The sequence below is a fragment of the Pelecanus crispus genome, chromosome 4, assembly GCF_030463565.1.
Source record: "Pelecanus crispus isolate bPelCri1 chromosome 4, bPelCri1.pri, whole genome shotgun sequence".
In the NCBI taxonomy this organism is placed as follows: Eukaryota; Metazoa; Chordata; class Aves; order Pelecaniformes; family Pelecanidae; genus Pelecanus; species Pelecanus crispus.
The window spans coordinates 82767582-83344297 of record NC_134646.1 but is presented as its reverse complement, the minus strand read 5'-3'; the positions used below and the strand labels follow the sequence as shown (position 1 = coordinate 83344297).

Sequence of the window (576716 nt, the reverse complement as noted above, 5' to 3'; positions counted from 1 at the left end):
ATCTATCTGGGTTAGGAGTCTGGAGGTGTAGTCTTCTTCTTGGCCCTCTCATTTAAGATTTGTGAACTTTAGCAAAGCACCTTAAAAAAAATGCCTCCATAGTGAAACAGGATAATGGCCCACATGTATCTTCTCTGTTTAAGTCAATGAATTTTGCAAAAGGAATGGACCAAATGTAAGACTAACTTGTTTTCTGCAAATAAGGTTTCAGATCTTCAGCTGAAAGTCCCTAGAAGTGCTAATTATTTTTATTGCAACATCTACGTATAAATGATCTTGCTGAACAATCAAATACTGCAGCCTTTTGTATTTTGTTATGTGGTTAGTTCCACTAGGATTACAGTTATTTCAAAATATACATGAAAGACAGCAGTTATTAGCAAAAGCCTTGGAGATTCGTATTGACGGTGAGGACCAGAGGGTTAAAGTCAGCTATTTGGAAACGTCTGCGTACACAAATACCCACTGGACACGTCAAGTACTTGGGGGTGCACAGAACGGAGCATCGCATCAGCTAGCTGCGTTTGTAAGCTAATAAAACCCATGCCCAAATACCCGATTTCTATGCGTACCTTGGGGTTTGCGCACATGAAAAATGGCAAGGGCAAATATCTGTGAACAATCGCGTTTGCCTCACTTTGACCATCTGCCCGTTCGGATCAGTCTGCGTATTTGGAGAAACAACCCGTCTTCCTCCTTCCTCCGGAGTGTTTATTATTGTAATGACCAAGCTAGCTCAGAAGCACAGTGAAAACAGGTGAACCTTTGGAAGGGGGCAACGGAGGGGAGTTCCCATCATAGGATTAATCAGACAAATGAGGTATTTGGAGAGAACTGTTTGCATGCAGCTGAGTTTTCTAAAATGTTATGAAGTAATTGCATTATGAAAATAATCAGCTGCTCTGCATTCTGATCATTAGAAGCTGATGATATAATTGTGTTATAATGAAACGCATTCTGGTGATTATTCCATAGAGAACTTCTTTGCAGATAATATTCAAATTTACTTTTCTTTGGCATCATTTCAAAGAAGCTGAAAGTACAATGTAAACAGCTGGACTGTGAGGTAATGTTATTATAACTTCTGAAGTATGCCCCTTTTTTAAACTATTCTCTTGAAAAAGTTCTTTGAGTTTATCTGCATAATGCCAGCTGAACTTGTTTATGTTTTACGGTGGCTCATTAAATGACTTTGTTCTGTATTTCCAATGGGAACCAGCAGTTTTCTTCTTTTTTTTCCTGCATAATTAATTAGAAACCATCCCAAAGCCATAAAGAATCAATAATACTGTAATTCTCTCGTATCCCGAATGATTTTTTTTATCACATTCTTTCCTCTACTGTATGACAAATCTGAACAGCATGTACTACTGGTGACTTACATTTATGGCACTTTGCAGGGTGTAATGCAAGTCAGATCTTTGCTATTGTTTCAAAATAAGCGTGCTGTATTTTCTCAAGTTAATTAGCAATGTCCAAACATCTGGTAGATAAACCCCTCACCTAGGTGACTGAGGATTGCCTCCCAAAGACGATTCAATCCATTGGGGTTTGATGGGGCAAACAACTCTATGGAGGAATCTGCTTTCCTCTTGAATATCTGGAAGACTGTGGCTGTGGGTAAATTAATCTCCCAGCCAAATAAGAAAACTAAGTAATTCTGCTGTCTTGTTAAAAGCTGTGTATTTTTCTGCTATTGCTACAGTATTTGAATGCACCTTGAAGAGTAAAACATAGCTTTATGCTCTGCTGACTATATTGCTTGCAGGGAGATGTCTGGGCTACAACATGGGTTAATCTTTGACTTTTAATGAGCTCTTTGTTTTCTACTCACAGTTTCTTCATTATCCTTCCCCAGATAAATAAGTAACTGCAGCCCTATTTGATGGGTAATAGGAGTGAGAAAGCAGAGGTGAACACTGTTCTACGCAGTAAGACCCGTTAGTTTCCCTTTGCTACAAACAAGCATTTTCAATCTCCAAATTTCCCAGCCAATTTAAATCCCCTCCCTGCCTTTTTATCCATGATACACATGGCTGTTTTTTGAATTTGTTGTTCAGTGTAAAGAGTAAAAATTGCCAATTCAGTGAAGGGTGGAGCCAGCCAAGTCTAGTAGCAGCAATGGTAGCTGGGGGGAGAAAGGGAAGCAGTAAGTGTTGAACAGGGGATGCTGAGATCTTGACCCCAAATGTCCTGTCTTGAAAATGTCACGCTCATTAAAAAGCTGTTGCTAATTGCAAAGTTCTTGGGCTGAGATTATCTTGAGTCCTTTAAGGGCTTTTGTTTGTAGCGACAGTCTTGCATAGCCAAGCCTGCACCGTTTGGGAAGGCAGCGCGCTCTCTGGCTCAACGCGCTTGCTCCACCTTTACCTTAGCCCTGCGGTAAAGCCGGGTAATCAAACGGCTGCAGCACCGCTCTTGATGCACAAAATCAGCTCCCCCTGCTCTTCTCATTCTCAGGTCTTCGAAAAGTGTGTTCACATCTTCACCACCCTGCACCTGTGACGAGCTGAACCAAGTGAGAAGGCTGGAATAAAATGCCCTGTTTTATTTGATGATGTTTTTACAGGGGAAGTAAAAGCCCACACCTCTCATTGACTCTAATTAGAGCAGCGCATAATTGGCAGCGCTGAAAATAAAGCTGCTAACACAGATGTTTCTTCTTGTCTTAGAAATTTAAAAGAAGGAAAAAAAAAAGGCAGCACCAGAACTTGAAAGGGATCTGTAAGCTTCTGAAAGGTATTTAGTTGGCTAATTCCAAATTGCTTTAGTAAAACTTAAGCACCTAAATACACTTAAAGCTGTATAGATATATTTGCCTATGATTACTTAAGACAATAACTAAATGTTAGACCTTTAAAGCCAGAACTCCATTTTCTGCTTTAACTATTAAGTGCCACTGCCAGATGGAAAGAGGTAGAAAAAGCCAACAGGATAGAAAAATGTTGTTCTCCAGCCTCTGCAGTTCAGCCAACAAAGAACTTCTGCAGAGTCCAAATCCACTGAAGTTGGAGTTGATGTGTCTTAGTCTGTTGGCCTATGAAGCTGATTGCTGACTTGCTCTTTCTTACTTTCATACTGTAAGGGTCTTAAAATGGCATTGTAATAACAAAGTGCTGTAACAAGGAGGAACAACTGTGACTCCCTAGTTATTACGCTTTTTTTGCAGGGAGCTGGATTTTTCATGTAACTGCGATGTGAGTTTTTGAGATGTGGCTTTTTCAGTGCTTTTTATTTTACTGCAGTAATCAAAAGGAAAAATCATTTCTTTGACATGTTATGTGAATCCAACAGAGAAATGCTGGAGGGAGGCTTTGGGAATTGCTAGCTGCATATTCTACTGGCAACAGAAAGGAAGGATTGGGATAATTCCTGCACTTTTGATGGGCTTGTGCTATCTCCAGATATTGCTGAATCACTGAGGCCATAGCACTTCCACCTGGAACTCGTAAAAATGTTGGGGGCAAGCAGCATTTCTGTGTAAAATTTACCACATTGAAGCATGTATTGGATTAACTTTTTTGTTTCCTTTTTTAAATGCCACCATGGAGAAAATCACCGAATGTGCCTACAAGGTCTTTTCTTACCACCACCTCCCATCGTATCTAGAGACATAAGTGTAAGTTCTGGATATGCAGTTCTTCTGGGGGGAAAAATAATCTTTTGCAGCTTTGCATTGGTTTATAAATTTCTTTACTAAATAGCATAAAGTAAAGAAGTTTTCTTCTCTTTTTGGGTATTGACATCTCCCCCTTGACATCTTTACATTGAACAACAGAAGTGGATCCGTGAATGTCCAAGTGAGATAGTAAGAGGAATCGTGGACACAAACGTGGTGTGGGAAAAGGCTTGGGAACCATTGGTGCTGCTGTTACTGGACCCAGTATATAATAAGACAGAGAGGTTATACCTCTACCATCAATTACATCTATGAGCAGGGTCCTCAGAGAAACTATAGCAGAACATCTTTATTTTAAGCATTTTAAGACCGGATCTCTGCTGACAGTCCCAGTAATCTATAGCTATGCTTGATTATATTATTATTACATATACTGCTACAGGACCTCATGTTGATAATATTAAAAAACACACTTCAGCACTACCTACACATCAGCCAAGCTAGCTTCTCCTTCCTCCCATGCCCACTGTGCTAAGCAAATGACAGGTATGGTTAAAAAAAAAAAATCCTAACAATTCTTACCCCTAGCCACACAGTTTAAACATTATGCGTAGCAGGGTGTTAGTAACATATGGACCGTCACAGTGTATGCCATGAATACCTACTAAGAATTGAATCTATTTTGTATCAATATTGTGGTTGGGAAATAAAAATTTTCATGAAGTCATTCCTGTGAGTAAGCAGTATAGTCTGGCAGTTTTAACGGGGGGGGTGGTGGGGAATAACAAAAGCGATCATTCCACATAATGCAATAACCACCTGCAACCTCCATTTACATAGGCAGTCAATTCTAATTTGTAAAATAGCACACAAGCTAAATTAAAGGAAATATTAATGGCTCACAGATTGAAACTTTGCAGAAGAAATTTTTAGTGCACGGTGAAGTTTTGCAGCCTATCTAAAAAAAGGTGTTAATGGAAGTTTTGAAAGACCTTTAGTTAAGATAGTGTGAATTGCAAAGGCTTCCCTCCTTAAACTAATTTCTTTCTCATAAATGCATCATACATGTCCTCAGTATCTGCCATAATGTTAGAGTTTCCTCTGGTAATTATAACGCTAACTTCTGTGTAGTGAGTCTCCATATCTATAAAGCTTAACGTTTCACATCCCGTATTACGCTCCCCGGGTAACAGCAGTTTGCTACTACCGTTGGCTTTTCGCTATATGGCCCACCATTACTGAATGTGGCTTGTAACAGCCCATTTCCTTCTCTGCCGATTCCTAATTTAAAAGCAACCATTTTTCAACGCTTGTAATATGCATGTCACTCAGAGCTGAAACATTTTGCTTAGGGCCAAATTCTGGTCTTCATGGGTGGGAAAACTCCCGTTCGCATCAATGAAGCCAGGATTTGTCTGAGCTGTTTATACCTCGTTTCATTTGGAAAAGTGGGCTAAGTTTGTGCTTGGTGGCTTTGGTATGTCCTTCCAAGAAGCTGATAACCTCTCTACAAATGCCCTTCCTGAAAGGAAACAATCAGCAGAATGAGAATTAAAATGAGTTGAAGCAGAAAATTAATCAACCAGGAGGCGTTAATGGATTAACTCCTTTCCAGGCAGCATCCCTTCCAGCACCTCTCCACCTTTTCAAGGACAGGGTGAGCATGAAAACTGTCCCCTAACCTGGAGATCTGCCTAGCAAAAGGCTAGCTCAGCTGGTCAGAAAAGTGGGCCCAGTCTTTTGCACCATTTGCTGAACAAATGATCATTTAATCTCCGATTAATCAGGACACTTATGCAAGTGCTAAACTGACCCCTAATACTTCTTTCCCTGACACCTGCAACCAAGTGCGGGGAAGCCTTAGGTCCTTTGGGCTTTTCTCATGCCGTTGTTCTCATACCCAAGTTTTCTTATGCTTTCTGCATTAAAATCAAAGAAGGCCACCTGATTACATTATGCAATAAAGTCTCTGACTCAACTTTATAAATATCTTTAAGATTTTTGCAAACCACAGGATCACTGATGTTTAAACCAACAAGAAACAAAATTAGTTCTAGCATTCTTTTCTTAAGGAGCTCAGACACTAAAAAAGAAAATCACACTGTAAAATTGCTTCCCACTCTTAAATCCTGTGTTGTGTCACAAGTTAAATAATTCTAAATTCCCATGAAGTCTATCTGTTCCTGAAGGAGGTAATCTATCAGCTTGTTGTATTGTGTTTGCAGGTTAAATATTCACTAATGGTTTATTAGCACATATATTGTAGATGATCAACTTTGATTAATGCCCAAGTGCTATAGAGTTTCTCACATTTAATAAATATTTTCAGTACTCCCTTATTGCTTTATCAACATAAATTACAATAACTGTCTAATAACTGTAAATCAATACATACCCTGCAGTAAATCGTTCTGAAGCAGAGAGCTGTTAAAAAGTGAAATGCCAATCCAAACTTCTCTTTCACTGCTTTATTATACTTTCTCTGCTGATTTTTATTTTTGTATGAACTCCCAACAACACCATGACAGTATATTGGTTGAATCACCTCACTTGGACACAATTTTTCTCCTTATCTCAGTCATTGAGATTAGGATCATGTTCTTATTTTTCTATAGACTGTAGAGGCAAGTGTGATTCTTGAGGTCTTGTGGTTAACTTAATTTTACTTTGCCTCTGGCTCTCCCTTGCTCTCTCTTCTGTTTAGTTATTTTAATTGAAACTTGTGCATGCACTGAAACCAACATACCCTTGCACGTATACCTTGAACAGAATGAACCCCATGTCCTTGGTTACAGCACAGAGTGGGCCTTCAGAGGAGACTTCTTGTCTAGATGCAGGTTGGAAGATACAGCTTTCCGGTGGCTGCTCCCCTCGGTGTCCTCCACTGGCAATGGAGAGAGGGAAGTCATTCTAAAGAGCAATTCCCAATGTAGCTACCTAAAGCAGGCAGGATACATCTTCCTCCACAAGTGACAAAAAAGGGATGACTAACTTTGATTCAACACCTACCTTTTGGATGGCTAAAGTTAAGGAGGATGAATCATACTGTTAGTGTATTGGTCTCCCTCCTCTTTATAGAACAAGAATTTGTGGCTGCTGCTGTCTTTATGGAGTCCTTGCCCCAAAATGTCTACTAGTTTTATGGTCTTCCAAAGACGTATTTTACAGAATCATACTATTGAGTTGAAATCACAGGCTGCAGTCTAGGTACGTGGAGACCAAAAGCCACTGAATTTAACTGTAGGATATGTTATTTGGTGAATAGGCTTTCAATAAATTTTAGTATGGTTATTTGCCCTGGATTGGCCAATCTCTTTAATGCTTCCTGCTCTTTCAAAGCTGGCATTATGTCTGGGATGATTTCAGGTGGTCAGGATCCTAATGTGAGTGAAAGTACTTCTAACAACAATGTCTTTATTGTGTTGGACTGAGTCAGTCCCTGTCAGCAGAACTGTTGGTTAAAATTACTGCCAGTTCCTGCATTATTTGTTAAAAATCACTGCTCACCAATTCTATTTACTAGCACTGAAGTACCCTCTCTGAAGGTTTCTGCTACCAAACCTCTGCTCAGTAAAGTCTTTCAATGTTTGATGAGCGCAACTTAATTTAAGACACCCTCCACACACCCCTTTACGGCTGAATATCTACACATGCTTTGCTGTACACAAACAGCCTATCTTAATTTTTTTTACTAAACAAAACAGTTATAAACTACTGATATTAGCAAACCTTGCTAAATTCTTGCCTGCTGCTCAATAAACCGATCTGACTGTCAATATATTTCTCCTTAGCAACACCCTCTAATATTTCCACACCGATTGCTCCTGCTCGACGCTTTTAAAACCATATCCACAACTTCAGCTGCAGGCAATAGATGCAGAGACGACCCAACATATCACAGAAATGAAGCTTATAAGAGTATTTAGGTACAGTTGCTCTGCAGGAAGTTTTCTGGATTTCTTAAAAATACCAGGGACAATAACAAAAAAAAAAAAAAAAAAGTGAGGTGTGTGGGAGAATGAAGGACCCAAAATATTAATTCTTAGAGTCAGTGAGCTGCAGAGTACAAAATGAAGCCCAGGAACATATGCCACATGTTTGTGAAGCACTAAATGATACCAATTCTCCTTTTCAGCAGGCAGAAACAAGCCAGTTACATTTGAAGATGCCAAGAAATGAAAATGAAAAGAAAACAATAGAATTATCTACTTTAATTTTCCCCAAAGGACAATGCAACTTATCACAGAAGCTACAGAAGTGCATAAACCATGGCCTAATATTGAAGATTTATAGATTATAAACTCAGAAGACACCATTATGTTCACCTAGTCTGACCTTTGGTACAGTTCATAATATATACTTTCACTGAGCACCTCTTGCATCAAGGCTATAATTTTTGGCAGCGTTAGGACTCTTCTCCTAGAAAAACATCCCAACGTAGACTTAAAATGATGGGGAATCAATACCATGCTTTAGTAATTTGTTACACAGAACCCCCATGGTTTAAAAATGTGTGTTTTATTTCCAAAATGATTTAAATGATTTTGACCATTGGCTTTTGCCATGCTTCTGTCAGCTAGATTAAAGAGCTTGCCATTATCAGAAGTCTTCTCTCCATGTTCCTACTTATAGATTAGAAGGTGGCTTAATCATAATCTTTTCTCAGATAAGATAAATAAATTGATCTTGTTTAGTCTTTGACTGTAAAGAAGGCTTTCCAGACCTCTATAAATCCAAACACTCTTCTAGACGCTCCGCTTTGCAAGATGTGGTTTCGTATCTTTAATATCTGACATATTTTCTGCTTCTATTTGTATGATTTTCCTGGGTTTATTGAAATTTCTGTATCTTAAATCAGGCCACCTCATCAAATGATTTAGAATGCTCTGTGAAATCAACCCTTCATTACAATTATTTCTTACAACTCAAAGCTCTTATAGATAATTAGTGTAGGGAAGCTGTCTGATCACTTACCCCAGACCTACAGTGCAGTACAGTTATGATCCAGATTTTATTTAGGTTTTTAGAGATTTCTGACGAAGTATGTTCACATTGTTTGCAAAGACTCCACTCAGAAATACACAAAATTATTCTTCCTTGTATGTATTGTTATCACAGTTTCACATACTGGTTCAGCTTTTCACTTCTGGATGGCTGTTTCATAGACAACTTCTGATGACAAAGCTTGGAAAACACTATGACAATTTACTTATTTATTTGTTTTTAATTAAACAGGTTTGGTGGTCTTGGTCAGTTTTAGTGAGCAAATATCTTCCTCCAAAATCTACCAAAACAGCTAGTAGAGTTTACATACTGACTGGTCAAAGGCTGCAAATACCACAGACTACTTTCTTTAGTTGCATATAGGAGAGGTGCTAACAGTATTTGTGACAGCATATGGGCTAGTTTCACATCATTTCTAAAATATTTCCAAGCTACATCATACGGCGGAGTTGTCAGAGATATTTTGACTTGGTTACTCTGTCATGTATGTGAGGAAAGGCTTTTCTAGCTCTAAGCCTGAAGGAGACAATTTAGGGAAGAGTCCTACTATATTGCCAAATATTTTATTTTTTTTAACCTTTCTTCTCATTTACATGTGTTTCAACAGTCTTACAGAAGGTGGTAGCAGCTACCCTAAAGAAAGCTTTGTGCCTCTTACATGACTTCCTTTTACAGGAAATACATGGTTTTTTTCAGTTGGAAACCACTTTGCTCTTTAATCCTATACGTGTTTTTATATAGGAAGCAGTTGAAGTAATTCTTCTCAAGTGAAAATGTGTTAAGGAATAGGAACATTTCATGTGTTGTTCATGTGTTTATGGCCAAGAAGTCAAATTTAAATCAGAATCTCAGCACCATAATCTTTTAGCAAATGTTACCAGCTGTTCAGCTCCACACTTTCTTCCTTCTAAAAGCAAGTAAGAAAGTGAAAATCCATCATATCAGTCAGCTAGTGGTTCTTAGTACCCTTACCTTGACAGATGATACATCAGAGTGCCTGTCTTTCTGGAAATTTTAGTTTTAATGGGCTGGGATCCATCTTCCTGCAAATACTAAAATAAAAATATGCATCAAGTCATTTATATATGACTTTAGCCTGTATGCATAAGCTCACTTTTTATATGTTCTTCTGAGAGATAGTACTTAATTTTTCTTCTACATCTATTTATTAGGGGTCACAAAAATGATCGGAGGGCCAGAGCCCCTCTGCTGCGGGGCCAGGCTGGGGGAGTTGGGGTGTTCAGCCTGGAGAGGAGGGGGCTGCGGGGAGGCCTGAGTGCGGCCTGGCAGCGCTGACAGGGGCTGCAGGAAGGGGGGGGGCAAGCTTTTAGCAAGGCCTGTTGTGACAGGACAAGGAGTAATGGATTTAAACTAAACAAGAATAGATTTAGACTGGCTATAAGGAAGAAATGTTTTACAGTGAGGGTGGTGAGGCACTGGCAGAGGTTGCCCAGAGAGGCGGTGGAGGCCCCATCCCTGGGAACATCCCAGGCCAGGTTGGCCGGGGCTCTGAGCACCCTGCTCTGGTTAAAGCTGTCCCTGGCACCGCAGGGGCTGGGCTGGGGGGGCTCTGAAGGGCCCTGCCCACCCAAAGCATTCCGTGATTCTATGATTATGTCTGACTATATTTTTCTTCATTGAAAGGGCCAACGAAAGTAGCATGGCTGCTCTACTATTTTGATATCTTTCCAAATGCAAAGAAGTGTGAGAATGTTAAAAAAAAAAAGAAAAAAGTAGAGACATATAATAGGTAGAAAATTTCTGAGAAATTTGCCAAAAAATTATTTAAGGGGAAAACAAACCCTCATGAGAGGGGAATAAAAAAAACCCAAAGAAAGTATTTTCTAAGTGTTACAGCCAATGGGATCCCAGAAAAAAACTCCTTCTTCATACATATACAATTCTAAATTACATACAATTCTAAATTATATATATAATCATATAAATATATTGTTCCCTATACGCAATATTATCTAGACTGCACCCTTCTGTCATAGCCATGCAGAGATAGAGTATGGATGCTAAACATAATGTTAGATGCTACTGTGTAAAGATCAATATATAAATTTACAGTAATAAAGACAAATAAATTATCTGGGGGTGAACATGGTTTTTAAACACTATAATCTTTGTCCACACAATAGCAAAACAATGTTTAACTCTGAACAGCTAAAATATGTGAGGTAAAATAGCCTCTAATCTAGGCTTTTTGCCAGATAGGTGTGACCTTGGTGGCAATGGGAAATAACAGAGAGATTACACTGTACATTTCTAGTACCATAGAAACAGTCCTGGAAATACGATTTTTTAAAAAATTTTCTCCCCTCTGGCAAATAAGAGCTACTTTGAAAAGCCAGTTGAGACCGTATGCCTTATATACCAACCTGGGTAGCCTAATGCCATTGGGGTTTTTTTGACAGCAAAACTGGAGTAAGCAAGGAAAACAAATGGGGCACGTTTAAATCCATGACATTTTGTATTTTCATTTCTTATATGGGGGAGCTTGCCAAATATTAGAATAGCTCAGATGCAAGCTTCATTTGCACATCTATATCAAATAATAGCTTCTTGTCTTTAAAGTCAAACCCCTTCGTTACCCAGCTCCAGCCTGTTTGACCCATTAAGCTGTTAGGACGCTGACCTTTCCCAATATTCTCAGACTTTACTGTCCAGCTTTCAACTTATCCTGTGTAGCCACAGTTTCCCTTGTACTACTCTTCAAACACAGGGAAAGCACTGTACTATAATCCAAACATCCATTACCTTATCTTTTTCCAAATCCTGATTTATAGCTCCTCTCTCTCATGCAACCTACTCATGTCTTCCTTTTTTGCTACTTGTTTATTTCCAACCTCTACCCTTGCATTAGCAACAACAAAAATACTAGAAATGCATGAATACCTGATTTCATTATTGTTATTGTCTGCTGACCGAAATGAAAAAAAATCAATATTTCCTTTTGATAATTCACTTTCATTTCTAGTCAGTCTGGCAAAAATGAAAAGCAAGATGAAATTATTTTGAATTGAAAATGTATTTGCTTAACCCTAAACAAAGTAATTCAACTTGTTTCTTAAGCTCCATTTTTTATTATAAAGGAATTGATTTTTTGAAACATTATTTTTATTTTAAAATGATTTTTGCTAGCTTTTCCTTTTTTCAAACAGTATGCACATATTTTGGTTGACGTGATTCAGCTTCTTTTTGTTTTCATCAAAAAGGTTCGATAGGAAAAATTTCCCATACTCAGAAACATAAACAGAACAGAAAACATAATACTTCTTCGCTATGTTCATTTATGTGCAAATTCAGCCTTCATGTCCTGTTTCACGTGTTCATGTCTTAATCTGTAAACCATGTTGGGCAATGATGCCTCCATTTAGTGTTTGTGCAACACCTCCCGCAAAAAAGTTTGGACCTTAGTATGGACTTTTTAATTATAGTCCAAACCAAATACCAGTAAGGGATGGAAATTGCCTACCTTTCCTGTCCTTTCCAGATTTAAACTTAGACCAGCACAGCAAATATACCGAACACAAATATTCATACGAATAAAATAATCGTATTTATATAGCCAAGTGGAAGCACTTAAAGGTTGTTTAATGTATAACTACAAAACTATTAACAAGAACATAAATTTTGCCAAGAATGTTGGCAAGAGATGATGTCTTCCTTAAAGGATTTATCTATATCCATTAGCTTAAACCTTTAGCAAGACAACATCAGATAATTTAGTTAAGGTGTCAGCTAAAAGCTCTGAACAATGTTGGAGAAGCTTTGGACAGGAAAATTCACCTTTTGGTATGCTTTAAATAGCTTCTGAAGCCAAACCCTCTTGGGCACAAGTGTGCCATTACTTGAGCAGTACTGAGTTGATCGCATACGGCTGCTGTTGGGAGATGTGTGTCGAAAAGAAAACAAAACATCCAACCAAGAAGCAGCCCACTATCTATCTAGGTATCTAGTTCAGTCAGATAAAAAATGGGTAGAGTATGTACATTTTTTTTTTTTTTAATTGGCATTTGGAAAGACAATATTCCCATTGAGTCAGGATTTGCTCTCACAGGTCATGTCTATCCAAAGCCGTCGGTGCTCTGCACCCACTCCTGGGCTGTACGTAGGAACTGGACGCTGCAATGTTGTTGCAGGCTTCTGAAATGATGGTTAGCTTCTCCATGACATCATAGCCAAATTGACTATTTAAGAAACAAAAGATAACGGCACAGCATTAACTTGTCTCCTATGATCCCCAGCTGAAGTATATGACATGTTTTGCAGACTCAGGACTTCCTAGCTCGATGGGAATGTCCCATTCAGTGGCAGAAATTCTGGTGGGGAGCAATGATCTCAAATTTCTGGCCTATTTTCAATTAGGATCGGCAGTGTCCTTTCCTGATATCACACAAAGGACATAGAGTTTCAGCATATCCTCAGGTTATCACATAAAATAACTGCACTAATTATTCCTAGCTGAATTATAGAATGAAGTGATCCTGTTCTCTTTTTTTAATTCTATTTTCCTCCCCCTCTGATCCTCCTCTGATCCTGCGGCACTTTGCAAGTTTGGGACTATAATCAGCAATTCTGTGTGAAAACTTATTATCTGATTAAGCACTGTTGGTTCAAGCTGATAGGAAGAATTGCCTAAAAATAAGGAATCAATTTTGAGCCAAGTGTTGTAATTTTAAAAACACTGCTTAAAAGGTATACGGTAATGTAATTAGTCAGGGATGTAATTAGAAACATTTCGATGATGTCTTGAGTGAATGACATTTCTTGCTTAGCCGTGCATTTTGGAAATACTACAACCTGATTCGAGTTCTCAAAGTAACTTTTGTCTTGAACTTTGTACACTGTAGAAGTGGAAAAAAAACCTGGCAGTTCCTTTAAGGTGATGCTCTTCTGACACTCCCCCAAAATGCCTTTGCTACAACATTGCTCTGGTATCATAGCCTTTATTCAGATCAAAAAGCAATTTCAAGCAACCCAGCTTCATGTCAGATTGAGCAAAGAGTAATCAGACTTTCAATCTTGAAGATACTCTTTAGGGAAGGGTGTTACACAGACACATTTAGTACACGGTCTGCTGATTAGCTTTCCATTTCTTAGCCAGCTAGTGAAGCTTCATGGTGAAGTTGCCAGCTTCTTAGCATGTAACCACATAGGACAGAACTATGGTTTACTGTCCCTGTGTGCATCCATAGCAAATGCAAGTTAATTTGACTTAAGCCATCCAAAAATGAGAGAGAATCAAACTCATCTTTCACTGGGCAAGGGCACATGCATGAAGAAATGTCATGTTGTAACTTGTAAGACTCAGTATTTCCCTCTTGGATCTGAACACTACGTTACAGATTGGACTAAGGAAAGCAATACTTGGGCTAGGACTACCTTTTGGCTAATGTTCAAAGATTTGGCTGTGGGATAAGTTCAAATTCAGAATCATTGCTATTCCGTGAATGAGACTGAAAAATTACAAAGTTAGGTGTTACTTTGTAGCTGCCTGTTCTGGCTGGGGTTCTGTTGCCAGATGTCATAATCTAATTGCTTTTGGGGGAAAACTAGTAAAGAAAGATACTTTTTGAAAATGATTTAATTAAAAAAAGGTTAATAAACATGAACAGGCCAATATGAAATGGATAAGGATAGAAAAGACTTCACTGAGGGTCGGCGTTATGGATCGTTCTGCATGAACATTAGGAAGGAAAGTTAGATAGTTTGGGATAGAAGTTGGGACTACAACTGTAAGAACAGGTTCAAGTTTGGCAATGTAGATCTGAAGCCCTTTATATGCAGGGATCTGAATCTGCAGTGTTATCTTTAAATATTTTTTTTTAAATAAAACACATTTTCTTGGTATATTTGAAAACTGTTCATTCTAGGAGAAAACAACTGGTATTTTTAATGACTAGCTGTTCAGAAACAGCCTAGTATACAAAAAACTGCACATCATTTTGCTTCTGTGTACACAAAAGAAAAATTCGATATTTTCAAGGTTGTATAACCTGTTCCTTTTTTTTTCTCTGTAAAAGCTGGAGGGTTAGATCTCTGTATAATTTGCCGAATCAAATGTTCTTTCACATAATCAGTGATGGATGGAATGTACAGATGTTTCATCATCATTTAATACTGAATAAACCTTTCCCCAGAGTTTCTCCAGATCTCCTTATCTGTTATGTACTACCCTGTTTAAAACTATGACTGATTTTTGCTATACTAAACCCTTTCCACAGAGTGACTTTCTTTAACATATGTCATTGATTATTTTTCCTGTGGCATTCTGTTTTCAATTTTTTTATGTCTGGTCTTCTGGTTTTGTTTTTTCTTATTTGGAGGGGATGTTGGGTATGGTGAGTTATTGCAGGATGAACCTATCTTTCATTGGAAGGAAGAATCAGTTAAAAAACCTTCTATCTACTCCAGACTTAGTATTTATCTCGGCTCAGCTGAGCATAGGAAAGTGTTAAACAGCTGTATTATGGCGACTGTTTGGCACAAGACAGTAAGTCCACAACTCAGATGACACTGCAGTCACTGTGAGAGACGGACAGTAATAGCAGGTTGATTAAACATCGGTGCCTTGGAGGAAAGCTTTGCCTTGCACCCTGTGACTTCTTTTTCTTGCTTGAGACATCTTGCAGATTTTTGTTTAAAATGTGCATAATTTTGTAGATACAGTACTTACAGACTTTAATCGGCAGTAAAGATAAAACAATATCACTTGTGTTCCCCTGCTAAAGCTCCTTTCATGTAGTGTCACTAGCTGCTCAACAGCCACATTTATTCTGAATGTCTTGTACAGCCCATCCAGTCCACACGAGCAAGAACGTTCCTCACTCTATTTTCCTACAACAAACATTTTCAATACATCTTCTATCCCAGGTTTATGAATCCTGCAGTAACATCTGTCCTTGCTCGTCCTGCAGCTGTGCACAACCCCCCAAAATGTCAGAGCACAACTCCCTCACTATTCCATAATCCACTCGCTTTGCCGATGACCACAATTTGGCTAAAAACTCCAAAATGGGAATGGTGGAGGAGGAGGTCAAACTGATCCCTAACAAGACAGTTCTGACAAAATCGCGTAGGAGGATTTCTTTTCCTTTCAAACCTGGAGGCATATAGTGCCAGACATAAATCTGGTACAAATTGATCTCTTTTTAGTTGAATGGAGTAACACAGCTTTCTCCCATCTGATGATTTGGCCCTTCATTTCTTATTAGTAAGAAATAAATGCACTTTTATAGACAGAGAAAAAAAAAACATTAGCTCTTGTCGTGGTTTAGCCCCAGCCAGCAGCTCAGCCCCACGCAGCCGCTCGCTCACTGCCCCTGCCCCGGTGGGAGGGGGGAGAGAATCGGAGGAGTAAGAGTGAGAAACACTCCTGGGTTGAGATAAGAACAGTTTAATAATTCAAATAAAGCAAAATAGTAATGATAATAATAACAATAGAATAATGATAATAATAACAATATACAAAGCAAGTGATGCCCAATGCAATTGCTCACCACCCGCCGACCGATGCCCAGCCCGTCCCCGAGCAGCGATCGCGGCTCCCCAGCCAACCCCCCCAGTTTCTATACTGCCCATGACGTCATATGGTATGGAATAGCCCTCGGGCCAGTTTGGATCAACTGTCCTGGCTGTGCCCCCTCCCAGTTTCTTGTGCCCCTGGCAGAGCATGGGAAGCTGCAAAGTCCTTGACTGGCATAAGCAGCACTGAGCAACAACTAAACCATCAGCGTGTTATCAACATTCTTCTCATCCTAAATCCAAACCACAGCACTGTGCCTGCTACTAGGAAGAAAATTCACTCTATCCCAGCCGAAACCAGGACAGCTCTGAAGACTGTTTATCAGTGCTTGTGTAACACCACTTGGATTAAGTTGGGAAAACTTAATTAAAACAGAAAAATTTAAATTTCTCATGAGAAATTAAGTCCAGTGTGCTTCCTTCTTTCTGTATATGTGTCTGACCCTCTTACTGCTGTTCACTTTCTGTAGTACTGTAAATTATCTAAACAAAACTGAATCAGTGGACTACAGTTATACTGTGCTGTTTACAGAATCATAGAATCACAGAATCATAGAATCGTTTAGGTTGGAAAAGACTTTTAAGATCACCCAGTCCAACCATTAACCTAACACTGCCAACTCCACCACTAAACCAGTTAAGGGTAGAGTAGCAATTTCATGTTTCCTGGTTTGGTGGCTGGATCATTTATAATGAAAGTAAAAACTAGGAATCACTAAGGTTGGAAAGGACCTCTAAGATCATCAGCCCAATCATCAACCCAACACCACCGTGCCCACTAAACCATGTCCCAAAAAAAATAGGGAACGCTTCACGAATTTGCGTGTCATCCTTGTGCAGGGGCCATTCTAATCTTCTGTATATCGTTCCAATTTTAGTATGTGTGCTGCCGAAGCGAGCACAAATAGATCGCTTTTTTGAAAAACAGAGAAACAGTTCTGTGCTGTCCTCATAGTTGGGGGACAGGCAAGAACTTGACATTTACCTCTGCTGTTTGCCAACAGCCAGCAGGTCTGATAGCATACATGTATTAGCAGGACAACTGGCACAAGCAAAGCTTTAAGTAGCATGTGCCACTTCTTGCAATGAGGGGGTCAAAAGCTTGGACACAATAAAAGCAGAGGATTCTTCAAGATTTTGAGGAGCATGTATAGAAAATATAGGACAGAAATCCACAGAAAGATGTCTTTTAATACTACTCACGCATTGATTTTTATAAATACAGAAAAGTCTATGGCTGAAAACTTTTTCTTCCCTCTATTTAAATTTGCAGTGCAAAAAATTATGTCCCCCATTGACATTAGTACAGGTTTTTGTCTGGGAAAGGGTGTTTGCCCCTATAGGACCATGAAGAATTTGGCAAGAGAAGAGGTGATAAAGAATTTGAGTGCTCGAGGTGTTTACTTGATTGTAAGACCCAGTTCCTAAAGAGGGATATAGCCTAAATACTTTGGTTCTTAAGATGCTAGTACATACATCCACCACCCAGAGAACTTGCTAAGCCACCTAAATTTCTCCTACGCTGCACAAACCATGATCGCCTTGATTGCATCAGTGGCTATTTGCAGCCCAAGGCTATGTGCAATTCAGAAACGTACCTTTGGATCGCCTGAGGAACCTGAGTCGACGGATCTGTTCCAGCAAAGGATGGGTAGGGCAGAAGGCAGCAATCAGTCACAGCTGTTTTCCTCAGTAAGCCCAGTAAAGGGGCAGAGCCAAGCCAACCTGTTGGTTAAGAGCCTGGGAAGAAGATGTGGATTAGAGGCCAGCCTGGCTGAGGGATTTCAAACCCACAGTTCCCACTTGAAGGAGTGGGCACAAAGCAGGACGTGCTGTCAGAACTGTTGGAACCGCCTGTCCTCCGGTAGCTGAACCTGAGCATATACATACAGAAACACATAATTTTGGGACTTTTGCAGACAAAAAACCAAACCAACCAACCAAACCAGGAACCTAATTTTGTAGCATTTGCTGAAGCCTTCTCGTTCACTGAGTAGACTGCAGGAGGTGAGGGGAAGGGGAGCAGTCCCCGGTGTCGCTGTCCTGCTGTTTGGCATGAGAAGTAAAGAACTTGGAATCCATTTATTGCCTGAAACTGTAGTCTACTAGTCTGCGGTCCACTTTTCCTTTAGCATTGGAAGGATGGTATTTCTAATTTCCATTTTACTGACACTCAAATGGTTCTAGAATGAAACATAAGGACACAGGAGGCTCAGAAGGCACATATGAGCCGACACGCAGGAGGTCTGCATAAGAGCCAGACACAGCACCTCCTCTCCTGTGCTGCAGTCCCATGTCTAAGCACTCCATTCCTACCGCCCTGCTTCAGAATAAAGGTGCCGGTTTTACTTCAGCTTACACTTTGGTTCCAGATAGGCAGCACCTTATTTTTAACTTCCCCTGTCCTATCATGACATAATTTTCCAAATGTACATCATTATGGTCATTCACTTCAGTAATTTGGATTAACTCATTAAATTGCTTCCTTTTTGTCTTTACAGATGAACCATATTTAATGGCTGTATTACATAACATACACCTACCAGGGCTACTCTGAATTTTCCTGAAGGGCAGTTTAGTTCTCTTCCACCACATTTATCTAAGCATCTAAGTCTCATTTTGAAGATGCCAAATGTTCTTTCAATTACTATTCTGGTCACTTTTTGAGTTTCATTATAATTTATAATGATACAATTTTCAGAGAGAATCTGGAGATAAAACAGAGAGAGATTAGGCAATTTTTCAAGAGATATCCACTGTCACCTTATAAAGAAAAAGAAAGATTGTTTTAAAATAAGTCTTCAGCGCATCAGAATTTATTGGAACACCTAAATGTTTGCTTACTAAGAAAACATTCTTCCTGAAACATACTGTTTGGAAATAACATTACAAAAAACTCTGGGAGGGAGAGGCGAGATGCATAATACGATAGTATTAAAGCTCAATATCTTACTTTTACAGTTTCAGCTTAGATCTGACGTCCACGCAGCTGTAACTCATCAGACTACCTTGTAATTTACATCTTTATAATTCCCTGCAACTAATAAAAGGCACAACAATTAAGGTCTTAACTGAACAAATGGAGGATCTTGTGATAACTTTTGCTCACTCCTTCTCTTTTCACCACTTCAATGTTATCAGCATTAGGTACTTCATCACGTCAAATTCAGATCATGCTACTCCTTTGTTCTTACACAATTCTGCATTGTGGGCAGTAACCTGGCAGCCTCCCTCCTATCATCAGAGGCTCCCTGTTGTTGTTGTAACGTGGAAGAGGGAGTTTCTTCTGGAGGGAGACCGAGGAGCCAGTGTACATCATCATCGTGAGGGTGTTGGTCTCTTCTCCCAAGTAGTTAGCGATAGGACAAGAGGAAATGGGCTCAAGCTGCGCCAGGGGAGGTTTAGATTGGATATTAGGAAAAAATTCTATACAGAAAGGGTAGTCAAGCATTGGAATAGGCTGCCCAGAGAGGTGGTGGAGTCACCATCCCTGGAAGAGTTCAAAAAATGGGTAGATGTGGCACTCTGGGACATGGTTTAGTGGGCATGGTGGCGTTGGGTTGATGATTGGGCTGATGATCTTAGAGGTCCTTTCCAATCTTAATGATTCCTAGTTTTTACTTTCATTATAAATAATCCAGCCACCAAGCCAGGAGGCGTGGGGTTGCTACTCTACCCTTAATTGGTTTAGTGGTGGACTTGGTAATGTTAGGTTAATGGTTGGACTGGATGATCTTAAAGGTCTTTTCCAACCTAAACAACTCTATGATTCTATGATTCTATGATCGTGCTTTTGCAGCACTGAAGACAAAAAGTTCAAGCTAATTTGTCACTAATATCTGCTAGACCACGTCCTGTGGCTATTGCTCCAGGTTTAGACATATCAAGCTCAAAGGAGATACTCACTTAAGACATACAGGGTTTGGACCCTTCGTTGTGTTAGCTCCTTCTGTACAGCTGGGATTTTTTTTTTTTTAAGAGGGACCCATGTTGTAAATGCAGGCTACATAAGCCTTGACCCACTTTTGGGAAAGGGATGTGATTACACACTACCTAAAAGGCTCTTAAGATATTTTTGGCCACTCAGTAAATAAAGAAAACATATATTCAATACTTTAATGCAGCATACTTCTTAGTATTCTACAAGGGTCAAGGCATCACACCCACATTTACTTTTAAATAATGCTAATCTTTTATGATTGCTTGCATGTCTTTTTCTTACATCATTAGTAAGATTTTTAAAACATTTATGGAGTCAAATAAATCATAGATTTGAACTACTATGACAACCTTTTACTGTTAGGTAAGTTGAGACAGTACCGGTAACACACAGCTTGAGCACCCTTCATAGGATGGCCTGTATGGGCCACTGACTTTCAGAAAATCAGATGCTGAATAGTAAGCTTTCTTTTTTTTTTTCCTTTCCACATCATCTTGATCATCTTTATTTTGTCATTTGCTCTGATGATGAGTATATTTCTATGAGTGTGCTCCCTCAAATGTGTTCACAGCCACTGTGGCAAATACAGATATTCTTAGAACTCATGGCTTTTTTACTGCTACATAAATTTACACCTGTTGAGCCTTTAAACAAGTTGTGTTATACATGCTAACTCCTAGTTTTACATGGTTTCTCCATGTCTAGAACCTGACTGAATGCATGATGGCTCTGAGTGATAGAAGTAGTCTTCTCAAGCCACACTGCCCAAGTCGCAGAAGGCTAAGGCAGGGACTGGGAGAATGAAGAACCACCCACTGTAGAAGAAGATCAGGTTTGAGACCATTTAAGGAACCTGAAGGTGCACAAGTCCATGGGACCTGATGAGATGCATCTGTGCGTCCTGAGGGAACTGGCAGAAGTTGTTATGGCACTATCCATCATATCTGAAAAGTTGTGGCAGTCCAGTGAAGTTTCCACTAACCGGAAAAGCGGAAATATAACCCCCATTTTTAAAAAGGGAAAAAAGGAAGACCTGGGGAACTACAGGCCAGTCAGTCTCACCTCTGTGCCCAGCAAGATCACAGAGCAGATCCTCCTGGAAACTATGCTAAGGCACATGGAAAATAAGGAGGTGATTGGTGACAGACAATGTGGCTCCACTAAGGGCAAAAGGCAAATCCTGCCTGACTAATTTAATGGCCTTCAATGACGGGGTTACAGCATTGGTGGATAAGGGAAGGGCAACTGATATCATCTACCTGGACTTGTGCAAAGCTCTTGACACTGTCCTGCATGACATCCTTGTCTCTAAACTGGAGAGACATGGATTTGACGGATGGACCACTTGGTGGATAAGGAATTGGCTGGATGGTCACACTCAAAGAGCTGCAGTCAACATCTCGATGTCCAAGTGGAGACCAGTGATGAGCGGAATTCCTCAGGGGTCAGTATTGGTACCATCACTGTTTAACATCTTTGTCGGCAACATGGACAGTGGGATTGAGCGCACCCTCGGCAAGTTTGCTGATGACACCAAGCTGTGTGGTGCAGTCGACATGCTGGAGGGAAGGGGTGCCATCCAGAGGGACCTTGACAAGCTTGAGAGCTGGGCCTGTGCAAACCTCATGAAGTTCAACAAGGCCAAGTGCAAGGTCCTGCACATGGGTCAGAGCAGTCCCAAGCACAAATACAAGTGAGATTGAGAGCAGCCCTGAGGAGAAGGTCTTAGGGGTGTTGGTTGATGAGAAGCTCAACATGACCCAGCAATGTGCGCTTGCAGCCCAGAAAGCCAACCGTACCCTGGGCTGCATCACAAACAGCATGGCCAGCAGGTCGAGGGAGGTGATTCTGCCCCTCTACTCTGCTCTGGCCAGACCTCACCTGGGGTACTGTGTTCAGCTCTGGGGCCCCCAACATAAGAAGGACGTGGACCTGTTGGAGCAGGTCCAGAGGAGGGCCACAAAGGTGATCAGAGGGCTGGAGCACCTCTCCTATGAAGACAGACTGAAAGAGGTGGGGTTGTTCAGCCTGGAGAACAGAAGGCTCCAAGGACACATTATAGCAGCCTTCCAGCACCTGAAGGGGGCCTACAAGGAAGCTGGAGAGGGACTTTTTACAAGGGCATGTAGTGATAGGACAAGGGGTAATGGCTTTAAACTGAAAAAGACTGAAATTAGATATAAGGAAGAAATTCTTCACTATGAGGGTGGTGAGGCACTGGACCAGGTTGCCCAGAGAAGTTGTGGATGCCCCCTCCCTGGAAGTGTTCAAGGCCAGGCTGGATGAGGCTTGAGCAACCTGATCCAGCAGAAGCTATCCACTAGAAGGCATAGAAGGCATTCTATGATTTGGACATACACATTCACAGATTCAATTTGTCTGTATATTCCCAATACATGCTGACACATATAGCAAAGACACATAACAAAAAAGCATCTGATACATGCTGTTTTTCTGTGCACAGTACAAAGTAGCATAATAACAGACACACCTAAATGCATGTGCCAACAAATATGCTGTCTTCGAGCCAAATGTCCTTTAACAGAGTTAGAGCCCTCACATAAAGCACTTGTTTTCTCATCAGCTTTATACAAATAACCAATTTCCCAGGAGCACTTTCCATTTTACTCCCTATTACTCCAAGCTCTCTGAAACCATATGCATTTGTAACCTGCTAACAGGCCAAAAACATTGAGACATTAAAATAAAAGCATAAAATAAATGTATTTTGCTCCTTGCAAGTTGACTGTGAAAGTCCTATTAATGTCAGCGTGTGTGTGTGGGGAGGAAAGAGTGAAGTTAGCTAGAGTTCGAATATAAAAAAACGCCCATAATCAGGAGTTTCTCTAACATTATGATGAGAATACTTTTTCATAGGACCACATAACATCTCACATATGGTTATACGGGCCATCTTTCTCTTCCATTCCCAACTGCTTAACATCTCTGGGACAACTCCATGGTTTGGGGGAGAAAAGAACAAGAGAAAAGTCTGTTCTACCCTTTCCTTAGCTCATCAATCTTAAATTAGCTCTTTTCTGTCTGCTTTTTCAGAATATTACACCCTCTGCCTGTCTCCCCCTTCTTTTTCAATATGCTCTTTGGTTATCTTGTTCCTTGCTTCGGGACATTCCCTTTTCCTTCTTTCTTAGCTACTTCAGAGCACCAGAAATAAGCTGCCACTAACCAAATGATTTCTAATTTCTTGACAGAACTCAAGGATATATTGCTGCCACGTTGTAGTTCTTGGACCACATTTTGAGAGATTGTGGCATAAACCAACATAGATGTCAGCCAGTCTTAGGAGATAGAATCAATTGATAATCGAAAAAAACCCTGCAATAAAACCCATGATTAACCCCTGTGTATAGGACACATCTGGGTTAATTTCACAGAGGCATATCTATGAATTTTAATTAAAGAAATATCTTTAACCGTACTTTATCAACTTTATTGCCCCACACAAGTGAACTCTATCTTTGGAAACTCCTTCTCCAACCTATAGTTCTTATGTTCTGATGTCAAAAAAATCTAAAACCTGAAAATACCTAGTCCTTTCTATACCTCTGAATGCAAAGCCTCAACTACCAATTTGGTAAGTACTATCCCCCCTAAAAAATGTGAGTCAACTTTATCCTGTTGTAAATGCACTGTAAAAGTGGAAATGCACTGTTGTAAAACACAGAAAGACAGTTTTGGTTTGGTTTTTTTTTTTTTAAATTTGCACTGTTGCCTAACACTTACAGTGGTCCACCGGCACCAATATTAAATGAGTTCCTTATGTAAGATTTCATCAATGAAGTCTGTATGATAAATCTGTGTTATTTTTATGTCTGTACCTTTGAGAGTTCACCTGTTTCTTATTTACAAAGGGCTAGATGCAATTCCCTGTATCCACTTAGATTTCACTTGGTATTGTGCTACTGGAACAGAAACCAGAACTCTTAACGTTTTCTGGCGATGGCTCGTATCTACATCTTTGACTTCCATTTCAGAAACTAGAAACGGTTTAGCCAACGTTAAGTGTCATTTATTTTTCAGTCACTTGTTATACAGAGCAGTAAACAAAGTCAACTAACCTAACAATACCGTATCTAATGACATTACTCATTTATAAGACTAAAGCTATGTTCTCATGGGTTTACGATTATGCAGATGTAAGTTAGAGCATTTGAAATTAGCCTTCATCTTGACTTTGACGAATACTGAAAATTAGGGCATTGAAAAAATGCCTGGAAAATTTTCCCAAGAGGAAAAGTTTCTGTTTTGACAGAATACAAAACAATACAAAACAAAGCTAAAATAGAAATATTTGTAGGAACTGTCAGAGCAACTTGTTTTGATTTAATTTGCCAAAATTCTGTTATGGAAATTACTCAGTTTTTACAAAGTATTTTATGTAGATCACATGAAGAAATCATGAAATGGAATGGATCCTAGTATCCTGTCAGAGAAATTTCCAAAATAGGATAGTGGTAGTTCCCCCCCCTGCCCCGCCCCTAACATATTATTGCAAGTCCTGTAATCATTATAGTTTGCTGGACGTTCCTTCAATATTTCTGAGCAGGTTCATTAATTTAATTAAAAACCAGTCTCTGCTTTCTTTCTTTCTTTTTTTAAGGGATGGTTTATTCAGCTGTCATTCAAATATGAATAATGCTTTGAAAATGTAAATATTCCTGCAGTGTCATTCCCATGTCATACATGCTTTATGTAAGGCATGCAAGGCCTTATGTAACTTTTGACCAGATGGATCAAGAGATGCAACCATTTTCAGAAGTAATAACCTGCATAATTCAATTTGAATGTGCATAGCATTTTTGATACTGAAATCAAGATTTTTATCTAAATGTGGCATACTCATTTTACATGGAGCACTTTTCTCACACTTCTCATGCTTCTCTCACAATTAACAGGTCCATGTGGATTTTTGGAATATCATTTTCTTTTTGTTTGAAACTACATTCATCTCCAAACTGGAAGTGGATGAGCCTGCTGCTAGATAACTGTCTGCCTTCATGAGCCTGTATGATTATTCACACTGGTCATGACAAACAGACAAACACAAAAAGAAATTCTTTACATCATTCTTTAACTGTAAATGAAAAGTGAGGACAGGGCAAGGGAGTGTGAAATACTCCAGGCTTATTGCTCATGATTTATTAATTTGCTCATAATCAAAAAAACCTGAATTTTGTGTTGCTGTATTGCTGCTGCAGATGATAAAAGACTTCTTAGTTGAAGTACATGATCTTTAGCAGAAAAAAAGGTTTGACTGTTCTAAAAAAGTTAATTTACAAGAAAGACTCTGTAAATTAGGTCAAAAGGTCCATTAACATGCAAGACAATTTCAGCTTACAACAGATTGGTCACCACCGGTAGCAGCTCTTGTCATCAGCTTTCCATTATTTAATTTTGTTCTTGATTTTTCTCCTCTTTTTTCACTTACAGCTGCTGCTCCTTTAGAAAAATCAACCTTCTGTCATTTTCATGATTCATCAAGGCCTGAAGGAAAAGACCAGAGTCATCCATAGTCTTTTCATTTGTGACGCAGACTACTAACAACTTCATTAACTTTCTTCAGGCCATGTTTTAGTTAAAAATCTTTTTGTGCATTTTTACAGATGTGATTGGAAAGATGCATCGTCTTGGGCTTCTGTCAATAGAAAAAAAAAATTAGAAATTTTGCATACTTCAAGATGTGGAAGATAATTTCTGTAAACATTACTGTGTCTAAAACAAATCTTGATTCTCTCTCACCATTGCTTTGTGCCCACAAGATAGAAAATATATTTAAGTGATTGCATTTCTTCTGATAGAAAATGTTTAGTAAGTAATATATCACAAGTATCTGTTTTAACCCTTAATTAAGTACAGAGAATCTTTAATGTAGTAAGAACCAGAAATTAGAAACAAAAAGAAAGGTTAATAAAAAGAAAAACAAGTTTCTTCTTCTTGTAGACCAAAAGTTCTACAGCTAGTTACCTCTAGATTACCAAGATACAGTGTGAGATATGGATATTCCCTGTCATGTTTTGTCTACTAAAAGTCTCATAAAAGCAACAGGAGTTCGTGTAAGGCGGCCTGAGAAAGGACCAAAATTGAGCCAAATACTTGTAAATGCCATTGCAGAAAAGTGCTGTGATTCAGTGGAGGAATCCAGCGATTTTCACGAGGCAGCTTTCCATCCCACCTCCTATGTATAGGAAGCACAACAGGATGTAATAATCGAAAAAGCAGAAGGTTGAGGACAGCAATTTCCCTGAAGCGAAGCAAACCCATTGGCTGTTTTCTTTGACAGAGGAATACTTAATGAACTGCATTTGAAGCCACGGCAGCACAGAAAACCCTTCTGTTCCTCAGACTGAAAATTTTGAAAAGAGTCATTCTTACTCTGTGACAGCTATTAGGATCCGGATATTAATCCTTCTCCCTAAGCCATTCTTTGGTTAGGAAAAGAAAGGAATTCTAGGGACAGAGCAGTTCCAGAAGACAACTTCAACGACTTCTGCGAAGGCGTGAGCCAAAAATACACGCTGCAGTTTTTAATCTGCGCACCTTCTGCCTAGTTCCTCTACCACCTCCCGTCCCTTCTCTCACACCCTCAGCCCAGCTCCCTCCTTTGGTGTCTCTCTCACTGGTCTTGTTCTCCCCCACAGACAAGACTACCTGAACATATACTCTGCGTACATAGGAACTACAGTGTCTTGCAGTTTGCAACGTAACGGTTTACCTCTGATAAGTTTCACTAATCGAGATCCCTACCAAGAAAAAAAATATATTCTGGCATCGCGTAGGATTCACAGTCATGGACAGATTTCCTGTTGCTTTGATGAAGTGTGCAAACATAAGAAAATAGAGCTTCTTTTCCAAGGAGCTAACACCATCAGCAGCACAAGACACGAAGTGTTTACAAACAACAGATGGGAGACAGCTAGAAGGTGGTGGTCAACACGAAAAGCAGCGCTCTCCGCTTAAGAGCTGCTTATCTGATCAAGGTTTTTGTAGGAGAGAAGAGCTTTAAGGAAAGAGATAAATAATTTTTCTGATATATGTATAATTAAAACAACTTGGATGTAGAGAAACCGAGGCAGCTGCAAAGAAGTTATTCAAGCAAGCTTGAGGAAGAGCTGAGAAGTTACATCTTCCCAAGTCTCAATCTTTTCCCTAGCTGCTGCCCCTGTCCGGATAGAATACGAATCATTTTATAAACATGACAGAGAGATTTTATGGCATCTGAATGGAATACCGCAAAGTTTATAGCACATTCTCTGAATATATGCAAGATTTCTAAACCCTTCTTTCTCCACCCCCGCTTCCAAATACGGAGGTGCAATAAAGCTACCGCACATTGCTCTTCTGGCAATTAGATGAGAGATGACCTCCGCGCCTGCCCTGCTAATAGGTGGCATCAACTGACGTCCAAAATAAATCTTTAACAAAATTTAAAATCTATTCCTGTGGTTTTAAGGACTGACCATTTAAGGAAAAGGCCTCATAATAGTCTGCTATGATGGTCATTAATCTAGTCAACATTAATCCGACGACAGGAAAGAACAGGTGTCTTTTTTGTGTTTCTTTTAAATATTTCAAGTCAGATTTCTGAAAGAAGCGAAGGCAGTTGCCCCATCTTCTCCAGCATAAAAAAGTGGATAGACATACCCCCTGCATTTTTTCAAAACAAACTGCATCTGCTACTTGCCTTCTAGTTACTTCAGAGGTACAAGTCAGGGTAAGTCCCTGGATGCTCCGACTGGCAGATTCTTTTGAGCCAGAGAAAACAGTCAAAAGGGGTGGCAGAGGGCATGGCAGGCAGGAGTCTCTCAGTGTCAGAACCCACCTTGCATATGACTCTCTATACAATATCCAATTTAAATGACCCGCAGGGTGCGAAGGCTTTTCTGTTGCTTACTGCGCTGCTCATGCTAATATCTAGCACAGAAGTGTCTCACTGCAGAGGAGAAGCAAGCAATATTTGCAACCCAGTGCTCAAGGAAATGTGCCAAAAATGACATACCTAAGTCAAAACATAGGCCTCTCAAATACCTACCCAAAAGGTACCCAAATGTGCTCAGGGATGGTGAATGATTTCAGTCAATCCCTGTATATTTATGTGCACTCTGACAATCAAGTTCGAAAGGTAACGTCTTATTAATACAAGGCCCTGAAATATCTTTCAGAGCTGCTGACAATCTCCCTGCAGTACAGGCAGGCAACAATCCACTTTAAAGAAACAACCTATTACTTGGCTTGTCTTTAAAGATAACTGAGCCTAAAAGAAGCTTAAAGCTTTCTAAGTTCCACCTGCAGCTTTCAAAGTCTGCTTGAGTTGCCTAAGAGATAGAGATCCTCCTCAATTTCTCTTAGATATTAGTTAACTGATTCTTTCCATTAAAAACCTCGCTAGTCTTCACTTTCCTGTTCTTGGAAATTCCCTTTTTCAATCAAGCACAAATGTTGTCCAAATAGGAACAGGGGTTCAGGATTAGGTGGTGAAAGAAACGAAGTCCATCTAGACACAAAGAGGTACTGAGATCATAACAGAGGAAATAAGAACTCAGAAAAGTTCATGTTCTTGAAGCAGACAATTGAGATCGTTTTTCGCAATAATCTCTCTTCATGTCGAAGAATGTTCTGCCAGAGGAAAGATGAGCAAAAGGTGTGGAGGGGTTTTTTTTGTGTATTCAGACACGACGCTGAGACTTTATGCTGGGGTAAGGGGGATAATTCCTGCTGTGGTATTTTCACAGGAGCTAGATGTAAAGATAAAAACCATACTTTGTAATATTTCAGGAAGTGGACTAACCTATTTTAAGGCTGAAAACATGTCAAATATTAGGTCTTACTGAAGAAGTTGATATTGTACAGTATTTGGATGCTAGGAAAATAGAAGAAAAACAGAGAAAAAGAGCTAAATGACATGACAGATACATTATAGCAAAAGCTAAATGCCCAGTAGTTAAGATAAATGTGGGGAAAAAAATAAGATAAATTGATTGCCACATTTAAAAAAAGTAAAAAAAAAAAAAAAGGTGGAATTAGCATTAAGATATAATATTGTGATTATATTTTTAAATATGCTCAGATTAATTTTAGATCTACCCTTAGTGTAAATTCTTATTGTATGCTGGAGAACATAAAAATCTAGATTATTATCCCCATTATGAAAAAATAACTTTGTCAGAGAGCACATGTAATGTAATTTTATGGAGAAAACCTGCATTTGCTGGATATCATGTCAGAGCTACTGTAATAATAGGTAACAGACTCTGGCTTGATTGCTACAGATTTAAGTGGTACACAGAAGAAAACGATTTCCAGTATATTACATCATGTCAAGGTACCTGCTATCTAACGGTGTCATTAAAAAAAAAAAAAAAAAGAAGAAAAATATTCAATAGATGATTTAGAAAGTCAAGTTCAGATCTGTGACTATAGGTCAGTATTTGAAAACTGGGACTGGTGTGTGCTCAAATTTGCTATGTGATACCCCGGTAACCAACAATCTGCCTATATAACCACAAATGCCAACACATAGTTCCTTCAGCAGAGAAACTCAAAACCTCCTTGATTTCCTTCACTTTTTATCCCAGGGATTACACAGCTTTGAGTTCTTCAAAAGCAGCAAAGAGCACTGAACTTAGAGAACCTAAATGCTCTTTCTGCCGTGCAGTCTCCACAACGTAAACACTGTAAACTGTCTACAGAGCTCATAGGAACCCACGGTTTCTCCTGTACTTCTACCTTCTGGTCGCCCACACCACCTCTACAGATCTAAGTCCTGCATTAATGTCCTTCAACAATGATCCCACTCATTTCCTGATGGCCTTTTATATAGATAAGGACTACTACGCCTATGTGAGGTGACTGGGCACAATCAGAGGGTTCATATGGTGGGCTGAGGCTGTGGGATGCTGCTTCGAGAACCCCAACTCTCCCAGGACCTTTTGCCCAGGACTATTTATGTGTTTCCAAGTGCACGCTCTCCCCTGAATTCTGCACATCCCCCTTCTACTGCCATTAGCTGCTCCCAGTAAAAGCTACAGCGAATGCAACTTGTATCTGACTAGTTACTCCTTTGAGTAACTATGTATTGCAGAACTCAACATGAAAATCTTAAATAAAGGAAAGGTGAAGACCAAATGGCCAACAGAAACCAGGTGCACCGATAAACGTGAAGCGTACCCCATGTGTATTTTTCTGTAGTTCTTATTCCAATCATTCTTATTTTCCATGTATATGCTTAATATTTGGGTTCTATATTGTGACAGACAGTTCCACAGTTGGCATAGAACTAAAAAAACAACATGTATTTACAAAAAGCATCCATCACGTTTCACTTAAGCAGAGCAGTCTTTTTGTCTGTCTTGCTAATCAAAGTGCCCAATATCTCTGATGCTTTGGTGATGTCTATTTCGATACGTAGCTGAAAGCTGGCAGTGGGAGATCCCATGGCAGTTGCGTTTGTTAGGAGCTGTCAGTTGGCCTCCCTTGGCTGGGAAGAGCTACATTCATTTACAGAGCAGCTTATCTCAGTTTTTAGTAAACAGTGGTAACAAATTCAGTTTTCTTCCTTTTCTTTGAGACAGTTAACAGTGATAAAAAACAAGGGCAATTTCAAAAATATGTTAACAGCCTAAAGGAAAGAAAGCAACGTCTAAACAGTGGACAGAGCTCTCTTTCAGGACCATGAGAAGAATAAGTTTATATGGCTCTTCCAGATTTTCAGGTTTCTTTATCGCATTCCGGCAGACCTCTTAGCAACAGTCCAGCAATCCATGGCTTCTTCTAAGATAAAGTAATCTGGACTAGGTAAGTAAGCTGATTTGTTTCTTAAACTGACACACTTTAAACAGAAACATGCACAGATAGTTGAATGAGTCCTTCGGTTGGAATTTAGAAGAGATGCATTTGCAGCTTAGTTACTGGTGAAGGGAAGAAGTTGTATTATTTTTTCATAATCATGTTTATTTACTATTTGTGGTTCTTATATGTGCACTATAGTTCATGAGTCAAGTGCCTGGAGAAACATTTAGCTGACATTCAATTAGTGATGTAATGCACTGTGATAAAGGAGTAGGTAATCTACTATGCTCTGGTTGGGAACCTTGCTTGTTTCTGTTAGTATTCAGAATAGACTAGCCAGTTACAACAAAGTAAGGTACTGCCCCTACCTCGAAGAATGAGCATTCCAAAAGATACGGAGTCCAGAAGTGAAGGCAAGAAACAGAAGGTCTGTAGGTAAAGGTTTCCTAACATCACACGGCTCCAATAGGATGGGAAAGACACTACCAGTAGTACCTAGAAGAGCAATTTGATGCAACCTGAAAGCCCATTAAAGACACAACTGAACACCTAGTTTGACTTACAGCAATAATTTACACATCATTATAAAGGGCAGGCCAGCCTAGCATGATCTCTGTTTACACATGCAGAATAGGCCACGCTTCAGTCGTAAATGATACTGCGTGGTTAAAATAATTCAAAGTATTTCTGTATACTACTGACTGTGACTACTTGCATCTGTTACACGGCTGTACCAAGTATGTGCCGTCATGAATCTGATCACATTTAAATTCATATTTAAATGAGTTCTTGCCTAAGAAATATTTTTCCCTGCTTCAAACTCTGCCTGGAATCTGCTGTTGTGCCTTGTTAAAGGGAATTAAGGTTCCAGTTTAGCTCCCTTCCTCATTTATTCATTGTAAAAATGAATATAGATCCTGACTATGTTTTCCTCAAGCTGGGGAAGAGAGAAGAAAAAGACTGGCAACTACTGCCTCTGCTTGAGGCCTAACAGATACCTGTACTACTAACATCATTCCCTTACAGGCCGAGGCAGGGAAATTGTTTTAGCAAGTTCCCTCCAACCCTAAAACAGGCAAGAAAAGGTAAAGGCGTGAAAGGACTCATCCCCCTCCCCTCTTTGCTGCCTGTGAGTTTACGTAGAAGCTGGGGAAGCAGATGGATGCCACAAGAAGTACAAAGGATGCGTGGAACAACAGCACGTCAGTGGGACTCACGCTGCCTCAAAATGGCCAAGTCCCTTCAAGGACACCTCCTCCGCAGGGATCCTCCGTCGCCGGGGCTCGCGGGACCTCAGGCTCAGCGATCGTGGAGCGGGATGGCGGCAGCGCGTGCCATCCCAAGGGAACAGCGGAGGAAGGTGCTGCAGCGTAGCGAAAAAAGCCTCGGCTTAATAAGAATAGCAATACAAAAGAAGCGACAGAAAAAAGAAAAGCGCAAGGCTTTGCAGAGAGGGACAAAACCTGACATTTGGTGTAGCGCATGTAGGGCAGTGCAACACCCAAGCCGCAAGAGAGCCGTAAGCAAAGTTTTGGTAGTTTAAGAGAACAGGAGAACCGAAGTTCTTGCAGGCTTGCCCTGCTGGTACCCTCGCGAAGCAATTCTCTTCCCCCGTGCAGTATCAGAGGCGGCACAAGAGATCGCTGCGCGAATTCTATTCCCCCCCATAAAGTCCCTGGCAGCTCTGCTGCCGGCCGCTGCCGCCCCAGCCTCCAGCGCCGGCCCTGGCGCCCGGGCTGCGCTGGCGGAGCCGCCGCTGCCCGGCAGAGCCTCTCGCAGCCGCCCCTCGGGCTCCCCCGCGGCCCCAGCCGCACAAGATGGGCGAGGCCGCGGCCACTGAGCCGCGCCTCGCCCCGCCGGGCCTCGCCGTCCCCTCCCGCCGCCGCTTCCCGGGCCGCCGGACTCCGGCCAGCGCCGCCCGGGCTTCCCCGCCGCGCCCCCAGCGCCCGGCCGGCCGGGCAGCCCCCCCCCCCCGCCCCGCCTCGGCCCGGCCCGGCCCGGCCCCGCTCCCCAGCCGCCGCGGCTGCCCCCGCCGCCCCGCGCCTCCCCCCGAGCCCTCTCCCGGCCGCCGCCGCCGCGCTCCCGGCCCCTCGGGCGCCTCCCGCAATCCCGCTCCCCCCCCCACGCCCCCAGCCCCATGGCTCCGCCGCGCCGCCCCTCTCCCCCTCCCTCCCCCCCTCGCTCCCTCCCCCGGCCGCCCGGCTTCGCCGTTCCCACACTCACGGCCGCTGCGCGCTGAGGCGGCCCGGGGAGCCACGGAGCGGGGAGCCACGGAGCCGGGAGCGGCGGCGGCGGCGGCGAGGCCTCCCCCGGCCCGGCCCCCCCCCCGGCGGGCAGCTCCGCGCGGCGGCGGCGCAGGCGCGCTGCCCCCTCCGCCAGTGGCTGCCGCGGGGAGGCCGGCGGCGGCGCCCGGTCCCCTCAGCGCCCAGCGAGCGCGCTCGGGCTCGGGCCGGCGGCGGGAGGCGGGGGCGGGGCGGGGGCCGGGGCCGGCGCCGTGCGAGGGAGCGGAGCCGCGGAGCGGAGCGGAGCCAGAGCCCGGCAGGAACCGGCGCTGCTGGGGAGGCGGCGGCGGCGGCGGCGAGAGATTCTCCCACCCCCACCCACCGAGCTGAGGTGAGGCCGGGGCAAAGCATCCTCCTTTCTTCCCCCCATCCCTTCCGCCCTTTCATCCCCCCCAGCTCCCTCCTCTCATCCTTCCTCCCGTGCCCCCCGTCGCCCTTACCTCGCCTTCCCCGCACCCTTCCCTGCGCTCCCTCCTTCCCTTTCTTCTCTCCTCAGCCACCGTCCTCCGCTCCTCCCCATCCCCCAGACTCCTTCTCCCCGTGCCCACATTTTGCACCCATCAGAAATAATAATCGCGCCTTCTTTCCTCTTTTTTTTTTCTTTTTTTCCCTTTTCCTTTTTTAAATGCAATTTTAATTCTCGCCCAGTGAAAGAGGGAGAGAGAAGGAGGCAGAGTCAGTCACAGGCAGAGATAATCCCCCTTCCTTCAGAGAATGGATTGGAATTAATGGTTATTTTGTGGTGCGTGTATTATGGCAAGAGGGGGATTATATTTAGGGAAGACGAGAAAGGGTCAAAGGTGTGTTGTTTCACTTATTCATCTATTTACCTAGCATCACTTCCAGGTGAAACCTAGCGCCGTGTTATTTTAAGTCTTGATTTTTTTTTTTAATTTTTTTTTTTTTTTTTAAATTATTCTCCTTTCTTCAGGCAGCAGAGGTTTCTTCCTCCCTTTTATCCAGCCACTGTGCGTCCCTGCAATTTACAGCCGCCGCTGCTGCTGCTCTGGTTGTCTGAGCCAGGAGCCGGCGGGGAAGGGGCGCGGGGCACGGGGCGCGGTGCTGTGCCGCGGGGAGGGGGCAGCGGCAGCCAGCACCTTCCTCCATCCCTTCCCTCTAGGCCTCGCCCAAGGTCTGAGACCTTTCGAACCACCCTCTCCGTATCCCAGCCGGAATCGCGCCCAAAAGGCGCCAGCTCCCGTCAAAGGATCTGCTCCGGTGGCAAAGAGCGAAAGTTTAATCGTCTTTACGCGGGGCGCGCTGGGGACGGCGAAAAGCTGCGTGGACGGTGGCTGCGCGGCGACGGCCAAAGCCTCTGGTCGCGCGGCGCCTGGAGTGGAAGAAGTTTCGCTTTGACGCGGTGGCGGCGGCGGGGAGCGCGTCTGCCGCGAGGCTTCCCTGGGTGCCGTGCCCGTTGGGAGCTGGCGGCGGGGCCGCGGGCGCTGAGGGGAGCGTCAGCGCACCGAGGCTCGGGGAAGGCAACTTCTGCGCGGTTGCGGTGGGGTGGAACGTGAGGAGCGGGCAGCGCGCACCTGCTGCTCTGCAGACCGCAGGGGCGAATGTACTCCCTCGCGCCTCGCCGGCTGCGCGTGGCGCCCGCTTTCCTCCTCAGGTGGTTCTCGGTCAGTTGAGATGAGCGGCTGTAGTTCTCTCTTCGCCGGTTGTGCGGTGGCAGAACGTTTCGTTGATGGCTAGCACGCTTCGCTCAATCCCAGCCTTTTGCAGCTTCCCTTTGCTGAATTAGAAGTTTGTTTGTACTTCGTCAGGGTAGATGTGTTTCAAAACCCCGGCTGTTTTGGGAATCTACGCGTACCACAGCAGCCGATACTACAGCAAAACTCTATCAGCCTGAATTAATGTTAAACCACGCACGTTATACGCTACCTTGGCATGTATTCCCTAAGAAACGTTGATTCTGTTAACCCGTCAAGATTGCAGCGAATGCCGTGGGGTTTGGGGTGCAAGGCGGAGGAGTGGCACAAATAGGAGCGCTCTGAAACGATGTTGCTGATGCGAACAACAGATCTCGCTGGCTCTGTGGCTATTTCAACGCTGCTCGTTCTCCTTTTCACCTATAGTGTCTATGATTGATATTATGTATTGTATCAGGCTTTTTATATGCTAGGTCAAACAGAATCCTTTCCAGAGGAAAGCACTGACCTGAAGGATGAACTTTTGCACTCAATTGTGTAAATCATTGCTTACAGAAATACCACCTCAGCTGTCTACAAGAGAGCTGTAATTCCATTAACGGGCTCTGCTGATGACAAAAGCCTCAACAGGAAAGCTCCAGTGTCACTTGAGCCCTTACGTGGAAATGCAACCCTAATTCATGCAGATTCCTGAAAGCTTTTTTTTTTTTTAATTATTATTATTAATGTTGAGCATTTACGGTGCTACTGAAATGCCTTTGGATCACTGAAAGCCAGGAGCATTCATAGACTGAGACTTTAAAGCCAAAGGAAGCAATTAGATGGTCTGCTCTGACCCCTTGACCGTTACAGCCAGTTGGATTTTATCCAGTTACTTTTGAGCGCAATAAGTTGCATTTGGCTGAAACGTATTTTCCAGAAAAATTGGAATTTTGATCAGAAGACAGTAAGAGGTGGAGAGTCTGCTGTTTATTAAGTTACTTGGCTTCAGATTCCAGTCACTGGTTACTGATGTGCCTTTCTCCACTATGCTGAGGAACTCAAATACCTCCGTGGTAGGAAAATACTTCATCTGCTGTAACCTAGTAACCCCTCTCTTTTCTATTTGAAACAAAAAAGTGGACTAAAATGCTTTAGATTTGTCACTGCATGCATTTCCTTCGCAACTCAATTTCTGTGGCTTGTTTTCCAAATCCACTTTTTCAACATTTTTGTGAAAACGTGAGCTGGATACAGCATGCCAATGCCTTGTCTCAGGAGTGTTTGGGGAGTTTAAATATTACCTCTCTAGTGTTACTCTTCTGTTTATACATTGCATTTACATGTTAACCCTTCATCTGCAGCACTGCATCTTGATCTCCTTTTCAGTGGGCTACGCTCGCTGTGGCAAACCCTTTGCAGGACTGTTTCTTTCCACAAGAGTTCATCCTTCTATAGACTGGCATGTGCTTCTTGACTGTAGCTTTATAACTTTGGACATGGCTTTTCTTAGGAAGGTTTTGTTTCTAGCATAGGTTGAATATATCAAACACTCCTGACTGCTTTTTGTAACTGGTTTATCTCAGTTGTGTCACATTCTATCAATTTATAACTTGTGCAAATTTTGTCACTATTGATTGTGTAGACTTACACATAATTGAAAAAGCGTTTCCTGATAGTGGCTCCACCTTTGAGGAACTTCATGTTAATCTGCGTTACATTGTGATGCGTTCTTCTTGAAAGCTGTTTTTTTTCTTTTTGAGATGTCACTTAAACAGTTCTTGACCTGTTTAATTGGTGCTATTTTGTCGTCAGGCTGTCATAGAATACTACACCAAGTGCCATAGAATTTTATACATGCATATGGGTATTTTTACCAATTGGAAGTATCAATTGTATCAGAATAAAATGAGATTCATTTAAGAAGAACTATTTTCATTAATTTTGCTATCTATTATTTGTTATATAGCTCTGATATATCAGTTGAATCTCATGTAATTTTTTAAAAAATTATTGTTTTGCTCAGGACTGCCATCGTTCTAGCCTTCCTATAGCTATAAACACTATCTCGCTAGCTCTTTTAGAGTACAGTTGTAACATTAGCGTTCATTCAGACTTCTGAAATTTTCCCCCTATTTTCAGAAATGCTAAAAATTCATGTCGGTGGGATGGACACCTCCCTGGACACCTCTGTGAGAACCCTCTTCTGTGGTGATCTTTGGTCCTACTGATCAAAAATGTTTATTGCAAAGTAATATTGCTTTAGCACTGTACTTGTAATGGACTGAAGAAGTAATTAATCATTCTCATGAGGTACCAGCAAATCATCTCACTTCTTTAGAAATGCAGAATTCCTTATTGACTGTATCTGCCCTTTTGCACTCCAGGGTAGATCAGAGTCCCTGTTTAGTAGCACACCTGTGTGAGGGCTAAGATTTCTTTTGTTCTTACAAATCTTGCCCTCCCCCCCCCCTTTTTTTCCTGTTGCCAGGAAATGTCTTCATCCTCACCTATCAACTATTTACACTTACTGATTCAAAAACTGTATATAATTTTTTTATCCCTTAATACTTTTTTTCCCCTCATTATGTATGGCTTCTCACTTCTAATAGCAGTATTTACTGAAATCTGTTTTGTTGCCAAATTGTAGTAGTTATGACAATGCCTTCTAGGTATTACATGCTGCCTGAACATGTGAGTATGAGATGGTTTTTTTTCTGTGTACACCACCACAGCCATACAATTTATTACATTTCAGAGCAGAGTAGGCTTTTGCTTTTAATATAGCATGTTTCAAGGCTTGGCTAAAGAAAGCTAAGCTCTTTATTTATTTTCTCCATACTTTGTTCATAGGCAGTACAAAGCATAGGACATACTTTGATTTTAGCTATAATACCAAATGGTATTGGAAATATGAAGGGCAAGTATACAGAAATAAATAATACAATATGTAGTTGGAAATATGAAGGGCAGGCATACAGAAAAAAAGAATAACAACATTAACCTAATAGTAATTACAACAGCATACTTAGGTCGTAACTTGATTGGAGTTTTTGTGGCTCAGGTCTGTCAAAATTGTTCCCCTAAAGCTAATTTGAGGTAAGATGCAAGAAGAAGATATAAAAACAGAATTGGAGGGGAAGGTGAAAGTGACAGAAAGTTGTATTTTAGAGGCTAGCTAAGAGCTGCTTCTTGCCTAAAATAAACTTGTTTATTTTATATAAACACAACACTTGTTAGGATAAACTTTCTTGAGGAATTAGATAAACAATAAAGTGTATCAGTTGACCAGCGAGAACTTTCCCAAAGCACGGCTCCCAACCCAGCAGGCTTCTGCAGGAGGCAGAAGCGGCTGAGGCTCCAGTTCCTCTGTGGAGCTCCCTTATTGATGGGTAAGGTCCTCCAGCTGTATCAACAACACCGTGAACCTGACTGTGATCAAACTGCTTGTAAGTCTAGCACGCCTTGAGCGTTGTTGGAAACTAAAGAGGCAAAACTGTTTAAGACTGCTGTAAAAAATAAGTTGAAGACATGACAACAAGGAACAGAAACCAGATTTTGGCCTATTAAAAGGAGTGGTTAATAACTAAGTTATTCTTGTATTCCAGCTTCTTATTGTCTTATGGGAATTCATAATACATCTAAAAATATCTCAAAGAGTGATAACTATTGTATTGAGTCTTCAGTTGGGCAGGCTCAGCACTCTATGGATATAAATGAATTTTGTCTCGGGTTTCTGGATAAAAGCTCTACATTTCAGTTTTCTAAGTGGTTTCCTCAACATCATAGATGAGCCATTGAGAGAGTACTAAGATATCTGGTTCCAAACAATGGTTGTGTACAAGAAGGCATTCTTGAAAGTTTTCAAACAGTAAGATAGGTTGAAGTCATATTTACATAACAAAACATCAGCTTCTCTAGGAAATGAACTTGTTGTGAGCATCACTTACCAGGAAAGTTGGCTGAAACTTAGGATTTTTCATGTTATGGAAAATCCTCGTCTTTGGGAATAGGGTTTTATTTTCGGTTGGAACAAGGCGGTCAAGTTCAAAATTTCCAGTAAAATGAAAATTATTTCCCTAAGTAGGAATATCACCAACCCCTACCAACCCCTGATATACATATTTTGTTTCAAATTTCATATCCTGTCATCAGACAAAGCATTTCAACTTTATGGGGAGCAGGAGGAAAGCTTTTCAATGTTTTTTCATGGGATGTGTTGACAAAGCACACCTTTCTTGGAAGTACTTTTACTCTGCTGAATCAGCATTTTTGACAGCAAGTTGTTTTTTCTTTTTCCTTTGGGATATTTTTTGGCTGGCTACACTTTTCAGTCACATCACCCCTTGCATTAGTATTCTAGTATTGAGAAGAGTAGAGAAACATTTTCAACATTGCTGTAGAGACTGCCCAAGTTTTCAGGCTTCTTAAGGAATGTGAATTAATGGGTTAAATGAAGCTGAATCCTGTAACAGTAAGAACATCTCACAGGGTTTTAATCTGAGAGGTAAGAAGAATAGTATATTATGGAGTTATACAAAATAATCTCTGTATTAGAGTATTTTAAAGCTATTTTTATAGATATTCCAATCTGTTGTTATCACTGGTGTTATAATAATCATTATGTGATGTTTCTCTCTCCTGTGTACTTGTCCTTTTCTTTGAAGCTGTATTTTAAAAACAAATATATGTTACGTTATGCTTAAAGTAGACAAGAATATTAGAACATAAGACAATCTGAATATAAGTAAAACTTAAATTCTGAATACACTTTTATAAGCAGAAAGTAGAAGTGGTTTTGGTCAGGCGAGGCTCCCAGTTGCCCAGGTGACTTCTGCCAATGGCACTTAAGCTTTTAAGTTACTTAAGGCTTCTTGTAAATGGATTGATCAGTTTGCCCTTTTCTACAACTAATCAACTTTAATTTTTAATACTCTATTATTTACTAACAAAAGCTACCCCTCTATGTTCCATTGAATGTGTCTTTATGGAAATTCTCCATTAAAGCCCATTCAGCACAGGAGGGACAGCTCAATCTCTCAGTTCTCTAAGTTTTACTTACAAGAAATGGATCAATTGGAAATATTTTATTCCTTATATTTTAAATGCAGAAACTATGTCCATCCTGTACAGAGCTGAGAAAACTACTTTTATCAGTTCTCTAAACTTTTTGAACATGAAAAGAAACTCCAAAAGACCTCTTCCTAAAAATTTAACTTTCAAGCTAGATTATGGAGTAGAAATGCTACTACAAAGCCTTAGTAAGCACTGGTTTTATTTCTATTGTAGTATCATAATGCTAGTAGCAATAGTTGTGTCCTTTCCAAAGGAGCCATGTTAACAAACATGAATAAAATCTCCTGAAAAGTGGTATAAAAATATTTTCACTTTTAACTTGCTCAAAAAAATCTGAGGCAGACGTATTTATCTGATGAGATACTTTTTTGCTCCGCTGCCTCTGGAAGAAACATTTTGGGTTTTGCTGCTTGGTCTAGTAAGATGTCCTCTTTAAAGTTGTTCTGTAACTTTTGAGTCAGTTTAAAGATTTCTGTAAATAAATAATAGTGTTAAGTAAATGAATGTATATAAATAAATAGAGCACAGGTGTGATGTTCTCAGTCATTAAATATTATCTTCCTTGAACGTTTATTGAATGGTCTCTCTTTCTGATACGAAATATGATCAGCTGTGATAAATGACCCATGGTTAATTCTTCATGTGAGTTCACATCTGAAGGGTTATGTATCCCCCATTGGATGCAGTGTTGCATCTGTAAGCAAGATGGGGCTAATGCACGGAGGTGAAATTTGTTTATTGCCAGTGTGGTGTAATATAACATCTGATTATTTTGTTAGATAGAAGAACCATAATACATATTTCCTATTAAGATGACAGGATCTCATGTTTAAACTCCTGGAAGCAAAAGCTGCAGTTGCCTTAACATATGCCACTATATTTTTTGAGAAACTTTGAATATAGGACCCAATTACTTTTTTTTTTCCCCTGCATCTCTGTAAAAAATTGTATGATGAAAATGGTTATCTCAGTTTTTACCAAAATAGAAAAGGATTGATTATAACTTTTTTAAAATTGTGCCAGAATATTTCAGTGAAATAAATCATATTATCTGTGCTTGATTTTGATAGAGAATTTATCAAAACTCTTCATAAATGGTTATCCAATGGTTACAAATGTTGACCATTTAGATAACAAAAGTCTGTTCAGCCTTTCAAGGAAAGGTATAAAAGAGATGATAACTAAAATTTCAAGTGAGAAACATCCAGAGTAGGAAGGATGCAAGTTTTTAGTATATTTTTCTGCTTGTTTACAGATGATGATCAAAAAATACCTCCATCTTTTAGGGCTAGCAGTGCTTGCACATAGCCAAGCTTGGCATTAAACAAATGTAATTTATTTTTCCTGTTGTTGATTAAGATTAGACTATCACTTATCAGTGTTAGCAGTCCTGTTTGAAATGATTTAGCAATTTAAATTTGGAAGTAGGAGAATAGTACTTCCATTTGTAAAATATGGGAAAGCCAGTTAATTTAATTCTTGCAATTAAATCCACAGGTGAATCTTTAAAATGAAGTTACAGAATTGCAACGAAAAATCTACCATTTGTTACCAGTTAGAATGAAACAACTGCCATTTGTTACCACGGTTTTTTTTTTATTGGGGTCAAAATGAGAGAGATTTATGTATTTTTACTGCAGCATATGAACTCATTTCTAGTTCTTATACAAATAGTCTTGAGTGCTTACTATAATCAAGTCAGAAATGCAAATTCAGAATTACAGCTGCTTAGTCTAATTTTAAACATATCTATTATCTCTGTAATCTACATTTCCAGTGCTTAGATGCTACGCAGAAATACTTCTAAGAAAAATAAATTGTCAGGAAGTCCATGAATGAAGGAGGATGAGGCTGTGTAGGGGTAGAATAGGAATAAATAGATTCTCGTTGGCTGGGAGCACGTTGCCGCAGAAAGAAGTCAGAGGCCTCAGCGGTATGCAAAGCTGTCACTTGTACTTGGGTGGCCTGCCCAAGCTTTCTCTAAAATTCAAGCCTATTTCATTCAGCTGACAAAACGTTTTGGGCTTTTGGACTTGCTAAATATTGTTTCTGGGTCACATCTGATATCTAGCAAGAACGGGAACATTAAAAAAAAAAACAAACCCAAACCAACAAGAACTGTTGCTGGTTGATGATTCAATTTTACTTGCATGGCTTTGGGAGAATTCAGTGCATGGCTAAGACAGCCAGCGTACTGGATCCCTGGATGCTTTAATCTGCTCTTGGACCCTGAAAAGTTTTTAGGTGACTTGCATCCTTGAAGGAAGTTTTTTCTCTCATACTCAAATTCAATCCCTTGCATTCAGGCCTGAGCCCAGGGAATATTGGGTCAGTGCAGGTCAGAGTACTGGAACTGTACAGCTGCTTTCTAGGTGCTAAAGAGCAGCTGGGACATGAGTCCTGAGCAGGATTGTCTTCTCCTCATGCTCTGTTTGTGTGAAAACCAGCATCAAACCTTATATAAATTTTATCATCCCCCTGCGTGCTTTCGTCATCTTCTAAATAACTGAAGTGCGTTTCCAGAGCGTTCTCTACAGCCTTACAAATACTTCTTTGGCTTGCCTTGTTCTAATTCTGTATTTACTATCAACAGTATTTTTGTTTGCAAATTCAGCCTAAGAACCAGAAAATATATGGGGTACCTATGTTCAGTATTTACCTAAGATAAGGTAAGAAATAGCATTCTATTATTAATTTTTATTCTATTTAATATATTTAATTATAATTTCCTTAATGTGATCAGAGAAACTATCACCTTGCTTCTTGGAATGCCAGCCAGCGGTCTTGTATGGTCCCAGGTGATCTTAAATGCTACAGCATAACCTAATTTACATGACAGAGTAATATGGAAGCGTACATTTTTGTGCAAACATAGCTAAAAAGACTTCAGAATTAATGTCTTGAAGTAGTTGAGAAAGCTAAGTGACTGTAGTAGCCATGGTGACTTCTTTTTTTTTTTTTGCTTTTAAGTAGAAACATCACTGATTACTAGCCTTCATGTGAGCCTTAAGCTGGGTACCCGTTCATCAAGCTGCAAATTTGGTGGCAGCAAAAGAAAAATCATAGATGTGGGGACAGAGATTCAACACACGAAAAACAGTGTGGTTTGGATGCAAAAATAGCAGGCTTGCAAACAAAATTAGGTTGAGAGCTGTAATGATGACACAAATGCTTTTCTGAGGCTCCGCATTCCATATTCTCCTTGTTTGCTACTAGTTTTAGAACTGTTTTGGCTTGGTAGGTGCTGAAGTTGTACGCTTTAGCTCAGATGCTGCGAGAGACTGACTTTGGACTGACAGATCCTTCTAAACTTGGTTGCACCCGAAGGGTGGAGTCAGCTTAACTTTATTTTAATTGTTTTATGGTTTTGGTTTCACAAGAGTGATGCTGAGATGCACTGACAACATGAGTGTGTTCAGGTCTGCTGTCAGCTTAATGAGTTTATTTTTGCTGGGTGGTTGACAGCCAGCCAAAAGAAACAAAAATTTTAGGTAGCCCAAGAACAGCTTCTTGGCTGGTTTTCAGTAAAAAAAATCAGTCAGGAGGAAGGGGAAACATTAGTGGTGACTACTTCTTTTTTTTTTTTTTAATCAGTTTTCCATAATGGTGTAAAAATTGGGGTCTCTTATTTTTGCTCTCTCTGCACTGAGAAAGTGTTGGAGATGGTGTGAGGTCCATTCCGTCATTGTGTACCTCAATGTACACAAGTCCATGGGACCTGATGGGATGAACCCCAGAGACCTGAGGGTTCCAAAGGAGCCATGTTAACAAACATGAATAAAATCTCTTGAAAAGTGGTATAAAAATATTTGCACTTTTAACTTGCTCAAAAAAATCTGAGGCAGACGTATTTATCTGATGAGATACTTTTTTGCTCCGCTGCCTCTGGAAGAAACATTTTGGCTGATGTAGTTGCCAAGCCACTCTCCATGATATTTGAAAAGTCATGGCAGTCAGGTGAAGTCCCTGCTGATTGGAAAAAGGGGAATGTTGTGCCCATTTTTAAAAAAGGTAGAAAGGAGGACCCTGGGAACTATTGAGCTGTCAGCCTCACCTCTGTGCCTGGGAAGATCATGGAGCAGATCCTCCTAGAAGCTATGCTCAAGCACATGGAGGACAGGGAGGTGATTTGAGACAGCCAGCACGGCTTCACCGAGGGCAAGTCCTGCCTGACCAACCTAGTAGCTTTCTATGAAGGAGTGACTGCATCCGTGGACAAGGGAAAAGCAACGGATGTCATCTATCTGGACTTCTGTAAGGCCTTCGACACGGTCCCCCACAACATCCTTCTCTCCAAATTGGGGAGATATGGGTTTCATGGGTGGACTGTTTGGTGAATAAGGAATTGGCTGGATGGTCGCATCCAGAGGGTCCTGGTCAATGGCTCGATGTCCACATGGAGACCGGTGACAAGTGGGGTCCCTCAGGGGTCCATACTGGGACCAGTGCTGTTTAATGTCTTCATCAATGACATAGACAGTGGGATCGAGTGCACCCTCAGCAAGTTTGCAGACAACACCAAGCTGAGCGGTGCGGTTGACACACCAGGAGGACGAGATGTCATCCAAAGGGACCTGGACAAGCTGGAGAGGTGGGCTGGTGTGAGCCTCATGAGGTTCAACAAGGCCAAGTGCAAGGTCCTGCACCTGGGATGGGGCAACCCCCGGTATCAGCACAGGCTGGGGGATGAAGGGATGGAGAGCAGCCCTGCGGAGAAGGACTTGGGGGTGCTGGGGGATGAAAAGCTGGACATGAGCCAGCAATGTGCGCTTGCAGCCCAGAAAGCCAACCCCATCCTGGGCTGCATCCCCGGCAGTGGGGCAAGGGAGGGGATTCTGCCCCTCTGCTCCGCTCTGGGCAGACCCCCCCTGCAGCCCTGCGCCCAGCTCTGGGGCCCTCAGCACAAGGACACGGAGCTGCTGGAGCGGGGCCAGAGGAGGGACACGAAAATGCCCCGAGGGCTGGAGCAGCTCTCCTACAAGGCCAGGCTGGGGGAGCTGGGGGTGCTCAGCCTGGAGAGGAGGGGGCTGCGGGGAGGCCTGAGTGCGGCCTGGCAGTGCTGACAGGGGCTGCAGGAGGGGTGGGGACAATCTGTTTAGCAAGGCCTGTTGTGACAGGACAAGGAGTAATGGCTTTAAACTAAAGAAGAATAGATTTAGGCTGGCTATAAGGAAGAAATGTTTTACGCTGAGGGTGGTGAGGCAGTGGCAGAGGTTGCCCAGAGAGGCGGTGGAGGCCCCATCCCTGGGAACATCCCAGGCCAGGTTGGCCGGGGCTCTGAGCACCCTGCTCTGGTTAAAGCTGTCCCTGGCACTGCAGGGGCTGGGCTGGGGGGGCTCTGAAGGGCCCTGCCCACCCAAACCATTCCGTGATTCTATGATTCATTCTGTTGCCATGATATCCAGAAGAGAGATTTGTTGTACCCTAAGGATGTTGCAGGACTTGTGATGGCTAAAGCCTTTCCTGATCAACCCTTAGGAGCTAATCCATAATAATTAAGTATTTCTTGAAACAGCGTGTGAGCGAGATGGACTCTGTAATGATTAGGACATGGGCGGATCAGAGCAATTAGTATTTGGTTACACAAAAGGAAATGTTTCTCAGGAAGGACTGAAATCCACGCTCCCCAAAGAAAGAAGATGTTGGAGTTTAAACACTTCAGGTATGCTTGAAAATAGTGGTCTGAACTGGTCAGTTTGAAACTGGATCTCCAAGATTTTGAGTGACTTCGTCTGCTGAGCTCTTGGCTGTGCTGGTTTGCATGTTTCTCTTTCATTGCTGTTCATCATTAAGAAGTTTTTTTCATTGGGGTGAAACCAAGATCATGTAAGTGAGGAAAACATTTTGAAATCATACTTTTAAAAATGTATTTTTAATCATTTTCACCTAGCTTTAATTAGAAATGACTAAAAAATGCTTAGAATTTAAGTAACCTCTTGGCCGTTACAGCTAGGGTATAAGAAATACAGGCAAAGGATAGCTGCTGTGGGAAAGGTATGTTGCAGGAAGACTTTTAACAGCTTCAGGTACTTAGAACTCCTTTAAATAAGAAGAAAGTATGTTAGTTAAAAAAAAAAAGCAAAACAAAACTCTGTGCTGAGTAGATGAACTTCCTTTATACATTAAAAAGAAAAAAAAAGAGCGCCCGTATGGCTAAGACCTGTATTGAGTCTTAGCTCTGGTGTTCACATAATACTCCCTTTGTAGGAAATTATGTGCTCTGAATCTGAAATATGTTTCTCCCGTCTCAAGAAATGTGCAAAAAGATGAGAAAGACTTCACAATGACCAAACAGAAAGATTTATTTTGCCGGGGGCCTCTTCCAGCATTGCAGATGGGTTTCTGGGTATCTTAGCTAAGGGACTAGTTTGGGTATTCAGATTACGCAAGATTAAATCCTTGATCCTTTAAAATTAATTACAGAATTTCCATTAATGTTGCAAAGCTCTTACCCAACACTTCTGGAGCTGGCTCTGCCTTTAGCTGTGGACTGTGTCTGTGTCTTCTAAGTGTGATATTACAGTCCTGTGTGGTATTACAATGATAAGTTGTTTAAATCTCTGGAAAATTTGAGTTCTTATCTGTGTTACCTTACAGACCCATTGTGAGTACTAATTGTATCTGTTACACGCTCTAGAAGGCAAATGATTTAGGTGAGCAGGATTTTTTTTTCTAACATTTCAACAGTTTAAAAAAAAAAGGTAACAATAAGTGTCCAATAAGTCAGCTCCTCTTTGCATCTGATTTCTCATCTCCTGCAAATATACAATACACACTGCTCAAACTTTTATTCTAATGAGGGTTTTTTCTTTTCCTGTTTTGATCTAAAGATAGCTTTTCCTCTGAAGTGCGAAACTTGTTCTGTCATGTTGGGCCAGTCGAACAAAACATTATAGATGGACTCAGTCACCTAAACGTGAGCTCGTAGCGCACCATTGTAGACACCTTACGGTTAGGTCATGGGTCTCATGCAGGTCCTGTATCTTTTCTGTCTCTGCTGTCTTGCTTCTGTACAATGTCTTGGGTTATAGCTCATCTCAGTGACCAGAAAAACCCCAAACTTATCAAAACATTGAGTTACTTGATGTTTCATTGTATTTCTCTCAAATGGTGCTAATGTAGGTGGACGAGTGCCATGGAAGGAACCATGATTCTTGGTTAGTCTTTAGTGTGGCAAGGTACGTTAAATAATTATGAAAGTAAGAATACTGACATTTCAGAGATCCCTTGGATAAGTGGAAATAGGGAGAATTATGAATGCTGTCTTAAAATTATGTGTATTATAGGTGTACGTATCTCATATGCAGAATATCCTGTATGAAGAATCTAAATTCGTTGTGGGCCTGTGTTCCTAAATACAGAGAGTACCGTGGAAAATATTACAAGGTGAGATGCAAGATATGTCAAGGATGGTGATCATAGTCAATATGTTAGAAAGGTTTCATTATTTGTTTCTCCAAGGAAATTTTGGTGTCTGAAGAACAACTATTGCATTTTCATTTTTTCATCCAACTAAATAAAATAGATGAATTAGATGAAGGCTTGTAATCACTTAGATTTCTTGTGTCGCAATAGTGACAGTATCATTTGCAGTCCTTGCACACATTTAATCACCATTAAATAAAGTGTTGGTTCTTTAACGATATTTATCAGCATCCTCTCATTTGAACATGCAAAACAAAACAAAAAACCCTGCCACATTTTACTTCTGTTAAAGAAAGTATTTGTCTATTGTTGATCCTAAACCTTAGTCCAAACTTCAGTCCAGACAGTGTATGTCTGTGTAGTTCCAAATAATTTGATTAAAATTACAAGTTGATAGTATTTTTAAAGTTAAAAACATTTTAATGTGTTAATATGGAGTTTTGCAGAATACTGTGGAAAACACAAAAAATAGACAACCTAATTTTTTATTATAATAAATTATGTATGCTTCAGGTGATTTCTGGATATCTTATGTGTTAAAGTAATGAACAGTTCCACTGGTGCACTATTTTATGCTAAGTTACGTTTTTAAGCCAAAGGAAAAAAAAATAGTTTTTAAGAGCTGTATTTCTGTGAAAACTGTTAACAAATGCTTATCATTGTAGTGAGGCCTCAGTAAAGTGTTATCTATTATTTCTTGTGTTTTATTTCAAGACAACTGAATGTAGGGAGATGCTTTTTTTTGCTACACGCTTGCTCAGAGTCACTACAGTCCAATATTTGCTGTGCTATTGCTATTTTTGTTACTGCTTTTTGTGGTGAAGGCTTGTGATTTCATTAACAGTTATTTTAAACCCTGAAAAACCTGACAGAGGGCTAAATAGAAAATAATTCTGTTTTGCATGTAGATAAGCACAGAAATACATGAATAAAAACCAGGGTGGCCTCTCCGAGCTTCAGAAGTCTCCTGCCTGCCTTTGTAAACCTTTGGGAAATGGGCCACGTTATCTTCAATTTTGTAAATAACCACACAGAGAATGATAATTATTTTTATCAAAAGTATATTTCTAGATTAATTTGTGGATAATAATAGTTGTAGTTCTTAAGAAGGTTTTCCTTTTTTTTCTTTCCTTTTTGTTTTTGTCTATATTTCTGGCATGGGAGAGTAGGATCTTACCCCATTAGCCACCTTGCTTCTGTGGGAAGCCATGCATTGAATGAGGGAGTTTTTACAATTTTCTCAGACTTTGAACTTGTTTTATGTTGTGATAACCCTTGAAACCCAAACATGTATCTTATACGTTAACTCCACCTATAGTTTCCACAAGTCATCTTAAGAGGACTTCTTTGTCACTCAAGGCGTCAGAACACAGGGTCGTGTTTCTCCTTTGAATTAAGCAATTACACATGCTTTCGTGATCCTTATTTTTCCTGCCTAAAGGATGGTATGGTGACCTTATGGTGACACTACAGAGAATGCATGCTTTGTTAACTGTGTTCGAGATCTGCCCCTGAAGTTTAAACCAGAGGCACTTGTTCCAAAACACCAGCTTTGGTTTTTGGCGTTATCACTATCACATCTGGACCCTCACTACCGTAGGTGCCATGTGGTGGTACTTATTCTCCTTGTATTCATTTGTTGTGATTTGCTTAATATAAGAAAACAAGCCCATACTATATTTATTTTTAAGTGAAGAGAAAAAAATGACTTTCTCTGGAATGATGACAATGAGCTGTTTATTACCACAAGCTGTGCATTTTATTTTCTTTTAGTTAGAAAGCAGTGATTTGTCTGAATTTTTTGAGTGGTTTTTAAGTGAATAATGATATAAGAGCCTTCTTACTTGAGTCTTCTTATAAATGTAGTTATTTATATGAGGAAAAACTGTTCAAGCATGGATTATTTATGCAGGGGAGAAAACTGGCTCTGGATTGATATAATTTTTCTTTCCCATCTTCTCTGAACTAATTTGTTTTCTCTGTGCAGTGAGTGCTCAATATGCTTGCAACTTTGTTTTAGACACATAGGAGCTCCTTGTACCATTTCCCTTGATAAAATGATCTGATTCAAACCTCACCTTCTGTTCTTCAAGGCAAACTTTGTTCCTTCATGGCTTCAAAAAAGTGTTATGGCCTTTCCCCTTTCATTTTTAGCAGACCTGGTTTCATCATACATTTAAACAGTAGAACTGCGATTTTTCTTGGTCTAGTGGTATTGGCATGTTCTTTTCTTAATTTTTGTGGGTTTTTTCCTCTGCAACAATTGAGAGATGGATGAGAAGATTAACTGCACTTTTGCTCCCCCTCTTTTGATATCACTTTTGATGCCAGTCCTCTCCTAAGATGGTCCAGTCTACGCCTGGAGCCTGGGCTCAGCCCCCCAAGTGAATTACAATGTGAATCTACTCTGTTTAGCCACCAGATTGTTTCAAAATTGGAAATTCTGCCATTGGGAATGTGCAGTCTTTGGTAAAGAGAGCATCGAAACAGTCTTCCTAAAGCATTGTTAATTATTGACAGTAAACATAAAGAGGAGATGTAGAGAATTTTATATCAATAAAGATCTCTCCTACCTAGAGCCAAGAATGACCTAATTTTTTTTTTTTTAGATACACCAGCAGGATCTGTCTGTAAACAGTTTCTAAGCAACAGCTGCCTGTCCTCTAGAAAGAATGTTACTTTTTATCCATGACTCCTGGGTTTTATAGCCCTTCTGCCCAAATCGTCGCCCAAGATTAGGGAGAGGTTGGAGCAGTCTTGTCAGCAGTGATAGTTCTCCTTTTTTCTAGTAGCAACCACCTACGGTTCGCTGAGGTGTGTTTGAAATTAAATCACTGTCTCCTTTATTGTTGGTTTCCCAACAGCTTTGCTGTCGCAGTCCAGCACTGTGAATTATTTCTGTGCAGTTTCATAAACATTCTGTAAGGAATAAAGAACCCGTATTTCTACTGCCATTTAAATCCGAGAGGTGACAAACCAGAAACAGCTAAATTTTTGTTTTTTTTCCCCCCCGATTACATGGTTTGAACTGGTTTTAAGGCCAAACCTGAGTTTTCCCCACAGCACAGCAGGTCTCTTTCTTCATCAAGAGTTGCGTGGCATCTGTCTCAAAGACTGGGGTAATTCAGAGGCAGAGAAAATAAGACCTTTGTGATCAGATTTTTATTACCTTGGAGCCTGCAGTTCAAGTGACCAGTTTTCTGAGACACCTGCAGTATGCACTGTTGAATAATTTGCATCTAGAGGTCAAGCAGTAACAACTACCCAAGAAAGAGAGCTAACCTTTTCCATGGCAGTACGGTGGTAAATGGGAAAAAAAGGGGAGAGAGAGAGAGAGTAATCTCACTGGGCGTTGTAAGCCTTGTGATCAATTTTAAACAGATGTTATTTGAAAATGGCAATAATTTTCTTCTAGCCAAACATCCACTTAAGATGAAGTGTAGAAAAACAATTTTTAGAGGGATTTTTGTTTGGTTTGGTTTAGTACTGGAATCTTTTAAAATAATGTTAACCTGGGGCCTGTGGAGATCAAGTAATTGGTTCAGGCTATTAGAACTTTAAATAGTCCTAAATGTCAAGTTCTCTGTCTTGCAGCTGAGCTACCACGTCTTGCCTTAGCTGAGACTGCTTTTGAGGTGGCGAAACACAGATCTTGTAGAAAAGAGGTTTTGTACCAAAGGGCATTAGAATGGAGTATGTTCATAAACTCATTTAGTAAGAGGTGGGGAAGAGTCAGCTGGAATCTGTCTCCCGTTATATTCCACGTAGCTCTAGAAAAGCAGCCTTCAAGAAAATACCGTGGAGCTTACTTACAGAAAAAGCTTGAATTTTAACATACTAATTCCATGCTCCTGTTTATGAGTTGTTTTTGCCAACTCTGTGAGCCATCAGAAGTAAACTTGCAGTTTGTTGAAGATTTGGGAGGAACGAGAGTAGCCTCATCTTACATAGTTACTACCTACGTAAGTGTATTGTTCATTTTACTTATTTATTTTTAATGTGCTCTCTTATCTGCTACTGTTAGAGTTAAATAGTATTTCAGTTTGAAAAATGGTCTTACTCCTTTTACTAACAGTGCCTGAAGAGAAGGCCTGTGGATGTTGGAATCAGTTAGATTTGAGTAATAGTTATGATTGATAATATAGGCTTGTAGCCTATGGCCTGATTTAAGGGAATTGTAGAGTTTATTTCTTCCCCAGAAGAGATAAAATCATAGGTCTTTGAGTGTGTTTGAGAAAAACAGAGATCTCTGTATATGTTCTCTCTGTTATTGTGAGAAGCTGTCTTGTTTCTTACAACTGTCTTTATTCCTTTGATTTGAAATCTGAGATTTCTGCTATGTACAGAGTGGGGAGTTAAAAAGTAATTGAGGCATTTTCTGGCTTGCATTAAGAAATAAAAATGAGTAGAAGGAATTCTGACTTATGAAAGAAAGGTTAGATACTATTATGTGCCACTGGGAAACACAACAGGAAAGGCAGTTTAAAATACCTGTATGTTTAAAAAGCTAACATTAAAGCAAAAAAAAGTTGGGTAAGAAGACATATGAAACTTGAGCTTTTGAAGAACTTGCTATGAAAAAGGCAATAAAACTAAGATTTGTGACGTTCTTACTTTTTAGGGGCTGCTAGGGTGGCTTCCTGTCAAATAACATAAAAATAGACTGTGATGAAAGACTGAGAGTAAATTCTGGTTTTTACTGTTTTCAGCACTCTTGCCTTCTCCATTACATTTTGGCCAAGAGTAGTGTATTGTTATAAAATTCAGACTAAAAGTAAGCTTTTGTGGCTTTGTTTATTTCTGTTCATTTCTTACAGAAACGCAACGGTAATCTCAGTCAATCACTGTCAGTAATTGGTTGATATTTCCCTCTAGATTTGGGCCAAACTTACTTCATAATTTCTCTTTCATGTTGTAATCATTCCTCATTATTATTATTTCTCTGTTATTCTGTGAGACACAGATAAATCCCAATGAAAGTATGTCTTTGTTACTAAATATTTTACTGTATACTAAATATTCTTTTTTGTACAAGTAGAATTCTTCCATCTTTCCAACCTCTTAGTTTATAAAAAACCTCTCCCTTTTCATAAGCAAACTATTGTAGCTCTGTTTCCTGCATATATTAACAAAATGTTTGAAGACTGAAGGGAGCAAACGTGCAGTGAGTCATCTTCTGTTGAGAATAAAACCTGATACATTTGTGAATGAAATCCGGCTTTGTGAAGTAGAGCATGTAGTTTGTTATTATTGTGTTTTGGGGATTTTTTTTTGGTATATTTTTGCTTTTAACATGTGCAAGTTAGGAGAGTTTTAATTAGACTTGGGAAGTGCTGTCTTGCACATTTGTAAATCTGCGAATATTGGGATGAATTGGATTTAGTAGAACTTTACTATGACTAGAAATATCTGCCTGAGGTGTTTTGAATAATTTTTGGAGGTGCCTCCGTTGACAGCATTTAAGGAATTTTGATTCCTAAACCTAAACACAAACACTAGGATGCCTACAAAGTTTGAAAGTGAAATGAACACCAAAAGCTTGGTGAAGCTCCTTGAGTATTAAGTAGCTTGTGTTAGAACAAGGATAGGATTTTAGCAGAAATGTGAGTTGATCTGATGACATACATGCGTAAGTCCGAGGGTATGTTGTACAAAGATTTCTGCAACTCCGAAAATATTAAACATGGTGGTTACAGGCAAAGCTAATAACAAAATCTGGTATTCTTTCTGTAACGGTAGTTGGAAACAAAGAGGACACGTATGGGTTGATTCCTCCCTGGTTATTCCACCCTAGCCTGTAAGAGCTAGCTCTTCATGGCGTTCCTGAGCCTCAGGGTAGCAACTGGACAAGTTTTTAACTGGGGACAAGATGTGTTATTGTTTCATAACTTTTCTCGTTAATGTTCCCTTCGTCTCTGAAACATCCTGCTGCAATTGGTTCCACCAATCTGAGGGCAGAAGTACTGCCTATTTGATACTTAGAAACCTGATGACTGAAGAATTTGAGATGCATTTAAGTTCTTGTATCATAGGAAAATTGTGAGTTCTATTAAGCTCTGTGCTGTCAGTCTTCACATGATTTTAATGGTATTTATTCTCTGTGATTTATACTGAAAGCTGAAGATTGAAGTGTTTAGACTCTCTTCATATGAAAAGCATTCAATGCCTCTGATCATGAATACTTTAGAGACGCATCTTCTAGTTCTACCAGACTTTTTTGGAGGTGGAAGGGCACATGGCATTGAAGATGTAGATGTGTAATAGATTTATACAGTGACATACAAGTATTCCCTGATTCCCTGACCCCGCCTCCCTTTTCTTTTCCTCAACAATTCTGTGCAGAACTGCTGGTTTTTAGAGGGCTTCCAACTGTGACTCCACGATCAGTGGCTAACTTCAAGCCAATCATTTACATGTAAAGTAAGGTTGCTTTTCCCCATGTTTTCCCCATGTTCTTCCCCATATTTTGCAGTGGTGGAAAATGCATTTTCATATGCCATCTTTGCCCCTGGTCACTGAGCTTGGTAAGATCTGTGATTCTGTGTAGTGAGATTTATACTGGAGTATTCTGCTTTTATTATTATTTTTTTTTCATCATTAGCAAATAGTCACTCCACTCTTTGCATCCTTTCTTCCAAGTGGTGGCAGGAATTCAGTCTGTGGACTAGTGACACTATACAAGTTATATAGGGAAGATGCGAGGTTGTGCTTTACCTTCCAGAAAGCTTAGAATCCAGTTAGATAAAAAAGTTAACTATTTTACTAGGCAATATAGTTATATTGTTACGGACTGAAGTTCTGCGATGAAGTGGGAAAAGCTCAGCACTGATAAGGCCGAAGTTGTCTGCCTGAAGACAGCTCTACTGAGCTGTAGTCAGGGATCGCAGAAGAGGAAGACTCTTGGTTTTGAATAAGCGTAGGACTAAAACCATTACTATTGAAGATATCTGAAACAGTGACCGTACATATTTTGGTTCAAAGCCTTGTAGGAGGTGGGAAAAAAAGCCAAATTCACTATAGAAGTGTTTAATCTCCAAAAGGAACTACACATACTGGGAAACATGCTGAAAAGGAAATTAAGAACAATATTAAAACACGTTAATTTCTTGTGGGTTTTTGTTCTTAATAAATTTCAAGGCAGTAAGGAAAATAAATAATATTCATTAAAATAGAAAATTAAGAAAAGACAATAAGGAATCAGGACAGCAGAGAAAGCTATTTTTAGATAAGTAAATATTTTTTAAAAGGTATCATAACATGCAAGTATTCAATGCCCAAAATATTATAAGGGAGGCCAAAAATAATTCTGCAAAAACGTTCAAGACATGAAAACCAATTATGAATCTCTTTCAAATCCTTTGGAAGCAAGAAGTGTTCCAGCAAATTGGGAGCCAGTAGACAAGCGAGGTAGAAAAGGGAGAGTCAAAGAGCATGAGGCCCGGCAGAAAAGGCGAGGAGATTCTGTGCATCCTTGTTACCTGTGAAACAGTTTATGAAGGATTTTCACAGAGGAGCGTACAGGAAAGGTATCTGAGACTGAAGTGATAATTAAAGGTGTTTTAGAGGAAATAGATACAATGAAAAGTTTCAGGTCACTAAAATGGAATTTTTTTTTTTTTTTTTTTTTAAAATCATCATGTAATCATTTTTTTAGTGATTGGTCTCACACTTGCTGCTCTCTGTGTCTAAGGTATAATGACTGTCTGAAGAGCTAGGTTGCATACCGCAATGTGCACTGATTAGTTTCATCTTTTATAATTCCTGGGTTGACATTGTGTGATTTTTTTTTTTTTTTTGCCACTTTTTATTAATGCTTAATATGTTATTTTGTTTAAAAAGGTATATAAGGTGACATTTTCACCTTTTTTTTTTTTTTAACCCACTTCACTTTCCATTATAATCCTATATGAAAACTATTTGTTCCATTGAGGTGTCTGTAGCAGTTTATTTACCTGATGACCTGAAAAGTTTCATTGCCATTTTTGAGTTTATCTGGGTTCCTTTGTTCTCTTAATCTTCACAGAGATTATTTTTTCAGACACACTGATCAAAGTTTCACTATCAAGATGGAAACTGTGTACGAAAAGAAAAGTTCTTCTGTGGAAAAATTAATCTGACGTTAGCTAAATTGCTTTTTTTGAAGAACTAGCACTTCATTGTTGCCTGTTTACTTCTTGCATTTCCTTTAGCCTGCAAATACTAGTCATTTGTTAATTAATCCCGTCATAATTTGCAGGTTTTTATGTATTTATGCAAGAAGTTCCTTCATGTTTTAATGTTGGTAAAGAAGAAAATGCATTTTCTTTCTTTCTTTTTCCTGAACTTAGGGGATTTTCAGTTCCAGTAAGAGTTATCTTGTAGTCAGACTGCAAAGGTGTTTTGAAGAGTGAATAAGAAGCAGGTTAGATATGTTGGTTTCCCCTGTGGTCAGGGCACACAGTGATGGTAATTGCTTGGACAGGTTGCAAACAATTCAAAATACAATTCAAAACCCTGCAGTTACAGTACCTCTTTGTCCTGGATCTAACGGCATGGAAAATACTTATTGCTGTTAAATATCTATATATCTATATGTACTCTTTTTTTTTTTCTGAGCTGATACTATTCCCTTCTTCTCCAGATTCTTCTCAGATCCATTAGTGGTGAAATATTTTTCTTTCTGAGAATAGCACCATAACATCAGTGAAAAAATGCTTTTAATTCTTTAAAATGTCCTCACACAGAACCTCATGTAATAAAGTTTGAATTTTTTATGTTTGACATTCCAATCTTTTTGACAATAATTTTTTTTTTAATTTTCATATTAAGTTTGAAATGACTACTTACAGAACTTGGTAGTGCAGAGCTGAAAGCATGTCAGATTTAAGTTATCTGACCATATGGATATGGCTGTTACTTTTCCAGATGAATGAATTGAATGAATTTTGAGGATTCTCAGTTAAATATCTGACAATGTATCTCTCTCACTGGAACTGTACAGACTGTATCCATGTGTGTTTATATATGTCTGCTGGTTCAAAAAGTACAGTTGTAGAGTGATGGATATTTTAAGGATCAAGCACTGTTCTTCAGACCTCTTTATGTAAGAGATATAGAAAGATCCCATATTTAAATGCTACTTGTTTTCTGGCATATGGATTTTTCTGAATTTTCAAGAAGGTCAGTCAGATTTTTTTACCTCTGTGGAGTTAGGACAAAACCAAGTAGGTTGAGTTACTTTTCTATATTTGTCTGACACCCCTTTGCCCTATCCTTCTCAAGAGCAGAGATTTATATCCGGAAAGCTAAGTATATTCTCTCTACCATTTCGCAGTGTGCTTTTACAAGACAAGCGCTGTCCTGCTTCTGGGTACAAACGGATGCAATGAAGGCAGTTTCTAATCCATGATGATTGCAGATTTCTTTGAAGCCAGTGGGTGTCCTGAGCATCCTCTTAAAGGCTCAGCAGAGGGGATGCTTGAGCAGCTTTCTAACTGTAGCGGGCTTCCCACCAACTCCTACGAAGTTGCTGCACTTTTCTCATGTGTTTAAAATTCGTGTGCTCCTGCCTTCTTAAGACTGCTTTTTCTTCTCTCGCTGTGTTCGTGATTCTTTCACCTTCAGTCAGTAACAGGAAATCCTGTAGTACCCAGGCGTCAGCTGGCAGTCACTATGCTACAGTGTTCCTTCAAGTCAGTTGTCCTCAAAGAAGAAGAAAATTGTTCATTATAAATATATTTAATAAAATCACACCACTCATTGAGTTTTTGGTGGTTTGCCTGGGGCTGTGAATGAAAACACGATCAACTTAAACATGACATCACTTTACAGCATTACTGTAAAAAGCAAATTAAGCTTTTCATTACAGTCTTTCCATTTGCAGAGTTTTATATCACCTACTAATGTACTCATTATAAGAACATTGCATGGAAGGTCCTTGTTGAACCAATCAAATTTTATTTGCAGAAAAATGCTCTCCAAATAGCCTTTCTACCTGTTCTGGAACACATGCAGTTTGCAAAAATTGTACTAAAAAAATCCAGACCCTTTTGTTCAGAGAGAAGGAAATGTCAGAATAGGGTTCTCTGTATGATGAGAAAAAAATTAGTCTAGCTTATGGAGTAAAAAATACTTTTTCAGTAATTATTTTTCTTTTAATTCTATCCATATGCTCAAAGTTCAGTGTATAGTGATATACATATATTTCTTGATTCTTATTTTTTTAAAGTTCAGTCTAAGTTAAGTAATAACATCTATTTAGTAATCCCTGAAAAGATTATTTTTTGTTATTTTTCATTATTGTCCATTTACTTATTTTGCTTCCTATACCTGTGTCTGTGTAGCTAGAACTTGATCCATAATGAATAACATTATGCCAGCACTTCCAGATTTTGTTCCTGTTGTAAAAAATGAGAGGGAGAGGGGAAACAAGAGAACCTCACCTTGTAGTTGTCGTATGCATGTGGGTAGTGATGGTTTTTATGATTCTTTGAGAGGGAAGGGGAGGCTACTTTTCATATGTTTTAGTAGCTCTGAGTCTTGGACGAAGATCCCATTCTGTTTGTGTTAAGTGCTATGTAAATGCCCAGCAAAACCGGATTCAGTCTCTCTGTTCAAAAGGAAAGACAACAGCTGGGTTTGGACAGACGCGGTGCAAACAGCCTGAGCTAGAACTCGCCAGCAAGGTAAGGCTTGGTGACACGACCCAGCCCGACCCAGCCGCCGCTGAGGTTCTTTACGTGGTGCGGCCAAGAAAACTGCTAGCAGGGGGTTCAAAGGGAGCAATGAGGAGACACATCTTGGGAAGAGTTTCCTTGCAGGTGTAAAGCGCAGCTTTTGGGAGGATCAAAGCTACCTGTTTAACAATTTAGTCAGCGGCTTTATGGGATATTTATAGCTGAAGTCAACTTCCTATTGCAGAAGGCTTATTTTCAGTAATTCTTTAGCTCCAGGGCTAGCTGAAGCAGCTGCTATTGATAATTCTCGTTCTGCACCACCTCCTGAGCTATGCTGTAGTAGTTGTGCACAGCTGATCTGTGTTAAATTAACATTATTTAAAAAAAAATGCTTATTTTAAACCTGGCTTTTTTTCCCTTGGTTTCATCTGGTTCCTTATGCACCTGAACAAGTTCTGGTATGAGCAGAACTCAGGGCAGAGCGTGGGCATAGGAAGAAGTGAGGAAGAGGTGGACGCTGCTGAAACCATCGCTGCTGCGGAAGGAAAGGCTCATTAAACTACAGCCCAGCAGGTGTCTGTAGGGAAGTTTTGTAAAGCTTTAAAAGTGCAGGTGAGCAATATGATGCAGACAGGTGATTTAGTTAGTGGAAGAAGTTTGAGAAAGCACTGGCTTTACAAAAAAGTAAAATATCTTTGAAATAGTTTCCTGAGTGCGTATGATGGAATAAGATTGCCGTTAACGGCAAGTATAGAAAGTGAGGTGCAGGATGATAACACCAAGAAGAGGAGGGGAGGAAGCTTAGCTTCAGGTATGTGGATGAATCGGAATGTCATACAAGTATAATACCTGCAAGATTTAGGTGTAGCTTGGATTGGATGACATAAAAGGAAATCCAAAAATAATACCTATATAACAGGACAGAGAGAGAGTAATTTCATTTTTGACTGTGGATATGATTTTCCAGACACAAGGTATAGAAGCCACATGAGTTCCTTCTATACCTCTCTGTTTCTTAGTAAGTACTCTAAAATCTGAGTATCAGGACTGAATGCAGTATGGCAGTTACGTTGCTTTCCGTATGACCTTTAAAACCTTTTAGTCATTACTTTTCACACTATTCCCACTCTTTTCAGAAGTAGCCTTTTTTTTTTTTTTTTTCTTTCTTGCTTCATCCTTTTGCATTTTGGTTATATTGCAGCAGTTTTCTTGAATGATCCCAATTTACCAAATAACTCAGATTTTGTGACTGAACTATTTTCATTGTTGTCTGTTTATTTTTGTGGTGGTTGCAGTTTTTATCCCTTTACCTGTTTTTTTCTTTTCCTTCTTTCATTCTTTCTTCTGTAGCAAATACAAGGTGCTTGGGAAAATATTTTATTTCAAGTAATGGATCGCCAGCCTGAAGAGGCTGAAAAATTTTCTTCTACCTGACAAATCATACCAATATGCAAACGGGTTCTCTCGAGGCAGGTAGATAAATTGATTATGGCAGGAAGACATTTGTGCTAGAAAAGACTCGGAGCAGGTAGTTAAAGCCTGTGATTTGATCAGTGCTCATTAGTCGTGGTAAAAGGAAGGTAAAGCAGTACAGCAACCTTTCCAGGGGTTTTTTATATTGGTCACCTGAATGTTGGCGTAAGCCTTTGCCAGTTGCTCCACATTAAACTTTGATGTGCAGATATTCTTAAATGACAGTTTTGGGTTTTGTAGCAGTGATGATATTTTTACTGATTTTTTTTTTTTTTTTTTTTGAGGGGGGGGATATGGGGGACCAAATATTAAATTAATGTAGAGGATACATTGGAACAAGTGAAAAATTCATTACTTAATACTTTTTTATGTTATCTGCAAGGCTAAGCATACTTTCTATGTAGATTAAAGGCTGAAATCAGAATTAAGTCAGAGTTTGAGTGGAGATATATATAAACAGTACAGATATACGTAAACAGTAGCCAGGAATTTCAGTAATTTACGTCAGTTGTTTATTGCCGCGTTCATAGTATTAGTAGAAACCTGAGGAAAAGCATGAATACATCATCAGACATATTAATTTTTATGCTCATACATGCTTTTGAAGAAACTTTAAATTATACTTGTAAGTTGGCACAGCAAATCATCAGGTAGAACATATTCAATTAATATTTGATATTAAACACCCCCATCCCTGCCCCCCAAATTTGGGATGCTCTGGGCATAATTTTGTGAAAGACTTCATGCCAGACATGCTTGTGTGATATTCTCAGAGACTGAAGGAACTTTGGAATCATTGCAGAAATTTAAAAAAAATTAGTAGAATTTAAATGTTGGCTTAAATGGGGCTGAAAATGACTCTACTCAAAATCTGCCTTTTAAAAAAATTAATGGATTTTAGAACCATTATAAGAATTAGCAAGCTTAAGAGAGTTAATTTTCCATTTACAAGGTAATATAAATATAGTCAAGCTCTTCCATGGTGATATTGTGGTATTAAAAACTTTCTCAAATACTTTTAAAGTCAGCATAGTGTGCTCGTGATTTACAAACAATAAGCAAACAACCACAAAACTAGAGAGAATTTGGATAAAATTTTTGTAAAATTCTTTCGCTATAAAAAGAAATACTTATTGGGTTGAAAAGAACTCGTGATTTGCCTAAATGCTGAATTGCCCATCTGTACGGTAAACTTTTTTTATGTGGCATGAAGTCCTAAGTGATTAAGAAATCTCATCTGGGACCTGCAAAGGCAAAGCTGGAATAAAAAGGCAATTGCTCTTACAGACAGGGAGGGATTTCTCAGCTCCCTTCACAGAGAATCAGAACTGTGGGACTGTCAAAGAAAAATCCTGGGCCTATTATTAGATACAAAAAATAATTGTATTGGGTGTATTCAAATTTTTAAATTTTGAATACAAATTTAAAAAAAAAGGTTGGGTCCTCCCCGCCCCTTTCTGGTTATAGTATAGCCCTCTAAGCATTTCTGGTGTTAGCGCTTTCAGTACTGTTGTAGCAATCTTGCCAATGGCATCAAGTTGCAGGCCTCACGGTTGAAGAAACGGCGTTGTTTTAAAAAGCAAATAGCAGTTTGTGTTGGCCGGGAAGTTTTATGCGCAGTCTTTACCGGAGAAGTGATATATCCAGTTTCTAATTGTAGCCAGGAATTCAAACTAGCAAGTTCATTAGATAAGTTCCAGTTCAGTGGCATCTGAAATTTCCTCCCATCTCTTCCTCCACCAGTTTAGTTTTGACTGGGGTTAATAACGGTTTGTTAATTTGCGCACACCAGAAAGTATAAAATAAAAAATTGGAAGATACAACGCACAGCTTCTCCTGGGACGAGCTTAGTCCCCGTTTTGCTGCTGTGATTCAGGCACCGTTTGTAGCCACGTTCAGTTCTCCATGGTGTGTGCAACGGGAGCAGCTCAGAACGTGCAGCGTTGGCGCTACCTTGAGGATGAAAGCCATGTTCAGGCTGCGTCCTTTGGTTTCCCTTTTCAGTAAACCCACATCAGGGACGTGTAAGAAGCTCACGCGTGTTTCTGCTCGAGGAGGAGCAACTCCTTGGTGAGAGGTCTGGTTGAGTGGGTTGTGGGCACTGTCAGGGCACCCATAGCAGTAGCCATGTGCTCCTCTAGCGTGCAAGATCAAGAAATCAAGATTGCCCCTCAGTAAACCTCTTCCCACTAGTATCTGCCAAACAGCATAACACTTTTGGGAGCATCTCTTACGCAGATGCAGCAAACTGGGATGTTCAGGTAGCCCATCGTCACGGCGTGTGAAGAAACGTTGGTGGGTCATACGGCGAAAGAGCTGGGATGAAACGTGGAAGGAGAAGACACGACAAGGTTGCTCCTGCACCGTGATGTTGCTCTGGCAGCGCTACCATGCACTAATGGTTCTTGCTGAGATGTCAGTGTGTAGTAAAGTTGAACTAGCAACTGGAATAAAAAAAATATTTCTGTTAGAGCTCAATTTAGATTTCTAAGCAGCGCATCGAGGTAGTTCTGCTTCAAGAAAAAGAAATGGCTTCGGATGTTTTGGGGTTTTTTTTGTGATTGGGATTAAGTTTTGAGCTGTAGGTTTTTCAGTTGTGTTAAATTCTGCTATTTTACTATGGATATGAAGCTGATGGTTTTGGAAAATGTAGATCAGAAATCTGTCAGTGACGTCACAAACTGTTTTTTTTAAGAGAAATGCCCAATAATCACATATATTAAAAAAAAAAAAGTGATACTACCATTTCCTGCCGAAAACATAAAAAAAATTTAAAAGTATGTATTTTCATGAGGCAGCTTTTCTAAGTATTGGTAAAATTATTTTATTCCCCTTAATTTTCTCTTTTTCTGTGTATAATTATTATCATACCATTGCCAGCATTATTTCATTTCTGTAATTATCAGTATTAAAATGAAAAGCCTTGTTTTTCTGTCAGGCATTTTAACCAATTTCTCCTCTGACAGCTTTCTCTTTCTTCATTTGGTCTGTTTATTGAAAAGATCGGCAGTTCTGTAGAATATGGACTTTATAGATGCATAGTGATTTTCATATATTAAGGAAAAATTAGTCATCACTCTTTTAGTTCTGATTATTCCTGGATTATTCTAGAGTTTCAGAAATGGAAATTTTGGGATTGAATTTAGTTTCAATACTGCGACTTCTTGACCTCTGACTGTCTGAAATTGCCGTAGAATATTTTAAAAAAGGTAAAACAAAATAGAAAAAAAAATCCAGTGGCTTGGGTCTCATAAAGAACAAAATGAAAAGTAAAAGAATAGCTCATATAAATTGGTTTTGGTCTTTACGCAGGTCAGGTAGCACCAGCAATCATAGAATCATAGAATGTTAAGATCCTTTGTACACTGAGGGTGGTGAAGCACGGGCACAGGTTGCCCAGTGTCGTGGTTCAGCCCCAGGCAGCCGCTTGCTCACTGCCCCTGCCCCGATGGGATGGGGGAGAGAATCGGAGGAGTAAGAGTGAGAAACACTCCTGGGGTGAGATAAGAACAGTTTAATAACAGAAATAAAGTAAAATAGTAATGATAATAGTAACAGTATAATAGTGATAATAATAATATACAAAGCAAGTGATGCCCAATGCAATTGCTCACCACCCGCCGACCGATGCCCAGCCAGATCCCGAGCAGCGATCGCTGCTCCCCGGCCAACCCCCCCAGTTTCTATACTGAGCATGATGTCATATGGTATGGAATAGCCCTCGGGCCAGTTTGGATCAACTGTCCTGGCTGTGCCCCCTCCCAGTTTTTTGTGCCCCTGGCAGAGCATGGGAAGCTGCAAAGTCCTTGACTGGCATAAGCAGTGCTGAGCAACAACTAAACCATCAGCGTGTTATCAGCATTCTTCTCCTACTAAATCCAAACCACAGCACTGTGCCTGCTACTAGGAAGAAAATTAACTCTATCCCAGCCAAAACCAGGACACCCACAGAGGCGGTGGAGGCCCCATCCCTGGGAACATCCCAGGCCAGGTTGGCCGGGGCTCTGAGCACCCTGCTCTGGTTAAAGCTGTCCCTGGCACTGCAGGGGCTGGGCTGGGGGGGCTCTGAAGGGCCCTGCCCACCCAAAGCATTCCATGATTCTATGATATGATTCTGTGATACAGAGTTTTACCTATTGAGGTCAGAGACAACCAGGAAAGAGCAGGTGTTTAGGTTGGTATCCTCTTGCTGCACCAGCCTCCTGGCCATATTGGGCGGAATTTCCACAGTTTGTGTTACTGCTTGGTCAGTGGTTGTTGCATCCTGGGTTTAGGTGCTCTGGAGTGCAACCTGGCACTGCAGAACAATGTGCTCCACAAATACATACTCTTTTCAAGTGGACATATGTTTACAGGGATTTGCCATTTCTGCCGTGTAGAAACACAACTGCGAGACCTGTTTTATTAAATAGGGAGGTATGGAAAATGAGGGTGAGGATTTGGAGAAATCATACGTACCTTTTTGCTCAGTAAGAGATGCCAAGTTTAGCACCCTTATTCCAGTAAGTGAAAGAGCTTACATAGGCTGCGAGTTGGTAGGAGAATCTTTCTTTGAAGCAAGGTTAGAGGTTACATTTGCACCTTGTGTGGCGCTCAGTTTTCAGATCCCAGAATATTACTTACACCCCACCTGAATCTACTTGCCTGTGAAAATTTTGCCCAAAGGACAGGCATCTTCTCCACCCCCAGCATTTTTGGACATATGGATTCTTTCTGCCACAGCCTTTGGAGTTATTGAATGTCTTATTATTGGAAGTTAGATTGATAGGTCTCTCTCTCCTTCACCCAGGTTCTGCTTTAGGAATTCACCGAATCGTTCCTGTTAAAAACCTGTCTCCTCCTCAGTCTCTGAAACAACAATGCAAACCAGCCACAATCAACATGAGGCAGAGAGCTAATATTCTAAGTGGCCAAACTCAAATGTGTAAGGACCTGAAATTAAAGGCCAGCAGTGAGATACTTTATTCCACTTTTGCTTTGGAGGTACTATGCATGAGAAAGACGCTTAACCACTTAAGTTTGAATTTATTGCTCATCTTTGTCTCAAATATGTTTTCCAAGAAGCTCTGTTACACTTAAACTTATTTAAATCCAGAATGGCTTCGAATGACTGCTTTAAAACTACATTTACAAGGACATAAAACATGTCTTTCTTTTTTTGAAGAAGATAAAGGTTGAAAATAGCCTAAACCGCTGTCTAGGCTGTGGAATAATGTTTGGAAATAGCAGAAATAAATCGTGAACACAATTCTTTTACTTGAAAATCTCAAAGTTTCATTTAGTAGAGATACTCTTAGGTAGGTAGTTAAAGAATAATAAAGAAATCTGAAAACGGTTATGGCATCATTATTATTTCACTGTATATATTTCTCTCTCTACATATATTTCTATAGAGTATATACAGTGGATAAAGCTTTTTAATTTCACTGTGATTAGTAGTATTCTTACAACTATGGAAGAGTTGTTCCATATTTGTTATGGAACATAATGGCATTAGGCACATTTGTGTGAAAAGGTAAGTATGTAATAGATATCCATAAGCTTTTGTTTTTAACTGTTAGATAAGGGCACACGAATGCTACAAGTGAATCTGTGTAATGCGAGCACACACTGCTGGAAGACACAATTAAATTAGAAAGGAGATCATCTCTTTTCTGGTGTTTTATTGCTGACGTTTTAGGCAGTAGAGCTATGTCTTAAACACTTCTAACTCTGTTTTGCTGTGGGGTAATGTGTGATCTGCAAGTCCCCAAATCCAAGCAATTAGACTGGGAAAAGACCTGTCAAGTTTGTACAGCTTATTTTCTTGACAATGCAGTGGTGTTTTTTCCCTTAAACAACGTTTTCAAATATGTGTGCCTGTTCTAATCACAAATGCTCTTTCCAAAAGTCTTTTCCACAGTCTCTAAATACAGTTCACGACCGGAAAGACGGAAAGACATCCTATATCTCCAGTCCTGTGGTTTCCTTGTCTTACTCCTCATTCATGTTAAAGAATTGTCATTTAAAAAAAAAAACCCTTGAAGTTTGTCCTGTTTTTTATCGTCATTAGTTACTTTTCTAAGAGGCAAATCATTCTTCCTGATCAGTGACCTTTAAAACTAGTTGATTTACATTTAAGTACAATCCGTCATTTACATTCCTAATAAAAATAAAGCCAGGAAGCTCCGCAACATTCATATTGAAACATTAGTTTTTGTCTATCACTGTAAAAACAATTTCTTCTAAACATTATAACTATGGAAAATATGGAAAATACTACCATTAAAATTAAAATCTAATTTTAATGAGACATTTTTCATGCAGAAGACAAACTGATACAATGCAGTTATCTTCTAAATTTCCTTTGTGGTCTTTCATTTTGGCTGTCTGCTTATAAGCCTTTTAAACTCCTTTGCTTAATATTTTAATTTTTAATAATTTACATTTAAAGAGTGCTGGATAATGTTATTTGATAGACTGATATGTTTGTTGAACTTTTGAATGGAAATTTTAATTAAAATGCAGAAAATTGGCATTTAAATGGTTCTTGTTTTAATAAAATTTATATGCAGGATGAATACATTATTTCTCTTACCATTTAAATAAGTGTAACAAATGTTCTCTGCAGTTATGAATGATTTTACTTATTTTTTTTTCTTGTGTGTATGTTCATCATAACCATTAAGTTTTAGAAATGGTAGATTTCAGGTAGATTTCGGGTTATTACACTGATTTTTTTTTTTTTCCCCCCCTCTTTTATTCTGTAAATGCTCAAATGAATAGACGAAACAAAGTTTTCTGGCATTTTCAAATACAGTCAGCTTCTGAACTTTGAATGAAAAAGATGTGGAATTAGACTAAACGGATAGACTGGAGCAAAACCAGTTTTGTCACTGCACCTCCTGGAAAGGTTGGCCTCACGAGCAGCATTTTCTTCCAGCTACTCTGCAGTGAATTCCTCCGCTTTAACAGTTTGGCTTTCTTTAGGGTGCGTGTAGTGAATGTGTTATATTTAGATATTAATTTGTTTACATTCCTTCACTCCTTTATGATGACTTTTTTTCCTTGATAGTTTTCTTTAAATACTTTACTGGGTTTTATAATGCTGGTTTGGGTAGTGTGTGTATGTTCTATATGAAGTATTCTAAAGTAGAAACATAAACCCAACTGTGATTTAGCACTAAACAATGCAGCTGGAACTTCAGGTCTGATCTTGATAACTCCTGCAGAGAGTATAGGGCAGTTTTACACTCTACCTATCTCTCTGTTTATTTTGCATGGAAGTAGTAAGTATACTGAGGATTGGCTTAAAATTGAATATTGTATTTATGGCAAAAAACCCAATAAAATATGATTTTGAAAAGTATTCCTGGATAAAATAAGGAAATATAGAAAAATCTTCTTCAGTAAATAATTCTTCTGAATCTACCTTTTTTCCTCCCACTCTCTCATTTCACTAGTCTGACAGGTTTCTGTCTCTTTACCAAACTATTAACTGATTTTTTTAGAATGAAGTATTCTCTTACTTCCTCTAGCTAAGTTGCACAAGATAGTTATTATAAATTTTCTGAAAGCAAAATTTTAGTTTCCAAAGACAGGCAATTACAAAAAAAAAAAAAAGTTTTTCTCTTCAGCTTCATTATAAATTGATGAACTTGCAAATTTAAATTAGTTTTGCTCATTAGTTTTCATCTTAGCGAGCTAGAAGTGCATTGTATTGATCCAAAGTTCTAAAACCTATGTGATTAAAAACCATAAGTACTACGTGACAACACAAACCAGTGTTGATCTCTGATGCAATTTCTGTTTCAAAACACAACAGAATCTTCTTAATTTGCTCAGATGGATGGGATCTATGCAGATTTAATAATAATTCCTTTTATAGAAGAGGTATCAAGGATATTGAGTGACACATATCTTACTAATTTTAATTTTTGAGGCTCAACTTCATATAATATTGGTAGCTTGCTAACAAATACTCCCTTTTATATTGTTTTCAAGTTGTCTCTCAGGAATGTGAAGTCAGGTTTCACAGCAGAACTGTGTTATGCAAAAATGAGGAAGACAGAGCAAACGCAGTTGCAGCTGGTACTTGCCTATGGGCAGATTTTTTTTTTTAATAGCTATCTGACTTCTAGTAAAAAAAGCTTAATCAGTCATATTTCATTTGCCTCTGGAGAAATTTTGTGGGTTTTTTTTTTTTTTTTCCCTTATTGTAGCTGCCCTTATGACCATAAACAGAATATAGAAAAAAAAGACTATTGCCTCCCAAAATGTGATAAATGTAAGATCCAGACATTGGAAAGCTTGATCACAAATACTGATACTGTATTTTGGGGGGAGGGGTGTGTATCAGTGGAAAAATGGTTTTCTGCTCTTACCTGCAAATCCTCCGCTACAAACTGCCTGCTGAGAAGAACCCATCTGTTCGGTTTCTTCCACTGGAGCTCACTGTAGCAGGTTCTTGGGGAAAAGCTTTTCCAAACCTGCTTTTCCTTCAAACAAGAGCATGGCAGAATCAAAGATGTAGAAACAATTTGAAAGGTAGTAATTCAGACCATCCCCAACGTGTAAATACGTGGGTTCTGAAGCATATAAATGTCCACGTTAGGTTACAGTATGCGTTCCTGTATTGAAAACATACCGGGAAGCTGGAGAATGGCAAGGTTTAAAAGCGTTTTCTGGCTGAGGTTGGAAAAGTTTTTATTTGGTCCTGCCTCTCCTCCCCACTCCTTTAATGAGTCGATGTTTATTTCTGTTTTGTTTTATTTTTAAGTGACCTCTCACTCTAGACTAATCAACTGATTGCTTGATTAAAATAAGATGTTTTACATAATCAAATGAGCTTTTTGGCCTTTCTTGCTTTAATTTTTGCTTCTCCTGGAGACCTCAGTGTTGCTGCTGATGGTCCAGGTATTTTCAGTTTATGGAAGTTATGGCTAGTAGGATTTTGTTTAATTTTGACATGCATTCATGCATTCCTGTAACTGATTCTTTTGAGAGGTTGATGTGATTAAAGAGAATATGAGTTGTGCTTTCTATACTTAGCCTTTTCACGTTCTAACTTTTCTTTTTTTTTCTTTTCTGTACATCACAGACATTTTTAGTGTGAATAATTTACAGTTCAAAGCCTTTGGACCTTAATACCTTGGGATATGTTTGCATTTCCTGATTCTGTGATTTCTTTTTTTTTTAAAATCAGTGGTTAAAGCAGCAGATGGACACCTTGGAGCATCCTCTTCTCAAGTTCCCTCATTTGTTCTCTGCTCTTTATAAAGCTTCTGTACGTCCTTCAATCAGTAAATTTCCTTCCCTTTTTTCTATGACTTTGTGGTCCTTCTAGATAGACAGATAGACATGTTGCAAACTCTCCTTTTCTCCTTTCTACCATGACTTCATTTGATCTTTCTCTTGAAGTTTACATGAATTTGTCATGTTTATCACATCCCATTTAAATGCAGTAAAACTATTTCATAACGATGAGGCAGCCTAAAGCAAAGGTTGAGATATCTGTAGTCGCTTCTCTATCCCTACCAGTACTTACTTACCAGTACTTACCAGTTAATTACTGGTGAGTATTTATGAAACTATAAACACATTTGTCTGTGTGCTTTTAATCAAGCAGTTAACAGTTTCTGTGGTCATTCAGTTGTAAGAATACTCTTTGTCTTGGTTTTGATTGAAGACTTCACTTGCAGCATTAACTAATTGTTTCTTCAGATGTTGCTGTCGTTCTGTTGCTTAGGACATTTTCCTAGGGAATAAGCACCCTGGGCCGAGGAAAGTATCAAAGACAGCTTTCTCCCAGTCTGTATGAAGACTTGTAACTGTGAGCTGGGTGATGAGACTCTGTGACTGCTTCTTATGTCTTGAAATTCAGAGTTGACCGTTACTCCTGTTTGAGTAGTCAAGCATTGGAACAGGCTGCCCAGAGAGGTGGGGGAGTCACCACCCCTGAAGGTGTTCAAAAAATGGGTAGACGTGGCGCTTTGGGACATGGTTTAGTGGACATGGGGGTGTTGGGTTGATGATTGGACTGATGATCTTAGAGATCCTTTCCAATCTTAATGATTCCTAGTTTTTACTTTCATTAAAAATAATCCAGCCACCAAGCCAGGAAACATGACATTGCTACTCTACTCTTAATTAGTTTAGTGGTGGACTTGGTAATGTTAGGTTAATGGTTGGACTGGATGATCTTAAAGGTCTTTTCCAACCTAAGCGATTCGATGATTCTGTGAATGGGATGGATTACTGTAAGAGGGGGCTGCCTGTTCTGAATCACGATGTGCAGCACTGTCATCTGGAGCCAAGTCCTAAAGCCTTGAAGAGAAAGTGTGCTTAAGATTAACTCTTTTCTGTTTCCAAACAGCTGTTTCAGATGGTGTTCTGCTCCCAAGCATGGCTAATTTGAGGCTCTTTGAGCCTCTGTTTATCACAGAGGCAGTTTAAATACTGGACTCCAGTAGTAGGTTCCTTCAGAAAAGTTCAGTATTGCAATAAAGAATGACATGAGACTTTACTTAGTAATAAGGAAGTTTTTGACAGGTTCTCACGTGAAAGTGGTGACTTCAACAGAAGAACATGCAGGTCGTATAAAAACAAACAAACAAAGAATTGCACGTGAGGTGTGTGCAGTCCTCTGTTTCTGATTTCCAGTCTGGTTTACCAACTTAGCATGAATTTTCTTGTGAAAGAGAAGGTAAAATTATTGTTGGAATGTGCCTTCATTCCTAAATTAGGGGAATCCCCTAGTAGAAAAAGGTAACGACATTTTTCACTGTTGGATAGGAATTTTCTCCTGATAAGAACTGTCTTTTTTTTTTTTTTTTTTCATCAGGAAAACTAATATAAATATATTTTGTAGTAGGGAAGAATACAGCCAGGTATATCTTAAGTAAATAATCTCACTTAAATGAGCTTATTTTTTAATATCATGCATGTTTTCAGCTCTGATATTATGAGCCTAAAAATTCCCTATTTTGAGACTAAGATAATACTAAAGATTTTTCTTGTTGCAGTACATTTGGAATCTGTTCTAAGGTGTTTGAGGCTGATATTTTAATAATTTTTTACAGTTGTTTATCTAAAAGAATGTTTATACACTACATAGTACATTGGCAGTAATATGTTGCCATGAGAGAGCAAAAGGATAGTGTATAAATCCCAAAAGGATTTGTAAAAATAATCTACTCTAGACCTTAAAAAAAAAATATTCTAAATGGAAAAAAAAAATCAAAAACTTTGCACTGAATTAGTCTAAATATAGATTCTGGCTGCTTAATCAGGAGCTTTGCTTCTGTATCTCTTTACTGTGGAAAATTCTTGTTTAATATAAAAATCTGTATAAATTCTCTTTATTTTTATGTGATGTCACTGTAGACATTTCACATACTAAAGCAATTTCTTACTTGAAATGTCTTTAGAATCTCCTTAGAGTTTAGGAAATGCTGAACTTTGGAAGGTTAACATCACAGTTTCTCTAGGCATCATAGAACATTCTTCTGGGTAAAAATTAGTTTTTCATAATGTGTTAATATGAAACTCTTCATGAACAATATTAATATTTCCACTTGAACTTAGATAAAGAAATCCATCTAGATAAAGAAAAGCATTGGTCAAAGTACCTAAAATTTTATGGTATGAATTACTGAACTGTATGCCTTGGAACAGTTGCTATGGAACTTCTTTTTTTTTTTTGCTGGGTTTTTGTTATGTATGCAGTTAGGCATTTAAGTAACAGAAGAAATTACAGAGGAAGTTTGAAAAATTGAAGTAAAACTTTTAGTGGGAGTATTCAGAATATTCATTGAATTCTAGGTTGCCTAGCACTGTCCGTTCCTTTGTACTTTATCTATTCTGTTCACAAATTGACTATACACTTCAGTGTTAGTGGTACAATAGGTTACTTTCCAGGAAAATTTGGTGAAATGGAATAAACAGGCCATATTAGATGCTAGCTTTATAGCTAGCGTTTTTGTATCTTCCTCTCCAAAGCTAGGAAGAATGAAGTTGTTATTGACCCAACACAAGGAGTAGGCTTCGAGGGCGAGGTCTCCCCTCAAGCTCAGTAGTGCAGCAGTTTCTTCCCTGGCCTTTAAAATGAATGGACGTAGGTCAAGTGTCCTCAGTAATCCATATTTCTTTGTAAATACGTTGTTTTCTTTCCCTGAATCAGATCTTAAAACATTATGAGCTTTTTAGACCAAAGTCAGTAAACAAAGATCTGACACCGTAATTTAATAGTGATTATTGTTCATATTGCTGTTTCTAAAATGTGTGATGTTGTAACTAGGAAGAAATTTCTTCTGATTATGGTGAAGGATTATGTGAAATCCATAATGCAATTCTGCTAAGTGTATCACACACCATGAACTTAATATTATACAAGGAGACAAGACTGAATCAAAATCTGCCCTCCCATTTCTCTGTTTTTTGGTATGTACAGAATTAACTTTATTTTGAAACACTTAAATGTACCATGTTCAGTGTATACTTGACTTTAAAACAAACAAAAATGAAATTATTATAATCAGAAACTGTCAACAGAAAGTAACTGGCATCTTTTAAATACTGTGTTGATGGGAAAAGATGGTTTTAGAGAGGTTTTGAGAGGTACTAAGAGAAGAAAGAATTGGGACAAGCCATCTGAAAAACCAAATTTACAAATATTCTCCAAAGGTTATTAATAAAGCAATAAGATGTGCATACAATAGAAAGGTAATGTGAAACAGGGAAAAAAAAACAAAAAAAAAAAAAGAAAAAAATTATTGTCTTCAAAAAGACTAAGGGGTAAATCATGCTTGAGAATTTTTGGTGCTTTAGTCACCATGTAGTCGTCATCAGTCTTACATAATAGGAACTCGAATCTTTTTCCCATTGAAGGCAATAGAGATGATTGCTAATGGTTTCAATAAAACAGGATTGGAGCCCATATCTTGATCTGTAAGGGGAGAAGCAGATCCCCACTCTTCTAAGATCCCTTTGTGTCTGACATACTCTTTTGAATTGCCAAACTACTGATGAATGCTATCTTAATCTGCAGCATTCAGGGTCATAATTATAATTTAACTGTGGTGGATTGGCTGCAGTACCAGCAAGTGTATCCCAAAAAAGAAAATTAAAATTATTTAAAATAATCTGAAGAACGATAAGGTATCATTTGAGACTTGGGTCTCAGGTTTGTCATGATAAAAGGTCTGAAAAAAATCCAATTAAAGCCTGGTTACTCTTTGGAATTTGTATACTATGTAAGTGGTCAGATTTTTTGAATTCTATTTTGCCAAGGGTTTTGATGAATCTACTGAGACGGCATGGCTCAGTAGATTAATAAATTGTGTGCATTGTTTCAGTTATTGCCAGTAAATTGGTAATTTATTAAAAAGTGATACATTTAAAAGAATAAGAGAGTGTGCCAGAACAAATATAGTTTTCCAATTTTCTGGTACTTTTACATTGATTTTACTAGTGGAATGTTATCAGAAAAGTAATTGGTGCTAGATTTCTTTGTTATGAAAAAAACGCTGAATATTAGAGAAGTTGATTTATGCAAAGGTTTAGATGTTTAGAAAGTCTGAAATATCATGAAAATGAATCCTAATAGAGCCCTCCTTTAGTGTCTGGATGAATGAGATGCTGGTCGCTTCAAGTGACCAAGTCCACTTTGAGTGCACCAAAGTTTCATTCTAAATTGTATATATTCTATTTTCTTGCATAATACAATACCTGTATGGCTAGTGTGGTTCTGACATCATAATGCTGAACATGTCACAATTGCAAAATTATTTTCTCAGTACTTTGGTGAGCTAGAAGAAACACTGTATTTGTTTATTGCTAAGAAAGAGAATGGCACAGATGAGGTGATGTCTTGAAGTTACTAAAGAAATCTAAAGCTGAGGAAGGATTTGAAACAGAATTTTGTATTTGCTAATCCTGTTCTGTGTCAGTTACATCCCGAAGTATCTAACACGTGCCCAGAAGGAAAATTATCTTTGCTAGAGACTGCGCTCAGAAGGTCTCTGATGAAATGAGATGGTAAGTGTGAGGTCTATGTGGTGTTCTGCTGGTAACAGCTCACTGATAGCTTCTGGCTTTGGCCAGGACGAGGGATCCCGGTCTGGGATGCATCTTTGCATGAGGGCACTGTAGAGTTGCATGCTATAGAGATTAATCACCACAATTTATTTTACTTCTATCTACAATGATTTCCATCGATGAGTAGGTTGGCTTGATCTTGCTGTAGTTGCAGCCACCTCCTGTTAATAGAGTAAGTTAATACTCTTCTTGGCTGAAAAGTTTGGGCACCATTGAACTGAACAGTCATAGAAATGTGGAGTTACTTTCTTGGAGTTACTTGCACTACTATTATTGCAATATTCTGTGTTAATCAACACAATCTAGTGAATTGCATCACTAGCATCCAAAACTGTCACTTTCTTTAGACAACCAGGCTCATTGGTGTAATCTGTAGGACAGATACTTTGTGAGTGATGATCCCAGAAGGATTTGATAAATGACTGCCACTTCGCTGTGCGGTGGTATCTGTGACTGGCATTAGTGGTATAATTCAAAGTTCTGTATTAGTGTGGATGTTCTGCAGTGAAAACAAATGTTCCTGAAAGGTCAAATTGAATATATGCAGTCAGGTCTGGCCCAGATTCCCAGATTTTGTGAATGAAAATATAATATTTGTCTTGTAAAATCATATCCTTTCTCTTTTAGTGGAAAGTAGTCCTTTCAGCATACTTCCTTTAGAATTTGTAACTACTCGTGTAATCTGGTGTGAAAAAGGAGATACTTTGCTGTTCTGTTTCCTTGGGTACAAGATTGTCTTCTGTGTGGTCTTTATTTCAGATGATTGCTTCTTTTGTGTTACATAGTGAATGCCATGAGAACATTTTGGCATGACAAAGCATATATGTATCCATGGCTGACACGGAATTCTTACCATGCAAAACCTTGCTCGGATGCCTCCTTGATACCTATGTCTTAGGCTTCCATAGTTAGCAAAAGAGAGAAAAAAACCAGCAGATATGTTGGGAAAAATTAATGCATTTTGCTGCAGTACAAGAAAATGACTCGGTAGTTTCTGTAGGAGTTACATAAGGCATAAGGCAAAGCTGAAGTGGTTTATAATACTAGAGTCCTAAGTGAAATATATATATATTTTACCTTGGTTTGTTCTGCTTATTATTTTATGAAGCTTAGCTTTTTTTTTGTCCCCTAAGACCTTTCATGAAAAATCTTAAAAATCATAATGTGGCTGTCAATGGGAACTTAGCTTTTCATTTAGCTTTTCAAGAGTTGCTGGCATATTTTAACTACTTTTCCCTTCCTATTATACCTTCTAAAGTAAATAGTTATTAGAGAACCTGACTCTATATTTTACTTATAATCTGGTTTTGAGCATTTTATCCTGTATGAACTACCTGTATTACCCATGGAGTCAATACCCAGGTTATTAAAAAAAAAAAAAAAAAAAAAAAGAAAAAAGTAGCTGCCTACAAAAGCAAGCTATGGCACCAGTATGAATGCAAGTGTGTGTTCTGTGCCCGGAGGATTCCACTATGGCTAGTGGAGTCATTAATCAAATATAATTCCTTATTTTCTGGATAAAGATGGAACTGTTAAGGTAATATGTCTATCTGAAGTATGACATTTTCAAATACTCTTTGTAGGTTCTGTTTTTACATGCTCTTTCACACTGATCATGCCGAACCGTGACAGTAAGCCAGAACACGTTTCAAGATGAGATTCAAGGGGTAAGATGTAATCACCCAGCTGGCAGATGGCACGGTTCGTTTTCTAGATGGGAAATGGTGACGCACTTCTGGTCTGAAATGGTGGCAATTGTCGTAACTTGGGACTGCGCTTGGGCAAACATATTCATCCGACAAGCTGAACCTGGTGTTGTGGGATGACCACACAGTCAGGTGCTGGTGTTTCGAAACAGTGTTGGGAGCAGGCAGAAATTCTGCTGGACCAAAATGGAAACCATGGCACAACTGTTCCACGTTTAGTACTTGCTACCATTTGTACAAAGGAACAAAAGTTTGGTTTCTGCCTTCTCTCTCTCTGTCTCTCTCCTTCAGCCAGGTTCTTTTTGGACATATGTTTTGTCCTTTTCTGTTTTACACCGCAAGGGAAGAATAAGAGTAAGAGTTCAATAAATGGAGATTTCAGTGATTCGAGGTGGATGAATGCTATGCCTTTTACTTTGTTTTAATGGAATTGGAAGTACCATTCAGCCTTATCTGGAAATTCCATCCAGCGCTCTCAGGTTCATGAGTTTTAGTATTGCATTGAGCAGAAATAATGTTATACGTGGAACAGCAATATCGTGGCCTTCCATTACTATATGTGAGCCTAGGACAAATTATGTAGTTTTTCAGCTGAAGTAGTGAAGACCTTGGTGATGCAAGTGATGACAATTTAAATACTTGGTTAAATATCAGGAAGCATTCATCTCTTCAAAGAACTTACAAAGTCCTCCAAAACATATATACTGTTGTCTGGAGGAGGATATGCAGAGCAGAAAATATGCAAATATTGGATTTAAGGGTAATTTGTGTAAACCGATGATCTAACGCTGCTAATAACTGGAATTTATGTATGTGCTGGCATATGGGAAAAACTAATTAACCACTCCTGCCTAATGATGCATAATAGGAAATGGTAACTTATAGGCAAATGCATGAAGAACTCATCAGATGCTTGTAAACAGGAGCCAGGATTCAGATTTTTTGGATTCAAGCTTCTGTAGAGTTAAATGCTACAATGTTCTGTTGGATCAGCAATGTGCAGTGTTAAGCTTTCTGTGTACTACACAAAAAAATCCTGTGTGACAAATCCCATTTCAGCTTGAATTGTGTGGCTTGGCAAGTCTGAGCGAGTCAGGCCTCTGTAAGAGGTGAGATTAGAAATGGACTCTGGTGCTATCAGTTCTGGCTGGAAAACCAGTAGACACTGGAAAGCTGAAAGTGGACAGTGGGAAAGGCTGGTAATGCGTGTAACCTCCAAACCAGCATCACTTTGTCAGAATTGAAATTACTTTGAAATTTTATTGACCAGCAGTCATAGGAAATTTCTGATTTTGAATGCAAAATTAGAATCGTGAGTGAAAAGATTTATATAAAAATTTTAAAGCTGTTATGTGTAATTTTACGTTTAAACACATTAGTAATTGCCACATTTGAGTAGAATGAGCTAGTGTATAAATGCTTGGTAAATAAGTTAGTGCTCATTCTTGTTTACCAAAGAAAGGCACAAAAATGTTGAATTGTCTCTTATAGTAGAAAGTTGGGTTTGTACAGTTCTGTATTCCTAATAAAACTTAGCCATGTATTATGTTCTTTTGTGGTGAATGTGGGAATTAAGAGTAACTTGTCAAATTGATCTTTATAATTTCAGGAACAATTAATGCATGCTTTTCTTTTTCTTTTTCCTAAAAGAAATAACTTGAATTTTCTAGGTTATTTTAAAGTACACCTACTTTTTTCTTTGTTTGTTTTTATATTGTGGGGGTGGTGGAGGTGTGAGTATGAATAAAGAAAAAGAGGAAATAATTCCTAAAAGAACAACAATCAGTCATAGAAATATATTTGTATTATCTCACAGGAAGGTGAATTAAATATTTAGCATATAACTAGATTTCCATACACTTTTTTAGTTGTAATTTTAAGCTGTAGTTTACAACAACAGTAGAAAATTATCCTGTGGTCCTTTGAGACAGTATAATTTATGAGATGTATTTGTAGTTGGGCAGCTGATAAGCACAGGATATGAAAAGGAAGAATCATAGCCATAGGGAATTGAAATGACAGAGGAGACAATTTATGTGATTCAAGCAGGATGGTGTAAGAGGTTGTTTCAGAGAGCAAGGTCAACTATGTACAAAGCTTATTCTGAAAATGCGACATTTAAATTAATTAAGTTATTTTAATGGAACTAGAACTAGCTGGGTCCTTACAGGGTATGGCTTTTATCTGGCCAGGATAAGCTGAGCTACTTTTCATTCCTCTGTTACTTGCTGGTAAAATGAAACAGATTATTTTAAGGCATTCTAAGAGAATGGAGCTAGGGATGATGGCTAGATAAGTCTGAATGAGAATAAGACACAGCAGTGGTAATTAGGACATCGATTGTATCGAGAACATTTAAGAAATTGTCATTTTTCCCCTCTTATGCACTTGTCTCACTGATGAGAGGATCAAAATTAATTCCACAAAATAATCTCTCTTGACTTCATGCTTTCTTCTCAGGCATGAATGCTGTGTTTCTAAACAAAATATGTAGCATCAAAAATATTAATGAAAAGAGATAAGTTTGTGGCTCCTAATCTGAAGAGAATTGTACAGAAATTGCAAAAGGTGACATTGTAACTATGAAAGTGAAGATGAATGCTGAAGGTCTGTTCTCTTTAGGTCATCATATTCTCGGAGGCAATGCTCCTTTTGTCCTGAGATGAGTGCAAATGAGAGAGAAGAAGGGGACATGTCATAAATTATGCTAGCCTTCCCAAATATGTGCTATCAAAATGTCTGATAATGTGAGATATTTACCATAATGGCATTATTTGATCTTCCTGAACTCAGGCTTTGAAAGTGATATTTCAGTGGCAATAAAAATAAAATGTTAAGTTTTTCCTCTTTGTGATTTTTACTTTTTATTATTATTTTTAGTAGGAAAAAGAATAAGCATATTGAAATCCTGCCTAACTCAATTTAAAATAATGCACACCTATGTATTTCTGTGATAGTACTGGCAAAAGCCTCTGGCCCATAAATCTTATTTCCAGTACTCTGATTTTCAGCAAACACTACCTGGAATTACCCCATGTAGCTACAGATTTCAAACCTGTCTTTCCATGATAGAGGGTAGGCAAAATGGTTGTTACCTGGGATTAGCATTTTGTGTGATTCAGTAATATACTGTATAACAATGGCTTGAATTTTGCATATGTTAATAGGTTAGATTCATTTATTGATTTGATTAAATGTGCTCTTTGCGTGCATTATATTGTTGCAAGGCTTACATAGCTAAGATTTATCTTCAGTTAATATTTTAGTTTACTTTGCTTACTTATAATAAACTAGTGAAATTATGTAGAACTAATTTTTTTTCTCCCAAAAGTGCATCAGTGGTTAGCAATCCTTGCTCAAAAGTTTCCGTATGATGCCAGCTGTATAGTGATGTTCCCAAATTCATATCTAGCTTTTATACAACAAGGAATTTCAAAGTTATGGAAGGTTCAATATTTCAAATTCACGATGAACTTATAGGGGAAGGTGAAGAAGTGGTTCTAATGGAACAATATAAAGAACAAAATGCATTAAGAACCAGTAAATTTCTGATGCTACTGCCCTTGGAAAGTTTTAACATCATAGATGTCACTAGAGATAACTTGAGGGAGAGGTAACAAAAGAGATAAATGAAAAGAAATGGATAGAAGGATTTCTTTTGTTGTAGTTTTTCTGGCATTTATACTACAGTCCTTTTTGTAACAAAGCTGGAGTTGGTAAGTTATCTGGGCGTTGCACAAGCTATTTTTTCTTAATAGCAATTGAACATGTAAGCACTTCAACAGAATGAAAGAAAATAGAAACAGGAAAGCTGGGGATAATTTGATAGGTTTTCATAATGTGACCTCATAGATCATTAATTTTTCCCCCACTGTGAGAGTTTAAGAATGTGGGGTTTTTTTTGTGCTGGAAAAATCAGAACAGTAGTAGTTTATTGATATCTTTTTGATTATGGTGTATTTTATATGTTGGGATGTTTTTAGAGTTACATTGTTGGAAAAAATGGCATGTACTTTTGAACCAGTTTATTAGAAAGAAATCCGGGTGTTAATTTGGTAATAATTTTGTTTTTGGAGAAAAGCAATGTCTTTTACACTAACGTTATAGTAGATGACAAATGAAAGACAATTGCAAGAATCATCCAGAAATGAAGTGGGATATTTATTGCTAAGGCATCTATTTGATTTGTCAGATTGTATTATTATCTAATATTCTAGTGGGATACTTCTCTATCCATGACATGCAGAAGTGGAAAAAAAAAATGTTTCAAAAGGAAAGTATTTTCTTAATAATATCTCTTTTCAGAAGAGTTTGCCCTTATTACATTAAAAAAATGTAATGGCTGGTATGAATGTTTGAATTCCTTTCTGTGATCTAAGGAAGTAATTAAATGCTGTTAAATAGAATCCTATCTCTTGAAATGAGTTCACTTGCTTTTGAATTCTCTCATTAGCTACTATCTTACCATTAAGTAATTGTGCAAGATCATCCTTGATTAAAAGTAGTATAGAGGTTTTAAACCTATATTGCTGCTTTTGAGAATGTGTGAACTATTGAGGGTCCTTTGAAAGCTGGGACTAGAGGAGGGAAGAAGTGCAGAAAATAATGTGAATATTTGATTGAAGATGACATTTTACTGTCAAACTAAAAAGATAGGAAGGAGCTGATCAACCTGAAATGGACTAACAGGGTGTCTTTATATTTTGTTGCTGAAATGAGGCAAAGGGGAAAGAAGGGCACGTGCATTACCTCTGTGGACAAGACAAAGAAAAGGGTCCTTGGCTTGACTAATAAATAGGCCATGTATACATCTACATGGTCTACATATACGTTGTCTCTGATACGTTTTCTGTCTTTGATGCATTTTCTATCTCTTCTGGCACCAGCAGCCCATAGAATGTTGTTTGAACCTCCCTCTTGACTTCTAGTGGTGTGAGAGGCATTGAAAGCAGTACCACTGTATCACATGTAACTTACCGCTGGCTCACCACCCGTTCAACACTTGAGTTATTCTCTGTGCCTGTCATTCTCAGTACTGATTCCTCACTTCCAGGAACGCTGTAGATCTATGATATGAAATCATTTTCTTGAGTGCCCGCGTGCTAAGCTGAGTGATTCCTCTATGCGCCTCTTTTAGTAAATGAAGCTGCTCGTGCTTGAAAGTCAAAGTGGAGCTGTCATCTCTGTGTTTACCCTCACTATCTACTGGGTTACTCGATTCCTGATCTGCCTTGTCAGTGCGAAGCTATTCCTGCTGTAATAGCTTGGCACTGCGTGCCCTGGTTATTTTGTCACACAAGAATAGGAAACGGAGTAGATTTATCACACTCCAAAAAGTTGGCCCAATCTTTTATTCCTTTGCGGTTTCCTTATCTTCATGGAGATTGTCTCCAAGTGATTTGTCTTTCTCTTTTTACCAGGGTAGACAATAGGCCAGAGTGTCAACAGTTTTAGGCTCCATTTAATGAGGACATGAAATGGTTGATTCCTCAGAGTAAAAGTGTAGAGAAAGCACTCAGTGATACTTTGCTGACTGCTCTCCAAGCCTCAGAAAGCCTGCAGCTGAGGGGCTGCAGGTCAATCTGTTAGGTTTTTTTGTTTGTTTTGTGTTTTTCTTTTTTTTCCTTCCTTTCCCTTTCATGAATGTATTGAGTTAAGTTATGAGCTGGCGTGAACTTGTAGCATACCCTATGACAAGGAGTTCCAAAACCTTTGCTGATAACTTAACATGTAGTTTTTTTATTTGACACTTTCTTTCTTTCTTTCTTTTCATTGAAAAAGACAAAAGCAAAAGATTGTTTCACCTTATCCATGATATTTCAGGTTTTGTTAGCTGTACTGTATTCCCCCTCAGTTTTTTCTTCTGCATAATGAAGACTTTTAATCTATTTAGTTGTTCCTTGAAGTCCTTGATCGTCCTTGTTGCCACTGTGTATTTCTCAGTTCTGCAATATTCTTTGTAGAAAAGTGATGGCCAAATAGTATTCATGATATGGATTTATAATGGCATAATGGTGTTTTCTGTTTTGTTCTCTTTCCCTTTCAGAATAATTCCTCACTTTATTTTTGGTTGCTACTCTGTGTTAATCTGGCACTTAAATAAAGCTATTACAATGCACAGATTACATTCCTGGGTATTAATAACCAATTCCAGAGTCCATCGTTATATATGTAATCAGGATCCTGATCCTTTTTCCTGTTTTCTACCACTTTATATTTATCAACATTAAATTTCATCTATCTTTTTCATAGCTGTTTTAAGAACTTCAAAGAAATTCTGCTCCACGGTTGTTGCTTGGTCAGAAGGAAGGAGAAAGGGAGAAACAGCTAAATGATCAGATTACGTGGGTTGGCATTTTGCACATCGGTAGATGTTGTATTCAGTCCTGAGGTCAGTTAATTTATTGTCAGTAACTAAGTTTTATTTATTATTTCATTATTCTTTATGTATTGTCAGAAACATAAGAGGAGGGGGAAAGGACATGAAAGTAAAAGAAAATAGTAAAACTTGGGCCATCTGTAGTTTGTTGGAATTATAAGAGTATGGTGGATCGGGGAGGCGGCATGAGACACGGAAGCAAGTCTGGAACCTGTAGCGTTACCAGAAACCTGATGCCTTCTTAAGAAGCAATGAATAGACGCCCAAGAAGTTGTGTTATAATAGTGTTGGAAATGGACTTTTTCAGGCTATCAAGGACATAGTAAAATGTGTTGCTACCCAACAAAGCTCCACAAAGTGCTAGACCTGAGAGCAAGAACAAAAGATCTGCCCTGGAAGGACCCAGTAGAAAGGAGGTACAATTGTTCATAAATCCCTTTCATTTTGATTCTGTCTTTTAGAATTTTCCTTATTGTAGTGGCCAAGCTGTGTTCTAATAAAATCTAGTTTTACTAAATCAAAGCCCTTGTAGTATTTTTGGTTTGCTTATTGAAAGAAAAGTTCCAAGTAGATCCGGCTCAAAGTAGTGGTTGATGTAGGGCCTAAATTACAGTCACAGTGATGAATCTGAGAAATCCTCTCAATCCGTTAGCAATTGCATATGTAGTCTAGACTGGCCACTGATTTTATTGGAACTGTCTTGTGTTCACTTGTGGTCATATCATAGATAACAGCAGCTAATTTTAAAGAAAAGCTTTTTCTAAAGATTTCTAGAACAGTGACTGTAGGAACTCTAGCTAGCATAGATAACATGCCCATATGTATGACAATTGACTGACAAAAACTAAAAAATTGCAAATTTAGTTTGCCACTACGGGTTTTTTTGGTGTGTGGTTTGTTTTTTGTTTTTTGTTTGTTTGTTTGTTTTTTCCATTTTTCAGGTGCTGGTTAATAACAGAAGTCTGAGGAAATTATTGTTTTTAAAAATATGATTTTTGGGTCTTTGAAGAGCACAATATTATTGAAGGGCCATTTTTGTTCTGCAGGTCTTACAGGTATTGTTGGCTTGGATTCCAAATTAATGATAAGAGGACAACACAATTACATCTCAGACAAAAAGAAATTATAAGTCACAAAATGTGTGAATATGGAAATAATAGAAGTAGTAGATTCTCATTTGTCCTTGGGGTGGTTGTTTCTTTCCTCCTGCAGTTCCTTCATGGATGAGGTGGGGAAAAAATATGTAGCTATGAGTACCACACAGAACGCAAAAAATATGGACTGATGATAATACATTAGGTACCATGTTGCAAACTAGAGGATTAATAGAATTGCTGAGTAGACTAGAAGCAGCCACATCTAGTCTGCTCTCAGACATTAGAAAGCTGGAGCTGCAGTGATAAGAATTATTTAAAAAAAAATTGGATGGCACAGTGGAATTATGTGAAGACAAATAGGGAGTTTAAAGAGTGGGATGTAAACATGTAGTAAAACCCAACTGAACAACAGCAGCAGAATAGCAACAAGGGACAAGCTTACAGAGCTTTGTACGTGGCAGCAGAACAAGTGATAGGCACTATGGATTAGCGAGAGCAGGAGAATCACCTACTGACTAGATATCTGAATAAAGTATAAAAAACCAAAACCTACTCAGGCTTAAAGAATGAACATACCGCACTCAGGGACAAATGGTGATACGGGGTACTTTAGATCCCTGTGCAATGAAGACAAACGATGATGACACTTGCCGCTATTGAATTATCTTCTTCATTTTCTTTAATTCTACCATGAGGACCCTAGTAAAACCCAAGAACATTCATGCATCATTGTGATGGCTGGCAACATATACTGAAGTTATTAAAGACATGGATGCGAGCCAAATAAAATAAATTTGCTGTCTCGAAAACTGGCTTTTTTCATAGTAAGATATAAAGGAGGAAACTTTAAAATAGTGATATGGTTAGGAAATTAGCTGCAATGATAGTAACTTTGTATGCCACTGCTCTGTATGTATACTGTAAATATCAGCTGTCACTAGGTTGTTATCTTTCCATCTCTTGCTTCTGTAAGTAATCCCTTTAGCTAAAGCTGGAGAAACATTGCTTAGAACAGACAAACCCCAATGTGTTCATTCTTCACATCAAATAATCTTCTGTATTTTATGGGTATTTTTAAAGAAATAGTTAATTGCACCCATCAGTGCCAGTGGCTTTCCAGCCATATGAATAATGTTGCCGTCGCGCATAAATCTCGAGATATCATTGGCCTGTCTGACCCGTACTGGCACATTTGTAATTAGCGGGAACGCTTAAATCTATATGCTTCTTATCTTAAATGGAAAGCAGTGTTGTAGATTGTATGCAGTGTTCACTGCTAGAGTTCAAGTGTTCTGGAATTCAGTTTGATAAAAGCTGAATTTAGTTATTGCTGGAGCATGTGAATTGGCTTCTCTGGAAACCTGGTTATTTGTTGGGTACCATAAAATGACTTCAAAGTGTTCATATGGCCGTACAGAATTTTCTGAAATGAGGCCAGATCCCATGCTTTGCTTTTGTTTTGTTGAGGTCTTTTTTTATGTTTTGTGATGCATTTGAGGTTAAGTAGCAAGATTCTCCAGGTGCAATGCAATAATAGTTTTATATTTTGAATGAACCAAGCATCCCCTCTACAAAACTTGGAGCAGCGTGTTTTCATACCTTCGCAGAAGGGCATGTTGGAAGGAAGAGATGTGATTAGTGTAATCACCTGCATAACATGCGCCGTATCTTTTAATGAAGTCAGTCCTGTTTAAAGTAATCCTTACCTCTGAGGCAGTGAAGTTCTGAATTTAAAATAAGCAGTGATGGAAAATCCATCTCATGTCCTTGTAAATGGTTCCCCATAAATATTTTCCCTATTAAAAAATATTTTAAAACCTGTTTATTTCCTTTAAGAACTTGTTTAATTTCAGCTTTCACTTACTGGATTTCAGTATAGCTTGGCCTGGATTGAGGAGTCTGTTACAATATTTTTTTTTCTTTTTATGATATCTAAAATTAATTAAAAATCTATACATCTATGATACCAACAGTAATTTTGTAACTCCTGTGTAATTCTTGTTAACAGATTCAAGTGCCTACTTTTCCCGTTGCCTTGTGAGAGGTTGATGTTGGATTGACAGCCTTACTCTGAGGTTGTTCCATCTTTGAATTTTAAACAAAGGCACAAGAGTTTTTTTCTGCTCTTCTGGAATGTCTTCAATACTCCACATTTTCAGGAAAAATCAAAATTAGTCCAACAGATTAAGAGGACAGGTGTTAGGAGCTCTGGTCTCTCTCTATCTCTATCTCAGATTTTTTCCAAAATTATGTGTAGGTTTTTAGAGAAACAGCTACTTTTCTAAAAAGTTATTTTTGTTAAGCATGTCATCTGCACTGTTAGGCCTTGGATGTCATCTTTTACATTAGGGGTTGTATGTGTTCTCTGATTGTCTACATTGCTTCCTTCCTTTTGAATAAAGGACTGTTCTGAATAGGAAACACAGACCTTTATTATCTTTAAGTAAATTAAGTCATTTGAGAATATAATGGTGATGTGATTCTTATGCCACATTGTATTTCAGTATTTCCGGACTAACAAAACTACAGCAAATCCTGTGAACACACAGCTGGGGAAGATAAAAGTTTTTGGATATCATCATGGATGGCTATCTATGCACTGTGCTTTATTTAAAACATCCATCAGCATAAGAATAACATCAGAAAATTTCAGTAATAAGACATCAAGTGTAATGAAGCAATTTAGTTCTTATTCTTAAAACTTATTTCCATCATTACAGATTTTTACTTTGTCCTTTTTTTTTTTTTTGATTAGTGGAACAGTGGTAAATAATTATGGAATGGTACATGTGTCTTCTATCAGAATATGATGCCTATTCTGGATGGGCTTCCTAGGGATAAAACAAGTTTCTTTAACATTTTTAAAGAAAGAGCAGATTTAGTGAACACAAGGTTAGATGATAAATTTCTCTAAGATTTTTTTGAATTTCTCAGAGGCAGTTGATGAACAGATTAACAAATGCAGATACCAGCAACGAGACAATGGGTGCATCTAGAAGTTGGTGGGAATGTTCAGAAAGGTCCCGTTGATATTAATTGCTGAGGAAAATGTCAACTGTGCTCCCACAGGGCTTTGTTTGAAAACAATCCTGTTTAATGTGTTAATTATGGAGCTGGAAAATGGAACAGCTCCTTCTCCATAGTATGCAAGCTTGTAGACTTTACAAGGGCAAGGGGAGACTGTTGTCATCCAGTACATCACGGTGAAATTGTACAAAGTTTGGGCTGGTTATATCTGTAGTTCAGACAACTAAAAGATTCTGTTCAGTGCAGGAAAATAGTGTTGCATCTGTAGGAACAAAAGCAAAAACGTCTTAATTAAAATAATTATTAGCTAGATAATTTAAAGCTTAATGAAGGAGAAAGACTTGTAGAGATGAAACTAGCAGTATTGCTACTGTACTGAAACTGGCAGGGAAATAGTTTTCTTAAAAAGCCAACCAAACCAAAAAAGCACAAAAAGCCCTAAAGCTTTGACTCTCCATAGGAAAAAATGTAAATTGTTGCATTTGAAGGTATCAATGGTTGATCTTGTGGAATAAAGAGTTCTCTTTCAGAGAAATGAAGAAAAGCTGCAGTGAAATACAGATGTAAGGTTAATTGTAGCTTCCAAGTATGAGGAATTGTAAATAGGATACTTTCAGTCAAAGGATGACCCCTACATGCAGAAGCAGAAGCTTGCAAAGTCATGATTAGAGCCAAGTTCAAGAACTTTTTTTGAAGAACTGCTAGAATTTGAGATATAAATTCTATATTGCAAGGGGAGAAAACATGCATTAATTTAAACTAAAGATGCTTAATACGTCTCTGCTCTTGTAAAATGTAAACTGGTGTTACTAATACCAATTTAATACAGTGAATAAAAATAACAAGAGGGTAAACAGATTTAGTAAATAAGTTTATTGTTTTTCCTGCAAGGTGTGAGATTAATGTTTTCTTAAGAAGGAACAGAACTTGAAAAAAATTCTAAAAAGTATGGTTTTATTACTAAAAAGGAGGGTCATTTATGTAAAGTGATCCTATCTATGGTAATCTATCTTACAAAGGTATTACTTTGCTATATGTAGATATTTACAGTCATTTTGGGGGAAGTATGATGGAGAGAGAATGCAGAGCATAGGATCTGCACCAGGGACATGAGTCAATATCATTTGGTTTTCCTGGGCTTGCAATACGACCCTACGTGAACCAGCATCCCAGCAGCAGTGAGCTCAGAGGCTTTGATCACATCCAGAACTCTGTGAGAAAACTTTTATTAGGAGGCACTGAAGAACTGTGTGAATACAGAGCAATTTGTGGAAAAATCCTCGGTTGTACAAAAGTGACTTGGCAATCTTTTGCTGGGGCTTGGGCTCCCTTTTGGTATAGGTTCCTTAAAATCTTCAATTTCACTGAGCATTTTAAGAAATGCCCCTACCTTGACAGTAAAAGTTATTTAGTGGACAAAAGCATGTTCTCATGAATAATGCAAGATATATTATTTGAATATAGGAATTTTATGTATGGCTGTTTAAAACGGCTTTCAAGCATTTTCATTGCTTACTCATCTTGGAGTAAATTACCTTTCACATCAAGCAATTCTACTCCTAAAGTTTGTTAGAGCAAACAAATGTGAATCTCCCCCTATTTTTCATCCTTCCTACTGATAGCCCTCCCAAAATCACTAGCTTACTCATGGAGAACCAGCCTTTAGCTTTTTAGGTGTGTTAAGAATTGGATATTGTATCTAGCATCCTCCTAGAGTGAGGATCTTCTCCACCTGAGAGTTGAATTCATAGCCCAGCTTCTTGTCCCAGTGTCCACAGACTGTCCTCAGATTCATATCACAGTTTGTCTAAACCTTCTGAAATGGCCCTCTGAGGGACTGGATGCAGCCCAAAGGTGCGCTGGGCCCAAGGGGATGTAGGATTTTACAGCCACTGCGGCGTTGTGGTACCACGTTCCTCAGGGCCATCTCAGGCAACGCTGATGTGAGAGCCTGGGAAGATAGTCAGTTTGTAGCTGTAGATGTATCTATGCTTTTAAAGTAGAATTATTTTTCTAAGCCATATAGTAGATAAAAACAATTTGGACATTGCACACGGCTAGACTTTGCGCAGAATTTTGAGGCATATTATCGCTGTTTTTACTTAAAGCAGAAGAGGAAGCAGGTCATGCTGGGGGGTGTAGGTGGAACCTCTCTGTTACGCTGACCCTCACACTGTGGTTTGCACCTTCCCTGTGAGTTCTTCGTGGCCTCTTTGATTTCTGAAGGCAATTTTTCCTCCTAGCTCAGTCAGGTCTTGGTGTAGGCAGTTGCCTCCAAGACTGAGCTGGTTGATGTGACTGAAAAGTGTGAATGACTCAGCCATTGCCTTTTTATAGCTTTCCTGTTTCTGTGTCAGGGCTCTCCATGGTCACCGTCCCACTGGCTTTGTTACCAAGGTAATCCTTCCCTTGTCAAGGCCTTTTTCCTCCTTACTTAACGGTTTATTGGCGAGAAGTCTGGGTTTGCATAATGGGCTGCTTCCATTTACGAACCTTGCTTTGTTGAGGCCAGACCAGAATCTCAACCCAACGTGGAGGTGGAGGGTTAGCAGAAGGGGAGAAGACTGTGAATCCAAAAGGAAGTTGAGAGCTTAGAAAAGCTCAAATTAAAAATTCTCTGTGGGGTTAAGCATGGCAGTGGGGCCTAAAGGTTTATTTTGGCTTGTTTTTTCCTGCCTGAGTTTTAGGAAAGGAAACATGCAGAGACAGATACTCCTTCAAAACATCCGGTTCCATCTTTCTTCTTTTTTTTTTTTTTTTTTTCTCTTTCTTTTATTCTTTCTCCTTTTTTTAAGCAAGGTGATGGGAACTGCCCATGTCAACTCTGATCATTTCAGCCAGATCTGCTGGAGGCTGTACCGGGCTGTCATTGACTAATGATCGGTGCTTTTATCTGTAGAAAGGGACGTTCTCTATTCCTTTTTCCATTGCTCTTTTACTCCTCATTGTTAGTCTCCACCCTCTTAGCATTTTCCCTTTATTTCCCTTCTTTGCAATTCTTACGCACTCATTTTTCTCCACGTCCTTCTGTCTCTACTTGTATTCTTGGATTAGTAGACCCAGAGAATGGGCAAATGGATTGAGAATAGTGTTGGGAACCAGGCTCCCTTGAATAGCAGAGCTCATGCAACAGCACGTTACGCTGCTCCTGTGCTCCAGCCTAGCCTGTACCTGTACAAGGTAATGCAGAGGCAGCTTGCACATCTCTAATGTCATGCTGTTATACTCTGTAGGCACACTGAAGGTATAACCATTCAAGTATTTAGATTTCTAGCTCCCAGTGAAGCACATAAATGCATCTGTGAAGTCAGTCAGGATTTTTCTGTATCTGTCTCAAGAGATTGTGTATCCTGCTGTAAGGAATTCCATATTCTTCACATAAGCCTGTCTCCGTGTAGAGAGGTGTTTGTTTTGACGTTGTTCTCAATCTGAGGATGCAAACCAAGAAAGCACAGACTGCCTGTCATTCAGTTTCTCAGTCATCTTAAACCAGTTTGTGTCCGTGCTGCTGCTGAAAAGGCAGTCCTGTCCTCCCCGTCGCTCTGCTGCCGTACTCGGAGCTTTGCTTGGTGCTGGTGCTGTCCCTCACGTGGCTCTGGAGTCAGGCAGGGAACTGAAAACTTGGTCTTCATCTGTAGGATGAGTTAGTGTTCAACCAGGTTATGTTCTTGATGGAATTTACAGCGCTGTTACGAAGTGCAAAGGGTAGAAGCATGCAGAAAGAGCTGAACTGGCCTCAGCTGTGGAAGATTACCTGGGTTTAAAGTATGTGAAAGTGCCCGATGAGTCTGGACATGTGGACTATAAGCCAAGATGATAACTGATGTGGGAGAATCATTTGTAAAGCATACGTTTTTTTAATAGTCCATGTAAATCTCTTGAAGTATTAGGGCTACTTAAATTTAATATTTGGAAATGAAGGCTAAATTATTTTAGCTTTTGCCTCCTCTCAACTTACTGACTTTCTACCTTGCTGGACATCTTTCTTTCTCACCGATGAAGATCAATTTTTGCCTTCCAGTGGCAAATACGCTGTTGGAAGTACAGACTTGTGCGGCCGGTATTGTCTATCTAGTATTGCCACCAGATTAATCCTATGGATTTGCTATGAATCAGGTGGAATGGGTTTTTACTTTATTCGGTATGAAATGTTTAGCATCTGTCATTTGTGTCTGCAGTGTTCTGCGTTGCAGATGTGAACTGGACTAACAACTGGAGGCCTGTTCTTGGCTGACAATTCTTATATTTCTAAAAAAATTATCCGTTTGCTTCAGCAAACGTTGCTTTTGCTCATGTCGAGTTAAAATGTTTTTACTGTTACATTTATGTTGCAGCGTAGCAATGAGATGCACTCACTTGTGAGCAGTTTATGACTATCAGAATGCACATTTGTGTAAGTTGCAAGGAAAGCGGGACTATTGCAGAGGAAAACTGTGTTATAGTGTGACAGACAAACAAGTAATTTCACGTGCAGCACATTTTGTTTTTGTAGAAGGTTCCACACAGTAAAATTCTGCTGTTTGAAAAGGTTGGTGATAAGGGTGGTTGTGGGGTTAGATTTTTGGCGACTGTTATGTTAATGAAGTATTCCAGTGACATAGATTTTGGCTATAATATAGGAATGCACTCTAATGAATTGTTGACTAAACTAAATACTTATTTTCTTTATAGATAGGCTTTGAAGACAGACTGTCTCAACAAATGTTCACATTGAACAATAGTTACGGGGCTGGGTAGAGACGTTTCTGTTTTGTTGTATTTAGGAAAAGCTAAAAGCTTAAACCAAGAGATGGACGTATTTTGGCACATGTTCTAGGAAGAAAAAATACAGTTAGGCCATAGAATTCATTAAATATATTAATGAAAAAGTGTTGAGCTGGTTTCAGGATTAGGACTGCAATCACCTGTATACTTCTAAAGGGATTCTTATTAACAGTACTATTAACTACTTTCCTTATTTGATAATAACACATTTCAGATTCAAACTTGGTAATATATGTGAACAGCAGAGAAGAAGTTTCACTGAAACTTTCTGCTAAAAATGTTTTCTTAACTCGGCAATCATAAAAACACCATGTGGATTTTAATTCAGTGGGATTTACCCTAAAGAACAATCAGTGCATGTTCTAAATTACAGAGGTTGGAACTCAGATGGGAAACCTAATTTCATCTTTTGAAAAAAGAATGGGTAGTTGTCCAAGTATGTTGCTGAGTATTTAAAAAATGACAGTAAATTGGAAACTCCAGGGGAAAGCAAAAAGATTAAGCTACTTAAGAAAATGGTGGATATCAGTGTAGTCTCAAAGGCAATAGGAGGGGAAATCTCTTTTACTTATGGCTGCTACTATTTTCTTTTACCTATCATAACACGCTTTTATGTTTATATGAAAAATCTTATGGGATGCCATTATCCTCTGCTCACATGGGTTATCTTCCTCACAGGTACTGCACAACCACAAACCATGTGTAAGCTATGAAGCAATTTATGTTTTCAGTGAAGTACTTAAAGCTAATTGTTTGGGGAATATTTGGTCAAATAGTCATAAGATACAGTTAGCATCCTCTCCTTTATCCAGCCAAGCAGTTCCTGTTTACCTGTTCAGTCTAGGAAGATCATTGTAGAAATGGCAAGGAAGAAATATTCCATCTTTTCGTATACATACACTTGGGCAGGTCACTTCTTTTTAGTCTTTTGTCATTTAAACTTGTTATTGTGACAGCAGCTGGCGAGATGTTGAGGAAAATGCACTAATTTGACTTTTTAATTTTACTTATTTGCTTTTGTGGGGTAGATTTTACTGTAAATGAAAAACTTCCTTATAGGTTTTTATGGAGGCTTTTTCCTGTATGTATCCTTTTTATAGTTGAAAGCATTGCTCACCCTTTCATATGGAATTTTGAAGGAAATTTTTTCTGTTTCTTAGTAAAGGTTGAAGCTGAGGCAGTATTCTGATTGGAACAACTGATCATCCAGGTTATCTTTTGTGTCACCTGTGTGATTGCCTTGAACTACCACTGAAATTAGTTTGCTTTCGTAGGCTTTGGACTATGTTACAACTTTGAATATATTTTTGTATAATTAGAGGTGTATCTTTGAGTACACACATTAATAGTGAGGAAAAGTGTGCTTATTAAAAAGAAAGAAACTGTATTTGACATATTTAAAAGTATCGTAAGTCACAAATTATTGACTAGAATAATCGTCTACTTAAAACTTACTTTTTGAATACAGAGGCCAGCTGGAATAGCAACCATCTTTATATAAAACAGAAACAGGTTCTGAAAAAACAATTAAACATTGTCTGTTGGAAAAAATGTGAATAGCTGCCACGTTAACCATATTTACAGCAACTAGAAACTGTCTCATAGTTAATCACATGTATAGGTGTTTTGAGCATTGTAAAACATGAAGCCTAATGATTTTTTGCACAAGAGTGGAAACTGATGTTGTGGCTTAGCCCCAGTTGGCAACCAAGCCCCACACAGCCGCTCGCTCGCCCTCCCCAGCCCGGTGGGATGGGGAGAGAAATGGAAGGGCAAAAGTAGGAAAACTCGTTGGTTGAGATAAGAACAGTTTAATAATAATGGAAATAAAATAATAATAATAATGATAATAATAAAAATTGTAATGAAAAGGAGAACAATGAGAGAGAGAGAGAAAGAAAACCCAGGGGCAGGGCAGAGGGGAAAGATGCAATTGCTCACCAGCCACTGACCGATGCCCAGCCTGTCCCCGAGCAGCGATCGCTGCTCCCCGGCTAACCCCCCCAGTTTAATAAAGTAAAATAGTAATGATAATAATAACAATATACAAAGCAAGTGATGCCCAATGCAATTGCTCACCACCCGCCGACCAATGCCCAGCCAATCCCCAAGCAGCGATCGCTGCCCCCCGGCCAACCTCCCCCAGTTTCTGTACTGGGCATGACATCATATGGTATGGAATAGCCCTTGGGCCAGTTTGGGGCAGTGTCCTGGCTGTGCCCCCTCCCAGTTTCTTGTGCCCCTGGCAGAGCATGGGAAGCTGAAAAGTCCTTGACTGGCATAAGCAGTACTCAGCAACAACTAAACCATCAGTGTGTTATCAGCATTCTTCTCATCCTAAATCCAAACCACAGCACTGTGCCTGCTACTAGGAAGAAAATTAACTCTATCCCAGCCGAAACCAGGGCAAATGAATAATAGCAATTTTAGCACACACTAGATATTATCAGATAATTCTGCTACCAAATGTTTGCAAATGAGAGGAGGCTGAGGGCTGCCTTTATAGGAGATTTATAAATAAATTGATTAGTGAGTTCTGATGGGCCTCTCTTTTTGAGCAAGTATTTTAGGTTGTCTGTTAGTAACAGTGAAAATCTTTTGCAGACTGTGAATGAATTTTGCGTAGACTTATGAGTCTGTTAATTTTGAGTGATAGTAATTAGTCAAGACGTCCTGAATAAAGCAGTAGAACTTATTTTGTATATACTAGATAATGTTGCTAAGTACTGAATACATACCTTACTGAATTAAGTTTTATGAAATGGATTGTTATTCAAGGAGCAATAGCTGAACTTCTTTTGATTTTGTTCACTGAATTGTTTTGGGGTTTCTGTTTTGTTTAAACTAGAATTATTTAAAATGAACATTGCTTGTCACCAAGCACTTACATCACTTTCCAGCTCTATGAGGTGCATTGTAGTACAACCTGACAGCTGGACTTTTCTGTATTTGGAATTTCAAAAACAAAGTCAACTGTCTTGAAAATTTCATGAAAACCTGAAATTGCAAATAAAATTACAGCAGCTTGCTCTTGCCTTTGTTTTAGGCCTTGTTTAAGCTTTTAATCCTAAGATGGTCTGGAGAATCCTTTTTATTTTTAAATGAGTACTGCCATCTTTGGTGCAAAACTAAGAAATCTTGAATACTGTGGGGAAGTTTTACTCAAAAAGCTGAACAGGCTTGTTGAGTTTGTTGTATTCCACGTGTTGGTGGGTTGACCTTGAGTGGCTGCCAAGTGCCCACCAAGCTGCTCTCTCACTCCCCATCCTCAACAGGACAGGGGAGAAAAGAAGATGAAAACCTCATAGGTGGAGATAAAGACAGGGTGATCACTTACCAATGACCGTCACGGGCAAAACAGACTTAAATTGGGGAAAACGAATATAATTTATTGCTAATTAAAATAGAGTTGGATCGTGAGGAAAAAAAAAAGACAAAGGCTAAACCACCTTCCCCCACGCTCACTTTTTTCCAGTCTCAACTTCACTCACTCACTCCTGACTTCGACTTCCTTGCCTGTCCCACGCCAGGCGGCACAGGGGCGATGGGAGTGGCGGTTGCAGTCGGTTCTTAAGGCTTTGTGTCTGGGGCTCCTTCCTCACGCTTTTCCCCTGCTCTGGTGTGGGTTCTCTCTGTGGGCTGCAGTCCTTCGGGATAAACCTGCTCCTGCATGCGCTCTCCATGGGAAGCAGTTCCTTCAGGACGTGTCCATCTGCTGTGGTGCTGGGTCCTCCATGGCCTGCAGAAATATCTGCTCTAACGTGGTCCTCTGTGGGCTGCAGGGAAATACCTGCTTCACCACGATCTGCTCCACGGGCTGCAGGGAAATACCTGCTTCACCACGATCTGCTCCACGGGCTGCAGGGAAATACCTGCTTCACCACGATCTGCTCTATGGGCTGCAGGGAAATACCTGCTTCACCACGATCTGCTCCACGGGCTGCAGGGAAATACCTGCTTCACCACGATCTGCTCCACGGGCTGCAGGGAAATACCTGCTTCACCACGATCTGCTCCACGGGCTGCAGGGAAATACCTGCTTCACCACGATCTGCTCTATGGGCTGCAGGGAAATACCTGCTTCACCATGATCTGCTCCACAGGCTGCAGGGAAATACCTGCTTCACCACGATCTGCTCCACGGGCTGCAGGGAAATACCTGCTTCACCACGATCTGCTCCGTGGGCTGCAGGGAAATACCTGCTTCACCACGATCTGCTCTATGGGCTGCAGGGAAATACCTGCTTCACCACGATCTGCTCCACGGGCTGCAGGGAAATACCTGCTTCACCACGATCTGCTCCACGGGCTGCAGGGAAATACCTGCTTCACCACGATCTGCTCCACGGGCTGCAGGGAAATACCTGCTTCACCACGATCTGCTCTATGGGCTGCAGGGAAATACCTGCTTCACCATGATCTGCTCTATGGGCTGCAGGGAAATACCTGCTTCACCACGATCTGCTCCACAGGCTGCAGGGAAATACCTGCTTCACCATGATCTGCTCCACAGGCTGCAGGGGAATCTGCTCCGGCGCCTGGAGCACCTCCTCCCTCTTCCCCTCCTCTGACCTTGGGGTTTGCTGGATTGTTTCTCACCCTTCCTTTACATCAGACCTCACGCTACTAGGCAGCATTTTGTCCTTTCTTAAATGTGTTTTCCCAGAGGTGTCACCAGCATCGCTGATGGGCTTGGCTGTGTCTTTGGTGGGTCCATGCTGTGTCCTGGCATGGGGCAGCCCTGGCCTTTTCTCACAGAGCCCACCTTGCAGCCCCCCACTAGCCGAAACCTTGCCACGTACACCCAATACAACATGTATGCATGTTGTATTGGGTATGTATGCAGCATGCCAGGGTATCTATTCTTAAGGCGTATGGGAGAGAAAAAAATTCTGAATATAAATGTTTAAGCACTCAATGGATGTGGCAGTGGTGCACCTGGGAGTTCTTGGGTGTAGGGGAACACTAGCAAGATTATGGAGAAGTATTTTATAGGTGAAAACAGGAAAGGCATATATGCTATTCTCTAAATGAATTATATGCAGTATTTGCATATTACACTAATAATTTTCATGGACATTGTGTAATTTTGTCTGTTCCAGGGAGTATGACTTCTGCAACATCACCTATCATTTTGAAATGGGACCCCAAAAGTTTGGAAATCAGGACTCTCACAGTAGAGAGGCTATTGGAGCCACTCGTTACCCAGGCAAGTATCTTCGAGTTGTTTTGCTGCTTCCTTTAGCCTGATGCTATATTTACTCATTTTACGTAATTATCTTAATAATCTTTGGTAATAAAAACTTGAACAGTTTTTGTTCGTGATCTCTAGTGGAAAACTCTGTTCAAACATGTTTAGAAGTTCTTGTTCTAAATAATTTATAGTCTCAACGTATGAGCGGGAATACAGTAGCAACAACTATTTACTTATGTTTGTCTTTTAAAAGCAGATTAGAAATTTGTGAAACAGTCAATTTAAGACAGGGATCTGACTGAGTCCGTACTCTTGGTTTGTTATTGTACCATGGAAGGTAGGTTCACGTTAAAAAGAAACAAAGCCAACAAACCAAATTAAATAAACTATTAAAACCTGTTTCATTTCATGCTGCGATTGATTAGGAGTGTATGCTCAACCAGTTACCTTGCAACTGAGTAAAGTTTGCCAATAGAAGCTAAACCATTTGTGCAATGGTCTAAAAAGAGCAAGATGAAAGTGATGCTAGCTAATGTGTATAATGTATATATTAGTGTTATTCAGCTTTTAATGAGGTAGACCAGTTTCTTTATTGTAAGAGAAAATCTTTGGATGTCTATGCATATCGCGTTTCCTGTGTCTGTACGAGTTCACGCGTGCTGTGAGTGCGGGCACAGGGGCAGGAGCTGTGTGGCCCAGAGACGTACGGCAGTAGGCATCAAACTCCTGTCACTGTCAGTGTGATTTGCTGAGTCCGTGGCCTGGTGCCTTTCTGTTCCTGAGTTGCCATTAATAATGGGAAGCTGGTTACATAATTTTATTCTAGTACGCTTCAAGATGGGTAGCTCCATTATTTAAAATACACACACAAGTAATTTTTCTTCTAGGAATGCTCATTATATTAAAAATGAATGCCAGCTAACCCCATCTGTCCATCCACCTGTTACTGACTTTTCTCGTAGACGTTGTGGATTTTGAGATTGGTCTGCTGGATAGAAATGTAGGTCTTTTGAGTGTGAGAGCAGACTTGATGTTTTTGTTTTCAGAATAAAACAGAGATAAAATGTAAATCTCTACTTCTTTAATTCCCCCCAAATGATGTCTCTGTATGGTTCCTATGCTCTTTAAAGTGAGCCGCTTTCCAAAAAAATTATACCTATTATTCTTTCTTTATTTTTGAAAAAAATTACATTATCTTTTTACAAATTGTTCTGGTTATGAAAGTGTCTAACGTTGTACACAACTTTAGAGACTCAAAGGCAAAGAGAGATATGTTTCATTTCACATAGCTGTTGATAACATGGCAATTAACTTTCATTATAAACCTTGATAATTTTGTAGTTGTTATGGAAGACGGACTAAAAGCCCAAATTCATTCTGATACCAACTGAAAATTAGGTTACAAACTCTGTTATTCTGATCCTGGTGTTGGCATAGGAAGTGAAGATGCTGTAAACCATGATCTGTTGTGAAAAGAGTGAATTACTATGTCTTCTGTGAGTGAATTTCCCATTTTTCTTTCACTTTGTTTTATGTTCCAACACCTTGCCCAGAAAAGAGAATACATCACCCAAGAAGTGCCATTGTAGTTTCTCAAGTTGCTTGAGTTAGCATAAGTCTAGCTAAACCAAAAGTTTAATAGTGTGCCTCAACAAATGTAAATAAAGAAATTGCAGGTTGAACTACAGGACTTGGTTTTCCTCAGTGGTGGAAGCTAAGGTGCCTGGCATCCTTACCTTTGTATGAGGAACAAGGTATTTCTATTTTAGCAGCATGTCAAGAAGACTACAGAAAAAAAGTGCAGTCCGGAGGGGGTATGTTGAACTATTGCTTTATTCAACGTTTATGAACATTTCCACCCTAATTTCTTCATTTCATAGGTTTCAAGGTAGTATGGACATATAAAAACCCCTTTCCGAACATGTAATTTAATTTCTCATATTAGAGAAATAAGTAGTTTTACTTATTTTCCTCTACTTTGAATCCAATAAAGTATGTTTGACTAAAGCATGTTTTTGTGAGCCACACAAACATAATCATGAAAGCTACAAATGATGAGAAATGTGCTACCTTCAGATTGTGTTTATCTGTTGCATTTTTAGCTTAAGTTATTCAGCTGCTCTTTCTGTTTTTCTCAGATAAGTTAACGATCATCCCAGTTTAAAGGCTTTTCTTTTTTCTGCTTAAAATTGCATATACAGTCTGGTCAAGTCAAGAATAGTATCTCATTTACCTCTGTTTGGGCTTAGATTGCAATCTGCCTGTGCGGTGACAACCCCCACAAGATACCATGTGCACGTTCCACATGCAAAGATTTGGATCTCCTTAAAAAGTTTCAAAGCGCTTTCCTTCTTAAAGAGAACATCTAATTTGAAAGTTTATCTTGGCAAGTAAATAAATACATAAATATTTATTTCCACATATATAGTTCAGTTTGAACTCTGAAGTCCACTGTAGACTCATAAGAACTGCTTAACGCAGGAATTGTGGAGATGTGAAGTTCTTCCGTAAGTCATTGAAAACAGGTCGCTGGATAGAAGAGAGAGATTCAATGGCCACAAAATGCAACAGAACCGTGCTACACAAGTTCCTGAGCAACCTGATCTGACTTGGAAGGCAGCCCTACTTTGACCAGGAGTTTGGAGTAGATGACATCCTGGGGTCCCGTACAGCCAAAATTTGTCTGATTCTGTGACTTTTAGCACCACCAAGACAAATCCATGTTTTATTTTGGCATTCACACTTGAATAGTTAGAGTATCCTTTTGTTCTCCAAGCTGTGTACGATTTTGGAGAATGCTTGAAAAACCAGAAATGGTTGTACACGTCTTTGAGCTCAAAAATGCTAATCAAGTCTTTTGTGTCTGTGTATGTGTGTGTGATTTAGGCTCTGAACTCAGTGTATATATAACCATGAGTCACAGATTTTCAAATGGTGGTGCATCCACTGATTTCTACTGAAATTTTGGGGAGTACTGAAGAAATGCAACGTGGATTTGAAAAAAAGAACACCTCAGTGAGTCAGGAGAATGGTGCATTAAAACTGAATTTTAGACAAGCTCATTATTGTTCCGGATGAGAAAATATGGATAACCTATGAATTGATTTAGAAGAAATTATAAGACAGGAAGGTTGTCTGAGCTGGTGGGGGGGAAAAAAAAAAAAAAAAAAAAAATCCATTAACTGATCATGAGAACACATTAGAAATGACAGAATTGCATTTATCCTAGGAAGCCCTGAACTAGCAAACTAATTAAAACTTTCTCTGGCTGTCAGAGATGTAGGAGTATTGGAGCTTGCTGGGGTACCCGTTTTCCCAGTGCTTGTTGTCATGTTTAAAGAGTAACAGCTATGTCCTGCCACATGTCTTTTATCACATTACTATTACTGGGATTGAAAAATTTATTAGAATTTCTCTTCTCAACAATATTGAATTTAATAATTGAAATATGTTTCTTTTCTCTGGCTTCAATGTCACAATTAGCTAAAAGTAGAAGGTAATCATGTTTATTGCTAGGTTTGTTTTCTGAGAGTTTATAAGTTAATCTTTTTTACTGTAACTCTTATGGTTTTTAATTCTATGAAATTTTTCATAAGGAAATGTGTAACTAAAATATATCCTTAAGGGATACTGCCTCTTATTCTCACTTTCATGCATAGTAACCAAAATGAATTACAATTCTATTTGTCAGACTGTGGATGGTTTTCATAAGAGAAAAGAATTAAATTTTTAGGAAGGGCTTAACTGCCATTACCTGGTGTTTTATATGTAGCTGGAAAATAGTGCTTATGGAGATTGCCCATAAGGACTTGGGGATATTTTTTTTGGTTCCTGGTGGTTTTGCACAATAATAAAATAGAAATATGAATACAAGTTATGTATGTTAAGGAGAAGGGGAAAAAAACCACCAACAAAACCCCAACCATAAACCAGCAACATTAATGCAATTGTTTTTTGGAAAAACACCAAAAATACCCATGTTTGAACACATGGATGAAAAGATGAAGGAGTTGTGCATAATTTTTGAAGATAAGATTTGCTCTTTTGATGAGATTTCAATTTTCTGGTGTCAACCTGTGGTTCTTTTCAGTAGTTTTTCCTAGGTACTTAGGAATAGCGGTGTGGCTGTTATTACCAGAGACACACAGCAGTTGTACTTTTTAGGCTCTAAATTTTTGGACTACTATCTATTATTTCAGAATTGTAAAAGTAACACAAGTAATAGTGAGTGTTCGTGTTGCAGATTTTTCATGACTGATTGTGTTTTCCTTCGGTATCACACATTTTTGTCTTTCTGGAGTTGCTGTGAAGAGACAATTCTGAATTGCACTCTGTGTTTTGGTGTTTTTTCCCAGTAAATTGAAGATGCCTATTGCAGTGGCTTAGAATGAAACAATGATATGTTGAAAGGCAGACAAAAATCATTGAATAATGATTTTACTTTTTTGTTTTTATATAGTATCATTCAGTAAAATTAAGTAACCTATATCTATAAAATAAACAAGTCATTAGATAAAATTCCAAATAGTTTTAATTAGTGCAATTTATTTAGAAAATCATAATTATTGCTGCTGTTATACTTTATGATTTCTTCTCAAAGAACTTGTGCCCAATCTAATCTCTTTTGCAGAATATTTGGAAAATGGGCTGATTTCTATGTTGCTACGAGAAATATAAATATATTCCCAACCATTCCAGTTAATCAGATATTATTTTTATTCAGTGGACTTTGTTTTTATTGCATTTGAACCCTCAGTTTGGTGTGCTAACTGATCTCCACAGGAAATATATTATTATTGTTGTCAAGGAGCTGCATCTGAACCACACCTATGCACATACACACACGGGTTTCCTTTTGGGGGGTTTGTGAATGTGTATGCATGTTCCAAACAACTTTGAGAAAAGTTGGGTAGCTGGTAATGGAGCACTGTATGCCTTGTACGCATGTTCCACTGGTGTTAGTAATTGCGTAGAATTTTTGAGCAATTTCTCTATTTGACAGCTGGATTCAGCTGAAGTTGTCTTCAAGACAGACCTAAGGGAAAATTAATTATATTTATATATAATTAATTATATTTTGATAATTCGAGCTCAATTCAGCTGTGCAATAAGGACAATTTTTTTATTTTATTTTATTTTATTTTTTTTACTTGAACAGGACTATTTTATGAATTGTGACGTTAGTTTCTGTTTAAGCTCTGTTTCTATCAGAACACTGCCAGGTCTGTGGCATTGCTGGGCATGCAGGAGGTCAGACTGCATGTCAGTATTCTCTGGCATGGGCTAATTAGGTGATGGCCATTTATGTCAGGGAGTCAAAGCCAAAACCTGTCAAAAAATTAATTTGGAATTTTTATTTCCTAATTGAAGCTGAATTTTAAACATTATTTAGGAAGTTATTTTGTTGAATAGGAACAGAATCCACCTTACTTTCTCCAACATTATGCTATGTATCGCTTAAAATAATTTCTGAACTAAAAACTAGCAGGTGCCTATTTACTTCAGGGTGTTATTTTCATCCAGTAGATCCTGCAAGAAACATCTGCTGCATTCTAGCCATCACTGCTGCTGCTTTGCCATCAGATTCAGTAACATCTGTGCCTCTCTGTAAAGTCTAGCCGGGATCTTCTCAGGATGGAGACTTCTTGTGCTGGCTAAGAGAACATTTAACTAAATTTTATCTTTTCTATTTTTATTCTCCCTGGCTGAAAAACTGTATACTATTTATAATATGTAGTGTCCTGTGAGGTCTGGACCTTGTCAGTCTATGCCTTCCAGTGATTATATTCACTGTTTAAAGGTGTTTATGGATGTGTTTGTACTTCTGAGTTTATGTGTATGCAGGTTAGCTTTTGCTGGGGGGAGAATGAAGACTCGGAGGCCTTTAGATCTCATCTATTACTCCCATGTTCTGGTTTTATGGAGTAATGGTGCTTAAACTCAGAGCAATGAAACACGATGGCTACTTTTTCTTCTCTTCTGCCACACAAGCCACTGTGGAGAGAGGGTGAGAAAATTTGTTGTTGTTGTATCATAGCTGAAAGTGCAAGTTATCCTGGGACTATCATAGGTTTGCAGTGTAAATGGTGACTGAAAAAGCTTATGGCTAAAATGGACCTACTCTGCTGGGTAACTCTTTGTATTTTTAAATGCTAGACTTTCCATCCATTGAGAAACTCTTCAATCTTGTTCATCATTACCAAATTCCTTGTGGTTCAGGGTTACCAGAAAGTTCTTTTGACTTTATGTGGTATGGACAAAACCATTCTTATCACAGTTTAAATTAAAAAAAGGATTTACTGCTTTGACTCTTCAGTCTGACAGGTGGTAACCTTATGAAGCAGGTTTGCTGTGCATGGCATGAATATGTCCAAGTGCAATGAGTAAGTTCTGAGAAGGAATTTGCTGGATGTCCTTACAAATACAGTGAATAAATACATTATCTGACTTGATGCAGTTGTGTAGGTTATGTCATGGGCTTGACTATTATATGAGCAGAAGATAGGTGCTCTTTCCCACCTACAGAGCTGATCTCTTCTCACAAATTGAGATCCATCTGTTGAAGTCTCTTTTTGGGTCTAGGCTTCTGACATCAAAGCCAAACCAAGAGCAAAGACACAGGGAATAAATATTTGCCTAAGGACAAGAAGACATACACCACGTAGAAACGGCTTTATGTATACAGCACGCACGTTAATATAATCCCCCAACCACACACCTCATTGCTGGGCTAGCAGGGATACCAGTTGTCCTTACAAAGAGCCTGAGTTTTAACTTCAGGAGAGAGGGAACTGCTGTAAAGTTTCCCCCATCATGGCTAGTTGAATGTAATTGTAATGGGGCTAGTGTCTTGACTGAAAAGAAATATAATAGACAGACAACAAGAAAAGACAGATAGCTGAATATCAAGCTAGAGTAAACGTTGAGAAATTTTGCTGGTATTTCCAACTGTGGCTCCATTGCAAGAATGGATGAATTGCAGAGGAGAGATCAGGGCAGGGAGGAGCTGGATGAATCTTTCCTGTAAATGTAGGGCATTCATCAGGGAAGAATTAGTGCAAGGAATTGCATAGCTGCAGCCTGGGAAAGTCCCTGATACTGTCTTCATCCAGTCTACTGAAATAGTACAGCCTGGAGTTTTGAAACTTGTCTAGCTACTTTCCTGACCATATTCTTTTCTTGCATATTGTTTTCTTGCAATTATTTTAGAGTTTCCAGAAACTAGTGTTCTTGCCTGGGACTTCCAAGCTCTAAGCAAGAAGATCAAACTAATATGGATAATTATTGTAATATCTTTCTTCTACTTGTGTCCTTGAAGATGTATAGCAAGATGCAGTGAAGCAGAGCTGAGCCTTTTTCTCTCCTCAAATGTACAACTCATCAGGTTCTTAACAGTCCTGTTGATTTAATCAGTTATTGCTGTAGAATGGGAACATCTAAAGTTTTTGAGGGAAAATCGACTTTGGTTGCATTTTGAGTTGATTCTTTTCAGTTTGCTTGAAAAGCAGTTCTGTGTTGGTTTTTTAGACTGTCTTCTGAGCTACATGTCACTTCCAAAAATTCTCACAGTCAACAAATGTATTAGCAAATTACAGTCTTTTTCTTTTCTGTCAAAAATGCTAATTAAAGCAGGATAGGTATATCAGCTTACGTGTTAAAAGGTGATTGCATAGTTAATAGCCGGTGGCCTTGTTACAAAAGAAGTAATGGATTTTCATTTTGGCTGATAAGCAAATTCTTGTTGGTATCATAAACTTAAACTTAGTAAAAGTGTTTGACACATTTTTTTTCCAGTGGTTAAAATAAGAGAGTTCAAAATTATTGCAGCAGAAATAACTGCTAATACAATAATTTATATAAGTATAATAGTTCTAGGTCTAGGATATATTTGTAATGTAATTGAGTGCTTTAATGGCGGGTTAACTTAAAAAAAAAAAAGTTTTTACTATCACCAAATGTGAATTCAAGGTATTGAAAATCAATAATGTCAGTCACGTACTGTATGAGCAGGGCGTTGGTATGGTTTGTTAAGCAGCAACTTCAAAATAGCTGTTATGATATCCAACTGAATGTGAGCTTCTAGTAGCAAAAGATAATATGATCCTTAAGTGGATCAGCTGGTGGGAATAAAGTACATTTAGTGAGGCAGTATTCTTGTGATAACATGGCATTAATGAGTTTATTATTGGAAGGATCCCCCATTCTCAAAAAATATGTTCACAAATCGGAAGGAGATCAGAGAAGACTTATGTGAATGATTTGAGTTTTGTCTTTTAATGGCAGACTAAAGATTTGGGATCTATTTAATTTATATGCAGGCTTATCAATAGAAAGAGATTGTCTTAAATTAACTGACACTATGGATTTTAAGACTATTTCTGGTAGCACTTACAATGTAAATAATATTCTAGAATTAATTTAAACTAAATTCAATTACACCCTGAAACTAAAGCATACCGACATTAAACTGATATTTAGCAGGAATTTTGGAGTAAGTGCTTATGGGAGTAGGCTGTAGTAATTTAAGAGGCATTGTGATCTTAACCAGTATACATTTATGTAAGAGCAAAAAGTTTTCTTGTAGTGAAAGGCTTTTTTAATCTGACAAAATCTCTGGCTGGAAGCTGAAAAGATAAGTAAATATAAACTATAAATAAACCATAAATAACATATGAGCTGGAATAGTTCTCCTAGAATGGTGGGTAATTCAGTGCTACCAGAATCTTTGATTAAAAACTGGATATATTTTTGAAGGACATGCTTTAGGTCTACCAGGAGCTATAAAACTGGGAAAAGAATTACTGGAAGAACAAAAACCTGCAATAATGGGACTTCTCACTTTATGAATCAGGGAGGAAGCAGGAGCAGGATTGCTTGTTTTCTGTCATAGATCAGATATGCCAGCAGAAAGAGAAAATAGGTGCACAACCTATATGATTAAAAATGTACGCTTCTAATGACTTCAGAAGCAATTTGGATATTATAGTTTGTAATCCATCTTAGTTTCATTCTTGAGAGTGATGTAAAAATCTTATTTGCTTTCTTATTTTTCATTAACTTAATTTGCTGTATGTCATCAATCCTCAAAAGTTAAAAAGGCTACAAAATAATCCTGATTACAGAAAGAATATGCTAATTACAAGATTTTGCTTTGAGGTGTTAATTAACCTAATTATAATAGATCCATGTTCTGAAAAGCAATGGCAACTTTTGTTCCATTTCCCTTCAATATATATTTATGAAGATTGACTGACTGACTTACAGTTCAAAGAATTCAGGGCATGGAGATGTGGAATTTTTTTTTTTTTTCTTTTTTTTTTTCCCCTTTCCTATGTTAATTTCTTTGGAATATTGATTCCATTGGGTGTGCACCTTTTAATGGATCCAAATACATTTTTTAGCAATCTTTGAATGTTTTATAAAATGCAGTAGTATGGAACTAGAGAGATCTGAGCTTTTGGTGTATTTTAAACAAGACATTGATTTTCAGCCAGAGAAATTTAGATATGCAGTGCAGTTTTGCTTTAAGCACGTGGTCTAAATTACCATGTTTAGTTTCCTGTTTGGTAAATTAATTTTTTAGATCTTGTCCCGCAACCTCGTAAGTGGTTGGTGTTCTTGAATATTATGTGTCTGAGCAGCAAATGCTCAGATTGGGAAAAAATTTCATCTGCTACTTGTCTCTTTCAATGGGGTGATATTTTCCCCGTGATGTATTGAAGTTTCTCTCTTATTTAGTATATTTCTGTGTACTTCTATAGTCATTCAGTACTCATTGATGAGGCTTCTCAAACCTTTTACTACTGTATAATGGGGTTATTAAGCATATGTAACTCATGCTTAGTGCATTCAACACAGATGTGTTCAATATTGTGCAGATGACCTTTGAAGAATACACAAGCAATATTGCTCTGCTGAGTAGAAATTTTACTTTTTGTAGATATCTGCTTTTTAGAATAAGTCTTTTTGAAAACCTAAATGAAGTCAGTACTAGAAAGTTCCTTCTCATTTAGTTTGTTGGGTCAGTGTGGAGCAAGGGACTAGTTGCTGAAATTTTCACTCTTGGCTGGTAGCTAGCTCATAAATACAAGGGTATTTAGCAAAAAAAAAAAAAAAAAGCATAATCCAAACAAAGTAGCCCTGACAAGTTATTTCATGTGACTATTTTTCTTTAGAAATTAGTTTTGAAGATGAAAATAGGTGGAATTGATTATCCATACCCTTTTAAACCAAGAAACACAGCATAATTTTAGCTTAAGAAACTGTTTGTGTGGAAGAGGATAAACCAAAAATAATTCCTCACCTGCTAAAAATTACTCCAGACATGACTCTTTAGACTGCACTCAATCTGCTCTCCTTTTCCAAATCACCTGCTGCAGCACTGATGTTTGGTACATGGGGCTTAGCAGTGTCCTGTGCCGTGTCCCTTGCTCTGGGCTGCACCTGACATAGAATCATAGAATCATAGAATCGTTTAGGTTGGAAAAGACCTTTAAGATCATCCAGTCCAACCATTAACCTACACTACCGAGTCTACTCTAAGCCAATCAAGGGTAGACTAGACTAACACACAGTTCTCTGAACGCTTCCAGGGATGGTGACTCCACCACCTCTCTGGGCAGCCTGTTCCAATTCTTGACCACCCTTTCCGTAAAGAAATTTTTCCTAATTTCCAACCTAAACCTCCCCTGGCACAGCTTAAGCCCATTTCCTCTCATCCTATCGCTAGCTACTTGGGAGAAGAGACCAACACCCACCTCACTACACCCTCCTTTCAGGGAGTTGCAGAGAGCGATAAGGTCTCCCCTCAGCCTCCTCTTCTCCAGGCTAAACACCCCCAGTTCCTTCAGCCACTCCTCATCAGCCCTGTGCTCCAGACCCTTCACCAGCTTTGTTGTCCTTCTCTGAACACGCTCCAGTACCTCAATGTCTTTCTTGTATTGAGGGGCCCAAAACTGGACACAGTATTCCAGGTGCAGCCTCACCAGTGCCCAGTACAGGGGGACAATCACCTCCCTGCTCCTGCTGGCCACACCATTCCTGACAGAAGCCAGGATGCTGTTGGCCTTCTTGGCCACCTGGGCACACTGCTGGCTCATGTTCAGCCGGCTGTCGACCAACACCCCCAGGTCCTTTTTGGCCAGGCAGCTTTCCAGCCACTCTTCCCCAAGCCTGTAGCGTTGCATGGGCTTGTTGTGCCCGAAGTGCAGGACATGGTGGATCCTGGAGCAGAAGAGCAGTAGCAGAGCTCTGTGCTGCACGCAAGCCAGGTGCCTCCTGTTTGCCCATTGCTTGGCAGCAGCCTGGTGTAGCCCCTCGCTCTGTCATACAGCCAAGGACACTTTGTTGTTGATGTGGGATCTGAGGCAGCTTTCATGTAACCTGGCTCCTTTGCCCGCTTCTCTTATCCTGCATGCATATATGCAGCATATGATCCAACATTTGAAGATTTTAGAATCATAGAATTGTTTAGGTTGGAAAACACTTTCAAGATCATCCATTAACCATTGACCTAACACTACTAAGTCCACCACTAAACCAATTAAGGGGAGAGTGATAATTAATTTCATGTTCCTGGCTTGGTGGCTGGTTTGTTTTTTAATGAAGTAAACTAGGAATCATTAAGGTTGGAAAGGATCTCTAAGATCATCAGTCCAACCATCAACCCAACACCCCCATGCCCACTAAACCATGTCCCAAAGTGCCAAATCTGCACGTTTTTTGAACCCCTCCAGGGATGGGGACTCCACCACCTCTCTGGGCAGCCTCTTCCAATGCTTGACCACTCTTTCAGTAAAGAAAGTTTTCCTAATATCCAATCTAAACCTCCCCTGATGCAACTTGAAGTCATTTCCTCTCGTCCTATCACTAACTACTTGGGAGAAGAGACCAACAGTGACCTCACTACAATCTCCTTTCAGATAGTTGTATTTTTCCACCTTTTTCCCCACCTTGAAAACTCTTGTCGCCATACGGCATATTCGGCCTGTGTTTAGTTTTTCTATTTGTTTACTTCTTCCCCCAAAACTTTATCTTGCCTGTCAGCATGCATTCGGGATGGAAGGAGTGGAGAACAGATGAATCCTTGGCTTTGTCTTCCTGACAGACCTGGTCATGTACTTTCTCGGAAGCACTTGTTGCACCAAGTCCCGGTCTCGTGTAATTCCCTTCTCAAAGCAGCAGTCAGAGTGGGAGTCAGTCAGCCTTTCAAAGTTAGTTCCTGAGCCTTAGGGTATACAACAGCATACTGACCTTTCAGATTGTGAAATCACAAGCTAGCCCTGTGCTTGTGAGCGTCATTAGTATTAGACATGCACTTTCTTGTTCTAAAACCTTAGCTGCTTGTACAAACGGTTAAGCTGTAAGTTTTCAGAGGAGGATTTTGGAGAAAGGAGATTTGCAACAGGAATTAATTCTCCTGATTAATTTCATTTTGCTCTAAAGTAATGAAAATGTATGGTACCTGCTTATGCTAATAGTAAGTTCTTTTACTAGAAGATATTCATATAGAAGCATAATGAATCCAGTGCACTGAATGGCTACTGAATATTGAGTTGTTTCCCGGGGATATGTATTAACCTATTCAATTTTTCCCAGTGAATTACACATATCTGCACTCTAGTGCAGAACAATTAAGCTTTTACGACTCTGAAATGCTTTAATTGCCAGGTAGTTTTTCACTTTTCTGAAGAAGCGATTGCCTTAAAAAACTTGAGGAAAATGAATGCTTGAGGCACTACATATACCTATATATATATAAACAGACACACACATATATATGTGTGTATGTATAATTTAATTTTTCCTTCCAGTCTTCTACTCAGTCCATCTTGTTTTAATCTTCTTCCTTTATGTGTCCTACCACATAAGAGATCTTTGAATGCTTCCATGAACCTGTATTATTTATATTTTTTATTTCTTTTTAAACTGAGGGACTCAGTGCTTTCACATATATGAAATATGAAATTGTTGACTATTGGAATGTGATGGATTAAAAAAGTTTGTGGTAGAGTTTTTGTCCTTTACAGAAAAGGAAATGGGCTTTATTTGAGACGTTCCTGTCTGATATAACTGGAGTACTTGTTCGAGTAACTGAAAACATGCAGGTGTATTCTTGGTGTAGTACTGATTATGATCCGTTAGTGAGCTACCTCTGTCTGCTTCCCCATGCAGCAGACACATCTGGAGATGAAAGTTTCTACTTCCTTGCTAGCTTGCTTGGACAAGTAAGAAGGAGTTAGGAACATTATTTTCGATTTTCATATGTTGGTTGGTATCTCATCTCTAGAGGCTTTTTGTCTCTTAACTGTTAGGGACGTTCCTGTGTTCTCGGGTTGGTTGCCTGCCCCAGGTTTTCTTGGGTTCATCATCTGCAGTAAAGCTAGGTAGAAAGCTGCAGTGCCGTATCATGGAGAGCAAAAAGTTGGTCTTCTGTTCTCAATCAAGGTAAAATTTAGCAGCCTCAGTGCTTTATCAAATGTACATTTTCATCATTCCTCAGGCATTGTTAGTGTGGACCATTGCTCGAAACTGAAAAGGCCAGACCTCTTTTTGAAGTACGCATACCTGCTAACATGACAGGCCGTATATTTTTGTTATTAATATACCCTGTTACACAAATATTATAAATTCTTTGGGCAGAATGATTGAAGCTGTATATATTCCCATTAGCGTCTGTCAACTCTGTTGATAGATACATACCAGTAGTATAATATACAGAATGGACTGATACAGCTCAAAGCTATTTCTTTTCTCTCTCAAAAAGGCCTATTGTGATTCTTTTTATTTATGTTTTAGTTTTGAATGTTATGTAGAAAGTAGTGAGAGATTTTTGTTAAAGGTGGGGTGGGTACTTTGTGACACTAACAAAATTGCAGTAGTTGTACTGGTCTTTAGGGTCTTTAATCTCCTATAAAAATTGACTTTATTCTTGCCATAGATGAACTGCAAGAGTGGAAATTATTATTGCAATCATTATCCTGAAGCTTTTGCAGGTGTTTAAATTTTACTGAACAAAAGTTACTAAGCACATTGAAACTGAAGACTGAAATTTTGAGCTCAATGTAGTAGTCACTGCATAATATTTTATACATCTCTAATGAGAGCTTAGTAATGCATATGTTCTTGACACCTCTCAGCCTTTTTCATTGAACTAAAAATGTTCAAGAGTAAAATTGGTATAATCAAGTTACACAATTGTGTTCTCTTTTCAAGTGATTGGCCCTGCAGTTCTGTCTTTAGACTTAGCAGAGTATGCTCAATTCATGTGAGGGATTTTGCCTTTTCTGGTTGTGGGTTTTATGTGGGGTTTTTTTGGTTTGGTTTGTTTTCTTTGTTTTCCTTTCTTTTCTTTGTTTTGCGACTGTTTTCATTTTACAACCCAGCAAGAGCCCTTTAGGCTGGATGAGCCAGCAAGGACATTAAACATCCATAGATCATTTATTTTACATCTCTCATGGAAATGAGATAGGAAGCCCAGAGTATCAGTTTGTACTCAGCAGTGTAGAGTTTTGTGTATACTGAGTTAGAACGGTGTATTTTTATGCATACTTTTGTCAGCAGAGAAATTCTAAAACAGTTATGTCAGAAACCAAGTCAGAATAAATTAAGATGCTTATATGACGCTTCCCTATTCATTAACAGTGATGCTCCTAACGCTGATTTGCCTTGAAGCGGGATGCATCCTTCAGAGGTCTTCTGTCTGCAATCTTTCCTCCAAGTCTGCTGGGAAGCAAGGGGAGCAGGACTGACATTTTTCTCTCTAGGGAAGTAGATATAAGCCACCACCGAATGTAACAGGAGACCTGTGACTGATCTGCAGTATTTCTGTCAACGCACTTGTGAGCTGACATCTGAAGAAGTCCTATTAGGTAGCCAATAATTTGGCATTTAACTCTTTTGGAAACGGGATCACTACTCCTGTGAGGAATGAAAGTGCAAGTTGCTGTGAGTGGCGTGGCCCTGGGTGCTGGTTGAGAGCTTTTTGGTCTTGTGCATCTAAAAACCATCGGTTGAAGAAGGTATATGCCGATGTGCTGTTCACATGTATTTGTTAATCCATTGCTCCATTCGTTTCTTATTCTCTACGGTCCCTCTGCTACTTGAGACTGAGGACTTCAATGTCTGCAGCACTTGCACTTTTGTCTGGAGTACTGTTCTCTGGTGCTCTACCTTTTACTTATGTTCTAAAATCTTGCATAGTGTTGAGTGACCTATTAGTAGGCACATACCACACTCAGGGAGGTTATGGACTCAACCAATATAAAGCCCTGTAAAGAGAGGCCACTAGAATAGCCAGTGGTCATACCCACCATATGTTTTTTGAACATCCTTAGAAAAACAATCAAACCCTCTCATTTTTGGGTAGTATTTTCTTCTTAAATCTAAATTCTGAAGAAGCATTTGGCTTGCTAAAATGCTTTAAAAAATGCAGACCCCTTGGTTCTTCTCAGGAGTCTGTATTCTGATAGCAGAAAGTCATTTTCCAGAGAATATTTCTCTGTCCCATATTAGAATCAGGTGCAACTGCAGAGCTGCTATGAAGGACAAAACCTCGACCTGAAATGATTATCTGCTACTGCTTCTGCTGACCTACAGCTTGTCACTTCCACTGGACTTGATACCAAATGTTAAGCGATGACAGGGAAGCCAAAGGATCTTTAAGTTTATGTAATGTTGTCCTCTCATCTCGTTGTCCTCCCGGCCTCCCCTCCAGTCCTTTGCTTTTGCCAATTGCTTGATTTTGTCCCCAGGCACCATTCTGTTCCAAAATACCAATAAAACTTATGAATTGCATGTCAAGAAAGTGTAATTAAATACTTCTGAACTGGAAGGAAAACTACTGAAAATATTTTAAACTCTCATTCTTTATGGAGTGGAAATTTAGTAAAGAGAAGCAATTGTAGAATTTTGAAGGTGATGGTTTTAGAAGTTTAATTTCACTTTTTAGCTTCCTATAGTAATTTTATGCAGGATTGTCTTACTACTCCCATTTGACCAGATCATTTTTGTCTGCTCCTTCAAATATTTCCCTTGGCCAAAAATTTTGTAGTTTTAACACCATCAATCTAGATCCTGTGATGATTTCTTCTCTTTTTTCCTTCCTTCCTATTCTTTCTGGTTATAATATCTGGCTACGCTAAATTCTTTTAAAATCATTGCATTAAAAAAATCGCTGCTCCTTTTAACCCAGAAATTCTTGTGTCTTTCTTCAGGCCACACTCTGCGGTGGTCCGTGATTTTCTCTGCCAAACTCTTAGTAGGTCCTTGCTTTTACAGTAGGTATGTCAGTAGTTCCTTAAGGCTCCCATGGTAACATCTGGTTCCTAAGTACTTCTTTATTCTTCGCTCTGACGCAGCTTTTGGTCTAGTGTGTTTTTATTACAGAAAAGGGCAGGAATCAACAGGGTTGCATTTTTTTTTGTTTGTTTGGTTTAGAATTTCCTGTTTTAAAGAAAATTATTTTAGGTTAACAGGCTGCTGGGTCTGAATTCATCAGCTGGTTATATATTGAGTTTCATAAGTCTCATTTAAAGAAATCTCATTCATTCATTCATTGGACAATCAGTCATGTTACAAATGTTCTATATACTTGGCAGTCTGAACTGCAAATTTAATTACAAATTTTCCATTGAACTGCTGGCAAATACTTAGGTAATATATACTTTTTATGAGTCAACTCAGTTGCAGTGAGTCAGCTGCTCTTCTAATGTGTATGTTTTTCACTGATGTGGCCATTAGAAAGCTGAGGCTTCAAAGGCCACATGTTAAGAAAATACATATTTGAATGTAATATATCCTTTTTTTATGATATCCCTTTCCTCTGTCGCACTACCCAGTAATGTATAGAACATTACCTTCATTGATTTCCTTGTCAGTGGTGGGTGTAAGCTTCTATGATATATACTTTGAGGTTATATGGTTTGCTATGTAGGTATGTGATACCGTCACTGTGCACTCTCTATATGAGATGATATATTTGGCACTGTGGTATCTGAACACTCTGCAAGAAGCTTATTTAGCCAGAAAATGAATATGTGTAATCAGTATCTAACTTCACAAAAGTCCAACAGGGAAGCTTATGCTGGGTTCCTGCATTTCCATTTATGTAGGGCGGAACTATCAAAAAGCGAATTGTTTCCTCAAAATGTGCCTTATGCTGGATTCATTAAGTTCTACTTTTGTTCACTGAGAGTGTGTGGGCAACTTGATATTCATAAAAAGTTTATTAACATTTATAATTACATTTTATACTGCTGCATAACTCATTTTTACTTTTCATGAGATTTTTATGATGTTGCTTGTCCTTGTAAATTTATTTACTGCAGTCTTAATCTAGTAAGTATCATACAAGATACTGAAGAACTTTATGTAAATAACATAATCAGAGGCTTTTTTATTGAGCTTTATTCTTGTTTGACACATTTTCTTTAAGTAACTAAATCTATATATTTCAAATGTTTCTGTGACTTAGTAGAGATCTAGGTGTAATAGATTGGGGTTTAGTAAAGATTCTATCTTGATATAAGGTGCATATATGAAAAAATACTAGAATTTTACGCTACATTTTCCATATTGATCAAGTCAATGTGTTCTGTTGACCGTATTGATCAATTCTGATTAACCACCTTAGCCCTGAATATTCACTTGCTTTTATGGGAAGAGTCATACATTACTCCAGTATTTTTCCTTTTATAGGAGGCCTTTTAGAGGGGTGTCGTCTGTCATAGTCAACCCTTCCCAAACAAACAAACAGAAACTCAAAAAAAAGGGGAAAAAAATTTACTTCATCAAATTGTTTAGTTCTGGTCCTAAATGAATTTGGAAAATATATTTTGTATGTGGTTCCCCCCCCCATGTAAGACTTTATATTATATTGTATTCCCCAGCACAAATTGGTTCTGCTTAGAGGTGAAGCACACACGATATTTCATTATTTATCAGGTATTTCTGTTTGCCATACCGTATTTATTCATTTAACATGCTTTTACAAGTCATTCCACACCGGGAAACATAAGCCAGCTGATCAATTCCCATGCAAGCAGTAGCGAGCCAGTCAGCCCATCTGCAGCTGGAGGGATGTGGGCTGGGCATACTGGGAAGCGAGTGATGGGGAGCTGGGAAAACAAAACATATTAGAGACGAAGATGCTCATGGAACAGGTGCTCACGGAACAGTCTTGTCTTACTCTGAGCACTTCATCCAAAACAAAGAAACTACTTTGATTCATCGTCCCAAGGTAAATTTTGGTATGATAACAATGTTCTCCCTGAGTCTCTTACCAGACTTGTATAAAAAATCAGCATAATCTAGTTATAATAAAGTCTGACCTGCTTTTGCCTTGCTTCCTAAATGGCTGAAGGGAAAATAAAACATTCCTAGATGAGACAGATAAGCAGTCTTTTTACTTCTTGAAAGATGAAAAAAAACCTAACAAGAACCTAAGTGTTTGGAGAATGCCATAGACAATTTGAAATTTTTAGAGCTTAAAGGAGAGATTGCTGTTTTGTGAGGTCTGTTCTGAGGTGCTGTGTACTGCAATGATGGTATACCGATATGGTTTGAAATAAATTTACGGAGAAACATCGGTGTTTTTTCCATAGGTTTTACTAGTATTTGTTTTTTTCTGGAATGGCTGCCCAGCCGTGGGATACAATTATAATACATTCTTTTCATCCAAGGTTTATCAGGTACTCCAAAATCAGAATACTTTGCAAGCATTACATTGTTATTATTGAGTTACGCAAAACATACTAGGTTAAGGTCTGCATTACTTAAAGCAATGATTTTTTATAGTCTGATATAGGAGAGTGAAATTATTATTTTTTAAGTATGGGTGAAAAACAAAGAAGTTAAGGAAAAGGTCCTGTGAGCTTTTGAATTGTTCCTGCTTATTGTTCATTTTGATACATCGGCAGTAGAGAGGTGCAGAAATCACTTGGCCATGTTTTGGAAAATCTTCAAAGTGGCAGTAAAAGCAAAACCCGGCATCTCCACATTCTGTTTGGGCAGCTTTTCTCCGTCTTGTGCCTTCCTAAATTGCATGTCTACAATGCAAGGGGTGAGCACGCTGGGTCTCCTTAACAAAACGGCTGTAAGATATTGGCAAAATAACATGTTTTAGGTAATATTGGTCTGAAAATGGTAAAACCATTGTTGCTGATCCTATTCACAAAAATGTAGTATAATATGTACATCCAGAGTGGGAAATTGGAGCAAGCGGGAAGATACAATTTCATGCAAATGTATAAACACTTGAAAACAGAGTATTAAGGGTAGATTGTCTCAAGTCTAATATTCACTACCTATTTGTTTGAGCTGAGAGTAATTCAAATTTCTACTTTCTAGTTCTTACAAGTTTGTATTGTTAGAAATATTGTGACTAAGAAGCTATCTTTCTCATTTACAACATGGTTTCTTATAATTCTGTTGTATGACTCTGGGATTTACTGTGAGCAATGCGCTGGCTCATTCTGAGTCACTTGATTTATGAAAACAATTGAAACTCCTGTTAATTCTACTATAAGTACTTGTTTAATGCCAAGTATATACTTAAGTGCCATCCTGACTACAGGCATTTCCTTGAGATGGCTTCCTGATAAGAACTGTAACTTTCATCCCCTGTTTCTTTTTAGCTCGTTATGTACAAGTGCCAGTTTTTTTTTGTTTTTTTTAAAAAAAAAAAAAAAAGTGTTCTTTAAAAAAAAAAAAAAAGGCAGGATCCAATTTCTTTTAGCTTGTGACAGTGGAAATCAATAAGGCGGTCCTGGATTGATTTTTGTACCTGTAATAAATAAGTATACATTTTTCTTAAGTGATGTAATCTTAATTCTTTTTATAGTTGTGTGACAAGATTTGAAAGACTTACATTGACTTTGTTGTTAACATCTGGTAGTAAATACTATTTAAAATAAAAATTAAAAATAAAAATTAAGATTGATAAAAGTTTTAGTATGTAGGTTCTGCAGGTATCCCTAGAGTTATTTTAAATCACATATGCTTTTAGAAATTGATTCCTACAGTTAAATGTAAAATCAAGTTATTCAAAGACTGAGTAAATGGAAGTGTTTTCTCTTGCAAAGGACTAGCTTTATAGCTAGAAGTTTTGGGGTTTTTTTTTTCTTTTTTTTTTTTTTTTTAGCTGTGTATTTTACTAAAAGAGCTATTCAGGCTTTAAAATTCTATTTTTCTACATGTTAGAATAAAAATTATATGGTATGTCCATAACTATGCAATGACTGCAAAAAGGTAATTAAAAAGCGGTGCTGCAGAAGAGGGGTTTGTTGCCATACCCTGCCACTGCACGTATCAGTAATGTTTTACATTACTCATTCAGCTACTCTCACCCATCTTTGCTTTTGTCACTATTAAATGCAGTAGTAGACCTGGGCAGATTTATTACCATTTGTTAACATATCGGTGGAGTTGAATGACCCAGTTGCTAGGCAATTTTTAAACAGATTTTTCAGGTGGGACTGGGTATGTTTTTAAGTACTCTGGTAGCCAAGAAATAATTTTTCAGTGGCAAAGTATCTAATTGGTTCTACTGAAATTTTCTTCAAACCCTCTAACATTATAACACACTGACATGGGAATTATCAGTGCTGTGAGATAGCTGCCAAGTCCAGGCAGCCCCTTTCAGAGGCAAAGTCCAGTTAAAAATCAGTGTCGTGGTTCAGCCCCCGCCAGCGACTCAGCCCCACGCAGCCGCTCGCTCACTGCCCCTGCCCCGGTGGGATGGGGGAGAGAATCGGAGGAGTAAGAGTGAGAAACACTCCTGGGTTGAGATAAGAACAGTTTAATAATTCAAATAAAGCAAAATAGTAATGATAATAATAACAATAGAATAATGATAATAATAACAATATACAAAGCAAGTGATGCCCAATGCAATTGCTCACCACCCGCCGACCGATGCCCAGCCAGTTCCCGAGCAGCGATCGCTGCTCCCTGGCCAACCCCCCCCCTCCCCCCCCCCCCCCCCAGTTTCTATACTGCCCATGACGCCATATGGTATGGAATAGCCCTCGGGCCAGTTTGGGTCAGCTGTGCTGGCTGTGCCCCCTCCCAGCTTCTTGTGCCCCTGGCAGAGCATGGGAAGCTGCAAAGTCCTTGACTGGCATAAGCAGTACTGAGCAACAACTAAACCATCAGCGTGTTATCAACATTCTTCTCATCCTAAATCCAAACCACAGCACTGTGCCAGCTACTAGGAAGAAAATTAACTCTATCCCAGCTGAAACCAGGACAATCAGCAAAAACCCTCAAGGACAGATGCTTTGATAAGCACCTGATGCTTGTAAGGGCTGTCAGGCTGAGCAGGTTTGCTGTGTCTCCTGCCTTCACCAGTGTCCAACCGCAGATAGTCATGGGAGGTTGTAAGGCTCAGTAGATGTGTAGAGATTGCTGTCTTGAACCACTGATTGGCAGGAGCCAAGACTTCCTGAGCCTCAGACTTGGGGGCAGGAACAAAGGAGAACACAGAGTTCATGAAGATTTCACAGGTGTCATGAAGGTATGTGTGCAGGGAGGATGATTTGCTCTTTCTGGCCACCCTTCTTCCTCAGTTTTTTGTTCCAGTTCCGCTGTATCTTTTTTGAGGGATTGATTTGAATCTCAAGTAGTAGTCAGTAACCCTTTTTGTTGAGTTTGTACAAGGGTATAGGAAACGTGGATTCTTGCAATTACCTCCTGTAACAGGAACAAGACTTGACCGAGTAAGGAGAACTTGGTGCCATGTATCTTGATTTCATTATGACTTTTAATACTGCCTGAAATGACGTTCTCAGGGGGAAGCTATTGTTTAGGTGAAACTGCTATGAAATGTGATTTACTACCAGGTTTCCCTGTCAATATAGGTGAGTCAGCCAAATGGTGTTCTGTTTCTTTCAGTATTTTGGACCAGACAATGGAATGGAGAGATGCCTACTACCTTGGCAGAGAAGACAAAGCTAGAGTTGGGACTGTAAGCATGCTGGTAGACAGAATTAGGAGTCAACATAACCTTGGCAAATTGTAGGTGATAGTTGGAAAATACAGAATGTAATTCAGTGCGGGCAATTAGAAAGCTCTGTACTTGGCCAGGCATAATTGACTGCATAAATACACGTCAGTGATCTGCCATAGTAGAGGAGGCAAGGAATGGTAGTGGATCATAGGTGAGCATGTCAAGAGTATCATGATTTACTAAACAGGCACGCACTAAATTCAGCTATAGAACAGAAATACACCTTCATGAAAAATAATTCTCCTATGCTTTTCAGCACTGGCAGGGCTGTGCTGGTCAAGTAAGATGCGATGCCCGGTTTAAGCACTGCACTTCAGGAAAGATTTGAAGAGTTACAAGGAGTCTGCATAAGAGCAATAACAGAGATCAGAAGCCTAGAAAACATGACATTCTGCAAAAGAGTGGATAAATTGGAGCTCTTATTCTAAGGAAAGAAGACTGAAGTTGAATGTAACAGTTCTGAAACACATGAAGAGGGAATGGGACAATTTGTTCTGTGTGCCTGTAGTGGATAGGATGAGAAATAATGGACTTAAGTTGAAAGGGGGAAGATTCCAGATAGGTAGCAGACAAAGCTTTCTCATAGTAAGATGAGTGAAGCATTGAAATAGATTTCCGAAGGAAATCATGCAATGGATGGTATTTAAGGTCTTTAAAACTGGAGTAGATAACGGTTCTGCCATACTACTGTTGGGAATGGCAGAGGTAGAGATGATTCTGTTTTGGTGTAAGACAGCTTAGGGGTTTTTTTGTTTGGTTGGTTTTTGGGTTTTTTTTCCACACCTTTTCCACGCCTATGGTGCCATGATTTTTTGTTTGTTTGTTTGTTTTTCTAAAATTCTTTCCTGTTACGTCTTTGCTTTTTTGACCATCAGTGGGTAGTGGCATTCACAGCATCTCTTTGATCTCTTCTGAATAGTGATGGCTTTGTATATATCCTTACTTATTTTCTCACTGTGCATACTTTTATATTTTCAGTATTGAAGTTTATCTACCATTTTACCACTAAATGCAGCAAGTGTCCTCTGTGCTGCTTTGTGGTCAGCTTTAGTTTTGATTAATTTCATTAACATAATATTGTATTTTATGCATACTGTGTCATCTGATTCTTTTCCACTTTATTCATGTGTGAAATGCCAGAATTGTTCTTGAATTCTCCTGTATCTTTCCTATGTCCTTTGCTAAATTTGAAGGCTGAAGTATTTCAGTTAAAAATCTCTGTCCCAGGCCCAAGAGGAAGTAAGAAAACTGATGGAGACCTTTGATGATCAGAGATACTCTGCATGTAAGAACTTGGGTCTGGGGAACTTAGCTGTTACATTTTAATTACTTTTATTATTGAGTTATATTATTTTGGGGTTTGTGAAAGGTTATGACTACAATCAGAGCAATTTCCTGAAAAAAATGATGTGAACAAACGCAAGGTATAATATTAAGATTTTTGTCATAGAGAAAGCAGGAAAGGTCACAATGCTTTTTTTTTTTTTTTTTTTGACCTTTCTCTCATTTCAATTCTCAAGATGTTTTTCTTGAAGAAGAAAAAGATTGGCAGATTCTACTATTCTAAGAAAGCTGTAAGATTTTTATTAAATGTTGGGATTGGGATCAAGGTTTGGGTCCAGAATAAACAACCACAAGGTTTGTCCTCACTCAGAGACTGATAATCAGAAATAAGGAGCAATCAAATTTTAACTAAATACTGTGGGAGTCTTCATTGCCTTTTTCTGTGAAAATTCTCTGCTATCTCTTGAAAGACCAATTCTTTTCCCTTTATTAAAAACAAACAGGGAATGTGCTCCTGGAGAGTGAGTGTGTGTGCGTGTATGGGTAGGTTTTCATTTTTATTATTTTCAGAGACTGCATAGTTTCAGGTCAGCACTGAGGCTTCTTATTCTGGTAACAAATTATTCCTTTCCACTTAGTCTGAAAGAACCTAATATTCTTGGTAAGGAAGTTCTGGCTTCCCCCCTCCGCTGGTGCTCAAGTTTGAGACTCATAAGCAACCTAATGCCTTCTTAAAAATCGGGAAATTTATCAGCCAGAGATAAATCAGCAGACATTCTTCCTGTGGTAACAGGATTTTAAATGGGGACTTTATCTTTGAGCGCAAGCTGTGCCCCCGAGTCATAGCGAAGCGAAGTTGTGATTCATTACAAAATGCTCGGGCATTAGCTTCATGTGCCTAATGAATAACGTCACCTATTTGGACTTGAGTATCTTCTAGCCTGTGCTGCTGTGGATCCGAGCTCTGTTGTGCCGTGAGCCGTGCAAACTCCCAACAACGTGACTGCTCGTACTTTCATACTTTTTTGCTCCCTTAGTCTGTGATGCTTTCCTGATTTGTGAAGTTCTTTGTTCATCTATCTTTTAAATTCAGTACAGGGAATTTTTATAAAGCTGTTTAAGAGCGGATTGTTTGAAACAAAAGGCAAGGCTGCTGAAGCTACAAATTTTTTGAAAGATATTGAAATAGAAGGGGGAAAAAATCCTTCAGAGCATCTGTAGTTCAATAGGAAATATTTTGGTTTGGAAAAGTGAATGGGTGTGAAATCTTTGCTTGTGCAATCAAACATTAAAATTAATCAATTTTCCATTCATCACTGATTATATTAAAGACATCTTAAAAAACACTTAGACATCATTAAAGACATCATAAAAACACTTAACTACTTGAATTCATATTCTGGCCAAAAATATTTAGCAAATGTAAAGTGGATTTCTATGGTAATTTTCTAAGGTTGTCTAACTTGATGTCCTTTCTGTGACTTCAGTTTCATTTACGAAATAAAAGTGAATATTTAAGTATCTTGAATACCTTACTTCCACCTGCATTTGCCTATGTAGAAAATCATCAGGTTATTTAGATTTAGGCTTCAAGTTTGTTTGTTGGTGCCAGATATTGGAAATATTAAAGATCTGTGTGTGAATTCTGTTTGTTAAAAAAAAGAACAAAAAAAAAAAAGAAAAAAAACCCTGTCATTTTGAGGCAAATCCTGCCTCATTTAGAGGCGAGGTTTGTTGTTTGAAGCTTCTTTTCATGCTATACTATCAATTTTTATTTTATATGTAATTTAACTCTATCTTACTGATCTACTTTGTAATCAATATAATTTAAAAAACCACAACACTTTCTGGGAATTTCAAATTCCCAAACAAGCTTTTGGGAGACAATAAACATACCAATATCTATTCCAGTACTGAGCAGCTTCTAGCCCTTCTGAAAATCTGAATTAATAGAAATGGTTTCTGTCTGTTTAATACTGGAGGATATCTCTGCATGTTAACTTCGGTTGATTTTGTTACTTAAGGATGGAACCTTTCCTGCTGATTGTATGTTATTTAATCAATTTCCACACTGTTTTTATTCACAGTCATGGGTGAAAATTTTTCAAATTATTAAAAACAACAATACCAAAACACCTTGAATGCACAGAGGAATATTAGATAAGAGGTGATGACACCCAGGAAATGTAAATCTTCCCAATTATTCTTCAATGGCACACCGATCTATTTATCTTCCTGAAAAGAAACATTTCCTGCTACTCAGTGTGTATAATCCCTTTCTTAATTTGATATAAATACTTCCAAGACAGACGTTTGTTCTCTTTAAACTCTCTTTAAACTCATCCTTCTTAATTTCTGATGTTGTTAAGATGTTTGTTAAGACGTTCATCAAGCTTTGCAGAGTTTCTTGTTAGCTAACAAATAAGCAGTTGAGGCAAAATTCTCCTCCTCTTTCCTCACAAGTTAATAACTTTAATAATTCTGTTCATATATTTCTGAACATAGTCACTCTGTTGCAGGCCTGTGTGACTATCTGCTGGGATGAGTGCAGTGACATTGTTCTTCTTCCAAGTTCCTCCTGAAGTTGTGGATTAGCTCTCAACAATTCAGCATAAATTAATATTTTTTTTTTGTTTCTGGAGATTGTGTTTTCCTACTTGAGAAACAATCTGACTGACCAGCTGAAAAAAATTACTCAGTAGACTTGAACTGGTTTGTACTGAAATGCAGGTTCTTTGGTTTCATCGTAAAGCATTGAGATTTCAGGAATCTCATAATTTCTGGGTTTTCAGAGTGCTAATAGTTTTATTTGGCTGAAATATATGCGCTGAGCAGTCCCTTTCTTCTTCCTTGGGAGTCATGATTTAAGATAAGATGAAACTGAGAATTCAAATGAAATGATGTCAAATATAGTCTAATGACCTAATTAAATCTAACCTGCATTTAACTGTCAAAGGAATACAGGTAACTGGCACTATATAATGTAGAACTGATCAAACTTTCCAAAAGGGTATTCCACAGTATGTGTTCCATATTTTTTCTTCCAGTTCAGATGTTAAAAACAAACAAGCCCCCACCCAAACCCCAATAACGTTTGTTAGCCATGTGCTTTTGTATATCATACTCACACATGTACTTCTAAAATCTCTTTCCACCTTTCTGACAGTTTGTCAACCCAGTGATTCGCATTTATTTGGCCTAAAATGTAATGGAAAACTAGTTCATTTAACAAATAGGCATTTTTAATACCAACTGTTTTACTTCATAAATGGTACCAAATAATTATAATTTGTAAGACTGACATTTCATGTTTAATCCTTAATGCTAGTATTCAGGGAAACACCTTTTAGTTAATGCTCTATCATGAAAGCTTGTATGTATAAAAAAGTTCTACACAGTTTTTTATTAGAGAACTTGAGGCCAAAAGTAGTAAGAAAAAGTAAAAAAAAATTGGAATAAAAGAGCAAAGCTAGCTTGCAATAGAATCCTGCTTCAACTTTTAAATGTAGTGTTATAATGGATAAAAGTAGAGTCTGAATGTGCTAAGTGTAAGAAAGTTCATTTGCTCTTCTTACCATTATTATATTTTAAATGTCAAGTTGACCAAAGAAAATTGCCTTGAAGAAGTCCAAGTTTTCCATATTCATTGGAAAAAGTGCAAGATCATAATTTTTGATAGCTAAATCCTAAGCAGTATCTAAACATTGAAGTAATACAATCAATCTTTGTATAAAGGCTCTTACTTCTGCTGACTAACATTATATTATTATGTATATTAAGCCATTTGTAGTCAGGCAAAACTATAAGGCAAAATATGCTTGATTTTTAAATTCATGGTAATTGTCCATAGTAGGCTTTGCACTAGTTTAACTCAACCAATTTGTGAATTGAGGCAAGCGAAACTCCGGTATGGTTATGGTCTGCTGGTGCAGCAGGATCAGCAGCTGCAAGTCATAGACTCTTGTTCATGATGGGCCGGTGCCGTTGCCTAAAAAATCCCTGTTGAGGCTGCAGAGCGCAAAGCAGCCGTGCTTGTGGAAGAGGAGATTCAGTGATGGGCAACAGTTCCGGCAGCGAATCTTTCTGGTACAGATCTGGCTTCAAGTACAGTTTTAGAACACTCCAAAATAAACAGGGTTGGTTTAACACTAGGCTTTTACATCTCTTTTATCCCTTCTTTTTCAAGAACCTCTGGTGACGCCTCCAAAACTTCATACATTAACAATAAAGAAATGTTTTGGTTTCAGTCACAGGCTGAATACATCATTCTGTCATCCTTGTGGAGAATGCCCATAAACGAAAATTTCTAGAATTTGCATTGATAGATAAATCTTAGTGAAGCTGATGTTCAGTGATGTAGAATTATGTTGTATAGTGATTCAACAGCAAAATTGCCTTTTGTTAGCTCCTTTGAGAATGTACCTTGGTTCATCTATATATTACATTATATAAATGTAATTCCCTTTACATTCATAAGAGAATGTTTTCTGTAGCAACTCAGAACCATGTGCTGTATAAAAAAACAGAAGGAAAATTAGTTTTGTTCTTTCCTTGATAATGATGCTCATATAGATTACAGCAAATAGCAAAAATGAGAAGTTACCTAGAAACGGTGCAGGAGATGCATTCGTATTTAAATGTAACTTCAATCAATTAACATGATTAATAAAAAAAGAAATTAATTATATTTCATTGTATCTAAGATAAAAGTACATAAACAATACCCAACCCAAGTATAAATACGCTCCTTGAAACAGCAGTCAGAGTAGTACTTAGCCTAATGTGCAATCTTTCAAGTGGCAGAGTGGAAGAATTTTTATGTTTAGTTTGACTAAATGATTGTTCTTCTAATCCTTTGCTCTGCTTTCACTGTGGTGCTTAACAAACATTTCCACTGATAGATACTAATCTTAATATTTCAGTTTCCAATCTCTAGATTCTCCCAGGTTATACTACAGAAAATATTTTTACAAGCTGTTACATGTTCCCTATGATAACTGCCTGAAACTTTCCATATTTTACACTCAAATGTATTTATTTACAAATTTTTGGTCTTTTGTGAGTCAGTCCTTTCTTTTTTCCTAGTTAGAGATGTACAAATTTCTACTGACTCTATGCATTGCTCTGAAGATGAAGAAATTTAACTGCATCCTCAAAGCCTGTCTTGGGTGGTTTTCAATGTGTCTAGTAGTGCTTGTGAAGAACTATTTGAGCAGTAGTTAGTGGCAGAAGAAAGTTATGTTACAGAACAGTTGCGTCCTTTTCTGTAACAGTTATGTTAGGGAATTTGGCATTTTGCAAAGGCTTTTATTTTCATAATTAAAGAAACACAGTTAAGAGGTGCTTGTTAGGAATCTGACTGGGGAAAAAATCTACTTTTTGTTTTTAATTTTTAGCAGTAATAGCTTACTGAGATAATTGGTGTAAAAATGTAATATGGAATTATATATTGTTAAGGGTGACATCCTTGTTAAATAGCTTATTGTTAAAAATACAGCCTGAAGTCCATATACTTCAATGTTAATTGATACGTTTGTTCTTTAATAAAAAGTTTATTTTGTGTGCCTCTGCTAGTGCTGGAATGAGTTGAAAACCAACTTAATGTCACTTTCTGTGTTTCAGACATAACACCTTCTCTTTGGCACCTGCTGTTCTCTTCTGCCAATTGCCACTTACTGCTGGGAATATATATATATCAGATTCTTTTCTTTTACATCTCTAAGACTTTTATTGGCTGTCACTGCCAGTTGGGGTTATTTCCCCTCAAATTTGTAATTTTGTTCTTTCCTTCTCCCTATGGTAATTGTAAGAGACAGTGGGTTGGGACGGGCTGTTTCAGTTGCAGCAGGAGGGGAAAACAATCTGATCTTTTTACCATGGGGGGAAAAACACAACCCCAAATTCAGTTATCAGGTAGGCAGCCAAATGCCTGGTACTGTGGTGATTATAAAGGTTTAGGTACCATATGCAGAGGGATAATTAGATGTATTACTCAAGGTTTTGTTGAAACAATGAAAAAATTGTTGATGTCTACTCAACTAGATCTGTCTGCGGAATGTGTGGGACAGAAGTAGCTGTTAGCTCTGCGTGGGATGATGTTGCTGCTCTCTGTTCTTCTGACAAAAAAATCCAGATTAGCAGAAGGAATACAGAGAAGGTTTCTGTTCCTGGCAAATCCTGGGAGAAAGCCAGTACTTGCTTCTAGTTTGACCAAAGGTGGTTTCTGGAAAGGTTCTCTTTTGCCATGTCTAGAATTCTGTCTCTGAATAGGCTACTTGAATTAGCAAGCTGTACTGCTGTGGCAGGTCCCCAGTGATAAAATTCCAAAATAAAGTTAAAGATGATCGTGCGCCAGCATAGCACAGTACCCTTTTAACGCATGGAATATGCTCTACTAAAGAGTAATGTGTCCCCCTCCCCAGCCCAAATGGATGAAGTGGTTCTTCTCTAGTGCCAGATACACCACATATATGACCACCAAAAGACAGCATTGAATCTCATTTTAACTGAATAGGAAGAAGTTAAAAATTCAGTCAGTTGATATTAAAAAACCCAAAAAAACCCAAAGCAACCTTTCAACAAACTCCTTCAAGTCTCTCACACGATTTGTTTGTAATAACACAATTGTATTCTTCTTCTATTTTTTAAGATAGCTTTCTTTTCTATACTGCTGTGCAAAAGGTACACAATAGAGAGGAATCGAATGCTCTGTCAAGGGAACAGATCTTAACTATAGACAAAACACAGGCTTTGCCTTCTCAGCCTCTGTACAATGTATAGGTTATAGGTGGACTACAGAGCAGATCAAAAACTGGCCGGACTTCTGGACTTCAAGAGTAGTGGTCAAAGATTGATGGCCACCAATTGCTGGGGGCATTCTACAGGGCTTGGTATCAAGCCGATGCTGTTTAATGTCATCGAATAGAATCGTTTAGGTTGGAAAAGACCTTTAAGATTATCCAGTCCAACCATTAACCTACACCACCAAGTCCACACGTGTCTTATCATTGCTTTGGGCAATGGGGTGAAATGCACCCTCAATAAATTTCCAGAGAACACCAATTTGGGAGGAAGGTTGATATGCTGAAAGCTGGGACTGCCATGGGGAGTATCTCAACAGGCTGAGGAAATGGGCTGACAGAAACCTAATGAAGGTCAACAAAAGCCAATGCAAAGTCCTGCGGTGGGATGGAGTAATCTGACGTCATGATTCAGGCTGGGGACAGGCTGGGCACTGCTCTGGAGAAACGGACGCGAGAGTCATAATGGACAACAAATTCAACATGAGTCTGGAGAGCAACATGGTGGGAAAGAAGGCCAAACTCATACTGAGCTGTTTTGGTGGGGTTAGCATAAGCATAAACAGAGGGTCATGGTAAGTGGTTGTTCGCCTCTGATCAGTAGTTTTAAGAGCACGTCTGCAGTCCTGAGTCCTGTTTGGGGCTCACAGCTAAATAGGACATTGTTATACTGGAATGAGTCCTTATCTGACAGCGAGGTTGGCTCTGCCTTGGTGAGGGGCTGGACTAGAGACCTCCAGAGCTCCCTTCCAGCCAAAATTAACTCATGATGGCGTATATACCTGATTTTTGAATTTTAAGTTCACCAAGGAGATTTTATAACAGTGTGTGAAATGTGCAAAATAAGAAGCCTGAAAAAGCACTATTTGGGGAATACTCTTCTGGTTTTTTGAGTGCGAATTTATAGGTGACCTGTATTTACAATCTCTGCAGTGTTTTCTTCGCTGTTCATAATGTTAGCATGGCTGCAATTGAATGGTGGCGGTATGGCTATTGATGCTGTTGTGTGATTCTTTCAAGACTACATTTCAAAGTGTTTCAGAACTGAAACAATTGGCAAACTAAGATGGAAAGACTGAAATGGTTCTTTCCTTCTGCCTGTGTACTTGCACCTATTCTGGAGGTTGTCATCACCATGAAATGGGTGGCTGAAGGTGAAATGTGCCAACATCTGAAAATTCATGATCAGAAATGTTATTTTGTTCAAACTGTATTTCAAGTCATTCTTTCTCCAAACTGGATACCTGAGTGTGTGCTTATTGGTTGATTAAGGATAAAAAATGGTGGGAAAAGAAAAGAAAAAGTATAATTGTTTGGTCTCATCTGGTCTGTCTTAGGTCATACTATTTTGTAGAGTTATGATTTCATTTAAATAAATTTGTTTTGGATAAGGATTGAAATAATATGGTAATAATATTGGCTTTAACCTGTCTGCATTGTGCCTTAAATAAGTTTGTACAGTCTTCTTGGAAAAAAATATTTTCTTCATATTGTTGGTAGTCATTTTAAATATTTTTCTTCGTTTTCCCCAGTTGTTTGTTATTAAAAAAAAAGACTGAAAGAATAAGTTAATTTCATAATTCTTCATACTATTGGAAATAAAACTCCCAGAAAATTAAGTAATATCTGTTTTGGGGGGATTTTGATTTAATCTGTTGTATAAATAGGGTGGAAGATTGCTTCTGTTTTCTGCTGTTCTTTATGGGAAAGGTTTTCATTAAAAAAAGATATATTACTTGTTACAGAGAAGCTAGAGTACTAACTTGCTGCATATGTCTGAAGTATTTTGCTTCTTTTGCTTCCAGTACTTTACATTAACTGAAACGGAAACTCCTGGGAATCTTTTTCCATAAGTTTTTAGTGATGTATAAGATTGTTTTGAATGCTGTTTAGCAGGGTTCACGGACAATACCATTCCCCTCGGGAGCTAGTCCAATCCCCCATCAACAGCTACTGGAGGGCACTCCCAGGAGTGCCGGCTTCTCTTCTTCGGCTAGCGGAAGCCTGGCCAGATGAGCCTGCCTATGATGAACTTAAATGTAGTGCTACCTGCCTTTGTAGTTGCCAGCTATCTTAGTTTAATAGCCAGGGAATGATTATTTAAACCCTCTTATGTTATTTCCTCTAATACAATATCTTAGACATTGGAAAAAAATCCAAAGAAAGATAAATAACATTAAAGCTTCTATTCTAGATGCAATATCTATTAAGGTAGGAAATAAAACTTTTTTTTTTCCCCCTTCAACATAAATAACCCCAGAATTAGTTAGAAAAAGCTGTAGAACCTTACTACGGAAATTGCCATCTCTCTTTTGCTTTTTTTTTAATTTTTCCTTTTCTTCTGGCCAATGCAACTGTTGCCTGCTTTGTGATTGAGTTCCTTTGAGAACTAAGTCTTAAATAATGCTGCCTTTAAGATTGTTAACAGATTTTTAAACCAAAAAGAAGGTTCAAGAAAATGGTACATGAAATATCAACTAAGAATTGAACTTTGTGAAGTATGTGTTATTTATAGTGACAAGGCTCACACAAATCCAGTAATACAGCACAAAGTACACTAATCCCGGGGATTTCAAAAGTAGTGTGTTCTAGTATTACTCTAGTGTGGTGTGCCCTCATGTGGTTAAATGAAATATCTTCCTTGGATGAGGCAGGCACCCTGTCTGTTCTACTAAAGAACTGGGAGAATGAAATAAAGACTTATTAGCTAAATGGGTGATAGTTTGACACTAAGTAGAGGTGTTGGTGGTTGGGTGGGGTTTTTTTGGTTTGGTTTTTTTTTTTTTTTTTTTTTTTTTGTTGTACAGCTCTCAGATGATTTGATACCTGGAGATGAGTACAAATATGCTAGCTTTTGGTTCTGATTCAGTATCAGATGTGTGCTTTTTGCTTGTCTTGTGTTTTGAGATTTTGATGATCGCTTACCAATATTTAGGACAACGTGGCTTCATGTCTCATTGGTTAATACTGATAACTCTAGGTATGGAAATGGAAACTTGTTTGTTGATTTTTCTCTTGCATAATATATAATACTAGTAGTCTTTTACTTTCGATACTGTTTGTGTACCACAAGACTTAATTTTGTGATATTAATACATAGCTAGCTACTCTACGTATCTCACATCATGCATATTATGCATTTGTAAGCTTGACTATTAGTTCTGTATTCAGTTTTGGAAGGAATTAGAGTTGATGAGGCTTTTTTTTTTTTTTTTTTCTTAATTCATGTAGATGGCTAGCAGCTTTTCTCGAGGGCTTCATATCCTTACAGAAAATTGCATATGATAATGATTTTTCTTGTACTTATGAAAGTAGTGCAACAATTTTTGCCCCAAATTAAAAATTGGTAAAATTGGAAAAAAAAACAGGAAAATGCACTTATGGCATCTGTGACATTTACTGTTTTAATTAACAAGGAAAACAACAGATGTCAGTAGGGGGTTTACACTAATAATAACTTATTAACTGTGGAAAGTTAAATAAATTATTGAATGCAAAAAATTACTGCATTCTTAATTACTAGTCAGTTGTTGCTAAGACTGTTGGCACAACTAAAAGTTAACATTTCTGTCTGCTTTGAGGTCACTACTGCTTAATGTGTATTTACTGATTATCAGGTAGACTTTAGGTTTCTGATTATTTTTAGCTGAGGTAAGAGAAAACTTGTGTTTTACTGTTTAAGGGAACTTTTTTTGAATTCTAGCCTGTTAACCGCCAGTGAGTTCAGAGAGATGATAAGTTGGAGCTAACTTGCCTTTACTGGTTTCAACATCTTGAGTTTGGGAACTCAACATGGATGCCTGGTGTTATCTCACTAGGACAAAGGTAAACAAAGGGAAGATGGCCACAAGATCACAAGCAGGAAGGATTGGTATCTCCAAATGTTGATCCAATTAAAATTCAATCTATGCTATATGAAACTGATAAATATCCTTGATTTAGAGCTTTGGAAGACTCAAAGGTATGGAGGTGCCAAGTCCTTTTAGGCACCCAGCTCCTGGAGTATAATTCGTAAACTGAAGTTCTAGAATTAGGCTCCCTGTTCAACACGTGGAGAAGAGAGATGCTTAGGAGTGAGATTTATAGGATGGGAAGTGGGAGACATGTCAAAGACAGTGGACTTTTTGAAATTCCGTCCCTTTCTGAAACTTACATGCTTAACTCTGAGCCCACAGAGGGGAGCTTATGTCGTATGGTGATTACTCGACAGCAGGTTTGCTTGGAGTTAGTCTAAATCCTCCTTCAGGGTGAAAAAATGCCTCATTCTTCTCTTTTCAAACCCAACCACGCTAGTGCTGCAGCCCACCCTCTTATATGACAATCTAGATGTTAAGGTATTCCCCCAGGACGGAAGAAGACTTGGTTCACTTCTCTCCTGAGCCTGAGGTGTACTTCAAACCCACATTTCTTACCCCCCCAAGACAATGCTGTACCCACCAGTTCATAGCCTGTTCTCTCAGCTATGTAAGGTAGTCATCCTGCTAAAATTATGCCATTATGTGGGGAAGAATTCTTGTTCATCTGTCCATCTTAGTATACTCATCAGCAATTCTTATCCATAATGAAGAAATAGATGACAGAAAATGCATGTTTAACACTAATCATAAGCTTGAATTTATGAAATGGTAGAATGTAACTTGCTTGGTGTAACCTAAAAAACTGAAATAATAACCTGTGCATTTTGTACCATCTTTGCCATTTGCACTTGACTGGGAGCAAGCCCTTTTGCGCAATTAGAAGAACCACAGTGAATTAGAAAGAGAGAGGAATGTCTTAAAATTTGACTTTTATATTTTGCTTGCATTAAAGACATTAGGCAGATTTTTTAGGAATCAGATTAAACCAGTAGTTTTGTTGAAGACTTTACTCAAAAGCAATAGCAACCCATTGTGTAATTGGTCCAACTAAACACCTGCTTAAGCTTTTCTAGCTTGGCAAAAGCTGGAATTATCGAAATTCTGAACAAGACACTAGAAACCTGTATGTAGGAAGGGGATTATTTCGTTCTTAAAGGAGAGGTTTTGCACTCCTAACAGCACAGAGACAGAGAGGGTATCTTGTAATTAATGTTGCTGTTTGTACTGCCAGTTCCATGAGATGGTCTTGGTCCCAGTGCTGTTACCAGTTGACAAGTGTCCACACCACAGTGCAGCACCACCATAAATCGGATTAATTGGCATTCTTCTAGTGAGGCTTTGCATGGAGGTTGAATAAGCCGTAGCAATTGAACAACTGTTTCTGTATCTTTAGGGCTTTTCCTGGGGTCACAGCTGAGGCGAGTTGCCTGGGTGGTGTGGGGAAACATGGAGGTACACGAGCAAATGAATCCATAGGAAACTTGAGGAATATAAATCTGTTGTCTTTCATGAGTGGAATATTAATATAATCTCTTCTTCCTGTCTACCAGGTAACTCCTTATATGTTGGAGTTATAAGAAAAGAAGCTGGAATTCATATTGCCCTTCTAAATAGCATCACAGTAGTTTAGTGCCAATTAACAGTAGAACTTTGTCACAAAAGGAGAATTTAAAAATTTTTGCTCCTATTTTATGACAAATAAGAGGCAAAATATATTAGGGGAGACATTTTATTAGCTTAACTTATTGATTCTTGTTTCAATTGTCGGAGAGCCAGTGAAAGCATATTGCAGGCTTGTACGTCTGCTGTATAAAAGATAATTTTTCAGGAAGATTTGCAGGAGGTTTTTTTTTTTTTAATGATTTTTTTCTTCTTTTTGTTAACAGAACAAGTAGTAGGAGATTCCGCAGAGAATTAATGCTTGCTGAAGAACTTTAAAATGCTTGCTGAAGAACTTTAAAATGCTTGCTGAAGAACTTTAAAATACTTGCTGAAGAACTTTAAAAGTGCCTTATATAATATTCATTCACGTTGGCTAGGATATAAGCCTCTTCCCATGGTGTGAACACTGATAAGAAGAATATAAATTAACAGTAATGGTGTTGCTATCTCTAAATTGCATCCTAAAGGTACATCATGTAGACAGAATAGAAATATGCAAATTTGTTCAGGGATTTGTATTTGGCAGCGGAAACGTGAATCAGAGCAGCTAGCTGTCCTCAAGCTAGATTGGATGAAAATATACTGGCTCTAATCAATGTTGCCTGAGTTATCTATGTACTTTGCATCCAAAAGGTAGGTGTGTCACTGGCATTTTTTAACATCCTAGCTAATAATTTATACATTAGAAAGAATAGTCTGCTTATTTATTGATTCTTCTGACCAGCAGGTGTTTGCAAACACTGAAGAGGACTGGAATGAGTACAAAAAGACTGGGTTAAAACACTGGAATTTGGTGTAGATAGTGAAAGTTTGTCATTTGTCAGTGAAAACTCAAATATCTATATGTAATAGAAAAAGAATTTCAGTTTTACGAATTAGGTAGGCAGCTGGTGCTAATTGTGAAGAGATAATTACAAAAGTTAGTTATGTAAGCTATTAGGAGAAAACTAACATGATTTATGGGCTAAGGACAGTGACAAATTACTTAAGTTGATAGAGAAAATTGAAGAACGGTTATTATCAGGAAAAGGGAGTTGTATTAAAGACTGAACCATGCTCAGCAGAACATCTTTGTTCACAAATATATTGGTGTAATAAGGAAAAAGACCCAGTTTTTTATGTAGTGCTAGAGAATAAGCACAAATATAAAAAAAGCCAAGTAGCTGCTTCTCTGCTTTGTATGTGAATGCAACAGCAGCTTGTTGAAAGTATTTTCAATGGTATTTTGCTTGATAATATCTTGTAGTTGGATTAGGATTACCTAAAGAGCTACTGCTGAGAGTCATATCATAAAGTAAGTTTATGATGTGCAGACTCGGAATCTATAAAGCAAAGTCCCATGTGTTTTTGCTCTGGTTCTGGATGGTCAAAGTGAAGAGTGTCATGAACGCAGTGTTAGGGTCTGTTCTCTACTTCATTTTGAGCAAGGAATTGAATCTGATCTTCCTACAGTCATGCCAGTGCTTTAACCCATGCCAGTGCTTTAACCCATAACACAATCTGTTTCTCTCGCAAAGAGTATTTTGAAAGGTCTCTGTTTCATCCTGCTGCCAAAGGAAACAGAAAAAAGAGAACCCAACCCCAAGACAGTTTGGAAAATGAAATTTGTGTTTTCCAGACAGCTGTACTGATTTTTTTCTTTGAAGAAACAAACTTATTTCGGAAACAGGAGGATTGTGAAAAACAATGCTGAAGGGGATAGCATTAGTATAACCAGTGAGGCAATCAGATAGTGCATTCAAGTGGAAGGGTAGCCTTATATCTAGAAGCAAAAGGGCCCTTACACTAAAATGTCAGGGCTGTCTTTTTTCAGGTCATTGAGTGTTTCCAGCAGCTTGGTGATACGTGAGTGTATGAGAAGATAGGAATAACTTGTAGCTGTTCACATTCAAGAAATGCCACTGGGACAAACAAGTAATATTTACTTGAAAATACAGGGGACATGAGGGAGAATACTGAACTTTCTTGCAAATAATGAATGATCTTTCAGAAAAACCCTTTTACATCGATTTCATTTCTTGCAGCCAAAACAAAGTATTTGTGTGAATGGTTTTCATAATGTTCATGTTTGCATAGCCATGTTTGATTTACCTGCTTTGATTTATTAAAAACAAGCAAACAGATAAATGCTGTCCATCCTCTGAAAAAACCCAACAGCCTCTGCCATTGATATTTAAAAATCACAAAATCACAGAATCGTAGAATGGTTTGGGATGGAAGGAACCTTTAGGATCATCTGGTCCAGTCCCCTTGCCGTGCATAGGGACATCTTCCACTAGGATCAGGTTGCTCAAAGCCTCATCCATCCTGATGTTGAATACATCCAGGGTTGAGGTATCTACCACCTCTCTGGTCAACCTGTTCCAGGGTCTCACCACCCTCACTGTAAAAAAAATTCTTCCTTATATCTAATCTAAATCTACCCTCTTTTACTTTAAAACCATGACCCCTTGACCTGTCAGTACAGGCTCTTAAAAAGTCTTCTGTCTTTCTTATAAGCCCCCTTTAAGTACTGAAAGGCCACAATAAGTTCTCCCCAGAGCTTTCTCATCTCCAGGCTGAACAACCCCAACTCTCTCAGCCTTTCTTCATAGGAGGGGTGTTCCAGCCCTCGGATCATCTCCATGGTCCTCCCCTGGACCGCCTCTAACAGGTCCATGTCTGTCTTGTGCTGGGGACCCCAGAGCTGGATGCAGTACTTGAGGTGGGGTCTCAGAAGAGCAAAGTAAAATCACCTCCCTTGACCTGCTGGCCACACTTTTGATGCAGCCCAGGTTGCAGTTGGCTTTCTAGTTTGCAAGTGCACATTGCTGGCTCATATCCAATTTTTCATCTGCCCATATCCCCAAGTCCTTCTCCGCAGGGCTACTCTCTATCCTTTCATCACCCATTGTGTACTGAAAAAATAATTACAAGGCATCAGTCCTAGGTGAGAGATCAGTGCGAAACCACAAGATTTAGTAGTATAATAAAAAAACCCCTGCATATCAATGTTTTCCTCAAAAATTGTCAATGTATTTTTTAATGTGGTTATGGATAATCTTGAGTAACTAGTGCAATTCAAGCACATATTGGAACACCTCTCCTATGAGGCCAGGCTGAGAGAGTTGGGGTTGTTCAGCCTGGAGAGGAGAAGGCTGCAAGAAGACCTTATTGCGACCTTCCAGTACTTAAAGGGGGCCTACAGGAAAGATGGGGACAATCTTTTTAGCAAGGCCTGTTGTGACAGGACAAGGAGTAATGCATTTAAACTAAAGAAGAATAGATTTAGACTGGCTATAAGGAAGAAATGTTTTACAGTGAGGGTGGTGAGGCACTGGCAGAGGTTGCCCAGAGAGGCGGTGGAGGCCCCATCCCTGGGAACATCCCAGGCCAGGTTGGCCGGGGCTCTGAGCACCCTGCTCTGGTTAAAGCTGTCCCTGGCACTGCAGGGGCTGGGCTGGGGGGGCTCTGAAGGGCCCTGCCCACCCAAAGCATTCTCTGATTCTATGACTGAGGAAAAAGAGGGGGAGGAGTAATACAATTCTTCAACTTTTGGCCCATGCATTTCAGAAATCTGTAGTGAAGACAGTTTAATTCACAGAGCCAGGAATGTTTTTCTATGAGCTGTGGCTGCTGACTTGGGATTAATTTGATGAATATGTGATCTAGCTCTATCCCCTTTCACTTCTGGCATCCCTTCCCGCACATGACCTCTGCAACAGGGAATCCATGCTAACAGAATTTTCTGCTTTTAGCAAAGACATCCTCACCTTTCTTTTGTGTTGCTGGAGCTGTGTAAGGAAGACTTAATTTGGGATGGGACTGAACTATTAATTAGTGAAGTTCTGTTTTTCCAACAGAGATCTGTGCTAGAACTGTGTGAAGCTTCTTTAATAAAATAAGAGAGCAAGGTTCCCTAGTGTGATCACAAAGCCAGGATCATTATAGGGTTGCCAAATGAGCTTATGATAATTATCAAGTGATATATTTGATAGTTGTGCAGAATTTTGGGTGAGGTCTGCATTAATTAGTAACAGAAGCTGATAGAGACATTCTTTCCTTTGTACCAGCATAGGTGGGATAAGATATTTAAAATAAACCAGTTAGTTTTAAAGCCCTGCCAGAAAACTGAGTTATGTTCTTGTTTTGTCTTTTTCCTCTTTTTTTTTTTTTTTTTTGAACACAAATGCAGTTAAAATCTTCTGGGTAGACACTCCTGAAAAACTCAGGCATGGTGTTAATAAGATAACAGGTTTGGTTTTTTTTTTTTTCTTTTTATCATGCAATTTTTATTAAGTTATAGGTTGATGTATGGCTTTTTTAAAAGGGGAAAGTAGCTAATATGCCATGGGTTTTTCTGTGACTGATATAAGAAGTCTTCCTCCCCGCTTTCCCTCTCCCAATGCGGCTGACTTTTCTGACTGATACTTCTAATTTTGGAAGAGACTGCTTTCTTAGCATTTCAAACTGGTAATTTAATGTAATTTAAAAGAAGCTGACACAAGGTGGGCAAGATTGCAAGATTCTAGTTTTTATGAGTGGTTTTCTTCCTGTAAGGGCTGTGTATTATGCAGAACCCAACCTATTGCAGTTGGAATAGTTGGAACCCAACCTATTTCCAGTTGCAAAGACTGGAATCCAGAATTGCCCTTTCCCAAGTGAATGTCCTAACCCCACACTGAGGATGATTCCCCTCCTTACGCCCTTTCGGTCATATCAGTCTTCTTTCTCTTGCTGCATGATGGTCCAACTTCGTTTAGAGGGAGGAAAACCCCACCGTTCCAGTTAGCAGACAGTTCATTTTTTACAATACTTCCTTGGGAAGTGGGATATCTCCTTTGCATCAGGAGGGTCCAAACTTCTACTTTCCTTTGCTCTTTTTATTAGGCCATCATATTAAGTTTACAGAATATTTTAGGGGACATTGAATAAAATCTGCTTTATAAATGAGAATTATTGTACTTGTACAAATCAATGCATGAATTCTTCCTTATATGCAGTTTGAAACTCTCTTGTTTCAACTTGTGCCTGTCTTTCTTGTATTGGAGAGCCCAAAACTGGGTATAATATTCAAGGTGTGCCAGGGCACACTGCTGACAGCTTGCTGTCTATGAAGGTCTGTTCCTCATGTCCCTTGAAGCAGATTTGCTCCCCAGCCAGTCAGTCCCTGCCCTGTCTTATTGCCGTGGGTTCCTCCTTATTGGTGCAGGACTTTGCAGTTGTCCTTGTTGACTTTTATAGGGTTCCTCTGAGTGACAGCCCTGCCCTGAAGCATATCAACCGATCCCCCCGATCCATCATCTCCAACTTGATGAGCCTGCACTCCATGGCTGGCACCAGGTCATCTCTATCCGTAATATGGAGATTAAGTCATCTAAAAATAAATGCAGAGGAAGACAATACATACTCACTATAAAATTCTTTCAGTAGTACAGTAAGTCCATGACAGTTTCTCTGACTCAGTGCATAAGGAAGATGACCATGAATGTTCATAGAATAAGGTGCTCAGCTTTCTAGACATAGCAGTAGCAATTACAGTAGGGATTTCTAGCTCATGGTACAAAACTAGGAAATATTGTCATGTTCTTTGGAAAATATTTACATTTTGGAAAGAATGTATGCACCCTTTGTGTCTGCTCGCAATGCTTTCTTTACTGTATATATCACTTCAGCATCCTGAGACTTTCTCATTCACTCAGAAATTGTAGTTTTAAAAACTTGTAAGTTTTTAGACTTTTTGCTATCCTTCTAAGTTTGCATGATCTAGTTTTGATAGGCCAATTAATTTTTGCAGCTATACATTGGGAGTAGTCCATGTTGGGCCGCATCGTTCTGTTTATGTTTACTCCCATACTTGCAGTCATTGATAAATTCAGAATGTGGACTTTTTTTTGAAAGGACATGTATTTATATGTGCAAATTATAATATGCGGCAGAGATTTCAATTTATACTTTTGTTAAAAGTAGCTGAAAGATGCACATGTTAAATTAAATCTGGGTGCAGTGTGTGTTTTCTATTTCTTTTCTTAAGGAAACTAACCTCCAGTATTTGTGTCTAGACTGTCTCTGAAATGAATGAATAGTATTATTTTGATCAAATTAGTTTGGGTCCCTGATTCAGCAAAATAATTAGCTTTATCTATTAAGTTCACTTAAGTGGATGTGTTATTGAATAATTTTCCAAGCAGATTGAAGTGTCTGGAATAGAGAAATGAAATTAAATCATAGATAGGAGACATGATGTGTACGCTGCTGTCCTCATCCGCAGGACATGTTAGAGCAGGAGATGTGAAGATGTTCCAGTGGTGCGCACTGAAGATTATATTGCTCTTCCTTTTCTTTATAGTTTCTATGAAGAAATACTTTTTTCATTAATCTACATCAGCCTTTTCTTTGATCTTAGAGTTTTTGGTTTTTTTTTCCTACAAAATTTGTTTTCATGGAGAAACATGTTAGATCTATCTTAAAGTTCTGAACATTTAAGTTGATTTTTTTATTTTTTAATAGTAATGTGAAAATTCTAACTGTTCCTGCTGGTGCTTCCTAACTTAGAGTGTAAGAAAGTAAGAAATTTGTCCAGTCACCAGTCATTTTAATTATTGTAGTGGATTCTATCAACAAAATTGGGAAATACAGTGTCTCCATTTGCTTTCAAATCTGTTTTCAATATTTAGAAACAAAAAAGCAGGCTACTAGGGTTTCATATAAGCCCATGAATATTTCCAGATAGAATAAGTTTCCACAATATGGCCTAATTATTGTAGTAATCTCAGATAGCAGAACTAAATTAAAAATAGCTACAGACCAGATAAAAAATAAATTTGGGGAATAGTAACCAACATAGTTATAAGAAGCATTCATTCACTTTCTTCTTATTGTATTCAATGGAATTTAAATATATATAAAATTGATCTGAAAGTCCAGTTAGACTCAAGATTTGTCCTTCATTTTTCTGTGAGTGATCTTACCTGTGTGTGCCAGGTCACCTCTTTGTAAGCAAAACAAAATAAAATTAAAAAACCCTCCAACCTAGCATCTGAAAGCTGTTGTTTAGGTGGTAGTGAGATGTCGCTATTCATGTATTTCATGTTTGTAGATCTCCAGTGTTTAAAATTTATAAGCCTTTGCTTCAAATTTACAAATCATTGAGGTACATTGGCAAACAGTGGCTCTAGTACCATTTGTGAACTTGTGCTCTCTTGCTAGCACGTCTTATATGATTTCATGGTTATGTTTGAGTTTGAGCTTTTGACATGCTAGAGACTTTTTTATGGGGTTTTTGGGGTTGGTTTTTTTTTAATGCTAGAAACAAAACATAATAAATAAGAAAAACAGCAGCAAAACTTTTTTGAGGGAGTTGGGATCAAGAAGAATACACCAGCATTTCCTTTTGAAAAAGCTGATTTACCTTGGGGATACTGTTTTCTACATGTCTCTTATAAGAAATGGTAGCAAAAGTCTCCGTCTGCTGTGGCAAGCAGGAATTTCCGATGCGTTGTGCTACTTCTGGAGCTGGAGCAGCTCAGTGCATTAACAAAGGTTTTCTGCCAGTGCTTGTTCCTCTTCATCGCTAGGACCTGCGCGTGTACATCTACCCTACACAGATTCCGACGCAGATTCTTTACTGAGAAGACTTTGAGCACTGGTAGACACCTTTAAGTGATTTTTCTGTATTTCTGCATATTAGTCACCGTAGGACAAAGCAATTATCCTATCTTAAAAAAGCATTAAAGAAAATATTACTAAATACTTTATTTTAATTTATAACTATTTCCATATATTTTGGGAAGCTGTGATAAACATTTCTTACTGTTTTATGGTGGTTTAGAATTGTTTGCATTTCTGTAGGTGTCCATAATTAGATGCCAGTGTGCTAGGAAGAGCACTATTTAAAGCTGAAACAAATAATTTGCTGTGAGCATACTTTCTTTAAAAACAAACCACTCTCAGCATTCTTCCTCTCCCCAAGAAGGATTCCTTTATCTTTTTTAAATGGATATAGATATATTTTTTTGTCTGTTTCTGTTGTAAAAGTATACTATTAAGTTATTTTGAAAACTTAGTTTTATTACAGGAAGAGAGAGAAAAAGCTCCCAATATATGGGCCAAAACAGATCAATATTTATTTCTCATTTCTTGATTTAATTGCACCTCTGATGTGACCTTGCAGCCACCTCAGAGCTTGCTGCATAAGATGCCTGTCTCCTAGCTAGCCCCTTCTTGGGAATTCAGCAAACCACTCTCCATAGTCTGGGTTACAGACAGCTGCCGTTCACTCTGTGTAAGAAAAATCTGAATTTTAGGTTTGTCCTTATGCTTTCTTGAAAAAAAAAACAAAAAAAAAAACCCAGTGATAAGCCAGCTCCCATTAAACAAAACACACATTATTAAAATCCATGTATGTTCAACCAATTACTATTTTTCCTTTGCATGTTACGTGCTTACCCATTCAAGAAATGGATTTTTGCAGGACTTGCCTCATACTTACCAGTATTAGGAGGAAGGCCTCTCTCGTCACTCAATGCAGCTGGTGTAAATTAAATCAGGATATTTACTTTATTTTATTTAAAGTTGCCTGGAGATAATTGTTGTGTTATGAGGGCTGAACATAAAATGGTTTGTTGGTTCTGCTGAGACCATTGTTGTACTAGTAAATCCAACATGTAGCAACATTTTGTTAAAGAACACACACACACTCTCTCTACCTCTCTATTTATCTATAAATACGTATTTATATATAACACCAAAAAATGTTGGAAATGATAATGGTAAAATATTTATTCAGGATTTATTTCACCTAATTTAGCAATGTAATCCCTATTTGCTTGTTCTCAATCTGATTTTCTTATTTCCCTGCCTGGTCGATGATGTCTCATTGACTGTCTATCTGTAGGCACAGTTTTATCGTATTCAACGACAGCTGTGGTCCCTATTCCCATTCACTGACTGCATTAGTTCAGTACTTGTAGATCATCTACAACAGATGTGTAACTTCTTTGTAGGTGAAGTTAGGTGAAAAGAATCCTGCCTGATAGTTGAATCGTGCATCGAAGGAGCGGACTTGCAGACTTACAATCCAGTGACACTGATTTTGATGATTTTTATTGGGAAAGTAAAATTTTAGGGTACCAAAAGAAGTCTGCAATCCAACTGATCTCTGTGTCTTCGCAGGACTTCAGCAGTTCTTCTGCCAGCTACAACTTCTTTGTGTTTGTGCTATTTCAAGCATTTTTTTTTAGCTATTGACCCCTGCATCTATCTACTAGAGATCTATGAAATAGATTTAGTCTGATTTGACTTAATTTATTGACCATCTTTACTGCAGATGTCTTCCTTCTCTATGCTATCTGAACTGTTCTGGCAGTATAGTTCTAGTTTGTTCAATAAGTCTAAATAATTAAGATTAAGTTCCGACACTATTCTCTTCATCTTTGGGTCTCCTATGTGAATTTCAGCATCTGCTTAAACAATTTTATTGCCTGCTGTATGTGAAAGCTTTTCATAATCATCCTGATGATGTGCTGGAGAAATCCATTCAATTTGCTAAACCTGAGTTAGGTTACAGAGGTAGCCTAGTTTGTTTATTTATAAAATTCTAAAATCCTTAAATAGACAATGATCAACCACACAAGGATCTTCAGGAAATTTCATGAAGAATAATTCCAAGAGAAAACTAATAAAGAAAATAGTCTTTCTAAATATAAATAGTGGAAAAAACTAGGAAATGGAAGAATATTACCTTCCTGTAGCCAGGCAGACTGCTTCCTGAAAGAAGGCTCTGGAACCCTCAGTAATTTTGCAGATGACACCAAACTGGGTGGGAGTGTCGATCTGCTGGAGGGTAGGATGGCCCTGCAGAGGGACCTGGACAGGCTGCACCGATGGGCCGAGGCCAACTGTATGAGGTTCAACAAGGCCAAGTGCCGGGTCCTGCACTTCGGGCACAACAAGCCCATGCAACGCTACAGGCTTGGGGAAGAGTGGCTGGAAAGCTGCCTGGCCAAAAAGGACCTGGGGGTGTTGGTCGACAGCCGGCTGAACATGAGCCAGCAGTGTGCCCAGGTGGCCAAGAAGGCCAACAGCATCCTGGCTTCTGTCAGGAATGGTGTGGCCAGCAGGAGCAGGGAGGTGATTGTCCCCCCGTACTCGGCACTGGTGAGGCCACACCTGGAATACTGTGTCCAGTTTTGGGCCCCTCAATACAAGAAAGACATTGAGGTGCTGGAGCGTGTCCAGAGACGGGCAACGGAGCTGGGGAAAGGTCTGGAGCACAGGGCTGATGGGGAGCGGCTGAGGGAGCTGGGGGTGTTCAGCCTGGAGAAGAGGAGGCTGAGGGGAGACCTGATCGCTCTCTACAACTCCCTGAAAGGAGGGGGCAGGGCGGTGGGTGTTGGTCTCTTCTCCCAAGTAGTTAGCGATAGGATGAGACAAAATGGCCTCAAGCTGCGCCAGGGGAGGTTTAGGTTGGATATTAGGAAAAATTTGTTCATGGAAAGGGCAGTCAAGCATTGGAACAGGCTGTCCAGAGAGGTGGTGGAGTCACCATCCCTGGAAGTGTTCAAAAAATGGGTAGATGTGGCACTTTGGGACATGGTTTAGTCTAGTCTACCCTTGATTGGTTTAGTGTGGACTTGGCAGTGTAGGTTAATGGTTTGACTGGATGACCTTAAAGGTCTTTTCCAACCTAAACGATTCGATGATTCTATGTACTGGAGCAATACGAAACTGAATAGTTTTAACCTATATAAACTTTGCAGCAGGAGCTATTCATTCCTTAATGTCTGGAAAACAGCCAAAATGTTTTTGTCACCACTTGAATGTAACTGACAGTACTTATCTCAAGGGACGATTGCTTTTTGAATGGTTTCTGACCCTTAAGTGTTAGGTTTTCATTTTATCGGCTTATTCATTTTTGTTCAAATGAAAAACAATGGCAAAAATGGTGCTTTAGCACCAATGACCTTCCATACCTATTTCTTATCTTTTTGTCTTTCACTGCTTGACTGTGATTTGCTTAGCGCAGACTAAATAGAGATTTAAAGGAAGAACTCTTTTTGAGGTATGTGCTGCCATGCTTCGGATTTTAAACGATAAATTTTATTTATTCAATACATGTGACCATTGCATCATTTCAACGACAGAGAAAATAGCGGGGGTATGGAATTAGGTGGCCATCTATTGTGCTCTTAATAGTTGAAGACTCATTTAGTACTGACAAAATCTTGTTTTTCTTTCCCAAAGGTAACAACGCTTGTTAACACAAGCAATAAAGGACCATCTGGCAAAAAGAAAGGGCGCTCCAAGAAGGCTCATGTGTTGGCTGCTTCAGTAGAGCAGGCCACTCAAAACTTTTTAGAGAAAGGAGATCAAATTGCTAAAGAGAGCCAGGATCTCAAGGAGGAATTGGTTGCTGCGGTAGAGGATGTACGCAAACAAGGTATGTGGAACAAAATGCTCAGCTGGGTAGCTGTTCTGTTTGATGTTTTTAAAGACTTCTTCCAAAACAAGTGTATCAGCTGCTCTGATAATGTCATTAAAACTATGTCCTATATTACAGTATAGCCGCAATATGGCATATAAGTATTAAAATATCTATATCTTTGTGAATGGCAGTGGGTATAAAGAATGTTGTAACTTTGGTAAAAAAAAAAAAAATTTTTTTTTTTTCCTTTTAGCTGTTCTGTCACCAAATAGTAAACTTAAATATTACTTAGCAGCCATGCTGCCCAGTGCTAAAGCTTATTGTTTCATTTTCAACTTGCTTTTTATGCTGCTGTGTAACAAAATGACATGATTTTTCACTTCGCTGAATTTGAGCAGTGGTTTAAAGCCCGTGGGTGCAAATGTACAATCAGGATTATGGTGGATGCTTTTCTGAGCAATCTAACAATTATCAATCAAATAGTACAGCAATATAGAATTCCTTGTGGTTTCAAGTATATATTGAAATGTATACAAAGGTTATCAAAGTCTGAAAATATACAGATAACAGCAATACTAAACCCAGGATTTTCTTCTGGGTGTTGGTGATAACAAGATAAATATTAACGCTGGTTTGCATACTGGATAGGTTAAACTGCAGGTTTCCAGATACGTGACGTTACAAAAAATTGCCTAGTTGGGCATGGGACTCAGGCATGGGATAATAACATATTCTTTACTGGCAGAAATAATCCTGGTTTTGCATGATTTAATATTTGAAGTTTAAATTGGTATTATAAGAAAACTGCTTTCAAATAAGGCTTTGAAATTTTAGAAATATCATGGATATCCATGCTATCATGGATATGATCTGACAATTTTCCTGTGGAAGGTAAAATATATGTCAGATGCTTTCAGATTTACATGTGTGGTAGGGGAAAAATATGTTTTCAATATATGCTCATAACAAAACTTTTCCCTTTTATTGACTTTGATTGTAATTATCTTTATTGCAGCAGAATTAAGTACCTTTCAGGTTTTTTCCATTGTAAATCCTATAATCTAAAGATACCATCTGCCAGTATCATCGGTCCTGGGTGTTAGAGCAAGGCTGGCAGATCTCCAGCTGAGCTTTTTGAAAGGGGTCTAAAGGACTTAAATATAAAATACTGATTTTCAGTGAGTTAGGCCCCCAGCGCTCATATGGTGGTTTTTTTTCAGTTCATGAAAATTGGACTCAAATGATCATAGGAACAGGCGGGGTTAAAATATGTGAATATTCTAGTCTGTTCTATCCTGAGGCTATTTCTTCCTCCTGCCCACTACATATATATTTAGTTTCACTCTTTTCCTGTTCCTATGTGTTGGGGTTTTTTTTTAATATTGAATTGCCAGTGCATCATAAGAAGTCGCGTATTTGCTGTATACTCTACGTACAGTGTTATGCCAGTATTCTGGGGGTGGGGTGGGGTTGGCTGTTTTTGTTGTGGTTTTGTTGGGTAGGTTTTTTTTGGGTTTTTTTTTTTTTTTTTTTATTTAGAATTTTGATGCTGATGCCTGGTCATTCTGGCATGCACTTTCATTTGTCAACTACTTCAGTTTCCCATTGCTTACATTACTTGCCTTGTGTTATGTCAAATTCTAGTACAGCATCGTCAGCACTGATGCGAGTGCCCTTGTTCCCTCTGAATTTACAGCGCTCTCCCTTTGGGGCTGTGGTGCTGACTCGCTTTTGCTGGCTTCTCCCAAGGAGCTTTCTCCTGCGTTAGAGTCATCAGCCTAAACTGTTGCATGCTCTCTGATCTGGGCAAATAGACCACATTCATTAGCGTGGTATCAGAGCTTCTTATTATCTTTCTTTATCATTAGAGCTTTGTATTAGTTAACTGCGATTTCTTTGTAGATTTGTGCTTTGTAAAGCTGGAGGCATCTGAGAGGATTTGCTGTGGAGAGTTTTGGTTTTCTTCTTGATTGAATTTCTGACTTTTTAATTGATGATAAGCCTTTTATTCTTTTTTTTTTTTAATCTGTATTAAAAAAAAAGACAATGCAGGAAACAGAGAGGAAAAAAGATCTTAAACAGTATTATGCAGAATGATACAGGCATTCATCTTTTGTCAACACTGCAGGCTAGAAAAAAGTCTGTCAGAAAAGTGGAGCAGCTTTTTTGGGTCTGTACAACATGAGTCCATAATTAGGAGAGCAGGAGACACCAAACACCATTATTAGCACACATGAGCCATGTAAACGAGACCAGACTTGGTACAACGTGAAATGCTACGTTTAGCTCAGTGACATAAAGAGCTGGATTAATGAGCTGAGGCTGTGTTTTGCCAGAGTATCGCTGGTTGATTTTTCTGGCAAAATTCCAGCTTGGGTAATTACATCATCAACCTAAAAATGTCTCCTGCTGCAGTTCCAGCTGGCTCTGGTGTGCTCCTCATCTCCTGCCCTATATTGCTGTATACTATTTTACGCTACTATAGACAGTTGCAATTCATCCCGGAGAGAGGTGCTTTCCATTGCAAGGTATGAGGCGAATGTACTGTGTCATTTGCAAAATCCTTTGGAATGAACGTGAATGCAAAGAAGATATAGCTTTAAGATGCTTGTTACTTTAATAATGTGGAAGGGTAAAATATATTTGGATAGCTGTATGAAACGCTGAGGATCGACAGTTTTGATTTACAAAGCTGAGTTTCTAAAAACAACTGAGAGCAAGAAGATATATTTTTAATGTGTTTTATTTTATTTCACATAATTTTATGAAAAGGATTGAATATGTTATGCATAAATCTCATAACTGTGTATCTATGAGTGTATGTATATATCCCATAATAATTCCATAATAGGAATATTTTGGCCTCATAGGTCTTAAAAATACCAAAATAGTGAAAATAAGCTTTAGTTCAAAACCATCTAAGAGAAATTATCCAATTGCTGTGCCACTGAATACTTTGCTGTTGGGTATTTATTCCCCTGTTGTCAGAGCTGTGTAAAAGATCTCCCAGATGGGGATGGATGAGACCTGGGAAATGCTGATGATGTTCATGTCGTCTTCCGTTAGAGGTGAGGGAAAGCAGACGGTCTTCTGCGTATTAGGACGAGAGGAAATGGGCTTAGGATGAGAGGAAATGGGCTTAAGCTGCGCCAGGGGAGGTTTAGGTTGGAAATTAGGAAAAATTTCTTTACAGAAAGGGTGGTCAAGCATTGGAACAGGCTGCCCAGAGAGGTGGTGGAGTCCCCATCCCTGCAGGGGTTCAAAAAATGGGTAGATGTGGCACTTGGGGACATGGTTTAGTCTAGTCTACCCTTGATTGGCTTAGAGTAGACTTGGTAGTGTAGGTTAATGGTTGGACTGGATGATCTTAAAGGTCTTTTCCAACCTAAACGATTCTATGATTCTATGATTTTATATTGAAATTTTGGGACGAGTGAGATTTTTGTGTGGTGTTTTGGTTACGCTAACCCTAAGAAAACTACAAAGCTTGAGAAGTGCAGGAAAGTGAAGAAGAACTCATAGAAATAAGAAATACTTTTTAGGGAGGGGAACAGAGGTGTATGTTCGTGTAGCATAGGTGTCTAAGTGCAACTGGTTTTTTATTGATCATTGGAGAAGGAAGTTCCCTGTGGAGGGGATATTCAGGTTGTGATTCACACAAAAGTCTACAATGAACTGCTGGTCCATTGGGCTCAGGTCGGATTAAATTTATTAAGAAACAGTCTGGGGTGCCGAGGAAAGCAAGACAAGGAAATAGATGATAGTTATGTAAATTTATTCTATCTATTAAATGACTTTGGCAGTGTCTACCTTGTAAGTATGTGCTAGTGACTGCCTGATTTTAATGTAATTTTCCTAGAAGTTTTCTGGCATATAGCTAAAACTTCCATTAAAAGCATGATTTAATCTAGCAGCTGGTTGTTGTGTTTTAATTTTTTTCTTTTCAAGCAGGGTAGATACAACTTCACACCATAATCTGAAATTTATACTTCAATACAGGGACAGAAAATAGCTGATGATTCTTTTTGTGTTTGAAGACAGCATGAACTTGAGGGTAGACTTAATTTTTTGTTCGTGCACATTTGTGCACGTTGCATAAAAAGAGTATGATATGATCCATGTACTCCATGACTGTCAGTAAGCGTGAAAGTATGTATCAATATCTGACACACAAAAATGACTTTAACTTTCTTGGTAACATTTTTTCTCTGTGATGGAATATACTCAAAAGTATTATTTTTTTTAATGCTTTAATGCATTTAACTACCTAGTTTTTAAAAATTTTAAAAAGAAGATTTTTAAACTAAACCCTGTGACAGCTCTTCTTCCTTACTTGTTCCCTCCTGTCTTCAGTTACTTTGGGAGAAAAGCAGGGAATGTTCGTATCTTAAGTGGTGGGAGCAAACTCCAAAACCATAGAACATACACAAGGTGCCAGTTGTTTTTATAATAATTTATATTGCTATTTAAGCTCATTTAAGCTCTTCTGATTTCAGTGACAGCAGGAGGACATGGAGAGAGACAGATTCTGTCTTGATATTTGTAATGTGACAGCCACTGTCCCAACTGTCTCAGTTTTGTGTTCCTGGAGACTGCCGAACTCTTAGCCAAATACACAACATTCTTTGCGTCTTACAGCAGTACCCTAGTTCAGCTGGCAATTTGTATTTTAGGAGACTTGTCCTGATTGTACAATTTTCTTTCAGTTAGACCTTGTTAGACCAACAGTTCCTTCCTAAAACCCAGTCCTCGCAGTGCATCTTCCACAGCATGTTGCACTGATGCCTCAGATGTACATGCTTAGCAGAGTCACCTGCAAGAGACTCCAGGAGCCCTGATTTACCCAATCTACTCTCTCTGCTGTCCTGATTAAAAAAAAAAAAAAAAAAAGAAAAAGCCAAACAAACAAACAAAAAGTAAAAAAAAAAAGTTTGTACCCATTAGTATCTAAAAGGTTTCCTGGAATAGCTTGGGTTTAACACTTAAAGTTACATTTAAAATATAAAAACACCCCAGCTGAATACATCACACTTTGGTTCATTTGGTTAATAAGAAGTCAACTAATGTGTTGTAGGCTTGCTTTCTCTGTCTCTTTGCTAGTTCTTCAGCATTTTTCCTTGTTTATAAACTATATGGACGTGGAATTACTTCATAAGGGTGTTTCTGTAGAAGCCATTAAAAGACTTGTCACAATATAACTATCACATGACGTGGGAGAGGAGGAAATTCTTTTTATAAAGAAAGCAAATGATGAAGTATTGTCTGATTTCTGCATCCATTTTCAACTCTGAGTCCCGGCGAAGAATTCAAAATGAAGGGTTGATCTGCAATTGAAGGTATTTAAAGGTATCTCTTACTGCAACAACTAAGCACTGATTTTTGCCATTTTTCTGAGTCTTTCTGGCTGATTGTTATTCCCGAAGGCTGAGTTGAATGAATGAACTGTAGGATATTGGGTTTGAATCTGGCAAGTATGAAGGAGGAATAATGGATTTAAAAAAAAAAAAACCAACAAAACAACAAAGCCCTTGATACTAATATTTTATTACTTAGAATTTGTCTACATAACCTGAGCTATTGTTTCTTACCTGGGTTAGGGGCTAGAGAAATATTTTTAGGAAAAAAAATATCTGGTCTTTTCACTTAAACCTATGTTCTCCCTACGTTTCTTTAGAATACTTTCACTGAAGTATGAGAATTTCTTCTCTTTTTTCCTTTTTCTTTCTTTTTTTTTTTTTGTGCTTATAAAAGTTAGTGAACACTATTTCTAGATAGGGGAAAGAGTGTGTATGTGTGTGTAGAAGAAATTAATGAAAAACAGTTATTTTAGACAAAGTAGACTTGCTATCCATTTCTGAACGATGAAGTGAGGCTTGTGGTCGGTCCTGCTTAGTGGGAGAATGAGTCTTGGTCTACACTTTTGAAAGAACCTGTGTGTATAATAAGCATATTCTCTATTTTGTCAATATCATCTATGCTATTGGCAACTTGCTTTTTTCCAATCTCTCTGACGGCTCACGCCTGTCCAGCAGAACAGCTTTGTAGATTTTAAGTCTTGTATTCAGCAAGTCACTGGAGCTATGGTCTGAAAACTCTATTTTGTTATTCAAAAATATTCATAATCTATTTTGAATTGCTTGTTACATTTGGAAGCAACTTCAATTGTTATTCATGTTTGCAGTGCCCATCCTAAGAAATATGGCATGCTAAATGTCATTCTATACAAATACGGTAATGCTAGCTCTTTCAGGCCCTTTTCAAATTCATTTACTATCTTTCAGCTCTCAGAGAATTTAGCTTCTGAAAGACATTAAAGTTCCTTTTCTAAAATGATTTAAAACACTTTTAATGAAAGAGAGCAGACCTGGTACAGAATCTCAAAGAGTTGTTATACAGATAAGTAGTGTCAGGGGTTCCCAAATCCAGTAGCGAGGCTGCTGCAGCTCCATGGCCCCAGGTCCAAGCAGCAGCGATGCTGAGCATATATTCCCAGTAGGCACATGCACACAAACACGCATATACAGCTCACATATACATATATACACAGCTGACTACACACATCAGACACTCTGCACTCACTAGTCTGTGATTCTATGAAACACTGGCACAGGATGCCCGGAGAGGTGGTAGATGCCCCATCCCTGGAAACATTCAAGGTCAGGTTGGACGGGGCTCTGAGCAACCTGATCGAGTCGAAGATGTCCCTGCTCACTGCAGGGGACTTGGAGTAGATGACCTTTAAAGGTCACTTCCAACCCAAACTATTCTATGATTCTATGAAACAAACCCAACGGCACCAAGCATCTTGTCCTCTTCCCTGCTCTGGTTGATTGGGATTGAAGGTCTGTTAATGGAAAATACTGGTATTTGTGTGTATAATGTAGATCCCCTTCAGTAGCTGGGTTTAGCTTCTCAGTCTTTCCCATAGCTGGCCCCAAGATCCTGGTCTCCCCAATTGCCCCGCTCCCAAGGATACACACAGACACAAGCACATGGAAGCAGATATCTCAGTTGACCTCCAGACACTGTGGTCTCTCTAGCAGCTGGAAATCAGAAAATCTGGCCCAAGGCATGGCTGGACAAGTGCATTGACCGGCAATTTGTTTACATGCTACTAGCCCCTTTTATCATACAATCTTAGAATCGTTTCGGTTGGAAAAGACCTTTAAGATCATCCAGTCCAACCATTAACCTAACATTACCAAGTCCACCACTAAACCAATTAAGGGTAGAGTAGCAATGTCATGTTTCCTGGCTTGGTGGCTCGATTATTTTTAATGAAAGTAAAAACTAGGAATCATTAAGATTGGAAAGGACCTCTAAGATCATCAGTCCAACCATCAACCCAACACCACCATGCCCACTAAACCATGTCCCAGAGTGCCACGTCTACTGGTTTTTTGAACCCCTGCAGGGATGGGGACTCCACCACCTCTCTGGGCAGCCTGTTCCAATGCTTGACCACCCTTTCTGTGAAGAAATTTTTCCTAATAGCCAATCTAAACCTCCCCTGGTGCAGCTTGAGCCCTTTTCCGCTTGTCCTATCGCTAGATACTTGGGAGAAGAATAGAATCAGAGAATGCTTTGGGTTGGAAGGCACCTTTAGAGCCCACCCAGCCCAGCCCCTGCAGTGCCAGGGACAGCTTTAACCAGAGCAGGGTGCTCAGAGCCCCGGCCAACCTGGCCTGGGATGTTCCCAGGGATGGGGCCTCCACCGCCTCTCTGGGCAACCTCTGCCAGTGCCTCACCACCCTCACTGTAAAACATTTCTTCCTTATAGTCAGTCTAAATCTATTCTTCTTTAGTTTAAAGCCATTATTCCTTGTGCTGTCACAACAGGCCTTGTTAAAAAGATTCTCCCCACCCTTCCTATAGGCCCCCTTTAAGCACTGAAAGACCACAATAAGGTCTTCTTGCAGCCTTCTCTTCTCCAGGCTGAACAACCCCAACTCTCTTGGCCTCTTATCCCTCCATTTTCCCATGCTTGTGCCTCCCCAAATCATCTAGGTCCTTTCTTTTTCCCACCTTTGGTTCCTCCCCTAAAAATCTCATCACAAATCTTGTGCAGTCCTAAAATGTTCTTCCCCTCCGTCCATAGTGAGTCCTGTATCCTTGAGCACGAAGCTAAAAATAGAGAAAAATGAAATGCGTACAGTTGATTTTCTGTCCTTAATAGTTCAGGCAGTTGGGGAGGTCTTGAACTGATGATGATCCTGGTTCTTGGTAAAGCCAGCTGAGGACTGAGAGCCTGTACTTTCTGCACCATTTTCAAAAGATTTGTTTTGGTTACAGTTTTGGCTGGAGCTTTTCTAGTATTCATTTCACTTTTCAATATTTTGTTTAAGCTCATGTTAGTTTAAATTTATGAAAGCAAGTTACATTTCTGAGAAATGTTTGTTTTAAAGGGTGGTTGGTGTTTGATATATTGCCCAAATATGACAGTTTGAGACAGATTTTACAAAAGCACAGTGATATGTGTTTGAAAAATAATATAAATGAATATATTAGGTGATTTTTCCTTTTTCATACTATATTTATTTATGTTGTCTGTCTTGAAGATTTTATTACTGTTGTGACTCTATAGCAGGGAAGAATGAAATTGCTTTAGAATGTTGACTTCTGACAGTTGTCAAAAATTAAATTATACTCACAAATTGAAAGTTTTAGAAATAGTGTTTCTTCCAGAAATATTTGACCCGAATTCTAAAATCAGATCCTAAAATTGCTTCTTGTTCATTTAGAAGCAATAGTTCTGTTAAGAAAGGTTTTATTTGAGAAAGGATTGCAGAAATACACCAGAGTTAAATGAAGAAATCTGTCAAGGGATTGCAACTAATGCATATTTTTCAGTAAATATTTTACACTACCACCCATCACAGTGTAGTATCAGTATGCATGAAGTTTCTGAATTCAGGTCAAATTTGGAAAATAGTTTCACTAGAGTTGTAGGTTCATACAAATTGGAAGAGGTACCGTAGGCAGTTATCATGCCCTGTTCTGTCTTCCAGCAATAATTCCAGAACTGGGTAGGCTTAGTCCACAGTCAGTAATCCCCAGCGGTATTAAATGTACAGCCTTTTCAATTAAGTTTTGAGATAACCATGAACAATGTTCTGCAAGGAGATTTTCCAGCATGCGTGAAATCTGTATTTAAGTCCTCTCTGTGCGTAATTCAATATAGAGATTTGAATTGAAGTCTCTGACCCCTCAGAAGAACGCTGTTCCTGTAAAGCTATAGAGCACCATGGGATGAGCATCTCGGCCTCTCTGTTTGAAGCTGTTCTAATTTATGTGCTAGTGAAACATCGTCTCGATCGCAGCTGTGTGCTTGAAATCACTACTGATTCATTGGGCAGAAATTCTGAACTGAATTTCTTTTTGTTCAACCCAACATTCTAAAAAAAAAAGAAAAAAAAAAGGAAAAGTTTGATTCATCCTTTGAACTGGAAAATCAGTGCTTTTACAACCTCAGTCAGATTGAAAGTATTTGGAAAGAGATGGCTTTCAAGCTTGGCAATGGAGCAACCTCAGATGCCTGTGTGTAGGTGCCCTCTCAAACCTCCATCACCAGTGATGGAAGTTTTTAACAGAGCAAAGGTAATATGAATTTCACCAGCTGTCTAAGGTAGCGGTGGATAGGGTTAGGGAAACTGGGAGGGAGGGTGATCTGGAGCAGTGCAGAGACATTGTCGTGGAGATGTAAATTGGGAAGTAGTCCATCCAAGGGAGAAAGTCAAGGTGAGCTTGAGATTTGGTTATTACTTCATGCTTCAGTTGCATTGCTTTGAATGAAGAGTTAGTGGACAATATGGGATGTGTTAGAAAGCCAACCTTCACCGAAAGGGAAAGACAGCTTTCCTTCTGCTCTGCACCATTTTCCTGCCCTGTTGCCTTTGCTTCTCCAGTCCTGCTCCCTTCCCTGTGCTGAATGATGAAAACAGGATTATTTCCAACCTTTCAAAAACTGTAACTGCAAAATTTCAAGAGTGATTTAGTAATGATTACACGGAAAAAGGTTACAAACAAACTTACACAAAGAATTTTCAGTCTGTTGAGTAAGTGTAAATGGAAGCATTCAAAAAATGGGCAGATGTGGCACTTGGGGACATGGTTTAGTCTAGTCTACCCTTGATTGGTTTAGTGTGGACTTGGTGGTGTAGGTTAATGGTTGGACTGGATGATCTTAAAGGTCTTTTCCAACCTAAACAATTCTATGATTCTATAAATGAGGTGTTAAAATATATTTTCAGTTTAAAAAAGGAAGGTTTTCTTTGTTCAGAATGTTATTGTAAATGCTGCTGTAATTCACCTAAAAAGTAGGAACCTTGGGTTCTGATCCATGTTTCCAGGATTATTTCTGCTACTTACCCAATCACATTTAATGAGAAAGATACAAGCAGTCCTTGGAGCAATAAGCTTTATCTGGGAATCTTCCTCGTACTCTCCTCAGTCCTCCTCCTTGCCTTAAAGTATGTTTCCTTCTGTGTTCTTTATTTTTGACTACATTTTCCATGGCTGTCATCCAACTTCAAAAGCAGTTGTGAAGAAGCTTCATTCTCCCATACAGATTAGGCTTTAATTTTGGATATGGTTTCAGAAAGCAGTAGTTGATGGGAGAAGTAATAAAAATGACAGCATGAAAATTTGAAATACACATCCTAATGTCTGAATCCTAAAAGGTGCATAGTCAATGTATAAAAGGCTTTAATTTATTGTCTTTCTATTTACCGTTTTGAACACGCCTGGAGTACACTTTTCACACACTACAAAGGCCAGTGTTCTGAGTATTACTTTACAGAGTGAGGGACTATAAAATGTTATAATCAAATAACACATGCTGCTTTCCTCTGCGAAGTGTCAGATTATAGTATTCTGATCACCAGCTATCTCGTTTTCTCTCAGTTTTAGTCCCTTTATCAGAGATAAATAAGTTTTTAAACTTTAGGTCTGCAAGTTCTTATGGCTGCTCTTTATGTATGAAAATGGGGAAAGGAGACCGTTCTCTAGTGACTATGGAATTTAGAATTATTTTTATAACTACCAAAAATGAAAGTCTAGACTCTCCACTGATTTTGATTTGTGATGTTTGAAAATCTCATTCATCCATAATTGTTCCAAATTTGTCTTTTGGAGCTGTGCTTGGAATTTTTTTTTGTGTTTGTTTTAAGTGCAGATAATTCAGTTTGTGTACTCTGTTTATATTATTGTGTGTTTTCTACAGTATTTGATGAAACATATGTTGCTTTTCTTCACAAAAATATATCAACCCTATCTTCCTTTCACCTGTTTCTTCTGGACCTTACTGTTTTAAATGACTCAATTTTATTACTGTGATCATGCTGTTATTTAAGGCTAACTTGCTAGATATGATTGCCCACAAACATCTGCCTAAATTAAGCTACTGTTCAGTTAATCTCAATATATTTCCCACTGGCTGAAGTGGTTTCCATTTTCTCCTCTCATTTGTGTTGTTTTGTGCTCCTTTCCTATTGCCTCTACATCCAAGAACACTTTCTGTGCAGAAAAGCCCTGTTTCCATTTGTTCTGAGTCTGTATGGCTAACAGAAAAAAATACTGTTTGAGCATTAGGAATGTCCTTTATGGATACCTGGGCATGGCAGAAGTTATGTTGAATTTCTAGTATAACATTGAAACAAAATGAAATAGGTATAAATTTGTCATAAGTACTATATGCTGGGAAATTAAAAGAAAGTTTCAGAGGAATGAGGTTCTGGAATAACCCAGGCATAGCAATAACAGAGGCAGAAGTTGGTGAGGGAGTTGTAGAATAAATCTGTCTGTTTATGATGAATACTGGGAGACTGTATACTATGATTGCAGGTGGAAGCAAGTAGCTAGACATGATGATCTGGGAATCCTTCCAGCCCTGTGTTCCTGCATATGACACGATCTGGTTGAGTGCAAGGATCACACATGGTACTTAAAATATCATTTTGGCCCATTTGTAATTCTATCCAAAGGATACCTTGAGGTTGCATAGTAGGACAAACTTTTTATTTTCTTTCTTCATTTGTCTTTATTTCCACTTTCCTTTCCCTGTTTCCCTTTTCTTTCTGCACTTTGGATATGATTTTCCTGACTAATCCAGTATCCTTTTTCTGCCTTTACCTCAGTGAAAACTAAGGATGCGAGATTTGGTGAGGTTTGGTGTTTTGTTTTGTTGTTGTTTTTTTGTTTGGTTGGTTGGTTTTTGTTTTTGTTTTTGTTTTTTTCCTGTTCAGTGTGAGGTGAAAATACTCAATTAGCTCTAAACATCTGTCCTGGTTTTGGCTGGGACAGAGTTAATTTTCTTCCTAGCAGCAGGCATAGTGCTGTGGTTTGGATTTAGGATGAGAAGAATGTTGATAACACGCTGATGGTTTAGTTGTTGCTCAGCACTGCTTATGCCAGTCAAGGACTTTGCAGCTTCCCATGCTCTGCCAGGGGCACAAGAAGCTGGGAGGGGGCACAGCCAGAATAGTTGATCCAAACTGGCCCAAGGGCTATTCCATACCATATGACGTCATGGGCATTATAGAAACTGGGGGGGTTGGCCAGGGAGCAGCGATCGCTGCTCGGGAACTGGCTGGGCATCGGTCGGCGGGTGGTGAGCAATTGCATTGGGCATCACTTGCTTTGTATATTATTATTATTATTATTATTATTATTATTATTATCATCATCATCATCATCATCATCATCATCATCATCATCATCACTATTTTACTTTATTTCAATGATTAAACTGTTCTTCTCTCACCCCAGGAGTGTTTCTCACTCTTCCTCCTCCGATTCTCTCCCCCACCCCACCGGGGCAGGGGCGGTGAGTGCGCGGCTGCGTGGGGCTCAGTTGGTGGCTGGGGCTAAGCCACGCCGATATGCTAGTTTAAGGAGCAAAGATGCTCTAGGTAGGCTAGCATAGAAATCTATATGGACTAATACCTCTGCTGACAAATGCATTGAATAGATGCAGCTGAAGACTTTTCCTGATAGTTAAGCACAGTTTTTACCTCTCACGTTTCTTAATATGCTTCCACGGTGACACCTATACTTGCCGCTCTCACTAATGATTGGTTTTCTTCTGTTCTCGTTGAAAATCTAACAATAATCGTGTATCGTTTATGAACCTTTTATTATACAAAATGTACTGATCTGCCTTTCTACGTGTTGGTGGTGGTCCCTAGATCGGCTTTGTGTTTTGATCCCTGCACCAGAGTGTAATTTCACAGTATGATGTTCGGGTATCTCTTTATCTCTTGGCACAGAAGCTCTTGCAGTTTTGAAACATTCATGCATCGTGTGTAGTTATATAAGGGGCTATGTTATATTAACAACTGTATGATATATGAATTCCGATTGAAACCGGCAATGAAATGTGAGGGTATTAAAATGCTTCCAAGTCAAGTTGAGATGAAAGATCATTATAGCCTGTGAAAATTATTTTTTAATGTAATTCCTAATTTTGGAAATCTTTCCAAAGGCTTAGTTTTCATGTAGATTGATGCTTTAGGCATGATTTCAGAAATCCTTGACAAGTTCTTTTATGGTGTAAAAATAACTGCATCGGGTCTCAAATACAGGTTTCTGTAAATAATGTGTGTGCATAATGTGAACAGATAGTAGAAATGAAATAACTTAATTCTTTAAAAGTGCTATTGTGCCGTCTATCTCTTGCTGTCTGTAAACCTGCAAGTGCTCTCCTTTGTATTCTTTGTTGTCTTCTTTCTCTTATCTTTTCTTATTGTTAGGCTATACCATAGACTTTCCCTATGCTGGTGACTCTCCTTGGTCTGCTTTTCTCCTTTCTCATGCTATCTCATACTGGAATACCTTTTTCAATTTTTGTGTTTAAATTTTTCCTGTTACTTTTCTGTCGTGACCACAAAACCCTAAATTGTCCAACATTAACGTGCCTGTTCTCTTAATTCCAGTCAGGGTGTTGTCAAAAGGCTTTTTTTACTTTTAGCCAGGTTTGTTCCCCAGATTTTTAATAATGATGTTAAGAATTAGCTGTGTGCCTCTATCATTTTCATAATGTGCCCATTTCCTTTATGTCAGGCTCATCAGGAAGCTGGGTGTTTGGCAGGCAGCAATACCTCTTCCTATATTAATACCTAGGCTACGGTGTGCTTGGAAATGGGCTCTCTTCAGAGCCAGGTGGTCCCTGCTTCTCTTACTGCTTCTGTCAAGTCATTCACAGATAGGAACTGAGTATAAGAAAAAACATAAATTAGCAGGGATACAAAACTGACCCCTTACAACATCTAGTCAGCTGATCAATCCACCAGACGGATCAATCTCATCATCAGTCCTACCCACCCTCCTCAGTGCTTCCCATGGGTTGACAATTTGCTGCTCCTTCCATTCTCGTTGGGACTTTTTGATAAATGTTGTTAAGAAAACATGGCTTGTTGGAAAATACCAACCCTTTGAAACTGAAGCTTATCTGAAAAAATATCAATTTCAACTCAACTTTTCATTGGGCAATTTTTTATGTGATAATAGAGAATGATGGAGCTGATTTATGTTTTTGAACTTAGTTCACAGTGCCTAGGGCATAGATATAATCTACCCACTAACTTTCCTGCCTATACAGTATTTGTAAGCCTCTTCAAGTCCAGAATGAATGTAATATTCAGAATGATGGAATCTGTCTGCCTAATGGAGAATGCCACAGTAGTTTTCTTAGAGCTCTTCCTTTTCTATGCCTGTTAGAAAGTTGTGTGTGCTTTTCAAATGTTCCTTTCTACACCTGATAAGTCTCACTCAAATTTATTAGTCACAATTCTCTTTACAGTTCATAAATTGTTATGCAGAAACCCATTACATGATTAAATTCAAGACTTCTTCTATGAGTCCAAGCAGTTAAAGATTTTTCTGTCAGTTGCATTCATTTTAGTCCTTTTCTACAATAATTATTTTAATAAATTTACTATGCACTGTTCACCAAAAAGATGGCAACTTTTCCTAGCAGTTGCCACTGTAGTTGTTTGAATAGTTTTGTCTTGTTTATGTGATTAAATATTCTACTCATCTTTGAATGCACTTCTTGTCTCAGTTCTGTAGCTATCTGGTAAAGAAGGAAACACTTCTTATTTTTAATTAAAAATCTCAAATTTTTAGAATAAACACAGAAGTTGTGGAAAAACTGCTAGCTGAACAAAGAAACAACAGGCTTCTTGCAGTGCTGAATTGTGCACCCCAATATCTTGCGACATGGCAGAAATTTGTTCTGCTTCGTACTGATAGTGAAGGCGGCAGGACTGTCTTTCAACAATCTGAACTACCCAAACAAGCACATCCAGGTTTCCTTGGACAAGATATTAGTGGGTTCCCTCCATCTGGAGTGTGAGAGCAAACTAGGCTGTGTATAACCTTGGACAATCGGGTTTATCAGGCCACTGGAACAAAGCAAGGAGAGAGCCAATTTGGCAATACAGATGCTACTTTGAGGTAAAAAGAAACATTTTCCTTGTCTTCTGTAGAACATTGAAGTTCAGCTGCATGACTTTTGCCAGGATACAAATAAGGCCACATTATAATTCAGCCGAGTTTGAATTTTTAAATTTGCTTCTGTGTTTATTCATATCTTAAGAGGTCCAGTGTGTTTTCATGTTCCCAGCACCAACCACAATGTTGAACATCTAAAATGTTCATGTTGATGTTCATGAACTCTCCAGTTCAGTGAAGGCTAATCAGTTGTTCAGTCAGGATTTTAAACTACGGAGTAGCTGAGAGCTGCAGACAAAGAGGGATTAGAAATGGTAATGTATTCACACATCCAAAACAGTTTATTTTTGAATTGAAATTTAATTAATGTTTTATTGTACTTAAATGTAAAAGTGATGTCTCAAATGCACTAGTAATCTTAGTTAGAAAAGTTCTTTCTAAAATGTAACGTGTGAAATAATTGGTTTAGATTGTCATAGATATGTGGCTAAATATCTTAAAGTTCTGTATTCTTGGTATTTTACTATCCCTTAGGAAAGAAGTAGTTGGTTTAATTAAAATTATACATTTTAATGGTCTATGAAGTGAATGAGATGGTGTGCTATTGCATCTAAATGCGAATATTTAATCTAAAATACATACTAGCTTTAGGGATATCAATTGTGGTTTAAAATACATAGTGATTCATCTTCCATCACTTTATCTAAATGTCAAACGTAAAGTGAGTCAAATTTAAGTGAACTAGATTGTCTGTATGATTAGTTCCAGAGAGATGCAGGTCTGCTAGCTGAAATGTAATGGGGAAAGATCAAGCCAGATCATATATGGCCTTTTCTGGCCTTGAAATCTATTAATACGATGAGAACAGTGGTCATTCTTCCACAGACAGAACAAAATCCCAAGTGAAAGGGAAAATGAGTTTAGGGGACACAGTAGTAAAGATTTAGAAGAAAAGTATTAGGGGAGGGGAGATGAAGATTTAACAGACATTCGTGTGAAGCTTTGGGACTTCTGAATAACATTTTTAATGCATATTTATATTTAGCAAGCATACAGCATTCTTCACTATGAATTTACTCTACAAATTAATTCCCAAATTTTAGCAAATGATTATACAGTGTAAAATAGAGATTACTGGTGAAAAGAACTATTTTCAGTTATGGAGAGTGGATTTTAAAGTACTGTAAACAAAATATGATTATGTTAAGGTACAAGGTAAATAATCAATATGATTATTGAAGTAGGAGGAATATAGACAGTGAGAAATGAACCATCAAAGACCAGATTTAGTCTGTTATTCCTGAATCAGAAACTGGACAGTTGGCAAGTATATTGGAATGGACAGTAAGTGGTCCTACACTTGAAACACAGTGAGTTTCTACACAAGTCCAAAGGGGATAAAATTGCAGATCTTTGCATCCTGAAGGGTTTGATTTTGATTGATTTTTGGTTTTGTTTGACTTAATAACAAGACAGCATCCATGAGGAAAGGATTAAAAACCTGCTTACTTGTTTAAATATAGCCTATTAGCAATTATGAGGTATTCAAATCTATCATATTATCATTTAGTATCATAAACACCATTCTATATGGAATCTGCAACTCATTTTGGGTCTATACATCATTTTAATTTAGAATAGCTTCATACCAATGCTTTTGCTCTAATTACAAGGACAACACTCTAAAATACTTTAATTAGGTCATGGATCAGTTGTCACGGTCTTTTTAATCTTGGACATGTAGAATAAAAGACAAAATCTAAAAGAGATGGATTAATTAGACCATAGCTTTATTAATTTCTTCCATTTGAGAACTGCTCAGGAATGGTATGTACACTCAAGCTGTCATTGTTTCCTTAATTGTTTCCAGGTGCTTCGAGTATTGTCAGCATCCCCTACTGATCATAGCTGTTCTCTAGATTGCTGCTTAGTGCCCACCATCTTCTATCTCTTAATAAACTCTTCAAGGCTTTGGAAAAATGCCGTTTTCTCAGTGTATTAACCATTAAGAGCTTATTTTCTTAATAGGTAGATGCCTACCTTTAAGTCTGCTTATGATTCTAAAAGAGTACCTCTGAGCCATCCCTTTACTCTTTTTTGCCTGTGTGCCATCCTTAGCAACATGCACTAGGCTAAAATAGGAATTGCTTTTTCAAAGACATGGGTCAGAAGAAATCTTTTTTACCCATGATAAGTCCAATCAGTGATTTCCATAGCAAATGGTGTACAGAAATTGACAGCTTTTCATATGTGTAAATGAAATGCATCTATCTTTCCAGGAGAGAGATACACTTTTTTTTTTTTTTTTTTTGGTAAACTGCATGAAATCAAAATCACTGTTTATTACTTAAGTGCTATACATTTTACAATTACTTTTTCAATGTGTTTTCAACCCATCGTGTAGGCTTTGGCATTTTGTCTGATGTCAGAGAAGACAGTTCAGTTTGATGAGGAGGTAGAAAATGGGTTTGTTTTTTGTCTGGTTAGGTTTTTGCCAGCTAATAGAAAACCAGTTTACCATAGTGGGAAAAGGCTGCCAGACTTGGCACAGTGAAGACAGCAGGAGTGTGCCTCTGTGTGTTGGGCAAAGGAAACACAGTTATTGCCGCATCAACGTAGTCATGTATCGTAAGAAAATTGGTTGAAGAGAACAACTTCTTTTAAACAGGATTCCCGTTCTGTATCCATAAACCAAAGTGATTGTGCCTTTGTTTTTCAAGAGACTGCAAATTACATATTAGTCCTAAAGAAGCCATGATCAGAATATTTGTTTTGCTTTTGTCACTACTGTTAAACATTATGTGATTGCATCTGAAGAAAAGAGCCGATAAGATCCTGAGAGGAGGATCTTTTTGTAGATCATTTTGACTTCCAGTGCTAAGAAATCGTACAGTTCATGTCTTGTTCCAGCACTGTCATGGTACTAGCTATCATGTGTGCTCCTGAAGTTGTTTGTTATTGGGAGAAGGGAGAAACCATATCTCCACTGATAGAGACTCCACAACCTCTCTGGGAGGTTCTTCAGTCCCTCCTATCAGGTGTTTGTATGCATAGATAACATCTCCCTGAGCCACCCATCTCTCTCGACCTATCCTCATATGACAGGTACTCCAATCCCTTAATCATCTAGTAGCCCTTTGTTAGTTTTTGGCCCAGTATGCTCATGTCTGTCTTGTACTGGGGAACCCAGAACTGGACACAGCACCCCAGGTGTGGTCTCACCTGTTCTGAATAGAGAAGGAACACCTCCTCAACCTTGCTGGCAACGCTGTTCCTAATGCAGCCCAGATGCTGTTGACCTTTGCTGCAAGGGTGCATTGCTGGGCATGTTCAAGTTGTTATCCACCAGGATGCTCAGGTCCTCCTCTGCAGTCTTCCAGCTTGTTGGCCCTCAGCGTGTGCTGATGCCTGGGGTTACTCCTGCCCAGTTGCAGCACTTTGCATTTTTCTTTATTGAGCCTTATAAAGTTTCTGTTTGCCCATTTCTCTGGTGTATCAACCAACCTCCCAGTTTTGTATCATTGGCAAACTTGCTCTCTGTCCCATCATCTAGGTCATTAATGAAGAGGATAAACAAGCTTGGCTCCGCTATTGACCCATGGAATACTCCCCTAGTGACCTGCCTCCAGCTGGACTTCATGCCACTGATCACAACCCATGAGGCCAGCAGTTCAGCCAGTATTCAATGCACCTCACTATCCACTTAGCAAGCTCACACTTCATCAGCTTCTCTGTGAGGATGTTCCAGGAGATACTGTGAAAAGACTTACTAAAGCTGAGATAAGCAACATCCCCTGTTCTCCTTGTGTTCCAGGTCAGGTTGGACAGGGCTTTGAGCAGCCTGATCTAGTGAAAGATGTCCCTGCCCATGGCACGGGGGTTGGGCTAGGTGATCTTTAAATGTCCCTTGCAACCCAAACCATTCTATGACTCCCCTTGTCATCTCATTGTAGAAGGCTATCAGATTGATTGGGCATGGTTTCCCCTTCATAAATTAATGCTGACTATTCCCAGTCACCTGCCTTTCCTTCATAAATTTGGAAATGGCTTCCAAGAGTATTTGCTCCATTTCTTTTACAGGATCAAGGTGAGGCTGATTGGCCTGTAGTGGCTGGATCCACTTTCTTTCCCTTATCAAAAAAAGGATGACGTGCTTTCTTCCAGTCTTCAGGAAGCTACCCCCAGCAATCACCATGATCTTTCAACAGTAATTGAAAGTGAACTGGGGCAGGTCCCTTGGTACCTGTGGGTGCGCTCCGTCAGGACCCATGGCCTTAGGCATGTCCAGTCTACTCAGATGTTCCCTAACCAAGGGTAAGCCTGCCTGCCGCCTTTCCCACTGCTCTCAGGGGCCTGGGATTCCCAAAGACAAGTCTTACCAGTAAAGGCTGGTTATTTAGCCTGGTTATTATTTTTGTAAATATTAGTTAATCTGTTACTCCACTTAATATGGCCACACGTATTTTTAACCAGGTTGTTATCAGAATATTTGTTTGTAAATTAAATCCTATAAAAACCCACATGTATGAAAATAGCGTGATTGCTTTTTGTGAGTTACACTTGCAGGTTGTTTATTTTTTGAAAAAAATCATGTCATCATACTTTAATTTCTCTTTGATATACATGCATAGATATGTACATATGCGTGTGTATCTAAGAACATCACTGAATACTTACACATTTCTGTTGTTTATCAGCACTTTCCCTAGCTCCTGGTATAATAAAAATATTTTCTTTTCAGTAAAAAAATATGAAGCAATCAGCCTAATAGTTTCTGGAAATATATTCAGAAAATAAAAAGTTTTTGAATGGTTGTGTGTGTATATATATGTTGGTCTTGAATATGTATATATATGTATATAAAATTATATGGAAAAATGTATAGATTTGTTGACTTCATCTGTTTTTCTGATTCTGCCCCCCCGCCTTGATTTTCACTTTTGATATGTAGTAATCACTTAACACCTTTCCAGTTGTTTGGGGCCTTTATTCCATTTTAAGACTTTAATGATGAGAAGTAGAAATTTGAATAGGATTCAGCATGAGACATGCAGTGGATTGTACATTCCTTTTGCCCTTTTGACTTTTGTTTTTTGGAATATTCTGGTTTTGGGTTATACTGAATCATTCAGAATTTTGGTGACCTTTGCAATCATCTGTCGACAACTTTTTGCAGAAGTTAAGCTTGCAGTACTTGAATTGCCCTTACACAGTTTACTAGATTACTTGTGTGTGTACATGATTCTGCTTAAATACATGTGAAGACATCTTTAAGTGCTCCTACATGAGTCCCTGAATTTAATATCCAAAATGAAATTACATCTTGCTTTGAAAATCTAAGGGAAAGGGTGTTTTTTGAGAATTGGGTCTAAAAGACTCCATTGCTAGGTGCTGTAACTTTGTTAGGAGAAAGTGACTGAGTATGACAAAATCTAATCTTGCGTTACCCCTCAAGGAAGGATAGACAGAGTAAGTCCCCCGGTTAAATTCTATCAGAGCAAGCTAAGTGGTTTGATAGTGACGTTGGAAGATGGTAGCTGTAGGTTTGAACCTTCTCAAGCTGATGAGGTCCCAGAAGGTAAATGATAACTTTGGACACATCTTCTAGTGCAAGAAGGTGGCTTGTTGTGTGGCTTTTATCAGACTCACAGATTCATAGAATGGTTGAGGCTGGAAAGGACCTCTGGAAGTCATCTGGTCTAACCTTTCTGCTCAGTCAGGGTGACCTAGAGCTAGCTGGCTAGGACCGTGTCCAGAGGGCTTTTGAATGTCTCCAAGGATGGAGACTTCACAACCTCTCAGAGCAACCTGTTCCAGTGTTCAGTCACCCTCAGAGTAAAAAAAGTGTTTCCTGATATTCAGAGGGACCCTCTTGTGTTTCAGTTTGTGCCCATTGCCCCTTGTCCTGTCACTGGGCACGACTGGAAAGAGCCTGGCTCGGTTTTCTTTGCACCTTCCCTTTGGGTATTTATAGACATTGGTAAGATTCCCCCCGAGCCTTCTCTTCTCCAGGCTGAACAGTCCCAGCTGTCTCAGCCTTTCCTCATAGGAGAGATGCTCCAGTCCCTTCATCATCTTCGTGGCCCTTTGTTGGACTCTCCCCAGTATGTCGATGTCTCTCTTGTACTGGGGAGCCCAGCACTGGACACAGTGCTCCAGGCATGGCCTCACCAGTGCTGAGTAGAGGGGAAGGACCAACTCCCTCGGCCTGCTGGCAATAATGCAAAGGCGGCCAATGGTATCCTGGTCTGCATTAGGCAAAAAGTAAAGAATTCTGAAAGAAATAAAAACCTTCCGCCCCCATGCAGAATGGATCTAAGTGCCTGAAATGTTGTCCAGCTATGAGTCCTAATTTCACACAAGCAGCAGTTCTACCAGGAATTAAGCTGAATTTCAGTGTTGGGGTGTTGTGTTTTGGTTTTTTGGGGTTTTTTTTGGGGGGGAGGGCAGGGGGGTGTTGTTTATTTTTTGGGTTTTTTGTTTTCTTTTTACAATGAGCATTTCTTAATGTGGCTAGTAGGGGCTTTGTCCAGTGAATGTTCAAAGTTTTTCAAAGCACTTTCTAACCTGACTAAGGTTCATTTACATTTCATTTACAAAATGTAAATTAAATGCATGCTTTTTTCTTAAAGCAGGGTGTCAAAGAATTTAATATGTGGGCCTTAGAGAGAAAATGGCTGACACTATGTGTCTAACAAAAAGGTCCATGTATCCTGCAAGGTATCAGGTAAAGTATTTCTTGTAGCTGCAAATGATATCTCTTAGAAAACCGCAGTTCTTATCACGTGTATTCCAGCAACATAATTGTTTCATAGGGCTGCTGAAATGATTACAGGAATGGATATTCTACGCAATAAGCGGAGACTGAAGTACTGCCTTTAATCTGTCCCGGCTCATCGCAAAAATGTGTTGAGCGAGAAAGGGACAATAGGAAACACAGTGGAAGAATTCTTAAATGGAAGGACAAATGAGGCATCAGAAGAAATGGATATAAATTATCTACAAATACAGTCAGTGTGGAATTAAGGTCTCTCTAATGAAAAAAAATCTCTCAGATTCTGGAGTGCATTTTGGAATGAGTTCCCTACTCCAGTCGGATTAATTGGGGTTAAATGTCTGAGCTGTTTCTAAGATGGAAGCGTGATAAATTTGTCAGTGTAGTTATTATCATATTAAGATTATCATTAATTATATTATGACATGACTGTCTGCAGTGGCAAGGAAGCAGACCTGATGATTCAAGATGTCTGTGTTTCTTGTGTTGACCTAATTTTCAGTGAATGTAATTTAATATAGATTACACAATAACTTGAAATGAATTTGGAAAGAAATGGATAGATGAAAGTAGGGTTGGCTTTTTCCAGATAAAAAGGTTTCTCTGAAAACAAATTTGTCTAGCTGTAGCTCCAACATTACCTTTGGCCTAAGAGCAATTTGGTACTGTTGCTGTACAAGGATAAAAATACGTTAATTGGCACTGGGATAGACAATCCTTCCTCCCCACTAATGGCTGGCTTTCTAGGTTATTATATTTTAAATTGTGATCTACCAGTTCTTTATAAGATTTAAACAACATGCTATGAACTTTTATATTAATACTTTTTTGATTTGCTTATTTGTTTAATGTCTATTTAATACTTTCTTCTTAATTATTTTGGAGATTTATTTCACCTAACTTTAGCTTTCTAAGGTTAAATAACTAATGCAAACTTTCTGAACTGTTTTTTTGAGTCTCCGTGTATTTTCCCTCTGTCTACCAGTGTTGTTTTTCCAATATATTTGCTAGTTGTATCTCCTTGCATAGTCAAGCCTAAGAAGATAATTTTCCTGCTTGCTTTCCTAGTGTCACTGGCCAGTTACCAAATATTTCCTTCTTTCATAGTTCAATGTTAATATTTATCTGAAGCTACAGACTAGTAATTTGGCAGAAAACTGTAAAATCTCTTCAGTACCACAATGGACGTTATTAAACAATTTGCAGGCATCTGATTCCAAAATCCAAACCTTGCTTTGGCTGCCGTTCCATCTCATCTTGGATGTACCTAAAGTTCACGTACTTTCACATACAAAAGTTTTGGTGCTTGATGCTCAGAATCACTTCTATCTCATCTGAATCCAGCTTAGAGCTTAAATAAGGGAAAGCTTTGCTGGGCTTTTCATACGGTTGCATGAATCCCCTTGGGTTCTATCAGCTAGATACGGTCTAAGAGTGCACATTGGATCGAGCTTTCTACATAAAGCTCTGATAATTTCCTTTAATAAATAACCGAAGGGAAGATGATGCCTTCCCAACTGTTACACTGATTAGATGAACCCAGTCATCCACATTTTGGATCAACTTCTCAGGTTAGGAAATTCAAATCTAAGCCTTGCCCACATGCTAGACTCTAAGCTGCTCTGTGATGGCTCTCAGCCTCTCCTTTTACATGGAATACTTTGAGTCACTGACTCAAAAATAATAATAATGATTAAAAAAAAAGTGGAAATTTCATTCCCATTTTTTAGCACACTCTCAGCCAAGAGTTGTTGATAAATTTTTCCACTAACTGTTTGATTTAAAGTATGTGTCAGAAAAATCTTTGTGGCCTCAGAGCTTCTTGCCCCTGGTGTCAGTGATTTTTGGCGCACAGGTAAGGGCACGTAGGTGCGGCAACTTGTGGTACTCGTCCACAGAAACCTTGTCGTTTCTCTGTGGAGACCAGGTACCCAGAACTTTGACTCTGCAATGCTGAGATTTTAGCATGTTTAGAATTTTGTTTTGTTTTCTCTTTATCTGACAATGATTGTTTGTTCCTTTTCTTTTAAGAAACCTTTTGAGAGTTTTGGCAACCTTATGGAAATCTAAGAAAAGCAGGCAGCCTTAGAAATGAGCCATTTGAATTTTTCTATGGAAATTGTATATTATCAGCTTATCATCCAAGATATGCTGCACATAAATTATCATAAGAACACGCGGTCCTAATGGTAATATAATAAGGAAAAGGGTTCTGATGGGAATTATTCACTGTGGCTGTCTTAAGTCACTCCTCCACTATTTGCATCAGCGTATGGGAAGTTATGCCATCTGGGATTTTTTTTGAATGTTGTTATAATGGTCTTAAAAGCAATATAAATATGCTTTGATTTCACATTAGAAGTACTTTCTTTCTGAGCTTCTACACTGGAGTTAAACAGGACTTTTGTTTTTATTTTGTTAATAATGGCAAAGCTTGAGTTAATATAAAATTTCATTTGAAATGGTGTTTGCTCCTCTTTCAGCCTGATTTCCTAGGGAAATGAGGCTTGCACAATTATTGATCTGTTGGTAACTCCTAAGATATTTAAATAGTTGTCCAGTTTCAACCTATACAAAAGAATGTAAAGATAATTAAAAAAAATAAAAAATCAGCAACTGGAAAGAGAAGAAAAGAAAATAAAAACTCAGTTGTGCGTTCACACCAAGAGCAAGGCAGGTGCCATTCAGCCTTGTCTTTGCCCCTGGCTGGCTGGTCGGGCAACGCATGCATAGTCCTGCGAAGGCAGAGCACGTGCTGTTTCTCTCTGATTTAAAATGTCGTGGAGAAAATATGATGGAGTGGGTTTTCCAGCAGTAAGAGAGCTGAAAATTAACATAAACCTATTAATTCAGCTGTGCAGGCATAAACTTTTATTATAGGGATGAATAAAATTGTGATTTGAAAAGAAGGTCATAACAACCAAACTTAAATATAGAAACTGCTGAAAGTTTATGATGCATTTAGAGAATGCTGAATTTTAATAAAAGTAACTTACGTACGGAGCTTTCTTTCAGCAAAGGATAACAGGACAAAGACAGCTAAGTCAGTAGATCATCTTAAAATCAGTTTTTGCTTGGCATAGCCACAATATAATTCCAGGTAATATATTGATGGGATTCCATAGCTGGGCTAGCTTGTTTTAAATACTTTTGTTTTTTAAATACTTTTAACAAATCTACACAGCAGAGCGCAAGACATTGGATCTTAAGTCCTGAGCGTGGCGCAGTCTAACCTAATTAGAACTGGCTCGGAGCAAGACTCATCGGCTGGCACATGACCGTGTGCAGATACGGCTAAGTGGCTTCTGACAGAGGCAGCGAGCGCCTAGGATTTGGGTTAGGGGTTTCCGTAGTGAGTTGTTTTCCATAGCCTTTTGAAGTCCTTTAAAATACGCAAGTGTGTGTCTCATAGTTTGGATTAGTACTATCACCTCTGAATTTCTGTTTTTTTTATGCATAGTTTTTCTCCCATTTCTTGAATTCTGAGGGAAGATGATGCATTTTCAATTCATTATTTTTCAGCTGACACTTAAGAAGTAAGGCGGTGTAATCACCCATTTCCTACAAGGAGGAAGGTAGATAGGAAGTGATGCATGTTTTCCCTGTTGCCTAGAATAATATTTGAGTTCATAACAATTTTTAACATTGTGGCTTACCTAAAAACGTTTTTGAATCAGTGATTTTTTCCGGGGGCCTCAGCATTTTATATAAAGTTTATTTTATGTATTCTAGTCAATTAATCCTTGATGTTCACATCACAAATCGGAATCAGCTGCATTTCAGTTCTGACGTTACAATAACACTTGCAGTATAGTTATTGGTATAAACATTTAGATTTAAGTTTTAATGATAGGTCCAGGTTCCTGTTCCTATATCTAGAACCATACTATTTTGCAAGTAACTTGTGAAGTATAAATGCATCATTCTGTTTTTCAGATCATTAGTGAAGAACTTATTCTTTAGGTGTCTGGAATTGGTTTGGAAAATTATGGGCTGATATATGTTCTAAATTTCTGTATGGTCTATATGATATATTGTTGTTTTTCTGGTAGTTACAAAAAAACATCCTATAGCTGAAGTCCCTTCACTGTCTTCTGTGAGTCATCTTTGAAAGGAAAAGTTACGTGCCATAAGCACCACACAGCTGCCTGCTCACCCTTCCCCTTCCCCGGTGGGACGGGGGAGAGAATCAGAAAAACAAGGTAAAACCCGTGGGTTGAGATAAAGGCAGTTTAATAGGGCAGCAGAGGAAGAGAGAATAATAATAATAATGGTAAAAGAATATACAAAGCAAGTGATGCCCAATGCAATTGCTCACCACCCGCCGACCGATACCCAGACAGTTCCCGAGCAGCGATCGCTGCTCCCCGGCCACCCCCCCCAGTTTCTATACTGAGCATGACGCCGTATGGTATGGAATAGCCCTTGGGCCAGTTTGGGGCAGTGTCCTGGCTGTGCCCCCTCCCAGCTTCTTGTGCCCCTGGCAGAGCATGGGAAGCTGCAAAGTCCTTGACTGGCATAAGCAGCACTGAGCAACAACTAAACCATCAGTGTGTTATCAACATTCTTCTCCTACTAAACCCAAGATACAGGACTATGCCTGCTACTAGGAAAGAAAATTAACTCTATCCCAGCTGAAACCAGGACAGGGTGTTGGTTGTCAGATGGCTGGACATGAGCCAGCAGTGTGCCCAGGTGGCCAAGAAGGCCAACAGCATCCTGGCTTGTGTCAGGAATAGTGTGGCCAGCAGGAGCAGGGAGGTGATTGTGCCCCTGTACTGGGCACTGGTGAGGCCACACCTGGAATACTGTGTCCAGTTTTGGGCCCCTCATGACAAGAAGGACATTGGGGTGCTGGAGCGTGTCCAGAGACGGGCAACAAGGCTGGGGAAGGGTCTGGAGCACAGGGCTGATGGGGAGCGGCTGAGGGAACTGGGGGTGTTCAGCCTGGAGAAGAGGAGGCTGAGGGGAGACCTGATCGCTCTGCAGCTCCTGACAGGAGGGGGCAGGGAGGTGGGTGTTGGTCTCTTCTCCCATGTAGTTAGTGATAGGACAAGAGGAAATGGGCTCAAGTTGCACCAGGGGAGGTTTAGATTGGATATTAGGAAAAATTTCTTCACTGAAAGGGCTGTCAAGCACTGGAAGATGCTGCGCAAGGAAGTGATTGAGTCCCCATCCCTGGGGGTATTTAAAAGCTGCGTAGATGTGGTTTAGATGGTTTAGTGGTGGACTTGACAGTGTTAGGTTAACGGTTGGACTTGATGATCTTAGAGGTCATTTCCAACCTAAAGGGTTCTACGATTCTATGATTGGGGAAAAAAAATAATACAGATCATGAATAAGAGTGATAGGTCTTCTAGGTGCAGAAGAGCAGAGTAAGTATCTGAGAAAGGCGGTGAGGACGGGGGAGCAGGAGTGAAGGAGAAGGATGTTGTTTGAAGGGAGAATTGTAGAGAGATGCGATTGGGATGATACTGTTGGGGTGCTCTGTCCCGTCCTCCCTACCAGTGCAGGTGAGTTCTGTATTTCTATAACGCACGCTGCTGGTTTTCTTATGTTGTGCTGGTTGCGCTCAGCAGTCTGTCTTGGTGTTTCGGTTTGCTTTGTAGTTGTTACAGCTCTAGAATAAGATCAGTTTTGGAATAAAGAAAAAAAGGCAGAGAGTATAGAGACAGTTGCTGCAGATGTGGTAAAATACTTCTCCTGAGCAATTCAATATTCAATAAGCCACTGTTTTTTCCAAATAGCATTAGTTTATTTAGTGAGTTGTTTATACTTGCTGAAAAAAAGTACAAGTGTAAAACCTATTTTTAATTACCTTTTTTTTTTTTTTTTAAATTCTAGGAGAAACAATGAGGATTGCCTCTTCGGAGTTTGCTGATGACCCATGCTCCTCAGTGAAACGGGGCACCATGGTGCGGGCTGCTCGTGCCTTGCTTTCTGCTGTCACTCGCTTACTCATCCTGGCTGATATGGCTGATGTCATGAGGCTTCTATCGCATCTGAAAATCGTATGCATTTTTAATATTCTGTATTCTTTTTGCATGTTTCGTGTATAGAAAAATAGAGAACAAATCCGTAATGGATGTCACTGTTCACATTTCTGACTTTATTTCACCGTTTTTTCTTAAAGTGTTGAACAAGTAGTAGGAGATGACACATTTCTACATTAGATTCATTCATTTGCTAATTTTGCAGAAATTAATTATTAGAGAGTTAAAGCAAAAATCATCAGGTATCTTCAATGCCTGGAGTAGTACTGCTGTTAAGCAGCTCTCTTAACTGAACAGATGCATTTACTTAACTCACCTTGCCTGTTGTCCGGATGGTTTACCATCTCAGTACTAACTCAGTGCTTGTAAAGTATTGCTATCTTGTGGCAGAGTTTAGGTACTGCAGTTGTTCTACTTTTTTTTTTTTTTTTTTTTTTTTTTCTTTGCATGACTTCTGAATGCATCAAAAGATTGAATCTTTAATTTGGAGTAAGACAATAGTACAAGTGTCTAATCAGTCACCAAAGAGGAAAAATAGAATAAAGAGGAATTAAAGATTGTCAGATAGTTTGGTATGGATTTGTATTCACTTTGGCTGCCACCATTCACATTTTTGTACAGCAGTATTAAAAGACTTTGCAGTTGAAACTGGGACTTTTTTTTTTTTTTTGTTAGTTATTGGACTGTCTCACTTTTATTGCATAAACAAACAAAAACCTCTGAAACAAAACAATTTTGCAGAAACTCATATACGGAATATTTAAAGCCTGCAGAGTGCATGTGTGAGTTTAGCAGAGGGGATGGACAGTTACTTCTTTTTAATAACTGTCCAAAAAGTATTTTCTTTTTTTTTTATTATTATTATTATCTGTCTTTTTAACAGTGTAACTGTACACCAATATTATGTTCTGGAAAGACAATGAGAACCCTTCAACCTGCGAACTGTGCAGATAAGCTAAATAGTTTGAAAACAGTTTTCACAATGAAAAAAGCAGATTTGTCTGCCCAGATTCTCGTGAGCTCTGCTCTAATGAACAGAACGCTGCTCTTGTAATCGCCAGCATGTGGCTCGGATTATGTGCAGTGTAAGCATTGTCTCTCTCAAATATGCTTTTAATTTTTCCCTGCTATAATACTCCATGCAACTGTAATTAAAAAAATCCTTTGCTAGTGAGACTAACGCTTTAATATTATAAACAACAGATTTTGCTAAACATTATGATTAAAATTCAGATTCAAGGTCTTCCATAGGCAATGAGAAATATTGTTCTCACATCTGAGATGTCTTCCTTCTGTTACAGCAGTGTACTCTGTTATTTAAAACACAAATGTCCCATAGTGTTTTGTAAGTGGGTGTATTTACTCACACAGTTTGCACTCTAGATTTACAAGGGCAGTGTATGGCAATGTGGTTTGTAATCTCTGCATTTATCAGATGTTATTATGGATCCTGTTTCCAAGAAGCCAGACATCTCTGGGGTTTTTTTTAGCAAAATTCAACTTACAAACCTTAAATTTGAATTTATTTTTTTTTTCAGGTTAAAAAGGGTAATTTATTTCTGAAGATTGATAGTGTAAATATTTTTCTCTTACCATTTTATAATGCAAACTAATTTTAGATCAATAGAAATTAAGTTACTAGGAAAAAAAAGTGTATATATTTTACAAAATTGATGATGGGATAGCTCTTGTGTTGACTCAAAGGTAACATTCAAAGGCTGATATAAGTTAACCATAAAATTAATAGACTAAAATCATTCTGCGTGTCAAAGTTAGGAAGCCTGTTTTATACTGAAATGTACTGTAATTAGTTTTCACTGAAAGCATGTCAAAGGAGTGAGTTACACTTCAGACTTCATGGGAAATAGTGCATTTTAATTAATGTTTTTGAGCAAATATATGCAGATGTTTTCTGGAACGGCACTCGGTCATTTCTTTCAGATTCTCTTTTGCATTACTAAAATTAGGAATAGTGCTAATTGCAGTGAAGCTTGTGTGACACTCATAAAATTCCATATACTAATGTAGTATGTGATCATGCACATACAGAATTCTGAGTCTATTGTAATTAATTACATGCTAGTTAATCAGAGGAACACACCTGTACAGTTGAGGGAAGTCATGGTTTTTTGAGGATAGAGAACTTGCTCCAACATGAATTTGTAAAAGAAATTATAATAAAAAAGGGGGTTGTGCTCACGTCCTTTCAAATACTTCTCATAACCACATTCTTCATTTTGAAATTTCACAGGCTTGAGCCCAGACTGACACGGTAGAGTATGATGAACATCTTTCAAAATCTGATTATCAGAGTGGAATCTGTAACAAATTCTCTAGCAATTTTATTTAATAGGGAGCTGGCAGAACTTCCAAAAATGTGTATCAGTTTGTCATGCCTGTGCTCGTCATTACAAACGTGTTAGAGATGGAAATTTCAGGTAGTTTAATATAAATGCTTCTTGATAGGAAAGGAAGATGTTCATATTTTGCAAGGAATCCTGCAAGAACAAATTAGTTAATACAGTGATGCTTTTGTAATTTGTGTTAGTGGTTAAGGCAGATAGTTCAGCTTTAAAAACCGCAGTTGTTCTTAAGAGTAAAAGAAGGTGTAATTGGATTCTGAATAAGATGTAGCTTGCAACTCTCAGAATTAGTATAAAATTGCCAACATAACAGCTATGGATTTATGTGCTTGAATTGTACATTTTCCAGTAGAAATGTATAGGTTTGTTACTCTACTGCCCTGTGATTTGTAAATCCGCAGTAAGTTGGTAAAAGCTCAAAATAGGAATATCCTTTCTCGCTCGCAGAAAAACACAGTTGAGCAACACAAATGATAAAAAGTCAGGTTCTGCACAAAATTTTGCCTTTCTAAATTCATTAGATACCAGATACTGCTGCATTTATGGATTGCCAGCAGTGTTTGGAGAGCAAGCCGCAAATCTGTGCTCTTGCATAGGAGCGTGTCCCTTTCAGAATTAGCTGTTTCTCTTTGAGGGGAAAATTTGTCTGTTGTTGAAAGCTTATGCACACTGTCATGAGCGGAAGCAATAGGTTTTAAAAAGAAGGATGAATAGAAGTTTTTCAGTTCTCAATCTTTTTGCTTGGATTTGCATTTTTATCTTGTGAGGGAGAGAAATACAACTTTGAATTTTCATCTAGTCACAGGAAAATTTCCTTTACTTATTGTACAAAAAGAGCATGTTATCCCTTCAGGTATTTTTTTCTTGCTGTACATAAGGTAAAGTTTCACGATAGATCTGCTAGATGAACTTGTTGGCATAACTGGGGTTTTATATCTTTGCCTGTTAGCTACAGGATGACTGAGTAACTGCAGGTATGTTTTCTTTGGTAGATTCTTTTCTCAGTTTTAAAGTAACTGAAAAAGGGAAGCTGAGAGCTAAGAAAAAAGAAATAATAAATATATTCTGGGTTGAATCTGTTGTTGTTTCATTTACTTCACAATGATACAGTGTTTTGTATATATCAGGGTGAATTTGAATCTTAATGGTAAGTTTGAGTTTCCTTTTTAAACGCTATTTTCTTGTCCAGAATTAATAACTTCCCTTTGTTTTCCTATAAAGCCTGCACCACACATTAAGAACATATTCATCTATTTTGTTTTAAAACCTGCAGACATTAAACATTTCATCTGATAAGTGTGGGTGGGGAAATTAATATAGTTGTGCCCTTTACGTTAGTTTTACATGATACCAAAGTACAGTAAATGGAAAGTAATGCAGAATGGCAATCAGACAACTTCTCTATGAAGAAACCTAATTAAAATTAGTGGGACTATCATAAAGCCACTGTAGAGTGACGGACATAAAAGCTAAGTAGGTTCCATACAATAGAGAGTATTGGGTAGAATAGTTATAGACTTTATCAAAGACTGCATCCGGATTAAAATGCTGACACAGTTGATATGTTATGTTCTAGGTAGAGGAAGCACTAGAAGCAGTGAAAAATGCAACAAATGAGCAAGATTTGGCAAATCGCTTTAAAGAATTTGGAAAAGAGATGGTAAAACTGAACTATGTAGCTGCTAGACGGCAACAGGTGAGTACATTTTAAAGCAGTGGTTGAGAAAGTTAGGTTTGGTTCTGAAGATGTTGTATTTTATGACCAAGTCTGGTTTAAAATGTACAATAAGTAATTGCTGTGTCATGGCCTATATTTTAATCACATTAATTTTTTTGAGTGTGATGAAGTCTTTAAAAAATGCAGTTTCTTTAACAGTGTTTTCCAAGTGGCTTCAATTAATAGCAGAATGAAGGATGAAAAGGCAAGTGATTCAGGAGGTTAAGGATAGTTTTCATTTGATGACGATTCCCATTTAATTCTAACCTACGCTGATTTGAGGTCACTCTGACAACTGGTAAAGCATGAGCTCTTTGGTAGTCTAGTATTATTCAAATACAAGAAGAACAGAAATCTACTTTGTGTTTAAAACCATCATTAGTAATTTTCAGCTATTTAAAAAAAAACCAAGTATGAATTCGTTCATTACTGAGGCAGATGGAAAAAAGACCAGAAACTCATGATAATATTTATTCAATGCCCCCAATTATGCAACTTTGCAATAAAGATAGCTTTCTCCTGAACACTGTTCTTTCTATGACTCCAGACACTGTGGAGGTGTACGAGGTCTCTCCAGCTGCGATTGTGTTTGAATGCCACCGCTCATTCAGGGGTGTGTCGTCTTTGTATTGCGTAGCACACCAGATTTAGAAAGCTGGCTTTCCATATCCATATGTCTATTTACTTTATTTTTCTGCATTACAGTAATGACAATTTGCTTCTGTATCACTATTGTTTTTTTTTTTTAATGAAATATAACATTTTCAGAGTTCTACTGAAATGAAATAAATGAAAAATGTAAAATCTAGTCACTATACAAACAGTACTATTCTGTATGTTCAGACACTTCCCTTGTGGAAGTGTAGCTACAAATACAAGAAAAAGAGAAAAATGTGGGAAAAAGAGAAAAATGTGAAAGCTAGTGAAGGTATATGTCTCTTAAGTTCTTATTGGAGGTATGAAAAGAAAATCTTAGTTATAAACCTTTTAAAATTTTCTACTTAAGGTGCTTTTTTCTAATGCCAGTAAGGTTTTCCGTACAATCATAGAAAATCTTGACAGCATTAGAACTTACTACTCGGATGTTCGTACATTTTCCTTTCACCTCTTCTGTTTTGTAGCCTGATAAATTTTTTAGGAACTTAATTCTATCTGAAACCTGTTACCTGTCAGTCATGTGTGGTTGAAATTCGTCAATGGGTAGAACCTTTAACTCCAGAATATCTGAGTTCTTTTTTTAATTTTTGCCATGGAATTCTATGTGTGAACATAAGTAAACTATTCAGGTCTCCAGACTTCTTTGCTCATAGTTTTAAAATAGAGGTAATAATGTTTTGTTACTCCTTATGAATATTGTTAGGACTAGTTTACCTGATGTTTGAGAGGCTTTCATGGCCAGTGTGATATATCCTATAAAATAAATTAATGGGTTAAATGACAATAATACAGTGTCATCGTATTCTGGTAACATAGTATACAGTATCTGATGCTTGTTGTCAGGGGAAACAAAAGATAGTGTATGTCATTAAAACAAACACTAAATTATATGAGGAATAGAACAAAGTATGAAGGAAAGGCTAGAAATAATGAGGGGCATATTTATTAGGTCTTCAAGAACTAAATACATATTCATCAATATAATATTTTTAGTTTCCGATTTTTTTAAAGTTCTACCTTATGATGATTTTATGAAGGACATAGGTATAGTACTTACAAAATTATGGCACTTGCTGCAGCAGGATTGTTGCGCTCACATTGCCTTATGGAATCAGCAGACTGAACCCAGTCAATCAGGAAGAGTAACTCGGAATGCTTTATATACATTTTCTGTGGGTCTTTGAATAAGGGAAGCATATGGACTCTTTGATGAGAAGATATTGTGAGCAGAATGTAACAGCTGTAGCTACACGGAGGAATGGACTTTCTTGGGCAGGAGGGAGATTTCTTTCTGTGTTTTATGGTAGATTCTGTCATTGATTCCATCTGTGCAAAATCACTGGACAGTATTTATGCAGAGACACTTAAGCTGTATAGACCATACATTCCAACACGAAAAATTTCATTTACAACTATAAAAATTCCGTGTTTTCCTGTAGGAACTGAAAGATCCTCACTGCAGGGACGAAATGGCTGCAGCTCGAGGTGCTCTGAAGAAGAACGCCACCATGCTGTACACTGCATCCCAAGCGTTCCTCCGTCACCCTGACGTTGCAGCCACCAGGGCCAACAGAGACTATGTCTTCAAGCAAGTACAAGAAGCAATTGCTGGCATCTCCAATGCTGCCCAGGCCACCTCACCCACCGATGAGAACAAGGGGCACACTGGCATTGGAGAGCTTGCTGCTGCGCTAAATGAATTTGATGTAAGTATCCGAAGTGGATGGAAAATGGAGTGTTTCCCCATGAAATCTACAGTGCTTTGAACTAAGTGGGTCTTGAACAGCACTCAAATTTCCCTTTTCCTTCAGGTCCATTTCCTCAGACTGCAGAGGCAAAGTGCAGACATTGATTTGTGTTATTTTTAATCAGGAATAGGTGTTTGCTGCTCATGGTCTTGAATTATAAGGAATAATTTCTGCTCATATGCAGAGGCTGTGACAGAGAGAAAGAAGGCCTCTTTTGCCCTAGGGTCCTTGAAAAATCTAGCTATATAGTTCCAAATAATACAAAGTCTGATTAATCTGGCATTTTAGTTCTGTGACCAAGATCTGTGATTTGTTGAATGATAAAACCATATTTGTCTAGCAAGTCAGGAAGTCAAGACAATAAAATAAAGATGGTGATGGAGCTGAGCATCCTGGAAACATTAACATTCAACTTCAGTCATGAATTATGTTAATCAAAGATATGAAAAAAGCATCTTTCAAAAACAGTTGATACCAGTCACTTCAGCTGCAGGCAAAGTGCTGCAGCCTCTACTCCAGAAATAGCTACAGTTTTGCTTAAGCAACTTTCCTAACAGCTGATTATTTAACTGTTAATTTTATTGCCAGTCTTATATTATGATTTTTCCCTTTCTTACAGCTGAAGGCTGTTCTTTAGAAAGTGAAAAAAAAAAAAAAAATCAGGCAGTATCTGAAAATATGATTTTTCTCTTTCATTCTGACTTTAGGTAAGGGTTTGTTATAATTATGGAATGGTGTCCTTTTCACTTTGATTACTACATAATGTTGCAATACAACCACCTGTCATAAACCTGCAGGAGCTACTCGGTCCTGCTTTATTTAGGGCTGGAAGTGGAGGTGTAGTGCAGGCGGTTCATCTCATGGCGTGTCGGAGTGGCCTTGTCTTCTGCATCTATGGCTTGCTGTCATTGGGGCTACTTTGGAGATGGTGGTAGAAAGGGTAAATATTAGAGGATCCAAGGGAAGCTCCAGGATTGAGTAAGATTGAAGGGCAACAAGGCTGGTGAAGGGTCTGGAGCACAGGGCTGATGGGGAGCGGCTGAGGGAACTGGGATTGTTTAGCTTAGAGAAGAGGAGGCTGAGGGGAGACCTTATCGCTCTCTACAGCTACCTGAAAGGAGGGTGTAGTGAGGTGGGTGTTGGTCTCTTCTCCCAAGTAGCTAGTGATAGGACAAGAGGAAATGGGTTCAAGCTGCGCCAGGGAAGGTTTAGATTGGATATTAGGAAGAATTTCTTCACGGAAAGGGTGGTCAAGAATTGGAACAGGCTGCCCAGATTGGTGGTGGAGTCCCCATCCCTGGAAGTGTTCAAAAAATGGGCAGACGTGGCACTTGGGGACATGGTTTAGTCTAGTCTACCCTTGATTGGTTTAGTGTGGACTTGGCAGTGTAGGTTAATGGTTTGACTGGATGACCTTAAAGGTCTTTTCCAAACTAAAAGATTCTATGATTCTATGATTCTATGTTGAAAAAAGGCAGAGAACGAGTATACAAATAATAGCAAAAGGGAAGTGGGGTTAGAGGCAGAAACATGACAGCAGAAAAAGTGTGGACAGGTGTAGGAAGAGACAAGCCAAGAGGGTAAAACCACTCAGAACTGCTGCAGGACCCAGAGGCTGACTCCAGTCCCGTCATGCTTTTCAAGTAAATCATAGAATAGAATCATAGAATCGGGAAATGATGCTGCCTGCATTGACTATACTGCCTGCATTGACTATACTGATCTTTTTTCTTTTAATGGCTTTATTTCTAGAACTATAGTTTTTCCTCTAAAATTATTGTGGGTCAAGAGTTAAGGAATTCTGCATGTTTTTAAGGGCCTTCTCAGCTCACAAGTGCCTTATTGGTAAGATCCAGGAATAATATCCCTGTTTGGTGTGATTGTACTCTGGCTTTTGTGGGGGACTTTGCATTTTATGGGCAGCAGAGGTTTGACAAACAGTACCAGAAAACATGTGACAAACTGGTGATACCGCTGCTCTCTGGAAAAGGCTGCTGTTCAATGCAAAGAGTGTCATTGTGCTTAGTGAAAATAAATTTAGGGGAGACTATGCGAGACATCTGATGTTGTCCCCTGCCTCTTTGTGAGAATATTTGTTCATCATTTTTCTCCTCAGGTAAAGTCTTTTCCGCTTTATGTGGTGTTGCAGGCATCGTGAATGCATATGTGAGACGTATAGCCATAGGATTGTGTTCTGTCCACAATTACTTGTGGAAAAACAGCCTGTCTTTTTCTGAGAAATTTCTCTAATTTTAAGAAATGAAATGAAAATTTTCTTCTCTGACTTACTGAGAATACAAAGATTGAAACTATTGTTTTATCTGCTTTCTAACTATATTTCCTGTTTTGCCTCTCTGCTTAGCTGTTGAATGAGATTTATTCACACCTAATTTTGCAACAGAGCCGACATTCCCTAAACTCCAGGGAAAGCAGAAATTCATAGCTGTGATGGTGGGGTGATTGTGAATTTACCCTTATGTTTTACAAGCAAAAAGCGCAGTGTTAAACTTTTTTTTTTTTTTTGATCTTGTAAAACTTAGCAGACTAGTGAAACTATGTCATGGGTCAAAAGATGGTGGAGAAAAAAGTTTGATTTTTATGCTTTTGATTACTTCAGCAAAGGAAAGGACGTTTATGTTTTCTAGTGAGAATAATTTTACAGTATATTTATTTTACAGTATCAGTCATATTGATGGAGATCAATTTGTATTTGCTATGAAGTGCATACTAAACGTTGTATTATATGACAAGATAATTCTTCTTTATTAAAAATAAGTTTACCCTTTTTTCCATAATATTTAACACTTCTCAGCCTTCTTTATTTCAGTTTTCAATATCAGTGTTCTGTGGCTTAACGCTTCAAATAACTGCAGTGTAAATCATCTGAAGACTTTCTCAATCAAAATATCATCACATCTAATATAAATAATTACCTATTTTAAGCACTTTGGCTATTGTGTTTAAAAAGGTGTCATGTTGTCATACTCTATACAATGGTGACTTGTGGTATAAAGTCACCTGTGAATTATTAGCAGAAAAATTTGGAAAGAGGTGTCACTTACTGCTTCTTGGAGATGATTTACGTAGAAATGAAGAGAGTTCATTAATCTGTTTCTTATCAGATTTTCTACTTTAAAGTATTGTTTGAAGTTGATTGATTACAGAAGTAGGTGTTTAATGCTTCATTTTTTGTCCTTTAACTTAAAGGTTCCTGCTTTAATTTTAGATAATTTAAATCTAGATATTCCTGGATTTATTAGTAAAGTAATTTATTAGGAAAATCTGGTATATTTCTGGGTTCTTACAGCAACTAAAGACACGCGTTTCACTCTTCTCATGAAACTTGCCCAAATTTATGCAAGTTACATAGAGAGGTTTGTTAAGAACTTACTGTGAATTCTGAAAATTCTCTGTTTGCGCTGAGGAAATGGTAGTTTGGGGCTGATAAGTCTGCACAGGTCTCAGCCTTTCTGATTATCAAGAGGCTGCTGCGTGGTCCCGTGTTGATGGGATTGATTCATCCGGTACCCTCCATGCTCTCCCCATAGCCAGCATGAGGTTTACCAGGGACAGAACCCACCAAACTGGAGTGCAGTGGGAAGGTGCATAAAAAGTAGAATTACTAAGTGTGAAGAAATAAAGTGAGAAAGACCAGGACATCTGTGCTAGATGAAAACTGAGGTGAAGGTAGGTGGCATCTACACTCCGATGTGTTGGCAACTGGATAAATAGCTGTAGAGTGAGTGATGGGTGTAAACCCCAGCAAGAGCTGGAGTCAAATAGTGGGACGCATTCTGCGTGACAGAATGGAGAGGGATCTCCGATTAGTAGGAGAGTGCCTCCGTTCAGAATATAGATTGCCATTGTGATCTCTTAGTTTCTAGAAGTATAGCTGTGTCAGTGGGATGTGCTGACAACACTTTAGAAGTGCTGACCACTGAGGAAATTCAAATTCTAGGGGTTTTAAACAGGCCACCCCAAAATACTTAACATTTTAAACAATTCTAAATATTTTGCTTTAGATTTTGATATGACAAATGAGGGTAATAATTCTTGTACACTACTGTGAAGGTAAGTGTAACAGTTTTCTAAGTATAAAAATGTTTACTATGCATGCACCGTAGACCCATAAAAAGGAGTATTTCTGTGTTTGGAACAAGACTCGGGTTGTCTACAATAAATTATGAGTCAAGGATAAAATAAATGAATAAAGCCGGTGACTTAGAAAGGGGAGAGAAGAGATATCTAAAGGAAAAAAGAAACAAAAAACATGCTTTCCATTAATGCTAAAAGCAAATATCTGTTGTCTTTTGTATTGCTCCAGAAAGAAAACATCAGAACTGATGAGACTGCTTAGCTGGCTTTCTCCATAGGTTTTGTGTTTGTGTGTATATAAAAATTTGGCAAGTTCTGTATCTATCAATGGAACAGAATGACATTGCAGCTGTTAAAATGTGTATATAGTGCTCACTTACAATACATGTTAATCCAAACAGACACACCCTGTACTTGATGTTATCTTAATACTCCAACGCTTTTTTGTTTCTGTGTGCACACATCTTTTTGTCTTTAAAGTTGCTTACCAGCGATGTCGGTCCATGTTACACCTTGAACTGCTCTGCCTGTCACCCTTTTACTCTCCGATTTCAAAATCGCATTGAGTCTTGAATTAATATGAAAATAATTTGGTTTATAAAGGAATTGATCTGGTTGAGAACTGAAAGAGGTGGTTAAAATTCTTTTTGGTACATGAGGTATTTCTATATTTGAGATAGGTCCCGAGGTGCTGAAAATGTACCATTTTTTGTTATGAGAAAGATTTGAACAGAAAAATTCCAGGCAGCGTAACTCAATCTTTAACAAATTTTTGAACACCGTACATCTACCATTTGGGAGATGACTATGTGTGATGAGAAACAAAGTGTCTGATGACACTGGTCACTGTCCTCCAGGCTGTAAAATGAAGTTCATACTTAATAGATGGACTACCATAACATATTTCTCGAAGATATCAATAATCCTTTGGGAATATTTTGCAGGTCTAGTGAATGCATTGCTCCTTAACTGGAGTGAAAGATCTAATAAGTGTGTAACGAAAAAAAAAATTTACATAAAACTGAAAAGACATAGAACCTGGGTACAACAGCAGCAAAGGATTTTGGTAATAAAACTGAGAGCAGTCAAAATGTGACATAAAGGTAGCAGACAGAAGAGATGCTGTATCATTAAGTGACTACCTTTAAAATATTGGTTTTTGGACAAATAACTGTACTAGATGTTCAGCCTGAGAATGGGTTTTGCAGAATATGTATGGAATCTCAATTTACTTGTAAATATGTTCCTCAGAGAAGTGATTTGTGATGCTGGAGATAAAAGGACGACATGTGAGCTTCAAAAATAAGAATTGAAACGTCTTTGTTTCAGTATCGAAATCGTAAGAAACAATTGCAAAAACATTAGTGCACGTCCCACATAGCAATTTGAAACCAGACTTGCTGAGCTCTAGTGTCTAGGGAAGCGCAGCCAAATGGCTGTTTCTGTATAGTAGCAGTTATGTATGGAATTTAAATAGGAATGCCTGTGTTGGAGGGCACTGGAGAAAGTGTGTTGCAAATTCAGATAACCTCATATATGACTTTGAATGCAATGCAGGTTGGTGGTTTTTTTTTCCCCTTGTGCAGATGAAGTGGCTTTTCACCTGGAACGGTGTTGAGCCGATCATTTCATGTGTGAAGGCAGTAAGGCTGCATCCTGATGCTTTAAAAGCTGCTACTCAGTAGTGAGATCCTTTGGCACTTGCTGCACTCCTCAGATCTCACCTGAGTAGGGAAAAATCACAGACTGGTCGTCCTTCACCTATTAAGAAAATAATGAACAACAGCACAATGTTGTATTTTACAGTACACCTGAAAACTTTACCTGTTTGAAGAAAAATATGTTTGAGGATGCTGAACTGACCTTTCAAGAGAGGAATAAGGAGAGTAAATTTTCATGGTCCTGATGATGTTTTCTTCCATGCTACTGCTGCAATTTCCTGCCCACTGCAGCCCCTTCTGCGTGCTACTTTTTTTTTTTCCCCAGAATTTTCCATGCAGAATGGGAGTAGTTTAGCAGCAAGAAACTCAAACTGAGTTTAGATTGAGGGTAGATTCAGACTGGCTATAAGGAAGAAATGTTTTACAGTGAGGGTGGTGAGGCACTGGCAGAGGTTGCCCAGAGAGGCGGTGGAGGCCCCATCCCTGGGAACATCCCAGGCCAGGTTGGCCGGGGCTCTGAGCACCCTGCTCTGGTTAAAGCTGTCCCTGGCACTGCAGGGGCTGGGCTGGGGGGGCTCTGAAGGGCCCTGCCCACCCAAAGCATTCCATGATTCTAAATTGTTTCAATCACCTGTTTCAGAAGTTCATTCTACTTTTCACCTTAGTAGTTGGCTTTATGAGATATTATAGTTAATGTTTTATCTATGCTTGTGTATGTATGGGAACATAAATATGTATATTATTGTGGAAATGTCAGCTCCAGAGTACAGGGGATAGCACTGGAAAGGACAGGATTTTCGTACCAGATACCCAAAGCATTCTATGTTTCTATGAAAGATACATAGCAGAAATGTGACCTCTGTAAGGGGAAGCACCCTTGCTTGCTAGCGGTTCAGATCTTGTTACCTTCATTCACCTTCCGCAGTGAGAATGGTGCTGCTGATCTGTATTTTCGGTATAAGAGCACCATCTAGTGGGTTTCTTGATTTTTTTTTTTTTTTTTTTGAATTTTATTTTTCCTGAAATGCTTCTGTGTAGTAAATTAGTATTGTGGAAAGATTTAGCAATCAAAAATCCTATTTGTAAGTTTAACCATACCACATTGCTACCACTTCTTTTGATGGTAGAAAAAGCAGTATGCCAACACGCCAGGTGCTTTGTGGGTTTTCTTGTCAAATGCATTTAACCCGTTTGTAATAGGACAGTAACCAGTTTATTGCAAAGGAGTTTTTGTAGTGAACTCTCATCCAAACAAATTTGTTAGACATAGTCAAAACACACAAGGGAAACACACTTTAGAAAAACCTAATTGACATTTCTATAAAGAAATATGTTTTCTGTAGCAATACAATTATTCCATTATTATTCAATTTATTATGCATTTCTTATTTCATTGTTAATAATAAGAATGAATATCTGAACTGTTAAATCAAAAATATATTAAAATTTTGTCAGGTTACATTTAATAGCTTAGAAATAACACATAGCAAAATTTTCCAACTAGACTACACTCGGTACTGTTTTGAGTATGTTTATTTAGCACCTCTGAGATGCTTATGTACCTCAAGTATGTGATAAGTGGACACCACCAATATTTTAGGGAAACAGTATCTCCATTTACATTTAGAGCAGAGTGAGGAGAAGACTCCTGGGGGGCTGTGAAGGTGGGAGCTGCTGCTACTGCGTCTTCTCTTGGCTGTGCACTTCTACCTGAGTGTGATAGTCATCAAACTACTATGAATTTATAGAATCATAGAATCGTTTAGGTTGGAAAAGACCTTTAAGATCATCCAGTCCAACCATTAACCTACCACTACCAAGTCCACACAAAACCAATTAAGGGGAGAGTAGCAATTTCATGTTTCCTGGCTTGGTGGCTGGATTATTTTTGATGGAAGTAAAAACTAGGAATCGTTAAGATTGGAAAGGATCTCCAAGATCATCCAGTCCAACCGTCAACCCAACACCCCCATGCCCACTAAGCCATGTCCCAAAGTGCCATGTCTACCCATTTTGCCAGAAGGAAAGCTACTCACTTATTTCTCCGAGTTAGTCCTCTGTTCTTTTTACACATCAGACCGGCTCATCGAGAGCTGCAGTGCTGGAGCGGTGCGAGCAGGAGTGCGTTTTGGGGAGCTGGAGAAGGCAGAGGAAGGGGGACCCTCCTCCTCCCTGGGGCATTGCACTGTCACGCTGTTCATATTTCCTCAACTTACACCTGTATGGTGTGCCTGTGAAACGCAGCATAGTGACAGGTGGAAACATTTGATTTATTGCTAAACAGGGACTAAACAGCCTTGTTAACACTTTGGGGCACACTGATGTACGTGCATAAACCAAGCCTGCGAGCACACGGCATTTGTCTGCACGGTGGTGCAGGCACTTCTGACAAAGAAATACATTGAACACTCTTATTTATACAGTCTTGTCTCCCAAGTTGTTCTGAAAAACTGGGTCCCTCGGTGTATTCTGTGCTTCTTTTCACACAAAGGCAGTTTTTCATACTTGTGGTTGTGACTTTGTTTATCTAAGATATCTATCAATTTGATTTTTTTAATGGCATTTGTCACTGTGGTTTTGGTTCCTTCTTCTGACATATTGTTGATTTTGCGGTGCCATTTGCCTTCAAAATGGTGTTTTCGTAGCGCTAAATCGCTGAGAACCATGTTAGGAAATGGTCTCTGCCCTGAAGGTTTTACATTCGAAGTAGATGAATTTATAAAGTGTAAAAAGAGAAATAAAGGAAAGAAGGTATCATTTTTCCAGAGTCACACAACAAATTAATAGAATCACAGAATACCAGGTTGGAATGGACCTCAAGGATCATCTGGTCCAACCTCTTAATACAAGATTAATACAAGAGTCAATAAAGGAAACAAATTCCAATTAAGTGTCTCTTCTACTGCACTGTGCTGCTTACCGTGGGACATCAGACATCACTTGAGTTTACTGGGATTGCCTTAGATGTAGTTTTTTGTAAAACTGTAATAGAGAGGTTTCTTACTTGAAGGATATTTCTGTTCTATCTAGGATAATTCCTCCACCGGCAGAGCTCCAGCTGGGCAGTGAGATGATTGCAGCTGCTGCTTTATCAGTTTTATGCTACTACATTGTCTTGTACAAACACTTTTCAAAGTTTATATTTGGGTTTTTGTTCCTTATAACGTCTCATATTAGATTCACAACTGTAATATTATGCCCTCAAAGATGCCTTTCCTGTCTTTGCGACTATAAGTCTGAAAAATCAGTTTAAGTTTCCTTCCTTCCACAGCCCTATAGAAGAGCATAAAGTGTTTGTTGGGGTTTTTTTTGTTTGTTTGGTTTGGTTTGGGTTTTTTTTGTGTGCATGTGTGGTTAGGGTGCTTTTAAAATGTTCCTTTTCTTAAATAAGAAGGTTGTTTCCCATTAGAACTGAACAAGCTGATATTGGACTTCTTTTATGAGATTGATAGTTTCTTTTAAAATTCACTTTTACTCAATTGCAAGAGGAAATAACTTTTGTTTAGTTGGGGGTTTTGTGTGTTTTAAAGAACAGAGCACAGTAAGGTGTTCAAAGGGCCCAATAAAGGCCATCATTACTTTTGTCATCCTTTTACACAGCAGAAGAATTAAAGCAGCACAATAAGAAGCACAAGGAAATACTGAATTCCTTCTTGTTCTCAGTGGTTGAATGGGAGGTAATTGAGTGGGGAATGCTAGAAAGAAGTATCTGTATGAAGGCGAGAACCTGACCTTCCCTGTTACACCCATGCATACAACTGTATAAACAGGAAAACTGTGTAGACATGTTTGTTGGTGTGTTTTCTTGTTTGTTCTTTTCCCAAAAATCCCCATTATCTAAGCCTTTTTCTCTCTGAATTTTCATTGCGAGTTATAGCTGAGCTATAACAAGAATCTCTTTGGTACCAGCTCTGAGGTGCTGTGGTTTCATTAATGCTATTTATAACTTTGAAAAAAATGATGCTTTCCACGTGCTTTTTTTCAAGCTTGCCAAAATGCTGAGCGCTGTCAAAGTTTATGAGTCTATCCGTTGACTTAGGAATGAATTTGGATACATTTTATGGTGGCTGATTTTCAGCTTTTTCAGAAGTGGAACTTCCTTCCTCCCTCCAGCCTCCCAAATCATTAACATTACTTATGTTTTTAAAAAGTAAATAAAACTGTGGTTCTGAAGAAGCTGTGGATATTTTCTTAAGACTTTTTACTTACAGAAACCAGCAGATGAGCACGTTTTCCATGAACAATAAGGCAATGCACATAACAAGTAAATTTTTGCAAGAGCACAGGCTTAATTTGGAAAATACAGACAATGTTATAGTAATCGTAGTTCTTTTGGAGTTGTTAAGTTGTTTTAAAATATTAATTTAATGTTTTGATTCCATTTTACTTTATATTTCTAATTTAAACTGGTTTTTTTAATCTTGTTGAAAAAGATATTCTAATCCTGATAAATTTCACCAAGGTTCAATGATTACGTGCTCTTTGATAATACAATGCATTTATGTAAGGTATGTGGTTATTTTCAGTATTTTTACTTGAGGTATGAATAATTTGTCTGATATTTTAAATTTCAGAAGTATTGCCCTATAGTTTATTAGCATTCATGATAGTTTATTTCTGTTTGAGCAAGATGAAGATGGCTTATAGTACTAATTATTATGAAGAGGTCTATTTTCTGAAAGTTTTTATTCTTTATGAAAACATTGCAACCACTCTATAAACACACCTTCATATAATTTAAATAAAATGGAGACTACAAGACAAAGTAGTTAACTACAATATGCTTAAAGAATATATTATCACAAGTGTAACAGTTTTCAAATAAGTCTCCAATTATAGTTAAATTAATTTTCTTGGACTTTGTTTCGGCAACTTGAAGCCAAAAATGATGTACGTTCATAGCAACGATACAGTTTACACTAAATTGTCTGCACTTATAAAGAGGCTTGAAACACTTCATTCTAAGGCCTGAGTTATGGTGTCAGTCCTTGATTTATGGCTGCAATGTTAGTTAACTAATTAGAAATGTAAAATGTTCCAATTCATTTACATTCAGCATTCGTTAACGAGCTATCAAGAAGTGATGGGAACTTGAGACTTTTGAAGGAATTTATTTAGCTAGATTTCCTGGCAACTATTTTTTTCTTCCTTCCAAGAAGACATTATTTTCCTTTTTAATATAATGTTAATATATGTGTAAGAACTTTGTACGTGTCAATAACATAGTCTGAAGTTGCATTTAGATACCAAGTTTTCTTTAAAAAGGAGTAAAACATTTCATAAGCAAAAAATAGTGTCTCTTTGGGAACTGAATGTCGAGAGCTGTCATGTAGCAGGTTCTCATCCCCGTTCTCTTTTTCCCAAAGCTCAAAACCCTGTTGTCCTTGTAAGATATTTGAGAAACGTTTAGAGTTTAAAATAAACATCTAGAATAGCATTTATTTATAACCACTTGTCAGAAAGTAACTACATCATTATTTATTATATTTTAAACAAAGAGTGGTTGTTCTGTTTCTTTCCTTAGAATCTCTAAGGTTTTCTTTCCCAGCGGTGTTTCTTGTTATAAAACTGAATTAAGAGAGGCCCAACAGTTAGTCCTGGTCATTTTGTGTGATGTTAGGGTTAAGAAAGCAATGGGGCAAAAAAAGCATTTAATGCTCCTGGTGGACAGCAAGTTCAACCCAAGGCAGCAGTGCACTCACGGCTGTGCAGATCAGCCACCTACGAGGCTGCATTAGTAAGACTGTAGGCAGTAAGGCAAAGGAGAGAGATTTCTGCTCCGATATTTGGCACGTATGAAACTGCATCAGGTCTTCCAGATCCAGTTTAGGGCTTCCCAGTGCAAGGAAGACTTTAACGACTTGGTAATGTTAGGTTAATGGTTGGACTGGATGATCTTAAAGGTCTTTCCCAACCTAAACGATTCGATGATTCTATGAACATACTTGAGCAGATCCAGCAGAGATTCTGTTTGGATCTCAACAAACCAAACCAGAAAAAACCCACCATGAAGGTGATCAAACACTGAAACAAGGGGCAGAGAGATTTGGCAAATCTCCAAGGATGGAGATCTCATCTTGACTGGATGAAGCCTTGAGCAGCCTGGCCTGATGTCAAAGTTGACTCTGCTTTAAGGAGGCGTTTAAAGCAGATAACCTTGAGAAGTCCGTTCCAGCTCTGTGATTCTGAATTGTCATTAACAGAATATCCCAAACAAATATTTAACTGACTTCTTAAGCCTAGAAATTAATTATAAACAAAAAAAAAATTGTGGGATATGCCCTCAAGTTGTGCCAGGGGAGGTTTAGGTGGGATACTAGGAAAAAAATTTCTTCACAGAAAAGGTTGCCAAGCACTGGAGGAGGCTGCCCAGGGAGGTGGTTGAGGCCCCATCCCTGGAGGTATTTGAAAGCTGTGTAGATGTGGTGCTTAGGGACATGGTTTAGTGATGGACTTGGAAGTGCTAGGTTAACGGTTGGACTTGATAATCTTAAAGGTCTTTTTCAATTTAAACGATTCTGCGTTTCCATATGGATGACAAATTACTGAGTGCAACTCAGTGGCTTTTATTCTTCGTGAGCTAAGGTTTGGTGGTCGTAAAGATCTCTTCTTATTTAGAGGAAAAACCCACAAATATATTCCTTTTCTATGTTTTACAGCGAGGAAAGCTGGCTTGGATTAATTATACGCCCTCAGTGATACACACTTTATTATTTAAAACGTAAATGGTATTTGCATGTAGCCTGTGCAGAATTTCCTAAATTTATTCATGGAGTATGACATAAGTGCTTGTGAAACTAGTGAGCTGGGTTTCAGTGATCAGAGATAGAGATATTTGATATGCAGGTTGTTCATCCTCAGGGCTTGAAAAGGATGGAAATATTCCAGGAATACATTCTTGGTAGGTCCTTGGGTCTCACAGTGCAGTCTTCAAAAACCTCAAAGAAGAAAAATATGATTCATGACTTGCTGAGCGGTGTCAGATCTGCTGTTTGATATTTGCTGTGTAGGTAGAGAATCTTAGACCTATGTCTATAGGGAAGAGGAGGAAAAGTGAGGCCTTTCTGGAAGGCCTGGTTATGTTGCTATAACTGAAACATGAAAAGTGCAATAGCGCTGTATGGAAGGTGCTTTGATTGAGTGTATGGATTGAGAAAGAGCTTTGCTACAAGTAGAATCTATGTTGGCTATTGGAAATCCTCTCTAATAGAGTACTTCCTGTCTTGGTTAACAACCATTTTTATGGGCATTTGGAAAAAACCCCAAACACCACATGGCTATTACCATGACCGTTTTATGGTCATTCAAAAACACAAGCAGATTTGAATAAGGGAACACTGAAAATAATCTGAAACATGCAGCTAATTTTTAAATTTTTTTTTTTCTTGCTAATGGCATAAATTGCTAAGAATGTTAATTTGGTACAATTTCAGCCTTGCTACTGCTAAATTGAAGATGCTGTTGTGAAGATGAATTTATATAGTTGACTTCTGAAAATCCCAAGTATGGTCATTTGACTGCAAAGCACGGCTACGTAAATATGTGTAGGCCAAACTTTTAGAGAATTTATTTGTGATTTAGGTGATTGTAAAACTGCTCTGCTTACTGCTGTGAAACGTAGGCCCCAGAAGATACATGCGAGATATTATTTCACATTCTGGGTAATGCTGCATTTATTTCTGCTAAGTCAGCAGTTCCTGGAGCTGGAACAATATGCTAGCTAGTTAAAATTCTTCTGTTTGTCCTTTTTATTAAATAATGAATCTTCATAAATTTCTTGACATCCTTACGTTTATTACTATTTAACTACTACACATTCAGTTAAGTTATAGATTTCTCATGGCTCGGTCCTCTTTCTCTGTATAGTAATGAGTTCTGTTTTCCGTCTGTGGAGTTAATTGGAAGTTTTACTGAGAAATAAGCAGATCTTTTGTAAAAGCCTTGTCCTGCTGAATTAAAGAAAACATACTCACTTGGAATCAGAATTTAGCCTAGAATAAGTTCATTTCAGCATGTTCTGATTCATAATAAACAGATGCAGTTTTCAGCATTAGAGGCAGATGTTGGTTATGTATCATGTCCCTAAATCCTGATTTACATTTTAATACACTCTTGTATTTTTTTCAAATTAACTGTATCATTTAGCTTGTTGATTGCTCTTGGATATTAAAGGAAATAGACTAATCATAAAGTTATCAAAATGTTGTGAAAATTAACATGGTTCATTAGCAAAAATCCTGTGTGCTTTAAGATAGGTGTGATTATTAGAAAACAGATTACTTCTTTTTAATTCCTATTTCATGATTTATTTTCTTTTAAAGCTCAAGTAAGAAGCGCACAGCTTACAGAGCATTTTTAGACAATATGCAATTATGAAACTTCTTTGCATGATTGCAGCAAAAGGTTACTGAATTACATGGTGGTGTTAATGTGCCTGTAAGTAGGAGCAGGCGATTATTGCTGTTGTATTTGTTATCTTGAACGCAAAAGGTGAAAAGCAAGTCAATATAATCTAGCAGTGACTCAAAACTCATGATATTACAAAAGGTTCTACACTGATAGGGGTGGAATCTTATGTGTTTTAGCCCTATTTGATATTTGGTAGTAAGTTTGATATATAAAGTACACAAGTGTTTAGCAATGATCATAACTTAAGAATTAAAATGTCTTTAAAACGCAACAATCTTTGAAAATCAATTTTTTTTCTAGTGGAATCAAGATATTTTGCTAACCAGTAAGCTATTTGACAAATTGAAGATGTTTTTAGACTCTTCCTGTAGTGCTCTTTTTAGTTAAGTAATCCAGCACTTTTTCCTGATTTAAAAACCAACAAAAAAAGCTTGCAAAAGCCTTTAGAAAAAGGCTTTTAAAAGATGTGCTACAGAATGGGAATCAGAAATATTGCCATTTTTGTCTAAGTGTGATTATCTAATAATGATTTTCTTGCAGTGTTAATGACAATTTCCTCAATTTTTTTTTAATTTAATACTAAGGCAATCTAGTAGCATTTCAGGAGTGTAGTCTACTAATAAAAATGATCAAAATGAAGGAATTAGTTAAAAGAGAATATTCCACTTTTTCTGCAGTCATAAATAACTTGCAACTTTCATATGAATTTCCTGAATATCCAAGAAATTTTCAGAAGGTTCAGGAAAGAATACTGTTAGTGTACTTCAGGATGAAATATATACATATAATATATAGAAGTAGAGACACATACCCATATTGCAGTTTGTGTTGATTTCTTTTATAGTATGCGCTTCCCAATACGTATTTGAAGCAGTTGTACTACTCTTGACAGTAGTTTTGTAACTATACGTTGTGAATTATTTTTAGATATAATTATTTTTTATTTTATTTATATATTGGGATTTCAGGGCTACCAGATACTTCTGTAATATTGATTTTTCAGGAATTTGGTAAATAACTTATTGATATGAAAGACTGAGAGCACTGTGAAGCCGCTGAAATAAGAGACGTTTAAGAAATCCTGAAGACCCACGCATGCTCCTAATTTTCCCGCTCGTATTTTGTTTTTTAGAACAAAATTATTTTAGACCCAATGACTTTCAGCGAGGCCCGCTTCAGACCATCTCTTGAAGAAAGGCTGGAGAGCATCATCAGCGGGGCAGCGCTGATGGCAGACTCTTCGTGCACGCGAGACGACCGCCGGGAGCGAATCGTAGCCGAGTGCAATGCCGTGCGCCAGGCCCTGCAGGACCTGCTCAGCGAGTATATGAATAACGTAAGTTACACGCTCTCACTACTGCCTTCTTTTTCAGTAGATGATTAAACCTTTCTGAGGCTAATGCTATGACTTTAATAATTAACAAAACCAATAATGCGTCTTTATACCAGGAGTGAAGGTAACGCTGTTTGAATTATTTAACCTTTTAATGGTAATGCTACTTGAATTATTTAACTTTTTTTAATATATTGCAAACATTTGGCAGAAGTTTGGTACAATTGGAGGTTCACAGGAATTAATTTTGGCCTGCAAAGGAACTCCATGCTCCCTGTAGCTTCAGCATTAAAGTTTCTTCTGATGTAATAAATAGCCAACAAGTATTCCTTCCGAGCTAAAATACTTTTTAAATGAAAACTAAGTGGGAAATGGCCTTAGAATTATTTTCTTCATGAAGAAGAATACAGTTACTTTTCAATGTGATTTCCCCTGTGTGATGGTTGTTATTGTGTTTGTTAGGATGTTACCTGCAGATACTCATGTGCGGTTGTCTGTTTGCTCTGTGGGTTAAACTATTGAAGGCCTTTGCTTGCTGTTGGAGCTATTAAATATTCAGGTGTTGGGAAAATATTGAGTTTAGTACTATTGCTGTTCATACAAAGAATCGTGTCTGCAGTGTCTTAAATACAGCTATCAGTGTAAGGTTTCAAGAGGTGTGAAATTGTTCAACATGGTGTTAACCTGTAGTGCATAACCTTTGTTCTGTGGAATTTATCCCAGAAAATTCTCTCTGCCTCGCATTGTGTATTACCACTCGTAAGTACTACCACTGTGTCCTTTGGAGCATGTGTGAAAAAGTCCTAAGCAAAATCAAAAACCTTTTACAAAACGGAAATATTTGCAAGCAGATATCAAACTGAGCATCCTATACTTTGCTGTTTCTTGTCTGCCATTGGTACCGGAGTATCGGATGGCACATTGTGATCCTATTTTGCGAGAATCATCAAAATAACGTTGAAGAGACTGTTCAATGTTGAACCTTTAATATTGCTATTTTCATTGGTACTGTTCTAGTTAGTTGGTAGTGGTACAATGCAGTATCAATAGCCCAGACTTCAGTCCTTTAGTCTTTTTATTGTATTGCTCAAAATTAACTGTGATTTTTTTAAGATATTATTCCATATAATAGAGTCAGCTCAAGGAATAGCTGTTTCTGATGGTGCAGAATTTAAAAGCATATATTATTTGCTTTTTGGGTTTTATGGCTTTTTTCGTTTTGATAGTGGAAAGGTTCTTGTACTATGAATGAAAGCAAAGTCTATGCTGTTGTGTTATGGGTTATGGGTTAGAAATTATAAAGAGAGCATTCAATGACACATGATGAGGCTGTGGTGGAAGAGGACTTGCTGGGTTGCTTCCTACAGAATCTTGCTTTGTAGAACCATGACTGTTAGGTGAAATCTTTAAAGGTCTTTCAAAAAAACTTTGAGAACTGATGGATCGTGGCTTCCTATTTTACTGTGGTGCCTCTTTTTAAGTACACAGGTTTTTGGTAACAATGCAATTTGCCCTTGGACCAGAAACATTCTTATTTTATTTCTGCCCACATTTACAGAGGAAGGAGAGTTTTAAATGACTGTAGGCATTTATGGCCACACTGAAGATGGCTAATATAGTTTCATCGTGTTTACTTAATCACATAATGGTGTGAGCATCTGCTTTTATGGTTACCGTGGTATCCTTTTTGAATTTGTCTTCCTCTTTTTTTCTTCCCTTTTTTTTTTCCCGTGTTCTAATTAATCTGAGCTGCACAATTCCTATATTTTTTTTATTTTCCTGCTTTATAGTGGAATGTCATCAATCTAAGCTATTTTTTACAGCTATTGAGTAAACATTGTAAGAACTAAATGTATACTTAAGTTACATAAGGTGAAGTACTTCTAACTTAAACACATCTGGGATGGTAGATTTTGAGAATGAAGTTGCATTAAATGTTGCCTTCCAAGCTGATCTTGGCAGATACAAGGGATGGGATTCGGTTTCCAGATTAATATACCTAAATTTAGGTTCCTGTACATAGGTACAAAAAGTAGGTAAACTAGGGGCCTCAATTCAGTTGTTTAAAGATAGATGCCTCGTGCTGTTTTAAACTGCACAAAACAGTAACAAGGTCCAGTGCTCATTTGAACAGAGGTCCTCAGAGGCATTTGGATCTACCATGGGTCTTGTTTTGTACCTGCCAGCCCCGCTTCCATGTCATTTATGCTCTAGGGAAGAACAAATGGCCAGACTCCTACCTTTATCAAATCGTTTGAGCCTCAGTCACTTAAACTGCTGTTATAATTGATGGAGATCAGATCAATACTGGAGATCAGATCAATGCTGTCAAGGGAACCTGAAGAGCCGTTCAGATGACGAAGTGTTATAATCTAATATGGGATAAGGTAGATAGCTCTAGACTCCTCTGACTATATTCACTAAATCCCTGTTAACTAGGATAGGAGATTAGAAACCTAACTTATAAGCAGCTCGTGTTTAGGCATCTATCTAGAGACTGAATTTCATCCATTCATCTACCCTGGCAGAATTTGCTTTAGTATTTAACCTTTTGTTTGAAACCTGGGGATGGATGTTTTGGGGTTCACAATAATGCTAAACATGTTCATTATGACAAAAGATTGCACTTGGAAAGTTTTTTAAAAGCTTGATGAGCTTCAAAAGAGTAAAACTGAAAGGCATACACCAAACTGCATAACACAACACAGTTCTAAGTCTGATCAAGAAGTGGCGAGACTGTCAGAGCACGTTAGCTTTGAGGTGATTTGGTGAAGATGGACATCTTGAACGTCTTCTGCCCGCATAGCCTTGAACCATTGCAATACTGCTCTCGCTGTAAAGCCTGTGAAATTTAATAAGACATCGATGCTTTGCCTTTTTTTGCTGTTTGATGATATCTGGAAAATGACCGATCATTTTTGGCTGATGATTGTTGATCAAATGTGCATACTCTTTTGCTGCTTGCCATGAGACTCGGAGAACATAGAAAAATTAAATAATTTGTGGTCATATTTAAAGGATACAGAAAACGAATTGCAGGGTATTGGCAATGTGCTGTACAGTCAATGTTAGTTCAATCCTTCTCCAGCTTAAAATGGTTTATTTCGAGTTATCTACTTCTATGGTTGGGGTTCAGAGGGGTGTTTCTTTTTGTATACAAGAACCTTTCTATTTTTTGGTTGGTAAGTAGATTCCATATTCCCTTTTACCTGTTGGATATTTCCACTGCAAAGTCTCATTGTAAATTGGTTGTGGTTTACGTTCTGTCTTTTCATTTCTTTTATGTTCCGTCATTTTCATTCAAGTAAAATATCGAGTGCAAAAGAACATACTCAGAATGGAGACATTGTTCTTGAAGCCTCACTGATCTTTTTGCTTTTGCACCAGTGGATGGTATTGCAGGCATGAATCAGAAACTGGAGGGTTTACAGGCAGCTGCATGAAGTACAAGGTTGGCTATGTGATGCTGCATACTTTCTAGCATTTCAAACGATGAACGCTGAAGGCAATGCAAGGAGAAAAAAGGGTTTTCCGAGGTTTTGTGTGCAAGAAAAGGAAATAGCTTCCAACTGAACAATGTAGGAACTTCTGCCTTTTAAGTAGTGTAAAATGTATAAGAAAACCTCCTGCATCTGCAGAACACCCTCTGCGCCACCTCTTTCTCAGAAAGTTCCCTGCAGAGAGGCATACGTCTTATCTTCTGTGCTCCTGTGGGGTTTTCTAAGTACGTACGTTGTATCTCCTGGTATTTTCCCTGCACCTGAGATCTGTCTTGTCACTAGTTGCTTTACCAGACTTTAGGGGATCGATATGCTCTGCTACATAGGAAGGGAAAATTTAAGACACATAACAATGCTGTTTTCCCCATTCATCTACCCAATTTTTATGGATCTATCACAGACTAACAAGTAGATAATGGTGTTCATACAATTAGTTATATGCCAGGGGTAAAATCTCTCTGTGTATTATCTCAAGTTTTACCGAAGTAAGTTAAAGCTGTTTTGCAGTTCATAAAAGTAGATGGAGAGATGCCACAGGTCATCTTGTCATTTGGTGAGGAGGGGACAAGGTTGGTGAGACAAAGTTTCCAGATGTGAGGCATAGAAACATGAGTTTAAAAAAATTGCAGATACCCACTTTCAAAATGTTGGCAACCAAAGAAAAATATGAAAAGAAATTCTGTAAAGGGGAGGACAGATTTCAGTGCAGATGAGTAAAAATAATGCTGGTGTTGCAGTTGTATTATTTTCTGTTACAAAGGTTTTGAGATAAGTGCCAGAAATGTATTTAGAGGACTGTGAAAAGACATGGTTGGAGAGGTGTGTCTTGGGTTCCTCCTTCCTTATCCTCAGATAAACGTTGGTGTGTTCCATTTCCTATGCGTCAAATAAGATTTTTTCTTTTTTTTTTTTTTTTCCTCCTTTCAAGCTGTCTTCACAAATATTCAGATGTTCTGGTTCTAGTTCAGAGGTTATTTAAGTAATTATTGTTGTGGGAGGTTTTTGAATTATTATTGCTGCAGGAAAATTAGTCCCTAGGATCTTTACTCTAGTTCTATGAATAATTATGCATTTGTATAACTATATTGTATCAACTGGAGTCTCACAGTGCATAAGCCCTTTGCAAGAACTTCTATGGAGATGAGATACACAAATAATCATGAAACAGTTTATATCTGGTAATATGTATTAGTTTCATTTGTCTTATCGGTAACTCTGTCAAAATATTTTCCCAGCATGGTATCTATTATTTCTATGCTGAACTCAGCTGAACTTTAAAACCTTTTATTTCTGGGAAGTGTGGGGGGGAAAGAATCTCAGTCTGCTGGGTCATATGACTTTTTTTTCCATCTCTCACAGAAAATTGACAGGGTTTCTTTCAGATTCTTATGTATGTGTGATAAACCCCATCATTTATTTCAAAATAAAATTACATTTCTAGGCTTCTGTCCTACAGAGAAGAACTAAATACAGCTCCGTGGAAGCTCTTAATACGATTGTTTTCCATTTGTCTAAATGAACAAATTATTTAACGGATGATTAGTTCTGATTGTGGTCTAGTTTCCTGCTGGTTTACTCTCCTAAATCCTTCATGATTTGTATTGCAGGCTGTCAGGGAGCAAAAATCCTAGAAACCTGGGAATTCCAGCTCTTAAACGCAGACTCCTAGATCAGAAGTGCACTGCCAGACTCGTATAACCCAGTGCTGGGCACCCTTTTTAGCAAGCATCAGGGTGCTGCTGTGTTGAAATCTGATTAGGATAAGAAAGGAAGAAAATGTTATCTTTAGAAAAATATACTTAAGAAAGGATGCTCTGAGTTTCCTCTGACATCATCGGTTTCTGTGCCAAGCAGAGAAAGACTGAATTTTGGGTTGCTGGGGTGTATCAAAGAGAAATTCGGAAAGCGGTTGACAAGGGAGTAAGCCATGACTATTGAAGACCCCTGTAATCACTTGAATACTGGCTTGGCATTAATTCAAGTCTGCATTTGAAAAGGCATTTCCTATCAGGTTTAAGTACAAGGTTATCTTCTTAAACCTTTGGGCTCGTTATGAAGCCAACCTCCTCTCTCATGCCTGCCTTTTCCTCTCACCTAGTGCTCCTGCTCCCAGCTGCTGCCAACGTTTCAGAAGAGCTTGGGGTTTGTTTTTATTGTAATTGGGTTTTGGGACAGGGAATATTTCTATTTACCCAAGTGGAATGAACAGTCCTTTATGAAGTCCTTGTATTACTACTGATGATTTAACGTATAGACGTGAGGACCAGAGCACTGCAGGCTAGGCTTTTTTTCGGTTGATATTTTACTAATATTACCATAGGAATAATGTCGCTTATTGTTTGTTCTTTGTAATCTCGTTCTCTGAAGTTATTACCCATTCCTGATGTCTGTTCGCTATTAACCGAGATGCTATAGGCTCTAATTCCTGTTTCCTACAGAGAAGAAAATGTCATATCTGGAAAATGCGAAATACAAGAACAACAAGCAAGAAAACACAAGTCTATAGGCAGTTTTTCTTCACAAATACATCAGTGAAAAACTTGAATCGCTCGAACTAAAATTATAGTGCTGCAGTACATGAAAATGAAATGTCCTTAATGGACAGCTGAAGTTATTGTGCTTGATTGGAGACGGAAAAACGTGATAGCGAATGAAAATCTATCTCAAGATACTGTCAGCTTCCATATTTAACAGTTCCATCTGAATTCATATTTAAGAGAAAAGTAATAATTCTTGTGTACGTCTCAGTTCTGGTGCTGACTTGCATAAGGTTAATCTGGGTGACAGTGAGCAGTAAATTACAGTTATGAGACAGAGGAATGTCCGTAGCTGTCCTGAGATGAGTAATGGGGGATGAGTGACAAGAGACTGACTGCTGGGTCGTCAGGATCGACTGATTCAGGCATGACCGGCTCAGCAGGACACTTTTCCCATTGGTACGGTTGTAGAGTTCCTAGCTTTCCAAATACTTTTTAGAAGACAGCGGCTTGTTTAAAGCTTCCTACTGTTTCAAGCTGGAGATAAGCTATTTTGCCATTCACTTTGCTCTTTTAGAGGCTATATGAGCAGTTTTGTCTTTCCTAACTTGGAAGAAAGTAGAAACACAGTAGTTATTACTGGAGGAATAGGTTATGTTCCCAAATGGGCAAATGTTTTATGAAGTCACAGCGTTGCTTCTCAGTTAGTTTAGGTTTCTTTGCGTTTTTGCGTCCCTCCTGAGTGCCTCGACTTTTCATGACTGTACATAAATCACTGTCTAAGTACGCTACCTACAATGTAACTTGAGCCACCTTTGAAGGAACCTTCGGACTCTTCTTTTTCGATGATAACATCAGGGCCTTGTAGGGGTTGCCCAGTATTCTTTCGTAGTTTTACAGAAATGCTGCACTGCTTACAATTCCCCAAGTGAGTTTTGATTTATTTATTCGTTCCTGTATTTTCTGGTTTTGCAAGTCTGTGTTCAGTGTTTGTTTTGTTTTTCCTAGCAGATCCAGAGAAGCATGCTGATATTTTCCATCAGAAACAAATAGAAAAGCCCTGTGAGAAAGTAAGACTTCAGAGCTTGGAAATGACAAATCTGCTAACAATTTGTCTTGACTTCAGGTTGTGGTGGTTGTAAACTTACACATCCCTGTAGTGTTTCATCCGTTCGGGCCAGCAGATTTTTAAATTTGCTGAATTGATATTTATGGGAGGAAATGCTGTTTGTGAACCACAGTGCTGATAGTTTTTCCCTGGTGGTGTCTACTGAGGAACATTTTATAGGTGCCTCCTATATGCTCTTTGTCTTTAAAGCCAGACCATGATATGTCATGAGAACAGTTTTGTATCTTATGTTAAAATATAAATATAGCACATAAGGTTTTTGGAATCTAAGGCTGAATTGCTCTATTAGGTTGAATGATGTTTCTGACAAGATTTTTCCCTCCGAGTTAGGGTGGAAATTTTCTAGACTGCCAATAAATCCAACCATGTGCCTGCATGTGAGGACTTATTTTCTCAGTTTCTTTTATATCTCTCTACAATTAATGAAGCCCAGTGATAGACTTGAAGGGTTGGAAAAAAAGGGTCTAAATCATGTAACATACCAATGCCTCACTGAATTTGCTTCCTTATTCTCCCTTTATTGTTATTCCATTATTAAGTAAACTGCATTTTAAAGGAACTGTTTAAATCTAGACATGCTTATTACTGGAAACAGTGCATTTAGTATTTCTGTAACGTGAGGAGTGAAGGTGAACTTCCCTGCAAGCACTGAGATGGGCTAATGTATATAGACTTGTCCAATACTTTTTCCTGTCCACGTATCCCGGTAGATGGTGGATCATGAAGCTAACAGGCTTTCCAGCTTAACTCTCCAAACCATATCAGATGAAGGGTGCAGGGGTGACGGGTGTGTTACTCCATTTATGTGGGTAAAAAACTCTGTAGACCTTGATGTCTCAGAATAGTTGTTGGGTAATATGTTGCAGAACAAACCACTTCATGTAGCTCTGACAAAACATGGATGAACTCTGTTTTACTACTTCCACATTTATCCTGTCTATTCCACTTAATATTCTTGTTGGTGTTACTTTGGATACTGTGATTGGGACTGTTATCTGAACCATTTGGTTCTCAGCTGCTGCTGATAATTCTTTCAGATTTTTCTGTATTTTTATCTCTCACAGCCTCTTTTCTTATCAGAAATTAGTAGAGAAGCCAAACAGAAAGCAAGCCAGGGATTAGCATGATTTTTCAGCAAGAGTACGCTCTGTCCACAGGAATCATGCTTTAAAAAATAATGTATTGTCTGGCATTCTAAAATACCTCTTATAGTTCAGGTAATAGTATGTGAATATATTGCCCAAGAAGATCATGTAATCTCAGTCACTAGATGTTTTTAAAGAGTAGGTAAGAGGAATGACAGAAGTACATCTGATCCAGTTTTGGATAAGAGGGTTAGACTAAGTGACAAAGGCCAGATTTTTTTTTTTTCATTTTTTATGATTTTAAGTTTAAGTTCCACATGCACAGAGCTGGTTTAAGAGGCAGAATGGTTTACCTTTTCAAAGTCTTTCTCACTCATGTTTGTTTTCTCTGAAACACCTTCCCAAGAGCAATACTTTTTTGGGGTGTTCTTGTTTTGTATTGGTCACTAACATAGAAATGGGAAAGACAACTCCCACTTCCATTCTCAAAATTCTGTGAATTGAAAAGAAAAAAAAAAAATCCGAATTCCATTTGAAAGAGACAAATGTTGTATTTTTTTTTAAAGTGTATGTAGGTATGTGCCAATATGGGTAGGCTCATAAAATATTTAGGAGACCTGTGAGAAATTAAGTACAAGGAAAATGGAGATGGAATGAGATTAATGACAGATGTCAATAGAATTGACAAACAGTTTTGTTCATACATACGCAATATAAAAGTTATTTCTGTTACCTTGTCTAGGCTCCATTACAATGTATTCAAACTGCTATTTGATATTTTATATAATGTCTGGCTTTTCAAGAAGTATTAAAGATAATTCTTATGGGTTTATTTTCAGCTGCTGTGAAGCAGTTTGTAGGAAAGACTGAAAACAATATATTTTCAGAAAATAATTATACCGGTATATAGTAGTAAATAAAACTTTGTTTATAATGATAGTAAATTGTCATGTGACCTAAGTTTTGGGGAGTTTTAAAATGTAGGATGACCAGATTTACAATTAAAACAGAAACAGTTGTATTTCACAACTGTGTTTTTGTTCTTGGTGGTGGTGGTAGCGCTGTTTAATGTTCTTCACTGTTTTTTGCTTCTCAGACCCCAGTATGCCCTATGCACGTTTCCGATTAAGGGTCTGCTAAGTTGCCATAGAATTGAGTCACCAGTTTAAATGTTTTGCCCAAGATTATTATATCAACAGTCCCCTTTCCTTGGGGGTCACAAGGGCTGACAATTTCCAAACCACCAGTTCAGCCAGAGGTATTTTATCTTCCACAGCCCTCTTGACATCCTTGTCAGTTCACAGAAGAAAATTTAAGTTAATCCAGCCTTAGCTCACTCAACTTCTAAGAAATATATTAACCAATAACCAATAATCGTTTTCTTGGTGTCTCATATCATCTTTTTTAATCATTAATATTTCTAATGTGTTCAAATTGTCTGTCAGATCTTTTTTCTCTGGATTTTTCACTTTTTTCCTGTCTTTGCCTTTAAAAATACTGGATGCCTAATCAGGAAACACTGGTTTTTTCACATGTAAATTCAAATGCTTCAGTCTCATAAAGAATGTAAATATACAGGAGGATTCTATAAATTATATTTGCTCCTTTCTTTGCTGTTTATCTTAGTAGGAAGGAATGGCTAGTGAAGTCACAGATCTGGAAGTAAAGTTGTTTGCCCTTTATCACTGGTTTTGTATGTTCATATAATGCTTAGTCTTTCTGGGCCTCTTACTCCAATATTAAAATGGAGGTCATGTCAGTCTTAATTCATTAACTTTTAAGTGCCTTGAAGTTTCCACATGAAAAAAGAAATTCTGTAATAATATTGCAATATTTGTATAATTGCAGTGTTTGACTGTTGGAGGGTGTGCATAATGTCTGTCTCTTCAAAGACATAGGGTTTATCTCAATTTCATTTCTTCCTCTTTAAAGACTACCTGAATCTCCTTAGCATGTGTACTGAATTTTTGCTATAACTGGGCAAATAATGAATTTCTTTGGTTTGCCTATTGAACTGAAAGCTGGGAGAAGAATGGCATGGGACATAATGAAGTGGGCACAGCATTCATGGTGAAGATTACGTGGGATTTCATTTTGATGATTTTTTGTTTGTTTGTTTCTGACCAACAGCCCAAACTGCTTTCCTCTAAAATGTGATACTAATTGGAATAAATGATTTATTAAGTAGACCCCAAGTCCATCAATACTTCGCCTCCAGAAGACTTGCCTTTTTTGACAAATGTGTGTATTATTCCTCTTTGTTCTACCTCATATATGTACGTATGCATACAAAATGTCTGGCTATACTTCTGATGCATTATCAGAGTATGTGCTTATTTTAAACTCTATGCATTTGGATAATTTTTTTTTTTTTCAGGGAAAAAAAAAAAAAAAGCATTGCATTTTCTTCCAGTGATTTTCATGTTTTAGCTCATTTTACTTTGCATTAATTAGTTTTGTTTTTTCTAAAGTGTCTTCTTACAGAAGTAATGACTTCTGCATCAGTGCTTTTAATATGCTGGAAAGCATTGCCTTAATGTTTGCGAGACTTAGGCTATCTGAAAATAATGTTGTTCAAGCTATTTGTTCACCTGTAGGAAAGTCCTTTATCAATCTTGTGCATATAGTGTGATTCATACCTTCTATAATTTTTCTTTGTACTGAAGTTAGCATTTATGGGTCATTAATTTGTTGTTTTTCCATGTCTGCAAGTCAGTATCAGTATGAGAGAAATTTTTCATGCATTTTATACAATACCAATAGCAATATGATTATTAGCTCTACGTATACCTGCTTTTGGTGTATGGGACTTACCTTCAATATTTGCACAGTCCAGATTCACATTGTTGTGCATTGTATTCTTTTGGATGCAAAGCAAAATATTCCCAATTCTTATAAAGTATTGGGAATGCATAAAAATAAAATAAGCATGGACCTACTGAGATTAGTGAGCTTTCAGAAACCCATGTCAAAAATCTGTGTATCCTGGAGGCTACATAATGCTTTCCGTTCACTTAACATTGGGGTTTGGGTTTTTTTGGTATGCATAATGAATCCAAATTCTGTTAATCATGTGGAAAACCTGAAGGCAGCAATGGAAACATAAAAGAGTAAATTAGCTATGCACATTTGTTTCTCCGAGATATTGTTACTCTGCAGGTGAGCAGAGGAGGGAGTAGCTGTAAGCAGGCTTGGGCTCCGTAAGGGTGCAAGTGCTATCAGCTCTGTATTGTTAGGTGCATGTTTGCCCTTGTTTAGGAAGTAAGTCTACAACTCCTCCTGAACGTTTTCAAAATCTGATGTAGCCAACTGTATTAACATCACAATATATAAGTAAGTCTACAACTCCTCTTGAATGTTTTCAAAATCTGATGTAGCCAACTGTATTAACATCACAATATACATGAAATCAGCTCTGAGCACTTTGCAGTAGTCTGGCTTCATTCTCATTACGATCCGAGGGCTGGAACCCCTCTCCTGTGAGGAAAGGCTGGGAGAGTTGGGGTTGTTCAGCCTGGAGAAGAGAAGGTTCTGGGGAGACCTTAGTGCAGCCTTGCAGTACTTAGAGGGGGCCTACGGTAAAGACAGAAAGAGAACTTTTTACGAGAGCCTGTAGTGATAGGACAGGGGGTCATGGTTTTAAAGGAAAGGAGGGGAGATTTAGATTGGATAAAAGGAAGAAATGTTTTACAATGAGGGTGGTGAGGCAGTGGCAGAGGTTGCCCAGAGAGGCGGTGGAGGCCCCATCCCTGGGAACATCCCAGGCCAGGTTGGCCGGGGCTCTGAGCACCCTGCTCTGGTTAAAGCTGTCCCTGGCACTGCAGGGGCTGGGCTGGGTGGGCTCTGAAGGGCCCTGCCCACACAAAGCATTCCGTGATTCTATTATTCATTAAACACTGGTAGGAAGTCGTGTCTAAACAGGGGAAGGATAGAGGATATGAAGTGAAATTTGTCCCACTTGGTACATTAGATCATCATTTTGATAGTCAAGGATACGCTTTCCCACAGGCAAAGGTCACAACTCTTTTCATATTAGTAATGTCCTTACAGTATTTACACTTTGATTAGCAATCAAAACTACAAAACTAGAAAATTACATTAGCATGTGTAAACCGCCGGTTTATGTATCCTGTATTAGTTTGCATTGTTCGTTTTTTTGTTTACACAAGGAGCGTTTTTACAAATGAGAACAAGGCACTATGAGTTAGTGATATAAAAAAACCAATATAATTTAGAGAATTGTCATCTGAAATTATGGTATTAGATGCCCAGAAGAGGGCACGCTTGCACACCAGAAATGTTTTCTGCATCACTAAAGATCTGCATGCCGATGTGGTACAGCTGTAATCAAAGAAAATGTAATAATATATAAAAAGAAGAGGTTACCTTGTTAGTAGTTACAGGATCTTTAGGAAAAAAATAGATTCAAAAGGTTATTTGGGGGAAATATATACATATATATTTTAATCAAATTAATATTAAGTGCGTGAACTATCAAATAGAAATCAGGTGTTAATTTCTGCTCGTATTTTTGAACGGCATTGATGTTTTGATTTCAATAAGGAACTTGGCAGGCAAGGGGTAAGAGCCTCTCCTTCCCTTTTGAAATAATTTCAGACGCACATGTATGATGCAGAGGTCAAGAACATAGGCATTGTAATACAAGGTAATTATCAGGCAACCATATGGTAATATGAAATGTGATATATCAGTGTTCAGTGGCATTTGATATCTGACCTGGGAAATTCTCTTACCACTTTCCAAATACAGTAGAACTGCAAGGACATCATGTCTTGTGACACTCGAACTCGTCACTTTTTCCAGAATTGTGTATTAGCCAGACACTGGGAGCACATGTGGTTTATTTTTATATTTGTACTGAGAAATGGAAGACAGAAAAAAATATCTCTACTGTAATCAGTTCCCTGAAACTTCCTTAGTGAAATAATAGAAGAGGATTATTTCATTTCTTTTAAGAAGACTGAGCTAGACAAATAAGTAATTTTCATTTTTTTTATTGGATTCTTTTTGGAAATTTAAATATTGATCCCATTTTCATAACATTTAAAAACATTTGGAAACTTTGTCAGAACCCTTCTTTTTAACAGATACTGCAACTGTTTTAAAATATTTAACATGCGTTTGTCTTCAACAGAATGAAATGAAACATTTTGTGAAATTCATTTGTCTATAATAAAGCTTTAAGCTTATCTGCTTTATAAAATAAGCTATGATTAAGTTTAGGGTAACATATCGACCACACGTTTTCACAATACATATGTTATGTAGGTTTATATGTTTGTCAGATTAATTAACTGCTGTCTTGACCAATTCTTTCATTTGTTAAGCAATTATCTAAAAAGAAAAAACAAAATAACACCAAGGGAGTGACAACCCAGATGGATGCATTATAATTGTAATTATGCCTTGAAATTGCAATGAAATGTATACATTTCAATGTAGAATTCGAGATCCTCAAACTAAAAGTCTGTAGCTTTTAGTGGACAATGACTGAGCTCTTTCTGACATGATCTAAAATACCTTGGGGCATGATGTGTAGTAATTTAGTTACTATAAGGCTGTCAAATGCATTGCCAGATAGTATTTGAATCCTGGGATCAGATAAATTAGATTTTAATTGGGTTTTAAGGGTAAGCTGGATAAGTAGATAAGGTAGAATTAACCAGAGACATATTAACGTAATGAAACCTTTGCTTCTCTTAAAGCTATTGTATTAAACACCGTATGTTCTCTTCTTGAAAAGAGACGTCATGGTCGAGTAGAAAGAGATTGACAGTGATAGGTGAGATGAACGGTCGTATCTAACATAATCACATAAACGCATAAGAACATTACCACATTATCTGGAGCAACGTAAACCCAAGAAACTGGAGAAAATTGCATTAGTTGTATTTTATTCTAGTGTTTTGAAGGGAAAGAAAAACATATAAATAAAAAGTCCAAACCAGAGTTTTCCCAAGCTGGTGGGACCGTTCACCCAGGGAGTTTACTGCGGCTGTTGAATCGTGGGGTATTTTTGTTTCTTATAGAGCAGAACAGAAGCTGCTGCAAGGTCAAATGGCCAGAACACTTGCTCCTGTATTTCTTTTCCCTATGAACTACCTTATGATGGTTTTGTTCAGTGGAATTTTTATTTTTCTTGGATACACCACCTTTTTACTAGTAACTTCCTTTTGTCTTCCATATAGGCACATTCAGACGATGAAAATATTAAAAAGTTAGAAAATTCAAGCACTTGAACTCATTTGTTATTCCATCATTTTGTCTTTAAACGCATTTTTTCATTTAAAGCAGAACAATATGTTTAATGACTAAAGGCCTTGTAATGCAAACTTTAATGTGAATAATTTATTACATAAATGAAAACAGAGGTCTATGTCATGCATAAAACGTCGTAATTGCAGTAAGTATCCAGAAAGAGTAAGTTTTAATTTTTTTAAAAAAATCTTACAAAAATAAGAAAAAAAAAAAAAACGAAGAAAAAGAGAAAAACAGCAAGAAAGTGGAAGGAGGAATTTTTTGTTGTTGATGTCAGTCGTAAATACACTAGTTCATTACCAAATTATGTCTTATTTTTCTGATTGGATAGGTGAGCACAAACCCTTATGCCTCAGGCAGTACTTTTGATTTCTGCACATAGGATGAGGACTGTAGAGCCAAATCCCAGGAATGTCAGTGAAGAGTCATTCATAGTTGGACAAACGCTTAGGAGATTCAGTCGGGAATATAAAATGCCTGACTTCCAGTAAATAGGTATCCACAGGAAAGGCAGTAAGGCAAACTCTCAAGATTTAAAACTTAATTATATACATTGTATGATTTGGGACTTGGGTTTTAAGGGAGCTGGTTCGTCTTTATGTGTTCTGCATGGATAGCCATCACGTGATTAATCCAGATGTTCCATCGTAAGTGTTTTGTCAGTGTGAACTTAAATTAAAGTTATGAAATCAGATGTTTAAAAAAACAAAGCATAAAAAGTTAATGTTTTGCAATTTCATACCATGGTTTAACTAGTGAAATACATTTTGAAGCAGAAATACAGAGGCTTTTTTTTTTTTTTCTTTTTGTCAGAAGTTATCGAGGAATTTTGTTTAAAGAAATCTGCCCATACCTTTGATGAATGTAAATTTTATTTCTCTCCTCAAGCAATTTTTTTCTCTCCTTTCAATGTAAAAAAATAGATAAGTGAATGAATAAATAAAAGATATGCCTGATTGCGAGTGTGTAAGACTAGATTTACAAAGTAGATCTACATTCAGCCATTTGTATGTACCAAACAATAAAACTTGAAGGCTCATTAGCTTGGAATGACCCAACTGTGTTTTATGTATAGGGGTCATTTCTTTACTAATGAGCCACTAAGCCAGATGGCTAACCCCACAGCAGTCTAACTGCATTAGTGTGATTTAGATTTTTAGGCAAATTGCTCTTCTTTTCTTTTCTTTTTTTTTTTTTTTTTTAACAAACAGGAGCTAGAGGGACGGCTTTTTCTAGTACTGTGTAAAACAAAATATTTTGCCTTAAAAGTCACCTTTGTCTAAGCTGACTCTGTACTTCTTAGGAGTTTCTATCAATTTCTAGTATTTTTGCTGGTTTGTAGTGATGAGAGTCAGTTAGATACCGTCTTCCCTGGAAACTGTTTTGGGTAGAAAGTTACTTTGACTGTCTTTATCTATATTGGATTTTGTTTCAATAGGTAATTAATCAAAGCCATTCTTACTGCCTCACTTCTGAGCGCATGTGAAAATACTTATGTGTAAAATGCAAAAGAAGAATGATTCTGCACAGGTGACAGAGCAAGAAGAATATATATATTTTTAATGTGTGTTTTGTTATAGAATTTTTTCTTGTCTTTATGAATTTAAGATGTTTCAGGTGTTTAGGATTAGGAATGGGTGCTCGTTTGGGCCTGGATTCGCATCGCTCGAGGATGCACTTACATGCTTTTTCAGGCACGTAAGTGAGAAACCAGGTCATTATGGATTCCCCCAAAGCAGCTGCAAGAGACTGATACCTTCAAAGCACACTGGGTTTTAAGTGACCTGGATTATCTTCTGGGGAAGCCTTTCTCTCACCATTGACGAAATCATACACAAGGCAAGTTTGGAAATGGCATAAAAATCTACGTAGAGAACAGGCCCAAAGATAATAGTACTTAAAAGGACGGCAGTTTATGAAGAGCAGCTTCGGCAAGACGGTTTGAAAGCGTGTTTCAATCATATTGTGCGAATAAACACCCATGGTCCTTCCAGCCATCCCACATTTGAATGAGATTTTGATGTAGCAAGTTGTTAGCGTCTGTTACCGTGAATAACTTCACACGGTGATTTGCTCCTGTCTTACGGGAGTTTGTTGCAATGATGTTGGATAATTGTTTAGAGGTTCTTAGCACTGAAAATTGGTCTTATCTTCAAAGAAGGTGGCTACGTTTGGGGAAATAAGAACATAAAATGGCTCAGAATAAAGCTTTATCTGGCCTAGTATCTTATCTCTGATAATGGTCGCAGGGGATGACTAAAGAAGAGTATAAGAACCTGACAAACACACTGCGATTGTGATTCTTCTTTGCAAAATTTATTATCTTAGCCTCCAGCAATTTATGGTTTGGGGAGTTCCTGAACCAAAGGTGATATTTATTGTTTAAAAATGAATAATCTAGGATCCTTACTTACACAACCTGTAGGGCATTAAGATTTTAAGGCATTTACACAGGTCTCTAGAATAGCTACTTTGCATCGTTATGACCCGTTTTTTTTAACCCTTTTTTTTCCCCTCTTGAGTTTTGTAAGATATTTAGTCCGGGATGAATTAGGAAGGGGAGAAACTGAGTCAGTAAGTAAAGGAGAGTTGTGAAAACTATTACGCTTTGGTAGTTTTATTTGTAGATATTTTTAAAAATTTTTGAACCACGTTTTGTAGACATGAGCAGCTTTAACCTGCAGTCGTTTCCATTCCAAATACTGAAACAAAACTGAACATGCTGCATCCTGTCTTTTAAATGTATCAAGCCTAATATGTTGAGATTTGCTTGCTTAATTCCCACCTGCTACTGGTTTCCTGCTTATACCTGCCTCTCAGTAGCACCAGTAACTTCCCAAGCAGTGTGATTTCCTGCTGTGGGAAATCTGCCCAAAATTAGCTGTGAAGATATGGAGTGGGAGATGGTCAGGAACCCTGTAGTCCTACTATGTGCTTTCTAAACAAGCCGTGTTAAAAGAAGTCCTGATAGAAAGTACAGCGTCTTCAGGGTAGCTGTGTTGTGTGATCAAAATGCAGAAGGTCAATGCATCTTCTTTGTCAGAAAATATTATAAAATGTTTAGTAAATCTTTGCTTCAGTCGAAGGGTTCTCCTCTAAGCAGTCAAAGTCAGAATCAGGGCCAAAAATGCACAAGACAACTTTCTCTGGAGAGGAGGAAGAAAAACAGTGTCAAAACATGAGAAAAATAAATGAATTTTAGATGTGAAAGTGCAAGAAAATCTTAACACTGTTGTGATTTGCCAATGCACATGAATCTGCCTTCAAGAACTAGGACGCAGGTCATTTTCTGATGGACATACTGATCACAGTGAAAAAGAAGGGGTGTTTTTCCGTTTCATCCTGATTTGAGCTCATATTTCTACAAGTTCATATTTTGCAACGTGTTGGGGGTGGTGTGCGTGTAGCTCGCATTTTTAGCTTCTGTCTCTCTCAGCTGAAGACAAATGAAGTCTCTCACTGAATATTAAGTGTTAGGAAGAAAGTTATAGTCAAGTCCGTCGTTGCTTCTAAGATTTATTTGTCAAGATGAAACTTCTACTTTCTAATTGAGAATGTGAACCTGCTCTCCAAATCATACCTTAATTTGTAGTCTGGGATATGTAAGTGGTATTTTTTTCTCTTTACTTAGTGTTGCCAGACTAACAGAATGACAATAATATAACTGTTTTTGTCAAACCATATAATTAAATGACTATGAAAACTAAAGAGCATTCCATTCACTCAAGAGTGGTTACACTTTTTACTGCCATGTAAGCAAAGTTGTAATAACAAAATGATAGAGCGTCATACGCTGTGTACATTTTTATTTGTTAATAACAAATTTAAAATTGTAAATACTTTTCCTTCTGTAAAATTCTTACTGAATCTCTTGAGAATTCAGTAGCACTGTAATTGTAATCTGCAGTTCTTTACAATTATAGTTTAAATAGACCAAGTCTAAAGGGAGTCTGCCTATTTGATTTCCAAATTTGCATCACTTAAAATCCAATCAGACCAACTGTTCAGATTTTTATTAGATATGAAATACACGAATGGGTTCAAGGCCATGCTATGTATAGCAAATACATACCTTGTTTTACAGCATGGATTATCTAACTTGTTACTTAGCATGTGGTTCGACCTTCAGCCTACAAAGCCTGCTTACTGACTTCTTGAATTGTTACTATATTAAGTCCTTCGATTTTCAGTAACTGGTGTTTTATAGGCTAGCAGATTGCATTTAATTTTGCGAATTTGCTGTAACATATTGAGTTTAACGGATTTATGCAGGAATATAAACCAAAAATAATACAGCAGGCGCTCAGAATTTTAGAACACAAGGGCATTAGGCTTGCAGATGGCCGATACGGCTAACGACATTGAATAATTTAGTGTGGAAGGTAATCTGATTTTGACAGAATACATTAACATTTAGCCAGTGCATACAGGTGTTTGGGTAGTGATCTGCATGGTCTGATCTAAGGGAGACCACAGTGACTGTGTGAAGTGCAGCATTACAGTCTCACTGAGTGTGCTTTAAAAAGGAGGGATCTGTTCAGAATGTGCTAAAATATATTTAGAAGACCCTCCGTACTGCAGTCGTTAAAGTAATTTCTCACTGTGTGGAGTCATTTTTTAATTTTGATCAGGGGAGAGAAGGAGGAATGTTTATTTAATGCTTTGATTATCATTGTATGTTCATTACAGGGTGGATCTAAGAAAACAAGGAGGAAGAAAACATGGCAAATAAAATATGAGGTTTCTCTCCTGTTCATGTCTATGGTGTCAAAACGTGGCCTCTACCTCTTCCATCCAAATTCATGATGAGACACTCCAATCTTTTTGCCATTGCAACATCTTTAAAATATACTAGGCACAATGTTAATGTTGGTATTTGAGAATTAGAACCAATCAGACTAATAACCTGTGAGCAGTGTTCAGGTCAGCTGGCAGGAGCTCTTTGGGTTGCATTTCCTTGGCTGTACGTGCATTCCAGTAATGAGTTGTGTCCTATTTTTGCAGTTGTCCCTGACACACACAAACAAACACACAGAGAGTCACAGATCATGTCAGTTTTTTTTATTTCAGTCTGAAGTCACTTAACCATCACTATTAGTTTTGTTAACTGATATGTCTGGAAGAGAGTGACCAATTCTCCCCAACCCGTTAATGAAATACATTTTTCTAAAATCCATATTAATAAAAGTAACAAATATGTATACAGTATTCATGATGACATTGGATAATGAGTCTGTAACTTGAATGAAGTACATCGTTTTTATCAAATTTAACCTTGATATTTTTTCAGACAAATCCTGACTAATTTTTGCCTCTCTGTGAGAAAGAACATGCCAGTTTGAGTATTTGGGAATAGACTAGACTATTTCAATTGGAAAGGACCTACAGCGATCATCTAGTCCAATTGCCTGACCAATTCAGGGCTGACCAAGTTAAACCATGTGTCGTGGTTTAGCCCCAGCCAGCAGCTCAGCCCCACGCAGCCGCTCGCTCACTGCCCCTGCCCCGGTGGGATGGGGGAGAGAATCGGAGGAGAAAGAGTGAGAAACACTCCTGGGGTGAGATAAGAACCGTTTAATAATTGAAATAATGTAAAATAGTAATGATAATAATAACGCTATAATAATAATAATAACAACAACAACAATAATAATAATAATAATAATAATAATAATAATAATAATATACAAAGCAAGTGATGCCCAATGCAATTGCTCACCACCCGCCGACCAATGCCCAGCCAGTTCCCAAGCAGCGATCGCTGCTCCCCGGCCAACCCCCCCCAGTTTCTATACTGCCCATGACGCCATATGGTATGGAATAGCCCTTGGGCCAGTTTGGGGCAGTGTTCTGGCTGTGCGCCCTCCCAGCTTCTTGTGCCCCTGGCAGAGCATGGGAAGCTGCAAAGTCCTTGACTGGCATAAGCAGTACTGAGCAACAACTAAACCATCAGCGTGTTATCAGCATTCTTCTCATCCTAAATCCAAACCACAGCACTGTGCCTGCTACTAGGAAGAAAATTAACTCTATCCCAGCCGAAACCAGGACACCATGTTATTAAGGACCTTGTCCAAATGCCTCTTAAACACTGACAGGCTTGGGGCTTCAGCCACCTCTCTAGAAAGCCTGTTCCAGTGCTTGACCTCCCTCAAGTTCGAAAGTTAAGGAGTAAAACCGTTCCATTGTCCATCTGTAGTAAATGGTAGCCTCTTCAATGCCAAGCTGCAGTGCTTGAGCCATGCACCATCTCTTGCCAGCCGTGAATGTGTCCCTGACCGTACTGTGTGATCAGCAGCAGAGCTGAGCTAATCCAAATTTCCAGCTTTCGGCAGAAACAGGGCACAGGGAGCTTGCTGAAGGAGACATTAAGGTTTGATTTCAGATGGAGCCTTGCGTAGGCTGGATCATTTTTATAAGCACTCAAGCACTGGTTGAGTCCCTGGCTGATTGTCGTTATTGAACCCAAATAAGAATCTGATGAACGAAAGGGAGGGAGCTTTCAGCAATGTGTAGGCGTTAAACGGAGTTAAACTTGCTGTTTTCTGCATCTTTTGTCTTGCATATTCAAAAAGGCAATACCTGTCAGATTTTCTGAAAGAAACTAAGACTAGGTTAGCCAAATGTGGAGAATTTCTGTTGACAGTTGAAATTTTTCAATAACATGGGAAATTGAAAACTAGAGGATATAAGGGGAAGAAACCTTAATGCAGTTAGCACTCACTATTTTTATAAAATAAACCATAAGTATTATGAATGCCAAGAATAGCCTAACCATTATATTGATTTTACAATGTTGTTCCTGACTCTAGTATTGCAGTGCAGTGACATTTCATTACACCCATTGGAACTATAACAACTGAAGTGCAGCACCAGCTGATGGAAATGAAATTAAATCTATCTTCATCTTCAGTAATAAAGAAGTGACGTCCATGAAGAACTGAATACAAACCAGTTTTCTAGTTTTATAATGTTCAATTACAAGCTATAAATAAAAAGTAGATATTTGTTGTAGCAATACTTCTTGTATATCAGCTAACAATCAGATAACTTAACTTCTCTTCGATTCTCAACAAGAAATTCCTAATATAAATGCATCTCCAACCACAGTATTGTGAAATTTGTATTCTACAAAATATTTAACAAAGTTTCTTAAATGTCTTCACATTTGTGGTGACAGAGACAAAAAAAAATAACAACCCAACCCTTTGTTGGGAAAATATAAATCTGGCCCCGCTTTGATGCTTGCACAAATACAATATATCTGGAATTTTCAAGACCTTGAAGTACTAAACATATAAGCAACATCAAGAATTACTTTGGATAGGAAATTCATCCTATTTATTTCAGGCACTGAGGGATAGTAAGTTGGTTTAAAATTAATAAATAAAACACATCTGTGCCAGACTTAAAGTCATAAAAAGTGGGGGAAATTGAGGAAATTGGGGTAAATTAAACTGCTTACTTTTAATCTTTCTTGAAAAACCCCTGACCTAAAAAGAAATACACAGTCTATATATTTGCAGTTATAGGGTTGAACTGTTACTGCCTGCACAAACATCAAGATACCGAGAGCAATTTGGCTCTTAAAACATTCATAATTCATATGGTGTCCTTGCATATATTATCCTGACTTTTTCCAGGTTCTCTTGTAGTATTTGGAAGTGTCTTTAATACCCTGTTACTGTATGAACAGGTAGTTTTCATGATCCCCATGCACATTTTGGCCTGTATTCTCAATAATGAGAATGGGAGAAGGGTAACTTGAAAAGGGGTTTGAAGCTACAAAGATGGGGAAATATAAAGAAAAACAACAAATACATTTTCACTGGAGAGAAAAGTTAATTAACATTAATGACAGCTGGAAATTTGGCAAAGAAAATTTTTGTAAATAACGTGAAGGATTTACATCACTTGTCGAGTTGGTTAGCAATGAGGCCTTTTAAGAGGAATGTTATTTTTTCATTATCTTGAGGACATTAGGTTTTTTTAGATAACGAACTTAAAAACAAACAAACAAACAAACAAAAAACCTCACCTGCATTTAGTTTACAGCCCTCCTCCTAAACCAGAGAACTTGTGCTCCTGCCAGGGAGTGCTATTTCCCCACCGAAGCTGTCATAACTGTGGAAAATCCAGATAATAAGGGGTGGCGAAAGAAGTATGATAACTTTTTTAAAGCTCAGACTTAAGGCAGCAGCTTGACGTGAACATATATCCTGATATATATATATATGTGTGCGCGTGTGCGTGTGTGTGTTTTATCTAATTCAGAGCCTGGACAGACAAGGAGTGGGCAGAAGCAGAGGTGCTAGATGAAGCCTCTGAAAACATTAGGCTTACGTACCCGTTTTTTTGTACTTGCACAGGCTTTTATGACAGGCTCTATGGTAAAAGACTGAAATAAGCTCCCGTGTTAATGTGCGTTATACAATGCCCCAACATTGGCAATCCAAAGTAAATCTCCCAGTAATGGCGACAAGATCCTTGAACTAAAGATATTTCTTGTTTTGTTTAATTGTTTTCTTAAAGAAAGTAAAACTTACTGTCTTCACTTGGATTCCTCATCGTTCTTCTTTAAACACAGTATTTGCCCTTGCCTAACAGCCTGATCTTCCAGGTCACCATCATGGGGAGGAGAACCCCTTGGCTTCCTTATTGTCTTTTTATCTGAATACCAGGTGAAAGAAGTTTATTCTTTGATTCTGGACATCCAAATCATCACTTGAGATGCAAATTTTGCTTTCATTGTTTTACTGGGTACCCAAGGCCTTTGCAAAGGTATTTATTCTGGCTCATCTGATTCATGGCATTCTGCTAAGGGTTGCTACAGTTGGATTTTATGAATCCAAACAAGGGAGAACCTTGCATCCTTTGTGCGGCCGTCATAGCCTAATGCAAAAAGAGTACTACTGGACTACTAAGGGATTGGACTTCACAACAAATGTGTGGATGGATATAGTGCCCAATTCTTCAGCTCATGTTCTCAGCATTTTTTTCATAGCTTTCTGTGAACTGCAAACCTTTATTAAGAGAGAGGCAAGACCGCAGATTTTTCATTTTGTGATATGTTATTGCAAAAGAAATTATATACTCTATGTATGTTGTGCCATATATAGCACATGATGCAAAAGGGCATATTTTAGCTCATTTAGTAAGTTTTGGGAAAACAAAGTACTAAAATTTGTCTTTTTTTAGTTCATTCAGTTCTCCTTTGTGGAAGAAGGACCTAAACTCAGAGTTGTGAAATGACCTTTTGAAAGAGTTATTAAGAATTCAGAACAATTCTTACCATTTTCATCTCGATCTTGATGTCTGCATTACTCTTAGTAGAGTCATTTTCATTTCCCTGTCTCCTTTCCAAATTTCCTGACACATAACTGACAAGATCTACCTGGAACATAATGCATGAAGACCCCAGCTGAAAGGGAGCAGAAGGAGCCTGACACTGGGATATGAAATGTGACCTTCACCTGTCACTGTATGATATTAAAATGTGTCTGGCACCTGTGAACATATTTGTCTGAGGGGGGTGGTAAAAAGTGTAGTTGAGAGAAGTTCTAAACTGATCTGGTTTTGCTTTATAACAGTCTTAATTTTTTAAACATTTTTCTCATATCTGAAATTTTATGGTTTTGGGGGACCTATAAATATTTTCAATTTTCCTTCAGGTTCTAGAAATAATTTCTTACTATGCTGGTATATTTATTTTCTTAAATAAGTAAAAGGGCAGAAGTGGGTCATGGCTGTTGGGAAAACCTGATTTTTTCCTGCCCTTTTTAAAACTTAAAAACATTTTCAATGAGTTCTTTTAAAATCCTGTTCTGTGGATAGAGAGCATTGGTGGTTAGGAGGGTGGAAATCAGTATCTGGTTTTCATCATTATTGTTATTGTACCACAGTGGCTAAGGGACATACGTGTGAGTTTACTTGCCCATAAATATTGCATGCTTTGTTGGCATGGTAAAAGGAACTTTTATAGATAAAAGTGTCTTGGACTTAACTAACTAAATTGAAAAATGGGAAGCAGGACAGTCCCCAAGGAAGTCTACATCTGTGAGAAGGGTTGAGCTTCTAATTGGTGGTTTCCTTACTGAGTTGCTAGCTAGCACCTGTAATTTCTAGCAGGGAGATCTTAGCGAGGAACTCTAAGGAAATATGGCAAGCTTCCCTAAAGTGAAGGGATTTGGCATTTAACAGGAGTATCGGTTTTCCACCAAGGGCACAGTCAAACATTGGAACAGGTTGTGCAGAAAGAGTGTTCAGCCCCTACCCATGGAGCTTTTCAAGACCAGACTGGATAAAGTTCTGAGCAACCTGGTCTGGCCTTGTACCTGATCCTACTTGGAGCAGGAGGTTGGACTTAGGTGACCTCTGAAGTCCTTTCCAGACCAAATTATTTTATGATAAGACAGTCTGGGCACAGCGACAGCCTGTTTGACATTCAGAGTTCTTGTACGTTTCCAGCTGACAGCAGTTTGTACTTCTGGCATTTTGCAGAGTGTGGTAGAACTGATATTCCCATCAGCTGGTGAAGCAGCACAAAAGTAGGATATTAATTAAAAATGAATACTGATTTCGTATAGAAGGATGGTACAAAGGTATAGAATCATGGAATGGTTTGGGTGGGAAGGGCCCTTCAGAGCCCCCCCAGCCCAGCCCCTGCAGTGCCAGGGACAGCTTTAACCAGAGCAGGGTGCTCAGAGCCCCGGCCAACCTGGCCTGGGATGTTCCCAGGGATGGGGCCTCCACCGCCTCTCTGGGCAACCTCTGCCAGTGCCTCACCACCCTCACTGTAAAACATTTCTTCCTTATAGCCAGTCTAAATCTATTCTTCTTTAGTTTAAATCCATTGTTCCTTGTCCAGAATAATGTACATATGATTAAAAAAAAAAACAACAAAAAAAATCCTCTTCTGATGTTTTTTACTTGAAAATCATGAATCACTTTACCAAATAGAATTATTCTCTCTCTCTATTTTTTTTTTTTTTTTCATTTTATGGCTGTGTACATTTTATCAAAGAGAGTTAAGTTGCTTAAGTTAACCAGGAATTTACAAGCTGAACTAGATATGCTAGTTCTTGTCTTCATATTCTCTACTCAAAAATTTATTTGAATCTTTTTGTAAGATACCAATAATTAAAATCTGCTGTTGAGAAATTGGGAATGGATGTTTATGACATGTCGTTCAAAGTTTGAGATGAACGCTTTTGCAAAAATAGTATATATTTGTGTTGTGGTTGAACCCCAGCCAGCAACTAAGCCTCACCCAGCCACTCACTCGCTCCCCTGTGGTGGGATGGGGGAGAGAATCGGAAGAGTGAGAGAACCCGTTGGTTGAGATAAAGACAGTTTAATAGGTAAAGCAAAAGGAAAGAAGCAAAGCAAAACAAGGAATTCATTCACTACTTCCCATGGGCAGGCAGGTGTTCAGCCATCTCCGGGAAAGCAGGGCTCTGTCACGTGTAATGGTTCCTTGGGAAGACAAACGCCATCACTCCAAATGTCCCCCCCTTCCTTCTCCCCCCAGCTTTATATGCCGAGCATGACGTCCTATGGTATGGAATATCCCTTGGGTCAGCTGGGGTCAGCTGTCCCAGCCGTGTCCCCTCCCAACTCCTTGTGCCCCCCAGCCTGCTCGCTGGTGGGGTGGGTGAGAGGCAGAAACGGCCTTGGCTCTGTGTCAGCACTGCTCAGCAGGAACGACAACATCCCTGTGCTATCAACCCTGTTTCCAGCACAAATCCAAACCATAGCCCCATGCTAGCTACTATGAAGAAAATTAACTCTATCCCAGCCAAAACCAGAACAATTTGGTTTTTTTAACATAAGTAGAATTTACATCAGGGCTTAAGGGTCTTATGTTCACATACACTTGCAGTCATTATCTACCTGGGAATTTCTTTTTGTATTCTAAATCATTTAGAGGGGAAAAAAACCCCAAAAACAAAACCAAAAATAATTTAAATACACAATAATAAATTATTCTTTAAAATGTTTATTAGACTTTTGGAGAGGATTTTTGTTGTTTTACTGGAGAGTTACATTTATTCTGTCATTGCTTTTCAGTAGAATTTTGCTTTTGCGTGTTACGAGACAAAATAATATGTGTAAATGAGACCCAAGCACACTTGCAAACTTTCACTATGTCAATTTGTAGTAACTTTTAAAAGTTATCAACAGATTTATGTTCCTGCCAAGGGTGTCGAACACGGCCCTCCCGCCTCCAAATATATGATTGCAGTTTGCAAATAAATTAGCTAAATTTGAAGCTTGAAGGCTGCAAGCCAAGAAAGTAACATGTTATTAACTTATGCTACCTATGTCATTACAACATAAGGAAACTCGCCAGCTAAGTTCTTTGCTCGTTATCAATTCCAATAGAGAGATTGATTTATGCATATTCTAGGGAGAATGATGTTCTGCAAACCCCATCTTTCATCAAGCAAAAGAAGACTTAATGAAGGCTATCTTGGTTTTAGAGAATAAATTGAGGTTCCTTGTGAATGTTTCAGGTTTCTCAGTGTGTCTGTATTTGTACAGCCTGTCTGTGAAACAGTGATTTCCATTAGATTGTGTTCGGTCGTGCTAATTTATAAGTCAAGAACTCAGCTTCAAAATAAGTTTCTGTTGCTAGTTTTTCACTGATGTTCTTTGAATTCCGTGAGAGTACCTTGTGAGTTGTGTTTTCAGTTAACCTAATTAAAATACATTGACTGTCATGTAAACTGTGTTCAAACTGTGAATGTAAAACTGCCTGCTATAGGAAGCAGGCTTTTAAAATGTGATTTATGAGAATACAGGCTTTTCTTTACCTACTCATTTTTTGTGATGTAAGCCTTTAAAAAAAATTAAAAATATTAAAAAAAAGATAACTGAATCCCCAAAGTTAACATATAAAGAAAAACAAATTAACGGAGCGTTCTGATCCCATGCAAAAAAAAATTCCAATTTAAAATTTGTGGACTTCTAAAGAGCTCTATCCGATAAGATCCTACTTGTTTTTCCCAAGGTATTTTCTGAAGGATTGAGGTATTTGAAATAAAAGTAGACGTAGGTGGCGTTTGAAAAGAGTGTAATTTTGGTTAAGAAACCAGTTCACATTGGATTATTTGAAAGGTTTTACTGAAGCTAATTTAATGATAGTTTACTATGGAGTCTGCATGTCATTAGACTGTCACCAATTTTAACTTCATAGAAAAGCCACAGTAACATAAGTTTAAATCATGGGGTTAGTATTTACATACTTAACTTCTTTACTAACAGTATGTATTTAATTAGCAAAGGAGATACTATAAGTAATTAATAATCTAATTATTAATACTGTAGAGGTTCATTTCGGAAGAGAAAAATCCCGAAACTTTCTTTAGATGTTTATCATATGCTGGTGATTATGAGAGGTCTGCATCTTCCATGCACGGATGAGAAGAATTAACACATTTTAAAATACATTCAAAGATGTATAATAGAAATAATCCAGTTGTGGCTGCTTTTGTCCTGTGTAACAAGCCACACTGATAAGAGTTGACTGGAGCCGTGATGTTGAATGCAACATTTGATTTTTCAAATAACGGTCAGGAATAAGAACTTTCTAATTCTGTGTTCACAAATTCTGTTTTCCTTCCAAAAGGCCTTTTTTTACCAGTCCAGACTCTAAGCGGAGGCTCCTATGCTCTTCTGTTCCTTTCATTTTTTTTTGTGAGGGTGATGACGTGACTGATGATTAGTAATGCCATTGCATTGCTCCTCTCTGCCCCTTCACCACTTGAACATGTGGCCAGGAGGGGGAAAAATTAGTTACATCCTCCACTTGGAGGGGATCTGAATCCCAGCCTCCGTACTTATAGTTCGGAGTGCTAACCAGGATCCTGGCTGTTTGGGGGGACTGAAATTACCTTTCGCTTTTATACTGGAAGTGGTTTAATTCAGTAGAATGTTTGTGTGAGTATTGGGGGCAGGGGGTTGTTTCCAGCACAATGTGCTGCTTTCTTTACATCTTTTGCTCTTATATTTTCCTTTTCCTGCATGTGTTGTGTTCGTAATTTTTAGTTAAAAATGAAAAAAAAGAAACAATGGTGTTTTTACAGACTTTTAAAGGCTCAGAATAAGAAAATGAATATTATGCTCTAGCGTCTGGAAAAATCTTTTAAATCCATATTCTGTGTGGTAAGAGAAATCACAAATTCTCTGTTCACTTCTGTTTTCCCTGGGCTTTGCGGAAAAGCAAGTTTTCTTGGATGGATCTCAACATGCTTACAATACTTTTCATTATTTTTAAGACAATAATTGTTATCCAATCCTCTAAAGCAGGCACTTCAGGTGAGTGTTTAAGGCGTAACGATTCTGTTATGCAGCGGGTAAATTGAAATGTGGGGAGGGCAGAGGAATTGTTCCTTTGTTCTCTGCCTTCACCAAGGTGAAGGTAAGTGACATTCGGCAGTATGTGACTGATCTGTTGCTCACAGTCTTGTCTTTATATTATATGAGTTTGGAAAAATCTGTCTGTCCATTATAAATGTAGTAGGGCATTAAGATTCCCTGTGTCTTTAATGAGCCACTAACTCAATTCTTTAATGTGTAACTAATTTATCTTTTAAAAATTATAGATCGGTGCAGAGATTAAAATAAATACAAGCATTGAAGATTTTTTTTTTCCTTCAGGGCTATAGCATGGAAATGTAATCACCCTGGAAGAGCTCTGGGTTCTCAGAAATGAGGTCACCTTGGCAACAAAATCTTCTATTATTGTCTGAAAGAAGCTAATCAGTGATTTGGCCGAGCAAGAGAATGATGAAAGGGATCTCTGAGCCATTTCCTCTCTTTTTGGTCCTCTTCTGCTGTAGCAGGTGATGGTAAGGTGCTTGCAGCAGACGCTGGAGGAGGCTCCCGCCTTTCCTCAGCGCGTACAGGCTCTCAGGGCGCCAGGGAATTAGGGAACCCCCAAGAGGGGTAGGGTGCATTCAGCTTTTCCTACTCATCTGTAACAGCTGGGGGTTTATTCATTGACTGAAAGAGATGATGTGTTTGGAGTGCTATAAAAGCTCTCCATACATTCCCATGTGCTCGCTGGTTGTGTTGAGTTTTCCCCGGAGGATTAGGCGGAACCCCAGGAGGTCGCATCTGGTGGGGTTCTGGGACACGCATGAGCGCAGGCGGTGGCTGCAGGGCCGGGGCGTCAGGATTCCTGGGCACAGGTAGCTGGGCTGCCCGCCTGTGGGATGGTGTCATGTCCAGTATCTTAATAGTCACAGATTTTAAGTTTACTTGTAAGTTTACTGCCAGAAACTTCTCCTACGAGGCCAGGCTGGGGGAGCTGGGGGTGCTCAGCCTGGAGAGGAGGGGGCTGCGGGGAGGCCTGAGTGCGGCCTGGCAGTGCTGACAGGGGCTGCAGGAAGGCGCGGGCAAGCTTTTAGCAAGGCCTGTTGTGACAGCACAAGGAGTAATGCATTTAAACTAAAGAAGAATAGATTTAGACTGGCTATAAGGAAGAAATGTTTTACAGTGAGGGTGGTGAGGCAGTGGCAGAGGTTGCCCAGAGAGGCGGTGGAGGCCCCATCCCTGGGAACATCCCAGGCCAGGTTGGCCGGGGCTCTGAGCACCCTGCTCTGGTTAAAGCTGTCCCTGGCACTGCAGGGGCTGGGCTGGGGGGGCTCTGAAGGGCCCTGCCCACCCAAAGCATTCTCTGATTCTAATTCTATTATTCTAACCCTGCATTTTTTCCTAAAGTCTTAAAACATTTTCATTGAGTCTTTGAGTAATAATGCACCTTTTGAACCTGACTCCTGTGATGTATCTCCCAAATCATTTACAGGGACAACTTCTAGAGATGAAAATATAATTAAATCTTCTCCCAGCTTAGGTGGGCAGGTAAACTTTCTATTCTTGTTTTATTTATTTGCTTTTGCCTTTCTCTGACAAGCTTTTGCTAGCATCGCTTTTGTATCGCTCTAGTAATTAGCTCTCTGCCACTGCAGTTGCCTATGCCTTTTTTTTTTTTTTCTTTTTTTTTTTCCCCTTACTGTGGTGTGCTTTGTTTGTTTGTTTTGGAAGATAAGAGAGGGAGGATTTGAAATTTTTAATCCAATTGAAGTCTTCTTTACATGGCATATTTGGGTGAAATGTAATCATGTGAGTTATACCGGGTATCGCACTAGATGATCTAACGGTCCTCTTTAGCTTTGCTTTCTGTTGATCCGCGGATCAGTAGCAAAACAGTATGTATTTACTTATCTGAGTATTAGCCTGGCTCCTCACCCAGAAAACAATTTCTGGTATTGTCAATAGCGCTTACAGTTTACAATGAACTCTGTAATGCCAAGGTAGAAATTATATAGGAATAACAGTCTTGCTCAGTCTTGCCATGCACGTTGCCTTAGAAAAGAAACATTTGAGTCAAATCAAGTAAAGGAATTACAGTATGAAAATTTGCCATAGAACCCCTAGAATGAAATTTGGTGCCAAAAGAGGAATTTTAGAGTACGGAACTATTGTCAGTGTTAGACGTATTGTGTTGGATTCCCAGCCAGTTGGGTGAAAGTGTCTGTGATCGGAAAAGGCAATTAGAGCCTCTGGAATGACCTTATCTATCTCTATATAGACTGGACATCATGTTGAGGTGTACACACCAAAATCATTAGTTCCTGGGGCAATTAGTTATGAAATTAGCAAGATGAGAGAGAACCATTTATCTGGTCATTCTTAGGGACCAGACCTGGTTCAAGCTATTGCTGCTGGACAATTGATTTGTAATGGTTGCAAAAATGTATTAAAAAATGTGAAAATCATGCCCCCTCCAGCTTAACATTTTCATACCAAAAAAAAAATATAGTTATTAGTTACAAAAACAGTCAATTGGGTAACAAGTTTACAAATGGTATGGAGAATTTTTAAATATACTGACACGCAGCTAAGTGCAAATCAGAAAACTCCTAAGAAACAGTCTTAATGAACACATGCCTGCATGATTCCATAGCAAAGAAAAGGTATCCCATAAATAAAAGGACATTCTTTAAAGTGTTGAAGTCAGATGCTAATGAGGAAAACGGATAACTGAAAGGTAAACTGAATGTAAAAGCACAACAAGAGAGAGACCAAAGTAACATTTGAGAACCCTGTTGCTGAAGGCCAGTTGATTTCAAATACACCAGGAGAAGGAAATCTCTCTGAGATAGTAAATGAGCTATTGCATAAAAGAAATCCTGAGTACATTTAAACTAATTTCTAATGTTAGTTATGTAGGAGCTCAGGGAGGTTCCCTTACCTGAGCTATTCTTTGCAGTGGATAAACTGATGAAAGTGTCTCAAATTGAAGCGTCAGTAGAACAGATTGTAGAGCAAATTAATATATTAAGCAATAATGCACCATGGTAAGCCGTAAGCATGGAAATGTCTAAAAGGAGCCTACTTGTGAAATTGTTGAATTACTAACTGTGATTTTTTTTTTTTTTTTTTTTTTTTTACCTCTTGCCTAATTTGACATTGGTGTTAGAGGAGAGGAAGATGGCAAATGTGACTCAGCTTTAAAGAGACCTAAGGAGTAGGTGGCAGAACCTAGGACTAGCATGTCTGAGTATCCAACAGGCTAGACAGAGAAATTTTATATATAATATAAATATTAATATATTTACAGATATAAATTATTTAGAAAAGGTCTAAGTAATAAAGTAATGAAATTTGTAGGTGGTACAGCATTGCTTGAAACAGTCAGGATGGCTTTGTACAGAGAGGCTCGACAGAAAGGAACCGGATGTAACTCAGTGGTGGTGAATTCAGTGTTGCAGAGATGCAACGTGTGATTAGAGAGAAAATTATCAAATATGCATTGCCAGTCCCAAACTCTACATTAGCTGTTATCACTCAGGCTGGGGTAGCAGTGAGGAAGGGGAGAAGACTTGGAGTCACTGGGGATACTTCTGTGAAAACATCTGCTCAGTGACCTGAAAAGGCAAATGGAGTACTGGGAATTATTGGTGAAGGAAGAGACAGCAACATGGTAAATGTCTTGTTGCCGCTGTATAAATTCATTACGCCTGTATTTTGAATAATAAATGTAGTTCTATTTATATATCAAGCAGAACAGAGAATGTTCAAGGAAGATTGACAATGATGATTAGAAATATAGAGATGCTTATGAAAAGGATAGATAAATTATTCTTCATCTTGCTTAAGGGATGATTGAAGGGAGACATTGTAGGAGATCTGATAAAACCAAGAACATTATGGCAAAAGTAAATTGGAAATGATTATTCACTTGGTTGTACCGTAAAGAGATGGAGAAAAGTTTAAGAAAACAGTTTTAAAGCAAACAGGAAATAAGTAATTTCTTTTGTATGTCATATTTGTAGAATTCTTTGCCTTCAGATGTTTTGAATGCAGAAGTTTAAATGATTTCAAAGGAGGATTATATAAATCCAAGGACAGTAGAACGTTTGGTGGTGTCTAATCCTGATGGACCTCTATAATAACCTCGAGAGTTTCTAATCTGTAGATTGCATGAAAGCAGACTAAGGAGGAATTATCCAGTTTCCCCGATAGGTCTTACATTTCTTCCACTTTTGTATCCAATGGTCATTGGCTGAACTTCATGAGTATTCTAAGGCGTTGATAAAATCAGCGCATTGTTATTGTTTTAAAGTGTGTGCATGTAGGGTATATGTTTATTATACCATTTTATAACGAAGCTGGTAAGAGGGTTGCATCCTATTTTTCTTCTATGTTACTCTGCCCCTGGCATACCCTTAGATTGAACAGAGATTGAAAAAAATGTAGGGAAAATGTCATTTGCATGAGTCCTGTCCCAAATAAGGTCTCTGGTTTCTACTAGAAATATATATTTATTTTGAACTACTGTTTTTATTATGTTTCTCTGAAAAATGGCTTGTGTTTTACTTACTTTCTTAACCTGCAGGTTTTTTAGAATTGAGCTTGTAGGTAAAATCTTGGCCTTATACAATCAGTAATGAAAAGTCTTTTGAGTTCACTGACATTGAATCCAACCATGGAATAGGCAAACACAATGTAATTTCGGCGCTGTTGTATACTGATAAGGATTTCCCACTGCTAGCCACAGATAAAAGAAATAAATAATCAAACATTTGCAAGTTCTTGTGAAAAGAAGATTAAGTAAAAAAGTCCCATTTCTTTACACTTCTTTTTGTGTCACTGTAACCAGCAGTAGTTACTGAAAAAGAAAGCTGACATTGAAGATTGAAAGAGCAACTCTAAGCATAAAGTGGGCTTGTAATGCGTTGCCCATTTTGCTAGTTATTCACAATTCCTTAATCTTATTCCATCTTCAAAACACTGTACACGCATTTTTTAGGCTGCCTTCTGAATTTTTTAGATTCCTTGTGTTAGGTTTAACTTGTTAGTAGCTTCTGTAGCTGATATGTCTTGTTTAGGAGACAACAACAAGACGACTGAGATTTTGTTTGTCATTTACTAGTGTCAAAATGATATATTTTATTATATGCTGGTTCACACATATTTTGCAGGGGGAACACTTTGCCAAAATATTATAAACCAAGTAAACATGGAAGTATAGCAAAACATGTTTTAGAGCACAAGATGTAAAATGCTAGTTTCACTGTAGTTAGTTTTAAAAGTCTGATAGTTCATGTAAATTGTATTTAGTGACAATATCCACTGAATCCTGCAAATCGATAAACAACAGTGTCATAGCTTTAAATGCCAATAATCAGACTGGCAGAGACCATTGTTATTAAGATGTACATGAGGTAATGGTTCCATAGTTATTAAATAAGAAAGAAACATCACATCTGGTAAAGCACTGCTTAAACAGCAAAAAAGTTGAGATTAGAGAGGATTTTGGAAAAAAGAGAGGAAGGCAGTGTGGCAGATGAAACGGGAAATTCAAAAGTTAATGAAACATGGAAGAAGGCATAAAACTCTTATTACACAATCAGAACAATAGTTCACCACTCACTAGAATGTATTTTTTTTTTCATAAGAGGCACAAACTACAACATTGTTAATGACGAACATCTGTGGTTTAATTTCATCGCTTTAAATATAAATATTTGCTGTATTCTTTATCTTTTAAATACATGGAAAGATGCACAGAATAGCTTCCTGTGAAATCTTAAACTGTTGAATTTAAGATTCAGGAAGAGAAGTTGTTCTTCTCAAGTCCAGCAAAAAAATTGACCTGGAAACCAAGCTCTTGCAAATCCCTAAAACTGGCAACAAGGGAAACAGAACTTGGTGATTAAGAACATGAGGAATGTTGTATGATCAGAGGTGCTCTAAGTAGAGGAAGGGAAGATATTTAGGCACGTAGAGCTAATACACAGAGATATTCTGTCACGTGAGAGAACTCGTCCTTGTGTGGAAGTTTGGTCAAATTTTCAAATGCTTGGGGCTTTGTCTTTAATAAATCACACTTTGCTGTGCTATAAGACTTATTTTGATCAATGATGCAGTTAATGGTCTTTAAATTATGAGTTTATTGAAAGACTATTCACCTGTGTGGATTTGAAAGTTAGTTTGTAATATACAGCTTTTTTACTTATAGCACACTTTGTTGTGCTATAAGAATTTGGTTTATTTTGTTTGGAGAGTTTATTGAATTCAGCTCAAATGTCCCAAATATTTTTTTTTTCTCATATTTCAATTCCTACCTTATTCTTAAAAAAAAACCAACCAAACAAACCCAAACAAACCAAAAAACAATTCAGAAGGAAGTGACTGAACAACTGCAGCACTGCATCTATCAGCTGACTGATCTCATTCCTTACAACTCAGCTACATTATATTTCATGGTGACAGGAGGAAGTGCTATGACTACGCAAAATAAGCCTTCATATTATAACTCACCTGACATGATAAATAGGAAATGTTGCACAGCCTGCAACAGCCACACAGATAGTTAGAGTTAACTGTGAATGTAAATCAAAACAGCTTTTATCAGTGGGAATCTCTCTATGGCATTTTCAAAGGGGTGGAGCTGTATCTTTTTGTGGGAAGTTGCGGGTGAGAATACTTAGATATACACGTGTTCTTTTTCTATTTATTCTATTCAGCTGAGTATGGTTTTGCGTATTTTAGTATACATTTGACAGACTTCTTTTGATCAGTGATGCAGTTAATGGTCTTTAAATTATGAGTTTATTGAAAGAATATTCACCTGTGTGGATTTGAAAGTTAGTTGGTAATATACAGTTTTTTACTATTTTATCTTAATATTTATTTCTCGTTTGCCTTCTCTTGCATTGTATTTAAAATCTTTTTTTACCTTTCTTGGGGTATTGCAAAGTAGAATGACCTGTTGTAATACTGAGAGTTAAGTCCCTGACACTGTGCAACAGGACTACTTTTATCTGTCGCTTCAGTCCTCTTGTTCTAACCAGAAGTCTTCTCCTTACATGAATTCCCAAGTCTGCAACCTGAATCTAACCCCTTAAGTGTCTTATTTGCAGCTGTACTCAAGCACTATTGATAGTTAATTTTGTCTCCTATCCTGTTTCTTTCCATGGGCACTTCAGGCATGACACAAGAACTACCGTGAACAACAGACTATTAAATACTCAAATAAATTAATATGGACGGGCAGGAGATTGGCGAGGCACTGACGTGGGCCTTTGCTACATCTGAGACTAATAGTTCTCTCCATTTATTAAATCAGTTATAACACGTTACATTAAATGTTGGAGTCCATAACAAAGCACAAGCATGGTATGAGATGTTATCTGTTCATAGCAGGAAATTAATTATTTTCTGCACACAGATAGCAAGTCCTCTTATTTTCACCCATCTTTTCGTTACAGTGCTGTAAATGCTTATCTCTTGACCCTTTTTCTTAAACAGCAGCAAAACCGTTAACTCATTAAGGTGCTAATTTGTGGCTATGCTGTTTCCTTAGCGTTGTTCTAACCATAACAGAACTCTCAATCTTAAAAACTCTTTTCTGTTAAAGATGCACAGAATAGTGGGAGATTGAGAGGATAAGGGTCAGAGAAAAGGCTGAAATTTATCCATTAAAATATTTTAGGTCTCGGAATTTTCAGTCTGTCTTTGAAAAGGTGGATTTTTATTCCAGCTTTTAAAAATTGTTATAACAATATCAAAAAGACATTTAAAGGGTGCTTTTATTCTTAAATGTTAGGGCATTTTTAACAACATACCAAAAATCTTTTCTTGAAAGAGTGCATTGCCTAAACATAGGAAGTATCCTTTTTTAAATATGATTGGGCCTTATTTTGTAGCAAAATTGCTGGAAGAACAGATTGCAAGTCAGTCTTGAAGAATGTGAATTTTAGTAAGCTGCAGGAATGTGATAGAACTTTATTATTAATATCCTTTGTGATTTATAATTTTCTTAATAACTGGTAAGTAACAGAAATACTAAGCATGCCAGAAAAATGTCTGTGAAAATATCAGTCTGTTTTCAAGTTTTGTTTTTATTATAAATAATGTATGTAAGCCTTTCAACAGGTTCAAGCCATAGTGGTCCTACTTGGGCTGTTTAATGCTGGCCTTCACCAGCAGTGCAATGTCAGAGCTTCTGCAGCTCTTCACCCAATAAAGACTACTCCTAGCAATAACACAAATCATAGCTATAGTATGAAAAAGTCATATTAATTTGACCAAGTTTGTCTTGTGATAGTTAAGATATGTAAAAATCACAAAATGTAACACGCACAAAGGGGATGGTAAGGAAGACGCCTGCAATGGATGAAGCGTAACCTAATCTGAACGGCAGGAGCTAGTTGAGAGAAAATGTATATTTGTTCAGAATACATACAGGTATTCTATTCGTGACATAAATTTACAACATTGTTTTTTAATGATGCATTGTATTTGGGAATGCGGTAGATGATCCAAGGTGGGACGGTTTTTAGTTTAGTATAGATGGGATCTATTTATTCCTAATTTTATTATAGGACACGACTGTCTGTTAGTGCTTGTACATGTAAATTAACAACAGTTTCATAGAATCATAGAATGCTTTGGGTTGGAAGTTTCAATCACTTTAACTCAAGGTACAGGTAATCCTGCTGAAAGTATGAAAATAAACCACCCTCAGTAGGGATGATGTCACAAAAGCTTGCACAGGGCCCACTAATCTGTATTAGAAAAGAGATTTTTGGAGAAGGTGGCTGATTTTATACGTGCTACTTGTCAAAATCTGAATGAACAGACTTTGCTTATCTAATACTGTCTCTTGCCTTCGATGATTCAAGGCACTCTCTTTTTTCTTTTTTCTTGGGGTTTTCTTTTGTTGTTGTTTTGGTTTTGTTTTGTTTGTTTGATGGGCATTTTTGTAATGATTTTTAATGGCTAATGTAAAATTAAGCATTTTAAACTTCCAAAAATTTTGAACACCTAATTTTTCTAGTATGTTAATGTGTGAATCTACTTTCTCTTTTTTCTATAAAAAGTAAATTATACATGTAGGGGGCACAGGAATGAGACAACGAATAAACAATCTTATTTGGTGTATCTATTTTGTTGTTGTTGTTGTTTTATAAGGTATGATAGTTTGATGTCAAAGAAGTCCTTCGTAAAATTTCCACTGTCAGATTTCCACATGACTGCTCCAGAAATTCTTGTTTTAATCAGTATTTCTGCTCTGGTTTCTTGTTGGTGTCATAGGGTATCTACATAAATAAATATGAAGACAATGTTTTATTCACATATTTGGCATGCAGTAGTGTATTTAATGAGAATATAAAAATCTTTGTTGGAGGGGAGAAGGGGAACCTTTCTGATAATTGCAAAAGCCAACAACAGGGTAAACAAGTACCGCCCTGATACAGAATACACCATCCAAAAAAAACGGAAAGGGGGGAAAAAAAAAGGAATTTGCCTTCAGTTGACCCATCCACAGGTATTGAGTATAGATAATTAAGGTGATTGCCAAAAGACAGTAGAAAACACTCTTCAGGATCCTGGAGGGTTTGATGTGGGGCAGGAGAATACCGACCTCTTTAAGTTAATATCAAACCTCCATGGTACTCAGTGAGGCAAAGTTTTCATTTTTCTTAACTGGTTTACATATAACTACACACAGCCATTTCACCATAATGAACTACGTACCCTACGTAGTGGTAGTGCATACATTGCAATGATAATGTGGATTTATTATAAGTAATTAAAGTAAATGCTGCTGTGATCTTCATTGGTAGACCTTTGACATCTTTTATGACAGCTGAATATTTTCTTGAACTTTACATCATGCTGAGGGCTGTCTTGTTTCTTTTGTCTTATAAATAGCTTGAATTCCATCCTTATGACTGTGACTGTATGAACATAAACTGGAAACAAAAGATTGCTTTTGCAAGTAAATCTAAAATTTCTATGATTTTTATCAGACTTTCTTAAGAATGTAAAGTAATTTTCCTTTACACAGGAATAATTATCTCTTGAAGGTAAAAAGGAAAACAAGCCTGTCTCTACTTAATTTTTTAAAAAATGGAAACTACTTATAAGCATTTCCATTAAATATGAACTACTGTGATTCACTTTTTCAAGACTGCAATAATGGATGAAATTACTCATTCCAGAGTGTTAGAAAAAACTGAAATAATATTTTATGGTATTTGCATTTCTGACCTGTTGGCATTCTCCAGTAAAAAATCAGTGCTTCTCTGAAAATATACTGATAGCTTTGAGACTTATTTTTTAAGTATTTTTGTTCAGACAAAATTGCTTTTATAGCAGACATGCATTCAGCTTTCTTCCCCCTCCCGCCCCCCCAGCATTATCTTCCACAATTTACTTATTGAAAATTGGCCAAAAACCAGTATGGGATTAATTTACATCTCTCTTTTATCTCTGTTGCCAAACTGTAGGACTTAATAATTTTCTGTAAACAAAGATGCAAACTCTGGCTCGCTGAATCCCTAAGTCAAAATTGCTTGCAGTATCTACCTGAGGTGGTGTTGGAAATTTTTTCTTGGCTACTATCTGATAATCAGACTCATATAATGAGAGCATAGTAAACATCTCCTGAATGCCTTACCATGTTTGTTTAATAATAGGTGGTATTTGTTTTCTAGCTATGGAAAAATAAAAATTTTAGGGACCCTCTTCCCTAATTTAAAAATGGACAGACAGACTTATGACTTCTAACAGATATCCTGTATCTATGGTAATCACAAGGATGCTGATCTATGAAATTATGGAAGGGACATTCATGAAATGAAGGGAAAAAACCAACAGGATCAATAATATTCATTGACTTGTTGCAAAATTAAACAAAAAGAAAAAAAAGACAAACACAAAATTCAAGTTATATATACTTTTATTTCATTCCATAGTGTAATGCATAGAGAAGAAAGGAGTAGATGCTAGAGGTTATTCTTCAATCACTGAGCTGTTTTAACAGCTGTCTGCAGAGGAAAATGTACAATTCACTAATGAATGATGGTTCCAGATTGAAACTTTTATCCATGCTTCACTCATTGAAATGTAATTTTACGTACTGTTTTCAGGTGTGCACTAATTAATGGGTAGTTATACCTATTCCTTTGTAAAGGGATCCTGGATAAAGCCTCCAAGAACTTACTATGGTTTTGTTAATCCTTTCCAATAATCTCAAAGAAATACTTTTGTTCTGTGAGGCACATTTAATGAGATACTAATGCACCTAGCAGATTAAAGAGGCAACAATTAGATCCTAGTTCTTGTTTGTTAATGAGGAAACTGCTTCTCTAAGGTAGATGATATACTGGGTCTGTAATAGTTAACTAATACCTTCAGTTAACACTAAATTCTTAATTAAATATGATTGTGCCTATAGTGGCAGAAAGAGCTCTTACCATGCTTTTGTCTGATTACATCACTTGCTACATTAAGTTCATTAGAAACATTAAGCAGTGAATAAAGGCCAAGGGAGATGAATCATTTTTAATGAATGATGAATGTTACTGAGACCATTTATTGAGTAAGGAGGAATAACAGTTACAAAGGATGTTTTTCTTCTTCTTCTGTGGTCTACTAAAATATATACAGTCCTGGCATTTTGTTTTCATGGTTTTTTTTAATTAATTCATTAAATGTCTTAGGAAAAAAGATAACCAGAGCTCAAAATAATTTAATATTTTATTTTAATTTCCTTCAAAATTTTGACAGTGCAAGGATAAACACCTATGTGAGCACTTCAATGACAGAAATGTCATAAGAGAACAAAAGATTACTTCTAAACATATTTATATCAGCCTACTCTGAACGAAGTATCTTTAGGGAAGCCTTAGGGAAGAGGGAGAACACAGGTCTATGCAGCAAGGTCAGAGGCTAGCTTTAGAAACCGAGGACTCTTCAGAAAATTCAGTGCTAGTGGCTTCTTTTCATGTATAGGGAAGGAATCCACCATGACTGCCTAAGTAGATCTCAACAGTGTCATCTCAACAGCATAAAGGTGGAGGATATCTACTGTAACCGGTTGTTAACAGTTTTGGAGTCTATATGTTATCAACATTCTCAGTTCCAAAGAACTCATTTGGGACCTCAGCGTATCCCACGTCAACTCCAAAAAAAACCCAAATCATCAAAGTTAGCTTTATAGAATGTTTGATTCATTCTTCACTGGTATCACAGAATAGTTGTGGTTGGAAGGCGCCTTTGGAGATCCTCTAGTGCAACCCCTCTGTTCAGAGCAGGACCAACTAGTCCAGGTTTCCCAGGTCCATGGCTACTAGGGTTTCAAATATTTCTAATATCTCCTAAAATGTTTCCTTTTAAATATATTGTTGTACAATCCTACTGCCAATTATGTACAGATCGTTATTTCTTTGTGAGACCAGGTTAACACTGGTGGGATATACTCTCTTAGTCCTGTTCTGCTTGACTCTCAGTCTTTCATAGACTTGTTGCGTCCTGCCTTTTTATTTCATCATCGTTTCAGTGCCCTACTTTTGCAATAATTTTCCTGCATATTGACAGTAATTGCAGTTGATAGTGGAGTTTGTGAATCTCTTTCCTTAGCCAAAATCAGGTAAGAAATGAGAGCATGCTAAGTAGAAAGAATAAATCACGTTTGCAGAAACTACTGCTGGCTGTAAGACTGCAAGAGCTTTGACATTTACTATTCCTGAGCTTGATATTTGCTGTTACTGAAATGGGGTTTTGTAACAGTAATTTAGTAATATGTTATGAAGTAGTTTCCTTGTTGTTTCTCAGTAACACAGCCATACCTATATCTGAGGGAGGGGATTGCATTTTTAAAAAATTAAGAGAAAAACCAGGAACCTCATTAATAGTTTCTGAAATTATTTCTCTTGCCTTGTATAATATTTTTACTTCTGTCTCTCACCAAACTTTTACCCAAATAAGCAGGGTTAAGGAAGTCTATGACTTTAGCTGGGAAACGTTTCAAGATGGGGAATAAGGCTTTTTGTATAGAAAAGTTGCCTCATGCATCTTGGGTACTGTCAAAGGTTGCTACTTAGAACTGAAAACCAGTAACATTGTAATTTTGTCTAAACCTAAGTGGTATGAATATTGAAGCCTTTTGGTACTTTTTCAACTGAATTGGTAAATAATCTTAGTAGCCATTTATTTAAATTTTAATATTGTTTTCAGATTACTACCCTTTTTAGTCTTGGTATATGAAGATGCTGCTAAAATTCTAGCATTGTTTAAAATCATTTAAATGAAATAAATGATCCTTCCTTAAATATGCAGTTATAAGTTTATGGAAGTGTGACATTGATATCAGAGTTAGGATTTAGTTGCGCACAAAGTTCATGTTGCTTGATAACAGGATACTTCATGTTTCCTCAGTAACTCTACTTGGGAATTTCTCCCTAGCATTAACATTTGCCTCCAGCCAAGGTTATATAAAGAATTTTAAGTCCCAGTAGGTGGAAAATAATCGAGGAAATTTAGTTGCTGTGCTTCCATTTCTGCAATTCATTGAGGAAAATCTTGCCCTTTAACAAGTTTATGGTATTTCAGTATGTTAATGCATGCTTGCATGACTCAAGACTGGGAAATTCAGGAAGATTCATCTGGATATTTAATAAGAAAGATTTTGAGTCACTTGACACTTATATTTTCATTTCAAATTAATGGAGTGGAGAATAGATAAATAAATTCCATCCAGAATTATTCTGATTTTTATAATTATTGTATTGGGCTGTGTTGCTCATTTTTATTTATATGTTTCATTACACAAATAGTTTTGCCAATTGTTACAGGATTACATGCAGAATAAAATACTTCAGGAACTGAACAAAGGTGTCAGACAATGAGATATGTGGACTTCTACAGGGATTTTCACATTTCTGCGCTGTCATCTTCAGTGTTTGCAGAATGAGCCAGGCAGAAGTCCTTCCTGAGAGAACTTCTGAGGGCGAACAACTGAAAGTACTCGAGGTGGTCAAGAAAAGAATCTCAAAGAAGCAGTAAAACTCACAATTTAAATTAAGGGAAAAAAAGAAAAATAAGAAACAGACTTTGAGGTTTTTCTGATGATCCAGCATTGCCCCATTGGCAATGAAATAATTTTAGTTCTTTGAGACTCTTTCTCCAATCTTAGCTGATTTTAAAGTCAAAACGCCTCTAACAGATATATACCATCGATTTGTGCATTCAGGTACTCTAATTATCTTCACGTTCGGAGCATTTTGACTATTTTATGCTCAAACTATTACTAGTATTACCACGTATATCTAGCAATCAAATGTTCTTTGTTTTCAGGATGAGAGAAGTTTAAAAAAACATTTGCTTAAAAAATGTATCTATTTTTTCCCTCATAAAAAGCCCAGAGCCTTTTTATTAGAGACTAGTTTGCAGTCACAGACCTACATTCTTTGTGTCCTCTCTTTGGCTGTCAGCTTTCTGTCCCCTTGAAGGCTGCAATACCAAAGTTATCACAGGCAAATACATCAAATAGTTTGTCAAATCATGCTGATTCCTTTTCTAATCTCAGTGCAAGTTTTCACCTCATCAGAGGTCCAGGAAGGTTATGAAAAGAAATTCAACGGTTAAAGGAAACTTCTTGCAAATACAGAAAAGAAGAGTCTGTGGTTTAGAGTCTGTTTTTATTCTATACATGCTGCAGGATTTACTCATTATCCCAAGGGAGGGGGTGGAATCAAATTATTAAGTGGTACCAAATAATAAAACGTAATTTTTTCTACTTTCATTTTAATGCAATTGCTTCCTAAAAGTAAAATAGCTCCATTTAAAAAGCTCTATTTACAAAAAATATAAATCACACTCCATTCCTTCTGTAGCCTTTTTGATATTTTGAAGAAAAAAAGAATAAAGTCCAGAGGCACTTAATTCTCAGGCCTTTACTAAATAATGTTGTTTTCTGACATAAATTCAGGCTAGGAAAGGTACTGACCTGCTAATTATAAAATCTGGTACTTTCTTCATTTTTCTGATCCTTTACTTTTCTCTTTTTTTTTTTTTTTAATTCAGTTTAAATAAGTACTGCCACCTAATTACAAATAAAAGGATATTACTTTAATTACCTTCCACTATAGGTGTGAAAATAAGCGAGCAGTTATCATGGCCAATACACCAAATGGTGCAACATTAAATTTCTGACCCTACTGCTAGCAGACAGAGCTGTTCAGTTGCAATAGCACCTTAGTGGAGTTGAGTAGTTCTAATTATTGCCTTCTGTGAATGCTGTATTTTGAACTTTGTGCCCTGGACTGTCTTGTTCACACCTGAGAAATAACAAGTGCCTTCATCGAAATGCATTGCATTCTCTGACATTTTGAATTAACTGCTACAACCAGCTGGGGGATAGAAAATAATTGCCATTCAAATATGTAATTTTTTTTGTTTTCCTTATTGCTTCACCTGCCTCCTGTGCAGTGAAGCTCCTAAACCATAAGTAGGAACAAACATTCGGGAGGAAATCAATTCTGTTTAATTAGGTCCTTCTTGCAGACCTTCATTTCTCACTGAAATTTTCTTCACCTGGATCCAGATGGAGAAGTTTGCTTTAAAACAGCAACTGTGGTTCTCTTTATTAGAGAAAGGTCAATTCTCAAAACTGCATGTGTTAGATCTCTCATCGTCCACTGAGATTATGGGGAATGGGAAGAAACGTGAGTTGTCTTACCCGCTTTGGTTAGTGTCAACCTAGAACTCTTCTGGGGTAATGAGATCCTGCTGTATAAATTCTGCCTGTGCTTTTCAAAATGAAGAGGAGGGTTTCATATTGCATTTAAATCTGATTTGAGTTTGATTTAAATCTGGGGGAGAGAAAAGGGCAGAAAGTGTAATATTTCATCAGATACATGTCTTAAAAGCTAAAATGTAGCCCTTTCTAGGTTAGCAACCTGGGAAATGGGTTCTCTGGACTGCAAGACAAAAAGAAAGATGCTCCTTCAAGTGTTGAGAGCTGGGAAAATGAGGTTGCTGTATAGGAAAAGGACATAGCCATTGCCTCAAGGAAGTTGGAAAAAAGTGACTTTTTCTGTCTTTAGCAGGACGGGATGGGCAGTGTATCTGTTGTGGTTGCCTGTGTGGGAAAGGAGATCCACAGGGGCTTAAAGTGTCCAGAAAGTTCAAGGATCAGCTAAGGAGAAGGATGTTGAAGGAGAAGGATGTAAGATTGAAGCAGCTGGTTTATTGCTGGCAATTCTATGTAGTAAAGATACTCTGCATAGCCATCTTCAGCAAAGAGCCCAGAAACTGCACTGGATCTAGAGCAAGACCTCCATACTGGTTAGAGTACGTTGAGCTGTTACATGTTTCATCAGCCCATAGCCTGTGGTCTTGATTCAGAAGACACACAGAAGTAGGTGTCCCATTGCTTTTGGTGAAGCATCTCCCGCACACATGAAGACACCCATCCAAAACTGAACCCGATGAACCATCGTCAAAGTCTCAAGGAAAATTACGTGATGGCAAACCTCCTTTAGCATTTATGCAGCTCTATTGAGTTGCTTTATTTAAAGATATTTGTCACTTGTTTCTAAAGTATAGTTGACTATCTGAAATAATGTAAAAACAAACAGAAACAGACATATACATATTTTTATTTTTCCTCATTTCCTGAATCAGAGATTATAATCTTGTTTCAAAACACTGAGTGGAATTTCATACCTATTTTTTTAGGCTTGAAGGCAAAAAAATCTGATCAGAATTGCACTTTCTACTGTTAACCTATGTTAACAGTACTGTTTAAACCTATGAAGAATTTCTAATATGTGCAAAACTTGGTTTTATCTTCATTTCTCTTAATGAACAGAGAAACTGACTTTTTTCCTTGTTCAATGAGAAATGTTTTTTTTTTTTTTTGTCTGCTCATTGTAAAAATAGAAGAATAGTATAGGCGTATTGTCTCTTTAGTCTTCATTATACCTCCTCTGCTTTAATGTAGGCTTCACCTGTATTTTAATATAATCACAGATTTGTTTAGTGCTCCTATAAATAAGAACACTAACAGTCCTCAGTGATTCAGAAACTTCTTGCTCGATTGCCGATATACATTATTTTGACTTAATCTTACTGATATTTATTAATATGTACAATATGTACACATTCTCAAAATGGAAACACAGGCATTCCAGTAACTTTGTTCTATCACCTGTCTCTGAAATGCTCTTTATAATACAGGGAAAGTTTTATGCATGGCATGAATATTTGGAATGGCACTAAATCATATGGTCCTTACTCTGCAACTGTTTTCATCACACAAACTTGCAGGCTTGCCTCCTGTTTTAATGTCTTGGTATACATATCCTAACTCCTTATTTAAGGGGCAAAGAATGTCTTTGCTCGATGAAATTTTCATCAAAAAGAACATTATTCTAACTTTTAAGCTCAACACGTACAGAAGGCAAATGATTATGCTTGTGCTGGATAGTCAGGAGTACATAGTTAATTGCATTAATTCTTAATATTATTATTCCACTCTATGTTTGGAGTGTTTCTAATTTTTTGTGTTCCTTATATGGTCAGTGAAAGACCTCATAGCAATTGAAGTAGGTTTCATGGTTCAATTTTGGTTGAGTCAAAGGAGGAAATGGCAACTTTTTTCAAAATGTTTCTTTGTAAGTATTTGCCAGAGATTGCATTGCATCCTCGTGTTAGTGTGCTGCTAAAATGATATATTCCAGAAGGCAACCTATTCTTGACTGGTTAATGACATAGAGTTTCTCTCTGATCTATACTCTTCTCTACATTAATATTTATGCTACAGGTTGACATAGTGGCAGGGGAAGTGATAACGGGGAAGGGAATGAGAGACCCATCCATTGGTAGAAACAGTCTGTCCTGGTTTTGGCTGGGACAGAGTTAATTTTCTTTCCTAGTAGCAGGCACAGTGCTGTGGTTAGGATTTAGTAGGAGAAGAATGCTGATAACACGCTGATGGTTTAGTTGTTGCTCAGCACTGCTTATGCCAGTCAAGGACTTTGCAGCTTCCCATGCTCTGCCGGGGGCACAAGAAGCTGGGAGGGGGCACAGCCAGGACACTGCCCCAAACTGGCCCAAGGGCTATTCCATACCATACGGCGTCATGGACAGTATAGAAACTGGGGGGGGTTGGCCGGGGAGCAGCGATCGCTGCTCGGGAACTGGCTGGGCATCGGTCAGTGGGTGGTGAGCAATTGCATTGGGCATCACTTGCTTTGTATATTATTATTTTTATTATCATTATTATTATAGTGTTATTATTATTATTACTATTTTACTTTATTTCAACTATTAAACTGTTCTAAACTACTCAACCCAGGAGTGTTTCTCCCTCTTACTCCTCCGATTCTCTCCCCCATCCCACCGGGGCAGGGGCAGTGAGCGAGCGGCTGCGTGGGGCTGAGCTGCTGGCTGGCGTTGAACCACGAGAGGCCAAGACAGAAGCAGTGAAGACAATTAAAGGTTGGGTGTGTTCCCACGGTGTGGGTTGAGAGAGAATGGAACAGAGACAAGATTTTCATTACCTGTATGCCAAGGATGGCCGGGGGGTGAAGGACCTGCAGGGTGGCTAAGGAAGGGGACTGGCTGCAGTAGCTTGTGGAGACTTAGAGCTGAAAAGTAATCAAACTCTTCAAACATGGTACTGCAAGAAGTGATGCAAGATAGCTACATATTTCCCCCTTTTGCAGCTTGTCTAGTATATCAGAAAGAAGAATATAATATGTCTTTAATTGGATCCAATCTTTGTTTCCTTATTCCATGTGGGCTGTATAGCTTGTAGAATTTAAAGGAATTTTACCATGAAAAGTGCCTTAAATCATCTTTGTTTATGCAGTAAGGGCAAGCAAGAGACAGGCCAGAATGTGTATCTAGCTTTAACTGCCTGTGCATGGCCCCAAGGAATATAGTTTTGGGTCATTGCTATGACTTTTTTTTTTTTTTTTTTCTCTCATATAAACTTTCTTCTTTGGGAAACTTAGTAGAAAGGTGGTTATGAAGTTGCTCTGAGGTTTTATGCCCTCCACTGATTCCTCTTGCAAAAGTGAAAACCTTTGAAGACAATCTGTGCTAGTCACTTCTAAGACTATAGCCTAGCTCACAACTTTTTTTTTTTTTTTTTTGACAAAACCAAACACAAACCATAGCATTGTGTGGTGCGCTTGCATCTTGCTATGACTGAGTAACAAAATCAGAATCAGATGCTACATTTCGTTTTGATGAAAAAGCAAAAGAAGTAAACTTTACTTTTAATGCCACAATGTTATACAAATAAGTGCTGAGATTAACGTAGAAATGAATTGAGAATATAATTTAAAGAATCTCAGGTAATCTTCTAGTTTATCCATGTTTTCTCCAGGCCGCCAATTATGAGTAGACTATTTCTGACACAGGAAGCAGTGAATTTTCTAGCGTGGAAAAAAGATGCGTGAGGAGTTGTGAGTTTTAAACTCAGAGGGGAAAAAAGCCAACAGCTTAACTTTAAGACATATAAGTATACTCTAAAAGTGGTTATTTTCATTTTCTCTTGACCCTGTTAGGTTTCAAGATACTCTTATGTAGAAATAGGGTTTAACCTCAATGTTCAAGGAAGTACTTCTCTGGAATATCAAAAGGTGATACAGACAATGTAGGTATATTAATAGTAGGATTTTTTTTTTTTTTATAACCCAATATGGCCTTTCCATTTCTTTTGTCTAAGATTGTTTCCACATTTATGTTTTATCTATTTGACTTTGAAAGAGAATTAGCAAGGAAATCTATATTTAAGATTTTAGAATCTCTGTACATTTTAATAAGGCTTAAATATAACATTCTGCTAAACACTGTGGGGAAAAGGCCAACTGAAATCACTAATTGCCAGCCACTTTTTTTAGAATGGCAGAATTATTTTTGCCTGTAATAATCCTCAGCAGTTTGCTTTGCTATTGTTGGAACATGTTTGACTACCAGTTGTTAAATGAGCTTGTATCATTTAAGAGTAGGAGAAGAACATTTGAAAAAGGAATTGGAGTATATTTATTTTAAATAGGCAAATTAAGCTGTCACAAATACCATTAAGAATAATTTCTAATAGACAACCTTCACATGTTTTTTTGAAATTAGCAGTTTGAACGTCCCTGTGTGTAGTTTTCCTTTATAAATTCATTTCGGAATGATACGGGCTTCTCTAAATGCTGGCTTTCCCTGCTTTTCTTTACATTTAGTTTTTCTTCTATATTCCCAGCTCTGATTTTTATTTTTTTTCTTTTTAACCTCAATTAAATGTAAGAGTCTGCGAATGTACAGTTCCAGACACTGTATTTGCAAGTGCCCTTATATTAAACACATTTTCACTGCAGGAGTTTATTTCTCTTTGAAAAATTCTGTAGGAAATCATTCAGACTCTTATAGCGCTCTAAGTACATGATAGGCCAAATTGATACTTTCCACTCTCAGAGAGTTTCCTCATACCAGTTTGTCAGCCTTTCTGTGTTGAAATAATCCAACATGATTATCTTCTCCGGTGGACACATCCATCCTCATCACCAATACCACCATGATGACATTATAAGGTGTCAGGTAGGAGTTATATCACTTAAACCTGCTTGTACTGAGCTGCTGGGCATCTAGGGCTGAGCCAGTACGGCTGTTCTTGCTCTTAATAGGTATTTGGCCTTCTCTCACTCCTAGCTGTTTACTTCTTTTCTCATAGGAGTATGGGTTTCTTTAGCCTCCGGCTTCTTTGAGAAATTATGCTAGCAGCCACATCACACTGCTGGAGTCTGTATTGCCAGCCCTAAGAGACGTGTGTGCTATTTGTCTCTTTGGAAGACAGTACAATGATGCGTTGGCAGGTGAGGAGTAGTATTGCATCGTGTTGGAAAATAGTGTTTTAGAATTAATGTTAAAATAAATGAGCGGAGAAGTGATGGGCCTGCATCAGTGGAAGACTGAGTGCCTAGGGAATAGAGAGAAATGTATATCAAAAACTATTGAGTAACCGGAAGGATGAGGGAAAGGGCTTGAGATTTTCCGGCTCCAGAATTATTTGTTCCAGTTACTTACGTGTATAAAGTTTCAAATCTGTCAGTGCAAGAAGACGGGGAAGGATGAGGGAGGGGCTTGAGATTTTCTGGCTCCAGAATTGTTTGTTCCAGTTACTGACGTCTATAAAGTTTCAAATCTGTCAGTGCAAGAAGGCCTATATGCTGTCTTGTCCAGAAAAGATGTATCAACCAGCAGAGACCAGCTCCGTGCATGTGTGAACGTATTTGTATCATTATTTCGTTAATATTTTATCTCTGACTACTATGGCTGCCAGTTTACGATGCTCTAGTCTGTGTTATGTCAGATCAAAATGGGTAAAAGTCAAAATAGTGATCTAGATCTTAAACTTTAGTTGCCAGAGTAATTAGTTATGAGGAAGATGCTGATTTAGTGCACAGCAGTTTAGGCGACAGCTTTGGAAAAGGGGCAACGAAAGCAATGAAAAAACTGGTGGACTGTTAAGAGATTCATCTTGCAAATAAGGGATGGGATCTGGAGAAAGAACTGTCAACTGCCTGAGCAGAATGACGCACAAATCAATACAAAAAACAGGGAGTGGATCTGCGTAATACAGACACTTGGGTGCAAAGAGGAGATTTCTGAAACTAAGCTGAATTATACTTAGACAAGTTAAGTTAATAAACAGCGGAGAAATACGTGTACACATTAGAAAGAAAGAAATATTCGTCTTCTGAAATGGTGTGCTTGCCTTGCAATTAAATTCTCCTTTATTTTTGGAAAGAACTGCTTCTGGAAGAAAACAGTTTTGTTTAGTGGAAATTTATTCTGTCACAGGTTTCTAGCGGAAAAGAGTTTACAGGCTTCAATCCAAACTCCTTAATGTGACTTGTAACTGTGAAGATTTCCAAGTAAGAGTGATAGAACAATGGAGTTCCATCTACAGAAAACTCTCATCAGAGGGCAAGGAGGCCTGAAAAGTTTCAAAATTAAGCTTACTCCATAAATTGCAATAACCTTTGCAAACAGTGAAAGTGAATAAAAAGCCAAACAAACCCAAAAAGAAACTCAGATGTACTTTAAAATGGATTCTGATGAAGAAAAATGTATGATGTAATATTTTGCATTCTGAAATGTAATTTAGTATGTCTTCATATCATCATTTTTTTCCTTATAAAAGTACCTATTGTCACTTGGCTGAGTATTTACTGGGGAAAAACAATGAAATTAGTCACAAAAAAAAGTCTATAAAGATGGATTGCTCAAATTATAAGAACTCTTATTGTGAACATTAAATAGGTGGTTACATATGCAATGACAAGCCAGTATGCTTATTTTTCTGGAGAAAAATCAAGTAATATATTCTATTAGCTTTTAAACTTCTTGGCACACACATTCCAGATTTCTTATTAATAAAAAAATCTTCAAGTCAATAGGTTAATTGTGTAAGCAGTTGTAGACTTGGGATGGAAATCAGTCACTAGGAATGTCCACTTTTCTAACATTTATCGTTTTCTTATAAAGGACTGCTTTAAAGATGTCATCAGAACTTCAATAATGGAAAACTTAGTTTTCTGTGGTTATTTGTATAAACTCCCTGTGGATCAGAGTATGATTTAAGGGTTAATCGGTGTTCTCCATTCTACTTGAGAACCCAAATATATAGAAGAATGATGTTGATTTTGTGGGAAACTCAAAAACTTAAAAAAACTCACACCCAAACCTGTTTGGTCAGTTTAATTTGCAGGAGCAAAACACTGGAGCATTTCACATTGATTAAGGTGGTGGTAGATCTTTTATGGACTAGAGGTAGGGAGGAAAGAGTAGCCCAAAAGATATTTGAACCTTTCAAGTTAAGACGTATTCTGCAGAGGCAGGAAACAACCAATTTTCCTTATCATTTCAAGCCCATCTGAATTTTTGGAAGATGGTATATATTCTGTTTGCATACAATAACTACGGGAAATATTAATATTTTTTCCTCTGAAAATAGGCCAGTTCTCTAAATATTAGTGTACCAGCATTTACCAGAGTTTGAATACTGAAGCAAGAAATGGAAAGAGAAGGCTTGCAGCAAATTCATCTGTCTAAAAAAGGAACCAAAGAACTCTAAAGTGGATATCTAGAAGAAAATTGAGGGAGAGTTAGTTTAGCTTTGGTTTAAACCATTTTTAAATAAAATTACAAAAGGTTGTGTTTTGCGGTGATTTTGATGTCTTTGGCCTTTGTAACACTAAATGCTGGGTTATGTTTAGAGGTTAAGTAATTTCTCATAAATTCTCAAAATTTTTTTGAAAACCCAATTACCATCTGAAATCTTTTCAAGTGAAACATAACCCTGAAACAAAATATTGTGACCATTTCACATTCAGTTTCTAACCTGGGGGTATTTTGTCTCACAGTTCTTACAAAAAAAAAAAAAAAAGTCACCAAACCCCTGTGTTCTTTCACTTTTATCTAATATGACAAACAGTTCGAACGTCTCCCAGTTTCCACTTTCAGAGGAAATAATATATTCACCAAAATGGAGGGGCTGTGGGGCAGGGGGAAAGAAAACTCAGATTTACTGACATTTCACAGTTGCAAATGCACAAGGATCACAGTTGGAGTTCTCCAAATGGTATGTACTCTTCTTAAATTACAATCGCATACACATCTGTATGTGTTTTTAAGAGTTGTGTTGAATATGTAGTGTGTCTTCGTTAACATGAAAGCGTTGGCAGTGTCTGCTATTGATCCATGGGTGCTTCAGGAGAAGGATTTTAAAAAATAGAATGAATTTATTACTATTAAGTTCTAAATTATTTGTAACATAAACAGTGTCAGTTACTTTTTTAGTGCATCTGCCAGGTTCTTGAGCTGTAGCGATTGCAGCCTGGTTGCAGAATTCCTTTTCAAACTAATGAGCTATTAAAGAAGTCTGTGCTTTGAGAAGGGTTAAAAAAATGCAGATGTTGGATAAGCTCCTCCAAGTGGGGTTTCTTGATTTTTAACTTCAGATGCAAAAGTCCATATACTCTTAACTGTACATCTGCAATTTTTTGCCATAATATAAGGACTTTGATGAAAAAAAAAAATGCAGAAGGCACTTTGGTGGTTATCCTGAAGGCATACAATAAGTGCTAACACTTAAGAACTCTAGTTAAATAGTTTAACTTTTGTTCTCCATTGGATTACACTCCCTTACTTTCTCTCCCTCGATTTTTTTAACATGGTATCTTTAGAACAGTTATTCTCACTTTAAAGGTTTATGAAGATGAGCTTACAAATATCTGTTAGCTATTAAATCTTTGTGATTGCATAATGAGTTATTGTCCTGACTCTTGCATCACTCTCGGAGGGATATGTGATATTATTTTTTTTTTTCTTCGGCGTCTTTCAAAATTTTATGTAAAAAAGAAAGAAATACACAAAGGATATTTAATCTTTTCTTTTGCTGTCATTGCCATGGAAACATTAAAAGTAAGAGGAACTGTAGGAAGAAGATGAAAAGGTAGAGACAAAGAAGGAGATACAGAACAGTAAAGAAAAAAGGCAGGCATGTGGCAGTGCATTAAGTTGTAAGACAATCAATACTTAGATATCATTTTGGTTCAGAAATTCTGTCACATTTGGAAAAGCTATACTTTTTAGAACTGAAATGCAACTTAGTTTGATCAGTTTGTATAAAAATAAGAATAATTTTTCCATTCAGTAGAAATACAAAAAAAAAAAAAACCACTTTCAATTTATGTCTTTTCTGATGTTTTCATAGGATTATGGCTTTGGTAATGGTAGAGATTTGCAGCTGAGTTGCATTACGCCAGGATGAATGCTTCTGGGCTACGATGTGCATTCTGTTTGCTCTTCTATCTTTTTTACATGCCTTGGACCATTGCCCAAACCCTTTGGAAAAAAAAGACCTTCCTGATAAGTGTGGAGAAGTCGCTGAAGTCTGGATCCTTAAATGTAATTTGGTCTGAAGGACATAGACAGCGTACCGTTGTTCCTTTCTCAGATGCGTGAATCTAATACAATTTTGTCTGGATACCCTTACTATAAATATCACAATTTCCCATGTAACCAGCCACTCCCTCTTCTTTTTCTCTGTCCAGCAGTCATTAATTTATCAGTCCTGCCTTTATATTTGTATATTATCAAGTTCCAGTAGGTGGCAGCCCTGCAGCATTGTTGGTGGATTTTGTAGGATCAGTAAAACCTACTGTGCATCACAAATGGCTTCTTCTGCAAACCCCTTTGCAGTAATTCTTAAGTTCTCATCCCTTTCGTGCCTATGATTTACCAGTTGGAGAGAATAATGTCTCCAAATCTCCATTCTATAGATATATTTGTCTTACAATGATGTCTGCTATTATATTCCATGGTAAAATGTATATCAGTTCTTTCTTCTTGTTGTTGCTGGAATCTGTTCTTCAAACCCATATTGTGGGTCAGCTCTAGAACACATGCAGCAATTACATTGCATTAAACTGATAAAGCCATACTGTGTACAAAGACCCCTTCTCTGTTTTATTTTTAATAAATGGATGTTACGTGACTTGCTGCCACCATTTTGTTTTGGGCAATTGTATCTTGTTTGCATAGTCCAGTGCTGCGTGGGAATGAAGCAGGCTGTTGTGAGAACTAGGCTGGCATAAACATCTCTGCATCACCTCTCCAGTCCCCTCTTCGTAATCCAATATAGCAATAGGACTCCCACTGCATTGATTTTTCCCCTATTAAGCAAACCTTCGCTTTATCCATTTTTAAAGATGTTCTGGGGTTTCATATGCACAGGACAGAACTTGATAATGTGGTAATTTCTCCTACCAAAGGAGAAGCAGTAAAACTTTAGTTTAGTGATAACCTATTTATTAGAACTGTGTTCTTAAGCATTTTAAAGCCAGGAGTGCATGGTCTTTGTGACGTTATTTTAGTCTTCTACGTACTGATCCTATAAACCTTGTTTGGGTTCTGGGATGAGAACCTGCTTCTTTGAGAGAGCAAGGACATGAGACAGAAGAACCCAGCTTTCTGGATAAAGCACTGGTATGAATGTCATGAAGCTGTTATTTTCTGGACCTATTCATACATATGTTATTGTCACAGCCCTTTAAATAGTGTTGGTGTTGCTAAGCAATATTCAAATCATTTAAAGATATTTTGAAAGCAGTGAATACCTGTTAACAGTCCTTTGGGCTATACCAGTTGATTTACTACTGAACTGTATTCATGCTTTTTTCTCTGTTTTTCCCTTTTTTTGGTAGGTTTGGGGTTTTTTTTATTCCAATAATTTAACCTTTAAAAGTATAAAACCTGCAAAAATTGAAATGAATGGGTTAGAGGAGAGAACCAGTGGGGGGAATTGGGGAGGAAGATACACAAATGGGAATGCTCTGCTCAATAATGCACGTTTCCTACTGTTCTGCTCCTTAAATTTGAGAAATTTAGGAAGTGGAGATGAGAATTGCCAGACAGCGTGTTGTTGCCTGGCAGCCTGTAGAAATCATATGATGCCACATGAGGCTGCCTGACCTAAGTGAAACAGATATTTTTGCCCCTTTCCTGTTAATTCTTGAAAGAGATGTTGGGATACTGCCTGGTTGTATCGCTAAGAATTTCTTCAGTGAAGGAACACGTATAGATACCAATATATTTTTAGAGGTGATGCAATTCATATTTTAGTTAAGGTAGTATATTTTTACATTCTTAGTTGGAAATGAAAGGAGATATTCTCATAAAGAAAGGCTTTGTTGCAATCTGTGATGGTAACGTGGGCTGCTACTAATTGTGAATAATAAAGGTAACCTATGGATATTTCAGCTGTCTGTGTGTTGCATAGGTTGTATTTCTTTCTAGAGCTAAGACTTGGGTATTAGTATTTTTGCTTTTATTTCAAAGGCATTGTAGTCTTTTCCTTTAAATGAATTAAATCTTTGCAGTAAATCGTCCTCTTTAAACCTTTAGGGTTTTTTTTCCTTAATTTTTAAAATCAAACTCACACTAATAACAAAACAGAGAAATTCGTACTTCGATATGCTGTATATGAATCTCCTGCGTGTCAATGCAGCTTGTTAAAGCAAGATTTAAAGAGATATTTTGTTGGGTATATATTCCTCTTTGTATTAGCTAGTTCTATTAAGGAGAGAAAAACAGCACTGAGTTTTAAATTTGTGGAACCCGTTTATTAACTTACTGAACCTGTATATTTTTTTTCTTCTAATTGGACCTTGAAGAAGTCATTTCCTAAAGAGATGACAGTTTTTAAACCTGGTGTTTTACCAGTGTGTTGTAAAACGTCTACCCTGGGTCGCCGTTACGAGTCATGGTGGTGACAGCCGCGCGTTACAGAAGGGAGTAGGTAACGCCGCCATAGTCCAGAGCTCCGTTATGGTAGGTGCCCATACATACTAATTGGCGTAGTGTTTTCAGCAGGTGATTAATGAGTTTTCTGAGAGTGTCTGCAAATACTGGAACTCTTTAATGAATAGCAAGTTAATGAACATTAGGGGAAAGAGCTTGTGAGGAAAATATTTGAAAGTCTGAAATATATGTTAAATACACAACTTCTCAACCAAAATAAATTTGAGTTATTCCTTGTTATATTTCAATGCAGTTTGCCTCAAAAGGCAAAGTTGCTTTATGCTTTCTCCTACTAAAAGAGAAATAATATTTTGGGTAATAATCTATTATGTTCCTCAGATATTATGTGACTTGTTCTTCTGTGTTTTAAAGATGCTTAATAGTCAAAGCAGCTCAAGATAACAAGTGTGGATGGTGCTCATTTCTTTCCACTGCTGATCTCGGGTTCACTCTCTCTTCTGAAGTCTATTTTTCCATGAGTTGGAAGTTTGGACTGCACCTGCTTGGTTGCAGATAGTCTTGTGGTTGCACAGGCTTTAAGTTATGTGATCCTTTATTAAACTGCATTTCGTCTTTCATTTTTCTCATGGTATTTATAAAAAATTGTGACACTTCTGTTTTTAACTTTGCAGAGCGGATGGTCAGATAATCTGGTCCTAAGCTTTTCATTAAACACATTTCAGCAGACAACATTTTGACATCCAGAGTGTCACCCAGAAATTAAGTAATGCCAATTAATAAATTTGGAAATGCCAAAAATCTGAATTGAAATGGATGACCTTTTGGCACAAAATTATGATTATCCTGCCTCGAGGTTATGTATTTAAATGCACATTCTTTCATAAGCAATTGAGCTCATAAAATTATATGTTTGGCTATTATCTTTCATTATTGCTTTTGTAATTTTCTAACAAGCACGCATCAGATAACATCTTCAGCAGCAGTGGTAGCAATGCTCCTTCTGGGAAGTAAGGATAGAAGTCCAGAGTCGATATCTAATTTTTCCCAGCATACAAATCCAAATCCAGCTCTGGAGCATGGATCTGTAGTGGGATTTTGTTTGTTTTTTCAGGGCTTTGAGGGGTGAATTTGGTTTTTTTTTAGGATGTTTACATGGACAGTTCTAGCCTCTGATCCACCTTCTAGTAAAGTTTGCCAGTGTCCAACTCCTAAGTAATAAGGAGGCTATGTTTATGGTGATGTTAATAAAACCTACAAAATTTACATATCAGCAGGGCTTGGTCTTACTAACCAGTCCACTCTAGCATTTTTTTCCCCTCTCCAAAACTTGCTGTTAGATTTGCTATTATTTCACAAATTTTAATTGCTCAGAAAAAAAAGTTAGTATTTAAAATATCCTCATTTAAAATTCTTATTATTCTGATTTTGCCAGTTCTTCTCCACTCAATTCAGGATTTCATGAGCCTTCTAAAATCTTGCATTTGTCTCAGTTTCTCCTGTTGCTGTTACACTACACTACTTACTAGTGTAGACACAGCCAGTAACAGACAAAAGTCACCAAGAAACCACCCTCCGCAAGGAAAACATGAGTCTGATGGAGAAGTTGCTTCTGGATCTGGAAGAGGTACTATATGTTTAGTAGCCACATTTGAATACCCATTTCCACACTTTAAAGAAATAGTAATTAAAAAAATCAGTTGTGGACTGAGGTCAATTCACTTCATGAATCAGGGCCATTACAGAGAAACACAGCTGTCTTTGTAATTAGGTAACTACTCTAATAACAAACAAGATAATTTCTTAAAGACAAGAGTTTGGCTGTGCTGAGAAGAGAAATAAATGCTGGTCCTGCCACCAGTAACCATGCTGTTTCTATATTCAGGTGCTGGTGTCCCAAGATTTGTCCCAATCTGTTTAAATTCAGTTCTCTTCTTGACCCATGATTTTGCAAACCCTGCAACTTCTGAGCATAATGCAGTTGGGAAAAGTATTTAAAAATCTGTGTCAATGAGTCCCTGTTAATGACTCAGTCTTTCATGTCTGTGTTGTCAACGAATGCCGTTCCTGTCTTTGAAATGCTAAAATTACCCAACATGAGGTCCTTAGAAGAGCTTGCTGATCTTATCTTATTGTCAATATTCCAGCCCTTCTGTCACCCGCACATTTTGAGTTGTCCTGCCAGACGTGTCTATTATTTCATGCTAGCTGAGGGGGCAGTTACTTTCACAATACTGCCAGATATTCTGAGTGTGTCACAGGTGATGAGGCTTTTCCTTTTATAGCCTTGCAACAGTGCAAGAATCCTGACTCCTGACACTATTTTGGGATAAAAGGAGGATGTTTTCTTCTTCTGCAGAACTCTGATCTGTTTCAGTCAAGCAAAAACATCCTGCAGTACTTGTAACTATCAGTGACAAAGAAACTTTCTGTTTTGTGTATCTGCATCATGGATACTAATGAGCCATGTAACACCGCACATTTGTTACGTTGAGGTGATTGATCATTTTCATTGTGTATGGATAATTATTTCCCTAAATAGAATTCCTAATATCATGACAACTCGCACGGCCTCCTCAAACTGATTCACTCATGTAACTATGTCAGCTTCTGGTTGCATTGTGCTGCAAGCTGATTAGTAAGAAATTATGATTTATTTTAAGTAATCAAACTCAGTGTACTTACGTAACATGGAAACTTAATGCTCTCTTAGAAGTTCTCATTGTGAATTATCTTCTCAATAGCATAATAACATTCGTTTTTTTCCCCTCAACATTAGCACATAGAACAACCATTACTGCACTAATACAGAATCAGAGAATTTTTCATGGAAAGAACCAGTGGATGTTCTCTGTTTTGACTCTGCTCAAAGCAAAGCTACCCTAAATATTAGATGAGGTTCCTCAGGGCCTTGTCCTCTCACAGTGTCTCTGAGGGTTGACACTCCACAGTATCTTTTGGCAGCCTTAGTTTAGCAATATCTTAGGCTTTACCTGGACATCAGTCAAACTCAGTTTGAGTTCCAGCATGGATTTTGTTACTGGAGGTTGGCCCAGAATGTGAGGAGGTGCCTGGCTCTGCACGTGCTTCAAAAGTTGTGGCACGGTGCTCTCCAGGGGTGCTTTCCCCCTGTCTGTAATGGGAATCTGTGATAAATAACTTTGGTTTGTGAATCTTCCGTGAAATGATCTGTCTTTTTTTTTGATGAAAATTATATAAAGTGTACATTTCCATTAAAGTATTTTTTTCTAAGGGAATCCATAAAGAAAGACTTAAATATTTGTACCTAAACTGAAAGAGGCATTTTGCCATCAGGTTGAACTAAGCCACGTATAAATAGCGGACCCTGCTATTCCATGCATAGTTCAGGGTGGTTTTTGTGTACTGACTATGGGTTAGCAATAGTAAACTGATTATACATTTGATTGCCGTAATTAAAGGCATTTGATTATATCAGCTTGGAACGTTTTCTGTAATATGATTAAAATCGCACTGGAACACATTCAGCAGTTTTACACTTCAATAATATACAATATGGAATGAAAACCTAGCAGCAGATTGATGAATTCAGTGTTGCATGCAGGAATACAGAGTAAGCACAATTACAGTGTTTCAGAAGTAGTGGACAAGTAATGCATTTCAACAAATTTTGCTTTTGTCTTTGCTTTGTCTTCAAAATGAAGCTTCAGATTTCACAAGTGCAACTTCTAGCTCGTTCAAGGTGGTTTTAATAGGTATGTTTGAAACTGTTCAAAGATCAGGATACATGCTTTATTATTTGTATGTACTTCACATTTTAAATGAAATGCTTAGCTGAGTTCATTTCTTCACTGAAACATAGTTTTGGTTGCTTCCTGCTTCTTTTCTTTCCTCTCTTATTTTCAAAACCTGTTGTATATTACTTATTTTTTGCTTTGACTTTTTTTTTCCTTTTTCTTGTAAATCTCCCATTCTTCATCTCTTCCACTGGGACTCTTTCATTCTTTGGTTTCCCTCAATTTACTTCTCCCCAGTGTAGAAGGCATCCATACTGACAGCACTAAAGGTACATTCTTTGAAAGTGCTTTTCTTGTAAGTTAAAGGTCTAAGGGAGACTTTCCTCTCTTTAGTCAGTTTGATTCCTCTGCTTCCTTCAGTGCTATCAGGTTGTCTGTTTTCTGTCATTATGTCTAAATTCCCCAAAAGTTGGAGAAAGAATCAATGGCAAAGGAAAGGACATGTTGAACTGAACCTTAAGGGTAATCAAAAATTGAGACAACATGGAAAGGGAATGAGGGCATAGAAGACCGAGCTGTCAACAAGCAAACAGTAGAATGGTGCAGAAATTCCATAATGGTAAAATAATACAATTTTTGTCTGTACTATTGCCTTCTTTGTTTGTCTCCGCTTTCTAATACTGTAAAATTTTTCAAGCAGTGTGTATGTTTTGTTGGTACTAAGCAGCATACAATTATTTTTTGGGCATTGGGGTAATAATTTAGCACATTTCAGTAAATCTGTTACTCATATTTTTTAATTTTCATCAGCTAAATTCTTATATATAGAATGCGAGTTAACTTCTCTGCGTAATTTTACTACTGTAAATCAACTTCAACCTTACTGAAAGTGCAAGGTCTCAAAGTGCTATTTTGCCAATCTCAAGATCTAGCCTGAAAAAATCGCTGGTAAGATTGTATCAAAACCAAAGAATTTCCTTGTGCCTTTGAAGTGATAAAGTCACAGCATCAAAAAAGTGACAGAACAGGCTTCCCTTGGCAAGAACTTTACCTTACCAAACTGATCACAAAACAAAATTCATGTTACTCTTGGTTAAAGTAAGACTCTGGTGTCAGAACTGAGAAAAACTTGGTGGAAAGCTGTGTGATAGGAGCGGGCCTGTAGAAAAAGGAGTGCATCTGTAGGACAAAGGGGTTGGTGCTGAGGACCTGATGTCCACATCATACCCATTTCAGAAGAGTTTGTGATGACCTAGGTCTAGTCTGGACTAGTGGCATGAGCACCTGGCAGCGGCTGGAGCTCCTTCAATCACACCACCCAGTTTAGTTTTATCTGGAAGGAGTCCAGTCCACATATCTGAAGACCATGCCATGGTATCAACCAAAGTGCAGAAAAAAGAAATCAACAGAGGCACAATCCTAAAATGCAGCTGTAGAGTCACTCTTGGTTCCCAAATTGTTTCTCTGTGGAGTTTTATCTATAAAGAGACATCTGGGAGGATGAATCTCCACCCCACCCCAGCTCTGGAGTCATGTATCGTAACTCTGTTCCTCTGGTTAAACATTTTTCTCTTCACTGTCATGTTATGATTAGTAGTTTCCACTTGATGCCCATGAATCAAATCATTGTTATTTTCAAAAGAATTCACAAATAATGTGGAATTCTAAGTGCCAGGTGTTGTTTCTTATATATTCAAATAACACAATTACATTTTAAAAAGCTGTCACTACAAAACTAAAATAAAAAATTAAAATGCTAAAAAAAAAAAAGAAAAGTCAGTGTTATTGCTCATAATTTGATTTACTGCATTTTATATCCCTTTTCTGGTAGGTGGAAAATGAAATACTCTGCTTTGTCATGGGAGTATGCATGCAGAAAAAAACACTTTCCTGGGATTGATGGATAATTATTTTTCTGTCTTAACCAGAGAATTTAATCACACTAAAAAAGTACTGAAATTTTAAGATATTAAAAATTTACTTGAGGTACATTACATTTTGATTGTGGTAATCTCTTGAATAAAAGTGTTTAGGTCATATAGTGGTTTAATTCATTAAATGAATGTGATTTTGTGAGAACTTTTACCAGCACCACCATCAGATATTGTCGGTATCAGTTCAAACATTCAAAAAGAAATTGCCATCTCACATATTATAACCAAGACCTTGTGTGTCATTCTTGTTCACTGCAAAGTTTAATTAAACTGGAGTGAATTTAAGGTTCACTTATGACTGTAGGCTACCCAGCATTCAGTATATAAATAAAATGAAAATGAGTTGGCATATAATTGGAGGGTAATAGAATTCTCTCAGACTGAAAAGTCATTACTACCGCTTATATTTGATGCATCAATATTTATTTATAGGCTGAAATGGTGGTGGTGATTGAATTTTTTAACATATTTTTATAATTTGGTCAGCATTATACTACTGCACAATGAATGTAGAAGTGATAGAAAGTGTCACGATCTCTGTGAACTTCATGTCAAAGTTGGTAAAATAACAGAGGCTCAAGATACCTTTGAAAAGGAGAGTTAGAGTGGAAAATACCAGTGGAATTTTTGGGCTTAGATTTTGTTTTCACTTTTATTCATGGGAGAAATGTGCAAAAAGCCCACCTCACCCCCAAGAAAGGACTTTATTGATTGCAACTTTGTATTGTGTGTCTGTCACCTTGTCGTGGTTTAACCCCAGTTGGCAACCAAGCCCCACGCAGCCGCTCACTCACCCTCCCCCCCGCGGTGGGATGGTGGAGAGAATCAGAAAAAAACCCATAAAATCCATGGGTTGAGATAAAGGCAGTTTAATAGGACAGCAGAGGAAGAGAAAGTAATAGTATTAATAATAATGATAAAAGAATATTCAAAACAAGCAATGCCCAATGCAATTGCTCACCACCCGCTGGCCGATGCCCAGCCAGTTCCCGAGCAGCGATTGCTGCCCCCCGGCCAATCCCCCCCAGTTTCTATACTGAGCATGACACCGCATGGTATGGAATGGCCCCTGGGGCAGTTGGGATCAACTGTTCTGGCTGTGCCCCCTCCCAGTTTCTTGTGCCCCTGGCAGAGCATGGGAAGCTGCAAAGTCCTTGACTGGCATAAGCAGTGCTGAGCAACAACTAAACCATCAGCGTGTTATCAACATTCTTCTCCTACTAAATCCAAACCACAGCACTGTGCCTGCTACTAGGAAGAAAATTCATAGAATCATAGAATCGTTTAGGTTGGAAAAGACCTTTAAGATCATCCAGTCCAACCATTAACCTACATTACCAAGTCCACACTAAACCAATCAAGGGTAGACTAGACTAAACCATGTCCCCAAGTGCCACATCTACCCGTTTTTTGAACACTTCCAGGGATGGTGACTCCACCACCTCTCTGGGCAGCCTCTTCCAATGCTTGACCACCCTTTCCGTGAAGAAATTTTTCCTAATTTCCAACCTAAACCTCCCCTGGCGCAGCTTGAGCCCATATAATTAACTCTATCCCAGCTGAAACCATGACAGACTTGTACTGTTGAAACCTTGGTTCCTACTTAGGAAGAACATGAAAGTTTTATTTGGAAAATGGTAAAGTCTGTCTACTTGCATAGACCGCCACGTGAGCCAGGAGCGTTCCACAGAGGTACACAAGCCTGTGCTTGAAAACTGACAACAATGTCTGGAAAATACTTAAGAATGTACTCACATGACAAATTAGGCAGAGAATATTTGCTCATGAGCTAACTCCAACAGGTAAAACCAAAATCTATACAAGACTATTTTTTTTTTTTTAGTGAGATAAACAAGCAAAGTATTGTTGTCCTTTCTTGCCAGCTATTAGAAGACAAAGTGCTCTATATTTTTCTTTTATTTTTAAAAGGGAAAAAATACATAATGGGAAGAAAAAAATTACAAAGAGAGAAATGGATTTTGGAAAAAAAGAAAAAATAAGGCCAGGACACAAGTGTCATACTGGGTCAGACCCGCAGACCTTTAGCTCACTGTCCTGGTGTTGATATTTGCCCGTAGCAGATGCTCTCGCAACGAGTGCAAGGAGCAAGAAAAGCACGGGGTGAGTTTTCTATTGCCATATCCTCCAAGCTTCCACTCAGCTGTGATTTAGAAATGTGCTGAGCTGAAATTAGCATCTGAATCACTGTTTTAATAGCCATCAATGGTCCTATAATCCACTCATTTTTCCAAAGACTTATTGAACCCACTCATATGTTTGAGCTTCCCTGCAACAATGAGTTTCTGAAATTAATTAGATATTGTATGAAATAGTAATTATTGTTGTGCATTTTAAATGTCCTACCTGATTATCCTGGTTTAGATCTCTAATTTATTGATTAGTGGCCAAGTTACAGAATAATGGTCTCTCCCTTTCTCTCTTTTGCTGACTTAATGACCATTTTCTTTGTTTGGAACCTGAACTGCTGCATCTACTAGTCTCTCAAGATATGCTAAGCCCTCAAATATATATTTTGCTTTGTCATTTTATTCTTAAAGAACGTATACTCTGGTCTTACAATGCGTATATGATTATCTTTTTAACCTGTCCTTTTTCATATAATGTTTAGTAACTTGGTGCTATTTAATAAGTTGATTTAAAAAATGTGGAGGCAGTGCTCATATTCAACTGAATAATTTCTTCAAAGAGAGATGGTTTGATAAGTCATGCAGTACAACTTATTAACCTTAGGTGGAGAGTTGGAGAATTGCTTTGCATCTTCACAGGACTGAAAAGAATGAGGTCAAATCCAAATCTATACAGAGCGCATTTTCAGCCAAGCGTTTTGGTAATTTTTTTTGTAGGATTGGCTGTGCTGTTAGTAAGAAAATGGTGCTAGGCTGGAGTAGGTGAGTGTCCAGAGAGGGTATCTGCTTTGGTATTCACAGCCGCCAACGGCAGCACTGAAATACAACTTGACAAGTTTATGCTGAAGTTAGACAGTTCATTATCTTTTGAGTGACCTTTGGCTGACAGTTAGCTACAGCTGGATAATATTGACAAATCAGGGTGGATCAGTTTAATTTGGTTTTAATACAATTTGCTAATTACTCTTGAAATTAGATTTTCGGGAGGTTTCATTGTAACGTTGGAAAAGAATATCGAGGAAGGAATTGAAAACTTGCAGCAATAAGCACAATGCCTTAATTTTAGGCTATTTCTGTAAAACATTACTGCCATTTTAACAACAAACAAGGGATCAAAATGAGAAGTGGATGCTTGGGGTAAAAAAATGAGAAAGAGTAATAAAGTTACAGCTAACTGTTTAATGGGATGTGATGGGGAAAATAAGTTTGCAGATTTGACATGCATTCTCTCTATTTTGCCTAGATTCATTTGCAGTGTTAGGCACATTCCTTAGATTTTCTTAATCCATGTGTACTTTTTTAGAGGAAAAAACTTCAATGTGGGCCATCATATGTTAATTTGTAATCTATTAAGGTAATTTGCTTTTGCTAGCATTATAGGAATAATTATGGTTGTGTAAAATGAGTTCCTGGTCTTCCAAAATTAATTGAAGAATAACAAGATTAATCAATCATGAGTAGGAGAGAGTCTGACAGAATTTTAATATGGAAGCGCAAAATGGGATTATTTGGAACATACCATCTTTTATCCCCCTTCTGTTAAAAAAAGGAAATATTCCATCCTGTGAATGGATTTTCCTAGGGCAGTATATGAGTGCTAAGCAGATGAGGTCAAGGGATAAAACCTCCCTGTGAGTGACTACGTGGTGTAGTGCCTTGAGTTCCACACATCACGAGGATAAGAAATCAGTGAAGAGAGGTCACAGGCGATAAACACTTCATGGTATGCCACACACATGACGCATTCTGAACATGGTAATGATTGAGGCTATGCTTTAAAAAAAAAAAAAATTATAGATTAAAGTCTTAACAAGATGGTAGTGTCTCCAGTGGAGGAAGACTGTCATGGGAAGAGCAGACAGGAGTCAGAGGTCAAGAGGAAGGGTGGCAGGTACTTCTGGAGGCTTTCCATGTGCAAGATGCTTTCACTGGCCCTCTCTGTGAGGTAGAATAGTAAAGAACTAAGGATGGAGGTGTCCAAGGCTTCAGTCTGTCCCTATTCCTCATGTGACAGGAATTTTCTTTCACCCATTGCCTTAAATAGGCTATGGACTGCTCGTCACAAGTTGTCACTGGGGTTTTAACTTGGGCAGACGGGTGTAGCTCCATAGAGTTGTCATTCTTTTTGTGTTCTGAGAAGTATTCAGGTTTTCTCTACTTACAGCTAATTAATGTGATGGAGAAGTACATGGTGATTTAATATTTTTGGAGATTTCCTTTTCTTTCAAATAATGAAATAGGCTAATTAGATCGCTGAATTTCACAGAAACATTTTGTCTAATCAAGGTCTTGGACAACAGGGGATTTGCAGAAATGGGCAGATCTTTTCTTGTTAAATATTGTTAAACTATGAGATATCATGTCATATGGTGTATTAAGAAAGACACTTGTCCAATCACAGACATCATTTTGCCATTTAAATAATGCGGATAGAAATATTGTGAAAATGTAGAAATTAATTAGAATAGGTAAAGCAAGGTAAGTGGGAAGTTTGGCTTTCCAATTAGTCAAACTTTTCTCATTAATGAGGGAAGTTAGAACCTGGGAAAAAAGCTGTCATGGCCTGTTTGTTCTGGAACAAGGTCTGCATAGTACAGAGAGCATCCCAGCCTTTTCCTTAAACTACTTTTTTAAAGCATTATCGTTTTCTTCCCGTACAGTTTATTGATAGTCAGACAGCAGCATGCAGCATGGTATGAAAGCCTGGAGAGTGACCCAGTGCTATTTTGTACTTTGAGGCTGTGCTTTGAAAAAAACCCAGCTTTGGACAAACAAATCTGCTTTTGTTATTATAGTAGATATGACACAATGTTCTTGGACATTTAATTTTAAATCGCAGTTACTTATGTTATTGTGGCTTTGAATGATTTATCAGCTAGTCTAGCGAGATGTTAAGTAGCTCAAGAAATACCGCAGTATTTCTGAAGCTCTCGGTTAATGATCTGCTTTAAAATAAACTTTTGAAGCTATGAGAAAGAAGTTAGACCCATGCAAGAGACATGAACGTTATCAGAAGAAGCAAAGTCTGAAGCTTTCTTTTGGATCATTTCTCAATGCCCATCAAGACTAGCTCAGGCTGTGTTATATCAAGTGGTGGCTTACGGAGATTTGCAGAGGTGTGTCGCTGGCTGTTATGTTTCCTTTAATAAGTAAGTTTTAGAGTACTCTAAGCAGCCTCAGAAATTAAATTGGATAGTTCCTAAATTGTCAAAGGATGTCAGGGCTCTGGAAATGTTATTTTTAGTACAACTGCGCTGGACTGTCTCTTGCCTGAGGTTATTTATGGAGCATTCCCAGGGTGGTTTGCATTTGCCAAGAATAATGTTTTTATGCCCTAGACACCTGCACTCTCTATCCCCACTTAAAATGTCACAAAACTTTATTTTTCTTCCACAAATGATGCTTGTTCCAGATACCAGGCACCTCTGAATTTCCCCTTTTGGAAGTCATTTAACCTGTAGTCCTTTTAGGTGTTTTTGAGCTGCTTCTGCAGGTCCCTTTTCCTATTCCACCTTGGGAAGACTAGGATGTGTGTGCATGCCTGGCCCATGAGATGGGTAAGGAGGCTGAGGCAGCGGTGGTAGGGAGGGCTCTGAGACAGACTCAGAGACTCACCCAAATATAGTGAACCTGAATGCCGTGAAAGTGGGGTGTATTGTTAGTGATAGGACTTTGCAGGGGATGCAACAAAAGCTTATGGAAAAGCTGGCATTCCTGAAGTTACCTCTGTGTGATAGAGTATGTTGGAACCATGGAGGTAATTTTTAGGGTGCACAAATGGGTGCCTGCAGCTTGGATGCCACTACAGATGGGGCTCTTGGAAGCAGTAGAACCATCACCAGCTAAGACGTATTTTGTGTCTAAACTGCAGAGTCTAAAAAACGACATACTGACATGATAGGGTTTTGTTTTGTTTTTTTTTTTACATTACTCCTAAAAAGGAGCAGTAAGTCAACTAGTTACTTTAAATCACTGATCTTTAATATATGAATTATTAGCAGACGTTCATTAAAAAAATAGTTACAGCTCGGCATTAGATATTAGCTAGTAGGTCAGGGACTGAAAGTGCAGGGTTATGCAGTTCTTTGTGCGTGAAAACTGTTGACAACAGAAGAGCAGAAGTTCCTTGCGATTCTTTTCCCTATAGAATCATTTCTCAGAAATAGTGGCAAATTTGTTCTGAAAAATACTGAATATTCTAGAACCCGAGCAGGAGTGATGTGTACGTTAACTGGGGCTCTGCATCGCTGAACAGCCGGTCACGCGAATGCTGTGGTTCGTGCTTTGATGTAATTCATTTCCTTCCTTCCCTTCTTCTGTACTACAAACAGCCCATCTGTTAAAGTGAGTACATTGTAGACAGCATTTTAACTTTTGGTATGTGAAGTATTTTTGATGTTTTCTGTAGAAATATGAGGACCTTATAAATCGGTAATGGACTGATTCTCTGCAGTGAAAGGTATTTATTTTATTTTTTCTACATGTGAGAGTTGAAAAAATATAGATCAGTATAAATAAGGATAAAGAGGATGAACAGTAGCGATTGGCTTATTTCTGATTTTCCCTTTTTTGGAAAAATATTGCAAAACCCATGACAAGAACTATCATAAACCATCTGCTATTGCCAGGTGATCTTGATCTTTTTCACTTTGATTTCTTTTTGATGAGCACGGCAGACAAATTGGATTTTTCTTGTCAGCGGAGTGTCTGTGTTATTGTCTCACCTTTGATAGCCAATACTTTCATTACAGAGTTACAATTAGATATTAGAATGAAAACATCTCATTACTCTTTATGAATTATGGTACTTGTTGCACAATTATACTATCAAATTTAACCATAATAATTTAAAATGGGAGTAACATGAGTGAATATTGTATATGTTTGACAAGGTTTAGGTTTTTTTGGATTTAACCACAAGACTGCTGGTTCACAGGTGAAGTTTATACTGAGTTCTTGGTGTCAGGCAGGGACAGCCATCAGTATGAGCAACTGGCAACATACATAGGACACCTGAGGCTGAATTACGTGATGGCTTTTGCGTGGTTCATCCAATTTGCAGTAGTGTGGTTACACATTGGCTTGGTCCCGTTGAGGATCTTGGTTCTTTAGACTGCTGTGAATGCAGCTTCCATGAAAGCACTGAGGATGGAGGTTGGACACATTTGTAGGCTTGAACACTGCTTCATATCCACAATCCTTTCTTTTGTGCTACTGAAGTAAGAGAAGATTTTGTAAAGCCCTAATGGAAATATGAATTCTAAATTCTTGTGTTTCTTCTGATTTCTCACAAATGTCTTTATTTTTCAATCAAACCCCAAAATATCCCTCAGAAAACCAGTTTGTTGTAGGCACCTGGGCATGGTCAGTTTGCCATCCCTGAGATGATAAATTGGGAACAGGATGAATGGATTTATCCCTTTTTTTACACAGTACTATAATGGAATATCTGATACTAAGTCAATCTTTTTCATGGCTATTTTCTTTAATAAGCCTTTTATAGCATATTTCTCAGGGTTTCATTATTTTCAGAAAAGACTATGTTCTTTTTGGTTTTGTTGACTTCCTTTAAAAACTGCCACACCAGAGAGGGAGTTTTTTAACATGCGGTTATTTCACATATATTCATCATATATTTGTACAACATTATGCCACTGTTCTTAATGGTACTTTTCTGCTTTATATTTTCAATTTTTTTGTACTATGTTTTTTAAAGATAATAGATAAATTTATAGCATTAATATTTCACCACATACAATATTGTTATTGTTAAGTCATCCTTTAACACTGCCATGTTTATTCACTTTTGCTGGTTGTTCTTTCCATCCTTAGCCTTGTCATTACAGTGATAGTCAGAACTTCATTGTTATAAACTAAGCCAGATCTGGAAACGTTTTTTGTATTCTTTAATTACCAAGAGGAATTTAGATTATGACCTTTGGAAAGCACAAGAAAATGCAGAGTGAAAATCTGATTTTGTATTTTGAATTTAATCAGAAGAATTCAGTGCTGACCATCAATGGGTCTCCTTGGTATCCTGGATGAGTTGTACTGACTGTGAGATTGCCAAGTCTTTGTATGAAGGTCACAGTCCTGAAGTTGGTGTGGGACTAAAATCCACACCTGTTTATAATAAAGATGGTTCTCTTTCCAATATGAGTAAAAAACGGAATTGTCAAGCTCCCTAACATGGCGAGTTTTTCCTAAGCAGCTCTACATGATGCCATCTTGTAGAGCTCTTAGACTATTGGAATATCAACCTACCCGATAGATTAACAAAATACTTATTTTTTTTAAATTTAAAGTGCATTCCTCCTATAATAAGAATTTAAATGTATTAAACTCTTTCTTCCTTTTTCCTCTGTATTTTTTTTCAACTAGAAATTGCTTTTACTTCTTTTATTTGGCTGTTGACAATTCTCTGCAATATTGGTTTAGCAGACTAGCAGTCCCTTATAATTATGGTGGGAAATTAAACCTCTAGATATAACAGTACTGATTGGTATATGAAATATGAAAACTTGGAATCTGCAAAATATTGACGAATGCCTCACAAATTATAATTAATTAAAAAGAAAATCCAGACCAGAATAATTTAGAAAATTCTGAATGTGTGAAAGCAGGTTGGATGATGATGATGATGATTATTGCTGTTGTTGTTGTTGTTGCTGTTATTATTATTATTATTAATGCTGATCATAATTATAGGGAGCACTACATATGCCTTTAAAAGAATCACGGGCTATTTTTGCACACATTGGTATATGTACATTGAAAATTATCCCAGCTGTTAAAACCCTTACTGCGTTGTTTATATATTGTCATCTATTTGGCCGTAGATGATCAGCCAATATGATCATAGCTTACTACTATTCTCTTCCTGTTTGTCTCTGGAGATGGTTTTGGACCCTTGCAGTTCTTTGTCATTGAGTTTATGCATTTGCAATAAGGAACCTAATTACAGTGTTATATGCAGGTTTCCATTATCTAGTGTAGAAATTTTTAAGTTACCAGAAGCTCTTTGTTAGCGAGACTCCAGTAAGTCTGTCCAGAAAGCTCATCTGGCTTTACCGCACAATAGTACAAGGGAACCAAAGCAAAGTGAAGAGCATACATTTATAGAGGCTTTAAGAGCAAATGTCTATGTATAACCGTAAATTTTCTACATTTATGTTTTGTGTTAAACCTGACAGATTTAGAAATGTACAATTGCTACGATTAGCTACCTAAAACTGATACATTTGAGAAGTTGGCTTTGTAAAATGTAAAGAAGATGTAGCTAACTAAAAAATAAGTAGGATAAATCATAAACCCATATAGTGCAGACATGTATAGTGCAGCATATTTTACGTGAATATTGCTACTTTAAAAACAGAGCATGGAAGCAATAAAAGCGGTATATTACTATTGTAGAACTTAGTAGTATCAGAGGCTTAAGAATTGAAATCTTATTAAAATCATATTCCTAATTATATGACCCACAACAAACAGACTTCAAATTACTTTTTATTTAGCAATTTGGTTTTGGTATTTGCACAGAGATGTTTCCTGTTGCATTTTATTCTGTCAGTTAGTAAGGATTAGGGAATAAATGTATCAGGTTGTAGCATCTCATAAACTAATGGCTATTAAACTTTGGTTTCAGGGAATTCAAAATGCTGAAAAATTGCATAAATATTTTCTCTTTTTTTTTCCCCTCCCCTTTGGAAAGTTTTCATTGCTGTATCTTGCTATAAGATACATGGAAACACTGTAAGAATTCAAATAATTAAAATATATTCTTTTGGTTTACATACTTTTATTCTTCTCAATATTCACATCTTATTCCAAAAATAAATTAAATACATTCAGAATGGATGCTTGCACCAAAAGTATGTGATAAAAGTTAATTAAAACACTAAGGCATGTTCTTTTTCCCAATAAAGTTATATAGAGAGAGCTTTTTATGGTCAAAATTATTTGAAAATGTCCTTAAGAAATTACAGGATTTACTGATTTTCAGTCTAAAAATGTGGTTCTAATACCAGACTTAGACTCATTTATTACAACACAGGCTAAATTTCATATAAAACTTAAAGATAATATTAGGTCACTCTTTTCTGAATCTTATGCAACTACAAATGTCTATGGAAGTACCTTTACTAAATTTTTTCCTTACTCTGTCAAAGGAGACATTGTGCATATTGTGCATTCAGGATATTGTCTAGAATTGCCACTTCTTCAGCTTCAGGGTGCTCAGAGGTTAGGGAGTCCTTCAGTTTAGCTCAAAATTATCCAGTAGTTAAATTATCTAATGGGAGTGTCTTTGTTCAGTGGGAAGCTCGTAACGGTTTATCAGTATCCTGTGCAAACTGGATTAAGACATTGTTTCAGTTCCTGGTGATCTTCATGTTCAAAGATAGGCTGAACATGGTGATCGAGAATAACACGTTTAGAGTCACCAGGGAAAGCCAGGGTGAGTAGGGATGTGGAATCAGACTGGATATAAGGAAGAAACTTTTTACAATGAGGGTGGTGAAACAATGGACCAGGTTGCCCAGAGAGGTGGTGGATGTCCCATCCCTGGAAACCTTCAAGGTCAGCTTGGACGGGGCTCTGAGCAACCTGATCGAGCTGAAGATGTCCCTGCTCATTGCAGGGGGGTTGGAATAGATGACCTTTAACGGTCCCTTCCGACCCAAACCGTTCTATGATTCTATGATCCTTCTAAAGAAAATTCCTTGTAAAACTAGTAGAATTGAACAATGCTTGAAGTTAATGAACTTCACCAAGTGTGTGTGAAGCAATGGTACTTAATAACATTTCATCACTTTCTCTGTTGATGCAGGAAGGTAAAATCTTTATTTATTTATTTATTTATTTATTTGTTCATTTATTTATTTCTTTATTTATTTACTTATTTTCCCCCAATTCTTGAGCCAGTGTGCATGCACTGAAGCCCTTGGGTTGTGGCAAAATAGAACTAGATGCCTCTGAATGTTTGCAATTTCTGTGATGTGCTGCTTTTGTGATAGTTCTGGGAAGGATGATTAGGAAGGCCTTGTAAATTTATGAATATGCAAAATGAAAAGTGCTCACTTTGGTAGGGTTGTTTTACTCACTGTCACTGCTGTTTTTAAGTGTTAGGTAGAAGATAACAAAAGAGGTTTTTTTTCCCTCATCTAATCACTGTTTCTGACAAATTCAGAACTGATGGAATATGCCATTAAGAAAGAAAGAAAAATAAAAAGAACAAGCAGTACCACTGCTTTGTGCCATTAAGGATTTCTTTTTTTAGTTGGGTGACATTTTTGGGATAGGCTGCAATTGTTTGTTGAATATTGTGCTTTTTAGTTGAAGGAGGAAGAGATGTTCTCTCATTTTCTCTTTTTCTCCATACGCTGATGATAATATTCAGTACATGTTCTTTTGTTTCCCTTTGATATCTCATTATTTCTATACCGCTACATCCCTATTAAGAGCCCCCGTATTTGATCAATTAAGCCATCGCTTCTTATTTTACCTCTTTAACCTACTTTTTCTCTGGACATTTCTAACTGCCCACACAAGTCCCTGTCTCCAGGCCACACTTTGCCGTTTTCCATTTTCTTGCTTTTGGAAATATTTTAGTTCTGTTTATCCACGTAAACAGCTTTTTTCCTTTTTCCTATTTTGAAACTGAGACAATTTAGTCAATAGATATTTACCTGTGTCTTTTGATGTCTATGGGATTTTTTTGGTTATTCAAGGCTGTGTAGGTTTCTCTGCAAAGAGATACAAAATAACTCTTACCCAGTTAACCTTCCCAACCCTTCAGCCAAGTGCAATAAAGTGCCCACATTGTAGATATGGAAATACTAGAAAATGTATAATATAACATTAGACTATGAAATATATGAATTTCTACCATAAGGCAGTTTTACCGTTTAATGTTACAAGCTATGCATATGGTTAATAAACCTAAGAAAGAATAGAAGGAAAAGTACCGTTGTCTCCTTCAGCAGGTTAGTTGTCTGTGAGATGATGGGACTTATCTAATGTAATGCATATGCCTGCACTATTGTTTTGGTGCTTTTAATAACAAAAGAAAAGAGAGAAAAAATAGAGAGGAGAGTATAAAACCTACAAACCCACTCCTTCTCTTCACTTAGAGCTTTACCCAGAACCAATTAAAATCCAGTTAAATCACTGAAGTACAACATGCACCTTTGAAAATAGGAAAGGTGATTGGCAGTTGGTGACATCAGCAAAGCTACTTGAAACTACATTTGCATTCTTTCATCAGACTGGTAAAATTCCAAGTTGCTTGTGTCCATACAAACAGCTAGTTCGATCTGCAGATAATGTCAAAGTCAAGCTCATGATTAGGGAGGAGATTCATGGTGCTCTGTCTCGCTTAAATCACTGAACCAAAATTTTCTTTCAAGCAGGAAGCAGGCCCAGACCAAAATTGCTCCTTTCAGCAATCATTTATCATGATAAAGAGAAATATCATGTAACTGAGTCCTTGAATTAGCAGTACTATATGTACAAGGAAGCAGGGGTGAGAGAGTATATTAAACTCCTTTAATCTTTGCTCCAGCAAATCCATGCACCGTGCAAGTGCATTTTTGTTCATTTTTGTGCTCCCTGCTATTTTACTTCTCTGCTTGCAATTATTTGTACTGTATATGATAGCATAATTGTTTAATTTTATCATAATGCTTATGTATTCAAAACTGTACTCAAGTTTCTGCGGGAACTTGTACACTTGTAGCAATAGGAGGTTATGGAAATATTTCTGAAAAAACAAGGCAAAGCTATTCTTATGTTTACTTATAACATTAAACAGGTTTTTTTGTTGCTCCTCTTCTACCCTTGAACTGGGTAGTTGCAGTGGAACGGCAGAAAGATATAATTTAATCTAAAAGAGCATGCTATGTTGAAAGTAACTTCAAAGCTATGATTAAACGTACTTACAATAATTAGTTTCAAAGCATTCTAATTCCTAGCAGTGTTTGAAGAATTCAGCATCTAATGAAGTAAAATAAATTACACACTACTTTGTTCATTGAATAATCAATTTTCTTCTCCTAACCACCATTTATCAACAGAGCCTTTTACTAGAAAACTTCTCAGCTCTCCTTTAAATATACTCAGAACCAAACACACTCTTCATTCCCCCTCCCACACACACACACAATGAGCTTGATTATAGCACCTTCATTGGATTATAATGTACAAAACCTAATATTCACTTTGGATTAAGAGTTGAATCAAGAGAAAGGAAATGTTCAGTGCAAGCTCTGTCATGCTTTGCTTTAAAGAACTCCTGTTAGTATTGATGAAAGAGGAAAAATTGCATTTCCAAAAAGTCTATTTCCTGATATTCTTAAGTAGTACTAAATTGAGAACCTCCATGCGCTATATAATTTGAGCTGTAATTTCTTGTGGAGGAAACATGAAACTTTGTATTTGTCATTGATTCGCACCAAGTCAATAGGTTAGTGTTTTGGATGACTGAAGCAAAAAATACAGTATTCTATATCCACACATAATCTCACTGACATTAGTGAAAATCTTTAGCTCACATTTTGACCAGAGGATGTGAAGTATCACAATTTCCCTCCCAGCAACACATTTCAGCAGCAACAAGAAAATTCATGTGAGAAATTGAAAGAAATCGAGAAATTTCCATGTGAGAGTGAGTGCAACGGGAAAAGGGACTAGGTAGTGGTCATGTAGCCTCACTTTCTTTGTATATATTTCAAGTAGAATGAGAAAGTAGGTGTACTTGAAATGACTTTTGGACTATAAGGATTTGCAGTACAAGTGATGTGGCAGCTTTCCTGCCTATTATCCCTTTGGAAATACAAAAGAGTAAGCTGAAATGGGACTTTTTGTAGAACTGGGAGAATCCAGCACACAGGAAATCCCTGATGCCATTGGGACATTGAAAAGTACACCAGGAGCAAAAAAAAATGGGAAAGAGCTCTGGTTGTTCCTAGCAAGTCTGAAGTCACTCGTTTCCTGCAATGGGATTTAAGTTCTTACTGTCTTTTGAGTTCATGCTGAATTATTTTACCTAAAGTAGGAATATAGTACAAGCAGACTTTCTAACTGCCCATCCATTAATTTAACCTGTCTTAGAATCAAAATAATTTTTTCGTTTATTCTACTGGTGTTTGCAACATCTCCTGATGATCTGTACAGCTTGAACACCTGGGATCAAAAAAGGAAAATCACTGCTTACTTCCTTCTCCAGTTTGACTTTTTCACTTACTAGGAAAATTGGAGCAGGCATTTACTCTTTCATCTGTTTATTAATTCATTCATTTTTTTTTTATTTGCATATGTTCGTATTGGGCCTGTCTAAATTTAAAGTTTACATACTATTCATGCACATACTCTTGAGCAATGCTAAACATTCCTAGGCCTATTAACTTGAATAACAGAATTTGAAAGGATTATTTTGCAAGGGTGATATAGTTTGAGTGTTTACTGTATTAGGCAGTCTGTTGAGATGCTATAGTAATATTCAAAATGACAAAACCACCAGAATATTAATTTAATAGTAATTTTGAGAAACAATATAACTTATTTATTGCTAAGGACTGTAACATATCAAAATGAGCTTGCTTGCACTTTTAAAATGGTAGTCTTAAGCCCCTGGGAAACTGGAGACAGGTTTTAAACAAGTTTCCACATTAATTTTCCATTTATAATAAGCATTGTGCAGGAACATTGAAAAACTCTTGGGAATAGTTTCTCATAGATTAGTCTCTTTGTGATGTAATATTTCATTTAGGTAAAGTAATGAATAAGCGGTCATTTTAGATATATATATCTATCATAATCTAAATACAGATATCTTGGTAATTACATTTTTGTTACCAGATATAATCAGGAAAGATAAATAGAGGTAACAGAGCAATTATGACACAAACCAATGGAACTTTGGAATTTAAAATTGAAGGAAATGCTCTGTCTGTAGTCTTGATTGCTTCATGTCATTCTGTGTTGATTATTCAAAATGGATTATTTATTGAAGAGATCCGAGCAATAAAATATACAGTTTACCTGGTCTTCACTGACGACATGAGGGATTAGAGCTCTGTTTTTTTATAAAATTGTGATGGATGTTCCTAGTGAACCTAGTTATTGATTTGGTATTATTATTATTATTGCAATGCTGTATGGATATAAAATGTGGCATTGAATGTAAAAAGTACTCTGTTAAAGTTGTTCTTGTTTTACTTTGAAAGCTTTGGTTTCTCTTCGTTACTATGTGGAAATTTTCGGACTATACTTGGCTATTCCATGACCATACTGAGCAGGTTTTACTTTTGTTTTGATTTTTTACGTCCTGTATAGAAAATACATTCTGTTCTGCTTGTACTGAATTACCAGACCTAAAAATATATATATATATATATATATATATATATATATATATATATATATATATTTTGCAGCCTTTGCATGTGGAAGCTGCTGCCTCTGTATTCCCAGCTCTGAAAGAAGCCTGTAGGACTAGACTCTCTTACATTTGTTTTTTTTTTCCCCCCCTGTAATTCAATATGCCGAATGAATGGCATAGCGTCTTTGGAAAACATTTTCTAATAAGATTCCTACGACTTTGTGAAAACATAGAACAGCACAGGCAACAGGAGGTGCCTAGGAAAAAAAAATATATCCATAGAACAAGCGTGGAGTGATGGTTCCCTAGAATGCTTTCGCAGCCTGTGCGAAATCACAGCTTGTAAAGTAAGATGAGACTGAAAATGAAAACATTTTTTTTTTTAAAGTTAGTGGAAAAGTTTTATTTCCAGTACTTCCTTGTGCAGATATTAAAATGTGTATATAATGTGCCTGGTTCTGACCTGTTGTGGTTAACTGACTACTGTTATTCTTTTTTTTTTTTTTTTTTTTTTTAAGTAAAACCAAACTTGTATCAGGATGCATAAAACAATGTTTTCTTTACTTTATTTCTAAGGTGGTTCTATACATGTGTTTTTCAAAATGGAGTCATATATTCATGCTACCTTAATGTCATATTTGGAAAGTTTAAGCCGATTCAGATTTGTTTTTCCTGAAGTTTAAAGTTTACTGTTAGCTTTTTTTTTCAATAGAAAATATGCCTTCATTGAAGGGCATAGGTCATAGAGGTCCAGAGCTGTGCAATGAAAAGTGGTTTTGAATATCTTTACTCCATTTGTTGCTTTTAACGTATTCACATGATTTTTTCTGTTGCAAGAGTCAATGGCTTCTTTTGTTTCATTGGGTTATCAAGCAGCATTGCAAACAAGTTATAAAGAACTTTAAAAGTTAAAAGGAAAAATGAAAGGAAAAAAGGCCAGGTATTTTTTAATGTGTCTGATCTTGCTTTGCACAGAGACGTGTGTTCAAGGTTATGTGTTCACGGTACTGAACTCTGTTTTGTTGTTGTATTTCTGCTTTTTGGTATTAAAGCTGATGTGAGCTGTGCCGCTGAACGCTCCACTGGAAGATGCTAAATTGATCTTTTGTGGTAATTAGGATTGCGTGAGAGCATTCCCAGGAAGGGAAAGAAAAAACTCGTAGCTGCTGAAGCTAAGCCATTTGCACTTGCTGGTGAAGCTGAAAGATATCCAGATACTCTTTACCGAAACAGACCTCTTGCTATGCCAGCTTTTATTGTGTCCACAGCAGAAAATGGAGGACTTCCCATCAGTTCGATGATCAGTGCCAAATGTTCTGTATTTTCTAGATTTAGTTTGAAAACTACATTTTAAAAAAAGACGTTCTCATCACCTGCATCACCCCGACTTCTTGACTCCAACAAAATTGGGGAGCATATGAATTCCACCAGTTACTGCAGCCTGGGAGCCCTGGGCTTCCTGATACCTTGTCAGATAATTCTCCTCAGAGATCAGGAAAGAAAGCAGGTGAGATGGGACCCGGTCGATGTATCAGTGATGTTAACGCAATCTCACAAGCTATTTAAATCTATATAAACTAGCACTTGCAGCAGAAAACTGTGCTCAAGCCATAGACAAATTATATTTTTTCTTGATAGTATTAATGGGCCCATATTCTATGAAATAAACCCTTAAAATTTTTTGGCTCAAGACATATAATATGTATTTATATTAATGCTTTTACTTACTAAGTATGCAAAGCTTTGGGGTCCTATCTCTATCATTCCCTTCTTTTCCTCCAGTGTAATCTTTCTGGTTTTGTTGGGTTTTTGTTTTGTTTTGGTTTTGGTTTGTTGGGTTTTTTTTTCCCCCCAAAGGGATAGTATTTGGGGCTGTATTGATTTATGTAGCATTGACGGAAGGTTGAAAAAATTGTGGGCACCTCTACAACAGCCCTTTTAACCTGGACTTCCCTGGCCATCAGTCACCTTGAGAACTTCAACACACGTATTTTACATCTGGCTGCTCCTTCAGCTCAGTTGCTTCCTTCTACAGCGATTTCGCTATCTCCAGATCCTCTTACAGGCTCCAACCATTGCCTTTGGATGTCGGCAGATGATGGTGGTGAGGCTCAGAGCACTGTCCTTGGTTTGGGGCTGCTCTCATGGGCCTGGGGTACATTATACTGAGACAAGAGACTAGAATTTAGGTTTTGGTGTGTAGCTGGGAAATACCAAGAAGAGGTGTGTTGGAAGACCTGGCCCAGTTTTATTTACAAAACAGTGGCCAATAGCTAATGATTCAAAGAAGGACAAATAGATAATTCTGTGTTCAGTGTCTTAGTCATACAGTTTTCTTCTTGTACAGAAAAAAAAGAGACCGTCTCGACTCCTTCAGCAATCTTACAAAAGAAGTCATTGTTTTAGCATATATGGGAGTAAAAGGAAAATATCAGCTAGATGAATGGGGCTAGTTTTTATGGGATTTTTTCTTTTTTCCTTTTCTATTTCAAAGGCAAGTCCTGCTTGTCAGTCTGCTGTTGAATTTTGCAAAAAGGAGATCAGCTTTTGCAGATCACAGATTAAAATCTAACAACACTGGAGCTGTTCAAGGCAAACTTATGAAAATTAATAACCTGTGAAGGTTACAGGCCCTCTTGTTAATAGTTAACCTGTATTCCTGAATTTATACTGTACATGCAGAAACATAAATAAAATTACTTTCAGAGGTCATCTTATCCTAAAGGAAGAACAGCTAAAATAATGCATATATATATATGCATGAAAAATATATTCTATGGACTATGAGCATATAGTGTCTCAAAACTGACTTTCTTGTGTATATGATAGCTTTGCCCTCAGGTCATTATTCAGCTTAACCTTGGATATTTGTATAAGCACCAAGACTCAAAGTATAGACACTTTTTAATAATGCAGGGTCTAGTGATAACAGCAAATGTCTTTGTCTATATCTGGAATTTTATGTTATGGCTCCTGTAACTCTTTGAACAGGTAAGGTGAAAGATGTGGAGAATCTGAAAAAGAAAGGGCCACAGATGGTAGAGGGACATTAATAATTAAATGCATTACAGGTTTTAAAAAAAAAAAAAATCCAGTACAGCATTTCTTAATGATATCTTCCATGCACCATATAAGTCGATGAATTCCAAGTTCAACCATTTGTGCTAAACAAGGTTAAAATGGCTAAAAGACTGACTGTATTTTAATGTGCTATAAAGGAATTAAAAACCTCCAGCAGTCCATAAAATATCATCCTTCGGTTCTGAATGCAATGCCCATTACCACGGAAAGATTTAGTCAATCATAGGGCAATAACTAACTCTGTGGGGCTGCTGTAATTGCTAATGTAATTGTCTAACTGAGGTTTACCCAGTTTTAATTCCACTGTTTCCTATTCCTTTAGTAAGAAATAAAGTTTCTTCATTCTTTAAAGAGGTACTATATTTTATACTATTATATTTACTTCATTCATTTAATATACAGCTAAATTGTCTAATTACTGGTGACGTGGTATCCAGTATTTAGTTTATGGAAAGGAAAATGCCACATTCATTTACTTTGCTTATCTACACTTTTGCAAATAATGGACAATAAAAAGTGATAATTTTTATATGTTTCATTCTAGTATTGCAGTTAACCCCTCGACCGCTGTGATTTTGCTGATACGTGATGCATGGTATTTTTACCATGCCGCACCCTTTCAACAGTCTCAGCTCACCAATGTATTTATCTGTCCTCCCAATAGTAATTTAATCAGGTAAAACCCATCAGCAGCAATATAGCCCAAGTATTTGATTACCTCTATGCTGAAAGAGATTTTTTTGTTGTGGTTGAAATAAATGTTTTTAGAATTGGATTTGAAGTCTTAGATTCGGATGAGTTACCATTTTCTGAGTGGGACAGATTGTGTTATCAAAGAAAGATCTACCATTTGGTGTCACAGCCATTACATCCTACACCAGTAACAGAGGTGACTGCAGCGCCGTATGTAGAGGTTGCACAAATGTGTTTGTGTCCTTCAGGTCTGCTAACTGCCTGCAGCTGAAAAACTACGTGTGGGGCAATGGGCTTCTGTAGGTGACAGTCCAGAAAGGAGAAAAAGCATTGCATTAGCAGAGTGAACATAAAGGTGGAACTAAGCGATCCACTGTCCTTCCCCTTCCTCCCCTCTGAGCCCATCTTTTTCTCTCTTTTCCTTTGTGCAGAACACCGTGCTTCCATTTAGAGAGCAGAATGCTTTTCAATTCCAGTTCTTTCTAATTGTCTCTTTATCATCAGAAATTGGCATACTAGACAAGCAGAAAAGAAAGGAGTTTGCTTGCAAGTTTGTGAGGAGCAGCAGCAAGCTTGGAGGAAGCGGTCTGAAAAAGTGAGAAAAGTTGCTTTTGTGTTTTGTGGTTGGTTTTTTTTTTTTTTTTTTTTTAATTTCACTGTGGCTGCTCAGCATCTCATTCTGAGCAGCAGCAGAAGCACTGCAGCTGTCAGGCATAGGAGGCAGTTATGGCATTGATATTCTTGCTTTCATGTTGCAGCAGTTATCTTTGCAACTATAAATGACAGAACCTCTTTTTAATATCATTTAAAATAAAAGCTAGAATTCTGTAGACATTGATGGGAATCATGTGGGAAGTATTGCTACTTACCATGAAAATATGGCTTTGTTAATCTTAGCATAAGAAATTGATATTTTGAACAGAAAAAATGGGGTTTATTTCCTTTTTTGTTATTAATGAGTGTGATTTGATAGACATATGGTCAGTTTTGCAATGGCAGGTCCTCTGCTCCTGATATAGTAGGCTTTATAGAGAATGAAGCTTCCTTCATGTCAAGACTAAAGGAGAAAATCGAGTATACTGAAGAGGAAAATGTCATAGCTGGGTGTTAGAATCTGTGGATGCACAGCACGTGCATTTCCTACAGTATGACAAGGGTTGGAGCTGTGCCTTAAAACAGCTGAGAAAGGGTAGGTAGCAATGCTTGCTGTACCCAAAGCAGGAAGGCAGGATTAAGAATTTTGCCAAGTGATACTAGATTGAGAACTAATGACCATAAGGACATCTTAAAGGTGAGAAGAACAAAGAAGAAACAGACAAACTACACATTTTAGCGTCATGGCTAAACAGAAGGACTCTGTGAAAGTAGTTACCATTTATTAGTCAAGTACAAAAATAATGAATGAAACGAATGTTTATTACATGCAGAATATATGCTTGTGTTTATTGAGTAAGAAATGTCGAAGAATAAATTGCAAATAAATGGAATCTAAACCAGATTTTTTCATAATGTGAAAATAAAGCTACAGTTGAGTGCGTTCTCCTAAATCTAAGAGCAGAAGGAGAGTGGGAACAGAAGAACATGATTAATCTTTAACAGTAAACTTTTTTCTTGTCACTCTGAATGTCTTGAATCAAAGGCAATGATGCGTCAGATGTTGATTTTGAACTAAATAAATGATAAAAATGCATGATCTGATGAAGTCAGCGAAAATTACTGCGTATTGATATCTGGTCACACAAAAAGTCTCTCTTCACTCGTCTTTAACATTGAGTAGCTAACCCCTCCCATGATTCTCTTAGCTAACTCTTGAAAATTATTTTTTTTTTAAAATTACTTGGTTTTAAAAAAGAAAGGGGGGTGATATTGTGGAGTCACCTGGCTTTAAAATTAGGGTAGATCCCATGGACTAGTGTACTGTATTCCTATAATTATATTTAGGATTTTGCCTTTGAGGAACAAACTTAGAGCAGTCATAATTTCATTCCTGCCTGAAAACTGTAACATCAATTGACAGTCACCTACTAGCATAGGTTAAATTATTATTGCCATCAGAAAATGAAGTACAGTAAAGAGACACAGTAGAGATGTGGATTCATCCAGGCAGTGCCAGAGAAATGCTAGGGCTTCAATCCTATATTGCAGCGATTTAGAAGTTGATCAGCTTTGCATATGAATGTTTTGCATCTTCTTGACCTACTCCAGATGGGTGGATTTTGCAGTGCGTTCCCTTAAAAAAAAATCTTGTGGGAGAGTCAGCAAGCAGGAGATGAAGCCGTGATCGTATCTGTAACCCCTAGATGCAGTAAGATTTACATTTCTGGGGAGTCACACTGTCCTCGGTGCAATTGCACCAGGCGATGCTATCAGACCAAATGCCATGAAACAATGACACCGCCAAGCAAACACACTAGGAAAATACAGAAATATGCTGGCCTTTCCTCCAAGGACTGAATTGGGGTGTTATAAATCCCTCACCTGGAGTACTGCATCCAGCTCTGGGGCCTCAGCACAGGAAAGACATGGACCTGTTGGAGTGGGTCCAGGGGAGGGACACAAAAATGATCCGAGGGCTGGAGCCCCTCTGCTGTGAGGTGAGAGAGTTGGGGTTGTTCAGCCTGGAGAAGAGAAAGCTGCAGGGAGACCTTAGTGTAGCCTTTCAGTACTTCAAGGGGGCTTAGCAATAGGACAAGGGGTAATGGTTTTAAACTAAAAGAGGGTAGATTCAGACTAGATGTAAGGAAGAAATTTTTTACAATGAGGGTGGTGAAACACTGGCACAGGTTGCCCAGAGAGGTGGTAGATGCCCCATCCCTGGAAACCTTCAACGTCAGGTTGGACGGGGCTCTGAGCACCCTGATTGAGCTGAAGATGTCCCTGCTCATTGCAGGGGGCTTGGAGTAGATGACCTTTAAAAGGTCCCTTCCAACCCAAACCATTCTGTGATTCTATGAATGCCAACAGGAGGTAAAGCTGTCTGAGGCAGAAATGTGCATCTCTAAAATTGTACCTAAAGCCTGAAGATTTTAGCTTGGATTCTTCATATCCTACAAGACATGTTGAATGTTTAGCTTGTAACTGTATCTCATCCCACCACATGTTAAGGCTTGTAAAGAAAAACTGCATTATATTTTATGTGATAAAGGTTTGTTTGGGGAAAAAAAACCCTTACTGCTGTTTCTTATAATGACCTCTGTCTTCCTGTGAGCCAAGAGAAATGTGAAGAAAAAAGGACAAAAGCGCCCACCAACAAAACCCTTCCTGCAGAGTCTGTGTAACAAAAATGAAATGTAATTATACATGTGAATTGAAAGAAATTGAACTCTGTACTGCATGTAAAGGGCTGAAGCCCATCTATGGTGGTAGAGTAAATTAATTCTAGCCTTGTCTCTTTTCTTCTTTTTGCATTACTGGATGCTTCAGAGAGTCGGTGCCGAGAGCTGTGTCTGCCCAATAAAATATTTTTGTGTATTTCAAAGCCAACACAAAATTATACTGCCTGTTTCTTGTCTCCAAATTCATGGAGATTTACTTAGAAACACGGTTTTGCCCAAGAGGTTAGCTGCATGCAGTGAGAATCCATATTCTTGCTGAAGTTGCCAGAAATTGTTTTGTAAGAAGAAGATGTGCCACAGTACATGCTCTTAGTTTTCTGTGTATCTTAGTGCGGAGAGAGAGTGAAGTCAGGATAAATCCTCTTCGCTTGCTTATAAAAGTTGCATTGTGAAAGAAAAACTTGAAATCGTGGATTGCCATGAAGTAGAGAACAAGTTTTGTGTACTGCAGTAAAGGGCTTGACTATGGTGTGTATCTCTTCAGTTTTCTTAAATTGCTTTTATACTATATTCATTATTACCTTAGTAGCTTATTGTGCATAAGAAAATTGACTTAATGAATAATGGGTGGGATCTGCCCTTTGTTTTTGGTGTAGCTTGAAGCACATGCCACAATACAAACAACAATTAAAAAAAATCTCTGCTACCTTTTTCTGCATTCAGGATCATTTATTCACATTTTTCCTCTTAATAGTAGGGTTGTAACAGTCTACTCTGTTGCTGCTTTTGTGATATATGCCATTATTTCACTAAACAGCAGCAGGAATGGGGTGAAGAAGAAAAAAAAAGTGTCTGTACATATGTATCAGGTGTCCTCTTAAAGTTTCGTGCAAATTTCTTAACTGAATAAAACCACAAGAAGGAATGTGAGAAAGAGCTGTAGGTATAGGACTTATGCACTGGAGCACATTTCTTTCTACTTGTGAGATAACAGACCATAGGTAAATAATATCTGTATTTTAATGGGTTTAAATGAATAAAAGAAGCCACCATGTCCCCTATGTGGTAGGTAAATGTCTTCCAAATTTTGAAATTTGAAGGTCTTTCTGCTGAACTCTATGACTGTGGCGTGTGAAGAGGAAAGGGAGCATCACAGATTGAGTAGGAGGAGTGTGTGCCAAGACAGGGTCCTCTCCTGTAATCAGTAATTATGGGGATTCTGATTTCATGTTGGTATCAGCTTTTAATTTCCATTTACTGGGCATGTGCCTGCTGAGAACGTAGATTGGCAAAGCCCACAGTGCCTGGCCCAGAAGCTGTGGTGTCTCCTGCAGCCCTTGGGGTGCTGTCAGCCAACTGTAATATCGGGAATGGGATGGGTTACAACACCCAACGTGCAATGTGTTGTAATGTCTGCTTATAGGTGGTTTTTTCAGGCTCCCTGTAGAATAAGCAGCTGTTATGTCCCTGGGATATATATATACACCGAGGGATGAAAGTCAGTGGCTTGCGTAGGACTTGAAGCAGTGATGACTGAACTTACTGCTTGCGCTGGTTTTTGATCTCTCCCATGACTTTGCTAAAGTCATGTCTGATCCTCAATTTCTTACCTGTGAAAATGAGTAACAGTGTTTTTCTTATTAGTTGGAGGTTTCTTTTCCTTGCGTACAACAAGCTGTTGATTTCTCCACAGTATAGAAACTTTTCTAATTCCCTTCAAAATTGTAAGAATGGTGTCATATGTGGTGTCATCATCATGGCTTAGAAGAACTTCTAAGAAGCTTAAAATCCTTTTGAGAGAAAGGGGGAAATGGGACATTTCCTCCATCGTAAGTTAAAGAAAAACCATTAATGTCAAAATCTGAAGCTGTCATATTAGTGTGGTGTCCGCAATGCGATGGCTCTGGCTGCAGCACTTGGGAAGCTGCCTCCAGGAAAGAGAAATGATGTTCCTCACGGACAGTCTTAGTATAAAGGGATGTGGATGGTGGACTGGTGTTCTTCAGCTGATGCCCTCTATACTGTGGTACTTTTTTACACAGACTTGTCTCCTAGGTCACGATTTTTGTTGTTGTCTTAAATGGCATGATGCTTGCTGAATCAGCTCGTGGAATGACAGATTTGAGTGTAACGTTTCTGCTCTTTAGAACAGAGCTGTACATGGAAAAAAAAGTGTTTGTTAGGATGGGAATTAGAATTCAGAATTAGAACCCCCCTCCAAAAAAAAGTATGTATGTATATAGGAAGTGTGAATGGGAAGGTAAAAGCAGGATGAAAAATACCTCTATTTTATGCTTTAGCATTTAATTTCGTATCTATATTTAGCACACTTATACTGGTAAATATTAAAGTTTCCATATATTTATCAATGAATGAGGTTTTTTTAGTCTATCTTTTACCTAGAGGTTGGGGGGGGGGGGGGGGGGGGGGCAGGAATCACACCCAAATGTCCCCCAAGTGTTGAATTATTTGTAAATATAAGAAGGCAAAATCAGCCACTGTTAGCTCCATGTTTCACATGTGTATTTCCTCTTTTTTCAGAAACACAACACTTTTAGTATTCTCTTTATTGACCTCACTTCCCCCTGCCTAGACAGAAAAAAACAAATTGTCAAGTTTTTCTTTTTCCATCTGCTTTTCAGTATCTCTCAGCCACATTTTTACACCTCCAGCTATATTTAGTTCATGTACCTTCATCGCCCTTGACCTTTTATAAAGCAAGGTGGTCATTAGTGATAACTGGAGGATGAACATAGCTGTGCAGTGGAAATGAGCTGTTAGTTGTTGCTGCAGTTGAGTATAATAGGGAAACCAAGGCAAAGCTTTCATGTGAATTTATTTCAGTAACACAAAATACAGGAATTGGGACACATGTCCGCAAAGTTATTTAACAACTTAAGCAGGTAGAAGTAGATAAGTAAATAAGAATTAGATACACTGAAATTACCTTGTGGATCTGGTCTCTTGCTCAGGACACCAGGTTTTTGATAGAAGACATGAAGACTAACTGGCATCAATGTAATTTAATTTACCATTCATATTTGCAATTATAGTTTGATCACACGTTTATGGTGTCATCATCCTCCATCACACTCTGCGTGTTTGTGTCTCTTGTATTTCAGATTGTAAGCGCTTTAGGATAAAACTATGTTACTATCCTTTTCAAGATGGGCATTTAATGTACAATCAATATGAATCCACTGGGATGCAATTCTGTATTTTTGGAGATAAAAAATTCTGTATATTTGGAGATTGGTTGGACTGGATGATCTTAAAGGTCTTTTCCAACCTAGATGATTCTATGATTCTATGATAAGAATTGTCCATCCCAGCTGTTTTGTAGAGTTGCTTATTCCTATGAATTTTTTTGCTAGATAGGTACTGCTAGCCGCCAAGGCATAAGTGTAACCATGCGTTGTGATACCATAATAAATATGTTTATCTGAGAGATCCCTACGCCCCTTTTGCAATCAGTAGGAGCGAGAGCTGGAATGTGGTTTGTGCGCACCAGAAAGAATGTCAAATTGTTAACAGCATCTTGCACCCGTGAGCAGCAGAACAGGTGATTCACAGCTAAACTAAGCTGGGAGAGAATGAAGAAAATGCCAATATAAGTTGAATTTTCAGACAGGGAGTGTCAAAGCTCTAGATCATGAAATGAAGGGTTGCTTTGAAAACCTGAGAGCATTTAAATCCTCCTTCCGCATTATATTTTCCTACACTATAGCATTTAAATCCTTCCTCCGCATTATATTTTCCTCCACTATTTTGGTCCACAATCAAAAATTCATCATGTGGTGTCTTTTGTTTGTTAAGTTTTCATTTCCAACATTAATTCTTCCAAAATAGGATCTTCAGTTCTGTGACTCACAGTCCTTTTGTTCTTGCTGTAAGCATCATTATTCAGCTTAAAAACATTGTATTTCTATTTCTTTTCTAAAGTGTAGTGATTTTCTTTCTCTTACTTTTTTTTTTTTTCCTCATTCTCACCATGTTTTTGATAAACTGACCAAGAGATTTGACCCCTCCATCCGCACAGCACAACCACCTGCCTCCTGGGTGGAAAGGGATGGCTAGAAAAGTGAAACAAGGCAGGGGGAAGGAAAGGAGATGATGCAATTACATAAAGTAAGTTAGAAAAAGGGAAATGAGGAAGGAAAATAAAAAGAGGGGGAATAGGTGAGAAGAATGTCATGCACATTGTAAATCTTAAGCTCTGACAGCTTTTTGTTTCAAGTATGGGGGGAAAAATCAATACAAAGACTATTGCTCAGAACTGAACTTATTAGCAAGCAGAGAAGAAAGATACTGTTGGGTCCTGCTTTTCCACAATAAGAATGCATAAAACTATGAAAAATATTTTAGAGGACTAAGTATAATTCTATCTCTCTATGTAACAGAAAGCAGCACTGAGAACCGCACAAATGAAAACAACCCTGAAAACAGTATTACCCCAGGTACCTAGGTGGGAAAAAGGCTTCAAGAAAAGTACCAGCACCATAGTACTGAGAAGGAATATTTACATTCAACTCCTAAAAGAATTGCATTTTTGTGTGTTCTGGGAGCGTGCATGCAGCAGAGTTAGAAGTTTGTATTGTCTTGTGCACAAGTTCAATGTGCATCATTAAGATACTGTATATCTTGTAATTATCAGATAGGTCACCATATATTAAGCCTATAATTAGGTCACCCTATTTATGTAAGTTTCTGTATAACTGTGTTATTTAGTATACCGTAGCATATCACATTAAGTTAAAGATCACTTTGCCCTTCACTATTTCAACAGTTAAGGATTTATGAACAGTTTGAAGTGATTTTTCCAAATTTAGGCTACTTTTACTTTAATTGGCACTGGATAATAGTAAATGCATCATAGTCTTTGCACAATATGTTTCCTTAACAACAACAAAAAAAAGTTACTTTGCTGTCATCGGTATAGACTGCAGTGCAGCACAAGTAAAATTTCCCAAGACCTTAATTCATTCTACCTTAGTGAAGTATCTTTCATTCTCATCCTCCTTCAGAAGCACATAAATACAATTCCTAGTGAAAGACAGACATAGATTTACAGATGGTGAATCCAGGAAGGAACATTTTGATCGTCTGTTTTGACCTCTGCATAACACAGAGCAAAGAATTTCCCTCATTAAATTCCTATTCAAAGTAGACGATATCTTCCAGACATAAATCCTTTCTCCTTTTTAAAGTGGCCCATTATGAAGAATCTAGCATAACCGTTAGCAGACTTTTCTAATGATTATTCTCATTGTTTAAAAAGTACGCTTATTTCACATCTGAATTTGATAGTTTTGACATTCAGTAATTGTTTATTCTCATTTTTTTTTTTGTCTGCCATTTAGCCCACTTCCCTCTTCTGGGGCCAGAAATAGAGCAGAAGTCTAGGGGAGAAGGTAGCCGAAGCGCTTGATAACTCTTGATGTCTGCAGATGATTTTGGAGCCTTTCCGAGGGGCTATAGAGATCAGGAGAGAAACCAGAGGACTTCCAGGCACTCCTTTTCAATTCACAGGCTGGAGAGCTGAGTAAACAAAGTCCTTCCTTCTTATTATTTTCTTTTTGTCTGTCATTTCTAGGAGCGGGAAAAGGTATCATCTGTCAAGCGGTTCCTATGTGACTGACAGATTTTGAACACTTTGTAATAACTAACCAGTGTTTGGCCGGCTTTCATCTTTTTTGGTTCAAGTAGCTTGGAGGCTGATTCCAAGCTCATTATCTGTTGTGTTTGACAAGGTGATGCTGTACTTGCACTTTGTCAAAATTATTTCGTTTCCCGGTACTGCTGCTGGAGGTCGTTCTTGAGTTTCTCTGTGTTTGTGTCTCTAGCCAGGCTGTTTTGAGAGTACTTGCAGCAGAGCAGTAAGTCACAACAGAAGATATATTGGCAAGAAGAGAGCAACGGAGTGGTTATGGAGTGCCTACTGCTTTGGCAGCGGAAAAAAACAAAGCTAGTTGTACCAAATGGAAAAAAAAAAATGTTTGCTGATATAGCTGCTTAGTGTACAAATTCAGGTTTCTCTTTCTGGAATGATTGATACAGGCATTGATTGTACATTTTATCATATTGGGTTTCTGTGCGAGAAATACTGATGCAGGGCAAAGAGTCACTGAGCCATCACCTACCTGGCAGGAGGCAGAGAAATCTACAGAAGCAACATGAAGGGCCAGGACAGGTTTGTGCACTGGGAAGATTGTAGAGCTGGGGGAGAGAAAAACCAGAACTCAGTCAAATTGCAGCTTTAAGGTAACACAAGAGATTCCCACAAAGCAGAGGATGTTTCTACACCCTTTCAAGAGTCTGCTTGGTGCCCCGGACTGGCCAAGAGCTGAGACAAATACGTCGGTGTTGTGGGGCTGTAGGGTAATCACTTACTTTGGCTTTTCTAAAGTGGAAGTTGACAGTCTTGACCTTTTCCAAGAACATCAGCAGAACCTAATTGCCCACGGTGGCTTGTCTCGCTTTGTTTTGTGTTTTGTTGTTTCTTTAAAAAGTGGCACTTTAATGCAATCTAGTTACTATTTTTATGGAACAAACAAACCATGAAATGTGTTAATGTACCATGGATCAATAATGAGGGATTTCAAGCCTAAAAAGACAACTGTCTGGTTTTCTTTCAAGTTCTCGAATGGTATGCAAAGGTAAGTTGACATGTTCTGTGACAGTCTCCGTCATGAAGACTGGTTAGGGCTCACCCATATGTAGAGGTTTTATAAGGAGCTAGATGCAGATGATCTGAGTTCAGTGATCTTGCAATTAAACAGAGAGTAAGAAAATGTGGTTTGAGGTCAGTAGGTCATTACTTTTACTAACGGATTTGACTGTACATTGTTATATGGCTTCTTTTCGGTAGGAATACAGGAACTGCCACATTGGATTAGACTAATGCTCTTTCAGTTCCTCTGTACTCTTGCAACTTGCATTACCATATACGTTTTTCTCCAGATTTTAATCCGTGGATGTTAGAAATGGCCTGTGAAAATGATGGTCACCTCAAGGTTGTGTTTCAGTAATTTAATTAGTGTTTACTTGTGAACTAAAAGAAGAAACATTCCCTAAAACCTCATTGTTTTTTACCAAGTCCTGCATAGCTGAAGGATAAAAAATAACCACATGATGCCTCAATATCTGTATGTGCTGTTGTCTAAATTGATCAGACAGCTAGATGGAAGAAACTGTAATTTATCTAACGTATTTGTCAATCTGCAAAAACATTTCAATTAATTAGAACGGGGCTTAGTAAAGACACTGTTCCCGCATCTCACAGAGATTAACATAAATGGACTATGTGCTGCTGAAAGTCATCTGAAAACGAACACACAAAATTAAGAGTGTGAGAGGAAGTTCAGAAAAGTGTTGAATTGATTTAATTTTTTAAGGAAAAGATTCACAACTATTACTGTTAATATCCAATTATAGAAGTAATTTTTCAGCTGGAAAAGGACACATTCAAAACTAAACGGAGAGAAATTTGGTTTATGTCCATGCACAGAGCCTTCAAAGTTTAGATAGTCATTTGGTTGGGAATCAGGCCCTTGGACTGTGTTCCCACCATAATTTAGTGATTCATTTACTTAGATAAGACACTTAATCTCACTGGGTCTGTTTCCCAATAGTAAAACAGAAATAATAAACCTTAGCAGTCTAATTATGGGTGTCTTGTTAGGCTTAATTAATTTATAAGGAATGTTAATATCCCCATATGAAAACTGGCATGTGGTGTGAAGTGTGTGTGTGCGTAATTACATTTAATACACAACACACACACACATCCTGTTGTTAAAAGAGCACTGCTAGGGTTGCAAGGCCAAGCAGTCAGAAGGAAATATGGGGTTTGCATATGGACACTCCCTTGTGACTAGGCATTATGGTAAATATTTAATTATACTATCATATGCTGTCATCCCAGCAGAAAGCCTGTCTCATTCACTTCACATCAGCTGCAAATTTCCACCTCTTTTAGCCAGCCCTCTCTGGTACCACTCAGTTTCACCATCCAGCTGTCCTTCTTGCTCCTTTCTGATCATATTTCCAGGTGCCTTCCACTTCCCCATCTCCCTGATGTCCTTGGGAAGTTCCTGAAGAAGTAGTTATGCCAAGGTAGTTTTTCTTGATGTCCCAAGAACAGTTCCTTGGTGTTCAACAGACCGACGCTTGCGTGAAAACAGTGGCACTGGTTACAGATACGTTTCATTAACCAGTTTCCAACTTGACTTGCAGAAATCCAGGACTGAAGCTGACAGGAAGTTTTGCTCAGTTGGGGTGTGTGTGGTGCAGTACAGATTCAGGTACTTTAACTTGAATGTTGTAGTACAGGTATCGAACAGATGCCCATTGACTTTGGAAAAGATCATAAACTGACCCATTTTGTGTAGGCTAAAGAATAACAAGACTCCCATTTGTTACAACAATTCCTATTAAATTTCAGTTCTATGAAGAAGCAATTTTGCACCAATGCTCACTGCTTTATTATGGTTACTTCTAAAAGAGAATAACTCTGTTTAGTACATGCAGGTTTTGACATCCATATTTCATGTTCCTAGGAATGACTCTTTTATATTCAAAACACTGATGAGTGAGACAATTGTTTTCTAAAATTAAGGATGAGGAAATCTATGGAAAAGTCACTGAAGGCAATACAATGGAAGTACAGGACATATTATTGCAGACTTTGCATTGCATTTCCCCAAGCTATATGGGTTCACTGACTCCTTGAAATATTCTTTCTAAAGGCTAATTTTGTTTTAAAGAACATTTGCTATTGAGGAATGCAAATATAGCTATCTATTATCTACTGCAGCTAGCTAAAATATATGTATTTGGACTGTTTAGATATGCTGTATGATGCTGTTGTGGTGGTGCTACCGTACGGTGTTCAAATGTTTGAGTTCACTGGGGTTCATTGAATAAAGCCTGTTTCACTCAGCTGGGAGAAAGGGTTATGAAATTAGCAGAAGCGCCGTCATTAATACCTATTATTCTTGTACTTCAATAGAAGATAACCATGCTCATTGCTTTTCAGAAAATAGAGGTGTTTTTCCAGGACAGAAATTACAACTTTCTTTTCTCTCTTGTTTAAAACTATCTATTATTTTGAAAGTAACAAGGAAAATACAGTAGGACAAAATTGGTATTTCCCATACTTTCAAACTTCTCTGAGAGCCAGAATTTTTAGAGAGGAAAGGAGTTGTTACATTAAATTGAAAAAATTGCTAGCTTTACATTGTGATGGAGACCAACTTCTGTAGGCTTTTTTTATCATTATTTTATTTCTTATTTAAATAGTAGCTTGTTCTTAAGATACAGACTGTTTTAAACTCCCCATTCAAGGTGCACCTAGGACTCTAGTGAAGCAGTAATAAATGATGGAAAAGACCCAGAAGACTTAAAGATATATCTAAACAGAAGGATGTAGGAGTGTTTTCAACCCTCAGATCCACGTGCACGTATAGCTGTGCATTAGCTGTGTATCAGGACTAGCTTCGAGCACTTTCTGCCCTGGCTTTGTGTGACCACTTGAATGAATTTGGTCCTGTGTGCAGACCAGCATGTAAAACCGTTCTCCCAGCCCCAAGCATCTGGGATGCGGAGCTTGCCATGAACTTCGGGGATATGCTGATGCTATAGAGTTAAAAGGATGCTGTCATATTCAGTTAGTGACTCTGTGCTGGTAATCGAAATTTGTGTTGCCCCCTTGGTTCGAAGCACTATCACCATTACTTCGTGCGCTCTTCAGTTGAATTACACATGTTCAATAAGAAAAACAAACACACTGATTTGGTAACCTTGGGTTTCTGTTTCTTAAATTGCTACATACAAAAGTAGCTACATAATAGGACTGTCATGTAGATCATGTGGGCAATAATGCTGGACTGCATCCTTCAGGGTTTAATTCTCACATGAAAAAGGACTATATAATCTGTTGCTTAGAAAAATAATTAAAAAAAAAACCAAAACCAAAATAACAACAAAGGAGACAGCATCTAATGAGCTAGCCGATATGTCAGCTTATTGTTTGATTTTGCAGCCAGAGATAATAATGACTTCAAAGGCATTGTAGCCAAGGTTATTGCTGCTAACTTTGCAATATTAATGAAAACTGTAAAACTATCTTTGAATGATGTGAAAGGTGAATTGTACGGTGCCTACTGTCTTAAGTATTTAGAGCTGTCTAACAGCATTGCCTGTTTTTCTGTGCAAATAGCCTAGGAATAAGATTTCAAATAATTGCAGAAAATCTAAAATGCCAAAACAGTAATGATCATTTTGGAACTGACCTTTAAAAGGTATTTCTATACACTTTGTACCCAGCTTGTTTTGAACAATCAAACTTCTATTTTAAATTCTAAATCTAGTATAATGAGAAGGCCGGTCCTGTGTTAATATGGTGATAAACAGACACTAAACTTTAGTTATAAAATTTTAAAATACCTGAAAACCTGTAACATCTATATGCTAACAATTTATGAGTAATTTAAAAGTATAATTCTCCCAGGTACCAAATAATTGCAAAGTAATATTAATGTATTTCTCTGACTCAACTGAGTCTCTCTCTCTCTAATGCTATGAAGTAATGGTAGGTACATGGGATGTGATTTGATTGATGAGAGAAATTTGTCAGAACCACTGAACTGGAGGCTCGGACGCTGCAAGGTCCACTAGGGATCATGTCTAATCTTGAATGTGCAGATGGTGAGCATTAGGTGTGAAAGGATGTAAAAACCAAGTGCAGCTGGGGACAATGAAGTTCATTATAAATCTGTTGAATTTTTTGAACTGCGAGGTGAGAGCTGCATAAAATATGCAGCAAGAGATGGCATTTTATTTATTCAGTATATGTATTATTTTAAAAAAAATCTTGCTTAAAAGCAAATAACTGTTTGATAAGCATCTACAGCACCATAAAGCTTGAATGTATTTGTTAAAGTTAAAACCAACTGGGTTCACCATGTAACTGTTCCTTGAGTTTCCTGGATCCTGGAGCTTGAGGATACATCTTAAAGGCTCAGAGAGAAAGGCTATAACTCAACATGCTACCAAACCTGTTTAACTCCCTCCTGTTTCACCAACAAAATCAGAATGAAGAGTGGGACTAAAATAAATTAGAAAATCAGAGGGGTCAATGATGAAAAGAAAAAAAAAAGAAAAAGAATAGTATCTTCTTTCATCTTATTTCAGCTGTAGACTTCAAATTACTTTTTGAAAGATTGAATATTAATAACTCAATTTTAGATGGGAAACTGAAGGACAGAAAGGTGGTACAACTTGTACAACATCATTCAAAGGCAAATGGCAGAACGGGGAATAGGGTCCCTGCACCTTGAGTTGCACTCCCATGGACATTGCATGGGGTAATCTGGTGTAAGCAATCCGCTGCAGCAGTGATTTACCAGTGGAGGATGTCTCTTTTACTGGTCGACTCAATGCTAACTGATTTGGTGAAGGGAGAAGGTGGAGCAGGTGGATGGAGGAGAGAGAAGAAACTGGGGCTTTTATACAGGGTAGTTACATGGAAACTGGAGAGAAGAGACAATGTAGCACACAGTTCCTTTGCTAAATTAGCTTTTCTCCAGCAAAAAGAATTTGTATTGCTCTAAGACTTTGGTTTTCTGGGGTATGACATTTTCAACATTTCAGTGGCACTGCCTGACAAACAGTGAAGAGCCATTATGAGTGCAGTTACTAGTCACCACAGGAAAGACCTTGGAAAAAATATATAAAAAAGAGAGATGTGCAAGTATTAGGTCAAATCATGCACGTGGAACAAACCAGGGAAGAGTCATGTTACATTAAAACATGTTTCGTGTAGCTCTTGTCTTCTTAAGCAGACAGAAGATTAGAATTTGGAGATTAAAAACCTTTTGGTACCAAAAAAAAAAAAAAAAAGTCAAAATTAAAATTAGTTTTGTTTTTTTAAACTCATTTTATCATGATATTTATTGCTCATAGTATCTGGCAATTCTGTCATGGTGGTAAAAATCTGTTCATCTTCTCCCTAATGTCTGAAGCTCTTAACTAGTACTGGTGAAGAATATGCTTCTCATGAGGTTGTCCTAGCACTGAAACCCAAGCGCATTGTGGAAGAGCAGTGGAGATGGTCACTGCCAATACGAATGTTCTCCCCTCCTTTCTTGGAGAAAGCACCTGGTTAGCAGACAACAGCTAGAACCACATGAACAAACTCATCCGTGAATCACATACAGTCATGCTTACGGTAGAGCAATTTTCATCATTGTTATCCACTGTCGTTGGCAAGAAAAATGGAACAGAAAAGACACTCCCCGTATTTTCACCAAGGTGTGCCTCTACAAGCCATTCTGGGTGAGATCCATCTCCCCTGAAAAGATTCTCACCTTAGGCTCGCTGTCTAGGCATAGAAGAAAATAAGTTTTCTTAAGGACATGAATAGTCTCATTACTTCTCTTAAAGGAACTTTAGATTGCCAAGTATTTTAACCTGAAAGTTTTGTTTTCTTCTTCTTGACTATAAAGAGATCTTAGACAGCTAGCTCTAATATAGACTTGTGTCTTCATTGGAGACACGTCTATTTGGTTAGAGAAGTCCCACTCTCTGTCAAAGTAAGGGTGTAAAATTGAGAAGATGCTGAGCTGGCAAGAGCTGTATGATAACTACCTCTTGCTGGGTGGAAGCATGCCGAGATGTACCAGGAACTTTCTAATCTACCAAGCTTTGGGGTTTTTTCGGGGTTTGTTTTTTTTTTTTTTTCCTGTAAGAGCACAAAATATTAAGCTAAAATATTGTAATTATTTAAACAGACAAGTAGAGAAGACTCGAAAGTCATAGTGCAGCATTTAGTGAAGTTTGGAAATCAGTCCAGCCTAGCTTTCCTTCCCAGCAGTTTACAGTGATTTCCTGTTGAATAGACTCGATGCAGCCTCCCATGTATTCCTACAAAAGTGGGAGGGTACATCAAAATACATGGTTTAGAAGTGTCACTGATGTCTCTTTTATCAGTACACTTGCAGTTCAGATCAGCACTGCTATTGCTAATTCTGATCGTTTACAAGTTTATATTATTTCCATAAAACATCTCTTTAAAATAAAACTTGTTATAAAGTCTTGAGAAAAGGAAACTTGTTTTTTTCCTCCATCTTACCAAATGAGTTGTTCCAGGGGTGAAAATCGGAGATAGTTGCAACTTTGTTAAACCACGAAAATATATCACTTTTTAGAGCTTTTGAAAATAATGCAAATACTTTGTCTTTGTCTAATTAGACCTTTTTTTTTTAAGCAATGCATTGGTCACTGAAGATGCCAAATTGACAGTCCTGCTAAACAACAACCTCCATTCACAAATGAAAAATTAGATGCCATGGATTGTGATGCTAATTTCCATACTTTGAGCTTTAAAATTGTTCAGGACATACTATTTAAGCACAAAAGAGTTCTTCAGACAATGCTGATGCTATGAAATTTTTATTCTTTCCCCCTTTAGCTTGAAATGGGAAGTTAAAAATTGGTTCTCCTGACTAACTTCTCTTTGTAAATGTACCTCTGCTGAGGGTTCATACTGTGATTCTCATACATTATCTAAATACATTTGGTATTCTTCCTTCCTCAGTTTTATGTATTTTTATGTATAACTATTGACTTTAATGGAGCTTCTCCCAGGCTTCCCTGCATGTCTAGCATTTATTTTATTTTTGCTTTTGCTTAGGCGGTATTGTGAATTGAGAATAAAGCTACCAGTTTGTCCTTTGGAAATATCCACCGTTGTTGCTATTTATTTGAGGCATTATGAAAACTGTGAGCTAAATGGAGACTATGTGAGGAGAATTATCATTTCACTGATACATAAAATATAGGCATTTGGGAAACGGTGCCTCTCACCCTGGGCGTCAATTTGTTCTTACAGATATATATGGAAGATGATTCAATTATGCTCCTTTTAGTATGTTGATAAATATATATTGTTGTGGATGAAACTGATTTTTTTGTTCTTTTAAGAACTCCAGGCTCAATTATGAACTTCATATCTCTTCTTCTGTAATTTGTGAAAGAAAACCAACAGAGAAAAAATAGAAGAATGTGAAGTAAGACTTATTCCAGATCTTTCATTTTCAAAGCAGAGTGGTTTTATCTATATAAATCCTATACTTGAGGAAGGGGTGTATAAAACCTCAGACTGTACGTTGAAAATAACAGGAAGATGTCTGAATCATTTCTTACATACAGGCACTGCATATCCTTTGTGTCCAGGATGTAGGTAAGTAGTTTGCATTTTGTTAGTTGATCTCTATTATAAACCATGTGGACAACCTGAAAAACTTTGCAGTCCCTGAGCCTGTTCTTCATGAGGCCAACAGAGAAACGCCAGAAATGAACTTGTTGGCAGCAGGACAGTGCGGCATCACTCAGATGTATCCCAGCTGCTACATTAATTGAACGGGAACTTTAATGAGCAAAGTGAGGTTAATGTACAGTCCCATCTTTCCAGCCGATTAGATTGACAGTGTTTCATTTTACTGTCAGAGTTCTCAAAATGTGTTTTTTCTTCCCGTGATATTCCCTTATTATAAGTTTTGCAGTAGTAGGGGAATGCAATTGATATGCAATCAAATTGTTCCTGACAGAGAGATTTTAAAAGCTTTTAGAGTGGATGTAAAGGAGGAAATTTTGTCTTTGTAGAGTCTGCTTAGCCCATCTATCTGCATTAAGCGTCTAACAGTTACACTGAACAGAAGTGACATCTTAAAGAAGACTAAGTGCTGCTTAACTTTTTAATGTCATTCTTGGGAGATCTGAAGTTGAATTTTTTTTTTTATATTTTTTTTTTCCTGGTCGCTATATCACTCCATCATAGCATTTTATGAAAAATAAAACAGTATCTGTGTTCTTAATAGCGGACTTTGTATTCTTCCTTTTGCACCACGGAGATAGGAGTTTGTGTCTCGGCATATGGAGTGAAAGCACCACACTGCTAAACAATTGATGCATGCCTATATATGGATTTGTGAGAGAAAAAATACAAGCCAAAAAGAAGCCTCTTACATTTCTTATGACCTGCCTCTCACTATTGCAGACATGTCTTTTAATCCTGCTTGTGAATCTATGAAGAGTCTCATTAAAATTAAGGGTTATTTTTGCCCCAACACTTCCTGAAGAGCTGTTTCAGAACCCCAGTCTTGTTATTTCCAGCAGCTTTATAGGTTTGGGATTGCATTTATTCCTAGCCAGTTCATGCCTGTTTAATTTTCTACCAACAGTGTCCTTCATCTTAAATAAATCTTATTCCGTACAGTTTCATTTCATGATATCTTTCAGCAGAGCAGTCCTACAGTGTCCTCTTGCAGCCTTCGTTTTGCTAAAGCTACACAATCCCAGCTTTTTTAGCTTTTTCCAGAACTGTATCTTACTGCATCCTCCTATACTCCTTTTTTCTGCTTTGCTCATTGAAATTCCTCTTTCTTGAATGTAAATGACTGCAAGTGCACAGTGTTCCAGGTGAAAATTCACCACTGCCTTACGCAATGCCATTAATATTTCCTATCTCTGCTCGCCCAACACTCCTAGTATTGCATTTGCCTTATTCACAGGCACATTATACTGGTAGATTATACTTATTTAGCGTAATAGCTCTTCCCTCTACTACCGTTTGCACTTGATGATTATCTGACTTACAAGAAATTCTTATCAATAGTCCCTAGAGTAAGAAGTTGGGCTTCCAACTCTTACTTTCTAACCTATACATATAACCTTATATTTAAACCTCATGGTTATCCATTTCTTCACAGTGATAGTCATTCAAATCTGTATTGAAGATTTCTTCCATTTTTTCTGCATAATCAAATTTCATGACTGCCAGCATGTATATCTGAGGGTACTATATGCTTATCTGAGGGTACTATATGCTTTATATCATCTATATTAAATGGGTGTATATTGTGCTAAAAAAAAAAAAAAAAAAAAAAAAAGTTCCTTTGCTCCATAGTTATTTGGTTAAATGGAAAATAGAAGTATCATGTCAACCATCTTTTTATGAAAATAGTCATGCCAGCAGTCTAGGTCAGATGATAGCACAATACTCTATGTCCGTCTCCTGCTCGTAGCATTTTGCAATGAGTTCACTTCTCTCCTGCACTGATTTTTCTATTTCTCCCTTGCCCAAGCTCTGCCCTGCCATCTCTTCCTTGGTTATATTGCACCTCTCTGCAGATAGGACCCAGTGATCTCCTTCTGCCTAACCCAGCTGCTAGTATTTTATGCTCAGACTTCCCATTTTTGCCTCACTCCTGACCGTCACTTTTGGATGAGCAAAGTGAAGATGTGCTCCCTCACAGGCTCTTTTGCACAGGACTACACTCCGAGTGCAATATGCATTTCTACTTCTCTAATTCCTGTCCTCAGTGTTTAGCCCAATGGCATACAAATACATGGGATGAGCTGGAGGAAGCCCTGAGAAGATGGATCTGAGATCTGGGTCTCATAGCTGACCCTTCTTTCAGCAGGAGGTTGGACTAGCGACCTCCTGAGGGCTCCTCCAACACAAATGTTTCTATGATCCAGGTGCTACTTGTTTTGAAGAATCCAAACTCCCTCCTTTTGTCTTCCCCTCTCCCTTTTTTACTTCTTCTTTTGTAAAGTGTTCTGATTCAAAACCCATTTTAAATCACATTTCTACTTGGACTCAGGATATTTGAACATGTGGATAACCTCCCTGAACATTTTCTTTTAATGAAATAACCCTAAAATGGAACTTTTCTTAAAGTGTTTCTTTGTATTTAATATTACCTACAAAGGCTTCATCTAAACTGACATTTCTGCCTCTGAGTTACGCTTACAAGAAGTACAGAAAAGGTCTATGATCACTTAATGTGCAGTAGTTATTACAGCTAAGAATAGTCCAAGGAAGTTTTATTTTGGAGAAAGATTTATTTAAGGGAAAAAGTACTTAGCTATTCACATGAGCTAGGTCACATAAGTATAAAAGTTATTTTCAACATTGTATCAAATTCAAGGTTAAAAGCTCATTCAACTCTTTTATATTAAAGGTAATATTTATAGTATTGGTTACATTGGGTTGTGCTGCTTGAGACATTTTAATATTAACAATGTAAATGGTACAACAATGGTACCTCTGAGAAATATGTAATATATGTATGTGCTGCTAATACTATTCTTATTACCGTTATCTACTTTATCTCATTTCCATTAAAGTGATGGATATTGAGCAATATGAAATAGAAATGGCCATTTTCTCTATTTTCTGCTTTGCTAGCTGGCAGTACATAACTGATGAAAACTTTTATTTTATCAAGCACATTTTGCATTCCAAAGCTGGACTGTAAGGAGTGAGTAGCAGAAATAATACTAACAATTATTTTGGTCATTAGTATATAGAGACATTTATGAGGTGTGCTAAGGGTATTCAGTACCTTGCTTGAGAAACATGGCAATTCTTGTAGACACGCATCATTTAAATACTTTTTTGCTAGTTGTAGTCATGTAACAAATATATAGGAAATTACAGTTTGTGTAACCTAGAAATGAAAGTTGATTACCTTTTGTAGAACTTAAAAACCCAAGTGAAATTGTTTAAGACTTCTTTCAGCTTCAGATTTGCTTTTTCATCTTCTTTTTAAAGAATCATAGAATTGCCTGCAAGACACCTAAAGAAATCACCCTGTCCCTTCTTCTCATTTAATGGCAGGATAAAATAGAGTTCCTCTCCAAAAGATGTTCTTTTAGCCTGCTAATGTCCTCTCAAGATTGACATTATTCACGCTGTACTGCACTAAGGTGTAACTATCCATACTTATTTTTCTTCTTAGGAGTAAACAAAGAATCTTCTCTTGTAGGATATGTGTTTCCTATGTGTCTTCAACATGCTTGCAGTTTCCCTTTGTGCATTCTCCGAGAAGTTTGCAGTTATCTTAAAATATGATGCCCTAAATGGACTCAGTGCTTTCTTTTGTCATTGTCTGTCTTTATTGTTGACTCCTCTAATTCTGGAAAATATTTGACTTAAATTCATGAGGCACGAAAATGGCCAATATTTCCCTACAGTGCTCCCTTTGAATGTGTGATGCATGGGTGTACAGATGTGGGACTCTCTTAAAAGCAAGGAAACAACGATTCTTTTAAAATCCATAACTACTTTTTTCCAATAGCCACCAAAAAGAATGCTGCAATTTATGTAATTACCATGTTGCACAGAAAACTTCTAGTGAAAAAAATGAAACTAATGTGAGCCATTAGTATGCAAAGCCATAACTCAATACAGTAAAAAGAATGTATGGGCTCGTGATTACATTCAATACAGTTAATTGACTCCCACTTCTTTATTACTTATAAACTGCAAATGAAATTTGAGAAAGACACACACACACACGCACAAACATTTATTTTATTAATCAGTAACTTTATTTTATATTGCAGTTGAACCCTAAAATAAACAGATCCAGGAATGAAAAAATATATCTGGGTCCTCAGCTTTCTATTGCTATCGCCAGCATAGCAAAAACTTTGGATGGCCAAGAGCCCCAAGAGTACCCCACATATGTTTTGAAGCTGAGACGCACCACTATTTTTTCACTTTCACACCCCTGCAAAATCCTTAACAACTTTTTTTTGAGCCACTGGTTGTGATGTTTCTTTGTTGACAGATGATGCAAAGGACCGAGAGGAGTTACAAGCCCAGGATGCCCAACATTGCTTAATATAAAGCCTTAGGAAATATGTAATTGAAAATTGTAATTGACTTCACGTAACTATATCCCTAATTTTCAGAACGTTTGTATGTTAATCCCCAGCCCAAATTTGAAATCCACTCTTCCGGGTTGTTTGCTTGTTGTAAAGACAGAATATTAAAAAACTTTGTGTTATTCCCTTGCCTGATTGTGTACTACAGAGATGAAATTGTACAAATATAATGTGCTGGGACAATTAAACCCTGAGCACAGCAGTCACCCTGCTATTTAAATACTGGATAGCTGCCAAACAAACAAAAATCATTCATTTTGTATCACATTATTTTGAATACTTTGACAAAATAGGGAAAAGCAGCAAGACATTAATTACCTGGCTCTGCCAAACTCTGCAACTCTTAGCAACGTGTTTTAACTCTCCTGTGCAAGACTTTGCTTGGTATTGAAATGGTGCCAAAATCTATATGTACCTTGCAGGTGCAGGTCGGTGCCATCAATCTGGAAACTGCTTCAGGATCAGCAGTGACACACAAAAAAATCAAAATATTTTACTTATTTATTAGTCCTACTGTTTTACAGTCCCATCACGTTCCCAGCTTTGGTAAAAACTTATGTGGAAAAATGCACTGAAGGCTAAACTGAGGGATATGGACAGAAAATAATTTGCCTAGATGAATTCTTCCTCAGCTTCTCCCTCTCCTCTGTTCTAATTCAGGTTGTCTTCTGGAAACTGATTTGAAATAAGATCCTTTACAGTATTTGCTTTATGCCTCCTTTGTTATTTGTCTTGGATGCTTAGAATGAAAAGCTGCTTTTTCTTTTAGTTTTTGGCCTCCCCCCCACCCCCCTCCTTTTTTTTACCTTAACATCTTCTGAAGTGCAAGATTTAGTTGTTGGTCAGATGTGAACGAAGAATGTCCTTACACTGTGTTTTAGCAAAGTCTGGGCTAAAACTGGGAGAGTCTAGTTCTTAGAAAAAATAATTCTGTGTCTCTCCTATTAGTGAAGAGGTTATTCTGGGAAAGCTTTCAAATTCCATGAAGGAATACTACTTGAATACTACTTCACTAAGTCACTGTGCAGGCTTATGGCCAAGTTGTTCCTAAGAGTTCCTGCAGTGAGGTAGGAGGTACAGGTGTGCTTCTAAATCCAGAGTCTAATTGAGTGAGAGGAGAGCCCTTCACCTATTAAATACTCCCCCACAAGGGTCTGAAAGAGATGTTAGGAACTCTTAAATGATGTTTATACAACAGAGTTCCCAGGAGGACAGATCGCGGAGCACATCCTGGTGTCCAAATTTATCTGCTTCCCTTTCCTCTTGCTTGACTGCCCTCCTCTGCCAGACTGTCTGACAGGTAGACAAAAGCGAGGCCAGTGTTGCATTTTGAGTTTCAGACAATAAAACTCTTTTGTCTGGTTTTAAGGTTGTTGTCATTTCTGCTTGGCTACTTCAGTCCACTTGAACTTGAGACAAACAAGGATGGGAAAGATGTGAGGCTCCGCTGGCCCGAAATCTCGGGTTTGCTGCATCGTTTCAAGTGCCCTCTGCAATCTTGCCAGCATCAGCTGGCTTCAGGATGTCTAAGACTTTGGGTCATGGTCTCCTGAGGTTTGCAGTAGAGCCGGAGGGCAGGGTGAGGCCCTTGCTCACCCCAGTTTGGTGTCAGGTCAGCTCTTTAACAGAGGAGATTAAGAACAGGCTGTACTCTTTCAACGCATTTATAGGAAAGCTCAGCAGCTCAGCTGAGGGATGGGAAATGTTTGTGCCCAGCAATTACTCTCACTCTTTATACATGCTGAGCCAGAAAGGATTGCAATTTCTAAAAAGACTGGCATTGATCTACACTATGTGTAACCACATAAGAACATCTTTTTTCCTTTTTTTCACGTTAGTCTTGGGGGTTTAAGTAGAGAGGGTGAAACACAGTCTTGCACTTGGGAGACAACCTCCATTCTCCCCAGTTTGAGTAGTGCTTGAAAATATCTTGCTCAGGGACTGAAGTGGTGGGTGAACAAATGTGAATGTTACTGTAGCATCCACTGAAGAACTGCTAGAAGGGCTGATGGATTTGAGCTGATTTTTCTGTGTGTCTACTTGTCAGGTTTTAGGCTAAAAGAGCTCTTGCTTCCCCTCGTTCCTAGGTGTGCTGTATTTTCAAAATGTGCTTTCTGAACATGCGCTGAGGGACTCTCAAATCCAAACCACATTTTTTTCACCAGAAGGGGCAAAGTGAGAAAACTACATTCAAATGTCAGGAAAACAAAAAACAGTTTAGAGAAAATGAGTTTAAAAAAATCCATGGGTGTATTAGAAACTGCAAAATAAAGTGATACCCTCCTTAGGTGAACCTCAGAGAGTGTTGTGCTGCTGGTTTCAGCAGGTTATACCTACTATGATACAGAAAGCTATGCAAAGAGTTACAGCACTGCCAAATAATTGTGAAAACCCATCTAGAATCCTGCTAATACTGTAGGGCTCTGGTTATTTGGATCAACATATTTCAGCAAACTGAAAGAACAATAGAAAAAAAATGGAAGTTATACCATGCTTTTAAGTAAGTTTGAAAAGATGACACGGGTAGAATTAAAGGAGTTTGTTTGGTTTTAAAAATATCTGAAGGATACAGATACGGGCACAATAATGGGCTTTTTCTTGTAGTCTCTCTTGCATTACACAACAAAAGGGGAGGTAAAACACTGTAGCTTTGTGTAAAGACTTCAGGAGATTTTTTTATAGGTAACACTTCAATCTTTTCCATTCAAAGATCCTGACCTCTGCTTATAAACAAGACCCTAACAAAAATCTGCAGAGAAAGGTCTACTTTTGCATATTTGCACATTAGTTAAACAACATATATTAATATTGACTTTACTACCAAATCTCTATCTACTTTTTTGCTTTTTTCTTTTTTAAGACTGTATTGGGTTTGCGTGGAAAGGTTTTGGTAGTAGGGGCGCTGCAGGGGTGGCTTCTGTGGGAAGCTGCTAGAAGCTTCCCCTATGTCTGATAGAGCCAATGGCAGCTGCTCCAAGAGGGACCCAGCGCTGGCCAAGGCCAAGCCCATCAGCAATGGTGGTAGCACCTCTGGGATAACATAGTTAAGAAGGCGGGGGGGGGAGGGAAACAAACCCAAAACACCAGGACACAAACTGCAGCCGGAGAGAGGAGTGAGAATATGTGAGAGGAACAGCCCTGCAGCCCCCGAGGGCAGTGCAGGAGGGCAGGAGGGGCTCCAGGCACGGAGCAGAGATTCCCCTGCAGCCCTGGTGCAGCCCATGGCGAGGCAGCTGTGCCCTGCACCCATGGGGGCCCCCGGAGAGCAGAGATCCCCCTGCACCCGGGGAGGAGCCCAACCGGAGCAGGGGATGTGCCCCAAGGAGGCTGTGACCCCGGGGGAAGCCCGCGCTGGAGCAGGCTCCTGGCAGGAGCTGTGGCCCCGTGGGGAGAGGAGCCCAGGCTGGAGCGGGTTTGGTGGCAGGGCTGGGGACCCCGCGGGGGACCCACGCTGGAGCAGGCTGCTCCTGAGGGGCTGCACCCGTGGGAGGGACCCACGCTGGAGCAGTTGGTGAAGAGCTGCAGCCCCTGGGAAGGACCCACGCTGGAGAAGTCCATGGAGGACTGTCTGCCGTGGGAGGGACCCCACGCTGGAGCAGGGGAGGAGTGTGAGGAGTCCTCCCCTGAGGAGGAAGGAGCGGCAGAGACAACGTGTGATGGACTGACCGCAGCCCCCATTCCCCGTCCCCCTGTGCTGCTCGGGGGGAGGAGGGAGAGAAAAATGGGGAGTGAAGTTGAACCCATCAAGAAGGGAAGGGTGGGGGGAAGGTGTTTTAAGATTTGGTTTTATTTCTTATTACCCTACTCAGTTTTGATTGGCGATAAATTCAACTAATTTTCCCCAAGTCACGTCTGTTTTGCATGTGATGGTAATTGCTGAGTGATCTCCCTGTCCTTATCTCAACCCATGAGCTTTTTTGTTATATTTTCTCTCCCCTGTCCAGTTGAGAAGGAGAGTGATAGAGCGGCTTTGGTGGGCACTTGGCATCCAGCCAGGGTCAAACCACCACAAAGACTGAGGAAAAAAACAATCTAGAGTCGATTAATTTTGTTTGGATTTCCAAAAGAACAGGTAGACAGCAGTGTTGAAATTAATTAGCAGTAGTGAGGTTGCACATGTTGGTGCATCTCACTGTCTCAAAACTAAGAGCTTAAAGACCCTCCTGGTCTTTCAGAGTGTGAAACTGTCTTGGTGGCAGTAAATGGACCACTCATCCTTAAATTAAAAAAAAAAAAGGACATTAAAAATGTTATTCATGTGGTGTCTTAGTGGGGTGTGTGGGAGTCTTTGAGACTGACGTGCCTTTGTCTGCTTTCTGTGCTAGCAATTTGCAAAACCTTCTCCAGCTTCAGCTCCCTGCAGGGAAGGCTGACAGCTGTGATGAGCACCGAGCTCTCACTGCTGCGTAGCACCTCTTCCAATCTGCTGATATCCATCGGTCATGGAAAAGACAAGAGTAGTTAATGAAGTAAGGGAATCCTATTCAAAATGCTGAATAAGTGCCGTGGTTTCATTCATTCAGATTAGCAGAAAGTGTTACTATGCAGTTCCAAAATGGCTCAGAAAAAATAATAGATACCATGATTGGGTCACTGAAAAGGGGAGTAGGGGGTTAAAAAGGGAACCTTTAAAAATAACCACAATCCCCTAAAGTCTAGGATTTTTCTAGGATTTTTCTAGGGTTTTTTCTTCTTCTTTCAGTGGCTTAGAACCATTGTTAGATATCTGGGGCCAAGCTTTGTAAGGCATTCACTTAAACAAGTGTTGTGGTTTAACCCCAGTTGGCAACCAAGCACCACACAGCTGCTCACTCTCTCCCCCCGGTGGGATGAGGGACAAAATCGGAAGAGTAAAAGTCAGAAAATTCGTGGGTTGAGATAAAGACAGTTTGATAGGTAAAGCAAAAGCCACGCATGCAAGCAAAGCAAAACAAGGAATTCATTCACTGCTTCCCATGGGCAGGCAGGTGTTCAGGGCTCCATCACATGTAATGGTTCCTTGGGAAGACAAATGCCATCACTCCAAATGTCCCCCCCTTCCTTCTTCTTCCTCTGCTTTCTATGCTGAGCACAACATCATACGGTGTGGAATGTCCCTTGGTCAGTTGGGGTCAGCTGTCCCAGCCGTGTCCCCTCCCAACTCCTTGTGCCCCCCCAGCCTGCTCGCTGGGGGGTGGGTGAGAGGCAGAAAAGGCCTTGGCTCTGTGTCAGCACTGCTCAGCAGGAACTAAAACATCCCTCTGTTACCAACCCTGTTTCCTGCACAAATCCCGAACACAGCCCCATGCTAGCTACTGTGAAGAAAATGAACTCTATCCCAGCCAAACCCAGCACAGCACGGTATTAAGTGAATCTTTCCTCTGTGCGTAGCAGCTCATCCTGCAGCCATGTAAATACATTGAGATCCAGTTTACTACCCAAGTGTGTTTGAAAGATTGTGGTGAGTCGTGAGCAAAAACGTACAGAGATAACCAAGTATTTAACCCTAAAGCCTGCTGTCACTGTAGTCTAGATGTGGGGGACTTTCTTTTTCATTTCCTTTTGAGTTTAGTCCTGCTCTCGCGTGAGCTTCTTAATGAGGGAAGGGAGGGTACCAGCTGGTCTCATTCTGGGTCAAGAAATGTATTTCCTGGGTTTTAGAAGGTGCTATAGTTACCACTCATTGTATTTTTATTTTTTTTTTAATTCTGCATCATAGAAATTTTGTGTCACTAAGAATGGGAGAGGAGGAAGAGATCCAGAGGGGGCAAATTTAGGAACTTGCTAGGGACACTGCCTAACCACCCATGGTTCTAATGTTAGTAGGAAAGCAAGACAATGCCTCCAAGTTTCATACCTGGCTGTGCAGAGCATTTGCTAAAAGCTTCTTGGGTATGAAGGCATAATTTGAAATGGGAAACAAAATCTGACATTTAAGAAAAAGAAAAATTTGACATATTTAATAGAAATGATTAGAATTGTAATCTCCCTGAGACACATCAATTAAAATAACACAACAAATGGTGCCTCAGTGCAGAGTTTGACATGCACTGTGGCTTTAAGTTGTTTTTAATAAACATAGTAGACAGTAATATCAATTTAGGAAAAAAGATAAGCAAGAATAAAATTCAAATTTAAATGCAAAGGTTAGAGTAGAACAGATGACTCATGCTTTATCTATATTGAAGTAATTATACAGTGAGAACTCAGAACACTGGCTTTGGACTTATAAAGAGCAAATCACCATAGTGAGATTTATCTTCTAGCTAATTTTATGGGCAATACGAAAGTTTCTAAAAACTGCTACTTGAAGGATGGGTACGAAAGGTCATTGCTTCTTCAATTCCCCCTTTTTTTTCCATTGAAGGACTTAACAATCATTCACGTTTACCAAATCATTTTACTTTTTCCTGAAATTTCCTATTGAGGCTGTTGATTGCTTTTTCTGCGCATCTCTAAACTTTTCAAATTACACTCATGTCTTTGTATATGATCCGCTAGAAATGGTTGCCAATATGTTTGTAGTGTAAGAGTCTGCAGGCATGGTGATAAACAGCACTCTCCAAGGAGATTTGCTAGATTACTGCGCTTTTTATTGTGCCTTAACTCACCTGTGAGCATCTTGAATGCTTGCTGGGACTGGTGGCTGTGTTTTCAGAAATGTTTGATCATAAAACAGAACAAAGACATTTTAGTTATGAGTATTAAAGAGGTCTTGATTGAAGCATTTTTAAAGTCTGATGCCAATAGATGTCAACCTGCAGTGTGTTAGAAAAGTCAGATTAGTGGGAGGCTATAAGGTGGTTTGCAGATGGCTGAAATGCTGCATCAAAAGATTAGAAGAGATGATTTGTAGTGTTTATGTTCCCCTCAATCACAGTTTCTCATTTTAAATGGATTTATCTTTTTCCCCCCTCAAAATCAAGGTTAAACATGTATTGGTGTCTAATTTGTTTTCTCTCTGCGTTCAGGAAAACCAAGTTATTAAATGCCATAATTACAGGCTTTGGAGATCACATTCTGCCTCATTTGACAAAAGGAAGAAAAGATTCATTAACTCTGTGGTATGGAATAAGTTTTCACCATTCTAGGGAAGCAGTTCAGAAGTGCAGGTGGGAAGATGAGTTTTGGGGAGATCTAAAGAGAGCATCCTCCTTCCTTGATTCTTTCCCCCTCCTCTCTACATCCAGTTGCAGACCTCGATGAAGTGCAATGAAACTCGGTGATGGCTGGTGAGGACACAAGGACTTAATACTGTTCTGGGGAATTCGGATGAGGTTTGGTCTTCAATATCTGAGCACCTGTGTGCTGTAGCAAAAGTTATTATGAGAATACTTGAAGCAGTTGTAAGGCAAATACATGTATCTAAACTAATACCTGATGTCATATTTACTGGTTTGGAAATAATTGACTCCTTTGAAAGGTATTAATCATTTATCTTGTGAGGTCCATTTTCAGATTCCTAAGAAACATTTGTCAGTCTTTTAATCTGCTACCCAGACTGTTTCCTCCCTCAGCCACTCATGAAATTGTATCAGTTTTCTAGGTAAATTGCCTTTCATGTTAAATTTTCAGTTCACTCTTCTGTTTTATATAAAGCTTAACAGAACTCAATGGTATGCTGTAGTGTTTTTCATAAACAATTTCCATTTTCATTTTACCTAAAAGTCCATTTAGCATGTTGCGGTAGAAAGGCGTGGGCAGCCTCCCTCTTTCTGACTGTTGGAAATCCGTCTTCAGTTCTGCTTGCAGCAAGTGGAGTAAAGCATCAGAAAATGGAACTCATGGGCTAGAGGAAGGGTGGAACGATGTTCTTGTGGGGTGAATCTGTAGGCATGGATGTATCGAAGAAATCAGTTGATTTCTTCACCTTTTTGTGATACTAAATTCTAATTGTTCCTAGCATTTCTGTAGGGTTTTTTTGACATTACAGGAGGAGTGGATGGAATAATTTTGAAACATTGTTTGGAAACCTGAATTTTTAGCATGGATTCATGTTTTTGTACACATATATATATGTATTCAGACACATGCACTATATAATATCCTTAACATTTTACCATTTTTACCTGTATTGTTAAATAATCCGCACATTATAATACAAAGAGTGCCCTTGTGATTTAATGCCAGAATAACACTGGTTCCTCTTACATTGCAAAAGGTTTATTTGGCTTTTTTCTCATCAAAACTCCTGTCTACATAATTTGGGATTATGCAGATAGACCTTACCAAAGGGTTCTTTGTTGAGTAGGAGTCACTCAGTTTATGGAGCAGGACTTATCCACCCAAGCAAAAACAACTGCAAGTTTGTATCGTACTGTATTTCACTGTCTAAATGTTCCAGCTTTGTTCCACACTAGCTCAGATGTTGTTGTACTGTACTTTTATTCAATGCAGATATACAGTATGTGATACTTTACCTTATGCTGAGGTGCCGTAACCAATGGAGTGAAGAACTTGCTGTTAGATAATTTGGCTGGTACCTTAGGCAAAGTCTTACTTGTCAAGATGGTGGATAAAAGCAAGAAAACAAAGTCTCCTGTGACTCTGATTCTAATGTGGTAGCTGTTGATTTATTGAATATCAGATAATAAACCATGCAATGAGAGAAAGGCTGGAAAAAGTCCTTGGGATAGCACTATTTATTCCTGGAGTGGGGAGACATAAGATAAACCTTCCTCCCTCTTAGCCTCACGAAAGGCTGCTGTCATAAATATCTTTCTTTTTTTAAAAAGAAAAGATTTATTTTATTTTATTTTGTTTTATTTTATTTTATTTTATTTTATTTTATTTTATTTTATTTTATTTTATTTTATTTTATTTTATTTTATTTTAAAAAAAAGGACTCCTGCATCTAACATAAGCAAATCTTCATGGCCGGAAGATAAAATGTTAGACATGCTGAGATTCTTTTAAAGGATTTCTGGTTTAGTTTTTGGACTTTTAAGGGAAGAATTACAGTAATAAACACCTTTATTAAAGTTTAATAACTTTTGTTTTAAAACCAAATAGGTGAAAGCAGAAGCTGGATTTTTTTTTTTTCTTTCTGCACAATATAATTTTATCAGCTAATCCGTTAAGAAAATAAAATCCAGGCAATAAATAATTCTGTAAAACCTAAAGGATAATAGCCCTCAGAGAGCAAGTGTTTTCAAGAATACAGTGTGAAATGATGCTAGAGCCCAAATGCAGTTAGATGCCTATAATTACTTGAAAGTGCTTTGTAGCATATGAAATAACCTTTGAGTGCTAAGGGAAAAAGATAAATACATGGAAAAAGAAAAAAACACAACCTGAAGTCTACTGCAGTATCAGGAGATTTTGGTAGGTAGTGGTTCACAGCATGTTTAACCATGATGATTCGTTGCATTTCACAAAAGTCACCTGTTGCTAGGATCAATATAAAAATCTTTAGGCATTTTTGATCTTCTGTTCCACCTTCCCTATGACTTTGCCCAAACAGTTGCAATGTATCTACTAAAAAAATGAAATTGTTAAATGACACAACCTCTCACATTCAGTCTTGTTTTCTCCAAAGAGTCACTAATATAATTTTAGAGGGAGTTGTGACAGATGGGCTCTAAGGCAGATCTGGCTGTGTGGAAGTTTAAGTAGTTGCTATGACATCATGAGCCCTGAAACGTTGGTGGGAGGATGATTTTGGAGAAAATACTTGGCATGCATGAGCTATCACCTGTACTATGACAGCAAAATGATAACTTGGGAAAGATACACATTCATTTTATAAAAATACTCCACCAAACATGAAAATGTTGTGAAGGGCAGGAAGACTATTCTAAAAGTAATCCCTCTGCCAATGTGTTTCTGGGCTCCTGTCTTAAGCAAGGAAACAAGGAAGGATACAGGTAAACAAAACTTCTCAAAACAAACTAGTCCTGGACTTGAAGTGTCGAGTAGATAGGAACCCTCTTGCTTTCCCCTGTTTTAAAGGTCTGTTTCAAAAGGTAGCTGCTCAGGGTGGGGAGCTGTTCCATCTCTTCGCCTTCCTCTCTCGGGAGAGTTCACAAAGAAATCCTCTTTGGCATCTTGGAAGGGAGCTCATTTCATGATATCGTGTTAAGTGTTTGCCGTCTCTAACTTTGTTTCCAATTTTCGGAATCAAGAATTTGAATCTTACCATTGTTTTAATCAATTAACTCTTTTGCTGTTGAAAACAGCTGAAATGAGCCTGGCAGATATAAGACATATAGTTTCCATGAGAGCAAGGAATTCAAGCAGAACGGTGAATGTAGATAAATCTATTCATTATGTGAAATATTTGACAAATTTTGGAGACTTAGCAGTGCAGGGTACTTTACTTTTCTCATGTCTGTGGAAGGACAATTTCAAGAAGGTCCCCTGTGCAGGGTGTTAAACAGTGTTTTTCAGCAAGAGGTAAGCAGCAGAAAGGCATCTTCCAATGTGACGGTGTCCATGCTCTGCTGTGTCCCTTCTCTGAAGGTTATTGCTCCTTTAGTAGATTCAACAGAGAAAACACGTGAAGATGCATTTACATCAATATGCACAAATGTCAGCTGCGGTAGCTGGGGCTTGAGCACGGGCTCACTTTTGCCGAATTTCTAGGGACAGTAATATCTGGCAGAGGGACAGAGCGAGCAGCTGGAGAACAGGAACGTCTTAAATCGCTACAGCTGTTTGCTTCTGTGCAGCTGAGCCAGAACTTCAGTCAATTCCCCATTAACTTAAACTGTAACAAGATAAATTGAAATAAAGCAAGGTTGCATTCAGCTAAATCAAATTGTGAATGGTTAAATTGAAACAGTGTTCTCACGTAGAGGAATCCTATGACACATTAGAAAGATAATTTAAAATAGAGTTAACTGCAGGAGGACTTCATTTAGGAGTCCAGATTAAGAAAAACAACAAAAATAATCTCTTTTTGAATGAGATTTTATTATTGGTGAATGATGAAAGAGTATGGTTTGGAAAAAAGCTTCATCATGATTTAAACAACTCCTAGGGAAAACTGAAACACGAGTCTGATGCTTTACTCCCAGTTGCCAATGTCTAAACTGCCGGCATAAAGTAAAACCTTGATAGCCATGTAGAATAATCTGTTTAGTTCAGTAAAGTTAGTCTGGGTTCTGGTTTTGGGGTCGGTATGAAAGGTAGGCTTGTGTACCAAAGAGAAGTGGAGGAGCAGCAGTCTTGTCTGATGCACAGCTATGCCACTGAAATTCTGGATGCAGGTAGAAAGGTCAGCACAGAAAATCAGCCCAAAGGACAGTGAGAAGTGCAGATCCAGCAGGTTCACAGCTCGGCTTACACCTAAAGTCAGCTGGAGTCATCCACTGAGCTTTTCTTTTCAGTAAGTTGTTTAAAAAAAACAAAAAAATCAAAGTGATGGTAGGGAGGGTGAAGTGACTGTTGGGAGATGTCAATGCTTCATTCCGATTGCTGTGATATGCTCTCTTCACATTCAGAATATTTTTTTCTCATATTTGTAAATTAGATTTTCTTTATCATGTAATGCATGGCACAGGCATATTTTTTCCAGCCAGTTTCTTTTACTTTTGGCATTTGTAATATCTTGTTGAAAATCAGGTGGGTTTGTTGGTTTTGTTTTTTTTTCAAAATGATAATTCTTTATAGCTCAGTTGCATTTGAGAATTTTGCAACCAATGTCCTAATGAATACATTTTTTTTTTTAGTGTAAATTATACTCATGCAGTCAAATTTGAAATAACAGTTCTTTTTAAAAGCTCCAACTGTTGAAATCCTTAAATTTTCTTGCTCTCACCCTTATCAGCTTCTGCCTCTTCCATATCACTGCCACTGTAGTGGAGTATTTTCCAGCAACGTGTATTCAGTATATGTCAAACAGCTGCTATGAACTATTTATCCTTCCTCTAATCCTTTTCAGAGTAAAAATACTTTTGTCTGTAAGACAGGCATTGCATTATTAATGTTTAATTTTCCTGACATTCTTCTCCAGATCTGCTTCCTCATCTTCCTATATCTATAGCTTTATTTTTGTCTCCATGTATCTATAACTACATATTCTTCAGCTTTCTCTACACTTTTATAGAACATAGGCATTTGTGTTATTTTCTGTTATTTTTTTCCCCCTATAGTTTCAAGCTGAGCAATAAAAAGCTGTCTCCTGCAGTGAAGAGTTTTACCTTTTTCAAAGGAGTGAAGGGCAGGGTTGCTCGTCTCTGCAGCCTGTGTGGCTGACAAATCAGTGCTGTTCACTACGCCGCTCTCTTCTATCTAGAGCTTCCAGTAGGGTGATGGCTTCTTGCCTAGCAGGAAGGGAGAAAGTTGGTTACAGGTTTTACAGAGGAAAAATAACTTAAGTTCCTAAACTAATATCTGTCCATGAGTTTTAGGCTGTATAACTCACTGGAAAATTAATTCTATTTAAGTTTAATTAGATAGACGTTTTGTTATTGCTTTAAGATTCTTGTCTTGATTCAATTACAACTGTAGGCAATAATTGAACGTCAAACATTGTTGGATGGTGGGGAAGAGCTAATAACAGTTTGAGGTGTTTCAGTTGGTTAGCATGGGCACAGGGATGAATTACACATTACTTTGTTTTATTTTGACCTAGAAAAGTGTTATTCCGGTAGAGGATCATTGCTTGCACCTGGCAAAAGGCCAGTCCATAGTCACTGTGGACTATTTGCCGTTGTTAGATGAGTCTCAGTGGGAAGTTGTTAACATTATTAATCATAAAATAAAGCATGTGTGTTAAGGATCATAATCAGATGATGGAAATGAACCGAGGGAGGTGATTTTGTAAACCAGCTGTATGTTTTGAATCGAAATACTATATTATTCCTGACTTTCACTGTCACACAGACGTTTATTTGAAGGCATATATATGTAGCATCTTGTGTTAGGTAAGAGAAGATTTCTGTCATTGAGCAAGAATAGCTTAAAAAGTAAAGTTAATGTGATTTTTTTTTTTTCCTTAACTGAGTACAAAGTATTTGGTTGACATTTGGGAAGATTTGAGGCAGTTAATCCCACCTTCAGGTGAATTATTATTAAAATTTCCAAACAATCTCTGCAGTCAGTTTTTGACCCTTTTTGAATCAAGGGAAGATCAGCTTGAGGGAGAAGAGAGACTAATTAAAATGAAGTCTCCAGGCCTGATCATCTCTCTGTGGCAGGCAGCTGCAGAACTTGAAAAATGACTTTCTGCTGCCCGGCCAAATTCTGGTTATTTGCTTGGCTGGATGATAAAACCATCCATGACCTTCAGCAATGTAGAAGACTACAAATCTTTTGTGGTGGAGAAAAACCCAGAAGCAATAGGAGGACATTACAATTTCTGAAGTGGAAACTCTCAAATCCTCTTTTATACTTATGTAAAAGAACTGTCAAAATGTAGTCTGTAGGGAGGAAAAAAGGCCATGGAAATGTCCCAGACAGGTTTATGTCTAAAGCATAATTTTAAATAGTTTAATTTTAATAAGCTTAACATTTTTGTTTTTTAATATTTTGATTTATGGAGATGCATAGGCTTTAACCTGTTGAAGATGTCCAGCAGTATATTAGAAATATGAAAACAGGCAGTGTTGCAAACATGTACAGATAATTGGCCAAATGCAGATAATGTGGAGCACCAAGCAATTAAAATATATTAAAAGAAAACTACAAAAGTGAAAAGTTCTGACTTTTTAGTAGTACTGACTGGGATTGCTAGTATTGTGATTACGCTTTTTTTTTTTTTTTTTCTGTTCAAACTATCTAATGGGCAGATAATGGTTGCTAGGGCAAGTGATGTCAAAACCTCTTTATGACCTTAAAATGGAGTCCTGCCAATTACTGATTATTGTGTTAGTCCACAGAAGGATTCCGATGTAGGGACTTGCACAGTTTGCCCTTGGTAATTGTCTTTGTTATGTGCTGTGTTGTAGTATAGCTAAATTCAATGAGTAGTGCAGCTACATCTACCTTTTCTCATGGAAAGACCTCCCAGTCTCTCACAAACGTGTAGATGCCTTTCTGATGTTGGTGATGATGACGAAGAACAAGGGCTCACAAATTTACTCTCTTTGGGTCATACTACCATTAGTGGCAGCTGCAGTATTGCCCACCTGTACATTTAGGACGAGAGGAAATGGGCTCAAGCTGTGCCAGGGGAGGTTTAGGTTGGAAATTAGGAAACATTTCTTCACGGAAAGGGTAGTCAAGCATTGGAACAGGCTGCCCAGAGAGGTGGTGGAGTCCCCATCCCTGGAGGTGTTCAAAAAATGGGCAGATGTGGCACTTGGGGACATGGTTTAGTCTAGTCTACCCTTGATTGGTTTAGTGTGGACTTGGTAGTGTAGGTTAATGGTTGGACTGGATGATCTTAAAGGTCTTTTCCAACCTAAACGATTTGATGATTCTATGATTCGATGATTCTATGATTCGATGATTCTATGATTCTATGATTAAGTTCGGGCAAGCTCAGGAAAAGATCTAACACGAGTCAGCATTGCCGCTCTTGCAGCCAAAAAGCTAAAAACGTGCCCTGGGCTGCACCAGCAAGAGAGCAGCCAGGAGAGCAAGGGGTGCGTATTGCGCGGTACTCAGCACTTGTTAGGCCACACCTGAAATAGCGTGCAAAAATCATTTCTGCATACACATATAATATTAGGTATCATTGCATCACGTAGAATCATAGAATCATAGAATGGTTTAGGTTGGAAAAGACCTTTAAGATCGTCCAGTCCAACCATTAACCTAACATTACCAAGTCCCCACTAAACCAGTCATATACATAGATGCCTGCGATATTGGTACGTGGCATTTAGTACCTATATCGTGTGATTTCAACATTTAGCCCTCCTGCGTATGAGTGTGGCCCCTCACAATTTATTGATTGCTAATGCGTAGGGTCAGTACATATGAGACGGAGTGGCCCCGCAGCCCTGAGGCATGGCCATTTACTCTCACTCTCTTGGCAGGGGTATAATTAAAAACAGGAGAACAACGTTTCCAGAGCTTTCCTGGCTGCTCTGCAAAGGCGGCCGGGGAAGGGGCGAGGAAGTCAGGACCATCACACTGTGGTATCGGTGCAGGAGCAGGTTTCCAGCTGCAGCAGCAATTGCTTTAGCCCCGTCGGCAGTGCGGTCCCGGCAGCGAGGGGCGTGAGGAGTTGTGTCCCCTTGCTGAGCACCGGCAAGGTCCAACAGCCGGTCCTGCTGCACTTACACCTTGAGTTGTCACCTACTTGGTCCTTGTATCAGTGACGACTGTACCTAGCAAACAAAGGCATCAATAGGCTCCTTTCAGCCTAAAATAGCTTCAACTTAGCCAATTTAATTCAAAATAATCAGTATTGTTTCCTGTAGCCCTTTATCATCAGCAGAATGCATGCTTTCAGATGTAGGATAGAAAATGTGATCAGAATATAGATGTTGAATTAATTTTAAATCCATTAGTTTTAATATAGAGATGTCTCTATAACAGTTCAAAATATTGTAGAGAAGAAAACAACATACGCCATTGCTGCAGAACAAATATTGGCTTTAGCCAGATTAGCAATATTAAAATGTCTTTTATTTTGAGTAGCTGAACAGTATAGAGAGAATTATTTATATCAGCTTTTCAGCTCGAAAGGGAAGATACAGACAATTATGTGTATTTGTGAACGAGTGGAAAAGTATGGTTTATTTATAAAGGAGTTTATAAGCATATATTAGTATGCAGGTTTTATAGTTCACTTGAACACTTTTTGTTATTTTATTTTCCTGAAGTGAGTTGATACTAAATAGGGAGGAACTTTGTGTAAGTACCTAAGTACCTACCTGTGTGCAGATGGATCCCACCTGTGTGCAGATGGATTCTTTGCAATTTTAAAGGGTTAAAGAGAAGCCATAATGCTGTACACAAAAAGAGAAAAATGGAATATGTGGGTTTTGTGGGTTTTTTTAAACTTAATTAATAAACATTAAGCAATGGACATTTTTAAGACAGTTTAAGATTCACTCACAAATAATTATATCAAGCTGACTTCTGTTCCCCTGATAAGAAAGTAGCTGACACTGATTCCACAGAATTCCCTTGAGCAGTGGCTCAGTGATCAATAGCTCCTCTAGACAACTAAAAGAGGGGAATAATCCATAGCCAAAATAAAATATTGGCAATAAACTCTTAAAATACACAGATCAAGACCCTACATCATAATCTCTAGCATGCTTTTGTCCCCTCCAGTTAAAAAGATGATTTCGTAACACATCAGCAGTAAAATTCAACTCTCAGTATCATCCCATTAATGATAATAGAAAAGTAAAGGTTCACACTTCCATTTTTAGTGTGTTTAGCTTCAAAATTGCATACTATAAACACTGTGCACTTTTGCAGTTTACAACCCAAAAGCTGTGAGTTTACACCCCAAATCCTGATTTTCTATGTTTATAGGGTTCTTCTCAGCTATATGCAGCTGTATAAAAGTTATGCACCTAATGTGAGATACACAGAGGGGAAAAAAGTTATAGACTATTTAAGACACCTGTTTGTGGTGGGATGAATTATCCCTTGGAACTGTCAGGCGTGATGATCCTTGATTCTTTCTTTCTCTAAAATAATATCACTTACCATAATATAAAGTTGGATTTTGCAACTCCCTATAGCTAACTACTCAGATTAAAAAAAAAAAAAAAAGTCATAGAAAGTTGTGTGGATGAAGATAATTACCTTAATCACAAATAAAGATTTTAATATTACTTATCTACCTTTATGCCTTTTATCTAGAGATGTCAAAATACATGACAAAGGATGAGAAGTATCACTATTGAATTTTGCAGATAGGGAAATTAAGTACTGTCTGTTATTTTACCCAGTGTCACAGAAGACTACAGTAATATCCCAAGTTATTTCACCATGTCCAATGCCCTGTCCATTTGGAACGTGCTGCTTCCAATAAGTTTTCAGCCCCAGCTGAATTTCCATAACTTTGGGTTGAACCACGTCTAAAATCTATAGCGCTGTTTAAAAAAAGTAATAAACTCTAAATGGCTTTCTCAGTCACAGGGTCGTGTTCAAACTGACTCTTTTCAGAATTACTGTTTCTTGCTTTTTTTCAGGGCAGGAAAGAAGGAATCAGCTTTTAGCACCCTCTCCTCTTGCCAAGAATACTTGGCCTGTTGGTGATCCTAGGAGAAGATTTTACTCATATTTCTTTAATAAGTGAAATTGATATTGGTACTTCATCACGACTAAAGGTGCTTTGTGTAATAGCTGTAGGTTTTTTCCTCTTTTTATCTTTTCTTTATGTAAATATCTTTTGTATTTAATTCTTTCTTTTAACTCTTTTTCTTTCTTCTGTTACTCTGCAACTGAAGGGCCAATACTGCATTAAGCAGAACTTCCTAGAAAATATTTTACAAAGGCGTTTTTATATTAAAATGAGGAGACACTTCTAAAAAAGAAAGAAAACAAAAGATACATTTGTAGTCATATTAATGGTCAGTGTTTGTTACAGTCCTCATAGCATTTATTCATGTTTTAATACTTATCACAGAAATTGCAATGCTTTTACTCCAATTTGTACATTTTCCCCCCAAAATCTTCCAGGTTTTACAACATAAAATCTTTACTGTGACTACTAGAGACTCTTAACCCTTCTTACTAAATTTAGTATTAAATCTTCTCACCACATGCCTGTGTATTCATATGTATCACCTAACCAAGCCTTGCTATGAAGTTAGAGTGTCCATTATCTTCCGGAAAAATCTTTATCCATGAGGATTTTTCACGTTCCCCAATCACAGCAGTTGTCCAGCACATTGTGAATTGTTAGGAACTGTGATACATCCGTGGAATTCAAACTCTTGAAACATTCAATAGTTTTAAAAGATCAAGAGCTACAGCTTAGGGGGGAAAAAAAAGAGACAGAAAAAATGTTCTCCAGTTGCTAGCAAAAATAGCAGTTTTTACAGGCTAATGAGGCTCATAGGTTAGAATTCCCAACTCACCCGTCTTAGTTATAGTCAGAACAGGATCAGAGCTGCATCTGAGAAGCATCACCTGAAACACGTGCCATTTTCTTTCATTTTGCATAACCAGCTGCAGAGTGGGGTAGCAGCCTGTGAGCATTTGCCAGCCCAGATCAAACTGATTGAGGGACTGTAGGAAAAGGTTTCTCGTCTGTAGGTTTGCGCTGATGGTGACATCATGCCAAAAATGAAGATCCTTTAATATTTTAATAAAATCATAATATTTTCTAAGTGTCTGCATTTTATAACAAGAGCACATAAACATTTAAAAGTTGGATTGTTATGCTTCAATAGATATTTAAACATAGATGTATCTAAATGTGTGTGTGCATGTGAGGAAATTTATAGCTTATATAAATATATACATATACACACAAAGCAAAAATATATATATCTAAAAAATAGACAACCAGAGTGGTTGGCAGCAAAGCTGAATATTTACTGCTTAAGGTACTTTTCAGCATTATCAAAAAGCAGTGTAAATATTGCATCTGTTGTCCCTGGAAAATGCCAGAAAATATTGCTGATTTATTATGTGGGAGGAAGGAAGTGGAAAAAGATATGGTGCTGAAAAATGTACACTGTAGGAGCAAGAATTGACTAAACAATAATTTGTAAAGTTTTACGTTTGCTGTATAAAAAATCCCTCCACTGATTTGAATTTCAAGTTTATAAATGATCCATCTCTTCTCCATCTATGTGCTGTACAGAAATGGACTGCTGGGGTTTTGTTGGGTTTTGTTGTGGTTTTAATTCTTTCCCTAACAGAAAGGCATAGATTAAGCTGGTATAGATTTCTCCTAAGAAAAATCAATGCAAAACTATAATGCCCCATTTTCACTTTTTAATACTCTATTTTACACATCACGTCTTTGCCTTTGACCTAAAGTAATAATGATGTCTATTTTGTATTGCAGGTGAGTTTAGTAGTTAAATGGCTGTTGTCTAAGTTCTCTCCTGTTTTACAGTGCCTGCAATTGCACTTAACTTTCTACTCTTGCAAGCTGCCTAGTTAAGCTGAAAGAATTTATACTAAACAGAATAAACCAAAAATCTTTGCTTTTCAATAATCAAATGGTTCTGCTTTTATGATTTCAAACCAGTGCCATGGATTTTTTAACATGATTTTGTTAAATCGATAACATTAAGAAATTCAATCATTATAAAATATAGGCTGGAAAGATCTCAGGTTCTCACTCTTTCACTCTGCTGAAGTTCAGATACAAAGACCTGGTCCTGAAACATATGTATGACGATAGATTAAGTGAGGGGACCCCAAAAATAAACCCAGCAAACTCCTGAAGTGAATGGCTGAGTAGAAAGGGCGAGTTTCAGCTCCCAGGTTAACTGACAGGGACTGGCGTCAACATAACTTGTGTTTTAGTTAAACTTAAGCATTTAAGCCTTTGGTCGTAACTGCTGATCAGTGACTTGTTTCCAGATAAATCTGTGTTATAAGGAATGAGGCTGCTTCTGTAGGCTCCGTACATCCTTAACTGTACGAGTTGAATGGTTGGAAGCAGGAATAGTCAGCAAGAAGTCAAAAGAAAATGATAAGATGTCTTGTGGGTAAACCTCAGGGTCCTGCCTTTAGTTTTAATGCTAAATAATTTGCTTAAAATTTTTTCATGTGGTACTTGTCAAGGTGTGCAGTCTTTTCTTAGTACCCAGACTGAGCTCCTTCAGTCCTGGCAACTGCTTTTAAAATGTTAATAGGTGTGAATGTGAGTTACCCCTGATGCTGATGCATGATCTGAAGGAGACATGACTTCTACATCTGTCTCCCCTCTGGTTTGCAGTGTGGCTGAGCTCTCTGAAAAGATGATAACCCAAGTTCAGTGGAAATTTCCCAGTATAACATTTTTTCCATGGGAAATACTGAGACCAAATGTCTCAGTTTTGGCTAAATTCTGAGTATGTCAGCTGTCTAATATCCCTGTTCACTTCTTCAGTGCTTGCTCGTGGTGAGGGTACTCCAGATAGCTCTGGGAGACCGAAAATATTTGATAATTCAACAGTAGCTTGAGTTTTCCTAAAAAACTGTGGCATTTCCGCATGGTGACAAAGGTGGTCTCTGTTCCAAAATACTCTCCTCTGCATCTCCAGGGATTTTTTTTCTGAAACAGGAATTCCAGTTTCCATACAATTCTTAGAGCATCACTGGGTTGCATGACACTGTTCTTATATTAGAAATACAGTTCTTTTTTTCTAGTTTGTGGATTTGGGGGGGATTGGTCCACCAATAAGTATTTTGACAAACAAATTCTAATCAAAACAAGTTAGTAGGAAATTATGGACCTTATAATAAACTTGAAAGGTTTTAGCAGCATGCTTCTGGCAAGCTTTTACAGCAAAGTGTGCAAATAATGATTTTCTGAAACTTATAATTTGGCCAAGTACAAACAGGTTAGCTTGAGGACAGCTCCTTGATGGCTGCTAACTCTTGAATAAATTTCAAAGTACCACTGCAAATTATAAAAGTATTAGGGTTATTAAGAAAACAGCTGGGGAAATGAATATCATGAGGATTGTTAAATGACCTTAATAAAGGGATTGATACTGTTTCCTCATATCTTCTGACAATTCTCAGGAGGACCTGGGAAAGAAATTAAATTCATCATCATGCAAAACTGAGGTTGGAATTTTAAGTTGTGAGAGCACATATTCCAAAACAAGGAAAGCTTAAGATTTCTTCCCCAAAAAGGGAAACGCGACACTGAGAGAAGGTAGTCTAGCAAAACGTGAGTGAAGATTATATTGCTTTTAGAAGTGGTGTTTGGAGATTCACGTATTTTCCTTCCACTTTCAGAGGTATTTCACCTTCATGGTATTTATTTCACTTAACTAGTGAAGATTATATTGCTTTTAGAAGTGGTGTTTGGAGATTCACGTATTTTCCTTCCACTTTCAGAGGTATTTCACCTTCATGGTATTTATTTCACTTAACTTTCTCTTTCTCTTTGTTATTGTCTTCTTCTCCTTTCCCCCCTTTTTTGTGTCTTTCCCTCTCTCTTTTCTTCTTCTTAGGTTTAAAAAAGAAGCAGAAGAATATCTCCATGTGCCTCCTAAGATGTGCTTTTTTCTAATAATGATGAGTTTTATACATCCCTTTTTTCTTCAAAGCATACAAAACATTTCACTTCCGCTATTTTTTTAGTTATTGCCACAGTACAACCATCCTTTAAAAGGCTGTAGCAATTTCAAGAAGACACAGCAGCATTTGGAAAATATGGAAGTATTGAAGTATTGTATTATATTAGGGCAAAAGTACAGATGTAGAGAAATAATTAAACAAATTAGAATGTGGTGAAAATAGGGATTTTTACTGGAATTACCAGAAGGACTTTTGAGGCCCATCCTAAAGAAAGATTTCTGCTCTAAAGAATTTATGCTCTAAGTAGGCAATGAGTAAAGCGTAGTTTATCAGTCTAACTTTAATTATGAAGAGCTGGGCTACAGGAACCAGACTTTCTGCTCTTTGTCCCTTTAAATAACTTCTTACTAGACAAGTAGTCCCACCAGGCAGAATAACATTTAACTTGAACAGCACTTCTTTGTTTCAGTAACATAATGATATATCCCAAGTCATGCAAGACGTCTGTCAATGGAGTGTCTTAGTTACGCCACCTTGATTTCTGTCTTTTTTTCTTGCAACACTTACCTTGCCATCTTCGCTGACGTCAAACTGTTAAGACTTTATTTGATTTTATGTCATCTGATAGTAGTACATGTAATAGCTCACCACTGAGTAGTACATGTAATAGCTCCCTCTCTCAGTTTGTGCGAACTCTTTAGTTTACTACTGGCATGGAGAGAAGCAGGCCAGCTGCAATCTCGCATCTACGCCACCACTTCCTGCAACACCCTTGATTGCTCTTGGAGGCTTTCTGTGTAAGTACCGACCACTGCTAGGCTGCTCCATGCATGCGCAAAGTATCTGTGTTACCTTTGCTGTAGGCAGTAGTTGAAGGCATGGTAGTGAATACGGTCCTTACTGTACACTCAAGCATTGAAATAACATAGAGGTGCCGTTCTGTGGCCACTGAGAAAGTGTGGATGTGCTAGGGAGCTTGTGTTTAACCTTGCTGCAGTGTGAGAAGTGAGCAAAGAGCTGAGCTCAGGCAAAATTCCTGAGTGCTACAGCAATCTGGAAAATCACACTCTGAGATAGTCTTGAAACATTTTCAGCTGTGTTATGCCATTTTAAGTCCTGTATTTCTAATTTTGCATTTTTTTTTTTTTTTTTAAATCTGCTCATTGCCAAGAAGGTTGGGGCACTTTCTCCATAAATACACTTTGCTAAAATAAATCCTATCACTGTCTGTAGAACAGAGGCTGCAGCCATTACTAAGATGGTTGCTGTCCTCAGTAAGTGTTGGTGGTGATGAATTTGCTCATAGCAATTAGTTAAGCTATTTTACTCCCAGCAGAAGAGAAGACAGGTGAGTCTAGTGTGCAGAACAGAGTAGGAATCAGGAGAAATTCTCAAAATAGAGGGAGAGTTCATATAAACAGAAATACAATTTGAAAATAGAAGACCCATAGGGCATTATTGGCATGTGTTTGCAGAGGACACGGGAATGACAATAGATAGGTGGGGAAACAAGATGATCTCAACACAGTCAAAGCTTAGGGCATAACAGGGGAAATGTAAGATACTTTCATGGACCATTTCAGTCATATGAAGGTATGTAAATGAGGTAATGGATGAAATAGCATAAACATGAGAGACATAGATGTGGTAGAGGAGCATTTGGTCCATCTCATGTCTCTCAGTAGGACTAGTTGATTCGGGAAAACTCCAGTAGTAGGTGAGCTTGTGAATCATAGAATTGTTTAGGCTGGAAAAGACCTTTAAGATCATCAAGTCCAACCATTAACCTAACACTACCAAGTCCACTAAACCACTTAAGGGCAGAGTAGTAATTTCATAGTTCCTGGCTGAAGTCACAGAAGGAAATTGTAAAATAAAATATAAAGGAAAGATAGCTACATTTGTTCAAGATTAAGAAACAGAGGGAAAAGAAAGGCAGCCAGAAGACTGAGCTTGGAGAAAAGGAGAAAAGGAAAAAAAAAAAAAAAAAAGGCAGAATAGTGCTAGGAAATTGATGTAAAGGGAGAGGTAAAATAGAACTTGCCTTTTGTAGACCCAGGGAAGCATGTGTTTTTATAGATGCTGTGAAGACTGTGTTTGATGGGGGCTTTTTCCTCAAGAAAGAAAAGTAGCAAAGTCCATGTAATATTTGTGATGCTCTTTCTGCTGGTTTGCCTTTACTGTCCAGAGAGTATTCCTTAATTTTTCAGGATCGGAGTATATGTGTCATATAATTTAAAGTATCCAAGAGGATATTGCAGAAATGCAGGAACGGATAGAATCTTTTTTCCTCCTGAGCCTAGCCTACCTCTGCTTCACTTCAGTAACTCACTGACTTGGACATTATTATTTCTGTGTTATTTCTATAACACATGTCCTACTTTATGGTTGCATGTTAGTGGATGAAATTTCATGAGTTAATATAATCAAAATCAACAGGTTTTGAACATTTTCTTCTGCAACAGAAGATCTTCTTGAAAGATGCATCTGTAATTCCTACTACACATCTACTAAGACATGGTGCTTTTCTATTGCATAACATGAGAATGATGTTTAGCTTTTCAAATAGAATAATGGACCTTCTTAAACAAGTAGCATGTTTTTTTATTATAAAGCCTACTTTTAACAGTACTTTAAAGTATAAAAAGTTGTATTGTAAAAAACAATTTTGGGATACTTTAGTCAGTGGATGTGGGTGACTTTTACCATGATACTTAGAAAGCTTGAAGTTCTTGAAACCAGAATTTCATTGCAGACATAGATAGGGTCAGTGACAAAAGAACATGTGTGGCGGGAATTCTAAGAAAAAGGGAAGGATAAAAAATGACATTCCATTTTTATGCTGTTCTTGATAAATGATATGTAGTCATAGCCTTAAAATGGAAAAAAAAAATCATATTTCTTTCTAAGTTCCATATTTTTTCAAACTTTTCTAAACTTTTCTGAAAAATTGGCCATGGTATATAGTGAGCTGGAACTTTTCATTCACGTTTTCTACCCAGTCTCAAAAAAGCATTAAAATATGGGGTGCTGCCAGCTACATACAGGTCTATATGCTCAACACACCATGGGCTGTGAGTGCATGACCTCTGGGGACTTTATTGCTCTGGGTAAATCAACCATGTTCTGTGAAATAACCATGTGGATCAACTGTGTTGTCCATTTGGCCAAATTATAGCTTGGAAATGCCATTTTTGGTAACTGAATTGGCTATCAGTTTCTTTTGTAAGATGTATCAGCTGTGTCTGTTACAGAAAACATTTGAGTCATATGGCTGCCCAGGAAAGGTTCTTGTGATTAAGGGACTCATTGGACCAGTACTCTGTTGATTCTGACTTAGCCACGCTATATAGTCTTAGGAAAATCACGGAGACTAGAATTTTTCTCCAAACTCTAACCGTCTCAAATGCAAGGATCAAATCTAATCTTGTTGTTTATGATCCCTCTGCATTCAGCAGAATTATCTTCAGAAGGGGTTTCCTCCTAATCTAGTAGTTGCCCATGACGGTTAGACTATATCTTCTGAATAAGCTTTCCTCTCTTCCAGCTTTCTCAAGAGAGCTGGATGCCTCAATTTTACATATTTATGGTTAGATGAAATTAAACCAACCCTTAATCTGTCTGCGGATTTGGCATATGCAAATGAATGTATCAATGTTTCATTTTCACCTTTTTTCCATAGAAGCAATAATTAGATATGGCAGAGAGCTGATTGTGTTGCAACATACAAGTGCACAGTACTTCAGGAGTCATAAAGAAGAGGAACAGGATAGGTGACTAGTGGCACAGAAGGCAAAAACTCATATGTGTAATCATATGTTACATTTTACTCCTCAGAAATCATAATTACCAAAAGTACTCAGTATAGCCTTCATCATTTCCTAAAAGAAAATAATAACAGACTGTCCAATATTGTAATTTTTTTCGAGGAAATTGAAAGATTTTCAGATCTGTGTTTGTGTTTTACATCTTCTCCTCCACCCTTCCATTTGTTAATCTTCTTTCTAGCAACTCCCAGCTGCCTCATGCTAACTTTACTGTAGATGTTGCTAGTACAGAAGAAGGTCAGTTTGAAAGACTCTATGTTTTTAATTAAGTTCTTTATTATGACACTTTATGCCTATTAATTAGATGAGTCATATACTTGATTCACCATAGAGTTTATCTTTACAAATAGTCATGAAAGAATTACTCAAAGACCACAAGCTAGATCTTTAAATGGAAGCAGTCTTCTAAATACATAAAGCTAGAATGCTAGGAATTATTAAAAAAAAAAAAAGAAAAAAACCCAAACCCAAAAGAAAACAACCCAAACAAACCACTAAAACCCTCACAATTAAGAAAAGAGCAAGAAAGAACAGGCTAGAAATGTATATTGACAATGGAAATATAAGGAAAGAAAAAATTTGAATGCATGCAACATTTCCTATATCAAATTCCATAGATGCTATGATGAATCATCTGTTACGTAGTACATGTAAACAGATAACATCAGTCTTATGTCAGTTTTAAACATATAAGAACTATTTTCAAACAATTATATTTTTAAAATTATTAGAACGACTTTCATGGAATCATTATAAAAAATGGAGAAATTAAGTCACCAGCATTAATAAATCATATGATATTTTGCAGTTATGCTGAATTAAGAGACTGTTTGCATTTAGTTAGCACATATCATTGGATATCATAATATTAGTAGGAGAATTAAAGAATAATGTTTATACTTTATAAATGTATGTTTGGTGGAAAAAAAAAAGGAGCAAGGAGTATTAATAACTGAATATCACATGGGAAAATCTGAGTTCTTTGTGCTTTTACCAATATGCAATTGCCTCTACCCAGGAGGAAGAGGTTTATTTTACAAAAGTAAATCTAGACTCTAAGTTGATTGATCTTTGTGGATAGAACCTGGATCCTTCTGGGAGGTGTGACATAGATGGATTTATTATTACTTTTTAAGGGGGAGGGGGGCTTGTAATTGAGGAAGGGTTAAGTCTACCTCAATGTTTGTGTACATCTGGAGAAGAGAAGGGGATTTCATTCGTTAAACTTCCAACCACTTTTACCATCAAAGGTAGAGAAAGGAACAGGATTTTTTACTACAGGCCTTGATTCATCCATCTTGGGACATTTTGTCACAACATGAACTATAGTAGACAGTTGCTTTTTACAACTTCTGAGAACTAAGTGTTTCAGAATTGGCGTGCGTGTTGTATGAGAGGTGGCAAAGTCAAGGCTAGCACTGTGGATGGACAGAACAGTAAGGCATTCTGAACTAGGTGCAATAAAGTGTTTCATTTAATGTAACTCAGATGACAAACCAGGTCTGTTTTCGTACATCTGCTCAGTATCAACAGATCTTGCTAATTAAAAAGCGTGTTTTTAAGTGTGGTGGGCTGACCCCGGCTGGATGCCAGGTGCCCACCAAAGCTGCTCTATCACTCTCCTCCTCAGCTGGACAGGGGAGAGAAAATACAATGAAAGGCTCGTGGGTTGAGATAAGGACAGGGAGAGATCACTCGGCAACTACTGTCACGGCAAAACAGACTCAAACTGGGGAAATTAGTTTAATTTGTTACCAATCAAATCAGAGTAGGATAATGAGAAATAAACCAAATCTTAAAAAACACCTTCACCCCACCCCTCCCTTCATCCCAGGCTTAACTTTACTCTCAGTTTTCTCTCCCTCCTCCCCCAGAGCAGCACAGGGGGACGGGGAATGGGGGCTGCGGTCAGTCCACCACACGCTGTCTCTGCCGCTCCTTCCTCCTCAGGGGAGGACTCCTCACACTCTTCCCCTGCTCCAGCGTAGGGACCATCCCATGGGAGACAGTCCTCCATGGACTTCTCCAATATGGGTCCCTCCCGTGGGTGCAGCCCCTCAGGAGCAGCCTGCTCCAGCGTGGGTCCCCCGCGGGGTCCCCAGCCCTGCCACCAACCCTGCCCCAGCCTGGGCTCCTCTCCCCACGGGTCCACAGCTCCTGCCAGGAGCCTGCTCCAGCGCGGGCTTCCTATGGGGTCAAAACCTCCTTCGGGCACATTCACCTGCTCTGGTGTGGGGTCCTTGATGGGCTGCAGATGGATCTCTGCTCCACGGGTGCAGGGCACAGCTGCCTCGCCATGGGCTGCACCAGGGCTGCAGGGGAATCTCTGCTCCGTGCCTGGAGCACCTCCTCCCCCTTCTTCTTTGCTGACCTTGTTGTCTGCAGAGCTGTTCCTCTCACACGTTCTCACTCCTCTCTCCAGCTGCAGTTGCACAGGTTTTCCCCCCCTTCTTAAATATGTTGTCCCAGAGGTGCTACCACTGTCTCTGATGGGCTTGGCCTTGGCCAATGGTGGGTCCGTCTTGGAGTGGGCTGGCATTGGCTCTACTGGACACGGGAAGCTTCTAGAAGCTTCTCACAGAAGCCACCCCTGTAGCTCCCCGCTACCAAAACGTGGCATGCAAACCCAATACGTTCCACCCCTCACCTCTGTGAATCACGTATTTAAGAATTATCATTAAAATCCACATTCATCACGCAATCTTCACAATCTTCACAAACTTCACTGACATCAACAAAAAAAAAAAGAATTTCCCACACCAAAATCAAAATAACATCATCACAATACAAAACAAAAATGGACAATTTACACAGAATCCACCCCTCCTCCCTTCACAGCAATTACAACAGAAATTCCCCACAATCATTGCACTTTTCCCTCTCTCATTGGGTTCAGTCCATGTTTTGCCTGTTACCTCCCTCAATTACTACCTTTTCTCGAATTCCTCATGCCCCATCTTGGTTGCCAAAATGACTGTCATGGTTTAACCCCAGACGGCAACTAAGCACCTCACAGCCACTTGCTCACTCCCCCCGGTGGGATGGGGGACAAAATCGGAAGAGTAAAAGTCAGAAAACTCCTGCATTGAGATAAAGACAGTTTAATAGGCAAAACAAAAGCTGCACACGGAGCAAAGCAAAACAAGGAATTCACTCACTACTTCCCATGGGCAGGCAGGTGTTCAGCCATCTCCAGGAAAGCAGGGCTCCATCATGTGTAATGGTTCCTTGGGAAGACAAACGCCATCACTCTGAACATCCCCCCCTTCCTTCTTCTTCCCCCAGCTTTATGTGCTGAGCATGACATCATACGGTGTGGAATATCCCTTGGCTCAGCTGGGGTCAGCTGTCCCAGCCGTGTCCCCTCCCAGCTTCTTGTGCCCCCCAGCCTGCTCGCTGGTGGGGTGGGTGAGAGGCAGAAAAGGCCTTGGCTCTGTGTCAGCACTGCTCAGCAGGAACGACAACACCCCTGTCCTATCAACACTGTTTCCAGCACAAACCCAAACCATAGCCCCATGCTAGCTACTGTGAAGAAAATGAACTCTACCCCGGCCAAAGCCAGCACAGTAAGGAGCATGGTGTGAGAGCTGCAATTCATGAAACCTTCTGTTTTGTCCTTGACCTTTACATTTCAGCACTGCCAGACTCTGCTGGAATCTGTTGTTAAATGCAAGCCTGGAGTTATGAAGGCATGAAAAATTATCAATTATAAAAAGAATTGTCTTTCAAACGAAGAATGATACAAATCCTCATATTGAGACAAACAGAGCTACATGCAAAAGCATTCAAATGCAGGAACGCAGGGAAGTATTTGTATTCTGACAGCATGAGCGATGGCAGGGTGAAGGAGGCCACTTCCTAGTGTGTGTAAGTCTGCATGAAGAGCATTGCAACCTGTTGGGAGACAGATAGCTCATAGAAAGGCAGACATTCAACAGAATGCTTGTAGTTTCTAGCTGTGGAAACAGGAAAGGGCTATTGGGATATGATGATGACCCAAGCCATCTTTTGAGGATTTTATGGAACTATACCAGTGAAATTCACATATCAAGGGTTAGTGGACGCGTAGTAGCATGCTTGACCCCAAAGTAGATACTGGCTTGTATAGTCTTCTAAAAGGCCACAGCCACCAGTTCTTTGCAAGAGCAGTTGGAGCCATCTCACTCTACTTTCCACTTTCACAGTGTGGAAGCCTACATCTGAGGCTATAACACTCCAATAGTTAACTATTGGCAAAACCGGGAAAATGTAGCGGATGGTTCAGCTAATGTGTTTTACACATCTATCTGATGATGAGTTTATAGTGCCCTAAAAGTGCCTTGGCCCTATTATATATAAGTATAGGGACTTGAGCTATCTATCAAAGTAGAGATCTGCATTATAAATATATTTCTCTGCTCAGATTAAAATGCCTTTTTTTTGGTTTTGTTAATAATTGCTAAATTCCCCCACTGTTTTATTTTCTTATAGCACTCCTAGTTTATTGCTCTTCAAGCTGATGTCTACTGTGAGAAAAAATTGTAGCATTAACAGACATGCAATTCAGGTGTGAATTTATTTGTGGAAAAAAGAGAGCTCAAGTGATAGTAGCCTGCATGCCCCTTAAAACTTTTAATACAACATCTGTGCTCCAGGTCATGTTATGTACAAGAGTCTTTGCAGTTGAAAATCGTATTTTCCACTCCAAATGGAGCTATATGCAGCCCTGATCCAATTTACACTGGAAAGAAAGGTGCTTGGAGACTTTTGGAGTACAGAAAATACTCCCTAACTACTGTGAAGTAACATAACTAATAATAAATGTTACTTCAGATTGATAAGCCTTTAGGAAATTTTGAAGAGAGCATGAAGAAAGCATGAGAGATTTTCACAAAGATACTGACTCTCTTATCTGGTGAAAATCTGCATTTTAGAATGTTAAAATAAGATTTTAATCCGTTCAGAAGTATTTATCTCAGATGGCTTTGAGGTTTGTTGTTTGGTTTTTTTTATTTTTTATTTTGAGGCTTTGCGTTGTGCCGGTCGGGATCCTCCCTTTTGCCCAAGTATCTGCAAACAAACTGGGATTGCAAATATGTGGCAGAGTGTAGGAGCCCTTCCTAATTGCATATATGCAATATATTGTCTAGTGTTAATTAAAAAAAAAAAAAAAGAAAAAAGAAAAAAAAAAGATGTTTTCAGAGAAGCCTCATCTATTCTGGGGACAGATGTGTATGCAAATACAATGAAAGCATGATTTCTGTTTCTAATTAAGCTTTTCAGCATACTCTTTTAATAGAAAAAAAAACCACATTAGCTGCTATTTAGAATTGGTAGGCTAAGTAATATTTTAAAATTATTTTCACAAAGCTTTTCTAACACTTTGCAATGTTTACAAGAAAACTATATGATCCAGGATAGACTATCCGTAAGTCATGCCTGTGTGAAATTTCATCTATTTTAACTATGTGATCTTCTATTCTTCAAACACATTCCATGTTTGAAATGTCCAGGAAAAATTAGGAGACAGTATCAAAGGCAGGAAAAGTTACAGCAATGTAAGAAATTACCTGATTTTTTCTATTCTGACCTGCAAATTACTGCTTGTTATAAAATATGGCAATAGAACAAAACATATGAGGGCACTTTTAATTATCTTTGAAACCTTCAGAAATTAAGGTTTCTATTAGATGGTTGCCTAGTATTATTTTTTTTAAGCACTTTGGAGGATTGCATCTGAGATGAGATAAATGCAGCTGCACATTTGAATTAAGATTATCTTTAGGCTAGTAATCTCATTTACTCTTCAGCAATTTTAATTCAAGTCAAGACAGTACAATTAGTGTCATCGTCCTGCTGGTATTTCTCGTTGCTTTGTGGCGGTATTTACTGTTGTTAAAGCAACTCATATAAAGTATAAGTCAAGATAATACGTTATTAAGGGGAGAATATGTCAAGTATTGCTGGTGCAGCCTGATGAGCTGGTCTTCCCTTCATACATTGATTCTGTGTTAGCTCAAAGAAGAAGGTCTCATTAAAACACTTGACAAACTTAATAAATTTCCATTTTAACATGGAGATAAATTTATTTCAAATGACGTTCTGAAAAGTGTGTTTTTCCCCTTCTTTTCATTGCTGGCTTAAAATTAGAGCCGTTTGGAATATTTATATTATGGGTATTAAAATTGTAAGAACCATTTTCTGTATGATAAATTTTATTCCCCCTAATAAGAAGGGGTTTTGCTTTTACCTGTCTGGGCTGTGTTTCGGAAGGTGTTTGTTCTGAGTGCATTATGCTGCAGCTTGCATGAGTATAAAAATGTCAGCCATTTCAGGGTTACAAAATGGACAGTATCTCTGAACGTACTTTGCCTTCCCAACTAGCATAGGTCTGAAGGCTTTTTATTAGTATTCTTTATTTTCTACATCTACATTAGCGGGTCCCAGAGGAAACCAGATTTCCATGGGTGGGTGATTTTCTTCAAGCCTGCAGCGCTAATTACATTTCTGAATTTGGAATCCTGGCAGTCTAATTTTTTTTTTTTTTTTTCTTAATAAAAATGTTGTTTGTATGAGTGATTCTGTAGGTGATCTGGCAAGATACGGTGCTTCAACTTGTTTTCAGTAGCAGTGTATTCCCCGAGCCCCACTAGTAATGTTTCCTTTGCAAAGAACTGTTAAGTTGCTGCGAGAAGCCCATTCCAGGAAGAGTAAAGGAGGACTGATTTGTCCTGGGGATGCTTCCCCAGATATATTGCTGTTATATTCAATAATTTCACAACAGTAAAGATGAGATCTCCCCCCCATACTATCTGCTAAGTAAGATAGAGTGCAAGCATGAGGGTGTTTTTTACAAGGAAAAGAAGAGACATCAGGGAATGAATCAAAAGCACAGGAAGGAAACTTTAAACAAAAGCAGGAGACATTAGGTTACATTTGAATCGCACATTCAATGCGTAGTTTAGCATCAAACTTATAAATGTACATGTCACTTAAAAATACAGAGAGAGACACAGGGGAATAACTGTATATATGGTTGTGTGGTAGGCAATGTAAACTGCCAAAAGTATGTTGTGCCAGAAGCATTTTTAGTTTCTTACCAGTCAAGTTTCTTACCATGAAGGTGTTTAACGTACACCTGTCTTTAAACTTATGAGTAATGTTATTCATTTGAGTGGACTATTCATGTCTACCTTACTGCTACCAACTACCTTACTGCTTCAGCAAACAAAAGCATACGGTGCTATTAAGACCTTGAAGTGTACTCAGAGCTAAGTGATTGCGTGTGATATACACACATGTCTCTCTCTGTATATCTATATATTTATATGTGTTTTCAGAAATAAGCAAAATATTATAGAAAGACTTCTCTGCTCTTATATAGGTTCTCCTTTATGTATATTTGTGAATCAACCCTGCGTAAGATTACGTTTACCCTGGCTAATAAATATGCTTTTCAAGAGCTGATCCTTTTCTGATTCGCATTTTCTTGTTTTTGGAATATGCAATGTTGGGTTTAATAGAGGGTATTTGGGGGAAAAGAGGGGAATGGTGACGAGAGAATTCCACGCAGCGTGGAGAATGCCACTATAGCAAAGTCCCTCATGCCTCCTTTCTCTGAACTATTGAGTGTGTTTTGTACCACTTATAAGATAATACTCTGGTATCTCAAATCTGATAATCCTGTACTACAGTAGCAGGTAAAAATGTTGAAAAGTGGCAGGATTGAGCAGATTGTGCAGAAAATCAAAGATAAACCAGTTCCTAATTATTTAGCTAGGGAGGTTCCAGCAAAAATTTTAAACTAGGATCACCTGTCAGTTGTTTTAATTGTGTTATAATTCATTGGTTTACTGCTCGTTACCCTGGCTGTAAATCAAGCAACATGAATTTTGGGCTTGTTCTTTGCCTAATTGAATGGCTTGAGCAATAACCCTTTGACAGTGAAAAGCACCAGCAGAGCTTAAGGTCACTTAAGACTGATTCAAAATAGAATCATAGAATGGTTTAGGTTGGAAAAGACCTTTAAGATCATCCAGTCCAACCATTAACCTAACATTACCAAGTCCAAACACTAAATGAGCCCAGCAAGCTTTGGACGAACAAAAGTAATCCAAGAAAACAGATCCCAAATTAGGAATTAATTTAAGAACCTCACTCTAAAAAAACTTATCAGATAAAAGCAGCAATTGCCAGAACCATTCAGAGTTATGAGCAGGATCAAGTTCCGACTCATTCTGCAAAACTGGGAAGAGAGAGGAAAAAACCCACTGAAGATACTTTAGTATTCAAATTCTCATTCTTTCGGTAGTTTTTCAGTATTTAACCATTTTTTGTAATATCTGCAGTGACAAAGTATGAGAGGAAAATAAGTTACTGAAAAATGTGGTGGTTAGTATACAGCCAACAAAGTGAGATTTGATTCTCCATAAAGCAACCTAAATTGCAACATTTCAGTTGGTGTTAATGGGATTTGGACCAAACCCAGTACTAAAAACTCAGTTTTTCAGGTAACTGTTGACATCATTGGACAGATAAAATTTCATCCCCAAAAGGAAAATTCATTAGCTAAATTGACTTTGAAAGATTTTTGCCATCTCAGCTAAGTAAACTAGAACATAGGCTGTCTACTCTTAAATCTAGCCTGGACTGAAGGAAAAAGAAACACTTCTGTGGCTAACAGAACTACTGAAGTTGTGTCTTGGAGTTGGGGCTTGGAGTAGATGACCTTTAAAAGGTCCCTTCCAACCCAAACCGTTCTATGATTCTATGATTCTATGATAATGTTTAAGTTCATGTACATACGCAAGAGCCTGCAGATGGGTTCACAACAGCACACATGAGTGCACAAACCTCAGTTCCTTCAGACTGCAGACTACAAACAGCATAGGATTCATATTCAACAAATACAGCCCTACTGTGCTTAATTCCCTTCAGTTTAAAAGCCCCGTGTTTAAGATTTTAATTAGTAAATGAATATTTAGTTGTGATAAACAAGTTGATTAAAAGTGTTCAGATTTACTGGAAAAGACTGTTTTATTTGGTTAGACATGTTTATCAGCCAGGTTTGGATCCCATGATGCTAAACGTACTGAAAGAAAATTACATTTCCTGCCCTAAAGCAATAGCTTCATTTATGTCTTTTCCTAAACAGAATATTGGAAGCAATTTGCCGCTGTTGCATGTTTTACTTTTTAATCAAACACTGGTATTTATTTCACAGTTAGTTATGCCATAGAATTATTTGAATTATTGAAAGTTATCATAACATAGCTAAGACAGTGACTTTATGTTTCTTGCATCGTGGAAATGATTGCCTGTGTAGGCAATGGGAAATTCTTTATTAGTAGCCACTTGCAAAAGTACGGTACCAGCGGCAGGCACAGTGCCTATAAAAATGCTAACCCCAGTCAAAAGTCCAGCTAGTTCCAGCTTTTCTCAGAACTTGCCATTTGTATCCCACTTCTCTGGTTAGTGAAACAGGCAGTTATGGTAGGAAAAAGCTGAATAAACACTAAATAAAATCAGTTTATTTTTCACTCCTCTTTGTCAATGTTTTGTAGGGGGTTTGCAGGGTAAGATGTTTCAGCTGTCTGTATCAGCTCCAAGGGATGGGAATGGAGACACTTGCAGGTATGAACACTGGGTGCACCCTAGTGGGTTACCAGTGCAGAGTTCACTCTTTGATATTTTGTTAGCTTTTCAGGAGCGATATATTCTATCTTTAGGCAGACCCAAGCTATGTTGGTTTGCAGATAGTTCAATATGCGTAAGTTTGCATTTGTTGTAAAAAATTCCCCTCATTTTTCCCCAGTCCATGACTAAGAAAATAAAAGTTAATAAATGACAGGAAAAATATTAAATTATATTTGACACCACCCCCACAGTCATCTGGACAATATCTCTGTGTGTTCTTAGAATATGCAGGTTAATACGACTTCATAAAATGTACCAGAGTGTGGTTAACTCAGGTTGTGGTCTCCAGGTATAGTGGAAAAGTAAGTAATAAATCTAGAGAATATCATGCTGTGGATGTGATTTGGAAAGGAACTGATTGGTTCAGCTTGAAGGAATTGTTCTCATCTGGAATTATTTCAATTTTTGATCACTGCTGTCCCTGTAGATTTCCTTTTGAGCGTTTTCTATGTATGTATGGAATTAATCGGTCATTTATATGCAATTCCTATCTGTTAAACTATTTGCAAATACTACATTAACACCTGGGTTTCGGTTTACAACAGTGGTACATTATTTTTCACTGGTACATTGGTCTGGTTTTGACAAATGCAGACTGTAGTGAAAAGCATTAAATGGGTAAAAATGTATTCCTTAATTGTATGCCATAGTTAGAGCGCAGTTAATATATATTTTTTTCTTTTAAAAGACTGAATCAAACACAAATCAATGCCAAGTGATCACCTGACATAGCCTGCACGATTCAGCTAGCACGATGCTTAGACCAACTTTCAAAGCGTGACAGTGGGGTTCAGTTCATACCACATACAGTCAGGAGAACCTGCCATGGTTCTTCCCTGTATTGTTTTCTGTTACGCATGATCAAAAGAATGACAAACACATATGTTTGGGGCAAACTCAGGTATTTCACCCTGAAAAGAGCAGCCTGCAATTGTGCTATTTCAGGAGCGTGGTAGGGATGAAATTTATCTGAGTTGTTCTTTATATGCGTGAGGAAAGTTAATCAAAATATTGCTTATAGACCATTCTTAATTTCCACCCAGTGCTGATTCAGCTGTGCTGGGCTGTTGCAGGTTCACAGTCAGGCCTCTGCCCTTTCTGCACTTCACCTGCTCTTTAGACAATTAAAATTAAGCATCTCTGTGTTTTCCGTATTGTCAGCAAAAGGAGCCAACAGGATAATTTCATCCACTGCCTTAGGTCCCTGTCTTAGGATTCCTCTTAGGGAAGAATCAGGCTCTGAAGATGCATTTCTTTTTCCAGTCTAATGTAGTTTATAGGCTCAACTTCAGGGTGGCTCACATCAGGTAAGGTAAATCTTGTGCTCCTTCCCTTTGGTGTTCATGCTGGATGTCATGGTTTTGGTGGTCTCTTCTGTGGGAATGTCCATCCCAAACTGACGGGAGAGTTCCTTATTCACTCTTATTCGCTTACAGGTGCGCATTACCAATTTGGGCAATAATTTTGCTCCGTCTCTTGACAGTGTTTTCGCAGGATGAATGAAATGCCATTTTAAGTCATTCATTCCATTTTCATACGAAATCAGGATTTTTCTCCAACTGTGATGTTTTAAAATTGGCCAAGTAAAGATCCTCTCCCTCTTACCCTGGGTGTATATTCCACCTCCACTATACTTCACTTGGCAGACCTTAGAAGGTTTTAGGCTGCTTTTTGAATGGGCTTCATCCAGTATTATGGTTATAGTAATAACTGGTGTTATAGTATTATAGTTATCTATAGAGCATTCCTAATTGTATATCTTAAGAGGCAATGTAATATTGCTCATTGAAGTTTATGTTTTACTATTATCTTTAATATGGGCACAGATTTTTTCCTACGAAGTGTAAGTGTACCTGTGATGATGAATCTCATGTTCCATCCTGCGCACACGGTGTTACAATTTTATTGTGTTAATTGTATAATATAGTTATATAAAACATGTCCAGAAATTTTGTCTTACAAGTAAAAAAATTAAAAACAGTAAACTATTTCATTTACATCGTGGATATGCAAGTTGTATTAATGTAGCTGTACAAAATAGTTATAGCTAATATTTATGCATTAATATTTATATATAAATGAGATTTGCAAGGGAAATTTGCTTGCAGATTCTCCATTACGATATAAAACTGACTCCTGTAGAATGTTTAATCAGCCTCACATATTGGCTTCTAGTCTTTTCTTCCCTACAATTTATGTCTGCTTCATTATAAACCAAGCTCTTTATAATAGAGTTTTGTTTGAGTGAAATCTCTGTAACACTAAGTTACATTTTCCAGAAATCAGTGTGCCAAATATTGCCAGTGTTAGCTGTGGAAAGAGCCCAGTTTTGCAAGTGATCTTTCTCTAAACTTCTGTAGAACTTCTTGTTCAATATTTACATGGCAATAAGGTCAGGTTAATTTTTGGTTTTATAAATTTATAAATTTACCAGTCACCCCTCTTTTCTGCCCATAAGTAAATAAGTAAATAAATACATGAAATTAAGTCATCCATAGAATTACTTGATAATTTGTATTCATGTATTTCAAAAGGGGAATAAATTTTACATAACTTGTGTTATAATTCTGCCACTAAGTTAAGCACCCCTATATTTTTATGCCTGCCACCTAAGCAATAATTAAAGCATCATGCTAAGCTTGATGATAGAAAAACCAAATGGGTTTGGCACCTGAGGCAGGCATGACTGTCTGAAAAATCTCATAAACCTCCATGTGGGTGGAGAAGCAGTAGCACTGCTTTTAAGATTGTTTCCAGCACTCACATTGACACAGCTTGGGACAAATGCCAGTCTTTGAAAAAGGCTTGAACGCACCACAATCTCACTCTGTTTAAAAACATTGAAGCTTCAGTGTGTGTTATTTCTTGATTTTTTTTTTTTTAATTTATTTTATAGAATCAGGTGCTCTGCCAAAATCTGCAAGATTTTTATTTCTTTTTCTGTTAGATTTGACAGATTTATCAGTTTACATTGGTACTGTACTCTCAGATATCTATTATTCAGACTTTTCTCTCAAGGACTGGGTGTCCTTTGGCCATTGGAACAATGTGAACAGTATCCGAGAGATATCATAATCCTAGACTGCTCCAAATACCTTAACGGGAAATATTTTGATATGGAAACACAGAATTGTAAAATGCTTTGGGTGGGCAGGGCCCTTCAGAGCCCCCCCAGCCCAGCCCCTGCAGTGCCAGGGACAGCTTTAACCAGAGCAGGGTGCTCAGAGCCCCGGCCAACCTGGCCTGGGATGTTCCCAGGGATGGGGCCTCCACCGCCTCTCTGGGCAACCTCTGCCAGTGCCTCACCACCCTCAGCGTAAAACATTTCTTCCTTATAGCCAGTCTAAATCTATTCTTCTTTAGTTTAAATCCATTACTCCTTGTCCTGTCACAACAGGCCTTGCTAAAAGCTTGCCCCCCCCCTTCCTGTAGGCCCCTGTCAGCACTGCCAGGCCGCACTCAGGCCTCCCCGCAGCCCCCTCCTCTCCAGGCTGAGCACCCCCAGCTCCCCCAGCCTGGCCCCGCAGCAGAGGGGCTCCGGCCCTCCGATCATTTTTATGGCCTCCTCCGGCCCCGCTCCAACAGCTCCATGTCTTTCCTGTGCTGATTTCTCCAGAACTGGATGCAGTACTCCAGGTGGGGTGGCATGTCTCCCATGCAACCTAGTGCTGATCGTAGCACAAAGTCACTTTTTAATAGTAACCACTCTTCCAGTCACGTATCTGGAAGTTTGGTTTTGATGTGATAAAGCATGTAAAATTCTATACCTACCTAAGACATATAGATGGGCTTATTCTATGTGCACAATAAAGTTCTGTATTAGAACTGGGTCTAAAATGCACGCCTTGATAGGAACTTGATTGCTTCTGCTTTCTATAGCAATTTACAGCATTTCTTATTTGTGCTGTGCCTTGTTTTCTGTGAATTATAATAGCAGAGCTAATAAAAAACTGCAATAAATACTGACATCGGTGGCATCGGATCAGCAAAGGGCATTAATATTCATTGCAAAAAAAAAAATTCTGCAAGATAAATTATTGGAGGAAGGATAGGCATTTCAGATTATTTTATTGAGACAGCAAAAATTAAAATGCAGTGCAATACTGACATTAAAGTATGCTCCCCTTTATTTGATTTGTTCAGTAGTACAATCAGTAATTTTTTGGTAAATTTTTCACACTTAGAATATAAAAGCTTTGGTCAAGTTAAAAACCAAAACAACAGTACCCCCTCCAAACCCAGCCCAACTTCTGATGCTTAAATCCTTATTTACAAATCCTGTTCCACTGAAATATTTCTGCTTCTGTTTATCAATTAAACATGGCATAATCTGGCATGCTGACCTTATTGATCAAGTTATGAGTTGCTCTCAGAGTGCTGTTACCCACCGAGCCTTTCCGGAGGCCTCAGTTTGCTGCATTTGCCAGCAAAGATACAGAGCCTACTGCCATCTGCAGTTGTGCATTAGCTCACCAGCTGGAAAATGCTTAACCTACATCTGAAGAAACTTAGTATTAAGCCTAGGAGGAATTAGTAGACTTAGGGTAAGCTGAAAATTTATTCTATTTAAATTTGAGGAAAGGGAAAGAGTAGGTGGTTGGGGACAGGCATATGCCTTGGGTTTCCTTCAGGCTGCTGTCTGGAGCCTCCCAACATTTCTCTTTCCATAAGCCCATGTTCTGGAGGGGATCTGTCGTCGAGGGGATTCCCTTGGGCTATTGTAGTTTTCTGCCTATTTTATTCTGGAAGGAGGGAGCATTCTGCCTAGGAGGCAGGGAAATGAAGCGAATCTCATTTAGAGAAGCTGTGCTGGTGCCTAATTTCTGTGTTGTTAAAGAACAAAATTAAATTCTTGGTAGCTATGCAGTTTTATATAATTACCACAATTTTTCACCGAGCAAGGGGAAAAAAAAAAGTGCATTAAGGACCATACAGTGATGCTGCAGGAGTATGTGGCCAAGATTCAGGTCCTCTAGAAGTACAAATATTGATTATTTCACACCCTCTTGCCCTTAATCTTTCATTCCTGCAGTCTTTCATCTCTCAGACAACATTCCACTCTGAAATTCATGATGTCCAGCACTGGATCGCAAACCAACTACCGCATCCCAATTCCAGCAGCTGCGTTGGATGTGCTGTAAGAAAAAACGATGCTCAGATTCAAGATTCATGATCCTAGCTGACCTGACATTTGTAAGGGAATGAGATTTCACCGCTGTTTTTTCTCTGATGAAAAAATTCCCATGTTTTCTATCATAACATCTCTATAGTTTTAATCAAGTATTGTAAACGTGCTCACCAGCTCTACCCTGGCATGTTTTGAAGGTGCAAAATATGAAATCACTAATAATCCCTAGAGGAACATACTTCATTCTGGATTAGTTTTTTACTCTGGTGATAGTTTGCGTTTGTAGGTAAAAGTTTCGACCTTAAAGCACAACCACTTTTATCAAAATGTTTTTCTTACCTGCACTAAGAAACTTCCTCAAAGAGTTTCAGTACCATTGATTTGGAAGTCTTTCAGCCTGAGTTAAGCAGTGGCATCTGAAAAACTGATTTATCCCCTAAAGAGAAAAGCACATGTTCCCAAGTATATTATATTGAGAAGCTGAGAGCTCCATTGATAGATTATTTCTCAAATCACTGCAAGAAATAAACAGCCATGTAAATGTAATCAAACAGGGATCAGCAGTGGTATAAAGCTCTTTAAATGTTGAGAGCTAGAGAAAGGGGATACGGGAGTTAAATAAGGAGCAGGAGAGGAGATGAAATTGTTACTTAACTACCAGTTTCTGAAGGGAAATATGTTTAGGGAGTGCATTTTGTCTTGTATGTATTGAAAAGGAGACAGCATTATGAGAAGATTTTTACACCTACTGGGACTTTTATGTTGTTGTAGACAGAAATAGAAGAGCAGAATTGATGCTCTGTGTGTAGGAAGCGCATCCATTTCAAAATTTCCCTGGATTTAGCAGTGTAACCTATTCTTTCCCCTTTAACATTTTAAAACTTTATTTTTGTTGGAATTGATTGCAGTGCCAGTATAAAAATACATTAAGCTATAATACAAACCTTGGGCTTGATCCAGGTATGATGATGTTAGTAGGAGTCTTCCTACTGACTTTGGATGAGACTTGTGATCCTTCTCCCAGCAATTATTTATGCCTTCTGGAAAAGAAGCATTTTTAACAGAAAAGTATAACCCATCTACTGGCTTGTTGTGGAGTTCTCAAGGTTTTTTTTAAGCCTTTCTAAGATAAGCTACAACAGTACAGAAACCATTGAATCTCAGTGTACTATTTTTTTTTTTTAAAGCTGACAGAAAGAAAATCATTTTCTATTATATCCATTTTTAGACATTTGAATAAATTGCCTGATTGTTAAAGATACTAAGCATTCACACTTCAGAAGAGCATTTTGTGTTAGTAAATGACGCAGGATGTTTTTCCCCCAAAACGGAGCACTGAAAAGAGAAGCAAATGTTCTGAAAATTAGTCACCCTAACCTATTCTGCCTGGAAACAAGCTATACCTGTTTTTCTTCTTTATGTCTTCCTTTTTGGCTTCCAGAGTCATGTAATTTTTTGATAACAGCTTTCTGCCTGAGGGTTTTTGTTGGGTTTTGATCTTTGTGAGAGCAAGTGCAAGGGCTTTACTTCTCCAGGGATAGTGAAACTTGCAGGAGAACTCAGCATCAGAGAGTAGCCGACAGCGGTGGCTATTGGTGCACAATCTGGGGCCTCGTCAAACAGAGCGGAGGAGCTACAGCAGCCAGGAAGGGCTCTCTGCCTTGAGGGATGGGAGACAGGAACATGGGAAGAGCTCAGGGTTGTATGGAAAGGTTTGGGATGGAGGGGGTCCACTGCAGGCTGAGAAGATTGGGTAGGGAGAGATGTTATGAATGATGGAGAGAGAATTTGGGGACAGCATGGAGTGATGGCTTCTTTGTGGAGAACAATTTGAGATGTTGGGACGTGTTGGGGACTCAGAGTAAGAAATGCCAAAGTGGAGAGAAGTTAGGGTGTTTGCAACAGAGTGAGAATGTAGTTCTATCTGCAGAGGTAGACAGATCAATGATCTCCAGGCTTAACCTGTTTCTGATCTTCTGTTTCTGATAACCTGTTTCTGAGTAGCTGTTAACAGCTGCTTAAGTGAACAATAAAGCAGGACAAGTGCCTAGTGATCCTTCTCTTTTGGATTCAAGGCATTTTTGAAATACAAGTTGCATCTGGGTCATCTTGTGTAATAATTCCTGAATTTGTTTTACTGCTTTTTGAGTCCTTTTATATATGGCTCCAAGATATCTATGACAAATGTTGGTATGTAAGAAAGTATTTATTTTCTTCTGTCTAATCATTCAGTGCAGTTGTCCCCAAGGTCTTGTATAATGAGAACAATGAATAATTACCTTCTATTCAACTTTTCCGTTAAGTTTACAAATGCATATATCTGCCTTTTTTTTTTTCCTCCTTTCTCTACAAAGCTCATTTTAAATGGAATAATGTTTTACCTTTATTACTCTTGTCTGTATTTTCTGTTCTTTGGTTCACCTGTGGCACAGGCACACCCCAGTTCTGTATTGTTTCATGGCAACGGTCTCTGTGTTGTTCTCTAATCCTTTCGAAATAACCCTTTCTGTTTGTGCTCTTGATCATGCAAGAACATTACAGCTGTGTTTTTAGAGAACAACTCCAACTGACACAAGATTTCCTTCCTGAGTGAATTGCTAAAGTAGGAAATATTGTACATATACTGTTGGGGTGCTGCAAGCACTTTAATACTGAATTTCAGCTGGGTTTTTTTTGTTTGTTTGTTTGTTTCTGAGCTCCTTGCAACCTTTCACACTGTTGGTTAGTTTTGACTATGCTGAATATTTTGGTATCATAAGCAGATTTCACTACCTCACCAGCTCTAGATCAATTATGGACATAAAGATGAGACAAGACCCAAAGAAGACCCCTGTGGGATTCTGCTAATAACTTCCCATCATTGGGAAAATTGACCGTCTTTGATCTTTTAACAGGATGCAAATCTATGAGGGACTTTTCCGTTGTACCGAATACTTTCTTGTAGAGCTTTTGTTAAGAAATCAGTCAGAAAATCCTACTGATGTGGTGGTGCTGTTCAACTGCCTTAAAAAGCTTAATTATACCTTCCTCATCTACCACTGCCTGGTGATGCGCTTGTATGCAGTAGATGGATCTTAAAATCTCTAACGTGATACACTAAATATGGAGAGACGAACAGACAAAAAAACCTATTTATACAATTGAGGAAGAAAATTTTTATAATAAGTGGAAGAGAAACAAGACCTAAATCTTGGTAAATTTAATCAAAATTTGAAGATGACTATAAAGAAGTACTTTATTTACCCATTTTCCTAGCAATGATTATGATGATATGAATAAGAAGACTTTTTATTTCCAGAGAACGTTTCTCTTGAAAATACAATCTTTTGATATATCTAAGACTCGGAGTGAGTTTATACTATATTCATCTCATAATAAGGCTTTTCATGATCATTAAGACTTTACTTCTCTTCCTACTTTGGGTTCATCATTTCTCTGACTCTTTTTGGCTTGCTATAAGCTATTGGAGACTCTCACCTAGAGATGTGTTACAGACAGGATGCTCCTACTGGCTTTAAGTTCTTCAGCTTAAGGATGTTAAAGTCACCAGATTTGGGGTCAGTAAGAAGTTTTTCTCTGTTACAGCAAATTAACAGGGTTTTTTGGGACTGAGTTGTCCGGTCTACTTTTTGGAAGGGCCTTGTTCCATGTAATCCCTATGGTTAAAGGGAGCCAGGACATTGGCGATGGTTGTAAGCTGCCGTGTTCTTTTCCTGCTGTCAGGTTTACTGATAACTTTTGCATTCAGAATTTAGGCTTTAACTTAATTGTAGGGTTAATTGTAGCGTTTTTTTAAAGTGTTTTATCATCCCTGAGGCAACTGTTGCAGGCTACCTAGTGGTCCAGTTCAATTCTAAGTTTTGAAGTTCTTCTGAGAGTCCAGATTGGTTTTATAGTAATTTGCGAATAGTCTTCAGATAAGTAAATTATTGAGAAATGAAATTATATTAACAATACTTCAGAGAAAATTGTAGCTATAAGATCTGGCTTCTACTATCCACTGAACATCTCTACCCTTCACAGCTATGCCAAATAATCATTTCTCTTGTGGTTTATTATTTTGTTTCTCTTATGTCAGTGTATTAATAAAAATGTCAGTATATGACTAAAGTACATCATTCTATTTTATCAATGGAGAACTCCTGCCATTAAAAAAAAAAAAAATAGTGAGAGAGAGAGTCTGTTTTATTGTTCTGACTGGGGAAAATAATATTTAAATAGGAATCATGAAGATGCCAAAATATGAAGGGTTTATAGTACACGTTTTAAGAAAAATATGTTCTCTGATTCTATTGTGCTGTATCTATTTTACCAGTAAATTCCAGTCCTGCACAGAGTTATATCTCACTCCTGCGTATTTAGGTGCACGCATCTGGCAAATCCCAGTGAAAACATCCAAACTGAATGGGGTAAAATATTACAACCTTGTCAGACAATCTTTATTTAAAAAGGATGTAAATCTGAGGTTATTCAGCTTTCCCCCCACGCACTCAACTGAGTTGTTATGTTTATTAAAGTGCTTGTTTGCATTATTTCCAGACACAAGTCAAAAAACAATATTTCATACAGATAAAATATATTGGTTTGTTGGGAAATGGAAGAATTTTATATCATCTGTCTCTTGAGACAGTATTAATATTTATTGGGTAAAAAAGACATTTTTTTAAAGATGTCAGCAAGTATGGGAGAGCTTAGGATAAATTTCTCTGTTGCAAGGTACAGACCATGTTCTCAGCTTTATGTACCTGATAAATGTTGTTCAGCTTTTGTCAATGTCATTGGAGCCATTAGCAGATCGCTTCAAAAAGTTCAGTCATTTAAAAATGAACCGAGCTGTTCTTTATGGACATCCATTATTAAAAAGAAATATAACAGAGTTGTCTTGAATGACTTTCATCTCACATCAGTTCCCCATCCATGTAACCGCGTTGCCTTCAAGGGAGCTGTTCCTAATCTATAACCATTATAGATTTTAAAGTCAAAAGGGTCATTCTGATTATGTGTAATCTGACCTTTGGCATAACATATGACATAAATTTCCACCTGCATTAGGGCTGATGATTAAGCCTGTGCTTCTTTGAAAGGTGATGAATAATGTATCTCACCTAACTTCATCTCTCAAAAAAATAGTCATATAGTCTCAGCTTTCTTAAGTAAATGGAAAAAAGAGAGGCACCTTTTAAGAAAGATTCATCCCACGTGTTCAGTTACTTAAAACATAATAAATTGAGCTGCCCGCTGGGGTCTTGTCTATCCCCACTGGTTATAACCCCAAATTGGTTGAGATGAACCCTTCCCATGCAGCTTCAATTTTAAGATTTCACTGAGCCTTCATCAGTTTTCCTCTGGGTTTATTATTCTTGCTTAAGAGTTTATTGTTATTCTGAATTTGTTTAGCTCCAATGGCCAAGTGTTGAATCTTGTAAATAGATCCCTGTCAACCATCACAGGCAGAGTCAGAATCTTTTCCTCCTGTAAAGAGGGGTAAAACTGAAGATGAAACTGGATCAGAAGGACACACAATTTGCATTTCACCTGAAGTCCGCAAGATATCTGGGATGAGTCTATCCATATGCAGGCTTTTGCTTTTGAGTCAATTCATCAAAATAAATACCCCAAATATTCCAAGTGAGTATTATAAAATGTCTCAGGGAAAGCACTTTGTTATCAGTGCCTCAATTCTACTTATAGCTCTTCAGTGGAGCCATTTTTTTTGTCCATATGTGGATGTATGAGCCTTGTTAATGTTAACCTCCCTCCCTCCAGAGATTAATTGCTAAGTGTCATTAGAACAGACCCAAGAAAATCGTTAGAGAGATTGTTTTCTCTCTTCTTGGGGGATTACGTTTTGGTGTAGAATTTTTTTTCTTTTTTCCCAAATCGTGTTGAATTGATGTTAACAGGAGCAGGACTGCAACTTTTGGCAGCAAGCAGTCCTTAAGTACAGTTGTCCTACGTAAGAGACATGCTGAAAACATGTTCAGAGCAGCTATTATTACTAGGGATAAGACTAGTAATTTTTTCTTAGTTACTGATTGCTGCTGGTATAATAACGGATCCTTCTATATCAAGGCATTTTTAATCAATGAATCCGGAGAAGTATTTTAAAATTAATATACTTAGGTTGGGTTTTTTTCTTCCAGTGTGTCCTGATGTTAAATTTTCTGTAATGCTTGGCATTTACTCCTACTGGCCTTAACCATATAAATTTAGGCATCTTCCTATGATAATGGCTAACTCACAGCCTGGTCAATGGAAAGGTCTGTTCTTTTCAGTTATTATCTTAAATAACTCTGATAAGGGATAATGAATCCACCGAAGGTGCCTATTAGAAAAAAAAAGTGTGAACCACAAACCTGGCATTTTTGAGCTCTCTCCTATTTCTAGTCTTTCTGCAGAAGCAGCCCCCAGGCTAGATGACCCCTCATGATCCTTTCCGCTACTTGAGAGCGCAGGATCTGGGTGCAGAAGGGAGATACCAGACCTGCTGACGCAGCTACCCATCAGTTCCCGGGAAGTTTGCAGCCCAGTGAAGGGGTATGGAAGTTGACAAGACCAGACAGAACAGAAATCGCCGATACATAGGATTTCACTGTGTCTGTGGTCCATCAGATGATCATTGAAACAAAAAACCCCTTAGCAAGGAACAGTCTGCAAGTCTTATTTGGAGAGCTGTTACCACATAACCCTGGACGAAAAGACATACAAGTGCTTTTATTTAGTAACTGGGAGTGAAATTCTGCTGTTAACTGAGTGTATACAATTTCTCTGACTGCAAGTTTTGTGAGGAGGGCAAATTAAACCCTAGATTGTTTTTATTAGTTGCATCATTAGCAGTCAAGGGAAAGCTTTCCTTTTCCAAACGTTGCCAAAAATTATGTTGTTGCTTGTTTTGAATTAGAAAAATTAGTAAGATTGTCAGGAAGCAGGCTCCTGATGTGCTTCTGGAAGGCATTAGAGACAGATCCCATCACCTATGGAATGAGAACTACTGAATAGTTGTCGAGCTATGATATGTTTCTGCAAAAGAGCTTCATGAACTGCCTGATTAACAGGTATCAGCCCCGGCAAGTCCAACAGAATCGTTACATGGTATAATTTAATCAGGTACTTGAATACATTACAGGATTTTCTAGTTACTGTTTTGTTCCCCAGTGTAAACGCTAAAATTGGTAAAGCAAGTCTAAGCCAGAATGTTTAAATATGTGCCTAGCAGTAGGCAGCTTATCTGACATTTAGGCCTTTTCAGCACTGACACCAAATATCCCGAAGTTTGTCCTTTGCTTCTGTATCGCCTTCGGTGGCAGAGCTTGGCCACCACTTTGCTGTACGTACAGCCGCAGGCTCTGGCCGCAGCAGCCAGGGGTTCGGGCACCTTTCAGCGCTCCCGCACGTTCCTGCTGTATCCTTTGGACTGCCTCCGTGCAGCCAGCACGAGTCCGTCTTAACAAAAGGCCAGGCAAGTAGCGATGACCTTATTACGGGATATTCACGCCGCATAATGTCCTTGTTAAATACAGATAGCGACAGATCTCTCAAGGGACTGGATCACAGCTTTATTAATGTCCCTCCGTGCCGTCCATCAGTTCATGTCGGCGCCGTGTTTTGCAATGGGAGTGTTTTGCTCAGAACAGTTTGTATCGTGCAGTGTTGGGGAAGGAACAAAGTCTTTTGTGAAGGTAGAAAGAGAACAGGGTGTCTTCTGGTGTTCAGCGCTCTGTGAAGCTGTTTAATGTAACAGCGGTTTAATACGCTGCTTTATGTGTGCTCACAGACCACGGCGAGGCAATGCTGCCTACAGGTCATTTGTTAATTGGAGTCTCAAACCGTTCAGCTGACACATGTTTTCTGGCAGCGGGTATATTGGAAATGGCAACGCTGCCTACAGTTCATTTGTTAATTGAAGTTTCAAAGCGTTCAGCGGATAGATGTTTTCTGGCAGTGGGTATATTGGAAGTATTTTATTTGAGAGACGTAGGTGAAACTTCAGAGTCACGTGAATATAATTCTGCTGCTCTGCTTCACAGTGCGCTGGAAGCCTGCACTGAGAGGGGAATAATGCAAGATAAAGAAAACCGCAAGAGAAACTTTATTTGTTTGAACTTGAATAAGAATCATAGAATCATAGAATCGTTTAGGTTGGAAAAGCCCTTTAAGATCATCCAGTCCAACTATTAACCTAACCTACCAAGTCCACACTAAACCAATCAAGGGTAGACTAGAAGAAATGTCTGTATAGTCAAAAAGCCAGTCCCAGCTACTTTGTATCTTCTAATGAAGAATTCTATTTAATCAGCATCGCCTCTAACTTCAAATCTAAGAGGTCGCACTAAAGCTTTCACTTCTTAATCCTTTTCACAGTAAATGAGGAAGGACTCCTAATGACACCAATTAAGAGATGTGAAGGCCTTGTTCCCTTCTTTATGGTCTGATAGGTCAGTTAAAATGAGACAACAAAACATATGGTGCAGACGGGAGCAATTTGGGCTCTTTGTGGAAAGATGAATGTCGGTGACTTAACTAGCAGGAGGAAGAATGAGCTTGCACAGCCCACCCAATTACAGTCTCTCTCCCAGGAATATGATATAATTTGGAAACTTTGCAAACGTTGCTGTGTATTTATGTGCAAAGATAAAATGGGCATTTTCATGTGAGCGGGAGTGCGGAGGTCTGGAATCTCTTTGTGTAACTTGTAACCTTTCCTGGACCAAATCTGCCATTCTCTGGCTATCATTACACAGACTAAACCGCATCAGTAATGACCATTTGAACTATTTATATGCCCGGAGCTGGCAGGACTTTGAGGGGAATATTTACCATGCTGACAGAGTGGTCTGTTCAGTGCAAGGCAGAAATTTTGCAGTTTTGTCCCTGCCGTTGTATATGGAAACTGTTAATGAGAAATCAGAAGCTCCGTTATATTCCCACTGTAATTACACACCTGGGGTTTAACCTTTTAAAGACACACATGATTTTTTAATTACAAAAACAACTATTCCTCTTCTTTTTCTCTTTTTGTTAGCCTGTTGCTCTACGTGTCCGCTCCAGTCTCACCCTTATCAATGAAGAATTTGGGTTCAAAGAGGAAGAGAGTGTAAATAATTCTTACACCTTGATAATTACATTGTTAGACAGTGTACAATGTGTCTGGAAAATCAACCACAAGCAGGTCTTCACCGTGCCAGATTAATGTCTCACCCCGATAGAATATTCCGTTCTACTAAAGCTCCATCTTTTACGCTCCATGTTAGAAAAACTCGTCACCCAGTTTGTGGCCTTGGTGTTGCTTGTTAAAATGTCATAGGATCTGGTTCACATGAGGCTTTGTGGAAACATTTCTTCATTAAGACTATGTTTCAAGTTACACTTTCTCTTCCATTTTACAACTAATCCATCGTATTTAGTGCTAGACATGCTTTTCTGGACATACAACTTCATACCAAAAATACATGGTCTCAATCATGGAAATGATGTGCATCCTTCTGTACCTGAGGGCTTGAAAAGCCAGGCTGCAAACAGAATGAATCTTTCCTTCCATTTTCATTCTGCGGGCATGAGATTTATCTCATAATTTGAATTTTCACCAGTTTGCTTGAATTCATTACAGATCCCTGTGTGCTCTTGCATTCTCTTTGGAGAGTGTCTGTGGTCTTCAGACCTCAAATTTCCAAACGTCTCTCAAAGATCAGAGGGGAGCACTTGTTTTTTGTGGGTTTTGCCTGGGAAACCACAAGATGATTTAATGAGTTGGGGTGTTTCTGGTTAATGCTGATAGTCGATTGAGTGGGAAAAGGGGGAACAGTACAAAAGTGGGTGTTAATTAGGATGTGGGTTCCCCATCCTGAGGGGTTTGTGCAGGGCTACTGTGAGAAAAAAAAAAAAAAAAATGTGGCTTTTAGGACTGACCTAGCTGTTCCTACTGAAATCACGGGTAACTGTGTTATTTTCTTGAAAGCCAAATGCTTTCAACAGCCCAACTACTGCATCTTTTGTGAAGCACTACTTATATGGAAATAATACAAATAAATTTACATGGGAGGTGAGGGGGAAAAGCTTTCCATAATACTAGGAATTTAAGCTGATTCAGATACTTAGGTATCTGTGGGCTATATAAAGCTTTTCACTAAGTGACGATTGAGAGAAGCCATTTGAAAACTCATTTGTGAATTTAGCATATGAAATTTGAAGTACACTTCATTGTGTGTGACACTGCATTATTTGTTCAACACACCAATATTTTCTGGGCGTTCTTAATACAAAGACTGAAATGAGGGAAGTTGTTGCTAGGAAAATGGAAAGAAAAACTATAGGAATAGACATACAATAGAGACCCATATAGGAAGTGACCCGGGCAGCACCATCTTTGTTAATAATGAAGGAAACATTTTCCGTTGAGTTAAACATTGTCTGATTATATGGATGAAGTTACAAAAAATAAGAAATGAAATCTGTACAGAGGTAGCTTTTTTCTTTTTTTTTTTACCCCTCTTATTTTGAGTTAGTTTGCTAAATATGATTCCCAAAAGTCACCTTGAAGTTGGAAACTTTGGAAAAGTTTCCAGTTTGGCTCTTTTATGAAACATCACAGAAAAATATAGCTGCAGATTATGTCGTCGTAATAAATTATCTGATCCAAGACTGTGACAGCAGATGTGTTCATGCAATGGCAACAGAGATGGGTCTTGACTTCTGCCTGCACTAATGTTATCTGGTGGGGAGCGTATGCGTTGAAGCACCTGATGTGACAGTATTTGGAGTTAAGCTGTTTCCCATTGACATGTCTGGTCCATCTCATACAGTGGAGGGCAAATTCTGCTTAATTTTGTAGAATATTTTCCATCTTTGTTATCATTCTTTACCAATACTCTGATTTCAGCCTGAAGATTTCATAGAATCATAGAATTGTTCCTATTTGCATTTTGACTGTAATACTTTTGTTTAAATTTGGATTTTATTTACCTTTTTTTTCCCTCTTTTTAAGTGCCTATACCTGTGTAAAGCACAAATCAAAGTACCTCCTAGTTTAATTGTACAGTGTGCGCCAAACATCAAGGCAATATATAAGTTAGAAGAGTAAATTAATCACAAAAGAGATGTATTGACTTATAAATCCTACAAATCCAGTGTCCAGTGTGTAGCATGAAGTCTGTGCAAAAGAAGATAACTGTTAATTTTGCAGTATTTAGAATCAACATTTAAAAAACTGTAGCCTACGGGCCTAGGATTATAAGCATGTTATGATATTGCTATGATATCTAGTTAGTAACACAGCATACTTAAATATAAGTTATGATATAGTGTTGTATATACAAATATAATGAATTTCATTAAAATGTGTTAGAAGCCCACTGGTAGCTGCTCACACATCAGTTCTTAAGAAATAATGCAATAAGAAGGAATGAAAATTATTCTTGACTAGTACCATCTGGTTCCTTATCACAGATAAATGATTACTACATTATAGTGTGTTGTTTCATTGAGGTAGAGAGTACATGAAATGTTTTGAGATAGTAAAATATTTAAACATTATAAACTAAACAGTAAAATAAAATTAAATTTGATAGGCATTCATTTTCATGGCTTATGTCAACCATGTGAATAAAAAATTAATATTAACTTAGTTGCTTCAGAAAACCTTTGATTTTTTTTTTCCCCTAACCTCTTCCAACAGGAATTGTGTCATATAACTTTGATAAACGGAGAAATGTCCACCTTAAAAATAGTTGGCCAGCTACTGCTCCCAACTGACAAGTCACTTCAGAAACCTTAACATTTCAATTTTTTTTTATCTTTTCTGAATTAATCTAAATTAATTGATGATCATATCTACTTGTTCTTGGGCCAGAATTGCCCTCTAGCTTGAATCAGTCTTTGCTGCTCCTTTCTTCCAGAGGTATTGGCTGTTCATAATAGTATGTTCTTCTGGTTTTATTTGCTCCTCTAAACACAGCAAGTTCCTCAGGGCCCCATTCCTTGCCTAGACAGCCCTGTGCTTGTGAGTGCTCTGACAGCAATTTTCTTTCAGTACTTATATTTGGGGTTTATAAGTCTTGAACAGGAATGATGGAATTTTTCATCATGTTTCAGTATCAATGCCTCACACAGCACTAATGATACCGTTCTATACTGGCTTATACAAGAACTCCATCATACATCTGAAAACTGTATTTATCTTGCTATTTGCTGATTTCAAATCTCAGCTGAACATTTTATTTGCATTAATTATGACCAGTTGTAGATTCAAATTGTACAGGAGGGGTCGTAAAGATTGTCTTAACATGTAGAAAGGCAGAACACTAAAGGTAAATGGTTTAGTGTGTCTGGACAAATGTGGGTTTTGCACTAGCTAGCCTGCTCCAGCTACTTATCTGACGAGTATCAGCCTCTCAGCAACGCAGTTTTAATGGTGCTGTCAGAATATGCAGAAAAACATAGAATTATAAGCTCTCAGCACCATCCAGGGTAGTATTATTACAAGGCTGAAATAACTTCTAGCTGTATCTCAGAAATGGTGTGTTCATCCGGAAATAGCACTGCTCAGGCAGAAGGAATATTGTATAAAAAGGCATGGAACAGGTTTTGTTTTCCTTTGGTGTTAGTTTGAATATGTTTTTTCTGAACATGACAGCTTTCCATGTACCTTCAAGAAGGTACATTTTCTTACAAATTAAACTTAATTAAGAGTAGCAACGGTGGTTGTAATAATAAGATACGTGCATAAGTAATATATAGAATGGGAATTTATAGACACATCCTGAGAACTTAACGCAAGGAATGACTAATAAATAGAAATATTAATGCGAGACATCTTAGGAGCCAGCGTTTTCATATTACCTTAGAAATACAGTGGTAGCTGACACCTAGTGGAGTTTGACATTAACTACAGGAGTGTACCTAAGCCTGCAAATCTGTTCATCATTGGAGTTGAAAGGAAAAAAAAAATATTCCTGGAGCTGTTGAACTCTACTGTTCCTCTTGTTCTAGTTACAGGTATGAGAATTTTGTATCATTACCGAATTCTTCTTCCTGTTAAAAAATGACAGTCACCATGGGACTGTAACAAGAGGGAGCAAAAAGCCTTTTTCAGCCTCTACACTTTTCCACTCGATATTTATTTTCTACTTCTTGAGGTTGCAGGATTTTAAATTATAAATACACTATTTTTGGCTACATTTAAAGCTAAAAAAAAGGTTTATCTAAAGTGAGAATTATTATACCAAACTATACTATGGAAAAAACCCCAACCACATTGTTCCCTGACAAACAGCAGAGTATCTGTTGTATTTGGCTGCTGTCATGGTCTTTCTCAAGGTGTAGTGTCATTACACAAAATGATAGCAAATTAATTATATTGCGCTTTACCTCACCAAACAACTCAGTTGTTCTTCAGTCTGAGGAGATGTCTTTTAGGGGTTCTTTTGAGTCATGCATTTACTGGGCACCTCAAGTGTTGTTTTACTGGTGCATCAAAACACCTGGAAAGAAAAATGTGAAACATTTTCCTTCTTTCTGTAAGCAGGTCAGTGTTAAGGAAACAAGTGTCTTATAGTCAAACTTGGTTCCCTAATAAAAATACAGTTCAGTTCTTAATCTTATTGAAGAAAATGAAAGCAATAAATTACTAGAACCACCATTTGCAGCATCAGATGCTCACCAGCATGCATGTACTTGGCCTGCAGCTTAGTGGATACACATTGGTTTCTGTTTACAAGATGATTTGGATTCATGTTGGAAATTATACTCTTTTGGGATGTTATTCCATTTTTTTAAAATTTAGTGTAGGTCTAACTCATGTCTCTCGTACTCCCTTGTTCATGGGCCACATTGAAGAATTTGTCAAAAACTTATGTTTTGGGTCTGATCATCAAGGGAGCAGGTAGGTGCCAGAAAGTTGTGGGTTGATTTTGTTATACCTCTACTTCTTAACAGGGATAAACATGGGAGCACAGTCACGTCAGTGAATATACAGAGTTATAATACATCCAAGGATGTTTGTGGGGATGATGGATCAGGAAGAAGATTGTCCCAGCGAGAGGCAGCTGACACACCATTGTGTCTTTCAGACCTTTTATATCCCTGGAGAGACTTCGTTTAATAACCCATCTCCCCTGAAAGCACTGGTGGTTGATGTTCCTCCATGGCAGATGTGCTAAATTGGCCAGAGTCCATTTTAATCTCTCGTTTACTGGTTCTGATAATGAAGTCTTGACCTCCCAGCAGAAGGGAATTGCAAAGCAGTTCTGCTCACTACTAACAGGATCTGCAAGCCAATCTGCGCCTGAGTATGTGGCTTTTATATCCAGTGGAGTGGGTCAGGGACTGCAGGGTGCTGAAGTCAGAATAACTCTTGGAGTTATGAAATAAACACATACAAATGCACTACAGCAAAATGATGACTACAGTAGTCTCTGCTTTGCTCGGGTCTCACCATTTATCCTTCCAGGTAGTATGTTCAGTACAAGCATGAACTTCCAAAAACTGCTTTAAAACTGTTTAGATCAGTAGGCAACTCAAGAGAGCAGTCCAAGTTGCCATGCTTTATCTTCTGATTATGGGGTGATTATAAGTGTGCTGCAACTTTGACATAATGAATTTTAACAAAAATATTGGGTCACTTTGCAAATGGTAAATGTAGCAGGTGGAAGGTGGTGGCGTTTCCACATCTGTATCTTACACTTAAGTTTCTTGAAAGAGTTGATTTAAAATGCATGCTCAGAAAATAAAAAAAGTAACTCTGATGTAGCAAAAGGGAAATAATTTAATAGATCCATTGATTTGCATTCGTTACAGTATGCTTAATGTACTCTGTAGGAACTTCTGTCATTTAATCAAAATGCAAACCACAAATTGTTATATACCCAAGAGTAAACCCCATTGAATGTACAGGCAGAGTGTATCCTGAGGCAGCTATGGCGACTAAAGCCACTCTCCCCCATGGTGCCACTCCTTCTACATCATGACCTCTCGTGCCATGCAATGCACTCATGGCCACATGCAGTATCCACCCCTGAAGAGCCTGTGCGGCTGTGCTGGTACACCACAGGACCGGGTTTGTACTTGGTTTGCATCAGTGACACACGGCCACATCACAGAGGTAATTTGTTCAGACTCCAAATTAACATACCGCTGGGTGTGAATGCAGAGCAGATGGGCTGCTTTGGGATAATACTACACTTGGACACTTGCAGAGGCAGCGGATTTTACGTTCAGAGGCGCAGAAGTTGCACAAAAGCATTCATGGAAAGCACCAAGGGGTAGTCATGTTACATTTGGCACCTAACTTGGGAAGACTTAGAGCACCTGTGGCAGACAATAATTTGATTTTTGCTCTAAATGACCTTCTGATAGCACCTACCTTTCCATATGAGGAACCCAAGCTACGTTATATGCCTGAAGTTAGTTGGCAAATACCCATTTATATGTTCCATGTGAGGGTTTGGTAGCACCAAGCGTATATAGTTAGCACTGATAAAAGATGATAGCACTTCCAAAGTCCTCCTGGTGAATAATTTATGGAACTGTTTACTTATCCCCTCTCTGCTGCAGAAGAGGCAGCCATGAACGTTGTCTTCATTATGGCGTGTCTGACGTGGAAGTTGTCACATACTTAAAGCAGTTGCATACACTGCACTGGCATACAAATGTCTTGATTCGTGGGCCATTTTGCATTTGAGTGGGCGTATGTGCGTCTGCCACGCACCCAGCTGAAGCGGGACTGAGTTTGGTGTTTGACGTCAAATGGAGAAGGCAGCCTTATTGTCTCAGGAGCTGGGTCCATAAGGCAAAATCTAAAATTAGGCGTTTGCATTCAGTCCTAGCAAGTCTTCCCAACTTGAGTAACGTCGGGGTCATATTGAGGTTTTTATGTGGTCTGAATGTCACATTACCCGGTAGGAGACACTGCTGTCAGAGTTTCTGAGACGTGGCTCTGCAAACCATTTGCAGACCCTTTCCTAGCTGGGCACAGAAGCAGGCAAGCTCACTCCGCTGGCCCTAAAACCCGAACAACTTGAATTCCAAATTCACCCGGGGCGCTGACTCAGCTGTCACCACCACGAGTAAATCTGAGCCTGGCAGTGAGATCCGTATTTATTTGGTGTGTGCTAAGGACAGACTTTCCTCGAGTCAGCGCTTCAGGGCTCAATGCCCAGTGAATATACGTAGAAGCAAAAAATATAAGTGTGAGCTCTGCCTTGTCCAGCAGCTCACAAAAGCCTTGATATTAAAAGAATAACTGGAAATCAAGTTTCCTACGCTGGTGCTGGCCGTGATGCTTAGACTGAAAATAAATTAAAGACCTTTTATACTGCAAAACACTTTCAAAAATTAATCTTACAACAGTCCACATAGCACTGAGGGCTTAAATACTTTATTGACCAAATTGGTGTTCAGAGTCTGTAGGAATACTCTTTCGGTCATAAATCTTTAGGCGGGGCTGGCTCTGCGGGCATTAATATTAAGCTGCTGATCTGCATTTACTTTTGTTTCATACAATTGAGATAAAAACCCATTTGCAATCTTCTGTAAAATCCGTAGGTGTTCGGAACTGTAGCGCTTGCTATCGTATTCAGGTAATAAGAGGAGTGATTTTGGCATGTGCTCCACATTTTGTAAAATAAACTGTAGACTTTAGAGTTAAATCTAGCCACGTAATAAGCTGCAGTCTTTGGAAGCTGGCTGTTATCGGTGGCCAGGCTGGTTTCTGTGCTCTTCATCTCTTTTCCAGTGCGATACAGTGGTTTGGAGCACATGCTGCCGTAATCCCACTAGATGGGGCAGGGTAGCAGCAGTGCTGTACGGGTTGGGCCGTAAGTGCAAAACCACATGATTATCTGCCAGGGAAAAGAAAAGAGAGAGGAGAGAATGGAATGAGAGGCAGAAGAGTGAAAAATGGAATATGTGAAGAAGCGAAGAACAGACTTGAGAAAGACAATTTTAAAAAAGCAAAAAGGAGAAAACCTGCATGGGAGATGTGCAATAGTAATACAGAAAAAACAATATGAAAACAGATGTTGGATCTCGTTTTTAAGCCCCAAGTACATTTAAATTTTTCTTTAGTTTATATTTTTCTACATTTCTGCTTTCTCTATCTTTCATCATAACTGGAAATAAAAAATGAGATTTTTTTATGAAGTTATATTTTTGTCTTGAGAGTCTTACTTAAAGCTGAAGTATCCTCAGGAATGCATTTAGTCAGGAATGTTTTACAATCATAGTTTTCATTGTTTAGTTTCAGTATGGAAGATTTAACTTCACTTGACTACTCCAGAGATATTCTTCTTAAAACTACCTTACTGTGTGGTTGCACTCCACTTTTATTGCTCTGAGTTTTTGTTTTATTTTCTTGTTGATGCAAGGAAAACTAAGGTGTTCAGTTGTGATTTTTCCATTGCTGCTGTTAAATATTGTTGAAAAGAAATATTATTTCACTTGCTACTTGTAATGTGAACCCTAAATACAAAGCTACATCTTGATAGTCAGAGAGTGAAAGTAGCCAACTCCATTACAGAGTTTGCCTTCTTGATCATTTTAGGGTATTAGGAAAATGTCAGGGGAAAAAAAAAATCCAATGCAGTTAATCAGATTTACTGCTGAATGATCTATATGAAATTAAAGTGGGATAAATTAGCAGAAAGTTGTAACTGATTTTTTTTTTTTAAATGGAAGTATTCAAGAAATGCTTTTAACTTATAAATTGCAGACCAATTTAGTGTCTCTTCCTCCAGCAAAAGAGGAGGAAGATACTACTTTTATTAGTATCTATTAATTAACTACTATTACAATAAGAAATAGATCAAGTCCCATAAAAATCAGTAAGACCCTTCTCAGATGTAGGTAGGGTTCTGAGATTGCGTCCTTTACCGCATCGTACTAATGACATCGATTTTAGCAGAGCTCTGGGTGATTCTAATTTCTGCGACTGCAGATACATGTTTTAATAAAAGAGCAGCTGGGGCCATGCTGGTAATCCAGTCTGGTTTACATAAGAATTTCCTTTAGGGGAGAGCTTCACGTTATTCTTTCGCTGGTAAAAAAATATGTGATTCAAGATTATCAGTTATCCTGGGTTGTTCATTTTCACTATCATGCCGCGCAAAGCTGCCCTCCAGTTGTGCTTCTCAGTGAAATTATTTATGGGACTGCATTAAAACCTCAATCAATTAAGACAGCCAAATTCAAAAAATAAGTGTTCTTCCCAAAAGAGAGATTTTTTTCTTAATCCAAATATTCTAAAGCTAAATGTATTTGTGAATCTCTGCTCCCCAACATCGCCTGTACAAACTTTTTACATCTTTTAAATTATACATTTACAATGGTCTATCCTAAAGCGGGAGAAATGGTCAGGTGTAGGAAGTAAATGTTTGGAGGAGACAAAGGAAAGTCAGTCTTGAAGGCAACCATCAGCTGCAGAATCTCTGCCAGTGCCCCGTTACGAAGCAAGAGTTTCACTGTACTGGTACAGAGTCTCTTAAATGCTATAACCTGAAGGAAGCTAAACTGAGTGATTACTGTCTGTCTGGTGAATCCCAAAACATGGAAGAAAATTCCATAGGTATTGCTACTAGGGTCACTGGGCATGCCACCAGCATAGAAGCATAGAAGCACTGAGGCAACAGAAATGACAATTTCAGAATTAAGAATTTTCTACCCTATTTTGGGGAGAAAATAAGATGAGAAATTATAGAGGCACTAAGGTAAGGAATTATAGGTGTTTTGATGACTCTTGCCCTCAGTGGCTTGGGATCATTGTTCATAAGCTGTCTACATTTTCTCTTGCATGGAATAAAAAAGTGAAAGGGTAGACACTGCAGCGTTAGAACTGTGATATCTGGGAATAGCCTTGAAAATGTTAATGAATCTCTAATTAGAAGCAGGAGTGTTCATGGGAATTGTGAATCATTTGCTGAGAAAAGCAGATCTGAGCAAATGAAATGCCTCCAAATAACAAGGGCAGAGCGCTATACGTGGAATTTGAGTACAGGATGACTTCATCTTGATATCCACAAAGTAACAAAAGGCATTGGTGGCAAAGGAAAAAAAACAAGTGAGACTTCAATACAAAAGAAAGCAAGTCAAGAAAATATAGAGCAAAGTTGGGTAGCACTGTACAGATTTCATGGATAGTACCGGGCGTCGATACAGACTGGACAACCCAGATTCTGCTTCCCATTTAGTTATCCGTTGTACAGTGAGTCATGTAATCACAGAATAATTAGGTTGGAAGGAACCCATGAAGGTCTCTGGTCTGAGCCACTGTCATCTTAGATCAAGTTGCTCATGGTCTTGTCTGGGCAAGTTTTGAATATCCTCAAGGATGGGAATTCTAGAATAACAGAAAGACCGATACCAGAATAACAGAAATATAGAAAATAGAAGTAATAAAAAGGAGACAGAACCTACTAAGAGATAATGAGGTTGTGTTGGCAGCCTAATACAGCAAAGGAGACAAGAAACTGAGGTGGGCAATGAGTTGATGGTTCAGCCCTCAAAAAGTCACATACATTGGGAAAGACAGCAGCTGAACCTGTGATGAGCCAGAAACTGTATGCAGCAACTATAGACCTAGGACAGCAGAGCAGATGTAAGTACAGTAGAGAACTATAGAAGTATAGTAGTATGGTAGTAAAAGAGGGGCCAACGTTAGAGCCAGGCAGGTATAGAAAACCTTGGTTCAAGAAAGTCAAATAAAACTAGACATAAGCACTTCAAAGACCTTCTAGGCTGCTGTCTGATGGAGAAAAATCATCAATGTGAAATCAAGTCTCATCTAACCATGAAAAAATAACCCAGGATTAATTCTTATTTGAGAACCACTTGAGTGCACTTGAAAGCAAATAAATTAAAATATGATGGCAGTCAATACCACGTCTTTGTGCTGAACTCTGTACCAATAACCCTGTGCCCCCGCAGGTCAGGAAATGCATGTACGAAAGGAATATTAATAATGTAAACGGATAAAATAGGGTGCAGTGGCATGCATAGAGCTAAGATGAAGGAACATGGGTTGCAAGTGACTAGGATATGAAAAAGAGACAAGAAAAAATAATATATCAATATGTACTGGGATGCATATAATTGCAATTTAGCTGTACGTACAGTGTTTCAATATATCCTGCATTATATACTTACAGCATGTATGCCAGTATTTATGTCGGTAATGAACCAATCTAGTTGTACAATCAAGAAATTACCCAGTGCAAGGTGTAGAGTGCTTAAATTATCAATAATACATATTTTAGGGTAAAGTTGGAAAGCAGGAATTTGCAGTTTATTGCTATAAAATGTAGATATTGCTTCTGTCCGGTGAAGCTGATATTTGCTAGCTGTGAAATGGCAAAAATACCTACAGTATATTGAAGCACCAGGAGTTCATGGCCAGCATTTTCAGTAGTGGTGAGTGTGTTCAGTGCCTTTTTTTTTTTTTTTTTCCTTTTTCCTTTTTTTTGAGTTTCCAATTTCAGACAACTTCAGTCAAGTCATTTGGGGCCATTGAGGTGCTCCACATTTCTGGAAATCAGAGGCAGCTTACCTTAAACTTTACAATCAGCATTTGAAGCATTTTGGTATTCATATATTCCTTTGGGCCTGTGAGAGCTTGGCAAAGGCACAGAGGAGTCAGCAGCAGGATGTGGAGTTTCTGCTTGCATTTTGCTCCTCTAGGATTTTACTGAAAGGAGAATTATGTCAATAATAAGTCTCGCTGTATCCTCAATTTAGGTACATGACAATTCAAGCATACTCCAGCTCCTGTGAAAATACATGAGAAGCACACAGTAAGAAAGAAACCAGATTAGTATCACCAGTACGTTTCCAATCTCTTTTCTATTTGGCATGTATTTGGGTATATTACAAGTTTTTCTTTCTTCCCCCCGCCCCCCCCCCCCATTTATTTTAATAGGCCTAAAACAAATGGACAATTAAAATCTGAACAAAAAATATTCTACACCACTGATATCTGAAAAATATTTTCTTCCTGACTTTCTGTTGTGAATTCATTATCTGAGAAGATTGTTTAGGTTTCAAAACCCGTCATGCTCAATACAAATAGCTTACGCCGCCTCCCTCCTTTAACTTAGTGTGAATGTTATGCACAAGATAGCTGACACAGAGTTATGATATTATCAGCATCATTTAACTTCTTGCACTTAATTTACCTCATTAACATTTTTATTGCATTTTGTTACTATTGCATATATTGAGGAAATAAAGCTGTAAAGTCATCCAGTTCAGGCGAAGCACCTATATATGGCTCAGGGATGTCCACATGCCTTCCTTGTTGCATTAAACTGGATTAAATAGTTAAGCTTTCCAGCTGCTCTACCTATCCAGTTGGCAAAGGTGTGGAATAATCTATGACTCAGGGTTTTCCAATTTCCAAGATCACATTTCTACAGTCTGACCAAATGATATGCTAGAAAGAAAAATGGTGTGTTGACCACGGGACCGGTACTTGATTTCAAGCCTTGATGCACCAATACTTCAGTAGGAAATGATCTGGATAGGATGGCAGTTTGCAATCTATCCTCGGACAGCATGAAGGTTGTAAATTGCCATACCTGGTGTTTACCATTGTTTCCTACTGATAATAGGTGGGAAATTGTTGTGTGTCTTTATGATACGTTATTGATTGAGTTACTGAAGGTCATGGGTACCAAAAAGCTGTTTTGTTTTTTTTTTTTTCTGCAGTTAGGTTATAGATTTTAATGAGTTTTTTAAAAAATATGTTGGCTTAATATATATGATGCTGATAAACATGCTATAATATCATCCCAAATTTTAGAGTTCCAAAAATTTAGGGGATCAAATTCTTCTGGAGTTCTAGTAAATACTTTCAGTAAGCTGTTTTGTTTTTTTTTTTTCCTTTTTGGTAATGTTAATGTTATCTGGATATTAGGAGCATGTAATTTCACTTCAGCTTCTGTTCAGTGGTAAACAACGGAAGGTCATGTTGTTTGTTTCAAAATCTCTTTTAATTTTCAGAATGGTCTTTGTCATGACTTTTTAATGATGATAGAAATTATATAGGATACGAAAAAAATACATTTTTTCATGGAGTTCCTAACAGTCTGTAACTTTACCGTAGAAGCTCAATTTAGTCTTTAAAACTGAGTTTATTTGAAATAAGTGGTCAAACTGGTTTCTTAGATTAGTAGTCTTGGATTACTTGGTATATAGTTTCCTCTAAATAAAAAGAAAAAATCACATTCACTTTGGATACCTAATCAGTACTAAAAAGACATTGTAAAATATAATTTTGTTGTGAGTCTTCTGAAGCAAAAAGGTATACCAAACTTCTTTAAAAAAAAAAGTGAATCTTTGCAGAAATTTTACTAATGAATTTTCTTTTTTAATTCTTCTGACTGACTAGGACATATTAACTCTCTTTTTAATTCAATTATATCCTTTTCCATTCAATCAATGCTAAAAGGTTAATTTATTTTCAGCTATTATTATTACTTATTTGCTAATAAAACAAAAATACCAGGAGACAGTTTGAGATGAAGTTTCTTTTTGTAGCGAGCAATAGGCAGTGTCAGGGTGTGAGACAGCCTGCCACAAAACATTTAACAGCTACGCTAGGTAAATCAGCGTGGGCAAAAAATGCCTTCCTTGCAGATAAAATGGCTAAAATTAGTGTTTAGATTGGTTAGCTTGCTTGATTTTCAATTATTCCTTTTTTTTGCACATTTGAAGCAGCCTCTGGAAAATATTTATATGGAATTAAGAGGTGAGAAAAGAGCCACTAAAGACTCAGGAGTAGTGAGAATGGAAAAGAAAGCTTGAGCGTAGGCGGAGGGAGGATGAGAGTAAGTAACTGTGCATCTGGTTCAACAGCACTCAATCTTTATCTGCACGTGTAGTGATGGTCCCTGTGGTACGCACCAGTACACTGTTGGGAGTGTGGCTGTCAGACCATACCCTTAATATTGAATTTTCTATTCTTCTAATTGTTTATTGTGCTGCTTAGCCTAAACATGGCTACTAGCGTCTCCGCTTTATTAGGGCTTAGTTAAACAACTTGGAAAGCCCTCTGAGTGTGGATAGAGGACTTCCCCCTGTAACCTTCAGTACTATCCTTAGATTTTTACAATTCCTTTTCAGAATGGCATTGATATCGCTGAAGTATCACTTCCATGGCTGGGCATTTTTCTCAGCAGCCTTCAGAATCAGCATCCAGGTTTAATTTTTCCCTAAATCACTGTTTATTCATACAGAGGATACAAATTTCTCTGAGGATTGCATCCACATCTGGTTATCACTGCTACGCTTAGAATTAGGCTTTTGCTCATCCTAAATCAATTATTTGTAACAGGTGCAAAACCATAATCCCTCTGGTACCTGGCACCAAGCAGAGTTAAATGGAAAAGAGATGTGTAGATTGGAGGACTGTTAAGAGTATTTTAAATCAATTAAATCAGATTCTGTTTTGGTTACACATAATCTCGGTTCAGGTACCATCTGAAAGCTTTTGCTTTAATGTCTGTTTTTAATGTTAAAATATCTAGATTGCAAAATGCATACACATTATTAAAAAAAAAAAAGGAAATTTTATTCATTAGTGTGTGGTACTGTACTTGTACAGTTCTCTAGTCTGTTTTTCCCAGAATTTCCTCCCAGTGTGTTCTTCTCCCCATCTTCCCCAAGTGCATATTTTCAGATTTGAGGAAAGAATATAGGAGAAGAAAAACCCAACTCTCTGCATGATTTGCTGTCCCAACATTTCAGCCATGAGACATCTCAGCCTTGATGATCTGGAATAGTTTATTGAAAGGATCCAAGAAGAGCTTGCTGCTTGATTAATCTAATAATTAAGCATTGCAGTTATTTAGGCTTAAATGAATATTAATAGAATGTTATTACTAATAGTCAAAAAATCTTTTTTAATCAAATCATAATTTCATACGTTGCTCTCTGTGGTTTTCAGTTAGGCCTTTCATTTGCATGGTGCCTTTGTTGTTTTATCTATGTGTATATAGACATACATATGTGTGTGTCCATATACCAGAACAAATTGCTGAAAATGAGGGTAAAAAGCGGTTTCTTATGCCGTGAAGCTTTCCTGTGGAATGCAAAAGGTGTTTTGAAACACGGATCCATGCTACTGTTTTAACACAGAATAACTGAGGGACATGGGAAACGCAGACTTTGCTGTACCAGAATTGATACAGGAATTTGAGCCTGGCCATCAAAACAATTACCAGAACCATAAGAGTGTGGAATTAGTGTCTCCCATTGCAGCTTTCAGTTTGTATACACAATTAAAGATTCATTGGTCTACACAGAGAGGAATTATTTATTCTGCCCTTTGTCTGTCTGAATGATTTTATGTCTGTCTTCCTCCTTCCAGAGAGTGTGTTCAAGAGAGTGGAGAAAAATCTTGACAAAATTGTCAGATACTGATGAATCAGGATTTTCTAATGTTTAAAAAAAAAGACAAAATCCCAAACACTTTCTTTAGGCTATCTACGGTGTTTATTTTCTGTTTGCAAATCATTTACAAAGAACTTCCTTCTTCTGTTATGAAAGATCACAGCATCTTTTAAGATAACAGTCGAAAAATACGCAGGTGGAAAAGTTATTGAGTTGTGTGATTTATGTAGGAGTTCTCGGCGCTGCTGTTTACGCGTCTTTTTTGAGGGAGAAGATTAGCATGGAACAAACGTGTGTCTGTAGATCAGTTTATCTTCCTAGACGAGCTCAATTGTCACCTGTTAGCTTAAGAGACAGAGTGTCATGGATGGGCCTAGAAAAAGTAACTAACGAGGCTAGTGAGTCAGCTGAGAATAATGGGTTTATGCCATAACTATCTTTCTCATTTTAATAAGTTAATTAAAATATTTCCTTTATTTGTATTTCTGATGAGGATTGCCTGCACATGGCTTTGCAGGGCTAACTGTGAAATTAGCTGAGGAAAGCTTTGAATCTACAGAATATTTCAAAGCACTGCAAAAACGTGAAGGAGCCACCTCTTTTTCCTCACAGTCGTGATTTCAATTTATCGTCAAAGCTGCGGTCGTTGTATTCACAGGACTTTCGCATTGTGTCCCCCTGGTTCTCACACGCGGGCTGATTTCAGCTCTAAATGCTGAGCTGCATTATGCTTATTTTCTGGTTTTGTTTTCATTTTGTTTTGTCTCTATTTGTCATGTTCTTATTGGAACTATATATTCCATACAAAGAAGTGGAAATATCTTTTTGACAAAAACAAATATGGGGAGTGTGAAGGTTTGCAGAAGTTATGAGCGTGGGGAAATAGCACTGTAGCAGATACTGTTCTGCAGTCTCACGTAAAGCATTTGCTGTCAAGCGTCCACATCTACAATACCGGTAAGCATATTCTTATATGCTTGTATAAACTACTCTTCTTTAACCCATTGTAAGACCCCAGGATTAGACAGTAGAGAGCAGGAAAGGGCTCCCTGATTTACAGAAATCCGTCCCATTCTAACATCAGCTACAAGTTTACATCGACCCTTTCCTAAATAGACCAGGATTCATCTTGAACGTCCCATATTCCAATCCCTCATGCTAGGATTTTTTTTTTTTTTTTCATGTTATGTCCACTTGTTGATATGTACAATTAACTGAAATATTTTGATATATATGGAAAACCTTTCCTTAACAGCAAAGAACTCTTTGTCATGGAAGAGAGGCAGAAATGCAATGTTTCTGAAAGATCTGGATGACTTCATAATTCAGGGATGATAAGACCAAAGCTTATGTATGTGTAAATTTGGCACTCATTAATTGATAATATTTATGATTAACACTGTCTCTCTATGTACTGGAAGTGGCCAAGGTTGTCTGGATGAATTACCTGAGAAATTGCATGAAATTCCATGCTGTTCCTTTTGCACTGATTTTTATGTAGGTGTTTTGAATTCAAAGATCCACAGACACAAAAATCTTCAGGCTTTTGATTATCAACAATGGCTTCTTGATCTTAGAGTGACCCTCAGAGCTGAAAACAAATTTCTCTTTGCAAAATTTGAAAAGAGACATCTAAGGCCTCTGAAAGGCAGCAATAATAAGTACTGGTATGTAGAAATCCCACTTACAGCCAAAGGGAAGATGTGAGAAGAGTTAACTGTACGTGATTCTACAATAGCACTTTATGTCTGCTATATTTTTGTCAGATTTAAATAGGTTTTGTCACTTTGATATGCTTTTCAAAAAAAACCAAAAAAAAGTGTTGTATATGACTAGCTAGCATTACATTTCTGTATGAAAATAAGCAAAATCAGGCTCTGGCAGGTCATTTAGGAACCAAGATAATCCTTTTTTGCTTCTCCTGCTGATTTTTTTTTCCTGATTTTAACCTATCCTCCAAAAAAATGAACCCACAACCAAAACCACTCTCTAGGCTGAGTTCAAAATTATCCACAGGAGGAGAATTCATAGGCCACCTACTCAAAGAAGTACTTTTGAACACCCTCTAAGAAATTTCAGCTCATTAGGGAAAGACCAAAAGCTACAAGTACAATAGACGATTAAAAATTGGTCCTGGGTACTTGCAATAAGGGAACGTTTGTTGAAAATGACTCCCAAATAAGCAGGGAAAGCAGACCAGCTGATCCATCTTTAAGTGAAGGATTATAAAGCAACCTGGCAGGACCGTTTCTTTGGGGTAGTGGCCAGCTATTTGTGCCATGCTGTTTCCATTTGAATGAAAAATCAGCTGCCTTACGGAGTCTTATTGTTCTCCACGTCTAGTGCTGTGGTCGATGCAGGGCTGTTTGTTACTCTTTGGAAGGTTTTAACACAAAATGGAAGATAAAATAGCATTCATAAAATAAAATTGAATTGTTAGTCTGCATAAATACGGTAAGTACTTATCAAGCTGCTGCAAAATATTGACAACGGCTGTGATTTTTTCTCTGGAATAGTGGGATTTTGGCTGAGATTGGATTTTCTTTGCAGTGACACAAGATCATGGATCACCAGCTCTATCACTAGTAAAATCATTAGGAAAATTTAGCCCTGCCAAGATGAGAAAAATTCTAGTTGGCTGCCTATGTATCCCTCCCTCTCTGCACCACTTTTGTTTGGGCAACTTTTGCTGCGTTCGGGGAGGCTCTGCAAGCTGTATACACACAATTTGAGAGTACAGAGCAAATATTTATTGACTACTACACACAGCGGATTTCTAAGCTAAACACTACTCAGCTAAGCATTAATATGGTCGCTGCCCCGGTGCCGTGCCCAGTGCTGGCTTGGAGGTTTTCAGCCAGGTGGGGAAGGGATCTCCTTCATTGCTCCTTGGAACAGGCTTCCAACTCCTTGTTACGATTTTTCTTTTCCTTAGGATTTTAGCTAGCATTTCACAGCAGTATTTGCTGCCTGAATCTTTGAGCTGTATCTTTGACTCTGAGAGAAGAGATGAAATCTTGAAAGAGTGATGGGGAGAGGAGCAGGTAGGGAGGTTGAAGGGTCGACGGAGATTTCAGTGGGGGAAAGAACGGATGTGGGCTTGACAACAGCAGAAATAGAAGCTGAAAGACAAGAATAGTTAACATGGAGCCAAATAATTGGAGGCTAGATGAAAGCTAATGAAAAAAAAAAAAAAAAAGCAGGGCTTTTTTGAGCAATGCCTTTTTTTCCCCAGTAAATTGGAGAGTGAGCACAATGATTAATTGTTACACAAGCCATCAGGATGCAGATCAAAGCAAACCCAAGATCAAAAACCCCACAATACTATTTTTATGAAGTATTGCTTTATGGGGGTTTGGGCCATTAACAGTTTTCAGTTATGCATCAGGTTTCTGTACTACTGTTATGGAAATTAGCACAGCTCCTCAGAAGTTAATGAAATTCAGCAGCTCACATTAAGTGTGAATTTGGCCCTCTAGATCTGATATGTGTATGGCTTGACACCAACATACTTCTGTGGACTTCAGTGGGGTCAATCCTACCTCAGGCTTACAAGAACTTCACTGTTTAATTCAAAAGAAAGTATTTCTGAGGACATGAACGCAGCTTGTAACTCCGGACAATCACTCGCTCTCCTAATTTTAATAATTGCTTAAATTGCTCCCTAAAATTGGCCAATTTTAAAACTCTAACAACTTTTTGTAAATACTGTATATACACATCTCTTCTGTGCAGAACTAACAATATCAGTGGCTCGGGGACATGGGGAATTGGATAATTTTTGGCTCTTTAGTATTTTTAAACTGCTGTTTCATCCTCGCAGCTGCCTTGCATTTTATAGGTGCACTAAATTTGATGACCGTGAAGGGTTGTTAAACAATATACTGTGATAAAAATAGTTCCCTTTGCTGACATTATGTGTTTTTTTTCTAAACTAGCTCCATAAATTACATCAACAAAAACTATTTACACTTTTTTTATTTTTTCCAGAATTTGAGACAGGTAAACTGAATTTTCTCTGTAGGACCGAGGGCAAGAAGAATCACACACAAATGATGGACCTGGCCCTCTGGTAGTTATTCATACTAAATAACCTTGTTCTTGCAAGTACTCTTATTTAAAGACACTGGACTTTTCCACACCACTGTTACTGGACCATGTACCCAAGAAATTCTTACACAATATACTCCTTACAAGGTGTTTATAGAGCTTGACATCTGAATACAATTAACAAATTCCTGTATGTATTTCAGGCTAAATGAAGTAATATGATGCTTGACATACAAATTGAAAGCATTAGCCGACCCTGGTATTTCTGAAGAAATTTCATATACTGACAGGGTTATAGAAGCTTGCATATATTTAATGTAGTATGAAATAAGACTGATATTAAAATAAGACTTAAAATAGTGTCATTTAATTAAGAGATAAGCATTCAGTTACCTTGATCTAATAGGTCAAACAGTTAGCACTATGGGAGATGCTGACAATTTCAGTAGAAGAAAAGTAAAGGAGAAAATATATTCTCCTGAGTCAGGAAAGAAATTACAATAGAGAGAACAGTATTTAGAGGACAGGCAATGTAGGGAAGGCGATAATAAGCTATATCATAATAAGAAAGGTCATTCGAAGAAACAACAGCTTGATTATTCAGCTAATCAAAAGAATCAGGAAGGAGCTTTTACCTGCTATCGTTTCCCAACTTCATACAAGGTCGTATACTATCTACTAATAAAAGTATCGTAATTACATGTCTACACTCTGTCTTCCAACCCGTATCCTTCATACTAAAGGTGTGAGGTCAAAATGATTATTTAAAATGTAGCAGATAATGGAAGGACAAACAAGAAGAACTGGGTGATATGTTTTATTCTGAGGAGTTAAATGCTAGGATTTTGAAAAGTTTGGAAAGAAATTCAGTCGTTCAATGAGATTTCACTGCGTAAAAAGTAAAGTCCTAAAAATTCCAGCCCGAAAATAACTATGTTATAGTTATAACTATAACTATTACAGAATTCCCCTTTCTCCTTGTGTTTGGTTTGACTCTTGAAGTTCATTTTATAGGGCCACTCTTTTTTGTGTACGTATTCCACTTAGGTCCCAGAGCACTGACCGTCTAGCTCTTTTAAGACTCTTTAATGCACGTAAGTTAAACACACTGATTTAAAATCTCCTGCTTCCATTGGAGTTCCTATTTCATATCTTCCTTATTATTGCGGAACGTGAAATATTTAATTATCAGCTGACATTTTATAAATACAGAGGATAGATACTTATTGATCACTGCTCTTCTTTGGATTGATATTGGTAATATAATAGATGAATTATTGCTCATTTTATTACACATATGCTCAGTAGCAGTGTATTAATTAGTGATTCAACCACTCATTTGCTTTTCATAAAAATCCTTTTATTTAAATAGAATAGAAATAATTTATCAGATTCTGTCAGGGGGTGGGGCGAGGAGCGGGGGGAACACCAAACCAAAAAACAAAACCACAAATGCAAAGTAAAAACCAAAACCCTGCATATCATGAAAGACTGGATTTTTGGATTTAGATGTACTTTTCATACCTGTCATGACCTACTTGGTCCTAATGAACAGTCCTAGTGAAGTTGCTCATGGTAGGAGGCACTGTCTTTGGAGTGAGAAAAAGAAAAGAAAAAAAAAAAGAGAAAGATATTTGAGGCATTCAGACTCTCATCATATGGTGCTGTGTTAGTTTTGCTTCCTGATTATTGGTGTTATAGTATTTGAGCTATAGCATCCAGACCAAATCTGTTTAATTTCAAAAGCGAGTTATGGATTTACACAATTTGAAAGTGTTTCTTGAAATGTTGCCATTTGTTCTGAGAGAAAAAAGCTGCCTCAACTTGTGTAAATAATGTGGGAAGGGGGAAAAAGTTGACAAGATGAGCTCATAAATCAATGATGATGAAGAGAAATCTGTCATCAGCTCAGCTGAATTACAAATTGAAAATAGTAGTTTCACAGTTGTCAAAAGAATAATAATTATGCCAGATTTCCACTTGTGTGGCCTGGCTTGATTTTTTGTTATTATATTATTTTCTTAAGAAGTATATATAAAAATGGTTTGATGATATATTACAGCAATTTTAAAAATAAACCCACTTTATTTTCACAATTTTGTTTTCCTGCTCCTGTAATAACATGCATTTATGAATCATCCACCTTAACAATGGTTGTTAAAGTACATTTAATTCAAAATGTAAAGACAATTTTAAGCTTCATATTTATTTTTTCAAGAATAGTTCCTGTGAACAGCACCATCATGTCATTTCTATTGCGTTTGTGAAGGGAAAGGAAAGTAGACCACACATTGTTTGTCGAGAGCTTCTTTGCTGTGCCTTGGCTTCATAGCCTCTTCTTCTCCAATGATGAAAATTGAACATAATTTTCATATAAGCCCCTACTGCAATAGACTATTGCACCCTTCAGAACAAAGAAGCAGAAACAAACCTTACAGAAAAAAAGAGGTTAAAAAGCTATTCTCAGAAATGTAGATAAGTGCAGCTGAATCAAGCCCTCCCTACAATCAGCTCTCAACAGTTTTCTATATAATGGTTGGGAAGATGCTTGAATACTACATTTGGCAAGCCCCGGCTCTGTTTAAGGCTCAATAATACTTGACATTGACATCCTGTCATGAAGAATTAGTTAAAACATTGGATCTAGAGCAACTAGGGAGGATGTGATATGTATGTAGGTGTTTGAAAAGCATGGATATGAAAAAAAAAAAGATAAATTGTTGAAGCTGATTATGTAACTGTTAGTTCCAGTGGTGTGTAACTTGGTGAGAAGAATGAGATGAATCCAAGAAGGATTAAGGCTGAAGATCAACAATGTCTTGATTAAGAAGGTCAAGACAAATATGGAATTACCTCAGGCTCAGTTAAACATAATGAGTAAAAGTCCCTTGAACAGTTTACTTATAGGTAAAAGTAATTTCATGGTAATGGAATTAATACACCTTATGCTGAAGTCAATAAGAACATCTTGTTGCCTTCTCTGAGAGTTGTATAAGGACCAGATGACTTTGCAGATATCTCCTGGTTCATTTTTCATGGAAGAGTGAAAATTAACTGCTTTAGTCAGGTCTCCCTTATAGAAAGACATCTCTTACCAAGTAAGTCTTCACCAAATCTTTTTCTCTGCCTTTCTTTGAGTATAAACCTAGTAACTGAAGCAAACTCACTTTGTTTAAAAGTCTGAGGTTCAGAAACAAAAAAATCCTCCAGGTGGCATAAGGTCATGAAACAATGGCCAAGGAGAAAGGCAGACACTAAATCACCTCCAAAGGGCTCGTCTACATTTATTCTCTTTGACTCTGTCATTGTATCAACTCATTAATGACACTTAAAATCTGTGGAGATATGTTGGTTTTCCAGGCTCTACCTCTTAAAGTTAAAAACATAGATAATTTGTTTGTCCTACTGAATTAGGGAAATAGCGTCTCAGAAACTTAGGACAATCTCACCATTGTAGATCAGATTTTTATTACATTCTGCAGGTACCTCCTTCCTTCTCCAAAAGCAATCAAACAAAAAGACAAAAACCTCAGGTGGAATGAGATTCTTTTCCAAATGTTGCGGTTGCATCATCACTTTCCTTGAAAAGTAATGTGTCTTTGTCTGATCTTTCAGACATAAAAATGAAAACTGTCCTAAAAAACAAGTCAGGATCCCTTTCTGGAGGGTTAAGTAGATCATTTGTCACTGAAGTCTTGTTAGTTTGGCTGCTGACAAGTCAGAAAGAAAAATGTTTTAGCAAAGCCATATAAAGATCCCAGTAAAGGAGCGGGTGCTTACTTTTAGCAGCAGGATGGTTATCTGATAAGATTGCAAATCTCTTTGGGATCTTTGCTGAATTTTGACTAGTAATCACTGGTAGGCCTTCACTACGGTTATATGTTTGGAAAAGGCAAAACAATAGCATCAGTTAAATAAAAATAGATAAGTAATGAGGAACTAAAGGAAGTATTGTCTCTGTCCTTGTAATAGAGACCTTTTCTCCCAAAGACTCATTCTCTTCACTGCATCTGTATTTTTAACAGGGTGGTCAGACTTTTAGCTTTGCTAGTAAAATTAATTCTAAGATCTCCAAAGAAAGCTGATAAATATTAACTCCTTGATAATATTAAATTGTCATAAATAATACAAGTAATTAAAAAGGTTCTTCAAGATTATCATGACTAATAATGAATACCAGGGCTGGATCAGAAATACCGGTCAGCATAAAAATATATATATATCTTCATCTCTCTCTCTGTGTGTGTGTGTATATATATATATATATATATGCACATTTATACACGTAGAAAGTTATGTGGTGGGGAGAGATTATGTGTGATACTTACCCTGTCTGTGCTAAACCAAACAGTAAAGTATCAAGGCCAGGCTGTGAATTCATTAATTCAGCTGGTGATTGCATTCGACTTAGGAGATGAACTGCTGCTTTTAACAGTCTTGGAGTGTCTATGTGAAATAGAAGAATGGTTTATACAAATTATTCATGTGACCTCCCAAATAAATTGATTGAATTCAAACTCCTGACAGTCTTTGCTCTGAAGTCTGAAAATGAGGTAGTTAAAAAATAATGTTCATGAAAATATACTTAGTCCTGTATATACAAAATAAAGTTTCTAATTTGTGGTAATCAGCATTTCTGTCTGCTTCCACACAGTAATCATTTTTAGGAATCACTGTAATGACAAAAGCAGTAAAACTCAGGAAGTACCAGGCTATGGTTACTCATACATGCATGTACAAAAAAAAGTATATCCAATCAGATAGTTTTTAGTATTAAAATATATATATATAAGTATTCTCATTCATAATGTGTCTCTAGATTATTTCTCTGGATTCATTTATGTAATGGAAAATTTCCAGTGTTCACAGATTACATCAGTCTGGATTTAGTCAGGGATTTCATTAAATCCAGTCAAATTTTGCCTGAATTAGGATGGAATAGAAACTTTCTAAAGACTGAACTTTTCCAGATACTAGCTATGATATAGCTTTAATGCTAAAGCCACAATGACAACAAAAAAACCCCACATTTTTAAAAAATAATTTGTCAAATGTTATGTACAGAATGCAAATGAAGACAGAAAGGATGTCCCAAAGAGATTAACAACCCAAATAGAAACTGGATCAAAAGCTTGAAAACCTGATATCACAGCTATACTTAGAAAGCTGTTATATTTGGAAGTCATTCTAGCTTAATATACGCATTGAGTAACAGTGAGCCTTGAGGATACGATGCATTTGCAGGCAATGTATGCATCAGATTAGCAAAAAGAGAAGAAAGGGGAAGAGTTGCAGTAGAGGAAAATGAAAAAAAATGGGGATGTGGCTAGACATGAGCAATTGGTCTTAAAAATCAGGTCTGTAGCCAGGGGAGATACATGGTGAGAGACCCTTTCTTGAGAGCTCATGTGAAGCTGTTTTTGCTAGTAATAATGTGGAAGAGGAAAGAGGTGGAGATAAGCGAGAGTCGAGGAAGAGATGCTGGTGCCAGGTGTGAAAACAAACAAGAAGGGGTGAAAAAAAATTCAGCAATAAAAAAAAAAAAAGTGGTGAAATGAAATTTGTTTAAATGGGAAGCTGCATAAGAATCGTGAACAGCCTCCAGTCATTAGCCTCGGGGACAGACAGAAGGGCACATTTGTGTGTGCACAGCTATTTCAAAGCTGGGGGGGAAAGAAAAACACAGAGAATTTGTGACAAAAATGGGAAGTTTGTGTGAGATACCTTTGTGAGTATTGACCACTGAGGCTGATCCTGGGCTGATTAATATGTGAAGTCTTTCCGTTTGTTTCCATAGGCTTTGCGTCAAGACATTAAAGCGCTTTAGCATACTCCCCAGTTACACAGATTCACATCTCCCCTCCAAATATTCATATTCTCCTGAAAGCATTATTCCTGATTTGTGGTTTATTTTGTTTAATTAAAAATGGACATACAACAAAGATCAGAGCTTAAAATTGTATTTGGGGTGTCATTTAACCCCAACATGTTTTACACAATACTGAATTACGTGATGTTGCTTGAGATATTCAGAAGACAGCTTTGACTTTTCATAATAATTAATATAGTTCCTCTCAGCTCTGTAATGTCTCTCAAATGTCAGCTTACTTGGGTCACATCCAGAAGCAGCACTGCAGTGCTGTCAGGAGAGCTGCCATTCTCTGGAAGGGATAAGAAAATGAAACTCCTGTCTTCATATGGCAAAAAATTTCTCAATATACTTTAAAAAGTAATATTGTCTCGTAGTTCCTTGTCCAATATGTCATCGTTCCGATGACTAAACTATTTTCTGAAACAAAATTGTTGTCTTAAAATACTTTTTAAAAGTGCTTTCTGATACACCATATTTCCAGACTGTAGCTTATGAGAGGGAGGATTTATTATTTTGTATTGAATGACTGGCTTATTCCCAGTTCTAGGTCACTGTAAAGTATGTCTCCGGTTAGGGATATGGTTAAGTGCCTGGCTGAAGTAGGCAGATAAATTAACAACCCTGCTTGTGCAAATGTATTTATGCGTGGTCAATTTAGGTGAATGAGCTGCTTTTCTAAAGGAAAAGTGGTTCCTTAAAATAAGGTAGTTTGGTGTATACACAGTATTGAGACAACCGAACTTTATGAATGCCACTGAGATATTCATGAAACAACACAGACTACAGCGAGGAAAAAAAAAAGATTTTTTTTTTAAATTATTTGTAAGCATGGATATGCATAGTTTCAATATTTATACATAAGAAAGCAAAATCCTAAACATGTTTCCTTGATCTTCTACTTATCATTCCTAAATATTTTTATATAACAAAATATGCATCTTATGAAAAGAAACAACTACTTAAGACTCAGCGATTCTGTAGCAAAGGATGTAGGTGAGTTACAGTACATCACAATCTGTTCATAGGCCAGCCGTGTATAAGCAGGATATATTACCGAACCGCATTTGTAAGACCTTTTCTGAAGTACTGTGTCAATTTGGGGTACAGACTGCAAGAGAGATGAGTCTGATTGAAAGGGAAAGTAAAAATAATGATAAAAGACCTAGAAAAATATGACTGATGAGAGAAGATTGAGTGAACCGGTGTTGTTTTGTCTGGAGAAGTGAAAATTGCTACCATTTTTCCTCTAGGTCCCGAACTATGTAAAATGCTGCTACAAAGTGGAATAGAATAAACAGGTTTCATTTTCCTGCTGGACGGGAGAAATAGTTCTGGAATAACATTGCAGCAGGGAAGGTTCAGATTAGAATTAAGGAAAATGTATTCGGAGTAAGAGAGTTCATCACAGCAGAATATTGCATGAGGATGCTGCAAAATCCTTATCAGTGAAGGGTTTTGATAATAGCCAAACATTTGTCAGGAGTGATACAATTGATTTTGCCCTGTTGCAGGAAAGTGAGCTAAATAGCTTCTTAAAATGCTTTCAATTATTTTTTTCTATAATTTTAGCAGCTAAATAGCAATATTTAATACACTTTGTATACAATATTTTAGAAAATGGAAGTGTAAAGACATCTTTGAATTAAACTGCACCATATCCCTGTTGTCGAACCCATCTGGAATTGTTAAAATTTTAGTCCTGTTCTGAATATGAAAAATCGAGTTAATCATACCCATTCTTTCTCCTGGCAGTCTTTCTTCTTTAAACTACTGCAAAAGAACAAAAATTCTTGGAACAAAAGCCAAATGAAAAATGCAGGGATCAAAAATAGTCCAATTTATAAACTAGTAGCTTAATAAAATAAAACCAGGGATCTATACCTCTGTCTTGCTCTGCCTCTATGTTATGCATAAAATAAGCAAATAGAATAAAGCTAACATCATACGTCCTTGTTTCTGTCTCAGACTTGCATTTTATTTTCAAAATCACTAAGCAGTGGTCTTCCTGTCCTGTCAAGTCAACAGGAATTTCCATTAACCTGAAGATAAGTAGTGTTAAGTACATCCTGAATATCTAAAAAAAAAAAAAAAGCAATCTGTATTGTACCGGTGACAATATATAGATGCACTTGCAATGAAAAGTGTGAGTTTGTGCTTGTGTGATCAAGCCTTTTAGATCAAACCTTGCTGTAAGATTCTCGCTACAGCTGCCTACTTACCTGATTGAAGGTTGATGGCCACTCAGTAATTTGGCAGTTCAAAATGCTGCAGATATATGTACCAATCCATATGTATGGATTTCTACACACTAGCTTTAAGGTAAAGGTTAGTTGTTCCCTACCAATTACCTTAATCCAATTTAATTATTTCATCACATGTCAGTTTGCACACTGTCAAAAACTTATGAATACACATGCATGCACAAATGTATTCTACTTAAATATTTGCGTGTATAGATCAGTTTAAATTAAGAAAATTGATGAGATGGCAGAGTTGTGTCCTCAGCACAAGAAGGACATGGAGCTGCTGGAGCAGGGCCAGAGGAGGGACACGAAAATGATCGGAGGGCTGGAGCCCCTCTGCTGCGGGGCCAGGCTGGGGGAGCTGGGGGTGCTCAGCCTGGAGAGGAGGGGGCTGCGGGGAGGCCTGAGTGCGGCCTGGCAGTGCTGACAGGGGCCTACAGGAAAGATGGGGGCAAGCTTTTAGCAAGGCCTGTTGTGACAGGACAAGGAGTAATGGATTTAAACTAAAGAAGAATAGATTTAGACTGGCTATAAGGAAGAAATGTTTTACGCTGAGGGTGGTGAGGCACTGGCAGAGGTTGCCCAGAGAGGCGGTGGAGGCCCCATCCCTGGGAACATCCCAGGCCAGGTTGGCCGGGGCTCTGAGCACCCTGCTCTGGTTAAAGCTGTCCCTGGCACTGCAGGGGCTGGGCTGGGTGGGCTCTGAAGGGCCCTGCCCACCCAAAGCATTCTACAATTCTATGATTCTAAGAGAAAAAGGTCTTAATTTTACAAAGCAAAATATAAAGTGTTCTTGTTGTTCCTAAAAAGCAATATAATATGGACAGTTATTTGGAAGAGTCCTAATACAGTTCAGTTGCGATAAAGGATTAAAATGCCAAAATTCTTGGCACAAAGAGAAGTTATTTCATCTTCTGTGTTGAACTGTATTTACTGTTAGAAAATGCTTTCTAATATGCAACCCAAATCTCTTTTGTTGCAAATTGAGCTGATTACTTCTTATCTTATGCTGCATAGACATAGAGGTTGACTGAACAGTTTCCCTTACAAAAGATTTGAAAACCTCGTGTCTTTTTTCAGAGCCACTTTTTTCTAGAATAGAGTTTCTTATCCTGTGAATATCATCTGATGCTATTCTACTGGCTGTTTAGACTAACCTCAGCTGGAAATATTCAATTAGCTTTAATTCAGCCAGCTGATATGCTGATGGCAGCACCTTATTACAAGGAATTCTTTTTTCTTTTCTGACATTAAGCAAATCTATATTTCCAAATGACCTTAGTTACCTACTTGAAGAAATTACTCTGAAGTAGGGTGTGAATTTAGAGTGCAACAATTCCTGAGTCCTGATGGGGAAACTTGTATTACACAATCAGTCGGAGATAAAGGACCTTGCTGGAGCTGATTTCAGTTATTTTAGGGGAATTCGCTGCTGAAATTATGGCTGCTTCTGGAAGTAGCTGTTCAAAGTCACTTTCAGCAAGCTGCTGTCCTGTCTGGTGGGACATATGTGTCCTTGTGTAGCTTAGAGACGGTTCCTCCTCAGCTCCAAAATAGGAGTCCACGCATTTTTGTATCTATGTGAGGAAATGTTGTGTCCATAGCTCTGGCTTCAGACTCCCAAGAATACTCCAGAACTCTGGGATGAGCTAATACTCCCTTGCCAGCATAATTCTGGAGAAGCTTCACTCATCTTTCAAAAATCTGGAGCCAGCCAACTGAATACACAAATTTAGCAGAAACTTCCAGCAAAATGAAGCCTGTAATACCACTAAAGAAGTGGAAACCTTCTGAATTAACCGGACTACCAGTGATCTGAGAATTGAGCCTTTTAGTTACCATGGCAGAAGTAAAACAGCAAAAAAGTATAATATTTTTTGCTTCTTTGATGGCCCTAATAAAATCTGTTTAAAATCTGTTTAAAATCTCTTTATGCTACAACCAACCTCCTTCACAGAGTTCTAAAAGAATGGTGTAATCGTCCATGTTTATATTTTATTATCTGTCAAGCACTGTCTAATGAAGGTAGCCACTGACAGTGAAACAAGACAACAACAAGGTTATTTAGGAGCACTGTATTGATAGGTGAGAACTGAAGATTGGTATAAGATTTAAACAAGCCCTTGATGGAGTTATGTGTCTAAGAAAAAAAAAAAAAAAAATCTTTCTCCGGATCCATCCAGATGTGCTCCAGTTTAATCGGCATCATCAACGCAAAGTTCCCATCTGTAGAAGCGAGGTGTACTCCCACCAGAGAGGTTAAGGGAAAAAGCTTCGTGACCAAAGAGGTTCTGGTTTCTCCATGATACTGGGATAATTGTCAGTCCTTTAAATTCCTGTGATAAAATAACTTTGAAATTAACTGATCTGAGCTCCCATCTTCTCAGGACAGGTCTGGAAATAACCTGTTGGCTATGAAAACCTACACCAAATAGCAAGACTGCAATCGAGCTCCCGTTATGCACAATTAGCTTGGCTTCCTACAAGACTCCTGTGGTGAGGAGTGTAATCAACTCACCTACAGACATTGCGATTTCAGATGTTAATGGCACAGCACATCTAGGCCAGCTTCCATTCCCTGGGAAAACACAGCACTTGATCTGTGTTTGGATAGGGGGACGTCCTACTGTTCACATTAGATGGAAACAGTAATGCTGATGGCAACTTCTCATCAATGACCCTAGGTTTGTGTTATACCAAAAAACCCCACGTCTGAAATAACAGTGACAGAATCAGTTCAGCAATGTGATCCACCGTTTTTTTTTTTTAAATGCATACAAGCTTTGACGTTGTGCATTAAATTCAGGTACAGACAGTTAGTGCTTTATTAACCACCAACATTGTATTTAAAATCTTGTGTCTAAAACTGGGATCTTTGCCTGTGAATACTCCTACTCCTTGGCAAAGCTAGAGAGTCAAGACTATGTATCTTGATATAGGTTGGTGGCAAATGCCAAACGTATTCCTGCCTGATTTTGTCATGTCAGCTGCCATTCTGCGGGCAGAACTGTTGAGGAAATGAGGCACATTTTGACTGCAAAATACTGAAGTATTATTTCAATTATCATACCAGCAGAGGTATCCTTGTAAGATAAGGTTATGATAAGTTTATTAGAGATCTAAAGAAATTAAGATGACTGGTATTTATTTCAAAGAAGGCATATCCTTTTATATACATCTATTTTTGTTCACTTATATTAAGATGGATTCAGTAAAAGGCAGTGAGCTTGTGCATAAACATTGTGCATTACACAACACAGGATCTTCCCATTACCGTTACCTTGCTTCTTGATTCAGTCTTGTAGTGAACTGAGTGCTAGAAATCTGATGAGGTTTTCACCGTCTCAAACAGACTGTAAGTTTTGTGTAGAAGTTGTTTATCTATTTTACTATTGGCATTTTTACTAGCTTTCTAGCTTTCTGGTTTCTGCTGGGCCTGCTTAAAAGTGCGTGCATATATGGTGATCTTTGTAAGTCTTTCCAGGGATGACAGACCTGACCAAGGCATATTTTCTTGTCCCAGATTTCCTAGGAGGTATCATTTAATTGTTAGCCGTGGTATTATGTCTCCAAGTACACAGTCAGTAGCTGTTTTGTATGGGAATTAAATATTTTACATCTTGTATTATGCAGTTTCCTTAATTTTGTGTTTTTCTTTGACATATCACTTCACACTTAACTATAAATAATAAACTACTTAGCTCATACATATCAATAAGAAAGTCTGTTAGAAGTGAGAGATTGCTTGCTTAATACCAACAAGTACTTTGGAGAACATCAAATCCCCTGACAGATGAGTGTTGCCACAAGGATTTATTTTGTTCAGGCCTTAACTAAAATAGCATCAGTTGCATTTTGCTATTTAAGGATATTGAAGTAGAAGGTTATAGGAAAATGATTTATAGATAGTAATTGCATTTCCCAGCTTACCTACTTCCATAAATGAAATCACAGATTCAATTTGTACTTGATCTGGAGCACAATAATGTCAATATTTGTATATTCATCAGTTTAACTAGAGAGTAGTTTTCTTTTGTTCCTCCCCAAAATGTTTAGAAGTTTTAGGACACGTGCTAGTGGTGGTTTTCTTTTTCTCCTCATAAGATACACAGAAATGTGTTTCTATATTTGGAGTATTTAGATTGTTAATTAAAAGAAGCATCTGAATTTTGAAGCGGTGAGGGAAACATAGCAAAGGTACGTGTTCTTATACTGTATTTTTATACGATATATAATCAGCATCCTATAACAGGGGAATCAGAAAAAAAATAATGACTCCTGCCTTGTATCTGGAAGTTGAATCTTAATTACCTCATCTTTAGTTACAGAGATAACACACAATCAAATCTGCTATTTCACTAATTTGATTAGACAAAAACGTTTTTGACTGAAGGAACAAGAACTGTCGTATTTTGACCATTCACTACAGAATAAATGTTCACAGTGAGTGCCACAGCACTTGAGTGTGAGGTGATCAACTTAGTTCATTTGCTAGTAGTGAAAAGAAGAGCAGAGAAATTCAGTGATTTAGGTAGTCATATAGCTCCAATCCAGGACAAGAAGATTGCTGGGCAACTTCTAAAGCTGAACATGGAGCTTAGCACTTCAGTGAATCTAAGCAAGTTTCCAGTCCTGTGCTATAAATAGATGAATATTTGTTACTTAAAATGTTAGACTTCCTTACTCCAAATAAAAGGTTTCTTACGAAGACCAGGAGCAAAGGAAGGAGTTATGGCAGGAATGCTATTTCCTAAGTGGCTTAAAACCCTCTACATTATTCTCCTTGCTAATGTCACTAGTAAAAGAGAGCTTTCCTGAATATCTTTCCCTACCATTGCTTCAATGCTCTCTTTTTGCTGGGCAAGTTGTTCCTCTGTTGGCTCCCCAGGTTGTCCATACTTGAAATCGCAAGCAGACCAACAGGCCAGTCTGAGAACTGTTGCTTCATATGTTTGGTGTCACAGCTATTTAGACACTTGAAATTTCTTTCAATTACCCAGTTTTATTGGAATCTGTTACTGTGGTCTGCTAGCCAAAACAAGGACTTTACTAAAAAAATAATAAATTGCTGGCTAATATTATTTGCATGGTAATTGCTTTGCAGTGCCTATTAAATCAGTGTTCCTGGCACAGCTTTGTGATAGCAGAAGTAGGGATATTAATATACTATGACAAAAAGCTTTTCTCATTTTCTGTTTTTTAAATTAATTACTATTTTCCCATGGGGGGGGTGGGAAGTGCATCTATTGTTAACCTCACCTTCACGGGATTTCGATGAGGGCCATTGCACGGGCTGAAAAATCGGTGATGTTTGCAGACATGTAAGGAAAAGTTCAATGGGACAGGGTCAGCTCCACTGTAGACTTCTTGTACCTTTGTGGCCCAGCTGATCTGCAGAGGAACAGAAAATCCAGCCTGTTTCCAGCTTGAAAATGATTGATGAGGTGTGCCATTCATCAATCTGGAATGTCTGCTGTGCATCCTCAGCACAATTAATCTGCATGTATGCTGGAATTCCAACCCCTTCCGACCACACTGAATTTACTGTCTTTGCCTTCATTACCAGTTGAGCACATACACAATCATTTTGTCACAGCCAGATGAAACGGACCCTCTGGCCATACACTGGATGGCAAAGGTGTCCGTATTTCCACCTGGGATTTGCAGGCAAGAAATGCACGAGCCTCAGATAACTCCTAATTCAGGATCTATAAAGCAACGGCTGTCTCATGGTTTGATCTCAGTCTGATTTCTCCCTCCAGAGCGTTAATGGTGATTATGTAGCGTATATGGTTGTCTCGGAAGAGTCCTCTATACCTGACTGCATTTGTTAGGTCTGGCCACAACTCCCAGTTGGTTTTAGTAAGCATTTGGTGATGTTTGGGATTGCAAAAAATAATCTTACAGGAACAATTTTTAATGTTATATAACGTATCCTGCTTTAAGCATTTCTATGATGCTTCATACCAAAGCTCTTTGTCTGTAGGGCATCATTGCATACCATTATTTTTAGCTGCCATGATTTAAAAATGTTTCTGTAAAGACACTATCACACGTTTTCTATACGATTTCTTTTTTCTTAAGTACTCACAGGACTCATTGCAATTTGTAGCTAGAGTTTAATTAATTATTAGGCATATGTAACTGTCAATCAATAATTTAGATACTTCTGGCTCACAGTTTTTGGGATGGAGCTTGGTTTATGAAGAGTGAACAAATATACCATTCCATCTGTTAGCCAAACCACCTGGCGCAAAATCATTTGGGGCATAATTATGTAGTTGGCAAGAGTTTCAAAAAATGTGATTTCTAGAGTTTATTCCCAATTGATGCTTTACTTTGTAGTGATGGAAACCTGACTAATGCATCAAGGACCAGTTCTTTTTTTTCACACCTCTGAATAAAATAACTTGTGATCACCTTGCAAAAAATGCCTAACATTGACGAATACAGGAACCAAGAGACAGGCGTGAAATAATCCTGAGAGCATAATCACAGGAATGGAATTGAAGCTGGTCTGTTGTTATAAGCAGTTGAAAGGAGTCACGTAGTAGTTGCGTCATTGTCCTTTAAATCTCTGTAGGAACAGACTTGGGACAATTTGGGAAATGAGTTTTCCTTCTTGATGGTAGCGCGAATGTTTTTCGAAACTCTGGGTTTTACAAGATTGCTACATCTGCAAATCTATTTTTCTGTTCTTTTGGTGACAAAATTTCTTCTTTAATCCTCTGGAAGCACAGAATACACACATAAGACTTAGCAAATTATATTTGAAATATAAAGAAACTGTCTCTTTTTAACTCCTAGAAGGGGAAAACAAGCTCATACAAGGTTAGTTATAGGTTAGATAAAACTTCTGAAGTAGGAGCAAATAGACACAACATTTAAAAAGAAAAAGAAATTGCTAAAACTAAGTGTTTACTGCTGGTTGTAAGCAGCCTTTAAGAATGGAGTTGAATATCATGCAGAAGTTGCACAAAAAAGTGTTCACATATATATACACTGTAAAGCTGCAGCTGGGGCAAGGCTGATTTAATAATGTAAGGAGAGTAGTGCTTGTAAGGCATGCCTGGAGACTTAAGCAGGTAGTTAGCATAAAACTTAGTCCTTTTTTACTAAAATTAGTGAGATATCAAACAGAACCTGGACCTTGTTTTGAACTTTTACTGTGTGCTGTTGTTCAGAGCGCGTTGTCAGACCTGAACAACTTGTTGTTCTGCGTATTACAGAAAGACACAGGTAAAACTTTGCAATTGAAATTACAAAAAAATAAGGTTATTGAAGACCGGTCTTATTTATGAATAAGAAACACCTGCTCAAAATAGTTTGCTTTGTTAAGTTTTGCTTCCTTGTGGTAAAACAATGGTGTTGCATATTTTAGTGTCTGGGGAGAGGGCATCCTTAGTTTTAATTCTTTGCGTGGTTAAAGTCATTCAGTGATAACTCAGTTTAATTAAATGGCTTTTAAGATTTAATTTTAGTGAAGAGAAAAATTATGTATCATTAAAATATGATTGAATGTTTTCTTCTTTTTTTACCATGGCAGGTATTGGGGAAGAGCCTTTGAGATAACTTTAGTAATAAAAAATGCTTCTGGTAGTCTGTAAAATGTGTTATCTGTAATGAAAAAAGAATCATTGATATTTCTAATTAATAAGTGATAAATTAGTCTGGAACCTGACACTTAATTTACCCCTGTAATGGCATTCAAGGGACATCACAGATTACACTAGGCTGTCATTCTGAAGAAGCCCGCTTTCTTCCTTTTGTAGAAACCTATGGCTCTTCAACTAAAAATCAGGTTTGCCTTTCGTCTACTGTGAGGAGAAATCTAGGCAAACATATTTATTACCTGACAGAGTAAGGTTGAAAAGACTAAGTTCTATGTTTGAAAATGTGCATTTCCCGTATGAAACTAAGCATATTGTTGCACTTAAACGATGGGTAAAGAATTCCCACCCGGTATGAGGTGCTCAGCCAAATACTGTAAGTCACTCATGTGCAATCACTTCTGTAATCGCCAGAGATACAGAAGCGTAAGTAAGTACTCTCTGTCGGTATTGGTGGAAAAATAGATGACCTTAGTGGATCAGTCTGGATGTCTTCTTTCCTTATTGGGCAGAGAATCAGTTTTCTTTAGGTTTCTCTGTAAGCTTTTCCTTCTACTTGCACCCATCCCCATAGTACTCAAGTACCTTTTTTTTTTTTTAATTGTCTGTACAGTTCCTTATATTCTTATTCTTGAAACTGTCTTGACAGCAGGCATTATGAATACAAGAGTTTTCTGAAATTGCATCAGTAAGGGATAGACTATCAAACTTGCTCTGACTGTGGATAGTAATGAATTAATTTTATGCTGGAAGAGCAAACTGCTTACATGATTATATACAAATAATTTGAATAATGTCTTTTCTAAATATTTTAATTAGGTAAAATTATTAAGACACATTGGAAATGGGTTCATTTTTTAAATTTAAGACATGAGAAGTCAAACTGTGCCTTGTTTGTTGTGTTATTCTTTAGTTTCAGTTGAACAAATTAATAACAACATATTAAAATCAACATAAAAGTGCTAGCTCTGAACTTCATCTAAACTAGTATTCAGTCTTCGTCAAAAGCCACCGTCAGATAAAGCCAGGTACAGTCTTAGATGGTTGACAGCTAATTTCAGAATAACCTATAGAAGGGCAGTAACCTTGCTTTAATTATTAAAATGCATATGAGAGTGCATAGTGTGCTACAAGCCTTAATTAGAAACACATTCTTGGGCAATTTCTTAGCAGACCACTTGTAGAAAGGGTTACTTAATTTGTCTGTCCATCTGATACATAAATTAACCTATATCTAAAAAAACCACTAGTCAGGGTGGCATTTGAAGCAGAGATTGAGAAAACTGAAGTGATGGAAAGATTTTACAAGAGAAAAACATAATCCCTTGCTACTTCTCATCTTCCCTATAGCCACAGCCTGTTACACCGGACTTTATTAGCTTGAGGATGCAGTAGGTTCCCTGAAAGTGGAACTTCTGCTCCAAGCCACCGGTTGTTTTTTTTGTTTTTTTGTGGTAGAGAACAGGAACTTAAAGAAAATGTACAGTCCTAACAAAGTGTTCGGTGATATCTGAACCAGAAACAGAAACTTTCAGTCCTCAGCAGCACCCCTCAGTGCATCCAGCTTAGCATCCCAGCTCCTTCGGACCGCAAAATGTTCTAGGCTAAGATTGTTAAAAGACAGGAACAAAAAAATGGTCTGTTATATTGCATTATTTGGAGAAATTGGTAAAAATGGGGATTCTTCCAATTTTAGCAAATGTCCTACGGAAGACAGAAGGAGGAGTAACTGACCAAGAAGAACCTGTGTGTATTTGAAACACGGGGATGTGTAAGGTTCTTCTGGCCTCAGTTTCTCCAGGTGACTGTAGCTGGGCAGGTTGGGAACACTGAAATTCAGCGACTGGTCCATGAGTAGGAAATTAAAAGGACCGTTTCCACTGCATGGTGTGCCTTGTCCCAGATGCTGTTCCTAAAAAAGCACCTTTTTTAATCTAAAATTTAGGAATATATGTACACAATTAGTTCAATGTTTCCATTCCTTTACAACTGTTCCTTTTTTAATGCCTATTTTTTGCATCAGTGATGCAAATGAGTACAATGAGTTCCAAAGTTTATTTTTTAAATTGTGGTTATTTTTGATGCTAGAGCGTGCCTCGCCCCTGTCGCACTCCATATCATCTTCTTACAGGTAGGTACAAGCATATTGCAAGAAAAAAAAAGAAAAAAATTACCTCTGCTGTAAACCAGCTTCTGCGTTAAGTATTGACAAGAAACAACAAAGGAAAACACGGGGCAGCTTAATGAGGAACAGCAGATAATAATAATATAAAGGGAAGCAACATAAAGTTGTGAGGGGACCAGAAAAGAGGGGGTGCCCGCTTGTTCTAAAATCAGGTGCCAGCGCATTGCCTTTGCTCGTGGCGATTACTGCAGGGGTTGGGCTCGATGATCTCTCAAGGTCCCTTCCAACCCAAAGCATTCGATGATTCGATGATTCGATGATTCTATGATTTTCGCTCCGCGCTGGCGCGGTGCGGACCGGCCACTAGATGGGGAATGGGTACGCGTTTTGCTGCTGCGCTGCGGCTCCAGGGCCGGTTTCTTTGCCTCTCTCCTCACAGGCAGACTTTCCCAAGGCATTCAGCCTTCGACTTGTCAGTAGCTTGGCCTTATCTACCACTCATACACTTCCCTAACTTCTGCTTAACAGAACGGGGTCTGCTTTCTAACTGAAGGCGCAGCAGGGATTTGTATCAAGCTATTTAACTTCTTGAAAGCCGTTCTGTTACCTATGCATTTTAGATGTTATTCCTCTTTTCTTTTTTCCTCCTTTTTTTTTTTTTTTCCTCTGCACACCGAGCAGAGTTATTCAATGCAATATCCAGATAGTTGTCCAACTGTTGCGAGGAGACCTTATTGCAACCTTCCAGTACTTAAAGGGGGCCTACAGGAAAGATGGGGACAATCTTTTTAACAAGGCCTGTTGTGACAGGACAAGGAATAGCGGATTTAAACTAAAGAAGAATAGATTTAGGCTGGCTATAAGGAAGAAATGTTTTACAGTGAGGGTGGTGAGGCAGTGGCAGAGGTTGCCCAGAGAGGCGGTGGAGGCCCCATCCCTGGGAACATCCCAGGCCAGGTTGGCCGGGGCTCTGAGCACCCTGCTCTGGTTAAAGCTGTCCCTGGCACTGCAGGGGCTGGGCTGGGGGGGCTCTGAAGGGCCCTTCCAACCCAAAGCATTCTATGATTCTATAATATAACTTACATCTCCAAGGCATGGATGACCAGTTTTCCTTATATTGTGTCTTTTGCTTTGGATTTGACAATTCAGAATTTCATCCATCAAAGCTTTTATAATTTTCAGCTTGTGGACGTCCCTTTACACATCCTCATGATTTTCATTACTTTTTGCAATAGAACTAATCTGTCATTTGAAAAATGCCACACAGTTCCTGATTGTAGCTGGGATGATTCAGCAGCCCTGGCCTTGGGACCATACTGCGCTTCATTTTTTTTCTGTATTGAGTAAAAGGCCACCAAATTTTTGGGTGCCTAGCTAGTTTTCTATGACCATAGGGCTTGTCTTATGTATGAGAAGCTGAATATCTTTTAAAGGCATTTTGTCAAGAGCCCTTTAAAAGTCCAAATACAAAATTGTCTTTTTTGTGTACCACTTGTTTGATATTATTATGGTAGTTCAGGACTGCAGGTTATTACAGAAGCGTGATGTTATTCCACAGGCGACCAGCCAATTTATCCCTATTGTGTGGTATTACAGACCTTAATAGATCCTGAAACAAACTTAACAGCTACTGATGTAAGATTTACCAGTCCATTGTGATCATCTCTAAATGAGAGGAACTACAGTGTATTTTAGTTATTCAGTTTTTGGTGCAACAGCTATTTTTACTAGAAATCTGGTGTTTGTTTTTTTTTTTTTTTACCAGCACCTCCACTTCATTTTTACAGTTTGGGGTTTTTTTTAAAATTTTTTGATAATCATTATTTGGACCTACGGATTTGTTGTTTTAAATGCCCTAGTTTGCTTTAAACACTCTCACTTTTATTTCCCAATTGCTAACATCTCTATTACCTGGAAACAATAGATCTGAGATAGATTTTAGTCTTTTTTTCAAGTTTGATTTTCCAGGACTTATTCATCAAATCCTCATTAAGGGTTGTCATTAACAGCCATAGCTTGACTCCTTTGCTAATGAAAAATGACAGATTGGGGCTAGGTTATTGTACATAATGGGAAAACATAACCAGGGACAAAAGAGAAAAGTGTTCAACTCCCTTTTTTATGAAAGTTACACATTATAACTTCATAAAACTACTTAGGGGAACTTTTTGGGAAGGTCTTCATTCCACCAGCTGAATAACCCCATGTAATCCCTAACAGTTGCTGGAATCAGGGAAATACATATGCAGCCCTGATACAACAGGGTTTACTTCAGGCTAGAAGTCCCACCCATGGTAAAAACAACGATTGGTTTGGCATATTTCACATAAAGTAAAAGCACAATCTCCAAGGGTCCAGTTCTGCGCATAACAGCAATAAAATAGTTAATTTTTTTAAAAATATACCGAAAAGCCCATCATGACAGAGCAAAGATGGACAGAGGAGTAAGCTCAGGGTGCAGCTTCATGGGACTTCATGGATTGCTGTTTCCCGCCCTGCAAATACATGTTTGTGTATACTAATGGTTGGACTGGATGATCTTAAAGGTCTTTTCCAACCTAAACAATTCTATGATTCTATGATTTTGTCAGCAAATACCACCACAGTGCTTTCTTATCCCTTGATGAGTTTCTCCCGTGTTGGTTATCACCTAATTATCTTTCTGATTAATCTGCTGTGGGCACTGTCCCCTTTTCAATTTTCCCCTTTATTTTTTAGCAGTGATTTTCTCTATCCCATGTAATTCACCTTTGTGCAGTTGATGCTCGATACCCTCCACCTTCTGCAAGTTTAAGCAGTGTTTTCTGTTTTGTGGGTTTTTTTTCCCCACAGAGAGTATGTCAGGTGCATTTCTTCTACTCATTTATTGTCTCCATTATTTGCCTTTCAGGCCATAGGATTCACATTCAATTTATTAGACTACAGCAATTACATGATAAATTCATTACATCCAGCTGTTGTTTGGGAATTGGATCTGACAGTAGCATTGGGTTCTGGCTGTTTGTAAAAGTAGTTACGGCGCAAGGCGAAGGTTCGCGAAGATGGAGGCAGCTGCATATGCCGGTAAAGAAATACAGAATGTCCAATATGGAGTGACATTTACATGAAATTAAGGTAAACATTTGACATGCTGTGGCCTCTTTAGCATGGGTATTGCAAACCTTTTAGCAGCAGCCACAACTTTCTGTTTGCTGTTGAATAATTGCTTTGGGAAATAATCTGGATCAGAGAAGTAAATTTTCTGTCAAGATAAACTTTAGTGTGGAGCCAAGTTTAAAAAAAAGAGGGGGCGGGAAATCCCTAGGTGTTTTATCTCATTATTATTATTAACATTCTTTAATATTTACCAGGCTCTCTTAGCAAGCCAGACTGTCAGCAGAGGCACTGAACTACAGAGACAGATTCAGGTTTACTCTCGGGAGCTCACGTTACCTCTCATCTTGCAAGGAGTGTTGATAGCAGATGTGTTTCAAAGGGCTGGCAGCTGTTAGGAGAATGCAAACCTCTGGAATTCAATAGCTGTGGACTGTTCTTGCAGTTTAGTTTGGAATTTTCAGGGTTACCCTCTTCCCTCCCCCCGCTTTTGATTCACACAGCCTGTGAGGTTCTGGGAATGAGTGATGGGAGAGTGGGTAAGAAGGGCTAAAAATTAGAGGGCAAGTATATGTTTTAAAAGATATTCAGAAATCTGTTTTCAGTGTGAGTCCCCAACTATTAGGAGGATGTTTGCTCATACCTTCTTGTAACCACTAGAGTACAGAGGTGTGCTGCTTCATGGAGAGCTGCTGTATATAAGCTGCATCGCCTTCAGTGGATAAGCCCTTCAATCAATTTCATATGTCTATGCATATTTTTTTTAATTTCAGATTTTGCTGAAAATACAATTTTTAGCCCCCTCTCTGTTATCGTGCTCTGGTTTGCTATTAGGAGACAGGTATATCTTGAAAAAGCCCGCAGCAAAGTTCGTAATAAATGAACGACCGGGCTTAGTGCCTAACCATGTCAGTCAGCGAAATCTGCCGTGCTAAAATTGGTAATTCAGTGATGAAGTAGATTTTTATACTTACCTCTTACCTTTGAAATCTTGGGTTTAGTCTTTGTTAGCTCAGAAATGGAAGTGAATTGGTCATGTTCCCATAGCACCCGTGTTGAAAGACATCTTTCTGGCGGTAGTTACTGTGTCTGGGGAGGATGTGAAGAACATGAGAGCAGCGAAATGTTTTAAAATAAAAAGTGCCTTAGCAGAATAGTAGGTGCTGTTTGCCAAGCACAGGCACACATAATATTATCCTTTAGCCGCTGCCAATTATCTCTAATTTCTGTAAGTGATGTACATATTTGGATTTTTTGTGAAGAGGAATAGTGGAGGAAAGGTGAAAAGCTGATGTTTATTTTAAACTGAATTTCTTCTTTTGTAATGCAAATCTGGGTACTTTGAACTCAAACTCCTTTCAATGCAGCCTGTTACATTTGACTGTCTCACCAAACTATCACACCAGCGAAAGCGAATAAGAACAGTAATTGGTTTAAAGGCTGAATAATTGTGTCTGAATGCCAACAAGTGACGTTATCTTTGTAACAAAAACAATTGCCCTGTTCTCGCGGAAATACAGATCTCATTGCAAATATGTTCACTTTAAAGCAGACACACTGCGATAAAATTACAGTGCTCTGCAGCATTCATCTCGGATCTTCACAGCCACCCACCCAATTACAGGCTGTGTCTTGCCAGCAGAAGGTTGTTGCTTGGTTTCTGTAATATTTTTCTAGCCTTGCTTTCCTCTACGTAAGTTCAGAGGCAGACTGCGCTTACTCCTTTCCTTTCACCAGGTTTTCCTGCTAATAAAAAAAAAAAAAAATTGGCTGGTATGGCAAGTCTTTTGCGTGGCTCTAAATGTGACTTTTTTTTACGTAGAGTATACTTTGAATAGTCGTTTCTAATACCTTAATAGCTCTGGTTTATGTCAGTAATTATATGAAAGGTTAATCTTTAAATCACCAGCATTTCCTAAATTCTTAATCAACTTCATGCTTGGAAAGGAACCTGTATAAATGCTCAATTTGTTAATATTAGACTGGGTTGAGCAGGTCAAGGAAAAGTATAACCTTGGTGCATAATGATAAATTGAACACGGCAAAAATATCTCAGATCTGTTTGTCATAATAGCTGTGAATACGAAAGCTGAATATGAGGGAGTATGAGCGTGGATATAATTAGCAGGAGAATCTGCTATAGCTCAAGATCACCCATCTCTCTAGATGAGGGTTTCTTAAGGGATGGGGAAAAAATAGATATTTTGGGTAGAAAAGTCTGATTTTCTAGAAAGTCTGTCGTGAGCTGTGACTAGGATAGCTAAGAAGTCCAGACAAAAATATTAGTGGGAGAAGCACAGTGCTGGAGTTCAGTGACCAAAATGATGGCTGAGGGGGACGTTGTGCTCCCAGGGAACAGGGAGGTGGCAGAGGAAATGACGGGGTCGCACGCGTGTGTGTTTGGGAAAGCATGTCCGTCTGCGCCTCTGCAAATAAGAGCGTGTGTGTGTGTGACTGTGAGTTTGAAAAGACGGAGAGAGAAGCTGGCTATCTTTCTTAAATCTCTGCTGTTGTCCTTGCCACAGTCTTAACGTGGGAGGTGAAGGCACTGAAAAATCTCATTTTCCTTGCATGCACAGTGGTCCTTGCCTTCCCACCGGTTCTCGTCTTCCCTTTCATCCTGTCCCTTCACCCTTTCCTTTTCTCTTTCTTGCTCAATGAAGCTACTTAGTGTTGTACCCTCTTTGCCAGAAGCTGTTTCATCCCTGCTTGCTCAGTTTCTAAAACTACTTTCTCCACCCACCTTCAGTCCTGGCTTTTCATCTGTGCTAGTCCTTTAGATTTACCATCTTTAAAAAAGAAAAGGCAAAGGGAGCCAGCAACAACCTGATTTAGTTGTTGTTACTCCAGTCTTTTATCTCATCTTTTGTCTTTTCTTAATTTCTTTTATTATTATTATTATTATTATTATTATAGCACTGGAAATAAGCTTCCTAATTAAATACTCCTTTTTATTTGCCATTCTGAATACGTTGGAGGAGCTGGGGGGAAGGGGAGGGGTATTCAGTGTCCTTTTGCTATTAATGCAGAATGAGACACAAGAAATAAATTTAGTCCATCTCAAAAGCAAATGAGGGGCTTTTTATCAGAACCAAAGAAAAACGATCAAATAGGCTCATTTCAAGTGCCCCTCAATGCCTCAGCCATAAAAACATACAGAATTTTTTTAAAGCATACAAAAATATCCTTAGGAATCATTGATGGTCTTTCTCTGGCACACGTATCCAAGGCAGTTAGGAAGCAGGCATGGGACTGCATCTTCAGACCGGTACAGAGCGTCTAGCTGCTGCTGTGCACATGGAGGAACAGCTCATCCCCTTGGTCTAACCCCCTGCAGTACTTAAACAGTGTGGTAAAGGAGGGAATTTGCAGCTTTAACACAGAGTTTCTTTGTATTTTATATATTCAGGCCAGAAACAGAATGTGGTACATTAGCATTGCTTTTGTGGTTTCATATCACTCTTTTTTTTTTTTTTTTTTTTTTTAAAGTAGTACAGAAAGGAAAGAAAAAAAGCAGAAAGGAAAATAAATCATCTCTCATATACATTCAAAGCATACACAGCAACAGTTCCTTCATCACTGGGTGCACTGTAAGTGTGTATTGATGTTAGCAGCAAGAGATTGCATATTAGAGATCTGTAACAGTGGTAGTGTTAACCATCCTCAAAAAAGGTAGTTCTTTTGCTTGCCTTTCACCCTGTCTTGTATGTTAAAAGACACTTAAGTAAAAAGAAAATAATGTTAATTACCTAATTATAAAAGGGAGATTAGTCCTATTAAGTGGAACATTAAAAGGGGAATATTTTAAATATTTGCATTCCTTCAATATTCCCCAAGCATCTCCTGAACAACAAACTGTCACAACTAACCCCAAAAGCTTTTTTTTTTTTTTTTTCTTCTTCCTTTTTTTTCCTGGAGCCATTTCATAAGCCAGAATAAGGGCATCAAAAGAGAGGGAATGACACATCTCTGGACAGTTGGTGAACACGAAATTTGGAAGAAGGAGTTAGGGAAAATTTGTCCCTGCAGTTGCTATAAATGCAGTACAAATATAATAACGCTCATACATACCAATGCAAGCAGCCTGGAGCAGGATGAATAACTGGGTTTGCAATGGCTGGATTGAAATGAAATATTTGCTCCTTTATTTCTTTACAATCCATATATTTTTCATGTAAACTTTCAGACTAGATGGGGGCACCCTGTGGAGTACCTTCATGCCATGCAACAGCAGTGACACCCCTCTTTCCACCAGTAGATATTCAGAGGGTATCCAGATCTCCAGATATCCTCTGGAGACCATTAGGAGGTTGTCTCTAGAAGATATTACACTTAGAAAAAATTTCCGTATGAAGATTTTGAAATATAGCATTTTCTGAAGTTTAATAAGTGCTGTGCTCTATATGGAGGATCCATCCATCACCCTGCTAAGGGTGGCAAGTCACTGATGGTCATTACCTCTCTTCAGGAGAAACGGCAACAGGCAATACCGAAATCGGCTCTCACTTAGGAAATCACTGCACCTTTAAAGAAAAATGTTCTCTTCGGTTTACTTGAGCTGTCAATGCAAGATGCATGAAGCACAGAGGTGAATAAATTCCAAAGGCGGAATTGCTCACATCTTTGCAAACATAGCTTGAGGTTGCTAACACCAATAAACAGCAGGAATAATTCCAGAGGGGTGCAATCGCTAGTGTGTTTAAAATACAACCCACAAATATGCTAAAAATACATAGAAATACAACCACGGGATGATTGTTTGTCAGTATCAGTCTTGCATCAGCTTCACAGGGGCAAAACCATGACTGAACTAATACGTTCCCTTATAGCAACAAGGGGTTGTTATAGAAATAAAGCTAATTCATATGTATTTTTTTTACCATATACAGACAACATTTTAACAGTCTTGGTTGGTTTTGGAAGCTTCCTGGCAACTAGCTGAAAGCAGTCCTTCTGGCTGCAGTGCTGCATGTTGATTTGAGGAACATATAGCATAGTCCAAAGTGAGAGAGCCAATTTCTCACAGTTCAATTCCCTATTGAGCTCAGAGAAGGGTTTAATGGGGAAAATACATACAATTTGGCCCTCAGTTAGCATGGGATAAAGCATTTTCTCTTAAAATAGGATCAGGCACCCAAAGATACAAGGGTATCCTTACCTACTCTCTGCCCTCACTCTTAGGTTCATATCTGGGCGCTCAACCCCTCAGGTCACTTGGGAGTTTCAGGATGGGTCAGGCCCTTGTGGGGTTGAGGCACAGAAACAGAAATGGGCATTTGTTTAAAGAGAGAAAAGCCTAGTTTTAACAGCACTGGCTTGTTTCAAAGCCGTGGGTGAATTTTCAGTGGCTTTACTAAAACAGCAGTTGATTTTCATTAAATTTCTTGTGAAAAAAGTCCTCTCCCGGTACATAGTCTCACTGCTTTCACAGATGACATTATAGTCTCACTAAATAAAAATTTTGCTTAAGAGGCTATCGTCATATTTAATATTAAACAGGTTGAGATGTACCAAATAGAGGAAAATCAGTTCTGACTCCTTAAAAACAGTGTCAGTCAGAAAAAAATATAAAATTCACTCTTTAAGTTTAAAAGTAATGGCTAAAACCTGCCGTGCAGGAAAAAAAATGGTTTATTCTGTGCCTATCCTCTGCTTTATAAGTCTGCTGTAGCCTTTTAAGGGTAGGTGGCACTTCGATGCTATAAAAAAAGAAAAAAGCCTGTGTTAAATTAAAACATATTTTAGATTTCTGACTTTTTCCTCTATTTGTGGTAGCCTAAGGATAGAGAAATATGTACAAAGCATAGAAGTGGTACCCACTTCATTATCTGTAACATTTTATTAGCATGTAATGCTGTATGAAGAAAATTTCAAGATGCTCTGCCTGATGTTATAAAACTACCTCGTCTTCATTAGCATGAGAGGAGTTGTTGAAAAGATCATTCAGTAGGTTGTTCACATACTGGAATGAAAAATCCCAAATACGAGGAAAGGAAGCCTTTATTTAAGGGCAGTCAAATAAAACAGCTGTGTGACTCTACAGTATCGAATCACTGCTTATAGCCATCAATTCCATTTAGCAGTCATTAATAAGGAGGGTTCCTATACTTTCAGCCTCTGCAGAGATTTGAGAGTTGTTTTGTTAGTGAAGGCTGCTGGTGAAAGCGAGGGACACGAGTTAGGCTTTGCTAGCAGTTTGCTATAGGACCCAGAAGTACGCTCTAATAACTCTCGGTCTTACTCTGACAGTGTTACAGCTGAGCTTTGACTGGCAACACACAGGTTTCACCACTGAGACCCAAATAGCTTTTGCTCTTCCCCCTTCACCGTGGCACCACAGTGCACAAAGCAAGGGTTTCTTTGCTCTTAGCATATCTAAAAACAAGCATAAAAGTGGGAAACGCTAGTAAAAGCCCTTAAATTTAGGTTTTTTGTCTGTTTGGTTTTAAAGAAAATGACAGCAAGCACTTTTTTTGGCAGTGTTTCGTTTGTTTGGGTTTTGTTGTTTCTTGTTTTTCCTTTTAAGCGAGACTTTGCAGTATGATCAGGTTTGATACAAAATACCTCTAGGGGTTATGATGCAGTTTTAATGGATCTTACAGCAACTAACAAGTGAACGGTACTTAAAAATCCTCAGAAATCCTGTCCCAGGGACACAGTCAAAACTTTAGCCTTTCTGAGGTCCACTGGCTCCTTGTGGTATTGACATCCAGTTACAGGTAGCACATTAACAAAAATAGAATTCCAGTGTCATGCTTCATATCTTCAGTAACATGATGTAAGTGAATGTGTACTAATTACAATGTGAAGCCATCTGGTTAATTTTAAGCTTGCTATTTTACGTGGCTTCTTTGCTCCTAGACTTTCATTTCAACACTCGGTATGAAGAGAAAAAGAGGTTAAACTGTTGCATTTTGTATACAGGGAACAATTCATGTAATATACACCAGTCTGTAAAAACTGTAAATGCTATTTTTTTTTTATTTTAAACAGTTTTCTTAGTTTACAAAAGATCAATAATTGGTACCTTTTTACACTCTCAGATTCCTGAATATTGACAGATCTTCAAAGGGAGTATTAGCATATGAAATCTTAAGATTGACTGTCCTGAAGATTTTTAAGACACGATAAAGCTAAAATATCAAGTCTTTTAGACAGCCCCTCTTAACAATTTTGGCAGAGGAGCACGTCAGAAATCACCAGCAAAGCACAGCAACCCCCCCCCGTGCCACTCTCTGCCTGCACGCTGTTATTTGGTTGCACACTGTTTAAATCCCCAAGGAAAATCACACCTCGCATTCCCTCGCTGGCTGCTGGTGACAGGAACAAGATCCGTACTCATTAATGATCACCAGGGCTCCCTCAATGTGGTTGGGTTTGTAATCAACGTAATACTCCTGGGCTGACATGGCAGCCATTTGATGCATGGTCTGTTTTTGCTTCTGCTTTCTGCGCTGTGTTACAAAGCACTGTCTTAGTTGCCTTAAGCTGGCTGGAAAGCACTTCCAGGAGACGTACAACACTAAAACCACGATGAGGAAGGAAAAAATCAGCGCCATGGTCCCCGTCACCACCTTGTGAATCTGAACGGCGTTCTCCGAGTTCTCGCCGGGCATGGTCACGGTTATGGCGTAGGTCGTTTGGTCCCCTTCGCTGTCCTGCACGTCGTACGTGGCGGTGGCGGAGCCGTAGCCGAACGTTTGGTCGCTGTTGTTCGTTACCGGGGAGAAGGTGTTAAAGCTCGTTGGGTCTGCCGAGTCTTCACACAAGTGAAAAGCGTACACCGCGTCCAAAACATCCTCGCCCTGTGCGTACTCAGGGGTGGCACAGAGCAGATTGCTGTCGTAGCGACCCTTGAAGTTGCTCAGCCAGGAGGCCAGGGCGCAAACGTTACGGCTGCAGTCCCAGGCGTTTGCAGAAAGGCTGATGCTAGTGAGGGACTTCCAGGAGTCGAGGACTCGGGAGTCGATGTAGGTCAGCCGGTTGGAGTCCAGCTGCAGGGATTTGAGGTGAGGTACACTTTCGAAAACGTGAGGTTCGATGTATTCGATTTCGTTGCCGGAGAGATCCATTTTTTCAAGTTGCCATATCCAGTCCAAAGTGTTTACTACGATGGTAACTTTATTCCTTCGCAAGCAGAGAGAGTGCAGGGAGATGAGCCTGGGAAAATGGGCTAAATTCACCTTCACCAAGTCATTGTGCTCGAGGTGCAGCTCAGTGAGTTTGAACAAGCCTGCAAAAGAGTTTCGAGCCAGGCTCTTTAACTGATTGTATCCTATGTCTAGAAACTTCAGGCTGCGACAGTCCTGAAAAATTCTCACTGGCACAAACTTGATGGCGTTCGACCGCATGTGCAAAGTTGTTAGTTTTCTCAGCCCGTGAAACAGGTCAGGCTCCAAAGACTGTAGGTTGTTGTATGATAAATCCACACTGCGCAAGTTTGGCATGGGTCGGAAAGTAGTGTTGGGCAGTTGGGTTATTTTGTTGGAACTCAGGGTGAGCTCTTTAACTCGCCGCAATTTTTGAAAGGCATTCCCCTCCACTGAGCAAATGTGATTGTGATCCAGATAGAGCCACGTGAGCTGCATTAACCCTGTGAACTGTCCATCATGCAGCTCTGAAAGGCTGTTGTACCGCAGAGACAAGCCCATCATGCCCGACAGGTTGCGAGGCATCTCTGTAAGATTCAGTGATTCACAGTACAAAAGCCTGCCCTCACACCGACATAGCTGTGGACACCCACTATTCACGGCTGGAAGCATTTTAGAAAAGATACCCAGCGTACACAATATCAACCCCGGGGGCTTCCTCAGCAGCCAGTTTAAACAGAGACCAATAAGAAGGAAATCCATTAGCAAGAATATTTCCAAATATGCTTGAGAATGTCCATTGAATCTTTTCAAATTCTACATCATATTTTATTTAAGGGAAAAAAAAAAACCCAAACCAAAACCCAAAACCAAGCCAGAAAACCAAAGCAAAACAGCAAACAGAACAAACACAGAGGCAAATATTTCACTTTACAGCATGCAGGAGCTGTGCAGCATTAAAGTTCACAGACATTCAAAGGTAAAATGATAGTGATTTTGTTCATGTTAAATGCTGCAGCAAAGAAAAAAAAAAAATCTTTCTTCATGAAAGAATTTAATTAAAAAGTGTCTTACCCACCCTTTTCCAGAGAATGACAACCTCCATTCAGTTGCTTCCTTTGTGTTTGGACTAATTATATGCAGAGCTAAAAAAGACCCCTCTGTGCTACAAATTCAGTCCCTTTCAATTTTGTGCAAGGCTGGCAAGCTCACAATGTCTCACTTCGCTTCTGCTCAAAGAGCGAAAGGCTTGTCCAGCTAGCTTTTTAGCTGACTCCTAGGACCTGCAAGTTTCAGAACTATGTACATGAGCTTGATCTTCTCCTTCTCCCTCTGTCCTTTTCTCTGCAGTTAACACTGTGGCGTGAAAAAAACTCCAAACTCTTTACTAACGACTCCACAGGATTTGTCAATCTGTTTAATGTCCATCATTTGCAACGACCATTGACCGGCACAACCTTTACTCCATAGAGAGATTACCATTCATTCACTGACCGGCTAAGGGTAGCTTTATTTCCCATTCTTTGTTCGCTTTGCTTGTTAGGTGATGCTTAGAGCAGAGAGAGACAGCAAGAATCCCTTCCCTTCAGCTGAGCAGTATGTTGCTAGAGCATGCAGAGGCACCTAGTGTTCACTGAGTGTCGTAAGCTGCTCATGATTGTACGCCTGCACTGTGCATCTCAGACATGGGCAGATTGAAAAGGGGTGGGCATAAAACCAACGTTTGAGCGAACCAGGAAAGTAATATATGCTCTTTGATGAAATGGAAAATACTTTAAGCCTATCTCGCCATTTCTCAAACACGCACGCACACACAGCCGCACAAATCATCAACAGCGAGGCAGTGCTAAGTAGGAAGCTTGAGAATTAGGATTCTTTTTTTTTTTTTTTTTTTTTTTTCTTTTGTTTAAAGTCTGAATTTATAAGCTATTAGCCGGGAGAGGGAGATACTTGATTTCTTGGTTTGGGAAGGAATATGTAAACCAGGATCTTTGGATTGCTTTTTCTCTCTAATTCTGATGATGAGATTTGCCTTTTGGAGTCTTGGGGTGGTGGAGTGGGGGGAATGTGGTTTTATTCTGACATTGTCTAAATAGAGCATGATTTGAAATTCTGTGCATTCTTTCTCATAGAAATGCAGCCAGAGCTCTGCAAATAGGAATGTCTGGTTTCATATAAGCTTTAATTACATTTGGTCTTTTTCCATCCTGCATATTTTGTGTGTGTTCAGCACATGCCTTTCCTAAAGGCTTTTTTTCTTTTTCTTTTTTTTTTTTTCTTTTTTTTTTGCACTGTATGCTATGGCACACAAAACTATAATTCTTGCAGCATAAAGATTACTGTGCTTTTGGAATAAGATCAATGTATAGGTTACTCTGACCATGTCGGCAGTATGCAAAGAAGGGCTTTAAAACCCGATTAGTTAATAAGTTCTGCAGATTGTGCTGGTTTTTGTTCCGTGTACCAAAAAGATCCGTGCCTGATAATTTGCAGTCCTCATTATCTATGGGAAATGCATTGACAATGAGCTCTCTCTATAATTTTTACTGACTGAAAAATATACGATACTTCTGTCAGGAAAACGCTGGCCATCTTTTCCTATTATGAAATAGAGTCTAAAGCCTGTGTGCTGGTGAATGCAATCAGAGCTGACAGCTCACGATTCTGCCTGAATTCTCTATGAAGAAGTTTTACATGGAGATACAAGTATTGCAGAAGATCGTGCTAATTTTAAGTCAACATCAGTTGTGAAATGCCGGAGGCAGGGCAAAACTGTTACATTTGCTTTCTTTTTCACAACCGTATTAATTTAAAAAAAAAAAATCTTCTTTTTGAAGTAGCCGTTGGAGAGCTATGAAATCCTAGAGCTGTTCGTTGTGTATGAGTGTGGCTGGCTGCTGTGAGCGTGTGCTGGTAGAGATCGAGGAATGCAGTAATTTGATGCAGTAAAAGTTGTTTTATAGAAGTCCAGGCAAACTTAAGCTCTCGTGCATAAAAATGTGTGAAGGAGATTCATTACAAATGTATTTGCCGAAAAAAGTCCTAAATAAATGACAAATATAAAACATTCTGTCTGCGGTTTCAGAACCTGGGAATTAATGTGCTTTTATGCTCCCAAGTCAGTTTATTCACATTTTTCTGCTATTCACAGCCTTTGCATTTCAGTGGTGTCAGAGCAATAGTATATGAACCTCTTATATGTTTTACCATTTGGGCAGGAAAGCTGAATGTGTTCTTCCTCTCCCTAGATCATGCTGTTTTATTCAAAACAGGTTGTTTATGCAAGTGTCCACTGGTTGCAGTACACCTTAATTCTGTTTCTCAGTACACAAAAGCAGGAGGGAAAGCAATGACAGAACCAAGAGAAAGAGCATTGAAGCAGGGGAAGAGACTAAAAAAAACCTTGTCCAAGAATATATTCCGGATTACATTTGTGAATAATTTGATGCCGTTAGCAGGAAAAAATTTAAAAAAGATGGCTTGAACTTCACAGATATGAAAAAAGGTTCAAAGTGATAAGGTTATACCCCTTAAAAGGCAGCCACCCTATGAGTCTTCATGGGGTAGGTCTTACTGCCTTCTCCCATATAACAATCTGGGGAGAGGTCTGCAACAGTAGCCCTAAAAATTTCAACTGTGTCTTCAAGGAAAGCTGACATTTTCTGCAAATCAGATGATGATAATGATCACTTAGATACCATCCAAATGCTATGCATAAAGTGAAGGATTCCTCTAGTAGAGATGAAACTCCTTGATACATCCCCGTGAAGAGCTGAATCCTTTTTTTCACTGCTGCTTCTTGCTGTCACGGGGGATACAGCCTGGATCCTAACCAATCTGCCTATTCCCACACTGGCATATAATCTATTATCATTTGGTTTCCAGAGGTAGAAATTAGAGCAGACAGTACCAAACCTATAGAGCATCAGTTGGAAGACTGACAAACAGGATTAGGGACCCAGGAGTAATGGCCTAAGCGCACTATCCCACAGCTCTGTCGGAGGTTCATTGCATGAGAAACTGCTCTTATTTGTCCAACATTTGTTTGTAAAAAAGAATCCACGTAGTCTTAAAATGGGAGACCTCAGCGTATGTTTGGGGCTGTGATGCTGAGGCAGACTAGTGACCAAATTCAAGAATTGTGGCATGTCGATCTGAAAAGACAAACTTGGGTGAATATATGTCTTAGCCCTGAAATATCTTTTGTAAATTTGTTTTTCTTCTATTTTTTTTTTGAAATGTACTTTTCTGTGCAATAAAACTAGGAAGCCACTTTGAACATGATTGTAATGCAACGGGCTTAATTTCCACTGTCTGAGCTGTTATCACAGCCAAACTGTTAAGTTTACACATTTTCTGAAGTTTCAAAGCCTCGGGCAAATCTCTGTAAATTAGCGGATTTAAATTAGCTTTATTAAATGTGCTATTATAAAACATTTTAAGAGCGCGAACTAAGTTTTTATGTGTTCAAGGGAGATTGATTAAATCAATGTAAAGTAGGTTACAGAATAACAACATGAGTAAAGTTTTAGAAAGTTTAGCTGGGAAACTATTTCGTGGAGTCATGACAAGTGTTATTCACTGGCAACACCCTGGAGTGATTGTCAAAATTGTTCAGGTTGAAAAAGGAAAACATTTTTCAATGTATTTAGTCTACACATTTTTAATATTGTGTTCAGATTAATGTCACATATCATTTAACTAGGCACAGAATCATTTCATACTTACTAATTCCTTGTATTGCATGGCATTCCTGTTGGTGCCTAGATATTTAACCTGCCTGAGTTTGCTATGCAGGGGCTAGGGCAGAGTGAATAAGATCAGAATCTGGCCACCGATGTCTAACTGTGCGTATATACATGTTTTAATATATTAACCAACAAAATATGAAAAGACCAAACGGTATATTAAATACTGAGTATATTTCTTACTTCTGGTATTTTCTGAGTGGTTTCTATCAGTATAATAAAAAGTGGGACCTTTAGTGATGATTTTAATTTCCTTTCATGAATGGACAGACTCAAACCTTGATCTTACATGGTAGTCTTTAATTTTCGAGTGCACTGAATCATGGCATTTTGTATAAAGGAAAGATTTAAAAACAGAAAAGGGAAGAAAAAGACATGACTTCAAGTGAAGCAAATTAAATATGTTATTCCTCTAGTATTTATATCTTGGTCATCGCTGGCATTTGGCCAGCTGTCCCTTCTATACAGAATTCAGGGTTTCAGCTGATAAGAAGTCCATCACCTATATAACATGTCTCTTTTAGTAAATATAAAAATGCACTATATTACCCAAGCTTTAGACCAAAATACTTCTGGCGACTCAAGTTGACAAAGTAATAATGGTAACTACCATTAAATTATTGCAGTGCAGAGCAGACACATTGGATTCATTAGTACCTTTAAATAATAGATATTCTTACGTAAATCATCTTATTGTTTTTGACAATGTGATAAACACTTTTCTCTCTCATCACAGTCACTCCATTCTCATCATCAGCCACATTCAACAGCAGGTATTTGTGTACAACTCCATAAAGACCTATGTGCAGAATTGTCAATGCAGTGTGGTAATGTCAATTTTTAGGAAAATATATCAGTGGTAAGATGAAGTGTCTCTCTCCTCCATTACGGATAGACTACATGAATAAGCTAAAGAGTTACTGACTATCTTAAGTAGCTGTGAAATTGCCTATGGATTTCTGGATGTGCTGTCAAAGCTATAGACAGTGTTATTGGTTGTGAATGTCCAGGTATAATGGAAAAATGACAACAAGTAAAAACTATCCTTTTGTGATTAATCAACATATTGCTGAAGATTATGTACCATCCTGTTTAAGCAAAGACTGGTGTGTTACAGTCAAGTTACTGGGTTGTTGGAAGTCCTGGTTTATAGGGAAAGTGGAAATTTACACCTTGGTTTTCAATTAATTCTTGCTAATTTATATCTCTAAAAATGTCTCGGGAAGTTTTGGAGGAAGCATGTGTAGAGTGCAATGATTAGGAATTGTAAAGGTTTTAGTTAGTCATACTTAATTGGAAATCGATTAGTTCCACCTTCAGAAATGCTAAGCTAGACACTCCGGAAAGGTTCATCTCAAGACCTTCCCAAGCAATTCTGGAGGTGCCAGCAAATGAACTGTAATTGATTTCCAATTAGCTTAAGAGCGAAGAGGGCCACAGCTTATCCAAACACTTGAATGCGTCTACTTTGCCCTCTTCTGCTGTTGATAGTTCATCTGCAAGGATTATTTTTGAATAAACTATAATGCTAATAAACTATAATGCTAAATGGTCTTTTATTTGTGTTTTCAGATTCCTTTTTACTGAAAGGATTCTGTTCTTCCATGGATGTAGCTAATCCAAGATGGCTATTGATGCCATTGCATCTTGGGCTGGTTGGTTGGTTGGTTGGTTGGTTAGTTTATCTTGGTGTATTTACTCAGATTCATCAAGACTGTGAGAGGTTGGATGATGGTGCAGCCATGAATATACCACAAAGTGACAGAATAGCAAGGCTGGTTAGGACTGGGAAAAATCTTCCCTGCAGCCAAATCAGTTATGGCCCTAAACCCATCATATGTCCATGACTTACTGGCATTTTGTATCCATCTCCAGAATATCTTGTGTTGCTCAGAAAGCTGGCAAGCCCCACCTGGGGATGCAGCCGTAACCATGCCAACAAACTCCTGCTGTAGGGAAGTCATTCATGTTATGTTGGGATAGCCTTCTGGATGCAAAACAGTTCACTCTTTTTATCAATGGCATAACCTTAGTGGCAGTAAACACTTTTCAGACTTTCAAGGTGCAGGAAGTAGAGAGAATTGAGAGGAAATTATGAAATCAATTATTAAAAGCTAGGATGAACAAGTTAAAAGCTGTTCCTGGCGGTCTCCTGGAAAGTCTTTTTACAAATGGATGAAACGCTCTTGGAAAATTTTCCAAGAGCAGAAAACCTGTTCTTCTCAGTATTAGAAAATCAGATGTCCTTAATCCGTTTCTTTTGCTCCTTTCCAAATGTATTTTAAAGGACAATCAGAAAAGATAACAAACTTTATGCTGGTCTTTGTAGATATATTATTGCAAGAAATATAGGTTGGTGGTAAAGTCAGTGCTAAACTAGTATTTCGAAATCGAATAAAGACTTTTATTGAATTCTCTTCCATAACAGAGTGTACCATTCAAACTGACTCCAAAGGGAATTTTACAGGGAAACTCTGCTTTTGGATAATATTACCTGGAAATAATATAATTTGAAATGTTCTTAGATCTGACTCCTGGATTTTCTGAAACCTGAACAATATGAGCTAGATTATGCAGTCATGGAAATAGATGTTGGACTGTACCAGAGCGCCTATAGCAAACAGGCAATCGCATCTTTGGCGGGCTGTATTATTCTCAGTTATGTGTGCTTCTTGGTATATTTTGGCAGATGGAGAAGGCAGGATTTTCATGTTTCCATCCTTCTGCTCAGATGATATCCATAATCTGAAAGGGAAATGCAGGATAAATTCTGTTGAAATCCTGGTTGGTTGTGTATTGCACCTTATTGGGAGATTAGAGGGAATCTGAATCATTAGCTCATACATAGAAGTAATAATGCAGAAGCCAGGTTGAAGACTCACATTTTAGATAGAAGTCATTGTGATTTTTGCAGACTTAAAGAAGATGGCTTGTTGACTACCTGAAATATTTATGGCTTCATTACGTATTATTTGCAACTGATGTAATGTCTAAGAGCGATAATCATGGGTCAGGAGTCTCAGAAGGACATATTTAAAGGCATAACAAAAGATAGTCATGCCTTCTAAAAAAAGAGAATAACCTGACCTTTTTTTCTAAAAAAACAACTTAAAAATACTGAGGCAATACTGAACAGTTTCATATGGTGGGCGTGGTTTGGGTGTGGTGTATGTGTAATCTTAGAAACGCATCTTTGCTCAACAGCTAATTTAATTTTGTGAGATCCAATGGCAGTCTTTGAAATGTGCCTTCCTGACTCTTGTTTGGTTTTATTTCAATGCATTTATGTGTCTGAGCTAAAGACTTTTTATGTATTGCAAGGAAGAAACATACAATGTAATCAAAACTTTCTGTTGCTCCTTTACTCTCATTAAATGTATGGAAAGGTATAGTAAATTCTAATAACATAGCCAAAGATCCTGAATTTACCTGCAAAGCTATAGAAAGCATATGCAAACCACATTCTCAACATACATACAATAATATGAACATAAATTACCCTCACATTATATATGTTTTTAAAAGTGAAACAGCAGATCTGGGATGCAAATAGTAACAAAGCTGTAGGGTTTACTTCAGATATGTTTCAGAATCATATTTTCTCTCCTACTGCTGTAATTTTTAATCTTTAATATTCATGTAACATTAAGAGCTTATTGTTTTTTAAGACTCAATTTATATTTTAAATAAGTGGAAAGATGCATAATCAACTTGAAAGGACAGGAAAAGTTCACCCTGTTTTTCAAGATATAGGACATTTTACTGTGTGTTTTGAATTCTAGAGACCATTTTTAAAGAACACTTGGCTTGCTTCTGCTCCTTTTTTGTAGTGCAAATTAATTATAATTTGACAAGAGAGTGCTTGATTTTCTTCTTCAGATTTGGTGTAGAGCCAAGCTTTATTAGTTAGAGCCTCTAAATCAAAATCAAAGGTCAGTATCAGTGAAATGCCTGTGGCTCAAGATATATTGTAGTTCTTTCCCCATTATTCAGAGATTTTTGTCTATGAAAAGGTGTTTATGCATTTAAGTGGATGCTGTATGTTGCGTGCATGGCTGTGGGAGAATAACCATTTTTCATGATTATAACAGTAATGTTCCTAACAGCGATCCTTAAGATGTGGGAAATCATTGGTGTGAAACTCCTGAACTGTGCACCTCTTTGGTGTGGTCTATAAATGCAGGCTGAGGGTTCGTGTCCCACAGCATGTTGTACCCGGTGATTCCCCTTCTCCCCCAGCCCTGTGGATGATGGGCAGAGAAGCTCTTCCCAAATCATCCTTCAGCCCCCGGAATCTGTACTGGCATCGCCACGTACGTTGCTCAGCGGGGGCCCATTTGGGGAATTGGCAGGTGGGGGACGAAAGGTGATTAAGCAAGCTATGACGGTGATTGCCAGATATGCCAACAGAGACCAGAAGCAGAGCGAGAACCGCAAATGGGCATCGGATTTGTACTTAAAAACTGGAACTAGCAATGTCTGAGCAGAGAGGCATTAAAGATACCTAGCTTTAAAAAAAAAAAAAAAAAAAAAAAATGAATCCTGGAAGCAGTATGATGTGTCCTGATCCTCACTTTGCTTCTTCTAATTGTATATGATTTTTTTGCTCGTTCTATGCCCTTGTTCTTCTTAATTTTCTTTTTTTTTTTTTTTTTTTTCCTGTTTCCAGCTCTTAATTTCAAGGATTGTCTCTTCCTATGTCCCTGCATAATGCCCAACATGGACTATCTTTCGCTATGTCCTAATGAATAATCAATGCAGCTTGGGTGTTTGAAGTAATAATTGTTGGACAAGAATGAATGAATGACAATGCTCCCAGATATGTAATCTATATACAGCTGAGTTTTGGTCATGTTGTCTTTCTGCAGCCTATTTTGCTAGCTGAGCTTGGACCGTACGCTGACATTAGGACAGCAGAAGTCACTTCTAGCTGTTTTCATGGCCATGAGGGCCATGAAGGCAATGAGCATTAGGAGACATTGAAAATGGAGAGGGAATAAGCTTCCCTAGTACCAGAGGGGTGAAGTTGGGAGGTATTTGCTTCTTTACCTTCTGCCCAAAGAAAATCATATTGACAGCAGTTATAAAAGCATTTATCACAAAAAAAAAAACCAAAAAAACCCCAAACCAAACCAAAAAACCCACAATTCAAAAAACCCACAATTAAAAAAACCCAAACCAAACCAAAAAAACAACCTAAAAAACCCAAACCTTTGATATGTACCGCTTTTTCTTGGTCCTCAGTCTGCTGGACCGTGGAGCCTGTTAGATGCATCTGCAACACTGCAAAGTAATGGTGACCTTGGGGTACTTCCCTGAAACACATTCAGCTCCGAGTCTTTTGAGATGTGTTCTCTGACTTTCTGGATTTGCTGGCACCATTGCATCCATTAAATACTGATTAGATTTAAGAAATCCAAGAGACCAAATAATGCTATCATCTGTTCCCTACTTATCTTCATAATATTGCCAGTAATATTCCAATATATCAATTGTAGGATATTCTATACCTAACCCGATGCATGAAAAATAGGGACAGTATGCTTTTTTGTTTCAGAGGCAGAACAAAACCAGTTTATTTATTGATTGGATTTTGCTATATTGCCTAGAGATGAGGGTAAAAAGTGAATTAGCTACTTTCAAGGACTGTTAGAGAAATACATCATTTTTCATCATGTTTGATGAATTGCTTACAGTACTTGTTTAACTTAAAACTGCAATTAAAGATCGCCCTCTAGTCAAAAGAAAAATGTGATAAAAATGTGACTTGATACTGGGCAGAAAATTTTCTAAAGCCCTTTGGGATTAATTCCAGTAATTATTCAATCTGGTGTTTTCCAGAGAAATAACCCTTTATGTATGAACTCCATTAATCATAATAACATAGTTCACATGTCAGATACTTCTGTCCAGTCACTTCATACTCTACATTTAGTAAGAGACTAATAAACATCTTCACTAAATATGAGAAAATATTAAACTGCCTTCAAAAAATCCCAGGACATGTGTATAGTTTTTACCTAGGTTTTGGTCTTGTGAGACGGGACATGTTGTGCTCATGTCTACAAATACACTGAATTTCCAGGCTGTAGCAGTCATCAACATCATGTCTCCTGCTAATTTCATGTAATTTTATTCACAGCACTTTAAGGACATTCTTGCTTTCTTTTCTCCTCTGAACTGCCCTGGAGAAGTCTGGTTTGTCTGTCTGTCCAGTTGTAAACACTTATTTTATTAAATTGCACATGTAAATAATTGGTCTTTTGCAAGACCTGTATGTAGGAAATAAAAATTCTACTTTAGATCATTGACAAACATAAGAGTGAATACTTTTTTTCTTGCATATGAACTTACTACACATTATTGGAACTGCACAGTGAATATTGAGCAACTGTCTTTGATGATAAGCAACTCTAAGAAGATTTCTGTTATGTTTGTCAGTGTTTCATGAACTGAAGATATTCTGCAATATTATCTTGTGTTAAAAAGTGGTGGTTTAAAAATGCAGCAATGATTAGATGCTCATATTTGCAGAATTTACCATTATCTCCTTTTCAGATTCTGACATTTTTTTGTGCTTTTGAAGCTGGAGAGTGGAATTGTCTGTGTTCTGATAAGAAGTGATAAATATAATCTTTTGCTGAATGTGGATAGGCATAGCATAGGCAAATGAGATTGTTTTAACACAGCCTCCTCGTGCATCTTCTGACTTCTCAAAAGCTAAGAGTGGAGAATAATTCATTGTCTTTGGAGATTTCCTTTTTTTTTTAGTTATGGAGCAATATACGATGTAACTAGACTGTTATTGTGACTAATACTTTCAGTTCAGGATTTTTGCATGGCAGTTGTCATTCTTTGCACACTCCAGTAGATGGCAACTCCAGTCTTCTTGACATTTAATCTCCATTCAAACTAGAAATATTTTCTGTGCCCACCCCCCCATCTCATCTATATAAATGGCTAAGAGTTTCACAGAAACGTGATTCAATTTTAGTTTTATTGAAATCACCACATAGTATCTGATTTGAACTCAAACGGTACCAAAAAGAAAAAAATAAGAGGTCCGTAAGCCCTAATCCTCCTGGATCATAAAGCACACACTGATTCCCCCATAACTTTTAAAAATATTTTAGGAGTTTTCATAAAAAGGATTAGTACCCAAAACTTCTTTTTATGCGAAATAAATGAATGGGTTGGCTGCAAATACAGCATACTGGCTTTAAGTTTGATGGTTTGACTGTAAAGCATACAGTCCATACCTCCCTATCGTTAATGTGAAAGTATTTATTTTTGCTATGCACAGTAAAAACTTGATCGGACTTTTAAAAAGTTGAAAATGATATCTCTCTGTGAATTTGATGATGATGTACCTAGATACAGCTTGTCTTGTGTGAGGGCAAGAGTAGGACCAGGGGTTTACTGCATTGTATTAGACATGAGAATATTCTCAGATTCCCCCTCTTGCTCAAAGTGCTGTTATATTCAGCTTATTTTCTTTGTGCTTTTATTCTGTGCCATCAATTGTATTACCAAAGCATTAACGCAGAGGAGTCTATTTCTCCGTTTTCCTCAGCTGAACTTAAATTTCACAACTTAAATACTTGCCTGTAGAATTTGAAGACATAAACCAAAGCATCTCTCTGTGAATGAATGCCAGACATCAACAACAGGCACAAAGCATTGCGATTGCTCTGCCTGGGATGGAAACTAATGATCACAACAGTCACAAAGGATCCTTTCTCTATATCTCTGTATCAAGACTGTATTTTAATTTTCAAATAACTTCCGCTGTGTCTAGCAAGGTTTTATTTTGTGGTTGATGGTTAAAAAGGGGCAGTGACGGATAGTTAATTTTTTAATTTTTTTTTTAAATAAATACAGTTCTAACTTCAGAAGAATACATGCTACTTATCAGGTTTTGTTGTTGTTGTCTGCCTACTTCATCCATAGAGAGTTTTCAGTTATCGCATAAGCTTTGAAACTGCCACACTCTGTAGCATCAGTGATGCTATTTGATACTAGGTCTTATGGTCACAGACAGGTACAAACTTTTATTGTTTAAAATAAACTGCAAAAAGTTCTAAAGCAGAGCAATGTTTAAGGCCAGATTTAGATGTTCACACTTTTATTGGTTTAGTAAAAACCTTGGGTTTCAACCCAGATTTGCTTAGTCTGTGGACATTTTTACTTCACAGAAACAGTATTAAAATAAATTATGCTCATATAGGACAAGCAGAATATTGGTCTATTTAAGCCTGACTGATTTTTATGTAACAAATTAGTGAGCAAGGTAATTAAATCTCTTTTGGATGCCTGTTTCATCTCTGGAAAGAATCCCAAGAACCTCAGAAAACTGACTTTCGGGATATATACAGGTCCTGGGTCTATTGCAGCTAAGTGGCTTGTTTCTCATTATCGCATTTAGTGCTACAGAAACTACTCCACCAGAGTCTTTATTAAAACTTGCTTAAGGCTAGCATTTTCTCTTGGGTCAATAATGACTTTAAAGGAATGGATGTAGAAGCTAGATTTGTTCTAGCTGCTGGAATGAATTATGTCTCATTGGGGCCCCCAGGCTAGTATTTCAAATTCGCCACCAGGCACTTCATCAAAAATTCTATTCCAGTATTGGAAAGACCTTGTGCTCCTATTAGCAAATGCAGAGCATACATTTGAAGATCTTCCCCCATACCCAAACTATGAGACTATATATTTTTCCCCACTAAGAACCCATTGAATTGCCACACACATCAGTGAAGAATGCAGTTTAGAAATGTATCCTGAAGATCTCATGAATCGGGGAGGTGGCTGACAGTTATTTCTGATTAAAATATGGACCAAACCCAAAGCATCAAAATAACTAATGTGGTGCTCCTACTGGTAAAAGCCATTAAAATCCTACAGCTTATTGTCCTGGTATTTATGAGATGAGTAGTGTGGAAATACCGTTTCCTCCTGCAAGTCCTTGCTCGTAAGTAATCTGATCAAGATCAGCATTGCTTCTCCTGTGACACTATCGTAGAATCATAGAAACATAGAATGGTTTGGGTTAGAAGGGACCGTTAAAGGTCACCTAGTCCAAGCCCCCTGCAGTGAGCAGGGATAGCTTCGACTCGATCAGGTTGCTCAGAGCCCCGTCCAACCTTACCTTGAATGTTGCCAGGGATGGGGCATCTACCACCTCTCTGGGCAACCTGCTCCAGTGTTTCACCACCCTCATTGTAAAAAATTTCTGCCTTAAAATTTCTATCCTACTCATATGAGCAAGTATTTCTGAAACATGCGGTTTCCTCAATAAGTAAAAACAACTGTTTTTTTTCTAGTTTGGAAAAATCTGCTGATGTTGATAGTAAGATAAAATATTGACTTAAAAAAGACTTTGGATTTATAATCCCAAAACCAAATTGCTAGCTTTCCCATTACTGCTCTGTTTTTTAAAAATGATCATGTGAAGTTTACAAAATATAGTAGTATAGAGGCGTTTGTTCTCTTTCAGTGTTTCTACAGACTGAAGTATCTGTTGAAATGCAGAGGTGTTTGATATTAAAAAGACATTGGTAATGGATACAGCAGACAGGTGTTAGGCTTTTCTTTGTGCTTGTCAAGGACAAAGTCTTCCAGCACATTACTTGGATAGCTCACAAGCACATTCACATTCTCATCTTATTTTTTTCTTGCTGACTGGATTTTCCCTGAGTGCTATGTTCACAGATTTCAAATGCAACATTTCCTGAGAGGTGCCATTAAAATCTGAATCAAACGGTGAATGTTATGACTGATATTGCACTTTAACTGCTATGTCTATAGCCCAATATTAAATATAAATAATTATTTATATGTATGCAGTGAAATTTTCCCTATAACCATTTCCATGGCTTATTTCTAGCCTAACAACTGCAGGAACTGGAAAAAATTCTTCTCCTTTTGCTATATACCATACACCACACTCCTTACTTTTCATTCCAAAGCAGATTTTCCAGATGTTTCTCTACAAAACAGAATAGACCAGTTTGGCAACTACAGCAGACTGTAAAAATGTATTTGCTTTATTGCAATGTGTTTATTCTGTATTGGAATTTTAGAGAATGCCATTTTAGACAACATCATGGCAAGGATAGTTGAGTAAATTCTCTATACAGGTAAGTTTTTCTTAGACAGTTTGTAAGGCTGAAACAACATTTCACATAGTAGGAAGAAAAAACCATCTTCATATGAAATTTCCAATCCAGTCAGCTTAATCAAAATATCCAGAAATAGAAAAAATATATATAGATGCAGTATATGTAGAATCATAGAATCATTTAGGTTGGAAAAGACATGCAAGATCAAGTCTAACTGTAAATCTAACACTTCCAAGTCCACCACTAAACCATGTCCTTATGATCCATTTCTCTTATGTTGCATTTAATCCCTAGGAAAAAAATGCAGAGTTTTGGTCAAGATAAGACACATCAGCTTTTGCATGAATTTTCTCCATTTAGTTTTGGCTTTAAACAGTAGTGGTCCAATACAATTGTGCAGCTTATTTTAGGTGCTTATTTTATGTTTATCTTTTTTTTTTTTTTTTTTTTACACTTTAAATCTAAAATAAGTTAGACTTCAGTGTTGTTTTTTTAGAATATGGAGAATAGAGAGGATTTAAGAACACGTCTTCTGATGTTCTAAAGATCCTCTGGAGCTGAAATGGATTCTCACCAAAATCATGGGATGTGGATGTCTGCAGTACCTTTAAAGCTTTGAGTCTTGGCCCCAACAGTATTTTGGAGTCTCCTCATAAATCATCTTTTACTTGGAGGTTCCCATCTAACCCAGTCTTCTTAAAGAAATATAAATCACTATGAATAAGAGTTAAAAAGCCCCCTCTGCTCTGTTTACTGTGATTCATTCTGTTGGTTATAGCTGGGCAAGTCATTGTGACCCAAACCTTTTCAGTTCATAGAAGTGCAATGGATTTAAGAAATCACCGAGTCCATCTTTTTGGTCTAAGGCAGTATTAGTTTTGTCATTCTTGACACATCAGCTGCTCCTGTAAACTCCAGAACTGAAGGTTTCTCAAGGCATTTCTCACTGTTTTCTATTCCAGTACTTCACTTTTCAAATTCTGAAAGTTTAACAAGCCCAGTGCATCCAAGCTTTTACTCTTGGTGGAGGTTTTTGCTGATCTTTGGTAACTGCTTTTGATCTTTTTTGGATCCATCCTAAAAGGTCCACATTTGCTTGATGCACTGTGCCAAAATAATCCCATGGTATTCAAGTTGAGACCTTGCTAGTTCAGAGAACAGCGTCTCCCTGGTTGCAGTTGGGTTTTTCTGCCTGAGAACGGTGCTTGCCTTTTCCACAGCTGGGTGACAGTGATGACTCCTGGTCAGGCTGTGATTCACAAAAGCCCCTGGAACCTTTTCTGCAGATTTTGTACATAGCTACTACTCATTCTGTGTGTTATAGCTGGTTATTCCTGACTGAGTGAACATCTTGCACATGATCCTGTTGGATAGTGTCTCGTTTTTTTTCTTTTTGAGGACATAAGTGCAATTTGTCAGAATCATTTTGAATTTTTATTCTGCCCTCCAGAGTACTTTCAGTGCTTCTCAGCTTGGGGTCACCTCCAAATTTAATAAGTGTATTCCGTGTTCTATCACCTAGGTCATTAACGACAATATGAAACATTGATGGATCCAGAAAAGACCTTTCTGTGTCATTTTTAAGTGAGACAAAGAATTGCTTTTAGGTAGGAAACTCATTATATGGCATGGATGATTATATTAATGAAACTGTGTAACATAAGGAAGTATCCACATCTAACAGTGATGATGGAAGAAGAACTCACCTACACCAAGATTTCCTTTTCTCCTCTCAATTTTTGCCTGAGCTGAAGTTATCTGACTTGGCTTTGTTGCCATCTGAGGCTCATAGGCAGGATACAGGAAGAACAAAACATTTTCTTCTTCTCACTCTAGGGCTCAGCTGGGCATTCAGAGTCCTGCAGTGAGAAAGAAAGCGTGTTTAGGTAACCATCATAAGCAATGTAAGTCATGTTTCATTCCTCTGCCTGCTCAGAAAGTCTGTAGAGTATGAATAAACTCTGTAATTTAAATAAGGAAACCTGCAAGGACTTACAGTAAAAGGGATTTTCTTCCTATTTGCTCTGATCACATGGATGCTTACACAACTGCAGCCCCCATCTTCGCCACTTCAATTGCGTAACAGCCTTTCTCATAGAGCTTGATGATGCTAAGCGTTCACTTAAATGCACAAATTGCTTTGTGCTGAATTATATATTTTCTTAACTTTTATTTTAATATGAAATAAGAGTCTGAAAAATATTTTCAATGTTCTAATATGGAAATAGATACGTCTTCTCATTTCAAGCTGTAAAGTTTCTGTGAGAAGACATACTACATTCATATATCCTGTCTCTATAAGCTCTACATAACATTTGAATTACTGATTACCTGCATTATGTGTAAAAATTCATGGAGCTGGACAGTTATACCCCTGAGGACTCTCAAAGGCATTAACTATTTCAGTGAAGTCCTGGAATACGTTATATCCATTAAGTTGCATGTGTATTTGCCTGCCTTAAACTGTAACAACCCGATGTCATCCCAGTTAGTCAGTGACCATCGTATATACAGAATATATTCGACTAGGAGACTCTTTTACAGCTTTGGTTTGCTCAGTTGAAATAAAGCTTCTGTTATTTTTTCAGTAGTATTATCCTCCCGGGAACATACTAAAACAGTTTTGCTTTGGTTTGTTGCGATGGTTATTTACAAGCCCCCACACACACAATAAATGACAAGCTGATATGATTTTTTGTTATCTAAACAGCATTTCCATGAAACTATGGCTCATGTGGAATAATCTATTATATTATTACTTTCAAATTATTTGACACCTGTCCAATACTCTAGACAATTCTGGCTATCTAAAGTACTTCTGTAGCTTCCAGTACAACAGGATTTTGCACTTCCAATATTTTTCTTTATCTTGTTTGTCTTCAAAATACCTATGTGAAATATTCCTGCTTATAAATAGATAGAGAAGGTAGACAGAGGGTAAACTAATGTGACAAACACCACACAGGAATCCTACGCCGAAGCAGAGAATTTGTGCTTCAGAAGTCACAAACTGGCACGCCGGGCATCCAACCCTTTTCTTCTGTAGCTTATTGCACAGAACGCATCGCTTTCAGCTCATCTCCAAATAGTGATTTGCTTTTCATGCCTATGAGGTTGTAATACCTTAATGAGGCATGTAAAGGAAAAAGAACAGCTTGTCCAGACCTGGCTTTTTCTTTTGTATTTCTCATTCTTTTATTTTTATCTCAGGACTTGTCTCATTGTAACCTGCCTCTCAGAAGAGCTGACTGTCACATACAGGCTATTTCGCTGACTGTCCCAACACGCAGGCACTCACATGCCCCATCTCATCATCCCTTGGTAGACCAGATAAGTCATGCTGTCTTCTAGGCATACTTTTCCACCATGGGGTCTGCAAAGCGCTGGCAGCAGGTGGACTCAGAGCTATTCCGCTCAATCCTTTTGACTTCAGAGGCTTAAAATCTCTGCAGAAGTGTTTTGCTGAATCACGTTTTTAAATAATCTGTAAAATACGAAATTTCCCCCAGTGCAGCTTCAAATCTCATGTCCCTTATTAAATGCTTTGGGAATTTTTTTCCCAGTGTGGTAAAATCGGTCATCTCTAATACTAATTTTGACTTTCTTCTCATTTAATCTTGCTGCTACCCCTTCCTGTGGGGCATGAGCCAATCCTACTGCTTTGTTTTGGGGGGTTGCAGCGGGAGATAGCCACGTGCCAACAGCCACACAGGTTCACGGTGGTATTTTTTCTGTACCCGAGCATCACCTGTGCAGAAGCATTTGCAGGAGCGATCCCAAAGGCAGATCCTGAAGGCAATCCCAATGCCTTTGGGGTCTGTATATACCTCGAAACAGGTAATGCAGAGTGTGTCTCATGTTGCACCATGTCTTGCTTGACTGGCCTACGAAAGGGAGGTAGACCAGTTCCTGGATGGCCGTTGAATATTTTCAGATGCATCACGTCTTGTACTGACTCACTGTCATGGATTACAGACAAAGGAGCAAATCTCTGCACTGTATTTTGTTTCCTTGGACCTACCTGTGTCACAGACATGGGGAAAGCTTGGCTGAGAGGAGTTTTGCCACCACTGCCTCCAAAAGGACCATTTTGCCCCACAGAGGAGTATATATTTTGGGCATGAACTTCCTCCCTTATGGATTACATGTTCCCCCTCAGCACTTTCTCTAAGCTCCCTTTTCTGTGTCATGATTTTTGTTCCTAAATCAGGCAACTGCAGGAATGCTCGTTTCTGCCCAAAATGGAATCTCAGAGCTGGAACTGGACAAAACACCTGCAAATTGGCAATTTTAAGGCCAGCACCACTGACAACATTTGTAACCCTTTCTCCTTTCCTGCAAATTGCAGACATTCATATGGCCAGAATAAGCCCAAGCTGGTCAAGGCTCCTTGGCTTTTTGTGAGGCGCTGGGTTAAAACGTGGTTATAAATGGGGAGTCAGAAATTACATCTGGCTTTGAAAGGCAGGAAAGTAGGGGCTGCAAATTTGTGAGGTCGAGATTGTGAGTAATGAGAGAAGAGAGAAAATAGAGGCAGAATTGATTCAGAAGGATTTAAAGCAGAAAGTTATTGATTTGGAGAAATACAATATTGGACAAAGGCAGGAAAAACCCCATAAATTTACAGGTACTGATATTGTGAGAAAGTTGCAGGAATTTGATAGGACTGGTAGAAACAGTTTAATTTTGAAGACAAAAGTTATACAAATATGCATGTCTAATGATCTAGAGTTTGCAATCTTAGGAGAAAAATGAGTCCAATATGACCGATTTATGAACGGGTGCTGGTACCTCAAGATCTGCTGAAGCAATTCTGCAGTCTGTTGCAGAGATACAAAGACCACATTCATTGGGTTTGCTCACAGCAGAGAGGAACATAGCATATGGGTGATATAGTTTGACCTGCTTAGCATATGGAGAAAACGGTATAATGCCAATTTGCTGCTACCTTGGTATGTTGCCTAATAATTTGGGATAGTTAAGTATGTAATTAAAATTAAAATATGTGAACATAAAGATACTCAATAGCTTTGGAATAAGGAAAAAAAAGAGGGTAGTAATAGTGAGGAAGTCTAATAGTGGAAATTTAAAATGACATTTAAATTAAATTCTTGCCTCTGTTTGTAAATGTGGCAGTGTTTAATGTGGTTTTGATCAGTGCAATATGCTATCCTTATATCAGCATAAACCCGAAATTTGTTCACAGTGCAGTCAGCATCAGGTTCTTGTGGGTGGTGGGGGATGTCCCTTTATAACAGGCACTTGATTTAAGTGGGACAAATGAGTTAAACATGGGTCCATGTCTGTAGACACAGAAAGCGAAGCTAAAAGTCCATTTCTGTTCCTCACGGAAAAGCTTCCTAGAGCTTATTCAGGGCTGCTCTGTGAGCATCCCAGAGCCTAGGAGAAATTCATACAAGCAGAAAAGGTCATATAATGCCCCAAAGAAATTGCTCTAAACTGTGTAATACAGATATAGGGGGAATAAGAAAGATATGTTGTTGTCCCCCCACACCCCCCCAAAATTTACCCTATATTTCTGCTTTGAACAGATGTCGTAAAAAAGTGTGTGGGAAATTTCCAGAAAAGTCCCATATGCTTGAATTTTATTATGTTTCTCAAGTGCAATAATGATTTCAGAGATGACTGATGCTATTATTTTGTTTAGTTTGCAACATTTTGTGTTTCAATTCTTTTATTATGTTTGCACAAATACAAATATTGCTATATTAAATCACTGAAAAAAGAGTATATAGAATTTCAATTTTTTAAATAATATGTTCCTAGGCTTGTGAAATGTTCCCATACATTTTTTGCTTCTTCCCCAGATTAAATTGATATTCATGTCTGTCTATGAGGGCAGTCATACTAGTCATTGAACACCATTCAAGCCTATCGTTCAAAATAAGCCTTTGTCTTTGTCCTGTGCGGCAGGAGAGACTGAAGGCTGAAGAGTCAATTGGTCCAAAACTTTGGGGCACCACTGAGGTAAAGAAATGGAAGCAACAAGGCAGAGGATAGGTTTTAACTGAGGTATTTTGAGAGACTGCATTTTCAGTAGGGTGGCTTAACAGACCAGGAGGTGTCTCCATTGAAGCCTCATGAGCTCTTTAGGTGTTGGCAGGTCGCAAGTCCAGAAACTATTTCATGGGTGAAAGAGAATGACGTGGACGGGCAAGGAGGCATAAGAAAGCATACTGAACCATGGTAGCATCTCAACTCAGAGAACAAAAACACACTGTTGTGGAACTGAAGCAAATATTTGAGCACACGTAGGTGTTCTGCAGAATATTGAGTGTCTAACAGACAAAAGCCAGCTTATTTAGTGGATATATGGAAAGGGGGAAATGAACTTATGAAAAGGACCATGAAGATAATTTTGATTCTCTTGTAAGACAAATTACTCATAACACTAGCTAGGTGGTCAATTTGAGATTGTTTCTATGGAAAGAAATTAAACAATAGAAATGCCACCAACAGGAGCAAACCTGGAATCATCCTTTTGACGTGGGCAAGAAAAAGCATAAGAATCTAGGAACTGAACAGACAAATGGCTAAATCATCAAGCTATCATGCCTGTAACTAGTCTCTATGACAATATTATTATTACTAACCTGCCTTCACTCTGCCCTTTCCCACTCACTGTAATGCACATCTCAGATTCCTTGGGATGGGAGCTATGAGTCTAAAGACACTGACCTTGATGGATGGATTTGCATTTATTTCTGGAGGTGTGTCTATGTGCTTATCCATATGGATAAGCATTTGCATATGTTTGTGTAACAAAAAATAAATGTTAGATAGCATTTGCAGGCTTTGCTGAAGTGATTTAGAGGGAGTAGGTGGTTACTGCCCTAGAACATGGAAGGGGTTTGATGATATGAGAGAGCAGGAGGATAATTAAGATTGCAAATATTCTTTATGTTTTGTAGTTACTGTAGCTAACCCTTCTATTTCTGTATCTCCAAATATTTTTCTCTAAATTCCCATATCTTAGTTTCATGCAAAATGTACTTAATGTTGTTTTAATAAAGGAAACTTCTAACCAATGGGCATGCATAGAAATATTTGAAACAGTTCCTTAAGGCATAAAGCCAAAAGACAAATAAGCATAACACAAAAGCTTGTGTATCTTAAGCAGCATTCTTTTGTTTTCATAGTCTGTATTATGGTTTTGAACTCTTCAGACTGCCGTTATTATATCTAGGGATCATATCTTTATTATGTTCAGTACAGTATGCTAATGCTATCTGCAAGGGATATAAAGAGGGGAGTCACTCCACAAGGGTGCTCAGAAAATAATTTTGGAAAGATATTAAAGATCAAAATTTGTTGAATTTTTCCTACTACATTTATAATGTGTGTTCTAGGAATCAGTAGAGGAGTTTATTCCTCTTTCCCTGGTTTGCTAGTTCAACACAAGTCCTACAGCAGTATCAAATGGAAAACGTTTTAGAGATACTCTGTTGCAGTCATAGAACATTTATCATAGCAAGCTGGTTAAAGCATCATTTAGCTGTGTGATTGCTCTCTGATGCTATAGCAATTGACATTTAAAAAAAAAACTTGGGTAGAAGAATGTTTAGGTTATTGGCTTTTTCAAATAAATATTTGCAGATCATATTTACAAAACAGAGTATTTCACCCTCTGTTTATGAAGCAGTAAACAGGTCTGTTCATTTTCAGTGCATTATTTTACAAAGATTATTGTATCTAAATACTGATTTTACAGTGTTCAATTAAAAACAATGCATTACTTTCAAAATTAATAATTTTTACGGTGTTCATATGCACAGGAAATCACAAAATTACTTTTTTTTTACTTTGCAGTTTAAGCAGAGACAAGCCTCTTGTTTAGTGGTGAGAGATATAGTATGTGCCCAAATTCTTTCTCCAACTCACTGAATTACCCAGTTGATCCTACCACTGTTGTGCATCGTGTCCAAGCAGAGCACAACCAGGATCTCACAGCTACTACACAAATACTCCATATAGTATGGGAGAATGCAGAGAAGAAATGTGGGACATTTTCAGAAATATGAACTTTATTCCTTAGACTAATGGATTAAATCTCATTCTGGTAATACAGAAGGCAGAATTTCATTAATTTCAATTATTCTGATTAGGAAAAAAATATTGAATCAAAAATATATACCAAAATCCCAATGATTCATAGAACACTTTGGGTCAAGAGGGACGTTTAAGGATCATCTGGTCCAACCCCATTGCCATGGGCAGGGACATCTTTCACTAGATCAGGTTGCTCAAAGCTCTGTCCAGCTTGACCTTGAAGACTTCCAGGGATGAGGCATCCAACTTCAAAATTTGAACTTTGAAATTCTTAAAATACTTGTGGGGAAAAAAAAAAAAAAGTCCATTTCCTCTGAGTTTCTGTATTTACTTCAGTGTGCTATCTAGGGAATAATATGGCCTATAAAATCCATGTAGTGTAGAGCAACACAAAAGGCAATAAGAGTATTTGTCTGTTATTCTTACTACTGTATTTTTAATTATTTATTTTTTGGCTAATAACTGTACTGTATAAAATAGTTTGTGATCTCATTCAATGACCTCTGAAGTCAGTGAGCTTTTCCACTCACCGTCGTAAACTTATTGTCAGGCACGGGAAATTAGACAGGATCATGACTTCTAGTCCAAGAAACTGAAAATTGGACTGTATTCATGAACGTGCTGTATAATAGGCTGGTATAAATCCAGTTGGGTTATTAGGATTTATTTCTGAAGGGAAGAATCATGGTCACATTTAACGCACTAGATTCAAGGTTTAGAAAAATAACCAATTATAATGTTCATCTTTTCTTATAAGAAAAAAAAGGCCGGAAGTGATAGCAAAACCAGTTAAGTCAATATAAATCAGAAGTCAATTTAAGTCACAGTCATGAGGATACCAGACCAAAATCTTTTATGGTATTCTATATTCAGAAGACAATATTTTTCCACACCAGTTTTTTCTGTGCTATAGCATATGTCTGCAGATACTTACTTAATAGTGAATTAATTTCATTATTTCATGTGTTTTAAATACTTTCCTGATACCGCTCACTCATGTCCTGGGGAGCTTCTTTTTGTTCTAAATTGCAAACAGGTCTGAGCAGACATGATAACTGAACATCCCCATGACACTTCACATTACTTTGTAAATCCCATATCAATGCCAACTTGAACAATGTCATTTTGCTTATAGAAACATTCTCTCTGAAATGTCAAAAGAAAAAGTTGTTCTGCTCTGCCATGCCTACAATCTTAAATACTATGTTTTCCTGAAGCTAAATTGTGGTTTTGGTTTTATAACAAAGGATTGAAATATCCAGCAGCATTTTTAGACTACTGTATTAATCTATATTAATTTCGCAAACAACACATTTTAGCTATGTAAACAACTCAGCAACAAATGAAGCCTATCTATCCTGTGCACATTAGCAGAGTTCCTGTGGAAAAATTAAGATCCAATCATATAATTGAGGACTGTACAATAACATGTGTGGATAAAAACAGGGGAAATTCTAGCTGAGCAGGCAGCTGTAATACTAATATTTTATTTGTAATACTAGTATTTTATTTTCAAGTGTGTGGTTCTGCAATTTGAACAAATTTTGGCATAAAAGAAGAAGTGTCAATATTTAACATAATGCCTAATTATTGGGCATTGCCCTTCTTAGCATTAAAATTATTAAATATGTCAGTCAAATCATGGCTATTTTGAATTTTGATATATTTTGATTGTATAAAGGTAAACCATAGTGGATTTGAATGATAAAAGCATTACATACACAACTGCATAAATATGTGTCATCCAGATTTCTTTTTGTCTTGATAAAATTTGAAGTTATGTGGAATATTGGAAATAGTTTTCTGAGGCAATAGCTCGTTCTTCTGCATATTGTTGCAATTAATTTCTGATGTAAAAATATATGGGTTTGGAGAGCAGAATAACATTAGAAGTAGAGAATTTTACTAGGAGATGCTATTTGTTGTAATAAACTGCTCTGGAATTCATCACTCGAAATGAGTGCTGACATAGGCAGTCATTCTGCTAGCCTCATTTTTTTTTAAAAAAACAGCACTCTTACCCCAAATTTCTACTCTTTAGCTATATTAGATGATTGATGGACATTCTTATCTTGATTTAGGAAGTTATCTAAGAAATGAAATTTCATCCTTGAGTATAGAAATATCTGTAACTGTGTGCACACAGCTGTGCATTTAAGGCAATTTTGTAAAAAAAAAAAAAAAAAAAAGATCTCTCCATCTAAAGGGAAACCCATGAATTACTGACTTTGTAAACACGGTTCCTTTTGTTTTGTGTGAGCATGTGAAATTAGTAAAACAGGCTCACCAGAAACATTTATATGTACCTCGCCTGATGTGATCATGGATGTGAGGTTGTCCGCTACCCATCTCGTCCATGCACATCAGGGCTACAACCATCAGGGGGTACATGATGGCCAGAGCAACCATCCATGTAGTATTGTTGCTTTTGCCTAGTTTTCCTACGTTATGGGCAAGCTTACAAAATCACTTGGCATTGGCCGTTGCTTACCTCTAAGTATGGACTAATCCGCCTTACTGTATTTGAAAGTATACAAATTTAAAAAAAACATTTAAAATATTAAATTACATTGTTAAATCAATTAAATGTTAAGGTATTAAAAATTTGAAATTATAAAATATAATTTCAAAGCCCTGCATTGAAATTATTGTGTTCTGTCCATGCCCCTCCTGGAGGGGAACACTTCTGCATCCCAGAGAATGAGCTGTTAACGCACAGGTATTTCAGCAAAGAGCTGACTTCATGTATTCAGAGGCTTGTTCTGCGTTGTTACAGAGTGCTTTGCAACACTGACCCGGTAAACGCTTTCCTGTGGCCAGCCCTAGTCAACCCATCCGTGTTCTGTGAAGTTCTTCTGAAGGTCAAAGCTCAAAGACAGTTTCAGGACGGAGGCCAAAATGAGTTTACACTTTGTAGATGCACTTTTGCTCTTTCTCATGAGCGGGTCACTAAATGGCTCTGTGTGTGTTCAGAAGTCATGCCCTCGCCAAGCATAATTCTGATATCCATATGATATTTAATAGGAGAAAATAACCCTTTCTGATCTTTTTAGAATAAATCTCTTACGCATATGAACAAAACAAAACAAAAGCCTGTATTGCATGTTGTTGAAAGGGATTATTAAGGAAAAATATTTGCACTAAACTGTGCTTGTCAGCTATCAAACCCAGACTAGTACTCTTTTATTTAATCTCTACTACCTCTTGGTTTTGATCTGGGACTGAATTTCACGTGTACTCTGCATAAATATTTTAATGTATGTGTAATTGTCCTTTAAATGGACAGCAGTATTTTAGCCAACTACTATACACAATTCATTACTACCATTTTGTGTCACCTTTTGTCTTAGAGAAAGGTCTTTTTTGATTCTTATGTGGTTTTCCTTTCTTCTCCTCAGTCCCTGCAACTTTTAATAACAGTTGTCAAAAAAAAAAAAAAAAAAAAAAAAAAAAACCACCAACCCAAAAAGAGAAGAAAAAGAACCAGGAGAAAAAAAAACCTTTTTCTTCTGTTGAAACAGCCTGTTGTTGTGCATGTAGGTATTAATTAATTGCAAGAATCCCCTCTGTTCTCTCAGAAGCATCATAAGGGTATTTTCCTAATCCATGCCGTGGTCATAACTTTTCTATTAAAATGACCTTTTTCTACCACTGGTTTGCAAGACTGAGGAACCGAACGGGTGTGCAGCGTGACATACTTGCAAGACATACTTAAAGGCAAGCTGTGTTCTGCCTTGTTTCACAAATAAAATCTTAACTGGGCTGCATCCCTTAACAATCCCAGAAGTGCTGGTCTTTAACATAGGAGATCATGTCTCCATCATGCATTCCTTAAATGGGAAGCATTAACCAAATATATTTATAATTTACTGGGCATTTCCTGAGAGCTCATGAAATGCTAGAAGATTCTTCCAGAAACAGTAGTGCGGTACAAATAGCGGAGTACAGCAGAGTTTCACAGGTTGAGTCTTTACACTTCTCTCCCACATAAAAGATCACTAGAAAAATAAAGTTTTCGTTCCTGTGCTTGCTCCTGAAAGATTAAAAAAAAAAAAAAAAAAAGACTGTTCACTTTATACTAGAGAGGTAATATGCATCATGGCACTGCTTTAAGATGAGATACTTCCTACCCATTTCACACTTTAGAAATAATTACTTAACACAGTGCAGCCCATTTTATTCACGGTAACTTTTTCTCAGTAATTTACTTAGTAGTTTTGAAGTGAAAAGCATCATGTGGTGTGGAAAGCCACAGAGCTTCTCCTGCCGGGCTTTCGTTTATTTTTTAAAATTTCTTTAGGCATTTGATCATCATGGAATTGATTCACCCTTAATGCTAATTGCCATGCTAAAGAAAACTTCAGTAAAACACAGTCTATTAGAAACGGAACTGGACTGGGAGTTGGATGTAGAGTCTAGTTCCCATAAACTGTGGATTCAACTGCTATCTTGCTGGTGTACATCATGACCATGTGTAACATGCAGAATCTCTACAATTGTTCCTGTTTTATTGAAATAATTGATTTTTATAGGAAACATTTATTCAATTATAATTTTGCAGATAATGCCAATGAAATTACAGGGTATGGCATATATAGGAAGTGTGGAATGCTGCATTGTATCGCTACTGAAATTGCTATTGAAGACACTACAGAGCCATATTACTGAATTATTAGAATAATAATATTTAAAATAGTTGATATCCTTATATATTAAAAATAGGTTTAATTTGGAACATGAAAGTTTAAGTTATTTAGGAGGGAAAGAAGAAAACCAGATGTAGAGGTCACTCGGCACTTTTACCACTTTTACTTTGACTTGCAATTAGTTTCTTCATGCATCTGTCCTTAAAAGGTATTCTAAACAGCTGCAAATGTCTGTGGATAACTTTTAATAGTGCATGATTTGTACCGAGACTTGCAAACTACCACATTTGTCTTGGTACAAACCATGAACTATTCCCCAGGAAAAAAATCTCCTAATGTGAATCTCCTAGTGAATAATTCAGTACAACTCCAGATTGGTTGTTCACCTCCAAAGCCAACGCTAATTGATAATGGAAGGCATATCCAGGATAATTTAAGAATTTAAATTCCACAGACTTTCAATCCTTTTGAAAATGTACACACTTGTCTCACTGGATGAACTTTCAAAATCATCTAAATAACTTAGCAGGATATAAATAACTTGGGAGCTGACAAACCAAATCCAAGCACATTTTAATGTTCTTTGGACGGCTAGTCTTCCTTTGGCACCTTTGAAGGCTCATTCAGTTTCATTTATGAACATCGGAATGAAGGTGGTGCCAATTAACATCCGTTTCAAAGTTATTTCAGGTCTTGCACTGGAACCACAGGCTTCAGTCTGCTGTGATTTCCTTTAACATTCTTTAAAATTTTTTACACTTCATTTCCTACAAAAAGTCTTTGTAGCAATCTACCAAAAGAACTATCTTGCTTTTAACCCTTTTTGCAATATTTTGGGCATTTTAGTCGTGCGAAAAGATTAAGGTGTATCAAAGAAACTTGAAAAATAGGATTAACTTTACCGTTTTTATTTTAAAAGGCTAGGCAGAGTGTAAACTGTGCAGTGGTTTTGCATGTTGCATATTCATCTACTTTCTTCCATTTCCATTAGCTATGAGATGGGCTCCAATGGCACTTGCCTTGACAGTTTCAATGCCATCATTATCAACATAGCAGAGTTAACTTGTCATATTGCACGTTCATAGTAATAACCCTTTTTGGAGGCATTTATGTGGATGTGCAGAGCTATTCATTCAATTACCCTGTGGACCAGGCAGGGATGGTCAAATTAATTACTGTCTCATGAATATAAAAGATAAAGGGCCAAATCCAATTAAAGACCTCAGAGTCTATGAGCTCGGAATTACAACATGAACATTTTAAGTGATTTTTTTACCACGGAGGTACCAGGACCTGGGCTATGCATTGTGACTATTGTAAAAAGTGAAGTCACCTCAAGCCAGGAGATTAACTGTGCTGTGTACAGCCTGAGTGCCCATGCCTTCTGGATCTTAAAAAGCAAGTTATGCCTGGAAGGAGAAGGCTTTTTCCAGCTTACACGCCATCCTGAAGACATGTATTGACAGTTATTTTTTTGAAAAGGCTAAGCGAGGTTCTAAATCACATAGAGGTTATTCTGCCTCCCATATTTTTTTCTAATAGTTGAGTATCACCGAGGAAAAGAGAGGCCTCAGTCCGATTTCCTGTTGTGGGGATTCATGAATCCCTATTTCCTTTATACCTCCGGACTGGGTGTATATTTTTACCTATCCTGCTGAAACTGAGCTGTGGTGCAGCTTGGGATTGAAAGGGTCAGAGGGACTCTAGGCACCAGAGCCCACCCCAGCATATCCCACCTGGGGACTCCACACAAGGCTTCGGGGATAGGTTTGCATTTGTTTGTCCTTTTGAATCCACCAGCCTTGCATCCCTGCCTTCAGGGTGAGAAGGAGGAGTTCCTTCCCTTCGCTGCTCTCATTTCATCCACTTAATCCAAGTCATCTGCTTGATGATTCCAAAAATACAGCTTATATTCAGTGGAAATTTGGAGTGTCCGTGATAAGTGAATGTTCCAGCCATTCAATGGAAATAAAGGTAAAACTCCTGCTGACTTGAGAGGGAGCACAGAGAGGCTTTGTAAATGCACCAGTTATCATTTCAGTAAAGGTCTGTATGCATTTAGGTTTTTTCTAAGAACAGTACAAAAGCCAGAAAAAATTCTGATATATACAAGGAGAAATAAGGATTCTAATCAGTTTATAGAGTTAAAGCAATATTTTATGCCTAACTAGTTTGTAATAGCATTTACAAAGGGGTTTTTTTTTTTTCTGTAAAAAGGTTGTTGATGGAAATGTCACAGAGTTGTTTTCAACAGGCTTTTGCTTCAGATATCCCACATGGACATTCTGTTATTTTGTGCTGGCTTTTACACTAATGCCCTGTAATTGTGTTTCACTTCCTCTGATTAAACTGACAAGTAATTTGAATGGATATCACTTAGCACATTGATCTGAGGTGGTGACAAGAATAGACTGTGGCTTTGCTCTGTAGAAATAGAAGGAGCTGGTCCTTTGCTCTTGCATTCTTTTGAATGTCTGGTTGGAGTTTTAATAGTCCTTTTATTTTTATTTTGGTTTGGTTTATTTCATCATTAAAGCCTCATGGTTGCGATGTCCTACAAAGGAACATGTAGACACAAAGAAGCCAGTACTCAAGGTGAATGATTAATTACTGTAATGAGGATTGAGTTATTTTCTTTCCCAGGCTTTCCTCTGTCTCAATTCATACAAAGTGGTAGCTAAAGTTCCAGTATGTGTCCAATTAAATCTCATGCGCATTGTTTGCTTGCAGGTGGGGTTTTCACTGGAGATGTGCCAGGCTGAAAAGCCTTGTTGCCAGACACACATCACTGCCCTCAGAAAGTTTGACACATGCACTAACCTGATATTGTGGAGGCTGCACAGTACACTGCCAAGTAGGGTGTCAGAGCTGGAAAGTAGCAGTGGTTTCACTGGCTGCAAGAAACATCAATCAAAATAATTTCAAATATTGTTTCAATGTAGACTGTAATTGAAAGTGTTCAGAACAGATTGGAGGATAAAGAGAAAACCAAAAACCAAACAAAAAACCCCACCTGGGTGGTCTGGAGGGAACTGGCAAGATAAGGGAAAAGAAAGTAGCAATGAATTTGAAAAAGCATTTAATTCTCTGTTATAAGTACAAATATTGAGTTAGCATTGACTTTCAGCTGCATACATTGAAGAAGATATTTTTGAAAGAAAATAAACAAGACCTTGTTTCCTTGTGGATCATCCAAGGAATATAAGCATGACGCAATAAAAAAGAAAGAAATGCAGATGTAACACTTGATACATATCTCATAAAGAGATCTATTAGATAGTCACTAATGCAACCAACTAGTTGAAATCCTATTTTTCAGTGATATGTGATAATCAAAGCACTGTAAACGCAGTCAAGGCAATTCTGTGCCACCTACAGACAGGAGAGATTTGGGGGGTTTGAACTCTAAGGCTATATAACACCTGTCTTTATGCCATTAACAACAACTATGCATCTAAATAGAATGGCATTGTTGGAACTTCAATATATTCATAGAAATGTTTATTTAATACCTGTAAATGTGGTGAACTCTTTGATGTACTTCCAATGGTCACTTCATTTGTCAGAGATGTCTATTTGTTTAAAAAGCTCCTTTGCTGAAAAAAACGCATACAGTTCCACACTACAAAAGCCAACGTTGTAGTCAAATATTGTCATCAAATGGAGCCTTTTTCTTAAATACATAAACAAAGAAAAAAGTCATAGAATCATAGAGTCATTTAGGTTGGAAAAGACCTTTGAGATCATCCAGTCCCACCATTAACCTAACAGTACCAAGTCCACCACTAAACCAATTAAGGGGAGAGTAGCAATTTCAAGTTTCCTGGCTTGGTGCCTGGGTTATTTTTAATGAAAGTAAAAACTAGGAATCATTAAGATTGGAAAGGATCTCTAAGATCATCAGTCCAACCATCAACCCAACACCACCATGCCCACTAAACCATGTCCCAAAGTGCCACGTCTACCCATTTTTTGAACACTTCCAGGGATGGTGACTCCACCACCTCTCTGGGCAGCCTGTTCCAATACTTTACTACCTTTTCTGTGAAGAAATTTTTCCTTATATCCAATCTAAATCTCCCCTGGTGCAGCTTGAGCCCATTTCCTCTCATCCTATTGCTAGCTACTTGGGAGAAGAGACCAACACCCACCTCACTACACCCTCCTTTCAGGTAGTTGTAGAGAGCGTTAAGGTCTCCCCTCAGCCTCCTCTTCTCCAGGCTGAACACCCCCAGCTCCCTCAGCCGCTCCGCATCAGCCCTGTGCTCCAGACCCTTCCCCAGCTTCGTTGCCCTTCTCTGGACACGCTCCAGCACCTCAATGTCCTTCTTGTATTGAGGGGCCCAAAACTGGACACAGGATTCCAGGTGCGGCCTCACCAGTGCCGAGTACAGGGGAACAATCACCTCCCTGCTCCTGCTGGCCACACTATTCCTGATACAAGCCAGGATGCTGTTGGCCTTCTTGGCCACCTGGGCACACTGCTGGCTCATGTTCAGCCAGCTGTCTACCAACACCCCCAGGTCCTTTTCGGCCAGGCAGCCTTCCAGCCACTCTTCCCCAAGCCTGTAGCGCTGCATGGGGTTGTTATGCCCGAAGTGCAGGACCCGGCACTTGGCCTTGTTGAACCTCATACAGTTGGCCTTGGCCCGTCAATCCAGCCTGTCCAGGTCCCTCTGCAGGGCCATCCTACCCTTCAGCAGATCAACACTCCCACCCAGTTTGGTGTCGTCTGCAAACTTACTGAGGGCACGCTCAATCCCCTCATCCAGATCATCAATACAGATATTAAACAAAGCTGGCCCCAAAACAGAGCCCTGGGGAACACTGCTCATGACCAGCCACCAACTGGACTTAACTCCATTCACCACTACTCTCTGGGCTCGGCCACCCAGCCAGTTTTTTACCCAGCGAAGAGTACGCCCGTCCAAGCCATGAGCCACTAGCTCCCTAAGGAGAATGCTATGGGACATGGTGTCAAAGGCTTTACTGAAGTCCAGGTAGATGATGACCACAGCCTTTCCTTCATCCACCAGGCAGGTCACCAGGTCATAGAAGGAGATTGAAAGTCTTTGCTTGCAACCAAACAACATTATGTGGTTCTCCTATTCCTCCAAGAATTTTTCAAACCTGAAAAATACTATAAAGATGTTTTCAAGGTATGCTGAGATTTCTCAGGAAGTCTTGCATTTAATTCAGTGAATAACACTCATCCCTGTGACTCATATAACCTTTAATCTAAAACCAACCAGGAAGAGATTGGCTACAAGTGCTTTCTAGTGAATGAGACATAAAATGGAGGCTAGTGGTCATACCAGACAGACATCAATATCACTTCCATTAGCAGTTCTAACAAGTTTTTCCACTAATCTGTAACAGAGACGTAACAAAGATTTACTCAATAATTTTTCTGAGTTTAGATGCATGTGGTATTGTTCGCTACATGTTGTAAGATGTCCTGAACTTCTCTACCACTCCTTTTTTCTTAGTTGCCTGGTATTACATCAACTTTTTAACAGATAAAAATTTAATAGAAAATATGATAGAAGGCTTTATTAATAACTATTTAATTACTTAGTGACATTAATTATTATGCTTATAATAATGGAATAGACTTTTCTCAAGAGCTTATATTAAAGTGGATACATTTTAACACTTTTTATTTACATAGTCCTTTACTCTGGGTTTCCATATCTGAAGGGAAAGAAAAAATGTGTACTATCTCCTTTTCCACCAGTTATTTTAGTTTAAGAGAAGCCATCCAGAAGCGATTTAAAAGCAGATTGCAATTTACAGCTGGAAAGTAGTTAATGGTTAAATGAGGAGTTTGTAGTGGACCCTTTGCAAGTAGATGTCTGTGAAGAAATTAGAATAATTTTGAGTTCTGGAGTAAACATTTCTGACCTTCTAAATGGAAGCATCTGCAAGATTTCATTTAACTGATGAGTGGGGAGATTCTCAGCTGGTGTAAATTAGCATGGCTTCAGTGAATGTGATGGTTTTATAACAGATTATACCATCCACATTTCTTTCCTCAGAAATTCTGGTTTTTTTATATGCATTTAAGTGTAACAGCATCAATTTTGTGTACTGACATCTTCTGAATAGAAATATGCAGTTTATTCGATGAAAACTCTTATGTTTTCCTTGTTGAGTCCTCTGAGTAAGCATTGCAAAGGAAAAGATGCTCTTTAACTACAAGGACTATTCTGCAGATCATTTTTCTAACACATATTGTTACAAAGTCACCTCCCTTAAACAGAAAGGAATGAGGGTAAGCTTCAGAGACATCAGTTCTCCAGGACATTAGGACGGAAACTTGGATCAGAAGTACACTTGCATGCTGACGCTCGTATCACCTGCATTTGCAGTGATATAGATCACATTACACAGGTATTGGAGAGATTTTTTTTGAGGACATATCAGAAAACCTGTCTCAGGTTATCAGTCTTGGCTCCTCCAACTGCATTTCCTTGTTTTCCCCTATTATCAGCAAACTTCAGTTCCAAATGAGAGTAAAGTTGGCATATGTTTTTATCTGAGAAATCTCAGATTAGAGAAATCCAGCTATAACTGAGGGGTATTGGGGGGTGGGGGTGGTATGTTTTCTTCATTAGGTTGTGATGTTTCTGTGCCCAGCAACTATCTATCTCTTGCAATCACACCTATAATTACAAAGATAAGAAACAGTTTTTACATAGCATTGTCCTAAGGCCATTGGTAGTGATGCCCAAAGTATTAAAGTGTGTTTGTATGTGTTTGTATGTTAAGGGGTTTTGAAGGGTGAAAATGAGCATGGAGAAGCAAGCAAGTTTGTTAAGATCCAATGCCAAATCTAAAATTTATGAAGTGTGTTTCTTTTAGACAGTGGAAAGAAAGTGAATTATTTCCAGGACCTCAAAATATCACAGCCTGGAAGTACAGGAATGTCTTTTAGGGAAGCTTGTAAAAAAGGTGCCCTTATAATGCTAATATTTTTAAATTCTCTGGAAGAAAATCATCCAAAACACACATAATTTGTCCAAGATGCAGTCTCTAGCTTGGCCTTTAGGAGGGATGGACAATCTTTGTAATTATTAAGAAGGAGTTTTATCTCATGAAACTTAGTTGTTGAAGAATTAGTTGTCTAGTACAACAAGACCCTCTCCATTGTCAGCGGAGAGAAGCAGCCCCATGTGGTGATATATACCCTATATTAAAATAAATATGTAAGACAGATGGGTGCTCTAAAAATGCCTGTCACTGTATATTGAATATAGAAGGAGCTAAAATAACTAGATTTTATTCAGTATTTCTAGATGGTAAAATTAAATGAGATGGTCCTACCCTGAAAGCTATCACTGTTTTCTTGAATGGCAGTGTGTGCTACATTACAATTTCAATTTAATTAAATGACATAACCCTTAAATGATGGCAGGATATTCTTGCCTTGGGGAAGAACTTCTAATAGATGCATGGCGTTCCCTGCCCCTTCCAAAAAAAAGAACCAATGCAAATGTTTTACCTAACAAAAATCAATGAGATTTGTATGTTACAATTGCCTTGTAACTTAGGAAAGGCCCACCATTTGCCTTTTCTGCATTTTTGGTACCTCAGCATGCTGTAAAATCCAGTCTTGGCTAGTAGCTAGAAGAGGACTGTATCCTCACCATAGTGATCTTGGAAACTCTAGTTCGAAAATGCACAGAAATGTAGAAATATTCAAAGTATATCTATATATATATATGTGTGTGTGTTGATGTGAACTGCATAAAGACATAAATTTCTATTTTATAATAGAAAAAGAAAGTCGTCTTCAACCATTTAGATATTCAGGTTTCATAATCTCTTCATTTCATTACATAGTTAGTTTTAATTCTCTACAGATCTAGATAAAACTTGCTTGGATCCAGTCCAAGGCCAAGATTTGCACATCTCAGGTACTGGTATTGTATCTAGCTCATGGGTCATTTATACTGTGTTGACTTTATTTACTATCTGGGATTGCAGGGATGTGGCTTACCCAGTTTTCTGCATAGTTGTGATTATTTATGCTACTCTGGAACCAATTACATTCACTGTCTTCTGGTCACAATTTTGTAATGTAATTAAAACCTGCTGAAAGAAATTGTTTTATTTTAGGGGAACTTCTTGTCCACAACATACATTTATGAGCAGGTTATTTAGTGAATGGTGTTCTAGAATGGAGTAGTATTGTGGAAGCGCTGTGAAGAAAGCCTGTAATTCAGTGTTTTATTGCAAAGCAGCAAGTTAGTATACATACTGGGATCTTTCTGCCTTGTCCTTTCTCTGTGGTGACTGAACATTTCTCCTTTGCAACTGCATAAAAAAAGGCTGAAAGACCTGAGTAGAAAAAGGATATCTAAGCAACCCTTTTCACCCCATTTCTGCAAAATTGTCTTTTTTTTTTTTTCCCTAAAGAAAAAATGAATGATTAAGAGGAAAAGGGAATGTACAAATTTTCATGTCACATGAGGTGATTCTCTAGCAAAAATGAAGATGGAAAACAGGTGACTGCAGAACCTCCAATGTAGTTACTTAGGATAAATGCTAAAACCCAAAATAATTTATAGGAATAAACATAAAGTATGGATTAAATCACTGAGCTGAGTAGAGCAGTAATTCACATTCACACCATGCTAAAGGACTTCTCACCATTCAATTTTTTTTTTTAAATGTATTTATTCTAAGATGTCTTCTTCTACTCATCCATACAGGAACCACACAGATTTTCTAAAACATGTGTTCCTGACCCATCTCCCTGGTGAATAGTTAGGATTTTCAACTTCCAGTGAAATTTAGTCTCTACTCACTTCTGTTTGGATATATAGTTTAGCCTTTTCGTGACCCCAAATTAGTCTTCTTAACTTGTCCAAAGGAGACTATGTATTGGTACGTTTAAACCTAGCTTTCTGCTTAAAAGCACTGATGCAGCTTATTTCTGTTGTTCAAAATGGTTTGCCTCTTAGTAGTAAGCTTCTCTTCATCACTTTTACAAGGGCTATTGAACATAAGCATAGTTTTTAAAGAGTGATGTTGTTCAACATTTAAAATAAAATATTAGGACAGATATATTTTTGAGCAGCAATTTACGCCTTAATAAAACATTGTGATATTGAAGTTCTGAATAAACTGTAAATAATGGAACCATCTACCTAGGGGATGATGAAAATATAAGAGTATATCAAGGTTTGGTAGCTTCTGAATCAATAGATAATCTTTCCACCTGTCTCCTGGAGGATAAATTACTTGATTAATGGCAGTGAGGGTGTCTTGGACATGCAACATGTAATATGTTAGGAGACTGAGCTCTCCCAGGTATTTTGGCTTATATCTAAAGCAGCAGAGAAGACAGAGGAATGTGTGAAAACAGTGGTCCCACATTTTATTTCACAGTTTTAGGCTATTATTATTATTATTACTATTATTATTATTATTAAATGGAAACAGTGGGCTTCTAAATTCTGCACTTTAAAGAAAAAGGACAATAGCGCTCTCTGACATCTCAGTGGATTGTCATACACATTGGGTTTTGTATGTTACATTATGTTGTAGGTCTGCAGTTGCTGCACTTTTTGTGTATTTCTTGGCATTCCATCCTCTTCTTTAGTAGGTTACTATTGTCAGCCATGATCATCTGTCAATGATTCTAATTTTTTTTAAAATAGTATGCTCAAAATAGTGGGTTTACATCTCACACAACTGTAAGTAATCCTAACTTTTCAATATAAGGATATTCATTACCATAATATCTAAGCCCTCTTTATAACAATAATTTTGATAGTAGCAATTTTATATGTTTCATGTGCTGAAATTTCATCTTCTTTTTTTTTTTTCCATATTGGTGGTATTTGGAATTATTCAAAACTAAGAACACAGTTCCAGTCTGTAGCATCTTCCAAGGTTGACTGTCTCATCCAAAATATGCTGTCTCTAGGCTGATTGGCCTGACCATTCGTGTCTTGATTCTGTGATATTCTCTAGGGTCAGAAAAGAGTGTCCTATTAAGTGCCTCATGCTGATCAAAAGCATTCTGTAATGAGCAAGTCGTGGGATATAACTGTCCTTAATAGTTGTGAAAAATATTTTGGGAGATTTTTATTTTACTCCAACAGTATAAACTGTGAACAGCTCATGAAAAGAAGAAAAGGAGGGAGAGAAAAAGGTCTTTTTTCTAAACAAAAAACAGTGTTTATCTTAGCAGAGATCATTCTAGCAGATGCTGAAACTTCTTACCCTCCTTAAGTGCTTTTTGTTATTATTTCCCTTCCTAACTAAATGAAGTTGAACTTCCCTGTTTAACTGCTTACCTTAATATTATGCAGTTGTAACTGGGAAACTTTTTAGACTTGACTTAATATAAGGAAGGCTATGATTGTATTCTGTTTTTGTTTTATTGTTCAAGTAATATTGTTGACAGCGGTTGTGACTGTAGGCATTTTCTACAGTAAAAGGACAGTACCTAGATTTCTTCCACTAACCAGACACGGATGTGTTGAAATACTACTCAACTTCTCCTGCCAGGTGGCAAATCAGTCTTAAAAATGCTTGAAAAATATACTCAAGGAGCTGGATCTTATGTTACGTGATCTGGGAGGGAGAGTGCAGCCTTGGGGTAGAAGTGCAATGGACAGCACAGCCCCTGGTCAGGAACCTGTAGAAATTACCTCATCCTGATCAACTGGGAATAAATCAAACAGGCAGGGAAAAGCTCTAAGGAAATTAGGATGGGAATAACACAGACTGAGAGGATCATTTGAAAATATCTTGAGTAAAAACAGTATGTAAATGTGGTTAATGGTCACTAGAAATCAGGAACCTGATTAATATACTCCACTGTAACAAAGTTCTCTTTATTACAACATGAATAGATGTAATTCTGTCCACAGGAACTCCGAATACCAATATTTTGGCATTCAAGGAATTCTGTGCATTTCTCCTCCTTCTCTTTTTAACCCAATGCCAGCAGCAATTTTTACTTCCTTTTTATCCCATCTCCAAAGTATCTTTCTTCCCGTTGTAGAAAAAGATTAACAGAGAAATGCTATAAGGCTCAATACCAAGCTTTTTTTTTTTTTCCAGAAACACAGGAAACCGCTAAATTCCTTTCTATCCCTTCTAGGAATGAAGGCCAAAAATTTATCACAGAGCAACATTAATATAAGAGTATTTAAGGCCTTAAATAAATAAACTTTAATAAACTTATATTTTCAGCACAGAGCAGATGGTGTTTGACAGACCTGCCTGAAGCTATGTAACATCACATGCCATGCTATTTATTTTTCAATAATGTGATTTACTAAACAAATTTATCCTTCTTTGAAATCATACAGTGAAGAAAGGGGTTTGTATCTAGATTAAAAGGCAGTAGCCATTTTATAACAGGTGGAGGACACTTAAGATTCCCGGATAAGTAAAAACTGTGCAGAACATAAGAAGGATCTCTATGACTTCATCAGTATTCACATGTCTTAACGAAGTATTGCCATTGAGAGAGCTCAACTGGATCCCTGTCCACTTGGTCTGGTAGCCTGTTTTCCAGCACAGACTGCTTCATGCCATTTAGCATCTCAGACAGCATGTGGGCATGATTTGGGCAATTGCACAGAGCAGGGAGTTTTTCAGTAAGCAATATAGAACAGGCTTTTCTCTACTTTGGAAGAATAAGGCGCTGGCCAAATGGGTATTGACACTTTGTGTTGTGTGGCCTAAGGGTCACAGAAGGGTTCCCAGTTGTCTTGTGTTTCACAATAGGATGTACCTTAAGGGCCACTGTTTATGTAATTTAAAACTAGACTAAAAAAGTTACAGGATAAATTCAAAGAGAGGCTTAGGAGAGGTGTTAGATGTAGGCAACCATGGGCCTACTCTCAGTGATAGTTTCCTCCTATGAGCAATACAAAACACCTAGGTTAAGAACCCAAATTACAAACTTTTAGGTCAATCTCAGACTTTCTACCTTTTCCAATGACCATTTAGGGAATGTCAGGAGCCTTTGCTCCTAAGCAGTGCCGTTTATCAGATGCCTAATTTACTCAGTGTCATTGTATCTTGTAGCTGACTACCCTGGAAGAAGTCCAAAGTTCCTATTCAGGACAATTTTCTGACCTCCTAAATGGGTGCCAAGCATTAAGTGCTTGACCTTGCATGTCAGTGGTGAACACAAAATACTTCTGCCCTGCACGAGATCAGTGAAGAATTGTTAACTAGTTTTGTTGGAGAGCTGTAAAATACCATCCCGGTATAGCCTTAAGTGTCATGGTGTCTGCTTTTTGATTATTCACATTGTGTTAACATTCACTACAATATGCACGGTTAAGCAAATTATTCCCTGATTTTACGGGAAGAAAGAAAAAAGGTTATCTTTGCCTCATAAAAAAATGTCTTAAAACATTTTGTGTGGTTCTGTATCTTTCTAAGCCAATGCATTAAAGCTTAAACAATGAGAAGGAAGAGAAGAATTTAAACAATATTACAGAAATTGAATTATTTGACTGGGAAAATAAAGCATCCCAGAACGCTAATGTCACCAAGGATACTTGGTTCAGCTAGTACACAGCACACAGCCAGAGTAATTGAAAATTTTCTTAGAATATAGCTTTGTAGTCTAAGAGACTAGGAACCTGCCTGAGACTAGCTCATCTGGCAGTCCCCGTTGTACCATTGCAACAGAAAGGCAATGTTAGAAGAGGCTTCCTGTGCCAAACTTATCTGCCCAGGTCTGCCTTGTTTTTATTGTGGAATTTCAGCTTGAAAACCTATAGATTATGTGCACATATGACAGCTGCTGTCTTGGACAAAATAGCAGGGACTGAATTCAGGGCATCTAAAACTAAAAGCATGTGCTGAAATTGCTTAGGCTAAATAGCCGTAGTTCTTCAGCTGGGGACCAGAAGAACTCAGTCAAAGGATGAACACAAGAAAAGTGAGATAAAAATATCAGCGGGTTACACAGATGCCTCCTCTTGTATCATAGCAAACACTTTCTATTTTCTGGTGTCAATTTGTATGATTAACTCTGGAATTTGTAATGGATTCTTTTTAAAACCTAAGAGGTAAATTTATGTTTTATATTAAATTCTGGTGGCACTTGATATTTTTGTGTTTGAGTTTCTAAATAAAAAAAGGGGATGGGTTTTACAGATATCTAAATGATCATAAATGCATTGGCCGCGTATCATAATTAGAATTACAGACAATAATAGAAAGCAGGCGTTCCCTCGAGTGAATGCTTAAAGCAGAAGACTGGAACACAGGCCACTTGCCAATGTCGCCATGTAGAGCTGATAACAGTGCTGTACATTTGAGAGATCGTTATTGAAAGGCTATGTTTAATCCCCATGCCACCCCAAAAGTGACTTCTCAACAGTTCCCAGAAACGTATGCTATTAGGCTCAGCTGGAAATAGAAAATCGCTCTTAATCATATGCAAGGAACAATTCTAAATAGGAGTATTTGAAAACAGCATTGGGAAGGAACGAGTACTGCTAGAAAGAATGGAAGATCATTTTGATTCTTGATGAAAAGCTATCAAACAGAGTTCAATGTGATAAGAGATGTGACAAATCTTTAGAGAAGCAGTTTTCTCTTAAGAGAAAGGTAATACAGCTGACAAAGTCACTTAATGCTTTTTGTACCATTGAACCTAAAAAATTTTTTTTTTCATTGGTTATGAGCCACAGAAAGCTTTTTTTCCCACTTTTTTAATCTTCGTGAGGATTTTTGCTTTGGGACTTCCTGCAGGAAAGTGTTTTAAGTGGAATACTTCTTTATACCGCACCTAATGTCTGCCAATATGATTCCTGTTACAGGTGTAGGGACCATTTTCCTTCTGTCCTCAAGCTGTGTTGCTGCTTATTATCTTGTTTAACATTCCCAGTGCCTGGCAGGATGGAGATTAGAAACTCTTAATATTTGTTTTATAGTGAAAGGTCTTGCCAGATTTTTGGAGTATAGTCTGTAATATATGCACATATTTTGTTGGTGAAAAAGTTCTGAACTCTCCAGTGAGTCACCTTAATCTTTCTTCGTATCATTTTAGGATTGTTTTAAAATAATCTGCTATGCCCCCCGCACGTAAACATGTTAAAAACATTATATTGGAAATAGCAACTTGATGGAAGCAAACAAAAAGAGATACAAAGATTTCCTTTGATAAATCTGTCCTATTTTTAAAAAAAAGTGTATATTTTCTGAAGTATTTTTCTCTAACTCCAAAATTTCATTTTTAACAGACTGGAAGGAAGGAGAAGGGTGACCCACTCAACATTGCTATTGACAAGATGACCAAGAAAACACGAGACCTTCGAAGACAGGTAATCTATGCTTTTTGTAGTGCTGCTTCATTTTCCAAGGAAGTCATTGCTTTTCAATTTCAGACTGGTTTTGCCACCTGTAGAGTTATAAAGAATTCGTGTCCTTATTTAGGTATGACACTACATGATGCACGACATTAAGAAAAGGAGTAGTATTGCCCGAGCCAAAAAAAAAGGGAGACTGAAACATATTCCAAGTGTAAACCCCAATGGTCTTAATATGTGGGAGGGTAGGCAGATTGGCCAGACCTTCACTGCCTTTGCAGCTCAGCAACCCCAGTTATAAAAACACTGGCATATGTGATTATTTGTATTTATTTGAATGCTCTAATTGAAATAACAGGAACGATGAGCAGAATATGAAAAACTTCGTAAGAGCAGAATATTTGCAAAGAAAACTTCTAAGGTACTGTATTAAATTAAGATCCTATGAAGATATGGAGAAGGCTAATAAATAACAGGTTGCCCAGAGAGGTGGTAGGTGCCCCATCCCTGGAAACATTCCAGGTCAGGTTGGACGGGGCTCTGAGCAACCTGCTCGAGTTGAAGATGTCCCTGCTCACTGCAGGGGTGGTTGGACTGGATGATCTTTAAAGGTCCCTTCCAGCCCAAACCATTCTATGATTCTAGGAGTCTATGATTCTATGAATAATTGTAAAGCATAGTTTAGACCATAAATGTTGACATTCTTATATGATGTTTATCATTGTGTTTGGTAATAAGAATGAAAAATTCATTCAAAAAGCTTGAGATGGAAAAGAATAGAAGGGAGATTGGAAAACAAAAGGGAGAAACCCTCTATAGGTTTCTCTTTACATTTTTAAATGTGAATTTGCCTCCTTTTTCTCCTTTTGAGATGATCCCAATTCTGCATTTTCTGTAAAAATAATTAAAAAAAAATTCTACCTGGCCAATCAAAGGTCACCTCTGTGAAAATGATCCAAAATCCACAAATTGGCGAGACCAAGGACTTAAATGTATTTTCAGAAAGCTATTTGCAACATGATAGTTTCAGAAAGAGTGGCCCCTATAGGCATTTTGAAATCAGTGCTCTGCACTGCTAAAACTCAGCTCATTTAATCTCTTAACTCTCAGCAAACGTGTTTGAGGATCATATTCTCAGAGCTTATTTCTCCAAATAATAAAAATATTGCAATGGACTTACAGACAATATGAATCACTGACTCTCCTGTACAAAGCCTAGCGTCACATCTGTTGCTCAGCTAATGACAGAAGAAAGATCTCTGCTGTTCTGACCTCCAAATTTGTGGGAACCTAGGTTCTGCAGTGGAGCTTGTACCATGTGTTGCCTCCCACCTCTGTTCTTATTGCTTGAAGGAAGTAGCAGACTAACACATGAGTTGCTGTTCTGTGTGAGGCTCTCAGCAGTTGCCTGAATTACTCATCTCTAAAGCCAAATTTACTCTGAAACGTGATATCAAAATGGCACCTTTCTTAATAAACTGTCTGCTTCTCGTGTATATTCAGCCCCATAGGTGTTGAATTCAATCTCAGAAGGGTTGGAACTCTGTATGTGGATAAAGTGAAGCACATAGATAATATTTTCCTGCTTGAAGTTAAAGCTTTCAATATAGTTTCTGATATTTATAAAAGTTAATCACGTAGGTATAATGTTTATTAAATTGTGGCATGCTAGTAAACTAATCAAGATTAGCTCGTGATTGTGCTAGGTTTTGCACAAGCATAGAGAAAGATGGAGTCTCTGCTTTCAACAAGGTGCATTCTGACTATAAATCATTAATCCTGTAGAATCATAATCAATGTTCTCTTTCTTCACATGCATAATCAACAGTACCCATGTGCGTGTCTACCCAGACCTGCCTATACACCCCCTGCTAAATTTCAGAATGTGAGGATGTCACTGAGAGCTTAGTTTAATGGCTGGGGAGAGGGGCTTGAAGATTAAGAAGAAATGAACCACAGTTGAGATTGCAGTGTTATGCTATTTCAATCTTTCTATTTTGGGCTAAATCATGGGAGGGACAACTGACTTTGACCACCACAATGCCTTTTGTTTTTAAAAAAACCCTTTAAAACAGCCTTGCTTGTCAGATTTATGAAGCTTAATATTATCGCCATAAAACTGGACAATCTAAAAAATATATTTTGGTAATGAAGAAGGTATATGTATTTCATTTGGTAGCCAGGCTGCCTTGCAAGGCTTCAGTAGTCAACCATCTAAGACGGATTTTTCTTTCTCTCCCCAGGTTCCTTAGCTCTTTATTTCTGAGATTTTATTTGATTATCTACCGAACACGCAGACATGTGAAATGATTGTGGTTGGGATACACGGTGCTAAAATTCCATCTCGCAATTTACAGTCACATCAATATTTCCTATTCTGATGGAATTACATCTTTTATACTCATCTTTTAAACTATCCTGGGCATTGGAAAACTATTATGGAGATCTAATTATATGTCTTAATATAAACTGCCAGTAAGAGCATCAACCTAAGTCAGACTGAACAAGTTCTTGGAAGCAGACAAGTCTCACCAGCCCATAGCTTACTGCTGCCATTTCTTACTTTATTTTGAACAATTTGGAAAAAGCACAGAGTTCTGTGTGTGATAACAAGTTGTGCCAATTGGAGGGATTTGGGGTCTTTTCCCCCCGCAGTACACAAGTCTGTCATAAAAAAACCCAACCCGAACCAAACCCTAAAAGCTAAACAAAAGCATCTTTCACTGTGTGGTACAGCAAGCTAGACCAGCAGCAGGGTGCTTGTTGATGCCAGTTATTTTGTTTGTTTGTTTTACCTCCGTAGGGGGGGAAAAACAAAAATGCCAACTCTATAGTTTAAAAACTACAGCTAATCATAAAGCAGCACGCACACAAAGTATTTCAAGCATTGCAGCTCTGCAGTGACATTGAAACAAAGATGAGCAGGAAGGACACACCAAAGAATTTGGCTAACGCATGAACGGGATGCCTAGCGAGGACCAACACGGTCTATAGATCATTCGGAGCTGTGTGTGCGGGGCACCAGCTGTTCCGCTGTCACCACCACCGGTGTCCCACCTGTTAGTGCCGCTGCCTCCTGCCCCGCTGCCGTCATCGCTTTGCCTTGTGTCCTGTTCCAGTTGATCAGTTGAGCTTGTTCAGTCTCTATTAGGCAGTCAGTTTCCCCACAAGGTATGATAACCAAACCCATTAGTTTTCTCTTAAAGAGCAGATATCTGTACTGTTATTAATTTTAACAGAGCAGCCTGTCTGCGGTATCCTGTACAGTAGATTGAAATAAAATACTTCTTCATTTTTGTCCATTCAAGCCAGACTAGTACTTCGTATGCCTCCAAGTGGGAGGAACTGTAAAGAAATAGGAAGATTTTTTACCAGCGATTCTCAGTTTATACTGGAAATGCTGCTCTCATATAGCTATTAAGGACAATTCATCCACCTCCTGCAGACTTAGGTTTATGTCATTACGAAAGCTAGTTAGAAATACCTTATGGAATAAATACTCGACAGAAAATTTTCACTTTCTTTAAAAATGAAAACCATCAGAAATTATCCAGAAATTTAATTTTGAAAATTAAAAAACCAAAAAGCCTGACAGTGTTGAAAAGTCACATTTGGGTTTTTTTCAGTAGTTTCAAATATTCATTCTTAAAGTTAGTAGTTTATTTTAACATTGCATTGCAAATATAATTATATACATCTAAATAAATACTGAAAATTAAAAATATATTTTTAGAATCGTCAATAATGTTTTCCATTATTTTATGTTGGTTTGATCATTTTGAAATTTCCAGGTTTCATTCCAAAGTAGAATAAAGCAAAAATTAAAAAGTACTGTATTTTCTTAAAGTAGGATTTCTGGTTCTCCTTGCAGTTTTAGGCAACAAAACTTTATTATAAAATATATTAATAGGAAATGTGAAGTGGAAAGTCCAGAAATAACTACATTACCAGTTGCATTTCGGTAAATACTTTGAATGTTTAGACTGATGTCCTGGGCTTTTGTTTTAATGGAGTGGATGTCTAGAAGAATCATAGAATCATAGAATCATAGAATCGTTTAGGTTGGAAAAGACCTTTAAGATCATCCAGTCCAACCATTAACCTAACATTACCAAGTCCACACTAAACCAATTGAGGGTAGACTAGACTAAACCATGTCCCCAAGTGCCACATCTGCCCGTTTTTTGAACACTTCCAGGGATGGGGACTCCACCACCTCTCTGGGCAGCCTCTTCCAATGCTTGACCACCCTTTCCGTAAAGAAATTTTTCCTAATTTCCAACCTAAACCTCCCCTGGCGCAGCTTGAGCCCATTTCCTCTTGTCCTATCGCTAACTACTTGGGAGAAGAGACCAACACCCACCTCACTACACCCTCCTTTCAGGTTTATGCTCTTGTTAGATATCCATGTCTATGTGTGCAGTATCAAAAGGTATTTTTTGTCATCTGATTATTGTTTAGTGACATTAGACTATGTGTTGTTGGGTGTCATCCAGTTCAACCTGTTGGGCAGGTACCACAAAAAGGAACATGACATCAACATCCTATTAGTAACTACATACAGTTAGTAGCTAGGATGGTGATTTTGAACATGGAAAGCTGTCATCATTTCTGGACTCAAAATACCTGTGCTTGCTCTCATGGTCTCTGATTTTCATATTACTTCTCGTTTTCTCACATCCATCCTTATCCTCTCTACTACTACCTCTTCTGCTGTAGCTCACTTGTTACTCCAGGCTCATCGGTGAAATGCAGGAAGATGTGAGGCTGGTTTTGGCACCTCCTCTCCAAACTGGCCAGCTGGTACACACATGGTGGCCGGACAGCTGATACCTAAGTTGGTACTCTGGCCAGCCAGCTACTGACCTCACATTACAAATTGCCCTCTATAGGACTCTAATTCAGGTCACTGTTCTCCTACCAGGACAATTTTTCATCAAACTTCAGCTATTTAGCATCCTCAAGACCTTTTCTGTCTGTCAGATGGTTTTAAAACTGGCCAAGAGATTAAAATGTATTTGAAAAAATTGACAAAGTTACTGTAATAACCCTCATTTCCTCAGAAAACTAATCTAGAAACAAAAGCCTTTATGGTCAAGACTATGGTCCTGCTCTGTTTTACTCTGTTATCTGCAACAACACTCCAAATTTTCAAAGGTATTTAATTCTGGGACCCCCTGTGCTACTTTGCTAGTAATATTGGTATTGTATAACTATAGCATGTTATTATCCATAAATAAACCCTTCAATATGATTTCTACAGTGATGTGTAGCTTATTTTCCCATATGATTTTCCAAGAAAGGGTTTCACGTGTGGCTGTGGTTTGTCATTTAAAAGTTGCTTATTTAATCTCAGCTACTTTGTAGGCTGAAAGGTGAAAGATGGGCACCTCCATGATTCCTGCATTGGATCGGATGAGTTGTATCCCTCTCTCTTATGAATATTGATGGCAGTTAGAATATTGATTGCTTCTTCTGTGTCTCCTTTTTTCCTAGTAGCCACTACTAGCAGCCTAGGAATGGTGACACACTTTTAGGTACTCAGGATCAGGTTTAGCCGTTTAGGCATAAACTAATATTAATAATGGCTGGCCTATGGTGTCTTTCTATCAGCCACACACTCAGACCTGCTGAGTCATATACTTTGCAGCAGCCTAGATTAAAAATATATATATCCAAGTCATGTTTGCCCTTTCTATACCTCTAATCAATTCTTTATGTATCATGCGGTTAATACATGCTTTCGCATGACCCTCATCTATTTTTGATTGCTCTTTTACATTATCCTTGTGCTAAGCTGTGTTCTTGCAAATACCTTTGTAAGATACTTGGTGAACTACAGGCATGGTATTTATTAGTCTGTTATCAGCCATATTCTCTAACATACCTCCCTTCAATTGCACAGCTACAATTATTATACTCTTTTAGTGCTTGATAGTACTGTTTTGGTAGCTGTATTAGGCGACAAGTCAAACTTTTCAAAGGTTAAAGGTCCATGAGACAAATAACTCCTGTAATTTATTAATGCAAATTTGGTAAAACAAAGATCTTGGGGAGAACTTCTTGATCATACTCAGTTTTTACCTACTTCATAGGTCTCTGAAAGTACTCGCAATTCAGTGTACTTTCTTTAATATGGGTTACAACAGTTTGAATTAGATAACAGGCTTCATAATGTTCTTTGGCTTGTTTGTCTCATCTTTTTTTTCTAGCTCTTGAGAGGCAGCGTATCTCCATTTGCTCTTTATGTCACTTGCTTCCACTTAGATTAAGTTGTATCGCTACTGTTTATGAATGCTATTTGCGGTAAAAAAAAAATTGTTTAGCACTTTGAAACCTGCCAAAAATCGACATAGACTCTAGAGAGACTCTTAGAATAAAAAACATGAATATTAGCTCATGCAATTAGACTAAAGGGACACCTAAAACTGAAAAAATGCATTCCATTGGAACAGATTTTATCGCATCTAACCCATACAATGCAAATTATATTACGGATAGACACTTACATAATGTTTTTGGTCTGTATACTTAAATCTCTCTCTCTTCAACTATGTGCATAGCTTGCTTCCTTACAGTATGCAAACGCTTTGAAGAAAACACAGGACCCCCTCCATTAAAGGAAATTTTATCATCATCATTTTGCAGCCAAGCTACTGTCTCATATACAGACCAAATGACTTGTCAAATGCTGTAGGGAGACCCAACAGCACCTAGAAATTAAATCTTGCTGCCCTGAATCATGATTTACTGACTTAATTTTTTTGTTTATCCTCTCTCCCTTCTAAAATGCTCTATGAAGACAAGCAAGAGTTACTGTCCAGTTTTAGAAGAATAATCTGAATCACAGAAAAGTAAAGTTGCTTCTGAAGGTGAAGTTGCCTCAACTTAGGTATTCTGTGTTATACCAGCTTTAAGAGGTACACAGCATCTGTATATTAAGATATAAGCCCAAGGGAAGTATAAGTGCTCAGAAAGCAAAACAAAACTAAGATCTTCAGAAGAGAACACTGAACGCAATTCTAATGCAGCTTACTAGATATTAGATGACCAATTCCTTTTAGCTCCTTTAAGAAGCTGAGCAGCACACTCAAAGAAATAAAAACTCATACTGAGTAGGCGGGGGGGGGGGGGAAGAAAAAAAAGAGAACCCTGAGAATTTGCACCAGCTGATGTCAAGTATGGAAATTGATTGATAATATAAGGAAGCTGGTTTTCCTTCAATCTCCTGTACAGTCACTAGAGAGTTCACTTGCAGAGGGTGGTTTGGGGTTTCAAGGATGTATTTTTGCAGAAAGCTCATCTTTCTTTGTCTATAGGGAGTCATGAGCAAACTGCTTCCTAATTTAGGCATCCAAAAGATAGGAGGCTAAAGGTAGGTTTGTGTAATAGTGCTTTTACTTTCAAGCTGTAGAGCCAGTCAGCACTGCAGCAACAGGTGCATTTCTAGGAGGGCTGGGGAAGGAAGCTTTGCCTCTCATTACCATAAAAGTTGGTTCTCGTACAGCCTTTGTTGCAGACAAGAGGGTACTGGTTAAGGTTATAAATCCTGAAGGTGGCTTTATTTAATTCAAGATCTGTATAATTTAAGGAGGGCTAAAAACACAGAAGAGAGGGTCATGGACCTTACCTAGCTCACATAACACTGTCAGAATTTGTAAAGAGAGTTGATGCAGCATTTTGAAGATGCAAAACTTCATGCAAGTGTTAAGTAGTAGCAGAATATCCAAGAAGGTTGCAACTTCAAAATTTAGTTTTGTGTGAATATTTACTAAAGATTTATTTTGTAAAGGCAAAGTTGAAGCAAGGTCATACTTAAATAGATGGCGCACAGGAGTCTTGCTAAGGTTGTGCTGTATTGCCAAAGACGAAGTATTGGTTGTTCCCAAGGGAAACTGCAGAGTGATTGGTGATATCGCTTCATTCTGTTGCATGAAAATGCTTCTTGACAACATGATGGCATTTTTTAAAGGGAGCCAGCTGTAAGTCAATCTAAATGTCTTTGAACCTAAGGCCACTTGTGGCATCAGCCCTTGCTCATTAGAAACTCATCACCTTTTCCTTGTTGCTTAATAGGTTCTGTTTTCACCTGCAGTGGCTCTAGTGCTCTTGGAAGCTGGCTTTCTGAAAGCAGTCTATCAAATGCTAATACAGATTTATTTCTGTGTGAGCACTACATGTTTACTTATTATATTCATTTAATATGGGTGCGCTGCATTGTGTGTACATCAGTACTTCTTTACTGGCTCTCTCTAGCAGCTTGTACAAAGGTATTAGACAGGACTCTTGTGTGATACTGGGTTATAAAGCAGAGATAGTCATGCTCAACTTGATAAGAACTTCTGCTCTTTCAGCTGCCACTGAATTTATAGCCACTCCTTAAAGCAACAGAAGTAGGAGTACTCTGAATTTCACCAGCTTGGACTCTATGCCCCTGGCATGCTGTTCAATGCTGCATCTGCTTTTTGTCTGCTCCTGTTTGACAGACTAACTGGCGTATTTACTTTAGGGAAGGACTTCTAGAACAATGGCTAAAAATATGATCTAAAGAGTTAGAGGCAATGAACCGTTATTTAAATTGCGCTTAATCGTGATTTTGACTTGAACTTATTTGAATGCACGTGTCTTTGTCTCCCTCAAAATACATTTCTTCTAGATGTTTATCGCTGTGACATTGAGGTTTTTATGGTGCTCTGAAGTGTTTCAGAGGAAATGGAGAGTGTTTTAATACTGCTGATTTACTCTTCAGGTCTGCAGTAATTTCCTTGCTGCCTAATTATAAGGCTTGGTTTAATTTACTCTACACATAATGTTTACTGATGCACATATGGTGCCATATTTCAGGAAACAATACCCATATCAGGTAGTTTTGTGTAAGGTTACAGTGTGTAACATTTTCATCAAATGAAGAAAAGTTTGATCTGCAACATAATAGTAGTGGTGGGTTATTTTTTTGTCTGGCACAATACAAAGAGTATAGTAGCTATAGCTGCTTTTGCTTTTCGAAACAGACTTGGGTTTTTAGTTTGGGTTTTTTTGGTTTGTTTTTTTAACTGAATGAAGTTGTGAGCACAGAGGGTTTGCCTTTCAAAGTGTCTTGTAAGGAATTGTGAGGCAAAACTCGGTGACAGCTATGTTGCGTTAGAGTAGATTACTGCACATAGTTTGTCTATTATGCCTCAAATCATGAGTCTTCATAAAAGCTCACATATTTCAACAAATCTTTGTACTTACTCCAGGAACTTTACAAGATGCCTAGCTCTGTAGTCACTGCGGAGAAACAAATATGGAGTTTTTAAAACTCTCCTTAATGAGAGACACTGTAAATGTGGGAGAAGTTCAACAGAAGTGTGTAATATAGCTGCTCAAAAAAACCCAAACAAATAAACAACAACAACAAAAAACCCCAAAACCTATTCCAAGGAATTTCTATTGATGATAATTTTACATAAAGAAGCTCTCACTGTTCTATAGTATCAACCAGAGAATGACCTATAGTCACATCAGGTAAAGAAAGTTTTATAGAAGCTTGGTTTCATGAAGACAGCTTCAAATTTTGATGTTCATTATGAATAATGCAGAAGCACAGAGTAGGGAGCACTATAAATGTAGAGGAAAACATAGTTCTTTTCCAAAGGCTTCTGTAAGTCTGTCCTCCTAATGGATTTATGTCCAATGGCAAAGTATATAGAATTCAATTTCCAAATGGGATTTCAAAATTGCATTTGTTTCTTAATTGACATTAATTTTGTTCGGTAACACTATCTCTAAAGTATTATAAAATGCCTTTACTGTTACTTGTTATTAAGAAACCAGAAATATAAAAAGAGGTTTTTTTAGTATTTGCTTCATAGAAATTACTGCCAAGGAGAGGAAAAAACAAAACAAGAATAAAAACAACAAAAACCCCAGCAAAACAAAACAAACCCAAGAAAAAAACCCAGGCTGCGATCTCACTGCAGTAAGGGCTTTTTTGAAAGGTATGGATGGTAATTGACAGTATCAGATATCAATCATCTCTGTCCATGGGGCAGGATCATTTTGTGACTTTGAGTGACCCTTGGAAAGGATGACGAGAAACCCATTTTTGCAGAACACAACGAATTTTTAATCTTGTTTCAGCCATTGCGTGGAACTCCGATAGGTCTACCAAAGACCGCTGTCATCAGCTTTCACTGGGGCTAAATCTCTAGGTCTTAGAGAAGCTGATGATCATATTTAGTCTGCCAGCCTGCTCATGCAGCTGGGGGAGGTGGAAATGCAAGTGTGACAGGTGTAGCATTTACTCTGTTAACCCTTTAAAGCTTATTGGATCTAACTGCTTTGAAGTAAAGTTACTATGCATGCTTATTGTAGTGAGGATAACTTCATGAAGGGTTTTCATAGACAACTTCCTTCCCATTTGTGACCAAAAGCTATTTAACCTCCTCAAAACAGTTTTGTCCCAAATTATTTTTTTTATTTACTATATTTATATTAAAAAAAAAGCTCCAAAGCCACTCTACTTGATTTAAATATCATTTCTACAGAGCCTGAGACAATACATGAAGGTACACAATGTGTTGTGGTTCTCTATTAAATCTGTGGATGTTTAATCCATGATTTTTCTTCTTCATTACCCTCTTCTTTGTACACACCTCTCTCTTCTTTTGCATCAGACCCTCTAGGCTTGCAGTCTTGGTGACATTTTTGACACTTTACAGTCCTCAGTTTTCACAAGGATATTTTTCAAAGTCTTATCCCTTTTCTTCTTTGCTGGGGTAACCCCCTGCAATCTTTCCCTTCTTCTTTGTTCCTATGTGTAATGTCCTGTTCTGCAACTTCATCCTTCCCTATTCTCCTTGTCACAGCTCTGCCCTCCCAGGTCATATAGAATGTGAAAGTTAATCACTGTCTTTTACTTCTGGATTATTTTTACTTCACTGACTGTTCAGTGCCCTGCCTGTATTTTTGTCTTTCTGTTTTTCCAGCATTTTTTGATGGTAATCTCTGTACTCTCCTCTACCTTTTTAAAGCCCTGTATTGTTCTTTATTGTTAGGAATAATAAATATTTGGTACTTTCCAAGCACTCCAATTGGCATTAGGATTTTATTTTTCTATACAGACATGAAACAAGACAGAGTTCTTGCCCTGATAATACTCATATTTTGGGGGGGGGGGGGGGGGGGGGGGGTGGTATGTGGACATCTGTCCCCCAAGCTTATACATTTTTCTCTGCTTTTGTGTAACTGCCTGAATGTTGTTAGCAAGCCTGAGGCTTGCTCTTGCCAAAAAATATTTTTTGAAAAGGCAGTATAAAATTTCTAAGTCACAAAAAATTGATAAACCGTCTCCCCCCCCACCCCCCCCCCAAAAAAAAAAAAAAAAAAAAAGAAAAATAATTGAATGAGGATTAAGTACCTAAGTACTTGGTAACTAAGTTCTTCTGTGCTTCTGGCCATATACAATTTTGAGGAATCCTTTGTAGTGACCTGCGACTAGGAGGAACTTTTCATTTGTGTGTCTTATTCTCTTTCAAATTTCTGGTCAAAACTTGTCACTTCAAGTTGCTTTCCATTAGTAAGTTCATCCCCAGTCTCTCCCTGACTGGGGAAGTTTCTTTTGAGAGAGAAGAAAGCTCACACACAGAAAAATATATGAAGAACTATGATCAGTCTTTGTGACAGCATTTCTGCCTGAGTTTTTATCTTAGGCTCAAATCTGAAATATTTTTCTGTAGTATATTCCAGAAATCTGTAGTTTGGGTGTCCAAGTGTGATACATGCTTTAAATGTTAATCTTTTTGCTGTTTAATTTAACAAGACGTAATTAACAGCATTAGTATTTGCATCCCCCAGTCTAAAATTTTTTGGTCACATCTTCATGGGTTATAGTGTGCAGAATTGACTGAGACTTTCTCTTTAGCACTCTACTGCAGTAGCTTCTAACAGTCACTGTCTTATTCTCCAGAACTCAATTTCCCAATATATTGGAGGAGACACACTTTAACTGCAGTGGAGAAGGCTTTATTTTCATCTCTTTCGATTAAATTAATACCTATTTGGGAGTGCTCTGCAGCTGCAAACTGGAGTTGGGTTCAGCTTGTAATGCATGTTAAATAGAAAATGGTGAATAGGGTGCTCCTTGGTAAACTTTTGTTACAGATAGCTTTATACTGCCAGTCTTTATAAAGTTTAACAATCTGTTAGAGTCATTAATCTCCTGCTGTGACTTTACCTTCCAGTGTCAGCATTAGACATTTAATTCTCTACTAGACTGTAAGTAGCACTGAGACATTTTGGTTCTAAAATTGTTATATAGCCATGGAAAACATCATTCCAGTGGGCAGTTTAACCTCTCTGAGCTCAATTATAGCTGTGAACTGACAATGATAAAACAGCCCTAAATAGTGCTTAGAACAGTAGAACAAGATGCTATCAAAACCAGCAACTGACTCTGCACCATAAACTGACTAAATTGAGTGAACTGGAAAGACATAAAATCTGCCTTGTGGTACACCATTCATACTTCAAAAATATTTGCAGGTCTTGATGTTTTCCTTTTATATCTTTGTGCTGGTCTGGCAAACATTATTTTTAGCTATATGTTAATTAATAAAGTTTTCTCCATGACAAAATGAATTAAGCACAACCTTTATTTCATGTGCTTTCTCCTCTGACAAATGGAGTTTCGTGTAGTGGAAACTACTCCCCCTTTGAAGTCACCTCTAACTTAAAAATTCAGTGGTGAAAAAAACGCTAAAACACTGTCTTATCAGTAATAGTTTGTGTCATAATATTTACATCAGAATGCAGGGTAAATTAAGGCATTGCAAAGACATTTGTTAAGGGAAATACAAGCGCAAGATCTCATGCTGGTTTTAGATTAAAACTTGACATGTGTTTACCGCATGTTTTATGACCATTTAAATTCAAGTCACAGGCTTCTCCCATTCCCTTCTGAACTGATGTTGGTTGTATGACACAGTAAAATCTCTGGATGCATAAGCCATCACTTTGGCTGGACTTCGTTGCAGTGTGCAGAGGAACACACAAGATTAGTTTTCCAGTAGTTATTTACCTTGATGAATAGCCCTAATTGGATCAAATAGGCTGGTAATGCTGAGCTAATACTTTTAAATGTCTTGTCTTGTGCAATTAATATTACCTTGTCATGTATCCATTTCAGCTACTGGATGAATGTCTTATGTTCATACTCCTGTCACATTTAACAAATGATTGTGTCAAGTCATTCGTTATAGCTGGTGGTGATGGATAACAAAACTTGTCGTCTCCTGCGTATATAAAAACCGTTAACTATACCTTTCAACTTCAATGCAAGGGCATCTTAAAACTCAGATAAGCAATTTCTAAAGAAATTACAGTGCGTGTTTACATGAGGGGTCAGAAATATGCTGCTGACATCTACGATCAACACAGCATAAGAAAATAGAATATGTTAATTTTATATTTATCAAAACTGTGACAGTCAGAATTCAGGGTTGGTTTTTTGGCTGCTGCAACTCTGAACTGCAGAAGGCAACATACAGTTACCATTAGAAACAAGATACCCATTTTATTCATTCATTTTTATTCAGATATAATGCTAATGTATACTTACAACAGTAAGCCCCAAATTGGTGGTTAGCTGATGCTCTTACTGTCCTTTTTACGAATTTCTAGTATGTGGTTGTAGACTGAAGGTATTTAATACCGATGAAAATAAGCTGCGTACTTAAACATCCTGAGACATTTCTTACAGTTCCATGGGGCATATTGTTATAATCGGATCTATAATACCACATTAACCTTGATTAAAAATTGAATTACTTGTTCATTAAACACAACACTTTGAAACAGATACCTCCTTATGGAACAACATAAACAGAAAAATGTCAGTGTTCATTTAATATTTAAAGTTGTTTTTTCAGGGCAGTGGATGGTAGGTTTTATTGATTGCAGCATTAATTTTTTTTTAAGAATTTTCCCTGAGAATTAGTTGGAAACCACATGGCATTTTTAAAATCTTTCTGTCTTCCTTTGGAAACGCCACCATTTGGCATATTTCGGTCCAATGGGCTTCAAAAAGTCTAAACGTAGGTACTGAAGTGAGGCATCTAACTTGGGAGCAGAGTTTCCCAGCAAGTGTTGAGAGATGGGCATCTGCAGAGGGTGATTAAGCAAACGTGAGATGAACCCTCTCTGGCAGTATCTCTCCCTTGATGCTGGCTGTAGACAAAACCCTTCATTTATAGGGAAGCATAGATATACATAGCGATTGGAAATCTGGCAGCCATATAACACAGAGTTCTATTGTATTGGGTTTGGGTGGCAAGAGTTTGGTAGTGAGGGGGCTACAGGAGTGGCTTCTGTGAGAAGCTGCTAGAAGCTTCCCCTGTGTTCCATAGAGGCAATGGCAGCTGCTCCAAGAGGGACCCACCACTGGCCAAGGGCGAGCCCATCAGCGACGGTGGTAGCACCTCTGGGATAACATAGTTAAGATAAGGGGGGAAAAAAACCAACGTGGCACAAATTGCAGCTGGAGCGTGGAGCGAGAATATGTGAGAGGAACAGCCCTGCAGCCCCCAAGGGCAGTGCAGAGGAGGGCAGGAGGTGCTCCAGGCACAGAGCAGAGATTCCCCTGCAGCCCTGGTGCAGCCCATGGCGAGGCAGCTGTGCCCTGCACCCATGGGGGCCCCCGGGGAGCAGAGATCCCCCTGCACCCGGGGAGGAGCCCAACCGGAGCAGGGGATGTGCCCCAAGGAGGCTGTGACCCCCGCGGGAAGCCCGCGCTGGAGCAGGCTCCTGGCAGGAGCTGTGGCCCCGTGGGGAGAGGAGCCCAGGCTGGAGCGGGTTTGGTGGCAGGGCTGGGGACCCCGTGGGGGACCCACGCTGGAGCAGGCTGCTCCTGAGGGGCTGCACCCGTGGGAGGGACCCACGCTGGAGCAGTTGGTGAAGAGCTGCAGCCCCTGGGAAGGACCCACGCTGGAGAAGTCCATGGAGGACTGTCTGCCGTGGGAGGGACCCCACGCTGGAGCAGGGGAGGAGTGTGAGGAGTCCTCCCCTGGGGAGGAAGGAGCGGCAGAGACAGCGTGTGATGGACTGACCACAGCCCCCATTCCCTGTCCCCCTGTGCTGCTCGGGGGGGAGGAGGGAGAGAAATCAGGAGTGAAGTTGAGCCCAGGAAGAAGGGAGGGGTGGGGGGAAGGTGTTTTAAGATTTAGGTTTTATTTCTCATTACTCTGCTCAGTTTTGATTGGTAATAAATTGATTTTCTCCAAGTTGAGTCTGTTTTGCTTGTGATGGTAATTGGTGAGTGATCTCTCCCTGTCCTTATCTTGACCCAGGAGCATTTTTGTTATATTTTCTCTCCCCTGCCCAGTTGAGGAGGGGAGTGATAGAGCGGCTTTAGTGGGCACTTGGCATCCAGCCAGGGTCAACCCACCGCAGCTATGATGGTGTGCTCTTCTTTGACACTTAACATCTTAGCGTATTTTTTTCTTTTTTTTGCAATGCTTTGATATATTTGGAGCAATATTAGTGTTTATTTTTGTATTGAGATGGTACCTATGAAAACTACTCATAGATCAGGATCTCATTGTATAAGATGCTGTGCAAACAGACCCAAAGGATGGTCTGAAAGAGCTTTCAATATAAGAATAAAATAAGAGTCAGCAAGTGGATATCAGCAGATTGAGAGAGGAAAAAAAAAAAAAGTACAAGGTGATAATGTGATAGGTAGTAGCGATCACACACAACTTCCTAACTGTTGGCAGGTCTCTGATATATTACCCTTCTCTTCCCCCGCCCTGCCTTTGTATGTGTTACTGTGTTAGCTATTCTGAGTGACTTCAATAATTTTGGAAGTGGAAAAATACTTTCCAGGTAAGATCTGAGTAGAATTAATTTTTAAGGGGAATTCAGAAATGCTGCTCTTATTACATTGGCTGCTTTGGTTGTAATAGGAAGAAAAGGAATACCTCCTGCAAACATATATATGCTGTTTGGCTTTACTTGTTTTCACTGCACCACTCAGGGATTGAATGGAAATGTTCAAACGTAGCTTTCTCCTTATTCAAATAGAGCTGACAACTGCTGCTGGCAAACAGCAGCTGCATCTTGGATCACGTGTTTACAGTGCCTAACAATATACCAGTTTTCAGTATGATTGGGTGCTTTGATGACACCTTATCTAGCTAGAGCTTTCTTGTCTGGACTGCAAAATAGAGAAAATTACCTTTCCTTATGTTTCATCTAACTAAAAATGCATGATTTAAGGACACGAATGGCTAGCCAGATCTCAGGCTGGATAGGTCCCAGCTTGTGTCTGAGTCCACAGTTTTTCATTCTTAACAACCAAAAAGCTGGAGAAAACATGCTAAAAAAATCTTTCTGATCCATACTCCTATAGAGCAATTAAGCTTCCAGGAAGAATTACTTAAGATTTCAGTCATCTTTCTGGCTGTCTTTCAAATTTTAGTGAAGTTTGACACTAATTAGTGGGTCTTAGCAAGGTAGAGAAGAAGTTAGTGACATCATTCTTACAGTAATATTGTTTCAAACAGATGTTTTTATGAAATAGCAGGTGTTTAATCTTCAGTAACTTGTAGGGTGGTTTTTTTCATTCAGAATAAATTGTAGTATGTTTTCTAATCTGCCTGGAAAATGCTTAGAAAGGTTTTCTGTTTATACCTGTTGGAGGTATCTGAAAGAGAATATGAAGCACAAGGCATGTCCTAAACGAAATAATCATTATTGCATGGAATACTGTTCAGTGCAGGAATTAGCCTGAATGTTTCTAAGCCTTCTCTAATATTTTTAATGGTTGCTTGAAGTTAAGCTCCTTAATCCATATTTGGCTTTTAAGTGAGCTGGACTGTTTTTTAAAGTAGTGTGCAGCTTTCATTTCTCATCAATTTGCAACGTATTATGTGGGTAATCACCATCGTCCTGTATAGATCCATTCAGTCCAGTAGGATTAGATGTATGAGTCAGCATGAATCTCAGGAGGGTTTTGCAGAGCTAGGCCCTTAAGTGTTTGACATTTGTATTCTTGCTGCAAATATATAACTTGGAAGAAAGAAAGAAAAAAGACCAAACTCCCATACAGTGCTGTGAGATGCAATACATCAATGTTTAAATATAAGTAGTCAATGAATACAGTGGGAATGTATACCGATAATTCTCCTTTTATTTACTGGTCCGCTTTCTTTTGTCACAGCTACGGAAGGCAGTAATGGATCACATATCGGATTCATTCCTGGAGACCAATGTCCCATTACTGGTTCTCATTGAGGCTGCAAAAAGTGGTAACGAGAAAGAAGTGAAGGAGTATGCTCAGGTCTTCCGTGAACATGCCAACAAGTTAGTTGAGGTAAGTGACCTTATTGACACAGCTAGATTTCCATCTTGCCTCTTTAGGAGAGGCAAGAAAAATTATATACTGGCTGAAATGTTAGAGGTAACGTTTCTGTAATACAGGTTTCAGGAGTGCTGGTCAACTTTATCCCTGTGATTCCACAGCAAATGTCTGGATGACTGGCAGAGAGGAGCATGTGTTGTACTTTAGTAGTTCATTAAAGAAACTGAGCATGTTAAAAATCATGTTTCCAGTATTTTGTCAAAAATACTGAGCAACGAGAAGTAAATTTCATTTCAGCTTTTCTAACAGTACAACAGATCTTAATTTCTATTAAGTAAAAAGCCAAATAGGTGCTTCACAATACAGTGTATGGTACTGGCCAAAGGCTGCTCTAGGCTTAAGAGCTTGTCATGCTGAACTAAAATAGGGAGAAGGACATATGGAGAAGGCATAGCCTGAAGACCATATTTACTTTTGAAAGTTCTGTATTACAAATATATATATATGTATAGTAACTTCTCTTTCTGAAGAGATCTACTGTGTAAAGTCAAATGATAATTTCAAGTCTTCAGGGATGATATTGCAATAGCTCTATTCTACCATGAGGAGAATAAAACATAATGACTGAAACATGGATGCTCATTGAATGGACTTTTAATAAAATAATGATAATGTTAATGGGCAAACTGAGATGAACAGATCAAGAACTATGGAAAATGCTTGTATTTCTTGAAGACAAATAAAACTCAGTGATTTGCTTGATATTATTATGTATCATTATTGACTTCTCTGTACTAGATTATTTTGAAGACTATGTAGACCCTTTGCAACATCCTTTGTCTCTGGCCATGCCAAGTGTTCTTTAGCAGAGGAAAATGCTATTAGGGAACTACTGATTTGACAGATATTGAACTATACCTTTGAATGGCTTCTGCTCTTAAAACAGGCATCGTCCTAATACTCTAGTGCCTGAGCTGAAGCAAGGAGTAAGGGTTCTTGGTTACTATTGACTAAAGCTAGACGGTTCCCTGATAAAATATGTGTGGGTGGGGGTATTTTCTGTGGGAGTAAGGTGCTGTTCTGGAGCATCTCACTCTTCCCATGTGCAAACCAGGGAGTCATACCTCATTCAGGGTCTGGGAGTCGGGTGTTTGCTGTAGTACTTAACTTGCAGACACCTAAAGGTAGGTCCTGGGGTGTAAAAGCTCTGGCTGGATTCTGGACAATGCTGAATACCGTAAGCTTTATTACAGCTGTCTGCAAGAGGAGCACAGGACTGTCGGCAGCTTTCAGTCCTGGCTTCTCTGAATTATGTGGATTTGTTACTGCTGCCTGGCCACCGGAGCTGTGGCAATGAAAAAGGAAATAGCCAGTAGATATATAAAGAGAGAAAAAAAAAAACAAAAAAAACCCAGAAAACCCCTCCACAATATTCATAGTTATATTGTAGTGGCAGTCAGTGTTGTAGCCTTATACATAATGTGCAATGAACATATGTGGTTAGTATTATAGCAGTCCCCTCCTCCACAGATTTGCAACAAAGTGTTGCAATTATGGGTCTAATAACATTATTAAAAAGTTAAAAATAACTAAGTAGATCTTGTTAAAAAGATAATAAGAGGTAGTGACATAAAAGGAGGAAAAACATCTTCTAAAGGCTATAGTTAAAAAAAACCCCAACAGCCTCCCCCGCCCCCGAAAAAAGAACCCACAAACCAAAAAACTTCAGCTGGAAGAGACCCAACAAGAGCGTCATAGTTGACTAGCTTTGGTTTTACAAGCCTAACATTATGTTAGACTTGTACTTTAGACCAAACTGGAGTTTGGTTACTGATTTTTGACATTATGTAGTCACCTTTAGGAACCCCACCGATAAAACAGTGGTGATAGGAACAATAGATGTCTTGGCCCTAATACCTAATATTTTGTTCCATTTAGGTCGTTCCAGACTATTACAAGCAGATTGCTAATTGATTCTTGTGTGTCTCTGACATCTGGTACTAGCCTGTGGGTCCATACTTACTCTTTTCCAAGGATGGGTTCTTTTAGATGGATCTTAGCCTCTTATTTGTAAGGATTTGTTCTGTTTTGGGCAATAAAATATGTTGAAGAAATTAATTTCTAGTGCAAGTGGAATTTTGAAACCCAGGCTTCAGGTTCTGATGAAGAATCCAAATTTCAGGTTCGGCACAAGAAAATAAATATTTGGAATAGATTTACATCCCTTGTACACTAGATTTTGCACTTAAAATAGTTTCAACATTTTTACTCAATGATGCACAATGGTATCTTAGCAGATGGGCTTCTATGGTTTTGTGGGTCAAGTAGTTTGCAAATAGTAAAATGTCATTTAAAGATGAGACATAATCAAGTGACTATGGAATGTAAGATCCTTTCCCAGGCACAGGGACAGAATTGCTTGGTAATATATGCAAACACAGTTCCACTGAAGTATGTAGAGTTGCACTTGCTTATGTCAGAGGAATTTGGCACTGCAAATCCAATACTGTGAAAATTCTATAATATTAATCATTAATTCCAAAATCAGACTCCAAATTTCTTGGGTGTCTTACCAAGCTCAATAAAAGTGTATTAAAAGGTCAGGAAAAATAACATGTTTTAATACTTTTTTATGTAAAAGCTACATTTTACCATTCGGAGAAAAGAAAATGCATTTCTTGATATTGGATGAATACAAATGGCAAAATTTTCTTTACACAGTCAATACGTTTTCAAAAATATATGCTATAAGAATGAGGCTTATGGAAGCTAACTTTTATAGTCCACACTGCAGAATACTTAAATCTGCTGTTAAGAGCTGCTTTCATTTTTTCCCTTCCCCACCTGTTATCACAACATCTTGTCTTTTACTTGACTTGCTATGATATGCCTTGTTTCAGAATAATAACCACAAAGATGAATTCTCATTTTTCTAGACATTCACTGACAACCAGTTTTGCCTATGGGTTATGTTGGAAACCCAGGGTAAGGTGTCATGCCATGAAACTTGAGGCACTTTATCTGTGATACCTATGTTTAGAAGCCTTCTTGTCATCTTGTTCTCTCCAGAGTCCAAGGTGGCAGATCATCTCAAGAATAAGACTCAGATTAACTATGATGTGAATCATCCAAAATGACTCATATTGTCATACAGATACTTGGGGTAAAAAATAATAATAAAATAAAACAGAATTTAGATGGTACCATTCCAGGCTTGGATGGCTGACTCCTTTTCTTCAAATCATATCTCAACAGTCATATCTCAACTTTTCTGCCTCCTGAAACTGAAGTTAGAGGAGTGATGGTGCCTTTCCAGGTCATGATCTTTACCTCATGAATCCCTTTAATGTTTTTAAAAAATTTATCTCTAATGATTGAAAGTCAGTAAATGTCTGAGTCGTATTGCCAGCTTCAAATGTGACCTTGGGAAGTCATTTAACTTCTGTATCCAGGCACCTTCATTTGTAGCATAAGGTTAATGACAGATAATTCTAATACCTACCACACAAAAGGCACTTGACTGATAAATCAGCTCAGATTTTTTCAATGCATCTATCAAAGCACTATATGACAGCTAATTAATTAATTCTTATTATTCTGTTTAGAAAGCTTCCTTGGTTTAACTGTTAGTCCTCTGGACTGTGTTTTTGCAAAATTAAATTATAAATCCAACCAGTTTTCCTGGGAGATGGAATTCAGCATCCTGTAAACTCTTAAGAGCCATGATAAGCAAGCTGTTTAGTTGCTTTCAATGGGAAACATCAACATCTGAGTTTTCACAGTTCTTAATTAAACTTCAAAGATTATAGGGCCTTCTAGTTAAATTAGTATATTGGATCAGGCTTTCCATCCTCACCAGGACAGAGAAAAGTCCAAGGGAGTTCTACTAATTATTTAAGTTTTGGGTTTTTTTAATATTTTTATGGAAGGACTTCACCATTCGGTGATCAGTGAACATTTACAAGCATTAAATCCAGTTGCATTATTCTTCCTTGAAACTTAATTCCAACAAAATTGGAATGAAGGGGATTTTTGTTCATTAGCATGAACTGATGCAGTACCAAATTTGAAACAACTAAAAATAATCTTTTTAAAAGACAGTGCCTTACCAATTTTGCATGAATTAATTTTTATGATGAATTTTGTGGAGCCTACATGTATCTATTAGTTTCATTTCATACAAACTTAAAGATTTCTGGAGACACCCAAAATAATCAAAGTTATCTTCTATGAACGCATGGCTAGTGGAAGAACTGTGTTAGGCAATGGTTTGTGGTGATTAAAATTTGATATAGTGCAAGCAAATCAATAGTATCACAAGGTCGGATAGTAATTTGTAGCAGATGAAACCTAACAGCAGCATTTCTGTTTCTGTTTTATAGTCTCTTTGTCCATTAGGCTTGCAGGAGTCTTTATTAACTTTCTCCTGACCATGTAATTACCACTTTGAAGAAGACACTGGGGTTACTTTGGGGAGTTTAGGGGTTCTGTTTTTTTTCTTTTACAATGTCAAGGGAAAAATAAAAAGTTAGTGTTTGAACTTTAAGGCACGATGCAGGCTACCCTTCATTTTCCAAGAACTGTATTATTTGTAGCTCCCTAATTCAGACTGACGGTATGTTTTCCTGTCATAAATGTGGAAACAGGCTTGCACACTGAAGACAGGAGGGAAAAACACACTGCTAGCGTGCACAGCACACAAAATAAGCAATTGCACCTGCTCAGTGACCCCTGCTTGCTTGATTTGATAACGAGGGGAGAGAGGGAAAAAGTGAAAGAAAATTTTACTGTGGTGGTTGACAGTGAATGTAATCTAGATTTACATCAGCAGTAAGAGAACTAATATCCGACTCAGTATTTTTTCATTCCAGAAATCTCTCTCAGAAACGCATACAGAGTGTTTGGTCCCTAAGAAACACAAAGCTAGACTTTCTCTTGGGGACTGGAGATCTTCTGTGTAAATCTGCAATGCGCTTGAGATCGATGGAACTCTGGCAGCTTACAGTGTGGCACTCTAGCTCGCTTTCAGGAGGCATTAGTGATCTTCATAAGGAATATATAACAAAGTTTTGTTTGTGCTTTGTAAATATTGTATAAGTTCATGAACTGAGTTGGATTTTCATTTAAGATAGACAAAACCCAGAGCGACAAGCCTAAGAGGAAAAAATTTGGCTCTTTTATTTCTGCAACTTTAGTTCAAGGAACAGAGAGTGATATATTTCACAAATATTGTCCATACTTCAAATGTTCTATTCTTTTTTTTTATTTAAGTGCATGTCACTGTATTATCAGAGTATACAACTAGCTGTTTGCTTCTGGTAATGCAGAAAAAGTGTCAATATTCTTTCATAGCTTCTGTATCCAACTTCTGTCATGAAAAATGTATACATATCCGAGTTTCCTCTTACAGACTGATCAGCTTTTATTCTTCTATTTTTCTTTTCATTGACATTAAGCTAGTTAAGAAATAATATTTAGAAATACTAATCCTTGGTTCTAATCAAGGAGTGTTAAAAAAATCATAGATTAGTTTAATTCAAACCCTTCAAGTTGAGAGATTTTATTTGAAATTAAAGCTGTGGGCTTCCTCTGTGTCCTAGTGTTTCATCTGCTCATTTTAGTTTTAATTTCCATCTCAGGCCTTTCTTCCCTATGTGGGCAACAGATGTTCTTAATTCCTGATAAACATTATGAGTATATTGATGGTAGCTAAAACCACGAGTCCAATTATCTTCAGTGAGCTCATGAAAAGCTTGAACCCTTTGCATTTATTTCTTCTGAGTCCCTGCTGCAGCCAGATTTAGTTAGTCCATCTCTTCACCTTGGAGGTGGATATGTCTTTGAGGCAAAGTGAACTCAAAGTCTTTCAGGATAAAACTTTCTGGTAATGCTATGTCATTGGTGAACTCTTTATGCTGGCTTTTTTACTTACCACTGGATATTGGTAGTTCACTGGGATCCACGCCAGTTTGGTCTTCTGGTTTCTAGATTAACACTAAAATGAAATCAAATTGCCTTGTAGAAAAGGTGAGGCACAGAAATAACTGCTGCTTTGTGACTTTTTTGAGCCTTTTGTATACCTGTCGCTGAAAAAGATAGGTTATTAAAGGACTTAAATAATCAATGTCTACGTTTTTCAAGATTGCTTTCATCCCAAAGCCATCTCTGCCTTCAGGCAATAACATGGATCCAGCTCTGAGGCTTACAAGGTCAGCTGTAGGAGAAAGCCGTTGCAGAACCTGCCTGTGATCTGCAGGCTGCATTGTTATCATGGAAACATCGGTGAAATGAAACAATTTGGCAATGGAGAACTTGGCTACAACAGATGCTGAAGGCCCTGGATGTTGGTCCCTCAATACCTGCCCTTAGCAGGTTTCTGATGAAATCCAGGGTGGCTAAAAGGGGTGGAACTTCCTTATCTGATGGCATCTTTGGCAATATAGTCCTGTTTCCAAAACTTCTTCCCACTAATAAACACCCTGATAAACAAGCATGCCAGAATCTGTGAGACTATTAGCATTATCATGAGTAATTATTTTCTATTCCATTGTCCCTTTCGTTTATTCTCACATTGCTAAGCTTCCACATCTCATAGCAACACCAAAAGCATTGAAGGATAATTTTCTTTGTTCATGCATCTTTCTGTAATATATGTAATGAACAAATGTTACATAAAGTTAGCAACCGATGATGATGGCTCTTTTTTTTCCTTCCCAGGAGAGTAAAAGATTAAAAAATAAATTAAAAAAAAAAAAAGTCAGTCCTGCAGAATCTCTGTCAACTTGAATACATTTCTCACTTTTTGACTGTAGACATAAAGCCAGTGCAGTGTTGGTTCTGTTATCTGATTTCCTATAGGTCATCATTCATTAGCAAATGACTGTATTATGTGTGTTTACTCATTGGAAAAAAAAAAAATGCTGGAGGATTTTCTACAAATTAAAATGTATGTTGGACACTTCTTCACTTTTTTCCCTGTAATTTTTTAACATATTTTTTATATTAATTATTTTCATGAGAAATATCTAGGTTTCTTCTTGCAGAAAAATATGTTCCTAGTTATTTCCCACTATTTTCCAGTTAGCTGATTTTTTTTTTTAAAAAAAAAGATAATTAACTTTTAACCATGCTTATTTATGGCCTCTGTAAAAGAGACGAAGTCCAATACTCCCTTTTTAATCACTGAGTAATTCTTTTAAAAACTATTTTTCTAGTGAATAACACTTGCTTAGCTAGGGACTCACTTCTCCAGTCTGATCACGCTACTGTGCTATGTGATTCATGTGGTACACTTTCCCAAAATAAAATGACTCCTACAAGCTCTAGTATCTGTTTATGTCTACAATCCAATCACATAGTCTATGTGGTTTAAAACTTTATTAATAATACAATCAAGAGTTCTTGGTACCATTTCAGTTAATTGATTACATAAATTATGGGTTTAGCTCCTCCTAACTAGTTGCTTGAATTTGTAAACTTAGTATACTAAGATGCCATACAACATCTAGGCTGGAAATCATCCCCTAACTCTTCCATAGGCAGGACTGCTTTGAAGGGAGTGGATATGTAAACCTGTTAGTGGAAGTGGCCTTCCGGAACCTAAATGTCCTTTTACTTTGAACTTAAACACTTCTGCTGGACATGATTTTTATTTACAGACATGTCCTTTCTTCCATCAGGGAAGAGTTGAAAGTAAATGGAAGCTCCTGAGACAGATACAAGCCTTCCTTAATTACTCCGTCAACAACTGGTTTTGCTTCTCTCATTGATATCAGAGGCATTGCTCTCAAATTGTCAGGATGAATCCATGGCATCTGTGGGATGACAAGGTGTAAAATTCCCAGCTGAATGACTGCTCAGCCCACTCTGTTTAGCAGCTAGAAATCAATACTGGCACATGTGTAGTTTACCTACCTCCAGTTTCTTTTAGGCTTGAGGGTTTTTATGTTTCTTTTCACTAGGCAGCAAATATGAAAGCCTCTTCACTTAGCAGATGAAATTTGTTACTAGCGTTTTGCACTGACCAACCTATTAGTTTTTTGGTAGCATGGAAGAAAGAGATCTCTTACCCCAAAAAATGCATTGCGATTGGAAGTGGGAAGTTCATCAAGTGGTATTAACCTTTGAGAGAGGTTAATAAATGAGGATGGTAACTGCCTGTCCTTCTGCTAGTCATATGACTTGACTTGCTTTATTCATCTGTCAGCAGGGCATCACTTATGAGACTAGCCATTCCTCTCCCAATGACTGTTCTTCCTAGCAGCCGGAAGAAGGATTTGTTAGAGCACGTAGGGGCTGGCTGTAGTAAGATATACACAGTTAGAGCTAAAAGGGCTAAAGATAAATTTGAGCTAACCTATCTCTATAGACTAACAGGATAGCCTTTGGTTAGGATATATCAGGCAGGAGTACAACTAGTGCCACAGCTGACGTCTACTAGCTTCCTCATCTTTCAGCCCATTTCAGATGTAGTAAGGGCACTGGATAAGTTTTCAAGATGAACCCAGAGCAAGGCTCTTTTATTACTGTGTTGACTTCAAGACTTGTGTTTTTAATACTCAGAATGGCTTCCATCCATTAATTTCTTAATTTCTTCATTTCATGTGACTGTCCTCAATGTGTTGTGTAATGCAGACATTTTTCCTACTTCCAGTTGCCAGCTGTGGGGATCTGAAGGGAATATGTACTTTTGAAGACATGGAGAATGAGATACTTGGAATGTTAGTTATTTAATGGTGATATTTTCTAGACATCCCCACCTAGCTACACCCATTCTTTATTTTTACTTTCATATCCTGTTTTATTTGTGTCTCTGGCAACAAGCCCTAACAATAACTGATGCTTTTCCCAGTGTTTTTAAAAAAAGGGGACTTCAATCTATACTCTAGAAGGTGTATGTTTGGATTAATTTTTGCTACTCAAGACAGGTTAACATTTTACTACTATGTAAAATGTTTAGCATCTTGGCCTTTCTGTCATGTATTAGCATGGTCATATTTCCATCAGTGAATATTAAGAACTGTGCTTTTACATATGCATCTTAGGTTTCACTGTAAGAAGGAAGAGTTTAATCAAATAACCTGTCTTAGAGTATGAAATTTAAGAGAAATAAGGGGAATGGTGGACAATAAAAGCAAGGATGAAATACAAGAAGCTATGCTGGTATCCCAAACTCACAACAAAGCAGGAAATAAAACAAACAGCTTATATTACTATAGAGAAAGGGAATTTGTCAGCAACAACTGAGCCATTTCCAGCATGCAGGACAGAGATAGAAGGGCTAGAACTATTTAAGAAGCCAAAAAGTTCAGTACAAGCAGTAAGTACTTCTGAGGAGACTGAAAAGAGCATGTACAAGAAAATGATGAGTCAGAAATAAAGGAGAGCATTCAGACATGCTCAAAAAATCAGCAGAAGATGCACGAGGAAAAGCCATGTCAAAGACTTGAAGACAGAATGGCATGGATTAATGATGGAGTTTTGAACCGATGTAAAAGAAGAAATTGTAATCAATAATTCTTGTGATTTTGAATAAAAGCCATAGCAGCTTTGATTTTAAAAGACGACTGCAATCGAGATATATACATGGCAAAATTTCAAATATAGGCCTCTGAGTAAATTTTATTAACCCAGAACAAAGTATGCAAATATCATCCTCTCCAAATACTAGTATCGTAGGTACACTAGAGTTCTACAGGACTGCCTGTGTTGCTTCAGCTTAGGCAATGTGTAAGTCATAGTGTACTCTATCTTGGTTTTTCTCCTGTATCCTACTAGCTAGATTCTAACAAGTGTAGTGGTTATGATGATGCACCTACCATAGGTATATTCTACTGCTTCTACTACAGTGCCAAGACTGTAGCTGTTTAGTTGGTAGTGCATGAATGTCAAAATAATCCTTATTGTCTCAATGTTCCTGGTCAGTGATGCTGGCTGTGTGGGCTTTTCAAAGTTTCTGTGGCAAAGGGGTACACTGGGAACTTTGCAACAAGCTGTGTTTGAGTGTTTATAGTGGCACCCACTTCATTTCCCTTGGTATATTTACAATACCCTGGTGTATTTATTATTCTGGAAGATCAAAACTCCTCCATCCCAACTTTTGATTAGAAACCTTTCACTGGTAATGAATCCATAATCGATTGCGCTGAGTAACTTCAACAGTGAATACCCCTCAGTGCTAAAGGATATTACTTTATCTGTAATCTAAAGATGGGTGTTTGTACTTTTTAGCCCTTACAGTTTGTTCCACATCTTATCTGCACCTTTTTTAAGAAGGACCTTTTTTATAATAAATCTGATCTCCATGTAGATACTTGCAAAACTTGATCCAACAACTCCCAAACTTTAGGCTGTTAAATGAGGTCCTTAGCTCTCTTCCTAGAAGCCGTTTTTTCTTCCAAAAGTTTAATTACCTGTGTGACTCGTCTCTATGCCACCTGTTTTTTCAGCAATTTCACTGGTATGCTATGTACAAACATAAAATGTTCTACTTTTTCTTAGCATTTACTAGGTGGAAATAATACCTGTAGGCATAGTGTTTTGTGACTTGACTTGAATGAAAAAATCTTGTCACATCAATACATTTTGTGTCTTTTCCAGAAATTTCGTGTGTTTTCAGTAATGAAATGCACCTTTTGCCATTTTAGATAAGTTCAATAACTGCTGTTATTGTGTTTTCACACCTAGAGTCTAAGCCTTGGATGGCCTGTGCAGCTTTAAAATATTTTTCTGTCAAAATAGATCCTCAAGATTACAAGCAGCGTCAGATAAACCATGTCTTTGCTTCCCCCAGGATAGTTGTTATTTGGACAAAATTTACATCTCTTGCTGGAAGCTTTTGCTACAGAATTGCATGAGGGAAATGGTAACAGAAAACAGGGTGATGCTATGAATGGACACAGAGCAGGCTGTGAGAAATAAGAGTCTGGGACGGCTGTTGGGGGAACAGAAGGTTTTAGGGTGAATTTTCAGTGAAGTTATTTAGATGTGCTTGTAATGCTGCTGCTGAACATCAAGTACAAGTACATATGGGACTAGATTTTTTTTTTTAAGAGTTTATTCATTTTTTTAACTCATTGACAACATGTGGATTCAAAAAGAAAATTCAACATTTCATGTAGATATGGATCCAGAAAGTAAGTATTCTCGGTCATAATCTTCCTAGGTAAAAACTTGAGCTCAGTGATGAAGGAAAAGAGACATTGGATAACCTATAGTACTGCAACCCTGCTATGCCTCATTAGTTAAATATAATACTAAACTCATTCAGAAAATAACTAGATGCTACTGAGTAAAATACTATAATTGCAATAAGTTTCCTTAGTGTTTGAAAATGGTTTTTATACCTTAGTTTAGAGATAAGTTTCCAAACAAAAACCAACCACCTCACTACTCTGTCAGAATAACACAACAAATGTGCATCACGTCTCAGTAGAAAATCCTCTGAGATATTGATGATAATAAATGAAGCTTGGCTTAGCATGAAAAGTCATTGGTTTTATTGGTTCATTTCCAAGCTTGGAGTTCTGAAAATCAAATAAAATAATTAAGTGGATTTTCTTCAAAGTTCCAGAAAGTTTTTTCCTGTGGCTTCAGAGCAAGCATGAGGAACTTCAGCCTGAGGACAACTTCTTAAGAAACTTAAAAGTAGCCAAGAAAAGGATTTTAGTATGAAAGTGTAATCTCAACAGTAAGTTTAGTTTCACACTACACAGGTTATAAAACTCCAGGTAAAATTGTGGTTTGATGATTCTGAATTGGTTCCAAGACTTCAAAAGTTCAGGAAAAGAGGTTCTGTAAGCTGTAATCTCTTTACAGTACGTTATGCTTGAAAGCACAAGATAGAGAAGGGAGGAAAAGTCAAGATTTTATCAATGCCCATACTTCTTGCAGTCAAAAGGATTGTGGAATAGAGGCCCTCCTTTTAAAAAATGAGTGACTTATAGGCTAGTGTTATCACTCTAATGTCTGGGTTGTTATACCTAGGTGAGAAAGTCAAGTCATTGCTTTATAATGAGAACCTTTTATCATAGAGTCAAAAATTTCACATTCACAGTCTGTATAAAAAAAGGCAAGAGGAGATCAAGTTCTGTACCTCACGTTGCACACCAATATCTCAGTATTACTGTAATCTTTGCCTGTTTCATCGAATAATGGTAAATCTAGATAGCATGAATAGATCACTGGCAACCTTATACAAAAAGTTCTACATCAGTGCAAAGTATTAATTATACTAATTTGTGACACATGGTTTTCAAAAGCCTAACACGTAAAAGCAGTACTGCCATAAATCATTAATTTAATCTGATTATTTTCAGTCACTCTTTTATTTACTGTCTGCTCAATTAAAAACTGAGGTTAATGAATCTTTCAGATATCGTATAATATACTAAATTCATTATTTCCACCACCCCACCCTCCCTGCCCCAGGTAAAAGTCTGTCATTATTTCTCCTCTCCATCCCTTTTTGGATTAGAGAGGAACTTCTGAGTCACACCATATATTTTCATTTCTGAACGTCACTGATAGCAGTTTTCCCATCTGAAATGATGTACAGAGAATGAGATGGCAAAAAGCCAGAAAGCAGTAGGAGCTCTGGAGTACAATGCGCAAGTACAGTTTTACCTTAGGTCTTACCTTAGATCTTTCTGGTTTTGCCATTTTCTGCAGAAGTTACCTCCTTTCTTGTCCATATCATGGCCAAAAATCATCTTTTACTTTAGTTTTATTTTTAGTAAAACTCTGAATTCTGCTGAGAAACTGGCATCTTTTTCCCCATTTTTGAATTTGCTGATTTGCAAATGAATGAGGTGTTATCTAAATACACCCAAATTTGGTAGCAATCATTAGAATGATTCATCATTTTTATGCAGTAGAGTTACAAATACAAAAACATCTTCCACAGTGTTTGCTGAATACAATCCTATTCCTTGTCTTTCCCCGCCTTTTTTACCTTCATAAAGACTTTTCACTTTTAGACCAGAATTATTTCCCACATCTTCAAAGCAAGAGAATAGCAACTTTTATTCCTTCTCATTTTATAAAGTTTAACACAAAAATGTTTAGCATTTTGCAAGCCGTAAGTAAACGTGTAAAACCAGATGCTCAGCTGGTGTAAAATGATAAGTGTTCCTCCATCTTCACAGGTGCAATTCAGTCTCCATCAACCAGGTGTAAATCCAAGGCTTTTAACTTGACTGAACTTAGAACTACAACAGCTTAGGTTATCTTAGGATTTGGGTGATGCTTCTTGCCTCAAACACCTTTTAGTGCTCAAGAGCACCAAAAGTCTGGGGTTTTTTTTTGATGACCTCAAAATGCTTTTCAAATTTAGTCATTAATATTATCTCCATTTTGTAGGTGGCATCCTACAAAGTGAAATGATTTTCCCAGAGTGTATTAGTGGACCTGTGGCAGACCTGGAAAAAGAATCTGATCACTGTGATTTCTATCAGTGGTTTATCATTAAGGCTTTCACACTCCTTGTTCCAATTTCTAGATTTTAACCATACTATCTTTTGAATTTTGGTTGACTTGTTATTTACATATCACTTAAAATAGTAAACTAGATAGAAGTGAGCAAAAAGCTTTGAGCATTTAGAAGCCATTAGATACAGCCTACACTTTACTATATATAAGCCAGTAAAAGTAAACATAGTATACTTCCAAGATTAACTTTAAATAGCTAGAACCTTTCCAACATACAGGATGAAATTCATTTTGCCGAAGTTTTGCCTTAGACTAATCTTTTAGCCCTTTACATTGCTATTGTCTACACCCTCTGGGTCGTTGCTGTAGAGACATGTACTTCTAAAAGGTGTTTCTTACCATCCCAAAGTAGGGCGCTCAGTCAAAATACATGGGATGCGTTAACTCTGAAGATATCTTTCTCTCTTGTGTAACTTTGTGGACACCCTAGACAATTAGGTGGCAATAAATGCTTTTTAGACAGCTAATGTTATGTATAGTGAACCTTTGTCATTACAGATAGAAGTCATGTCTGTGGTAAAAGATCTTTACCGCAGAAGTCACTGTTATTGCCTGTGGTGTACTTCTAATTCTGCCCTCAGTTACTTGCAGTGAGGACGTTATGTTCTTGCAATTACCTTCTTGTGAAAGCTCCGAATGATTCATTTGCATCAAATTCTTCCCTGTAATATCAAGTCTCTTTGAAAGCAAGACAACCAGTGGCACATGTGTCTAAGGGGAGCATCAACATTTCCTACCTCATGCAGGCTGCAGATATGTTTCTCTAATATTTTATTTTAAGCTGCAGCAAAAGAATAATATCCTGCAGCCACTGCCTGTGGTCGGTTGAATCTTAACCTGTTTGAGCTCTCTGAGCTTATTTTAGCCTGCAGTGTCTGTCAAAGATGCTTCTGTTTCCATCTTATGCATGTTGAAAGCTATCTTGGCATGTAACTTTAACACAACAGATGGGACACAGTGCAACTTGGCTGACCTCTACTTTCAGCATTTAAATAGCTAAATTGATTTCATTTCCATAAAATAAACTTCCAAGAACTTCTTACACTGTAGACCAAGCTAAAGAGCTAACAAGTGCCAGTTGCAATCCTGTAATTGCAATAGTTGGAGAGGTCAGCTTTCATAACGGTTTCATGGGACTGAAAGATACTTCCATTGACTTTAATGAGAACCATAGGGATGAAATGTGTAGAAAACTTATGTTTTCCTCTGACTAAGGCAAGCAAGCCAAAATAACATTGGTAGTAGTGCACACGGACTTCATTATGACTTTGGAAACACACACTACGCTTATTTCTTCAATACTGTTGAAAGCAGATTGAGGATAAATGGGGCTTGCAACATAGGGAACTGAAAAATTGTCCTAAAAGTGCTCAACACTCTTAATCTCAAGACTATCATTTTCTTGAGAAGGTTTTCTTTTTAGTATTGTTCTGTTGTTTTCAGTTCCTGATGCCCCCTGTTTTCCTGTTATTTACCCTGCTTTTAGGCTGGATTGTAACACTGTTGGCTACCAGCTCTAAATCTTTAGCAGGCCAGGTTTTGTTTTCTGCCAGAGACTTCCTGGAGGACCTCAAGAATACCATCCCCTCGAGAAAAATAAACACTATGAGTTTTTATTGTGAAGATCAGAAGACAATAGTTATTAAAAAGAAGTTAAAAAGGACACTCACCCCATACATTTTGGCCTCTGACAGAGGGGTAATGGTCTCATCAGCAATTTTTACCGTTTGTCAACACTTTTTTTATCTGTAGAGCTGATGATTATTATACCCTTTCATGTCCGGGATTCGTTTTTCATACATGAATTTAGGCTCCATCCTTCCAGCTCTGATCCCATTTCTCGGGCTGAAGTGTGGATGCCTTTAAATCAACTCATGCTTCGGTGAACACAGATTTGGGTTTCAGATATTACAAAAAAAATTACATAATCAAATCAATGGGCATATAATAAAAACTGTTTGATGCATTCTTTACAAATGTGCGATATTTATGCAATACCTGTTTTTTAAAAATATCTGAATGACTGAGATAACACAGCAACATATTTGAATCCTTGCTTCCTTTGGGCTGCTGCGACTATATCACGTGCTTTGTTGAAGGGCCTTTGTGTCTGATTTTTTTCATTTAGACCAACTACAAATGTTGTGTTATACCACATAGTTCCAGATATAACCGTAATTGTACTATGATCTAATGACAGAGGCATGGTAAAACTGAGCTACCTTTACCAAACCGGAGCATGCTGTTTAAGTCTAGCTCTAGATGGCTTCTTTTTTTTTTTTTTTTTTTTTTTGTTTTACTGTTTTCAAAGAAAAAGGACAAAATAATGTTATGTCATTAAATAATCAAGGTCTCTTTCACAACAGTTATTATAGCAGGGAGGCAGAATTCGGTATTTTTACTTACTGATCCTGTTCTCTACAGCTTTTTCTACACAGGTTTTTGTACTTGTTTTCATTCTTCCTGCTTGTCTTTTTCTTCAGTAATATAATAAATAAAAACAAGCTCTTGTGTGTTCTTCTTCATATCCTATACTGTAATTATGGCATTTTTGTTGTAATATTGATTTTTTTAAAAAAAATTCCATCTGTATTTCTATGCATAAAGTAATGGAAATCTGAATCTTACAAGAGAGAGTTATTTAATCTTTATTGGGATGATTTGTAGAAGGCTTGCAGAAGAGAGAAATAAAGGGAAGAGTGTTGTGATTTGAAACTCTACTTTCATTTTATAAGAAACTTTATTACAAATTTAAGAATATATATGTACATTATATAAATAATCACCTTCAAGAAATTCTTGTGATCAAATTAAGTTTCATGTTTGTACCTCATTCTGCAACTCTGTCATAGTTACATGATAATTATCATTATTATTTTTTCATCCTGATGTCTGTTTAAGAGTGCCTTTCATTGTGTTAGAAGACATTTAGGGCAGAATTTTCTGAAGTTCTTCTCATAGGATGTATGAGATCCTGCGCTTACAAGGAGAGCAGAATATTTTAGTCAGTACTTGCTATGAAGGTGCAGGAGTCTGCCTGTAAAAAACAGTGCACTTTTTCCTTTCTGTCTTTCTTTAAAATAAAAAACAAAAAAAAACCTTAACAGGTAGCATTGAAAACCCTGCTTGCATGCCGAAGGCTATAGAAATGAAGCGCAAGAAACACCATCCAGAATGTTAAATCATGAAATCAAATTCTCTAAATATTTCACAGTCTAATTTCTAATTCCAGTCCTATTTCTAATCTGTAAATTCCAGAAACATTCAAGCTCTATGTCAAAGAGCTATTTGGAAGGTGATTCCAGAATTTAATTCCCATATTGATCACAAATCTAAATTTAATTTCAAAAATCTTATGAGAATGTGAGGCGCTCATTATTTTTCCTCCCAAGTACTTATGTTGAATGCATATTGTAGCTTCTCTAATGTCGTCTTTCCCCAACCTTCCTAGAAGCTCTTTTTACTTGTGTGGTTCACACTGCTCTGCTTATGCACGTGACTGTTCTAAGTGAAGTTTTACAATGGTTTGTACTAACAATTTAATATATTTTCTTAAATTGTCACTATTGATTGATTTCCCCGCTCCCTCCCGCCCCGCCCAACATCTTTATCTGCTCCTGTGTCCTGTGCTTTATCTCTGATCTGGTCTGCTTAGACTTTCAAATTGATTACATAAATATGGCTCTTATGACAGATTATCATCTGTGCTGTAGCCTATCAGAGTTGTTATAAACCCTTATGATTGGTCAGGCAATATAATTTCTATTTCTGCTTAATCTCTCCCATGCTCTGCAGTCTCTTGGTCTGATGGACATTGAGGTAATCCATGTTCCTTTGGCAGTTCCTCGGAGAGTTAAGTCCAAGCCTTTTGGCCTCGTACGTACATCTAGAATTCTGAATAAAAGAGGATCAAAGACTTAACGCGAGAGCAGAGCTCAGTCAGTGGAATTCTCTTATTTAACAATGTAGAAGTAGCATAACATCTCTTAAAGCAACCATTTGCATCCCTTGTTACATGAGTGAGTTACATTTTAAGGCAAGAAGGGTCTATGGGGAACACACGTAACAGCTAAAGGGACAGAGAGACAATGTTTAATCCTTTGTGGAAATTACTTTGTGGCTAGGGACTCTTGCGAGACTGTCCTTCTTGAAAAGAAAGGCTCCTTCCCAGACCACCATTTGCTGAGGTCCGCACAGGCAGAACGATAATGAGACGTGCAGCAGCAAGTGGTACTTAATCGGAACTTCTTTTTTGCCCGCCTCCTCTTCTGGCTATGCGTTTTCAACTATTTTACAACATACTGATGTGTATTTTGTCATGTCAGTACCCTGAAAAAATCTCATAAAATATCTGTGAAGCTCAAACTCTCAGGTAATTGACGATAATTGTTTGATAAATATACTTGCATCTACAGCATGTGACTACGTAAGGCTGAAAAATGGCAGGACGGTGCAGCAAAATGTCAGTTCCGTGAAAAATCGGGAGCAGTTTTCAATGAAAAGGGCTCTCCATTGAAAAATAAGACAGGTCATTAAATTTCCTTGGCAGTGTCAGACGCTAATCTAAACACTAAGAGAATAGGCTTCGTAATAAAGGGTAAAGCTTGTAGGTGGCAGGTACAAGTAGCAGTTTTATTTGCATGGTAGCAGGAGGAGCCCTTCTGAAGCTGCTGTAATGAACCCATACAGCTGAACACAGAGTCTTCTGAGCCCTCTAAACAAATATACACTGGGGATGTTAAATACAGAAATGCATACTCTATAGTTATGGGTTTGAGATATTGTGGGAAAACCTGGAACTAGAGAGAAGCTGTGTGAAATTTCTCCCATGAATGCTTTCCCAGTAAGAAAAGCAGGTTTAGGTCAACATAAACTATTTGTGAAAGTTTACTGAATTTGGCCAGTAGAAATATGCTTGGTGTCAACCTGAGACAATTTTTTGTGATTATTTTTCATTGCAGCCACTGAACAGAAAAAAATATTATTTAAACAGCTATTTTTTTGGCACGCATTTCACATACAGATAGTCTGTCTGGCACAGTTTCTGTATTTTTGTTCTCTTATTATGAAAGAGTTTTCCTGAATCTGTCATATATGTTTATAATAAAGCTCAACCCTCACCCATGTATATATTCTACTTAACTAACAATAATGATCTGGAGGAAAGATACAAGGATAAATTAATGTATTAATAATATCTTTTGAAATTGTGTGGGAATTCTCACATATTTTAAAAAGTTGGTCATGTTTCCTGCAGTAGTGTATAATATCAAACATAATGCCCTGACTAATTACTGTTGGAACTATTTTACTCAATCCCCCCCATTTTTGTTTAGTTAATATATTCTTCATTTCCTTCCTTAAGCTGAAATGTGAAATTGGCAGTTTTTGTTTTTCTTTTTGTAAACAGCTGATATACTCCATTATAAAAGCCACTAGACTTTTCTGGAAAGACAAAGAATTATTAGCTGTGAGTGTGATTGAAAAAAGCATATAGATATAAAAGAACATAAAATTAATCTCAACCTGTATTTAATGCATACGTTAGGGGAAAAAAGTACTATAGCAGGATGATAAGATCTTGGTTATTTCTTGATGTAACTTTTTTTTTTTTTTTAAGGTGTTCAGTGAACCACAGTTGGCCAGGAGAAAAGAAACCATTACAAGGAAACAATTTATAATGTTTCCTTTCCTATGTTTGTCATTCTTTTTACTTGGAAGTCAATGGACTGAGATGCATGATCTATAATTTGAGACAGAAAGGATATCCTGTAAAGATGTATTTTACTTATGTTGAAGGAATGGATTATTTTTTCTTTAAAAAAAAAAGTAAGCTAATGCTGTAGTGATCAGAAAAAATATATATATGTTAGTATTTCTAAACTCTGTAGCAGTTTAATGTGGGATCATATAACCTAGACATAAAGTATTATGTGTAATTACTGTCTTTAATTAAACTCAGTTTTGCTACCTCTTGGAGAAATACACTAATAAACACATGCTGATATTTTTCCTTCTTGAGGCATAAATGAATGGGTAGTATTCCTTCGATTTTCAAGAACTAGAATTTCCTTGTATTAGCACTTTTAATTGCTTTAGCCTGAGTTTTACCAAGTGATGACTCTGTTTTATTTAAAACCCCTTTTGAATGAGGTTCTGAATTATGTGTAATTGACTGTGGCTTCAGAACAAAACCTCCTCTTGATTCTTCGCTGAATCTTCACTGAATTAAAGGTTTTTCTGAGTAGTGTTAAAACTTTGGTATGAAGGCAGCAAGTATAAGTGCTTTGTATCCTGGTGCTTTGGGCATTGTCTGCAGCTGTGGGTTTGAGCACCTTCAGGCAAAGTATGGAAATAGTCCTAGATGTCTAAAAATTAAGTTGTTGTACAAAGATGGGAATATATTAACTCTTCTCCCCAACATATTTCAAAATCAAGGAGGCACCACTGCTGTTGGGGAGGTAGAATGGGAGAGGATATACATTCTCACCTCCTGGAAAATGTTATTAGCTGTGAGTCTTTGGTACAGAGGTTTTTGCCTTGGTTCACTCATCTGCGCTATGAGAGCAAAACAGGCTTGAGATTCTGTAAAGTTGGTTTCTTACAAGTTACTCTGAGATCTTGGAGCTGGCTTTCACCACTAATGCTGAATGAAAAACCTAAGTGTTCCTTTGACTACAGAAAGCAGTAGTAGCCTAGCTGAGATCTGAGAGGCTGAGTAAGAATCGTTTTCTGGATTTTGTTAAGTAAATTGCTAAAGCTGGAGAAAAATTACTATCTTATGGGTACACAAGTTTTTGATCAGCTATAGCAACCGAGTTTCAAATTTGTAATATTATAGACAGAAGCTGAGAGCTCCCTGCTTCTCTATTCCAAACTTTCATCACCCTTCATAACCACCATGACATGTTGAACTAACTTGGAAAAAAATAATGTAGTAGCAAAAAACTATGATACTTACTGTCTCTGGTTCATCTTTGTCAGTAATTTTTTTTTTTTATTACAGACAAAAGAAAAATTCCCTGTAAAGCAGAGTTGAGACACCACTGATGAGTTAAAATGCTCTCCAAATTTAGACCAGTTAATTATACATTATATACCTTTTTACAGTGGACTTGAGGATTTAGCTTGTTAAAGAAGAAAACTGCTTGATAGCAGCAGCTGTGCTCTCAGTGAATATTAAGGAAGATTATTATCTTAGTTAATTTGAAAACAGCCTGTGTGCCAGCAATCTAGAGAAGAAACTTCTAGTCCCACATATACTCACAAATTGCTCTCAAGTTTGATAGAGTAGTTATGATTTGGGTTGGGTAGGAATTCTTTTTAATTGGCTTATCCACTGCATATACAAAGAGTTTCCCTCAGAATTAGAGTGGAGAAAATATGAGAGTTTGTGTAGTTAGTTAATAAATAGCGAGCTTCCATTCTGCCAAGTGAACGCTAGACAGCTTATAAAAGGCAGACTCTCAGGGAGCTGTGGTGTTAGCATTTGTTCCTCACCCACATTTAGGGAGCTTTATGGGAAACCTATGGTCTGACATACTAGCTTTTTTCTGGAAAGCAAGTTCGTCACTTTGTGTATGCTCATTAGGTTGGTTTTGTGAGTAATTAATTAGCTTTGCTTTTTTCTACTTTGACACCAGTGTGGCAGGGACTAACTACTCCTGCTCGCTGTCTGACCCAGACATCCAAGGAACCATCAGGGTCTCGTGGAGGTGGGAGCACAGAAGTGCAAGGAAGGATTGTCAACTTTTACCGTTACATCGTCACCTTGCATATATTGAGATGAGTATCTGGAGAACTGGAAAGCGGAGACTGCCACCTTTGAAAACCAGAAATTTCTTAGCAGCAAAAAGAAAAGCAGTACTTCCCTGTAGGCCATTTGGGAATATGAGTGTGCAGTTCAAATGTGAAGAACAGCTCACTAAAGCCAGCAAGTGATTCTGAAAATGGATAAAAATGCTTCAAAATACTTCAGAATCTTTAATGATAATACTGAAAGCTTGCACTGGTATATTTGGGCATCTTAATTCCAATTCGAACAATGTTTCTGAGGAGAAAGAACTGTCACTTCAGCGCTCTCAGTGGCATATTTGGCATTTGTCTGAAGACTGAAGGGTAGGCTTCAATGACACTGCATAAATCCAGAGTAAGAACATTAATTCAGTCCAGTATGTCTAATTATATCAGTATAGATGAATGCAGTATCTGCCCTATTTTATATTTAGGATTTTTTCAAAAGAAGATTTATTCTTATCTGGAACGTTAGTTTGAATGTCAGTGTCGAATGTGAGCTGGAGTGTTAAATGTTAGTTTGAGTGTCTGTTGTTTGAATTTGGGTTCCTTTAGTCCATGTACATGAAACTAGCAATTCTCAGCCTGTTGAAACAGTGTAGGGTTTTTTTCCCTCCCATAAATCATGTGAATTCAAGTAGAACATTAAGACTTTCAACTTGACTGTGTTTGCATTTAAGCCATTCTCTTGAAATGAGATCGAGATATTCAATGTAAATCACCTCTGTGCTCCCTTCTCAAATTGAACGCTTGCCTAAACTGGGAATAACACGACATTAAAATCAGCTGTTCTTCCATGAACTTCTAAAATGAGTAAAGGTGATCCTAAATACACCAGTGTTTTCTCAACGTATTTTCTATTCAAATATCCTCAGCACACATCCATTTACCATTATTTATATTGGGGTTTGATAGCTAGGAAAAGAAAATTTAGGAATTTTGGCCCCAAATGACAAACTGAAAAATATTTTTTCTTCAAATTTTTCATAATCAAAGAATCCTGAACAGCTGCATGCTTATCTCTGTCTGTGATGTTATTTTTTGTAATTTTAACCAAACAGGTGAACATGCATCACAGCAACATATTCACAACCTAATTTGAATGGCACTCGTGTCACCACACAATTCTGTATGATTTTACATTGTTTCTTGATGTGTTTCTTAAGACTACAGCGTAACGTTAGTATAATAGGTAGCAGATAATAGCTTGCAGACTATTGACTCTCATTCTCTTAGAAAAGGTAGTTTCTCAGATAGGGACAGCCTAAGGTAGGTTATGTCTCCATTGACTCAGAAATGGAATTGGTTTCCTTGCGTTTATGCAAATAAACACTTTCAACAGCTGTTATCCTCTAACTACTGAGCTCATTTCTCCTGTCACTCACACTGATGTAAATCAGGATTAATTCCACTGAAGCTGATGACCATGTAATGCTAAATATATGGAAAGATGAGAATCAACGATTTGATAGCAAACTGTAATTTTTGGAGAAAGGCAGAGTAAAAAGTAGCATTAAAAGCTTTGAGCACTGGAATGTTGCAACACATTGTGTTGCCATTTGGGAATCACTGTCTCTGGGACGCAACCCCGTTGCATGCTTGGTTCAGCCACACACTGTCAGGCCACTTGTGCCGTGCCTTCCCCTGCCGTTTTAGCTGGCAGGAGGCTGTCATCATGGTAGCTGCCAAGGGGTTTAAAGAGCTAACAAAAATTGTAATGGAAAGAAAGGAAGGATTTAAAAAAAATAATAATTGAAAAAAACCATCAGCTTCCTGACAGTGAAAAAAATATGTGTATATAACAGCTGAAGCAAGAAATACTCACCTGACTCCTTTGCTTATTGTTATTCTGGTGTCATTCTAATGCAGTCTCTTCCTGTTCAATATCAGTTTATAAAACTGTGTTACATGTTCACTGACCCCCGATAACTAAACAAATCCCAGTGTGCAGCTGGATGAATAAATTCCAGTTTGTAGTAGTGCAAATATATGCTGATGGCTATTGAGTGAATTAATAATAAATTAACCATTAAAAAGATGCAGGTTAGAAGAATAAAAGGATATAGCAATAATGTATTTTTGTAATACATTACTCATTATTTCTGGTAGCAATGATATATATATATTTTTTTAATATAGACTACAACATGTTCTTCGGTCAACCAATCGTGTCTTTTTCATACTAATGAAAGAAAAGCTTTTGCGATCAATTGCCACATTTAGAAAACCCTATTTTATTTACCTCTTCCTCTACATGGACTGGCACTACAGAGACACTTCTACATAGACTCCCATAAATATTTCTGGAATGCCATTGTACATATAGAGAAGTGAAAACAGAGCAACATTTACTACCATTTGTGTATCGTTGGTGGATTGATTGTGGAATTAATTTCTGCCTTGGTTTGTCAAAACTACAATTTATTGACCAAAGAGTGTGTTATATGAGCCAAGGCTGGTGTAAATCCCTGAAGCTTCGCTGAAGTGGGACAAAGCTGCTGTACCTCAGTTGGGGATCTTCAGCTTTGTCTCATTGGATGGATTGAATGAAGAGTCTTGGCCATTTTGTGTTGGAGTTGGAGAGTTGTATTTCTACTTGAGAATTATGTCATTGAGTGAAATGTTGAATGTGATCTGCAGTTCTTTACTGTGCAAGTGCTTATTTGTTCATAGCTGCACTTGAATGCCCTCTGTCTCTTACTCTCACACACACAATTTAAAGTATTTATATTTAAAATTTGCTAGCACGTTTTAATGTGTTCAGGGCTTCTGTTGGCGTTTCTCACTGTGAGAACACAAATTGGTTTTCAAATAAATAGAATTAAGTTGACCATGGTACATTTTAAACAACATGACATAAGTAGTGATCAAAAATTTTATCTATATATTTGCATCATTTGGGGAGTCTGAGATACTACAGACATCTGAGTAGAGACAGCAATAACAATGCATTAACCAGATCAGAGGAACCAGCATGTCACCTGTTCTGAAGATAACTTGTCAGAGAAAGAAAAATCCTTCAAAGATATATTTTAATATTTTTTTTTCCTTTGGTCTTCCAAGTGCTTAAAGATATTGTAAGAAACTGGGTAATATGTGGAAATTTAATTTACAAGATGAATTGTTTAGACTCCACCAGTAATCTTTTGTGGTGGTGTTTCAAGCAGAGAAATGCACATGCAAGAAAGACAGTATGAAGGGATGTCAAAATTTCTTTTAGCTAAAAATGTCACCTATGCTAATGTATGAAGCTTCTCTGTAGATCCTGTTTTTGCCATTAAGTCTAATAGCAGAGGCAATGGACTTATTATACTGATCTCTGCACGCCAAGAGGACCATAAATCAGAGCACAGTGAATTAAAGATCTGTCTGCAGTCCTATTTAGAATTTTGACATCAGTTTTGATTTCTTAGATATACGTTTGTTCCTGTTTTATGTTTAATGCTAAAAGTCACATGAAGAGCTTTTGATATAAAACCTCATTATTAAAAACTACTTGCATGTGAGCTGCATTTCTATGACAATGGGGTTTTTTTGAGGAGTCGAAGAAAAAGCCAGAAACAGCACTCTAATACACAAGAAATAATCCTGGGTTTGTTCAAATGGTTTTGGATATTTATGAGCTAATGATGATCCTTTGAAAAGGTAATCAGCTTTCACGGATAGAACTGCAAATGTGTGAGAACTGGGATAAAATGTAAGACTGAGTCAGAATGTAACAGTTTTTAATCAAATAAACCATATGATTGAGTTTACAAGTAAGATTAAAATTCCCACATTTTTATTAGTACTATAACAACAACAAAAGTCTATGAAAAAAATGATAAGAATGCAGTCTTAAATTAAGAGAAAATATAATTTGAGGATATGAATTCCAGCACCTTCAATAATTAATATTGCTTTTTCTTTTTTTAAGGTATTCCCTTTTCAGAAGAGGAGAGAAAACTAAATATAAATTCAGGTTTTCTCACCTCATTTTCCCTTACTTACCTGTAAGAACAGATTGAGATGTAAGGTTTCTCAATGCGATCTCTTTTGCCCACATGTTTTTAGTAGCTCTAAGAGAGACCATGTGTTATGTAGATGAGGTAGTTTAGGCTAAAACTCTGCTATGGATTATGTTTACAGTTCAGAAAGGTGGATGAGTGTGTGCAAGTGGTCAGGTCTGTGTCTTGGCTGTGGTTAGCTTACTGGTCTAAATGCAGCTGCTGTTAAACACCTCTGTAAGTCATCTCTGTTTCTGATCGTACAAAAAGTGTGGGTATACAGTGATAGAACAAAAAGGGGGGAGTAATCGACTGCCTAGTTTTTTATAACACAGAAATGGGAAAATACCTCTTATATCCACATATTAGTTTTTCTGTTAAATGCTCTGGGTCTTTGTTTCTTGGTGACAGACACTCATATTGTAAAAATCATTATCATAAATATGACTTTTCCCAGATAGAAGGGGATGTATTAGCAGGAAAAAGGGCTGCTAAGCAGATGAGTAAACTAAATTATGTTTCGAGCCAATATGAGCTCTCTCCATGCCAGGGTTTAAACATACTGACAGGAGGAATAGAAAAGGGAACATCTAGTTCTGTTGCCTTGTCCACACATTCTGGTTCTGGGCAGATGACATAATTTTGCATTACTGTTGAACCGTTACTAAATTACTGTAAAAAACATTTTGCAGACTATTATTGCACAAAAATTGGGTACATGTGAAATCAATCTTTCTCTGAATGTGACTTTGTAAGCCTTTAAAATATTACTCTAAAAAATCTTTTCACTCATCCCTATGAAGGCAATCATAGTATTTTACAAGTTTTTTTTCTGTGAGCAAGGGAACTAATAAGTCTTGATTTCTTAAAAATACATTTGTACTCTACGTGCCATGATAATCTCAGATTTCTTTCACACTAGCAATCTTCCTTCTCATGCAAAACCTACACTTTTTCTCCAGTCCTTGCGATGGTGTATCTATCACAAGGACTAGAAGTACATTTTCCCCTTAATGATAGTAAAGTAATATTTACATAGATAGCAATGCAGGATAGCAGAGTGACTGGTTCTGCATACCCAATTTTCTGGTTTTCATGTGAACACAAGTTGCTATTGTTGGATGCTTATATAGAACTTCAAGATGGCCTGACCTGTGCTATCAATCTCTAGCAGCTGTAATAGATTGTTATACAATTTTTTTCTTTATCTGCTCAGCTTCAGCCCTAAAATTGGTTCTGTCTAACTCACAAGTTATTTTTCTTTAGGGATCAGTAATTATAATTTGTGATTTGTTTATGCCCTGGGGTGTCTGATATCACACTATCTTAATATCTTCAAAGCTTCTGTTACTGTTGTGAACTTTTTTGTGTTCCTACCACAATCCTCTGTTTTTCTTCAACAACTGTCAAATATAGCTTCCTGATGATATAACTAATGTTTAATTACCACAGGCTAGTCAGGCATGCATCCCTGTTCTAGGGTCACTAAATAGTTTGCCAAAATAGTGGACTGTTATTAGATAGATGGATTGCTTTGGTAACTACTTGCTATTAATATCTATTAATTATAGCGCTGTCAGGGGTATGTTGTCAAAATTGCTTTATGGGATCAACTCATACACATTGCAGTCTTGTAAATCTTGTTTCTGTAGGACACCAACTGCCCTCTCGGCCCTTGAGTATTTCAGTATACATTGTTCATAATTCGTTATGAGTTTTAATAGCAGTGGCCTTGATTGCAGATTGACCAGAAAGGATTAATACACAAACACCCTGAATTTCTTCCTCTTGTCAGTATACAAACCCAAAAAATTCTTTTGGCCTTTTTGCATGCTTTTGGAGCATAAAAGTTACTTGTTGGTTAAAGGTTCTGTTGTCTGACATTTGAGAGATGTTGCTATAGGTTTTGGTGTTTCCCTGTATTCTTTGTTCACTGTTTTTTCAGTATTAATAGACCAGGTATGGAAGAATAGTATAAGCAAGCCATTACCTATTGTCAAATTAAATAGAAAAGTAAGCTGATCCTGCTAACAGAGGTAAAAGAGCACTGAGATGGGTCTCTAGGCTCTGACCTACACAGAAGGAATGCTTTTTACTTTTGCTTTCTGTGAAAGGAAGAAAATAAATGTCTACCATTGCAATGTAAAATGCATTTATACCTGTAAGTCAGAAAATCAGTAAATTAAATTAGTCATTTCTAGCTATACTACCTAGACTCGGCAGTCATGCTAGCAGTGTGGTTTAGAACAGGATATCTGCTTTGTGGCCCACCTGAATAGATGGACAATAAACAGCAAATCCCCTACAGCTTTATAGGCTGCTTTCTTGTAGGAGGAAGACTTGCTGCATTTCATCACTGCAATGCTATATTGTTCAAGACCAGTTAAAATTAAAGCAGGAATCTGGTCTTAACTGTGTTCTTGAGATTACGTCCTGCTCTTCTTCTTGGTTTAACTGCAGCTGTTTGTTGTTTATTTCTTCAGCAATGGATGAAAATTCAGAAATTACATAGAATCATAGAATCATTTAGGTTGGAAAAGACCTTTAAGATCATCCAGTCCAACCATTAACCTACACTACCAGGTCTACTCTAAGCCAATCAAGGGTAGACTAGACTAAACCATGTCCCCAAGTGCCCCATCTACCCATTTTTTGAACACTTCCAGGGATGGGGACTCCACCACCTCTCTGGGCAGCCTCTTCCAATGCTTGACTACCCTTTATGTGAAGAAATGTTTCCTAATATCCAATCTAAACCTCCCCTGGTGCAGCTTGAGCCCATTTCCTCTTGTCCTACATAAATATAGTAAGCAAATTGTTGAAGGGAGAGATCCCATATCTCTGAAGCTGAGTGCCCCACTGCACTTCCCAACTCCTGTGGGAGTGAATCTCAGGAGAGAAGCCCTTTTCTGCTGTCCTTATCTTCCTCCCTACCGGCCAGCTGGCGGGTATACGGGTTCCCCACTACTACTGACTATCAATTAGGTGTATTCCATCTGAATGCCTCAGAAACACATACTTATGAAAACAAGGGAGGATCATCTGTAATTCCTAAGGGAGTTTTCTGTCAAAGCAGAAAGCATTTCTATTGATTTCAGCTCTGGGAATTAACATCTGCACCCCCTTTTCTAAAGTCCTTCATTTTCAAGCTATTTAGAGATATGGTGGAACACAAAAACCATAACAGATGTATGCCTAGACTTTTAATTGTGGGATCAGGTCTTCATGTACTCTAACTGGAACAGCTCTGAGCCTGTTTGTTCTAGCTGAGGATGAAAGTTGATAGTTCTGGGCAGCGCTCCACTCTAAGTGCCCAACAGCATTGCTTGAATAATTTTACAGATGAAACTTAAGAGGTTTCCAGACTTACTTGTCTCTAATGTAAATTGGAAAAATGCTCTGAAACAATCACCTGCCTTTTCTATAATCAATTTGCTTTCTCCTGTTTCCCATAGGGAATGCTTGGGCTGACCCTGCTAAGAAATCACAATGACCTGGAAAGTTGGTCTAAAATTGCAGATGCACATTAGCATCATACCCCTCTTGTTTTAGTAGGTCTTTGGACCACAGTAGGGGGTTTCTTGTGCTTGCCATCAGGCATATGTTTCATGGTTGGGGCTCATCAGTGTGGTGTAGAGACTTGACCTGTTTCAGGAAGAAACAGTTGTATGGTCAAATTCCATGTAAAAAAAGAATGGGGGGAAAAAAAAAAAAAAAGAAAAGTTAGTATTTACTCCCAGTGAATATCTTTTTTGTTCATATCCAAAAACGTTATTATTGTCTAATATTAAAAGTAAAGGATCAGACATAATACAATACCCTTTTCTTGTATGCTTTACTGGCAGCTCTATAATTGAATATGAACCAATGTATCTTTTTTTTCAGTTATGAAAATAGTGAAGTAGAAATATTTTTCAAGGTGTTTCATTTTTAATATTACTCCTATTCCATCTTGTAGGCAATACTCACGACATGTACCAGAATGCTCCTAGAAATCGGAGAGATTCAGATTGCATTATCACCTCTTCACTGAAATTGTCCAAAGCTAGGATTTTTGCATTTTGAATTGAGCTTTTAGTACACGAGGCTTCTAACACTTAAATTTCTTTCAAAAATCCTAGTCCAAGACCCACTGAATTCATTCAAGTCAGAGTTACTTCAAACTTTACCAAAAGCAGAAATCTCTTAAGGCTCTTTCAACTAAATCTGATATGGGAGCAGTCTCGAGGGAGTGTGAGTGAGTGGAAAAGCCTTATTCCTGTAGTAAGTATGAATGAATATGCTGTTGACCTTTTGAGAAGTGAAAAGAGTTTTTCATAAGTTCAGTGGGCAGCATATAAGGCATGAAATAAAACATTCAACTGTTGTGTTTAAAATTCTCTGTAGCTTTCTAACATCTTGCTGTTACCGACCTGTTTGGATATGTACAGAGTATTGGAAATTTCAGAGCAGCTGATATTAAATATGTTCAGGGTTTGGTATTAAAAAATGTTCAGACCAAGCACCAAACTCAGTAAATTAGATCATTAGCAATTTACAAAAGAAATGCCTTTTTTACTGCTGTGCATGCAATTAGGTTTTTTAATACACGTGAACATACGTACATGTGAACAACTTAAAAATGCATCTCTGGCTTAGATAAGACTACGTGACTGGTTAATATAAATGAGGGACAATTGGCAATGTTATCCAGTATGAGGTTCCTTTCCCCCCGTGCCATATGGAATAGGTATTAGGTATTAGGTGTTGTTGTTGTTGTTGTTGTTGTTGTTGTTGTTGTTGTTGTTGTTATTATTATTATTATTATTATTATTATTATTATTATTATATAGGTATTAGGTATTATTATGGAATGGAATTAGACCAGAGTCTAATATTTTCATGGTAGTAGAAATTGGCACTGTGGTGCATGAAGAGGAAGAGGAATCTGCTGCAATATGTCCTCTCAGTGGCATTTTGATTTTTGGCATTTGTTTGTGTATGTGCAAAAACATCCCATCTAGTGATAAATAGAGTTTTGCTCATAATATAATGCTTCAGTGAATAGAGTGAGGATAAATAAGTTGAAGATCTTAGGTAACTTAGCTTCAACTCTGTGCTCTCCTTTAGAAAAAATCTGTTAGTTGTGGCTCCATGAATATCACTGGGCTGCCTAAAGCAGTACCAACATTAATATATGTCAAAATTTTGAAGGATTCAGAGATTGTAACAATATCTGGATAAATTACTAAGTGGATGGATAATTACAGTCAAGATGCCACAGTTCAGCAAGTTACCACTCATCAGCTGAAACACGGTAACTGATTATTTGCTTGGCTTTAGTCCACTCTGAATGTTATAGAAGCCTCTTACTTAAACCACCTTCAACTCAAGCTGAATAACTCAGAAAGTTTCAGTTTCTCAAATGTATGGTGTAGACAGCTAAGTTTGGCAGTGTCTTGGGTTTGTTTACTTATTCTATATTTCCATTAAAAAATAGTAACTTGCTGTAAATATTCTTCTTCCTAATATTTCCATCAGTTAATTACAGTGAAAAAATAAATGACGTAAATAGGAAAGACATGTATAATAAAAGTAAAAAAAAAACCCCAAACCTTATTTACAAAGAATACACAAACTAAGATATAAATAAGTTGCATTCTCTACCTTAGAATGGTTAAATGGTTGGGGAAGCTGAATAGAGATTTTTTTTTGTGTCATTTCTTCTAAACAATCTATGGTGGAAAAAAAGAATAAAAGAAAAAAATTAAAAATAGAATACATACATTAGCTGCAATATTCTGCAGCCTTTGTGTTGATATTGCTCCTTTGCTATAGTGTATACTGCTCCCTTTTTTTACATTTTTGCTCTAAGCAATGGATTTCTTTTTTGGACCTTTTCTCGTAAATTCAGACTGGCCACATTAAATCTTTGAATTTAAGTTTGAACCAGAGGACAGTGTATTTTGATTGTCATTATTACCTTTAATAATACAAAGAGCTCAAGTCAAAATTGGAAATAGTCTAGTTTAAAAGCACAACAAAAGGTAACTACACCTGATTTTCATCAGTGTAAAAATAAATTAGTGTGAAAGATCCTTGATTACTTTTGCAACTTGGGGTGCAATTTCATGGCAGAAATAAAGTTTTTCTGTCCTAAGCAGTATGCGTGGCAAAAGCAGTGAAAAAATGCCTCAGTTGCTAGCTAGTGAAAAACTAGTGTAGGCATCGCCTATCCATACAGTACTTACACCTCCAGCTGCCATATATCTTTAGAATAAATCATGTCCTTGGTATGTCCTTTCAACAGCAGTAATAAAAATTTGTGTTAGAAACAAAATCCTTCCCTACGCCCACCTGCTATACAGCAGAAAACTTCTTGAGGCTGAAATGCACTCAAATACATGCAAATACATTTTATGGGGACTGATCCTGCATCTATTTTGAATAATTGAAACTAATGGAACTATTTGCATGATTAAAGATAGATACCTAGCAAGCTGCAGAATGGCATCTTGGGCTATCAGTGCCAGTGACAGGAAATTAATACGAAGGAGCTGGTATGCACTTTTTCACCTCCCCAATTCTAGGATTGATTCAGTGGCTTTGGTGATTCCAGAAAAATACAGCATCGCTGAAGCTGGACTGTTTCTTTTCTTGCTCATTACTTTTCCCTGCTCTTACAGGACAGGTTTAAGGTGTTTAGCAATTGTTTTGACGGTGTAAGAGTAGCTTAGCAGACCTGAAATTCTGGACAATGATGTTTATCTACACAGCAGTTTCACTGTTATTAAGTTCCCCACTCATTTTGAGGATGATTCACAGTTCATTGATTTTTGGTATTTAAAATATATTCATTCATATAAATACCCTTCAGACAGTTCATACTGATCTTAATACAAACTTAAGTTCTGTTTAGGCAATCAGTGAATTCAGTATGCTCAAAGAACTTAGTAAACAGAACAAAAAAAACAAAAAAAAAAAAAAGAAAAATTAATAAATTAATTACCTGGTTACTTCCACAGCCTCTCACGAAATCTTGCCTTCAATGCTTTGGTGGAGACAGAGCAATTGAAGCGTAAAGGTAAAGGCTGTCAAATCAAAGTTTTGGCAAATTGGCAACTACGATAAGATACAGCCTTTTTCTTTTCCTTTCCAAGCTATCTGCTCCATCCAGCTCAGGAGTGGCGTGTTAAATGAATTCCCAACCTTGAAGAGTCTGGGTTCTTCACAATACATGTTGTATTAAATATGCACATGCAAAACAAGTTATAATGCACCACTAAAACCTCTTTTATTTCAGTAATACCTTTTTCAGCAATCATCAGGGCTAGCTATAATCTAAGTTTAAACAATAAACTAGATACATCTAGAGGATGAGACAGTCAACCAACGACCCGACACAGTCTCTGGAAGTGCCTTTCTCTTTTTATCCATTATCCAAAGAGATCAGTTTGGCACCTAACCAAAGTCTCAGCTAAGTGGAGTGGAATTGGGTCTAAGCTTTTTCATCATAGTTTTAGGTAGGAAAAATATCTGAAGTTGCTGAATTTATAGTAGGCTAAAGCACGTTTGAATTACCACACGGTTTCTATTGACTAAGAGCATGCATGTGGACCTTGCTGTGCCAAGAATCTTAATTGACGGTAACTTGATTGTGTATTTGATAACAAAGTCAATCAAAATAATTAAATAGTGTTGTATCTGGTGATTGAGTGCACTAAAACTTGTACTGTTTCACAGATCTATGCTTATATGACAGCACTAAAATGCAGGCTTCTGCAAGTAATGTCTATTTCTTGCCATATTTTGAAAATAAGTTTTGGGTAAAGTCATAGTATTTCTGATTTGTAGTGCTAAATTCAATTTTATCCAGATTGCATCTACCTTTGTAGGATTTGCTTATCTCTATGCTTATTTGACATAATCAGATCTTCCCATGGCTGGCATGCTCTCTGCTGAACTGTGAAAGTGGTATTGCTTTCTGACTGCTGATGATACAGGACTGTATTTATGAAAGACTTGAAATATACCACAGAAACTATTTAGATTAGGATTATACATGATGTGTATCATTATTTTTTTTTAAACAGATAACTGTAGTGTTTGTTTGATGCATATTTAATGTAGCCATAGATTACATTTGCACTCATTCTGTATTGATAGTAACAGCCAAAACAATGTATTGAACTCTAAATTATTTTACAAAAAAGGACAAAAAGTTTTTTCTGGTTATCTCTGTATCCTTCCTTGGAAAACTAGGACACTTTACAATATCCAAATATTATCTCATCAGATTCTATTGGAAGAGTAATTAACAGACACAGAGAAGAAATAAGTTTTATTTTCACTGATTTTTTTCTGTGATGATCTCTTCCAAGAGAACTCAAAGACCTGCTCAATAGTTTGATTGCCATTTCATGACACCCAGCCCCTTTCAGTCACATATCTCACTACTAACTGAGAAAAAGAAAGATATATGGAGCATCTGGAGCCTTAGGAAGATTTTCACCATGATAATCACAAAATGAAAGGGCAATCTGAAAAACCACTTATTTAAAATACAGAAGATAGCTTTTGCTGAACTTAATACCATTTGCTACTTTTTAAGGTCTGTAATTTCCATTCATGTTACTGCATTCTAATTATTATCCTTCTTAGCTTTTGTTTCTCATGAAGATTAAAGTGGTCTGTTTGATGTGTGCAAAGAAGTGACTACAGAAAATGGTAAATTAATTGGAAGATGTCAGCTTAGGAGAATGTTTTTGACATGAGCGCTGTAAGGCTGTTAACAAACAGACTAACTCATTTGTCTCACCATGAAATGAAAATAAAAATCACAACATTATGATAAAATCTTGACTAGGAAGTGCCTGCAAGACTCTTTGAAGCCTTAGGTTCTTTATTTCCCTGGGCTTTGGCACCATCATACATGCAAACCACGTTCTACATAACTGTGAAGTGAAATAGGTTCTATGCAGAACAGATGGACCAGGGCTAACATGGCGATGTGCACTGGAAACGAGAGCAGATTAATACCGCAAGGGGAGACTGGAGGAAAATTAGAATGATTGGGGGTATTTGAACTAATTCATGAATCATTTCCAACTGATAGTTATGCCTTCAGGCACAGTGAATAATATCAAGGAAGCATATTTAAAATTTTATAAGTTTGTTTTAATGTAGATTAGAATTAAGAGCCATACTTTTGGATGAGTTAAAAAAAAAAAATCTTGTATTCACCCCTCCCAGAATGTACTTTTGTGTTTTAAATATCACTGATGAGCTTAATTATGTGCACTGTGACATGAATTGCTGTTTGGAAAACCCATGGCAGATTCACAGACTTGGTACAATGCTTTTGGGAATGGATTTTTTGCAAGAAGCACTGTATTAGCTGGGAGAACATGCTCTGCCACTTGCATCCAAGCCACAGAGAAACAGCTCTGCAGTGTCTGGAGGCATGGTCTGATTGCTAGGTCTCATTCAGGTGTATCTCTAAGTCTCCCCATCTTCATCTTATCCAAACAGCCTTCAGTCTCGTGAGGTTCAGGCTTCCAAAGCTGTGCCAGAGCAAGCACATGTAGGTACCTACGTCTTTGAATGAGATCTTCAGGCATACGTTACAGAATGAGGCTTTCAACAGAGACATTTCACATGACCAAGTTATGATACTCTTGCTAATGGACACTTTACTCTAGGGCAGACAATCACGTCGAAGTAAAGAGGTCTACCTGAGAATTAAAACAATTTTAACATGCATAAAACCACCAGGATCTGAAACAATGAAGATACTTGAGAAATATGTAACTTCCCAGTATCAGTGAAGGTATCAGAGGTTTTGTTATGGGTGGAAAAACACAATTCCATGTGTTAGGACATCAAAGATTCTTCATTTTGCAAAGCTCAGAGTATATGGATGAGCCTGATTACTGGTATTCATCATGGACATGGTTAGTAAAAGGAAAAAGAAACAGTGAGGAAAAGAAATGTATAGATAATTGTCTGGATGCTCTACATTCCCTGCATGACTTCTCAGGAGATGATTTGCAAGCTGTAGAGGAGGAATTGAAACACTTGACAGTGAGGGAAGATTTTGAGAAAAATCTAATGAAGACGGCTAGTTCAGTTTGTTAGTCAGGAAATAATCTACATGGGTTTCTGTTCACCAGCACAGAAGATGCTGTATCATTCCTCTTGCATACGATTCTTTCATCCTAGGCAAGGCTCAATAAGAAGAGAGAAAGGTATAAAATGACCCTCTTGCCTAAGACTTGATTCTCATTCTGCTGATTTCATTGCAGGTTGCAAATCTGGCCTGTTCAATCTCGAATAATGAAGAAGGTGTGAAGTTAGTCCGTATGGCAGCAACACAGATTGATAGTCTGTGCCCACAGGTAAGTAAGATTCCTGCTAAAAAGTACTTGAGAACTCTTTTGGCATTAAAAAACATCAGTTAGCTGAGACAGGGAAAACAGCCTAGATGAAGATTATAGCCTTGCCTTTGTCATTACATTGTTGCCTGCTTTCCACAAACTGTGAAAAATACATTGATATCTTGAGACCTGCATATCAAATGGGGTGTAATGCTGTATTTTTAACACAGTGCGTAATCTATTTGTTCTTTCCCTTGTGAAAAAAATTTCCACTTCTCATAACAAATTATTTTGAATAACAGGTAATAAATGCTGCACTCACGTTGGCTGCCAGACCCCAGAGCAAAGTAGCACAGGACAACATGGACGTCTTTAAAGATCAGTGGGAGAAACAAGTGCGAGTTCTCACTGAAGCTGTTGATGACATCACTTCGGTGGACGATTTCCTCTCTGTTTCAGGTACTGGGGTCAAGGGAATCTTCTAAAAATATACTCCTAAATTAAAGTAATGGGTCAAAGCAGAGAAAGGCTGTAATTACTAAAGCATCATTAGTCCATTAGTCCGTCCCTATTGGAATGTTGATCTTCTACACCCAGTAGGAGCAACCAAGCCATGCCAATTAATCCCTGGTAGCAATGGGTAGCTTTCCATCTCCCAGAAAATAGCATCCTATTTGTGCTTCTATTTCTAGAGAAGTTTTGTTTCAACTCAGGCACAAAGTAGGATTTTGTCCACCTTTTAAAAATGTATTAGGGACCTGTGACAGGCTGACAGTATGTGTAAAAATTGTCAGAGTCCTCGTGCAGTTGTAGGCAAGAGGAGGAAAGATGAGCTCTCCGTACTTTATTTTGTAGTTTTGCTCAGATCAGCTGTGTCTAAACAGTGGGGCAGATGTGCCACATAGTCAGGCCCCCTGATCATCCATACCAGGTTAGAATCATAGAATCGTTTACGTTGGAAAAGACCTTTAAGATCATCCAGTCCAACCATTAACCTACACTACCAAGTCCACAGTAAACCAATCAAGGGTTACCAGGTCCTGGAGAGGGATAGGAAGGAAGGAAATAGACAGATGCTGCATATGAGTCCCATCTAAGTGTGCTGTGAGGACATGACCAGTGTGTACATTTCCAGGGAGCCGGGAAGCACTTCTGGGTCCCAGAGTTATTGGTGTACCAATGCAACCAGAGAGAAGTAGTAAAGTAGTATAAGAAATATCAAATCTGCACTTCTCTGACCTCGCTAAGGATTACAATGCAAAGGAAGCTGTTCTATGAAAACAGACAAAGTATCTTAGTCCTTATATAAAGAAGGGATAGAGAAGAGAAGGACATTGACTCTTTGGGTCACAGTCTTTTCTCTATCCTCCTTGTAAAGTGCTACAACTTGTGGCAGAGTGTATTGTTATAATACAGTCACACACAATGAATGCTATAATTGCAAAGTGCTGCATGTCTTGGGTTAATTGCCTGCTGCAGAAAACTCATTTTCCTATTACAGTTTGAAAGAGGTGTATTTCATTGTTGTGAATAAGGACATAGAGTGCGCCAAGTGTGCTTAGCTTACTCTGATGTCACAGAAGAACCAAACTTCAAGAGATAGCTTGGCCTTAATTTCATGTTTCATTCTACATCCTTTTCCTTGATGTTTCCTAAATTTCCCAGTAGAAGTTTAAGATGTTTGGAGATAAAAAATATTTCTCCTTTAAAAAAATCCTTAATTTTCATTTTTGCCCTCCCCTTTATTTTGTTTGGTTGTATCCCACTATTATTAGTAACAAGGAAATGGCTCGGTTTAGTATAATTACATTCCGCTGTTCAACACCACTGCTAGAGAGTTTACTGCAAGCCATGACAAGAAAATGAAAATGAACTCTCAGAATAAAAGGGTACTTCAGAATCTGGTATCACATAGATTTTTATTTGAGATTTGAAGGTAGCAAACACTTTTCAACAGACCTAGTTCTGCAATGAAAGGGCAGACCAAGCTGTAAACTGCAGACCCGGTCCACAAGCCAAAGAGATGGCAAACTTACTTAAGTGGCCATTTGGTTATTTGTTTGAGGACTTTGTTCACTTCAACCACTTGTATCCATAAAACCAGAAGTTCTTTGAACTGATGATATTTTTATTTTTTGTTTTTCTCAAATCATATTTTCTTCTAACATAGTCTTGACTTAGATCCAAGCTTTCCAAGGCAGCTGAGAAGTAGTATTTCTGTTGGGTTTAGATTTTTCTCTAATACTGTCCACAGACACCTCTATTAAAAATAAGAAAACATTTAATGTATCCAGAAAGCCTGTTGCTGCTAGATGTAAACTTGGAAGCCTCAGCTTACACAGGGTAGTTTTATTTTTGGATGTTAAGCTAGTGAAGCATTCAAAATGGGCTAGTGTCTGGTTAAACGTACCTCATGAAATGCCACCTCCTCCTCTTCATATTGAGGGTCACATTTGATGGCATGTTTTATTAATACAGTGGCTACCAAGAGAAGGCTGACCATAATTTTAATTTTAATCAGTTTTAATAACAATTTTAATCAGTTACTTTATATTCTAAATGCACTGTCTGTTCAAATCCATATAGCACTTCTTGTTGGGCAAAATTTGGTTATGCCATGGTAAAAAAGATTGATGATGGTGAGGAGGAAATAGCAAAGAAATATTTTAGCAAAGCAATGGTTTTTTAAATGTGGATAGAGAGTCTTTTAAACAAAGAATTTTGCCTTGCAAGTTATTCTGATTCACAGCTCAGGGGACACTCAGTTTTCATTCATAGTTGTTACAGTTTAAAATTCAACATCATGTAAAACATTTCTGAAACCCTCAAATTATTCAACCTTGGGATTTTTAACAGTGGAGATTGGTGTGTCATTCTATTTTTGTGGCCAAGGATAATTAGCAAAAAGCAGTTGGTGATCTGATTGATTCTGTTTTATTTATTAATACTGCAAAGAACAACATTTCATTTTCAGTTTAGTGGTGTCTGTGGCCAAAACGTAAGTTTCTGATTAGAGTTGCTGAGTTTCTCAGGGTGAAACTGCTCAAATATGAAATTCGGTCATAGTTTTATTATTGAAATGATTTTTAACTGTACTGGCTGCAGGGAAATAATGTCTGACCTAGTCAAAATCTGCTTCATCCTAGTCAAAATCTGCTTCATCCTAGTCAAAATCTGCTTCATCCTTTCACATTATCCGTATGTGAGAATACTACATAAACTGTGTACTGCAGCATGTGAGACTAGATGGTCTGATTCTGAGCCGAGAAAAAGCAATGCAGCTCCCAAGATTTCAATAAAGCTACTTAATATTACATCATCTGAGCAGACTCACTTTTGTCAACTCTTATTTCCGAATATGCAGTGTCACATATGATTATACTCTGTGTCATGAAAAATTCACACCTTAATCTCTGGCATAGACGGAGTAAAGGAGATGAACTGCTCGTGCACAGGCTCCTGCTATCTACAAAGACCATTTGCTCTTATCTTTTCAAAATGGTTTATTTTCTTTTCTAACTTATTTAGGCACAAATGAACCAAATATATTAAATGTTTATACGAATGTGTAAATTCATCTTCAGAAAATTGCTCAACTGTTTATTAGAGCATCTGCAGTATATTTGACCACTTTCCTTTTTGTATTGATTTTTATTACACTTTTATTATAATAAAATTCAGTGTGATGTTTGAAATTAATGTGACTGTTTTTCAAATAATTACAAGTTGGTACTAGCTGTATAGGTGAAAGGATGTAGCCCAGTCCCTTTTAAAGATAAATATCATGCTTGGGAATTTTACTGTTATGTGGCATAGTATCACAGGATGGAATTTGTTTTGCAGACCGGGATAAGGACAGATACCAATTTTTTAACATACTGACATTTGCTGTTTACCCAAATCAGTAAGCTTTGCTATGAGGAAGAACAAAATAAAATGAGCCTTTTTTTTTTTTTTTTTTTTCTCCTACATTCCAGAAAACCATATTCTGGAAGATGTGAATAAGTGTGTGATTGCTCTCCAAGAAGGGGACGTCGATACGCTGGATAGAACTGCAGGTGCCATCCGAGGCCGTGCAGCCAGAGTTATTCACATCATTAATGCAGAGATGGAAAACTATGAAACTGGAGTTTATACTGAGAAGGTGCTGGAAGCTACCAAGCTGCTTTCTGAAACCGGTAAGCTTACTTGAAATACTGTTCAATATTAAGTCACTTAAAACTTTCAGTTAGTTCTCTGAAATATGTAACTCAGAGGGGAACCTGTGCTTGAAAACAAGATACAGACAAACAAATTAATGGCCATGATTTTTTTTTATTATTCTCTACTCAATGCTAGTGCAGAAGTCATATTGACAAGAGACATACAAGAGGAGAAATTGAGTAAGCCATCAAAGCTAGTCTACTTCATCAAAGTTTCGAAGATTTGAGTAAATAATACACAGCCTTTGCTTCAAGTTCTTTCTGAGTCAGTTGATTAGGTATTATGTGTCTCTAGAAAATCATTACAAACATTACTATGTGGTCTGTGCAGGTGAATGTACTTGTTGGTAACTGAAGTTGTGTTTCTAAACAAAACAATTTTTCATTGAAAATACATTTCAGCAACTGAAAATATATTGCCTGGTTGAAAAATATAGAAGTCTGCTAGCTTATATAAAATTTATAGATTATATAAAATAAATAGGTTATATAAAAATATAAAAGTCTGCTATATAGGTAGACTGGGAAAAAAACACTGATTTTATTTTATTTTTTTTTAAACCTGTTTTTGCCTTCACAGAGCAGGGCTTGGATTCATCTAAGTGTAGGTGATTGCGTCTAAGCTGGTCGTTTTACACTCCTTTATACTCAGTATTATCTGTTGCTATGTGCGTCTGAATTGTTCAGTGCAGGTAGTACTATCAAGTGCTCTCATCTGAAAGCAGTGGTCTGCTTTTGTTCGAGCACGCTTTGAATTTCATTGACTTTACGGACCGGGTCTCCCCTCACTGTACAAGTGACCAGCAATGATATAGATGCACGTAGTATAGATGTCTGAAAACGTCTGAGCTGATCCTCCCCTATCTCACTGCACGTGTTCATTTGGGCTTTAAAATTGTCAAGATTATTTTAGAAGGAACAAACGAGAATGCACCAGTGCAGGACATGGCAAATTAACATTCAGACAAAACAACCAGACATCTCCCTGTGAGACAGAAAAGCAAAAACTGTCGTAGTTCTGCCAGCCTCTGTGTTAGCTTTGAGCACAGAAATCAGCAAAATGAGCTAAAAAAATGTTGGGATGAATTAATATTACTTGTTGTGTTATTGTTGTCCCCAGTTTCTTATCTTTTAGCCCTAATAAAGACCCACAGCCCTATAAGCACAGATAAATCCCAACGACCAACATCAAGAATTTCTTCTATTTCTGACCTGCCATTACTATTTATTGGAAATTATAGCTGAAGTGTGGATTTTTGTGATTGTGATTATGACTAGAAAGTTGTGCCTTGAACACCCACAATGCTTGTGGGTTCACACCAATCTGTAGAAATTAGCTTTCACGGGCTCCTTCCTGTGATCTGCAGAAAGGCGTTTTTGGGCAGAGGTCAGGAATCAGTAATATAATCTTCAGCCTACAGTACACGCTCCATTTGGCTCTACACAGCTATTTCCCATGCAACATTCAAGTTCACTCTACATCTGCCCGAACCCAGAGGGTTGGGTTTTGGCCCTGTACAGCTTGAAGATAATGCAATTAAGTTTGCTTTTTTTTTTTCCCCCTCAAAATTTAGTGATTCTGTTTGTGTCGTGTTTTTTAGCCAGGAGAAGCAAAAGTGGGTCCAAAAATTGTTTTGATTAGTCCCCCTATTTTTTACTACCCAACAAGAGATCAGTGGGATGAGTACTGCAAATTTAACTTAGTTGCAAAAGTTTATGAACTGGTATTATGAATTCACAAAAAGAAAATAATCTGTTCATTTTGAGATGGTTAAATATTTTGTTGCACTCTTCTGTTAGTCTCCTTTTGTTAAAGGAGAGATTTTGAGGAATTCTTCCTATCACTAAGATTTCTTTATTAAGCAAAACAAAACATATTTTCAGACTTTTTATTCAGCTAAAGTTTCTGACCTAATGTTCTGTAAAATTTTTTTATTACTAAGTTTTCAAAGGAGTAACTGATTCCTTTGAAGCATATAAGCATGAAGGTATAAAGCGCAGTTATCTAGATCAACAATAGGCACAGTAAATACTTACATTCCATATTTAATGCACTTTCTTATATAATTTGAATTATAACTAAGTGCTAGAAGTTCTGAACTAAGTGCATCTTGAACAACATCAACTTGTTAATGCTGGGTTTCATTACTTAAGAATGAGTCCCTGTTTCTCAAAGTCAAAGTTATTACTTATACTTTGTTTTGTAAAATATAAGTAAGCTTGTGAGTAATAAAAACAATACAATTTAAAAAACTATTTTAAATGAAAAGAACTGTATGTCATGTACAAATTGTGCAACAGAATTTCAGAAGACAGAATGGGCCCAAATTCAATGGAACCAATGAAGCTAAAATGATTTATGCCAGACACGAATGTGGATCATTAATATTACAGCACAATTTCTATCTGCAGCTTTTCAGGCTGTTTACAAAGGCATTGATTATTAGTTCTCTATGGTTGTTGATTAAAAAAGCTAGAATTTACTGACTCATATTGTAACCCTGGAATAAAGTGGTGAAAATGGTATTTAGACCACCCAACGCCATTCTGTGCCCTGCCTGTTTATACCCTGCCTTCTCCCCCAGAACTGGTCTCTGTCTACACATCCATCCATGTAGCTACAGATACAGAGATACGGATATCTGTGAATGCATACATAGAATCATGGAATCGTTTAGGTTGGAAAAGACCTTTAAGATCATCGAGTCCAACCATTAACCTACACTGCCAAGTCCACACTAAACCAATCAAGGGTAGACTAGACTAAACCATGTCCCCAAGTGCCACATCTACCCGTTTATTTATATATTCATTCTATCATGACCTTGAGATAGTGTGTGGATTTTTTCAAACACTCAAGAATGATGGGAGTGATTTATTTAGTCAGGCTCCACCCACAAATGAACATACCAGAATGCCTGTCAGAAACTCAGTGAACAACTCCTTTTTGTTTTCCTCTTTGTTCCTCCTTAATTTTAACTGAACCTTTATTTATTTTTAAATGAAGTGCTTTTGAAAGCTGAGAAAAATTTAGTTAAATGGCAATGGAAGGGAAATAAGCACATTACATTTCTCTCATAATTATGATCTGCTTTTAACTATCAGCTCAGGAAAGGAAAGCCTTGTTAAGCCTCCTTTTCTAGGGATTTCATGTTGTTATATGGGTACTGGCTTTGATCCACAGATAGTGCAGAAATGTGGATACACTGCTGTGGAAAGAAAAACACCTTGCTAATGGGGTTTTTTGGGGGGAGAAAATTAATCTTTAATGAAAGTGATATTGGTAGGTTCTGTGCAATTGAAACTATGCAAACCTTACTTTAATAGCTGTTTTCACCCAAAAGTTTTATTTGTTTGTTGGTTTAATTTACCGCCTTTGGAATATATGGAGTGGGTTTTTTTAATGTTTTAGTGCTTTCTTGCCTGCAGTTGAGTAACCCCCTGCCTTTGGAGCCAAGTACTTGGTAGAGGCTAGATTCTTATCTCTGACAGCAGTATTAGGGAGTGACGTATTGGTTAATGTCTTTTTAAAATTGGGTACTTTCATTTTCCCTTAAAACCAAAATAAAAACTTGACTCTCACTTGCTGACTTTCTTATAAATCCAAGATGAAAACTATAAAAGCAGAGTCTACGGGGCTTGCTGGGAACAACCACAAAACTCATAGATTTTAGTGGATGTTAATTGTGTGCAGGAGTAAATAGAGCTTCAGGGGTTTGGGGTTTTTTGTTCTTTGCTTTTTTGGACACTGTGAAGTTTTATTAATATCTTTAGCCGGGTTTCCTAAAAAGCGAGGGCCAGTGGCTCCCTGGAGGCAGCCCCAGCCCTGGGCATCAGGCACCTCCATGGGGACAGGGAAGGCCTGAGGCCAGGCTGGGATGTCGGCCCACAGGTGGGAATCAGGATCAGGCCCCGCGAGGGGAACCAGGGGCAGACACAGCCCACGGATTGGTAGGCAGGGCCGGGCTGATGGTTCCAGTTAAATGTTATACTGGTGTTCAGCATTTGTAAAGAACTGCAAAATTGTCCTGCTGCAGATGGTCCATGAAGGATGGAAAGGAAAAGAGAGGAGAAGGAAAAGGTTAAAACAAGGAAAAAGGTAAAAAGCAAGAGAAGGGAGTAAGAGAAAACAGAGCGCGCAATTTCTGTTTGAATATTGAGATCACTTTTACTGCTCAGCACTACCAGTGCCCGAGGCCAGCTGAGAGTGCCATTGCCTTTAATAAGGAGGAGATAGACGTCTCCTCAGCAATTGCTTGAGAAGCCGTAACAACGGAAGGGAAGAAACATGGGTTTCTAAACGAGTAAAAAGAATTGTCCATAGAAAGAAATCAAGTAATGGGCAACGAGGAAGAATATTATTTTTCAACATTTCTGAGATGCAGGGAGGAGAAAAAGCTGTGACATTCTTTAAAGGTCAGAGGGTTGAATTAAAAGTGGGAAAACTAGAGTAGACTTTGCAGGGTTGTAATGAAGAGGAATGAATTGGAAAGGAAGGAGAAAAAACAGAACAAATGGGGCCAGAACTGCTTGGAAAGGGCTGTGAAAACGTTCTGATATTGGTTTTTTCCCTTCAGTTTGCACTGGGATGTCTGGAAACCATCCTGGAAGAGCAAGTGCCATAGTACTTGGGTTACTCACTCCTGTGAAGGACATTGGCAATTTGAAACCATCCGATTCAGACCAGAAATTTGAGTTTCAACTTTTAACATGTTTTAAAAATATCCTAGTAACTTTGTAACTAGCTGTTTTTAAGTAGGTCACTCTCTGACTTCTGTTTTGACTCAAATGTTTTATTTTGTCTTTATCAGAATGGACTAAAGTTGAAAATCAGCACTACTGGCAGTTCAGCAATAAGCTTGTGAGAGTTTTATCAGTGCAAGTAGGACAAACTTTAAAGATATTTATCACTAGGGAAAGGCAGCTCAATGGTATTATCAAAGCTAATACTAAAATGTGGTAAAGATGAGTTTTTCAGCAGTGATATGAAGGGAAACAAAATGTGGAAGCAAGAAGATGAATTTAAGCATAGCTGTAATCAAAAAACCCCATATTGAATCTGAGGGAGAGCTAAAAATTGCAAAATGGAACCTATTTAAAAAATAAATTACGTTAAATTCATGTTTTATGGCAGTTTCAGGTAGTTATAGTACAACTTACAGGTACCATCATCTTGAGAACATGAGATCATTTATCCAGGGGTTTTGATGAAATTATGGCTTTCATTCTGCAAAGCACTGTAGCATTTTCTTTAAAGTTTTGCTAAACTGAAATCCAAAGGTCAAGGTATTACCAACAAAAAACATTTAATGCATTACTAAAAAAAAAAGTATTTTACAAAAGGACTGGAGAATACCTGACATTATGTTCCACTAGTGCTTGGTTTGATCCAAAGAATTTTTAACCATAGATCCTCTGTTTAATATGCAGAGGAATACAGTAAAAAATAATGTAAGCTACGGTATAAAACAATTAAATAAGACACTTAAGAGATGAATAAATGACCATGGTGTCTAAAAGCTTAGATACTGTTTCTTTTTCTCTCCACTTTTAGAGTTTAAAAATAGGATATAGTACTAAAGGAGAATATAACGTAATTCATTTAGATTTTCAAAGGCTTTTCATAAAGTCCTGCATACACAGCTGTTTGGAAAATGGGTAACCATGGAGTGAATGTTAAGGCCTTTGATGGATTAAGAGCTGGTTACAAGGCACAAGCAAAGCATAAATGACCATTTCTCAGCAGGCAGAAAGATAAATCCTGTGATGCTTCAGGGGTCAGCGCTGTGGTTGGTGTGTAATGTGTGAATTAACAGGTGAATAGACAGAAGCAAAATTTGCCAAAAGGAAAATGCTGGTTTGGCTGGTGGGAGTAGGGGAGTTTCCTTATCAGAAAGACAACACTAAAAGATAATTTTGTTTAATTTCTCTAGGTAAATTGAACAATTTACACTATATTATCTATGCTGACAGGAAGGCTCTGAGCTAATTCATCCTCTCAGGAAAAATATGGCGTCATTATGGGCAGCTGGGCAAAGATACCTTTTCCATGCACAACAGCTCTCACATCAGTGTTTAAGATGTTAGCCTCTTCTTTAAGGAGGATATTCACTGCATAGTTGTTCCAGCTTTGATCTCCACAACCTAAAGGTCTTCCAGAAACGGAAGACGGTCAAGATAAGAATGACAAAAGTAAAGACACGTGGGGATTTGGATGCAAATTAACTCAAGGAGAGTTTAAAAAGACTAGGATTGTCTATTTTGGATGTGCCAGACACTTCAGATAATGAATAGTAGGTTAGTATAACAGAAATGCCCATTTTCATAAACCATTATTATTTAGTCACTGTTCAAATCTTTTCTCAAAAACATCTTGTGTTCTTAAGAGCCATTTTGGAAGGTAAGGAGGATGATTGTGGAGGTAGAAAAAAAATTTATACCGAGTCTAGAAAATATAGGCAGAAAAATGCAGTGAATATTGACTAGCTCCAACAGAATGTTTTGTGAATATGTGTGAATTGTACAATAATCTTTTAAAATAAAAAAGCCGGCATTCTTTGCATTCCCTTGCCTACACACACCCACATACAGATATACACAAACTTATAACTAAAGCCAGAAAGGGTGTTTTGCTTGTGTTATATAAGCCATTTTGTGTCTAACAGCATGCAACTGTTTTCTTGAAGGGACTTTTTGAAGAGCCACAGCTAGCTTTTATTTTAAATATTAACCTGAAGGGAGTTCCGTTTAGCAGTAATAGTATTTTGGGGGTATTCATTGTATGTAGTCTTTATTTGCACAAGTAGGCAAGAGAATGAGTGGTACCTCTGAAATTGGTGAGACATGTATGTCCCTGCAGCCGTCATTTGTTATCCTTCTTTGTACACTTTGTGATGTACCCTTTCATTATACGATTGCCTGCTATGCTGGCCACAAGGCACCTCCCTGCAGACACCGCTTACCTTGGTTGTCCCCTGACATTTTATCTTTCTGCAAATGACAATTCAATCAGGACAAAGTTTGAAGGTTTCGGGTTTTTTTAGTTTTATGTGTGTCCATATCTCACAATACTTGGTAATGTAACTCCAGCGATCCCATTAATTTCTATAATGTACAGCTCGCCTGTACTGCGCATGAGAAAATCCAACATTTCCTGAAAGTGCTGCATTACCATGTCTACACTGCGTAGTTGCACATACCCACAGATAAAGTAGGAGCCTTCTGTGAAGTGCCAGAAGACTTACTTAACTCATGTGGGCCAAAGGGTCAGCACTTCGCCATAAATTCAAGGCACCCTGAGAACATTGGTTTTACAGTCCATGGCTAAACCTATGATGCAGTGTATTGGCAGTGAAGGCTGATTCTTCCTGAAAGTCTTGCGTTTACTGCAAAATGCTATGGGGTATGTCTATTCATCATTTTACATCTATCCCTTAACCATTTCATTGGGGGAAAAGCTAATTGGTAAATATCAAGAAGAGAAAAGATGGTCTTGCGCTTCAGACAGTGATGTTTCATACTTTTCTATGCATTAACACTTAGAATCACAGAATCATAGAATCATTTAGGTTGGAAAAGACCTTTAAGATCATCCAGTCCAACCATTAACCTACACTACCAAGTCCACACTAAACCAATCAAGGGTAGACTAGACTAAACCATGTCCCCAAGTGCCACATCTGCCTGTTTTTTGAATGCTTCCAGGGATGGTGACTCCACCACCTCTCTGGGCAGCCTCTTCCAATGCTTGACCACCCTTTCCGTAAAGAAATTTTTCCTAATATCCAACCTAAACCTCCCCTGGTGCAGCTTGAGCCCATTTCCTCTTGTCCTATTTCTAACTACTTGGGAGAAGAGACCAACACCCACCTCACTACACCCTCCTTTCAGGTAGTTGTAGAGAGCGATAAGGTCTCCCCTCAGCCTCCTCTTCTCCAGACTAAACAACCCCAGCTCCCTCAGCCGCTCCTCATCAGCCCTGTGCTCCAGACCCTTCACCAGCTCCGTTGCCCTTCTCTGGACACGCTCCAGCACCTCAATGTCCTTCTTGTATTGAGAGGCCCAAAACTGGACACAGCATTCCAGGTGCGGCCTCACCAGCGCCGAGTACAGGGGGACAATCACCTCCCTGCTCCTGCTGGCCACACTATTCCTGACATAAGCCAGGGTGCTGTTGACACAAGCCAGGATGCTGTTTTCATGCTGCAAATTTTGCCCTAGTTTTGCTTTTCCTTTTTCCTGAGTGACCAATACAGGACCTGTAGGGTTTGATATCCAGAACTGGTGAGGGTTTACATTTTTGCTTATGCGTATTTAGCTGTAACAGAAGTCAGTGACCGCATCTCTGAGCACAGAATGGTAAACCCTCTGAAAACCCAAGCCAGTGATGTAAAACAGAGACATAGTTATGTATGTGCATTTCTTCATGCATGACAACTAAAATGTTATTAATATATGTATGTGTATTATGCATGATATGTCTATGCACAATATGTGCTACAGTGATACTTAGATGGAAGCATACATCAGTCCAAGCAACAAAATATTTAAATGAAAGCTGCTTCTCAGAAAACCAGTTGGTCTAATACTGTTATATATTACGCATTATTTCAGTAGAGCTTTATAAAGCTTTTTCTTTTTAATTAGCAATATAATCATGATTGAAATGTTGTAAATTAGTATATGATATGAGACCAGGGTTTAATAAACATTTTATGAAATATTTAGAATCTTCTGATAAGGAATTTGCAGTTCATCTAGAAACAGACTTTGACAACCACTTCAAGCTAAATAAGGTGTCGTGTTCGATTCTTAATTCATCCTTCAAACTAAATTGAGAAACGGTGCTGTCTGAGTATGTCAGCTATCCCACAGGAATTATTTTTAAATACCTGTTAAAAATACTTAAAACTCCCAGTAGTAGACTGTATTCTTTCCTCAATTAAGTAAAATAATGGGTTAATAAATAAAAAAATAATTTAAAACAAAACAAAAACCTAGAAAAAATATAATTCAAAACTCTGAAATTTTAAGCTATAGCTTTGTGAATTTCCTGTACTAAAACCTCTTAAATCTGGATAATGGTTGGGCTTTTTTCCTAACAGAGCATAATTTTTTTAATGTAGTGGGTCATTAATAGGTTTTTGCTGTATTAGTCTCCCCTGATAACCCTTAGCTTACAATACCACCAGTCATCCTGGATGATTTTGTTGATTTATGTGACATACACAACTGTGATATTTAGCAGAAGCACAGATTCTCTGCGTGAGATTTTCAGGGATCCTTCCTTCAACTTTTAGCAGTGAGGAGTGCAAACCTTTAGACTGCCATGTTATTCTCCAATAATCTTACCCAAATCAGACCAGATTTTTACAGCCACTTTAGGGTTATTTTGGCGAGGTGATTGGCACCTAAAATTACATGTCTAGTATCTATGAATGTGACATAGAGAAAACCAAATTTCTGGAGGGCAACTACAAATGCTTAAATGAATGCAGAGCTACCAAGAGCTAGCCAGAAGGCGAAGCTGAATATACCGGGGTATATGAGATCAGTCATTTCTCTGGAGCACAAGCATCTGGTTTGTCTGAGGACACTCTGGCTCCAGAGAACAACCTCTGGTCTTTGAGAAGGGTGATTCCCTTGGATCCAAACCCCTGGGTACTAGGAAAGGCTGGAGTAGGTGCTTGTCACTTGTCACTTTAAAATGACACTCTACAAAGCAGCTCTGCTGCTGCCATTCAAAAATAGTCTTCTGGCTAGAAAAAATGCCTCAAAGTTGAGACCTTTGGAAACCCTTCAGTTCCAGTGAGGTTTGGATGGCAAGCAGACAGTTCTTGCTCAGCCAGTGCCCTCCTGGGCACCCTTCGGATTTAGAGCCAAAAGTGTTCTAGGATTTGGTGCAAGAATGGGATTTATTTATGCCTAAACTTGGTTGTCCAAAGCAGACAGCTTGTCGAAGCCAGTCATCTGTCCTCTCTCTCTATTCAATGGGCAGAGGAACATCAGAATTTTATTCAGCTGAGCTTGAACTGCTTTTTTAATGTAGGTGTGATTAATTGTCTAATGCAAACATCTATTGCTCTCCATTTGGTATAGGGAAACATAGATTTCTAACTTTCAGGTGTTTGAAGTGGGATGAAACCAGGCCAAGTTTCCTAACTCCCATTGTACCATTAAGAATTAGAAACCTGTGCACCTGGAGGGACCTTGACCTTTATTGACTTTTTGTGTCTTAATGATCCCTTTCTAGATTTCTGAACATTCACATCTACTTACGATTGTGAAAAATTCAAGTTCCTAAGGCAATAAAAGTGCATTAAATTAGCTAGGCATTCATTTAATCTTGCATATTACTGAAACTTATATTCTAATGCTATGAACAATAACGCCCAAACATTTTTAATTTTTTATCTCAATAATTTTATTAGGTAACCTAACTTTTCCCTATCAGTGATCTTATTGTTCCCAAGTCACTAAACAAAATTTGCAGCTATGTTTTTATGTACAAATATTGCAGTACAAACTGATTGTGATAGGAGAAAAAGTCGACAGAGAATATATTTTTAGAAAATAGAAAATTACTTGATAATTTTAATATGTAGGAGATATGGGTGGGGTGAGAGAAAAACAAGAAAAGCTTTAGAGAAAATATTTTCTGTGTGGAGCAGGGTGGTTCACAAGAAAACATAGGTTGTATCAAGGCATGAATTCACCCATGGTGATGTGCTAGTTTTCTATTATGCTGATAGTGGGGGGAAAAAAAATTAAAAAATTTAATCAATAGATGAAATGGAAGTAATTTTAACTTTGTTTTTTCCCAGTTTTTCCTCCAGCAGCCGTTCAACCTAGATTTTGTTGGCAGTGGTCTTCCTTTCAGTGCCATTGAAAACTCATCTACAGAAAGGCTTTAAAATCTTTATTTGTTAGAAAGAAAAAGTCAATAAACTAGAAGTGTTGCTATTAACTGGGGACCTGATTCTCTCAACATTTATGCAGGTGCCTAATTAATTCGTGCAGTTAGACTGAGAGATGTTAATGGATCACATTTTTCAGTCCAAGTGTATGCATAACTTTTTCAAGACCACAGCTCAAACTGAGAAACCAATATGTAATTTTTCCCCCAAAGTATTGATTTGCTTCCAAATCTGAAATTCATAGCCAGTCTCTCCGTACATAATAAATGAATTATCCTCTATCTGATGCATTTATAAGTTTCAACTCCAGATACAGCTTTTATGCCTTTGTCTGAATTTTGCTTGTAGCTATTTCACTGTCAGCGTAAGAATATTCTTCTTTGTACAGTAAATGATAGATAGGAAAGGATGGAGGCTTGTGGGTGCAACTGAGTTAGGTGTTTCCCCATACATCATTGTCATGGAGCTCCTCAAGTATGGCCCAATAACCTTAACTGGAGAATAATATAGTTCTTAACAATTTCCAAAAACTTTAGTGACAACATATGCTTAGAAAAACTATAAGTAATAGCATCTTATTAGTTTCAGATGTTTTTTCTTGCTTGTCTAATAAAAAATGAGCACTGATGTAAAAATGCAATTGGTGAGAAAGCAACACATAATATAGTTTAATAGCTATTTCCCTTTTGAAACAGTAGATAATGTTCACATGTAAAAATGTAAATTAAGGACTAAACTGTAGCCAGGTCTGCAAGGTCAAAATTGTTGAAAGAAGCTTTCACACCCAGTGGGCAGTCCCTGTGGTAATACATGTGCTCAAAAATGAGGACTTCATGTTCACCAAAATGAACAAAACGTATCTTTCTATCTCCTCCCCGTGGCCTGATGCTTACGAATATGCTACGGCTGCTGCTTGAATGAACGAATCGAGTCATGACTGTTGGCGTCTTTCCAGTGGCACAGTGAGAAAAATGACCCGTGGAGCTTCAATCCAGGCGATTATTGGTGTAAGACTTCATTGGCTGAGCTGAAGGAGTTTAAAATTTAGGTAGAAGGGGAAAAAATCCCATACAGAGCGAATATGGAAGAGCCTGTCATCCTTTGACAACTAAGCTCTGCTTTGACCTCTACCTATTTGGTCCTCTTGTACATCCTTTTCAAGCGAAGGGTGGTTGTAAGTCCAGTAACATTGTTTTAGTAAAGTAATATATGAGTTTAAAATATCTCTCAGAAATTAAATGTTTGTTTCTGGTGAGGAGTGTTTCTTGTTGCAGCACATTTTGCAGGATCTGGTGCTGAACAAAGACCCTATAACTGCCTATTAAATACTTTAACAACAATTTCCACGATACCTGGAGGAGTTCTGATTTAGCAAGTAAATAATCTATTAAAATATTTCACTTCTATATCTCCCTTGTAGATCTCTGTGCCTGAGACTACAACTTCAGAGGGTCTGCTCTTGACCAGACTAGCATAACAAACACAGCATGGATCCCTGCCAGCTTTTTCTGTGTGCTTTCGTATTCGTAGGTCAACTAAAAAAAAATTAGAAAACAATAATTGTAGCCCAAATATAATGTTTAAATGTTAAACATAAATTACAATATGTATTGCAAGAAGATAAATCAATTACAATGGTCAACTAAAACAAGCATCTTTATCTTCTTTTTTGGGGAAAAAAATCTGAGCAGTGAACTCTATCAAGCTATGAACAAATTACTTGAGGAGTTGGTGGAAGTTCCTTCGTCTTTTAAACACAATTCAGAAATAGCTTCTAGATAAAGAGTATAGAAGAATTTTTGTTATTTAGACTAAATTACATTATCAAAACAGAAATATATGTCTGGATACAACCGCAAAATATGTTTTTTTTAAAAAAAAAAAAAATTTACATCTTTCTTATACACTCACTACAAAAATCTCTGTTGGGTACTTAAAAAATGAGCATCATACTCCAAATAGGGCCTCGCTGTGCAACTTCACAGTCTCTTCTCTCAAGTCTTTTTTTTATATATTGTAAAAATTCTAGATTGACCTTTGCCATTTTTTACAATAGCATCACATTGTTAGACACATTGCAAAAATCCATTTGACTTGTCTTTCTGGTTTAACAATGTACCACAGGTAATTATTCCTTGAGGTGTTTTTTCTCATGAGTTCCATGTCCACCTTATAGTAATTTAATTTACATTTCCCTTGTTTTGCTTCTAAAAATGTCATGTGTGGCCATGTCAAAAATCTTACCAAAGTCAAGCTGTATCATGTCTACTGCTTCTCCCAACCCTCTAGTTAGCTGCCCTGTCAAGGAAAATATTGTAATAGCTTGATGCAACCTATTTTGATAAATCTGTTGCCCTTCCAACATCTGCTCATTATTTACAAGATAATTAAACATTAATTGCTTTACATCATGTTTCATTTTCTTTCTGGGTACTGAAATTAGGCTGAATATCCTATAATTCTTCCTTCTTTTCTTCTCTACCTTTATATAAATAGGTATGTGCTGCTGCTTTTTCTAAATCCCTGGAACTTTCACCATTATTGTTTTTCTTGAGTTCTCAAAGATGGTTCAAGGATTGCTTTGATTATTTTCTTAAGAACTGCGGGGTAGATTTTATTATGCTCTGTTAACTTGAAGACATATTTAGTAGATACATTTCTTTATGTTTATGTAGACATTCTCCAAACTGCCCTTTCCTAATTCAGGTCTGTTGTGCTTACTATTAATTATGTTAAATACCTGACTATTTAGGAAATTCTAGGCAGAAATTTAAGGACCCTAAAAGTTAGGGTTCTTTGCCTCCTTTTCTGTTGCCATTTTTGCATCTCTATCTTGTCTACTACTTATCTCTATCTATGTCTACTTGTTTTATCCCTATGACCCCAAATATTTTTTCTTTTATTCTTTATGTTTACTTGTTTTCATTGTATCTTTAATGATTGCTTTTTGATTTTCAGCCTAAAGACTTCCTTATGTAATCATATTAGTCTCCTACTACACTTTCAAGTGTTCCATTAATTAAGATAATTTGATATATGCATTTATTAATACTCTTTCCAAAACTATCAGTGCTCTCAAACTCCTTTTCTGCTTGAAAAGTCTCCCCTCTACCTAGCAATGTTTTGTTAACCTTTAGGTAAAGTCTATAGTTGCTGTCACTTTTTCCTGTTTTCTCCAGTATACCCCAAGCACTGATTGCACTTATTGAACATCATCTGCATGAAAGGTACAATTCTGCTCTTTCATCTGTGTACCTGAACAAACATACATCTATATATGTTTGTATATATATAGGCAGAATAAACAAGATTTGAATAGATATATCCCTTTAAAGGGTTCCTCTTTAACATCTAGTGAGTAGTACTTAAATGTCAGAAACAGAAAGGTTGAGCTCATAGTTGCTGCCAGCTGTTCTTCAAAATGTAAACTAGTCTTGAATCATGTTTTTCTGTGTTTTTACTTTAAATCAGATAGTAAGAAAGATGAGTAAAACATAGTTTTCATTATGAGTAAAATGAGTACATTCAGTCAAGAAGAAAATGTGGTTTCCTGCCATGGTGAAAATTTACTTCCTAGGAAAGATTATCACTGCCCTTGATGAAAATGACACTGGAAATTCCCCTTTGTATTCATCAGTTGGGATCAGGCTACCAAAAAGTGGATTAAAAATAGGGTCTAGGGAAAAAAATGTTAATGATAATATAACAAAAAAGGCAACTAAGTTAAGAATCATCTTTTCCTCTTCTTCCAAGTATAGTGCCAAAATAATAAAGCAAGTGGTACATGATTTGGTTACTTAGATGCTAGAAGGTGCCAAATAGTAAAAATGATGTGAATATAATGAAAAGATGGCTATCTATAAATCTTAAGCTTGACCCAAGTTCCTTAAATTTGTAAGGACTAATCCCAAAGGATCTTGTATTTAGGTTTCTAATGAAGCATTGATTCTATTGGTCCAGTAGTATATGAGAGCCCAGTCCTAACTGTAACTAAGTACAGGAGTATAGGTGCATTATAATTAGTGAGACCTGATGTTCATGTTCCTGTTTGTAGGATTTGGGTTCAAGTTGTTAGAGGACTGATCTAGGGAACATTTATCTTTCTGCGTATGTGATATGCAGAAAGTGATTATAGCTTCAAAGGAATCCTGTATAAAATTTTGACGAAAAGCCTCTGGTTACTTCAAGGAATGCCTTTAAACTATTTACATAAGTAAATAATTGCTTTAAGATATGTATTCAAAAAGCTCATACCACAGTTTATAATACTATTAGCTAATATCTATGGCTACTTTTTGTGTTACATACATGATGGTAGTGAAGAAACAGAATGTCCATTTATGTGCCTTCACAAAAGTAACTTGCTAGATTTTGCATTCTAAACATGTTTTGCCCCTTATACAATTACTATTATTCAATATGAGCTACACTGCAGTTAGTTATCTAAATTAGCAGGCATAATGGCTACATTTTGCTTTGATCATTTGGTATAAATATGTACTGTGTTCATTCCAAGTTGTAAAGGTTTTAAATGTACTTTGCTGATAGCTTGGATAGCTTGCAGTCTTTTAAAAGTTAGTAAATCACACTTTTTAAAGGAAGTATTACATTCTTCGTTGTGCAATTGGAGGAGAGAATATGAAGATGGCTATTTTCATGCTGTCAGAAAATGTGCCAGAGCTCTGCATGTGTAGAGTCGGTACAAACCCACACCATGAGCCTGCCTGCATCTTGAAATTGTAACAACGGTATGTGCCATGTCTACTGGAAAGTATTTATGCCCAAGGGCAGGGGGAAAATGTTCGCAAAAGAAGGTGTCTAATCTTACTGCCTTTCATTTTGCTTAATCTAGTTATGCCACGTTTTGCTGAACAAGTTGAGGTTGCCATTGAAGCGTTGAGTGCAAATGTCCCACAGCCATTTGAAGAGAATGAATTCATAGATGCCTCCCGCTTGGTTTATGATGGAGTTCGTGACATCAGGAAAGCTGTTCTGATGATAAGGGTATGTAAGGTACCTGGGAAATAAAAGCTGGGACTTACAGGGAAGTATCACATTGGATGAGAGGAATATAAATGCTTCTTGGAATCAACTTTGTTTCATAATAAGCCAGAAAAGCGTAATGTTGAAACAAGCATGAAACAAAAGTATGTGCAGCAAAAAAAGAATTTGTAAGTAAAGAGATGAGGGTATTTTAGGGGATGAACCACAATTAATTTGTTAATCACCTAGAAGAAGGTTTGATCACAACTGCCACTAGATGCAAACTTCATTACTGTTTCTGTAGTAATAGCATTAATGTGCTAAGATCTTCAAAGTTTGTGTAAAAAGTTTTATTGGGTTTTTTTTTTCCTAATGTATGTGTGCTGCCTAGGATACGAGGTAAGTCTGGTTAAAAACTAAATTAATAAATAAATTATCTTACTGCTCCAGTAAGCCTCTGCAGGGATGGTTTTGAATGTTTACTGAGGTAAAGAATGTGTCATTTCAGCGTTGACTAACCAGCTGATTCAATTTGCTTAGGCATCTTTTAAAAACCCAAACAAATAAAACCCAAAAAACCACAGAACAACATAATTATTGTTAGAGTAAATGTGTGTCTTGCTTTTCAGTGTAGCCTACAGTCAAAGATTGAAAAAAAAAACAAACCCAAAACCCAAAAAACAACAAACCAAATCTGGTTTGGACACCTCTTCAGCAATTGAAACTTATTTGAAACCCAAATGACCTTGAATCTGCCCCCGTGAAAGCCACGTACAAATAAAGCTGCGGTGAAAATCACAGAGAAAACTTATGAAGCAAATAACAGTGCTAAAACAACAACTCATCCCTTTGAGCAAACACGTAACATAGACTTGTGGTTGTGAGTATAGTATGGCACTGAGGTAAGACTTCAGGCAGTTGGAGCATTCCAAAATAGCTTCATTTTAGTCATCTGTCACTATGTATTAACATTTACACAAAAAGCTTTTGACAGGCTTAATTTTATAACTGCAAAACATAAATTCCATTCCCTACCCAGTGCTAATCTCATGTAGCCTGAATTCTAGTCATGATGATGATGGAGGCCAACCCGCCCTGTTTTCTGGGTTTGCAGCATTGGGGTATTTGCAACTCTTCTGGACTGGGGTGGAAATGAAAGGTCTGCATAGTAAAGGATCTCCATTTTTCCTTTGATTATCCAGTTCCTTAGTCTGCAGCAGCAGTTTCCAAACTTCTCTCAGGACAGGACCGCTTCTAAGCACATTTTAATCTTTTACAGTCTCTCATGAGTAATTTTAAGTTGCTTCATGAGACACAAACATCAGGTGAGATCTGCTATAGACCCACACTTTCCCATCCCCTGCGCAGAGTTCTGGCTTCCAGCACCCCCCTGTACATCAGAGCTGTCCCAGAGAGGTTGCCATGAGACTGTCCATACTGGGTGAGATGTTTCTGCTAAGCACAAAGCACCATTTGAAATTCTGGAGGCACATTCACTTATTTCATTGCTGTCTTACTGTTATATTAACCACTAGCTTGGAAAGCTGATCAGCAGGCTTTGCAGTCTCGTTAGAAACATCCCAGGTTACTTTTGCAATTGTGTCACTACTACTTTCTGCTCCTTGTATGATATGAGTTAATGAAATCTGTTTACCCAGATTAGGAAGATGTATTTTTGCATTCAGAAAATTTATTTTTTTTATGGAGCTAAATGTAGTGCTCCTTACCCAGGCAGAGAGCTAAAGGACATAAATGGACTCATTATCCCTGTAAGTTAACTGGGAAAATCCACATATATAAACTTACATAGACCAGCATTTGCTGAATCAGAACCTCATTTTCTGTAGAAAACAAAATTAGTTTCAGTTTGAGACACTCTTTAGCATACCCATCCGGACATCTCATATTGAAATGGAATATATAATTAAAGGGTGAACATTAAGCTATAAAAGACAGTCTTTAGAATATTTTTATCTAAATAATCTATTAAATCTCATGCACACCATTAATTCAGGCTCTAAAACTTCTTGCAGAATTATTAAAAAAAAAAACAAACCTTGAAAACTTTTTAGAGCATCTGACACAAACAATTATTTTCAGGCAGTAATTGTTCATGTGCATACCATGAAAGATTGAATTTATCTGAGATGATTCCCTCATTCCATGGAGGAAATAATGCCACTTTTAACATTAATTTTTGTTGCTGTTATTACTTATAGTAAGCTGAAGGAAAGGGGGATAATCTCTGTTCTTCTCTTTTCCCTTGAGAAAAGGAGATTTTATTGTCCTTTCGGAGGAGAAAGGAGACTCATTTTTGCATTGGGGACTATTATTATGATCTATACAGAAGAAAAAAAAATCTCTTTCACAACTTAAGAAGTAGTATAAATAAATTTAAGAGTATAATTATAGAACCTAAAAATAAGATAGAAAATAATAACTTAGTTCCAACATCTTTTATATTACTGCATCAGGATCAAATTACACTTTGTTTTATTCATAGCTGCTTATGAAATTCATTAGACAGAAACCTTCTTTGCAGTTAGGAAGAATCACAATGGCACCTTTTCTCATTCTTATGTATCCCTGAGGTCAGCCTTCTCTTTTCACACGTGGCCTTTGCTATTGGCAACCTTGCCGTTAGTTGCGTCTATGTTAGCATCAGTGCTACATTTGTTTGGTTGGGGAGTGCACTTTTGGAGCCAATCTCCAGTTGTTCCCTCTTGCCGTGTTTTAGTTCATGTTATAGAGCAGTGTTAGAGCACGTAAACTTGATTCTTTGGGATGATTGTTGTGGTTTAGCCCCAGCCAGCAGCTCAGCCCCCCGCAGCCACTCGCTCACTCCCCCTGCCCCGGTGGGATTGGGGGGAGAATTGGAGGAGTAAGAGTGAGAAACACTCCTGGGCTGAGATAAGAACAGTTTAATAATTCAAATAAAGTAAAATAGTAATGATAATAATAACAATAATGGTAATAATAATAACAATATACAAAGCAAGTGATGCCCAATGCAATTGCTCGCCACCCGCCGACCGATACCCAGCCAGTTCCTGAGCAGCAATCGCTGCTCCCCGGCCAGCCATCCCCAGTTTCTATACTGCCCATGACGCCGTATGGTATGGAATAGCCCTTGGGCCAGTTTGGGGCAGTGTCCTGGCTGTGCCCCCTCCCAGCTTCTTGTGCCCCCGGCAGAGCATGGGAAGCTGCAAAGTCCTTGACTGGCATAAGCAGTACTGAGCAACAACTAAACCATCAGTGTGTTATCAACATTCTTCTACTAAATCCAAACCACAGCACTGTGCCTGCTGCTAGGAAGAAAATTAACTCTATCCCAGCCAAAACCAAGACAATGATCCTGAAAGATGTGCTCTAGGAGTGTCTTAAATGCACTTCTATCATTAAGGGACTTTCAAGTCCATGGGAGCAGACTAAATAAAAATTAAATGAGGGTAGTGCAAGTGTGGGGTCCTTAGCACCGACTGTATGACTCCTCTTCTACTCTTCCACACTTGGCAATGTAGGCTTAGCCTTGATCACCTGTGGGGTAGCCACTGTGGTGAAATCCAAAGTGCTGCTACCTCTCAGATCCTCTGGAAAACTAGACTTGGTACAGAATCCCATCATCTTTTTAAATAGCCTATCTCCAAAGGGTGCTGTGGCGTTCATTGTCTACATAGACTGCCTGTTGCTTCTCAGGTTGAATTTAGAGTGTTAGATTTTACTGTAAATCATTAAACAGCTGAAGACCTGCTGTGAGAGAGGTTCTCTGTCTTTGCGCCTCATATGCTGCTCACAGCACCCGAGTGACTCAGGCTGCAACTGCCTTTGTACAAAAACAAATGTACAGAATAGTGTAGAGTTGAATAGAAAAGCCTATTATAAAGGCTTTTTTTCTCCTTAGATTTTAGAATTAGAGGGTATTCTGTGGTAAAAATTGGAGGAATATCTGTTCAGTCTGTCTTTCTTCTTGTTACAAGGTCAGCTTGACTTGGTGTTTACAATGCTGAAATTCTTATAATTGCATCTTAAAATTTTTAAGTGCATACAGCACTGTAGCATAGTGGGGTTTCTATCTTAGTCAAGTATATTTGGATTAGTGAAATATTAAACAAATAGCATTTATAAGTGCATATATACGCCATTTTACAACTTATACATGCATAATTCACATTTTTATACTGCAATTACAAAAGATAAAACAAAATTATATTGGTGGAAGATATTTTGTTTACAGCAAGATCTTCAGTCTAGCAGCCAGAGAGAGATTTAAAAAAAAAAAAAAAAATTCCAGTGACTGGAAGCTGAAATTATTTATTTAGGAATAAAGCATGCATCTTAAAAGATAAAGTATGTATTTACTGGGTGATTTATCTGGGATTGTGAAAGATTCTTCTACACTGGGAGAATTAATCTGAATTAGATGAATGAAGTGAAGAATATGCTGTATGTGTAGTAGAGATACTGTATTTGAAAAAAATTATTCCTGGGAAGTCTTACAGCCTGTGCTACAGAACAGACAGACCAACAATTATGAAAATGGTCCATTTTTCTGCTGAAATCAATGAGTTCATAAAATCTGTTAGTTTTGAAAATTACTCTAGCTCCTCCTGCCACTGGTGGTTGTCAGAGTTTTGTTTGGAAGCTGCATCCAATCTCAAATCCGTGTTTCCTATGTCTGTGTGACCATAACTTCAGGTGTCTTCAAGACTGATTCAGTCCTTCTGTCTTCCAACTCACATAAATTAAGTTCCAGACTTTGTTGTCTTGGAAACTAGGTTTTAAATACCAAGGTCCTGTTAGTTGTGCACAAAAATTAGAGTTGTTATGGTATGCTTAGAAGGTCCTGCTAAGAGTAAAAATCTTTAAGCCAAGGTACTTCAATGTAATATTTCTTTTTTATACCTTTGTGTCTGAACAAATAAGAGACTATTATATATGGACTGCCTCTCCAAGAGATCAGATAAAACAAAGCAATGGCGCAAGAGTGAAAAGCATGCAATGTTTGAAATGGCAGCATACAGATAACATTTAACTACTGTTCTCCATCATAATGAAAAAATGTAGCTATTTTGGGAAGAAAATGAGGGTGTTAAATTCACCACACTTGAAAACCTTAAAAGAGTGAAGCTGAAAGTTAGTTTTGAATTAGATCTCACTTGTACAGAGGGGAAATACTGAGATTCTTTGTGCTTGTAGTATATTATTAACAGTTGCGTTAAAATGTCCTTTTGGCTTGCACTACATTTTCCCCAAGTTCAACATCTATACCCATTAAGTTTCAATTTTTTAAAGACCACAAATTTTAAGATTATGAATGTCAGGCAGTAACAGGAATACATTTTTTTGGAATGTTTCTTTAGAAATAAATCCCTGAAACACAGAGTTTTCAGAACCTTTTAGCTTTTTAAGAGGCCTCTTCATGTCCTTACTTCTTATAGTGTTAAGGTGTAATATCTTGAATATTACGCCCTTAGTTCACTGCAGCTCTGACTATGAAAGCCTGGGAAAGGGCTGCACATTATCTTTTATAGTCTTATTTGTAAAAGCAGAGACAGAAGAAACTGAGAAGACTATACTTGCGAAGGGGAGAAGGGTACTGGGTTTACAATGACCAGTGCAACTGGCTAGTTAGAATCATAGAATCACAAAATCGTTGAGGTTGGAAAAGACCTTTAAGATCATCCAGTCCAGCCATTAACCTAACATCACCAAGTCCACCACTAAACCAATTGAAGGGGAGAGTAGCAATGTCATGTTTCCTGGCTTGGTGGCTGGATTATTTTTAATAATAATAGTTGAATGGACTTGGAGGATGGGGAACAGCCAGCTGGTTTATGACTAAGGGGCTGAAACTCTCCAGCCTGTCACCGTTCTTCACAGTAAAGCCTAGGCAGATGAAAAGCTGAGCCCTGTGATAGGAAATACTCTCTTTTGCTCAGGGAGTTGTATGATTCTTTCAGTAGCTGGTTTGCTTATGGCAGACTTTAAAGTCCCATCCTGCCCTCAAAGAGCTGAGCAGAGAGAATAAAATGATTAAAAGTGATGGGGCAAAACCACTGGACATCATAGTGATGGGTACAAATCTTACTTTTTTTTTCCTGTGGCAGAAGAGAAAACCCAAATTAATTTTTTCACCTAAACTTCGTCTCCTGTCTATCCTGTTACATACACTATTTGTACAGGCCTCTCTTCAGAGAAGCAGCCTGCATTCATTACCATATTGTCATACTTGGTTATTTCTTCCTCCCAGTGCTCAACATCAAAGCACGTATTTAATTCGTACTCTTTAAGCCAAATGACGATGGCTGTGTTTTACTCTCTCCATCATGTGCTCTTCACCATGTAGCTAGCAAAGCAGCTGATTTTCCATTACAAACAGTGATGTGCACTTCATGTTGGAAACCAGGCTGTAATATAAATATCGCCAAAAGAATTCTCTATATTATGTTAGAGGGTTTGGACCAGTTCCTAGTGACTGAGCGTCTTCAAGACAGAGCTGTAATGACAACTGGCAATGATTAGCACCTCTGCTAGCAAACTTGACGTTGCCTCCAAGCATGAAATGCTAGCATGGATGATTTCTTCTGTAATGGTTGGCCCTCTAGGTTAACTCTGAGGCGTATGGGTATCCAGTAAGGGGAGAGTTTCTCTGCACAGCTACTGTGATCTTCTTTTCCTATTACCATTATAATGTATTGTACCTACAGAATTTACTTGTGGCCAGGTGGTTGTACTAGATGCTATTCAAGCACAAAATGGAATATAATCTTCCTTCTAAAGATTGTTTCTGGTTTTACACCATCTATATTAAATATAGTACTAAATAATGATTTAAAGTAGGCTGTCTCTCCATATATACATAAGGAAATGGGTTTTGCTCCTAAGTTTTTGCTAGAAGGTGAAAAAACCAAACAAACAGATCCATCAGTTATCTTTTTTCTCTCTCCCTCCAACATTTTAAACAACCTGAAGCCAGCACATGCGTAACTAGGTTTAATCAATCTGCCCAGAGACCCTCACACCATTTGTAGCACCAGCAATGGAGATAACATGGTTTCATTTTAGGGGATGAGGCAAATTCCAGAGCTCTGTATCTGAAAAGAATCATGTGAACCAACAAGATAAAGCAGGTTCTAAACTTTACATTTGTTTCAAAACCAGTTGAAATCATTTATGTTTTCTTTCAAGGGGAAATCTCTTATTTGCTTTGATAACTTTTTATTCCAGGGTGTTAGTTACTTTTCCCCAGGTATTTACTTTCTCTTTTGAAGATTACGTGGCGATTCCAGTTACATAACAGTATTACTGTCCATTTATACATGAAGTAACATTATTTTGAGATACTCCATTCCAGTTGTTAGTGTTTCCAAAGGACATTTGTTCCTGGAACTGCATTCATCATCTTAACAGAGTTAAGAAAACTTGCAGCAAGGTAATGATAAATGCCATTTATAAAGAAAACTACAGTTGAAACAACTTAATTTTTAAGACAATTCAATTTCAGTTCTTGGCTGCTTGGGCAGACAAGTTAATTTAAAAGGAAAGAGAAACAGCATTTCCTGGGCAGGTAGTCAATGAAATAAGAGCTTATTGTACACTGATACTTGATACTTTGCCTGTATCCTTTATAAGCTTGTCATCTCCTCTCTTTTGCTTTCTCTCTTTGTCTCTCTCTCCAGACCCCTGAAGAGCTAGAGGATGATTCAGACTTTGAGCAGGAAGATTATGATGTTCGCAGCCGAACAAGTGTTCAGACTGAAGATGACCAGCTTATTGCTGGCCAGAGTGCAAGGGTGAGTACAAACCCCATATGCTACATTAAACATCTGTAAAGCTACAAATAAAAAGCTATGCCTCAGAAAGCAAATGCAGTGATTTCAAATCTTCAGGGTCACTTAAGAAAGGATGGGAGTAAGTTGACCTAGGTGTTTAAAGTCTTTTCATGTCTCACCTATTTGAAAAGCACTGACTTTATTGAATGATCTTCTTTAGGCTTATGTGATGCCTTGTGTCAGCCATTTGCCCCAGCTAGTGCTGTAGGAGAAGGCCTTGCAGGTTTAGAATGTGCTGAAACCGTAGGAGTAGTCAGAAAATTAAAAAAAAAAAAAAAAAAAAAAACCACCAAACCATCAGGGCACCATGTGCTGTACCCAGAGAAATCTTACATTAGTCATGTTTCCAGTGTGCAAACCTGTCAAGAAGATCTGTTTAAGCTACTGAGTAGTCCCTGTAATTTAATTGTAATTGAAGACATTTGTTACTGAGTCAATGTAATTTTACCAGGGTAATTACATCATGATAAACTCAAGTCATTGTGATTTGTGACCTCAGCTTGTGCATGGGGATTGCAAATTAAGCTGATGAGTGCTTCAGGGGTCACAGGTGCTGGAGAAGTGAAGTTTGTTAACACTCAGGATTATGCCACCCTCTGATGAATGTTTACTTTTACTAAATAGGCTGCTCAGTTCAGATTATGAAAAAAAAAAATCAGAATATAATTTTGGGGGCAAACAACATCATGAAAATATATTTGACTGGAAAGAGAGTTTAAAAAAAAGCCTTAAAATTTTCTAGCAGAGAACCAGTAGGGAACTGGGAGTTACCTGAATGATTTTCATGGCTCTTTTGCCCAGGTCTGCAATTTCTTCTCATAAGAGCTAAAAGTGAAGTAATGGACTAAAAGAGAAGCATCCTTCCCACACACACTCAAACACTGTAGCAAAAGCTGGCAACTGGAACAGTGACTTCTTACCTTGAATTCTGGAAGAGAATTTGTAGGGCTGGGAATCTGAAGACCAAAAGGCAACAATGCTTTGAAAGACCCATTCAGAGTACCAGGAAAGAGTTGTCAGCTGCTGTAGGAAGACCCACAGTATGTTAGGGCTTGACACAAACATTTTACAGCCTGAAAAAAACCCAGCAGAGTAATGCAAACCTAAATGAAGCTTACTTAGAGGTATGGAAGGAATGTGAGACATAGCTACAGTGGAATGGGCAGAGGTTTCTTTTTGTCTTAAATTAATTTTCCTGAATATTGAATACAGATGTTAAATAAACCATACTATGTATCAGAAAACTGGGTTTCTATCACTACATCCCAAGGACAAAAAATTTTGTCCTTGCATATCAAGGATGTACCATATATATCATTATCACCTAGATGGAGAGCAGCTGGATGGTAGCTCCCATGCCAGGGAGGAGGGTGACCAGGAACTGGCATTGAAAACCATGCAGTCAGGAAAATTGCAGAATGATACCTGGATACCTTACCCTGAGAATGATGGCAGAACTATGTTCTGGATGCAGTTGACTATCTTTGGGGGATTTTTATGTTTTAAAGAACATAAAGTCCTGTTGATATATTCAAAGAATTGACTACTAAAGTAAGTCTCAAGTACAAAAAGTATTGAGATACAATACAGTTATTTCACAGCCTTTTTTATTTTTTTGGGTTACGTGTAGGAAAGCATATCATCCTTTCTTGATCTGAAAACCAAGTAAAGACTGCAGTAATATTTCTACTAAGAATCTAGTTCACCTAGGGACTTAGGAGTCTATTACATTTATTGCGGTTGTTATCACTGCTGCACTTAAACCCTTCTGTTTTGATCAGCTACACACTGTATAAACATAATATATTATAAAGACAGTCCCATTCCTGAATAACATAGAATGCAATATGTCACAAGAAACAACAAACGACCAAAATCTGAAATGAAATCATGCTAAGCAGAAGCCGTCTTGTCTACAGTCTTGAGTGACTCATTGAAATGAGTCTGCTAAGCAGAATAGTATCTTATTTGAACCTTTTCTGTAGAAAAGCTGGATTTGTATTTGTGGAATGTAATAGATTAGTTTAATATGCTTACTCCATAAAGCTATTAGTATTTCAGTAGAAAGACTTGCGTTGGTCTTCAACAGAAATGAAACTTTAATATATGAGCTGCATTTGCTATAGGATATAGCTTCTTCGAAAACACATCAGCAGCTGGAATAGAAATGTTAAAACACTGTATACCAGTTTAAAGGGTGTGCAGGTGAAGCTGCCCGCAGAAAGAAACTGCATGCAAGACATACAAATTGGCTTTCCAAATCTCACTACTCCTATCATATCCTCTTAATTTCAGTTAATTCATCTGTTCTAGTGTTTTATGTGTATTTTATATATTTATTTATTAGCTTGACTTACACTGCATTTTTTCTGTGGAAAGACTAATATGCTAACATTTGAAACTGCTGAGTTACATTGATAAGGTCTAATTAAAACTCATGTGTTGAATTTTAATTTGATTAACTTGCAAATTTCTCATTTTCTGATCTACTGTTTATAACCTTTTTTAATTTCAGTTTTGGAAAAGGTCAATTATGAATTTTTAAAAGCCAAGAGCATTTTAAGAATATGTAGAGAAAGACTTCAGCTGATTGAAAGTGACATAAACAAGACAAAAATGTAATGGCACTTAAGTATGTGTCACACCCCATTAAATGCATAATGTGGTCTTCAGAACCCCCTAAAGCCAAATAGTAGCTCAACTTGGAAACCATTATTGGAAGTGTCCATTTGATCTTCAAAAGTAATTATTATGATTTTGTAGGGGTTTCTTTTTTCTTTTTTTTGGGGGGGGGAAGGCGGGGAACTTTCTGCTTTGTTGGTAATATCGAGGCAGATTACTATTGACCTGTGTAGTGCCTTTTTGCATATCTTCCAAGAGACAATTAGACCACTAAAGAGTATTGAAAGGTACGTTCATTACAATTCACTTCAAATGTATTATCTTCCATGTCATAGCTGATTTTAGTGTCAGGTTAAGCAGAAAACCTCTATTTCTGACAGAGAATGAGACTCGGGGAGATACTGGCAATTCAGTCTGCCGTTTCCCATAGATGTCATTCATTTTGTTCTTCCTAAAAGTTAAGATTTAACAGGAATTTTCTTTAATCTTCCTTTATCAACTGGACAATAATCATATCATATCATATATCATGGCATCACATATATAATTTTTAAATTCCTGAAGGTATAAGAAAAGCTATAAACATCCTGTGAATTTGTTTTTGCTTGTCCTAACAGAAATCAAGTGTCTACTGGATTTTGCTTGGCGTCTTCAACTCCCATAAAAAGAAACTAGAAGCTGGGCATACCATTTGGACCACTGTTTCTAGCTTCTTTTTTCATGGCAAACTTCTCCCTTTTTTTCTCCAGGCTATCATGGCTCAGCTTCCCCAGGAAGAGAAGGCTAAGATTGCTGAGCAAGTAGAGATATTCCACCAAGAAAAGAGTAAACTGGATGCAGAGGTGGCCAAGTGGGATGACAGTGGTAATGACATCATTGTGTTGGCAAAGCAGATGTGCATGATTATGATGGAAATGACAGACTTTACCAGGTAAGGCCAAAATAACCTGTGCTGAGGACTTCTGCAGACATCCCACATCTTTCCTTTTTGTTGCAATTTATAGCCTATTGAGATGATGTGATGTGTTTTGGGGGATGCAAAGCCAGGTAACACACACACCATACATAGTGGGATGGGTTGTACAGTTCTCTACGCATAATTGCTCTGGATATTTCTCCAAATGTGATTAATCACATGAAGTTTTTGTCCTATTTGCGAATCTGTTTTATTTGCAGATCATCTTGAATTTCAGCATCAAAGATTGTCTGTGACCTTACAGACACTCAACTAACCTTTCGTTTAGTACCCATCTAAATGCACGTGCCTCTCTGAACTTTCAACATTTCAACACACTTTGTGTCAATCAAAAATAATGGCAAAACTATTTATATCATTTTGAACACTGAACTTCTTTCCAAAAAAGTCCCAAATGAAATGAAACTGTTTTGACCTAATACTTTATCAGAGCCTATCAGTAATGGGTTTTTTTCTTTCATTTCTTTTTTGTATTGATGTCTTGTTCTTTTCTAATTGCAAAGCATCAAAAGGGCATTCATTAATGATATCATACAAACAGAATTATTTTGTTTAAATATAATCATATTGTTAATCACACCAGGGAGAACATTCTGCAAGATTCTTTGAATTACAGATCACCATAATAAATTAAAGGTTTATCAGGGTTTATTTTTAATTGGAGTTCAAAAGGTTAAATGGTATTTATAAAAATGTGATTAGAGGAAACTGGACAAAAATCTTCATGTTTTTATTCAGAATTAAAGAAAGACATCCATTTATTCATCTCACAGAGATGTGCTCAAATAGATTTCTTAACCTCCAGCTGATCACATGCCTTGTGTCTGGAGCCTTCAACCATTTTGGAGGAGACAGTCTCTGCATTGACAATATAGGGTCTGCACATACCTTATATAGATAAATAAATAGATGGTGGGGGTGGGGGTGTATAAATGCCATCAATTTGCAAATGACTATTTGCACTTGCATAGTTAGTTAATTGGTAATAGGTAACAGCAAACATTTTTATCTATTTTAAATTTAATTATGCATATAGATATTTGCTTACTTTAATAGATTACTACTATACTTCTTTCCAAGTAATTATTCTCTCAGCTTATTTGCTTTTCTCTCAGTTTGTTCTTTTACAACTCATTCTTTTGCAGTAGACTCACCACTCCAAATGGCAGTGTAGAACCTCCTGTGAAGGGTGACATTTTAGAGGAATCTTAATTACTTTTGTTTTTATGGTCTTTTGGTCTCTGATCCTTCTGCCTAAAAACAGAGTAAAAAACTGTCCAAACAGTACCATCATTTCATGGAAGGAAGAAATAATGTTCTAAAGCAACAGCCCAGAATATGAACAGTTTCTGCAACCTCCCGGACAGCCTTTGATACGTTGAACATCAAATTGAAAGTTTTGTAATTGCATTTTCTACCATCAAAAGAACATAACTAATATGAGAGTGAGAGAAAACTACTGCCACATTTGAAGTAAATTAAAAAAAAAAAAAAAATCAAAGTGCACCTCTGTTTATATCAGTTTCAATAAAAACTTGTTTTATATATTCCATTAAAACAGAACAAAGCCTTTCACACCTTTTTGGTTGACTGTAACCTCAGCAGTGCAATGTTAAAATAGAATAATTTTTCAAATGCATGGAGTTTGTGACAGTCAGATATGCTGATGTAATTAAACTAGAAGCATACGAGGTCACTATGAAGGATTTTTGCTACAGTTTAAGTTCAAAAAGAAGTGGGATACTTGTATTTCCATATCTGTTTAAGGTGGAAATGAAAGTATAGAAAGAAGATAAAAATGGAAATATGTTTCAGTGTGTTATTCTTGGCATTATAGATGAAAAAAATGCAAACATAGTACTATGTTGTGCTTAGAAAAAATGCTTTCACTTTTAGTTTAAAAAAACCTAAGTTTGATCATACTATGATTTTCCATCAGTCTTGTCAGAAGCTATATTTATCCACATAGTATAAAAAAACAAAGAAAAGGAAAATAGGCTCACTTCCAACTGAGCCATTCTCAGGAGCAACAGCAAATTTATTATTACAAACAGGATTAAAGTTTTGAGTCTGAAGCAGACTCAGAGAAGTCTGCAGTGACTTTTTACTTTTTTTGTCTATGTACATTTTTGAATCTTCAATAACTAAAATCAGAGTTTTGTGAATCATCTTAAACGTATACTGAAAGATCTGTCTTACAGTTAATTATACATGTTTTAAGAGTAACATTTAAGTGTAACATAAGGATTAAGCTTCACGTATCTTTGTTTTCTGACAAAAATCTACTAAAAAAGGTTTTCTGAAATGTGGCATTCCTGCTCTACACATGACAGTCTTAACATTTAGCACTGGCTTGGGAATAACATAATTTTGAAATAGTTGCGTATTCCAGAAAGAATGTTGGCTTAATGAGCACTTAAAAATGCATATACTATTAAATATAGCTCATGTGCTTGAAGGTGCCATCAGACTAAATTGCTAGTGAGGCATTTTATAAGAGAGAGGAAATATAGCAGACCGATTTCTTAATCAAGCTCTACTATAAAGTAGTTAAAAGGTGAAATTGTAATATATTAAGAAGTCATTCGTGTTACTATTTTAAAATCAAACACTAAACAGGGTCACTAAAACTGTTGCCTGTCATGATTTATTTAGATTGTGCATAATTGTATTGTATTTCACAGAGGTAAAGGCCCCCTGAAGAATACATCAGATGTCATTAATGCAGCCAAGAAGATTGCAGAGGCAGGATCGAGGATGGACAAATTGGCACGGGCGGTAGCTGATCAGGTAACCACAAAAATAAGCAGAAATATAATGCAATCTCTACCAATGAGTTGCCTTTTGCAGGAAAAGGTTATCTTTACTTGGCAGAAAATTACCTGTTGAAAGTCACTGCCTGGATACTGATCTACTCATTGAATAGAAGTTGTTCCTTCTATACCAGTCAGCTTGGGTTTTGCAGTACAGCAAAGTCATAAATGAGTCTCTCTAAACTTCAGAAATGCCTGAATTGTTCCACAGCCTCCATCCTGGACCCAGGTGATTGTATTAGAATTAGACTGATAGGTTTGCTGTCATGAAAGCAGTAGAGACTCGGATGCTCTGCTACCCTTGCCATATGCCTAGGAACCCTTATATTCTTCCCAGCTTGTTCTTCCAGCAATTTCCCTTGATATGACAGTTTTCAAGATTCCCTGACTCCCTTTCTTCTGCTTTGCATCTGTGCTTTCCCTTACAGCCCCCTGCTTCATGTTCTAGGGTCTGTGTCCTCAGCCCCATTACCAAATTCATGTCACAAGTGGAAAGATGAACTTGCTATATTCAGCCCCTTTCAGACTGGATTATCTGTCCATCTGGAGAGCAAGAAGAAGCATCATATTAAAAGTCAAGAGCCGAATTTCAAATCCTGCATCTAGGTAGCTAATTTTAGATTTAGGCAAATTAAATTTGACTATTTTTTCCCATGTAAACTTTCTATAGTTTCTTTCCTTTCATTGTCATCAGGAGAAATTTTGCTGGAAGTGGGAACTGATAACTTCCTTGCCTCTAGTCTTTCTCTTCAAAATAAGTATTTCTTTTTCTTCTTCAAGCAAGCATGTAATAGTGTGTAACACATCCTACCAGAGAGTATGGGCCAGAGTGGCAAGAAACCTCAAGCTGTCCATTTTCCTATAACCTCAGAAATTTGAGGTTTAGGTTTTCTTCATTATCAGCAAGCGTTTTTCCTGTAGTTAACCCATTCCAGTCCTTCCAATGTAGCATCTGTTCATTTTAGCATAAGAAAGAAGAAATCCACGTGTCAGCTGATGAAATTCCTAGTCTACAATATTTGCAGAGGTGGAATATTTAAAAGAAACAAACACAAAGAGACTTGCTATGCTTAGAGTGCATTGGCTTGAGTCACATTTTAAATTTCAGAAGACTGTAACATGCACACTTTAATAATAAACAGTAAAATCACTATGAGAATGAAGTGTTTGTTTTAATGCTTGCGCTTTAATGATACTTTACAGAACTTTGGAGACACTCATGCTATATAAACTTTTTATGGACAGCTGCATTTTTAATTACTGTTCCAATGAGAGAGATCTTACATTTTCATTCGCTCCAAGGTACTTGCATTTAAAGCCTTGTCAGCTCTCTAGAGGTATTGCTTTAAAGTTCATTTCTTTCAGTTCATAGACTTCAAGAGTAGGGTAAATATTTCTGTATTAAATTGTCACCAGTAGGGAGAAGAGGTCTCTTAGGGATTCATGCCTGAAAGATATGGCATCTGTATGAGAAAGAGAGGCATTATAGCATTTCCATAAGTATAGAGCAGATTAAACCTAACAGCCACAATGAACCTCCAGCTTTGTTTATTGTTAGTTCTAAAGGGAGAGAGAAAACCAAAGTGACTGCTTTCAGGGTTATAGACGACAGTATATGCAACTACTTCACCACAAATGTATTCCTTGCCAGCATTAGCTGTTCAGGCTAGAGCAGTCATCTCACGTCAGAGGTTGTGATGCTGTTGACTTGTGTCTGTTTAATTCTATCAGTTTTTGCTCAAGTGCTCTGATAATATTTTACAAAAATTGAGCATAAACTTTGTAAGATGCCAAAAAGTCATATTTGGAATCTCAGGCTATACATTCAAAGAATATTGTCAGTCAGACTTTGTTGGGTAGCCCCAAAGAGTATTTATTGGAGACATGCCGTTAGCAGTAGACTTTTAGCCACGTTTCATCGGACTGAATTACTGAGGCCTGTTCTCTTGAGGCAAGATTTCGAATACTAACTATGAGAGTGTTCTTTTATTGTGCTGTTGATATTGTGGGGGATGATGCTATTTCTACGAAGAGTCCCAAAGACTATGAATAAATTGTACTTGGCCCTTTTCTAGTTACATTGATTATAAAACCTTCACTGAGTCTACCATGTTTGACCTAATATAATTTGTATCAAAATATTTTTGAGAGGCACAGCATCCAAACCGGTGCAGGACTGTAGATAGCTTTCCCTCTAGTGTGAAGAGGTATCCCTTAGACATGCAGAAGGACCAGCTTATCTGTGTTCTTGAGAAGGGCTGCCATACTGATGTCATCTGCTGAGAGACTCTGTAATATGTCACTTGCACTTTAGTAAATAATTTCCTTCTGGCACAGATTAAGGTATTTATGCATTAATAAGCTTGCCAAATCTGTCGATACCAAACCCAAGCAGCTTCACCTCTGCCTCTTGAGTCCTTAGTGTGTCAGTAAGGGGCCTGGCTTCTGCCAAGTCTGAAGCAGAGCTGTGTCCTCTGAAGGTCTGCACACATGCCAGGGAAGCTGGCAAGACACTCGAGCGTTGGCATTAGAGTGATGTAATCAGTCAGAACTGGATTTATCTGGACTTTAACTGTGTTGTATCGTAACCTGGACACCCAGCAGGCAACCTGGAGTTTCAGGTCAAACTTGGTCTTTTGGCTGCTTAATAGATTTTTCTGTTCTGTACAAACTGATATCATAAGCGAACCTCGCCCACAAACACAGCAATCATATTATTTTCATTGTCTTTCATTAGTGGCTGACAGAGAGGTTTCTTCTTTTTACAAAAAGATACAGTGCATCTTCAGGTTCCAATTCGTACATCTTGAGTTAAATGAAAGGTAGAGGTTGGATTTTCACATTGCATCAAGTATCTCAGGTAAAGATGAAGCGAAATGGATCCACCTAATACACACACATTGCCACTGTCTCCTCTGATTACCTCCCTATAATCATAAAAACTCAGCTACATCTAATCAAGTATTTCTTTTGTCTGTAGTGCCCGGACTCAGCCTGCAAACAGGATCTGCTAGCCTATCTGCAGCGCATTGCCCTCTACTGCCACCAACTCAATATCTGCAGCAAAGTGAAGGCAGAAGTTCAGAACCTGGGAGGAGAACTTATTGTGTCAGGGGTAAGCTGGTATTTGTATTTAGCCATTTATGTTTCCCACGTAGCACTTGAAAGGGAGCATTTTTGATAGCAATAATGTACAAAACAAAAATACAGTGATTCATAAGCAAGCTTTTTAAAATGTTATTACCATTATTCCAGACCTCACAATAACTTGCATAGAGCGATTTGATTTTCCAAGTACCCTTTGTTTATACTAACCTTGTAAAATCTTCATTATTCCAAAAGAAAAGTAATTTTGTAGCCTAGAAATTCATTTCCATGCTGCAAATTTTATAATTATTTGGAGCTTTTGTATATTTGCTCATTACAAATCTTCTTTCCTTTGTTAGTACCGGTAATTCCGTTCCTCTGTGCAGAAGCCAGCTCTGTATGAAGTGCATATTGTTGAGATGGTGATGACTAATGGGATTTCATTCACTCAGGTTCCAATGCACACTAGGTTTAGCAAAAACTCTGGAAGGCCAGCAAAATATTTTAATTTTTGATGCATGTGCTGTTTTCAAATACTATTGGCAAGCACAATGATTATATACTCTAATTCCCGTCCAGTTATTTCAGTGATTTTCAATGAACACTACAAACTTTTTAAACACAATCTTTTTTAGAAATAAAGACAGGAATCTGCAGCAGCAGTAATATTATAAACAATGAGTTTTCTACTTTTTTAAACTATTTTTTCTTTCCTTCTCCTAATGTTGGACTCTGTGCCTCTGGGAGATTACTAGAACCAAGCAGTAGCAATTGCTGCTCTTCATGATTTTCTTGTTTTATTCTTTTAACTAATCACCCTAGTATTAGCCCCATGACACCTTTGTTATCTTCTAGCTCAAATACAGACCATATGTATGTAAATGTATAATGTTTCACTCTCCTGAGTGTGTTTTCGAAATGATGGTGATTTGTGAGACCCAAGATACTTGAAACAAGATTGTTTTCAAATGCAGTTTTGAAAAAGCACCCTTTCATTGTTTAAGCCCAATCAAGTACGAAGATTGTTAGGACAACTAACTCGTGCCCTTCATTTCATCCATAAGATTCCCCAGTGAAATCACTGGCCTTCCTCAAACATATCAGAAGTCAAAGCGAATGTTCTCAACTACATAACATTTTGATTTTTTGCAAAGCACTATAGAAGGTCTTAAACATTTGCCAGGCTTTCTTGGATCAAACATTCTGAAGTCATATATGCAATCCTAAAAGGAGCTGCTTAAACGTTCCTGTGTCTGTCCTGCAATTGGTCTTCACTTCTTGACGTATGTACCTATGTAATTTTAATACCTTGATCTTCCCACAGCAATGAAAAGATCCTCTTCCATTTTCCTACTATTAATGTAGTGATCTGTCCTTGTATCGCTGACAGCTATGCTGCATAGTAAATGCTATGATCTTTTCTTACCTACTGCCATCTGGGTCCAGCTTTCATACCCATTGAGTTGTCATATTCATCTCTCTATAACAATTACACAAATCAGTGCTTCTACCAGCTTGGCTTTTGTGGTTGTGTGTGTTTCTTTTTCAAGTCTCTTTATTCAGTGTATGTGGATGCTGAATAAGCCATTGTGAATCTCTAGCATCTATTCGTTACTAGAACATCACCATCCGTTGTGAAATTTAAGTGGCCGAACCGCTTGATTTCATCATTTCCAGTCTGGCATTGTTAGCATCTGCTGCTTACCAGGCTTCATCACCGTTGTGTTTCTGTTTGGTTGGGTTTGTACAGTCAGTTGCAGACAAATGCAAAACTAGCTTCAACCACAGAAAGTATTTGGGTCTGTTCCAAAGACTCAGTAGTACTGACATACAGAAAATTTTAAGGTTGCCGAGCTTACTTCTTCTGCTATTGCTCTAAACAGGAGGTGATATAGAGAGTTGAACTCCTGTGCATCCCTTTTTGAGAGCATTATCTTGTTATCTGGTATAACACAGTTAGTACAGCACTTTCCTGATAGTGTTTTCTAAGCTGTTTATCTTCAAGGTGCTGGGTACTGTATGCTCCTTTGCTATCCAGAGATCTGGTATCCAAGTGCACATCTACATCTGCTTGTCTATTTGCTGCTTCTGCTTCCATCATCTTCTTCATTTTCTCTTGGATAGCCAATTACAAATAAACAATATTTTATTTACATTAAAATGAAATACCATTATTTGGCAACTTGCATACAGTACAATGTTAGAAGTACAATAGAAATCCAGAATTCAAGCTTCCCAACCTATGAATACAGAAGTAAGTTTATGTGAATGCACTATATTTAAGTGTTTTTATGTAAATACCAAGCACCAGGATGATTATTACAATATTGTAATTTACTACTGTGTTTATAAAGAACCACAATATAATTCAGATTGATCCAAAAGATGTGTTATGATTCAGACTATTACAGGGAGTACAATGTCTGCTTGAATTTTTGCATTATTAAGAACATTAATCAGAATTTATAAATGAAATGAATGTGTTGGTATGTATGTGTGAATCTATGTGTGGGCATATGTGTATTTATGTAAAAAGGAAAGAAACATAAACCCAATTAAAACCTGAAAGACAGATGAAAGCCACCCCACAGTTCTTACAGTTCTGTTAGAGAAAAATGTGTTGCAACAAATTCAAAAATCCTGTGTACATAACATATAATGTGCCATATATCTTTTGGTGAAACTTCTATTTCTTTTTTTCCCCCAAGATTCAGTAGTTCAGTATGGTTTATCTCTGAAAATAAGCATAAAGCTGATATTGTTTGCTTTTTCCTCCATAGATTGATATGATACTAGCATAGCATATGAAAGGGTTCTTTCTGGCATCATTGACTTTGCTGCAAATAGAAAAACAGATCAAAAAGTAAGAAAATGTCACACTCCTGAAGTGTAAATTATTTCAGCAAGGGAACGAACTCACTGTTGGTTTTCTCTTTCTTTCTTCCATTCTTTTCCCCCAGCTTTTTCTCTCCTTTGATCTTTCCCATCAAATTCCCTGTATGCAGATAGCAAAATTATTTTCACCAGATAACTAAGATCTGGCAATTAAGAGTTAGCATACATCAGCCTAACCTCATTAATAACAATGGAGCAAGGCCAATTAAGACTGTCTGTTGACTTGGCCCTTTCTGTTGCAAGGTGACACTCTTAATTCCTGATTCCAATTGAGTTTTGAAAATTAAAATAAGGAAAAACTATGTGATACCTGTTCTTCAGTGAGGAGCCTTGTAAACTTGAAGAAGATTATAGGGAAGAAAGTAAAGAAAAGGTGTGAGGAGGAAGTTAGATAAAAGCAAAAAGGAATTAGTATTAGAAAAGTGCAAAAGATTTAAAAAAATATTTCTAATCTGTGTAGATGATATCATTGTTCCTAATAAAAGTCTCTTTGACCTTGGTCCATAAACAGATATATGTTTCTGTAATTTTAAATTTTAATATTAAATTTCTAATGCCCCTCTAAGAATAAACAACCTCCTTTAATAAAATCACAGACTAAAAGCACTTCAAAATAAGTTTCTTTGTCTCTTGCCTTAGTTTATTTAACGTAATGTATATTTGCTTCATAATCAGTTGCACTATTGTATTGGAATGAATCCTCTAAGGTGCTGAACGTATGCTACTCTCAGTGAAGTAAATATCATTTATGTATACTTAGCTCATGCTGATAGATAGCCTTTTTGTGATAGCTGTTTTGTTGAATAGAGTTGGGTTTAACCATGATGTTTGTTATTTGGATAAAAATTCAGGCTTCTTCTAACTCTAGGTAATTCTGCCCATGGATCTTACATCTAGTAAAACAAAATTGTTGAAAGGTCATACTTTTCCTTCATTTAAGCCTGAATCACCCTAAACTACCTTGTGCTGTAAAAGCAAGTTGGTGTGCATATGGGCAGTGAAGTACCAAGTTGCTACTTATGAATTCTATAGACTCCAAGAAAAGTCAGGTAATTTGAAGTTCACCTGCTATTAAAAGCGAGTAAGGCCATCTTTCACTGACTTTGGATTAAGAGCCTGTGCATAAGCGGTTCCTGAAGAGCCACCAATGTGGTATTTCATTTCCCTGCATCAGAAAGCCTTTCTGGGGTTTCTCTTTTGTTTGTTTGCTCTCAAGTAGGCAATCAGAGAGAACCTGTGCATTTAAAAATGCTTAAGAGTATGGAGAAAATGTTGCTTTGGAGTTTGGTAAATAAAGCAATTTAATTCCTCCTGAATCAGGCAAGACTTTAGCATTAGGTAAAAGAAGTTTGCTGAAGGGAGAGTTGGCAAATTGACAAAACTGTGGGGTTCCTTTTCTTCAGGATTCTCAGGAGTGCAAAAAGGTTGCTTCTGTTATTTAGCTAGCAACACAGTAAGTTTGACTATTCATTTATAACAGAAATGGAAGAATGCTAAATGAAGTATACTCACAGAAACAGTCTGACAGACCAGGGTTTGTAGATATTTCTGGGCTGGGCTGCTTGGACTGGCAAGCTGTCAGTGTTTTCAGTGGAAAACACCTGAGCTAAGACCTAGCTGTACTTAATGATTAATAGATAGCACTAATAGAAATTTTGTGATTTGTCTGCTAGTGATTCATTTACTTGGAGCTGAGGGTAAAAGCAGTTGTTCTCAAATAACTGCTGTGTTTATTTTTGTTGGACAGGGGGTGCTCAAAGAGTTACACACCACAAAGAAGAGATATAGGCCTATATCTAAGCTGATATCATTGCAAGGCTAGGTTTTGGGTTATGGTAATACACGACAAGTGGGTATAACACAAGTGAATAGACTCAAATTGGTAAAGGGAAATGAAAGATGGACCCAGGGACCCTATAGATGATTACTAAATTGCTTAAGAATATAATTTGACTTTTGTGACTTTCTTTTTTAATTTAGGATTTATTTTTGTAAGTTGATTTTCATGTTTACCCACTGTTTCAACCCACAGTAAGAAGTTAGAATGGTAAAAAAGGGAGTTTGCAAATATGAACAGTGTCTCGTATGTACCAATGCTGTGAAAATAATGTGAGATGGGACTCACGGAAAGATATTTGTTTAGGATAGCCTTGGTGGAAAGGAGTTCTGTTCTGAGACTTGGAATGAAAACAGTGGGTAAAGGAGAAGACTTCGGAAATAATAAAGAAGTAAGCCAAGGAACTTGAAAGATGAGATACGAAAGGGTTAGGGGAAGAAAAAGCCAACCCAAAAGCAAGATAGGAATATGAAATCAAAGAATTGCAACGGTGGGAAAGGACTGAGCTAAAGTCAGGACCATTACATTGGCTGGACTCCACAATAATCTCTACTTTTTTTCTAGTAGAACAAGCAAGGAGAGAAAATAAAAACTTAGGGTCTTTATTTCAGCTCTGAAGTTACCACTGTAAAAAGACAGCTTCCAGGACAGGAAGGCTGGGGCTAGGTGGGGAAAGTGAGAGCCCTTGATTTACGTTATATATTCAACTAGCTCATGTCACCTGCTTTGGAAGAAATGAAAGAATTGAAAAATACAGGGAGATGTTTCAGCTGTGCCTTTTGGGCTGGAGATATATTTAAGTAACCTCTGCATATGTGTTTGAATGTATGCAGACATATTGATGTATGAGAGGGTGAAATAAAGCTGTAGTAAGTGTCGTCTGTTCCAAAATATATGGCTATATGAATCATGCCATATTTATAAATATACAAGTTTTGATAAGCCTTTATCTGGAACAAATTGTTTGAGCTTTTCTATTTGTGACTAATACAGGAGTCTCCCATTCCTGCTGGCACAGGCTGTATCCCTCAGTACACTGTGCAAGAAAGGGACCACCTGCTGAAGTGGAGTCCCTCAGGGGTCTGTACTGGAACCAGTGCCGTTTAATATCTTCATCAGTGACACAGACAGCGGGATCGAGTGCACCCTCAGCAGGTTTGCAGATGACACCAAGCTGAGTGGTGCAGTTGACACGCCTGAGGGGCGGGATGCCATCCAGAGGGACCTGGACAAGTGGGTCCATGTGAACCTCATGAGGTTCAACAAGGCCAAGTGCAGGGTCCTGCACCTGGTTCGAGGCAACCCCCTGTATCAATGCAAGCTGGGGGATGAAGGGATTGAGAGCAGCCCTGCAGAGAAGGACTTGGGGGTACTGGTGGGTGAAAAGCTGGACATGAGCTGGCAACATGCGCTCACAGACCAGAAAGCCAACCCCATCCTGGGCTGCATCAAAAGCAGCGTGGCCAGCAGGTCGAGGGAGGGGATTCTGCCCCTCTACGCTGCTCTGGTGAGACCTCACCTGGGGCACTGTGTCCAGCTCTGGGGCCCTCAGCACAGGAAAGATGTGGACTTGTTGGAGCTGGTCCAGAGGAGGGACATGAAATGATCCGAGGGCTGGAGCACCTCTGCTGTGAGGCCAGGCTGAGAGAGTTGGGGTTGTTCAGCCTGGAGAACAGAAGGCTGCGGGGAGACCTTATTGCAGCCTTTCAGTATTTAAAGGGGGCTTGTAAGAAAGATGGGGACAATCTTTTTAGCAGGGCCTATTGTGATAGGACAAGGAATAATGGTTTTAAACTAAAAGCGGATAGATTCAGACTAGATATAAGGAAGAAATTTTTTACAGTGAGAGTGGTGAAACACTGGCACAGGTTTCCCAGAGAGGTGGTAGATGCCCCATCCCTGGAAACATCCCAGGTCAGGTTGGACGGGGCTCTGAGCAACCTGATCGAGTTGAAGATGTCCCTGCTCATTGCAGGGGGCTTGGACTAGATGACCTTTAAAGGTCCCTTCCAACGTAAACTATTCTATGATTCTGTGATTCTATGTGGTAACATAAAAAATTTATCATCCTGACACTGAGTCAATTTACTGCTCCTAAAGGATAAAGGCATCGGTGAGTTATGCAGGTTAATCAAAATGAATGCTGATAATATCCCTCATGTTGTATGTTCGTTATATATGACGTATTTTATGGAAATACAGTCTTAGGGCTTTCTGATAGTTAAAACAGTGAAGAATTCTTAATTATCCTATGAAACAGCTCAAAGACAAACAGAAAAACAAAGACATAAATGGATGTATCTATAGTGGCTTTAAAGCCATTTACAATACCTCTTCCAAATACGTAACAATAATAAAGATTTAGTTCATTAGATGAAGCTTACCTATTGCTTCCCGGTAAAGGCTGTGCAGACCAGGAGCCCCGAGAATTTATGCAGTTGGCATCCTTGGAGGGGTTCAAGCCCAGGCAGACAATCCAGCAGCTGAGTGGATCTAATGTTGGTAATCAACTCATTTCAGGTCAAAAGTTGTACAAGAGACCTCCAGAGGTCTCTTTCAAGTGATATCTGTACGGTGTTTTGATTCAGCTAAGTGAAAGATCCCACAGGATCTTATTTCCATGCCTGTGAGTTCACAAGATTTTGCCTTTAAAACTGTTGCTGGATTGGACAATAGTATATACCCTGAGCTTTGGGCATCTGGCGGAGCATAAGTATGAGCTGTGTAAAGAATAGCACTGAAGACTTTGGAAAGGTTAATTTATTTTTATTAGTGTTATGGTTAGTTACTCAAGGCAGCTGAGTGAAGGTGGACTAGTGGTAGGCAGAGTTTACATTATGTAAGGAAAAGTAGATGAATGAAGCTTAAGACATAACTGAAAATTCAACAAGAAAATATTTTTTGTGAAATAATCTCAGTTCTTTTGAAGCTACAGTGTTTTGGTATAAGGCTATTTTTCAGGACTAAGAAAATATCTCATTGTATATAAATGCACATGTAAACACATATACACATAAATATGAAACAATATATCCTACATAAATGGAAAGATATTATCTAGAATTTCATCTGCAAAGCAAAATCACACTGCACTTGTCTTTGTTAGAATATATTCATAGAGACAAGAAGCACGCACACCATCTATATGTCTACATTTAGTAGGTTAAAATTTAGACAGGTCAGACTTTTATCCTTATTAAGAAGCATTTTGGCTACCGGGAACATTCTCTTGTGCTTTATCAGGTAACAATTATTCATGAATTTCTGAAGATTACATTTATTGGAATTTCTCATTAGAAGAGTTTTCTGCAAAGCAAAGCATTTCTGATACCAAATAATGCTAAGCCATTTAATTCCATGAGAACAAAGCAAAGTGTTATGGATTCAAGATTGAGGCTTGAAAGAAATATGATCATAGGAAAAGATTAGAGAATTGGAGGAAGTATTAATGTATATGTTTCATTACATACTGCATTTTTTTTTAAAATAGTAACCACTCTAAAATCCAAAGCTCGCCTGCTACGGCAGTTATGGCTTCAGTCCAGCTTGTTTTCCTGTTCCAAGCCATGCTGAATGAGATGGGAAGAAAAGGGGAATATTATGACTTTCTGATACACAAACTGCACCAGTCCTGCAATAATTAGCAAGGCCTAGAGACCATTCTAACATACCCTAGGGTATGGTCCTAAAGGATTATTCCTATAAAAATTACTGTACAGAAAGGACGGACTTCTGTGCTATCTCATGTTCACTGCTTTTCCTGTCTTACTACCTTTAAAGGAGGTGGTTTGGGACCAAGCTTCGCTATTTTGTATTAAATAAGAATTCCTTTCCCCTAGAGCATTCTCAGGTACATCCTGAGGCTTTAAATATGCATTTCTTGCACGTGGAGTTATGGAGAACTGAATTTACATAATGACAGATTTAACACACAATAGGAGATTTTGGACTGTTTTTCTTATACAGAAGTACATCTTTTATCTCTTGCAATTATTTAACTTCCTGATTTGGGTAGTGGTGAGACTTGATCTCACTTCTGAAAGTACTATCAGATGTTGCTTTTGCAGATATTAAAAGAATAACAACTTCAGTTCAGACTCATCAATTTCTTTTACTTTAATTATAGTTCTTGACAACCTGAGTTGCAGATGAGTAATACACACATAGAAGCACTCACAGACAAGAAGACATACCCTCAAGGGAAAACATTACAAGTCTTCCCAGCCTGAGCAGGTTCAATTGCAAATACTGAACAAAACAGCTTAAAACAAAGCATTTAATAAAAGTCACAATGGGAATGTATTTCCATTAAATGTAGGAGGTCATAATAGCCTTTAGGAAGAGATCAAACTGAGCGAGGAAGGTTAAAAGTTGCCTTATATCTTTGGCCTCTGAAATATTTTCTTCCACACCTGGAACATATTATTATTACTATTATTATTTATGAACCTCACAGGAGCAAGGGAAAAATATGTTTGTTCTCACATGACATCATTAATCTTACATAATTAATAAGCAGCTGCATCAACAAAAAGGGTTTGTTTTGTATAATGTATTCAGGACATTGATATGGAGTCAAAGTAAAAAACTATCCAGTGTCAGAAAAATCCATCCTAACCTCTTACTGTTAGATATTCTCAAATGCTTTCTTTTAACATCAATTCTTTCTAATTTTAACTAACACATCATCAAAATACCATGTGAACTAGGCTACCAGGTAGGTAATAGTATCACTAGAGAATGAGAGAAAACATACAAGTGATTTTCCTAAATCTCATCAAAGACCAAATTAGAGCCCTATAAAACTGGATTAGAGCATTAATATCCAATCCAAAAGACTGCAGAAACATTTTCATCCTTTTTATATCTGCAACTAGATTCAACATTCCCATTGTCAAAAAATTAGAGAAGTTACAGCTTCACTCAGTCTCAGATGGGATGTTACATATTTCATCATTCCTCAGCTGTGACAGACAATGAACAAAAAAGGTTTTTCCATTCATCCATCAAGCTGATCCACTACAGCAATGGGACATCTTTGGGTCAGAGGTGTGTCTGTGTTAAGGTCTCAAACTTTTATATGTGTCAGCTTGATATTTTTACATGGTCTTTTCAAGCTGTTGTTTCAATTTCTTAAAATATATCCATTTTTGCCTTCTGTAGGTATACCAGTAGTACATATAATATTTCTGTGCAGTTGGTACTCTTCAGCTTTTCACAGTCTTGCTGTATTCAAACTTTATAGACAGCAGCCACCGGTACCTTAGTGGTGCCTGTCCATTCCCCATCATCTGTCCGTCTTATTAAGCAAGAAGACAAGCACTTTTCTTTTTTTCTGACAAATCTTTGATGTCAACCTGAACATGGACCCATTTTTAACTTGATTTCTAGTGCCTGGGTGCAAGTGCTTAAATCAATGACTTGATCAGCATTCACATAGTTTTCTTATGCTTATTAGGCTTAACTTAAGTCCCTTAAGAAAATTATTAAAGTCTTCATTTACTGTCTCTTTGCATTTCCATGCATTCATTTAATTAATCATAGTTGTATTCCTTGGAACACTTGGAAGATTTCCCTCCTTTCTTGAATGTATATACATTTCTAAAATGTTTTCAGTTAGGTATATTCTTTCTCTACTTTTGTTCACTGTTTAGACAAGTAATGTGTTCTAGTATATGTTCACAAATCAGTCTTATCTTTTTTGCTCTTCCCTTAGTTTTCTCTTTATCAACTACAGATATCATACTAAGCAGGTCAAAACAAGATTTCAGATTTGAGCACTGCTAGCCCCAAAATACCATCTGGGGTATTATCTGCTACCTGATCTATTGAACTGTTTATATCACATTTTCATGATGGAATCTACCATATTTCTCATCTTGTGTTGTTACTGGAGAATGTTCTTGGCCATACTCAGTCTTCCAGAATTTAATTGTGCTCCTTCCATATGTTTCTATTCCAATAAAAGACAATTTATTTCTTTTTAGAAGATCTCAGAACTGCTACTACAAGTGTAATATTTCTCATATTTGAGGGCTTATCCTCTGAACACCCTTCTCGTTATCAGAATGAGCAAGCTTGCTTAGGCTTCATAATGTCTGGTGGTCACAAGTTTGAAATATATTCCTACTTTATTTGGCAAAAACAACTGTGGTGCAATAGTCAAGTCATAGGTTACCTAAGTTATGAATTAACTGAATTCTACTTGGTACTTTTTACCATAAAAGCCTTTAAAAGTTCAATTTTTCTTTTCTCTTTGGCAGACTAGTAGACATACACGTTAATAAGGAGCAGATGCAATACAGGGCGCCAGAGGTGTTTTTCCTCCTCTCTGTCTTCATACATGCAAACAACTTGAAATCAAGACGGTGTAATGAGAAATCAGACATATGTTTATTTCAATTATGAACTGAAATTCACAGCACTATCATCACGTTGCATTACTCAGATGCAGCCTAGTTTTGCATTGTGTTCCTGAACTTATATATCATCTCTAACAGTCATAACAGCTCTTCATTTAGTCAACTGGACTAGCTGATTTGTTGAGTTTGTAAATCCACAAATACACTGGTTTGAAGTAGCATCTGCAGATACTGCAGGATTAGATTATGATAAAAGTTTTGAAGGTTAAGAAGAAAAATACTTGACTTCTGTTGTTAGTTGAAGTGACTGGTACTAGACATTAGTCACACACTTTCTTTTTTCAATAGAAGGAAAGGACAGAAAAACAAAGAGCACACAAACAGAGCAGGGAATACACGTTAATCATTACTAAGACTGAAAAAATAATCATGATTAGATTGCAATTTACATGATCCTTGTAGCAACAAAAAGCTTAAGGGAAAACATCAATATTAACTCTGTGTGCTTATAATACATACCCTTAAAAGAGATTTAAGGAGCATTCATATTTCATCTTCCAAAAGGCAGGATCTTATGCTAGCACTCTTTACTAGCATTGAATGGTCCCCCATTCTCTGAGCAATTTTATTTAATGGAGTTAGGTTTAGCAGCATGTACTATTTTTTTCAATTTTAGTATACAGCTAGGTTATTAAGAAAATCCCAGTGGATAATATAAGCAATTATGTTTACTCTTGAACCTGCTTTTCCAGAATTTGGATGATAAAAATTCCATTTACAATAAATTAGAATGAATATCCCATTTTAAGCCCTCCAGTTCTTGGGAAGTTTTTTGAAAAAATGTGCTTCAGCCTGTAAGGTTGTCATTGTCTAAAAATGTACAGTGTTTAGAAGCATCACCTTTTTGCAATTTTGTTGATAATTTCTGGAACTTTAAAGTGTGCTCTGTAAATAAATGTATGCCCAGAATTGTTATGCTTCCCTCACTTGTTCTTTCAGCACAGTTTGTCAGTTCTCATTTTCAATGCGAGAAAAACATAGTTCTTTCCTGTCCTCCTTCACATAGTGGTTTAGGTGGCCTACCCTACTCAAGGGTCAGCCCAGAGGGCTGGATTGTGTAATGTTTATTTAGCACCAGTGGACACAAGTGTAGTTCCAGTTGTAGTCACTGGAATTTCAGCTGCTTGCATCAGTGTTTATGTTTTTGTGCAGTTCAGCTGTTCAAAACCATATGCAAAATAACGCTACTCAGAAGTCTGTCAATCAAATTCATGCCTGATCTGATGGCAATCAGCTTTTAAAGGGGATAGAGCTTTCTGTCCTCTCTGTTTTTCATCAAAAGGTGCCAAAATGTATCCCCTTTCCCAATAAGCAAGCCCTGTAGGGCTTGCATGCTTAACCTGTGCTACGGGAGCAAGTGAGAGGAACCACCAGACAGCGGGGTTACTCATCGTGGAAGAGTCCCTGTTTCCTTGACCAAGCATAGCTCCTTCAGCACACGTTTTCCTCCCTCCTCACCTCTACACTACGGCACAATATTTCTCTTGCTCTCTCTCTCACTATCTCTTTTCTGTATCTCTCGGAAATCAGACTGGAGTTCAGAGCACTTTCACTACCTTTTATGAGGTAGAGTGTGATGTCATAGATGGGGGCAGGGCTAGTCAACTTTCTACCCACCCACCCACCTGTGCTGAGGGAGCTACGCTTGAGACCGGAAGCAGTGACTCTTCGACGGTGAGTAATCTTCTGTCTCATCTATATCTTTAACTCTTATCTATAGATCTGGGGGTGGAGGGAAAAGACATGAGAATGGGGGATTTTTTTGTTAGCTTTTTTTTTTTTTTCTTTTTTTTAGATTAACCATAGGGCTCACCGAATGAATTGCATGTGTTGTTTTAGTCACCTGCGAAAAATAATTTCTTTACTGTTCTAAAGTCCTAGAGTTAATGTCGTCTGTAAAACAATGATGACGTTTCTTTGCAGAGATGGTCCATTTGCCGGTGGTTAAACCGATCCTTCAGTGTTTGTGTTGCATTGTGAAAAGGCAGACTCTGGTCCCTTTGAACTCACTTGCTAAAATTCCATTAATTTAATTACAGTAGTGTTGGGCCATCATTTTTCTGAAGTACTTTGTGATTAAAGATAGATGGTGTTATTTATATATTTATCATTTTTAACTGTGAATAATGCCTGTTGATACAGGACAGGATTTCTGTTTTCTATATGCTCTGTTACTATTTTTATTTGCTTTATCCAGAATGTTTATGAAACTATGTATTGATAATAGGTCAATTGTATGAACTATTTTATAGATGAAATAAAATTCAAAAGTTAATTGTGGAAGACGTGAAATTAAGTAGGAAATCAAATCCCAGGAGATGTAACTGAGATTTACCCTCTGAAATTATAAATCAAACCATTTGATATTTTTCTGTGGTAAGAACTTGAGATGGGCAGGGAAATTGCTAACTGAATTTCTTGGTGTTTTTCTTGTGTCACTACCTATACATTACTATTTTACTTTAAAGCATTGTCTTGTTACCTATTTCCCTTGCTTCAAAGTATTACTGCTTCACTGTTTGAATATCCCTCAGCATTTTAAAAAAGACAGGATGGACCACGAAGATCTTCCTCTCATTTTGCCTCTTGGGTGTCTATTAAAGCTGTCAAGATGTCAGAGTTCTCATACTAAAGGGCAGAAGGAGGATCATATGAAGATTTTGACCCGTAGGGATACTGCAAATCTTGCTGTTCTTGTTCATTTAAAGCTCTTTACCAGCTGCATGTGGGGTCTTGTTGTATCTCAGTGAAAGGCACTAAAAGCAGCAATGCATACTCTATAAATCAAAGGCAAAGAGAGTGCAATCACAACCTTTACAACAGAGGTGGTCCGTAGTCTGATTGATGAAATACTTCTATTTTCAGGTGACTAGGTGGCTTTGAGGAATTGGGTATAGGATGCAGAGCCTTCCATCTTCTGGTCACTGGCATGTATTGGGGACTGGTCAGCAGTGATGGATAGATATTCCTCCCTGATGACTCAGTGATGCCCTTTGTATCAATCTGAATGAAACTCTGGGAGGATGAGTCTTGTTTACAAAGCTACCAAAACTTTCACTAATGGCTGTTTCCCTTTCTGCCAGAGAGAAAAATAAGGATAAAGAATATAAAAATTGGCTTCCTGAGAGGTGGTAGCTTTTCTAGATTTGAATAATGAGTGCAAGGAGTTTTATTACTACTGCTTATTCCTCTAGTGAACCAAACATTGAAGTCTCCAAATCTTCCTTTGCAAAGCCAAGAACTTCCCTAGAAAACTTTATTCTTTTAAGTAGGAAAGGAAAAGCAGGTTAGTCAATCTCTTTTGCTGGGAAAACTTTATAGGAATTGTTGTTGTTAAAGGCAGTTTGAGGTTTCTTCTTTTCAGAGGCAAGTGCTTTGAGGTAAAATTTAATTTAGATCCTAAGCACATCCTTTGCTGATGAATTTACAAAATTAGTTTTGCACATAATTATTCTTGCATAATGCAGGAGACTTTAATTTTTGCACAGAATAGGTAAAACATAAGGACCAACTGTACAGTGACCCAAATCTCACTTCAATGATACAAAAGCATTTTGGTGGCATAGAGAGGGAAATTCTTTTCAACAGTGATATATGTATTGGGAACAGGAAATCAGAATTGGTATCATTAAGTAATTAAGGTGAATTAGAGATACTGATCAGCACTGAGGGTGTATTATGGAACAGAGATGTCAGTGGATTACTTTAAATCCAGAGAAATTTGCTCTCTACATTTATCTTGTAAGATAAGAAAATCAGCAGTTGACTGACTTATGGCGGGGGGGCAGTTTTAGAGGGAATGATATTCAAAATGACATAAGCTGTTGCAATAATTAACCTGGAATCTTCCTGTGCCAAATCTAATAAATTTTTGTCCATGCAACCCCAGGATGTGGGTTTGCCTGAGCAACCTAACACTGGGAGAATAAATAGCCTAATTTTACATTTAGTGAGCTAATTCCCCTGTTAAATTATTTTACTGGCACCTATTATTAAAAAAAAAATTAACACATCTAAAGTGCACAGCTTCCTGTATTTTACAGCTTTGGCTTGAATGTGTATTCAGTCAATTGCGATGTTTCTTTTAACTGTATATTATTTACATGTACATAAATTAAAGTAAAACATAATAAGGCCTAGAGTTCAGCTGATTTTATTTAGTATGTACTATGAAAACTTTTGAAAGCAAATATCTGAGCAAGTTGTTCCAGTATATGCTAATTTAAATGAGTTAAATCTTCGTAAGTTTTTTTCAAACTGAAAGTTACTTTAAGGCATTCTTAAAAATTGTGTTGTTTTATGTTTGCAAGCACATTGTGTATTCCTGACTCAAAGCAAACCCAGTAACTAGTATATTTATACCTTTATATTTAAGCAGGTCAGCATTTAAATTACAGATTTGTTCCTCAGTCATGCTGGCAAGGTGTGAGTAATACTTTAATGATGTAAGATCATATATAGGGATCAAACATTTTTTCAGTATGATTAAGATAGCTATGTAAAATTCCAAAATATTCTCTATTTGCCACGCCGATTTCTCTTACAAGTTGAATTAAAACTTTGTGGGTTGGTTCTTATATTCTTCTTTTTCTATATGAGAAGTGAAGGAGAGCTATGAATTGCACCATCTGTTCGCAAACCGTGTCAGCTGGCAGATAGATGCTCATCACCCTGCCCTCTCTTACTGCAGTTTTAGGCTGGTATAACACCGTTGACTCAAATTGAATTACTTTTGTTTTAACCTTGTTTAAGCCAAAGAAGTCACAATGATAGCGCGCAGCATTCTAGAGGACTCTCCGTGTTGATTTAAATTGCAATCCTTTTAAACTTCGACCTCAGCTCATTTGAATTGTCAACAAAATGCTCAATAGCACTTGGACTGAGTGTAGTGGTTCGAGGAAACGAGGACTGCCTTAACACCCCGGACTTTCTGTTTCTGGGACAGTTGCATCTCAAAGACATTAAATATGATTCTGTTCAATCATAAGCCTTTGGATTTTTATCAGTCCCTTCTGAGTGTCTCAAAGCAAACACGATGGTGTACTCTCGTAAAATTGGAAACAGAAGCAAATATTGTTGTTGTTTCCCTTCTGCAAATGAAAATGCTGAGCCACACTCAAGGCAGAAAAGATCTGTAGAATCATGATGAGTTTCAAGCACTACATTCTTCTCCAAGACTCAGATAATTTTCAAGACCAGCATTTCTCTGCCTTCCATTCCATATTCCAGTTTCCACTTTGGATGGCCAAATACAAATTAAACAAATAGAACCAGGAGAAAGTTCACTGTAGTTAAGAAGTACGGTTTGAAAATGATAGAATTGGAAAGAAACCTTGCAGTAACAGGGGGAGGCTACCCCACTCAAGTTGTGCAGAAGATGAGACTAGGTCTATGGTGTAATGAAAACTGAGTATTTCATTATTCAGAAAGATTTTGCTTGAATTATGAAGAGTTTTTGACTATTGTCTCGATTACTAGGTCGAGAGTGATTCATCTAGCCAAGTGTAAACATCTGCATCTGAGATATTCACTCCAGGCTTCCTTTCTAATTAGCAGAGATCAATAGCCATTTCTGGAGAGCAGATATTGTTGTTTCAGGTAGATGCTGATAACTGGTTAGATTAGTAACATCACAAAAAAAAAAAAAAAAAAAGACAGAGGCATGGGCAGGTGAATTAAACCATGTATTCAGACAAGCACAGAGTCAGGGGGTTTAGCCTTGGGGTTCTTTTGAGGGCATATATTCATATGTAAGTGATGTAAACTTTCTGTGAACTTAGCTGCTGGAGAAAGGAAACTGCCTGATTTTATCTGAACAGAAATATTTCAATTGTTTTGTAAGGAGCATTTATCTATATAAAGTAGCTCTCTTGGGGTCCCAATCTCATTAGTTTCTATAGGCTGGAGGGACTGATACGTTTTGTAGTATGTGGTTTTCCCCCATTTGATGCTTTTGGGGAGCAAAAGAGAAGAATTAAGGAAAACAATCTCAAAAATATTCATTAAGTTTGATTGAATTCTTGGACTACTGGGTCAAGTCCAAGGATATTTTTTGGCAGATGTTGACAATCGGTGCCCAGATTCACTGTACGATCTTTAGGATTCTAATGCAATTTAGGATCTCTAAATGTAATTAAAAAGGTGAGGTACTCTGGCCCATCTCCATAGAAAATGAACCTGTGAAAGATCTCAAGTGCTCCATGGTTCCTGTTCTTCTCCACCAAGGACAGAAGTAGTCTGGAATGCCTTGGTCCAGCACCTGGAGTTAGGTAGGATGAGGATGAGTGCAGGATAAGACTTCATTTATAGAAATGGAAACTTTGAAAACCTTGCCTAGGTTGCTAAACACGTAGTCTCAATAGTTTTTATGAGCAGCCCTATTTTTCTTGCCTGCATTCCTAGTGAAATTGTTCAATCACAGACAGCAGAAAAAAATGCTCCTGGGGGTTCTAGTTCCACCAGCTATGAACAGCTCTTGGATCCTGACTAATATTAAAAGACTTTCAGTCCCAATTTTTCTGATGCCAAATAAGTGCAGGCAAGTCCATAGATAATCATGACTAATGTACTATATTTAAATTAAGTAAGAGCTTTATAAGAAAAGAGCCTGTGCAATTTTTTTCATTTCACCATTCTTCTAAATAACAGCTGAATTTATACCCCCATCTCCTTTACATAAATTCTGGATTAGAGGGAAGAATTGGAGATGTGGTTGAATTAATTTGTTTTTGTGTAGGGAAGATTGTCCTGAGGTGAAAAGCACAGAAACTGTTTGGGTTATGTGAATCACTGAGGCTATAAGTGCTTCTGCATTTGTTGTTCAGGAAAAAATGCTATCTAAAGTACTGAATCTCAAAAGAAAACAGAGACCAAGTAAATCAGGATTTCCTACCACAAATATTTTCTGAAGAGAGTAGTACAGGACTTTACCAACCTGAATGAGCTCTTAAATATTTGTCAATACTTGCTGATATTTTTCCTTCCTTCTGCAGTTACTCGGTTTTTCCCTTTGGATAAAACACTTGCTCTTGTAATAGTGGAAATGAGATCACCATCACCTACACTACTCTTTTAGGTATTTTCACATGTATACAGAAGAGAAGGCTAAGGGAAGATATTGTCTACAGCCACCTAACAGGAGTATCTAGAATAGCCATATCCAGGCTTGTCAGAGGTGCATAGTGACAGGAAAAGGGGAACAAACACAAGTTTAAACATGGGAAATTCCAATTAGCTATAAGGAAAGAAGTTTTACCCTGAAGGTAGTCAAATTCAAGTGCAGGGTGGAAGTCTCTAGTCCAGAGATGTGGGAGACTATCCATCCTTGGAGATACTCTGAATTTGAGCAAAATCCTGAACAACCTAATCTAATTCAATTTGATTTGAACAGTGCATCGGACTAGATGACCTCAAAAGGTTCTTTTCATCATAAAGTATTCTATGATTAGATGAATATTTGCATAATAAGATGCAAGTAATAAAAACAAGCCTTTACAATTCAGAGCAAGATTTTACTTATTCCAATTTATCCTTAATTTGCTGTCAACTTTGCTTGTTCTTTCCTCGTGAACTGCAACAGCCTTTACAATTGTTTCTGGTTTGTTCTGGTTTCATTTGTTTGCAGTCTCCAGTAATTCTTACCTCTTTTGCTGTTTTTTAATAACATTCAGTGTTAGCTAAACTTAAAAAGGTAATGAACAAATGCATTCACAAATTGTATATGCAGTAATTGACGAGGGAAAAAACCTGCTAGTAAGGAACACTTACTGAATGTTATTTAACAGTTGATTGAGTTGGTCAAACAAATAGAACAGTTAATTGTGAATATTGTATTTGGAATAAAATGTTAGAATTTCCTCCAGAAATTATTTGCCATATATTATTAAGCTAGCTCTGTCAGTGCTGGGACTTTTCTGAAAAGCTGAAATGGGGGTGTCTCTTGAAGACTACTGTGGAGATTCAGTTTTGTTTCTTTATTTCATTGCATACTGTTGTAAAGTCCTGAAAAGTGCTCAGGGAATCAGAGAAAGGAATGTTTCCACCGACTGAGTTGAGCAACACTGTGAGGACCCTCAGCTCCAAGGAAGTAAAAGCCTTTTAGCACCTCAGAGGTGATCAATATCTTGAATGATCAAGCCCTTTATCTGCTTCTATGAGACATAAAATATACATGAACAACAGCAGGCAAACATTCGGAAGCAGGGAACAATTGTCTTAGTGCTATCTCCCATTCTGCAAAAGGATTTTGGTTTATTCATTTTGACTGTTTGATGCATTGTTTCCAAGCCCTTTCCTGAGAAAAGCCAGCTATGCCTGTAAAGCAGCTATCTTCAAAGTGTCTCTGTGCTGACCCCGGCAAGTGTAACTTTAGAGATACGAAGCTGGCTGAAGGAGCAAATTTGCCTCAAAATGTGACAGATCCTCACAGTTGAAGACATGGAGATAACTCACATACAGATACCATTCAGACACTTTTACAAACTAAAAAAGAAGTTGGGAAAATACCAGTTCTCTCAGCATTGCAGTCTGAAATCATGCATTATGCAGCTTTTCTTTTTGTTTTCATTGTGACAAAATCAGGAGGAATAGCAGGAGATAACATATTCTTATGTAAAGGATATAGTGTTTCTATGCTTTATTGATTTTTTTTTAATCCAAAGTCTCCTGCATTTTATCACTGAGAGTACAATTTCCAGCCAACCAGACATGATTTGGACTCCCTTCAGGTAAGACTGTAAGAAAGACGTGCTTTTCTTGTTATTATACTTGTTTTCTAGATAAAGAACAAAAGGTTTGCTTCCAAAACTCAGTCTGAAAGAGCACTAAGTTATTTTGTGCTTTTAAAAATGATACCTATCTTCAAATTACACAGAAGTCAGAACTCAAGTCAGAAGGAGGGAGATCAGTAGCACATAGTTAGATATCCTGTATTTCCTCTCAGATTTAGCTGCAGTTGGATATGAAAGTGGAAATTTGTACTGAGATGCTTTTGATAGAGTCCTGTCTGCTCTTTTCTATCTGTGACATCAGATTCAGACCGTGATATATCTTGTGTAGACTTCTGGCATACGTAGCCCTGTGTAAAACGGTGTATACAATCCTGGCAATACACAGACCACTTACATAAAGTTTTGTATTAATGACTTTTTTATTGGGACTGATACTGAGCTTCCACAGACTTCTTACTCTAATTTTCTTCAGTAAGCCTCCTGGCAAGATCAGAAAATCTTGGTTATAGTTTGAGTTAGCCTGTTCTGTCAAATATAGTTTGGACTTCGTCTTTGTTGCAGACACTTTATCTTCCCCTTGAAGATTAGGTAGGAGCCTATCTTCAAATCAGTCATACGAAAGTCTGCTTCCTGTTAATCACCCAAGAATTCAGACCAAACTATTCCATGGGACAGAATGATTTTAAAGTGGTAAACATGGTTGTACTAATTTTGCTGCAATTAGTAATGCAACTGTGATGGCCATTAGAGAACCATGATTTTGTCCATGACATTCCATCATAGGCATCATCCTCCAGGCATTAGTTCTATGCAAAATGAGGGAGATTTAGAAGAAGAAAACCTTGAGCCATCACAGCAGAAGACTTAGTCCCATGTTTGTCAATTGTAGGTTGATGTAGAAAGTGTTTCTTCCACTACATTCAACATTAGCAAAGACAATGTGTAGTATACACAACCATGGTGCTAGCAAAGTTGTGGGGTGAAATCCTGCTCATATCTACAAAACTCCTTCAACTTCATTGACTGAGGATTTCTTCCTTGGTCTGTGGAACTGTTCCAGATGTTTGGGCATTCAGACTGATGTCAAATATCCTAATTCAGTAACAGATTCTGAAAGTTTTGAGGCAGTGTTGTAGCAGGAAGAGGACTGATAAAGCATGCTTATTTAAAAAATTCAATACTATATATGATTGCTTGTCTTTACAGTGTTTCTGGTATATGACATGCATTGTAGTGTTTTGGCTTCTTTTTCCTGCTGCGCAGTGGCAGATAATGACCAGAAGAAAAAGAACTGATTAAATTCTGAAAAGAATGCAACAATATATTAATTAAATATTGAGGAAATAACCTACATTATGTTTGGCATCTACAAGATAAATCATAAATTTTGTGTTATAACAGTAATGTCATATTGGAATAATAATTTATTGACTGTAAATACAGTTGAGGAATAGAAAAACTTTAATATCTATAAAAAATTCCAAAATATATTTTTCACCTTTGGGACCTGCCAGGCTGGAGAGATGTCAGTAATAATTATATTTCACAAAAAGAATTGGATAATGTTAACTTTTAGTTGTTTCCAATTGTCTTATTTTTCATTTCAGCATTTCAGTTGTTAAAATATGAGCTTTCATGCTAGCTCATTAGAAGGACAAACACTGGCAATATAGAACATCAGCTATTGATGTAAAAATAACATTTGATAATGTCTAAATCAGAAGGTCATTTGGTGATTTCTACTACAAATCATATGTAAAACTAGATGGACTAAAGTAAAAGAAAGTAAGTGTCTGAGTCCTGCCTAAAACTCATACTAGCTATCTCATCCCTGAGCTGTGATCCTCAAACTCCAGCCTCATAAAGCATCTGCATTTCCAACATTAATATTCCCCATGTGTGTGTTTTGCTCCAGAACATGCACGCTAGTATGTTAGTTAGAACTCTTCTTGGTAGCCTACCACACTTAGCAAAAACCTAAATTTTGGCAGGATTTAGAGTTGGGTGCTTCATTATGTTACCAGCTGACCCGGTAAGAAATTTCAGTGCATACGTAACTTCTTAGGGCTGGCTGGACAGCAGAGTTGGAGATGCCTAATATCTCTAGTGGTGTACTACGTTCTTGGGCCAAAGGCAACTGGATTCAGTATCCTTCAGACTATAACCTGCGAGCAAGGCTTTTTGCAAGGCTTCTTGTTAAAGATCCATCCTCTTGTAGCTATTGATGAGGGAAGAGAGGACAAAGCAAAGATGACACGAGTAGATTGGCAAATGATCATGATGTTGAAGCCCATGTTTCAGTCTCTCAACTGAGAATGCAAAAAGATTTTTTTTTTTCCTCAAAAAAAGAAATATTTGTAAACTTTCTGGTACCGGCTATGAAATTTAGGTGCAGTCTCTGCTAGCTGAACATTTCTGAGTTGGTGCGTGGCTTACAATTTTGGATGCTGATTGAGAAACAAAAGATATGCAGGGCTTCTTGTGTCTCAGTGAAGTAGCCTTTATGTCTTGCTACAAAAAAAAAAAAAAAAAATAAAGTTGGTTTTTTTGTAGGACTGCTGGATACATTTGAGGGCATTTAGGTGGTATTCCTTAACTTTATGGGGTTAGTATTCTTATTTTATCATAAACAAATTACTACTTCAAATCTCTTCATTTAGTGAATGAAGTAGAACCCCCCCAATTTTAGTGATATCCAGTGCTGAATTGAATTTTATTATTATATTTACATCTACATATTGTTTAGTTTCCTGTTAAGGATTCTCCTCAAAACAAATGAATTGGGATATCATTTTGTCTTTTATCCTTTTTCTTTTAAAATAGCTTGGGACAAGTAAAGCAAATGTATAAATGCATCTTTACAAATTTTCTGTATTATGTCTGTTTGTCATCTTTTATTGGGAATGCCAGTATTGGGAGTATTTTTATATGCTTATGCCTTTTCAAAGTGGCATAAAGCAGTTGGTACCCTGTTGACCTTGTAAATGGTATTTGTCCATAGAAGACAGAAGACACTCATAGTTCTTGGTATATTTTTGTGCTTTCTGTTGTCCTAAGAGGTGGCAGCCTTTGTTAAATACAAACAAATGAGCCTGGGAATCCCTATAGGTTTCTTACCTGTAATTGAAAAAAATGCAGATAAGGACAGTTATTCAGTGGATTGGCTACCTATAAAACACAACTACCCCCAGAATGAATTAAATATTCAACATGTATAAAGGAGTAACTGAATTGCAATCAAATGTGAAAATAAATAGCTAGGAAAAGGGGAGTATAATACTATTTTCTCTACGTAGACACAGATCCCTTTTTAACACCATTGTGACCACATTACATTCCAAATAATGACATTTGGCTTGTAATAGAATTTCAAATATAGTTTGATAGTATTCTCAGAACAGACCCATATGTATCAGAAACCTTACGTGCGTTTTCAAGTGACTGACTGAAATACGGCTTCAGCCATTGCGTAGTAGTGCTGATAAATAGCAGATGTCTCCTACCGTAGGGATGAGTGCATCTGAGTAGCAAATGGGCCATTCTTGCATTGGCTGTCACTAACAGTATCATGTTTTATGCGTGAAATGTGCCACAGAAATGTAAGATGGAAGTATTACGTGTAAGATCTCTTTCTTACGTATATCCTACACACATATATAGGACTGGATTTACAATTAAGCACAGCTGAGAGGAAAATGTTCTGTTGCATAAGAATGTAATCTGGGAGAATGCTATTCCTGATTCATCCTTCAGATTCATAATTGCTTCATGTAACTTTAGTTGCTCTAGAGGCTGTTAGTTGACTTTTGGTTTGTGGCAACCGCAACTGTACCTGTCCATGAAAGTATGAACTTGCTTTGAAAAGGAGGAGAAGCAGGGAATACATCCAGAATTCACAGATAGTCTTAAGAGCTTGGCAATGCATAAATTACTTGCTAAAGGCATACAAATCAAGTCTTAGCCAAGAGTATTCCAAGGGTTACATGTTCTTTTTCAACATGTTAAATAAATGGCAGTTGCTCCTCCCGATCTGTATGAAGTAAACCGGACTAAACTCTATTTATCAATAATTACTAAGTTTTTGCATTGATATATTTCAAAGTCAATATGGGCCTTTGTTATCATCTAAGCTGCCTTCCTGCATAACTGATGCATAGGCCTCCTGAATTAATGTGCATTAAAAATGTTCAATAGTTATGCTTAAACTAGAGTGCACATATTAAGCAAAACCATCCAATATTGATTTCACAATTTCTAGAGATAGAATCACTATCTTTCATGAGTTCTTGTAATTAATATCACTGCTAAAAAATTTCAGCTAATTAATAACTAAAATGACCTGCTTCACCTTTCAGCCATTAAGTTCTGTTATAACTTTGTCTAATCTGTTGAACTTGAAATATTATCAGCTTTCTGTTACTATGTACTTGCTGATTTCCATCAACTCATTTTTTTAATCATTCACTTTATTAATGGAAAAAACAGAGCAGGCCGATCTTTCCCATAAAAGATGTTTTTTGTTCTTCGGTTTCTTTAAATTCTTTCCAGTTCCTCAGTGTTGTTCTTGCATTGAGAAGAGGACTCAGTATTCCATAACTGTGGACACATGATAAACTGAATATGATAATTTAACCTATTTCATCAGTGTCCTCCTTTTTGTATACTCAAGGAGTGATTGCCTAGGATCATGCATAGGATAAAGTTCCCTATTGCATAAGTAGGTATCATCTGCTATAAAGTTGGCCAAACTGAAATCTACGTTTCTGACTTTTACCAGCTAGATACCAATCACTTGCCCTCTGTATGACTTACCACTTTCCCAATTGTTATGTTATCTGGATATTTCATCAGTTAAGTGACTTTTTTCCAAGTTCTTAACAGAAATGTTAATATTGTAAAGTGACAAATGGTTTCTCCAAGAGCACACTGCAAAAGTCACTGTTTAGCAATGATTTTTTTTGCGTATACATACTTTTGGAAACTTAGCTATTAGAGAATTTGGAATCATTCTCTATGTGCCTTGTTAATTTTGTGTCAGCTGAGTTTTTAATCAAACTGTCGTATACTACCAAGCAAAACACCTTTCAAAGATCCTGCATTATATGAACAGCGTTATTTTAAGCAATCCAAAGTTTAATCACATCAAAATATGTTGTAGGTTACTTTGAAAATATTTTTACCCACAAAGCCATTTGGTTACCATTACCTGTATTTCTTTCCTCCCTTTATTTATAGAGTCTGTCATAGACATTGCATTATTTTATTTGGGAGTACTGTCAGCTGAACGGGTCTATAATTTCACAGGTCATTCTATTTGTGCTGCTCAAATATTTCTAGACTAGGAACTATCTACAATTCTTTTGATGTCTTTCCCCACTTTTCAAGGTTTATTAAAATCAACAATAATGATATGGAACATTCTTAAACAACCAGCTCTTTTAAAACTACCTATACTATATTTGCTCACTGGAAATGCAGATTTTTTTTTTCTCTATTTCCCTTATGTTTTGTAGTATATTTCTGATTATAAATATAAAGAAATCTCTGGAAATTAAGTTTTCTCTTTTCTAAGAACTATGGTATAATTCCTCCCCATTACAGTGGTGTGACAGTGCAGGGAGAACATCTCTTTCCATTTACTTCAATGTTAAGGAGAAAAATTTCCAGCTTTATTCTCTCCCATTTCTTCAGCTATTTTGGTATTGTAATTGCTGGTTATTTTACTTAGATTACGTGTATATGTAAAAGAAGCAAGAACTCTTGATTGCCACAAGATTCTGGAAAATTCTGCATATAGTGCAGGAAAAATGCAGCACAGCTTATAAGCAGATCAAAAACTCTGCAAAGTCTTATGGATTTTTTTTTGGGGAAAAAAACCCTGAAATTACCTTCTTGGCAGATAATAGGCTCTGCTGCTCCAGTGTTCTACCGTTGAATTCACTAATTACAAAGTTAGCTTGTAGCAAAATCTTTTTTCATTTTTTTTTCTGAATGATTTATGCCTTTCCTGGGTAGATGGCAGTTTTAACCTGGATAAGTGACCAGCTCCAGTGCAGTGATTCTTAGGTTCTTTATGGATTTTGAATTTTCCCCAGCATTCTCTGTTCTTGGGGTTTTATGGGCCACTAGCCTAAATTTATCTCTTATATTTAAGAGGGCTTTTTTTCCTAAGTGGAGGCAAATGTATTTGTAGAGAGATCTAAGTAGGAGAACACTATTACTTTGTGTAGCAAGTCAAAGGCTCTGTTAGCTCTTAGCACAAAAAGCTATCATTAGATTCATAATTCCCTAACCATTGCTAGGGAGTGAAGTTTGCCTTCTGTACTGTGCAATAATTTCCTAGTGGTACTTTTATTTGAAATGTTAATTTTCCTTTTTTTTTTTTTTTAATTATTAAAATTATGTTTGGAAAAATGCATATGTGTCTGTGCCCAGATTTTCTAAGGAATTCAACGCACTAAGGGCTTGATTCACTGCTGCCTTGTTCCAGCTTTATGCCACTGTAGCTCTGCTGATTACAAAGCACAGCTTAAAACTAAAGTAACACAGAGGTGTAGTAAGATCTAAATGTTAATTGAAATGATGTTCGTTCAGTTTAATTCTTCTTTACTGAGCCATAATATAAGCAAGGAGCTGGAGGCAATAAGAAAATCACTGGAAGTGCTTAGGTAGCCAAATTGGTTTCATGGGATGGCTACCAGCATATTTTGGAGAACACACATAGCCTAATACTGTTATGGGGTTTTTATTTCTCTTTTCTGATTCCAAGACTTGAAAGCATTTTACAATATGAATGGATATTAAGGGCAAGGACTAAATATCTGCATGTTAAAATGTGATTAATAATGGTGAAAATAGGGAGCTCTTATCTACTATAACAGCAGATTGGAATTAGAGGTAATTAAAATGGCATCAAAATATGTAACATGGTTTTCTAAAAGACGCCATAGCAATCCGAATCCAATCTTGCAGAAGTACATGCTTCTGCACACCTTTATCGATATACTCCATAAAATTACTAATGTGTTTAAAGATGTAGACTGCATCCTTTATATAGTTTTAAGCATCTAATTTAGGTGCCTCCTCATTTGAAAATGCTTCCTTTAATCATTCTGTTCCTTAAAATATGCCCCATGTAAAATAGCTACCAGAACTCTTATCATAAAGAAATGCTGGAAAATGGCTATTAGAAACCTTCAACAAATAGAATGCATTCAGGAATGCACAATATAGGCTTGATCCTGTCAGTTTATCCACACTGATTATGAAGTAAATACTATTTGACGGTATCACTTTATATTCGATATCAATCCACCAGTGTTTCAAAAAGAATCATTTAACAATGAATAATGCTTGATTGTAGATCTCTGCGGTAAATTAGAATATCCTAATTTAATAGAGTATGATCTGTTATTTGCCAACAAACATACAGATTGCCTTATAAATCATGCAGTAGTGTGGTTATAGAATAACACTATACTGAATTATATTTCATTACTCCCTATTGAACAGTCGTGTTTCTGCCATATAATGTAATTTTCCATCTTTTAACTTAGTTTCTTTTACTAACATAAAATACAAATTAGTCCTGGGGAAAAATATTTACTGGGGGCAGGCAATTAACTATGCATTTCAGGGAATGGCAACAAGTACATGAAAATCATTAAAATGCTTTTTTGTTTTTCACCGCACTGTGTGTAGCTGTTCATATATTTAATGAATCATAATGAGTATAAGGCCACAGCTGACGAAATAAAAAATAATAGGTAAGTCTATAGATTAATGTGGTTCCAGACGCAGACTTTCTCTAATGTCTATTGTTGTTCACATCAGTCACTGACACTTTAGAAAGAGGTTTCTCCTGAACTTCCGTTAATGATTCAAAATACTTGAGGTGAAGTATAACATGGTTTTTGTTATTGCCTTATGAGTATTTATCCTGGTTACCCTGCTTAGAATTCATATTAAGGAATCCTATGGGCCCAAAATGTTGAGGAGGAAAGGTTTGGAGGGAGACAGACCTCTTATACTAAATACCTAAGAAGTTACTGAGCAAGAGGCATGGAATTAAAGATTTAAAATAATATTACATCCAAAATTGTTCCTACAAACTGGGAAGGACTTTTTAAGAAATTGAGGCAGCTTCCGTGGTAGAACTGAAAGGCTTTATCATAAAGAGTATATCCCCCTTATTCAGTATTTTGGGAAAGGGATAACTGGACGTTTCAAAAACGTGGCACTTTGGGACATGGTTTAGTCTAGTCTACCCTTGATTGGTTTAGTGTGGACTTGGTAGTGTAGGTTAATGGTTGGACTGGATGATCTTAAAGGTCTTTTCCAACCTAAATGATTCTATTCTATTCTATTCTATTCTAAAACCCTAGTCTAGGTTGCTTAAGAATGTATTTTTAGTACTTGCTAATTTAAGGATCTCCAGTTGGATTTGGCAAGTGCCTAATTCGCGTTTTGGAGCATTGAGACATTGCTTTGGAAGTCCCATTATATGCTTAAATCCTTTTAAAAATTTGGCCAGGGGTATGTATGTATGTACTTGATTTCAGTGTATGATGGAAGTTTATTGACTGGAAGTCCCGATGGTTTGAAGTTCACCAAGTTCTTCAGGCCTCTTGCATCCAGAGGACCCAGGAACATCAGGCAGACTCGTGCATGGGAGAAACACAAGGGTATATGTATGAAAAGCCTGCTAATCATAAAGTAAGATTCTTTGTGAACACAGGCAGCTCAAACATTACAGTAGCTACAAAAACCTGCAGTTAACTGTTTCATCTTCTTATTTCTTTAGGGGTTTCAAAATCTCCTTTCATCTTTTCAGATGGGATTCTCTAACAAACTCAGCACTGGCCTCACACTGTTCCTGTAGACATCACTGGGAGTGATATCCTGGGCTTAATAGGAATAATTAGAACAAACCTGAACACTTGGAGAAATCCCTGTTGACCTGTTTTGCAGTTTCTGACGTGTAGAAGTAAATTTTTAAGGGTTTAAGTGAGAAGTAATGTGTTTTTGTGAAAAAAGAGGCAACTTCTTCACCCATAGAAAAAGAATCAACAACAAAAAAACAACCAACACAAGCTTTTCCTTTGAATTATTAAAAAGTTTAATGTGAGGTACCACAGTCTTACCTTTACAGTTTGGTGCATGTTGTTGCTGGTGCTTGTTACTACAAGCTACTTCATTAATCCTGAGGGAGAGGATTCATTTCATCTTTAATGAGATCTGAGAGTATCCAGACTTCAGTCAGGAAATGGTCCAGTGATCCGTTCGTGGACTAACCTTGCTGTATTTAATTTTCTTTTCTATTTGTAGCTGGACAGTGCCACTTCTCTCATCCAGGCAGCTAAAAATCTGATGAACGCTGTGGTCCTTACAGTGAAAGCATCTTATGTGGCTTCTACTAAATATCAGAAGGTCTATGGTACTGCTGCAGTGAACTCACCAGTTGTATCTTGGAAGATGAAGGCCCCTGAGAAGAAACCTCTAGTAAAGCGAGAAAAGCCAGAAGAATATCAGACAAGAGTGAGGAGAGGGTCCCAGAAGAAACATATTTCCCCTGTACAGGCCTTAAGTGAATTTAAAGCTATGGATTCATTCTAAAACACTAAGCTTTACCAGGAGGGTTTTATATTCTTTTTGTATGCATACCTGCCGACTTGTATGCGTCTGGCATGGGGTGGGGGGAAGCAGTGTCAATTTGCATGCAACCTGAGACTCTATTGAAGTAACTAACTTTCTGCAATGCCAAAATTTAGGGCATTCTCTTCGGATGTTAAATGGACTTATTCCAAGCTTACTTTTTAAACTAAACTATAGCATTAAATTGGCCAAAGAATTTACATCACAGGGGTATGTGTGGGTTAAATAGTAAATTCAAGTCTAAACCCAGAAATTTTTATGCATGCAAGAAACATTAGGTTGGCAGGTATATTAAGTGAAAAAAATGGAATTGTAATGGTAGACCATAAAGCTTGTATTGCTTCTGTTCCAGTGAAAAAATGTACTAGCCAATATGCTTAAATGTGTGGCCCAATAATTAAATGATATAACTTTTAAGTGATCTTCATTATAGTATGTGAATTTTTAAAACAGATACAAACTAATTCATCTTAAAAATGCTTCTTTTAAACCATATTTTGTTCTTTATGTTCTAGTAGTGTTATGATTGCTCACATTTCAATTAATCCCATTAATATGACCAGAGGTTTACTTTTGCCAATTGAATTTCTTATGGTGGAGTATGAAGCACAATATGGTGATTGACATTGCCTTTTATATTATGATTATTATTATGATTATTATTATAATATTAGTAATAGAAGACCTGGTGGTGGAATGTTTAGAGACACGGAAACTGACAGTGTGAGAATTTAGAGGCAAATATGTAGGCGTAGCTTGGATTACAGGTATCTGACATACCATTGTAACCACTAACTCAATAAACTCATTTAACCTTGGAATCCTCAATACGGCTCATCTCTTTCAATGCACAAATATCTCCTGCATCATAGTTGATGTAGACAGTGATTATTTTTGCCTCATGATTCCTTGTTTTTTCTTTTTTCTTTTTTGTGAAGGAAAGACAACATTACATTGATTTTCTCATTTTTTATAATCAGGATAGCCAAACATGGTCAGTGGGTCAAAAACAGAGCTTAAATCTGAGAGAGATTTAGACCTCAATAGATACGAGACATATGTGTCAAGTGTGGGATGAAACTGTTGTTTAAATACACCATCACAGAAACAGCATAAAGATAGTTCAGTTTATTAAGCTTATAAGATTGACATCTCAGAACATTGGAAATCATCTATTGTGCCACACTGTATAGACCTGTGTATAAAGACCACTGTGCAAAGAAATGCAGTATCTACTTTTATTCCCTTTTAGCCCTAACAGTTGGCTCAACTACAGGGATTGTATTAGTGTTATGAAAAGGTCTTGGTATATATGAAAATAAAACAATGAGCATGTATTTATTTTTTGTATAATTAAATACTAACAACTTAAGAGAACATTCATGACTTCGTAAGGGATTTGAAACACTGATAAACAGTGAGGTATACCATAAGTGACGTGTATATCCCTTACAGTGTTTTTGAAAGATGTTTGGATGCTTGTCTCAGATACGCTGATTATTCCTCAGAATAGCAATGTACCAAATTTTGTTCTATTATGCTCCTACAAAATCTTTATAAAAAATGTACTCTCAGAGGCCTTTTAGGAAATTACTATGTTTGCTTTGTTTAGTTGTACTGTATAATCAAAAGGTTCCCCAATCGGAACTGGAGACTGTACACATGATCAAAATAGAGTAGAAGATGTGGGTTAGTCCTTGAAGAGCTTTCCCTATAATGCCCTGTAGTCTGACATAGACTGGCATTAATTTTGGTACCAATAAGCTACCTAAAAGTAATTGGGATTTTTACAAACAAAATTACAGAGGCAAAAGATGGATACTGAGTATAAAGAAAAAATAACAAATAACAGACAAACAAAAATGTCCCAGTATGGTGCGTGAAAAAAAAAAAACCCAGGCAATTGGCCACAAATAAAAGTCACAGCATTTCTTCAGAAGTGTTTTGGTCTAAAACTGTGATGGATTAACCGAACGGTTGTTTTAAAATTATATTGTTGATATAAGAGGCATCTCAAACTTTGAGAAGTTTAGAAGAAAGCATACAGCCAATGACATCTATGAATATGTCTTGTAAAGCCTCCCCTGATTAAGGCTCCATGGCTAAAGTATTGGACTCTAATACCAAGAATCCATTACCAGTCACTCACTCAAAAGAGTGACAGTGACAGTTAGCAAAATGCTAAGGAAAATGAGTCTGTGAAGGTAAAACCCAGAATGATATTGGGCAACTTAGTTCGCTTGAATTAGAGTCCTACTTTAGGAGGGATTATTTGCCTTTTGAAGCGGCCTATCTATGCTCTAAATAGCTTTATGGTAGCATGATAAAATTTAATGGTGATAAATGAAAAGTAATGCACATGAAAACAAGAACCAAAAAACAACCAGTTCAGTGCTCGGCTAGTGTCATAAAGTTAATACAATGTTAAGATTGATGAGAAGAGTTTTAATAGAGAAAGACAAAAATATTGAATGATACTATACATCAGGGATGCACCTATATTTGAATACTTCATGCAGTTTTTATCAACTCATCTGAAAGAAGAAATGGTGTAGGATGGAAATGTACATGGAAACATGAGGATTACTAAGTCTGGAACTGCTTTCGTATAAGGAAAGACTAAAGAAGGTAAGAGTCTCCAGTTTCTTCTGGGTCATCAGTAATGAGGCTATGAGATGAATAAATAAGGAACAAGTAATTCAAAAATAAACTCAAAAATTAGGGGTGGCACAATAAATTATGAAACAGCAAGTTCAGTATTAAAAAAAAGGCATTTGTTTAAAAATAAGTAAATTGTGGGATTCATTTTCATAATGTCACAGTTGCCATAATGATAATAATTTCATTGACTACACTGCCCAAAAATTCATCCCACAAACTTTCCATCTTGAAATCTTGCAGTCCTTAAAGATCTAGATTTAAGTCTAATATAAAGTGTAGGCACAAAATAATGTGTGTGGATTTTGGAAATGTTCACTACAGCCAGTCCTCCACCGGCATAAGGGAACTCATGTCACCAGGATAGTGTAATGAAGAACTGCTGGACCTCCACAACCTTCGAATAGAAAGCCACATCTGTTTCTTGTGACTATCACCTTGGTTCACGAGCCAAATATATGGCTACGATACATATTCCTGTATGCATTCAATCTTGAAAATATTCTCTTCAAATTGTACCTACAATGCAAGAGAAGCAATTACACTGCTGTTTCTAGAAATTACAATTATCTGTTTCTTGATAACAGAATCTAGTTATTTTTAACTAATTATTTGCTTCCAGCAGATAAATGTACAGCAAATGACTGGTTTGAAGATGAGCATGGAGGTCAGGCAGGCATCCCTGAGCTAGGGACAGTTTCTATACTAGTGTGGTCTTCCGTGTTGTGGTCATTCTTCTTATTCACATGCCAGGAATTGTTTCTTCTCTGTGAGAAACTAGAAGCCCAAGTTACAAGAGTGAGTTATATGCTTATTCCAGAAATGGCTGTATCTTTTGACCTGCAGCCATGATGAGAAGGCTATAATCATTTAGCTTGGAAAAGACCTTAAGATCACCAAGTCCAACAGTTAGCCTAGCACTGCCAAGTCCACCACTAAACATGCACCTAAGCACCACATCTAAGCATCTTAAATACCTCCAGCGATGGGGACTCAACCACTTCCCTGGGCAGCCTCTTCCAATGCTTGACAACCCTTTCTGTGAAGAAATTTTTTCCTAATATCCAATCTAAACCTCCCTTGATGCAACTTGAGGCCATTTCCTCTTGTCCTATCACTTGTTACTTGGGAGAAGAGACCAACCCCCACCTCACTACACCCTCCTTTCAGGCAGTTGTAGAGTGTGATAAGGTCTCCCCTCAGCGTCCTCTTCTCCAGGCTGAACACCCCCAGCTCCCTCGGCCGCTCCCCATCAGCCCTGTGCTCCAGACCCTTCACCAGCCTTGTTGCCCTTTTCTGGACACACTCCAGCACCTCAATGTCCTTCTTGTACTGAGGGGCCCAAAACTGGACACAGTATTCCAGGTGCGGCCTCACCAGCGCCGAGTACAGGGGGACAATCACCTCCCTGCTCCTGCTGGCCACACTATTCCTGACACAAGCCAGGATGCTGTTGGCCTTCTTGGCCACCTGGGCACACTGCTGGCTCATGTTCAGCCAGCTGTTGACCACCAGCCCCAGGTCCTTTTCTGTCGGGCAGCTTTCCAGCTGCTCCTCCCCAAGCATTGCACAGGGTTGTTGTGACCAAAGTGCAGGACCCGGCACTTGGCCTTGTTGAACCTCATACAGTTGACCTCGTCCCATCGATCCAGCCTGTCCAGATCCCTCTGTAGAGCCTTCCTGCCCTCAAGCAGATCAACACTCCCACCCAACTTGGTGGCATCTGCAAACTTACTGAGGGCGCACTCAATGCCCTCATCCAGATCACTGATAAAGATATTAAACAGAACCAGCCCCAATACCGAGCCCTGGGTTACACCACTTGTGGCCAGCCACCAACTGGATTTAACTCCATTCACCACAACTCTTTGGGCCCAGCCATCCAGCCAGTTTTTTACTCAGCAAAGAGTAAAGGGGTTTGGCTTACTTCCCATCTTAATAAAATATGGGAAAAGGGCTAGCAGAATATTTCAGTTTATAATATACTTCTTCAGCAAGAACAGCAGCCAATTTCTGAATTAAGAAGTCAGAAAAAACAGCCTGAGAGCTTTTAGATAACTTTCAAAATAATTTTCCTAATATTCCTTATTGGTTTGTTTATTTATTACATTAAGAATTTGAAAGTGAGAAGACTAGTTAAAATAGCTAACTGTATTCTAGCTCAAGGAGCTAATAGTAAAGGAACTACTGAGCAAGGTGTATTACTACAAAGGAATAGGTGTTTTGGACGGGGCAAAGAAATGAAACCTGAGTGTAGTAAAATAACTTAGTAGATTAGTCATACATAGCACTTTTTTATCCTTAATCCCCAGTGATCTCAATGACGTCATTAAACTTATACATGAGTTTAAGTTCTTGGCTGCATATAAATAAGAGTATTCATATGCTTAAAGTTGAACAAATGCTTTGATAATAAGGAAGCAGGGGATAAAGCTCAGCACAGATTCACTTTGATCCACTATTTTCTTGCTACTGTGTCCTTAGAGTGTGAAATACCAATCAATAGTTCAGTTCTTTTACATCTTAAAAAGAGGTGGACCAAGGTGTAGAAATGCAGCAGGAAACAATCCCACAAGGACAAAAGCACTGGGTGGATATTTTTATATCTAGCACATTGTTTTATATCTCCACATGAAAGCTGGCCAAAACAAGTTTCCTGTGTCTGTATGAAACTCAAGTTTAATAAAAAGGATGTATATTTATAGGCTCAAAATGACATTTCTGCACAGAAAAATGTAGATTTCAATGGGATTTTCAAGCAAAAACCAAGTGAGTTTGGGTTTTTTTTTGTAAATGAACCCCGCTCAGTATGAATCTAAATTAAAGGCTTATAATGGAAATAAGGCAATATATCTCTTTTCACTTTTTTATAAATACGTCTTCAAACAACCTTTCAGATCAGACTTGGTTGTTCAGTCATTTTTGCAAGGCAGAGGATGAATATGTGTGTGGAGAAGGAAGGAAGCTGGAATAAAGAGGAGTTTTTTGGTTTGAACCTCATCAGCACTTTGTCTAGAAGAGAAAGGTCACAGCTGGAGCTGTGTCCAAGGACAGACAGATTATCCCATGCCATCTGAGCAGTGAATTCAAGCATTTATTTGGAAGTTCAGCACATACTGAGCTTGCTGCTGACTTGTACCTGCCGAGATTGGGAATAGTCAAGAATTTTTCTGGTTTCTCTCTGAATGACCAAGTGCATCCTCAAGCAAGGGTTCACACATTTCTCCTGCTTTAGATATTTTTCCCTTTATGACTCAGTTAACACCAAGCTATGGAGAACTTGACAGCTTGATAAAAGCTGTGGGAGGTAGAAATGTATTTTTATGCTCTAGTTATACTTTTAAAGGAATAAATATTTAATTACTTGAGCAATGTTTCCTTCTTTTGATAATGTCAGGTGAGGTGTCTTGGGTGAGTAGCTGCTACCCAATATTAGCTTCTCCCTTTGGGTAAAATTTTAAAGTTCCAGTGTTGTTTGGCAATTCCTGCATAATAATGGACTTGAAAAGAGATGCATCTTTGCAGAATGTGAAATGTTTAGACTTGCCTACTTTATCCCAGCTCGCTAAAAATTAAATACAAGGAAGAAAGAGAACTAAAGTTTCCAAAGCCTCCTGTAATATTCAGAGGTAATGACTTCACTAGAAGGATGTATTTGATCTATTATTTTTTTCCTGAAACATTTCATGCAGAAATTATGAAAAAAAAGGTTCTTTGGCCTGCATTTCCAGAACGTCATACTAAATTGTCTTAATGGCTCTAGCTCCTCACTGAACCATAGATTTGGCTGCTAACAGGAGGATAAATGGAAAAAAAATACATTTTTTTAAAATCTTAATTTCTCTTAATTTTGTTGATGATTTTTATTTAACTGTGTCTCTTTTTATTTATGTGTACTTTGTGTGTGTGTGAATGCACACACAAAAATTCTTAGGATACACAGAGATTTAGATGGACAACAATCTACCAAGTAGCAATCTACACCCTAGAAAATAAGTGTTGCCATTATTTAGCTGGAATATCACAAGCATGTCACAAGACCTTCTGTATGGGATGTACTGAGTTTTCAAGATCTCTGAAGATCCCAATGCTTGACTTTTCAAATATATATATCTATGTATGTATACATATACATGTATATTTATATATGTGTCCACATACGTGTGTGTTTGTGTGTATATATATATAGATATAGATATTTCTGGCTATATGGAAGCCAAGCCTGGTTCAGTCAAACCATAGGCTCCTTGTTTTCATCAGCTTGCCAGCAGTGTTACTGCCCAGCATTAGTCAGTGTTGCACAGCCCGGTGCCTGGAAGCTGCAGGAGCTAACAAGAGACCCTGTTAGTTGTCATATATAATTTTCATTATTAATTAGGCCCTGGTCTACAACTGAGACCGTAAGGAAGATTCATTATTTGGGCCGTAATTGTGGAATAAATTAAGATCACTAGACTTTGTCATAGAGCTATGTGAAGCCTACGTGCCTCTTAGTTTCATTTGTCCCTTAAGACAGGGGTTTAAATCTGCAGTATCACACCTGAGAGCTCGGAGAAGCTCAGTGGTATTTCAGTGAGCCATTTATTTGCCCTGTGAAGAAAAGCTCCTCCAGTTTTCTCTACTGCCCTGATCTCAGCTGATTTGGGTGTTCACCCAATTATGTATGTTGGGGGGCAGAGGGGATATTTACGATCTCTCTTCACTAGCAATATCTCAAAAGATCCCTTTCACTGGGAGCAGTTTAAACTACAGATTTCTGTTTGTGTGGATTGGTGGAAACACTCCTTGCCTGAGATCATAAGGTGTGCTACATGTACCTTACACATCAACTATATTGCACATTGAATATTGGTCACCATTCCATAGGAAGAGGTTTTAACTTTTCTCAGTGTGTGGATCTTCAAGTGCTTCTATTGCTCATAGAAACCATCTTTATTTTTCGTTTAGATACAACAGTGACTTATCAAATGACTAAGTGTGAAAAAAACCCAACTTACATCTCAGCACCTATTCTGCATGTACACAATGTGAAAGAAATATCTAAGGGAAGGGGAAAGAGTGGTAGAAGTTCATAAATCATAGGTATTTTCTTGACTCACAAAAACTGTATTGCGTAAGACCCTGCTGGTTGCTTTTTCTCTTTATTTCTTTACAGTTTCCTTCCCTGCTTTGACAGATCCATCTCTACCTATTCTTTCTCTTTTACAGGTAAACTTTTATCACTTCAGCGTGAAGAAGCTGTAGCGCAAGAGTAAATACAAGTGTCATGGACAGGATAACTCTTCTAAAGGACTGAAACAGTAGAGAGTCTCACAATTCAAGAGGACTTGGATAACTGTTTCATCTATTAAAATTTTAGGGCTGGTATTTGAGTTTTGTACAATCAAAGCAATCATTTTCTAATTTCTTTACTTCTTTAAAAGAGTCATGAAAGGGGGTTTATATTCCACATCTGTATGACAGAGGTTTTGTGAAAGCTATTATATTTTGTACCTTGAAAACTTTTTAATTAGTATCTTTAGGAGGAGGAGGAGGAGGAAAAGCATTTTGCTCTAGCGTCTCTGAAAAGCCACTCTGGAATGAAGCCTGAGATAAAATGGGAAACGGACAGGTATAGTCATCTCAAAGCTGTGTCAAGGTCATGTAAAATATGCTTATTTACTTGGAAATAAGTGGGAAAACAAAGTTAATTAACATTAAAGAAGTGTTTATTTGGATGCAGCTTATTTGATGTTAAATTTTAAAGAGAAGTATAGGTGTATGGAGACTTTATAATTTAAAATTCAATAGATTTTAAGGAAGAATATGGAAAACAAGGTTTTGATGAATCTTCAGTGTCTCTCTCCACCCCATCTCATTGTCCTAAGGACTTGTCATGGTGGTATCAGCATTCAGATGAGGACACCATGCTTGCCCAAGCTGATTGCAAAGTTTGCTGTCCAACTTTGTGTAAATATCATGGGTCCGCAGAACAGTGGTCAGGTGCCAGCATCCCTACAGCAAACATCACCTGTAGGAGTTTAGAGCTGAACCAGCTTTGTTCAATATAGACATCAATAACCTTGACTCCTACAGCTGGCATGTGGCCGTGCAGGGTCAGGACAAGGTAGGCAGAGGGCTGTAACCCCTGCAGAGACCTGGGCTCCGGCAGGCACAGCGTCACTCAGTCTGTGATCCACAGACAGGGCAAATATGTTTTACTGTATATTCAGGAAGAAAATAAAAGTAAAAACTTAAAAAAAAAAAAAAAAGTCTCAAAGTTTTATATAAATTCTCAGACTAAAAAAGTCCTAAACCACCATGGCTGCTGTCTCCCTTGAATGAAGACTCCCACTTAACCCCCATAACCCAGTTGATGGTAAGAAAAACAAAACTGAATGTCAAGTATTAATCTAAGTCTACACCCACACAGCTACTCACATGTGAACCAGTAATCTGTGTTAATTTGTTAAACACATTTCATCAGTGAAAACAAGATTTTTTTTTTCACTGTCGTAGGATGGATTTTCAGACACAAGTTGTTACTACATCCTACTTTATCACCATCAATTTCCTCAGCTAATTTTTATTTATCTAGTGTGATTTCTAAGAAACTTTAAAAAAATTCATTTGTGTTTTTTTTTTCCTGTCAAGCACAAGTAAATAAAAACTGCTAAAAAAAAAAAAAAGAAAAGCAAAGTAAACCAAAAAAGAATACTGTGACACATATTTAGTTGTCTCTTGATTCTGCCAGATATCAGATCTACCAGTATCATACCGTGAACCAAACACACAGCACCTGCAACTTACCTCCTTAAAGGGCTACACTCTGTGGTCACCATCTTTCAAAGTCAAACTTTTTTAAAATTTTCCAGGTAAGAATTTTGTGGATTATGGGAAATTTCCAGGTCAAGGTCTGAAATTACATGATACATGTAAACTGACTTCATGGATAAAGATTTCCACATTAGGAGTTGTACTAGCCAGGCTGAGTCTAGGTGAAAATATAAATTAGATTGAGAAAAAATGGCCTGACTCATGTTCCCATATCATGTAGCTGTGTATAGCTAGTCACAATGATTTTTGAGATCTTTCTTTCAGCTACAGGAAGATAAAACAGAAAGCTGCTTCCAGGCTCAAATATAACTGTAAAAGACTGACATTTGTCTCCATTTCAGAAGCTACTGCCTTGGTTTAATGAAGATGTGAAGAAATCACTCCTTAAATGACTTTTTTTTCTTAATCTCCTTCTCAAATGGTTTTCAAACTTAAAGAAAAAGAAAATTACTAGGGCAGTTCCAAAGCCTGTTAATTTATACTGTTCTTACTACCAAAAATGTCTGACTGAGAATATGGTTTGTTAATTGACCTTATAATAGACCTGTAGAGCATCATGTGTTGGGCATACTAAGTTGTCTTATGATAATGCCCTCCTCATCAAGGCTTATTGCTTTAGTGCAGCTCATTAGGAAATGAGGACATAAATTAAACTTGAGAAGAGAAATGGAAATGCTGAAGTTGATGTGGGAATGTCTCAGAGTATCTTGCATGCTGCAGAGGGTAAGTTAGCCTTTGCTTCTTGATGCCTTGGCTAAGAGATGGATTTATTTAGTAGTTACACCTCCCATTAAATTTAATTGCTTCTCCTGAGACTCTCCTGGTAAAAGCCTACTTAGCTGAATGAAAGGTGCTTCCCATCTGAGAGTGCGTGGTAAAGGTATGGCAAGGGAGAATTTCACATTAGTCTATTTGGTATGTGGACTTGCTTGCTGCAAAGGTGATGGTAGGAGCTTCAAAAGCTCATAGTCAGATTGTTAGGTATAGCTGAGCTGGAAAGCAGAATACATCTTTTGTGATATGACAAAGGTTACTCGTGGTAGGTAACCTGTATTCACAGCATTTCTACAGGAAAAAATGAGCTAACAGAACTTATTCAAAAGTGAATTTCATTTATTATTGATGAACTATTTTAGATTGCAGAGAAGTTTTATTTTTTCTTTCAGGATTGGTGTTTCTTATTCGGGAAGTCTTTTCTACATTATTAATGCAATCATGCAGAGCACCTTGCTTTTTAATTTTTTGCTTTCAGATTCTTCTCACTCCTGCCAAAGCCACAGGATTTTAGGTTTGCAGTCAAGCTACTGAAAGCTCTGTTCTTGCTTAAATAAATACTTGATTACTGATGATTTTATGGGTTTAAAACTCTCTACCATTGTGTCTTAAGTATAGCCACTATGACTTCTTCCCCAGTCCCAGCATTTTTTGCTCAGGAGGAAGCATCATTATTTATGTTACCTAACTGGGTGGGCATCTTATAATACCCCCCTGTAATAGCATCAGGAGGCTTTTTCAGTGACCTGGGATGCAGGAAAGGTTGTTGCCAAACATCTTTATTCTTTATCACACATTTCTGCAAGAGGCAGCTTGGACCAAGTACCTCTATAGCACAAATGTTTCGATGACACAGGAAATTCTCATGGATCTTCATCTTGCACGATTCAGATGGGTCCAGGCTCTAGCCTAGTTTCTCTTTATTGTCTGTGTTGTTTTCTGAGGTTTTGTATATCCTGTGCCACAGAGCATGACTTGGAGATAACCAAACTGGTTGTGCCTGAGTTACAACTGAAAGCAGAAACTGTATAACTGCATCACAGCCACATTCTATGCAAGTAAAACCCTAATAAACAGCATTATTACTCTGGCTGAAAGAAGCCCAAGTTATTCAGGGTTTCAACACAGAAATGACATGTCTTTTCTCTATAGTAATCTTTCCAAAGGAGATCAAAACAACCATAAAAGTCAAGATTCATTAGAATGTATGCCATAATATTTCTTAACATAACTAAAATTCAAAAATGTCTTGACCAAACAGGATAGTCATAAAAAAAGCAATATAAACAACTTTACCTTTGTCCACTGCATTATTGCAGCTGGTTCCTTGCATTCAGGCTTAGTTTCCATCAATCATTAGCTTTCTGACTGGCAGCAATCACACAAATCCTCAAACAATCTCCCTTCCTATCTCCTTCAATGCCTGGACTGCACATCTGCTGCCTGCGTCGCACGGATGCCCTTCTCTGAACTACATGCTCCCTGCTCCCTTGTCTTTCCCCATTCTTCTGGCCCCATTCTGGACTCTGATTTCCTTTCTCCAGGGAGGATCTACTTCTCCCCACCACTTTTCCCAGCATTTGCCTCTTTATTCAAAGCTGGCTTGAGGGTCTCTCCCCCATGCTGTGATGTGGGGTGAAGATGTGCTCTCTGTCACAGATATGTGAATTATGATTTTCCAAAGCAGGGCTATCCCTCTTTGTTAAACCACCTTGTTCAGTTTGCTGCTCGGGTACCTGAGAGTAACTTGGTTCGGGTACCTCAGGAAAATACCTAAGGGCTCCTCACTGTGAGCCAGCAGCACAAAGTCAGAAGACAGGAGCCAACTATTTCATACACTTTTGGGACACCATTTCCCAGCTATTTCAAGAAACTGGACTGTGTTTTCCCTCACTTTGGCTCTGTTGGGTTTTTTTGGGTTTGGATATTTTTTTTACACATGGTTAATGCCCTGTCAAGGTGCAAGTTCTCTAAGCGGGCTTTGATGAGAGAGATTAGTTGCTATGTTTTATGTGGGAGGTGTGTGTGTCCTACTGAACTGAAATTGTGCCTTGTATGGCACGACTTACTGTGGGGACCAACTACTCAACATTGGCCCTCTAAGCAAGAGCTTCCTTTGCCTTTAAATCTTTTCTACTAGGCTTTTAATGTCTCATAAGGACAAACAGACCCTGAAATGCTGGTATATTTGTTATAGTCACTTGATTGGCTCCATTTCTAGGCCAGTGCCTTTGTCTGCAAGACTCACAAAACCTGCTTGCAGTCTGAAGTATAGAAATGTGAATGTTGAATAACAATAAACTGTTAGATTGTTTGCTGCAAGTAGGGCATAAAAGACAGTATTGGGGCATGGAACATAATTATTTGGGTTAGGTTGGATTTGGAGGTGCAACTACACGTTTAGACGCTTTCCTAAAGTGTCAGATTGCTCAAAAAATAAACAGAAGTCTGACAGAAGTGGGAACTAATGGTAGAGGTGGCGAAGAAAACCAGACCATCATTGAACAGTAGGGGTGAGACATAAGTTTATCTGATCTCTCCAAAATACTCAGAACTTTTATTCTAAATGGAGGTGTTTTGGGTTGCCTCTTGTGATCAAGTTTGGTGTTGAAGTTTTTCATGCTGCCTGGTCTGTGTGTTCAGAGTAAATCCATGGCTGCAGTGCATAGAATGTTAGAGCTGGCTGAGCAGGTTGGGTACCAGAAGCAGCCTGTGTGTAATAGTGTGAATCTCAGCGAAGGTTTGTTTAACCTGTTTGCTTTGTTTTCACTCTCACTTCTGTCTGCCTGTCTCATTAACCTGCATGATCTGACTGTACGTCTGTATGAGGCCACTTGAGCACAGAAGCTCTCTGCCTGAGGAAGCTTCAGAAACCAATTTAAATTTGACAGTAAGTGATCGAGAAATGGCAAAAGACCCACTTCTGAAGTCATACATATATATCAAGGTAAAAAAATCACAAAATGAATAGGAACTTCAGAAACGGGCTATGTAAAATCTGCTATCCACAATTAATTCTATGTTAAAATCCATACACTGACAGATTAGGCACCAGTAAAGAATGGCTAATACTAAAGCAATGACTCATATCACCAGTGCTGCAGCCCCTTGTGAAGAATTTTATCAGGAGATTATATTAATCTTATTTGAAATTGTCACAAACATCCTTTATTCTAATTATCTTTGCCTGAGGTTCTGTTAAGAAACCGTGTTATCATTTTGTAATATAAGTGCTTCATAACTGTGGATTCTTGTCCTGTGCAGTAACATTAATGTGACTTTATATCCCTTATGTATACAAATTAAACAGAAGGAAATTCAAAATACCCTCTCTTTAGCATAAATTGCCTATAATTATTTTGTCACAATGACCCTTCAGTCATAAGTTAGCTTATCTTATAATATGTTGATATTGAATAAAGATCCTGTTCTTATACATCTGTTTTCTCTAACAATAATAATGTGACCTAGATTTAACTTTGCACTAGCAAGAACATCTTTTCCACGAGCAGTAGAGGTTTTTTTGTTTTGTTTTATTTTAAAGAAGGGAATGTTTCTGTCTTCGCTTTAATCAATTTAATATCAATCAATGGCAGCTCACTATCTTTTTGGAATCCTGTTGTTGTTTTAATGGATTTTTTTTTAATTTAAAATTTAAAATGCTAGCCCTGGTTTTCCTTTAGCATCTTTCACAGGCAGCTCTGAGAATGCTTGGCCACTGGAGCTTGGCTGCTTGCTCTTACTGGGCAGAGAACTGTGTTATAAGTTTAAGTAACCTGGTGACTAATCCATATTATGCAAGAAGCCAAAGAAGCACCAGAGTAAGGAGGTGAGAAACTGTTGGGTAGGAGTAGTTGAAGGACTGTGGCAGGGATCTCTGGCATGCAGAGCATGTTCAAAATTCTTGCCCTGCCTTTTTTTCTGGCAACATATGCAATGACTCTCTTTAAAGAGGTCACCAATTCCATGAGTCTTAGGCCTTTTGAATTCTCCATATGTAAAACAACTTCAGAAATGACTTAACCCTGTTGTTGAGCCCCTCTCTAGGGGAAAGGACTAACTACTGATATTTAACTATACTAATATAGCATCAGACCCAGATTCATCTATACAGTTTTGTGTACATTTTTTTTTTTTTACAGTTTGTCAACTTGTACTTCTATACAAATTTGTCTTTTGGTGCAGAATATGGTCCCATATTTAGACAGCTTTGGTTTTAGCAGCAGGCTATTTGAGTCAATGAGTTCACGTAAGCTAAAAAAAGACCCCAACATTAAACAACCTAAAGTCTCTGGTGAACTTCTAAGGCAATCAAACTGCAGGAAACTGTATTTATTTGATGAAGCCTCACCAGGAATTCTAAACAATAAGATCCTAACAAACAATCTTATGCAAGCACAAGGAGAACATTTCATCAATAATCTATGCCTGTCCTTTTTTATTATTGCACTGTGACTTCACCAAGATTTCTGGTTTTATTCAAAAAGGCCTTGCTGCAGGCATTTAAACCTACTGTCACAAGTATACCACGATGTCTTGGTTTAACCCCAGTGGGCAACTAAGCACCAAGCAGCCACTCTCTCCCCCTGCCCCTCTGGTGGGATGGGGGAGAGAATTGGATGGGTAAAAGTAAGAAAACTCATAGGTTGAGATAAGAACAGTTTAATAATTGAAATAAAATAATAATAGTAACAACAATAATAATAATTAAAAAATGGTGAAAAGGGAAACAACAAGAGGAACAAAACCCAGGAAAACCAAGTGATGCAACCACTCACCACCCGCTAATTGACACCCAGCCAGTGCCTGAGCAGCGATTGCTGCTCCCCGGCCAGCCATCCCCAGTTTCTATACTGCCCATGACGTCATATGGTATGGAATAGCCCTTGGGCCAGTTTGGGGCAGTGTCCTGGCTGTACCCCCTCCCAGCTTCTTGTGCACCTGGCAGAGCATGGGAAGCTGCAAAGTCCTTGACTGGCATAAGCAGTGCTGAGCAACAACTAAACCATCAGCGTGTTATCAACATTCTTCTCATACTAAATTCAAACCAAAGCACTATGCCAGCTACTAGGAAGAAAATTAACTCTATCCTAGCCAAAACCAGGACACACAAGTACAAGGCACAGCGCTGTCTCTGTTTGATCATAAAACTAAACAGGAAATTGGAGAACCGTGTTACTAATGAGTATGCATCCATGTTAAAGTTGGAGTATTTAAGAATAACTCCTGAAACACAGAGCACCTTGACATCAACAGAGTTAAATGTCAAGTAGGGGAAATGTAGAGATAGGTAGAGAAAATGAAGTCTGGAAACAGTTGGGTTTCTGTATTTTACAACATTTCAGAGCAAATCAAGGAGCCTCTTGCCACTCTTTATGTTTCCAGGAAAGTTAGAGAGGACTTGTGACAGTCCATGCAAGAAACAACCATTGCAGTTCTGGTCTCTATCTAACAATTGCTGGCCCATATCGGGCGGAGCCTGGATATTCCTTTTTCTGGATGAGGACACGAAATAACATATTATTCAAATGATGTGCCATATCAACACCTCTGCCATAGAAAGGAAGAATAATTTTGCAATAAGATTCTAAGAGCTACTGGTGTAGGTTTTAGTTTATAGAATATATCCAAGGCTTGAAAGATTTTTGTGCTCCATATCTTCCTAGTAAGAAGGGCAGTACAATAACAGAGTAAACCTCTTCATTTTGATGCTGTATCCTTAAGCAAAATTCTCCTTCTCTCCTGTCAGTTCCACCTTAAAATAAATATAAGAAAAGATAAACATTTAAAAAATATTACTTCCTTTGAATTGCATCCTTTTCAAGCAGACCTGGCTAAGAAACTGTCAGTATTTACTTTGAGGGGAAAAAATATTACATTATTTCATAAATATTTTCTCAGCATTTCATTTAGGGGAAAATAGCCAATAAGTATAGATTCCCAAAATACCAAATCTATTTCCTCTCTCAGTAAGAAAAATCTATACTGAGGCATTGAAGGATTACAGTGAGCAACTGATCTTCCTGCTGTCAAATCTTAAATCAAACAAAGTTGATTTAAAGAAAAGAATTTTTTTCTGTGGAAGAAAAATTTAACAATGTATTTCCAACTAGATCTGTTCTGAAGAGAATCAATGACTTTTCCACAAAGCAGATCCACACTGACTTCAGAAGTTAATCTCTCTAAGTTTCTCTAAGTTATTACCTGGTAGGATTTTAAGGTGATGGTTTACTGCATTCTTCACTTGCAGTATTATAGGTAGGATTCACCAAGGTCTGCATACTGGAACAGTTACCCAATATATGCCTTTCAAAGACCCGCTTTCTGGAAGCTGGTTATTTTCCCAAAGTATAGCCTTTAGGGCTGACATTTTCTACGCTGTGTGTTTATGAACCAGCTGAAAAAAAAAAAAAAAAATCACCTGGAACAATTCTGTCCCATATTGAGGATGAGCATAGGAAAAAAATGCATTGCTTTGCTCTGGGTAAACAGGAACAGTGTTTATCTCCTTGCAGAGCGGGTTTCCTCTCCACTGTCTGCAGCCAAACCCACCACCCTTGGTTCCGCTTTGCCTGTGACCACCAGGTATCTCTGAGGACCAGTGCCCAGTGTGAACCATGTTCCCTTTACTGTGTAAGTGGAGTATTGCAATATGCCATTGATGTCATTGATTCAAATGGCTTCTAGAGTAGGTTTATATAGAACAGCTTTTGTAGAGATGTTCACATTGGCTCTGAGGGTATGGGTATGGGTAACAGAAACAAGAACAGTTTTCTATTAGAGCACATCCTTCTTGCAGTGATGATTCTTCATTGAATCATAGAATCATAGAATCGTTTAGGTTGGAAAAGACCTTTACGATCACCCAGTCCGACCCTTAACCTACCATTACCAAGTCCACCACTAAACCAATTAAGGGCAGAGTAGCAACCTCATGGCTTGGTGACTGGATGCACAGTTACATTTCAGTACAGAAACAGGTTATTGACTAGCTGGTTTTCAACATGTTAAATATTCTTCCTGTGAGTTAGAGATTATTCAGATTTTTTTTGTTTGTTTTTAACCCAAATGGTGTGTGATCCCATGAAAAATGCCTTGTAGCAGTCTCAGTATGCAAACCTGACACCATAAACTTTTACAATCAAGCAAATGTGCAATTTCATGAAAGAAGGTATCAAATTAGCTTGATAGGGTCTGCTTTCAGAAGAAAATGTGAATTATAGTGCCTTTCTTTAGGTCTTTATCTGCTGTATCCTGTGTCAACCATTATTTTCCCCAGAACTAGTGTCAGGCTGATGTGCCTCTAATTACTTGGTTTATCTAAATACTAACTCAATCTCCATTTGAAGAATGTGGGTGCAGGGCATACAAGATTGCTGAGTTTTCGCATTTATTTTTTCAAAGATTGGAAATCACACACATTCATCTGGCCTAATATGGATGTGTAAATCTTGCAGTCAAAGATGACACTGCTAGGTGCAGCTGAGCTCCAGTTCATTATGTCCTAACATATAATAATGAAATACGTGAGATTAACTGAGCCTTCAAAAGTGCCTATTTCTCACTATTGGTTATGAAGGCAGTTTAGGATGATATGCTTATAGGTGTCCCCACTGTCAACTTCTCAAATTAAATATTGTTCAAAGAAAGTAAATAGGACAATGGAAGAAAACCAAAGCCTGCCATCTGAGCAACGTTTCTTAGGGAAATGTTATATGATTAGTGACTGCCAAGGAGGAAATCACAATGCACAGATGTATGCATACAGCACATAGCTAACAGCACATCCTTAACATCGCAAAATTAGGCAAAACTCAGAGTTAGGACGTCTGACTATCTGCTACATGCACAGCCCAATTTCTGTTCCCTGATTGGTCTAGACTATGATACAATCTTTAATTACTTAAGCACGGACAATTTTTTTGCACATGAGCCTGTCTCATTCCACATGTATGATGGGCTTCTGGGGATATTTGATGGCTGCATAGTACAGGAGGCTGTCTGTCAGACTTCATCCTCACTTTCTGTCAGATACTGTACTGAGCAAGCCAAAGGATTGCAGAAAGAGGAGATAACCTCATGGTGAGGTAGCTGCATGCTGCTCTAGGGAGTTAATTATATTTCAACCTCTGCCTTCAACTTGTGTGATACCCAGCAAGTCACTTAAACCAAACTTTGCACAAATGGTCATTAACTGACTGTCCCTCTCTTCCTGGTCTCTCACCTTGAGACCCTAGGTGATGACTGGCAGGATTTTGAGCTCCTGCAGTGACTCAAAGTCACTGAGTACAGTGATTGAAAAAACCCATGATATAGGGACAAGTACCCCAGAAAAAAAAAAAAAAAAAAAAACCAACCCAAACCCCAAACATTCCAGGTGTTTCAGGCTGGACACTCCCAATTAGCATATACATTTGATTTTAATCTCTTTGTGCTTTGGCTGCCTGTTGGTAAAATGGAGATATTGTTGCCTCCCAGCAAGGGTAACTTAATTAATATTTATGAAGTACTTGGTTTCTATAGTGATGAGCACCCTAGAAGGTTCAGGAAGAAATTAATAATTATGTTTTTGAAGCTGGAGTTGACTAGGGCAGAGAAAATAAAGGAAGGGCTGATAAACTAAAAGATGACAGTATCAAGTGGCAGTTGATTAAGTGAGCATTGTCCTTCCCGTTCTGTGAATGAGGTGTGAAACAAAAACAATTAGCTTGCTGTCTGTCCTGAGCCCCAAGAAATCAGATAAGTGTAAAACTGGACCACTTTTTCTATGGAATTTTATCATGAAAGCTTTCTTTAGAACGTTTTGTTATGCTGTGAAAATAAATTACTTTTTCTTATTACAATAATTTGAAAATTATTCAGAATTGCCCTCTTTCAACTGGAAAAGGAGGTAAAAATGAGCACAGCATTTTATTCAAGAAAACATGTTTTAAACTTTTTGAACAGTGGAAGGAGACAATGACCAAACTCCAAGTCTTTGCATATTTTATTGTGCAGGCTTCCATGAAATCTCAAAGCAGAACATCAACGCAGACACATAGTTTGCGTATTAACAACATCTGTGTAAAGCTGACCACCTGACTTTCTCTCCCTAAGAAATACAAGTTTTTACGTTGGGTCATTCTTGTGATGTGGAAAGGAACAAGGCTGGGCCAGCTAGTAATGGAGGCATAAGATTTATCTTATGATAAAATACTGCAACTTACATTGAGGGATGTTGTGAAGGAAGATGTACTTCGAATCCTGACATTTCATGTATGCAATGTGCTTCTGAAAATAATCCTGTCCTGCAATAACTGCAAATAATCCTTATGATTTTTTTTTTTTAAACTAAAATACAACTGTAGCAAAAATGTTTCAGGGGTAAGAACTTTGATTCTCATACACTTCTCATCAGTGGAATTTTATTTTAAAAAAGGGGAAAAAAAGATGAGGAAAAAAATAGGCACAACCATTGTCTGTGTTTTACAGACAGAGAAATTGATGTCAGTTATGTTACAGACAACAGAAAGTGAAGTATCATAAGATGCCATTTCCACAGTATTGTGCATCATAAAGGTAGAATAAAGTAATGTTCATTGCTCAATTAAATAAACTAGGAATTGTTAAAATACACAATAGATCAGACATTCTCCTTGTGCTAGACAAGTCATCATTCTTCAGTGCAATATCTACCTGCAAAAAAAGATTGAATAACATACTGTTATCATACTTAATAGTGCGGTCTGAAAATGTTCTGTTGAACATTTCTATTTTAAAAAAAGTTTATTTTCAGCAATCTGACAAAAAGGAGGTTTGGGGTTTTTTTTGGTAGTGAGAATTATCAAGGGTGTTTTTCAGCTTTTGGAAGAAAATATGCATATTGGGAACAGCCACATCTAAACCAGTTAAAGTGGAAATGTACTAATTTCTTATCTCCCTTTCCCTGAAAACATTCTAATTTTTTAAGTCCTGATTATAAACAAAAATGTTTGTTTCATCTGTTAAAATTTAGATTCAGATATAATTTTCCCATTGACTATGGAGAACATCATGTGCAAGAGTCATCTTTTTTTCCATTGACCCTAAGACTAAGCAAATAACTTGTATACAGCAAAACGTTGAGGGCAGATTCTACTGTTTTTACCCTGAGAAGCACAAGGCATTATCTGAGGGGGTAAAAACATTGCTCAGTAGGAGCAAAGGTTCTTCTCTCACTAGCAGAGGTACCCATGAAATGTCGTGACTAATTGGAAAAGCTACTCTGAAATTAGCATTTGCTGAATGGTTTAATAAAATCAGCGTGGTAAGAAAAAAATAACAGCAATTACTGTGTTACACAACTCCCAGAAAACATCTATCAGACATCACAGACTAGCTGAAGATGTATAATTTAGCATTCCCCTTCTTCAGAACTGCTTGTTCTTGCTCAAGATGGTCTCTTTCCACCCTATCCCCCATCTGCTCCACCCCCACTTCCTATCCTGTCTGATTGCTTGTACACTTTTTTTTTTATTATTATTTTTTATTACTGGTATTCATTTTAAGGAATCAATATCAGTTCTGCGGTTGAATCTTCAAACTGCTGAAGGCCTCTGCCAGCTAAAAAGTGATTCCAGCTCCCATTAGCTACAACTCACTGGTTTCAATTTAATCTACCAATTTAGCTATCTGGGCTCTGATATTGCTGTCTACCAGCACTAGTGGTGTTCAGGTTGCAATTAGGTATTGGCAGGAAAATTTCACAGAGGAATCCTTTCTCAGTAGTGCTGCTTAAAATTTCCCGTGTACAGTGCTGACTCTTAATTCATTTGTGATCACGGGAGTAAAATGTCACAGGTCAGAAACATTGAAGGAGAATGGCTGAGAGACACCAATGTGCTCTCAGGTTAAATCCACCCCCATGTAGAATAATTCTGATTTTATTTATTTTTTTTATTTTTTTATTTTTTTTTTTAATTACTTTATTTCTTGGGCTGTGCCAGTTTAAATTAGTGGTGTTTATGGCCAGGATCTGGATGTGTTTAATACCTGAAGAGAACTTATGAAGACTTCACCATGGCTTCAATGTTTTTTGGTCATAACTCATCACAGGTGTCAAAGACTGCAGAGGGCATTCAGGGCCTCTCAGACGCAGTTCATGCAGGCGGTGTTTTCATGAGAGTAAACAGTATAAAACTCCCTGATCCAACACCGTTGCAGTTACACATGTGGGCAGGTAATGCAAAGAGAAGGGTACAGCAGTCAAATCCCTGGTTCCCAGTAATGTGCCCCAAGTAGAATCATAGAATCATAGAATTGTTTAGGTTGGAAAAGACCTTTAAGATCATCCAGTCCAACCATTAACTTAACACTACGAAGTCCACCACTAAACATGTTAAGGGTGGAGTAATAATTAACTTCATGTTTCCTGGCTTGGTGGCTGGATTATTTTTTAATGAAATTAAAACTAGAATAGGATCATTAAGGTTGGAAAGGACATCTAAGATCATCAGTCCAACACCACCATGACTAATAAACCATGTCCCAAAGTGCCACGTCTACATGGTTTTTGAACACTTCCAGGGATGGTGACTCCACCACCTCTCTA

General features: G+C 37.8%; 2 protein-coding genes and 1 non-coding gene across 5 annotated transcripts; 1 reads left to right on the top strand and 2 right to left on the bottom strand.

Moving 5' to 3' along the window:
• Positions 1 to 16951: 16951 nt before the first annotated feature.
• On the bottom strand, positions 16952 to 17058 carry LOC142593507 (U6 spliceosomal RNA). The gene has a single exon (XR_012831035.1). It is a non-coding gene; the product is annotated as a U6 spliceosomal RNA (small nuclear RNA).
• A 78542-nt stretch (positions 17059 to 95600) lies between these two features.
• CTNNA2 (catenin alpha 2) lies at positions 95601 to 554860 on the top strand. 3 transcript variants are annotated; one of them, XM_075708704.1, is made up of 18 exons: positions 95601 to 95702; positions 142520 to 142715; positions 170770 to 170936; positions 174858 to 174977; positions 177095 to 177361; positions 192701 to 192904; positions 434902 to 434982; positions 452168 to 452320; positions 487860 to 487952; positions 488234 to 488390; positions 491909 to 492109; positions 507902 to 508053; positions 515712 to 515825; positions 519236 to 519417; positions 522147 to 522252; positions 525256 to 525390; positions 538047 to 538190; positions 554573 to 554860. In XM_075708704.1, the coding sequence occupies exons 1-18, from the start codon at positions 95601 to 95603 to the stop codon at positions 554858 to 554860; spliced, it is 2862 nt and encodes a 953-aa protein (XP_075564819.1). The 3 variants fall into 3 exon arrangements, with proteins under 3 accessions (XP_075564819.1, XP_075564820.1, XP_075564821.1); XM_075708705.1 differs by lacking the exon at positions 538047 to 538190; XM_075708706.1 differs by lacking the exons at positions 525256 to 525390; positions 538047 to 538190.
• Positions 392279 to 393844, bottom strand: LRRTM1 (leucine rich repeat transmembrane neuronal 1). Its single transcript, XM_009486889.2, has one exon. It carries the CDS (start codon positions 393842 to 393844, stop codon positions 392279 to 392281), a length of 1566 nt encoding a protein of 521 aa, XP_009485164.1.
• Positions 554861 to 576716: the final 21856 nt, after the last annotated feature.

Bases quoted from the DNA above. Each gene is read 5' to 3' on its own strand.
- CTNNA2 (XM_075708704.1), top strand. From the start codon at position 95,601: ATGACTTCTGCAACATCACCTATCATTTTGAAATGGGACCCCAAAAGT. The intron at 452,321-487,859 runs GTAAGTGACCTT...ATTTCATTGCAG, and splicing joins ATGCCAACAAGTTAGTTGAG to GTTGCAAATCTGGCCTGTTC. The intron at 508,054-515,711 runs GTATGTAAGGTA...CTCTCTCTCCAG, and splicing joins AAGCTGTTCTGATGATAAGG to ACCCCTGAAGAGCTAGAGGA.
- LRRTM1 (XM_009486889.2), bottom strand. From the start codon at position 393,844: ATGGATTTCCTTCTTATTGGTCTCTGTTTAAACTGGCTGCTGAGGAAG.